This window comes from Amblyraja radiata, chromosome 3 (assembly GCF_010909765.2).
Source record: "Amblyraja radiata isolate CabotCenter1 chromosome 3, sAmbRad1.1.pri, whole genome shotgun sequence".
Lineage (NCBI taxonomy): Eukaryota > Metazoa > Chordata > Chondrichthyes > Rajiformes > Rajidae > Amblyraja > Amblyraja radiata.
This window is the reverse complement of record NC_045958.1, coordinates 52,928,350-53,456,314: the sequence shown is the minus strand read 5'-3', so window position 1 is coordinate 53,456,314 and position 527,965 is coordinate 52,928,350. Positions and strand designations below refer to the sequence as shown.

The following is a 527,965-nucleotide window of genomic DNA, read 5'->3' as shown; positions in this document are numbered from 1 at the left end:
TATAATATCAAGGGGGGTAATAAGCGTGAGTGCTGGGGGGGGGGATAGTTAGTGTGTGTGACGCTGCATGCCGCCTCACCCCCCCCCCCCAAACCGCACGTTGGAGGGAACAGACCCAACGGGTCTGCACTTGGTCTAGTATATATATATCTATGTGTGTGTGTGTGTGTGTATGTAAATTGCAGATGCCTTTTCCTCAGCTCTGTCTCTGTCTCACTGATATGATACCAATGCTGCCAAATTCAGTCTTTATGAGTCCAGCTGATGCCCTCACTTAACCTTGTACAGCTGAATACACATTCAGCAGTCTATTTAAATGAATCGTTTAAAGGCTGCAGTGGTTAGCACTACTGCCTCGCAGCTGCTGTGATCTGGGTTTGATCCTGAACTCCTGTGCAATCTGTGTGGAGTTTGCGCATTCTCCCTGTGACTGATTTCCCACCACGTGTTCTAGTTTCCTCCTCAAGGGTATGTTGGTAGGTTAAATGGTTACTGTAAATTATCACCAGTGTAGGCAAGCAGAAGGGAAATTGGGGTAGAATTGATGGCATGTGTAAGCTAACAGGTTACAGTGAAATTGGAATGAATTTGCACTCTGAGCTGACATTGACTTGATGGGCCAAATGGCCTTCCTCTAGAATGTCTGAAAATATGAATGTGAAACTTGCTGTTTAGTGGTGGGATAATTCCATCCTATGGTTGCGTTGATGCTGCACATTTGACTCATTCTAAAGTTATTAACATTGCAGTAAGTGATGTGTTGTGATCATACAGAGACAGTCTGAGCCATGTGCAGCCATTTTAATTCTCTTTTTCATCTCCAAAAACCCTCTGCTACTAAACTCCGAAAAGACAGATAAACACAAATAGAACAAGTCATTATATGACAAAGCCCTCTGCACAAATCATTTGATCACAAAGATGAGTGAATTGGCCAGCAGACGTCTGAAGAAGGGTCTCGACCCGAAACGTCAACCTATTCCTTTCCTCCAGAGATGCTGCGTTCCTCCAGCTTTTTGTGTCTATCTATGATGACTTGGGCTGTGTTCATCACTTTCTGCAGGTTCAGGTGGTTAAGAGCAAGGCTTTTGCCAGACCATGCAGCAATCTTTCTGTAGTGCATCTGTAGAAGATCGAGAGCATCTTGATAAACATCCCGAATGTTGTCAGATGCCTAAAAATGTAAATGGACTGTAAATGGGATGTTTGTTTACTCAAAGTAAATTTGCAAAAACCTTTACTGTTGATTTTTGTTTGCTTATCAAGACTTTTGTACATTGAAGCTTGTAATTGAAGTGAGGATTAATTATATATCATTAGAGAAGATATTTTCTTTACTGATTACAATGTATAGCAAAAATGTTCAATTATTATTATTTTTTCTTGATCAGCTCTGTTTAACCAATGAAAATAGATTATTTTTTAACCATTTGCCTGTTGTTTTCCTTTTATACATCTTCACGATTAAATAAACGTTTTCAATGCGATATTGTTACCTATACTATTTGTTAGCTGCATTCAGCTTGATTTCATTAAGCAGCCACATGATTCACCAAGCTGTGGTACTAGTCTGCCCCCTTGAGGACTAATTTATTTTAAGCAAGTACACAAATTAATGCGTATGAGGAAAAGGAAACATAAATTGGAACAACCATGACCAATCCACTCTTTGTCTGCCAGAAGGATCCATTGAAAAATCTGACTAAAACTCCCTGCGATTTTCAGATGTTTAAAATTATGGACAGGAATTTGTGCAGATGAACACGTACAGCGATCAGAACTTACGTTAGCAACTTAAATCCAGGATGCTGGTAATATCTAAGATAGACACAAAATGTTGGAGCAATTCAGCGGGCCAGGCAGCATCTCTGGAGTGAAGGAATGGGTGACGTTTTGGATCGAGCCCTTGTTTCGACCATTCTTCTTGTAATATCTGATTGGTGAGACCCCTCCAGCACTCAGACCTCTGATCATAAATGGTTCATCAACTCATGGCATTGCTTTGATATCCGGTTTAGCAATCTTTTGTCTGCCTCACTGTCAAACCTGTGATCATCATTGAATGTTTGTGAATGACATTGACATTTACAAACATTCAAAAGCTATTAAAAAATAACTGTTAAATATGTTGTTATAATGTCAATACATAAAAGAAGTAGATTTTTAAAACATGGTTAATTAAAAATAATGTTATTTACCTCAAGGTTTGCCTTTCATCCTCACAATTGAAAGAAAAGGAAACATAGAAGGGAAACAGGCCATTCAGTCCATCACATCCACGACCAGTAAGCACCAATCCAGGTTAATCCCATCTTTCAGTACTTGGCACATAGTCATCTATGCCAGATGGATAAAAAATACTGGTCTAGACACTTCCTAAATGCTATCAGTGGCTCTCTTTACACCACTCTCTCAGACAGTGTACTCAACACTCTCTGGGTCTCCCTCAGAACTCCTCTAAAATTCTTATCCCTTATCCTAAATCTATAGAGGTTCTGTCTACCTTTGTGGAAGATATTCCTGCAGCCTACCCTATCCATGCCCCTCAGGCAGTTTCATCCTGACCTCGTCTGCCCAGTAAAAAGAGACTTGGTTCCGATATTCTCCAGTCTCTCCTCAAAACTGAGATGAGGTATTGAGTTCATCACAACCTCATTTGGGTCAGATCCTGGTGCATCTACTTTGCACCCTCTTCAATGTTAACACATCCTTTGGACTTGTACAACAAGGTCCTTCTGCTCCTCAATATTTCTTCGGACTCCACCATTCATGGCATATATCCTAAACTCATTGCTACTCCCAAAATAGATCACCTCATATCACAACCACAATCACAATCACGATTATACTTTATTAGGCGAGTATTTTAAAAAAAAATTAAAAGATAAAAAAAGACTGGCTGCCAATAAGACTGGCGCCAGGTATTAACTTAATCTACTATTTCTCAGCTCATTTCAACAACAGACTGTCACATCAACATCAATCTTTATGTCATCTGCTAACTAATTGATTTGTTCCTCCTACATTCACACCCAAATCATTCACATATATCACAAACAGCAAGGTCCCAGCTCCGATCACTGAGGAACACCACTAGTTATAGACATCCAAACAGAAAAATTACCCTTTAGCACCACCCTCGGCCTCCCATTGCCAGGCCAATACTGGATCCATTTCAGTCCTACAGGATTTCCCAGTTGCCAACTATTTTAACTCATATTCCCATACTGACCTTTCTATCTTGAGCCTCCTCCATTGCCAGTGTGAGGCTACATGAAAACTGGCGGAAAAGCACCTCATATTCCGCTTGGACAGCTTCCGTGGCAGGAACATTGAATTTTCCAATTTTAGGTGGCTACAAATCCTTTCCTCTCTTCCTTCTTCCCCCACTGTCTCCTACTTCCCTCCCCCCTTTCTCCCATGTGCCCCACCTGAGCTCATATCTATTTCTCCCCTCCCTCTCCACCTACATTCCTCCCTCTAGCTTCATAATTCATAACTCTTCAATCTTTTTGTCCTACTCCTCCTATCTTTTCATCTCGGGCCATTGTTCAACCGTCTGCCTTTCAAACCCCTCCCCCTCCCCCTACCTATATCAACCTATTACCTGCCAGGCTTTCTCCTACCCCTCCTCTCTTCCAGCTTTCTCTCCACCCCCCCCCTCCACCCCACAATCAGTCTGAAGGGTTCCAACTCCAAACATCACCGAGCCATGTTCTCCAGAGATGCTGCCTGACCCACTGAGTTACTCCAGCACTACATCTTTTTTTTTTGCAAACCAGTATCTGCAGGATCCAATTTACCAATTTGCCCTGGATATCATTAGCCCTAACCTTTTCAACCACTCTCCCATGTGTGACCTGGAAAAAGGCCTCCCTGAAGTCAATTTTAACCATATCCACTGCACTCCATGGCAACATTCTTTGTTACCTCTTCTAAAAATTCAGTCAAATTGGTCGGGCAGGATCTGTCATTGAAAAAACCAAGCTCGCTATCTTTCCAATAACACCCCTACTACTCATTAATAACTCGCAGGTCTGTAATTATCAGCCTTCTATAGGTTTCTCTTCTTGTAAAGAGGGTATCATATTTGCTGTCCTCCACTCATCCGATACCTCACTTATGATCAAGATGGATTTAAGAATCTCAGTTAGAGCCTCAGCAATCTCTTCCGTCGCCTCCCATAGAAGCCTGGGATAAATATCATCAGTCCCGGGGATTTATCCACTTTTAAACCCATTAAGGCATTGAGTACCTCCTCTTTACTTATGAAGACTTACACAAGAAGTTCAGGTTCCCCTTCACTGGCCACAAATCCGTTTCCTTTGTGAACACAGATGAAAGGTATTAATTTAGAATCTTACGAATACCTTGTAGATCCACACACAGATTGCGCTTGTTATTCCCAATGGGCCCAACTCTCTCCCTAGTTATTCCGTTGCTCTTTATATATTGACAGAATATCTCTGGGTTTACTTTAAGCCTGCCTGCTAGTGATATTTTGTGTGCCCTCTTTCGTGAACCCCCCTTATTGATGAAACTACACTGGGTCGAACGTGGCAAGATTCAGCAAGCAGATTTTCCTGTATTTCAGCAGGTAAACTATAGGGAATTAGCACTCTACTGCTGGATGTCATGAAGAGTCCAATGTCAGAGCTCAGTTGGAATTACAGTGCTGAAGCCTTCTCAAGAGGTTCAGTGTTTCTGTATTCACACAGACTAACACATGCATCCAGAATTTCCTGACAAGTCAGTGAGGGATGCAGATTCACCTGACAATGATTAGTGCTGAAAATTGTAAGATTTGGTAATTATATTCTGCACTGGTCCTTAGATCCCGAAATTACATTGTCAAATATCATGAGCGACATTTCATTTGGCTGAATTTCTTTTTTTTAATATAAATTTAGCAGGAATTCATCCATTCAGTTTAAACTGATTCAAATCTCTTGTAAAATTATGGTGGGAAAGGGTCCAGGAAAATACATCAAATGTATTTCATATTATCTCATTGGTTTATCAAGTCATGGACATTTTACTTGGAATATGTGAGAGGAAATATTGGTAAAATCTCTCTAATATAATTAGTTTTTAAGTAGGTTTATTTTGAAAGATAATTATATATTCCAGGGCAGTCATTTTTAATCTCGATTTATAGTCTGTTTTTCCATCTATGTAATCAAAGGGTGAAAAGAACAGTTTGAAAAATTCAGTTATTTATCGAATAATTCATGCTTTTGATTGGCATTCAAAGAAATGAATCAGTCCAAAAATGCACAATCAATTCATCTTAAATCAGCTTTATTAAAATGTGACATTAATACCATGAGAGGTCTCCTTAGAATACTTCATCAAATGCCTCTGCAAATGAGCCAATTTGGATTAATCAGGTGCCAATTAATTTCAAATGTCAGCTGGAGAACAGTGGTTTGACCACTCCAAATCCTGATGTTTATTATTTTTTTGATCTACTCTTCCTTAGCTAATCCTTTCCTTCCTACATTTAGTTCCCATTTCTCCTAAATGTATGATTTCACTGTTGTTGGTCTCGTTTCAATGCATCAAACCAATGGCAACTCCACAAGTGCAAACATTGAAAGGGAGTGTTGGTATTGAATTCTAAGATGGAAGATATGAGTGAGAGTAAGGCAGTTTTCTGATCAATACACTCTTAAACACCTGGTGAATAAGTTATAATTTCCTTAAAGCATAGGCCAGAGGTGGTCATCTTATTTCTATGTTGGTCCTTTAAACAGTGATAATACATTGCTTTGAACATTTTAAATAAAAATGTAACTACCGAGGAAAACAATTGTGGGGCAGCAGTTAAAAACTGTGTCCTATCTGGACACATGACAATAAACTCTTTCTTGAAAAAACTAATTTATTCATCTCAGTATGTTTTGTCATGCAAAAGTTAAGTATTACAAAATGGTAATACCATTTCAATCAATTAGGATGCATGCATATTACTAAAACTATGCTTCCTTGCACTTGTAAAGTAACTTCACTACATGTATCAATAAATATATCATGACATTAAAAAATTGAATTAACGTGTTAACCCAAGCAATGGTCTCCTATTATTAACAGAAAATCCATGGATTGGACCAAAAGTGGACATTTAACATAATAAAACAAATTTTTGGGTTCGCTTGCAGTGATATTATTTCAAATACATAGCACAAATACTTATGGAATCTCAATGACAAGTACTTACTTCAGCAAATATTACAACTTTTAACTAAACTCCAAAGAAGTCTACAACTCTGTAATACGTTGCACAAATTATTTTTCTCATATTGTTGATATATAGCTCATAAAATGATCTTCATTATTAACAAAAAAATAATCAAATTGTTTGGCACAGTTTAAAATCGTGATCTTGTTATTTCTCTTGGCACAGATTTTGATCGACTTTCCTGTCTGGCAATAATTCCAGCAGAAAGGTGAAGTTATGTGAAGTCCAGTAATAATTGCAAACTCCCAAGGATATAAAATATGGTCACTGGTGAATAGTTTGGCACAATGTTCTCTGCTTCCTCTAAGTCAGCAGAAACTGAATGATGGTTTAGTGTTATCACAGATATTGTAGTTGTTAAATCTGAGTTTCATGGGATGAAAGAAAGACAAAATGTGTACAGACATGTATACTGTATGATTAATCAGGCAGCAGTCTTACTCCCTCCATTAAAGGAAATTATTTATTTAAATATGTTTTGGTGTTCTAAGTGTCACATACATCATGAAACGTCTGGAACTGATACTCTACAATGCTGAGTCCTATATTCTGCACTCTGTATCTTCCCCTTTGCTCTGTATAGTATTGAGTTTAGTTTAGAGATACAGCGTGGAAACAGGCCCTTTGGCCCACCGAGTCCACGCTGACCATCGATCCCTGCACACTAGCACTATGCTACACACTAGGAACAATTTCCAATCTTTATTAATGCCAATTAACGTACTGAAAACAGTAACGTCCAGGTTCAGGAACAGCTTCTTCCCTACAGCCATCAGGCTATTAAACACGACAACAAATAAGCTCTGAACTGCAACAGACTATTATTATTATTGTACTATATTTGTTATTTATTGAGTATGTGTGCATGTGTATACACACACTGAACTTTATTTTCTTCTTCCATTATGTACTATGTTTGCATATTCTGTTGTGCTGCAGCGAGTAAGAACTTCATTGTCCTATCTGGGACATAAAACACTCTTGTCTCTTGAAACATGTATGTCTTTGGAGTGTGAGAGGAAACCGGAGCACATGACCGTGTTGCGACCGACGTGATAGTATTATCTGATCTGATTGGAGATCACGCAAAACAAAGCTTTCTACAGTACCTCAGTACATGTGACAATAATAAACCTAAACTTAAACACAAACAAACCCAAAAGCATGTATGAGACAACTTTGATGCTGACAGTGATAATATAAACTGTCCTGCAAGGAACTAAATCCCATTGCAAAAAAATGTTCAGCAGTCCCCAAAAATGTTGTGCTAAAATATATAAAATATAAATGGCCGTATATCCTTCTGCAGACAGTTAAAGCATTTTTACTTGTTTAAGATAGACCATCCAAATACCCCAGCATAAAATAATACGACATGTTATTTTGTCAATAAAAACAGTTCACTGTTCCTGTCCGAAAGCTTGAAATATGTAGCAAGAATCATGTATATAATATTATTATTTTTGACGTAAATTTTTTTTTTTCTGTCAACTTAAATTCATTAAATAAAAATGTTGTGCTTACTTGTCAGTCTGCTGACAAGGTTACTAGGTTAATTCCCGGGATGGTACAAGGTTAATTCCCGGGATGGTACAAGGTTAATTCCCGGGATGGTACAAAGTTAATTCCCGGGATGGTACAAGGTTAATTCCCGGGATGGTACAAGGTTAATTCCCGGGATGGTACAAGGTTAATGCCCTTGAGAATGCAGAGTGACTTGGACAGGTTGGGTGAGTGGGCAGGTGCATGGCAGATGCAGTTTAATGTGGATAAATGTGAGGTTATCCACTTAGGTGGCAAAAACAGGAAGGCAGATTATTATCTAAATGTTGTCAAGTTGGGAAAACAAAAAGTACAACGGGGTTTGGGGGTCCTTGTACATTAGTCACTGAAAGTAAGCATGCAGGTACAGCAGGCAGTGAAGAAAGCAAATGGCATGTTGGCCTTCATAACAAAAGGAGTATAGGAGCAAAGAGGTCCTTCTGCAGTTGTACAGGGCCCTAGTGAGCCCACACCTGGAGTATTGTGTGCAGTGTTGGTCTCCAAATTTGAGGAAGGACATTCTTGCTATTGAGGGATTGCAGTGTAGGTTCATTAGGTTAATTCCCGGGCTGGCGGGACTGTCATATGTTGATAGAATGGACCAGCTAGGCTTGTATCCTCTGGAATTTAGAAGGATGAGAGGGTATCTCATTGAAATATATAAGATTGTTAAGGGTTTGGACACGCTAGAGGCAGGAAACATGTTCCCGATGTTGGGGGGGTCCAGAACCAGGGGCCACAGTTTAAGAATAAAGAGTAAGCCATTTAGAACGGAGACGAGGAAACACTTTTTCTCACAGAGAGTGGTGAGTCTGTGGAACTCTCTGCCTCAGAGGGCGGTGGAGGCAGGTTCTCTGGATGCTTCCAAGAGAGAGCAAGATAGGGCTCTTAAAAATAGCGGGGTCAGGGAATATGGGGAGAAGGCAGGAACGGAGTATTGATTGGGGATGATCAGCCATGATCACATTGAATGGCGGTGCTGGCTCAAAGGGCCGAATGGCCTATTCCTGCACCTATTGTCTATTGTCTATTGCTCATGCCCCCTTATAAAGCGCCATCTGGTGTTTCAAGAAATATAGCATTCTAGAGATTTATTCCAATGTGACCATGCTCTTATTCATTTTTTCTGAAGTGTCTCAGTAGTTTTATTGGGGTGGGAGGTAGCAAACTTCACAGGGCCTTACGAAGCTTTTCAAAAAGAGGGGTGGCATGACAGGATTACAAAAAATGTATGTGAAATAATGTGCACGCAGCGTAAATAACGAGCTCAAAGTCCCTTGCGGCCGGAATCCAGGGCCCTTAAGCTCTGGGGTTTTAGATGCTCTCTGGTGCATTCTGAGCCTTATTTTGGAGCATTTTTGCACCCAATTTATGACCAATATTTCAGAACTAATTTTGGTTGGGTCAAGAGTAATGAGTGGGTGGAATGGGATGATTGGGATCATTGTTTCATTCATTTTTTTAAATCAAGAATTGAAGTTGTCCTTGTTTTAATAATCAAGTTGTACTGTTGTAAAATGTTATGTAAAATGTTATAAAGGAGCATGCAAAAACTGCAAATAAAATACTGTAAGTTTTTGCAGTAAAGAAAACCTTTTTTTCAGAAAATGTTTTGTGTGTTGATTTGATTGCCTGTTACTGTTAGACTGTGTTAGTGTGTGCAGTGCACCTTTAATGGTCCTCCTGACATAACAACTTCACATCACATCAATTTCAACATTGAATAGTGATGTAAATGCAACATTTAGTTTGACTTCAATTTCCATCATGAAAATTGGTCAAACTAAATGGTGCATTTACATTACTATGATCGCTTTCAATCTAACCTATTTTACTGTCATACTATTATAACAAATAATAGTTCCATGATGACTCATAAACAAGATCACAAATCACATTTTGAATTCTCAAACACAATGTGATTGTGAATAATTACAGAGCTCCCAAGTTTCACTGAGCATTTCCGAATTTTGATGGCTGAAAATCAGTATTTTGTGGGGGGAAATCGGTATTTCTCACATAAATGCAATAGAACGTACTACACAGAAAATGGATTTTTGAAAATCAGTATTTTGCATGCAACCTCATGTATTCTCAAATATCAGTACGGAATACTGAAAATCAGTACTACTGAATTATGAAACCATTTTTGAAATGTGAATTTATAATTCTTGATTTTGATTCAATAACATATAAAAATATATAATAACATAACATATAAAATTCACAATTCATCATATAGCTTACCAATAGCTGGCATGATGCTGCGTAATCATTCAGGTGCTCTTGGTAAATGTCAAATAAAGGTGAGTAGCATGGTTAAGTACAATTTTTTTTAAATCACTCAGTGTTACTATTGTTGAGCCATGCTGACTAGCATGACTGGAATGAGTTCTTAGTTCACTGTCACTCAGCACTCAGCATGCTGGTATGATGCTGCAAGATCATTCAGGTGCTCCTGAATGTATATTGCCATTTACCACTACTACTAATGCAAGGGCATTCGTTGGCCTTAGCCTATATGCCATCCCTGGTTCCACGAATATAGCACCTCAGACCAGATTATCTAGCATGGCAGTCCTCAGTTTGTTAATGCTGTCAAAGCATGTGTCGTTCCGCAGTACACTGGTGTGGTGGCCCTACTTCTACCTCTTCTTGCAGTGCCCCGTTTGGTCTCCCAAAGTGTGACTTTATCTTTAATGGCAGTCCTCAGTTCGGTAACGCTGCCCAAGGCCTGTGTCATTCCGCAGCAAGTACACTGATGTAGGTGGCCCGACTTCTACCTCTTCTTGCAGTGCCCTGTTTGGGCTCCCAAAGATTGAGGGGATTAGTAGACAGTTCAGGGTTCCTCTCATAGACTTGGACAACACTCTTGGCAGACCAGCATATATTGCCATTTAGCCATAAATCATGTTTCCAGTTCCATTTTCAAAGAATGTAACTGCGTAAACCTAGTCACCACTGGAAGTTCCATTTATGGGCAGGTTATGGGCAAAGTCATAGTGAATGTGGATTTAGGCGATTGCAGACAGCCTGTCATTGCTCATGGAAGTCCTGGCCTTTGCCTCTTCGCGGATGTGAAAACGTGTTTGTCCTCGTTGGCTGGATCAAAGTAAGATGCCGAGCGAGATCGCACCCACTGCAAGCATGCCGCCCGAGGCGAGCGTTTCTCTGCCGCTCAGGCTCCTGACCAAAGGTCCTGGCTACCTCCGCAGTCAAATTGAGGGGTACAGGCGGCATCAGAGACTGGCTGCCAACAAGGACAAGTACATGAAGAGCCAGATGGCGAGGAGGTGCAAAGTGGAGCCTAATGGTTTGGACAGCTCTGCCTCCAAGGAAGGCAGCAGCAGCGGCAGCGGGGCCAGCAGCAACATGAAGACTTACTTGTGCACCCTGGGATGCTGCTGCCGTGGCAACTGGTGCTTCTTGGGACGCTGCTGGAGTTGGTACTTGTGCACCCTGGGATGCTGCTGGTGTAGTTACTTGTGCACCCTGGGGTGTTGCTGGCGAGGTTGCTGATTCTCCCTGAAGTGCTGCTGGTGTGGTTACTTGTGAACCCTGGAGTGCTGCTGATGAGGTTTCTTGTGCACCCTGGGGTGCTGGAGCCTCTGTATCCTCTGCTAATCTTCCCCTTTCTGACGTTGCTGCTCCAGTTGCCGGCCCCTGCCGCTTGTCGCCCCGGCCGCTAGAGCCGGGCAGCAGCCGCCGGACCAGGCTGCCACCGCCCTTGAAACTGCGCGCGCTGCTGGTGGCCACCGCTTCCCGCACAAACTCACACTTCTGCCGGTACATGACCAGCGAGTCAAGCCTGAGCTGCCTCTTGGAGCTGGAGCGACGCACGATGTCAGGCGGGAACCCCACTTGGGCGACATTTTTGGCGATAGCCTGAAAAGAGGTTGTCGCGTCGTGGTCGGGTCGTGATGCAACGTGACGCGTGCGTGATGCATGGTGACACATGTAGTGATGCGCGGTAATGTGCGGTGTCTCCCTGTCGCCCCTGGATTTTAGAATGTTCAAAATCCAGGGGTGACATCTGGGTGTCTCATCATGTCGTGCGCCCTGTCACACGCTGACGTATGCAGTCCTGTGGGTGATGCCCGGTTAGGGTTAGGATTAGGGTTAGGGACCACAGATGGGCTGTAAAATATTCTTCCTTCAATGCATGGATTTTAAACATTAATATCTTAAAATTAATACAATAAAATCAATTGTGCAAATGAAAAGATGTCTGTCGTTCAGTTTTATTTACAGATGTATTGGTCCACTTCCAGATCCAATCACCATCTCACAGGGATGGATTCAGCGAGTGTAGACTGAACTCCCCTCTCCCCTCCACCCCCCTCTTCCCCCTTCCCGCCCCCATCCCTCCTTCTCCATCCCCCCTACCCTTCTCCCCTCCCCTCTCTCCAGAACGAACGGCCAATCAAACAAACCAACACAGACCTATCCCCTGGGCAGAGGATTCTAAATAAGTGCCCCCCTCCCCCACACCAGGGATCTAGGAGTGTAGGCACAAAGTTCCTTGTAAGTGGTGTCACACGTAGATAGGGTGGTCAAGAAGACTTTTGGTACATTGGCCATCAGATCTCAGGGTACTCAGTATAAAAGTTGAGATGTTATGAAACAGTTGTACAAGACATTGGTGAGGCCACATTTGGGGTAATATGTTTAGTTTTGGTCACCCTGTTCTAGGAAGGATGTTGTTCAGCAGGAAAGGGTGCAGATAAGGTTTAAATGTTTCTAAGATCTTTTATTGTCACATGTACCAATTCAGGTACAGTGATATGCGAATTACCATACAGCCATATGAAAAAAAAAGCAACAAAACACACAACTGCATAAAAGTTAACATAAACATCCACCGCAGTGGATTCCCCACATTCCTCACTGTGATGGAAGACAAAAAAGTCCAAACTTCTTCCTCCTATTCTCCTGCAGTCGGGGCAGTCGAACCATCCATCAGGGTGATCGCAGCTCCTGCAGCCGGCGGTCGAAGCCCCCACCTTGGGGCGATCGAAACTCCTGCGTTGGGGCGATCGAAACTCCCTCGTCAGGGTGGTCGAAACTCCCGAATCGGGGCAGTCGAAACTCGCCACCCTCCACATAAAACAAGCTAAATAACACTAAAAACATACATTAAGCACATACAATTAAAACACAAAGAAAGAAAGGACAGACAGGCTGTTGGCGAGGCAGCCATTGCTGGCGCCACCTAGAGGAATTTTTGAGGATATTGTCAGGACTTGAGAGCCTGAGCTGTAGGGAGAGGTTGGATAGGCTAGGATTATATTCCTTGGAGTGCAGGAGGATGAAGGGTGATTGTATAGAGGTGTATACGTCTATAAGAGGGATAGATAGGGTGAATGTACAGAGTATTTTATTCAGAGTAGGGAATCAAGAATCAGATGACATAGGTTTAAGGTGAGAGGAGAAAAATTTAATAGGAACGCAAGAGTCAAGTTTTTCACACCGAGGATGGTAGGTATATGGAACAAGATAACAGAGGATGTAGTTGAGCCAGGTACTATAACAACATTTAAAATATATTTGAACTGGAATATGGATAGAAAAGGTTTAGAGGGACATGGACCAAACATGGGCAGCAGAAACCAGTGTAGATGAGATATTTTGGTTCAGCATGGGCATTGGGCCAAGGATAGATACAAAATGCTGGAGTAACTCAGTGGGGGGACCGGCCGCATCTCTGGAGAGAATAAATGGGTGACTTTTCGGGTTAAGACCCTTCTTCAGACTGATGTCAGGGGAGTGGGAAGTGTAAAAATAAGAAAGTGTAAGGTGTGAAAACAGGACAAAGGAAATGGAGATCAAGGAAAACGTAGAATAAATCATTGTTAGTTGGGAGAAGGTAACTACAAACCAAACAGAGATAGTAGGACTGGTCAGAGAACTGGAAAGGTGGAGGGGATGGAGAGAGAGAGAAAGCAAGGGTTACTTGTTAGAGAAGTCAATTTACATACCGCGTTTTTCCTACATCATACATGCAGTTCGTTTCTTCACACTGGGCCAAAGGGACTGTTTCCGTGCTGTATGAAGCTATGACACTGCTAAGGCAACCTAGGTGGTGTAGTGCCAGTAATATGTTTGTGGCTGCAGGAGTCAGTACTTTAGAAGCTATCCTAAGACACCACATGTATAAATTCATTTGCAGGATAAATGACTCTAAAAATGTGCTTATTGTGGCCTTGACAAACATAAGGGTTAGCACTACACGCTACGAATCCCAGTTTTGGAGACACTGGTATCGTTGTCTCGTTGTAGGACATTGATCATCTTTTAATCTGGATTTTTAACTTAAGTATCGTGGGTTTTTGTTAAATATAAATTATGATGTTTTTATGTGATATACCATGATTTTATATATATTTATGATATTTGATATGCAATGCATTTTTAATGTAATGCTGCCCCTTGTCTGGACCTCGAGTCCGTAATAAAGTTTATTATTATTATTATTATTATTATGACTCACAATGGACAATTTCACATTTCCCCACCTTATTATCCACTGGCTGGATCTTTGCCAATTAATGTATCCACATCATTTTGTAACCTTCGTACGTCCCTTTCATGAGTTATCTTCCTAACTACCTTGTACTTTTAGCAAATTTAGTAACCATGCCATTGGTGGCTTGACCCATCGTTTGTAAAGGGTTGTGACCCATGAATGACCCTTGTGGCATATCACTCACTACTCACTTATTAACCAATAAATGATCCTACTTCCTGGTTCGTGTCAGCCAGTGATCTTCTACTCACACGAATAGATTATATTTGCCTGTTCCCCTTTATCTACAACATATGTTAGTTCTTCAAAAAACTCTAGTGAAATGGTTATATATAATTTCCCTGCCACAAAACTGTGTTGACATTGCCAAAATACCGAGATTTTTTAAAAGTGCTCTGCTTTAACCTTCAAGGAAGCTCCTAACGTTTCCCTGTCGTCAATGTTAATCTAATCATCCTACAGTGTCCTTCATTCTGTGTCCTCCCCTTTTTGAATAGAGGACCTACCTGTTTTCTCATCTAATGAAGCCATTCCTGAATCTAGGCAATTTTCTGAAATTAAAACCAACTCATCAATGATCTAACTAGCCACAGAATTTAGGACTTGTTAAATGGATCCACGAGGAATCCGAGGACTAGTGAGCACATGCCCACCAATTTCCTTACTATCATTTCCCTGGTAATTATAACTTTCCTGATTTCCTCCCTCACACCAATCTTTATTGTGAAGTGACTCCCATAATGTTGTTTGTCTAGGGAAATCTAGACCATAGGTGTATGCCTTGGCAGTGAACCTGTAGATGGTGGTGTTTCCATGAGCTTGCTGTCCTTGTCCTTCCTGATGGTAGAGGTCACTGCAGTGCAGGATGTGGACGGCACACACTGTGTTTTCAGTTAGCAATCGTAATGGAGTTGCTAACAGCTCCATTAAAGCAGGAAAATAATTTCACAAAATCATGGAAATCATCTCTTCATTAACATTCATACAATTTAATTTCAATAACATTTCAGGGAGGGTAGCAGTAGGTGGTGAGGAAAATTAACTATGGTTTTGAGTTATTTATTTTGCTATTTTAATTGCATTTTCATAGGATGTGGTTTTCAGTTTAAATTCTCGACACGTAAAAAATAAGAATTGGGGTGTCAACAGAAGAGAGAAAAAAAAGAGTATCCCAGATTGTACTTTGAAAGTCAAAGTGTGTTCTAAAGCATGCAATGAGCCTAGTACTGCTTTTAAAAGTCACTGGCATTGTTCTGCTTAGTTTTTCGGAGTTTTCCTAAGCTACCAGCGAATGTCACCCAGATATAAACAATGGCGTTGCCATGGGTGCAGGGCAGCAGGACTGGCTGTGCAAATGTAGCGAACAAACACACTCCAACAGCCATCAAACAACTCTAGCACAAAGGCAAAACGGAAGCTTTGCCAAGTGGCTGGAAACAGTAGCCCTAATTAAAACTCCTCTCGTCTCCTCCCCTGTCCCTTCTCCAGTGTGTAGTTACTAATAATTGGTTCTGCAGATTAAACAATGACTGAGCGCTTAAAACCGCTGAGGATCCATTGACAGTTAATCAAACTCCAACAAATGGAATCGTAGTGCACATTCTGAAGAATCGTCTTAAACAGACATATAGCTACCAAAAGAAATATTTTTTTCAACAAAGGCAGGCATTTAAAGTGTTCAGCACACTTTTCCTTAGTTCTGCAATTTTATTATAGTTACGGGCCTATTGGATTCCAACCTAACACATGTTGCCTGGTTGCACGAAGAAACTCAAGATTGGAATAAAGTCCAGTGAATGTATATTTATATAAAAACTTGGACACATACAACCTTTCGACAGTTAATTACTGGCGTGATTGAAAGCACCGTTCGATGCTGCCACAGAGTGAGTGCCCCCTCCAGGAAAATCTAACACCCAAGGCAATTCTGCCTTAGTTTGGGGCCTATCTCCCATGCTTCCCTCTTGCCTTGATATTGATGGAAAATGTAAAGTGTTCAGGATGAAAAAAGTGACAAATTCCTACTTCAATCTTTTGCTTAAAGTTCCCTCTGAATGACTGATTAAGTTGCTTGTCGTGAACTTGAACAGGACTGGAAAAGCTTGCAATGGGAACTCCACGCAAGTTTAAGCAATTCTTGGTCAACCATGAGTCAACAGGAGAGTTGGTGCAAGAAGATCAATGTCAAAGCTCTCAAGGAGCTCACAAAGCAGGCGCTTATCAAACAACCATGACAAAAAGACCTGTCAACTGACAGCTCACAGAAGCTGCAAAGTGTCCACAAGGGTGGCATAGTGGCGCAGCTGTAGAGTTGCTGCCTTGCTGGGCCTGAGAACAGGGTTCGATCCTGACTATGGGTGTTGTCTGGACGGAGTTTGGACATTCTTCCTGTGACTGCATGGGTTTTCTTCGGCTGCTCCGGTTTCCTCGCACATTCCAAAGACACGAAGGTTTGTAGCTTAATTGGTTTCCATAAATTGTTCTTTGTGTGTTGGATAGAATTAGTGTATGAGTGATCACTGGTTGGCGTGGATGGTGGGCAGAAGGGCTTGTTTCCACACTGTATCTCTAAAACTAAAACTGAAGCTACTGGACTGCACTGAAACCCACCGGCAGAATCTTGGTTTCAGGAACAGAAAAAACAATGGTTCATTGCTTTCTTTATTATCATGTGTACCAAGGTACAGTGAAATACTTTTTTTGCATACAAATCAGCAGCTATCACCATACATAAGCCCAATCCCCCAATTGGTACAGAATGTATACTACAGCCCACTGATTCTTTATGCAAGATCGCCCTTTTGGTGCCACGTTACCGTCCCAGCTGCAGCTGCCCACAAAGCCCTGTTGCAGCTGTCACCTGGGGGGGGGGGGGTGCTTCTCCCACAGGCGACCTTGAGGGCGCAGAAGGATAGATCCCCACCCCGTTCTTCTTACCGGGCCTTTTGTCCAGTGTCCGCCGCTATCACCGACTCCCTCCATCCTTTTCTCCAATTTATTTGTGGAATTCTTTGCCACAGGCTGTGGAGGCCAAGTCAGTGGATATTTTTAAGGCAGAGATAGATAGATTTTTGATTAGTATAGTTGTCAGAGGTTATGGGGAGAAGGCAGGAGAATGGGGTTAGGAGAGAGAGATAGATTAGCCATAATTGAATGGCGGAATAGCCTTGATGGGCCGAATGGCCTAATTCTGCTCCTATCACATGACCTTTTTTCCAGTCTTCAGGGTGAGCAGGGGCCGGGCTCACAGATTCCGGTTATGCAGCGGGCAAACCAGAAATCTCTAAATATAATATAAGACATTCCTGGATTGGAAGCTTCCCCTTTCTTCAAGAGAAAAGAAACAAATCCACAGGCATCTGACCTGCACCAAGGCCAAGTCTGTCCTACTAATGAAATGTAAAAGGGAATGGGCCTTACACTTACCATTATCATTCACAAGCCAAAGGTCCTCTGCTACCCTACCCCTGCTGTACTGCGCTCCTCTCCAACCATAATGGTTCATGGCAGGACCCTTGAAAACAACTATCAATTATGTAAATCACCACCACCATCAAAGCGCAAACATAGCCTTTGGTTGATTAAGGGAATGTATGATGGAAGATTGAGAACTTTAGAGTCATAGAGTCGTAGAATAATAAAGCATGGCAACAGTCCCTTTGGCCCAACTTGCCCACACTGTCCACACGTCCCATCTACACTTGTCCCACCTGCCTTCATTTGGCCCATATCCCTCTAAACCTGTCCCATCCATGTACCTGTCCAAATGTTTCTTTAACAATGTGATAATACCTGCCTCCAGCCTTAGCCTGTCATAAAACTACCTGGTCTACAAGGCATCAATAAATTCTGCTTTCCTACATAGAAACATAGAAAATAGGTGCAGGAGGAGGCCATTCGGCACTTCGAGCCAGCACTGCCATTCATTGTGATCATGGCTGATCGTCCCCTATCAATAACCCGTGCCTGCCTTCTCCCCATATCCCTTGACTCCACTAGCCCCTGGAGCTCTATCTAACTCTCTCTTAAATCCATCCAGTGACTTGACCTCCACTGCCCTCCGTGGCAGGGAATTCCATAAATTCACAACTCTCTGGGTGAAAAAGTTTTTTCTCACCTCAGTCTTAAATGACCTCCTCTTTATTCTAAGGCTGTGGCCCCTGGTTCTGGACTCGCCCAACATTGGGAACATTTTTCCTGCATCTAGCTTGTCCAGTCCTTTTATAATTTTATATGTTTCTATAAGATATCCCCTCATCCTTCTAAACTCCAGTGAATGGAGTTCCTCTGTGCTTTTGAGACGAACTATCTACAGGACCTCACATCACTGGATAAACACCAAGAAAAGTCTCTGCAAAATCCTCATATTTCTCCAAATTCATTGGAAGGACAAGCATATCCATGTCCTCTCCCAGACCACTTTCCCCAATATTGAGATCCAAGTTATAACTGTAAAGTAAATGGCCGGACCCCCATAATTACTAATGCATAGTGGGGTCTTGGGGTGCAAGTGCATAGCTCTCTGAAAGTGGCAAGATAATTGGATAGGGTGATTATAAAAAAAAAGGTGTACAGCATGCTTGTCCTCATTGGTCAGAGTATGTATCATAAAAGTGAAGATGCAGCTGTGTAAAACATTTGGAGTTTTGTTTGCAATTCTGATTGCCACACTGGAGGAAGGATGTGGAGGCTTTGGAAATGGTGGAGAAGAGATTCACCAGGATGCTGCCTAGCTTAGAGATTAATATAAGGAAAGATTCCGATAAGGAAAGGATGGATAAACTTGGATTCTCCGGAGCATTCAAGGCTAAGGGACGACCTAATAAAAGTATGTACATAGAAGGGTCTGTGATCCCCACATTAATTATGCCTGAACCTAACAATCCTGAGTGGAAGTAAGTCATCCTTGATACCAAGGGGCTGCCGAAGAAGTAGAGACAGACAAAGAAGATGAACACCATGTAGGCCAAAATAATGAATTGTACTGCATACTGATCATCATTGGTCCAGCATTAAACGAGAACATGATTTGCTGTTGATTACTTTAACACATCAAAAAAGGGAAGGTTTTCAGAGTGGCCAAGTTGTCTTTGGCTGATGGAAGTCAACCCACATTTCTTCAAAAAGCTTCACTGCTGTGTGAGCAAGTGGTGGAAGTCATTTTGCAGCTTGTTCATGAGATAGCAGTCCACATCGAGTATCCTGTTTTCCTGATACACCATAGGTGATCTTAATTATTAAATAGGAGAGGAGGTGAGATATCCTCTGCTCCAAAGGATCACAATATATGGCCTGTGGGCCAGATCTAACCCACGGGATTTTTCCATTCGATCCGCCTCATCCCACAGAGTGTGGTGAATCTCTGCAGCTCTGGCCACCCGTGAGTCAGAGCTATTGACTCCGCCGATCCTCAGCTCTCCCCCGACCACTAGCCGGCTGAAACCGTCAGCTAACCGGGGTTCGAGGCCCAAATCCAGGCTCCAGCGGCTTCACATAGACTGACTCTCCTGCTGCCTCTCCTGGGTCCCACTGCTCCCTCTTTCCAATGGGAAACATCAGTAATGGCTCCACTGCATGCTGATCTACCCCCTACACTAACCATGCTATTCCCCTATTTCCCACCCACCACCTTACACGCCCCTCCACTCAGCCCCCATTATCCACCCCACGGTACCTCACCCAAGCACCCCCCCCCCCCCACCCCATCCCTCTGCACTCTCGGACCCCACCTCTCACCACTGTTGTGTCTTCACCATCTCCAATTACCTCCCTCTTTTGGATGCGGAACAGTTGGTCCTCAAATGAGGACCAACCTAACTTATGCCTTTAACACGGAGCAATGGGCACTTGCATGGGCACCAACTATGCCTACTTATTTTGTCGGTTACGTCAAACAGTCCTTGTTCCAGGAATACACTGGCACCAAACTCAAACTCTTTCTCCACTACATCGACGACTGCTTCGGTGCTGCCTCCTGCGCCCATGCAGAACTTATTGATATCATTAACTTCAGCACTAACTTACACCCTGCCTTCAAATTTACCTTGACTATCTCTGACATCTCTCTCCATTATCTTGATCTCTCTGTCTTCATCACAGGGGACAGACAATCGACTGATGTTTACTACAAACCTACTGACTCCCATGGTTAAATGGACTACATTTCTTCCCACCCAGCCTCTTGTAAAGACGCTATTCCCTCCTGCCAATTCGCCTCTGCCACATTTGCTCCCAAGATGAGGCTTTCCATTCTAGGACATCCAAGATGTCCACGTTATTTAGTAAGCGTGGTTTCCTCCTGCTGTAATAGATGGATTCTTAACCTGCATCTCCTCTGTGTCCTGTAGTTCCTCTCTCATACCCCCTCATACTAGAGTTCCCTTCATCTTTACCTTTCACCCTACTAGCCTTTACATCCAACACATAATTCTTTGGCATTTCCACCTCCTACAATGTGATCCCACCACCAGTCACATCTTTCCTTCTCCATCATGTTCTGCCTTCCGCGGAGACCGCTCTTTACACAACTCCTTGGTTCACATCCCTTTCTGCTGTAACCACTCCTTCCCCAGGTACTTTCCCCTGCAACTTCAGGAGGTGTAAGTAACACCTGTCTCTATATCTCCTCCCTCACCTTCATTCAGGGAGCCCAGCAGTCCTTCCAAGTGAGACAGAGGTTCCAATGCACCTCCTCTAACCTCAAAGAGGCCGATGTGGCCTCCTATACATCAGCAAGACCATGCAAAGACTCGACGACCCTTTCACCAAAAACGTGCTCAGTCCATCAAATCCCACTGCATCTCTCGATTGCTAACTATCTTAACTCCCCTTCACATTCCCATACTGACCTTTCTGTCCTGGGCCTTATCCATTGCCAGAGTGTGGCCACACGCTAACTGGGGGAACAGCACATCATATTCCACGGGTATATAACAGCCTTCCCTTTCATCCCTGACCCCCCCCCCCCATCTGTGCCCCACTTGGACTTGCAGCTACTTCCCCCTCCCCTCCCCGCTACCCACTTTCCTTCCTCCAACCTCACAATTTGCAACTTCAAATCTTTTGTTGCACACTTTCATTTGTTGCACACCTTCTGTTTTAATCTCTGCCGTTTGTTCCAAACATCCACCTATATAAACCCCCCTCCCCCCCCCCCCCTCACCTCTGTTTACCTATTACCTGCCATTCATTATCCTACCTCTCCTTTCTCCCAGGTTTCTTCTCCCCTCCAAACAAAAGTCAGAAGAAGGGTCCCAACCTGAAACATCACCTGAAATATTCTCCCTGAGTTATTGCCAACCCAATGAGTTACTCCAGCATTTTGTGAACCTTTTTTTCTGGAATTCCCATCCAGAGATTGTGAGACTAGATTACTGGAGGTATTTGAGGTAGATACATTTTTGAAAGATCAGGAATTTAGGACAATGGAAAGTTAGCAAAAAAGGAGCTGAGACCTGGAGCTGGTCAACCATGATCATACTGAATTGCGGATAAGGATTGAGGGGCCAGGAGGCCTAACCCTGCACCTATTTCCTTGCATGCTCATATGTCTTGGTAGGCAGCAAACCACAAATGGTCACTTGGCATATATTGCTTGATCTACAAAGAGAGTGACAGCTCGTGGGCGGCACGGTGGAGCAACGGTAGAGTTGCTGCCTTACGGCTTACAGCGCCGGAGACCTGGGTTCTGTCTGTATGGAGTTTGTACGTTCTCCCTGTGACCGCTTGGGTTTTCTCTGAGATCTTCAGTTTCCTCCACACTCCAAAGACGTACAGGTTTCCTCCACACTCCAAAGACGTAGGTTAATTGGCTTGGTGTATGTGTAAATTGTCCCTAGGGAGTGTAGGATAGTGTTAATATGCGGGGATCACTGGTCGGTGCGGACTCGGTGGGCTGAAGGGCCTGTTTCCACACTGTATCTCTAGACTAAACTACACCAAACCCGTCATTAGACAGTTGGAGACACAAAGGAACATGGATGACAATACACCTGAACAGTTTATATTTTGTTTTGCGTTTTGCCACATTTGGACATTCCAGATTGGTGATTTAGTGCTTTTATCCTCTAAATTATGGTCAAATAGAGAGTAGAATGTCGAGGAAAAGGAAGATGAGAACTAAGGTACAATGTGCATAATGATATCATAATCTTATAATTTCTCCATTGCAGACATAAAATTGAATTCTTAACCAGGAATTTAGCTCCCCACTTAGCTTGTTCTTTAATCTTCCTCCTCTATAAACTTCCTCTTCTTTTCTGACTCTCATGCTTCCTTCTCCAGTTTTTCATTTGTTGGCAAGGTCAGAGGCCTAAAATTGCTAGGTTGTTTATAACTCAAGCATGTAGTACAATATGAGATCTGATGGCCAATGTAATTCAAGTCTTCTCCATTGCTCAGACAGCAGAGGCATTGCTTCTGCTTGCCAGTGGTTTTGCTATGAATGTCCTGCTGGCGTTTGGAGTATTATTATACATACAGCATTATCTTGTGTGCACGGATTGGGAACTGGGGTTACTGGAATTATTTCACAGCTGCTCTGCTGGGAGGATGAGAAGAATTATCCTGGCTTGAAGTAGAAAGCATATGTGGACTCTCTAATACCATAGTGATTTTACAATTTGTAAACTGAAATAAGGCAGATATTCTTAGCCTCAGCCAAGAAAGAGCTGGAAGTTTAAAAATGATTGACTATCTTGGCCTTAATAGCCGTTGACAATATGGTTTTGACCCTGCTCAGCGGCTGAAGTTGAGGTATTAATCACTGAGGACATATTTACTGAACCAGAGTCTTCTGTCTTGCTCCTCACAGTGGTATATCTAGGAGAACAGCTTCCCGAGTTAAAATGCCTGGAGCCTTCTCCTCCCTTTTTTCTTCCATTCCCCTTTAGATTGTAGTGCTGTCCCTCGCTTCTTCTTTTCGATTATGTTACATTCCTGGGAGAAAGGTAACTAAAGTATCGCGTGCATGAGCAATATTATTTGCTGAATCCTTGAAGTGAGTACTTCCTTCTGCAACAGTACTCCCAGCAGACTTCCCGAACTGCCGGGAGGTCTGGAAAATAAGTCATACCAGCCAACACTCCTTAAATCAATCAATGATGCACATGCAAATAATCAATGATCCTTTCATATCGTGCAGATTTGAAGGGGGAAGAAATCCTTCCAGTTGATAAACACTGGTTTGTCCATGTGTGTTATTCTCTAGCTGTATTGTTGAAGTCCAATTTGGCAATGTCATTATCAAAACAGTAATGAACAATGACTGATGTGTGCCCTCCATATATTTCTTGCTTACAAAATGTTCAATATGCTAGTTTCCTCCCCAATATGGGAACAGGTGTGACTTGTATTACAAAATATGTGCATGCCTCACAAACCATATTGGAACCAAATCAATCCTTTACTACCCAAACAACAGATACTGTGCAGCTGAGCTTTGCTATCTTTGGCTCAATTTTTTTCATATCCTGTTTTAGCAGTAACGTTAACCCAAGTGTTCATTCATGCCAGGGTAATCCATTTCAACTTACTGGTTTTACTGCAGACTGAGTTTTATAAAATCCTAGACTGACAATGGGTCAAGGTGGAATGGAACTTTATATAGCCTCAGACTTTTTGAGCACTAATTTGTATAATGTCACAGCAAATCTAAAAATGCTTAACACTATTGCTGAAGTTATGGTGTACAAATAACGTTACACAGGATAGGCAAAATATCTGAGTAAGATATTTAAGGCAAATGTGCTTGGAATTCTATGCTCAGGTCCCACATTCAGATCCATTGGAGCTTCTACCACACTGAAACATTCTGCCTTGTACATAAATCTGCTTTGAAATTGAGAATTGAAATAGAAGTTTTCACAGAATTTAAGACAAGATAGTTAATCGGTATCAGGACAATTTAAAAGCTTTCACGGAAATTAATTGCTCGGGTAACTCAGTTATAGCATCAAAATAAATTATGCCAAGTATGTATTTAATTACTTCAGTAGCACTTCAGCAATTTAAAAATGCTTCAGGAAACTATCAATGGCCTTAACCATTGTTCATTTTGGAATTGTTATAGGGGTCGCTCTTTTGTAAGGAACTGAGCCAATGAGCAACACGTCGTCCTTAGTTTCAGGAAAGACAAAAGTAAATAGAAACTGAAGCTGGAATGAATGTGTGACGTCAAAAAGAACAAGGAAGTTTCTGCAGCTAAATGGAGAATAAACCTATTGTGAAACGATTTACAGGAACACTTCTTATTATAAGTTCACATCAAACTGACAAGCTTTTGTTAAATAAATCATTCAAAAGTTAAAAATTACTAGAATTCCCAGACGCCAGTGCATTCCCTTCGGATCTGATAAAGTCCTGTCTGTAACTTATTTTCTCAGATGACTGGGGTACATCATATTTCTGATAAACATTATGAACATACAGAATGTTTTAATTTTCAGTTGAGCAGTAATGCAATATCAATTACGGTAGGTCAGTTTGCCTCTGTCTGCCTATTTATTAGAATTGTCCTAATGTCCTAGTCAAGGTATATTATATAAGGAGGCTCTAATGGTTTAACTCAAATATATTATAGTCATCTATATGCTTCAATAAATCAAAGTTTAGTTGCTTATATTGCCATAGGATCTGTTTATAAATGTATAAAAAAAGATTTAAAGTGAAAACATATTGAATATCCACCTTAGCATTTACAATTTCATGCATATATTAGAAACATGTTGCTGAAATTATCTCACTCATATTGAATATGACCAAGGAGGACAAATTTAAGGAAAAATAGAAGATGCTACAAAATAGTCAGCAGTCAAGCAGCATCTGTGGAGAGAGAAACAGAGGTGGATGACCTTTCATCACAACAATTCTTCAGGTACTGAAATACAATGACGGTGCTGTAGACTAAATTTCAGGTGAAATGCAGTTTTCAAACACAGTTATTCATTTGTACAATTATTATCATTGATATCATTCCATTGCATAGTTGCATTATTCATTTCTAAAATAAATGAGCAGCGTGGGGATTAAGGACAAGTTTCAGTACTTCACATTTGCCCATGCCAAAAAAAACGTTAAAATTAATCTGTTATACATTATTATTTGGAATTATATATTTTATTTGTATGATATGTAAATAGTGTGGAATCTTCAATTAAAAGTGGCTTCAAATGTACGAAGCATTCTTCCCACAGAAACTGTCTTTGCCCTAATGCCAGAATTCAACTAAACCCGGGTATTGCCTGGAAATAAAACAGGCCTCAGCCCACCACTTGTGCTTTAACTTTAATAGTTTCTGGTTTCTGTTCATTTTCCAGAATTTTCCATAAAAATACTGATTGACAAAAATAATAGTTACAAATACATAGTTACAAACATGGTTACAAAAATAATAGTTACAAACCCTCATTTAAGCGAACCTCATTATAACGGATTTCTGTTATAGCAAATCGAATCTGTTGCAAACCAAGTTTGTTGCTTCACAGAATGGTGAATGGAGCAATGATGTTTTTGAACCATGTTAGCTTGATTTAGTTTAGAGATACAGCATGGAAACACTGAGTTCGTGCCAACACACCAGGGACAATTCACAATGCATTGGACAGGACTATCGTAGTGGTTCTATTGTTCCTCCCACATTGCAGAAACAAAGACATTGTGACAATGTGGATTTCCCCCAGGTGCCCCCCCCCCCCCCCCTTTACCCCCTTACCCTCGCTCCACCGCAAAGACATGTAGGCCTGCAGCCCTACAGGCCTCCGCAAACTGCTGGCAGAACCGCCATCCCACAGCACCAAAGACATAGAAACATAGAAACATAGAAATTAGGTGCAGGAGTAGGCCATTCGGCCCTTCGAGCCTGCACCGCCATTCAATATGATCATGGCTGATCATCCAACTCAGTATCCCGTACCTGCCTTCTCTCCATACCCTCTGATCCCCTTAGCCACAAGGGCCACATCTAACTCCCTCTTAAATATAGCCAATGAACTGGCCTCGACTACCCTCTGTGGCAGAGAGTTCCAGAGATTCACCATTCTCTGTGTGAAAAAAGTTCTTCTCATCTCGGTTTTAAAGGATTTCCCCCTTATCCTTAAGCTGTGACCCCTTGTCCTGGACTTCCCCAACATCGGGAGCAATCTTCCTGCATCTAGCCTGTCCAACCCCTTAAGAATTTTATAAGTTTCTATAAGATCCCCTCTCAATCTCCCAAATTCTAGAGAGTATAAACCAAGTCTATCCAGTCTTTCTTCATAAGACAGTCCTGACATCCCAGGAATCAGTCTGGTGAACCTTCTCTGCACTCCCTCTATGGCAATAATGTCCTTCCTCAGATTTGGAGACCAAAACTGTACGCAATACTCCAGGTGTGGTCTCACCAAGACCCTGTACAACTGCAGTAGAACCTCCCTGCTCCTATACTCAAATCCTTTTGCTATGAAAGCTAACATACCATTCGATTTCTTCACTGCCTGCTGCACCTGCATGACTACTTTCAATGACTGGTGTACCATGACACCCAGGTCTCGCTGCATCTCCCCTTTTCCTAATCGGCCACCATTTAGATAATAGTCTGCTTTCCTGTTTTTGCCACCAAAATGGATAACCTCACATTTATCCACATTATACTGCATCTGCCAAATATTTGCCCACTCACCCAGCCTATCCAAGTCACCTTGCAGTCTCCTAGCATCCTCCTCACAGCTAACACTGCCCCCCAGCTTAGTGTTATCCGCAAACTTGGAGATATTGCCTTCAATTCCCTCATCCAGATCATTAATATATATTGTAAATAGCTGGGGTCCCAGCACTGAGCCTTGCGGTAGCCCACTAGTCACTGCCTGCCATTGTGAAAAGGACCTGTTTACTCCTACTCTTTGCTTCCTGTTTGCCAGCCAGTTCTCTATCCACATCAATACTGAACCCCCAATGCCGTGTGCTTTAAGTTTGTATACTAATCTCTTATGTGGGACCTTGTCGAAAGCCTTCTGGAAGTCCAGATACACCACATCCACTGGTTCTCCCCTATCCACGCTACTAGTTACATCCTCGAAAAATTCTATAAGATTCGTCAGACATGTTTTACCTTTTGTAAATCCATGCTGACTTTGTCCAATGATTTCACCACTTTCCAAATGGGGCCCGACCCCAAGCAAACCCTGAGACTGCCCCCCAATCCCCCCAATCCCCCCCCCAATCCCCACCCCCTAGTCCCCACCCCCTAGTCCCCCCCCTCCTCCCCCCCTTCCTCGGGAGCCCTGGCACAGCAGCTCCACCCCACATACTAAAGACAACAGTGTGAAGGATAGAACCAGAGCACACAGAAGAAACCCAAGTGGCCACAGGGAGCACCTGAGCCCAGGATCGAACCCAGGCGCCACGAGAGAGTGACGTACTGTGACGTACTGAACCCACAGAAGCCAACAAAACCACAAACCTGCACGTCTCCACAACACAGGAGGAAGCCCGAGCACCCACTGGACACCCATGCTTTCGCAGGGAGCACCTGGGTCGAACTCACGTCTCTGCTGTTTGTAAGGTAGCAACTATACTGCACGGTCCCTGTACCATCCCAAGATATCGTGTATTTTGCATCCTTTATTGCTTATTGTGCAGTGTATGTTTATTGGCTGTTTGTCCAATAGCACTGCACATATTATCCCCCTTATTCGGTTACAGCAGACAATCGGTAATATCGGACACTATCTCCCCTTGTGTGGTTTATTGTCCTCAAATTCTTTGGATTTTAGCAATCCAATAAACAAAGGAGCACTGCCCCACTATGGACCTAATATTTTTTCAAATTATATTTTTGCACTAATGTTTTATTTTTTGAAGTCTTCTTTCTTGGAGAACTTTACGTGTAATTTATATATAAATTCTGTTTGCATGTGTGTTTTTTTTTATTGTACCTTACCATACACTTGCCTATAACAGTAAAACAGACATGAACCTAGCACCTTATTGGTGGGAGAATCTGTTAAGCAGCTCCAGACTTTAACATTATATATTTGTGGTATTTTTTTAATAACAATGCAGATTATTGCCACCCAAGAAAACATATATTTCCATTGCAGGTATCTTCAATTAATTCAGAGATTGCACAATGGAAGGTGTAGATTTTGAAAATCTGAAATAAAAATGGAAAAGCTGGAAATGTTTAACAGATCAGACAGCATTTTCAGAAAGACACATTGAAAGCATTTCAAATTAAAATATACATGGAAATTACTTTTTGATAATCCAGAGGATTGACTTTCTATCCACATTTTAACTGTTATTTCAATCTGATGAGACAATCAGCATTGGAGCAGTGACAGTGCGAGCGAAATAATGGAATGTAGATGGTCTCTATCTCATTCTCACAGAAAATCAAAAATGTCAGTAAAGATCCAGTTAAAGTTAGTCAGGTGAAGAGATGAAAACAATTGCATTTAATGGTGTACTGTGTTCTATTTTCGTTTAATTGCATTCCAACTGGAGGCAGAAACAGTGACAATTGTATTGTTGCAGAGGTTTGCGAGTTTTAAGAGTTTATGTCAAATTCTTCATTCAGCAGAACTTCAAAGGAGACATATGATTCTTTTTTTGTGAAACATTTAGTGGATATAGAATTATCAGATCACAAGAAAGATTTTAATTTGTTCTATTGCTCTTTCATAAGCAAGCATAACACACTTCAACAAAGATTTTAATGAAGATCTATTGCTGAAGGAATTAAATAACGATGAACAACATCAAGAAGTTAACCATCCCCGTGTTAAAAATTGTATGTCAATATTTTTCTTTTAATTTTGTGCCAGCTCAAATTCTCATATCACAAACATTGTGTATGACATAGAAACATTGAAAATAGATGCAGGAGTAGGCCATTCAGCTCTTCGAGGCAGCACCACCATTCAATATGATCATGGCTGATCATCTAAAATCAGTACCCCATTCCTGCTTTTTCCCCATATCCCCTGATTCCTTTAGCCCTAAGAGCTAAATCTAACTGTCTCTTGAAAACATCCAGTGAATTGGCCTCCACTGCCCTGTGTGGCAGAGAATTCCACAGATTCACAATTCTCTGGGTGAAATTTTTTTTCCTCATCTCAGTACCTACCCTTTATTACTAAACTGTGACCCCCTGGTTCTGGACTCCCCCAACATCGGGAACATTTTCCCTGCATCCAGCCTGTCCAATCCTTTAAGAATTTCATATGTTTCTATAAGATCCCCTCCACTCCTTCTAAATTCCAGTGAATACGAGCCCAGTTAACCCATTCTTTCATCATACGTCAGTCCCGCCATCCCGGGAATCAACCTGGTGAACCTACACTGCACTCCCTAAATAGCAATAATGTCCTTCCCCAAATTAGGAGACCAAAATTACACACAATACTCCAAAATTACACACAATTCCCCATTTTCTCTCTCCCTCCTTTCTTAAAATGTGGAGTTACATTGGCTACCCTCCAGTCCACAGGAACTGATCCAGAGTCGAGAGAACATTGGAATATGACCACCAATGCATCCTCGATTTCTAGGGTCACTTCCTTGAGTACTCTGGGATGCAGACTATCAGCCCCTGGGGATTCATCTGCCTTCAGTCCCAACAGTTTACCTAACACCATTTCCTGGCTTATGTGGATTCCCTTCAGTTCCCCCCTCCCACTAGATCCTCGGTCCCCTGGTATTTCTGGGAGATTATTTGTGTCTTCCTTAGTGAAGACAGAACCAAAGTACTTGTTTAACTGTTCTGCCATTTCCTTGTTTCCCATTATAAATTCACCTGTTTCTGACTGTAAGGGACCTACATTTGTCTTTACTAATCTTTTCTGTAGATTGGTTAATGCATGTGGACCAATCATAGTAGAATAGCATCACTAACCCCACCTTACTGTATGATTCATACTAACACCCACTTCCCACACTGGTCATTTGTGTTTAAGAAGGAACTGCAGATGCTGGAAAATCGAAGGTACACAAAAAAGCTGGAGAAACTCAGCGGGTGCAGCAGCATCTATGGAGCGAAGGAAATAAGCAACGTTTCGGGCCGAAACCCTTCTTCTGACTGGTCAGTCTTGGAAGCGGTAACGATGAACTAACAACTAACAACCTGCTGTACCGTTATATATATGGGTACTGATTAAAGATGATCTTGAACTACAAATCGTGTAGATTACTTATTTACATATCTAAAGAAGCTTTTACGGTCAGTGTTTAGATTCCCCGCAAGGTTTCTTTCATGCTCTTTTTACCTCCCTCTTAATTAACCCCTTTATCCTCCTCTGTTGAGTTCTAAATGTCTCCCAGTCCTCTGGTTTGCAATTTCCTCTGGCGAATTAATATATGACTCTCCCCTGGATTTAACACTATCCTTGATTTCCTTCATTAGTCACAGTTGAACCGCCTTCCCCCTTTTATTTTTTCGCCAGACAGGGATGAACAATTTTTGGCGTTCATCCATGCGGTCTTTAAATCTTTGCCATTGCATCTCCGCAGTCAACCCTTTAACTATAATTTGCCGTTCTATCCTAGCCAATTCCCGTATCATACCTTCAAAGTCTCCTATCTTTCATTTCATGACCCTGGTCTCTGAATTTTTTTTTCTATATTTTGGGTTCAGTGCTTCCCATTTCCCATTCCCAACTGTATCACTGCCAATGCATCAGCAACTCTGATCTATATACCTTTTTTGCATTAAAAAATGCCCATTTTTTTCCCATGAGCATTATAAAATAAGAAGAGATGATGAGCCAAATAAAGGAATATTAATGGATGTGACAAATAAATATGTTGGTTAAGATGATAGTTTTAAAGAATTGTTTTAAATGAGGAAAAAGAGGCATGGGATGTTAGTTCAGCATGGATGTCAAAGCCTAGAGCACTGAGTATATTCAAGGAAGACCAAGAGTCCAGGATCAATGCATCTTGTTTACCTTGAAGAGTTTCAAGTTTGAAGGTGTTTACAGAGATAAGGAGGGAAAGGTTTATAAAGGGATTTGAAAACATGGATGAGAATTTCAGAATTGAGAAATTGCCTTTATAGATCAGAACAAGTGATGCATGGAAGGGACTTGAATTGGATTAAGGGTTGGGTAGCAGAGTTTTAGTTAACCTCCGGATTCCAACGAAACAAACAGGGAAGGTAGTCCATGAATCCAATGGTATAGTCAAGTTTAGAGGTAACAAAGGCAGGGATGACAATTTCAGCAGCAGTTGAGTTAAGTAAGAGGAAGAGTTGGGTGATGTTATAGAGCAGGAAATAGGCTGTCTTAGTGATGCACAGATGTAGTCTGTAGCTTAACACAGGGTCAAAATATATACTCATCAATTAATTCTGGATCATATTGTGAGCCCATCTCTGTAACATCATAAATAGTGAAAATTTAAATTCCAATTTGTGAAACAGAGTTCTGGTTTGTTTAAATGAAGGATTTTCACTTCAGTCAAGGGACACGTAAAACAACATACTATGTATTTGTCATTGGGAAATGAATTTAGTTAGAATAAAACAGATTTGCATGAATAATCTCTGTCATAAAGTGAATGCAGGAATTTACAATGGAAGTAAATTAATGCAAAATTGAAAGAAAAATAAAGTTTTATGTAAATAGAAATTTATGGCTGCAGGATATTTTGCCTATGCCCAGGGTAAAGAATAATCTAATAATCATCATTTTTTTTATCAATAGTGATCCAATTCATGTTATCTAAAACAGATGTCATCTACTGCACTGTAAATATCATTCTATTCATAAGGATGCATTTCATCTTGCATAGAAGTAGGTTATTGTTATTTTGGTGGAATATTATTATTTAAAAGAAATATTAGTTTTATTCCCAATTGTTTTTGTGAAAATCTGAAGCTAATATCAAAGTCTTCCAAACAGCTTCAGTTAGCACTCTGAGATGATAACATAATTAGTAATTTGTCATAGTCTGGTCTAAAATACTCCAATGATACAGTAATTTTACAGTAACACTTGTCCTAAACACTAAAGAAAGAAAGAAAGAAATAGACTTGTATTGATACCATGCCACAATTACTCTATCAAATCTCCACAGGTGTACGATGGTGAGCAAACCTACTAGCTCCATCATGGCCTAATATGGAAATTCAAAAACACAAGAATGAAGGAGGCTGCAGAAAGTGGTGGACATTAATTACTGACATCCACACCATTGAAGGGATCTACAGGAAGCATTGCCTCAAGAAGGCACCTAATATTTATTATTATTCTAAAAGTCTCATCTTGACTACTTCCTGTCTATGTTGTTAATTGATTTTAGAAAAAATGCTACCCTATGTCGCATTGATTTTTGCGCCATTTTACTCACTGTCCTCCTTCGCTCAAGCAACCCCAAGGATTTTTCCGATCGCTGAAAAATAAAAAAATAATGAATGTTTAAAAAATTGTGGGATCAGCTGATTGGTCCTCTCGCCTGTCAATCACCATAATGAAGGCAACGCCCCTTCCGCGGGGGCCAGGAGTATTAAGCCCCAGATGCCGGACGTGAGTCAGTCACTCTGGAAGATCGTGAGGGAGAGTCCACAACTGTGCTTCTAAGCTGTGAGTCAACTGAACTGTGAGTCTGCAATGTAATTGCAATAAATGATTTGTTAGCCCTCAATGAGAATGAAATGAGTTGTTTGGCCTGCCCTGTGCTTGAAACTGAAATGGAAATGGAAATGAAATGAAAATGAAATTAGTTGTTTGGCCTGCCCTGTGCTTGAAACTGAAATGGAAATGGAAATGAAATTAAAATGAAATGAGTTGTTTGGCCTGCCCTGTGCTTGAAACTGAAATGGAAATGGAAATGAAATGAAAATGTAATGAGTTGTTTGGCCTGCCCGTGCTTGAAACTGAAATGGAAATGGAAATGAAAATGAAATGAGTTGTTTGGCCTGCCCTGTGCTTGAAACTGCAATGGAAATGGTAATGGATATTAAATGAGTTGTTTGGCCTGCCCTGTGCTTCAAATGGAAATGAAATGAAATGAGTTGTTTGACCTGCCTGAAACCACTAATTTCGGCACACAAGGCCCCTATTAGTTGAGAAACCAGTCCCTTGTGCACAAAAAGCCCGGATTAATCCAGGAGGTGCATTTTGGCCCAAAAGGCCCGTGCTCGGCCAGGAAAAGTCCAGAAAAAGTGCCATTTACTGAGATTTCACTCAGATTATTATTTTTTAAGATTTCCTTTGGCCCATCAGGCCTGTACTAGCCCAGGAGGAGTTCCTTCGGCACATCAATAAGTATTCCCCCTGCAAGTATTAAACCTCACCCCAGTATTTTTCTCCCTCCCTTCATTGGCTCAGATCCAGGCCAGGATAGACTTTCCTCCTTCATTGCTGTGATCTGCAGAAAAAGATGAAAAATGTCTATAATTGATTCTCCACCCTCTCCCCCTTCTCTCTCCCAGAGTCTCTCACCTGTTTTGGGCAGAATTTCTGGCAGTTTCTGAGCAGCCAGCCCACCAGGTCTGTGTGACTGAGCTGCCAGCCCACCAGTCCTGAGTGACTGAGCTGCCAGCCCACAGGCCTGAGTGACTGAGCTGCCAGCCCACCAGGCCTGAGTGACTGAGCTGCCAGACCACCAGGCCTGAGTGACTGAGCTGCCAGCCCAAGAATCCATTCAGCCCACAATGTCCATACTAGTCCTCTGGAAACCAGTCCCTTTGGCACACAAGACCCATACAAGCGTTCCAGAAAGCCCGCCCCCCCCCCACTGGCCACCAATATTGGAATTGGTGGAGAGGTGGAATATTGCGTTGGGGGACCAGCCCTCCCGTGTGAACATGGGACCCAAAGGGTTCCACTTAGTCTAGTCATTAAAGACAAATATCACCCAAAAATGTTGTTGCCTGAGAATAGTTACCTCTAGGGTCAAGACGAGCTTCTTCCCATCAACTATGGGAACTCTGGACTCTAACCATAACCCTATATCAGCACCGAATTACCATGGGCTATGTATGACTGAGATAATATATACAATGCCATATGATAATAGACAATAGGTGCAGGAGTAGGCCATTCGGCCCTTCGAGCCAGCACCGCCATTCAATGTGATCATGGCTGATCATCCACAATCAGTACCCCATTCCTGCCTTCCCCACATATCCCCTGACTCCACTATCTTTAAGAGCTCTATCTAGCTCTCTCTTGAAAGTATCCTGAGAACTGGCCTCCACCACCAGGTAAGGTGAGGCAAAGAATTCCACAGACTCACAACTCTCTGTGTGAAAAAGTGTTTCCTCATCTCCGTTCTAAATGGCTTACCCCTTATTCTTAAACTTTGGCCCCTGATTCTGGATTCCCCCAACATCGGGTACATGTTTCCTGCCTCTAGCGTGTCCAAACCCTTAATAATCTTACACGTTTCAATAAGATCCCCTCTCATCCATCTAAATTCCAGAGTATACAAGCCCTGACGCTCCAGTCTTTCAGCATATGACAGTCCTGCCATCCCGGGAATTAACCTTATGAACCTCCGCTGCACTCCCTCAATAGCAAGAATGTCCTTTCACAAATTTGGAGACCAAAAGTGCACACAATACTCCAGGTATGGTCCCACTAGCGCCCTGTACAACAGCAGAAGGACCTCTTTGCTGCTATACCCAACTCCTCTTGTAATGAAGGCCAACATGCCATTCGCTTTCTTCACTGCCTGCTGTACCTGCATGCTTACTTTCAGCGACTGATGAAAAAGGACTCCCAGATCCCATTGTAACTCCCCTTTTCCCAACTTGACACCATTAAGATAATAATCTACCTTCCTGTTTTTGCTACCAAAGTGGATAACCTCACATTTATCCACATTAAACTGCATCTGCCATGCATCTGCCCACTCACTCAACCTGTCCAAGTCACCCTGCATTCTCATAACATCCTCCTCACAGCTCACACTGCCACCCAGCTTTGTGTCATCTGCAAATTTGTTAATGTTACTTTGAATCCCTTCATCCAAATCATTGATGTATATTGTAAATAGCTGCGGTCCCTGCACCGAGCCTTGAGGTACCCCACTAATCACTGCCTGCCATTCTGAAAGGGACCCGTTAATCCCTACTCTTTGTTTCCTGTCTGCCAACTAATTTTCTATCCAGGTCAGCACTCTACCCCCATGTGCCCTAATTTTGCCCACTAATCTCCTATGTGAGACCTTATCAAATGCTTTCTGATAAGTCCAGGTACACTACATCCACTGGCTCTCCCTTGTCCATTTTCCTACATCCCCAAAAAATTCCAGAAGATTAGTCAAGCATGATTTCCCCTTCATAAATCCATGCTGGCTTGGACCGACCCTGTTACTGCTATCCAAATGTGCCGCTATTTCATCTTTTATGATTGACTCCAGCATCTTCCCCACCATCGATGTCAGGCTAACTGGTCTATAATTCCCTTTTTTCTCTCCCGCCTTTCGTAAAAAGTGGGCTAACATTAGCTACCCTCCAATCCACAGGAACTCATCCTGAATCTGTAGAACATTGGAAAATGATCACTGATGCGTCCACGATTTCTAGAGCCATTCCTGGGATGCAGACCATCGGGCCCTAGGGATTTATCAACCTTCAGTCCCATCAGTCCACCCAACACCATTTCCTGCCTAATGTGGTTTTCCTTCAGTTCCTCCGTCACCCCAGATCCTCTGGCTACTAGTGCATCAGGAAGATTGTTTGTGTCCTCCTTAGTGAAGACAGATCCAAAGTGCCTGTTCAACTCATCTGCCATTTTCTTGTACCCCATAATAAATTCACCCTTTTCAGTCTTCAAGGGTCCAACTTTGGTCTTAACTATTTTTTCCCTCTTCGCATACCTAAATAAGCTTTTACTATCCTCCTTTATATTCTTGGCTAGCTTACCTTCGTACCTCATCTTTGCCTTTTTAGTTATCTTCTTTTGCTCTTTAAACGTTACCCAATCCTCTGGCTTCCCGCTCATCATTGCTATGTTGTACTTCTTCTCTTTTATTTTTATACTCCCCCTGACTTCCTTTGCCCCTTACTCCCCTTGGAATATTTCTTCCTCTTTGGAATGAACTGATCCTGCACCTTCTGTATTATTCCCAGAAATACCTGCGATTGTTGTTCCACTGTCATTCCTGTTAGGGTATCTTTCCAGTCAACTTTGACTAGCTCCCCCCTCATGGCTGCATAGTCCCCTTTGTTCAACTGTAATACTGACACCTCCGATTTACCCTTCTCCCTCTCAAATTGTAGAATTATTTGGTAATTTGTACATGTATGACTTATGTATGTTTAATGTATTCCTGAACAGATTAAAAATAAAATTGGTATGAACTTAAATATAGACTTATTTGGATGTAGAGAAGGCACCAGGTTTAAATTTGCAAAATGCAATTTGGTGGATAAAACAATGTAAAAGTGTATAGCTTTGTACGATATTTTATTTATATTTGCCAATGTTCGAGGTTTAGAACAATCTCACAATCATCAATTACTATGAGTAGCTTTGAGTAGTCCCAGTAGCTTCATGCACATAGTTAACCTTTATTTATGGAACATAAAACAGTACAGCACAGGAACAGCCCCTTAGGTCCACAATGTCACATAATGCCAAGACCAATTCTAATCCACCATCATATCATCCATATCCCTCCTTTCCCTGCATACCCATGTGCTTATCTAAAAGTCTCTTAAATGCCATGATGATATCGGCCTCCGCCACCACAATCGACAACACCAGGTACACACCAGACTCAGTGTAAAATATTTATCCTGAGCATCTCCTTTAAACCTTGCTTCTCTCAACTTAAATCTATGTGCTACATCAAGTATTTGATATTTCCATCCTGGGAAAAATGGTTTTGACAGTGTCCTTTCTATGCCTCTCATAATTTTATCTACTTCTATCTGGTCTCCATTCAACTTTCGGCATTCCAGAGGAAAATAATCCAAGTCTGTCCAATTTCTCCATGTAGCTAATATCCCCCTAATCCAGGCATCATCCTGATAAATCTACTCTGCATCATTTTAATAGCCTCCTGCATTGGGGAGATTAGCAATACTCCAATTGTAGCTTAACCAAAGTCCTACAAAGCTGTATCATGATTTCCTGACTCTTATACCGACTGCCCCAACCAATGAAAGCAAGCATGCCATATGCCTTCTTTACCCCTCTTTCTACTTGTGTTGTTACTGTCAAGGCATTATGGGCTTGGACCTAAGATCCCTCTGTACATCATTGCTGTTAAGGAACTTGCTATTAATCATATATTTCATCTTATATTGACCTCCCGATGTGTCGCACTGCACACTTGCTTGGATTAAATTCCATCTGCCATTTCTCTGCCCATTTCTGTAGATTACAACATATATGTACATTCATATCAAAATATGCACATTATTTAAAGTCTTGCCTATTCGATACAACACTTTCAAGCATTTTTTTGATTCTATAATCATGTTTTAATTTGTTTTATTGTATATCTATATCTATATATGTTCATACGGTAATTTGCATATCACTGTACCTTATTTGGTACACGTGACAATAACAGACCTTTGAAACCTTTGAGATATAAACATATCTGTCTCTCCAGAGATGCTCCCTGTCCCACTGAGTTACTGCAGAATTTCTTTCCTAAACATAGCTATATTTAATTGTAGGTACACAAAATTGCTGGAGAAACTCAGCGGGTGCAGCAGCATCTATGGAGCGAAGGAAATAGGCGACATTTCGGGCCGAAACCCTTCTTCAGACTGATGGAGGGTGGGGGGGGGGGGAAGAAGGAAGGAAAACGGGAGGAGGAGGAGGAGCCCGAGGGCGGGCGGATGGGAGGGTGGGAGGAGACAGCTAGAGGGTTAAGGAAGGGGAGGAGACAGCAAGGGCTAGCAAAATTGGGAGAATTCAATGTTAATGCCATCCGGACGCAAGGTCCCCAGACAGAATATGAGGTGCTGTTCCTCCAATTTCCGCTGTTGCTCACTCTGGCAATGGAGGAGACCCAGGACAGAGAGGTCGGATTGGGAATGGGAGGGGGAGTTGGGGAGGTTGGGAATGGGAGGGGGAGGGGGAGATATATTTAATTGTATATGGGTATGCAATAAATAAACAATTGTCGGTCACAATGTAGTTGCAAACATCTGCCATTGATGTTGCCATGATATTGATGTCTCATGTTCTTAGTTTCCATCTTCACTTCTTTTGAATATTTTTATAGCAGTTCCATAATTTTCAACATGCATCCTGAATCTCTTTAACTATGATTCATTTGAAACTGCCCTCACTGTCTCACACAAATGCGTATATATGCATTGCTTGCATATACCTTGCTCTACTTTGTTCGCTTTGGCCACCATTACCACAATTATTATTTTCAGTGGTATTGGTTGCATTCTTTATTTTTAAAGTTGGAAAGTTACTTCTCATGTTTTATCATGTGCAGACTTTGCCTCCTCGCCCTGGTACCTCATTTCATCAGTCCCAACTTATCTCAACTGATCTTCAATTTTCTTCAGTGAGGCTATGAAGCCAAATACAACATTTGCATCCTTGCAAATCAATGACCCAGAATTACTTTTATTAATATTGCCCTGAGTCTCTCTGCACTTTTTTTCTACTATTGGCCTCCTCACAGTTTTCAGGCACTTTGCATTTCATCATAGGCAGATTTAAGATGGGCAGATAATATGGTTATTGTGAATTTTTGCAGCTATAGAGGAACTGGAAACGTGCACTGGAAGGCAGAAAATCTTGGACAAGGACAGATGATCTCAAACACATGGAATGGAGCTGAAGGGTCAGATAATATAGCGTGAGAATGTAATAATGTGCTAATACATGAACGGGATAGAATTGGATGGAATGCAGTCACTGAAGGGGAAATTAACATAACAGGCAGGGTGAAAAAAAATGCAATAAAGCAGCAGCCACAGGTTCAAACCAAACAGGATTCATGCTCAACAAAAAATCTTGAAGTTCTTGATATTCTAGCAATGAGTAAGTGGTGTTAAACAAATGTTCTGAGAATATAAGATCATTTTAAAAAAGTGATGGAGAGAGAATGGTGTAAACTGGATTGCGAGGGACAGCGTCACCTGTTGAAAGCACTTGAGGATATGATGGGAATATTCAGTAAGGAACGTACAAAATGCAATGATAGATGGAAAGAATATCTTCAAATCCTACGAACTGCATTTTAACCTAAAATGAATCCTCCATTCAAAAATCCAATCTATATCTATTACAGTGTCGGTTACATCCGGTTTCATATTTATAAAGAAAAAGAATCCAGAACCCATAAAGGGATAAACCAAGAAAAATACACTTGTAGAAAGTGTTTTCAAGAAATTACAAAATAAAACAAAAGATGTTTGAGAATAACTATATCCTCTCACTTCCTCCAATTAATGTCAGGCTTTGGATCCACTAATTGATAGAACACATTTCCAATCAATCCAATAAATCCATTGACATGATTAATTCATCGGTTTAAAATGTTTTCAGCGACGATCATTGTAAAGGGGAACAAAATGTCGCCCACCTTAATGATGAATAATAACAGATAATTTCTTGTACTGCTTTTGGCATTCTCATTATGCAACCATAATGGCACAAGACACTGGGAGTGTGCGTTTTCACGATAGGGGTTTATCAATGTTATGTTCAGTGCCTGGTTGCAGCGTAAGTGAGAACTCTCAACTTTTCCCAATGGGTTGTGGTAACCAAGTGAGTGTTCATTCCTGCTTACAATGGCTAAGTAAGGTGAGGGTGCAGCCTTTAAATGACAAAATGTCTTTCAAAAGTGTGTTACTAAGATGATTTAATATTTTCTTCCTATTGTACACACACCCACGTGGACACCAGATTAGTGAAACATATACAAGTGTTAGAATATTTGAATTATGTATTACTTTATCCAACGCCTTTGGCAATTAAACAGCAAGATCATCGTATTATGGTTTAACCCTCTTATCGCTTCGTCCTTGCGGTTTTAAGGATTTGAATAATAATAGTCATAGATTTTTTTTGTAAAACAATTTGTAAAACAATTTTACAATCAATGGAGCAAATAATTAGCAGTTGTGAATTGAAAATCGCCCAGCCCAAATACACATGCGTTGCTAATTCGTAAAATGAGTACTTTATAAGAATCTAAAATTGTTAAGCGAATTGCGATAACCTATTTCTACTGGAATTGCCGATACCACATCCGTGTGTAGGTGCAGATATTAGTATTCATGTTGCATTCAAGACAGTTAATCAAACGCACACAGAGATTAAAGACAATTTAACGGAAACAATGTAGATGATATATCTGCAGCACGCTGTCGTGCGAAACTCAGCTGCCGCACGCGGGAGCGCAGACTTGTAAAAGTTATTTCAGCGAATGGCTATTGCATCTCCCAACTCCTCGGTTGAGTGAGTTTCCACAAATCGGTCACCAATTACCCGCCCCCGCATTTGCATTAGGTTGAGCACAGATCTGCAGTCACTGGCACAGATATAGCTGCAGTCGCAACATAACATCAGGCATCAAAAATAAAACCCGGACATATAGCAGTGATCCCAAAACTAACAAAAAAAGTTGTAGAACCCCTCCCCCTTGGCGAAAAGCAAAGAGAAAGGAAATGCTTCTGTACGGTGAGAGAGAGATCTGCTGGGAAAACTCAGAGGCGACATGGGATCTGTTTCATCTGTGAACGCCGAGAAACATCACGGCGAAATATTCGCCCGGATCCAGACTCACTCTAGATCATGAAGGGGCTTGTGGTGCGTTGTGCGAATCACTTAACTATCCGGTAAGTGGCTCTTGATTCGAACAGGATGCAAATGTAAACCTTGACAGCATTTCTACCGTGATCTGTGTGCAAATGACTGCTGTGTGAATGCTTGCGATTTGAGCGAACTGTTGTTGCTGTCACAACTATCAGAAAGACACAAGGAACAACAAATGCTGGAATCTTGACCCGCTGAGTTACTCCAGCACTATGAGAGAGACGCAATAAAATAGGGGGTCAATCGTGATGACCATTTTATCTCTGGTGTAATGTGCATCTGAAACTTGTGGAACCAGAGGTGACAAACAGTGAACTGAGCATTTATTTAAACGTGAACAAACACTGAAAGAAATGTGGATTGTCTTGAATAACAACGTTTTTATATGTTGCAATGACCCTTCCTTGAAGGTGTGCAGTCGATGTGAAAGTAAAGAAAACTCCAATATCTCGCCCTCCCCCGGAGAACCAACTCTGAAAGTTTTGACTGCGAAACACCTTTCAGGAAACATGGTCCTGAGCTCTGCATTTATCACAGGTAAAGTGCTGGGATGAATGCTTGTGTCCAGGGCAAATTGCTTTTTTCGGGGTCCATAAAATGTTAGACGAGAGAGGATTATTCGTATTTAGTCGCTGTTATGAAGTGGCAAAGTTAATTAGTGACATTGCAAACTTGAGATAAAACTGAACACCGAAAGCGTGGTAATCAGATTCGCTTCTTTACCTCCTTCCTGACAATTCCGAATGACAAACAGCAGAAAATGTTAATGACTTAAACCCAAATACACAAAACAAAATTGTCGAATGATAGTGTGTCCTTTTGCACCAGTCTCTTGATGCTCTGCAAAATGCTTTAAAAGTATGCGTGCGCTCAGAATGAAGGCACATAACTGAATGCGTATGTAAAATAAAATAATTTTAATTCCTCTAATATTCATGCATGGTACTGCGTTCGAATTTATTAGGAACGGACAGCAGTGTTTATCAGTCAATCTCCTGGTACTTTAGATAGACACAAAGAGCTGTAGTAACTCAACGGGTCAGGCAGCATCTCTGGAGAGAAAGAGTAGGTGACATTTCGGGTTGAGACCCTTCTTTTCTCCAGAGATACTATCTGACCCGCTGAGTTACTCCAGCTTTTTGTGTCTATTTCGGTTTAAACCAGCATCTGCAGTTTGTAATGTCTGCATGTTAATGCTCCTATTAATCTCTTACAATATTAAGTTTAATTAATTGCACTGATTTGTAAAGTAAACTAACCTCATCCTCACATTTCTGAATAGATCTGGACCGGCAAGATTATTTTTAAGTTGTTTAAGGCGCCCGGGTGCAGCGGTGAGGACGGGCAGGAGCTGGAGCCCGGACTCCGGGCTCGCGCTCAAGGTGCACCGGCTCGCGCCTCTGGGCGCATCCCATCACTTCCAACTTTGTATCATCGAATAGTGCAAAGTTCCCACGTTTTCCTCTGCCTGGTTTTAATGTTTTAAAAGCACTGCCTCACCAAAACGTTATGTTCCACCTGCTTTGGGCCACTGTCATTCGCATTGTATTTAAAAACCTGTATCGGTTTTGTAAACCAGGATATCGTTCGCGGTAAACGTCCCTGACTGGCTAACATGGTTCATTGCATTTTTTTTAATGGAACCACTGTGAAAACTTGGCTCCGGGTTTCCAAATATTTACTGTGGGAAATGCAAACCCGGCCTTGGATATCATTCCTCCAAACTTCCCCCAACAAATAAAAACAACCGAGATAAAGTGTGTTATGCATTTTCTTGCGCCACTTATTTCCTTCCCTGTCACGATGGACGATAGTGTCAGTGCTGATTGAGGTGGGAGCGGGCCGATTTCAGCTCCAATCTGTTCCCAAACCTTTCTCAGCCGCAGCGAAACACCAGCTGGGATCCTGAAGCAAACGGTAGGTGAGCTGATCCCCGCCCCGCCTCATGTTTCCTTCTCTCCGCCAGAGGACCAATTGGTTGCAGCCCGCCTGCTCTGGCGAAAACATTTGATTGACATTTCACCTGTCAGCCAGGCCCGGGGATTCGGACATTTCTGCACAGGAGTTTTCTGCAGAGGAGTTTATTTTTAAACATATCGGCTGAATATATTTTCGGCACAACGGCACGCCTGTCAGTTTGAAGTTTATTTTAGTTTCATTTAAACAACTCTGACAGACGTGTCAGAGCGTACATGGATACATTGCAACTTTGGCACCGTGCTCTTTGCTGTCCCGCGACATGATGCCGCTGCAATGTACGGTGGATTATCTCTAATTGCTAAACAATGGACCGCTCAAATAGTCTGCAGTCACCATGTACAACATACTGCCTCTTGGAGTTTGCCGAGCGAGATCAATGTAAAATAAAGGAGACCCTATATTTCTTAAAAATACAAAAATAACAAATTATGAATTGAGTACATTTTGCAAAATCTACAAGGACGCGGTGGTGACTTTGTAATATCTTACATTTGCATTTACTACCCATTAAAATACTTGCATCAAATGGAATACTTTCACAAATAACTTTGGACCATTTTCAGTTTCCTGTGCTCCTGCTTAATTTACTAATCCTATTGCATTTAATGCAGAAACAGCATTGAAGTATCCCCCCCCCCCTCAATAAATGCGGAAAATATAAATAGAAACAGTGAATAAACGTGTAAGGCAATGTTTTGATTATGAATATCAAAGAGATCGCCACAAATCCGAATCCAGTGCTGTTGTACAACCATCTTCATCACCTATTTTTTGAGAAGGAAAAAAAAACTTCAGATGCAGGAGATGAGAAATATAGCAGGGAATTCTCAGCCTTCTGGGTGGTGACTTTTTCCACCAGAACTTCGCTGTTCAAAGGTCATTGACCTGAACCTTAGCCCCGTTTCTCCCTCTGCATTTGCTGCCCAACCTGCTGAGAATTTCAATCATTTTTTTTGTTTTTATTTCAATATATGTAGAATTGCTTTAATGCTCGCGTTTGCCCAGCTCATATTTTTTGTAGTTTTTGTCAAGCCTCCAATAAGGACACAGTTAGACCCGTCTTATGGGGTTAGTTGCTATCTTTAAAACGGGTTGGCTCAGTATTGTCAGAAGTGAAGCAATCGTACATATTTGTTAAATTCGTACAATTTTGTTTACAGTGTTTGATTCGGGTCGGATGCATGCACTGGTAACCATAAACTGTTGCTGCAGAAAATATAAATTAAACCATTTATCACATTCAGGATAAGTTTTATCAGGGCTAAAATGCAAGTACTGTACATTATACCAAATAAATGGCTGTTCATCAAACAGGGTAATATTTATATATAACAATTCATCTGTTTTCATGTAATGCATTATATTCAATAAACCATGCCTTTACAAGTGCGTATTTGTTCATTTGACAGGATATTCTCTGATATATGGATAATTTATTGAACTCTCATTAACTTGTTGGATTGACGAATTCCGTGGATAATCTAAGCACTTTTTTTCGCTCACGAACCGATATAACCATGAATGGAAGACCATGCAATATTAACCACCGGGGAACGGGTACGCCCCAGGGGCCAGCCTTAATCAATGGACAACAGATCCCGCCCATCAGGATTCAGACAGAAACACCATGCCCGTCTTCAAACAGTGCAACACCGAGTCCCGCGGCCGCAATGCTCGCAAACAACATGCACAGGATGCTGTCAATGAATGGTTGCCAGCACCCTACCGATACACCTCAAAACACCAGCATGCCCGAAAATGCCATCCATTTACCCGCTCTAAGTCCGAGAAGGCAAGTGGTATCAAAACACACCTTTCAAGTACCCCAACTACCGGGTCATTCTGCAGCCCTTTCCTCACAACCAAAATCCATGGAATTTGGAGGCATCTTTTCGAACAGCTGTGCAAAAGGTAAGGCTTTTAAAACTGAAATGGATGTTTTCTCTTGAGAGTGTCTATGTGTGAATTAATCTGAAGTGATTAATTAAGTTATACATTCTCCAAAGCTACATCAGAACATTTAAAGCTGGATATTTGTTGTTGCCTACATAGAATATATTACTTTGATTGCTCGAAAAACAGCATATTGGAATAAATGGTTGAATGATTAATAATGAGCTGACCTGTCCTGATCCACTGCCTTAAGCATGTCTTTGCTTGTTGGTGATGATGTCAGCACACTGCCAGCAAGTTAAACTATGCTTGGTTAAATAGTAAGTGACCCTTTCTAATGTTACTGCTAGCTTTTTTTTAACCTTATGCTTGGTAACTGTTGCATAGGACTCCTGCAGCACATGAATCAATAACCAGCTTTTCATGGCGTATCTTATTATAAAGCATACTGATTTATTATTCTCAAGTATTGAACGGCAAAATATCAACAGATGAGTCACCGGATTATAAAGCAATAATTAATTACTTAGGACAAATCATCACACGTCTCCAAAGTGTGTTGTGCTGCTGTTATCTGCTATAACAGTAGTCACCAGCAGAAATAGAGTGTATATTAGAAAATAACACATGGAGTAATTTCAAGGAAATAAATAACCCTCTATAGTTGGAGCTATAAAGTGTTACCTGCAATTAGGATATCGCCCTGAATATGTTGGCTCCCTTGGTTAATTGACATTTTATAACTGGGCTTCTGACCACTCACAAAGTTTGATCAGAGATCTCAAACTAAACATTTTGTGCAATGATCATCTATTTGTATTTCATAGTACATTTCGTAAACAAAATAACACAATGATAATGTACATTTATACTATATGCTTTTGAAACCAGATGGTGCAATGTGATTATATAACTCTAGTTTGTAAAAGGTTGTTATTATTATTCGACAAGGCTATTATGCTTTGCACTTAAGTTATCATGCTATCATCGCCTTCAAAAAATAATGCATCGAATTGTTGCAAACAGTCCCTCATCTCTGGTCTTCCAACCGAGTCTCTGAAGAGAGCCAGATATCACGTCAGTTCAATTTAATCCATATTTCCCAGAAGTTGTAAATATCATTTTAACTTACGTAATTTGTTGTTTTATTACTTTGGATTTGGACCCATTGGAAATAAACTAATAATCCAAGGGTCATACCTCTTTTGATGTTTCACAATAGTCAGTACCAGTATAATATATCCCTAGTTTATTCTTTGAATCTGAGTACGTTTAATAGATTAAAAACACCAGTGCCTTTTTTTAAGTAGGACTGCAAGAACAAGGCCAAAATGCCTAAGATCAGTGGTGGGAAAGTTACTGGAAGGGGTTCTTCAGAGGGGATTGTTTTTCAGATTTGAAGCTTGTGACCATTGCTGTGCCACATAAATCAGTGCCGTATTCACTGTTGTTTGTCATCTATCTTAATGATGTGGACAAGAATAGGGTTGGCATGGTTAGTAAGTTTGCAAATAGCACCAAAATTGGTGATGTAGGGTCAGTGAAGAAGGATTACAACAGGATCTAGATCAAATGGGAAAGAGGGCCAAGGATTTCCAGAGGAAATTTAACTTGGGCAACTGCAAAGTGTTGAATTTTGATTAGTTAAACCAATGCAGGACATGCAGAGTAAATGGCAGGGCCTGGAAAGTGTTGTTGGACAGAGATATCTAGCGGTATAATTATGTAGCTCCCTGAAAAACCTGACACGGTTGACAGGTTGGTGAAGAAGGCAGTTTCGAGGCTTCATGAATCAGGCATGAAGTCCCAAAGTCTGAAGAAGGGTTTCGGCCCGAAACGTCGCCTATTTCCTTCGCTCCATAGATGCTGCTGCACCCGCTGAGTTCCTCCAGCAATTTTGTGTACCTTCGATATTCCAGCATCTGCAGTTCCCTTTTGAACATGAAGTAAAAACAGTTGGGACATCATGTTACAAATGTAATATTTCTAAAATAAACAAAACATTGTTGAGCCACATTTGGAGTATTGTGTGCAGTTCTGTTCACCTAGCTGTAGGAAGGGTGTCATTAAGCTGGAAACATTCACAACTGAGTCAGGGTTGAAATTTAAAGGAGTGACTGGATACGTTAGGGCTTTTTTACCTGGAGCGCAGGAAGCTGAAGGGTGCCTTGGTTACAGTATTTATTTTCTCAGGATAGGCATCTAAAGCTATAGAGGATAGGTTTAAGTTGAGAGAGGAAACATTTAAAGCAGACCTGAGGGTAAACCTTTTTACGCTGAGGATGGTGAGTTTGTGGGAAAAGCTCCTTGAGACAGATATAATTGCAATATTTAAAAAACATTTGGGGATGTACACGGATAGAAAAGGTTTAAGGGATATGGGCCAAAAGGAGGCAAATAGGGCTAGCTCAGGGGGCAACTTGGTTGACATGGACACACTGGACTGAAAGGCCTGTTTCCATGCTGTATAGCACTATGACTCTAATCCATTATGCCATTGAGTCCATACAGAATTTTTGATTCTGGAACAAATTGCAACTCACTTAATTTGAGCCAGATAAATGTCCACTGAAAATTTGCAGATTGTTTTTTAACGAAGTGCTTAATGTTGTCAATGCTTCATGCTCTCCCAAAATGATTAAGTATGAGCAGTTTGAAAATAGATATTCCATAATTAATGTTTCCAAAACATTCATGATTTTAGTGGACAATGTGCTGGACCATCATAACAATAAGTATTATGACATTGCCGTCCAACAACACATTTAATTTGTCCCAAATGAAAGATTCTTGCCTTTCTTCCATGTTGCTCCAGAAGATTGTATGACTTCAGAGATTTCAGATCATTGCAACACTAAAGCATCTAATGATTATTACCACTATTTTCTCCCATATATAATTTTTGTGCAGGTTGTAACTCTGGTTGTGAAATGTAACCTAGTTTACCGACTCTGGGCTGTATCATTTTGGCCCAGGCTCACTGTTTGGACTCGCTGCCGGTGAGGCCTGATCATCAGCAGTTTTCGTATGAATATAGAGGACTGAACTATCTGACTCCCTGCACCCAAGAAGTAAAACGGGTTCTGAGTGGCAATCTGGCCACCCTAACCCTCGAGGCTCTGCCTTTTAAATCCTATGGTGATCTTCAACAGCTCAAAGCACAGAATAATTCTAACACAATTAACAAATAAAATATGGGAATATATTTAAAATCTGTACCTATCTGTACCTGTATCTGTGCATTTTCTACAGAAACAGTAACTTTCTCCATATGGATGGTGTGGTCATTTGTATACCAGCCAGAACTCCACATGAAAGTTTAACCTTAACAAATCTCTACCATATGTATTGCACTGTGACTGGGTTTGCTGGAGGGTTCTGCAGTGGAGGGGGAGGTCAAATGCACCAGCATTGGATGTACAGCTCATTTCAGACTGAAGCATTTGGCTGTGTTTTCCACCAACTGTTCCTTGTGGGACCATTAACCATCTGGTAGCTTGATTTAGCCCTATCTGGTTTGACAACGATACATCAAATTAAAGGAACAGTTTTCCTAATGTTAAGTAGATCCCAAGTAATATAGTTGACTAAGCCATTTTTTCATTCTGAAGATGCTGAGATTTTAGCCTTTTCAAACTTAGCATTTGGCAGAGAAATTAAGCTTGGCTTGCTCCAATGTTGTTCGCAGTCAGACATCACTTCAAAGTATCTGTACACCAGTTTGCAAAAAAAAGCTCACTGAATAAATGTCAATTGAATATATTGAAGGGATTTTCTTTCAAAGGTCTACAATTAAGATATCAGTTTAAAGAGCTTTGAAATGCCAATGAAAAATTCTCGTGAATTAAGCTTCCATTTCACAGGAAGTCCATTAAAAAATAACACTTTCTCGTCAATGGACATTTCCTGACATCAATGGTAGCATATTTGAAGACTGTGCTGATGTATGTAGAGAACCATATAATAGGAAAGATAGTCAAAGATCATCCTTTATTATTTGAATTGCTTTGCATAGGCTAGCTGGTTATTAATTTCGCTCATTAAAATAAAACCAAACCTATTTCTAATTGTAGATGCCCAAATGAGGATAACTGTCAATGTAGTGTTAAAATAAAAAATAGCAATGTTATACATTGGATTACTCTAGAAAAATAGTATTTCACTGTACCCTAGCACCCATGATAATAAAGAAACTGTTGAACCATTGAATAAATAAGTGGGAACACATTTTGTTGCATGTATATTTATTAGTATTATACTCTAACTCTGCATACTCAAGTTGTCAAACAATCTTAATATATATTTATCACTATGAAGAGGCATAGCACATATATTGGTTACAAGCCATAATTGAAACTATTGTGCTGAAATCTTAACACAGGAAATTCTGCCAACAAATTCCAGCTGAATGAGGCACATTCAGTGACTGACGCACAAAAGTGTCTGCAAGATAGCAGAAAGATGCTATAAGATCCCTTGCATTTTGTGAACTGCAATCTAGCAGTGTGTTTCAGACAATGTGTTTCAGATCGGAGGGGGGGGGAGGATTGGAAATTATTACTCTGCCAAACTGCAATGGAGATTTTAGTCTCCCCTTTAAATGCGGAATGCAACAGTACAGTAGTTAAAAGTTGCAGTAATTAACTTTATGCCAATTCCTTTATTGACACCGTTTTACCTGGGGCTTTGTATTGGGCATTCCAAAAGCACAGCTGAATGGAGAATTATTTTTATTGACCTATTCAAAAGAATAGAAGAAATAAAAAGAAGCTACATAAAATTCATTTGAGATTCTTAAAATGGTTCTGAACAGGAGTTATATTTATCACGTAAGGGCACATATTTGTGAGAGTCTTGCCATAAAAATCAGATTAGCAATCTGATTACAGAAATCAATGCTACAGAAATCTGATTAACAGTTACCTCTTGAGTAATTCTGCTTCCAAGTTGATGCAAGTCCAAAAACTACTTTCAGTACCCGTACTAACTTAAGTAGCAACATAAATGCCTGTTATATTTCAATATTATTCCTAAAAGATTATTCAAAGACAATTACAGTTTCAATAATATAAAAATAATTAAAACCGGAAATGCACCATCAAAACTTAACTTGTCAGACCATTTGTCAACTTTACTCTTTGAGTTTTACCTTTTTTTCCCTCATTTCTAATACTTGTTATTGAAGGGAATTCCTGTGATATTTTCAAAAGGTTGTTTGTATCGTAACAGCCTCAGATTTTAACTTTTTTAATTTTACAGTTCAAATTTTAACAGCATATTGTGGATAAATAACAATGGAACAGTTGAATTGGTTCAGTGATAATTTGAAACAAAAAGTAGCGACCCCCATCTAGACTGGGCTAAAGGATTCTGTTACCTCACCATGTAACGTGGGCTAAAGGATTACTAAATTTTTAAACAATTGTTTCATGAGCAAAGCAATCACTATTTTCTCAGAAGATAGACACAAAAAGTTATAACTGGAGAAAATGAATAGGTAACGTTTCCTTTCTTCTGACCCAATTCATAATTCTACTATTTTCTCAGGATTGCTTAGTTATTAATTGTCATCAATGTCCTAAAAAATCTCCTCAACCATCCCATAAAGTTCCTTCTCTACAATCCATCTAATCGTCTCAGGTAAGCATGATATTTTATGTTAGGTCTAAGGGATATTTCCAACATTATGTGTGTATTGTATTTCTATTTCTGAGACTGCTGCTTAACTCTGTTTTCTGTGACCTTGTGATCAGAATCAACTTCCATACTTCTGCTAATGGCTTCATCTCCCCGTCATCTGAACTATGTCCATGAACATCAAATTACATTTCTTGTCAATGACTGGATAATAAATTAGACAGTTTTTCCACACCAAATAACAAGGGGATGTCCAAGTTTTCATCCCGTCACAAGTTTCATCTCCCTCATTAATGTCTATCTAAGACAAACTAAATCATGTATATCCTACCATCTCTATCTTCCGCTCCCCTTTCTTCCACAAAGCTTTTATTCCTCATCTAAAAATCCACACCTGCCTGCCTTCTCATTTTGTACCGTTCTGAACTCCCACGTCTTCCCCGTCTCTTCCTGGCCTCTGAGATGACTTCCTGTACAGTCTTTCTTCTCTCTCTCCTTTTTTTTTTAATGAACAACTCTTAATTCTCCTAATTCTGTTTTTTGCAATTCTCTTCATAAATCCTCCAACCTCATTACCTTATTCTCCATATTTTAAAATATCATCATCTCAAAAAGCTTGTATTTCATTTTAATTAGGATTTTGGCTAGTACATTTAACTGTCACATAGCTGTTCTTCTCATTAGATTTTTCTATGAAGTATCCAAGCATATTTTTCCATGAATACATTAGTTTTATGTATCTTTATTGATTTGTACAAGATACGAAAGTTGTATCTTGTACAAATGTCTACCATGCACTGTAGATGGAAGCTCCGGAACAGCTAATATCGCGGAGTTATGGTGACAACATTATAGTTCAACTGTGTCCAAGGTGATTTGTATAGGGTGGACAATATTGAGAGTAATGACTCAATGGTGATTATGTCACATGAGGTGTATCATGCCATGAACAAGCTGTCCAACAACAAAGCAAGTGGCTTGGATCATATTTCTGCTGAACATCTTAAGTATGCGCGTATAAGGATAGCTCCTCTTCTTGCTATTTGTTTTACTAGCTTTATGATTCATGGCTTGTTACCAGACTCAATGTTGTCTATTCTGTTAGTGCCGGTCATTAAGGTCAAAGCTGGTAAAGTAGGCAGCCTAAATAATTACAGGCCCATAGCTTTAGCCAGCATATTGTCAAAACATAGAAACATAGAAACATAGAAAATAGGTGCAGGAGTAGGCCATTCGGCCCTTCGAGCCTGCACCGCCATTCAATATGATCATGGCTGATCATCCAACTCAGTATCCTGTACCTGCCTTCTCTCCATACCCCCTGATCCCTTTTGCCACAAGGGCCACATCTAACTCCCTCTTGAATATAGCCAATGAACTGGCCTCAACTACCTTCTGTGGCAGAGAGTTCCAGAGACTCACCACTCTCTGCCACAGAAGTCTTAGAAAGAATTCTGCTGGATAGAGTAAATGAGTTTGTTAACTCCACAGATAACCAGTTTGGTTTTAAAGCTAAACATGGCACTGACTTGTGCATATATGCCCTAAAGGAGATTGTAAACAAATATAAAGGCAAAAACTCTTCAATTCTTATGTGCTTTATTGATGCTTCCAAGGCCTTTGATCGTGTTAATCACAGAAAGCTGTTTGTTAAAATGAGTCAAAGAGGGGTGCCTAAATACATTGTGAGAATTCTGGCTTACTGGTATGCCCACCCGACTATGCAAATAAAATGGGGCAATAGGGTCTCAGCCCCATTTGGGGTTAGCAATGGTGTTAGACAAGGGGGGATTTTGTCCCCAGTCCTTTTTAATCTTTATATTGATGATCTGTCCAAACAATTGAAAGCCTGTAATACTGGGTGCATGATTGCTAATATTTTAGTGAACCATATAACGTATGCAGATGATCTTGTGGTCTTTAGTCCATCTAGCGCTGGTCTCCAGCAGCTCCTTACTATATATTCTGTGTATGGTGTGGAACATGATATTAAATATAATGCTTGTAAGAGTGCTGTTATGATCTGTAGAACCAAAGAGGATAAATGTCTAAAATTTCCTGATTTTAAATTGTCTGACAATAATCTTAGTGTCTGTAATAAGATAAAATATCTTTGGCATTTTATTACAGAACAAATGACAGATGATGAGGATATTTATAGGCAACGACTTATGTTGTATGTACAGGCAAATATTCTCTTGTGTAAGTTTGGTGCGTGTATAGATGTGGTAGATGTTGCTGTTTAGAGCATATTGCACACCACTCTATACTGCGCACCTGTGGTCGAACTATAGAAAGACAAGTTAAGGGCCTGTCCCACTTGGCTGTCATTTACGCGACAGGCCAGTAGTGACTGTCGCACGCGTCATCATGCGTCCGCACCGCCGTCTGGAGCGGGTGACCTCATTTGAATACCCAGTTTATGATATTTACCCAGTTTATGATATTTATGGTGATTATCTAAAATGTTCCAGTTTCTTGAGTGGTGCTAGCAATTGGAAAAACTGCAGATGTAATGCCCCTATTCAAAAAAAGAGGTGAATGAAAAGTAGCAATCTGCAGACCAAATTAATCTGAGGGAAGGAACTGCAGATGCTGGTTTAAATTGAAGATAGACACAAAATGCAGGAGTAACTCAGCAGGACCTGCAGCATCTCTGGAGAGAAGGAATGGATGATGTTTCAGTCTGAAGAAGGGGCTCGACCCGTAACGATACCGCGCGCAACTCCACACTCCTCCACGCCACTCCATGTGCCCGTCCCCCGCTACCCACACGCTACCAGGTCGCGTAAATGGCGCGCAAATGACGGCCAAGTGGGACAGGCCCTTAAAGGTGTCCTACAATGATGCCATGAGAACACTGCTAAGGAAAACTAGGTGGTGTAGTGCTAGTAACATATTTGTGGCTGCAGGAGTCAGTACTTTAGAAGCTATCCTATGAAATCATACGTATAAATTCATTTGCAGGATAAATGACTCTAAAAATATAATTATTGTGGCCTTGTCAAACATAAGGTTTAGCAAAACACGCTACGGAGCCCAATTGTGGAGACACTGGTATCATTGTCTCGTTGTAGGACATTGATCATTCTTTTTTATTCTGGAATCTAATTCATGTATTGTTTTGTTTTTTTAATATATAATTGATGCTGCTTTTATAAGTGATATACTAAGATTGTATATGTATTTTATGATGTTTTTATATGCAATGTATTTTTATGTAATGTTGTCCCTTGTCTGGACCTTGAGTCCGAAATAAAGTTTATTATTATTATATTATTATTATTATAAAGTATTATTATTAGTGTAATTTCAGTTCTGCCTCTATTATAAACAATAGTTAATTCTGGAGAAATGGAGTCTGAAGAAGGTTCTTGATCCAAAACGTCGCCTCCTTTTCTCCAAAGATGCTGCCTGACCGCTTAGTTACTCCAGCATTTTGTGTCTATCTTCCTCTAGTTATTTGCTGGTCTCCATGTGGTCACAGAAAGGTCTTACATGTTCTTGCTCATTCATACCCCAGTATTCACTTAAGAGAAGAATATTACTAAGTCAATAAATTACAACCCAAAACTTCCATCACCATGTTTCTTACATTTGGCGTTCTAATGGCAGAAAATGATACTTTATGCAAATATTGAATGAAGGGGTTTAATACTTAATTATGAATATACCTCTGACATAATATTTGTACACTTTTTATTGAATTTTGGTTACAAATTATTTCAATTTAGAAACAATGTTTAAAAAATATATCAACAGATATTAAAAATATATAAATAAAACATATTTGCATTGATTTGTATTAAGAAAATATAGTGTAATTCAATACCATTATTCCATCACAGTGCTGATAGACAAGTCGCAGCAGCTGCAAGATATTTTTTCTTGTTAACTATTTACTACTTTTGCCTGCATCACTTTGTGTAAAAGTGGACTGAATCACTGCTAATACTGAACTAGTCCTTTTACACAAACACAAAAAATTAACTTACATTCAAGGATAAGTATTTATTTTGTGAGCATGAATGAAACTTTTACTGTTGTTAGTGATATTCACCACCAGTAAAAAGAACAGCAATGATAGACACAATCAATGTTGTAATGATTGAGCAACAGTAGAGTCATGAAGTCATACAGATAGAAATAGGTCCTTCGGGTGCTGTGGGTCGTGTGGAATGGAAGTGTGGGACAATGTTCATCCCTCCACAGTGATATGATGGAAGCGGGGATCTGGACCAATCGCTGACAAGTCCCGCCCCCCCCGGCAACGTCATGTCCATTATTTGACTTTTCTGTTGGGCTGCATTCGGTTCGTTGGCTTGTAGGCGACGCCGCATTTCGGGTAGGTGGCGTTTCGGCAGAGCGGCCATTTAGTGAGTTTGCTTCTAGGTTACGCAGCCTTTCGGTTAGTTGGCTTTTAGGCGTTCTGCCCTTTCAGTTAGTTTGCATTTAGGCGTCCCATCCTTTCTGTTAGTTGGCGTTTCGGCTTCATTACCATTTGGTTATTTGTGCCTGTCCTTATTAAACATCTTGATTACAATTTTGTTTGAAATCAATCACATTTTTGAGACATGATCTCCCACGTTAACTATCCATAATGAACCACTGTCTTTCTAAATGCATGTATATTTTCCTACCACAGATGTTGGGCTTGCTAGTCTATAGTTACCAGGTTTTTCTTTGTAGCCCTTTTAAAATATAGGTCAACATTAGCCACTCTCCAGTCTTCTGGTACCTCGCATGTGTCTAACAATGATTCATATAACTCACCTAGGACTCCTGTAATTTCTTCTGCAGTTTCCCACAATATCCTTGGATATATCTCATAAGGTCCAGGAGCTTTACCTATCTACATACATCTTCCAACTTCCTTCTTGACTGTAATATGGATTGTCTTCAAAACATCTCTATTAACCGTTCCAAGTTCCAGGATCTTCATGTCTTTCTCTGCGGTAGAAACAGAGGAGAAATATTCATTGAGGACCTTGCCGATCTCATGTGGCTGCATGCATAGATGACCACATTGGTTTCGGAGGGGCCTTTTTCTCTCTCTGATTACCCTTTTTTTCCTGTAATGTATAAAATAGCTTTTGATTCTACTTAATCTTATCTGCCAGACTAATCATGCCCCCTTTTTGCCCACCTGATTTCAATCTTAAGTCTGCTCCTCAATCCCCTAAACTCCTTCAGAGATACACTTGATCCCAGCTGCCTATACCTGACTTATTCTTGACCAGAGCCTCAATTATTCTTGACCAGAGCCTCAATTTCTCTCATCATCCAGTGTTTCGTCATTTACCTATCTTGCCCTCACTATCAGACTTTGAGAAGCATCCCACTTAACCAGCAAACAACCTATTCCAATCAAATTTTGCAAGGTTCTGTCCAATACCATCAAAGATGGCCATGTCCCGGTTCAGAACATTAATTTGCATATGTTATGTTGATACAAATCATAACATGTTCAAAAATATAATTTTGATAAATACTGAAGTTGGCCATCTTTCACACTGACAGTCTTCGATTCTAATAAAATATGTTAATAACTTGCACCTGTGAATATGGTTCAGGAAACCTAATAGTACATATAACTGAACAATTATCTCATGTGGAATCAGAGAAGCAAAGATTCTTATAAAGAGCATTAAATTTTGCCTGTAATTCCTTTAGTTTTTCTTAAATTACAAATTCACTGAAGGATTTTTTAGGTAGACAAAAATGCTGGAGAAACTCAGCGGGTGAGGCAGCATCTATGGAGAGAAGGAATAGGCGTTGTTTTGTGTCGAGACAATAGGTGACGTTTCGGGTCGAGACTAATAGGCGACGTTTCGGGTCGAGACAAAGGATTTTAAAAATCAGTTCCTTGTCTTATTTCAGATATTCATAGAATGATACAGTGTGGAAACTTCGGCCCAACTTGCCCACACCGGCCAACATGTCCCAGCGACACTAGTCCCACCTGCCTGCGCTTGGTCCATATCCTTCCAGACTCGTCCTATCCATGTACCTGTCTAATTGTTTCATAGAAACATAGAAAATAAGTGCAGGAGTAGGCCTTTCGGACCTTCGAGTCTGAACCGCCATTCAATATGATCATGGCTGATCATACAACTCAGTATCCTGTATCCTGTACCTGCCTTCTCTCCATACCCCCTGATACCTTTAGCCACAAGGGCCACATCTAACTCCCTCTTAAATATAGCCAATGAACTGGCCTCAACTACCTTCTGTGGTAGAGAATTCCACAGATTCACCACTCTCTGTGTGAAAAATGTTTTTCTCATCTCGGTCCTAAAAGATTTCCCCCTTATCCTTAAACTGTGACCCCTTGTTCTGGACCTCCCCAACATCGGGAACAATCTTCCTGCATCTAGCCTGTCCAACCCCTTAAGAATTTTGTACGTTTCTATAAGATCCCCCCTCAATCTTCTAAATTCTAGCGAGTACAAGCCGAGTCTATCCAGTCTTTCTTCATATGAAAGTCCTGACATCCCAGGAATCAGTCTGGTGAACCTTCTCTGTACTCCCTCTATGGCAATAATGTCCTTCCTCAGATTAGGAGACCAAAACTGTACGCAATACTCCAGGTGTGGTCTCACCAAGACCCTGTACAACTGCAGTAGAACCTCCCTGCTCCTAATAAACATTTCATAAATGTTGGGATAGTCCCAGCCTCAACTACCTCCTCTGGCAGCTTGTTCAATACACCCACCACCCTTTGTGTGAAAACATTACCCCTCAGATTTCTAATAAATCTTTTCCCCTTCACCTTGAACCTCTGGTACTTGATTCCCATACTCTGGGCAAGAAATTCTGTGCATCTACCCGATCTATTCCTCTCATGATTTTATACACCTCAATAAGATCATTCCTCATCCTCCTATGCTCCAAGGAAGAGAGACAAAGCCTACTCAACCTCTCTCTATAACTCAGACTCTCTAGTCCTGGCAACCACCTAGTAAATCTTCTCTGAACCCTTTCAAGCTTGATAATATCTTTCTTATAACATGGTGCCCAGAACTGAACACAATACGCTAAATTTCAATAGACAATAGACAATAGGTGCAGGAGTAGGCCATTCGATCCTTCGAGCCAGCACCGCCAGTCAATGTGATCATGGCTGATCATCCCCAATCAGTACCCCGTTCCTGCCTTCTCCCCATATCCCCTGACTCTGCTATTTTTAAGAGACCTATCTAGCTCTCTCTTGAAATCATCCAGAGAACCTGCCTCCACCGCCCTCTGAGGCAGAGAATTCCACAGACTCACCACTCTCTGTGAGAAAAAGTGCTTCCTCGTCTCCGTTCTAAATGGCTTACTCCTTATTCTTAAACTGTGGCCCCCTGGTTCTGGACTCCCCCAACATCGGGAACATGTTTCCTGCCTCTCGCGTGTGCAAACCCGTAACAATCTTATATGTTTCAATGAGATTCCCTCTCATCCTTCTAAACTCCAGAGTGTACAAGCCCAGCTGCTCCACTCTCTCAGCATATGACAGTCCTGCCAGCCCAGGAATTAACTTTGTAAACCTACGCTGCACTTCCTCAATAGCAAGAATGTCCTTCCTCAAATTAGGGGACCAAAACTGTACACAATACTCCACGTGTGGTCTCACTAGGGCTCTGTACAACTGCAGAAGGACCTATTTGCTCCTATATTCGATTCCTCTTGTTATAAAGGCCAACATGCCATTCGCTTTCTTCACTGCCTGCTGTACCTACATGCTTACTTTCATAGACTGATGTACAAGGACCCCCAGATCCCGTTGTACTTTCCCTTTTCCCAACGACGCCATTTAGATAGTAATCTGCCTTCCTGTTTTTGCTACCAACGTGGATAACCTCACATTTATCCGCATTAAACTTCATCTGCCATGCATCTGCCCACTCCCCCAACCTGTCCAAGTCACCCTCCATTCTCATAGCATCCTCACAGTTCACACTGCCACCCAGCTTTGTGTCATCTGCAAATTTGCTAATGTTACTTTGAATCCCTTCATCCAAATCATTGATGTATATTGTAAATAGCTGCGGTCCCAGCACCGAGCCTTGCAGTACCCCATAATCACTGCCTGCCATTCTGAAAGGGACCCGTTAATCCCGACTCGTTGTTTCCTGTCTGCCAACCACTTCTCTATCCATGTCAGCACTCTACCCCCAATACCATGTGCCCCAATTTTGCCCACTAATCTCCTATGTGGGACCTTATCAAATGCTTTCTGAAAGTCCAGGTACACTACATCCACTGGCTCTCCCTTTTCCATTTTCCTGGTTACTTCTTCAAAAAATTCCAGAAGATTAGTCAAGCATGATTTCCCATGATTGCCCCGACTTCATCTCCGGGCTCGTCCCTGACCCCGGACCCAGGCTCGTCCTTGGTTCCAACCCAGGCGGCGGCTTATTTCTCGGCCCCGGACACGGCCCTCACTACAGTTCCAGCTCCAGGCCCGGCTCCAGCTCGGGTTCAGTTCCCACCCTTCCCACCAGGTACCGGGCAGCTGCAGCTCGTCGGGCATCACTGGCCCCCGCCACTCCTTCACTGCAGCGCCGGTGGCAACCTTGAGCCTACTGACAGCGGACGCGGCCAATCAGTGTGGCGATGGTGCCAGGAAGGAGAAGAGACCAATCTGCGTAGCGGCGACTGACAGGAGAGGAGACCAATCTGCGCATGCATGGTTTTTACGACTTTTAAATCTTAATAACTTTTACAATATACCATCGATCGGAACAAAGCTTGTTGCACTTGATCACAAGAGAATGGTGAGTAAGGTGGCGAAAAATCATAGCGCTTTCGTGTTCCGTTTTTGCGCAAATAGAAAAACTATGCAAACCAAAAGAGCACAAGATCAGAGTTTTAGTTATGTATAGATAGGTATCATCATCCAAGTAATTTCCACATATGACTTCATCACCGTTATTTTTTTTCTGTATATAGTTGAATAAATTAATGCTGAATAGATCTTTATTTATTTTGAAAAATCATTGTATGTGGTCATCCTGACATTGACTATATTGTGAACAGCTGTAGCTTATTCTTCCTACTGAACATTCTGATTCATTTGGTCAATGGATTAAGGGAAATGACAATAAACTAAGTTATTAAGTTATGAAGAACAGGTATTAGATTTACTGAGTAAAGTTGAGTGAAGAGATCGATGGAAAAATAATGAGGTTACACAGAGAGGAAGGGAGGGCGGCACATTGGCGCAGCAGTAGAGTTGCTGCTTACTGTGCCAGGGACTTGAGATCGATCCTGACTATGGGTGCTGTCTGTAGGGAGTTTGTACGTTCTTCCTGTGACCGCGTGGGTTTTCTCTGTGTGCTCTGGTCTCCTCCCATTTAACAATCTTATTGATTCTTAAACATTTAATAATCTTACATATATTTAAAGTACTTTGTCTTTGCTTTGACCAGAGGTTCTGGCTGCACTTGTCAAATTTGTCTGTCCTCATGTTGAACCATTAATATTTTATTGAAGCGTAATATGTGGAAACACCAATAGCTTGCACCAACATTACACTTCGCACGTATCTTCTTAATCCAGGATGTAAATGACATCAGATATCAATTAACATTGTTAAATTAGCAAAATTCTATCAAAGATTTACATAGAAACATAGTAAACATGTGCAGGAGTAGGCCATGTGGCTCATCAAGCCAGCACTGCCATTTAAAAAATAAATAATTTTTATAATTTTATATGTTTCTATAAGATCCCACCTCATCCTTCTAAACTCCAGTGAATACAAGCCTAGTCTTTTCAATCTTTCCTCATATGACAGTCCTGCCATCCCAGGGATCAATCTCGTGAACCTACGCTGCACTGCCTCAATCACAAGGATGTCCTTCCTCAAGGAGGACTGGCCAAATTTTGTGCCTTCCACCACAGTGATGAATGCTGTGGTGGATGTTTGTGTTACAGTTTTATTGTGGTTGTGTGTTCTTTATTATTGTATCGCTGCAGACAACCCAAATTTCCACCAGCCTGGCTGTGGCAATAAATTATATCTAATCTATCTAATCTAATCTAAATTAATAGAAACATAGAAAATAGGTGCAGGAGGAGGCCATTTGACCCTTCGAGCCAGCACCGTCATTCATTGTGATCATGGCTGATCGTCCCCAATCAATAACCCGTGCCTGCCTTCTCCCCATATCCCTTGACTCCACTAGCCCCTAGAGCTCTATCTAACTCTCTATTAAATCCATCCAGTGACTTGGCCTCCACTGCCCTCTGTGGCAGGGAATTTCACAAATCCATTCAAAATGATCATGGCTGATCATCCAAAATCAATACCCCGTACCGGCTTTTCCCCCCATATCCCTTGATTCCCTTAGCCCTAGGAGCTAAATCTAACTCTCTGTTGAAAACATTTGTACATTTTTATTCTAAAACTCTTTACATATGTATTATTCACCAAAAATATCATCTTACTGCAAACCTATTGATGTTCTAAAGGTTTGGAGAGTCTCTGGTTTCTAAACCAGATGGGATACAATGACTGTTCAGTGGAAGTCCTGGATTAGTTTATGTTGTTTTGCACTACAAGCAATAGATTGAATATGTGAGTGTACCTCAGACAGCAAGTATTTTCATAATGGAGATCCAAGAAACTGCAAGAGCAAAAATCAAACAGCTGGAGGAACTCAGCAGAACAGGCACCATCTGTAAAGGAAATGGATAGATGACGTTTCAGGTCAGCACCCTTCTTCAGACTGATTAGTGTAGGGGGAAGAAAGCTGGAAAAGAGAGGCAAGGGTGGATCAAAGCATGGCAAGTGATAGTGGAAACAGCAATGGGGAGGGGATTGGCAGATGGACGGGGTAAGTGACAAAGGCTAGAGGTGAAAAGGTGATAAAATGGCAAGGTGATAAAAGCGAAATTTGGGACGGGGATGAGATATGAGCATAAGAAGGAGGGGAAAAGAGTATAGTGACAAGGGTAGTGGGAGAAATGTGTGTGCACCATGGTGGTGGTTGGGCAGGGGAAAGAGAGGTGGGCTGTGGGGGGGCATATTGCTTAAATTTGGAGAATTCAATGTTCATACTGTTGGATTGTAAGCAGAATATGAGCTGCTGTTCTTCCAGTTTATATATGGCCTTACTCTGTCCATGGAGGAGACAATTGCAATGGAAAGTGCCTGGGGAGGGGCTGGTTGGATGGGAATGGGTAAGGGCACCATGGATTTGCAAAGAAAGTGGTCTTTGTAGAAAGCAGGAAGAATTAGGGACAGAAAGGTGTGACTGAATGTGGAATCAGGTAAAGGGTGTTGGGAATGTCAGACAGTGATGTGTTGGATGTGGGGGGCAGGTGGGGTAAGAGATGAGGGCCAGCAGAACACTTGTTCTATCTCGGGGTTTGAGAGGTAGTGCGGTTGGGAAGCGATAGTAGAGCTGCGAGACAGTGATGAAGACCATCTACAACAGCAGGGGGAAGCAATGTTTGCTGAAGAAAGAAGACATCTCAAATGTCCAAAAGTGGAAGCTGATTGTGGGAGTAGATGCAACAGAGACGGGGAAATTGAGAGTAAGGTATAGTGTTCTTCCAAGAGACAAGGTGGGAAGGAGTGTAATCAAGATAGCTGTTAGAGTTATAGGTTTTGTAGTAGACATCCGTGGATAGTTTGACCCTTGTGATGGAGACAGAAAGATCGAGAAAGGTAAGCGAGGTGTCAGAGATAGTCCCAGTGAATTTGAGGGCAGGGTGGAAGTTAGTGGTAAAGTTGATCAAATTAGTGAGTTATTTGAGGGAATCTAATTGTGTCTCTGCTCAAAGAATGAACCAGAGGGCCCTACGGCTTTCCTGATGTGGAATGGAGGTGTATAGCAACAGCTATGACCACAGTGGGCATCTATTCATTGGAAGTTATTGGTGATAAAGACTGTGTGAAGTGTCATTTTCATAAAACAGAGGAGAGCAAAGAAAAATATAATTTCTCTGTTGGTCACCAGAAAATAGTATAAAGGTTTCACTTTCATTCAGAACTTTCATATCCTAGTTGATTAACAAATAATAATGTTCTTTTGAAATTTAATTACCAGCACATGCATGAAATCCACTGGTGTCAATAAATGAATGACCAGTATGTCTGAATTGATGGGTACACCACAGTGTAAGAGAGAATCTCAGTGTAAACTGGGATCAAGCCAAGCCCTGTCATCATTCTGATCTCTTTTTATTCTGTCTATTGCAATACCGTAGTTCATTTTTAATTAACTTCCAGTTCAAGATGAGTTGAACCATAGGATGAGTAGAAATCTGTTCACTCTCGTCGTCTCTGCTTCAAAACCAAAATTGTGGAATTACATTATTCTGATGTACTTGTATATCTGCGCACTTGTAGAGTGAGCTAAACATTATTGTTGTATCCTTCAATGTTTATTAAAGAATGGTTCTAATACTAACAATGTGGAAGACAACAGTCCTCCACCAACCTGTTTTTGATGTGCATCAACATTTCCTGCTAATCAAAATGAACAATAAGACCCTGGGAATAAAACCCTCATTCTATATCTCATAAATAATTCATCCAGAACAATGACATTTAACACCACCTTGAGTAGATAGTACATGTGCAGACTTTGGCCAATGGTTGAAGTCCAGAATTTCACATCAACTACCAAGTCTGCTGAGGAGCAGATCCCTGCCCTCAGTGCACTTCTGTGAGCTGGAAACATACAGCATATTCTCAACAGCACAGATAATTATTATCAACCCTGCCTTCATAACATCCTCTATCTCTATTGATGAGAGAGAGGTAGTAATGTTGACAGATTCTCCATATTAATGCCCCCAACACAATAATGTTGATTGTGCACAACTGGCTTCAGTGAGTGCACCATATTCTTCCCATCCCTGAAAGTAGACTCCAGAAACAAGCACTCCAACCTCTGTCATGAGAAGACATTTTCAGGAGAAAATTGACAATGGTTGGAGAAAATGTAACAATGATTTGGGCATGAGCACTTTAAAAAAAGGATGTGGTTTATCCAGGAAGGTATTGAACACCACAGATCAACATAATGAGGTCAAAGAACAGAAGGGTTTCACAATATCCCAAGATGCCACCCCACTCATTCCAGTAAGCACCACCTTTCCAACCTTTGTCAAACGCTGGAGATCCTGTACTTGATATGATTGTACTGGAGATGGTGCAGAGGAAATTCATCACAATATTTCCTGGATTGGAGAACTATAGTTATGGGGGAATTTGGATAGGTTGGTTTTGTTTATTGTCTGGGCTGAAGGCAGCTGATGGATAAACTGATAGAGGTATATAACATTCTAAGGGCATAGATGGGATGGATAGATGGTCAGAATTGTTACCCATGGTATGAATATCAAAAAACAGAGGGCAGAGATAAAGGTATGGGGAAGGAGTTCTGAGGGGAAAGTTATTTACACAGTGAGTGGTTGATATCTGCAATTTATGGTGGTGGAACCAGATCAGAATCAATCATGGATGCAGATTAGCTTCAGGATTATCAGAGACAGAATTGGGTAATACATGAAGGTATCACTGAGTCTGTAGATACATAGCCCAAAGGTCAACTTGGAGATCTATAAGATATCAAGGTTGCCCATGTATGAGTTAGTTGCAAATGGAGCCAGGAAGAAGACGGAAATCAGTTGTAAGGGAACAGATTTTGTGATAGAAGCAAAGGACTATGGCTTCAGTCCAAACAAGTTCATAAGTTCATTTATTGTCACATACACCAATTGGTGTAGTGAAATTCACTGGCCAGGTCAGTCATACAATTTATAAAAGCAACAGACTCAAAAAATACATTTTAACATAAACATCCATCACAGTGACTCCTACACATTCCTCACTGTGATGGAAGGCAAAAATAAAGTTCAAATCCTTCCCTTGTTCTTCCTTGGTCGGGGGCCTCGAACCCCCGTTGACTGGACGGTCTTGAGTCCTGTAGCCAGCGGCGTTCGGGCCCTCCGCGTCGAGGCGTTCAGCTCCCGCATCGGGGGGGATGTCAGCTCCTCCGCGCCAGGCGATCGAACCTCACATCGGGGCTGGACGAACCTTCTGCGGCGTTGGAGCTCCCGACTAGCCTCTCCCGACACTGCGAACCCTTGATGGTAAGTCTGCAGGCCGCGGTGGGAGCAATCTCAGGCAAGGGATCCGCTCCGATGTTATGTCCGCGCCCCATGGTGGGGCGGTCCGAGGAGGCTTCCAGCTCCAGCGATGGTGGGCCGCAGAGCTCGGAGAATTTGATCCGAAACTTGATCACCTCTCCGGGAAGGTAAGAACCTGAAAACAAAAAGTTTCCCCCAACCCCCCCCCCCCCCCTCCCCCCACATAAAACAAACAGAAGAACATTAAAACAAACTTTAAACAAAGCTAAAAATAACAAAAAGGATGAAAAAAACGAACAGACTGCCAGCAAGGCTGCCATCTCCCTCCTCCGGCGCCCCCTGGGTTGTACAATGTACAAAAGATAATCCACATTTCAATATTAACATTGTCATCCTTGCTTCTCAGTGCCTTCCATTGTCAAGTTTTTCCCTCCCTTTTAATTTTCTCCAGCCTGACAGCCTTTGAAAATATCTGCCCTCCTCCAATTCCAGATTCTTAAGCATCCCTAATTTTCAAAATCCGTCTCTAAATCTTGGCTTCTTACCATTCCAGTTCGTACCCCTTAAGAACATTTCAAAATATTATTTCCCATTATTGAAACACATCGGCACATTTTGCATATTTTCTTCCTGTTACCAATATGTATATATTTTAGAACACCTTTAAGAACTTGGCACGTTTCCAAGCTATGGTGGTGCATCATCAAAACATAGCACTACTTTTCAAGCTTCGATTGAGGCTCATTAGGAGAACGGAGAGTGCCAAACCAAAAATCAAATGAGAGTACAACAGTGAATTAAAATAACAAACTAGCAGCAGTTCAGGTTTCTGATCTGGTTTAATGGAAATATTCTGTAAAACAATTATTGAATTTTCATTAAGTCTGCCCAGTGTGGTGGAGCTCTCAAAATGAGCAGTAAATAACTTTCTTGACTCAATGTGGAGTTCAATACTTCTGGAGCGTATCCACTGCGACAGCGTTTTCCCTTTGGCAATAGGAGGTGATAGTTGAGCTCCTATAAATTAAAGATCCTCTGGATGCATGGTTGTGATTCATTTGTTTACAGTCCCCTTTAAATGTCACCATCCTTTTGTCATTTAACCTCTTCTGCCTTTCAAGCTTTCATACCTATCTTTTTGTTCTTTCTTTTCTCTGTTCTTGCTAAAAATATGTTATATCTTTGATCTTTTCCTGTTCTGGGGATGAGATTATTACAGTTTAGTCTGCATTGTTTTTCACAGAAAACTTGAACATTTACAGTTTATTTATTTTCTTCGTTTCAACTTTCAGTACCTGCATTTGATTTAGTGGGACAAGAGTTATCCAACAATTGGGCAGCAAATCAGAAATGGGCAGTGTTACTGTAACTGGCAATTTGTGCATCACTGGAACTCAATTATGAAGGATGCTGAGCATTAATAATGTCAGCAAGCAGATTAATTTATAAAGGGTGATATTATTTTTGGATGTTAACTGCTTTCTATATTTGTTCCATTAAATAACTTAATTATAGGTGTCTAATAATGTTTGGAATTTATACAACCTTACCCTTGTAAACAATGTGATTGAGCAAAGCTCCTTCATTATTTACAATGCACGTATCAATTTCTGGAATGTTGAGTCAATGAACCACCATTTCTTTTCAGCTTTTGGCTGCATAGTTCATCTTATACAGACTGTAGCTCACTTGGAGCATTCTTGCCCCTGAGTTAAAAGATGGTGGCTTCAAGTCCCATTAGAGCATAAAACCAATATTGATACTTCAATGCAGTGCCGAGAGAGAGCAGCACAGTCGTACCTTCTGCAGTACAAAGAGCTTTACTAAGAAAAGAGAGACTTTATTGTTCTGTATGAGATGTTTGAGAACTTACTTGTTCCCTCTTAATAAAGATGACTAATCCTTAAAAAGTTTTTTAAAAAGCAGATTAATTAATGAAAACTAAAGTTCATGACATTATTCAGGCAGATCAGTTTAGGACCTTCCACATTTTAATTTTAAAATGTGGTTTCTTTACATTTTATCCATTAGGATGAACCTGACATCAATTAATTTTGCATTTCTGGCACACACGCTTCATAAGTGTAAAGATCTCGAGCTGTCAATGAGTCACAATTCATTGTTTTCATTCCAACTCGAAGAACTTTTGGTGTGGTTCATAAAAATCAATCTTGAATTTCTTCAGATTTTTCCCTACACAATTGAAAATATGTCAACTTTGTTCTGCAGACTTGTCACTGGAGTCATATGTTGAACCTGAGGGATCTCAAGATAATAGGAAATGTATATGCAGAAATTACAGAGATTTTGTGTTTTTAATTTGTTTATGGCCATCAATTTAGAATATTCCAGGACATTCATGGCAAGATGCCTGGGTGACAACCAGCTTTGCTTGTGATAGTTATAATATTTCATCTCAGCATTCAATTTATGAAAATATACATTGTCCAATAAAACCATACTGTGTACTTTATGAGCTTGAATGCAATTTTCTTGGAATGGTGACTTTTTTTTCCAAAGTTACATTTTATGTTGTCATTACGCATGTTAGAGCAATTTCTTAAATTGTATAGCTTTATTATCTGGACCCAACATTGATTTTCACCATTATTACACTCACTATAGTGACTAACATTTATTCTATTGAGTACTCTCAATTCTGGAACACATAATTATTTTAACCAAAAAATATATATTTTATGAAATTAAGTATGCATTTAAATGTGGTTAATTCTGCTGTTTTAAGGCTTTTACTAAGGCCAAGGCTGATATTACTGAGGTTGTCATCAAACTACAGAATGAGCATTTGCATCAAATTACTTTTAACTGCAATATTAAACCGTTTAAAATGGCAGCATGTATTTCCATAAAGTTGCCCACAGCAATTTCTTTACTTTTGTGTACAAATCCCAAACCAGTTGTGGATCTTCACTACCTGGTCTATTTTGGTCATGTTTCTATATCTTGCTCCCCTCTCCTTATTTTCTTTAGCACATCTTCACCAAACTGTATTTTCTTGATCATGTCTACTTTTGTTTTCTGCTCTTGTCATTTCAATCATTTAATCATCTCTTTTTTTCCACTTACTTCATTTTTTGAGCACTCCTTTCTTTGCTCTTGTGTAGCTTGTTATCTTCATCTTTTTCCTGGTTCAGTGTCTCCTGGTAAACAATTCCTCTTTCAGTTCCGATGAAGGATCAGCAAAATTATTTTTCCTTCCGCCACAGTTACTACTGGTCAGCTGCGCGTTTGAGTCATTTTATATCAATTTGCTGCTCTGTGAGATTGGCTCTTGTATTTCACCTGACGGTACAGAGAAGATTTACGAGGATGTTGCCAGGACTAGGGTCTGAGCTATAGGGAGAGATTGAATAAATTGAGACTCTATTCCTTGGAGTGCAGGAGGATGAAGGGTGATCTTATAGAAGTGTATAAAATAATGAGAGGAATAGATCGGGTGGATGCACAGTCTCTTGTTCAGAGTAGGTGAATCAAGGACCAGAGGGCATAGGTTTAAGGTGAAGGGGAAATGATTTAATAGGAATATGAGGGGTAATCTTTTCACACAAAGGGCGGTGGGTGTATGAAACAAGCTGCCAGAGGACGTAGTTCAGGCAGGGACTATCCAAACATTTAAGAAACAGTTAGACAGGTACATGGTTAGGACAGGTTTGGAGGGATATGGACCAAACGCGGGCAGGTGGGATTAGTGTAGCTGGGACATGTTGGACGCTATGGGCACGTTGTGTCGAAGGGCCTGTTTCCATGCGTATCACTCTATGACTATAATTTGTTCTAAATAGAAAGTAGATTTAGATATGTTGATGATTGTGTGACTGTTTACAGCTGTTTTACACTATTCCAGTGAGGAACTGTTTTACTTCAAATCATAAATTTGGATTCTTTTTTCGATAAGTTGAAAACACATAAATGACTTGTCCTCACCGAAGTATTGTATCCTATAATTGTTCTAAAATGTACGTACAACTATTGTATGTAACAATGCGTGCTGGTATGAATATCTGATTTCTTAATATACCAACAATCAATGATATTCTACAAGAGATACATATTTAGATTAAATTGCTGCTACATTGAGAAAACAGACATTCTTACCAGCATGCATTGTTACATGGAGTAGCTATCCCTACATTTTAAGACAATTATCACAATCACAATCAAAATAATACTTTATTAGCCAAGTATGTTTTGCAACATACGAGGAATTTCATTTGCCAAGTCAGTTATACAAATAAAAAGCAACGGAACACACAAAATAAATTTTAACATAAACATCCACCACAGTGACTCCTCTACATTCCTCACTGTGATGGAAAGGGAAAAAAAGTTCAGATCTCTTCCCTTCTTTACTCTCCTGCGGTCGGGGGCCACAATCCCTCCGTTGATAGGACGATCTTGACTCCCAATCCCTCCGTTGATAGGACGATCTTGACTCCCATAGCCGGTGGCATTTGGGCCCTCTGCATCGGGGCGATCAGCTCCTACATCGGAGGGGATGTCTGCTCCCCCGCGCCAGCGATCGAACTCCACGTCGGGACTGGTCGAGCCTGTGCGTCGTTGGAGCTCCCGACTCGACTCCCGAGACTGCGAACTCACGCTGGTAAAGTCCGCAGGCTGCGGTTGCACTGATCCCAGGTAAGGGATCGACTCCAATGTTAAGTCCCCGCCGCGCGGTGGGGCTCAAAGTCAGTCCGAGGAGGCCTTCAGCTACATTGATACTTTGGTGATGGGTAGCTTGAGCAAGAAAACTTTGGCTGTGTTATCTGAAGAAATGAATGAAGGACCCTGCCCTCTGGAAGGGAGCATCTGTTCCTGTTTGTTTTATAGCAGTAAAACTACTCAGTTACTTTATTAAAATCAGTTGTACTCTCCTAATTGAATGGTTGCTGACAATATAACAGCATGGGCAAAATTTGTAATTCAGAAATCAGCAGCTGATATTTTTAACCTGAAGCTATAAGAGCACTGCTCTCCTGGTCACATTGTAGGCTTAAAGGGCCTGTCCCACCTAGGCGATTTTTCAGCGCACTGCCCTCGACTGTCAAGTTTGCGCCACTCGCCTGAAAAACCAGAACTGGAACGGCGAGTGTCAGAGTGGAACACACGCACACACGCACACACGCACACACGCACACACGCACACACGCACACACACACACACGCACACACACACACACACACACACACACACACACACACACACACACACACATCGGTGGTCAGGGCAAGCGGGTGGAGCGCTGTCTAAAATTCACACGGTGCAAAGCCAAGGTGATACAGACACACACCGCGATGAACAGGAAGGTTAAGATGGCTAGCACAGTGTATGGTAAGTCCTTTAAAAGAGGGGGAGAAGGGGGTGGAGAAGAGTGGAGACACTTTTAAGATGCCAGACAACTTTTAATAAGCCAGAGATACACAGCTGTGAAGTTTAGCGGGCATTTAACATTATCGGTCGGTTTTCCTTGGTTCTGAAAACTCGTGCTTACGTTTTTATTCCCCCAATGAGCCAATGAAAATGCCCGGTCAGCAAAGGAGATTAACTAAAACTACCTACGACTAGTTCAACTACCTATAACTACATGGCAACCCCACTACAACTGCACCTACGACTACAAAAGTATAGATTTTCTCCATGGCGACCAATTTTTGGTCACAATTTGTGGCAACCATACCGAGGTCTAGAGGAGTTCCCAGAATGCGGGAACTCCTCGCGACCATGAAGGAGACTCACCAGAAACCACTAGCGAACATGTGGCGACCATGTGGCGAGCGTAGTCACCTAAAGTCCTGCACTCAAAAGTTTTCTAAAAAGTCGCCTAAGTGGGACAGGCTCTTAAGCCTCTTAAAGTATTTCCCCATTATTGCATGGGCAGTAGCAAAAACATTATTCATATGTGGCTTAACAATCAATGTGCGTTAAATATTCTGCAATTTTTAAACATTTAATTATATGTATCTATAATGAATGTCAGTTTTAAAGTGGCAACAATTGGACTGCTTCCGAAAGGAAAATAATTATTCCACAATTAATAGGCATTCCATATTGCCCATGGACTGCAACCATGTTGAAAAGTATACTGCCTTCTGTGGCAGAGAATTCCACAAATTCACTACTCTCTGGGTGGAAAAGTTTTTTTCTCATCTCAGTTTTAAATGGCCTCCCCTTTATTCTTAGACTGTGGCCCCTGGTTCTGGACTCCCCCAACATTGGGGAATAAAATTCTGCATCTAGCTTGTCCAGTCCTTTTATAATTTTAGATGGTTCTTCATATTACAGTCCCGCCATCCCGGGGATTAACCTAGTGATAGTTGCAGGGGTGCGAAAGCTGGAGAAGAGAAGTGGCGACAGGGAATAGTCTGGGAAGTGATAGGTGGTTATTGGTGATGGGGCATTTGATTGGTGGATGAAAGGCTGGAGGTGAAAAGTAGACAAAGGGTTGTCAAATGTGGAGAAAAGAGGAGTGAAATGTGAAGCCAGAGGGATGAATAGAGGTGGAGGGGACAAGGTGGAGTAGAAAAAGGGGGGCCTAAAAGGGAAATGAGGGACTCGGGGTTGAGAGATGAGTGTATGAAAGAAAGAAAAGGAGCAAGGTGCCTGGGAGGGTGAGAGATAGTAGGAGAAATGGGTGTGCACTGGGGTGCGGATTACACAGGGAAGAGACAGTGGTAGTGGGATATGACTTGAAATTGGAGAATACAATGTTCATGCCCATATTCAAATAATCTGTCTCACCTTTGGTCACCTGTGTATGCTGGGTGCAGGTATGCCTTGTTAAGAATTATATAATGTTTGGTCAAGGAATTGAAACACTGATTGAGCAAGCCGTTTTTAAGAAGATTTACATTAAGAATTCCCAAATCATTTTTCTGGGAAGTGGGATCTAATGACTGACAGAAATCCAAGGCAAAAACATCTAAATGCACCTCAGTGGATAATGGGGCCTTTGCCATTTTTGTGGGTACTGCTCAATTAGTTGGGCTGAGACACTGAAGCATTAGTTAATTAAATATGATAGATTTACTCAACCTTGGCCTCTGTGAACTATAAATATGCACTGCTGGCACCAGTCCCAAGAAATAATTATAACATGATCCATACTTTTAAAGTGGGTTTAGTCACAAAAATACCAAGTATTGTTGGATGCAAATCTCTTTAGTCTTTCCTAATCTTTTCTTCCTGCACCTGTGCTAAACAAATCACACAGCAAGAATCCCCATCCAAAGGGCATGTAGATCAATCAAGCCCAACCAGCTTAAATTCCTCTTGAGAAGCCAGACAAGAAGCATTATAAACCAATGTGTTGTATATACTTTTTAATAAGAAATAAAACTATGAGCAATATATTTTATCTGACATTGAAACTAATTAGAATATATATTTGAGGAGATGGAAATTAGTATATTATAACAAGCCTGGGCTTATTGTGGCATTTAGAACTAAAGTACATAGTAGGAATGAATTGTGCATCTGTTTATCAAGTTTGCAGGTCTCCATGATACGTGTGTGAAATACATTTATTTTATGTCAGTTATTTTTTTTAATGAATTACAGGGCTCTCGCTTAACTTTTTTTCCCTGTTGCCAGCCGGGCAACCTCGGCAGCTTTTTAGGTTGCCAAATGACAGTTTAGGTGGTCACTTAAGACGGCTTGCATGACGTGTGCGATAATGTGCTCGGACGAAGTGCGTAGCTACCAGTTGGAATTATGGTCAATGAAGCATTCACATATTATTTCTGCTTCAAATAAAGTCGCAAACTAAACATATTCGCCAATCAAGACATGATATATACCACAATGACATGCAGCAAAATTACAATACAGTATCTCATCTCTTTTTACACGTTGCAATGAATGCAATTTCTATTATCTCTTTCCACTTCCAACCAAAAATATGGTTATCAGCATACGATCAACCTCGGTGAGACCAAGCGCAGGCTTGGCGATCGCTTCGCACAACACCTCCACTCAGTTCGCAATAACCAACCTGATCTCCCGGTGGCTCAACACTTCAACTCCCCCTCCCATTCCGAATCCGACCTTTCTGTCCTGGGCCTCCTCCATGGCCAGAGTGAGGCCCACCGCAAATTGGAGGAACAGCACCTCATATTTTGCTTGTGTAGTTCACACCCCAGCGGTATGAACATTGGCTTCTCCAATTTCTGGTAGTCCTTGCTTTCTCCCTCCTTCCCCTCCCATTCCCAGCTCTCCCACAGCCTACTGTCTCCGCCACTTCCTTTCTTTTTCCCACCCCCCACCCCTCCCGACATCAGTCTGAAGAAGGGTCTCGACCCGAAACGTCGCCTATTGGGCAGTTTACACCCTAGCGGTATGAACATTGACCTCCAATTTCAGGTAGTCCCTATTTTCTCCTCCGCTTCCCAGCTCTCCCTCAGCCCATTGTCTCCGCCTCTTCCTTTCTTCTTCCCGCCCCCCCTCGCACCCTCACATCAGTCTGAAGAAGGGTCTCGACCCGAAAGGTCGCCTATTTCTTTTGCTCCATAGATGCTGCCTCACCTGCTGAGTTTCTCCAGCATTTTTGTCTACCCATTCACACAAGTTCTAGCCCACTTTCCTCACCCACTCCCTGCACATTAGGGGCAATTTTACAGACAAGTTAGCCTACAAAGCCAATGCGTCTTTGGGATGTGGGAGGAAACCCACATGCTTGCAGGGAGAATATGCAAATTCAACACAGACAGTGCCCGAGAACAGGATCGAACACAGATCTCTGGCGTGTGAGGCAGCAAGTCCACCAGCTGTGCTACTATATTTTATTTTCCAACACACAAAAAAATATACGTTGATAACTTTGGTTACTAAAAATAAAAGGAACTATCCATTTTCAGTCTTAAATCTCTAAGTGACGCTATGGTCCCCTTTACAGCTACTGTATGTTTTAATTCAGTTCAAGGCTATTGGGGCAGTACATTGGCCATAAAGTTGCTGCCTAAAATTGCCAGAGACCCGGAATTAATCCTGAATATGGGTGCTGTCTGTATGGAGTTTTGTTTTCTCATTTATAACATTGTTTACAGAGTACTATGTTTACATATTCTGTTGTGCTGCTGCAAGTAAGGATTTTATTGTTCTAACTGGGACGTGAGAGAATAAAACACTCTTGTTCTTGACTTACGTCGCTGATGTGTGGGATAGAACTAGAGTACGGATCATCGGTGGTCGGCGTGGACTCGGTGGGCCAAAGGACCTGTTTCCATGCTGTATCTTTAAATTAAACTAAAAACACTAAAACCAGAGGAAATGTAAAGAAGGGTTTCTACCCGAAACGTCATCCAATTTCTTCTATCCAGAGATGCTGTCTGCTCCATGGAGTTACCCCGCACAATTAAAGCATGGAATGGTCTTCACCCTACCATAGGTATCAACCAGACACAACTAAATTTAAGGTAGAATTTTTTTTTCCCCAAGAACCCTTTTTTGCTTAAGTCCAAGTCAAGAGTCAAGAGAGTTTTATTGTCATGTGTCCCAGATAGGGCAATGAAATTCTTGCTTGCTGCAGCACAACAGAATATGTAAACATAATACAGAACAGGAGATAAAAGTTCAGTGTGTCTATATACTATAGACCATATATATACACAATAAATAAACAGATAAAATGCAATAGGCTGTTATTTTTCAGAGTTTGGAGTTTGATGGAGGTGGGTCCACCAGTTTAAATTCCATTTCGAATATTTTTGGAGGACCAGGAAACCAAGAAGCAAGTTACTCCAGGGAGTTACTCCAGCTCCAGGGAGTGATTCTGCGTTGTTTTTCAGTGGTCGCGGTGAGCAGCGACCGGACAGCAATGGCGGCCAGAACTCCCACAATGCAAAGGGATGGAGAAAGTGGCTGACGCCGACCAGTTGCTGTGGCAGTGCGCATGTGCAGGGCCCCACATGCGCACAACCACGGCCGATGATGTGCTGGCCGTGGCAGTGCGCATGTATAAGGCAGCCGGCCGTGCCGAGCGGAGACCCAAGACCCGAGAGCCGAGCGGAGACTAGAGAGCCGAGCCGAGAGCCTAGCGCCTAGCGCCGAGCGGAGAGCCGAGCGGAGAGCGGAGAGCGGAGAGCGGAGAGCCGGACACGGATGGCGGGCGGAGACGGAGATTGACAGAGAGAGAGAGATAGAGAGGGGGCACGTTCAGAATTAAACACTAGGTGTCCCGGTTGCATGCCAAGCCGGGCAAAATGGCATGGCTTTTAGGTTGCCCGGCGGGACTGTAAGTTGCCATTGGCACCCGGGCAACCGCTAATTTCGAGCCATGAATTAGATAACTGGATCAAGTCAGGATTTTGGTTCAGTTCAATGTGACTTGCTATTGGTTTATTATTGTCACGTATATTGAGATGCAGTGAAAAACAGTTATAGAGAGAAAAAGTGCAAGGTCTGCAATGAGGTAGGTTGGAGGATTGGATGGGATGGGGCGGTGGGTGTGATGGAGGCTGGTTTGTGTGATGGACTGGGCTACATCGACAACTCCTGCAATTTCTTGTTGGCTTGTGAAGAGCTGCTGCCAAACCAAGCTTTGAGGCATCCCTTCAGGATGATTTCTACAATGAATCTGCAGAAGATAGCAAGAGTCATTGGAGCCATGTCAAACTTCCTTTATCTTCTGAAGAAGTAGAGGCCTTGGTGTTGTTTTTTGTCCGTAGATTCAACGTGGATGGCGTAGGGCAAATTATTGGTGATATTTACTTGATCGCAATCTATAGGTCATCAAAGTCAAAACTAGATCATAAACATTGTAATTCATCCCCAAAAGTTACCACTTAAGTGTATGTTCTGTTAGTCTTTCTAATCTTTTGAAGAACAGGGGAATATGAACTTAAAAACAGCCAGATCACAGATAATTTGAGTCCCTCACCCTGACTTGTTCCATACTTGCTAAATAATCGACACAATGATGTGATGTGTGTGTGCAAATGAGATTGTGTGTGTGTGTGTGTGTGTGTGTGCTCGTGCAGGAGAAGATAGAATGCAGTTGTTGAGACTTCTGGAAGTGTAAAGGATTGCTGCAATGTTTGAATATTATTCAAACTATAGCTCTGTAATACTTAAATAAATTATGTTCATCAGTTGCATTCATGTCCCATAATGTATCTTATAGGGTATTGCATCAATTAATTACTACCAAAGATCGATGATTTTTATAGGCATACAATGCATCATTCAATACTGCAAGACACACAACATGATAACATCAAGAGGATAATGATTTATTTTAGTGGCGTTAACTGAGCGAGAGACAGGCCTCCATCTCATTTTCAAACAACACCAGGGTATTGCTTTACACAAGATAGATACAAAATGCTGGAGTAACTCAGCGGATCAGTCTGAAGAAGGGTCTCGACCCAAAACAACACCCATTCCTTCTCTCCAGAGATGCTGCCTGTCCCGCTGAGTTACTCCAGCATTTTGTGTCCACCTTCGATTCAAACCAGCATCTGCAGTTCTTTCCTACACATATTGCTATACACAATTGTTTACAGGCAAAGATAGAGACAAAAAGCTGGAGTAACTCAGCGGGACAGACAGCATCTCTGGAGAGACGTTTTGTGTCGAAACGACACCCATTCCTTCTCTCCAGAGATGTTGCCTGTCCCGCTGAGTTACTCCAGCTTTTTGTGTCTATCTTCGGTTTCAACCAGCAATGTGTGGGCAGTTCCTTCCCACACATTGTTTACAAGCAGGTAGGTTCTCAGTTTAATCTGAAGAATGCATTGTTAACAACGATGCAGTCACTGAGCAATGCTTTCAAGTATTAGCCTGGACTGTGCTTAAGTGTTGAATCATACCTTCAATCCATTGTTTTTGTCGTGGAATGAGTGGTGCTAATTTAGCCAAATTAGTACTTGCTCTGAATCTTTGCATGTTGTTTTATTTTGATAACCAAGGTGACATTACTTGCACCTGCTACTTTCACTTTTCAGCAAGTATTGCTGGCTGGGAATGGCTAATGGTTCACTCAGTCACATGGGCACTAAAGTCAATTAATTATCTTGATTTACATAAGTCCAGTCACACTAACCAGTGTAACCCATAAAGATGGAAAGCTATACAGCATTGGAAACCTTCCCAAGAGTCCAACTCATCAATGTTGATCGATTTGCTGATTGAGCTAGCCCCACGCGCATGTACTCAAGCCAGGTGAGCTTATTGAGGGATATGAACCCAGCATGTACTAGGTTCATATCCCTGCAAGCCTTTCTTATCTCTGTACCTGTCCAAGTGTCTTCCAAATGTCGGAAATGTACTGACCTCTACCATTTCCTCTGGCAGCTTGTTCCATGTATGCACCACCCTCTGCATGGAAAATATTGCCCTCGGGTCCATTTGAAATCCTTTCCCTTAAAACTATGCCATCTTATTTTAGACTCCCCTATTCTGGAAAAAATACATCCAATCACCATGTCTGTACCCCCTCGTGATTTCATATACTTCTATTATGTCACCACTTGGCCTGTAAGTTCCAGGGTAAAAGGACCCAGAAGCAGTTTTGTTAATTTATGTAAATTGACATTTTCTAGAAGTGCCAATTTCTAGAAAATGGCAATTTACATAACTATTACAAATTGCATAAAAGTCATGCTTGCTGGCTTTTGAATTATGTCATTATAAGCCAAGGTGGAGGTAGGCAGAGTGGTTTATTATTTTCTTCTGATTATGTGAACCATGTAAGAGTAAACAGCATGTGCACAACATAAAAGACACCGGGGTTTAATTCTAGGACCTAAATCTGTATGATAGTTCTGTAATATGATAACAACAGCCTTTAAAAAAATTATGCTTTTGTTACTAAAGTCAGTCTAAGCATGCACTGCTATATTAGATTATATTTTATTTGGACCAGTATAATAAAACCCAGCAGAGGAACAGAAAGTTAAACTTTGACTATTTCAACATTAACTCCATGTTTTGTTTTCTTCATAGAATCATAGAATCATAGAAAGTAGGTGCGAGAGTAGACCATCAGGTCCGTCGAGCCCGCACCGCCATTCACTCATGGCTGAACACTAAACAGACACACTTACCCACAAACAGTAGACACAAGACACAGAACACAAGACACTACCCTCCCCTCTATACCGCTATCACCCCTCTCCACCCCAAGAACCGCGTGATCTCCTGGGGGAGGCAAAAAACCGGATAAAAACCCAGGTCCAATTCGGGAAAAAAATCCGGGAAATTCCTCTCCGACCCCAATCCAGGCGATCGACACTTGTCCAGGAGATCACTCAGGTCTACTATACTAACCATACCTAGGTCCATATCCCTGCCCTCTCCCCGTAGCCCCTTATCCCCTTGGCAGCTAAAAAACCATCTATTTTTGACTTAAATAAATTTAACGTTACTGCTTCCACTGCTCCCTGGGGCAGTGAATTCCACAAACTAACCACCCTCTGGGTGAAGAAGTTCTTCCTCATCTCAGTTTTAAAAGAGCCCCCCCTCACTCTGCAACTATGTCCCCTAGTTCTAGCCTCCCCGATCATTGGGAACATCCTCGGTGCATCCACCCGATCAAGGCCCCTCACGATCTCATACGTTTCAATGAGATCGCCTCTCATTCTTCTAAACTCCAAAGAGTAGAGTCCCAGCTTACTTAACCTTTCCTCATATGTCAATCCCCTCATTGCAGGAATTAATCTTGTAAACCTTCGCTGCACTGCCTCCAGGGCTAGTACATCCTTTCTTAAGTATGGACCCCAGAACTGTACACAGTATTCCAAATGTGGTCTCACTAATACCGTGTACAGCGCATTTAGATAAAGCACTTTCAGATGATTTTTACTACCCTTCCTTTCCGTTTTTGCCCCTTTTACATCTAGAGCTTTATCTTCACACATTCTGGATCCTCCTGTCACATTTTGATTTTCCGCTTCCCTAGCCTCCCTTAGCTCACTGTACCCTTACTAAATCACTGTACCTTTAACCAAAAAGCAGAAATGCTAACCTGAGGTTGCACCCAATCAGCTGCTTCCTCTAGTCTGCTCCCACCAATCAGCGGCTTCCCCAGAAACCCTCCCTATGGAGTGTGGAACGTTACGGGATTTGGTAAGCTCTGACCCTCCACCGCTGTCTCCAACGGTCCTGGGTCTCCGCGAGAACAAGCCCCGTGCCCGACCCAAGCCCTCACCGCTCTGACCCTCCACCGCTGTCTCCAACGGTCCTGGGTCTCCGCGAGAACAAGCCCCGTGCCCGACCCAAGCCCTCACCGCTCATCTACATTGATAAGATTTAAAACTAATTTTGGAATAACTTTGTTAGAAATCTTATGGACAATTGGTCGTCTTTGCAAAATGCGTCATCTTTCCAATTATTCAGACACTTTTCAAACTAAACTATCTTGAGAGACAAAAGCGACAATGTTTCAGGTTACCAATGAGTCAGCAATTGGCAACCATCGGGCTACTGGCTGAATGGTGCACTGCTTACAAAAACAAGTTGTGAATAATCACTATTCAAAAACCACTAAATAAAGTTGTCAATATTCACTGTTGATGTTAGAAAAGATTTTCAGACATAGAGAAATATGTAGATTAAAACTGAATGTCTTTGAGGAAACTTTTGTCCAGTGATCAAATCAATAAATTTGAATTTTGTCAAAAAGTGAGTGTACGAGAAGCATCTTTTAAAAACTTAAACCTAAAATTAGATCAGTATTTTGATATTTATTGCAATTAGCTTATGTACATATAAATGAATGAATATGTCTCATCATTATTTCATTCAGTGATGACTGGGGTTTTTTATGTTAGCTCCATTAGTTTCTGGTTATGTCTGTCTCAAGATGTTTTTATCGGGATCTTTGATTCTGTGACATTGTAATTCTAACCTTTGACCACCAAGTGGTGTTGTGGAGTGTATTTCAAAAGCTTCGTTAGATTTATTTTTCTATTCGTTTTCATTTTAACAAAGTTTAATGTGCAAAATAAGAATATAAACAGAATACATCTAATATCACAACAATGCTTATATTGTTTAAGTTTCCTTTTCCTTGATCTGTCTCAAATGATTAGTCCAGCTAGATATTTTTCACTCCATAACAAGAGAGCTTTGAATCAATATGTGTATTTGAGCATGAACCATTTCTGGAATGTCTGGCATACAATATGTGCTTAACGGTGATAGGTTAAAGGATGACATCACCTGAGGATTTGAAATTTGGATTTGCAAAATATTTAAGAACTATTTGGAGATTCAGTTGTATGGCATTTGTGCATTTTAGACACTGCATATACCAACAGAGGCATTTGTATGGGAGATTACAAACAAAAATTATTATTTGGTTAATAGTTAGTGTCGTTATGGCTTTCTTCTACAAATATTTAAGCCCAGATTAGAAATGACAAAGCAAACAGTGTCATCAATGTGCGATCAATAACAAAGTGCCAGTCAAGGGGAACAGTCATCTTTACTTTCACTCATCCACTGAATCCATAGACGTAACTGTATTGGAGATGGTGCAAAGGAGATTCACCAGGTTATTGTGTAAAACACATAGTGCTGGGGTAACTCAGAGGGTCAGGCAGCATCTCTGGAGAACATGGATAGGTGGTCTTATCACCTGTAGACACAAAATGCTGGAGTATCTCAGTAGGACAGGCAACATCTCTGGAGAGAAGAAATGGGTGACGTTTGGGTCTAGACCCTCAGTTCTTTCCTACACATATGGTCTTATCACCTGCCAGCCCCCCACCTCTTTTCCAGGTGGGGGGGTGGCAGGTGTTGCCTATCCTTGTCCTCCTAGATTTTATTATTCTAGTCCAAATAAAATACCTGACCGGTGAGTTACACTAGCACTTCGTGTTTTACTCAATATTCTAAAATTTGCAGTTCCTTGTGCCTCAATATTGCCTAACATGGAATGTTTCAACCATGGGGAGAGACTAGAAAGGCAGGGTTTGTTTTCTTTGGAGCAGTGGAGTCTGAGGTGGGAAGGTGGAGCAACGGTAGAGCTGCTGCCTTACAGTGGCGGAGACCTGGGTTTGATCCTGACTACAGGTGCTGTCTGTGCGGAGTTTGTACATTCTCACCGTGGCCAGCTTGGGTTTTCTCCGGGAACATCGGTTTCCTCCCACATTACAAAGATGTACAGGTTTGTAGGTTAATTGGCTTTTTCTAAAATTGTAAATTGTCCCTAGTGTGTAGGATAGTGTTAATGTGCGAGGATTGTTGGTCAGTGCGGACTCGGTGGGCTAATCGACCTGTTTCCTCGCTGTGTCTCTAAACTAAACTAAACCTGATGGATGTGTAAAAAAAAAGGAAAAATGGAGCTAAGAGATAAAAAGAAACTTGTTTTGGTGAACGAGCTATCGAAGACCAGAGAGCATAGAATTATGATGAGGAGTAAGGTGTTTAGAGGGGATCTGAGGAAGAATTATTTCACCCAGAATGTGAAACACACCACCTTGGATGGTGGTAGAGGCATGTGCTTTCTCAACATTCGAGAAGCATCTGGAATGCATAGTAGACTATCAGTGTATAATAGATTAGACAATAATCAATCCATAGTAGACTGCAGACTGTGCTGGTAAAAATGATTGGTGTGGATGGGTGCTTGGCGATCAGAATAGATGTGGTAGATTTAAGGTCCAGTTCCTACACTGTAAAATTCTACATTGTCTAATACTACATATCAGTGTTATTCTGGGTTTTGCCTTTAATTGTATATTTCCCCATACATTCAACTTCTCAAAATACAATCATTCCTATTTGCTCAGATTAAACTCCATCTGCCAATTTGCCACCAATTTCTGTAGCTGATCTATATCCTGCTGTATACTTTGACAATCTTCTACATTGTCCTTCACCCAGAAATCTGGTGCCATCTGCAAAGTTACTAACCAGCCCATCTACATTTATGTCCAAGTCATTTATGTATATCACAAATAACAAAGGCCCCAGCACAGATCACTGTGGAATGCCACAAACCTCCAGCCTAGGTATTTGCTTCCGCAGCAACTCTCTGTCTTCTGTTAGTAAACCAGTTTTGAATTCATACGACCAAGTCACTGTTAATCCCGTCCATCTTAATCTTCTGGATTACATGGTGGACTAAATGCCGAACTAAAATCCATGTAGACAACATTCACAGCCCTACCATCATCAACCTTTGTCACCACGTCAAAAAACTCAGACAAGTTAGTAAAATACTTACTGCGTATTTGTACAAATCCCTAATTAACTCATCTTTAGTTTTCGAATAAATAGAGGATGAAAAGGGTCTGATTTTTATTTTTGAAGATTCTTTAGAACAGAGATATAGACAGGCAAGCACAATGTATTTGACAGAAAGGGTGGTATGTTTTTAACAAAGAGTGGTGGAAAAAATTGACATACAGACAAAGTAAAGTTGAGAAATCATTTCAGAGAATGGCAGTGTTAAAGATAGAAGATATTGAAAATAGGACTGGAAGTAGTATAAATTGTTCTCTGTGGAAAAAAGAAGACAATAGTGTTGAAAGTCATGGGGAAATGGAAGTATTGGGTAATCCAGTTAAACAAGTGGCAGGCTCATGGCAGGAAGCTAAAATAGTGCATAGTTGGAAAGTAGGCAGGAAAACTATGCCAGTGAACTTTGCAATTTAATTATTTCAAATCGGAATTTGTTTTGTGCCCAACTGCCATGGATTATTTTTGTATAGCATCTTGGACATAATCCAAATAGTTTCCTGACAAAAGTATTTGAGTGGGGTGGTTTTATCAAAGACAAAATGTGAGTGTGGAGTACAGTGTATATCTCTGTGAAGCTGGACTCGCTTCAATTATATGTATTTGCTCACTGGGTCAATGTACTTTGTAAATTATGTTTAATCAATGGAAGATATTTAACAAGGTCTTATGATCCAAAATATGATGAAACTGGTAATCAATTTGATTATATTCTTGACATATGGACGTGTACGGTGAGGTAAAGGTCCAATGAAAATCTTGCTTGTGCAGCATCGGCTCAGACAACAAATAAACATATAAATTCTACATAAACTATCCAAGATGGAGAAAGGAAAAAGCTTGCAAAAAAAACCAAGAAAAATAATGAGAAGACATTAGTGCAAAGAAAATCTGTGCAAACAAAAACATTAGCGCAAAATTTTTATCATCTTCATTGAAGAACAGAGGGGCCCCACAGGGTCCACTCTCCCTTCCTGTTTACCATCTACACCTTGGACTTCAGCTACAATTCCGTCTCCTGCCACCTGCAGAAGTTTTCAGATGACTCTGCAATTGTGGGCTGCATCAGTGAGGGGAGGGAAGCCGAGTACAGAGATGTAGTCAACGACTTTGTTGAGTGGTGTGGGCTGAATCACCTGCAGCTCAACACCAATAAGACTAAGTCGGTGGTGGACTTTAGAAAGAGAGGTACATCCCTGTCCCCTGTCTCCATCAATGGTGTGGATGTGCAGTTTACCAGGGAGTACAAATACCTTGGAGTGTACCTGGACAGTAAACTGGACTGGTCCAGGAACGCTGAGGCCCTGTACAAGAAGGGACAGAGCCGCCTGTACTTTTTGAGAAGGCTCCGCTCCTTCAGCGTCTGCAGTAAGATGCTGTAGATGTTGTACCAATCGGTGGTAGCCAGTGCCATCGTCTTCACTGCCGTGTGCTGGGGCAGTAGGGCAAAAGCTGCGGACGCCAATAGAATAAAAAAAATGAGGAGTATCCTGGACAATATAACTCACCCCCTCCATGACACACTGGTCAACCTGAGGAGTACCTTCAGCAACAGACTGGTTCTACCAAGATGCAGGTCAGAACGCCAGAGGAAATCCTTCTTCCCTGTGGCTATCAAGCTTTACAGCTCCTCCCCCTTCTGTCGTGGGGTAGACTGAGACTAACTCTCCCCCTCCCCCCCAAATCTTTGCACATCTCCCAAGCCTTAACACTCGTCACTTTAATTTCATGTTTCATGTATTTTGGGTTTTCATGACTGTTGGCAGATCAATTTCCCTCCTGGGATAAATAATATTCTATTGTATCATAGGAATACTTACTGCAACTCAGTATATGAGCTAATTGAACAAAGACCAGAAATAAGCTTGGAATGTTTGCGTTGTACGAGTGAATATCTTAAATTATCCCACCATGTACTTTTATTCCCTTTTATTTTGAGCTTCTGCAGAAATTGTACACACCATTTCGATACAGAAGGAATGATCTTGCATTGAAGTTCCAGGGGATACAGGTACTTAATGCAGAGATGGCCGCCAGGATTCTGATGCCCTCCACAGCTTCCACATGATGCTGTTGTGGTACACCAATTGCAATTCCATCTCTGTCAAATGGTTTATGATTTATTTTGGGTTGAGACACTTTTTCAAAAAGGGTCCAAACAAGGGTCCCAATCCAAAACATTGTCCACTCCATCCACAGATGCTGCCTGACCCGCTAATGCTCTCTACCACTTTGTTTTGCTCAAGCTTCCAGCATCTGTAATTCATTTGACAAATTGGGAATATTTGCAAATAAGAAAAGTAAACCATGTTTAACCAACTTCATAGCTCCAACAGTTGAAAAATTAAAGTTTCTGCTCTTGCATTTCCTCAATTGTAATTATCTGCAAACAAAACCTTGACAAGAATGGTCAAACTATGGCAACTTTTTTAATGCTGTTAATTGTTCTCAACGAAGATGTCTTCTTGAACTATGCACACTACTTAGAAAACAGACTTTAAATACAATCTAGAATCATAAAGTGATACAGTGTGGAAACAGGCCCTTTGGCCCAACTCACCCCCACCGGCCAACAATTTCCCAGCTACACTAGTCCCACTTGCCTGCGCTTGGTCCATATCCCTCCAAGCCTGTCTTATCCATGTACCTGTCTAATTGTTTCTTAAACAATAGGATAGTCCCAGCCTCAACTACCTCCTCTGGCAGCTTGTTCCCTACACCCACCACCACCCTTTGTGTGAAAAAGTTACCCCCTCAGATTCCTATTAAATCTATTCCCTTCACCTTGAACCTATGTCCTTTGGTCCTCGATTCCCCTACTCTGGGCAAATGACTCTGTGCATCTACCCGATCTATTCCTCTCATGATTTTGTATACCTCTATAAGATCTCTCCTCATCCTCCTGCGCTCCATGGAATAGAGACCCAGCTTACTCAACCTTTCCCTATAGCTCACACCCTCTAGTCCTGGCAACATCCTTGTGAATCTTTTCTGAACCCTTACAAGCTTGACAATAACATGGTACCTAGAACTGAACACAATAGTCTAAATGTGGTTTCACCAACATCTTATACAACTGCAACATGGCCTCCCAACTTCTATACTCAATACTCCGAGTGATGAAGGCCAAAGTGCCAAAATCCTTTTTGACCACCTTATCTACCTGCGACTCGACCTTCTAGTGCAACAACATTTAGGAATTACCAAAACAGATTTATTTTAAATTTCCCTGAAGGATATCAAGTATTGGTCACCTGATAGGGAGTGTGTTCGGGGAAGTGGAAGAGAAATCAAGGCTGACACTTGCAGACATGTTGGAAGATTTGTGTTCATCAGGTCATATGATAGGAGCAGAATTAGGCCATTTAGTAAAACAAGTCTACTCTGCCATTCAATCATGGCTGATCTATCTCTCCCTCCCCCAACCCCATTCTCCTGCCTTCTTCCCATAACCCCTGACACCGATACTAATCAATTGTTAATAATATCACTAAAACAAATATACATAGAATTGAAATATGTGAAAATAGATTAAGATAGAAGAGAGAATTGTGGTTTAAAAAAAGCGTTTGTTGCAGTGTTCAGGTGGTTTTATCATGGGGGGAAAAACTAGGCGAACTCTGAGCAATGAAGGAATGAAATTAGCAACCTAAGAAAAGGAGAATATTTAAGAAATACTGTTGATTCACTTAAAAAATAAATGAGAATTTAGAAGGTCAGGGAAAGACTTGAACGCAGGGGACTAAGGGGTGATGTTATCAAGGTGTATAAAAGCATGAGGGGAATGGATAGAGTGAATGCACAGAATCTTGTTCTCCCTAGGGTAGGGAAATCTAGAAACAGAGGACATAGGTTTAAGGTGAGGTGAAACATTTAATAGGAATATCGAACGAGTTGCCAGAGGAAGTAGACGAGGCAGGTACAATGACAACATTTTAAAGGCATTTGGACAGGTACATGGATGGGAAAGATTTAGAAGGTTATGCGCCAAACCGAAAGAGTTAGAGGGATATGGGCAGGTGGGACTAGCATAGATGGTTGACATGGACATGTTGGGTTGAAGTCCTTGTTTCCATTCTGCATGACTATGACCCCTGGTGCAGAAAATGTTTATTAAAATATTTGTTGGGATGAGGCACTGGCGAAGATAAGGGTGAAGGAACTGGAAAATCTGGAGAAAATGTAAATAGGCTGGGAAAGCCTGGCGATGTTCTTCTTTGAACAGAGGAGGGTGCAAGGGGATCAGGGGAGAATTATGTAAAATGATGATGGTTCAGGAAGAGGCTGTTCTTGTTGGCAGAAAGGGTTAAGAACTAGGAGAGATAGAATAACATTATTTGGCACAATGAAATAAATGTGAGATGAGGAAAGAACAATTAAAAGTCTGGAATGGAGTGCCAGGATTACTAATGAACGAAGATTCAATAATATTGTTCAGAGAGTTGAGTAAGTAACTTAATGGATAGTAGTTAGCAGATCATAATGTGTTTCTTTAAGCACTTCGGAACATGGTGTAAATAAAAAATCTGGAGATGCTGGAAGTCTAAACAAAATAGTGAAAATATACAGCAGGTCAGTCAACATCTATGGAAAAAGAAACGGTGTTAACATTTCAGTCAAAGACCCTTCATCAACATTGAATCAAAAGAAACCAAGTTTTAAATTGTAGAGAGAGCAGAGAAGGGTTGTAGAGGAAATTGGGAATATCCCTAAAGGGACTGGCAAGGGGATAAACTATTGATAACGCTATCTGTTAATATAATTTGAACAAGGTAACTTAAAAGTTAAGGAGAGCTGTTAGTGAAAGAGAAAACCACACGAATAATGGATTATTAAAGTTGTGAAATGGAGACTTGTAGGGAATGCCCATTGGATTCAACAGCTTCAGATAACGTGGTTTCTCCGTTTGTGTTAGAACTCATCAGTACTGCCCCAGGTCATCCATCTGCAAGATGGGCTCAGTTTTTCTTTCTTCAGCTTTTTCACCATAGCTTCACTAATCAATCACCTTCACCTACAAATCCACTGTCTTTTGAAAAAGATCTAATTTCCTCTATGGTTCTTATGTAATTATTCAGGTCAATGACCTTCATCAGAACTTGCCCTCCTGATGGAGGAGACAATTTCTTCCTATTGCTTAATCTCTCCAAATATTGAATGCCCTGATTAGGGCTCTGCTGAACTGATTTAAGAGTACACATGGGTTTCTCTTCTTTTCATTAAACCAAAGTCATGACTGACTATTCCCTTCTAATTTCCTCTCTATCTTCTTGACATCTTTCCTGAAACATTATGCTTTGTATTCGACACAATGGTGTGCCTCGACTGTAGATTTGTGATTTATTTTTGCATAACTTGCTAATTTTGTCGTCATTTCTGCTAATTTTGTCGTCATTTCTGCTAATTATGTCGAGTTCATACCATTCTTTCTTAACCATCTTATCAATTACATGTTGCTTCAGAGTTTTGAATTTACATCCCCCTCCCTCTACACTTGGAGCTCCATCAAAGTAATACCATTTAGAATTTACTTGTGTTTTGTGTTATTTCTCTTTGAGTCAATCACTTCACACTTACCTATTTTAAACTGGATCTGGAAGTAGTAAAATAATTCTGGAATAACTCAGCAGAGACAGCATTTGCAGAGAGAAGCACAGTTAATGTCTAAGAGTGATCAGCATCATCAGAATTTACAATTGAGTTAATCTTAGTTAAAATAAACTTAACGAGACGATTGTTAAAATAATTTAAAGTGCAAACTTACCATAAACACAAAACACAAATTGTGCAACAAATACCAATATAGGTCATTTATTTAAAACATGTAAAACAATAATTTTGATCCCTGAGGGACATCATTCCATACTTTAGTCAGGAAAAGACTACCGTAATTGCCTTCTCTTCATTAACCTTCATTAACCTTCATTAATCACTTTCATAGAAACATAGAAAATAGGTGCAGGAGCAGGCCATTCGGCCCTTCGAACCTGCATCGCCGTTCAATATGATCATGGCTGATCATCCAACTCAGTATCCTGTACCTGCCTTCTCTCCATACCCCCTGATCCCTTTAGCCACAAGGGCCACATCTAACTCCCTCTTAAATATAGCCAATGAACTGGCCTCAACTACCTTCTGTGGCAGAGAATTCCAGAGACTCACCACTTATTATGATGATAAATCATCCCTTTAATCATATTGCTTCTGTTTCTTGAATATGCTTGAAATGTGGTACTTTGTCAAATGCTTCCCGCATGCCAATGAATTCAACGTGAATATTTCTAATTTCAGCATAACTAATCTCAGGGTGATTTCACTGTATAATTTCACTCTGGTTCAAATTAATACTCACGGCTTAAAATGTAATTTGAGCTGCTTCACTAATCTTTGGCTGTGTTGAGTGCCAATTACCTAGGAGAGAATTTTTAGTTAATAGGATAATTACAAAAATCTGAACTTGGTAACTTTTGTTAATTTGTGGGAGAGTGGTGATAAAATTAGGACAATTGGATGTTATGTGTGCAGCCTTTTCACCTGTATGGACCTTTGGCCTGAACGGCCAATGTTGGTTATACTTGGTTTGTATCACAATTGACTTGGAGTCAAAAAGTTGCTGGTTCAAATACCACCAGAGCAGCTTCTGCACAAAGATCTATGCTGATTAAACTGTGCAGCACTAATAGAGAGCACTGTGCTTTTACAGATCTTGTCTAGAAAGAGAATCACTTTTCTCAAGTGAATGTGATAGTTCTTGTAGTATTATTTAAGGGGAGTGATATCTAGTTTCCTGACTAAAATAGTAACTGGATATTTTCACTTTGTTTGTAGAGGTTTGCTGTATCCAACCACATTTATGTCTGTGTTGTTGTAGTAGTAGCTCACTTTTGGATATTTTGAAAGTGGCATGAATGTGCTGTATAAAATACAGCTCTTCCCCACTTTTTGTGCAGTAATAACCCTGATTCAAAAAGCTATAAAAAGACACATTTCCAAACTCTGTTCATCCAAGCTCGTGATAAAGATTTTTTTATCTGGAGCAATATGGTTGCCAGAAGTAGATTCGAGCAGAGTAATTAAATCTAGTTTTAACTCTGTATGCTCAGCTGCCTTTCGGATGCAATCCCATTAATAGAAGGAAACAATCACCGTGGGATTCATGAATAGTTAAACCTCTGGAACAATCAGGAACCATTTGTTTCTAATTATGTTCTTAATGAATGAAAATCAAAAAAGGCGTTGCCGGGTAGAGAAAGGGTAATGTTTATGGATAATAAGAGCACAGAAATCAGAAACAGGCCCTTCGGCTCAATATATCCATCTGAACATCAAATACTATCCATGCTAATCGCACTTACCAGCCCATAGCTTCATTTGCTCATCTGGATACCTCTTAAATGTAAATGTCTGGATACCTGGATATCTGGATACCTCTTAAATGTAGATGTAAAGAGAGTCGCTGTGTCCACCATCTTCTTAGGCAGGGAACTCTGGATTTGAACCACTCTCTGGTTACAAATGTTCTTCCTCAGATCTTATCTAAATCTCGTTCCCCTTATCTTTAACCTAAAACTTAGATTCAGATGCCTCTTCTATAGGGAAAGGTTTCCTTCTTCCTTTCCCAATCTATGCCTCTCATAATTTTGTAAATATCTATTAGATCCCATCTCATCGTCCTCTGCTCAAAGAAACTCAAACTCAGCCTATCCTGTCTCTCCTCATCACTGAAATGCTCTTTTCAAGGCAAAAAAAACCAGGAGAATCTCCTCTGCACCTTCTCCTCATTATTCGTACCGTGTAGTGACAGGACTGTAAACAATACTCAAGATATGACTTAACCAACATTTTCTTAAATTTAAACTAGAAATCAAATTGGTCAGACAGGACCTCCCCTCTTCTGCTCTAACAAAGCTGTACTGACTATCTTTAATTAATCCCTGCCTTTTCAAATATAAATTAATCCTGTCGCCAGAATGGTTTCCAATAATCTCCCTCCCACTGGCGTTACACTCACAGGCCTGTCTGGCACCTCACCTATGGAGAGTGAAAACTTTAAATCTCTGTCAGGAATCAAGCAGTTTTGTCACTTGTCTCCAAAGATATATCTCATCAGGTCCTGGAGATTTATCAACATTTTATCCCACTTTAACATCAAATTCCTCCTTTTCAAAAATGGCATGTTCTAGAATGATAAGGAGAATGTGGTGCAAGGCAAAAAAGGTAATAATGGGGCAATACATTATGCAAAGATGTGTTTACAGGAGATACATGATAATAGCAGAATCATTATTTAAAATTGCTGAAGTCAGCATGGAGCCCAGAAGGCTGCAGTGTGCCTTGTGGAGAGATTAAATATTATTCTTCAAACTTGTGTTGATTTTTATTGGAATATTGGTACAAATGAAGACCATCAGACAAATCTTTGTCATGCTTGTGGATTGGATAGAGCTGTTACCCAATATGCTTTTGGTTTCCCTGGAGGATTGTGCATCATAAGTTGTGAATATAACTAAATTGTTAGTTCATCTGCACAGTCTGAGAGTAATATAAAATCTTGTGAATGGAGAACAGAAAGAGATACATGATATTTATGACATGCTGGTGTGTTTATAATATTATTATTCTGAGATGCTCCCAAAGTGTTAAATTCTCAACTCATTTCCAAAAATGCAGTACAGAAACAAAATACATTATGTCTACATTTTCACTGCTATGTCAATTGCTGACTCCACAATCTTGCTCCCAACCCTAAATAGTGTCAATCATTCCTTCAGAAGTGGATATAATTCATAATTTACGGTCCTTAGAGATGTTTTACTTTAGTGTAAAACATTCCAGTTTACATGCTGGCAGAGCTTGTTAAGGTTTAATACTTGCCTCAGAAATAATATTTTTAATAGGTATGTTACAAAAGTTACTTTCAGCGGTGCTGCAATTCTGCCACTGGCCGTGTGCGCGATTTTGGCGCGTTTGAGGGGGGGGGCGGGATTAAAACAGGGATTTTTCCCGACCTGGTCCTGAATTATATTTATTGGAGTGCAAGATGTTGCTAAAGAATCGTTCCTACGGCAGTTCTGTGTGTTTTAAAAAAAATTCACCTGACAAGTTAATCGCTGGAATGATTTTAAAATCAGCTTCTGAAGCCGTCAATGCCGACCACTGGGACGGATTTTATGGAGGACCAGGTAAAAGAAAGTACTTTATTTTTATGTATAAAAGTGTTTCTTAAGATGTATTTAATTCGCATTTTAAGTTGTGAAACGGTGATTTTTTTCCCCCCGGAGAACCGGCAGTGTATTTGCTGCTGATATGGGGGACTAAATTCACCGCACCCTGAACGTTCCAAATGGTCCCGTTCCAGAAAATCCCACTCGTAAGCTGATTTAAATGGCCATTAATTTACAGGTATTAAACATGAAATTCCTTCCATTTGGCCTATAAACCCATGACAATGAGATTTAAAAATTATGTTATATTCTGAATTCTTGTGTGAAAGTTATTTGGACACTTAGTCTATTTAAAAATGTTAATCTATTCTTAAGAAATGGATAGATGTTTAGATCTAGTAATTGAATTTTGTAATTAGCTACAATTAGGTAACTAACTAATTGTATGCTTTAATTTCGTCCTCTAAGTAAGATTGTTTCATATTTGTTTCAGAATGCTTCAATCTATAATAACTGAACATTTCTTTCAATTCTCTTAAATTTTAAGAAAGTTATCGGCTTTTAAATGTTCTCGATCACAGCTTTTGTGTTAAGTCAATGAAAAAGCAAAAGGGAACAAGATGCCAATTTCCGAGTATGAAAATGGCCATAGCTTTTTTAATACTGAAGATATGAAAGTGAATTAGGTGTCAAATTAAACTTCTTTTTATGCTTTATCTGATGGGATAAATTAAAGACTTGGTTTTTAAAATCTCAAAATGTTGTAACATTGCTATTTTTAAGGACTAAATGTCTGGCAATTCATTTATGGACAGGGAGCTTTAAACTTCTTTCTCACATCCACAGTCGATTTTCCACAGCGACCACGTTGCTCCTTGGGATTTTTGTGATTGCAAGGTAGTCAAAATAAACGTGAAGGTACAAAACACCCCAGCCTAAAACCTTTGATCATCATGTGCAATGATGCCTTCTAATGGGGCCATATTTCAGTATGCAAGATCAGTAGAACCACATTTCATTCATCTGGATCAGGCTATTGTTGTCTCACTTCGCAGACCTCTTCAACACCAAAGTGCCATAAATCGCAGTGTTCATGGTGATTGTACATTGAAGGACTCTTGGCAAACTCTTTCAAGAATCACTAGAGTCAGGAGTGGTTCCAGACAATTGGTGAATTGCAAATATTACTCCACTGTTCCAGAAGGGAGCGGGACAGAAGAGTGGAAACTGCAGCAAGACACAAAGCTGGAGGAACTCAGCGGGACAGGCAGCATCTCTGGAGAGATGGAATGGGTGATGTTTCGGGTCAAGACTCTTCTTCAGACCAAAACATCACCCATTCCATCTCTCCAGAGATGCAGCCTCTCCCACTGAGTTACTCCAGTTTATTTGTGTCTATCTTCGGTTTAAACCAGCATCTGCAGTTCCTTCCTACACAGTGGCAACAGTGGGCCAGTTAGCCTGACTTTCGTGGTTGGTAAAATTTTAGATTCCATTATAAAGGATGAGGTTTCTGAATACTTAGACGTTCATGATAAAATTGGCCAAAGTCCGCATGGTTTTGTGAAAGGGAGATCTTGCCTGACGAACCTGTTGGAATTCTTGAGGAAGTAAATAGCAGGATAGACAAAGGAGAGCAGTGGATGTTGTTTACTTGGATTTTCAGAAGGCCTTTAAGGTGACGCACGTGAGGCTGCTGAAGAAGATGAGAGCCAATGGTATCAAAGTGGAAATACCAGCCTGCATAGCAGGTTGGCTGGATGGCAGAAAGCAAAGTGGCAATAAAGAGGGCTTTTTCTGTTTGGTTGCTAGTGACTAGCCATGTTCCACAGGTGGTCGGTGCTGGGACTGCTCCTCTTTACTTTGTATATCAATGATTTGGATGAGGGAATTGAAGGCTTTGTGGCCGGGTTTGCAGATGATACTAAAATAGGTGGTGGGGCAACTATTGTAGAGAAAGCAGGGACTCTGCAGAAGGAAGACACAAAATGCTGGAGTAACAGAATTCCTTTTCTCCAGATATGCTGCCTGACCCGCTGAGTTACTCCGGCATTTTGTGTCTATCTTCAGTGTAAACCAGCATCTGCAGTTCCTTCCTACACACTCTGCAGAAGGACTTGGACAAGTTGGGAGAGTGGGCTAAGAAGTGACAGATGGAATACAGTAGCAACGTCCGGAGTTATGCATTTTGTAGTAGGAATAAAGGTGTAAACTATTTTCTAAATGGGGAGGATTCAGAAATCGAAATGGCAAAGGGACTGGGGAGTGCTGGTGCAGGATTCCCAAAACGTTAATTTGCAAGTCAAATCAGTAGTAAGGAAGGCAAATTCAATGCTAGCATTTATTTCGAGAGGACTAGAATATTTAAAAAAAACAGAGCTGTGATGCTGAGGCTTTATAAGGCACTGGTCAGACCACAATTTGAATATGTGAGCAGTTTTGGGCCTCGTATCTAAGAAAGAATGTGCTGGTGCTGGAGTGGGTCCAGAGGAGGTTTATGAGAATGATTCCAAGGATGACCGGATTAACATATGATGAGTGTTTGACGGCACTGGGCCACTACTCGCTGGTGTTTAGAAGGATGAGGGAAAACATTGAAACTTACCGAATAGTGAAAGGCTTGGATAGAGTGAATGTGGAGAGAATGTTTCCACTAGTGGGAGAGTCTGTGACCAAAGGCCATAGACTCAGAATGAAAGGACGCACCTTTAGAAAGGAGAAGAGAAGGAACTTCTTTAGTCAGAGGGTGATGAATCTGTGGAATTTATTGCCACAGACTGCTGTGGAGGCCGTCAATGGATATTTTTAAGGCAGAGATTGACAGATCTTGATTGGTACAGGAGTCAAGGGTTACGGGGAAAATGCAGGAGAATGGGGTTGAGAGGGAAAGATAGATCAGCCATGATTGAATGGGAGAGTAGAATTGATGGGCCAAATGACTTAATTCTGCTCCTATAATGTATGAACTTATGAACTTCATTATCACCTTTTTAATCAAAAAGGTGCTCGTGAAGTTTGTCAAGAATCCTCTAATCTCCTAATGCATCCTCAGAAACATAACCTGCAGCATTTTAAAATGCCAGAGGGATCTATTTTGTGAGGATAGATTAACCAGCTGAGGCCTCAATCCTTGCTGTGTAAAAGAATAAGAGCTGATTTGAATAAAACACAAAAGTTCCTGAAATGGATTGATAGTATATTTGCAGAGAGGATATTTCCTTTGGTCAGGGAAGGAAAAATATTTTAGGTAAAGGAGCTATCCTTTTAATATTTGAAGAGGCACTCTTCTTCCCTCCTCCATTACAGTCATTAAATATATTTCTGCTGCTTGGCTTTAACAAAGAATGCATCTACCAAGATTGCTGGGCAGAGAGTTATTGGACGTTATGTTCAGTTGAGCGGAATCCTATTGGGAACTGCACGTTTCCCATTTCAGTGGATTAGTTTTGAACTAGTTAGCGCAGAGATTTGAACGATGGTATGTAAGATAAGGAGTACAGTCAGAGGTACATCAGAATAGTTACGCCCATGTAGCAAAAACTTGACTGATGGTTTTGGTTATGGGAATGAAAGCACAATAGCTTTGTTATTGGATATGTAATCATAAAGCTTGAATGATTAACCGGGGTTCAGGGTCAGCAGTGAGGGAATTGAAATTCAGTTAATTCATTAAGACTGGAATGAAAAGACACCAGACGAGCATAGAACTATTGCAAAACCCAGTTAGGTTTGCTGATGTTCTTAGAGAATGAAATCTGCATGCTTAGCTAGTCCGACCTGTGTTCAGCTCTAAATACAGAACAATGGGCTTGAGTCTAAACAATCATTCAGTTGTATCAAGCTGATGTTTTAAGAAATGACATTATAAGGAAAAAATCTGGATGAGGCATCCAATGTTGATCCAGACTCCGAACCCAGTCAACTCTGGAAAAAAATATCCTCACTACTATTTGGGAACATTACAAAATGTGAGATTTGGTAAACTGCATCTGAGCACATACAGTATATCATCTTAAAATCTTCTCTGGATATGTGCTGTTCCAACAGTATGCACCCATTATGTGTTGTGGTATGTATGAATTACATTTATGAAGGAGTGATAACATTGACTCATTGACTCTTATGGGCCTGTCCCACTTAGGCGACTTTTTAGGCGACTGCAGGAGACTATGCAGTCGCCACATGGTCGCCACATGTTCGCGGGTGGTTGACGGGGAGTCGCCTTCATGGTCGTGAGGAGTTCCCGAATTCTGGGAACTAGTCGCGGCCTAATTATGGACACCGTGAATTTTTCAACACGTTGTAAAATTGGCAACGACTAGAATGAAGTTGCCATGGGGAGTAGCGAGAATTCTCGTGCCGTAGGTAGGTCGCCAGGAGGTCCTAATGGGTTGCCAGGAGGTCGAAGGTTATCGGAGGTTCTCGTAGGTTGTAGTCTGTGCTGACCGGTTAATTTCATTTGCTCATTGGGGGGAAAAAAGGTAAGCAGTAGTTTTCAGATCGAAGAACAGCCGACCGGTAATGTTAAATGTCTGCCGATCTTCACAGTCGTGTATCTCCGGCATCTTAAAAGTTGTTGTAAAGGAGTTAAGTCTGACACACTGTAACTTTACTGAGTCTTTAATAAAGGCACATGTCAAACACGTCCCAGTACTGACTGCATCTAGTCTTCAGGTGCACTGGAACCAAGGAAGGAGCAAGGGGAAGATATCACAGTTATACTGAGATGACTGGGCGTGGTTAGTGGTATTGAGGTAGCTACATTATAGGTTGCATGCATAAACCATCTACATCCTTTCCCTTAGAAATCTAAAATTGAAGTTATAACAGTGGCGGTGTGATTATACAACACATGCAAATTTAAACGAAATCACCGTAGCGGACAGGAGGTTTGACAACCCGACCCGAGCGTGTGCGTATAGCACCATCACCCTCCCCACCAGATAGAAGAGGAGGCGGAGCAGTAGCAGCCGGGAAGGAGAAAGTCGGCGGAGACCCAACCGGGAATGCGGGAGGTGACCCAACCGGCACAGGTGATCCAGGAGGAGGAGACGGGGGAGAAGGAGGAGAAGGAGAACGAGCAGGGGAGGAGATCATCTGCCCGAACCCAGGAAGCGCAGAGGGTGGAGAACGCGGCAAGCGAACTGACCGGGGCATGCAGGGAGCTGTGGGGTAACTAGTAATGACAGGATTGAAACGCAACGGAGGAGCGTAGGGATCCGCAGGAGGAGGCAGAGGCTCGTTAACGGCCAACAGGTGCTGGCGGCTCCGGCGGTAGACAGTTCCATCAAAGTCCACCAGGTAAGATCTCGGGGAAGTGTCCACACCAACAACGGTTGCGAGTCGGGAGAATCCGGTGGCTGTCTGCATGCGGACGACCTGGCCAGGCAGTAATGTTGAGAGCGGGCGGCAGGACTTGTCGTGAGAGCGGCGCTGTACCTCATGCTTGTGAGCAATCCGTTGCTGAACGGCGGCAGGCTGGAGGACCTTGGGCACCAGAGATTGTTGGATGATCGGCATCGGTGGGCGAAGCACGCGGGACATCAGACGCTGGGCAGGGGATCGCATGGTAGGGTCCCGTGAGATGTTGCGAAGGTTTAGTAGACCTAGGTAGAAGTCACCATTGGAGAGACGAGACTGCTCGAGCAAATTCTTGGCACTGCGGACAGCTCGCTCGGCCAGGCCGTTGCTCTGCGGGTAATCGGGGCTGCTGGTATAGTGAGTGAAGTTCCACTTCACAGCGAAAGCCTGGAATTCTGCACTGGCGAACTGACGGCCGTTGTCGGTCTGCAAGCGGACCGGGGACCCAAAGGTAGCAAAGTGTCTGCGCAGCTTACTGATAACCATTTCAGAGGTGATAGCAGGGAGAAGGTCCACTTCGAACCAGTTGGAGTATGAATCAACCAACACCAGGTAGTGCTTGCCTCGCCATTCGAATATGTCAGCAGCCAGCGAGGTCCAGGGCATGGCAGGCGCAGGCTGCTGCAGAAGTGGCTGGCGCTGCTGATCTGGGGCAAGAGTGTTGCAATCAGGACAGGAGGCTACTCGGGCTTTAATATACTTGGCCATGCCGGGCCAATAGTATTGTTCTTGGGCATGTGAGACGGTGGCATCGGCTCCGGGATGCCCCATGTGGGCAGCGTTGTAGTACCAGTCGTATAGGGAGGCAGGGACGACCACCTTGTGACCCTTGATGATGATGCCGTCCCGGAGCACAAGCTCGTCGCGGACCAGAAAGAAAGGGTGGGCGCCCGCAGGCAGTGAGGTGCGTCTGCTGGGCCACCCCCGCTGGATGACAGCTGCGAGCTGTTGCAGGTCGGGGTCGTTGGCGGTGTGCTCAACCAGGCACTGCAGCTGCTTAGAGGGAACAAAGTTGACATTGAGTACCTGCAGATCCTCCTGCTCGTAGGGGTGCCTGTCACAGGAGGAGCGGGGGGCCCGGGACAGCGCGTCGGCCACATGCATCTCGGTGCCCCTCTTGTACACGATCAGAAAGTCGAACCGCTGAGCTGTAACATCATGCGCTGGAGTCTAGCTGGAGCGATGTGGATGGGCTTATTGAGGATGGTCACCAAAGGTTGATGATCCGTCTCGACGGTGAACCTGGTACTGAAAAGGAAGTCCTTGAACTTGGAGCAGGTGAATACAACCGCAAGAAGCTCCTTCTCGATTTGTGCATAGCGCTGCTCAGTGTCTGTCATGGTACGCGAGGCATAAGAAATGGGCTGCAGCGAGCCGTCATCATGGAGTTGCAGGCAGGCAGCACCGAGTCCGAAGCGGGAAGCATCACACGTAACTACAATTGGACGTTGCAGATCGAAAAACTTGAGAGACGGTGTGCTAATCAGCTTTGTTTTGAGAAGGTCGAAAGCCTGCTGGTGTTGGGGAAACCAGGACCAGGCAATGTCTTTTTTCGTCAGTTGCCTCAGGTGTGCGCTCAACTCGCTGAGGTCGGGGATGAACTTTCCCAAATAGTTGACCATGCCCAGGAAACGCTGCAGGCTGGTCACGTCGGTCGGAGCAGGCAGCTCGGAGATAGCGTTGGTCTTCTGCAGATCAGGTTTCAGCCCGTGGGCTGTGAAGATGTGGCCAACATAGGGTACTTCAGCTACACGGAACTTGCACTTTGACGGGTTAAGTTTTAAGTTGATCTGGCGAGCGCGGTCTAGAATCCGTCGGAGGTTGTGGTCGTGCTCAGCAGCATCTTTCCCATAAACCAGGATGTCATCCACTATAATGGCACATGGCAGGCCGGCAAACAGCTGCTCCATGGAGCGTTGAAACACTTCGCTAGCAGAGTTGATGCCGAATGGCATCCGCAAAAATTTGAATCTTCCGAAGGGGGTGCCAAAAGTGGTTAAGTCTGAGGAGTGTTTGTCTAGAGGTATTTGCCAGAATGAGCTCCTGGCATCAATGACAGAGAACACCGTGGCCTGACCGACCTGGGCAGCAACATTTTCTACAGTCCTCATGGGGTAATGATTACGTCTTATTGCCAGATTTAAGTCTTTGGGGTTGATGCACACCCGTATCTCGCTCTTACCCTTCTTCATGGTGGTGACCATGGTGGAGACCCACTCGGTGGGTTCGCTGACAGCTTCAAGCACTCCCATGTCAACCATGTTCTTCAGCATGGCTTCGACCTTGCCCTTCATGGCAAATGACACCCTGTGTGGAGCACGGACTACTGGTACAACCGACGGGTCAGTTGCGATCTTGTATACAAGGGGCAGCTTACCCAGTTCATCATCGAATAGGTCAGGGTACTCGGAGAGTGGATTCAGCATCGCCCGCACTTCGTGGACAGTACGGTCAAAGGACACCAGCCCAAGATCCTGACATGCCTGATTGCTCAACAGAGTCACAGTCACAGTCAAGAATGAAAAACGACAGGTCACACGAAGATTTCTTCAGCACACAGTGGAAGGTGGCCCTCCCCACAGGTTTTAGCTCCTCTCTCCCATAAGCACGCAATATGGAGCGATCAGCAGTTAACAGCTGATTATTACTTATCTTCCTGAACAGGGATGTTGACATAACATTCACCTTCGCCCCCGTGTCCAGCTTAGCAGTGAAGGATTTGTTGTTGACAGTGACAAGCACAGAAGGATCGGGGAGGCGAGATTGATTATGAAGGAGAGAATAAACACTGGCATCTCCCATGGAAATACTGTGCTCAGAGTCGAGGGCAGTGTCGACAGAAGACTGGGAACCGAATTCGTTATCAACTTGTTGAAGGTTGTTTAAAACTTGTCTGGGAGCTGGAGGAACGTTCCCACGGGAGCGACAGGCAGCTGAGAAATGGTTCATCTTCTTACAGAAATTACAAGCTTTACCAAATGCTGGGCACTGCGACTGCATAGAGTGGACATAATTGCAGTTGGGGCACTTCTTGACAAGCGGGACCCGAGCGGCATAATTCAGCCGCGGTGCAGGGCGAACGTTGTCTTGCTTGCGACGGGGCATAGCAACACCAGTCAGATTAATAGCCCGATTGTCAGATCCCCTCTGCCCATGTAGCGGGGCAACCACCTCAGCTATTCGGCATGCATGCATAGCCTCAGTCAGGGTGAGATCCGGTCTTCGCAGCAGCTCCGCTCGTAGCTTCTGATCTAGCATGCCGGTGACCAAAATATCTCTGGTGAGCTGATCACGCATGTTCTCGAAACGGCACCGCTGAGCAAGGTAGCGCAGGTCAGCGATAAAACATTCAACAGGTTCATCAGGCTGCTGTTTCCTTGTAAAGAATCTAGCCCGCTCCAATATACGGTTGGAGGGCAAGTCACAAATCTCCGCAAACTTGCGTAAGAGACATACCGGGTCGTTGGCAGATTCCGCCGGCTCGACGACCTGGTCGTTGTCATCCAGGACCTCTGGATTGTAAGTGAAAGCCCGAGCACGCTTCATAGCATTGGGACCGGCAAGGTTCAGCAGGAGTGAGGCTTTGACTGCATCAGGGTCGTTTCAGTGCACGATGTTGATGAAGTGGTTGTAGTCCATCACAAAAGTAGCCCATCGCTCCGCAATGTCAGCGTCAAAGACAAGGGGAGAGGGTTTGCGGCACGAGAATGCCATGGTAAATAGGGAATTAAACACTAGTAAAACTAGGAGCAAATAAAATCCGATAAACAGGAGGCGCGCGTTTAACGTACTGACACCATGTAAAGGAGTTAAGTCTGACACACTGTAACTTTACTGAGTCTTTAATAAAGGCACATGGCAAACACGTCCCAGTACTGACTGCATCTAGTCTTCAGGCGTACTGGAACCAAGGGAGGAGCAAGGGGTAGATATCACAGTTATACTGAGATGACTGGGCGTGGTTAGTGGTATTGAGGTAGCTACATTATAGGTTGCATGCATAAACCATCTACAGTTGTCTCCACTCCTTCTCCTCCGTCGCCAGTAGTTGCCTGAATAATTGCCTAAGTTGGACAGGCCCAATAGTCTCATGAAGCCTTGTCATCAGGCTAATAATTATAAGCAAGTGTACTTTGTGTTAACAGTTCATTGTCCATAATCCACCAGATGTAACGTAGCAGCGCACTCGGGCTTCCTTTACACCATCTCGCAAATCTGTGTTTTCTGCTGTCTAGAAGAAAAAGTGTATCTAATCCACAGAATCATTCACAGATAACTGGTGGATTAAGAGTTGTTGGGCCTCATGACAAATGCAGACATGCATGCAATGTCCATGCTCTCCTGCACCCTTTCATTGGCCATTAGACTGGAGCCCAGTGTATCAGATCATGTTTGATGTGATCCTCGACAGCTGACCCATGCTGACATTGAGTAGACCACAGAACACAAGTTCACACTAGTGTGTCCATGGACTGGCTGGACGATTGGAAGGGCAATATTTTGCCTCTGGTCTACAACCACTGCCTCCGCTGCTCTGCTCCTGGTCCCATGTGTTTTAACTGTATAGTGATGACACCAGCCACTCTTTTTATTTTTGGAAGTGCCAACCCCTCAGCCTCAGGCTTTACTGACAAAGTTGTAATTCTGAACTGTACCTTCTGAACCTTCTGAATTTTGCAGTCGACAGGGCAGTACTCTGCATATCTCCAACTTGGACAATTTTACATTTTTATCAAGCCAATTAACCTACAAACCTGTACGTCTGGAGTGTGGTTACTTCAAGGGTGGGGGGAGACTTCTCTGGCTGAGAACCACTTCTCTGGCTAATCCTCCTCTGAGCATTACCTTTACACTTTCAAACTGAGAAAGCAAAAATAATTCCAGCCTTGTCTGAGAAGCTGCTGTCCTATTAATCAATAGGAAAGAACAAAATATATTTCCATATTCTGCTGTTCTAATCATAGCCAAGGTGCAGTAACCTCCATGTCTACGCTGCCTTCTGTTGGTTTCATTTAGTTGGACCCTTGTCCACTTGTTGGTGTGGTTGAGCACTGTCTTAGTCCTGGGCTTTTGTTAGAGTAAACAAGCCTCCCTCATAACTACCTCTTTCCCACTACACCTCAACCCTCCTTAACATTCAATCAATGGTTCCTTATTCTTCACATGAAAGAAAGGGTGGTGGTTCTCACCTCGAGAACAAATTTGTACAGCATCATATTTAGTTCATTTATGTTGTATTCACAGATGAAAAGCTTTTACCAATTGTGATTTGTTTTCCTGTTGATTTTATGCAGGTAAAATATCACTCTGTACAAGATCAGATATTGGCAAAGATTTGTTCATTTGAATGTTCATTTGAATGTTTTCAGGAAATTGTTCATTTTATTTTCTAAGCTATAATTTCAGTACAATTATAACTCTTTCTCAAAGCAAAACATGCAAGTGAAAATGTCAATTGCTGCAATGGTTAGGTTGATTGCATCATTGCCAGGATCTGAAGCTGTTTGATCTGTGACTGCTCAGGACCCCCACTGAGTCAGTATTCGGGATTGCATCTCATAAAACCGGGAGCATCTTACAAGCATACACACGACACACGTCAATGTTTCTTTTCCTAATCTGTTTCAGCAAATTGTTTTGTGGCAAAAAGAAGCATAACATAATTTTTTCTTCGTTTCAAGTCAATGTAGAGTAATGTAACTCGACATAGAAATTTTGCGTTCTCTGAATAATGCAACTTGACATAGAAACATTGCCTTCGCTGAATAAATGTCATCCTTATTTTTGATGCTTCTGCAAGGCTATATTTTTTATTAGTTTCTTCACAACCATCGAGGCTGGCACAGGAGAATTTAATAGATTAATATGGGAGGCTCATGAGTTGTCGTGGTGATCATGTGTAGGCATTTGAGGATGGGCTGTCAGTCTCAATATGTGGTCAAGCTTCTGTTGAATAAAACTTGAATGAGGTTCAACTGTTGCAATTAAGTTTTTCTCTTCCCCTTTCTCTTTGCCTATTAGTGCATACCACAACATTTTTGGAATGCTGGTTCCATGTTTTAATGAGATGCATCTAGCATCTTTACAAGGGCAGTACAGTGGCGCAGCTGTAGTGTTGCTGCCTCGGTGTCACAGTCCCGGGTTCGATCCTGACTATGTGCTACCTGTACGGAGTTTGCACTTTTGACCTGTGACCCTGTGGGTTTTCTCCAGGTGTTCCAGTTTCCTCCCACACTCCAAAGACGTGCGGGTTTGAAGATTAATTTGTCAACTGGTAAATTGTAAATCCGCCCTAGTGTGTTGGATAGTGCTTGTGTACAGGGTGATTGCTCGTCGGCGCGGACTTGGTGGGCCGAACGGCCTGTTTCTGTGCTGTATGTCTAAAGTCTAAATCTTTTCCATAAGGTAAATTAAGGTGAACAACAATCAAAATTTATGCTGTAACATGGGATGACCAGCTTGTTTTACTGGAAATATCAAACTATTCATACCGCTTCCTGACAAAGAGCCCAAAGGGTTTCGGCAAAGTCATAATACATCAACAGAACTTGAGTAGATAAAAAACTACACATTTTCCAGCATTTGAAATTCCATCATTCCATTTCAAGTTTACTTTCTGTCTGGCATAAAATGCTAGGATATTTGATAGTTTTGGGAAATTTTCCTAATTGTAATTAAATGCTTCTTTCTGAGGGAGCAGATCCTCAGGTGTCTAAAATTTGACTGTCCATTACTATTGTACGTATTCAATCTGGAATAATTTTCAATATTTTGTTTTAAATTTCAAACGCAACATTTTTAGTTCTTACTCAAAATACTCTTGGCAGTGATTTGTGGGGGTTACAATGTTCGGAAAGACTACTTAAACTGGGAATTTTCCCAACAAAAGTTATACTAATGAGTAGGCAGGAACTGTAGATGCTGGATGGGTGGCATTTCGGGTCAAGACTCTTCGTCAGACTGGTTAGAGATAAGTGAAACGAGAGATGTAAATGATAATGTGGAGAGATAAAGAACAATAAATAAAAGATATGCAAAGAAGTAACGATGATAAAGGAAACAGGCCATTGTTTGAAAACGAGAAGCTAGTGGTTTGCCACATTTTCCCATCTCCACCCCTTTCTGCCTTCCGCAGAGACCATTCCCTCTGCCACTCCCTGATTAACTCATCGCTTCCCACCCAAACCACCCCCTCCCCAGGTAACTTCCCCTGTAACCGCAGAAGATGCAACACCTGTCCCTATACCTCCTCTCTCGACTCTGTCCTGGGACCCCAACAGTCCTTTCTGGTTCAGCAGAGGTTCATTTGCACCTCCTCCAACCTCATCTACTGTATCCGTTGTTCAAAATGTGGACTCTTTTACATCGGCGAGACCAAACGTAGACTGGGCGATCGTTTCGCGGAACACCTACACTCAACCTGTCTGAACCTACCCGATCCCCCGATAGCCACTTTAATTCTCACTGTTCCCATTTCCACACTGACCCTTCTGTCCTAGGCCTCCTCCATTGTCACAGCAAGGCCAAACACAAATTGGAGGTACAGCCCCCCATATTTTGCTTCGGCAGCTTACAACCCAGAGGTATGAATATTGATTTCCCTAACTTCAAGTAACCCTTGCATCCCCTCTCTCTCTGTCCCTCCCCCACCATAGTCATCATACTAGTTTCACTGTTGTCCTATTGAGTTTCACTTGTATAACTCCTTTTCTCCTTGCCTACAATGGACCATTGTGGCCTCTATCTTTCCTTGATCATTGTTACATTTTGCATATCTTTCATTCTATATGTCTCTCTATATCTCCTGTTTCCCTTTCCCCCGAATCTGTCTGAAGAAGGGACTCAACCCAAAACGTCACCTATTCCTTTTCACCAAAGATGTTGCTTGATTCTCTGAGTTACTCCACCGTTTTGTGTCTGTCTGAAGTCTGGAGAAACTTTAGTTAGGACTAGACTAAGTGGAACCCCTTGGGTCCCTGTCGCACAGGAAGCTTGGTCCCCCAACGCAATACTCCACCACTCACCCATAGCCCCCAACTGCACAGGCACAGCTCATTTCCCCTCATCCCTAGCATTCTCTCCTCCTCCTCTTCACCCTCGCTCTTCTTTCCCTGCTCCTCCCCATCCCAAATATATATATATATATATATATATATATATTCCTCTTCCTCTTCCTCTTCCTCTTCCTCTTCCTCCCCCCCCCCCCCCCCCCCCCTCCCCCTCCGCACCGGCATGTGGGCAGGGGGGGGAGGTCGGAGAAAAGATGGGGAAGAACCATGGGGGAGAGGGGGGTATCACGAGGGAGGTGGGAGAGCTGCAGGGCATTGCGATGGTGGTGCATTTGGGACTCACAGTGGCCGCTCTCCTCCGCCGGGTTCAGATTCACTGCTTTCCATTTGGTGACATCTACGACTTCGCGCTGGGCCGCTTCCGGTCCCTCTGAAAATTGCGTCCGGGTGGAGACTTCCGGCCGGCTAGGAGAGGAGATCGATCTACGCAAGCGCGATTTTTACGATTTTTAAACCTCGCTAACTTTTACAACATACTATCGATCTGAACAAAACTTAGTGCACTCGCAGCACAGGAGAATGGTGAGTGAGCTCACAAACAATCGTAGCGCTATCGCGTACCGCTTTTGTGCAAATAGAAAAACCGTGCAAACCGGAGGAGCAGAAGATCAGAGTTTTAGTTATGTACTAGACTAAGTGGGACCCGTTGGGTCCCAGCATCACATGGGAGGGCTGGTCACCAACGCAATATTCCACCTCTCCACCAATTCCAATACTGTTCGCCAGTGGGGGGGGGCTGTCTGTTGCGCTAGTATGGGTGTTGCGGGTTGAAGGTACTGGATTCCAGAGGGCTAGTATAGACATTGTGGGCCGTATGGATGCTTGGGCAGGCATCCAACTGTTGCAACTATTTTAAAAGCCAAGCCAAGGCAAACAATTGGGCTGCAGCCACCCGACAACCAAAATTCATTTTGTGAACACAAACTTGTCGAAATGGCTAGGCAAACAATTGGGCTGCAGCCACCCGACAACCAAAATTCATTTTGTGAACACAAACCTGTCAAAAAGGCGAGGCAAACAATTGGGCTGCAGACACCCGACAACCAAAATTCATTTTGTGAACACAAACTTGTTAAAAAAGGCGAGGCAAACAATTGGGCTGTAGACACCCGACAACCAAAATTCATTTTGTGAACACAAACTTGTTAAAGGCGAGGCAAACAATTGGGCTGCTGACACCCTACAACCAAAATTCATTTTGTGAACACAAACTTTTTAAAAAGGGCTGCAGCCACTTTACAGCCGCATCAAGGGGACTCACCGTGGAGTAGACGTGCATTAAGTGTTATTTGCAGCTCAGAGAGCCGTGACCCTCTCGCTTCCTGGTCTGGCAGAGACTGAGTGAGGCACGACACTTCCTGGTTTTATAGTCCCTCCCCCTGCCGCCAGCGGGGGCAGCAGAGAGAATGGGGAATTTTGTAAAAACATTAATATCTCTCTCATTTTTCATCGACGGAAAAAATCCTGAGCGAGGTGGCCTAAAATGACGGCCGTAGGTGGCGGCGTTCTCTCGGAAATCGCAGCACAGTCGGCCAAAAGCAGTCAAGATCAGAGATTTTGTAATATAGATAGATGTGGAAGTCACTACTACGTGAAATTATTGATGATGATGATTACTTTAAATATAGCTAAAATATATTCGTTTTGAGTGTTAATTATTAAATCAAGATAAATTTAAACAATGAAGCATAGAGTAAGATTATGCATTCTAGTCAAGAATAAATAAGAACATAAAACATTGCAGCACTAGATCATGCCCTGCGGCGCAGCATGGCTACACTGACCATAACACCAATCTTACTCATCACATTTGCCTGCACATGGTCCATATCCCTCTATTAATAAGATAGCCACAAAATGCTGGAGTAACTCAGCGGGTCCGACAGCATCTCTGGAGAAAAGGAATAGGTGACGTTTCAGGTCGAGACCCTTTTTAGACTGAGAATCAGGGGAAAGGGTAACTAGAGGTATGAAAAGGTACAAAGATAAAAGAATGAAAGACATGAAATGAACAAATCAACGCCAGCAATGTTGATCAAGGTAAGGTGGAGCCCAGAATGGTCTCTTGTTGGCTGTGAGAAAGGTGATAATGAGTAGATACAAACTGTGAAACTAAGCAGGACGACAGTGAAACTATTAGGACGATTAGGGTGTGGGAGAGACGGAGATAGGGAGGAATGCAAGGGTTACTTGAAATTAGAGAAATCAATATTCATTCCACTGGGTTGTAACCTGCCCTATTCTTTGCCTGTTTATGTCTTTCTAAATGTCTTAAAAGTTGCATCTTCTTCTACCATCTTCCCTGGCAGTGCATTCAGGCACCTATCACTCTCTCTGTGAAAAAAGAAAACTTGCCTCGCACCATCTCCTTTAAACCTCTCACCTTAAACCTACGCCTTCTAATACTTGTGGAAAAGAGTTCTTATACATTTGTAAAATTTCTATTGAAACTAGCATGACTCTTGGAAAAGAACATTACAATGAACAGGATCATAATTCTTTTCCGCAATTTTGATTGCAATATTCAAAAGGACTAATCCCTTACTTTCATATTTTCAATCAGGAACGTTGCTCTCATGTTACAGAAGGTGACAAAATAACCAGCATATGCCTCTAAATTAACTGTTGGATTTAAGCAGTAGCTAAGCAGGCACATGACAGATAAAACAATGGAAGAATATGTTGCTATGATTAGATCACACAACCTTTTTTAGAGAAGCCTGATTTACAAATGGAACCACCCTGTAAGGCATCTCATGAAAAACATATTTTAACAGTATATAATCGGGTACTAATACTTCAATTTGTGGTTATAGTGCACTGCCTCTGTGCTGTTCCACTTGGCTTCCTTTTTACGCTTGTCTTTCGGCCTTTTCCCCTGCTGCTCAACTTCCATCCCTCACTGCTATGCTCATTGCCTTTCTGCCTCTGCCTTGTTGTTCTGCTTGCTTCTTGATTGTTTCTCTATTTGGTATCCCCACTACTCCCTTGTTGCTCTGTGCATCACTTCTCTGATGTTCTATTATCTTGTTCTTGTGATTGTTAACCCTCAACTCAGGCAATAGATTTACCACTCCTCCACTTCTCTTGCCACTTCCTTGCTGCGTCACACACCACTTCTATGATTCACATTTCTGCTTGACCTGAAGTGTGCCCAACCCTTCTGCATACCAGCATTATACAATGAGAAAATTGTGCCCATGAACACTGAAAACATAATGTTGACAAATTTCTGCATACAGTAGCGTATATATGCAACTAGAGGAAGAATGGATCTAGACTCGGAGCTCAGAATTCCAAGGTTCCTTCACTCAAAGGATAGTAAATCTCTGGAATTCTCTACCCTGGACTGGTGCAGAAGCTCAATTAATTCATTTAAGACTGAGATAACAGATTTCTGGATACTAAGGGAATCAATGGATATGGGGATAGTTGCTGAAAATGACTCTTGAGGTAGAACATTAGCCATGATCTCAATGAATGACAGCACAGACTCCGAGAACCAGATGACCTACTCCTGCTCCCATTTCTTGTGTTCTTGCACACACCTAGGACCAGTGCTGGGACGAATCTGAGCCGACAGTAGAATGAGTCCAACTTAGAGACTTTAGCTTTAGCCTTAAAAGCGTTTCACCTAAACATCTAATTGGCAGCTTCTTTTAAAACATTGGCAGCTTCTTTTAAAACTTCTTTTAAAGACTTCTTTCACAAGTCCTTGATCAGGACATTGGCATGAAGAGTACTAGATGCTTCAGAAATGGGAATGGTTAGTGTGGGCTTCGAGAACCAAACTCATAGGTCGATCGTTGTTCAAATGGAGTTAGATGGCATGCAGCAGGGCTTTATGTGCAATGCTAATCCTGGCAGAGAGGTGGTTGAGATATGTTTATGTAGGTTGTACAGCAGGAAAGCTAGAATCAAAGAAAGCACCGCAGAGCTCCAAGAAGAGGATACTACGCTTTAAAATAATATTGAACACGCTCGGAATAAATACTAAATTTAAATTCACATTGCTAATGGAAACAAAAAGAATCTCTGTGCTATTGTTTCTATACCCTCAGGGAACACCTCTCACAGCACTCACTGCCAAACATCAGCTTCAGTTGCCAATGGAGGAGCCCACAATCCATTCAGCAATCAATTAACTTTTTATTCATAAAGGCTTGAAACTTTCCAAAGGTCTTTTGGGGAGTCAGAGCTCAGTTGAGGCTTCACAGGGTTGTAAAAGGGCAGAGTTACCAGGCAGTCTGCCAGACACACCCCTTGAGTCAAGCAAAGATCCACCCACTTTCCACCCACCAGAATATGTTGACCTTTTCTCCATGAACTGGAGTTCTGGCAGAACGATGTTTTATTCCATTTCTGGCTACTGTCCAATAGTTAAGCTGAAAAGACATGTAATAATTATTTATGCTACTTAATATGGCAAAAAAAAGCCATTTAGCCTTAGCAAAATGTAACAGAATGAATGCTAGAGGCATCAATTTTCGCGGAGTATAATGCTTCATTTAAATAATACAATCAAAGTGATTGTTAAGCAAAGATAACATTAAAAAGTGCTTTCCAAAGTGCTACACATGTACTGCATTAAATGCAAAACAGCAGTGTAGATAATAGGAAGTATTTTTTGAGCTTACTCTACCATCTGCTATCCAGATTTAGCCTGAATTGCTAATCAGCTTTATTTATTCACCTTTGGTACTGCACCTATAAGCTCAAGTTCTGGAGCTGAGGCTGGGGCTGCGTTTGTGGGCGTCTACCATCTGGGGCCTGGGCGCTGAGGCTTGCTGTGTTGCCGACGGCTGCTGCTGCTGATTCGGGCCTGCGCGACGCGCTGAGGCAACGCCGAGGATCCGAGGCCTGGGCGCTGAGCCTGGCTCTGAGGCCGACGGCTGCAACCTCGAGATCCTGGGGAGGAGAGGAGGGAGAATGGGGGGAATTGAGGGAGAGGAGGGGGTAGGGAGAGAGAGGGGGGAAAGTGGGGTAGGTGAGGAGGGAGACTGGGGGAGGAGGGGGAATAGAGGGAGAGGAGTGGAGGAGGTAGGGAGTGGGGAATAGAGGGAGAGGAGGGTGGTGAGGAGGGATAGTGGGGGGGGGTTAGGGGGATGCGAGGAGTGGGTGTGGTGGAGGGATAGGAGGGGGGTAGGGAGAGGAGAGGAGTTCTGCAGGGAGGGAGGGAGTGACTGAGGGTAAGGGAAAGGAGAGGTAGGGAGAGTGATGGATGAATTGGGCGAGGGGAGGAGGAGAGGGGTAAGAAGAGGGAGGGTGAAGAGGAGGGGGAGGGAGTGCTTGGGGATCAGGGAAAATGAGCCACGCCTGCGCAGTTAGGGGGCTATAGGTGAGTGGTGGAATATTGCGTTGGGGGAACGGGTTACATTCGGGGAACAGGTGAGAGGTGGAATATTGCATTGGGGAATGCTTTGCGTTGGGAGACCAGGCCTCCCGTGTGACAGGAACTCAATGGATCCCACTTAGTCAGGTCATTAATAAATGTATTCTCACTTGGCTTTTCTGAATCTTGTGAATGGCCTTGTCACACATTATTCAGCTAGTCAGTTTCACTCACTCACTGTCCGTGATCCTGCGTAATGTTATTCTCACATCCATACAACTTCTTGTTTCTCTTAATCTTCTGTAATTTGCAAATGTCCCTGCATTACATATGGCCTTAAGAGGCCACACATGGAAGGTTGTATATCATTTTGATCTCATTACCTAAAAAGCATTATACTTGCCAGAGAGAAAGTGCAGTCAAGATTTACCAGACTTGCTCCAGCGATGTCTATCTGCCATATGTGGAATGATTGAGGAGAATTAGCCCCTGTTCTCTGGCATTTATACGAAGGAGAGGTAATTTACTTGAAACACATAAAATTCTTAGAGGAGTTGATTGGGTAAAACGGGAAAGAAGTTTCCTTGGCCAAGTATCACAGTCTCAAAGTCCTTTCTCCATGTCTACTCTCTATAATCAGCCCACATTTCACTATGTAGTCAGTCACCCTTTCTCTGAGAACTCAATGAATTCTCACAACTGATACCAGGTCAGTATTTCTTTTCTTCGTATCACTCTGTTTAAAAATTGCAATAACATTTGGAATTTTCCAATTGATAAACACAATTCGGAAGACAAGACCACTTTGGAAAATTATGAGCAATCCTGAATTTCAATTTCTTCATTTTGTAATGCTCTGTATTAAAAACACCATAATTGTGTCCATGATCAATTCTTACTAATAATAATTCCAAGTTCTCCTTATCATTAATATTCAGGTTCTCTATTGCCATTGGGATTTTTCTACTTCCTCCACTGTCTAAGGAGGCTAAAGGTCTACTTCATGCCTGCCTTGCATTAGTGGACTGAGACATGTTCAAGATTGGTTCATCCAGACCAAACATTCATACCTCAGTCTTCACCAATTTCATGAAAAATTGTGTCGATTACTGCATTCTGATGCAGACATTTGGGGTTCTATCCTAACCAGATATCTTGAATGTACAGGGCGATTTGCTCTCTGCTAACGACAGATTCAACGCTTTCAAGATAGATGATCTATCATGTATAGGAAGGCAAAGTATTATCTTTGTAAGGTTATCAGTGATGCCAATAGAGAATTACAGAACAAGCTGGAGGCTCGATTCAATCAAGCAGGTGCCAAGCATCTGTAGCATACCTGAATAACAAGGGACCACTAGCCAAAATCAGGTGTGATCTGTGGCAACAACGTATCTCTGCTGCTGAATAGGCAAACAAAGTCCCACTGTGGCATGTTCCCCATCCCATACTAGCTTGGTCCCATACATCCCAGTGACAGACATCATATTTGTTTTCATGAGGGTATTCTTTCAGAAAGAGGCCCGCCTGGATGAAGTCCCGGGATGGCTTCTGAAATCATGCTCCAATCAACTGGCCGCAGCCTTCGTCGACGTTTTCAGTGTTTTGTCCCCATCTATTTCAGTCCCCAAGAAAAGTAAAGCGATATGTCTCAATGACTATTGCCCAGTATCTCTAACATTGACTGCAATGAAGTGCTTTTTTAAAGATTAGTAATGGGCTACATCTGCACCAGTCTACCAAAAACTCTACATACTTTATAATTTTCAAACAGAAAAAATACATCTCTGGAGGAAGCCATCTCTCTTGCATTTTATTCTGCTCTGACTCGCCTTGATAATATGAACATCACTGTCAGGATTCTATCTATCTTCTATATTACTAAAAGTCTGTTCTTGACCGGTTTTGGTCATCTGTGCTGCGATTTCCGAGAGAACGCCGCCACCTATGGCCATCATTTTTGGCCACCTTGCTCAGAGACCCCCTCCGCCACATGTGTGCCGAGGATTTTTCCCGTCGATTAAAAATGACAGAGATATTAATGTTTTTACAAAATTCCCCATTCTCTCTGCTGCCCCCTCTGGCGGAAGGGGGGAGGGACTATAAAACCAGGAAGTGGTGTGCCACACAGTCTCTTCAAGATGGAGGAAGGCAGAGGGTCACGTTTCTCTGAGCTGTGAATAACACTGAACACATGTCTACTCAAATGTAAGTGCCCTTAGTGGTTCTAAAATGCTTGCAGAATGTGTCTATTGGTTCTAAAGCTTGCAAAAAGTGTCTCTATTGGTTCTAAAGCTTGCAAAAAATGACTATTGGTTCTAAAGCTTGCAAAAAAATGTATTTTGGTTCTAAAACTTGCAAAAAATGTCTATTGGTTCTAAAGCTTGCAAAAAGTGTCTCTATTGCTTCTAAAGCTTGCAAAACGTGTCTCTATTGCTTCTAAAGCTTGCAAAAAGTGTCTATTGCTTCTAAAGCTTGCAAAAAAATGTCTATTGGTTCTAAAGCTTGCAAAAAAAGTATCTTGGTTCTAAAGCTTGCAAATAAATGTCTCTTGGTTCTAAAGCTTGCAAAAAAATGACTATTGGTTCTAAAGCTAGCAAAATAAATGTCTATTGGTTCTAAAATGATTCATACTAGCGCTCCAGAAAGCGCCCCCCCCCCTCCCCCCCTCCCCCCCACCTCCTCCCCTGGTTGGCTTGGCTTGGGTGTGTCTTGAAATTGAAAGGCACTACTTACTGCAAATGGTGGCATGAAGTTGAAAGGCACTACCTACTGCAAATGGTGGCTTGGGAGCTTTGGCTTGAAGTTGAAAGGCACTACTCACTGCAAATGGTGGCTTGTTGCTTTGGCTTGAAGTTGAAAGGCACTACTTACTGCAAATGGTGGCTTGGGAGCTTTGGCTTGAAGTTGAAAGGCACTATTACTGCAAATTGTGGCTTGAAGTTGAAAGGCACTATTACTGCAAATGGTGGCTTGGGAGCTTTGACTTGAAGTTGAAAGGCACTAACTGTAAATGGTGGCTTGGGAGCTTTGGCTTGAAGTTGAAAGGCACTATTACTGCAAATTGTGGCTTGAAGTTGAAAGGCACTACTTACTGCAAATGGTGGATTGGTTGCTTTGGCTTGAAGTTGAAAGGCACTACTTACTGCAAATGGTGGCTTGGGAGCTTTGGCTTGAAGTTGAAAGGCACTATTACTGCGAATGGTGGCTTGGTTGCTTTGGCTTGAAGTTGAAAGGAACTAACTGTAAATGGTGGCTTGGGAGCTTTGAAGTTGAAAGGCACTACTTCCTGCAAATGATGGCTTGGGTGTGGCTTGAAGTTGAAAGACACCACTGTAGATCAGTGCATGCTCCTTTAACATAGTGACCTCACCACTACTAACCACTCCCCATTGTCTCCTGTATAATTGTAGCTTCCCCACCTCCAGCTCGCTCTCTAGTTCCAGTGATGACCACGGACAGCTAGAGCATAATGTGTGTAGTGCCTTTAATAAAGATACTTAGTAAAAAACTTTGTGTGTCGAGCAACTACTTTTTACATGGTGTCAGAAGTGGGATTGTTGATGGACAATGGGGAGTGGTTAGTAGTGGTGAGGTCACTATGTTAAAGGAGCATGCACTGATCTACAACCACTTATAGCAAATGGTGGCATGAAGTTGAAATGCACTACTTACTGCAAATGGTGGCTTGGGAGCTTTGACTTGAAGTTGAAAGGCACTACTTACTGCAAATGGAGACTTGGGAGCTTTGGCATGAAGTTGAAAGGCACTACTTACTGCAAATGGTGGCTTGGGAGCTTTGGCTTGAAGTTGAAAGGCACTATTGCTGCAAATGGTGGCTTGGTTGCTTTGGCTTGAAGTTTAAAGGCACTATTACTGTAAATGGTGGCTTGGTTGCTTTGGCTTGAAGTTGAACGGCACTACTTACTGCAAATGGTGGCTTGGGTGTGGCTTGGGTGTGGCTTGAAGTTGAAAGACACCACTTACTGCAAATGATGGCTTGGTTGCTTTGGCTTGAAGTTGAAAGGCACTACTTACTGCAAATGGTGGCTTGGGTGCTTTGGCTTTAAGTTGAAAGGCACTACTTACTGCAAATTGTAGCTTGGGTGCTTTGGCATTAAGTTGAAAGGCACCGCAAATGGTGGCATGAAGTTGAAAGGCACCGCAAATGGTGGCATGAAGTTGAAAGGCACTACTTACTGCAAGTGGTGGTTTGGGAGCTTTGGTTTGAAGTTGAAAGGCACTACTTACTGCAAATGGTGGCTTGGGAGCTTTGGCTTGAAGTAGAAAAGGCACTACTTACTGCAAATGGTGGCTTGGGTGCTTTGGCTTGAAGTTGAAAGACACCACTTACTGCAAATGGTGGCATGAAGTTGAAAGGCACTAAATGCAAATGGTGGATTGGTTGCTTTGGCTTGAAGTTGAAAGGCACTACTTACTGCAAATGGTGGCTTGGGAGCTTTGACTTGAAGCTGAAAGGCACTACTTACTGCAAATGGTGGCTTGGGAGCTTTGACTTGAAGTTGAAAGGCACTATTACTGCAAATGGTGGCTTGGGAGCTTTGACTTGAAGTTGAAAGGCACTACTTACTGCAAATGGAGGCTTGGGAGCTTTGGCTTGAAGTTGAAATGCGCTATTACTGCGAATGGTGGCTTGCTTGCTTTGGCTTGAAGTTGAAAGGCACTACTTACTGCAAATGGTGGCTTGGGAGCTTTGACTTGAAGTTGAAAGGCACTACTTACTGTAAATGGAGGCTTGGGAGCTTTGGCATGAAGTTGAAAGGCACTACTTACTGCAAATGGTGGCTTGGGAGCTTTGGCTTGAAGTTGAAAGGCACTACTTACTGCAAATGGTGGCTTGGTTGCTTTGGTTTGAAGTTGAAAGCACTACTTACTGCAAATGGTGGCTTGGGAGCTTTGGTTTGAAGTTGAAAGGCACTATTGCTGCAAATGGTGGCTTGGTTGCTTTGGCTTGAAGTTGAAAGGCACTATTACTGCAAATGGGTGGCTTGGTTGCTTTGGCTTGAAGTTGAAAGGCACTACTTACTGCAAATGGTGGCTTGAAGTTGAAAGGCACTACTTACTGCAAATGGTGGCATGAGGTTGAAAGGCACTACTTACTGCAAATGGTGGCGTGGGTGCTTTGGCTTGCAGTTGAAAGGCAGTACTTACTTCAAATGGTGGCTTGGGTGCAATGGCTTGAATTTGAAAGGCATTATTTACTGCAAATGGTGGCATGGAGTTGAAAGGCACTACTTACTGCAAATGATGGCTTGGGTGTGGCTTGAAGTTGAAAGACACCACTTACTGCAAATGGTGGCATGAAGTTGAAAGGCACTACTTACTGCAAATGGTGGCTTGGTTGCTTTGGCTTGAAGTTGAAAGGCACTACTGACTGCAAATGGGGGCGTGGGTGCATTGGCTTGAAGTTGAAAGGCACTACTTACTGCAAATTGTAGCTTAGGTGCTTTGGCATTAAGTTGAAAGGCACTGCAAATGGTGGCATGAAGTTGAAAGGCACTACTTACTGCAAATGGTGGCTTGGGAGCATTGGCTTGAAGTTGAAAGGCACTACTTACTGCAAATGTTGGCTTGGGAGCTTTGGCTTGAAGTTGAAAGGCACTACTTACTGCAATTGGTGGCATGAGGTTGACAGGCACTACTTACTGCAAATGATGGCTTGGGTGTGGCTTGAAGTTGAAAGACACCACTTACTGCAAATGGTGGCATGAAGTTGAAAGGCACTACTTACTGCAAATGGTGGCTTGGATGCAATGGCTTGAAGTTAAAAGGCATTACTTACTGCAAATGGTGGCTTGGGTGCATTGGCTTGAAGTTGAAAGGCACCACTTGCTGCAAATGGTGGCTTGGGTGCTTTGGCTTGAAGTTAAAAGGCACTACTATAAATGCACTTACTTCCTGTTTGCACTCTATATTGATTTTAGATAAAACGCTACCACTTACGGCTGTGATTTTTGGCCATCTTACTCAGTCCCCCTCCGCTGAGCAGGTGCAGCAAATTCTTCCCATCAATGAAAAATAAAAGTGTTATTAGTTTGTAAAAAAATGTTGAGAATCTCTCTCCTGTCAATCACTCCATGAAAGCCACACCTTTTCCGGTGGGGGGGTTGGGAGGGGTTATAAAACCTGGAAATGTGGGTGCGGCTCAGTCTCTGCAAGATGGAGGAGGGAGAGGTCACGACTCGCTGTCTTTAGTGGCTTTGCACCCTACTTCAAATGGTATGAAACTGCACTTGAATTTGGTGGCCTTGCACCCTGCTAGAAGTGGTAAAAAACTGCACTTGAATTTGGTGGCCTTATACCCTGCTTGAAATAGAATTTCAAGGATTAGCCGTGAGTCAACTACCAGCCCACCAGCCGTGAGTGAGTGAGTTGCCAGCACAACAGGCTTGATTGACTGAGACGCCAGCCCAAGAATCCATTTGGCGCACAATTTGCATACTAGCCCTCTGGAAACCAGTCCCTTCAGCCCACAACACCCATACTAGCGCTCCAGAAAGCACCCCCACCTGGCCACCAATATGAGAATTGGTGCAGAGGTGGAATATTGCGTTGGATGACCAGCCCTCCTGTGTGATGCTGGGACCCAACGGGTCCCACTTAGTCTATTCATAGAGTACAGGTCAGCCTTCAACACCACAATACTGAATACGTTCATCAAAACCTCCTGGATCTTTTCCTTGAGACCTCAATCTTCAAGTGGTTTCTGGACTAGCTGGCTGGCAGACTTCAGTCAGTTAGAATTAGTTATAACATTGTTTCCCCCCCCTGTATCCCCCCCTGTACCCTCAACACTGGTGCTCCTCAAGACTGCATGCTCGGTTCCTGATCTACTCGCTGTATATCCATGAATATGTGGCTAAGTACAGTGCCAACTTGATAATCTGCACCAGTTATACCACTGCTGTCGACCGCATCAACTATAATGAGGAGAAGGAGTACAGTCCTTAAGGTCGGGGGAAGGGTGGCCGAGAAGTGTTGGTGAACACAACCCTGCCTTTATCAACGGAAATTGGTCTACAGTATCAAGATCCGAGGCATCCATATCACCAGCAAGCTAATCTGTCTCTTCACACTGATATGGTGAACAAGAAAATACTTCAGTCTAAAGAAACATCATCTGTCCATTTCTTTCCACAGATCCTGCCTGGCCTGCTGAATTTCTCCAGCTATTTGTGTTTTGCTCAAGATTCCAGCATCTGCTGTCTGTTGTGTTTCCTGTGCACTCTCTTAAGCACTTGAGAAAATTCAGCATGTCCATGAAGATTCTCTTGAGCTACTCTGCTCTTGATGCCCGAATCTGCAAACAGTGATGAACACAGCCCAATCCATCAGCGCAGTCCATCACTTCCTTCCATCCAGTCCATCTTCCTGATGCATTGTTTCTGGAAGACTGGAAGTATCGTCACAGTTGCATGCCACCCTGGCCCTTCCCTTTTCTTTCTTCAACCTTCTGGAAAAAGACAGTAAGTTTCAAAGCCTGGATGTCCAGACTTATGAACAGCTTCTTCCCCTCTGCTATCAGATTCCTAAACTAATCAGTTCTTTCACACCCTCTTTCTGGAGGTATTTTCAAGTACTTTTACTATTTACTCTACCTCATTTGTTTCTTCCATTATTGCACATCAGTATTTTTTTACACTTCTAAAAGTTTAGGTTAAGGCTTATTAATGCCACGTATACTGAGGTTCAGAGGAAACTCTTATGGACTAACCATGAGCTTTGTTTTGCATGCTACCCAATCAAATCAGATATACATAAATAGAATCAAGCCAAATGGTACAATAGATAGAGCAAAGAGTTTAGAATACAGTCCTCAGCACTGTAGCGCACCAGTTCCAGAGGCACAGTGCAATGTCCTCAAAAGGGTAGAAGTGAATCGGACAGTTCCCGAGCTTATGGAAAGACTGTTATCAGGCATCTGAACGGAGGGGAAAAAGCAATTCCCAAATCTGGTGGTGCTACTTTTAAGCTTCTGTATCTTCTGCCCGTTTAGAGCTGGAAGAAGAAGGAATGACCTGGGTGGGACGTCTTTGATTATTTTGGCTGCTGTTCTGAGGCAACGTGGTGTGAATGGAGTCAATGGTGGAAAGTCTAGTCTCTTGATGGACAGCGCTACATCCACAACTCACTGCAATTTTTTGTGGTCATGGGCAGAGCTTTTCCCAAACCAAGCTGTGATGCAAACCAACCGTATGCTTTCTATGGGGCATCTGTAGAAATCTGTAAGAGTCATTGGAGTCATTCCAAGGTTCCTCAGTCTCCTGAGGAAGTACAGGCATTGGTGTGTCTTCCCGGCTGTCATTTCAATATGGTTGGTCTACGACAGTTTGCACTGTAATCTTTGCATCATTCTGCTGCTTTGCACTTAATGTACAGTATATATTGTTATATTTAACATTAACATGTACAGTGTGTACTCTATAAGCTTCATTCAAGGAAGTTCATTGCACCTTGGAGTACACGACAAATACTAATCTGATCATGTAAGATCAGGTGCACTGAAAAATCTCAGCCCTCGTTGTATCACGGATAGTGGAACCCATCCACTAGCACAAAAGCAAGGAGATTCCGAGCTCATAGGGCTACTGTGACAGAGGAGGGGTCAGCTTGAATGGTGCATGGGATGGTCAGAAGGAATAGTAGGTGTCATGTGTATCTATCAAAGTTCCTACCTCTTGACCAAAGAAGGAGGAAAAATCAGCAGTGGGTCAGACAAACTGGCCCATTTATTGAAATTTAAAGCCATTTCAAAATCAGATATAATGTGTAGGGAGGAACTGCAGATGCTGGTTTAAACCGAAGAAAGACACAACATGCTGGAGTAACTCAGCAGGACAGGCAGCATCTCTGGAGAGAAGGAATGGGTGATGTTTCGGGTCGAGACCCATCTTCAGAACAGGAATGGGTGATGTTTCGGGTTGTGATCCTTCTTCAAAAGGGTCTCGACCCGAAACATCACCCATTCCATCTCTCTCTTGTTATTCTTCTTTCTTTTAGTGTTCTATTAAAATTGCCAGGTCAATTTTATTTAATTTAAGTCTCAGAAGAGAACATGTTATGCATTAAAAATATTAAGTATATGAAATTATCTTCATTTACTCCATTTCCTTAAATCTTGGTTTCTTCTATATTTGGCATTTGCATGGTTAATTTCACGATTTCCTAATTGCATCTGCTTGGGTACAGCATGTACTTTCTAATGGAACTCCTAAGAAATAATTACTTTAGCGATAATTACTATCTTGAGTATCAGTCAGATTTCAAATTAAGTACACTTCCCCTCTAGTAAAATGCATGACCTATTTTCTTATTGATGTTTTATGTTTTCTAACAAATCTTGCAATTCCTTTCTCAAAACATACTTAAAACTGCCTCTGCCAATCGTTGTTTACTGATTATGAATGATCCATTCAACGTAAAAAAAAATCAAAATATAATTTCATGAATATCTTTTATACCTAAAAAAATATGATTTTAAATGTTGCATTTTGTTGAACTGTTTGGCATCCAAAGTAATGTAATCATTCATGACTGCACAAAATACCCATTAAAAATTGGCAGCAAGTTATATACTGCAAGCGACCCCCATGTTAGGGCTATTTGGAAATTTGCCCTTTCATAATTCACCAATACTGTTCTATAAGGAATAACATTTGCTCTCTCTGAAATTATGTGAATTAAGTGCAAATAAATCTACATGAGGACATTTTTTTCAGCTTGCGTTTCGTGATGCGTGAACACATGACGCAGCTTTGTGTTATGGAATATCATGCTACGAGTCATTCTCTAGGAAGGCTCCATCCCCTCTCTAACACAGGATGCATTTTGAAACTCATGTCACTCATATCTCATATTTCCTTCAGATATAGACAGATAATTTGACCTATTAAGTCTATGCCTGTTTTCAAAGCAGGGCAGCATGGAGGCGCAGCGGTAGAGTTGCTGCCTTGCAGCGCCAAAGACCCTGGTTTAATCCCGACTATGGGTGCTATCTGTATGGAGATTGTACGTTCCCCCCGTGACCTGTGTGGGTTTTCTCCAAGATCTTCAGTTTCCTCCCACACTCCAAAGACGCACAGGTACGTAGGTTAATTGGCTTGGATTATGTGTAAATTGCCCCTAGTGTGTGCAGAATAGTGTTAATGTGTGTGGATCGCTGGTCAGCGCGGACCTGGTGGGCTGAAGGACCTGTTTCCGCGCTGTATCTCTAAACTAAACTAAAAAGCAATACTCGTGTCATCCACTCATAACAGAGGTAATATTCAATTGCCATTGAATGTACCAAAATACACATTTTTGGGATATGGAAATAAACCGCAGCAGCCACATGGTCACAGGAGAACAAGCACAATCCATAATAACAGCATCAGGGATCAGGATTGAACCTAAGTCACTCAAGCTGTGAGGCAGCAGTTTTATTTGCTATGCTGTATTGAATAGTGAACTGTCATTTTTCATGTGAATTGTTAAATTGTTTCAAAACAGGTTGCAAACCAAGGCCAGTGCCTGTTTCATGGGCAAAGCAGATTCTTAAACTTGTGTACAGTTTTGGTCTCCCAATTTGAGGAAGGACATCCTTGTGATTGAGGCAGTGCAGCGTAGGTTCATGAGATTGATCCCTGGGATGGCGGGATTGTCATGTGAGGAAAGATTGAAAAGATTAGACTTGTATTCACTGGAGTTTAGAATGATGAGGGGGGATCTTATAGAAACATATAAAATTATAAAAGGACTGGACAAACCAGATGCAGGAAAAATGTTCCCAATGTTGGGCGAGTCCAGAACCAGGGGCCACAGTCTTAGAATAAAGGGGAGGCCATTTAAGACTGAGGTGAGAAAAACCTTTTCACCCAGAGAGTTGTGAATTTATGGAATTCCCTGCCACAGAGGGCAGTGGAGGCCAAGTCACTGGATGGATTTAAGAGAGAGTTAGATAGAGCTCCAGGGGCTAGTGGAGTCAAGGGATATGGGGAGAAGGCAGGCACGGGTTATTGATAGGGTATGATCAGCCATGATCACAATGAATGGCGGTGCTGGCTCGAAGGGTCGAATGGCCTCCTCCTGCACCTATTTTCTATGTTTCTATGTTTCTATGTTTTAAGCTTTCAACATATCTGTGGGGTGTGCAAGTATTTGCACATTGGTTGTACTACTTAGAAACATAGAAACATAGAAATTAGGTGCAGGAGTAGGCCATTCGGCCCTTCGAGCCTGCACCGCCATTCAATATGATCATGGCTGATCATCCAACTCAGTATCCCGTACCTGCCTTCTCTCCATACCCTCTGATCCCCTTAGCCACAAGGGCCACATCTAACTCCCTCTTAAATATAGCCAATGAACTGGCCTCGACTACCCTCTGTGGCAGGGAGTTCCAAAGATTCACCACTCTCTGTGTGAAAAAAGTTCTTCTCATCTCGGTTTTAAAGGATTTCCCCCTTACCCTTAAGCTGTGACCCCTTGTCCTGGACTTCCCCAACATCGGGAGCAATCTTCCTGCATCTAGCCTGTCCAACCCCTTAAGAATTTTGTAAGTTTCTATAAGATCCCCTCTCAATCTCCTAAATTCTAGAGAGTATAAACCAAGTCTATCCAGTCTTTCTTCATAAGACAGTCCTGACATCCCAGGAATCAGTCTGGTGAACCTTCTCTGCACTCCCTCTATGGCAATAATGTCCTTCCTCAGATTTGGAGACCAAAACTGTACGCAATACTCCAGGTGTGGTCTCACCAAGACCCTGTACAACTGCAGTAGAACCTCCCTGCTCCTATACTCAAATCCTTTTGCTATGAAAGCTAACATACCATTCGCTTTCTTCACTGCCTGCTGCACCTGCATGCCCACTTTCAATGACTGGTGTACCATGACCCCCAGGTCTCGCTGCATCTCCCCTTTTCCTAGTCGGCCACCATTTAGATAATAGTCTGCTTTCCTGTTTTTGCCACCAAAATGGATAACCTCACATTTATCCACATTATACTGCATCTGCCAAACATTTGCCCACTCACCCAGCCTATCCAAGTCACCTTGCAGTCTCCTAGCATCCTCCTCACAGCTAACACTGCCCCCCAGCTTAGTGTCATCCGCAAACTTGGAGATATTGCCTTCAATTCCCTCATCCAGATCATTAATATATATTGTAAATAGCTGGGGTCCCAGCACTGAGCCTTGCGGTACCCCACTAGTCACTGCCTGCCATTGTGAAAAGGACCCGTTTACTCCTACTCTTTGCTTCCTGTTTGCCAGCCAGTTCTCTATCCACATCAATACTGAACCCCCAATGCCGTGTGCTTTAAGTTTGTAAACTAATCTCTTATGTGGGACCTTGTCGAAAGCCTTCTGGAAGTCCAGATACACCACATCCACTGGTTCACCCCTATCCACGCTACTAGTTACATCCTCGAAAAATTCTATAAGATTCGTCAGACATGATTTACCTTTTGTAAATCCATGCTGACTTTGTCCAATGATTTCACCACTTTCCAAATGTGCTGCTATCCCATCTTTAATAACTGACTCTAGCAGTTTCCCCACTACCGATGTTAGACTAACTGGTCTGTAATTCCCCGTTTTCTCTCTCCCTCCCTTCTTAAAAAGTGGGGTTACGTTTGCTACCCGCCAATCCTCAGGAACTACTCCAGAATCTAAAGAGTTTTGAAAGATTATTACTAATGCATCCACTATTTCTGGAGCTACTTCCTTAAGTACTCTGGGATGCAGCCTATCTGGCCCTGGGGATTTATCGGCCTTTAATCCATTTAATTTACCCAACACCACTTCCCGGCTAACATGGATTTCACTCAATTCCTCCAACTCCTTTGACCCACGGTCCCCTGCTATTTCCGGCAGATTATTTTTGTCTTCCTTAGTGAAGACGGAACCAAAGTAGTTATTCAATTGGTCCGCCATATCCTTGTTCCCCATAATCAACTCACCCGTTTCTGACTGCAAGGGACCTACATTTGTTTTAACTAATCTCTTTCTTTTCACATATCTATAAAAACTTTTGCAGTCAGTTTTTATGTTCCCTGCCAGTTTTCTTTCATAATCTATTTTTCCTTTCCTAATTAAGCCCTTTGTCCTCCTCTGCTGGTCTTTGAATTTCTCCCAGTCCTCCGGTATGCTGCTTTTTCTGGCTAATTTGTACGCATCATCCTTCGCTTTGATACTATCCCTGATTTCCCTTGTTATCCACGGATGCACTACCTTCCCTGGTTCTACTTGCCAGAGTAGAATTGTTGCAGGTTCTAACACCCCACTGACATCAATGATAATTGTGGATTAGATTACGAAGAGGGCCTGTCCCACTTAGGCGATGTTGTTGGGGGGAAGGGGGGGAGATGGCAGCTTCATTCTGGTTGCCGCTAATTTTTTAACATGTTAAAAACATGTTGAAAACACCCACAACCACCCGCGAACATGTGGTGACCATGTGGCGACTGCATAGTCTCCTGCAGTCACCTAAAAAGTCGCCTAACTGAGCTCTCATGGAAAAAAAACATTACTTTCATTATTTACTTCACTTTATTTTTAATCGTTAGTTAGAAGTCCTGTAGTAAGAACTCAATTCCTCAAATCCTTTCATTTGGAGCAGTCCTCTTCCTTTACTTAAGGTCCCATTGACCTCTGGATCATATGGCTGGATCATGGCATGCAGAGGCTAATAAGACGCACCCTCCACACCCAGTTGAAATAAATGCAGGCCTGAGCAGACAGTGAGGGGGATTCATGGCCACAGTGCCAGTTCATCATCATCGGACCCAATAAACACAAGGTAAACAGAGCCATATTTGTTTACCTGACTCCATTCTTTAATTGATACAATCCGATCACTAAATAAAGTTCACACTGTAGTTAACAACATTTTAACAAAATAACAATTTTGCTGTGAATTAATTCATCCTTAAGCTGTCTAGACAAATGTAATAACCATTTATACTTAAATAGTGTACCTCATTCCACTAGTAAAATTGATTGAAAGAACATGTTCTGCTATTTTTATTAACAAAAATGTTTAATTTTTTCATCCTTATTTACAAAGTAAAGATACATTTTCATAACTCAGAGTCAAGTTGTGGTCTGGAATTTTTTAGGGTGTAAACGTCAAGTTGAATTTCGTCTTTAACGTGTAGAATATGCATCCGTTTGTGGTAAGAGAATAAAAGGTGTCAAACCTGCTGGGTAACATCTGCCACTTGGCCATCAGTGCTGCACTAGTGGGAATTTGTTGTCAAGAAATTGGTGTTAAAATGAATTGTATCACAAAAAGGATAGCAACAGCGATACGAAGAACTGATAATTAAAAGATTTATAATTTTTCAATGCAATTTAGCACCTCCAGACCACAAAGGAGACACCGTCATTATGGAGCCTCATTGTTGCAGGTGGTAAATTTGACCAAGAGGGTCTGAAAAAGATATAATTTTGGTTGTTTTCATTCTTTTTCTTTTTCTGTCTTTTTTTCACAGGTAAATTAATATTTCACCGCTATTTTCTTCCTGTATCTAATGTTATAATAATTCACCTAATTTCAGTGTCTTTGCTTATCTGTTAAACCACACAGTGGTCTCATTGATCACTAAAATTCCAAATGCAATTACTCACTTGCACATTGAACAACAGTGACGTTCATGAGATTTATAAATATAAGGATAACCCATTGTGATCATATCCAACTAGATGTATCTCATTCCATATTAAATACTGCATAATATTTATGATCTATAATGGATATTGGATGGATATGAAACTATACCACGTCCATTTAATATCAATTTAATACCACCATTATAATGATTTTCCCCAAGATAATTGTCATAAAATTGGTGTCAAATAATACTAAAAGATAAATAATTTATTTTTATAAAATTAAATGCATTCTATGGATTTTAGTGTAACTATTTTACTAAATCCCACTCAACTGCAATCTGGTCTTGCTAAATTTTGCTGACTCCCCCTTCAGTATTACATTGATTAGAAATGTATCTTCAGTAACCTCACTGGCAGTATAGTTAGTAAAGTTTTTGCTGTTACATTATCTAATTATCCCCCCAAATAAAGTTTGGATATTGGGTCAATTGAAATTTCAAGAATGAAACATTTCCACGAGGATCTAAAGCAGGTATATAGAATTGAGGTTCAAAGGCAGCTATGGTTTAGTTAAACGGTCGAACAGGCTCAAAGAAGAACACAATCTACAAAAAGACATCAGTAAGTTGCTGTCAAGCAATGAGGACACCACTTCTCAATCATTTTTAACATCTGCAAGGCACGTCAAGAGTGTTGAAATCCATTCCTCTTGTCATAGCAAATGCTGCTTTGGCAAAACTCAGAAGTTTGATGTTATCAAACTAGCCTGCATGAACTCCATGCCATCCTCTGTCAGCATTGCAATGTGTTAGTAGTGTGTGCCATCTATAAAATGGACAGCTGCAACTTACAAAGATCAATTTGATAATATAAGCCAAATCCAAAATCTTTATTGCCTGGAAGCACAAGACAGCATTTGCAAGGAACAATGCCACTATAATTGCCTCCAAGGTGCAAACTATCCTGATTCAGGAATACAGCTGTCTTTTCACTTGGTTGCTTTATCTAAATCCAGAAACTGCCTCTCTTAACTGTACAGCGGGAGAACCTTCACCACTATCAGTGCAGAAGGCGAGCAAAGTGGCTTCCCACCATGTTCATTTGTGTAAACAATTAACTTTAAGTGCTACTCTGGCACTTAAAGATTTCTTGAGTGAATAAAAATTTTTAAAAAGCCTTCCTCATTCTATTCTAGTTTCCATCTTACTTTCCTTCTGTTGTTAATCATGTTAACTTCCTGACATAATTGGTGAATACAATGAAACCAAATTGAAACATGCATTCTCACCAAAATATAAACAATCAGAATTGTATGTATAACTTTATGCATAGCAAATTCTTGCTATTGAGGGAGCGCAGCGTAGATTCGCCAGGTTTATTCCTGCGATTGCGGGACTGACATATGAGGAAAGAATGGGTCGACTGGGTTGGTATTCACTGGAATTTAGAAGGATGAGAGGTGATCTTATAGAAACATAAAATTCTTAAGGGATTGGACAGGCTAGATGCAAGAAAACTGTTCCCGATGTTGGGGGAGTTCAGAACCAGGGGTCACAGTTTAAGAATAATGGCCTACTCCTGCACCTATTTTCAATGTTTCTATGGCTGCGTTCCACCTTTACCCATGCTGTCCAAGTGACTACAACAAAACTGATATAAAGTTCTTCACTTGCAATGCAGCAAACTGCATACTGTTCTGAAGAATTACCTAAAGCCAGCCTGGGTCAATATTGTCTTGCTTTAAACTGTTTGAACTCGCCATAGCGGTAATTTGTTTTAGATGAGTGATGAGCAATAACAAGGACTCTAGTCTTGTGACTGTGGTTTAGATCACAACTGCTCTCATCCTACAAGAAGACTGCAGATTCATGCTCCACAGGTCTTTTGCCATTTCACAGAATGAGACATCAACAATCTTAGTAGCATGCTGAGGGTTGGATTGCTGGCGTGAACTGGCGATTTTAGATACTTTTTGAGCATTTGTATTCAGAGTAGTCTGAGCTTATTTGAGCTTCCTGCATCTTCTGCAAGGGGGTGGAGGGAGTCGGAGTGATTAAACATGAGGAACGACATTATGATTGTCCTAAGTGTTTTAAAAAGTTGGCCACAACTATATTATTGGGAAGGAAGGGCCCCAGACTCCCTACAATGCCCCATCAGTTTACTGTAAAATCCCATCAGTTTACTGTTCGATCCCATGCTTTTTGACATTTCACATGGATTTTTAGGCAACAAAACAATGGCCCAAGCATCTTCAGGTGGGTGTTTTCTACTCTTCATTTCTACATGACCCCATCAAAATCCGACTCCGACTTGCTATGACTGCAGACCCCACTTGCTCAGTGAAAGACCAAATGCAGACATTGCATCTGATTTTACCTCTGATTTGCAAACTGCCAGATCTGATCTGGGAGGTGAAGTGAGCTATGACACTGGAATATGTTATAGTAAGAGAGGGAGGGCAAGGATGAGGCACTTGCTTGCACTCTCTGCAAATTGAACAATATGCGCAAGTGGAATATGAGCAGGCTAGTCAAGTATAAGCAGTCTTGCTATCCCTGGCCATACAGTAGACTCTGGAACACGGCTTCAATAATAATCATCTCTCTCCAACAGATCACTGAACCAATGCTCTAATAGTTTGCTGTTGGCATTGGTTATCTCCTACATTAACATATAGAAAAGGGAAATGCATTTGTAAATGTTGTTTGTCTTTAAATGATATGCCACTCAATGTGGAACAGCTGGAAGATGTGGAAAGAAGCTTTGTGGTAATGGTAAATATGGAAAGGTGTGGTGAGACATACCTTGATTGATATCTTGCATTGATTGATCGAGATTTGTTGTTGGGTGAGTGAAGAGTGTGTAAACGTGGAGAAATGTGTGAGATTAGTTGTGCAGATGTTGAGAGGTCGATTTAATGATCTCTTCAGTGATCTTGACGATACAAATAGATAAGAGTAGCAATGTTACAAAATTTTGAGATTTAAAAAATCAAGTCTGTAATTTATCCCATCAGATAAAGCATAAAAAGACGTTTAATTTGACACCTAATTCACTTTCATATCTCAAGTATTTAAAAAGTTATGGCCATTTTCATACTCGGAAATTAGCATCTTGTTCCCTATTGATTTTCTATGGACATAACAAAAAAGCTGTGATCGTGGACAGTCAAAAGCCCATAACCTTCTTAAAAATTAAGAGAACTGAATGAAATTTTCAGTTATCGTAGATTGAACCATTCTGAAACAAATATAAAATAATCTCACTTGGATGACCTGAAATTAAAGCATATAATTAGTTAGTTACCCAAGTGTAGCTAATTTCAAACTTCAATTACTAGATCTAAACATCTATCCATTTCTTAATAAATGATTAACATTTTTAAATAGCCTAAGTGTCCAAATAATATTCATAAATAATTCACAATAAAACATGATTTTTAAATCTCATTTACATTAATTTATAGGCCAAATGGAAGGAATTTAGTATTCAACTGCTGTAAATTAAAGTCCATTTTAAATCAGCTTTCTAGTAGGATCCTGTGAACGCGCTGGTTTAGAACGTTCACATTGCGGTGGACTTGTGCCCTCAAATGCCCAGAAAAATACTGTGGGATATAATGGGCCCAAAATGAGCTACTCGCAATATTAAACTTTGTATAAAGGGATCTTAAGAAGCCCTTTTTAATGTAAAAATAAGCAGCCTACCTTCTGTTATTTGCTCTATGCGACCCTGACAGCTGCCGGTGGTCGCGGGTTTAGAGATTGATTTTTAAACTACTATAACTATTATACGAGGCCTTTAAAACTAATAATAGCTTTTGCGACGGGGTCTTCCAGCGATTTTTCGTTAATAATTAACTAGGCTGAACATCTTCGATTTGAACAGCTTAGAGAAAATCGCGTTTTAAACCCGCCCCCCTCTAAACGGCGCCAAAATCGCGCACACCCGCAGCGACAGATTTTCAGCGACGCTTCAGGTACGCTTTGCAACATACCTAATAAGAGGCCATTCAATACTTTGGGGCACAACAGGCACGTACATGGGTTTCTGTGGCACTGTTTTCAAGTGCATCCTCCTTCGTTGCACTCATGTATAGTCTTTCTGCTGACATACACCAAAAAGGCTATTCACTGTATTTTGGTACAAGTGACAATAAACTGAATTAAACTAAACTACATTAAAAGTAGAACTCATATGTGGTTTTGACACAGACACCAAACCATTAGGATTGAAATTTTACTGGACATATGTTTTGCTATTACTTGGGCTGCAAGCATTTCAACATTTTGTCCCTTATTGGTCGAATTGAAATTATTGAAATGAACTTCAGTGCCAAAACCTAGATATTTAATGTCAAGCAAAATGCCAGACTTTGTGTTTAATGTACTTTAAATGTGAAGTTTTGACTTTCAAATCAAAATTAATTAATCATGGGAAGACTTAGAATAATAATTTGCCTGGTTAACTGTGGAACAGGCTGTAACTGCAGTGTAAATGTAATTCACATAAGTAAAATACAATTTTTTTTAAATGTAGATGCTTCACAATTTATGGCCCAAAGCCTTTTATTGTCGATTTCAGCACAGATATCTAATAATGAATGACTTAAAGCATTAGATACCTAGAGTAGGTATTCTCTATCTTTGTCCAGCACCCAACGTAAACAGGGCCTACCTTAGTTGAGAGACATACTTGAACTTTCAAGTAAACAATATCATTTTTATGTGGTTTTTGGACTCTTATCATGTCAAAATCATCAAAATATATGTGTGGATTGGAGTCCAAACGATGATCTCCAATCATCAAATTATCTTTACGTCTTTTCCTGCTATTGCATATTTTGAATTTATTATAACTAAAATAAGTTTATATTCTTGCATTACCTGTATTAAAAAATTTATAGATATTGAAAATGTTTCACTTTTTGATGAAGCCAATTATATGTAATTTGCAACATCATATTGGAGAGCAGAATGTCAGACTCTCAAGTGAACCTGAACCACTGTGTCAAGTCTGTAATATGAAATATATTGTACCTTTATTGATTAGCTAATGTTGCTCTGCAAGTTTGCCCACAAGGATACCTGTTTGCCACTCAAATACTCTAACTACTCACACTGGTGACTGGGAATCTCCACCCTACGTAAATAAGCTTTTTTTAAATTGGAAATCTATTTTCAGATTGAAGAATGTCTCCCCAGACACTGGTCAGTATCCATGAAGTCATATTATGCTGTCAGCTCATGGCAGACCTGTGGATATGTGATTGAAGAGGCATTGTGCATTCATTGCCTTTTGTTTGAGTACTTCACATGCAGAGGAGATTGGATAAGTCTAAAGCTAGCACCAGGTCTAAGTGGGGGATATTAAGAAAGGAGGTTGAAAGAAAAAACAACATTGGTGACAGACAGCAGGTTTAATCACTGGGGAAGGTTAGTGGTTGCCTGGAGGATGGATGGATGGATGTGGTTGGGTTAGTGGGTGTAATGGATGGGGGTATACAGGCAGCTATCTTGAGCTTGTTGGGCAAAAGAGAGAGGATAGGAAAGGGGAAGAGTGGGAATTTGGTTTGAGAAGGGAGTAACGGGATGCAGAATGTCTGAAGGAGAGCCAAGCAGATATTTATTTAAAGACAGCTTTCCTGAATCAGGGTTCTAGTCTTAACTTAGGAAGGTGTATTGTTGTAACTCATGCAGGAGAAAACATCAAAGACTCTTTGAAGCACTTTTGAATGAATTACACAGCTGCTGCCTAACAATTTCAGCAACTTGGGTTCAAACATGACCTCTGGTGCTGCCTTTGCAGAGTTTACATATTTTCCTTGTCACTGCGTGGGTTTCTCAGGATGCATCCGTTTTCTCCCACATCCCAAAAATTACTGGTTTGATAAGTTAATTGGACATTATTAATTGCAATGAGTGAACACATGGGTGATATAATCTCGAAAGGAATTGATGGGAACGCAGGGAGAATATATTGGGCCAGGGTAAAATGAGTGTGAAAATGAATGTTTGATGGTCAGTAGATTTGGTAGGCCAAAGGCCCTGTTTCTATTCTGTTTGAATGAAAATTACAGACATGATATCTCAACTTGCCTTGCACGTTGGCTGATTTCCCGTGTGTAGTCCTCAGTACTTTATGCATCAGATGCAAAGAGGACTCAGAGCAGGTATTGTTACCTTAGGGCAAATTGGGAATTTGTCATTTATTTTGGATCAAGATTCATTTCACTTAAAAAAAATAATCATATCATATACTTATTAAAACTCTGATCTTGTATGTGTCTATGTATATGTGTGTCTTTACATCTTCACAAAAAAACTACACGGTAACGATAACATTTTTACATATTCCGGTTGACATTTTTCCCGTCGAGGCCGGTATCACCTTATCTGAACATTTCATGCTTTATTTCTAGACTTATTACAGATTAAAGTTGAAAATCGTCAAAAGACTTTGAATTTAAACAACTGGCTTTCGCTGATGACGTCACAATGGTCTGCTCGGTGCCGTTTCACACACAGAATCTTCTACGCGCTTCGAGTGACGTCACCCCCTGACCCCTAACCCTAACCCTAGACAGGTGATGGCGGCGACCGAACTCGCGGTCCTCGGGTCGATGCCCGCCCGCCGCCTCGCTCAGGGTCCTCGGGTCGACGCCTGCCGCCTCACTCGAGTCCACGCCCGCCCACATCCTCACTTGTATTTACATCTTCGCGAAAAAACTACGCTGTAACGATTAAATTTTTACATATTCCAGTAGACATTTTTCCCTTCGAGGCCGGGATCACCTCATCTGAACATTTCATGGTTTATTTCTCGACTTATTCTCGACTCATTACTGAATAAGTCAAAAGAGTTTGAAATTAAAAACAACAGCTTCAAATGATGACGTCACAATGCCTCATCTAGCAATGAAAAGCCTGAATGAAGATTTCATCATATATTTGACACGTTATTCGCGATTAAGATTTCCCTCTCGAGGCAGAGATCACTTTCACTGAACATTTTATGCTTTATTTCTCGACATTACTGATTAATTACTTTGAATTTTAAACCTACCAGCTTCAAATGATGACGTTTTTGAATTTCAAACCTACCAGCTTCAGCTGATGACGTCACAATGGCAGCTTGAACTGATGACGTCACAATGGATAGACTAGAAGGGGGAGGGCGAATTGCTATTATTTTTTAAATATCACTGCTGAGGGAGGCAAGGGGAGTGCTGGAATCTTACATTTGGGTATGGCTTGAGGGAGGACAGTATAGTGATGTTTTGTTGAGGCATGAGGAGATGCTAGATGCAGGAAGATTGTTCCCGATGTTGGGGAAGTCCAGAACAAGGGGTCACAGTTTAAGGATAAGGGGGAAATCTTTTAGGACCGAGATGAGGAAAACATTTTTCACACAGAGAGTGGTGAATCTCTGGAATTCTCTGCCACAGAAGGTAGTTGAGGCCAGATCATTGGCTATATTTAAGAGGGAGTTAGATGTGGCCCTTGTGGCTAAAGGGATCAGGGAGTATGGAGAGAAGGCAGGTACAGGATACTGAGTTGGATGATCAGCCATGATCATATTGAATGGCGGTGCAGGCTCGAAGGGCCGAATGGCCTACTCCTGCACCTATTTTCTATGTTTCTATGTTTCTATGAGGAGTTTTCCAACGTTTAAAAGTGTTATGCTGGAGTTTGATGAAGATTAAAGTGTACAAGTCTGAGAAGAAGGTTGGATGAATATCTTACTGTTTTTCTTCAACAATAAAGAAACCATTAATCAAAAGACTGTTATGAAGATATGAGGATATGAAAATTTATCTTTCAAGAAGCTCTGAAAGTCTCATGGAGAGCTCACATGCGTAATACGACATTCTCCTAACCCCATGTTGTCTCCTAAGTGGCTAGAGGGAGCAATCTCTTGAACGATATAATAATCTGCCACTATATCCAGCATTACAGACAGCACCTCCCCTGGGGGCTAGGGGTTGGGGGAGCAGACCCAACGGGTCTGCACGTGGTTTAGTCTTAATTTGTATCTAGTTCAACTAGGTATGTAATCAGCATTGAGGGTAAATTGAACTTATCCTGGCCATCAGAATCTGAAAATGATTATTAACAATGACAGGGGATCAAATTAGAAACATAAATCCCATGAACCATCAGACTCCAGTTCAGGTTTACAATAGGTGTTCAGACCACCAACCAGCTATGCAGATAAAACTTCTACATGGAGTTAACATCAAAATCTCCAAAACTTGTCTGACCAAATTTTAAACCACAGTGAGAATCGGGGGCATGCATTGAGTTGCCACTTCAACCTACCTTCATCCCATCACTATTCTAACCCTAATTTTGATTACATGTGGTCAGATAAACTTTTTAACTCCTCAGTTTCATGTCTTAGCCCATTCCTTGTCTGAGGTCAGTAATATTAGGTAACTCTCCCAGTCAGGATCATAATAGTGGTCCCAGCACTTTGCGCAATACTGGGGTTAATGTTTCAAGAGGAATGTGATCAGGAAGTATGTACCCAAGGTCAACAGGGACTGAAAAGTTCCTTGTAGGGTTTGAGGGAGTGTTTATTCTCGTCCTGGCCGTTCAAGGAAAGTAGAGTAAAAATATGATCTAAACTGTTTGGGCAGCTTCAAGTCTTCATTCCTGTTTACGGGAAAATTAATACAGCTAACCTGAGATCATCAATTTAACATACCCATTTATGTTATCAAACTCCTGTTTACATATTTAAAGGCACCCTGCTGCTACTGCTTCCTATAAGAACAGGTTAAAATAAAAGACAACAAAAACAGAATGTGGCTCAGATGATATTAATTACTTGTCCATCCATTAAATTGTCATTATTTGTTGCGTTTTAATAATATAGTTATAAAGGAATGCAAATCTAAATTACTGACTAGATTGGTATTAATAAACATCTGTTTTACTGTCTGTTGGCCTTAAAGCACAATTAAATCTGTATGTCACGGCAATATTAAATGGTGCATGCACATGTTCAAGTTGGTCCGTTTTCAGCTGGGTTCTTTGTGACTTGCATGTGTCTGTTTTGGACCCAGCCTATTGTATTGAGGATCCAAGAGCAATAGTTGGCAAACTGATTATATGTGATTTCTCTTACACGTAGACAAGCAAAAGCCGTTTCCGACATATTTTGCCTAAATAGATTAAAATCTGTAACAAAGGCTGTCGAGTCAGTTTCAAATGACCTGAAGACCGTTCACTTTTCAGTTTTAATTTTGATGTTTGAAATTTCAAATAAAAGGAATAATAAAGTGGATGAAATGCAACGAATCATTGCCTCCATATCTTTAAAAAGAGAAACAAAATCAGACTTGCCTTTCTTAATTCAAGCCAGGTCAGTCTGTTCAAGGGCTCATTTCTGATCTTGAACAACATTGACAAAATAGATTCTTCTTCAAAGAAAGAATAGTTGTGGTTAAGATGTCAGCCCCCTTAAAGGAGTTTTGGCAAGGCTATAGCAAGGGGCAGGAACTGGAGTAGTCTTTACTTGGCTGACTCATTCATTCTAAACCTAATCCTGTCTTCTATTCTCTGGCTTTGTACTGGCCTCTGGAAAGTATATAGAACCTCTTTAAATTGAAGGAATTGAGTTTTTGTCAGTGCTACAAAAGCCTTGGAAAATTCCAATTAATTAGCACGCCTTGTGCTAATGAAAGAATAAAACTGAAAAGAGAAATACCTTCAGGTCTGAGATGAGAGTACACAAGTGGGAACAATGCAGGTTTTAAATATTTGTGGCTGTTTGTATAATTTTCCCAGGCTTTGCTTCCTATCACCAAGGTCGAAAAGAAGTAATGGTCAAATGGTTGGTTTTGTTTGGGTCATGATGAATTAATATTTCATTTTTATTTGCCTTGATAAGTAAAACAGTTCAAATTAATGTGGTTAAATGTCCTTATTTTAAAATTGAAAATGGTACACGTCTGGACATGCAATCAATTTACATAATCTATTTCCTTTACATCTAGTTAACATCAATAAACATTCCATTTAATTTTGCATATTCACTTGCAGACCTACAACCTAAACACAATGACTGTTTACCATTACTCACTTCTGAATTAATTTCCTGGCCTCTGCAATTTTGCTTTACTGCTAGAGACCCGAAGTACGGGGCTTGTTTTAACATTTTGCTCAATGTTAGGCTAGAGTATTTTGTACAACTTTGGATAGCCATTCAACGCTCTAAAAGCAAGGGAGATGGTCGAGAACTAATTCTCTCGTCTGTTACCAGGGATGTTACCATGGATTAGTGATATTGAAAGACCTGAATTTAGGATATTTGCATTGTATGAAGGATGGGACATGATGAAAGCATTCACATTTTTGAAGGGTTTGTGATAAATTGAAAAGACAATTACAAAAGGTGCACATGTAAGGCTGCAGAAGAACAATTAAAGGGGAGGAGGGGAGGTGAATACATATCAGGGTGGCTGGAAGGTGGGATTCTCTGTTAAAAATCAATCCTGTGGCACCTTCCTGCAATGTAAACTGAGTCTTGGCAGGTTTCAATTAAAGTGAGTTTTGCTGAGGACTTTCAATGGTGCAAATAGAAATGTTGGCTTGCAAAGCTTAAGAATTATCTTCCTATCTGTCCTTTTTGCTGACAAGGCTGATTGAAGAGAGACCCATAGGCACACCTCCCTCCTCCCGGTACTGATTCTACATTGTATGAAACCAGCTCCCAGTGTACATTTAACGGCCTCCCACTCTGATAGAAATCGTGTCCAGTTGCAACATGTGGTTTTACAAATCTCGTAGATCAAATTGACACTATCAGAGTTTGAACCTTCATTGCATTTTTCATGTCCTCAGTGGAAGTTCAAATTAGTTGAAATATGTTTCACTGATTATAGTTGATTTTAAGATCCCTCCGTAGAATGGGGTAACCGTGATTGATAAAGTTGACTTCCTATATGGAAGAAAAGTAATCAATAATGGAGATCGTTTTCAATTATATTTTATTTTGAGAATGTTTGCAAGCATTAATTGATTTGCTTTTTTAACTATGAAGCATAATTTGTGTAAATGTTATCAGTCAAATATCAAGAACCTCTGCTGGCACAAGGAAAAAAGAATCATCCCAAATGGAAAGTTTTCTGTAATATTTATTTTTACCTAATGACCCATAAAACGTTTAAACGAACCATGGAAAGAATAGTTAAGCTTATTAACTAAGCATGAAAATGCTGATGGCATATCAACACATTATACGGAGCTAGCTCTTGTCTATATGTTTCTTCCAAAATTCAATTTCGCAGAAAGCTTGTTTAAACAATCTTTTACCTGCAATATACATTAGTCCTAGTATTGGACTTGTTAGCAGATACTCTATTTCCAGTTCTATCATAGGAAGAGATTAAGGCTGACAGGAAAATAATTTGGGATATGCTCAAAGCCTCCTTGAAGAATTGCAACCTCCACTCATCCATGGGAACCTTGGGCCTATCATCACTCAAAGTGGAGAAGGAGTTTGAGGATGGTATTGAAAAGCTCGAAGCCATCCATCAAGAGCTCACGGATGTACTAAAGAAGGAAATGGCAACTCACAAACTACCCATCTGCATGCCCCATTGGTCACCATCTGCATGTCCCATTGGTCACCATCTGCATGTCCCATTGGTCACCAGCTGCATGCCCCATTGGTCACCAGCTGCATGCCCCATTGGTCACCAGCTGCACAACCTGTGTTTACCACTCAGGTGTTTACCTGTGTTTATCCACCTCAAATCCCCCCAAACTGGAGTAAAAAGTCACCCTCGAAGCTGAGAGACTATTAAGGACAAAAGTTATTAGTTATAAGGAATAATTAGTTGTCAAACAATTGTCCACGGGTATGTTGTCTTTTACTTGGGTAGCAGCTGAATTTTTAACAGTAACTTTTTTAAATTGAGCAATTTGCTTGGTTTTGTGTTTGGCATTGATTTACAGTTGTTTGGCTTCTTAATTGGTAACCTTTTCTGCTAGTCTATGAATCTTTATAGTCAACTGGTAGCAGTTTTTATTTGAACCAATCAGTTGCAAATATGATTAATGTCAGGCACAAATTAATTTTTAGCATTAGACTTAGTTCATACACCACATTATAATTTCTGGCACAAAGATCTAAGTTCAAGTACCACTCGAGATATTCAAGCATCCGCTTCAAGGAGGCACTTGAGAGGCAGCTGCACAATCAGAGCTGTTGTTGCTGGTGCAGGGCACATGGTAACACATTCCAGGCTTCTGCAAAGTACAGCACAGAAGCCAGGATGGCTACTGGTTGCATGGACAAACTGCCACAAGGCCATTGGGGCAGAGCATGGTTAAAGCCTTACTTTCCATCCATTGCAGCTCAATTGCCCTTTGCAGCCTGCTGTATCTTATGGAAGAGCCAGGGCAACAAAGAAAACAGGACCGTAGGGGATGTATGGACACAGAAAAATGTTAGTGATACTGCAGGGCACATACTGTGATCAATGCAATCAGGCCCATTAAAATTGTGGTCCAACTGTTTCCAGTGAATAAGGCACAAAGTGCTGGAGTAACTCAACGGAACAGGCAGCATCTCTGGAGCACAATGATAATTAACTTTGAAGTGACTTGTTTGTAGGAACAGGTATTCAATCAGAAAACTAAAATGTAGTTCTGAAGTACCGAGCATTCAATCAATGTTCCAAGAATTGTGAATCAAAATATCTGAATCCTAGTTAGATCGATGAAAGACAAAACAGGTCGTAGCCTATTTGTGAGTTATAATCTATTGAGTGATGTACATAGTCATATTACTTCATTCATGAGGCTCACTCTGCCATCTTGTCTCATCTCGGTTATGTTGGAGAAGATAATGTAAGCCTAAGGCTAAGAAAAGGCAAGCCTTTGTAGGGCGATTTTCTTAGTGAAAACATAACCATTGATATCATAAGGTCATAAGGAATAGTAGTAGAATTAGGCCATTTGGCCCATCAAGTCTACTCCGCCATTCAATCATGGCTGATCTATCTCTCCCTCCTAACCCCATTCTCCTGCCATCTCCCCTTAACCTCTGACACCTGGACTAATCAAGAATCTATCTACAGTATCTCTGCCTTAAAAATATCCACTGACATGGTCTCCACTGCCTTCTGTGGCAGAGAATTCCACAGATTCACCACCCTGTGACCAAAGAAATTTCTCCTCATCGTCCTAAAACAACATCCTTTAATTCTGAGGCTATGACCTCTTGTTCTCTACTCTCCCACTCGTGGAAACATCTTCTCCACATCCTTATATATTATAAGATTTTGACATGAATTACATGTTTAATTTATTTAGTTGTCAGAATTTTTAGCAATGGCAGATTATTATATTGTTCAAGGAATTTTTCCTCTAGCCACTATGATTGAAGACAGGGGTAAGGAGATAATTTTGATACGCATGCGAGACATTCAAAGCCGTCCAACGATAAAGCTTCAAAACACATTCTCTTAATTGATAGTTTCTTTATTGTCGTTGTAAAAACAGTAAGATATTCATCCAAACTTCTTCTTGTTTTAGTACGTTTTGATCTTACTCGTCAAACTCGTGCATGGTTGAAAGCTGTGCCTTCTTCCCCCATGCTTCCTCCAACTAAAACTAAAAACTACTAACACGTCTGCGTGAGAATCCCAGCCTCAAACACGCCTCTGACTACATAATAAATCCCACCCATATAATTACAGGCAGATAAAATTTAAAGGTAACTGGTTATAGTTATAACATACTGAGTTAAGCTAAATGGCTACTACAGGCAGTACTGGGAAAATGCTTCAGATGGGCTTCCTCGTGTCCCTGTCCCTGTCCCGTCTCTGCTGCCCTCTTCTTCAGATTGTGATCATTGCCCAATAGTCAACCTGAGCTGATCCTTAGCAGGTGAGCCTTGTCCAGCCCCTCATTGAACCTTCCACCCCAACCCTGATCTTTGTCCACCAGTCCTTCTCTGATGTGTAAGAAAGAACTACAGATGCTGGTCTAAATCGAAGCTAGACACAAAATGCTGGAGTAATTCTGAAGAAGGGTCTCGACCCGAAACATCATCCATTCCTTCTCTCCAGAGATGCTGCCTGTCCCGCTGAGTTACTCCAGCATTTGAGTCTACCTAGTCCTTCTATGATGTCAGTCCAATCCCTAACATTCTGCTCCTTGATGAACCCCCAACTCTCCCCACTCAACCAATCTCAGCCCCCTTACCTATGCAACTCAATTCTTTTTCTCCAGAGATGCTGCTTGACTTACTGAGTTACTCCAGCATTTTGTGTCTATCTTCAGTCTAAACCAGCATCTGCAGTTCCTTCCTACACATACCCAGATTTAGCCGTTTCACACATTTCACACATTCCGCACAGATTTAACACATGTTGCAATAACACAACACACAAAAAAGTCTCAACCAGTGAAAGACCTTTTTAATACCAGATTATGTTTTGTGCCCCCTACATTACTGAACTTTCCAGTGAACTGCACTCAAGCTATGATATTGTTGACATTTATTTATCATCATGTAGTTCATACATAAGTAGATATCATTCAATTCAAGACAAGTATGTATGGGTTTGACATGGTGATTAAAAAGTCAGAAAATCCTTATCCAATTATTAGTTGCCTCTCTTTCACATTCACCTAAAGCCCACATTTGATCATTATTTCCTCCTATTCATTGTCAGATACCAATTATTTGGTCCCCTATACAATGGGCAGTGGGCAGGTGCTATACTCCTGTATGGCCAGTCAGTAATATTTTTGGAAATGCTATGAATTACTCGGATTACTGGAACATTTTTTCATTAATTGTATTTTATTAGGTACATCGAGTTATCATGCGCTTCTACATTTCATAATCAGCTTGTTTTATTCCCATTTGTGGTAGTTATTGCAGTGCTTAAAATTTGATATGGTTTCTGAAATGTCAGTGATTACATCCACAGACTGATTTTTCTTCAGCTGATGAAATAATAATTTTAGACATGTAACACCAATGCTAACCATCCAATTGATCAAAGTAATTGCTATTTATAAGTATTCAACTATCAAATGCAACTATTGGTATCCATGGATTCCTTCTGTTCAAATGTGGAGAATTAGTAAACATCCTTTTTCACGTTTGGTGCAAAGCCAAGAACCTGATGAATGGCAATACTGTTGCTGGGAAAAAAACCCAGGAGGTTCTAGATTTAAATACTCAGTTTCATTGAACTAGAGTTTCTTAATGTAAGTTTTCAGTTGGTGATTATTCAAATGCTAATAATCTTTTTTTTTGGAAAAATATGTTTTGATTTTGTTATAACTTAAAGGAATAGCATTCTGTCACATTGTGCATTGTTGTCTTTAATTGAAGAGCTAACTAACTTCACATGTTGTACAGTGTTTGTGACTGGCAAAATGAGTCATAATGGGAATTGCACGAATTTTCCTGGCGATGCAAAAAGTGAAACATAATTGCGTGTAGTACTGTGTTTGTTTCTGAATCATGACAGTAAAAAAAGTAACAGTAACATAAATAATCATCATTGTTATGACCACTCGCATTAATATTCTATTGATGCTTTTGGTCCACTCCTTTTTAATAATGTACAACTGCTACTAATAATGCTTTCACTTGTTGATGAGATGAGGAGATATAAATGTAAGATTTACAAATCCAATAGGAAATTCAAGAAATTCCCCTAAAATAACAAAACCTGGAACTTACTAACCACAGCAAATGTCATACATGCATTTAATAGGAATCTCATGAGAAAGAAGTGAAAGGATAATTTAATGGATTTAGGTTAATGTGAATGGGTGAAGGCTTGGATGTGGGATAAAAACATTGCTGGGTTGTCTGGACAACTGTTGCAGATACAACTCGCCATCTTCTCCAATACTTTTACTCCATTTTAAATTGAGTAGCTTTTGTCTCAATTAGTTTGCAGCAAACTGACTATACCCATTACTTCTAAGACAATTGCTTCTCTTCCACTCATTCAGATTCCCCAAGAATCTACTCAAGAATCTATATTTGACCTCTTTCGTTTCCCTATCTAATTTTGGCAGTCCCATCCACAGATATAAACATCGATCATATGGCACATGAACAGGCACTTAGGCCAACTATGTTCACGCCAAACATGATGCCAAGTAAAATTAATCTCTTCTGCCTGTATGTGATCCATATCCCTCCAATCCCTGCATATCCATGTGCCTATGTAAAAGCCTCTTAAATGCTCCTATTTTACCTGCCTCCACTACATCCCTGGCAGGTTCCCACCATAAAAACTCACCCCGTGCATCTCCTTTAAGCTTTGCCCCTCTCACCTTAATGCTATGCCCACTAGTTTCTCTCTGGGGGAAAAAGGGTTTGACTGTCTCCCCTATCTGTGCTTCTCCTTCCTGTAATGGAGTGATCAGAACTGCACACAGTTTTCCAAATGCCGTCAAAAAACCAATGTCCTGTAAACCTGCAAAATGACTTCCTGATTCCTACACTGAATTCCCAGACCGATGGAGGCAAGCATTCCATATATGCCTTCCTTACCACTCTGTCTATTTGCGTTGCCAGTTACATGGAGCTGTCTATGACACTCTCGTTTATCCATGTTGGTTATTCTTTCCTACTGTTCAGTATTTGATCTGTTAATAGTATCACCCAAGAGGTTTCCACCCCCATTTATCATATCCATACCACCTTTCACTACATCTTCTTTCTTTGCCTGCCTCCCATTATGTCCTTTTATCCCCTCAAGACAAATATTCCCTTATTGGTCTCCAAATTTCTATTTCCCTTAACCTACTTTTACTGACCATTTTCACCCATATTGGTTCTTGATCCTCAAATGATTTCAGTTTGGCTTTATACCTTATATGGCCTCGCCCCCTCCAGTGGCTGTAAATTCCTTTGTACCTCCAATTTTCCCCCAAACCTTTTTTTTTCCTTCAGGTATTGCCCTAAATCTATACATCAGCTTACCTCCATTTGTTCATTTTTGCCAAAAGAAAATCCTTGTTGCCTCTGGGAAAACTTTGAGAAATGCATGTACTTTAAAATCATATACAGGTATGTGCAATTAACTATTTAATCTGTTGGAATAAATTCAAATTAGCCACTTCACTGATGCCCAGTTTGTGGTTTGCCAGGACCATTCAGGTCCAGGCTTCATCACAACTATTTCAAACAGTGACCTAAGTGGTGATTTCAGAGACATCATTTGATTGGTATTAGGGAGCCTTCTTCAAACTGAAATCATTGAAGCACTCCAGTGGTTGAAGACATCTCATTAAATATCATCTTCATCATTTCAACAAAAGTGGAGATGTTTGCTGATGGTTGCACTATTATGATTGCACTATTATAATACAGTGTATAGCTCCTCAGGAAGTGAACCAATTCATGCATTCAACAAGATCTAAATAATATTTGCTCATGGCCTGATGTTGCAAATTACACTTGCACACAAAGGTTTCCAGCAATAACTTTCTTCAACTAGAGAGAGTCACAATGCTTTACCCCTGAGAGGGGTAAAGTTTAAAGGAGATGTGGGGCATGTTTTTTTCCTCAGAGGGTGGTGAATGCCTTGAGCGTACTGCCAGGGAGGCAGTGGAGGCCGATATGGTATTGGCATTTAAGAGACTTTTGGATAGCACATGAATATGCAGAGAATGGAGGGATATGGATACTGTGTAAGGTGATAAGAATTGGTCTTGACATCATGTTTGTCATGAACATTATTGGCTGAAGGACCTGTTCTATGTTCTGATGCTCAATGTTCTATATTCACAAGCTTTTCTGCAGTTGCATTGTGTACACCATGTGGGTGTATACGTCAGCCAAAAGCAGATTGATTAACTAGACTTAGGGAATGCACAGTTGACTTGTGAATGATTGAATGATCAAGTCATTGGGTGGGAAAGGAGGCACATAAATTTGATCAGTAAATTAAAATGTAATTTGAAAGATATGAAAATTAATTTCCAAGAAATGTCAAAATCAACAATATTTTTGTTATATAGATGAAAAACGTAGGCAATGTAGAACAACTTTGGTAATGTTGATATTACATTACCAAAGTTGGTAATGATATTACGTGAAAATGAAAAAAATGACAGACATATTGACTTTGCACAAGTGAAAGTAAAGGAGAGCATCCTGAGAAAACTAATATTGGGTGCCTGTTGTGTTCATGAAGCCTGAACACTGCAGAACTGTGGGTGTGAACATCCTGAGGTGAGTTGCTGGCCTGGTCTCTCCCTGGATTTCCTATTGAAGCTTGGTGATTTGATGATAACCTGAGCTGATGGGTCGTCCTGCCCTTTGGCTGCATGCCAACCATAGCTGCCAACCTTTATTAAAGAGGCAATAATTAATATTTTAATTTTAAATCAGCAACTGGTGTTTTAAAATGTAATTAATATTTTTTAAATTTTATGTTAATAGTTTTGTTTTTCTCCAAATAATTTAATTGTTTTGCAATCATTTTAAATGACTCTTAGATACCAAGAAATATTGAAACCGTGAAAAGATCTTTTGACAGCATGAGATGTGTGAGGCTCAGTCACTTCATGGAATGGGCATTGTGGTGAGAGTTAAAAGTTGTTGCACTATGTGTAGCTACAAAAGTTTAGTGTGGTCACTGGCTAGCAGGAATTGGCTGCAGAGTCTGTGTGAGGTCCAACACAAACCTATCCATTAAATCAGAAGCAGGGAATTATCTAACTTAACATAAATTAAATTGTAGGAGAAGCAGTAAGCCATCCAGGCTAAAGTCATGACTCGTCTCTCAACAACTTGTGGGGAGGAGGCAAAGACAAACAATTCCTGCAAAGTAACAGAGTGAGAATGTAAAACCCAATAGCAAGTATGATGCACATGTCAAATATTGGTGAAACAATGTAAATCTGTGGCCAAAAACAATACATGATGTGAAATGGATGAAAAGTTAGAAGTGCCTGTTTTGACCACCTAATTACAGTGAGAAACAAAGCAGAACATGCTGACATAAGGAACTGCAGATGCTGGTTTACAAAAGAAGACCCAAAGTTCTGGAGTAACTCAGTTGGTCAGGTAACATCTCTGGAGAACAGAGATGGGTGATGTTTTGGGTCGGGACCCCTTTTTCAGACTATTGTCCCCTTGTCCATTTCAACAAATTGGCTGAAAGTAATTGAAATATTTAGATGGAAAATGTTTCATGCATTTTTCCCTATCAGGTTTCCCTCTTGCATTTTTCACAAAAGGGCAATCTATGCACTGTGTTTGTATGCAAATATATTGTGAGGATAATGTAATTATGCCATCAGACAAAAGATGTAACCATGCTTTGATTATTAGTCTGTAATTGTTTGGAATCTCCTGGTGCTCCAAAAGATCACTGTGGTAAAAAATTAGCAACATTACAAAACTAGCTCATGCACACTTCCAATGACAATGCCAAAGGGATTCCAGTGAGTGTTTCTGATATGCATAGTTCATAAGGAAAGTGGTTGTAGTGGAAAAGATCGCATAAAGCATGCTTGCTTTCATCGGTTGAGACAATGTGTATAAAAGTCTGGAAGTTTTCTATAAAACACGAGTTAGGACAAATTTGAAGTATTGTGAGCAGTTTTGATCATCACATAACATGAAGGTTATGGAGGTTTTGGAGCGGGTGCCTGAGTGGTTAACCAAGATGTTCCCTGGATTGGTACTGGCTGTAAGGAGAGGATGGACAAACTTGCTTTGTTTTCAAGAGTGACAGAGGGTGAGGGACAACCTGATAGAAGTACATCAAATGATGTGTACCATAGATAGAGTAGACAGCAAGAGTCCTTTTCCCAGTGGAATTGTCAAATACTAAAGTTTAAAAATGTGTATGGCATTTTTTTAGTTGATCTAGAGAATGGTAGTGGAACATGCTGCCAAGGGAAGTGGTAAAAGCAACGTTTAAGAGGTATTTAGGCAGATACATGAACAGGCAGGAAATAGGGGGATACAGACCATGAGATAAGTTAGATAAGTCAAGTCAATTTATTTTCACATGCACAAATATGGTAAGGGACAGGCACAATGAAAGTCTTGCTTGCATCACAGGAACCTGGACTCGGGCAATACACAAAAGCATAAACTATGCATTAATTACTCACAATTCTACAAGACGGTGAAAAGAAAATGACTGCGAAAACAAGACATTAATGAAAGACACAATTAGAAAATAATTCCATGGTGGTGCAAGAGGTGGTCGATAATGTTCTGTTACTAAAGTAGGATTAGAGTGGTGCAGCTCGGTTCAAGAATGCGGACAAGCTGAAAGAAAGTAGCTGTTCCTGAACCTGGTGGACTGGGCCTTCAGGCTCTTATACCTCCTGCATGATGGTAGAAGTGAGAAGAGGGCATGGCCGGATGGTGGGGAACCTTGATAATAGATACCACCTTCTTGAAGGAGTGCCTCGCACAGATGCTTTTGATAGTGGTGAGTGTTGTGCCCTTGTGGTGGGCCGAAGGGCCTGTTCTTGTGCTGTACTGTTCCGTGATATAGAAGTATAATTGATGACCAACAAGAGATGCTTGGAGTCTTTCTTATCATATGCGGCCTTTTAACGTAGTCACAAATGTTAATTGTCAAGTATCTTACTGCATCTGGGCATAATTACTTTATTATCTGAGGAATTGCGACGGAAATTGAATAATCTCATCAGCAAGTGTTCCCATTCCTAATCTAATAACAAAACACATGAAGATCCCTTCACTAGCCCTAGGTCATGTAGCAATATGCTGAGGTGCCAATCTCCACCAAACACCACAACATTTCCTTTTTTCAAGCTGAGGCAACAACTTTTGGAATTCTTGGGCCCCTTAATGTGCAGTCAAAATCAGACCTGATGTACAATACAATACAATACCGTTTATTTGTCATTTGAACCTCACATGAAGTTCAAACAAAATTTGGTTTCTGCAGTCATACAACAAGAAAAGAACCAAGACACACACCAACACAATTTACACAAGCATCCATCACAGTGAATCTCCTCCTCACTGTGATGGAAGGCAAAGTCTTGTCTCCCCTGCTCTCCATTCTTCTCCCGATGTCAAAGTCAAAGTCCCCGGCGGGCACTAGCAAGTCCCGCGGCTATTTAAAGCCGCGCCGGGCGATGTAAGGCCCCGCTCCAGGTCATTTTCAACCCCGCAATTCGGGCGGGAGAAGTTGCTGTTGCTGGTGCTCCGTAAAGCGGTCTCCCACCGGGAACCCGCGAGCTCCCGGTGTCACCATCCACCGGAGTCGGGTCACAGCAGCGAGCCACCACAGCCCTCCACGCTCCAAACTCTCCACACTCTGAAGCCGGCCAGCTCCACGATGGTAGGTCCGCAGCTCCGCCGGCTCCGTGACTTGAGCCCCCAGGTCGTTCCGGTTGGAGGCCGCTCCACGGTGCTAGGCCCCAACAACAACAGAGACCCGACAGGGAAAAGGTCGGGTCCCCGTACAGGGAAGAGATTTAAAAGTTTCCCCCATCCACCCCCCCCCCCCCCAACCCCCACACATACACAGTTAAAAACTCACTACAAACTATACCCTCCACGGGACAAAAAAAAAAAAAGACAGATGGACTGCAGAGGCCGCTGCGACGTCAGTCGCGCCGCCCACCGGATAGGTTAAGGTTATTTCCCCCCTCTGGGATTGTGGGTCTCATGTACATGTGTGGAAAAGGATGAAATAAGATCCAGCAGATTGGTCTTAGCAGAATCTGGTCTGAGCACCATTGGATTGGTCATTGGTGAGTAAGAGCAGCTTGAAAGCATTGTCCGTCATACTTACCATCACTTTGGTGAGCAAAAGCAAAGTGCTTTAATTATCAGGTTGCATTTGTTCTGTTTTTTTGTGGGAAAAGCCTTTAGGTTATTGTTTACAGGTTGGATAGATACCAATGTTACTGTACTGAATAACCAACTAATTCTGGAGCACATTACTCTTGCACAAGAGTTGGCATATTTTCAAGGCTATAGTGTATTCAGTGGACTTGGTCATTTCTCCACAGCCTGTGGAGATAATCATATTTCCTGAAGATGGGATATTATAATAAAGGGAGCCTCAGGAAAAGTCCAAAATCAATCATTCACTTGACACAAATGTTAGAAGATGGTTGTAAGCACATAGCACTTGTACTGGATCCAACATTACTGAGGACCATTTATGGAGCCTTGTGCTCATTTAGTGGTAAATAATTCACAACTTTTCATAACTGAATCTGGCAGGGAAGTATTGAATTGTTCTTTCAACTGTTTTTACAATCAGGTTTGCATTCATTCCTGAATTTGTCCATTTTCAAATACATCCTGGTGCTGGACTTACATAGTCTTCTATCCTCATAAATGGCCATAATTAAATGAGGCATTTGTACTATCATGAGCTCACAGATCGTGATGGTATAAAATGCTGCTGCTGCTGCTGCTGCTGCTGCAAGTCTTGTGTGATTCATGATTGCCCAGCTAACTTATTTTCAGCTGACAGTGCTGTTTATGAATCTATCCCATTTAGCTATGTGTAATGACACAACATAACAGTCTTAAAATAGAAGATCTTGAGAAATACACTGCAATTGAAACTCCTACTAATACTGTGATGGACAGGTGGATTGATTATAACTAAGTTAACTTGGTATTTATTCTTTCACCACCTGTCACTATCTGGCAGTTACATTCCTCATGACTCAGGAAGCTTGGGCGTGATGGTGCTACTAAACTCTTGGTGATGGGTACTAAAGACCTTCATCCAAGGTATAATCTGAGCCCCTGTACCATTTGGTGTTCAAGAAGAGTGCTGGTTGACAGCTTTGGAAGAATAATACTATAAGCAATAGGAATTCCATTTTATTTGGTCTGATGCCATGATAATCCACACAATCGAAATACAATATTGTATGATCTCCGGATTACTTTGTCCCAGCTACATCCCTGTTGTTTATCTTTCCTTCTGTTTGGTTACCTTTTCTTCTGCTTGTGTTTGGAAGCAACTATTCACTTTCATTCTTGCAACCTGTCTAATGACAGTACAGGCGCCAGCAGTTATGGAGAGAAGGCAGGGGAATGGGGTTAGGAGGAAGAGATAGGTCAGCTTTGATTGGAATGGCATAGACTTGATGGGCCGAATGGCCTAATTGTACTCCTTTCACTTATCAATTTATAACATATTTCAAATTCAAACACATTTTCACCACTGGTTCCTTACCCACTCATGTAAACTTTGTGCCTTTGTTTTTTGACCCACGAGTGGCTGGAAATACAATTCCTTTATGCACATTTTCCTAAACTGTTCATGATTTTAAGCATCTCTAACAAATTTTTTCCTTTAGTTAATGTTTTCTAAGCCTCTGAGTAGCAGGTTTGTGGTCTAAATTTATCTACTTAAAGTCCATGATCACCAACATGCTTAATAGTATAGTTACACAGTTCTTCACCAGTTTTTTTCCGTAAATATTGCAAGTATTCTTGCAGTCTTATTAATTTTGTACTATATTGATTATTCTTTCTTTGTTTGTACCAAAAATAACAACACCTTTCTGCATTAAATTTCAAATGACATGTACCTGCTCATTCCAGCAACCAATTTTATTTGTTAATTACTATCTTCCTCACTATTTAAATATCATAGCAAACTTTACAATGTTTTTTTCTGTATGTGTTTTTATTATTACCATTGATCAGAAAGAGCAATAGGCTTAATATTGAACACTGGGAAAGTTTCCCTTCACTACAGACCAGTTACCCTTTGGGGATATAAATTATGCATGCTTGTATAATAGCATATATATGGAAGATGAAGAGCAGTAAAGGAGCTAGGTGTTTTAGCTCATATATTTACAAAAACATATAAATAGCTAGGTATAATTTAGTGGATTGAGATTACACAATTTAACAAAGGCGCCGGAAGAGATTTGAAATATTCTAGAGAGAGTTGTGGAATCTTAACGAATCAAGACAATTATATCCCTGTCCCAGAAAATCATTATTCCCATTCTATTTTTTGGTCTGTGGCCCACTTGATAATGCCACAGGCAACAACTGCCATGCTCTTTCTTCCATTAGGTAGGTAATTAATGCTTTGCTTGCCAGTTCACCCCAGTTCACCATGTTTGACATATGAGTAAGATAATTAAGTATGTGCACCATTAATTTTCATTTAATTACTGGGTCTGCATGACTACAGATTTCATTCACGGGGACATATGAATACCAACATCATAACTTTCACTGAATATATTGCATTCCCTTCCATTCCAATTAGCATGCACATTTTTTTGTGCTGGTGGTTAAAATTCAGAGAGCTGCCATGATTAATTCATCCATCTTTTAGCATTCTAACATCCCTTCACTTTTTTCAGAGACAATAGCACTCCTGTACTGAGGGAAGATAGACATTTTGGATCACTTTCTCTCCTGACTTGATTTCCATTTGGTCTTTTTCTCTTTCAGATAATTCCTTGTTTCCAAATCTACTGGATATAAAATAAATAAAATGCTGGACCTTCCGGTTAGTTCCTGTGTCCTTATTACGCACATGTAAAGTTTTCATCAGAAAATATATAAATGAAAACTCATCTCTTTATACCTTTTAAGCAATAGCTTTTATTCTGCACAACACGTTTTAATAGCAGAAACTAGTCAGGATTGCAATCTCTTCTACATGTTAAGTAATTAACATATACATTTTTTTCTGTCTTGTGTTTTCTTTATTATTATCCAGTCCATTGTGCGAGTATATCTCCACTACCGTTGTCTAATGCTCAATTTAGTGTAGTTTAGAGATATAGCACGGAAACAGGCCCTTCGGCCCACCGAGTCTGCGCCAACCAGCAATCCCCACACATTAACACTATCCTACACACACTAGGGACAATTTGCATTTATACAAAACCAGTCAACCTACAAATCTTTGGAGTGTGGGAGGAAACCAAAGATCTCGGAGAAAACCTACGTGGTCACAGGGAGAATGTACAAATTCCGTACAGACAGACAGCACCCGTAGTCAGGATTGAACCTAGGTCTCTGGCGCTGAAAGCACGGTAAGGCAACAGCTGGACCACTGCGCCACCGTGCCGCCCAATGTGTTAGAAGGATACTTTTATACCCACTGAGCTCTACATTGTATAAGAAGGAACTGCAGATGCTGGTTTAAACCAAAGATAGGCACAAAAAGCTGAAGTAACTCAGCGGGACAGGCAGCCGAGACCCTTCTTCACACTGGTTAGGAATAAAGGAAATGAGATATAGACGGCGATGTGGAAAGATAAAGAACAATGAATGAGAGCTGGAAAGCAGGAGGAATCACAGAGAGGGAGCAACGAGTGGGGATGTTGCAGAACGTTGGAGAGAGGAGGAGAACTTCTTCAAAGTAGACATACGTTGAGGAGATTTTGCAGTGAAGCAGACAAAATGTGTAAGAAGGAACTGCAGATGCTGGTTTAAGCCTAAGAGACACAAATAGCTGGAGTAACTCAGCGGGACAGGTAGCATCTCTGGAGAGAAGGAAAGGGTGGCGTTTCGGGTCGAGACCCTTCTTTAGACTGAGCTCTACATTGTGGTCTTTCTATATTTGGTTAAACGCATCATTACTTTCCAGAATTCTGGTTCTTCTTCAAAAGATGTAACACTTTAAATGGTGTGATATCCCATTCTTCCTCCTCCCCTCTTCCCGCTCTTCCTAATATCTCCCAACTTTTACCCGAATGGTCAGTACGACTTGCATATTTATTCTGTCCAGGACAATTAAAATGATTTAACCACGCTGGTTACTTCCAGTTAGCATTTGAGAAGACATAAATTCCAGCCTTGGTAGAGCATAAAAAAAATAAATTCAGAAAGTAGGATGTATCAATGTAAAATAAATACGCCATGAAAATTCTTATTGTCAGGGAGAGTGACTTTTAGTTGGGATAATTTGCAAGGAGATACAATAGGCACCAAAGAATGCCTTAGAAGGAAAGTTGATCTTCAAATATTAATACCATCCACTCTCTCATTAATAGTCACTTTTATTTTATGATATAATTGATTCAACCAAATCACCTGAATCATGGTATTAAAGTGATTCCCTGGAAAAATGATGTTTTTCAAATCATCAAATCACACAGTGTTATTAATCTATTCAATCAGTAAGTTTAATAACTTTATAGAAACACATACAATTAAACATGCATATTCTGTTGTTAATGTTGTTTTAAACTGATTAACTGTTAGTAGGATTTTTTATTAGATATTTGGAATAATTGCACATTAGAATTTCTGGTTCAGTGAATTTTGCCCCAGATTCCAGGAATCAGCAAAAAAAAAAATATTTAAACTGGAATCGTGCTCCAAAATTGATCAATGGGGTGTTATTTTGTGACCTTTCTGGAAACAATAACTTATTAAGAATGCCAAGCTGTGATGACATCATCTTGCTGTTTACTGGTTGAACTCGGAATGGAGACGTTAAGTCAACAGCTTGGCTTCAAAACTCAGAAGAAATTTTCATTGGCAAGTTTAATGTAATTTATGAAAGCACATTTAAGGTTAATTTCTACCACACATTATTCATGAAACAAAATGCAACATAAACTATATTTTAGTTCCATCTATTTTCTTAATTGTTAAAACAAAATATAATTATTTAACATACGGCTTCCCTTCAGTAGCTCATGTTTAACATAGAGTGTAGGGTATGAGACATGGATGACTTTGCTGCTGCCTTACAACACTTGCAGTGCCAGAGACCTGGGTTTGATCACGACTACGGGTGCTGTCTGTATGGACTTTGTACGTTTGTGACCACGTGGGTTTTCTCAAAGATCTTCGATTCCCTCCCACACTACAAAGACATACAAGTTTGCAGATAAATTTGCTTTATATAAATGTAAATCGTCCCGAGTGTGTGTAGGATAGTGTTAACATGTAGGGATCGCTGGTCGGCACGGATTTGGTTGGCCGATGGGCCTGTTTTGGAATTGTATTTCTAAACTAAACTGAACTAAAATGCTACAATCAACAGGACAAATGGATATTGCATTTTCCTCCGTTACATTTTCTTTCTTAATGTTTCCATTATGTTTTCATGCTTTATTGATTTTTATCATTACTTGTTTTATAAATGAATAAGCCAATTTAAAACCATCTGGCAAATCAATTGAACAATTTCTTCTGAAGACTCCAAACAAAAAGGATTATTGTAATTTATTTGTGCAGCCACTTCTTGCAAAAGATTTGAATAATCTCTGTTCTCTTTTGTCATTTTTACTTTACTGGCAGAGTAGCAAGCTTTCATCCTTAAGGATTTGTTATTCGAAAATGGTTGACTTAACAAATGGTTTTTCTCCTTTTGACCTGCCAGTGCATCTTGGAATCAAATCAGATGAAACATCGTTAACATTTAATTCATCATTGTTTTTGAATGTTTTTCTGGCTTTTTAAATGACACTAGACCAAGGGGGACCCGTTGGGTCCCGTCCCCTCAACGCGTGGTTGTGGGAGGGGGGGGGGGGGCATGCATCACACACACACTAACCACCCCCCACACACACACTAACCACCCCCCACACGCACACGCACACACACACTAACCACCCCTCTTGATATTATATTAATATTATTAATTGGCTCCTTTTACCTCATCCCTGCCCTATCTCGAGGGGCAGAGAGAGTGGGGCAGAGAAAGAGAGAGAGGGAGGGGGGAGGAGGGAGAGGGGGGGAGAGAGGGGGGGAGAGAGGGGGGGTGGGGGAAGGGAGGAGAGGGGGTGGAGAAGGGGGGGGGAGGGGTGAGAGGAGTGGGAAGGGAGGGAGAGAGGTGGGGGAGGGGGAGTGGGGAGAGGGGGAAGGTGAGGGAAGGGAGGGGAGAGGGAAGGGGGAGTCTCTGGCAGGCCAGCTGGACCTTCTAGGCGGGTCCTTGGTCTTCTGTCCACCATGCACAGTTCGGGCCTGGCAATAACGAGATGCCAAAAAATCAATAGGAAAATCAGTAGGTTATCAGTAGCAGTTAAAGCTTTATAGGCTATTTTTAAATCAAGAAAGTATTTGTGAAAAGTCAGTAGCTTAACAGCACAACTCAGCAGCCCAATTAATTACATATAAATCAAACTGGTTTACTATTGTACTCCAGAAACAAAAGTTAGCTTTGGCTGTATATAGCTTAATCTTATTATAGTTGTCAAGCAATTATAACAAGTGAGAAATACTGCAAAAGCAAGTTGTATTATTGTCAGTACTTTGTGAGGTCTGTTACTATGGGTTCCATTTATCTAAGATTACATGACTGGAATTGAAGGAGGGAGAGAATAAGTATATAGCCATGAAGTTCTGTATATGTGAAAAGAAAGAGATTAGTTAAAACAAATGTAGGTCCCTTGCAGTCAGAAACGGGTGAGTTGATCATGGGGAACAAGGATATGGCGGACCAATTGAATAACTACTTTGGTTCCGTCTTCACTAAGGAAGACATAAATAATCTGCCGGAAATAGCAGGGGACCGCGGGTCAAAGGAGTTGGAGGAATTGAGTGAAATCCAGGTTAGCCGGGAAGTGGTGTTGGGTAAATTAAATGGATTAAAGGCCGATAAATCCCCAGGGCCAGATAGGCTGCATCCCAGAGTACTTAAGGAAGTAGCTCCAGAAATAGTGGATGCATTAGTAATAATCTTTCAAAACTCTTTAGATTCTGGAGTAGTTCCTGAGGATTGGCGGGTAGCAAACGTAACCCCACTTTTTAAGAAGGGAGGGAGAGAGAAAACGGGGAATTACAGACCAGTTAGTCTAACATCGGTAGTGGGGAAACTGCTGGAGTCAGTTATTAAAGATGGGATAGCAGCACATTTGGAAAGTGGTGAAACCATTGGACAAAGTCAGCATGGATTTACAAAAGGTAAATCATGTCTGACGAATCTTATAGAATTTTTCGAGGATGTAACTAGTAGCGTGGATAGGGGAGAACCAGTGGATGTGGTGTATCTGGACTTCCAGAAGGCTTTCGACAAGGTCCCACATAAGAGATTAGTTTACAAACTTAAAGCACACGGCATTGGGGGTTCAGTATTGATGTGGATAGAGAACTGGCTGGCAAACAGGAAGCAAAGAGTAGGAGTAAACGGGTCCTTTTCACAATGGCAGGCAGTGACTAGTGGGGTACCGCAAGGCTCAGTGCTGGGACCCCAGCTATTTACAATATATATTAATGATCTGGATGAGGGAATTGAAGGCAATATCTCCAAGTTTGCGGATGACACTAAGCTGGGGGGCAGTGTTAGCTGTGAGGAGGATGCTAGGAGACTGCAAGGTGACTTGGATAGGCTGGGTGAGTGGGCAAATGTTTGGCAGATGCAGTATAATGTGGATAAATGTGAGGTTATCCATTTTGGTGGCAAAAACAGGAAAGCAGACTATTATCTAAATGGTGGGCGACTAGGAAAAGGGGAGATGCAGCGAGACCTGGGTGTCATGGTACACCAGTCATTGAAAGTGGGCATGCAAGTGCAGCAGGCAGTGAAGAAAGCGAATGGTATGTTAGCTTTCATAGCAAAAGGATTTGAGTATAGGAGCAGGGAGGTTCTACTGCAGTTGTACAGGGTCTTGGTGAGACCACACCTGGAGTATTGCGTACAGTTTTGGTCTCCAAATCTGAGGAAGGACATTATTGCCATAGAGGGAGTGCAGAGAAGGTTCACCAGACTGATTGCTGGGATGTCAGGACTGTCTTATGAAGAAAGACTGGATAGACTTGGTTTATACTCTCTAGAATTTAGGAGATTGAGAGGGGATCTTATAGAAACTTACAAAATTCTTAAGGGGTTGGACAGGCTAGATGCAGGAAGATTGCTCCCGATGTTGGGGAAGTCCAGGACAAGGAGTCACAGCTTAAGGATAAGGGGGAAATCCTTTAAAACCGAGATGAGAAGAACTTTTTTCACACAGAGAGTGGTGAATCTCTGGAACTCCCTGCCACAGAGGGTAGTCGAGGCCAGTTCATTGGCTATATTTAAGAGGGAGTTAGATGTGGCCCTTGTGGCTAAGGGGATCAGAGGGTATGGAGAGAAGGCAGGCACGGGATACTGAGTTGGATGATCAGCCATGATCATATTGAATGGCGGTGCAGGCTCGAAGGGCCGAATGGCCTACTCCTGCACCTAATTTCTATGTTTCTATGTTTCTATGTATATCAATTTGTGGGGAAGGTTGGATGAATCAGTTGTTTTTGCTATGTTTGTATAGTTTTCACAATCTTATTCTCTATGGAGTATTTTTCTTTTTACCTGACTATTTCCTGCTTAGAATTATATTTAAAAATTGCCCTTCATCACATGTTAATGCACCTCACTCAGAACAATTAGTGATGATATCATGGCAGGGAGAAACTTGACCAAGTCAGGTCATTCAGCCCTGTGGTGACTAATTTATTCCATCATATGCTGTTAATCATAGCTAATGTCTTAATCAGGATTTAATAAAATGAAAGTAACATGAAAAAGAAAGCCCGGAGACCATCCATCCACAAAGCTGATGAGCGTTTGTCATTGATAAGTGATTTTTCTCAGTTTACATCGGATTGAAGGCGGGTCTTTTTTGATCCATATCTCGGCTGCAACCAATTTGATTTGCAAAGCTAGTCCGTCATCAGGCATGAAAACCCGTGAGAGTAGGTGTAGTAGGGAGCAAAGCGGAAGGGAGGGATGGCTTGGATACCTGTATCTAACAGAAAAGGTAATTAACAGGAATGATTTGGAAGGCCTGGAAACATCAGGAAGATTAGAATGGTTGCTGGGAAGATTGAAAAGATTGTGCAATGCACTCAAGCAGAAAGTGGCATGATGAGAAAAATGTCAATGGAAGGATAGATCAGTAAAGTGTAGCCAGGTGGCAAGTGAAAAGCCATTAACCTCCAACAATCTTCATCACCGTTTAGCTGACATGTTCCCTGAGACTGTAAAACTGACAGGACAAGATTACATTTAAAATGGTCGTAAAGAACAAGGCGCATAGTTAAATTTATTTAAATAATCAACCTACCTGTACCACTTGTCCCCAGCTCTCTTAACCTCAGGAAGTGGGCAGGTTGACAGTAGATTACGGGCTTTCAAAATTTTGGATATCTCATGACACCAAGTCACCTTTTTTTGTGATGGGGGGAATGTTCCACTCTTTGGAATAATCCCACTTTACAGCTGATTGGTAAAACTTTTCCATCTGTTTTTCTCTTTTTTGCATTTACGATTGTTATGGAGCTTTTATAATTGGTACTCCCACCAGCAAATCCTTACTTGGATTCAATGTACAAAGCAGTTTCCCTGGCCAGATTTCCATCATCAGCAAAATTACACCTTTTTGCAAAATGATAATGGAAATACCATATATAGTTTGTCCACCATTTCTTTGTTCCCCATTACTACCAACCTTATCCTTTAGTGGTCCAATGTCCACTCCGTACCTCTTTCTTACTATTTATATATCTGAAAATTTTTTTGATATACTATTTTATGGGCTAGTTTACCTTCTATTGGTTATTAAAAGCTCCCCAATTCTTTAGTTTCACACTAATCTTTGCTATATGAGATGCCTTCTCTTTTGCTTTTATGCTATCTTTGAATACTTTGTCAGCCATGGTTGCCTGATTCTCCTATTAGTATGCTTCTTCATCTTTGGAATGAAAAGATCTTGCATCTTCTGAATTATTGCCAGAAACCCCTGCCATTGAAGCTCCACCGTCATTCCTGCTAGTGTCCTCTTTCAATCAACTTTAGCCTGTTCCTCCCGCATGCCTCTGTAGGCTTCTTTACTCAACAGTACAATACAATATAATAATACAATACAAATGTATTCGTCACATGCACCAACTAAGGTGCAGTGAAATTAATTTTCCATGCAGCAATACAATTGAAAATAAAGAACACACAATGCACAATAGAATTTAACACAAAAGGCAACAAAGTTCAGTCAGCCCTCCTCCTTTGTTCATCCGTGGTCGGCGCCATGAACCCTCCGTAGTCGCCGCTATGGACGGCCGGATGTACTGGCCCTCTCGTCGGGATGATCGAAACTCCGACGTCGGGACGGCCGAACGCACTCCGCGACTTGGAGTGCCCGAATTGGCCACTTTCTTGCCGGAGGCTGTGGCTTCAGGATGTTATAGGCCGCAGGCCTATGTAACCTGTTACATTACACAACACCAAATCTAGAATTGTATTATCCCTAGTGGGCTCGACCACGAGCTACCTCGTAAGCATTCTATAAACAACTGCTATTGTGATCTCGTACCATCCTGATTTTCCCAGTCTATATCAAAATCCCCTATAACCACTGTAACATAGCCAATCTTACATGCATTTTCTATCTAGTCATATCTAATAAAGTATGATTATGATTATGATCTCCTGATGTAATTTGTACCCTAAACCCTGGCTGCTATTCAGAGGTCTGTATATGGCTCCCATTGGGTTATTTTTACAGTTGCAGTATCATAACTATATCCGCAAGGATCTGATCCTATGTCATTTCTTGCTAAGGACTGGATTTCATTCCTTACCACCAGACCTACCCCACCTCTTCTGCCCACCCACCTGTCTTTTTGATAGGATGTGTATCTTTGGATGTTCACCTCCTGGCTGAATATTATTTCCTTAAATTTTAATTAGGCCTTTATTCATAAATACGCATCATTTTGGCATCATCATTCAGACACAAAATTAAACATTGACTGCATTGGGGGAAAGTGATTTTTTTCTTAAATTTTCTCGTGATAATTCTGGGAATCTGCTTCCTGGATTTACCTTCGAAATATATCTATATGGTTTCAGTGTCTTTATTTAATGGACCAGAGCAGCAAAGGTTGAGCAGTATGGATAATGTGATTGACATGAGGAAAATCAAACATAATCAACTCTACCTTTAGGAGTTTAGAAGAATGATTGAAATATTAATACAATTTATTCCAATGGCAAGCAAAGGACCAGTTTAGTTATTAGATAATTTAGCGAGAAACCGGGTTAATTAAGACAATTTTAATGGTATAATGTTTTAAGTATTTTCATTTATTAAAATTACATTTATTAAATCTATTTCACTGATTTTTAATAGTTTAGGTATATTTCTGAATTTCGGGGCCATTCAAAACTGCTCAACGTCCTTGACGGGTTTGATGGATAACTCGGTTTGGGGCATGGTTCAAAGTTTTTTTCAATTTTGCTATTCAATTGTACTGGCCCATCCATCTGACAACATTGCCCTCCTGTTATTGCACAGAGCCTCACTATTTTGGATTTGGAAGGTTTTGAGCAGTAGGTCAACATCAGTGGGTCCTCAAAAGGTAGGATTACGCTTACCATGTCGACCATATGATTAGCTCACCCTCTGGCAGCAAGCTCAGATCTCTAGTGTATTATTATCTTTTCCCTCAGTCTCCAAGAATGCAGCAAGTAAGATTAAAGAACATATTTCCCCTTGCCAGGCAAACTGTTAATTATTTATTTTTTTAGATTGAAGAATGCAGAGCGTTGGAGCATTCAACTCTGAATATTTTTAATTCCTTTTTACACCCCGATGGTGTGCTCTGGTGATGGTTATGCAGCTATAAACTCTCAATGTTGTAAGGATTTCATAGTTGGGAGGGGGGGGTCACTGATATAATGAACATACTTGCTGATGATGAAAAGGTGGAGAAGAAAGTCGGTTGTGAGATGGAATTCTGAGAGATTTAATGAATAGGTAAAAAGCTTGAGCATAATGTTGGGGTACATGTGGAATTATACAGTTTGATAGGCAGAACAGAAAAGCAGAGCATTATTTAATTCTATTAGACTATTAAAAATAATGTTTGGAGGATCTGGGTGACCTTGTACAAGATAGATTTTAAAAAATGGCATTTCTTAACTTTAAAAATGAATCCAATGTTGTCATCTATTACAAGGACAGTGAGGTCCAAGTGGGTCCAATGAAGGTTCACCTAATAGGTTATTGGAATGAAGGAGACGTCCTATGGCCCTTTACTTCTGGAATTGCAACAAGGAGAAATTATCTCATTGAAACACAAGGTGTGAGGTGGTTTGACATGGTAAAGGCTATGGGAATGTTATCTGTACATGAAGAAGTTACTAGAGTTGTAATATAAAAGGGTCTGCACTTGAATTTGGTGGACTTGCACCCTGCTTGAAATGGAACTTCAAGGAATAGTCATGAGTCAACTGCCAGCCCACCAGCCGTGAGTGAGCTGCCAGCAGATCAGGCTTGAGGGACGGAGCTGCCACCCCAAGAACCCATACCAGCACTCCAGAAAGCCCCCCCCCCACTGGCCACCAATATTGGAATTGGTGGAGAGGTGGAATATTGCATCGGGGGACCAGCCCTCCCGTGTGAACATGGGACCCAACGGGTCCCACTTAGTCTAGTTTAAGCCTAAAATGAGAAAGAATATCTCCTATCATAAAACTGTTATTCTTCGGAACTCTCTACTTCAAGAAACTGTGGTTCCAGAGATGTTAATTATACAACACGTTTTTCTATATTTTTGGACATGTGGATCAAGGCTTATTGCGAATGTACGAGAAACTGGAGTAGAGGCCAAAGATAAAATGGGCCATGATTTTGTTGAATGGCAAGATAGTCTCCCAAGAATGTTTGGTTTACTTGTGCTCCTACTAATTACATGATGTCTTCTCTTCAGATGACACCGCTTAACATTTTACTACATTAAAAAATCACAACTGAAGCTGAGCCACAAGGTTTTGTAGATTTAAGACCACTAATTCTACATATTATAATGTAGCAGGGAGGAGGGTGTCCCCCTCCCATTGGAATTGTGCAATATGGTGCATACTGCAGCGAGTCTTTTAACTTACACTTGAATACAATATATATGCTTTAAATTGGATTGGAGCGTTTTTGAAAGGGGGGAGGCTGTGCGATCACTGATCTCTGGCCTTGGGGGTACCCGGTGAGGGAGTGGAGCAACCAAGTGGGGAGAGGGTGTGGAAGAAGGGGGTCCCCCCTCCAAGAGTAGGAACTTTTTGAAATTTGATGTATTAAAATCATGTTTTAGTGCACTGTAGAAGTATGATTTCAATGTTTTTTGTATGAAGTATTTTTAAGAGGTAACTTTTTAAGGGGTAACTTTATCCACACAAAGGGTGATGGGTGTATGGAACAAGCTGCCAGAGGAGGTAGTTGAGGCAGGGACCATCCCAACATTTAAGAAAAAGTTAGACTGATACATGGATAGGACAGGTTTGAAGGTATGGACCAAAAGCAGGTAGCGTAGCTGGGACATGTTGGCGGGTGTGGGCAAGTTGCGCCGAAGGGCCTGTTTTCACACTGTATCACTCTATGACTACATTATACCTCCACCATGCATGAATGCTTCAAAATCAAGTGATCGAGTTTTATTGCCATATACTCAAGCATAGAAACATAGAAAATAGGTGCACTGCCATTCAATATGATCATGGCTATTCATCTAAAATCAGTACCTCTTTCCTGTTTTTTCCCCATATCCCTTGATGTTGTTAGCCCCAAGAACTAAATCTAACTCTCTCTTGAAACTATCCAGTGAATTGGCCTGCACTGCCTTCTGTGGCAGAGAATTCCACAGATTCACAACTCTCTGCGTGAAGAAAGTTTGTCCTCCATCTCAGTCCTAACTGGCCCCCCCTTTATTCTTAAACTGTGACCCATGGTTCTGAGCGCCCCCAACATCGGGAACATTTTTCCTGCAGTTACAGTAAGTGAAAATCTAGCAGGCAAGCAGGATGCTTTCTCCAACCACCCCCATTTGAAGTCCACTATCTTCCACCGTTTCTACCCAGTGCTTGGTACTTACTTCCAGCAGCCACTGGTTGTCCTCCAGGATGCACTCGCTCTCCTCTCAACCCCCCTCTCTCTCTCCCCCTCTATCTCTCCCCTCCATCTCTCTTTCCGCTCTCTCTCTCCCCTTTCCCTCTCTGTCACTCCTCTCACCCCTCTCTCTCCCCTGTCTCCCCCCCTCTCTCTCCCCTTCCCTCCCTCTTATCTCTCCCCCCCTCTTTCTCTCCCCCCTCTCTCTCCCCCCTCTCTCTCCCCCCCTCTCTCTCTCCTCTCTTCCCCTCTCCCCTCTCTCTCTCCCCTCTCTCTCTCTTCCCTCTCTCTCCGTCCCACCTCACTCTCCCCCTCTCTCTTGTCCCCTCTCCCTCTCTCCCCTCTCTCTCTCCCTCTCTCTCCCCTCTCTTTCCCCTAACTCTCTCTCCCCTCTCTTTCCCCTAACTCTCTCTCCCCTCTCTTTCCCCTCTCTCCCCCTCTTCTCTCCCTCCCCCCCTCTCTCTCCCCCCTCTCTATCTCCTTCTCCCCCTCTATCTCCCCCTCCCTCTCCACACACTCTCTCCTCTCTCTCTATCTCTCTCACCTCTCTTTCTTCCCCCCTCTCTCTTTCCTCCTCTCCCCCTTTCTCTCCCTCTCTCCCCTCTCTCTTTCTCCTCTGTCTCTATCTCCTCTTTCTCTTTGCCCCCCCATCTCTCTCTCTTTCCCCCACTCTCTTTTACCACCCCTCTCTCTTCCCCCTCTCTCTCCCATTCTCTCCTACCATCTCCTCCCTCTCCACCCATCTCTCTTCCCTCTCACCCCTCTCTCTTCCCCCCCCCCCTCTCCCACCTCACTCTCCCCCCTCTCTCCCCTACCTCGTTCCCCCTCTCCCTCTTCTCTCTCTCCATTCACCCCCCCCCCTCTCTGTCTCTCCTCTCTCTCTTCTCTCCCCCCCCTCTGTCTCCCTGTCTCCTTCCCCTCTCTCTCTCTCTCTCTCCACCTCCCTTTGAGAGTCTGTCCCTTCGGCACAGAGACTCTCGCGGCAGCGGCCCAACGCTTCCGACGGCTCCGCGGCCCGGGACACTCGCACTGTCCGGAGTGCTCCATGGCCGGAGCTGCAGCGTCAGCCCTGCAAACTCGACAGCGCCGCAAACACTCGCAAGTCCCTGCTCCCCGCATCTGTTCCCGCTGCTGGTTCTGCTCCCATCCCTCCCGCAGCCCCGGCTCTCCAACACCCGCGGACCATGCAGTTTATCCGAGTTTTGAAATTTTCGTTGATCACAACATTTTTCACCACTGAGCGTGAGAAATTTATGATCAGCATGAGGGCGTGAGAGTTTGCTTGAGGGCGTGAGTCTCGCGCTCAAAGCGTGAGAGTTGGCAGCCCTGATGTACCTTCCATGGCCTTTCCTATCTTAACACTTGACTAATTCAACAGACTCTGTTTATCCTGTTCTTCATAACCTTGAGATCATCCAAAACACAGCTGTCAGTATCCTGTCCTGCACCAGGTACCATTCAGCACTATTGTACACTCACTATTTTATACAGGGCCACAGTTAAATAACACCTGGATCTCAAAATTCTCTTCCGTGTTTTTGAGAAATTGTGAGGCACGTAGGCAAACATTAAACCAGTTAGCTACATTTTGGTAACATTATTCTCCTGTCATATTTTGAAATATTTTGTTGAAATTGCTGCATCAACCTAACATTTATTTTTTTCTACACTTCAGGGAATCCTGGGTTTGGACCACAATGCAGAGCAATTGGAAAAGGCACCAGCAACAACCTAGTGGTTACAAGCAGTCCCATGACAGTGCAGAGAACAGGGCTTCTATCAAGCCAAGCAATCGTTCCTGGCAACCACCTTAATCGGGCAATATGTCGTCAGATGTACCCAAGCCTAAACATTCCTGCTACAGATACAAGGTCTTGTAAAGTTCTTGGAATTTTAAATTAATTGATTTAGTTGACCTTTTCATTCCCAATTTGCAAGCAGTTTTACATGCGAGTTATTTATGAAAATGTTCACAAATCTGATAAAACTTTGAAACTAAACCGGCTCTTTCGCTGATGATGTCACAATGGATCTGCTTGCTGCCGTCTTGCTCGCGCTGAGTGACGTCACCCCTCACCTCTTCCTCCTTCCCCCCCCCCCCACCCCGTTATTCAAAAGACACTCGGGCATCACTTTCTCTCGGGGCTTTCTCTCGGCTCCTCGGTCGCATCCTCTCTCTCCCGCCTGGGCTCTCTCTCCCCCCAGGCTCCCTCTCCTTCCCGGGCTCTCTACCCCCCCACCCCCCCCGGGCTCATTCCCCACCGGGCTCTCTCCCCCATGCGCTCCCTCCCCCCACCCCCCGGGCTCTCTTCCCCCTAGGCTCTTTTCCCCCTCGGGCACTCTTCCCCCAGGCCTCCCTTCCCCGGGGGGTCTCTTCCCCCAGCCTCTCTTCCACCCCACCGCCCCTCTCCCCCCACCTCCGAGTCTACAGCCGAGTCATTTATATATATCACAAATAGCACACCGACCTTCCTGCTTTTTTCTATGTTGTACAAAATTAACATTCTTGCTTTGTAATTTAAATGAAAAATAACTGCATTTTCATTTTCTCAGTAAACTGAAAACATTTGAATTATTGTAAATTATATTTAAAATAATGGGACTAGATTTATTTCAATCAAGAGAAATGGCATTGTAGCGTGGTGGTGCGATATTCTGATCTACTTTCCTTGTTTGAGGACTAGCATTCAAATGAATCTAAATGTGGAACAACCCCATCAAGTTGAAAAGATGAATGAACTGAGTAATATATGCATTGCTGCACCAAATGATAACAGATCCTACAACTGTATGATGGGGCAAAATATGGGAGTCTGTCAGAAACCTTGGTGAGAAAAGTATAACATTAGATGGTCATCTCTGGTTCTTTAAAAGAGAGTCAATATTCAAGCTTACAGTTCTTTTCTACCCGTGTTTCCAGAATGGAGTTATTAATGCTTCTCACTCCAAAGGTGACTCAGACCTGAACCTACAATTCAGATTACTTAACATTATTGGCACATTTATCAATGATTTATGGCTCAGCATTTCTGTTGAAATTTTAATTTTTAACAATATTAGTAATTTGTATGTTGAAACGAAAACAAAAAAGTATATTGTATTAATATACCCTCATTGTTCTTTTAAGCTGAGACTCTTATAATTTATACAAGTTCACGGATTGGTCATAAAATAACCTTGGGGACAGAGCCTCAAAGTTTAATTGTTTCTTCCACCCCATCCCCCCCCCTCCCCCCCCCCCCCCCCAACTGAGATTATCCATTAACAGAGTGGGAGCGAATGGTTATCTCATGAGCGACAACAGAAATCAAAATTTATGTACCTTGAAGTTATTTAGCAGTAAAAAAACAAAACCAGGATATTGCTTCAGCTGCCTCTATGACACTTGCAATTCTTATTATAACTGATCACTGACTTAATTAATCCATGCAGGAATTTCAGTAATTTCTAAGGTAATGAGATTTGGTTATAGACAAGCATGCTCAAGGGCAAATTGTGAACACACTGCCTTGCATCATTGGTGAATAATACATTTTGGCTACATCAGGAATGTACTTGGAATGTCTGTGGTTTAACTGCAGAAATACCATCTAAAAGTTTCCAACTAAGTGTTTGTTTTACTATTCACCCTAAATTCTAGGTTAGAAGACACCAAGCATAACTTTGATTTCTAAAGTCACATTGTAAAAGTTGACCTAGAAATTGTAAATACAATACAATACAATACAATACAATTCAATTTATTGTCATTTGGACCCCGTGAGGCATTGAGGTGCTTTTGAGGGATCCCTGTAATACTTTCATGACAAGGACTTAAGTACTTCAGATATCCTTTTCCCATTAGTGTATATTAAATATAAATAATCTCAGGGTTCCATGTGCAAATTGAAATTAAACTGCCCAAGTAAATGCCCTAATTAATCCCATGTCTGGTTCTCTCAAAGCGGAGGTAATTACTAAAACCAACTATAGATGAAAGTCATCGCACAGTTTGTGGAGCACACAGTGAAAAAGTTAACAGAATTGACAAGGTATAAGCACCCTGTTTTACTGAAACAAGCTTCTGGGTCCTGAAAACTTACTAAAGATGCTGAGGTGTTTTTTAACATATGCCTGGGTTGGAAACTGCCAAGATCTGGATAAAACAACAGTGGGAAGAGATAGCCCTGGAGAAAAATACCCAAAGTCTTAATGCAAGAGAAGGTTTAATGGCCTTGCATATTTGATATCAGTTAGGAAAACAATAACAGATCCCAACAAATGTACTAAAGCAAATGCAAACCAACCACCACTCCAGTACTCACTTGAATATCTCAGACGTCCAACACAATTCCAGCTATTCAGCCATGGTGCATCAAACACACAGATTGCAATACATTCCCTAATGCAAGAGTCAATTCCACAAAATTAGCAGTTTGCAGCAACTGCAGGCTGTGCAGTGTTTTAATATGCCCACAGGCTCTGTGAATTATTTTTTGGTGATGCTGATGAGAATGGGGTTAGCTAACACAGTAACACAATGGCAGTCATCATTTCTTACTGCCTACCCCATTACATAATCTCTTCTGCCATAAAATATATAGTGCATGTTTGAATGTGCCTCTCTCATCTGCTCCCTCCTCTTGTCATGACCACCACTGGATCCTTATCACTTTAGACATACAACAATAGACAATAGGTGCAGGAGTAGGCCATTTGGCCCTTCGAGCCAGCACCGCCATTCAATGTGATCATGACAGATCATCATCAATCAGTACCGTGTTCCTGCCTTCTCCCCATATACCTTGACTCCACTATCTTTAAGAGCTCTATCTAACTCTCTAACTCGCTAACATATGGCTTGGCTCCAGCAATGAGAGATAGACAGAAAAAAAGAAGATGCATATGCTACATCTGTGTATCAGCCAGTCCCACCTGTCAGCTGTGATTCTTACACTTTAAGAACAGTGGAGAAAATATCAGAGAGGGGATGCACATGTCGAGATGTACCAAGCAGGTGTGGAATTTAACCTCTCCAGGAAGAATGGGGACCTTATGTGCCAGCTTTTCAGAGGGATGTTCACAATCCACTGCTGCTTCAGAAACTAGTTTAAAGAATAATATGAGGCAACCTCAGATGTAGATTTTTGCGCAAGTATATTCTTTCTTTCCTGTGCTTTTTCTTTCTCTATACTGGAGCTTTTCCCAAAACAGCAAAGAGGTGCCCACCAACAACACTTACCATCAACCAGTGATGATGAATAAAGAGAAAACCTAATCTCCAAGGTGACATCGTTCCCATCTTCTGCTACTTTTCTCAAAACAAAGTCATCAGCAATTCAATCCCTAATTCCATGATTAACCTCTGGGCCATTATATTTAATCTGGTGCATAATGGTGTAAATGTGTGGAAGAATGTGTAAATATCATTGATAAAATCGAGTCTCAATGAAGTTGTTGGACATTAGAAGTTGTTGGACAAAAGCTATTTTAAAGTATCAGCATTTAAAATATTCAGTAATTGATTTAATGAAGTTTTGCACCATGAACACGTTATTCTAGAATTAAAGTCATTGTTATTAACAGGAGTTTGTCCATCCACATCCCGATAACAACGATGGTACATGAATATCTGAGCAGAATAGAGTACGTTGTAATATTTAGTTCATGATATGTATTTATAATCAACTGTCTACTGAAAAAGGACAGAATTTGCCTGTGCTTTCGTATCGAATCAGCTGAGCAACTCCAGGGGTCAATGTAAATCATGGATATATTATTTTCTTGCAGTTTATTTTTCCATGCCCCTAGTTGACATTGCCACATTCCACGTTACCATTATGATGAAACTCGAAAAGTCTCTTTTACCAATCAGTATAAGCACACATTTAGAAACAATTTTATTCAAGCTCACAGAACAAACTTAATTTGAATTTCTACCTAAATCTTTCACAATTAAAAGAAAATTCATTATTTCTAAGTTTTTGTTCTGAAATATAATTTTGGCTTCCCAACACAAAATTTGTTCTAATGACAGAACACCTAAAAAAATCCACCTATTTAAAAAAATAGACAAACGTTATTAACTTCATTAACGTTAAAATGTAATTAACGTACAAATATCTGGGTTAAGCTTCATAGACGAAAGTCAATTTCACATATCATGCATGTAGATCTGCATGGAAACATAATCTTTGAATTTTCTCCACTTTCAGTCCCTCAGAATAAATTTGCTCTTCAAGAAAACTCTATCCTGATGGTTCAACTGCTTGCAAACAAAAGGTTTTTAAGGAATATTTGGTGATTTCCTGGCTAGCTAAACACAGTCAGGTGAGGGCATCTCAGTCAGTCTACCTATCATTTTCAAACGCAATGTGAGATTACCTTCAATTTCTACTCTTGATTGGAAGCCAGCAATCCCTGCACTTTAGTGGATTTTCGATAAAGAATAAACCATACTGGCCACAATGCCAGACAACAGTTTGATAGATTCCCAGAACACAGCTTTCAATTTGCTACATAAAGAAGAGCTTTGAAAAAGTTACCAAAGAAAGGCCTGATACCCGCAAAGTCTAACCCTGTGAGAAACAGACCATTTAGTGAAGATGGACGTGGAAAAAATTGGCAGAATACTATGGGATTTTTTTTAAAGTGGACAGAATTTTTGTTTGGCATTGGTACAAAATGCAGCCCATCTTTAATTCTGCAAAGTTGGCTTCAGCCTTGTCTTGTCTTGTATTTGTAGTAGTGCATGTTGCTACTACTTGGCTGACTTACATATAAACAATGCAATATTGATGGTGTTCTGTCAGCACTTCTGAACTTCCACGTTTCTTGGTCTTCTGCTGTCAGATAATGGCAGGGAGAAAGTGAAACACATAAAACTACTGTCCAAGGTAATTTGGCAACATTGCACCTTCCAATAGTAGAAAAAACGGAGCTCGGTGTTGAAAGGCAAAAATACTAATAACTTAGGAAGTTGAATTTATGTGCTTTAACTTAGTTCTGAAAGTAGTTTACAAACTATGACTATTTTTGAATGTGTTCCAAATACTATTGCAGATAAATGTGACAAGCAATATAAACCCTATAAGATCTTGCAGTGTAAACGAACACGTTTCTAGAGATGTTATTGTGTGATTCTACTATTATTTGGAGACTGCTTTGCATGTACTATATGGTCACCTTTTAGTCAATAGACAATAGGTGCAGGAGTAGGCTATTCGGCCCTTCGAAGCCAGCACCGCCATTTAATGTGATCATGGCTGATCATCCCCAATCAGTACCCCGTTCCTGCCTTCTCCCCATATCCCCTGACCGCTATTTTTAAGAGCCCTATCTAGCTCTCTCTTGAAAGCAACCAGAGAACCTGCCTCCACCGCCCTCTGAGGAAGATAATTCCACAGACTCACAACTCTCTGTGTGAAAAGGTGTTTCCTCATCTCCGTTCTAAATGGCTTAGCCCTTATTCTTAAACTGTGGCCCCTGGTTCTGGACTCCCCCAACATCGGGAACATGTTTCCTGCCTCTAGCGTGTCCAAACCCTTAACAATCTTATATGTTTCAATGAGATCCTCTCTTATCCTTCTAAACTCCAGAGTATACAAGCCCAGCCGCTCCATTCTCTCAGCATATGACATCCCAGCCATCCCGGGTATTAACCTTGTAAACCTACGCTGCACTCCTCCAATAGCAAGAAATCCTCAAATTTGGGGATCAAAACTGCACACAATACTCCAGGAGTGGTCTCACTAGGGCCCTATACAACTGCTGAAGGACCTCTTTGCTCCTATACTCAACTGTTATGAAGGCCAACATGCCATTCGTTTTCTTCTCTGCCTGCTGTACCTGCATGCTTACTTTCATTGACTGATGACAAGGACCCCCAGATCGCGTTGTACTTCCCCTTTTCCCAATTTGACACCATTTAGATAATAATCTGCCTTCCTGTTTTGCTACCAAAATGGATAACCTCTCATTTATCCACAATAACCTGCATCTGCCATGTATCTGCCCACTCACCCAACCTGTCCAAGTCACCCAGCATTTTCATAGCATCCTCCTCACAGTTCACACTGCCACCCAGCTTTGTGTCATCTGCAAATTTGCTAATGTTACTTTGAATCCCTTCATCTAAATCATTGATGTATATTGTAAATAGCTGCGGTCCCAGCACCGAGCCTTGCGGTACCCCATAGTCACTGCCTGATATTCTGAAAGGGACCCTTTAATCCCTACTCTTTGTTTCCTGTCTGCCATCCAATTTTCTATCCATGTCAGCACTCTACCTCCAATACCATGTTCCCTAATTTTGCCCACTAATATCCTATGTGGGACCTTATCAAATGGTTTCTAAAAGTCCAGGTATACTACATCCACTGGCTCTCCCTTGTCCATATTCCTAGTTACATCCTCAAAAAATTCCAGAAGATTAGTCAAGCATGATTTCCCCTTCATAAAACCATGCTGACTCGGACCGATCCTGTTATCCAAATGTGCCGCTATTTCATCTTTTATGATTGACTCCAGCATCTTTCCTACCACCGATGTCAGACTAACTGGTCTATTATTCCCTGTTTTCTCTCTCCCACCTTTCTTAAAAAGTGGGATAACATTAGCTACCCTCCAATCCACAGGAACTGATCCTGAATCTATAGAACATTGGAAAATTATCACCAATGCATCCACGATTTCTAAAGCCACTTCCTTAAGTACCCTGTGATGCAGACCATCAGGCCCTGGGGATTTATCAGCTCGTTCTAAGCTTCCCCCAGTTTAATTTCAGTCAATAAGATACTGAGTCAAGTACATGCACATCTAAACTTTATTTTGGAAAAACACAATAACAGTTCCCCACTACTATACCTAACCACCGCAGGTTCGATCCTTGTATCTGCTTGGCCAAGCCCTTCTAGCCTCGTGCAAGCGGACACTTCAAAACGTCACGTAATCCCAAACGTTCTTCCAGAAGATCGACACAGGACCTTGTGGGAGCTACCTTTTATAGGTCCCCGAACCTTGAGGGGCTGAACCATATGGAGGTGGTCTTTTTACAGTCCAATAACAGATATCGTTTAACACAGTACATGATAGACATTTCCCTAACCCAATAATACAGTAACTAATACAATGTATTTGAAAGAAAGTTCTAGAAGGAAGCCAACAAGAATAAACATTGAAACATGTGCCCTGAGATTCAAACTGGAAATTTCTCCAAGGCTCAACAGTTCGACCAATCATCAACCAACAGGATGACCGTCTCGCAAAATTATTTATCTATATTACTAAAAGTCTGTTCTTGACTGGTTTTGACCATCTGTGCTGCGATTTCCGGGAGAACGCCACCACCTACGGCCGTCATTTTTGGCCACTTTGCTCAGAGCCCCCCTCCGCCGCATGTGTGCCGAGGATTTTTCCTGTCGATTAAAAATGACAGAGATATTAATGTTTTTACAAAATTCCCCATTCTCTCTGCTGCCCCAGCTGGCGGCAGGGGGGAGGGACTATAAAACCAGGAAGTGGTGTGCCTCACTCACTCTTCAAGATGGAGGAAGGCAGAGGGTCATGTTTCTCTGAGCTGTGAATAACACTGAACACATGTCTACTCAAATGTAAGTGCCCTTAGTGGTTCTAAAATGCTTGCAGAATGTGTCCATTGGTTCTAAAGCTTGCAAAAAAATGTCCATTGGTTCTAAAGCTTGCAAAAAATGTCTCTATTGGTTCTAAGCTTGCAAAAATATGTCTATTGGTTCTAAAGCTTGCAAAAATATGTCTATTGGTTCTAAAGCTGGTAAAAATATGTCTATTGGTTCTAAAGCTGGCAAAAATATGTCTCTATTGGTTCTAAAGCTTGCAAAAAATATGTCTCTATTGGTTCTAAAGCTTGCAAAAAATATGTCTATTGGTTCTAAAATGGTTCATACTAGCGCTCCAGAAAGCCCCCCTCCCCCTCCCCCTCCCTGGTTGGCTTGGCTTGGGTGTGTCTTGAAATTGAAAGGCACTACTTACTGTAAATGGTGACATGAAGTTGAAAGGCACTACTTACTGCAAATGGTGGATTGGTTGCTTTGGCTTGAAGTTGAAAGGCACTACTTAATGTAAATGGTGGCTTGGGTGTGGCTTGAAGTTGAAAGGCACTACTTACTGCAAATGGTGGAATGGTTGCTTTGGCTTGAAGTTGAAATACACCACTTACTGCAAATGGTGGCATGAAGTTGAAAGGCACTACTTACTGCAAATGATGGATTGGTTGCTTTGGCTTGAAGTTGAAAGGCACTACTTACTGCAAATGGTGGCTTGGGTGTGGCTTGAAGTTGAAAGGCACTACTTGCTGCAAATGGTGGATTGGTTGCTTTGACTTGAAGTTGAAAGGCACTACTTCCTGCAAATGATGGCTTGGGTGTGGCTTGAAGTTGAAAGGCACTACTTACTGCAAATGGGGGGCGTGGGTGCATTGGCCTGAAGTTGAAAGGCACTACTTACTGCAAATTGTGGCTTGAAGTTGAAAGGCACTACTTACTGCAAATTGTGGCTTGAAGTTGAAAGGCACTACTTACTGCAAATGATGGCTTGGCTGTGGCTTGAAGTTGAAAGCACTACTTACTGCAAATGGTAGCTTGGGAGCTTTGGTTTGAAGTTGAAAGGCACTATTACTGCAAATGGTGGAATGGTTGCTTTGGCTTGAAGTTGAAAGACACCACTTACTGCAAATGGTGGCTTGAAGTTGAAAGGCACTACTTACTGCAAATGGTGGCTTGGGTTTGGCTTGAAGTTGAAAGACACCACTTACTGCAAATGGTGGCATGAAGTTGAAAGGCACTACTTACTGCAAATGGTGGATTGGTTGCTTTGGCTTGAAGTTGAAAGGCACTATTACTGCAAATGGGGGGGGGGGCGTGGGTGCATTGGCTTGAAGTTGAAAGGCACTACTTACTGCAAATTGTGGCTTGAAGTTGAAAGGCACTGCAAATGGTGGCATGAGGTTGACAGGCACTACTTACTGCAAATGGTGGCTTGGGTGCATTGGCTTGAAGTTGAAAGGCACTATTTACTGCTAATGGTGGCTTGGGTGTGGCTTGGGTGTGGTTTGAAGTTGAAAGCCACTACTTACTGCAAATGGTGGCGCAGGTGCATTTGCTTGAAGTTGAAAGGCACCACACTGCAAATGGTGGCATGAAGTTGAAATGCACTACTTACTGCAAATGGTGGCTTGGGTGCTTTGGCTTGAAGTTAAAAGGCACTACTGTAAATGCACTTACTTCCTGTTTGCACTGTATATTGATTTTAGATAAAACGCTACCACTTACGGCTGTGATTTTTGGCCATCTTACTCAGTCCCCCTCCGCTGAGCAGATGCAGAGAATTCTTCCCATCAATGAAAAATAAAAGTGTTATTAGTTTTTTTTTTAAATGTTGAGGAATCTCCCTCCTGTCAATCTCTCCATGAAAGCCACACCTTTTCCGGTGGGGGTGGGGGGGTGGGGGGGGGGGAATGTGGGGGTGGCTCAGTCTCTGCAAGATGGAGGAGGGAGAGGTCACGACTCGCTGTCTTTAGTGGCTTTGCACCCTACTTCAAATGGTATGAAACGGCACTTGAATTTGGTGGCCTTGCACCCTGCTAGAAGTGGTAAGAAACTGCACTTGAATTTGGTGGCCTTATACCCTGCTTGAAATAGAATTTCAAGGATTAGCCGTGAGTCACCAGCCGTGAGTGAATGAGTTGCCAGCACAACAGGCTTGATTGACTGAGACGCCAATCCCAAGAATCCATTTGGCGCACAATTTGCATACTAGCCCTCTGGAAACCAGCCCCTTCAGCCCACAGCACCCATACTAGCGCTCCAGAAAGCCCCCCCCCCCCCCCCAACTGGCCACCAATATTAGAATTGGTGGAGAGGAGGAGTATTGCGTTGGATAACCAGCCCTCCTGTGTGATGCTGGGACCCAACGGGTCCCACTTAGTCTAGTACTATTTACAATGCCCCTGCAGCGACCCAATCGAAATGATGCATTTAGGGTTCATTTGCAAAACTGCTATACATTTTATCAATTTAGGAGAAACAAGAACACCTGGACCCCTCACCATCCTGCATACCAGTCTGAGCCTAGACTGGCTGGCTCCATCTAAAGCCTGTAAATTTCAGCTGACAAGGTTTAAGCAATTCTGACGAGTGCAGGGATCCTTCATTTTATGGTATCTTTAATTTGGCCAGTATTAACAACACCATTTCCAGCCTAATGTGGATTTCCTTCAGTTCCTCTGTCACCCCTGATCCTCTGGCCACTAGTATATCAGGAAGCTTGTGTCCTCCTTAGTGAAGACGGATCCAAAGTACCTGTTCAACTCATCTGCCATTTCCTTGTTCCCATAATAAATTCACCCTTTTCAGTCTTCAAGGGTCTTAACTAATTTTTTTCCTCTTCACATACCTAAAGGATACATTAAGCCTCAGTTCCTTGACTAAATTGATTATCCTTACTGCATACACTTTGTTATGAATACCTTGGGATGAAAACCTTTGAATTAACTCCCACATCCCCCTCCCAATATTTGGGGATTACCTATGTGAACACCCAAATCAAATATCATTTCTCTAGGTGGTTCCAGGAGATTATTTTTATTTTTACTTCTATAAAAAATTACAGTATGTCCACATTGATTTAAATGCCAATTGTCCCTAAGTTATAAAGGTGATATGAGGTCAAAGAACTAATTATCTGATTTATTATTGTCGTGAGCCATATTTTAAAAAACTTATATTGTACGTGAACAGTCAGTTGGGGAAAGAGTGAAGAAAAATCACATGGGTGTTCATCAGAGACAAGGTGAATTCATTGGGCCCAGGGGGCACAAAATAATATCTAAACAAAACAGTGATTGCCACCAGAAATTGTGTTCAAATATACAATTCTAAAGCTTCAGGATATTGTACATATAATCAAAATACAAAAAAAATACAGCCAACTGTATTTTCTTAGCTGGTAAATTAAACCATTGTATTGTGTCATTGTCACATGGTGTATTGATAACATGTTGTTCTAGATACCAAACTCCAATAAGCCAGAAATTATGGTAATCAGCAGTTTTACCCTTAATTGGTTAAATTTAAGATTTTTGGTTTCTTCCAGTTAAAAGTAGTATAACCATATAACAATTACAGCACGGAAACAGGCCATCTCGACCCTTCTAGTCCGTGCCGAACACGTATTCTCCCCTAGTCCCATATACCTGCGTTCAGACCATAACCCTCCATTCCTTTCCCGTCCATATAACTATCCAATTTATTTTTAAATGATAAAAACGAACCTGCCTCCACCACCTTCACTGGAAGCTCATTCCACACAGCCACCACTCTCTGAGTAAAGAAGTTCCCCCTCATGTTATCCCTAAACTTCTGTCCCTTAATTCTCAAGTCATGTCCCCTTGTTTGAATCTTCCCTACTCTCAGTGGGAAAAGCTTATCCACGTCAACTCTATCTATCCCTCTCATCATTTTAAAGACCTCTATCAAGTCCCCCTTAACCTTCTGTGCTCCAAAGAATAAAGCCCTAACTTGTTCAACCTTTCTCTGTAACTTAGTTGCTGAAACCCAGGCAACATTCTAGTAAATCTTCTCTGTACTCTCTCTATTTTGTTGACATCCTTCCTATAATTAGGCGACCAAAATTGTACACCATACTCCAAAATTGGCCTCACCAATGCCTTGTACAATTTTAACATTACATCCCAACTTCTATACTCAATGCTCTGATTTATAAAGGCCAGCACACCAAAAGCTTTCTTTACCACCCTATCTACATGAGATTCCACTTTCAGGGAACTGTGCACAGTTATTTCCAGATCCCTCTGTTCACCTGCATCCTTAGAACAACAAAATTCTATGTATTTTCTATGTATCTGCATACTTACTAATCCAATTTACCACACCATCATCCAGATCATTGATGTACATGACAAACACCAGTGGACCCAACACAGATCCCTGTGGCACCCCACTAGTCACTGGCCTCCAACCTGACAAACAACCATCCACCATTACTCTCTGGCATCTCCCATTCAGCCACTGTTGAATCCATCTTGCTACTCCACCATTAATACCCAACCATTGAACCTTCTTAACCAACCTTCCGTGAGGAACCTTGTCAAAGGCCTTACTGAAGTCCATATATACAACATCCACTGCTTTACCCTCATCAATTTCCCGAGTAACCTCTTCAAAAAATTCAAGAAGATTAGTCAAACATGACCCAGGCACAAATCCATGTTGACTGTTCCTAATCAGACCCTGTTTATCCAGATGCTTATATATATTATCTCTAAGTATCCTTTCCATTAATTTGCCCACCACTGACGTCAAACTAACAGGTCTATAATTGCTAGGTTTACTCTTAGACCCCTTTTTAAACAATGGAACAACATGCGCAGTACGCCAATCCTCCGGCACTATTCCCGTTTCTAATGACATTTGAAATATTTCTGTCATAGCCCCTGCTATTTCTACTCTAACTTCCCTCAATGTCCTAGGGAATATCCTGTCCGGACCTGGAGACTTATCCACTTTTATATTTCTCAAAAGTGTCAGTACTTCCTCTTCTTTGAATCTCATAGTTTCCATAGCTACTCTACTTGTTTCCCTTACCTCACATAATTCAATATCCTTCTCCTTGGTGAATACCGAAGAAAATAAATTGTTCAATATCTCCCCATCTCTTTTGGCTCTGCAGATAGCTGTCCACTCTGACTCTCTAATGGACCAATTTTATCCCTCGTTATCCTTTTGCTATTAATATAGCTGTAGAAACCCTTTGGATTTACTTTCACCTTACTTGCCAAAGCAACCTCATATCTTCTTTTAGCTTTTCTAATTTATTTCTTAAGATTCTTTTTACATTCTTTATACTCCTCAAGCACCTCAGTGTCCAATTTCCCTTGAAATCCATGGCTCTTTCCAATTTTTACTATTTCCTTTCAACCGAACAGGGACATAAAGATTCTGTACTCTTAAAATTTCACCTTTAAATGTCCTCCATTTCTCTTCCACATCTTTCCCATAAAACAAACTGTCCCAATTTACTCCTTTTAAATCCTTTCGCATCTCCTCAAAGTTAGCCTTTCTCCAATCAAAAATCTCAACCCTAGGTCCAGTATGGAGTTAAACTCTGAAGAAATCCTGCTTCCTCTCTAATCCTTGTGAAGAAAATTGTAACAATAGTGGCTGAATGATTACACCTGATATTTGGTCAGAGGAATGGCAAGTGGAGGTTAATCCGACCATGTGTAAGGAAGGTCGAATGTGGAGGAAAAACAAACAGTTAACAGCTAAGCAAACAGCAAGACCCTTCACAGCATTGACGGATAGCGGGATCTTGGATTCCAAGTCTATGGCTACCAGAAAGTGGCATCACAATTACAGTAGTAAAAACGTGTATAGTCTGCTTGCCTTCATTGGTCGGGGCATTGAGTAACAAAGTCAGAAAGTTATGTTGCAGCTTTGTAAAACTTTGGTCTGGCAGATAGACAGAGAGCGATGCTGTAAACCCTTGTTTTAACTGACCCCTTCATAACAGATTTCAGATATAGTGGATGGACCTGCCGATGCCCCCTGGCTCGCATTACATCTTCGGCCGTCTAAAGCCCCAGCACCCCCAACTCACCAGGTGCACCAGCAAGCCCTTCCTCCTTCTCCCGTCACTCTTCACCTCTCCCCCCCCCCCCTCCACCCAACCCTAACAACCACCGCCTCCTCCTCCTCCTCCCCCCCCCCCTCCACCTTGGAAGCGGAAGCCTGTGAGAGGGGAGGGAGCCTCACGGTGACCAAGCATGTCTTGTCCGTGACAACGGCATGAAGACCAGCAGATCATTGCCTACATGGACACAATGTGCAGTGGCAACTCAGCAGACTGAATCAGTCTGAAGAAGGGTCCCATCGTCACCTATCCATGTTCTCCAGATATGCTGCCTGACCCATTGATTTACTCCAGCACTGCCCATTTGTATAAGGCATCATCTGCATTCTTTGTTTCAATGACATGCAATGATAATAACTGATGGACATTCAGCAATAACGGACACCATAACTTCACCCATGGTCTGTTATAACAAGGATTTAGTGTAGTGCGTCTGTATATGTTAATTCAATCTTTCATCCTTTCTATGGTAAATGGTAGGGAATTGAAGAATGTAGGTGAACAGAGGGATCTGGGAATAACTGTGCACAGTTCCCTGAAAGTGGAATCTCATGTAGATAGGGTGGTAAAGAAAGCTTTTGGTGTGCTGGCCTTTATAAATCAGAGCATTGAGTATAGAAGTTGGGATGTAATGTTAAAATTGTACAAGGCATTGGTGAGGCCAATTCTGGAGTATGGTGTACAATTTTGGTCGCCTAATTATAGGAAGGATGTCAACAAAATAGAGAGAGTACAGAGGAGATTTACTAGAATGTTGCCTGGGTTTCAGCAACTAAGTTACAGAGAAAGGTTGAACAAGTTAGGGCTTTATTCTTTGGAGCGCAGAAGGTTAAGGGGGGACTTGATAGAGGTTTTTAAAATGATGAGAGGGATAGACAGAGTTAACGTGGAAAAGCTTTTCCCACTGAGAGTAGGGAAGTTTCAAACAAGGGGACATGACTTGAGAATTAAGGGACTGAAGTTTAGGGGTAACATGAGGGGGAACTTCTTTACTCAGAGAGTGGTAGCTGTGTGGAATGAGCTTCCAGTGAAGGTGGTGGAGGCAGGATCGTTTTTATCATTTAAAAATAAATTGGATAGTTATATGGATGGGAAAGGAATGGAGGGTTATGGTCTGAGCGCAGGTATATGGGACTAGGGGAGATTATGTGTTCGGCACGGACTAGAAGGGTCGAGATGGCCTGTTTCCGTGCTGTAATTGTTATATGGTTATATGGTTATATCATTTGATTCCAATTCACCCTTTTCCGCTGTTTCTCTGTCAATGCTCAAACCTGGTTAAAGAATTACACTGTTGGTCCTCCAACCTAAGCTGCCAAATGGCTCCTGCTCAGCCTCTTCTCAGCATACCATCACAAGTTCACAAGTTATAGGAGTACAATTAAGTCATTCAGCCCATCGAAACCTTCAATCCCCTTATCCAAATCATTAATATACAACCTGAAGAGAAGTGGACCCAGCACCGATCCTTGCGGAACTCCACTAGTCACTGGCAGCCAACCTGAAAAAGCGCGTTTATTGCAACTCGTTTCCTTTTGTCATCCAGCCAACCCATACATTTCCAGCAACTAAGAACATTTTTCCTTGAGGTGACCAATGCAGGGAACCAACTAACTCCATATATTGTGGTACATCTTGCAACAGTAACATTTGGAGTTCCAGGTATTACTAACTGTACCAATATAATCCAATGATTATAATCATACTTTTGCTTACAAGATCTGATCTGCCCTCAGAATGGTTACATCTTACTGTTTGACCATCTGTCTCGGTCACTGTGCAAACCGAGACGAGGACACATAATACAATGGTTAAGCTCTTTTTATTTACTTCAAAGAAACTGAACTTGCTTTACATTACAAAACTTGAGCTCCCAGGCTGTGGCAATTACGCACCTTCGCACTGAAAAGGAAATTGTGTAATTAGGTTAGATTAGTCAACCAGAACATAATTTTTCATTGCAACAGAATATTTCAAGTGACAAGTGATATTTTGTCACCTGTGGAAAGAGCTGTGACAACTTGTGTTTTATTTTCATTGCCTTTTTCTTTTCCTTTTTTTTCATTTTAGATCGATTATTTCAGGTGGATCTTTAGGCTCCACTGCACTAAGTCTTATAGAAAACCAATCAACTTTGAATGTAAAACAAGAATGGCTACATGGTTACCCAATCCTTCCATCGCTTCCATCAAACCAAGGTTCCCAGAATGGCAGCGAACTAGGGGATGTGCTGAGTATACCACCAGGAACCGCCATGTCAAGTAACAGCACAGCAAACTCCTTACCTTCTTATCTATTTGGAAATGAAAATAGCTCGCGTAATTCTGCCCAATCTAATTCTGCTCGATCAAGAAAAAGAGGACTTTCCACCTCGCCCTTTTCAGATGGAGTTGGAATTGATCTCATTATTCGTACATCTCCGACATCATTAGTAGCATACATCAATGGGTCCAGAGGCTCCCCGGCCAACGTTTCTCCTCAGCCTGAAGTGTGTGGGCATTTTCTGGGAGTGAGGGGTAGCTGCATCCCTCAAGCCTACAATGCAACTGGTAAAGACCGAAATCTCTTTACTCTTACTGATCTTGAAGCCAGCAATAGTGTGTACCAGAGAATGCAGCAGTTGGAGCACTCTTCCTTTCACCCCATGTTGATGAACAACATGGTTGTCCAACAGGGTATTTCAGTGATTGGTAATCAGCAGTACGATACATTTAAAAATGAGCAACTGGATGAATTTCCCTCGGGTATGGGAATACCGGCACTGCCCCAGGGCCCCCCGCCACCGTATCATGCTCACCAGCATCTCATGACCCACTCCCATTCACATGGGCAGCCATCACCACAAGGGGCACAGCTGGATGAGGATGGTGAGCCATCAAGAATCAATGGAAAGCACTGTTGCCGATGGATTGACTGCAGTGCAATGTATGACGAGCAGGAGGAGCTTGTCCGACACATAGAAAAGGCACATATTGACCAGCGTAAAGGAGAAGACTTTACTTGCTTCTGGGCTGGTTGCCCACGCAGATACAAGCCATTTAATGCTCGCTATAAACTGTTAATCCATATGAGGGTGCATTCAGGAGAAAAGCCGAACAAGTGTACGGTAGGTGGCAAAATAATGCTCTGTATACTTCTTATTTGTGCACATATCAACCATGTTCTCACTGCGAACCATTATGTTATAATAACCATATAAGCATGTCTCATATCTGTCATCTTTATATTTAGCTTCCATCCTGACTACTGAACAAAAAGACTGTCAAATATACAGTATATATATCATGCTTTGTCTTTTTGCTTGTAAAATACGAAGAATCCCACCGTTTTAGTAAATTACTGGATATCTCAAAGGATATAATAATTTGCTCCACAGTATTTTCAGTGCCATCTCCATAAATGTGATCAGTAGATTATGAAGATGACACTTGAATATGTAGAGAATATTGTGTTCTCAAAATAAATCGCCCATAGACTGCCCCATCCAGGTTTAAATGTATTTTATATTTATTGTGCAAACAGTCATGCAGAAGATGCAGTCAACCATATGTGAGGAATTATTTTTGTATTTCCTTTGATTAGTAAAGGATGAAAAATGCAAATGCCATGCATATTTTCTGAGCTATAATCGTTAGCTTACGAAAATATTTATTTGAAATTATTCCAGCATAGCAGTGAAGAACTTCCTTTGAAAAGTTATAAGGCTAAAAGTGGGATGTGTACATATACACTGAGTTTATTGGTCGGAAAAGAAGCTTGTATTCTCTGACATAAGATATTTGAGAATTAGTGTGGTGCAATCATCTGCTTTTGTTACCCTGATCAAATCACACAAACAGGACACATATAAAATTACCTCAAAACCTCTTTAATGGAACACTTTTCAACATGACTGAGGATTAAAGCAATTATAAGCACTACTTGGAAGAGGCAATTGCTTACTCAGAACCTGCTTATTCATTCTCAGTTAGTGGTTCACCTGAATGGAATGGAATACTTTATTGTCACATGTGACAAGTCAGAGTGAAATTCTTTGCTTGCATACCCAAGGTATGCGAATAGTCACCACATAAACGGCACTGACAAAGTTACAAAGTACCCCCGCCGGCTCCTCCTTTGTTCTCCCTCCCCCTCGCCCTCCTCCCGGCGGCCCACCCACGTCGGGTCCTCCTTTGTTCATTGGTCTTCCCCCTCCCTCCTGGCAATCCTCCTATGCTGGGTCCTCCATTGTTTCATTGAATGTTGCAGCCTTCATCATTGGTCTGATCCATCCTCAAACTTGAGAACTCAATTCCAGAACAAATCTGAAAGTAACTACCTTTGACAACTGGGCAACTATCAACCGAGTCTCTGAGCAAGTAATTTTGAAAAGAGGTACTCCATTTCCTGGTGGCCCATTAGATCAAAGAAAGACACAAGGAACTGCAGAGACAAAAATCTTGAGCAAGTGCTGCAAGATCTCAATGGGTCAGGTAGCACCTGTGGTGGGAATGGATGGAAGACATTTTGGATCGGGACTCTTCTTCAGACTGGATAGACAAGTTTTAGGTCGAGGCTCTAGAGTCTGAAGAAGGGTCACAACTCAAATTATCATCGATACATTAACTCCACAGATGCTGTCTGACCCACAGAGTTTCACCATGCTTTGTGTTTTTTAGGATTAAGGAATATGTTAATTACTATTAGAGACCAAACATCCTGAATGCTACAATATACATGTAAGGGATCCTGGGAACGGTAGGCTAGACCCAAAATGACCTTCAAATATAAATTACTGAAGATACTGAAAACATGAAGTACATTAGAGTACAATAAAACTTTGATATTCAGTAATCTTGGGACTCGGACAGTGTTGAACCAGCATATTTTCTTTTAGCATTTCTAGTACTTTTATTTCAGTTTTATTTGACATGTTGTACTGTATAATACATTTTCAAGTGAACCCAATGATTTTAAACGGTGTGGGAAATATATAAGCTCTTAGGATCCTACTCTAGTTGCTAACCTGCTGGTGTTTCTCATTTTTGGTGTTCTGGAATTCAACGCTGCAGCTCCGGATCCACAGTGTGGATCTGGGTTCTGGCTACACTCCAACTCAGGATTTATTAACAATCATATGCTGGATTAGCAGAGTTCTGTGCATTTGAAATACACAGCAGATGAGCCAACATTTTTTAAGTGAGAAAAAGAGTTAACATTCCAGGTCGATGACTTTTCATCAAGACTAGCTCTGATGAAATGTCATCAACTTGTAATATTAGCTCTTTTTGTCTTTCCATTGTTGCTGCCAGACATGTTGTGTGCTCATCACATTTTCTGATGTATTTCACACATGTATTTCCCTGTTTCAAGAAGATGGCAAAATGTTCAGTTCACTTGTAGTTAATCAATATAATAACGCACTTCATATGGATATATGTAAGACTTGAACTTTGTATTTGTGGCAAGTAATGTTTGTACTTAATACATGACAGAAAATCTTACTATGTTTAAGAGACAGCTCCTTTTATAAACAGTCTTTTACTATTATTAAGTCTTTTTCCCTCAACATTGCAAATGTTGTCTTTATATTAACTAAATACATGTCAAAGATAGGCACAAAATGCTGGAGTAACTCAACGGTCAGGCAGCATCTCTGGAGTAAAATGGATGTTTCAGGTCGGGACCTTTCTTCAGACTAATGGTGGGTAGGGAGGGGGTGGAATCTGGAAGTAATGAAATATCAGGACAAATCGGGGCTGGCAATAGATTACCTTTGGCAGAGTAGTTCCCTGATAGGGCTGAGGGACCGTCCCTAGCCAACAATTGGCCTATTAGTGAACTACCCAGCCTAATCAAAACTCGAGCATTTTGTGTCTATCTTTAATTGTGTCTAACCAGCATCTGCAGTTCCTTTTTATTACAAATTATTAAATATATGCCAAGGTTAGTAAATTAGTTGTTGTGCATACTGCATATCAAAACCTCATCAATACCTATAAAATGAAGTGAGATAATATATTTACCATTGTATCAAAGATCATGATCTTAACACCATACAGAATGCAAAGGTTGTCTGGGACATTTATCGATTACGATCGGAACCATTCAATCTCTTCACCAATGCCATGCCATAGCTGGAATGCACCTTCTTTAATGCTGATCCTTAACAAGAACTCAATATAACACTTTCAACACTGTTTTCCTCAAGATTCATCATCTGCAGACTTGTGTATCTGTATACGCTACGACTACCCATCAAGCTATACACAAATACAGCAGGTAGTGAAAAGAGAAAAATACCAGAGTGAAGAATATAGTATTACAGCATTATAACGTTACTGTTCCAGAGAAATTGCAGATAACAAAAGTGTAAGTCTGCAATGAGATAGGTTGGAAGATTGCAACTACACCTTGGTTTATGGGAGGACCATTCAATGGTCTGATAACAGCAGGGAAGTAGCTGCACCTGAATCTGGTGGTACATGCTTTCAAGCTTTTGTTTTTTCTGCTCAATGAGAGATGGGATAAGAGGGAATGACTGGGGTGAAAATGGTCGTCGTTTGTGTTGGCTGCTTTCCTGAGGCAGCATGAAGTGCAGATGGAGTTGATGGTTCGGAGTCGGGTCTGTGTGATAGACTAGGCTACAATTTCTTGCAGTCTTTGGCAGAGCTGTTGACAAACAAAGCTGTGATACATCTTGATAGGATGCTTTCTGTGGTGCATCTGTATAAGATTGTAAGAGTCTTTGGAGACTTGCGCAACTTTCTTAGTCTTCTGAGGTAGTAGAGGCATGTACCAATACCCTGCATTAATTTTTATTAAATCAAAATCCTCAGCCCTCTAATCAGACTAGAGGAACACCTTAATCTTATTGACTAATATTTCAGAACAGTAATGGACAGGCTAATATTTACAGTCTGACAGGTGAAGTTCATACTTAAACATTGTATGTAAAAATGCGGAAATCCCAACCCAAAAATGATTTTGTTACACTAGGACATTGAAGTATTTCAAACAGCTTAGTATTGGCGGCAAAGAACAAGGCTTGTGCAACCACAAGTTTGTTTCCTTTTACTTTATAACTATCACAAAAATAGATACTTTTATCTTATTTATCTTAGTTGGAACTGAAACTTAGATATTTGATGACCAAAGACAATATTATATCCAGTTTGCCGCCCAATCATTTTTTGGTATGTTGTAACTGGCATAAAAATGAAATAACACTAAAATTCTTTGAAATGGCTTGTCATATTTAGTTCTTTGGTTATCGCTAATATATCAGGGTCTGGTAACATACCATAGCCAGAAGTAACATTTGTTCATGATTTGAATTAGAACTGAATTCCTCTTGGTACATTTTACCAGTCATAAGAACCACATTTGGTAAATCTGTATGCAATCTAATGTTTATCCATGTGGATAGAATTATATATCCGCTCTTTTTAATATTATGTTACTCTCTTCATTGAAATATAAGGCTTTTGTAAGTAGCTAGCCACCATGGTAACCAATAAAATGCAGTTCCAGAAAATGGTATTTCACAGTCTGAATTCAATTTACATTGCCAATGAGATTTCACATAGGTGTATCAGGACAACATGCAGTCTCTTGCCAGAATGATACATTCTCAGCTTGCTCTTCCAAAAAATCCTAAAAATTAAAAAAAACGAACATTGTCTTTGAATCATACAAAGAGACAATTAGAGGTTTCCTTTGATTAATCAATGCCATGAGGTGCTATCTTTTTAAATAAACATGATGAAATGTAATATCTCTACTACTGGAAACTGAAAACAAAAAAAAACATGCTGTTTTGTCACATCTGGGGAAGTTTAACCATGTCTGAGAAGAAACATTTTTAAGCTATTGGCATGTATCCCATGAGGCATCTGGTATATCAAACTCTTAACAGGTATGATAGAAGTATGATCTTCAGAAATTTTTGAATGACATTTGCTGGAAGGATGGGGAAATGAAAAAGGGAAACAGAGGGGCGAAATCCTCTCCAGATGTCCTACTGGCAGCAGTCAATAAGAATACCTGCCAGAAACTATTTTACTTCTAAAAGCACAATTTAAGATCTGTCGTTCAGTAATTTTAATTTAGTTTCCCATGAGGTAGTATGTGATCTGGCATACCTGAGCAACTGGCCTCTTTTTTATACTATTTTTTCTCTTCAAAATCAAAAACAGATTTTACATCTATACATAATTAAAACTCTGATTTTGTTATCTTCCAGTTTATGCGGTCATTCTATTTGCGCAAAAACGGTTCACAATAGCGCTACGATTTTTCGCCAGTTTACTCACCGTTCTCTCATGCTGTGATTGCACCATTTCGTTCGGATCGGTTGAATGTTACAAAAGTTAGCGAGCTTTAAAAAATCGTGTGCGCAGATCAATCTCTTCTCCTGCCATTCAGCGCCGCGCGGATTAGTCTCTTCCCCTGTCACTCACCGGGACGGTCCACCCCGTCCTGCGCTATCGCGTCTTTAATGGAGCTGAGGATGGCCGGCGGAGGTTTCCAACCGGACACAATTTCGGAGGGGCCTGAAGCAACCCAACTCCAGCCCCGCCCCAAGCAGCCCCGCCCCAAGCAGCCCCGCCCCAAGCAGCCCCGCTCCTAGCAGCTCAGCTTCGGAGACCCGACCCAGCCTTGCGTCGGAGACCCTGCCCAGCCCAGCCCAGCACAGCGTGGGAGTCCCAGCCCAGCCCGGAGTCGCCGATGTCGCCAAACAGAAAGTGGAGACTCTGATCCCGGTGGAGGAGAACGACCAGCGACCAGCACCCGCCGTGATTCCCCATCGCACCGCCAATTCCCGCCACTACCCCTCTGGTCCCCCTTGCTGGCTCCTTCCCGTGATACCCCCCTCTCCCACATGGCTCTTCCCCGTCTTTTCTCCAAGCTCACTCCCCCCACCCACACACCCCTCTCCCCCCACATCTCCCCCCGCCCACAATCCACTCTCCCCGACAACTCTCCCAGCCCACACCGCCCCTCCCCCCACAACACCCCCACCCAACCCCCTCCCCCCACACCCACCCGCCCCCACAACCCACCCGCCCCACAACCCACCTGCCCCTACCACCCCCCACCCCCACAATCCCCCCCCCCCCCCCGCCCCCGTTTTTGCATGTTGGAGAAACATTCCATGTATCAGAATCAACAAATAGATTTTAAAGGGGCATTAGTACTTAACAAAACAAATAAGGGGCAGAACTTCATTGTGGTCGCTGATATAAAATAACTGTGTCATATCGGCCACCTATCTTACACAATTTTTTTTAATTTCAAAGAATCATACTCTGATATGTTTAACCATATCTATAAGGTAGACAAAAATGCTGGAGAAACTCAACAGGTGAGGCAGCATCTATGGAGTGAAGAAATAGCATCTGCAGTTCTTTCTTAACCATATCTTTAACATTAGTTTATTTACAAGTTTAATTTTCAGTGAAACCCCATTAATCCATTTTTTAGTTATTTGCCAATCTGGCTCTCAGTATCACTGGGGCCATGTTTCCCATACTGTTTAATCTCACATTGGCACTCTAACAAAACCAAATGTTCTTGCCCAAAAATGCTATTGCTATTTCCCATCCATTGAAGAATAGAGTTTATTTGTAGTACTTTTCCAAAAAGGTTATTTTAAAAATTAAGATGGGTGGGTATATGGAAGAGGTAGTTAAGGCAGGTACTATAAAAGCATTTAAAAGACACTCGGATAGGCGCATGGATAGTAATGATTTGGAAGGCCAAATGTGACTAGCTTAGATGGGCCTGTTTCCGTGCTGTATGAATCCATACCTCTAAGTTAGCTTACTTTTTATACCTGAAGACTTTTTCCATCATAACAGAATGGTTGCTACTTGTGCTGCTTCGAATTGAATTTCAGATGTGGACCTGAGTACTAGAAAAGAATCCGCTTCCATAGTGACCTGTTATTATGGAGCTGCTGCTACGCAAAACAGAGGGGACAGTTCAACAATTTATCTTCTTCCATGAACAGGGTTTATGAGAAAAGGCGTACATTCCGTGAAGAAGGGTTTTGGCCTGAAACGTCGCCTATTTCCTTCGCTCCATAGATGCTGCCTCACCCGCTGAGTTTCTCCAGCATTTTTGTCTACATTCCGTGACATGCCTGAATTACAGTACTTTAGGAGGCTTAAGAGTCATCAAAGGTGGCATCAAAGATTTGCTGTTTCCCATAAGAAAACTTGGTTCTGAAATAAAAATGCTTCCTGTTATAAAAATAGTATGTGCAGACATTAAAAGATTCTAAAATGTTGAAAAACAATTCAAATCATTCAGAGATATTACATCTTATAATAGTTTTAAAAATTACAAAAATATCCCTCAAACTTTGGAAAAACTCACCTATATTTAAAATGATTTAGAATTTGTAAAAATCAAGGATTACTCATACTTGCACAATTTCTTCACAAAGCATTTTATTATATTTAAATCATTGGAGAAGCTGTCCCAACATATGACCAGGATGTTCATCCTGTTCATCCCAAATACCCACTGATCAATGTTGAGAAATTGCTTCAGTTTTACACTCCCTTACTGGGTACTCAGGAGTCTGAATGCATTCTGAAAACACAACTGGTAACATCCAACCTTAGGCTTTTTGTGCCGATGCTGAAATCCTCGAGTTGCTGACAGTTCTGTGGTGAAATACTATCAGTTGCATGGCGACACATTGAGTTCCCTGAAAACTCTGAACTATCAAAGAAGCAGAATTCCCATGTTGCAATCCCTCTAATCCTCTCACTCTCTGCTGTGACACTTACCGTAAAGGCAAGAATCAGCCAAATCAAATCACATTTTTAGAAACCCAATCAAAACTATGTACAGTAACTATTGACTAATCATCATTAGAAACCCATCAGTGCCTTTAGCTGTCCTACTATTTCTGTGCCATGCTCCTAAGTAGATGAATCACACTGGTAGAACTTCAATTGGATAAGACCCAGAACAATGAAATTCTTACTCACTGTAGCTTTACAACACATTAGATGCTGCAACAACAACAATATGCAATAAATTATCAGTTATTCTAAATAAACTGGATGTTGATAGTGCACAAACAAAAGTATAAAGAGCAACTAGAGTGAAGCAAAGCCCGTACTGTTTCGATAGGGTTGCGGTAGGTTGTGCATGTACGTTCAAGAATCTGATAGTTAATGGGAAGAAGCTGTTCTTGAACCTGGAGGTAATGGTTCTCATGCTCTTGAACCTTCTTCCCGAACCTTGCAGCAAGATGGGAGCCTGGCCATAGTGCAGTCTTCTTCGTTCTGGTTTGATAAGAGTATTCGGCAACATGCTGCATCTCCTCAAGTGTCCGAGGAAGTAAATGTATTTCTTTGTGAGCGAATCAATGTACTGCACCCAGGACTGATCATCCATGAGGCGTACACACCCAGGAACGTAGAAGAATGATGTGATGGCCTCAAAGCTTCTCTTGGAGACTAGAATTATGTCTGAAAATCAGACATGGCAGATTTTCATGGCAGAAAATCAAACTTATGGCATAATCCTGAATAGCAGTGGTTTGAACTTTCCCAGTAGCCTTCTTAAGTTGGATGGCTTCTGCCTGTTGTGTTGAGACCTCCCGAATCAGACACTATGGTATTGATAGAACCTTGTGTTAATATGGACTAGCCTCACATTCTACGTCAGAAACAAACAAAATGTATCTGTTTGGTTGGAGCTGTAATTCTGCAGTTACATGGTATGTCTCACTGCTTTCAGGTAGGCCTAACAATATCCAAAGAATCTTAATGTGGATATTTATCAGTATTCATCTGTGGTCTTCCCCAATCGAAGTACTAATTTCTGAAGCTGGGCTGCATTATCCAAGATTATTATGTAATTATCGAAAGACATTGGGACAGCTACATGATTAGGACAGGTTCAGAGGGATTTGGGCCAACATGGACAGGTGGGACTAATGTAGATGGGGCACCTTGGTCGGCATGGGCAAGTTAGGCTGAAGGACCTGTTTCCATGTTGTGACCCTGTGAAGAGTCTCCACCCAAGGTATCCTTGCCTCTTTTACTGAAGATAGCCACTCATATGCGCACTGCACCATCATGTGCACCTTAATTATAAATTACACTGTTGTTGTTAGAGAACAAGGAATTGTATTGGTGACCATATTGCAATACATCTGTATATTTTGCCTGCCATTGTTGAGTGGCTGTGAGATGTTGGTGTGACACTCAGAATAGGGTTAAATATATGACTCCAATAGTCCTACCCCATGTTGTGATGATTATCAACCTCTGACCCTACTATAGCCAATTTAAACCAGAGTATTGATTTTTTCAAACCCAACGCATCCTGACTATTATCATTAATATAACAATCTCACAAACAACTTGATTGATCAAGAATAGAGAACATGTAATAATACCAAGCAAATCATCTTGACCTGGATAAGGTGCAAAGCCAGGCCAACATGACCCATCCTCGATGTGTTTTGGCCCAGCATGTGAATGCTGAAGACAAGCATGAAGCATTTGCAGACATCTTCAGCTAGTAATGCAGAGCGGATAATCTATCTTGACTTCCTTCTGAGATCCTCACCAATACAAAAGTCTGAAACCTTCATTGAAATTCCTTCCACATGATGCCAAGAAACAGCTGGGAGGTTTGAATACATTGATAACTATGGAACAAGATTATCTCTCGACTTTTGTACTGAAAATGTGCATTCCAGAACCAGCTCTGTCACCAGCTGAGCTGTTTCAGTACAGTCACAACACTGACTGTGGTCACTTTTTAAAAAATATTGAGGGTGGAGGATATAACTTAAGTACCATAATATCCCATAGACTGTCGAAAAAAAAAAATTTGTTGATCTATTTGCAATTGAAATATTTACATGCATATTTTAATGTCAATGACGTTTTTCTCACTAAATAAGTCAGTTATTATCCAATGCACATTGTGACATTGACATTTCCACCATTGCCGGGAGACACAAATGAACAGAATCATCCATGGAATGAAATGAACATAAAGCAAAATTAGAGATATAAAATGCATTAATCACTGTTATTTGTTATATATGGACATATATAATACGTGGCAGATATTTTAATATCTCAACTATGCAACCTCGGCAATGAAACTGGCATTTAAAAAAATCTGGCATCAAAAGAGTTAAATGACAAACAAAAGATAATTTAATGAATGAAGATCAATTGGTCTAATTTCTCATGAAAAGTTGCCACAAACTGTTTTGGTATCAAATTGTATCTCCTGTGATTTATTTTTTACCAAAATGCAAGTGTTGCATCTAAAGCAAACTCTACATGTTACTGACAGTTCACTGTTGCCAAATCATTTTAAACACTGAAGCTTTAATGACATTTGCAGAACACTGTGTAATTACATTGAATGAAGCTATAACATTCTTTAACTCCCCTGATATTTCACATTATTGGGCAAGAAAGAGTAACCTTTTAGGCTGTTGATTCAAATATTTCTATTAATACGTACCATGTGTATAGGTAAATGCAAGTATTTGATGTGCAGGACTTTCCTTGAGCCTTCTCCTGAATAAAGGATCTAAAGAATGTATTGTATTCTTTCTTCAAATTCAGTAGAAATCTCATCTGCAGAACACAGCTCAAAATTCTCTATATTTGATCAACACATGGAAATTATTTTGCGCGATGATGATTTAATTATTCAGCATATTTTATGTTGGGGACAATTGTTGCAGCCATATTGTTATTTGGGTTTAACCCGCTTAGATCAGTACTGAAAAATGGACACGATATCTAAACAACACGATTTGTTGTCTGAAGAAGGGTCTCAAACCGAACATCACCAATTCCTTCTCTCCAGAGATGCTGCCTTTCCCGCTGAGTTACTCCAGCATTTTGTGTCTATCTTGGATTTGTATATTAAACATGTTGGTGCAATTTTAACCTAACATCACCTGTGCTAACACGAGCAATTGTAAGTATAAACAGTAAGGATGGCATTGAGCTGAAAACAATGAATTTTAAGAGGTAATAAACTGAACCTTTGACATTTATGCCAAAAATCATGTTTTATTAGCTAAAATATTTTAGTTTCCACATCCATAAAACCATATTGTATCCTTTTTTCGATCATATCCTGAGAAATAGTAGTCATTATACATCTTGCCCCTGGAGGAAACAGTTTCTCACAATCTATACTATATTTCTTTTTAAAACAAAACTGAATATTCTACTTCATCAAATTCCTTTTGACAATCCAGCTATGTTGCACCCATCTACTTTGCTAGTTGATTATCAGAAAAGCTCACAATTTTCCCTTGATAAGAATGAGCCTAATCTTTTCAGAGGAAAATTATTTTGTAATTTAAGCTAAATCGATTAACAGAGTAAATTACACGGTGATGGTCCATTACATAGCTTTGTATATCAACTAGAAAAAAATATTAATGAATATGACTTAAAACAAAGCTTAGTAAAAAACTCTCTTGTTACTTTTAATTGCGTACGCTAAATATATGTTCATGTGTATCAAAATGCAATTTTGTTTCCTGTGTGTGAGACTATTGCTTATTGTGGCCATAAGCAATATAGAAATCAAAGATACTAGAGCTCATCTAGTATATTTGATAGAAATTGAACTGAATTCCCAAATTTGTTTCATTTTGAATGGGAAGGGATAAAATCAATCTATTAATCCTGATTTGGTAGGAATCTAAAATTAATCTTAAATTAATCTAAAATTAATTAGATAAAGTACCTCTACACAACTCAAGTTTTCTTTACAATAATCAGTCTGTTATGGCAAAACATTTGACATAATATGCTTGCTCTTAGAGCACTTTAAACATTATGATTATAGTATTTCTCAAAATATACAAGCATGCAACTGATATTAGTAAGGATTAACAACAGTTATGTAAATATTGTTGAAAAATGCTCAATGCAGTTGAATTTTGTTGTCTACTATTTTAACAGGGGTGGGAGGTAGTTAATTGTAACACTTTTATTAAAATATTAAACAAATGTCATCGTTAAGCACATGTACATATTACTAGTTTTCTAAAAAAGCTACAAATGATGACTTGCTACATTGATTTTATTATAGCACACAATATATCATAGTTTGAATCTTCAGAAAATGTTTAACATTTAAAATTTTAATGATCTCATTCTTTATATTTGTCAGATCAAATTCTTGACAACTCATTTTGTTTCAGAAATGCATTTTAAAATGTACAGCTCTACTCAGTATGTTTTTATTGTTATAATAGAACGTCACTGATTCCAATCAGGTCTGTTCTACATGATAGACTGAGGACAATGGTACTGTTGTTTTTTAAATTACTAATTTGCTTGGATTTGTAGTCGTTTTCGTTGCTGAGAATGAAAGTCTCCTCTGTTGTGACCTAACTGACTCAGTAGCACTTGTCCAAACATGTTCCAGGTATTTGTTTAATGATAATTTGGCAAACATGCATCACATGCTTTTATAATTGGTACTACTCTGTTTGTTCAGCAAAGCATGAACATCATGCAGAATTTGTTGAACTAGAAGTGCATTTATTTGCATCGTGTCATCATGTTGTGAAATTCTATTATCTGTTGAAGGTTTGCCATTTTTCCCGAGAAAGATTCGTCCAAGATTCATTTTGAGATTTATTTAGGGAGACTTAAAGGACTTACTCATACTGTCATGCAATTGTCCATTCATTTATTTGTAACGTGTGTTTATAAAGACCTTATTAACATGAAAGGCAAAATATTTGGCTTAACTATGTTTCTGCAGTGTTCCATGAGAATGTTGAATCATGGCAGTTCTCTTTGGCAGGCTGATTCACCTTTACAGTAATGTAGACTTCCAGCCTGCCGTTTGCACAACCATACAGCAAATGGGAATCTTTGTGATAGTCATTAATAGAGATGACATCATGAAGAAGGACAGTACACACTGTTTGTGTTGGGCCATGGATCAGTGAAGAAGCAAACCTGATGGTATCCTTCATTCTATGAGTACTTTAGGTCTCAGATCCAGTTTTAATTGTTCTTGCTAAATGGACCCACATGGCATGAAGTGCTCTAATTTTTACCCGTTGGTCTAAAGGCATGCTTCTGTACTGTAATGCAATATACAAGATTATTCTCAGATAATAGCCATGAGGGGGGGGGGGGGGTTTAGACTCGCTAAGACAGTCTTTGTCAGATCAAAGTTGGGGGGATGCAAGGTTTGGGCCAAGTATCACAAGAATATTAGCGAGAAAGTTCAACGAGAAAGACAATAAGTGGCATGCATACAAAGCCCTATTTTTGTGCTGACATAGAGCAACTATACATCTCAACAAATCAATTTGAAATATTACAACATTAACATCACAGTGATCGAGAAGAGTGCAAAATATTAGGTGCAAGTAGAAGAAGAGAGATCAAAATAATTATATTAAGAAATAAATAAAATACTGTACATATCTTTATTCTCACAACAATCAAGACCTCGAGTACTGAGGTTCCACATCTGTATTTGTTATTAATCTATTACTGCAGTAATTAAGACATCATATTGTCAAAATATATTTCAAATGGAAATGGTGTGCGTTAAGTTTTGGATATGTTTTTAATTTAAATTACTATGGAAATATATTTACGGAAATTAATGTATTACGTTGAGGCAGAAGGTAAAATGTAGCTTCATGAAACTAATGGCAGAAATATACAACCGGGAGAACAATCATTGAATTTCTAAACCTCACATCTTTGCTTTACTTGATGCTCCAGATAATCACCTATGAGGACCACTAGCCTCAGTCATGGTAATAAGATGTAGGCCTAATTAAAGAGAAACTGCAGATATGATTCAGGAAAGAAAAAAAATATCTATGGACATGAAACATACCAAAATTGGCATTATTGACAATTATTAATTCATTTTAAGTAGAATTATGTATTACCACTGTGAATGTAGTTATATTGAATCAATTTCTCAGTTCAAAGTGCAAAAATCTTTTTAATATTTTGATTTGACAATTATAGACAGGAATATCAAAAGCTTAGAAAATTGTGTCATTATATTTGAGTGCATAAATTCTTATCAGGTAAAACCATCCTTAATTTACAAAAGGAGTATGTTCTTGGAACATGCTTCAGTGAATAAATGGCATTACATCAAAAATACATTAATTTTAGACGTTAGAGATACAGTGCAGAAACAGTCCCTTTGGCCCACCAAGTCCGCACTGATTAGCAATCTCCCCGTACACTAACACTATCCAACACACTAGGGACAATTTTACAACATACCAAAGTTAATTTACCAACAAATCTGTGCATCTTTGGAGTGTGGGAAGGAAACCAGAGCACCCATGGAAAATCCACGTAGTCATAGGGGGAATGTACAAACTCCATACAGACAGCACCTATAGTCAGGATCGAAGCCGGGTCTCTGGTGTTGTAAGGCAGCAACTCTACCGCTCAACAACTGTGCCACCTGCAAATGTATCATGATATATCAAGGACATTTTGCACGTGCAAAATTGCAGCAGGACTGGCAAAGTGTATGAATTAGCATTGCTGTTTAAATTGCAAACCTTCTTTCTTTTGAGCTATCATTGTGGTTTTGGTATTCATGCAGTTTCTAAGAACTGTTTTGTATTTAGATAAGGATATACATAAGATAGGTCAGAATAAATCATCAACCAGGCTTTCCTGCTCTGCTTTTCCCATTAGATCATATTTCTTCGCTTACCTCAGTATCACTTCCCTCTGCATCCCTGGTTCCTTTAATATTCTAAAATGTATTGATCTCCGTGTTGAATATATACGGAAATTAGGATTCTCTCTTGAGTAGAGAATTCTGAATGTTCTCTACCCTCTGAATAAAGATTTATTCTCATCTCAGTCATGAATGGCTGAATTCTTATTTCGTGACAATGACCCATGGTTCTAAACACCTCAACCAGGGTAAACATCAACTCTGCATCTACCTGTCAGTAAGAATTTTGTATGCTACATTTCCTACAAATCTCACTAAATTATTTCACAAATTTTGTGTGAAAAACCTAATGTATTCTTTTTAGCTTTGGCTCCAGAAATATTACAACACAAGGAGTAACATTTTCAGTAAACATTTACCCAACCTGTTTAGCCAGCATATATTGGAGTGACAGTTTAAGTTAGTGACCTAGGAAATACTTGTTGCTATGATACGGCTTTCTACAATTCTTCATGGGATTATTCATGCATTAACAAATGCTTTTTGCTTTCCTTGAAGGAAACATTAGTGTTCTTTTATTTCTGTTCTTTGCCATCTAATGTTACAGTTCTATTTATTCTGGCAGATGTCAGCAAGACTACACAGACTGCATATATTTGATCTTCTCTGTGATGGCTTAAGAACAAATATAATAAAATATTTCAACACTGACATTGTTAGCTCCCACTGGTAGACTGGAAAATAATAGTGAGGCATTACTGCTAAATATCAGATACAACAAGTGCTGTTAGATGGATCTATGGTTTCATGATTAGTTGGAATGTATGAGTGTAGTAAAATATTTGAAATCCTCTTAAATAGTCAACCATAAAATATTTGATAATCTGGGAGGCCGATTGGATATTAATTTCTTTTTTTTTTAAATAATATTTTTATTAGAAGCATTTACATATCGTAGTCGCGACACAATTTGTTTATCAATTACATATTGTTAATAGCTGGGATCCCAGCTATCAGAATAGCTGGGGTCCTCGTTTATCAATTACATATTAACACAGCTTCTATTTGTTTATTTTTTTTTATAGATAGAAAGAAAGGGGGGAGAGAGAGAAGAAAAAAAAAGGATAAATTACCAAGAATACAATTTTGGAGATAGGTCCGTAAATTATAAAGTGTAACTATTCATCCAATCCTGGGTTCAAGTTTCAGTCAAGTTTCCGTGCTGGACCAATCTACCCTTTCAGAAAATCAATAAATGGAGACCATATTCTAGCAAATAATTCTCGTTTGTCAATTAAGACAAGTCTAATTTTTTCCACATGTAGGGTCTCAGACATCTCCATAATCCATATTTTAATTGTGGGGTTTGTTGGGTTTTTCCAAAATGTTAATATTAATTTTTTCCCAATTATTATACTATAATCAAGGAAATTTCTTTGGCTTGTTGTACGTCTTAGGCTTTGTTCTGATGTTCCTAATATTATTAGTTTTGGATCAGGATCCAATTGGATATTAACAACTTCAGAAATAATTTTAAAAATATCCGTCCAGAAATTTTTAATTTTTATACAATTTACAAAAGTATGTTAAATTAGCCTCTGAATATTGAAATTTGTCACAGATAGGAGAAATATTTGGAAAAATTCTATTTAATTTTGTTTTAGAGTAGTGCAGTCTATGTAGTACTGTACTTTAAATTGTATTAAAGAATGTCTGGCATTTAACGAGCATTGATGTATATGTAGTAGACTTTCATCCCAAATATCTTTCATTATTGGTTGAGCTAGTTCATTTTCCTATGCTTGTCTATATAATTCCGTTGACGGGACCTCACTATCTAAAAGAATATTATAAATGTGAGATATTAATTTATCTGTGTTAGGATGTTTATTCAAACATTCATCAAGGGTCTCTGGCTCCCTAGTTCTATATTCTTGTGTATGTGATTTAACATAATCTCTAAGTTGTAAATATCTGAAAAAATTATTTAAATAGTCCATAATTCTGTTGTAACTCCTGAAATGAAAGAAAAATACCTTTTCTGTAAAGATGTCCCACCTTTTTAATTCCATAATGTTTCCATTGTACAAAACCTTTATCCAACACAGGTTTAAATGAAGGATTATTTACAATGGGGAGAAAGAGTGATAAATTATCCAATTTTAAAGTCTTTTTTAATTGTTTCTAAATTCGTAAACCACTATATATTATAGGATTTTCACTATAGGTTTTTTTATTCAGTTTTGTGGGAGCTAATAGAATTGAGCCAATTTCAAAAGGTAAACAATCTTCCTTTTCCATCTTTAACCAATCTGGTTGTTGATCCATATCTTCCAACCAGAAATTCATATTTTTAATATTAACTTGTAGCGAAGCCTGCTAGCGCACGCAGATATCAAACCCGGCGTTCGGAAGCCACGGTCACATGATTCGGGAGGGGCTGCTGTTTTCGCGCAGTTATTCCCTTGTACGCGTTAGTTCAGCGCTGACCACCGTTGTGGGCAGGCGTGTCTGAAAAGCCTGTATGCTGGTTATTGAACTTTCGAATAAAGATCTGTTGAAAACTCCAGTTGTCGTTTCTCAGACCACTAAAAACTGCCCAAAAGTAAAATAAAAAATTTGGTAAAACTAATCCTCCATTCATTTTGGATTTACTTATTCTATGGTTCTTATAATCCCAAATAAAACTTGTGACAATAGAATCAACCTTCTTAAAAAAAAATTTTGGGAGATATATCTCAATTAATTGAAAAAGGTACAGTAATTGTGGAAGGAAAGTCATTTTTATGGCATTAATTCTACCGAGCATTGAGATGGAAAGTGTTTTCCAATACTGAATATTCTTATGCAATTTATTAAGTAAAGGCGGAAAATTTAATTTAAATAAAGAAGTACATTTCTTAGTTACATAAATTCCTAGATATTTAAATTTTTCGTAGACTATTTTAAAAGGAGATTGTTGCAATGTATGTAGGGTAAGTTCCGTTATTGGCATAATTTCACCTTTGTTCCAATTAATTCTATATCCCGAAAATGAGCCAAATTGAGTTTTAAGATTTAACAAGTTTGGGATGCTGGTTTCTGGATTTGTAATATATAGTAATACATCATCTGCGTATAAAGACATTTTATTAATTGTATCTTTAGTATTATACCCGTATATTTCTGGGTGGGCTCTAACACTTTCTGCGAGTGGTTCAATAGCTAGGGCAAATAATAACGGAGATAACGGGCATCCTTGTCTACAACCTCTAGATAAATTAAATTTAGGTGATAACATTTGGTTTGTCAATATCCTAGCTGTTGGATTAGTATATAGTCTCACCCAGTTGAAAATTTTCCATCACCGAAAATAAATAGGGCCATTCCACCTGATCAAATGCTTTTTCAGCACCTAACGAAATGACTGCTAAATCTACATTAACTATTCTATTTGAATATATAATATTGAATAATCGTCTCAAATTAAAAAATGAATAATGTTTTGGGATAAAACCTGTTTGATCGGGATGTATTAATTTATGAATCACTAAACTTAATCTATGGGCTAAAATTTTAGTTAATATTTTCTGATCAGTGTTTAAAAGAGCAATTGCTCTATATAAACCTGGATCCTCAAGGTCCTTATCCGTTTTTGTTATGTGTTATTGTTGATTCGTTTAAAGTTTCTGGCAGTTTCTGTTGAGTAAAAGCGTAATTATATAATGTCTGTAGGCGTGGAGAAATCAGGTCATGAAATTTTAAAATAAAATTCAGAGTTTAAGCCATCAGGGCCAGCGGCCTTTCCGTTTTTCAAAGATCTAGTTGACTCTTCAATATTTTTTACTGATATTTCAGCACCTAATAATTCCCTCTCTTTCAGATCTAAATCTGTAAGATTACATTTCTGCAAAAGTGATTCCATTCTTGCAGAACACTCTGTCGATTTGGTTGAATAAAGGTGTTTGATAATATTGTAAAAATCTGTCATTGATATCCTTGGGCAATGTTAGTATTTCTCCCATATCTGATCTAATTTAATAAATTGTTTTTTCCCCATCCAGTTTTCGGAGTTGACGAGCTAATAGTTTTTGTGGTTTATCACCAAATTCAAAGTGTAGTTGTTTAGTATGTTGATAAAGTTTTATGATTTGATCAGAATATATTTGATTTAACATGTTTAAGTGCAGCAATTTTATTATCTTTTATCATAGAGGGGGCGGCCGCATTCTCTATATCTAATTGCCTTATTTCCATTTCCAATACCTGGTGTTTAGCACGATTCTTTTTATTATGAAAGGCTTGTGAAGAGATTAACGCTCCTCGTACAAATGTTTTGAATATTTCCCAGAGAAGGGAGGCAGATGTTTCAGGGCGGTCATTCGAATCGAAAAAACATATTAATCTGTGTAATAAGATATTCGTGACATGCTTTCTATATTACTAAAAGTCTGTTCTTGACCGTTTTTGGCCATCTGTGCTGCGATTTCCGAGAGAACGCTGCCACCTACGGCCGTCATTTTTGGCCACCTTGCTCAGAGCCCCCCTCTGCCGTATGTGTGCCGAGGATTTTTCCCGTCGATGAAAAATGACAGAGATAGTAATGGTTTTACAAAATTCCCCTTGCTCTCTGCTGCCCCTGCTGGCGGCAGAGGTGAGGGACTATAAAAACAAGGAAGTGGTGTGCCTCAATCAGTCACTCATCAAGATGGAGGAAGGCAGAGGGTCACGTTTCTCTGAGATGTGAATAACACTGAACACATGTCTACTCAAATGTAAGTGTCCTTAGTGGTTCTAAAATGCTTGCAGAATGTGTCTATTGGTTCTAAAATGTTTGCAAAAAGTGTTTATTGGTTCTAAAATGTTTGCAAAAAGTGTCTCTTTTGGTTCTACAATGCTTGCAGAATGTGTCTTTTTTGGTTCTAAAATGTTTTTTAGGTTCTCCTCCCCTTTCCTCTCCCCCCCTCTCCTCTCCCCCCCCCCCTCTCCTCTCCCCCCCCACTCCTCTCCCCCCCTCTCCTCTCCCCTCCTCTCCTCTCCTCTCCCCCCCCTCTCCTCTCACCCCCCTCTCCTCTCGCTCCTCTCCTCTCCCCCCTCTACTCCACCCCCCTCTCCTCTGCCCCCTCTCCTCTCCTCTCCCCCTCTCCTCTCCCCCTCTGCTCTCTCCCACGTCTCCTCTCTCCACTCTCCTCTCCTCCCATCTCCTCTCCCCCTCTCCTCTCCCCACTCTCCTCTCCCCCCCCTCTCCTCCCCCCCCTCTCCTCCCCCCCCTCTCCTCCCCCCCTCTCCTCCCCCCCTCTCCTCTCCCCCCTCTCCCCTCCCTCCCTCCCTCCCTCCCTCCTCTCCTCCCCCCTCATCTCCTCCCCCCCTCTCCTCCCCCCCTCTCCTCCCCCCCTCTCCTCCCCCCCTCTCCTCCCCCCCTCCCCCCTCATCTCCCCCCCTCCTCTCCCCCCCTCCCCCTCTCTCTCTCCCCTCTTTTTCTCCCCTCCATCCCCTCCCCCACCATTCCTCCCCTAAACCCCCTCCCCTACACACCCCTACCCCCTTCCCTCCACCCTCCCTCCCCCTCCCTGCTCCCCACCTCTCCCCGTCCCCTCTCAGCACACCCTCTCTTTCCCCTCTTTCCCCTCTTTCCCGCTCTCTCCTCCCCCCCTCTCCTCCCTCCCTCTCCTCCCCCTCTCTCCTCCCCCTCTCTCCCCCCCTCAGTCCTCCCCCTCTCTCCTCCCTCTCCCCCCCTCTCTCCTCTCCCTCACTCCCTCTCTCCTCCCCCTCTCTCCTCCCCCCTCTCTCCTCCCCCCTCTCTCCTCCCCCTCTCTCCTCCCCCCTCTCTCCTCCCCCCTCCATCCCCTCCCCCCACCCTCCCTCCCTTCCCCTCCATCCCCTCCCCTCCACACCCCCTACCCTCTTTCCTCCACCTCTTCCCTCCACAAAGGAGCGAATTAATAATATTAATATAATATCAAGGGGGGTAATTAGCGTGAGTGCGGGGGGGGGGTAGTTAGTGTGTGTAACGCTGCATGTCGCCTCCCCCCCCCCACAACCGCACGTTGGGGGAACAGACCCAACGGGTCTGCACTTGGTCTAGTATCATTTAAAATTTGAGGGTTAAGTCTCCATTGTGTCTGCTTCTCAGTCATTCCATTTAGTTTAATCATGAATGTTAAAGGTGCATGATCCGATATTATGATATTTTGATATTTTGAATTATAAGCAAATGGAATAAGTTTAGAGTCTACTAAAAGGTAGTCTATTCTTGAATAGGTTTTATGTACCAGTGAGTAGAATGAATATTCTCGCCCAGATGGGTTTGATATTAGTAGTATTAATGTATGAATTTAGTAATTCACTTGCCTTGGATTTTATTTTCCTTTGTCTTGATGATCTATCTAGATTAGAATCTAATGTACAATTTAAATCTCCACCAATTATCAAATTATGTTGTGTAAGTTCCGAAATAGTATTAAATGTTTTCTTGAAAAATAAAGGGCTGTCAAAATTTGGTCCATAAACGTTAAGAAGGATCACTTTTTAAAAATATAATTCACCCACTAGTATAATATATCTGCCATCGATATACACAATAGTTGATATATGTTTAAAAGATACACCCTTATGGATTAGAATTGCAACCCCTCTAGACCTATGAGAGAATGAGGAGTGATACTTTTGGCAATCTATTTTGCTTTCAATCTATGTTGTGCTTCATTTTTGAGGTGAGTTTCTTGAAGAAACATTATATCAGCTTTGAGTGATTTTAAATGTGCTAATACTTTACCTCTCTTGATTGGTTCATTAATACCCTTAACGTTTCAACTACAAAATGTAATTCCTTCACCGCCAATGTTCATATTAACATCTTGCATCTTATAGATAGGGTGGTCTTTAAAAGAGCAGATGGTTCAACACACTAGACCCGACATTCCACCCGAACACAAGATAGATGAATTTTAGATTTAATGATTCTTCCTCCCGAACATATCTCCTTAAATAAAACTTATAATTGAGTTTAATATTGATTTCTACTTTAAAATGTTTGTTCTTCTTTTATACTTGTAGTTTCTCTTGAAATAAAAATACGATGGTCCTCCATTTCAGTTTTTTTAGTCTTTGGCTTCTGGACCTTTGGAACTTCCTCCTGGGACGACACTGAAATTGAGCCCGAGGCTTCAGTCGGGCCTACTTCTTCCACCAGTGGTTTAGTTTTACCGGGTTTTTTTGTCTGTCCTTTTGGGGGAGTATGTTGCAACGACATTAAACCACCGGAGTTACAGTCTGATGACGTCACTCATCCTCAATACAGGCTGCCGGTGTGTTCTCTGCAGGTCAGACCCGTTTTATTCCCCCGTTTTTAATCGGATTTTAGCTTGGAGCTAGCTGGCGCATGCCTCTACTCCAGCATAGCGCCACCGGAAGTCGATATTAATTTCTTAAAAGAAACAACTCTGGTCCGAAAAAACAGACGGCAGAGAAATAGCAATTCAGTAAAGTGTATGAAATAAAAAATGTTGAAGTAGTTTGAAAATATCAGTACCCCGTTCCTGCTTTCTCCCATATCCCTTGATTTCATTAGCCCTAAGAGCTATATCTAACTCTCTCGTGAATATATACGGTTAATTGGCCTCCATTGCCTTCTGTGGCAGAGAATTCCCCAGATTCACAACTTTCTGGGTGAAAACGTTTTTCCTCATCTCAGCCCTAAATGGCCTCCCCTTATCCTTAAACTGTGACCCCTGGTTCTGGACTCCCCCAACATTGGAAACATTTTTCTGCATCTTGCCTGTCCAATCCTGTCCAATCCCTTAATAATCTTATATGTTTCTATAAGATCCCCGCTTATCCTTCTATTCATTGAATATAAGCTCAGTTGATCCGTTATTTCATCATATGTCAGTTCCGCCATCCCAGGAATTAACCTGGTGAACCTACGCTGTATTCCCTCAATAGCAAAAATGTCTTTCCTCAAATTAGGAGACCAAAACTGCACAAAATACTCCAGGTGTGGTCTCACCAGGGCCCTATTCAACTGCAGTAAGACCTCCTTGTTCCTATACTCAAATCCTTTCACTATGAAGGCCAACATGCCATTTGCTTTCTTCACTGCCTTCTGTACTTGCATGCTTAAGGGCCTGTCCCACTAACGCATCTTTTCAGCGACTGTCTTCGACCTTCAAGCTCGAGAGCACTCGCCTGAAAAATCTTGAACTGGATCGACTGTCAGCGATGAAACCGCGAGCCGGATCGACCGTCTACACACACACACACACACACACACACACACACACACACACACACACACACACACACACACACACATACACACACACACACACACACACACACACACACACACACACACACACACACACACACACACACACACACACACACACACACCCCTCAAAGGCGGGGGGGCCAGGGAAAGCGGGGGAGCACTGTCTGAAGTTCACACCCGCGATGAACAGGAAAGTAAAAGATGGCTGGCACAGTTACGGTAACTCCTTTAGAGAGCGCGGAGAGGGGGGGGGGAAGAGAAGGGGGGGGGGGGGGAGAAGGAGTGGCGACACTTTCAAGAAGCCAGATTATTTTTAATAAAGGTTAACCAGCATTTAACATTACCGGTCGGTTTACTTACCTTTTTTTTCTCAACGATCTTTACCTTCGACTACCTTTGATTACCTTCAATTGCCTTCGACTACCTACGATAGCATTACGACCTATTATGACCTACCTTGACTAAACCTACGAGTAAAAAAATATGATTTTTTCCATGGCGACCTTTTTTTACTCGCGGGCATTTTTCAGCATGTTGAAAAAACCGCCGTGACCTAGCTGAGGCTCGAGTACGCGGGGACTACACTTGAGCATGAAGTAGAGTTACAAAGACCTCCTCGGACCTCGTGTCGACCAAGTTGCGAGTATGAGTCGAGGGCAAACTCTTCTAAACTCGCGAATTAGGTCGCCGCAGTGGGATAGGCCCTTTACTTTCAGTAACTGATGTACAAGGACACCCAGGTCTCGTTGCACCTCCCCTTGTCTTAATCTGACACCATTCAGATAATATTCTGCCTTCTTGTACTTGCCACCAAAGTGGATAACCTCACATTTATACTGCTTTTATTATACTGCATCTGCCCACTCACACAACCTATCCATGTCACCCTGCAGCCTCATAGCATCCTCCTCGCAGTTCACACTGCCACCCAGCTTTGTGTCATCCGCAAACTTGGAGATGTTACATTTATTTCCTACATCTAAAATGTTAATATATATTGTATATAACTGGGATCCCAGCACTGAGCCTTGCAGCACCCCACCAGTCACTGCCTGCCATTCTGAAAAGGACCCATTAATTCCTGCTCTTTGGTTCCTGTCTGCCAACCAGTTCTCTATCCTTGTCAATACCCGATCACCAAGAGTCAAGAATGTTTTATTGTCATGTGTCCTGGATGGGACAATGAAATTCCTACTTGCTGTAGCACAACAGAATATGTGAATATGTAAACATGGTACATAACAGGGGAAGAGAAAAAAAAGATAAAGTTCAATAAATAATATAGTGCAATAATAATATAGTCTTTTGCAATTCATAGCTCAGAGCTTATTCGTTGTTGTGTTTAACAGTCTGATGGCTGTAGGGAAGAAGCTGTTCCTGAACCTGGACATTACAGTTTTCAGGCTCCTGTACCTTCTTTCTGATGGCAATGGTGAGATGAGTGTGTGGCCAGGATGGTGTGGGTCCTTGATGATTTTGGCTGCCTTTTTGAGGCAGCGACTACGACAGATCCCTTCGACGGTGGGGAGATCAAAGCCGGTGATGGACTGGGCAGTGGTCACAACTTTTTGTAGTCTTTTTCGCTCCTAATTTTGCACACTAATCTCTTGTGTGGGAATTTGGCAAAGGCTTTTCGAAAGTCCAGATACACCACATCAACTGGCTGGCCCTTATCCATTCTACTTGTTACATCCTCAAAAAATTCTAGAAGATTAGTCAAGCATGATTCCCCCTTCATAAATCCATGCTGACTTTGACCGATGCAGCCACTGCATTCCAAATGCACTGCTATTACATCTTTAATAATCGACTCAAGTATGAAATATTGTTATATTTCAGGAATTATTACCCTTGGGCATTCGTACCTGTCCTCGTTCTGGCTTTTCCTTTGGTTTTGCATCATGCTTCTTATGCTCTGCTATGATTGGTAGATGGCTGCTGACATTATGAAGGTGATTGATGGTAGCTTGGATCCCTTGAGAATTATGAGTATTAATTTTAAAAAGTCAATCAAAAGATGACCTGTTGTATGTGGACGCTGGTGAGGCAGAAGATGAGGATATGGGGAACCTAACCCTTCCTCCAGAGGGTAGAAAAGAGGATGAGAGGTATAGGAAATGGAGGAAACATGATTGAGCATTGCCAAATACAATGGATGGGAAACTACAGTTGGGGGAAGAAAAAAAGATGAGGGAAGTACTGATGTACTTCATTTATAAAAAACTGTAACAATCATAGAAAAAACAGGAAAATAAAATGGAGCACGTGGGAAAATCTGTGATCAAGTCATCTGCAGGAGTTTATTGATTGGAGAGAATACATAATTACCCACTGAAATGGAGATGGGGTAAGATTCAGATAAAAGCAAGATTCAGATCGGGACCGTATTGATGTAAGACAAGTTGAGCATTAGCAGAAAAGGTGATTAACATTCGACTTTGCCCAAGCCATTCCAAACGTGTTTGTTACATATGCAGCTTTCAGTTTTCCCTCAGCCCTCTGCTCCTTCATTCATCTTTGCCTCTGTGCACCTCCTCCAGACAAAGCTGTTGCTACTCACTAGCATTAATCACCTTCTTTTGCCCATACCACTTGTCATCCTACCTATACCAATTCCCACACTGTCAAAGAGCCTTCCTTTCATTTCTCAGCCCCTTATCTATTTCTCTGCAACTTAAAGCTTGTTTTATCTTTTAACTGTTTCCTGTGTAGAGAGGGATATTGACATGAAATTTAGATGGTTCTTTTTTCGACAGATGTTGCAAGATCTGCTATGTATAATTGGCACTTTCTGTATTTGTTTCGTACTACCACCATCAGCAATATTTCACTTTTGTGTATTGTAATTTGATCCACTTGCTGTTATCTAACTTTTACACTCTGGATAAATAAACTCCATCGAAAAATGTTGTTTGTAATCTCTCAAAGTATTTTTGATTCACGCCTGGCCAAGTAATACCTTGAATTTTGCAAGGTATTCGTGCCAAATATAAAGTAATATAATACTCTGATAGCAGATCACTTGGTACTGTAAATCCTTGCTTAACTTTAATTCAAACCATGCAGATTCAACAAGTCTTTCAGATTCAAGCAATTTTGCAAAGAATTCAAAATATAGGGAATTGCATTACTTAAGGAAAATATGGTCGTAGCCAAAATGTATCAGTTTTGTTTCAGGTTATCTTCCACCTGCTATGGATTTAATGTTGCGTTAGCATACAACCTAACAGTATGAAACGGTATGAATCAGTCTGAAGAAGGGTCTCAACCCGAAATGTCACCCATTCTTTCTCTCCAGAGATGCTGCTTGTCTCGCTGAGTTACTCCAGCATTTTGTGTCCATCTAACGGTATGAATATTGAATTCTACAATGTAAGATAATTATCCTGCAAATAACACCCTTCTTCCCCTCCCTCTCCCCATGTTTCCCCTTCTACTTCTGCTCCACTTGGATGCACACGCATTTCTCCCCCTCTCCCCCCCCCCCCCCAATCCCATGTTCCCTTCCACATATTCTTTCCTTTGCCTTCATAATCTGCACCTCCTATCTCACCTCACACGTTTTGCCTTTTCACCTCCAGCCTTTGTAACCTGTATCTACCTATCATTTTCCGGGTTTTATCCTGCTCTCACCCCTCTTCCAGCTTTACTCCAGCACATTGTGTGTTATTTTGTAAACCAGCATCTGCAGTTTCTTCTTTCTCTATTTCAGAGAGGATGGTCAGTATATGGAACAAGCAGTTATACAAGGTAGTTAAGGCAGGTATAGTAGCAACATTAAAAAAAACTTTTGGACAGATACATGCATAATAAAGGTTTTGAGTATATGGGCCAAACACAGGCAGACATGACTAGTTTAGATGGGGCATGTTGGTAATCATGTGCAAGTTGGGCCGACAGGTCTGTATGATTCTATGACTTTAAAGGGGTTGTCACACTACGGCGACCTAATGTGCGAGTTTAGACGAGTTTGCCCTTGACTCAAACTCGCAGCATGGTCGACACGTTGTCCTAGGAGGTCCTATGAGGTCAGTGGAACTCTCCTTCATGCTCGAGGGAAGTTCCCGAATACTCGCGGCCTCAGCTAGGTCGCGGAAATTTTTTCAGCATGTTGGAAATTTTTCCGCGAGTAAAATTTGGTCGGCATGATTCTTTTTAACTCGTATTGCAGTGGAGTGGGGTCACTATTTAGTTACAGGCAGTCGAGGGCAGCCGTAGGCAATCTCCTTTGCTGACCAGGCATTTTGATTCGCTCATTGGAGTTTTCAGGACCAAGGAAAACCAACCGGTATGTAAATTGCCCGATAAACTTTATTATACTTCTTAAAAGTGTCTCCACTCCTTCTCCCCCCGTTCTACCCCCTTCTCTCCCCTTCTCTCTCCTTCTCTCCCCCTCTCTCCTCTTCTCTCCCCTTCTCTCTCCCCCCCTCGCTCTCCAAAGGACTTACCGTACACTGTGCAGCCGTCTTTTACCTTCCTGTTCATCGCAGGTGTGAATTTCAGATGGCGCTCCCCCGCTTTCCCTGGCCCCCGCCTTTGCGATGTGTTTGTGTGTGTGTGTGCGTGTGTGTGTGTGCCGTCAGTCGATCCAGCTCGCGGTTTCAATGCTGACGGTCGATCCAGCTCGAGGTTTTCCAGGTGAGTGCCCTCGAGCTTGAAGGTTGAAGACACTCTTCTTAACTCGGGAATTAAGGTCGCCGCAGTGGGACAGCCCCTTTAAACTCTATCTAAACTCCAATGAAATAGGAAAAGACCAAAGAGCAATATTTGTTTATTTTCCAGAAAAAATGTTTTCTTGATTTTTCTGATGGTTCTCTCATCGTCTCTCTTTTGAATATTGTTTAATAATATATTTCAAAATGTGTAAATGTACATGAAAAAGTTTTATAAATATAAAATGTGATGGGCATACTTTCAAACTTCCTTAGAGAACATAGATTTTATTATCAGAGCTTACTTTTACCTTTGTTTCTGAATTTAATGCTCCAAAAATAATAGAATTACGATTTTTTAAAGACATGATTTCAATCTGGCAAAACCAAAGAATGGGACAGTTATGTGTTTAACTAGTTGATATGTCCTAACTATTGTTTTTCTGACGTGTACGGTCGTTATGATTTACGTCGTTGTGAATAAAGCAAACTAGTAAAACTGGCAGAATTTGTTCCTCAGAGCTACTGAATTTGTTTAGAAAGGCAAAAGAGCAGTGAGTCATGGGATTTTTCTGCAATTGGTTTTCCAAGAAATGTTTCAAATTTCCATTTGGCTCCTATTCCTGTTTTTGTTGTACCTCATCAGCATCTGTAGCTTTCTGTCCTCGTATTCATTGAACATATGTGCACTTGTCATTTGAAAACAAGACTCAACAAGAGCAAAGAGATTTTGTGAATAAGAAAGGTAGACAAAAATGCTGGAGAAAATCAGCGGGTGAGGCAGCATCTATGGAGAGAAGGAATTGGTGAGGTTTCGGGTTGAGACCCTTCTTCAGACTGATGTCGGTGGGAGAAGAAGAAGAAATGAAGAGGCAGAGACATTGGGCTGTGAGAGAGCTGGGAAGGGGAGGGGAAGGAGGGAGAAAGCAAGGACTACCTGAAATTGGAGAAGTCAATGGAGAAGTCGCTGCGGTGTAAACTACCCAAGCAAAATATGTGGTGCTGCTCCTCCAAATTGCAGTGGGACTCTCTCTGGCCATGGGAGAGGCCCAGGACAGAAAGGTCGGATACGGAATGGGAGGGGGAGTTGAAGTTCTTCTCCTCCTTCTCCTGCTTCTTGTGGCGTGTTTGCCTCTTCTAGCTATCTTGTCATCAGCTGAGGCCAGTAGCAGAATTTAAAGGATACAGCATTCTAAAAGTATTCACTGAACACAGTAAACTTCATTCAATTTTCTGCAGCATTGCACCAACCCCAGGGAACTTAACTGCTCACATTCATCTTCACCAATGGCCTTATCAGCATATGTCTGCAGTGAATACAGAACAACTCTGTTCCTCTTCGCCTTCATCAATTAAATACATTTTAATATTTTCCAATGCAATGTTTGAAAGTCAGGGAGTCCAAGCATTCCTGTCTTGGGCTGCACCTTCCAATTCACTACCTCCATCACAATCAAGAGTCAAGAGTATTTTATGGTCATCTATATTACTAAAAGTAAGATCTTGACCGCTTTTGACTCACTGTGATGTGATTTCCGAGAGAACGCCGCCACTTACGGCCGTCATTTTTGGCCACCTCGCTCAGAGCCCTCCTCCGCCGGACTGGACTGGAGGATTTTTCCCATCGATTAAAAATCAGAGAGATAATAATGGGTTTTTTTTAATCGCCATTCTCTCTGCTGCCCCTGCTGGTGGGAGGGGGGAGGGACTATAAAACCCGGAAGTGGTGTGCCTCACTCAGTCTCTGCAAGATGGAGGAAGCGAGAGGGTCACATCTCTCTGAGCTCTGATAATACTGAACCATATCTACTCAACTGTGAGTGCCTTAATGTGGTTTGAAAATGACAAGATGGTTGCTTTGAAATGCTACAACTGCAAAAAAAAAATGGCCTGTGTTGGTGGTGGTAAATGTTTGAAAGGGCTTCACTGGCAGAAAAACATTGGCTGTTGTTGGTGGTGGTAACAGCTTTAAAGGCTGCACTGCAAAAAAAAAGGCTGTTGTTGGTGGTACTTTAAAGGCTGCACTGCAAAAAAAATGGCTGTTGTTGGTGGTCGCTTGTGGTAACTGCAAAAAAAAGGTGTTTATGCACTGCACTGCAAAAAAATCGCTGTTGTTGGTGGTGGTAACTGCTTTGAAAGGCTGCACTGTAAAAAAACATGGCTGTTGTTGGTTGAGGTAACTGCCTTGAAAGGCTTCACGGCAACAAAAAAAAACGGCGGTTGTTGGTGAAAACTTGACAACTTCCTCTTTGTATTGAATATTGATTTTAGATAAAACGCTACCACTTACGGCTGTGATTTTTGGCCATCTTACTCAGTTCCTCACCACTCATCAGGTGCAGAGGATTCTTCCCATCAATGAAAAATAAAAGTGTTATTAGTGTTTAAAAACATGTTGGGAATCTCTCTCCTCTAAATGTGCTGCAGTCAAATTTGCCAGTGATGAAAATAGTTGGCTTATTATGTTTCAGGAGGACGGCAAGAACCTGCAAAGGGATACAAATAGGTTAAGTATAAAATGAATATATATGAAATACTTTAGAAGAAAGAACGAGAAAGAATAAATGATTTAAGTGGAGAAGAAGTGCAACATATGTGGAGGCCAAGTCACTGGATGGATTTAAGTGTGAGTTAGATAGAGCTCTTGGGGATAATGGAGTCAAGGGATATGGGGAGAAGGCAGGTACGGGTTATTGATTGGGGACGATCAGCCATGATCACAATGAATGGCGGTGCTGGCTCGAAGGGCCGAATGGCCTCCTCCTGCACCTATTTTCTATGTTTCTAAGTTTCTATGTTAACATATTGCAGTAAAAAGGAACTGATTTGGAAGGTTAAAAGAATTTTTGACTTTATTGCAAAAAATATGAAGTGTAAAAGGAGGGAATTTTGGAATACTATATATATTGTGGTTCCACACATATATTATTACTATGTTGATTTGTTAGGATGAAGTGCTCAACATATGAGGAAAAATTGTTCAGATTGGGCCTCTATTCATTGAAGGCTGGAGGAACAAGATGATCTTATTTATAAATATAAAATTCTGATTGGAATTGACAGAGTGGAAGCTAAGATAATATTTTACCTCATATGGTTTTCTAGATTTAGGGGTTATTTGTTCAGAATAACGGTTTGCCCATATCAGATGTAAATGGGAAGAATGTTTTACTCTCAGTGAATGTTCAGAATTCTCTACACCTGAGAGTGATAGTCTCGTTCTGCTCTTGTTTCTAATATTAATAGGGAATTTGGGACAATGCTCAATTACTGGTTTCGCCAACTTGTAAAGCATCCTTCCCCCCCCCCCCCAGTTCCAATTTTCGCATTTTGCTTCTTTAAAGGGGCTGTCCCACTGCGGCAACCTAATCTGCGAGTTTAGACGAGTTTGCCCTTGTCTCAAACTCGCAGCATGGTCGACACGTGGTCCTAGGAGGTTCTATGAGGTCACTGGAACTCTCGAGGGAAGTTCCCGAATCTCGTGGCCTCAGCTAGCTAGGTCGCGGAAAATTTGGTCGGCATGGTTCTTTTTGACTCATAGTGGAGTGGGGTTGCTATTTAGTTACAGGCAGTCAAGGACAGCCGTAGGCAATCTCCTTCGCTGACCGGGCAGTTTGATTGGCTCATTGGAGTTTTTAGGACCAGGGAAAATCGACCGGTAGGTAAAATGCCCGCTAAACTTTATTATACTTCTTAAAAGTGTCCCCACTCCTTCCCCCCCCCCCCCCACCCCTTCGCCCCCCTTCGCCCCCCTTCTCTCTCCTTCTCTCCCCCACTCTCGCCCTCTCTCCCCTTCTCTTCCACCCCCCCTCCGCGCTCTCTACCGTACATTGTGGCAGCCGTTTACCTTCCTCGTCATTGCAGGTGTGAATTTCAGACAGCGCTCCCCCGCTTTCCCTGGCCCCCGCCTTTGCAATGTGTTTGTGTGTGTGTGTGCGTGCGGTCAGTCGATCCAGCTTGCGGTTTCAATGCGGAGGGTCGATCCAGCTCGAGGTTTTCCAGGTACCATATAACCATATAACCATATAACCATATAACAATTACAGCACGAAAACAGGCCATCTCGACCCTTCTAGTCCGTGCCGAACACATAATCTCCCCTAGTCCCATATACCTGCGCTCAGACCATAACCCTCCATTCCTTTCCCATCCATATAACTATCCAATTTATTTTTAAATGATAAAAACGAACCTGCCTCCACCACCTTCACTGGAAGCTCATTCCACACAGCTACCACTCTCTGAGTAAAGAAGTTCCCCCTCATGTTACCCCTAAACTTCAGTCCATTAATTCTCAAGTCATGTCCCCTTGTTTGAAGCCATGTCCCCTTAACTTGCGGATTAACTTGCCGCAGTGGGACAGCTCCTTAACTCAGCATCTTCTTAACCATAAAGGACAAAAATAAATCAAAAGGTTAAAATATCTGTTAGAGTATTTTGAAGAGGTCACCAAGAGGATTGATGAGGGTTGGGCAATGGACAATGTCTATATGGACTTTAACAAGGCCTTTGACAAGGTCTTGGATGGAAGTAATTGGTAAGTAATTTTATTTAGTTTACCTTTCCATTTAAATACTTGTTGGAGCAGGTTAAGTTAGTTTTAAGTAAAAATTAATTTACTTTTCCTGGTAATAAATAACTTTTATAAACAGTTATAAAGGCTTTTGATGCACCCATCTGTCAGAAGGTTATTAGGGCATTCTGAGGAAGAATGCCAGTGTTTTCTGCCTGAAGCCTAGTTGCTGCCTGTTTCATGTTCTACTGCACGGGATTGTCATGGCATCCAGGCCTCCAGTGAGGTCGACCCCACAGGGCAACAAAAGGCAAGTGCGGCTGTTGGATAAACCCAGAGGAAAGCAGGCCAGGTTATCCACAATCTGTCCATTAAACTGTGCATCTGTCCATCCATCCAAGGCACCATGTTTAAGAAATATGTTTCTTTTTCTCATGGGATTGTGTATCTGCATCCTTCCGTCTCACGGTTCCTCAGGGTTCAGTCATTTGCTGTGCAAATAGCAATCCGCTGGTTTGTCTTACCAAAATGTAACATCTCACATTTAATGAAATAAACATCTGCCCATTGCGGTTGATCAAGATCCCATTGTAATCAGATTTAACCTTCTATACTGTGCTGACGTGGGTGGGTCTTGATATCCATACACATCTGTGCAAATTTGAACCACACTCTGCCTTGTGCTACATCCCTCAGGCAGGTTTTCAGTATAGCCTGGTATTGCAATAGCATCTTCATGTCCATCGGTCTTCATCTCCCAGTTGCCCCATTGAAGATCCCACGTGATTCCTCATGTCATTCCAAACATTTCTTGTCACTCTGCCATAGACCTAATTGGAATATCGAGTCTCTTGTGTTCAAATGGGGAACTCTAAAAATGCCATTTTACAGAATGTTGATTTCTCAATGGATAGTTTTGTGGGCAGGTGAAACCGTACAACCAGGATGTGCAAATCTCAGTTACAACAAATGCTGAATTAGGTTAGATTTCTTACTATGGGCAAAGAACCACTCATGGTTTTCACCACCTATTTTGATAGAATTACTTTAATTTTATCAGATGTCTGCTGCAATGGCTAAGAAGGAAGATTACCATTATCCAGGTACCCAGCAATGACAATAAATACCAATTTTTCCAACCGCATCCATGTTTCAATCTGTCTTTAATCTGTCAAACTGTTAAAGCAGTAGAAAGTATTTAGAAGTTAATCGCCACGATAATATTTTGCACTATGTTAAAGAACTTTCAATTCATCCTACCTTCATAGCTACACAATACTCATAGTTGTAGCACTTAATTAAACATGGGATGATAGGATCACAAAGTGTGCAGTCCTTACAGTGATGACCTCAGAAGATCAATAAACTTGAAGCCTGTTCTCAGGGATAACATATAAATATTATGTGATCTACTTCAAAATTCAACAGGGAATAGTGGAGACTAAAAATAGACCTGAAGAACTCCTTTGTGTGCAAAAAATAAGGCCATTATACAGAAATTCCAACAGCATTATCATGGATCAAATGGATCAAGTTCACCCTTTAAAAGTCAGCAAATTTCTGGGACAGTTCATACTGCAGAAGTAAAGTTCACCAGTGTGAAAGCATACAGTTCTTCGGCTACTTCAACATTGGTGGCAGACTTTGCCAAGGCTTAAGGAATGCAAGTGACATAAACTAACAAGGTTCAAACTGTTTTTTGGCCTATCATTTAAAAAGATCAAATTAAAGTGACAGTAATCCAGATATTGTCTCATCACAAAGATATTTTGCTTGCATTAAAATTCCATTTGTAATTTAGTCATTGCAAAATTGCATCCTATCTCAAATCTTCTGCTTTTCTCTCCTATACTCCTCTAATGTAGTACAATACTCCAAAAAACATGATAAGGGAATAATACCAAATGCATTGCCATTATGCTACATTAAAATATGTAGACAGTGGACCAAAAGTTTGATCATAATGATTAGTTTTATTGAGGGAGATGAATGGTTAATGAATTCCAGGGTCCCTGTCAGGAAAGGAAATTGTTGTGGATATGTTGAAGCTTATTCCCATATTTTAGCTTAAATTGAAATATGACATAGTAGTATCAAGAAGTCTGGTTTAACCTCAGATTATTAGCAGAGAGATTGATGAAATTGATAGCTCGTTTGTGGTGGAGATCAAATATGGTATTAGTCTTGCAAGTTTCTAGTTGGAAGAATACTTTGTTCTTCAAGGTTGGATCTTAAACAAGCAGTCTGCCAATTTGAAAACCGGTCTACTGGTAAATAACCATTTATCTCCAATATCCCTTTCCTTTGATCTATGGAAGCAGTGATGAGTGCAGTGCCAGAAGTCAACCAGAATGGGAGAAATGAAAGGTTGTAAGGTGGTCTGATGTAATAATGTAGTGCAACTGATAACTATTTGAAAAAATCTGTGGTAAATGAATGGCCAAATGCCAGGAAGTATGGTTATTGAAAGTGAATTGAAATATAATGATTGAGTAGTATTGAGAGGTTAAAAAAGATCCTGAGTGTAGAAAAATACAAGAAAATAAAGGTTTTTGTAGATTTAAAATAAATGTTTAAATTGTTCAAAGCATTAAAAAAAAAAAAAAAGCTGGTGGCAAAGGTGGCCTTCGCAGCCATTTTATGGAGAGAACATGTTCTGATTTAACTGTTTGACAGCATTTTGTAAAGAAGGACACTGCCCTGTTGCCATTTTGTGTTTTGCCATTCTGGATGCGGGGTCACCATTCAGCAGCATGAGGTGAGTGTGCAATTAATATGCACCTTGGCAGATAAAAAAGGCACTCACCATGTTCAGAGTCGGAATATTTTTTTGAATTAATATTTAAACCTGCGTTATAAATATTCAACCTGCATTTTAACCTGCGTTTAAATATATAAACCTGCATTTCAAATATTCATTCAAAAGCTATTTGACTTCCGGGTTATTAATATCTTCATTAGTAAAGGTATTGACAGAGAGTTGAATGCAAAAATTAACAAGCATGATTCTTAATGAGTCAGATTCCCAATGTTCCAGCTGATGTTCCTATTAAGCAACACTCTTGATATGTGCTTAGGTTTGTGATATTTCTTTTAATTTGATAAATAACTTGTTTACTTTGAGCCAGGGGTGGAAATCCCGGGGGGGGGTGGGGGGGATTTGAGAGTCCCCCTGTTTTGAGAGGTGGGGGACGATCCCCCCATTTTTTGTAATCCGGATTTTAAAACTTGGTGAAATCTCCGCTTTCCGCGAGACAATGGGGGTGAGATTGATGATCGAGGGCGCCGATTGGACGAGAGAGACGTAATTCAGCAGGCAATGGGGAGGGGGGAACCATGACGATTCAGCGCGATGACTGGAGGAGGGAGGTGTCGATCAGAGGCGGATGTAGGGGGGTGGGACAGAGGATAAAGTGCGGTGATTGGAGGAGGGAGACGTCCGTGGAGCGAAGATCATAGAGCGGAGCTTGAATTGCATGCCCAGGTCATAGGTCCCAAGCGAAAAAACACTCGGAAGCCCTGGACACAGACCTGCGCTTCATCCGCAGCCAGGATCGATCCCGGGCCTCTGGCGCCGCAATTGCTGCCGAACCGCCACTGGACCGTCCCCGTCGCCACCCGAGTAGCCCCCCCCCCCACGCCAGGGGGTGGCCAGAGACGTCGGGAGTCAGACGGGAGCGGTGCCCCCAGGCCCACAGCAAACGCAGAGAAGCAGCGCTAAATCCAGCTCAACTCTGCCTGTCCCGCCAGGTTGACCTACAGCCCTGCCTGGACTTACGGGAACGATGGCCCAGGCTTACGGCCAGCGCGGAGAAGCAACGCTAAATCCAGCTCAACTCTGCCTGCTAACCCACCAGCCCTACCTGGACATACAGGAACAACAGCCCAGATTTACAGCCAATGCAGAGAAGCAGCGCTGCTAGCTCCACGGCTCCAGACTGGTGTCCCATCAGTCCAGGCGGGGCTGTAGGTTAACCCGGCGAGACAGGCAGAGTTGAGCTGGATTTAGCACTGCTTCTCCGCGCTGGCCGTAAACCTAGGCCATCGTTCCCATAAGTCCAGTTAGGGCTGGTACGTTAACAGGCAGAGTTGAGCTGGATTTAGCGCTGCTTCTCTGCGCTGGCTGTGGGCCTGGATTATTTAATATTCCAAACATTAAGTCACACAGTTAGGTTTTAAATGAGTCAGAGTCATGGAGATCATAGAGCGGAGCTTGAATTGGCCCGTTCGTGGGGCTTTTCACCGCCCGGCCCGGCCCGGCGCAGCTGGGATCTTCCATCGCCCCGCGGTCAAATTGCTGTGTCGAGGTGATCGATGCTCCCAATGTTGAAGCTCCCGCCAGGGGATGGAAGGCCACGTGAAGATCCCGATTCAAGCCCCACAATTCAGGGCTGACGAACCTGCTGTTGCTGGAGTTTGGAGTCGGTCACCAACCAGGTCGGCTCCCGATGTTACCGCCCACAGCAAAGATACTAGACAGGGCCCTCGGCCGAAGCCTCACGTGTGTGCGTGCAAGCGCGCGCGCGACCGACAAGAAATTGTGTCCCCCCCCCATGTTTTGACAGCGCTTTCCGTGCCTGCTCTAAGCATTTTGGATTTCAGATTTTAGTTTAATTTAAATTATGTAATCTTACTTTTTACCTACCGAAAGGTTTCAGATTATAATTTGATTTCAGGTTTTAGAATTTACATCTGTTTAGACAGTATTTTATTTTTTTTAGGATTTTCTCCAGTTAATTATATATTGTCGTGCACTTCGCATTTTATAGATCCTTAACAGGTAAGATAGAAATGTAAATTAATATAGGTAATAAAAGTAGAATGTGATCTGAAATACTTACGATGAAGCCATTATACACATACCAGAAAAGTGTAGTGGGTATAACATAGAAGGTGACTATTCAACCCATCAAGTCAGTACTCTGTATAGCTAATCCTTGCCCTCACTCCATTGTCCTGCAAATATTTTTATTTCTGGAACTTATCCAGCACCATTTGGATAGCTACAAATAAATCTGGCCGTTAATATATTCCATACCCTAACTATGTATGTAAGATAAGTGTGTAGGAAGGAACTGCAAAAGCTGGTTTACACCGAACATAGACACAAAATGCTGGAGTAACTCAGCGGGACAGGCAGCATCTCTGGAGAGAAGAATTGGGTGGAGTCTAAAGAAGGGTCTCGACCTGAAACGTCACCCTTTCCTTTTCTCCAGAGATGCTGCCTGTCCCACTGAGTTACTGCAGCATTTTGGCCTACACATAAGAGAAAGATTCCATGCAACTTGTGGTCTTTAGCTGCAATGATTTCATATCTTGCAAGGGTTGAATCAAAAGATTATCTCAGAAAATTATTTAAGTTTTCAGGGAAAAATCATCATAGCATTGTTGATTTTTGTAGACTTTCTACAGTGCTGATCATGGGCTTAGCCAAACCATAAGTTTGATTTTTATACTGAAAATGTATCCATCATGACAATATAACAAATTGCAGTTCTGTTTTATTAATCGGCTCTCACTTATTGTCTTGATTGATTTGATGCCGAAATGCTCGCTATGCAGGAGGTATATTGTGTCTTGAGTCACATTGTGTTCTTGAAATCAATAATCCAGACAATTTGTATTAAGGGATTTAATGTGATTAACTTCAAAAATAATTTGCATACATGTTCAAATGAAAATCAAGTAGAAATAAATTTAACGTTGTGCAATTGTTGTTGGTTTGGCCAGAAAGCAAAATGTATTTTCATTTTTTGTGTTGGAAGAGAGACAGACAGGTTCCAGGAATCAGTTGTGCAGTTTCCAACGTGAGTGTAAAGTATATGGCCTAGCCTTCAAGTACTGGACTTTCAAATTGTAAAATGTTATCAAGTATGTATTTCCATATGATTGCCTTTTATTACTTTGCTAGGGTGAAAAAGAATGGCTATTTTCATGATTTAATGCATAACAATTCTTTGCATTCCAATTAATTTTGTTATTTTATTATGAAATAGGTACTAAGTTAGTTCTAACATCTTAAGTGATGTTTTGATATGAATTAAATGAGACCGCTCATGGATTAACATTTTACTGTATTTACAATTATTTACAATTTGATAAACTGGAAGTATAGGACAATCAGAAACTCAAACTTTACCACAGGAAAAAAAATGTTTATGCCTTTAGACTGGTAGGATGTCATTAAGCTGGGAAAGGTATAAAAAGATTCACAGTGATGTTACCAGGACTAATGATTTGGACGAGGGAATTGAATGCAACATCTCCAAGTTTGCGGATGACACAAAGCTGGGGGGCAGTGTTAACTGTGAGGAGGATGCTAGGAGGTGACTTGGATAGACTGGGTGAGTGGGCAAATGCATGGCAGATGCAGTATAATGTGGATAAATGTGAGGTTATCCACCTTGGTGGCAAAAACAGGAAAGTAGACTATTATCTAAATGGTGGCCGATTAGGAAAAGGGGAGATGCAACGAGACCTGGGTGTCATGGTACACCAGTCATTGAAAGTGGGCATGCAGGTGCAGCAGGCAGTGAAGAAAGCGAATTGTATGTTAGCATTCATAGCAATAGGATTTGAGTATAGGAGCAGGGAGGTTCTACTGCAGTTATACAGGGTCTTGGTGAGACCACACCTGGAGTATTGCGTACAGTTTTGGTCTCCAAATCTGAGGAAATACATTCTTGCCATAGAGGGTGTGCAGAGAAGGTTCACTAGACTGATTCCTGGGATGTCAGGACTTTCATATGACGAAAGACTGGATAGACTCGGCTTGTACTCGCTAGAATTTAGGAGATTGAAGGGGGATCTTATAGAAACTTACAAAATTCTCAAGGGGTTGGACAGGCTAGATGCAGGAAGATTGTTCCCGATGTTGGGGAAGTCCAGGACAAGGGGTCACAGTTTAAGGATAAAGGGGAAATCCTTTGGGACCGAGATGAGAAAAGTATTTTCACACAGAGAGTGGTGAATCTCTGGTACTCTCTGCCACAGAAGGTAGTTGAGGCCAGTTCATTGGCTATATTTAAGAGGGAGTTAGATGTGGCCCTTGTGGCTAAAGGGATCGGGGGTATGGAGAGAAGGCAAGTACAGGATACTGAGTTGGATGATCAGCCATGATCATATTGAATGGCGGTGCAGGCTCGAAGGGCCGAATGGCCTACTCCTGCACCTATTTTCTATGAATCTATGAATCTAGAGGGGTTGGAATACAGGAAGAAGCTGTGTAAACTGGGACTTGTTTCCTGGAATGTAGGAGGCTGAGAGATGATTTTATAAAGGTATATTGATAAGATAAATGGTCACAGTCTTTTTCCCAAGACAGGGAAGTGTAAAACTTTAAGGTGACAGTAGTTTGCATATTCTCCCTGTGACTGCATGGGTTTCCTCTGTGTGCTCCAGTTTCCTCCTACATCCCAAAGACATGCCGGTCTGTAGATCTTTGTAAATTGCCCATCATGTGTAGGGAATGGATGAGAAGGTGGAATAACATAGAATTGGTGTGAACAGGTGGTTGCCGAAAGCCCTGTTTCTATACTGTATCTCTAAATCGAAAAGAACACTAAGGGGAAAGATTTGAAAGGGGGCTGAGGGGCAACGAGTGGTGGGTGTATGGAACAAGCTGCCAGAGAAAGCTTTAGAGGTAGGTACAGTTACAACATTCAGAAGATTTGTTTAAAATGTTCACAGGGATATGGGCCAAATGGAGGCAAACAAACTAGCACAGGTAAATAATGTAATCAACATGGATGATTGAGTTAAAGGGCCAGTTTCGTGCCACATAACTCCATGACTCGGGTTCTGATGGAGAAAAACTATTACTGAAAATTCACCTCGCCTTCAATTTATATGTAATTTTCAGGGTGCTCTATACATTCAAGTTCAATATATAAATATATATTAAGGAAAGAGGTGGTTCTGCTTCTGATTATTGTTTCAGCACTGATGGTAAATCTACTTATCAATAGTTACTGGGTATATCCCAGAAATATTTGCAGTTTTTCTCAGCCAACTGTTTTTAGAAAATTAGGGTCGAGCACTTTCCTCGATTCAGCAATCAAGGCTGCTTCCCATCTGAATCAGTAATTCACCTATTTTATGTCCAGTTAGCATTTTGTAGTACCTAGCTTTTATTCATTTTTAGTCCTTTCAGAATCTGGATCAAACTTTCCTGTGTTGTGTCAAGCTGCATCTTCCTCGATAATGACTGATCTGAAGTATCGATTCAATTCCTCAATCATGCTCTGTGCTTACACTAATCATTTTCTTTTTTACTCTCTAACCAGCTACACTCCACTCCTTACAACCCTTTTCCTCTTTATCTGACTGGAGAATAGTTTGGGATTCCATTTTACATTTGCTTCTTTTCTCAAGCTCTCTACTGGGCCCTCTTAACTCCTTATTTACTTTCATCTTTTAAACTTGCTACAATCAACCCAGTTGTTAACAACGTGCAATCTGCCATAAGCTTTTTCTTTTGCTTCTGTATACCTTTCTACCTTTTTGGTTTTCCTGGGAACTCTAGCTTTATTTTTCCTACCCTTCTTTCTCCTGCGATTATACCTAAACTGTAGCTGAAATGCTTCCATCTCAAAAACCTCCAGTCGTTTTGCTTGCCATAGTTTAATTCCAATTTGCCAGTGCCAGATCTGTCCTCATCCCATTGAAATTGGTCCTTCTCCAATTGACTATTTATCCCTCGGAGAGGTTGATATCATTTTCCATAATTATTCTAAACCTTTCTCTCAATTGTTAATTATGATTACGTTTCCCAGATGTTCCCCAAAGTCACTTGGCCTGACTCATTTCCTAGACTTAAGTCCAACAATTACAGTCAAATATTGATCAGCGAAAAACTGATCTTGGCAACAAAGTTAATAGGAAGTCTTGACTTAGGTGCAATGTTCTAGATTGGGGAAAGGAACGTTCCCAATGTTCTCATTCTCAGAATCCCTAATTGAAGCTATGATCCATGTTTGTCTTACAAGCACATTATACTGCACAGCTGAAATATCTGTCACTGCTTTGATGCACAACTCACTGTTCCGACTCACACATTGCCAAAATATATGAAATCAACAGGCATGGAAAAAGTACCTCATTGATTTCAAAGATTTTTTTTAAAATGTGAAGAAGGAAACTGATAGGAAAAGAATTGAGATGGAAAAGAACCAACTACTAAAAAGTCAAAGGATGTACAGTGGCTTGCAAAAGTTTTCATACCCCTTGAACTTTTCCACATTTTGTCACGTTACAACCACAAACGTAAATGTATTTTATTGGGATTTTATGTGATAAACCAACACAGTGGTGCATAATTGTAAAGTGGAAGGAAAATTATACATGGTTTTCAAATTTTTTTACAAATAAAAAACTGAAAAGTGTGGCGTGCAAAAATATTCAGCCCCCCTGAGTCAATACTTTGTAGAACCACCTTTCGCTGCAATTACAGGTGCAAGTCTTTTGCGGTATGTCTCTACCAGCTTTGCACATCTAGAGACTGAAATTTTTGCCCATTCTTCTTTGCAAAATATCTCAAGCTCAGTCAGATTGGATGGAGAGCGTCTGTGAACAGCAATTTTCAAGTCTTGCCAGAGATTCTCAATTGGATTTAGGTCTGGACCTTGACTGATCCATTCTAATACATGAATATGCTTTGATCTAAACCATTCCATTATAGCTCTGGCTGTATGTTTAGGGTCGTTGTCCTGCTGGAAGGTGAACCTCCGCCCCAGTCTCAAGTCTTTTGCAGACTCTAACAGGTTTTCTTCCAAGATTGCCCTGTATTTGGCTCCATCCATCTTCCCATCAACTCTGACCAGCTTCCCTGTCCCTGCTGAAGAAAAGCATCCCCACAGCATGATGCTGCCACCACCATGTTTCACAGTGGGGATGGTGTGTTCAGGGTGATGTGCAGTGTTAGTTTTCCGCCACACATAGCGTTTTGCATTTAGGCCAAAAACTTCAATTTTGGTCTCATCTGACCAGAGCACCTTCCTCCACATGTTTGCTGTGTACCCCACATGGCTTGTGGCAAACTGCAAACGGGACTTCTTATGGCTTTTTTTCAACAATGGCTTTCTTCTTGCCACTCTTCCATAAAGGCCCGATTTGTGGAGTGCACGGCTAATAGTTGTCCTGTGGACAGATTCTCCCACCTGAGCTGTGGATCTCTGCAGCTCCTCCAGAGTTACCATGGGTCTCTTGGCTGCTTCTCTGATCAATGCTCTCCTTGCCCGGCCTGTTAGTTTAGGTGGACGGCCATGTCTTGGTAGGTTTGCAGTTGTGCCATGCTCTTTCCATTTTCGGATGATGGATTTAACAGTGCTCCGTGAGATGTTCAAAGCTTGGGATATTTTTTTATAACCTAACCCTGCTTTAAACTTCTCCACAACTTTATCCCTGACCTGTCTGGTGTGTTCCTTGGGCTTCATGATGCTGTTTGTTCACTAATGTTCTCTAACAAACCTCTGAGGCCTTCACAGAACAGCTGTATTTATACTGAGATTAGATTACACACAAGTGGACTCTATTTAGTAATTAGGTGACTTCTGAAGGCAATTGGTTGCCCTGGATTTTATTTCGGGGCATCAGAGTAAAGGGGGCTGAATACTTTTGCACGCCACACTTTTCAGTTTTTTATTTGTAAAAAAATTTGAAAACCATGTATCATTTTCCTTCCACTTCACAATTATGCGCCACTTTGTGTTGGTCTATCACATAAAATCCCAATAAAATACATTTATGTTTGTGGTTGTAACGTGACAAAATGTGGAAAAGTTCAAGGGGTATGAATACTTTTGCAAGCCACTGTAGATATGCAAATAGAATAAATCTAGTTGTTTTTTTTTAGAAAAGTCTCTGGAATTGAGCTCTAATGCTTTGTGTTGTATCAATTGTGCAGAATGTTAACAGTATGTACGGATTAAATGACTCTCTGATAAATATTGGACATTCTGAGACATCCACCCAATAATTAGCTTTTTTGACAGCCCTTGTGTGGACTGAATAGAATAGGTTCCCTATGATTTTCCCTAACCTGGGACAAAGGTCACTGACTACTTGCCCTATCTGTGCACCTCATAATTTTATAAATCGTTGTATGGTCACCCTTCAGTCTCCTTCGCCTCAGGGAAAACTGTCCCACCCTATCCAATCTCTCCCCACAACTTAAGCCCTTATGGCATTGATTTATAATATAGACATCATGTTTCCTTCTGAGAGGATGAGAAAACCAGTCACTAAATCATAGAATACCAGGCTGTACGTTGTCTCAAAGAGAGCAGCAGGAATATGGTTTCCAACTCCTGAATTCATTCCGTATGCAGTTTAGTGATCTTATCAAATCCGGAAACGTGAGCAGAGTGTGTGAGCAAGGGTTTCAACCCAAAACGTCACCTATTACTTTTCTCTGGAGACGCTGAGTTACTCCAGCATTTTGTGTCTATCTTCAATGTGAACATCGTAGCGCATTAATATATAACATGCTGTGCCTGTGCCTTCAAGGCCCTCAATCTGCCAGGTGAATCCGACTGTCTAATTAAAACAAACATTGCAAAGGTTGCAGCTGGGTGTTAATGCATCATGATTTCTGCCCAGTGCTCTGAAAGACGTTTTCCCCAGGACTGTTCTGGCAGACCGATTGTTTCTGCCTGACCCTGCCCCACAAAACTCATCTCCAAATACCTGATTCTATCCTATCCCCCCCTATCTGGTCCCTTCCAATATACATCTGAGGCACCTCACACACCCTTCAACTCTTTAACATCTTTCAATAGTTAGGCCCCTATTGCCACATCTTTACCATGGGCATAGAGTGCCTTTACTTCTCCATTCGCCACCAGGAAGACCTAAAGACCCTCCGGTTATTCATTGATCAAAGACACAATCAATTTCCCTCTACCAACACTCTCCTCCGCCTGGCAGAACTTGTTCTCATCCTCAACAATTTCTCTTTTGACCTGCTCACTTTGCCCAAGTCAAAGGTGTAGCCATGGGCGCTTGCATGGACCTCAGCTATGCCTGTCTTTTTGTCAATTACATCGAACAGTCCTTGTTGCAAACATGCACTGGCAACATCCCCCAACTCTTTCTCCGCTACATCAACAACTTCATCAGGGCTGACTCCTGCACCTGTGCAAAATTCATTGATTTCATTAACTTTACCATTACCACCCTGCTCTTAAATTCACTTAGACCATCTCTGATACCTCTCCCTTCTTTCTTGATCATTCTTCCTCCACTGGAGGAACAGCACCTCATAGCTTACAATTCAATGGTGTGAACATTGAATTCTCTCATTTTAAGTAACTATAGAACTTCCCTTTCATCCCTTTCTTTCCCCACTTCTTTATTTTCCCACTCCCCCTCTCGCAAGTGCCCCACCTGGACTCGCACCTACCTCTCCCCTCCCCTTTCCCTTCCACCTTTATTCCCTCCTTTAGCTTCACAATTCCCAATCTTCCTTTTGAATCACACCTTCTTCCTTTTTGGCTCTGGCCTTTGTTGAACCTTCTGCCTCGGTGGGGACGCTGCAAGGCGGCTGCCCTGCCAGCAGCGCGTTCGTCATTTCCACTTTTTTTGTTTTTTTTACTGTGTCCAAATGTGTGTTTTAGTGTCTCTTGGTGTGTCTTGTGTGGGGGGTGGTGAGGGGGGGTAAGGGGGGAACTGCCTTTCGGTCGCCTCCTCCACAGAGAGGTGACTTTTTCCATGTCGGGCGGGCGAGCCCTTGCCGGTCGGCAGAGGGGAATGCTCTGATCGCTGATCACTGTTACAGCCTGAAGCCGCGATCTGCAGAGCTTCTAGCCGCGGGCGCGGTGTCCAGAGCCTGGGACCCCTCGCTAGAGATCGCTGGAGAAGAGCTCCGATCACCGGCTTGCGGCCAATAACATCCTGAAGCCGCGGTCAGCGGAGCTTCTAGCCGCGGGCGCAGCGTGGACTTACCATCCGGAGCGGGATCCATCGCCGGAGATCCCAGGAGAAGAGCTCCGACCGCTGGCCTGCGGCCTACAACATCCTGAAGCCGCGGTCTCCGGTAGGGAAGCGCCGATTCTGGACTTAACATCCCGACGAGAGGGCCTGTACGTCTGGCTGCCCGCAGCGGCGACGGTGGAAGTTTATGGCCCCGACCACGGAGGAACAATGGAGGAGGACTGACTGCACTTTGTGCCTTCCACCACAGTGAAGAATGCTGTGGTGGATGTTTGTGTTACATTTTTATTGTGTATTGTGTGTTATTTCACTGCACTTTATTGTGTATGTGATGAATAAATCTGATTGGTTGATTGATTGATTGCCTTTCACCTGTATCCATCTATTACCTGCAGGCTTTGTCCTGCCCCTCGTCTCTTCCTGAAAGGAGAGCACAGAAAAAGGAAAGGCTGAGGGCAGATCAACATTCATCAGTCAATGGATATTTGTGTTAAGGTTAGCTCAGATGTTACCAACATAATCAAATGGAAACCTTTTAAATGTGGAGAACATACACACCTCTCCAGAAAGTATTGTCAGAATTCTACTTCATAAAGTCATTTTGCACACACCGCTCACTGATATGAATGAGGTCAGAAAGGAATGACAGATGATATTATCTGTTTAACCTCAACAAATTCTAAATTATGCTTTTCAATTCACAAAGGTCCTCACGATGAATCTGATAGATGGTGGGAGATAAAGACAACCTCTTAGAGGCAGTCACTTACTCATGAATGCCATACACCAGTGAGGATGCTCATATTGTGTTGTGTGTTGTAAAGCTGCCAGTTTGGAACAGGTTTGATTTGATGTAACAGCACCTCGAACAGTTCGGCAATTGCACATAATGTACTGAAGCGTAAACTTGGATTATGTGCTTACCTGTGGGAAGTGGTTTGAATCCATGAACAAATGATTCATAAGTGAGAGTATACACGAGCCAAGACTAGTATGTTTATTTCATTATATAAAGAGTACCAGCTGAGATGGAATGTTTTACATTTACTTGGGTACTGGCTGGTTGGTAGGGTTGCTCCTCATGTGTAGATGAGTGGTTCAAACTTGGGAGTTGACGAGAATGGAGGGAGTATAAAAGATGGATTAACATAGCACTAATGTAAATAGGTGGTTGATGTTCAGTGCTGACTCGATGAGCCTTTTAGGACCTGTTTCATTACTCTATCTTTATGTAACTCTGTAACTCATTTGAAACCCAGCAATGTAATAAATTAGAGCATACTTCTACACTCGAATTTCTGCCGAGCATATTTCTTACAAATTCACGACAGACACCTGACTGTTAACGGACTTAGTAGGCAGCTGTTCCTGAAAGAGGATAGACGGGGGGGAAGAATTTAGAAACCCAACATAAGAAGACTCAAAGACTTAATTTGTAATCCACCAAGGAGATGCAATTTTTAATGCTGCATAACAAAAGGTCAACAAGAGATGAATTTATGGAAGGAGTGGCCTCTCTATTGACAGATTAATTTTGCTTATCCTTATATCTTAAATATTTTTTTTAACTTTATCCCAAATCAGACACCTCAATGAATTTTAGACATTATTTAAAAAATCAACTTATGTGTCCTCAACCAGCTAGTAGAATCTATGTATAGTCAGATCACCTCTAACTGAACTGCATGTCTTATTCTCTGCTGTTGTGTGAAATATGGCCCTACGTCATATCCCCATACACCTACATTTATTTGCATGTGATGGGGTGGAAGATGTAACAGCTCATAATGTGGACAGAGGGTAATGCAACTCTCCTCTTAATAGATTAGTGCAAAGTAAATCAATCTCAAGTAATATTTGGTTGTTGAACTACATGACAATGTTGTACACAATTTTGCAGTTTATTGGCTAATTCAAAGAGAACATCCAGTATTTTGAAGTTTTCCATGATTTACCTAATTTTGGAGAGATTTCACGGAATCTAATTTCTTTGTAATCTTTTCTCAATGTTGTTCTTTACATAAATATCTGTTGAAGAGAGTCATGCCTGTGCCAATTTATATGGTCTGTTACAAGAGCTCTGAGCCAAAAGTTATTTTCTTGGTTCATTATTATTTATGAGCAACATTTTCTGTCAAGTGTTCTGAATTAAACTTTGCCATATTGCTCAGAATGTAATTTGCTAATATTGAAATGTTATTACAAGCAAGGAGATACCATTGGTTTCCTTGCACATATTGCACTCTAGGAAACATGACATCATCGCTCCTAATGTATGGACTATCGCTTTACTATGCAAAATATACAAAACATGCAAACAGCCTAACAATGAACAGGAAAAGACCCACTAGAATTCATGTCATCTCTGGGGAGAGAAACAAAATCAGATTCTAAAAGAAAACAGGCAGCTTGGAAAAAGACAACGTTTTCTTTCTGACCACCTTAGGCATTCATTACTGTTCCATGAGATCATTGTAACCCAAACAATTATATTCTGTCTTTCACATGAGGTTATTTCTGCCCCAACTGGATACAAGAAAGTTCTTGCTTGAATGACTGCAGTGATTTATGTCTACCACACAAAAAAAGGCAGCCTGTTTCAGAGGTTCACTATTTTCTATGGGGGGGAAAAAACACCTGATGATATCTAACTTAGATCTGGTCTCATGTAACTTAACATTGTGACCCACAGGGCTCCCTAACTGATTTAATAAACATAAATTGTCAATGAGCACAAACTATTTAATCATATAAAAAAGTTCATATGAGACATAATTAAAACAGTTTGTAATTATTCATGTTTGCTCAAAAGATCTATCAAATGCTACAGTGGAACAACGGAATGGAAGACTATTATTATGGTATCATTCCATACACGCTGCAGTTGATGAAGTGGGAGTGGCTGCATGGCGATGGAACTATATTCCTCCAATATAATATACTGCAAAATGCAAGAAATAGTTTTTATCTTTGTTTTTACCTGTCCATTCAATCACCCATGATTACATCGAATGGCGGTGCTGGCTCGAAGGGCCGAATGGCCTACTCCTGCACCTATTGTCTATTGTTTATAATTGCCCTTGAGAAGGTGGAGGTGAAGAGCTTGTCTTAAGTAATAGGAGCAGAATTAGGCCATTCGGCCCATCAAGTCCACTCCGCCATTCAATCATGGCTGATCTATCTCCCCCTCCTAACCCCATTCTCCTGCCTTCTTGAATTGCTGTAGTCCTTTTGGTGAAGGCGCTGCCATATGCTGTGGAGAGGGAGTTCCAGGAGTAAGATTTAGAGATGATGAATAAGGCAGTGTGGTTTGCCACTTAGAGGGAACCTGCAGATGTTCATGTTCCCATACAACTGTTATCCTTGTCTTTGATGGTGGAGGTTGCAGGTTTGAAGGTGCTTTGTCAGTCAGATTCTCACAGCTAGTATGTGAACCAAACATTAGACAATAGACAATAGGTGCAGGAGTAGGCCATTCGGCCGTTCGAGCCAGCACCGCCATTCAATGTGATCATGGCTGATCATCCCCAATCAGTACCCCGTTCCTGCCTTCTCCCCATATCCCCTGACTTCGCTATTTTCAAGAGCCCTATCGAGCTCTCTCTTGAAAGCATCCAGAGAACCTGCCTCCACCGCCTTCTGAGGCAGAGAATTCCACAGACTCACCACTCTCTGTGAGAAAAAGTGTTTCCTCGTTTCCGTTCTAAATGGCTTACTCCTTATTCTTAAACTGTGGCCCCTGGTTCTGGACTCCCCCAACATTGTGAATATGTTTCCTGCCTCTAGCGTGTCCAAGCCCATAACAATCTTATATGTTTGAATGAGATCTCCTCTCATCCTTCTAAACTCCAGAGTGTACAAGCCCAGCTGCTCCATTCTCTCAGCATATGACAGTCCCACCAACCTTGTAAACCTACGCCACACTCCCTTAACCAAAAGGTCGATTGAAACTCCTCAAGGTGTTGTTAAACAGATTTTAAGTCAGAGGAAATCTTAAGTATGTGTGTATTTAAGGTACAAGCATTTTGTCTGACCACATGCTATGTGACAATCCAACCAAAGTAACAATCATAAATCACCAAATGGCTGTGATATGAAAAGCTTTGTCCTCAATGGATGTTGGCAAGTGTGAATATTAGTGAAATATTTATTAAGAAAGTTTAGAAACTGGAAACAAAATTCTTTATCAAAGTCGCTTTGAATCATCAGGTGTCGCCGCACACGACAGCCTCGCCAGCAATTTGTCCATCCTTTCACTCTTTTTGTTATTTTTAGTCTGTCTTAAAGTATGTTTTTGGAGGTCTCGTAGTCTTTTTTATGTGGGGGGGGGGGGGGGTAAGAGGGGTAAGAGACACTTCCCAGTCACTTTCTGGTCGAGTATGCGTCTTTCTCCGAGTTGCATTTTCGCATCCTACCAACTGGCTTGGCGCGGCCTTTCCTACCGGAGACGGGTCAGAGCTTCAGCGGGAGAGCAGCATTGAGTTCCATCACGGAGCGGGACGATGGCTTATCGGGGATCGCCGTGTTGAAGCTCCAGAGTGTTGGGCCTGCTGCTTTAACACCGCGGAGCTGAAGTTTGCGGAGCTTCTAGCTGCGGGCGGTGCTGACTTTAACATCGGGGAGTCCTGGGATCCTTTGCCGAGGGTCGCAAGTGTTGGAGCTCGGCCTGTGGACTTCGGAAGCCGCGGTCTCCAGTAGGAAGTGTCCGATTCGGAAAATCCAAGCCACTGAGTGTGTTCTTCCGTTCCGATGCCAGAGCTCCGATCATCCCGGCGGGATGACCTGAACATCGGGCCGCCATAGCGGCGACTGCGGAGGGCTCAAGGCCCCGACCACGGGTGAACAAAGAGGAATATGACTGAACTTTATTACTTCCCTCTGTGTGGGGATGTTCATGTTAAATTCTATCGTGATTTGTGTTCTTTTTGTTCATATGGCTGTATGGTAACTCAAATCCCACTGTACCAATTGGTGCCTGTGACAATAAATGTAACTTGAACTTGAACTTTGTTTTGCTAAATGGTTGGACATCAAGCATTCCTACATTGATTAATGGTGAGCTACAACCATTTTCCTCAGTACAACTACATCCTCTAAAGTCTATTTCCTTTGATGCCCCATTGACTTCAATATTCGGTTTAACAACGGCACCTTGATACCATGCTAAACTATTAAGATAGATTTGACAGAAACTTTATCATACAAAAGAATAAGGCTCCATTTATTCTAATACTCCTCCACTATAACACTGAACACCGGCGTGCCACAGGGCTGTGTGCTCAGCCCTCTCCTCTACTCCCTCTTCACCCATGACTGCATCCCTAAGAATGGCTCCAACGCCATCGTTAAATTTGCCGACGACACCACGGTGGTAGGGCTGATCAGTGACAACGACGAGTCAGCCTACAGGGAGGAGGTCCAGCACTTGGCAGCCAGGTGTGCCAACAATAACCTCGTCCTCAACTCCAAGAAGACGAAGGAAATTATTGTTGACTTCAGGAAGAACAGAGGGGGCAGACATACCCCCATCCACATAAACGGGACTGAGGTGGAGCGCGTCTCCAACTACAAATTCCTCGGGGTACACATCTCGGAGGATCTGTCCTGGTCCCTCAATACCTCCAAACTGATCAAAAAGGCGCAGCAGCGCCTTTACTTCCTGAGGAGGCTCAAGAAAGCTCACCTGTCTCCCCAGATCCTGACCAACTTTTACCGCTGTACCATCGAAAGCATCCTGACCACCTGCTTCACGGTATGGTACAGCAGTTGCACCGTAGCTGACAGGAAGGCACTACAACGGGTGGTGAAAACCACTCAGTACATCATCGGTGTCCCGCTCCCTGTCATGGATGCCCTCCACCAAAAACGGTGTCTGAGACGGGCCGGGAAGATCATCAAGGACCCCTCCCACCCTAACCATGAACTGTTTGCCCTCCTCCCATCAGGGAGGCGGTACAGGAGCCTCAGGTCTCGTACAAGTAGGATGAGGAACAGCTTCTTCAACAACACTATCACATTGCTGAACTCGGAGTCCCGCCGATAGATTTCTCCAGTGTCTCCGTCCACATTGTTTGCTTATTCTGTATTTTTATTTCTATATTGCACTATTACTACGAACAGACGCTAAACTGCATTTCGTTGTAACCATACTTGTATCTGTGCAATGACAATAAAGTTGAATTGAATTGAATTGAATTAATGCAAATATCTTCTCAATAGTCTTTTATGGTGGAATTTTCCCCCAATAGGATTAGCAGAATTTGATATATGATATCTGGGCGGCCTGGTGGCACAGCAGTAGAGTTGCTACCTTACAGCGGCAGAGAACCGGGTTCAATCCTAACTACGGGTGCTGTCTGTATGGAGTTTCTTCAAGTGACCTGCGTGGGTTTTCTCTTGGACCTCCTGTTTCCTCCCACACGCCAAAGACGTACAGGTTTGTAGTTTAATTGGCTTGGTAAAAATAGTAAATTGTCCCTCGTGTGTGAAAGATAGTGTTCGTGTGCAGAGATCGCTGGTCGGCTCAGACTTGGTTGACCGAAGGGCCTGTTTCCACGCTGTATCTCTAAACTAAACTAAACATGTTAGGTCAGAAGAAGAACTAAGCAGGAGCAAAAACGATATTAGATTGCCATCCTAATCTTAGCAGTAACAAATGTTTCACTATTCTAATTAACATTTGTTTGCGATCAGTTTTTACATGGAGGATTGGTATGTTTTCCTAAGGAGGCTGCTAATTGGCACAAAGTAGAAAATAATGTAAAGAGTGAAGAGATGATGATATAAAATGGTAAGAATATGTAAAATATCTAAAAATCAAGTATTTCAGAGTAAAATACGTGATGATTGTTTGAAAAGTTTTTGGAATAATTATATGGAACCTGTGCAGGCTAAAAAATGTATCCCTTGTCAATTGTGCTGGAGTCATGGAGTTAAAACAGCATGTTGCACTATGCAATTCCTTCAGTTAAAATCAATGGAATGAATTTTGGAGGTACAGGAAAAGTCACTGCTCACTTCTAGTGTATTCAGCATTATCCACCAAAAATGCATGATTTTGTAACCCTCTAAAAGGTCATGTCTCACAAATCTGATTGAGTTTTTTGAGGATGTGACCAAAAAGCTTGTTGAAGGCAGTCCTGTAGACATGCATTCCAGTAAGGGATTCGACAAGGTTCCGCATGGTGTGCTGCTCTGGAAGGTTAGGTCCCATTGAACTCAAGGAAAGATTGTTGAGTGGATAGAAAATTTGCTTCATGGAAGGAAGCAGAAGTTGATGGTGGAAGGTTGCTTTTCAGACTGGAGGCCTGTGACGAGTGGTGTGTCTCAGGGTTTTTGATGCTGGGCCCATTGTTGTTTGTCATCTATATCAATGATTTGGATGAGAACGTACATGCCATGGTTAGTAAGTTTGAAGATAACACAAAAGTGGGTGGTATTGCAGGGCTCTCGCTTAACTTTTTTTCCCTGTTGCCAGCCGGGAAACCTTGGCAGCTTTTTAGGTTGCCAAATGACATTTTAGGTGGTCATTTAAGATGGCTTGCATAACACCTGTCAGGCACAGAAATCGCAACCAAAATATGGAGGGGACCGCGGACAGAATATCTCGGTGGCCGCGCGCGCATGCGCACACTCACACACACGCGCGAGGCTTCGGAGGCTTCTGTGAACGGTAATTTCAGCTCAATCCAGCGCTAAATGCAGCTCAGCTGCCTGTCTCGCCTACAGCCCCGTCTCAATCCAGACATGACTGCTGATTAACCTGGCGGGACAGGCAGAGCTGAGCTGGGTTTTGCGCTGGCTGTGGGCCTGGGGGCGCCGCGCCCGTCTGACTCCCAACGCCTCTGGCCATCCCCGGCGTGTGGAGGCTCTCGGGTGGGGACGGGGATGGTCCAGCGATTGCAGCGCCGGAGACCGGGATCGATCCTGGCTGCGGTGCAGGTCTGCCGAGAGTGTTTTGGTTCGTCTCCCTCCTCCAATCACCCCCCCCCTCCCCCCTCCCCCCTACCCCTACTCTACTTCCGCCTCTGACCGACACCTCCCTTATCCAAGGGTCTGTTTTGAAAGCGCCGTTGGCAGAGTGGCAGCAGCTGCCGCTAACACGCTGGGCGGTGCGGGAGGAGGAGATGGAGCCGTCGCCGCTGCTGCCCGTCTTTAGCTCCGACCCTCCGTCACGTCACACTTAGCATCTTTCCCACAACCGTTGCCGACACAAAACGTCACGTTCCTTTTCTCCAGAGATGCTGCCGGACCCGCGGAGTTACTCCAGTTTTTGTGTGTCTATCTTCGGTATAAACCAAGTTGCCAAGCCGGGCAAAATGACTCGCCATTTAGGTTGCCCGGCGGCAGTTTGAGTGGTCATTGGCACCCGGGCAACCGTGAATTTCGAGCCCTACAATTATTGTAGATAGTGAAGAAGGTTCTTAAACATTGCAGCAGGACCTTGATCAGGTAGGCAGGTGGGCTGAGGAATGGTTGATGGAATTTAATACGGCGAAATGTGAGGTAATGCATTTTAGGAACAGTAACATGGGCAGAACCTACACAGTGAAAGGTAGGGCTCTGGGGATTGTTGTAGAGCAGAGGAATCTAGGCGTACAAGTACATGGTAAATAGAGTGGTCAAAAAGGTTTTTGACACATTGGCCTTCATTAGTCAGAGCATTGAGTATAGAAGTTGGGAGGTCATGTTGCAATTGTATAAGATCTTTGTTTAGAGTATTGTGAGTATCTCGAGTATTGTGTTCAGTTTTGGGCACCATATTATAGAAAATATATTGTCAAGCTGGAAAGGATGCAGATAAGATTCACAAGGATGTTGCCAGGACTCGAGGGCCTAAACTGTAGGCAGAGGTTGAGCAGGTAAGGACTCTATTCCTTGGAGTGCACGAGGATGAATGGTGATCTTATAGAGGTGTAAAAAATCTTGAGAGGAATAGATCGGGTAGATGCACAGGTTCTCTTGCCCAGAAAAGGGGAATCAAGACCCAGTGGACGTAGGTTTAAAGTGAAGGGGGAAAAATTTAATAGAAGCCTGAGGGGTAACTTTTTCTCACCAAGGGTGGTGGGTATATGGAACGTGCTGCTGGAGGAGGTTTTTGAGGCAGGTACTATCACAACTTTTAACAAACATTTAGAGAGGTACATGGATAGGACAGGTTTAGAGGGATACTGGACTAAGTGGGACACGTTGGGTCCCGTCCCCTCAACGCGTGGTTGCGGGGGTGGGGGGGGGGGGCGGCCTGCGGCCTCACACACACACACTAACCACCCCCCACACACACACACACACTACCCCCACCCTGATATTATATTAATATTATTAATTTGCTCTTATTCCCCCATCCTCGCCCTGTCCATTCATACATAGCCCCCAACTGCGCAGGCACGGTTATAGAGGAGGGGGGGGGGGGTAGATAGGGAGGGAGATGAGGTAGAGAGGGAGAGGGTGAGGGGGGTAAAGAGGGAGGGTAGAGCAGGGAGGGAGGGGGAGGGGGTAGAGATTGAGGGGCAGGGGGGGGCGCGGCATTACAAGGGAGGGCTGGTCCCCAAACGCAATACACCACCACTCACCCATAGGTCCCAATACTCACCACTCCCTAGAGAGGGAGGAGGGGTAGAGAGGGAGAGGGAAGGAGAGAGGGAGGAGGGGCAGTGAGGGAGGGGGGCAGAGAGGGAGGGGGCAGAGAGGGAGAGGGGTAGAGAGGGAGTGGGAGGGGCTAGAGAGGGAGGCGTAAGAGAGGGAAGGGAGGGGGTGGGGGTAGAGGGAGGGGGAAGGGGGTAGATAGGGAGGGGGGTTAGAGAGGGAGATGGAAGACAACTTGTTCTATTTGATCTTATTTGATTGTGCACGCCAGGTTGATTGCATTCGTGCAAACACATGAAGGTTGCAATCTCCCATCCTTGTCCCATTGTGATGTCATATGTAAATTAAATGTAAATGTGAAGCAGTTAATTTTTGGAAATAAATGATTAAAACTTTTTTAAAACTTTGGAAATATAGGTCAGAATGCGATGGGAAGAGGTTTATCCCGTCGAGGGGAAAATGTGAGTAGCATGTGTGAAAATGGGAAGGCTGTGGCCAAGCGTTGTGGAGAAAGATACAAATTAAGGAGATTAAAAGAAAGCCAACACAATCCTGCATCCACACGGAAATTTAAAATATTGAGATCATAGGGAAGAGTTTTTGTATAACATAGATGGGCTAGTTGTGGGAAGGTGGGACTAGTGTAGATGGGACATGTTAGCCAGTGTGGGCAAGTTGTCCCAAAGGGCCTGTATCTAAGGTGTAAGACTCTATGACTATGACTATGACTATGAGGTCACCCCTCAGTCACTTGTGATCCAGTGAAAACAATCCCAGTCTACCAAATCTCTCTTTGTAACTAAAGCCCTTCATTCTAGGCAACATTCGGAAGAATTTCTTCTGCACTCTTTCTTGTGCTATCACATCCTTTCTATAGTGATGCAACCACAAATGCACACTATATTCCAAGTGTGGCTGAACCAATGTTTTGTACAGCTACAACTTGATATCCCAACTCTGACAATAAATAGCCCTTTCTATGATAACAAGCAGGCTAACTACATTCTTCACTATGCAATTCTGTGTTGCCATTTTCAGGAAGCTCTGAACTTGCACTCTAAGGACCTCTAAGAAACAGGGCTTTCTGTCTCTCCCTTCGGGGGAATGCGACTTTTTTGTCGTATCCCCCTTCTCTTCCCCCGCCTGAGCTGAGGCCTAATGGCAGAGCTGGCGGCCTCCAACCTGCGACCAACCTCGAGGATCCGGAGGTAGAGCCAGCGAGGCTGGCCGTCTTCGAGCTGCGGCAACTTTCGGGCAGCGACACGACTTGGCGCTCCGGTGAGGACGGACGGCGCGGGGCTGAGACACTCCCGTGCGGGCGGCGCGGCTACCGGCTGGAAGGCGCTCCCGTGAGGGCGGCCTGGGTCCCGGCTGGAAGGTGCTCCGGTGTGGGCGGACCGGCCCCCGGCTGGAAGGTGCTCCCGTGGGGGCAGCCCGGTGCGGGGCTGAGACGCTGCCGTGTGGGCGGCCCAGTGCGGGGCGGAGACGGTGCTCCGGTGGCTGAGGCGGCGTTCTGGCGGCAGCGACCTGAATCCGGGGTTCGGCCGCGGGCCAGTGGACGACATCGTCGGGGGCTCGCAGGGCACAGGCTGATGCCTGTTTTCCGGAGCTCCCGTGGCAACAGCTGCGTCCGCTGGACTGGAGGGCGGCAGCTTCAACCACCGCCGGGCCGCGGAGCTTGAATCGCGGGACTGACTTACCATCGCCCGGTGGGGTATCGCCTCAGCGCAGAGGGAGAAGTGGAGGGAAAAGACAGTAACTCTAAGACTTTTGCCTCCATCACAGTGAGGAGGTGCTTGGTGAACTCACTGTGGTGGATGTTAATTAGTGTTTATTGTGTGTTGTTATTATTCCATGTATGGCTGCAGGCAACAACATTTCGTTCAGACCGAAAGGTCTGAATGACAAATAAAGGATTCAATAAAGGATTCAATTCTGTACATCAATGCTTGTAAGATCGCTGCCATTTAATGCATAAGTCTGGCCAGTATTAGATGACACAAAGTGCATTACCTCACACGTATCTCGACTAAATTTCATCTGCCACTGTTGCCCAACTTTCCAGCTGTTCTATGTTCCTCTGTATCCTTCAGAAAACATCCTCACTATTCACAACTCTAACAATTTTCATGTTATCAGCAAACTGGCTTATCAGACAACAGATATTCTCATCTCATTAAATACAGGCACTCTCCCACTTAAATAATGGGCAATTAATGTAAATTTTAACTTACATAAGCAATTCTTTAAGCGTCTCGGTAGCAGTGCGCTACTACTGTAGCATGCGGCCGTTTCCGCAAGCCAGTCAACTGTTATCATGAATGCTCCCACGTGGTCTCTGTATCGGAGCTCCCATGTGGTCTCCATAGTCTGTCAATGGTGTCCCACTGAACTTGCCAGAGTAATTGACTTACTGTAACTCATTGAACGGTCTGTGACAGGATGAATTCACATTTGACACTTTGCACTTTACTCAACAGCCATCACTCAAAATTAGGCCCAGGAGATTTTGGAATATAATGAAGAAACACAAGGGACGGTAGAATTATCCTTCACAAGTCTGTGGAATTTGGGTTAATTGAAATGTTCAACACTATGATTAAAAAGTGTATGTCCCTTAAATGTATCATAGAACAGAAATAGGGAATATATTCTATCATATCACAGTTGAGATACATCAGATGCTTGAACAGATGGCAAAATAGTTTGTCGGGACCCAATGGCCTCGTGTTCTTGGGACAAAAGTAAAGATAGGTTTCCTTTTCCATTTTCAACAAGTAATAATTTGTTGGATGGTCACTTAAATGTTGAGGATATCTTGTGTTTTATGTGTAAGTAAGTTCCGATTCCAATGCTACAACCAGACTGCATATTCTTTCCATATTGAAATTAGCTTGGTCATGGACATTTAATAAAAAAAAGATTTGGATTTTTACATATATTTCTACATTAGATGGTTGAATGTTTCTCCTCCAAAATGGAAATTTGTAATAAGAGAATGATTGCAGGCTTCAGTGACCTTCATGTGTAATGCACCATAATAAGAATAATTTATCTTGTGATGGACTTATTTCAAAACCATGGTTACAAGGTATAATTCACCAGTTGAAGATAAGTGAAAAGGCACTAGATTAAATTTTCTGAATTTATGGTACGAGAGGAAATATAAATTCTGGAAATTAAACCAGATGTTCCAGCTACTATTTAGCCTTTTTTCAGCTGGTGAGTTAACTTTGTTTCTAACACACCTAATAAAATTTAGGCTTACCTCATTAGTTCATATTTATTCTTCATATTAAGTTTATGCAATAGTACCTGCAGTGCATTGTTACTCATTCTCAAGTGGTGCCAAATTAAAGCATCTTGAATAAATCGAGTACACCTGTGTTACATAGATCCTGACAGTTTTTTCTAATTGGTAACAGGTTCATTTGTGATTTCAAAACAATATTTCTCCCTTTCCCTAAAGGCAAGGTCATTAATAGAGATGGTGCTAAACACTAATGCATAATTTAGGCAACACTTGGAGTATAGTGTTCGACTTTGCCCACCATGCCACAGGAAAGATCCCATTAAGCTGGAGAGAGAGACAAGAAGATATACCACAATGTTGCCTAGACTTGAGGGATTGAGTGATAGTGAGAGGTTGGGCAAGATGGGGCACGTTTTATTTCCTGGAGCATTGGAGATTCAAGGGTGACCTTGCAGTGGTATAAAAAAATCAAGAGAGGCATAGGTGGAGTGAATGCACACAGTTTTTTCCCCAGGATTGTAAAATCAAGAACTAGAAGGCAGGAGAGAGGAGAAAGATTCAAAGAGTCAAGAGAGAGTCGGGTCAAGTGTGTTTAATTGTCATATGTATCGAAATGAAATAATGAAATTCTTACTCGCAGCAGCACAAAAGGTTTATAAACACAAACTCAATAGATAACATAATAAATAAACAATAAAAAAGTTCAATAAATAAAAATCCCCCATATAAAGCAAAACAAAACAAAAACCCAAAGTACCTAGTGCAATCAAGACAGTCGTAGTTTAAAGTTTAGTTGTTGTTTGTACTGCTCAATAACCTGATGGTTGTTGGGAAGAAGCTGTTCCTGAGCCTGAAGCTCATGGTTTTCATGGGTCCTATCCCTTCTTCAGACAATGGCAAGAGTGAAATGAGAGTATAGCCAGGGTGTTATAGCCCTTAATGATTCTGACTGTCTTTTTGAGGGAGCACCTCCTATAGATCTTCGATGGTGGAGAGGGCAGTCCCCTTGATGGACTGAGCAGTCCACCACATTGTAATTTTCATTCCTGGGCATTACCAGGCTGTAAGGCAACCATTCAATATGTTCTCTACAGTGTACCTCTTGAAGTTCAAGGGAGTATGCATCAACATACTGAATCTTCTGAATCTCCTAAGGGAAGTAGAGGCATTGATGGGCTTGCTTTATGATTGCAACATAAAGAAAACCCATTTAATACAATTCTGAGGGGCAACATTTGTGAGGGTGCTACATGCAGTATATGAAATGAGTTGCCAACGAAAGTGGTTGAGAGAGGTGCAATAAAACATTTAAATGACATTTGGACAGGTATATAGATTAGAGAATCATAAAGGGTCTGCTGATTCCTCTTCTGACCACTGAGGGTGGCATAGATTGTGCTGCCTTTTGTTCAATTCTCTTTAAGTATCTTTACTTTTGCCTCATTATCAGTTGTGTTACCTATTGAGTTCCTATTTAAGTATTGATGTTTGTCTGTCATTGCTCAGTCTTGGATTTTCCCTGCTAAGCCTTGTACTCATGTTTATCAGGTTTATTGTAAAACCCACCCTTTTTGAGTTTAACTTAATCCTGACTCCTGTGTCTTCTCTGCATTTGGATCTCCACATCTCTTGGTATTGTTGCACATATAGCATGAAAACGGGCCCTCTGGTCCCTCTTGCCCATGCAAACCAAGATGCCCTGTCTACACTAGTCCAACTTCCCCGTAGAAGGATATTGGGCAAATGTGGGCAAATGGGACTGTCTTAGATGGGTATCTTGATTGGCATGGATGAGTCAGACTGAAAGGCCTGTTTCCATGTTGTATTACTCTATCACGTATTTCAAACTACAGGCAACAAAGTTTGTAATATCATGAACTAAGAATTAAAATTCCTAAATGGAAAATGATGTCCATAGCATCCTTTTGTTTGGGCTTGCAGATGCTAAGGACCTGTATTAGGATTTAAGTTTATTTTGGAATATAAATTCTGTTAATCTGCAGCAATTTATTTAAATAAAATATATATTTTTCAATCATAAAAATGAAATCACTTATGGCTATAAATGGTTCAAGGGCAATAATTTTACCTAAAGATGCTAACAATAACAGAATCCTAATTACAAACTTAAGTCATTTTAACCTTCACCTATTTTGTGTAAAAAGTGTTATTAGATTGAAACCACTTGTATACCACCTTTCTGTTTTACTGCATAGCTGTGAAATTAATAGTTATTTTACTGCTCTCTTGATTTTGCTTGCCCCATGATACTGATGAGCAAATATGTGCACCACAGGATTAATTAATTATTATTATATAGGTATTGTTCATACATTGATTAATAAATTTACAGACTGCATTGTGAAGACTGTTTTGTTTGTCAGCTGAAAACAAATGCAATTATTATTTTCCGTTATCAAAGAAAATAATAATTAGCTAGATGTTAATTTATCTGTTGAGGATATGTTGTGTGTTGTGTGCAACTGTGTTTCAATTTGATTGATTTAACCAGACAGAACATTCCTTTTTATATTAAAATCAATTTAGTCGTGGGATTTCTGAACTAGGTAAATATTAATCAAGTTCTACATTTTTTTAATGATCAAAATGATTATTCTTGTGCCTGAGGGTTGTTAAAACATTATTAGATTGTAGAAAAATTGTTCTTATCTGCTAGCAATTTCCATAGGTTTTCTTGAACTGAACAGTGACTACAAGGGTCATATTGTGAGCTATCTGAGAGGTCACCACAATCCCTAGTTGCAGCTTACTGACTTGGAACCATACTAATAAAATGGACGCATACATCTGCAATTTAGCTGATATCAGAGTTCCATGTTAGTCTTTATCCCACTGTTTATTTAAAAACGTGTTATTGATCTATTTCAAAAGATAAAGTAACTGCAGTCCATTTCATGAAAGCCCCAAAATGACCTTTGTAGATGCTCCATAACTTTAAAGCAAAGCCTTATCTGGTTTAGAAATTGTTCCACCTTCTTGTGATTTTGTGTGGAAAACCTTTGCAGATCACTCAAGAAACCTGAGTATGTTCTAAAATTTATTTCAATTCTCTGAGCCAGTTTATGTAAAGCAATTTCATCTGACTAGGTGAAAATAAGTTATGTTGGCCAAATTTTCTCAATGTAAGCAAGTGCCCAACATTATTATTAACTTGCAGAATTAAAAGGTAACCTGCTTCTTCTAAAGGGATGTGCACTGTAGCTGGAGTCAATGCTGGGAATCATTATGCAACTGAAACTGATGCAACAAAAAATAATAATGGTTGACTATGGAAGGGATTTGGCACCCAGGTTTCTAGAGTTAAAGTAAAAGTTTTGGTTGAGGAAGACGAATGAAGAGAAATTGCCTTTATCTACAAGAGGCAAATTATCCTATACAAACACAATGAGAAAGGAGTGATTATAGATAGTTGCAAAGGACATAGCGCTCTCTCTCTCTTTCTCTCTCTCTCTCTCTCTCTCTCTCTCTCGCTCTCTCGCTCTCTCGCTCTCTCGCTCTCTCGCTCTCTCGCTCTCTCGCTCTATCTCTCTATCTCTCTCTTCTCCTTTGCCAGAGTGCCCTGGTCAGTTATTTTATGGTATAATTTATTAAAAATCACAAATTGCTAAATGGTCTTATAAAATTCGCAAAGTTTAGGCACTGGAAAAGTGGTTAATTAGCCTGCTCAAAGGTTAGATTTGCAGCTGTGACTTTTCTCCAATGAAGACAACCTGTTGGTTATAGCTGAAGTTAATTATTAGTCATTACTGCAGTTCAGGTAAGAGATGGTAACAAATATCTCATAAAATTGATACTTCCTCATCCTATCAAAAAACACCACCTTTTCTAGCAGCTTATATCCTCTGTGTGCTTCCTGTAAGTTCCAGAGGTGCACCGATATCTGGGAGTAACTGATCTGTGCAGCAGACTAGAATTCAGAACAAATATTTAAACATCTGCCACACTATATGTATGCATCTGAAAACTGAAAAAATAATCAAAGGCAGCAGATGAAACATAGCAACTGTTAGCAGAAATAATAATATCTTGGTTAATGATTCCTTTAAAAATCACTGCAGGAAGAGGAGTTCTTCATGCTGTTTAACACTGTAATCAGCTGCATAAAATGGAAGTAGAGTATTAGCTGTGAGCTAGGCTCAAAACTGGCAGTGTTAGCTTCAATCAGCTCAGTGACCAATACATGATCTGATTGCTCGCTATACATCCCGCAGACTAATTATCAAGGTATTGTCTGGTGCACATATCAGAAGTTTGTTTGAATGCTGTCACCTTTTTGAAACTAAGTTCTCCTCTAAAGCATGAAAAGAAAGTTATTGAACAAGCTTTGTCTTTTCTCTCCTCAACCCCAGCACAAAATGTCACTATGTACATCATATCAGGATTTCCTATATCAAACATTTTGTCATTGTAGGTGAAATAACTGATCAGTTATAAAGCAATTATTTCACATTCCATTGTTTCCTATTCAGTCAATAATCATTCAAAGTAAGGATGTTAATAATTTGTATTTTAAGGCGCAAGCAGAGTGCATGCAGATATATTTGTTTCTGTCCACCAGTGTCAATCTTAATTTTTTGGCATTATAATTTCAAGTATCTTCATTAGACCATATCCACAGGTCAATACAATAGTGGAATATTACAATAGTAGAATATTATTTTTGTGACATATAGGTGTAGTTGAAAAAAAGCTTTGTTTATTAAAATGTCACTATTTTTACAATATTATAGCCATGTTAGTCTATTTACATGTGCATTTATTGTGGTACATCTGTTAAAAAAGCAAAGTTATCGATTTGATATCATGGATCCTCTCCAAGGACATGAAAGTTTGTTCAGCAGTAACTGCCAAGGTGCAAAGATCAATTTTAATAAATTCCAAAGTGAGAGAAACGTTGATAAGATTTTCCCAACTCCATTCAATGATTATTATTGATCCCAGCAGACAGCAATCAAAAGATTCATGTGAAAAATACACAAACCCGTGGGAAACTGTATGGGACTATTTATCTACAACTCTTTTTCTAATCAAAACTAATGGAAATAACTCACAATTTGTCTTGGACAAATATTTTTGGAGAATAAAGTGTGGCCTTCCTGTCATTTTGATCAAACAGTCAATACTTTGTTATAGCTAATTAGTGAACTGGAATGTTATTTTAATTCACTGTACCACAAGTGTTTGTGATATTATTAACATAGGCACTTATTTCTGGTGGTTTAATTTGCATCAGCACATAACGAAGGAAACAAAACATGTTGTGTCTAAAAACAGAAAATAAATTGAATTCATTAGGGTGATTTCTTTAAAAGACAACAGAGTAACTGTTTTCCACTTTTATCTCTTGCACAACATGGAATCAAAACTCATACCCAAAGAAATACATTTTTAAATTAACTGTTTGAATGAGTTGGGAGAATATCATGTGTAGAAAGGAACTGCAGATACTGGTTTAAACCATTACTTATTTGCATATCTCTTTCATTTATTCTATACCTCTCTATTTCACCTGCTATATCGCTCATTTTTCTTATCCCTGACTGTCTGAAGAAGGGTCTTGACCCAGAAAATCACCTATTCCTTTTCTTCAGCGTTGCTGTCTGACCCACTGAGTTACTCCAGCTTTTTTGTCTATATTTGGGGGAATATCATGTTGGACTGATAAAGAAGTCTTCTATTGGACACACTAATGAATCCTAATGGGCCTGTCCCACTTACACGATTTTTTCGGTGACTTGCCGGCACCCGTCATAGTCGCAGCAGGTCGCCGAAAATTTTCAACATGTTGAAAATCCAGCTGCGACCAGAACAAGGTACGACTCTTTGGGCGACTACTCACGACCATACAGGCTTCACCCCGCGACATGTCGCCAGGGTGTCGCCTGTATGGTCGTGAGTAGTCTCCCAGTCGCCAAAAGAGTCATAGCATCTTTCTGGTCGCCGCTGAATTTTCAACATGTTGAAAATTTTCGGCGACCTACAACGACCTATGACAGGTGCCGGCAGTCGCCGAAAAAGTTGCGTAAGTGGGACAGGCCCATAAAGCGCTTACATGGAGAGTTCCTGATTTTGGTTGTGAATTGCCAAACAAAAGACCAATGGAGCCACAATGCCTTGTTATATCTTGAGCTATGACCCAAAAACTCAATCAGTTTAAAGGAGAAATCATGTATCACGAATATAAAGAATAAAATGCCAATCACTCAACCATTCTGTTAATCCTGGATGTATCCTAACTCAACTCAATTCATATACTTGCCTGTCAAAAATTCTACCCATCTCAGATTTAAAAATAATTGCACTAATGTTTACTTTTTGGAATGATAATAAGAAAGATCAATAAAAACATATCCCTCCATCCACTGTTATTTCCTTTCCAAATCAAAACAAAAAGAAATCAAATCAACATAGAACTAGAACAGTTCTGCAAAGGAACAGGCCCTTGAGCCGATATATGTGATGAACATGGTGCCAAAACTAACCCTTATCTGCCTCCTCACGATCCATATCCCCCCATTCCCTGCATATCCATGTGCCCATCTAAATGCTACTACTGTATCTGCCTCCACTACCACCCTGACATTCACCGTCTTCTGTGTAAAAAAAACCATCCCCACATATCTCCTTTAAACACTGCCACTTTCACCTTAATGGGGCTTTTTCACGGGGCGAGTTGACGCAAGATGTCACCAGAGTGAAGAGGTCGTGGTCCAGCACGAGTCTCGCACGATATAACGGGGGGTAGATAAAGAGTTCCCACGGTACTCGGCATTTCTGTTATTTGTGCGAGTGACTTGTCCGTCTCCCGAGCTTTCGCGTTAAATCTTGAATGAACATCGTGAACTACACGTGACACAAATGATGTAACTTTTTTTTCACACACTATAAATATCCTCCCTTGGTTGAATTGGCTCATTTGGAGACATGTTTTACTGTGTATGTGGGAGACACAGATGGACTGAGCACAGTACCTCGGTCTTACTGTGTGTGGGAGAGGGGGAGAAAGAGACGTACACTCACAGAGGCAGAGTCTCTCAGCCTGTGTAAGAGGGAGGGAGAGAGAGAGAGAGGCACACACAAGGTGGATGTGAAATCTCACCTGCCTGTTTCAGTGACAGACACCCGCCGCCAGTAAATGAAGACACCCCCATCTGTCTCCCCCTCCTCTCCCTCGACTCCCCCACCTTTCCCTCCCAACTCCAGTCCCGTCCCGACCCCCTGGGAAACTGAATAGAGCAACAATATAGATATAGAAACTGAAATAATATAGAAACTGAATAGAGCAACATGGCAAAAACATCTCTGACACGCTTTACCCCCTTTCTTTGAGATTTTCTGGGAGCCATCTCTGCAAGTGTTCCTGTTAAAAAGATTATCCAACAATGACAATTAGGTGGGACGTCCTCGAAGGACACATGTTCCCTTGTCGATATTGAGACCACCTTTTTTACTCACCTTCTGTCCCCTCTGTCCAGCTTCCGGGTTTACCGTTCGCAGGAGTTCCCACGCGCTATATCTCTAAAATCTGAAGTTAGGTAATGTCTAAAGGAACTGCAGACGCTGGTTAATGCTGGTTAATACGCACAGAAGGACACAAAATGTTGGTGTAACTCAGCAGGTAAGTCAGATCTGGGAAGAAAAACATAAAAAGCTGGAGTAAGTCAGCGGGTCAGGCAGCATCTCTGGAGAAAAAGAATAGGTGGCGATTCGAATCGGAACCCTTCTTCAGACATCCTAATCGGAATTGAGTCTGAAGATGTGTCTCGTCCCGAAACATCAGCTATTTTTCTCCAGAGATGCTGCTTGACTCGCTGAGTTACTCCAGCTTTTTGTGTCTGTCTTCGGTTTAAACCAGCATGTGCAGTTCACTCCTTACACGGGTCTCTGTACAACATGGATTGGTAGCGTTCCGGACCCTGCTTCGGAAAGGCATCGATCGCTAGTTGGCGAGGACTCCGACCCGTATCTCTCAAAGAAGTACATGTGAAAAATTTCTCACGGACCATAAAAATGCGTAACCTTTCAGTAAAGTCCCTTTTAAAGTCCCTTTTAAAGATTATAGTTATTTTCTTGAATCTCATTAACATAACTCATGAATAAGTTGATGTCCATATGCGGATGCAAATCTTTATTTTTATTTATTTTTTAAATTCAATCCCACAGAAGACAATTTTTACTCACCTTCTGTCCCCTCTGTCCAGCTTCCGGGTTCACCATTCGCAGGAGTTCCCACGGTACCCGCAAGAGTTATTACGGATATCGCACTGGCCACTACGTTCATATAATGTTGCAATGCTCAACCACAAGTGTACAAGTCAATCTTGGAGAAATTCAAACTTTCTTGAATTTTCTCCCGAGTGACCAAGTTACACGACTACCTGCCGTTAGCGCTACGGTGGTCCACGGTGGTCCACGAATGCCGTACTGTTATCGCACGAGGCTCCCACGATGTTAAACTCTGGTTAACTCTTGCGTCAAGTCGCCCCGTGAAAAGGCCGCTTAAAGCTATGCCACCTAGTATTTGATATTTTTAGCCTGGGAGAAAGTCAGCAAGGAAGGTTTTGCTGACTACTCTTCCGATGCAACTCATAATTTTATATACTTCTATCAGGTGTCTGCAGAACAACTGCTGAACAACTGGCATTCCATGGAAAATAACCCAAGTCTGTCCAACCTCTCCCTATAGCTAATACCCCCTAATCCAGGCATCATTCAAGTAAACCTCTTCTGCACCCTCTCCAAAGCCTCCACATCCCTCCTATAATAGGTGACCAGAACTGCACGTAATACTCCATACGCGGTCTAACCAAATTATTTTGAAGCTGCACAATGACTTTCTGACTCTGACACTCAATGCTCTGACCATTGAAGGCAAGCATACCATATGCTGTCTTTACCACTCTATCTACTTGTGTTGCCACTTTCAGAAAGTTATGGACCTGGACCCCAAGATCCCTCTGTACTTAACCTTCTATATTTCAAGTTATAGAAACTAGTTGTTTCTCATCTTTTCTCAGAAGCTAATTCATGGAGAACAACAGTTTGGTGAATCTATATGCACTCCTTTCAAGGTCAATATATCCTTGCTCAAGGGTGCTATTATCAATTCCTTTGGCATTCCAAATAAGGGTTTGAAGAAGCGTTCCATCCCGAAATGTCGCCTGTTCCTTTTCTCCAGAGATGCTGCCTGACTTGCTGAGTTCCTCCAGCATTTGGTATCAATCTATGGCCTAACCATAGCTTTGTTCAACAGTAGCAAATTTGTTCAAATTTTTCTCTATCTTTACTTATGATGGCTAACTTTCTGAGAGGTGGTCTAATTTTTTTAATATGATTACTACACTTAAGAACATGTCCACATGGTCCCCTAACTCCATTCATAAAGCTGCTACTGCCAGGTTTTCAATATTTATTAAAAACTTAATATTTCTGTTTTGGTCTTAAATGGATGACTGTGTACTTAAGCTGCAGTGCAATCCCATTGATCACATTTTTTATTTACATTGTTTACCAAGCGAACAAAATGTGTCACCTGCAGGCTTTGATACACGGCTCTCTTTCGTATTATGTAATTGTTCAACAATCAGTGATTCCAGTTGTGCAATTTCTCTTTAAATGATATAAATTAATTATGAAAGAAAGTATATATATATTCGCCAAGACTAAATAGCAGCCCTTATACAATCTGACATTCTGCGGTTTTCTTGACCCTAAAGAAATAAAAGTATTCATCACCTGCATTTAAAAACAATGCGCAACATCTATTCATTTTGCATTGCATGTTACTGCATAATCCCAGCTTCCCTTTACATAGAACATAACATATAGAAAAGTACAGGATAAGACCGGGCCCTTCAGCCCACAATATCTGTGCCAAATATGATGCCAAGATAAACTAATTCCTTCTGCCAGCACATGATCCATATTCCACCATTCCCTGCACTTCCATGTGCTTATCTAACACCCTCTTGAATGCCACTATCGTATCTATTTAGACCCCTCCCCCCCCAGTGCACAATAAGCAGTCACCAGCTTCTTAAAAAAAATGCACCACACATCTCCTTTAACCTTTCTTCCTCTTACCTTAAAGATATGTCATCTAATTTTCAGCATTAATACCCTCAGAAAATGGTTCTGACTGTGTACACTATGCTTCTCAGAATTGTATATCCTTTTGTGAGGTCTCCCCTCAACCTCTGGTGGTCTAGAGAAACAACCAAGTTTGTTCAATATCTTGTTAAAAAAAACTTGTTATTTTTGTTTAAATAAGAAACTAATTTCTTTTCGTCAGTAATTCCTGGCCCCAGTTTCTCCCAGAAGAAGAAATTATTCTCTTCAAATCTAACTTCTCAGGAACCTTCAGTCACATCTCATTCTTCTGAACTCCAGCATGTAAATGCTCAGCTTATCCAACCTTTCCTCATAATACAACCCACCACTACACATGCTCACTTTCTTCCAACATGTTAATATCCTTCCTTAGGTAAATTAAATAATACTTTTAACAGTACCCGAGAAATAATTTCACACGACCTTTGAAATAATTTAATCTATTGAAAAAAATTGTTCTACTAATGCATAAACTGAATGCAGAGCTGAATGTTGTAGGCAAGTTGGGGACACTCGCCAATCCTGTCATTCCCATCACCCAGCCCCAAAACGGCTGAAGTCGAGGAAGAGCTTCCTTCACACAGTCCAGCCATTGTCACAGTCTCCTCAAGCAACCAGACTAGACTTGTGGGAAAAGAAGCGCAGTGTGAAAAGCACCACCACCTAAAGATGCCAATCCCAACCAAGGAACAGCTACCACCTGGTCACAGGTGTGACTGGAAGACCTGGAAGTCCCTCAATAGGCTTTGTACAGGGATGGGCCAATGCAAGACCAATATGAGCAAATGGGGCTTTGCAGATGCGGCAGACACAGTAGGTGAATGTGGAACATCTGTACAATCCATGCCACACCTACTAAGATGCCCACTTCTTGGTGGACAATGCTGCCTGGAAGATCTAGCGGTGGCAAACGAGAAGGCTGGCCACTGTGCAAGAGCCTGGCCGAACATTTGAAACATAGATGATGGACACGAAAGAAGAAGAATGCATAAGATGTTTAACTGTTTTTAAGTGATATGAGGATGTGATAAACAGAACTGTGGGAATTCAAATAGCGGTTAATCATGAATTCTGGACATAGGCTGTGAGTTTGTGATTTACTGTCAGTTAGTTAAATCTATTGGATTTCCCCATCATTGATTCCCCCATCAGTTACACCAAAGAAGGCTCTCTAGGTTCCTCCACAAGCTTGGCATAGTATCTGAGATCACATTGATTTCAATAGAATTTGTGGAGCACCATTTCAGAATACAAAGAATGTAGTGGATTACTTTTTTTTTTAATCTCTTCATGTTAATTTAATATTTGTTAATTATTTCTAAGGTTTCAATATGTTTTAATTAACTTTTAAAATTTTGAAAATATTTATTTCCAATTATTTATTTATAATTGACATCAATTACATCAGTTATTTACTTCAGTTTTAATAACTTGTATAGGTCTCTGAATGTAGGAAGCAGTTTAGAACTCTTAAAATTTATGGTAACTTTGATGGAAGACAAAGCAGTGCCAGTGGCTTTGCCGTCTGTTGGTAGCTACCATGGGTGCTTTGTGGGTAGGGTCACTGCACAGCTTATGGTTGACCTTTAGACCTGGCCACAGGACCCGAGGGGGCAGAAGGCTAACTTAATTAGCTGCCCACTTCTGCCCGAGGAAAGAGTGGTTATTCAGGTTCAGCATGTAGCAATTCTAAGCAGGAAGTCCAGATCAGCATCACTGCCCATTAGATGTGTAGGAAGGAACTCAAGATGCTGGTTTAAACCGAAGATAGACGCAAAAAGCTGGAGTAACTCAGCGGGTCAGGCAGCATCTCTGGAGAAAAGGAATAGGTGATGTTTCCGGTCGAGACCTTTCTTCAGACTCGACCCGAAATGTCACCTATTCCTTTTCTCCAGAGATGTTGTCTGACCCTCTGAGTTACTCCAGCTTTTTGTGTCAATCTTCACTGCCAATTATAGTTTGATTTATTTTTAAATACATCAATGATAGTTATTCAACATTTGTTTAATTATTTCCCAGTTATGCCTCCTTTTCAGTCATTATTTCAGACTGATTTTGAAAAAATAATGTTGTTAAATGATAATACCGCATGTCACAGAATGGTTAGAGATAGCAAGCACCTGTAAGTTCCCGATTTCAGTCATAGTACCAACCAGTGTAAAACCCTGGTGGTGGATCATTCAGTGGAGTTAGTTCATAACCCAAGTTCATAACTCATCATAACACAATACTGCAAAGGTTGGGAGCATTCCTCTCAACAACAGAGAAAAGATACACGTTGATCGATGATATTGTGGGTCAAGGGCAGTTACATTAGATATAAATCCACAAGTAACCAGAGCACTTGATCAATGTGACATCTCTCATAGCAGTTCAATTACCTGAGGAAGCAGACCATATGCTATTTGAAGGAATTTAGAACATAGCCTTTATTGCAACCGGGCATAACTTCAACCAGCACTTAATGTGCCAGATTTCTGAACCTCCACCTATAAAACCTCCATCTTACAAAATCCACTTAATTATAATATTAAAATTATGAGCTTGCTATATATGAATGGAGAAATGAATCCTTTTTTCCATTGCCTCTTATTTTGAAAAATTGCTTTTGTAATAAATCTCCAAATTAAGTATATATACTAGTTTGAAAACATGCTACTGCTATGGAACTGTTAAAATATGTGTCCATAATATATAATTAGTTCCATACACCACGTCTATTAATGAATCTGGTTTATTAAAACCATACTTAAATTTCATATTTTCCATTATATTTAAATGACTAACCCATACTTCCCACATACTGTTTTCTAGTAAAATGTATGTATCTGACACAACATCTTGCTAAAATATGTTTTAATGAATACGAAGGCAAATGAAAACTGACCAATAATGAGTTTAATTAAATTTTACTTCTGATTACTGTTTATCACATTAAGATAAAACAGCCAATTAAAAAAGCATTGGTGATTTTTTTTTAAACTGATTATTACAATCAGTTTCAAATAATTAAGGAATCACAAATCAGATGCCCTGCCCTCTAGCTTTATTTTTTGTAATGAAAGTTTTAGGCATAATGTAGGGCATGAGAGTTTTTTATATAAGTTTCAAAAACAGCAGGCTCTCTAATTGCAGATTTAAAACTTTCAAAGGTTGGATTATGTCAGGAAATACATATTTTCATCTAACTGTAGTAACTAGCATCTGGCACTTTTATTGAAAATGAGGTGATGAATTAAGTGCTGCACAAAGGTGTACCTTTGGCGATCAGCAACATTTTGCTGGACGTAGCCAACATGTCAGAAGTTAGTCATTGGCATTCTGATGCTCAGCTGCAACCTTTTATCCAGGAACAACCCTGGTTCTGCAGCTGTTGATGTCAGATGCAGTTACAAAAAAAAGAAAAGTTAGACAACACTCCTCTGTGTCCCCATTGCCAATTCACTACTACTTCAGCAGAAGTTAAAGTGTCAGATATTTTGTTTGCCCCATGGCAGAAAATCAAGTTTCCATGTCAAATCTTTTCAACATATCAGCATGCATCTCAATTATTGTGCATCTGACCATGGAGAAAATTGAGAGGAACAAAGTTTTTGGCTGAGGATTGCTGTAGGCAGCAGTGTAATGCCGCTACTGTTAGTTTACTTCTCTCCTGAATAGAAAATTGCTGGAACCAAATATAATTGTTTGAAATTTTATTACCTAAATGTATACATAGCATTGGTTTTCTGCCCATTTTTATGTGGATTGAGACATTTACCCTAATTTTGTAATGTTCAGTTATGTTTTACTTATCCATGCTGTGGAAGGACTACAAGTAAGAGCTCAGAACCTGCTACTAGCTCTCACCGTTGACATACATCCTGACTGCACACTTATTTTTATGGATGCCCATATCAACCTGCCAGGTAGTTTCACCCTGGTCTCAAGTGATGAAGTCCCGCACGGCAGCGGTGCTTCGCACAACATAATGCCATGAGCTGTGGACACTAGAGAGCAGAACCAGCCTCACCCATAAGTTATCAGAATACAAATTGACAGACTGCTAAGACATGTCCCCAGGCTTTTCCAGTTGCCATAAGTCTATAAGACATAGGAACGGAATTGGGCCATTCAGCCCATCGAGTCTACTCCATTATTTAATCATGGCTGATCGAATTTTATCTGTCAACCCCATTCTCCTGCCTTTGCCCCATAATCTTTGATGACCTTCGATAACACTTAAATCTATGAATACTTCTGAAGATCCTTGATATATTAAATGCAAAAAAAATAATCAAATAACTTGCAAGCACAAAGCTAAGTCAATTCATTCAGAATGTTATCTATGTTATTATATCAATCCCCTCCGTCCTGTACTGGAAATTGCAGGAAAATCATGCTCCTTTGTTGGACTTCATGTCATGTTAGAATACAGACAAGAATGCTGGAAGATTTCAGAATTTCAAATAAGCCACTATTGTGCTCACATGCCTGTTCCATAATTCCCAATATATTTCCTCCACCTTGACCCTCAACACTGATATTCCTCAAGGTTGTATACTTAGTCCCCTGATCTGCTCCCTGTACATCCATGACTGCACAGCCAGGTAAAGCATCAACTCAATCCTTATTCTCGTCAATGATACCCCTGCTGCAGCAAATCAACAACAAGGATTAAATAAAGTACAGGGAAGAGATCGGGAACATTGTCATCCCGGGAGCAGCTGGGTGTGGGATTTAACGCCAGCACTTCACATCCTAATAATGTCACTGATTTTGGAATATTTGCCCATGTTCATGGCTGGGAGGTAGAACATCCCAAAATTCACTGCACTAAATTTAAAAAGGAATATTTCTTGCCTTTTGAGTCAAATCCACAGTAATGATTTAGGTTTTCCAAAGTTACTGCTAAAAAATAACAGGATCAGAGAAACCACTTCAGTGATACTGCACACTATCTTAATTTTGACAGTAAAACCTTCATATCCAGGTAAATGGGTTAATCGTAGCAATCAGTTTATGATCAGAATTTGCCAGAAATTATGGATGGTTGACTTTTGCATGTTTTAATGCTTATAACATTTCCAGTCATATACTCATCCGCTGGCGTGGTATTACTTATTAATAGAACTAACTTAATGAGCCTTGACTAATTTCTAGATAGGAGTAAACTAGTTCACAACCAAAGTGATCCATACATTTAACGCACTGAGGTAGTATGGTAGTAAAATGTGCTGGTGCTGAAGGTGGTCCTTTACAATTTGGAGAAACATCGCTGGAGAGCATATGAATCTACTTTCTCACGACTGCTTTTCCAGAATTTAGTGTAAACCCTTTCGGCTAACCAAAATTCTGAATTTATTATTTCACTACTTATCAGCAGGATTTAGGGGAAACATAAAGTTAGAATTCTAAACATTCAAATGAAAACATAAATGTAAAACTGAAGATGATAAATTAGTTCTAATAACAATGGTTAATAAGTAAAGGGCCTGTCCCACTTTCACGACTTAATTCAAAACCTCTGCCGAGTTTAAAGGACTTTAAAAAAAAATCAAGATCATGGTAATCTACGAACTCCTACGACCTTCCACGACTATGTTCACGAACTCCTACGAGTATGTCTACGAATTCCCACAACTATTTTGATGCCCTCCTTACGAGTAAAAAGTTGCAATTTCTTTCATCCCAACCATTTTTTTACTCGTGGACATTTGTTATCGGGCTGGAAAAAATGTCCCGACTTACCTGATGCCACGAGTACCTACGGCTAGCATAACGGGCCGCTACGATATATCTAAGAACTCCTACGATCTCCTACAGACTCGTTACGAACATTCTGCGAGTTTGAATCAAGGGGAAAACTCGGGAGAATTCGTGAATAACTCGTGAAAGTGGGACAGGCCCTTAAGGAAGTGCAGCCTGCATAGACTGGAGTATTAAGAGTCAGAAACAACAAGAATACATATAGATAGGAAACATCAAAGCTAAGAAAAACTGTTGAGTTCTTTGTAAAGTTTATGATACGATACAATAGAACTTTATTTATCCCAGGAGGTAAATTGATCTGTCAACGGTCATAAAAACACAAAAACACGAAATACATGAAACATGAAACAAGAAATTTAAGTTACGAGTGGAAAGGATTGGGGATGTCCAACGATTGGGAAGGGAGGGTGGGGGCGGGGGGGGGGGGGGGGGGGGAGGCGTCAGTCTCAGTCTCAGTCTACCGCACGATAGAAGGGGAAGGAGTTATACAGTTTGAAAGCCACAGGAAAGAAGGATCTGTGGCGTTCTGACCTGCATCTTGGTGACCAGCAATCTGTTGCTGAAGGTACTCCTCAGGTTGACCAGTGTCATGGAGGGGGTGAGCTGTATTGTCTATGATGCACCACAGTTTGAGGAGCATCCTCACTCCAAGACCACCTCCCATGAATCCAACTCAGGCCCCAGGACAGAGCCAGCCTTCCTGATAGGATAAGGCAGTCATTTTTTTGTTCTAGAAGTACAAATCTACATTTTATAGACTTCATATTTTGAGCAAGAACACATATCAAGAATTAGATACAAAAGATCAATAGAGCTAGCGATTTTCCACCCTGTTTTATTGAATGGCATTCCCTCTGGCATTCCCCCATATCTGTACTGTCAAATTCAACAAAGGGACCAGTAATTTAAAAAAAATAATTCTGTAATGGATATGAATTTTCCAAAGGCTTTTGGCAAATTACACGTGAGGCATGTTTAATTCCATTGCACCTATGTACATCCAAGGTTGAACACTGAAAAATGTATATTTTTAAATGGTTTAAAAACAAGGAGCTGTAGAAGAGGTTCAAATGAAAGATTTTCAGCTATTACTCTTTGGAGACATCAAGTAAGATTTTCCAAACGTTTTCCGCCCAGTTTTGGATGGATTTGTACTGGAGAGATTTATATGTTGTTGCTGTACCAGTTTTGGTCTAGCAAAAATAAATGATTTACAAGTTAAATGTTTAGAAATTCTCCCACATTATGTAATTTTGCAAATTATGAACAGCCATTTCACTTCCTGAGGCAAGCTGCCCATTGCAAGGTGGGAACACAGCCAGAATTTCACCAACATATGATAATGATACTGGGGTAGGAATATCAGGACCTGACAGTCTCGAACTCCATCACATAAAAAATTGCATGAGCTTCCAGCAAAATAATACATTTTGCGCTTCTAATTTTGAATCCACATTAATGGTCTGGATATCAAAACCAAATGTAAACTTGTCAAACTAAACTTGCCAGATTAGTTTGTTGTCATATACATCAGATGCAATTAAATTCTTTGTTCACATGAAGTTCATAGAGTACACAGTATATGCGATTGTGATAGATTCAATAATAAACATGACAAATGCAAACAGCAGAACAGTGTGAAGATTGCAGTGCAATCTGAAGTAGTGCAAAAACAAACTGAAGTGCAATAACACCATTAGGTGGTATGAAAGAGATGATTGTTTCAGGAGTCTGATAGCAGCAAGCTAAAATGTACAAGGAAAATCCTCCGTATTTAGAGTAGTGAGGTTCACATCAACTGCAAGGTGTTATAGAAACAAGGATGCTGGTTTACACAAAAGGACATAAAATGCTGCAGTAACTCAACAAGTCGGGAGCATCTCATAACAGAAGAAAGGAATCTTCTTCTGAAGACGAAGGGTCCTGACCCAAAACGTCACCTATCCATATTTCTCCAGAGATGCTGCCTTAACTGCAATGTGTTGTCTGTGCAGGATAGGCAAGAACACAAAAAATTCATTTGGGTGTCTAACATTCGTGGTCCTTAACGATAAACCATGACATTTTTAAATGACTATTCACTTGAAAATAAAACTTAGAAATTGAGAAAATAGCAGCAGGAGTCAGCCAACGGGCCTTTGACCTGCTCCACCATTCCACACAATCATGGCTGACACAATACTTCAGTACCCTGTTCCTGTTTTCTCTGCTTATCATTTGACCCCATCAGCAGTAAGTAATCGAAGCTTAAGGCAAGTTGGCATTGACAAGTAAATGGATGGTGTAGTGGCAGACCTGATAGAGCTACCATCTCACAGCTCCGGTGATCTGACCTCCAGTGTTATATGCGTGGAGTTGCAAGTTCTTCCTTTAAATTTGTGGGATTCTTCTAAGTGTTCCAGTTTTCTCCCAGATCCCAAAGACGTGCAGGTTAGTAGGTTACTTGGCCACTATAAATTGCCCCTTGGGCGTCGGAGAATGATAGAAACTGACGGGAATTGAAGAGAATGTGCGGAAACGTAAATGATGTTGGATTAGTGTAAAATGGATGGTTGGTCAATGTGAAGTCAATTGGCCAAAGGGTCTGTTTCTGTGCTGAATCTGTCTATGATTCTATGTCTCTAAAAATATACTTGAAGAAATCTAAGCTGCAAGAGGTATAAAGTCCTACTTAATTGAAATACTTGAATTGGACATGATCTGAACAGCATTGACAATATGTGGGATAGACACAAAAAAGCTGGAGTAACTCAGCGGGACAGGCAGCATCTCTGGAGAGAAGTAATGGGTGATGTTTTGGGTCAAAACCCTTCTTCAGACTGAAGAATCTGCCTGTACCGCTGAGTTACTCCAGCTTTTTGTGTCTATCTTCGGTTTAAATCAGCATCTGCTGTTCCTTCGCAGATAATATGTGAGAGGTTAGTTACAGAACAGGATGTTTGATGGAGCTGAACCACCCAGTGAGGCAATTCCATTTCCAGAGACTAAATTGAGATGAGCACTGGCCACTCCTCAGCCACATAATCAATGGTTTTGTTCAATACGTCAGCTCATTTAAGGTCAATGAGGATTTTTGACTTTGCTCTATTGCACCAAGAAAAGCTATTTTAGAACATTACGTAGTATATTGAAATATTATGAGGTCCATCCAGTTCATTATGGTTGGGATATCCACAGATGAGCGGTGCCCCATGACAAAGCAGCAGTGCAGTAGATGCTTGGGTGGATAGCCCATTGCATTTGTGTGTTATATGGAGTCATAGAGTAATACAGTATGGAAACAGGCCCTTCGGCTCAATCCGCCCACAACGGCCAACAATGTCCCAGCTACCCTAGTCCCACTTGCCTGCGCTTGGTCCATATCCCTCCAAACTTGTCCTATCCATGTACCTGTCCAACTTTTTCTTAAACAATGGGATTGTCCCAGCCTCAACTACCTCCTCTGGCAGCTTGTTCCATACACCCACCACCCTCTGTGTGAAAACGTTACCCCTTGGATTTCTATTAAATCTTTTCCCCTTCACCTTGAACCTATGTCCTCTGGTCCTCGATTCCCCTACTCAGGGTAAAAGACTCTGTGCATCTACTCGATCTATTCCCCTTATGATTTTGTATACCTCTATAAGATCTCCCCTCATCCTCCTACGCTCCATGGAATAGAGACCCAGCCTCAACCTCTCCCTATAGCTCACACCCTCTAGTCCTGGCAACATCCTGGTAAATATTTTCTGAACCCTTTCAAGCTTGACAATATCTTTCCTATAACATGGTGCCCAGAACTGAACACAATATTCTAAATGCGGTCTCACCAACGTCTTATACAACTGTAACATGACCTTCCAACTTCTATACTCAATACTCTGACTGATGAAAGCCAATGTGCCATAAGCCTTTTTGACCACCTTATCTATCTGTGACTCGACCTTCATGGAACCATGCACCTGTACTCCTAGATCTCTCTGCTCTTCAACACTACCCAGATGCTTACCATTTACTGTGTAGGTCCCGCCCTTATTCGACATCCTAAAATGCAAAACCTCACACTTCTCTGTATTAAATTCCATCAACCATTCCTCCGCCCACCTGGCCAATCAATCCAGATCCTGCTGCAATCGTTCACAACCATCTTCACTATCTGCAAAACCACTAACTTTTGTATCGTCAGCAAACTTGCTAATCTTGCCCTGTATGTTCTCATCGAAAGCATTGATGTAGATGACAAACAGTAATGGGCCCAGCACCGATCCCTGTGGAACACCTCTAGTTACAGGCCTCCATTCTGAGAAGCAACCTTCCACCATCACTCTCTGCTTCCTTCCATGGAGCCAATTTGTTGTCCATTCAGCTAACTCTCCTTGGATCCCATGAGATCTAACCTTCCAGAGCAGCCTACCATGTGGCACCTTGTCGCACGCCTTACTAAAGTCCATGTACACAACATATACAGCTCTGCCCATATCCTTTTTTCTCACGTCTTCAAAAAAATCAGATTTGTGAGACACGACCTCCCACGTAGAAAACCATGCTGACTATCCCTAATGAGCCCTTGCCCATCAAATGCCTGTATATCCTATCCCTCGGAATACTGTCCAGTAACTTACCAACTATAGATGTTAAGCTCACTGGCCTATAGTTCTCAGCATTTTCCCAGCAGCCCTTCTTGAAAAGAGGCACAACATTTGCCACCCTCCAAACCTCTGGCACCTCTCCTGTATTTAAGGACGACTCATAAATTTCAACCAGGACTCCCGCAATTTCCTCTCTAGTTGCCGCAATGTCCTCGGATATACCTGATCAGGCCCCGAAGATTTGTCTACCTTTCACCACGACAGTACCTTCAGTACCTCCTCGACGGTAACCCTGACTGCTCTCATGACCCTTCCTGTGACTGCTCCAATTTCCTCCGTCCTACTGTCTTTCTCCTCGGTAAATATAGAGGAGAAATACTCGTTGAGGACCTTGCCCATCTCCTGTGGCTCCACACAGATGTGACTACTTTTATTCCTGGGAGATCCCACTCTCTCTCTAGTTACCCTTTTCCTCCTAATGTATTTATAAAATCTTTTGGGATTGTCTTTTATGCTACGGGCCAGAGCTATCTACTGGCCCCTTTTTTCCCCTTTTAATCTCCTTTTTTTAGTTTGCTCCTTAGTTCCTGAAACCCCTCCAGGGATGCACTTGGGATGCATCCCTGGGTTTCATCCAGGGATGCACTTGATCAAACCTGCCTATACCTGTCCCATGCATTATTCTTGTTTTTGACTAATGACTCGTCAGCCAAGTTTCCTTACATTTGCCTACTTTGCCTTTCACTCTAACGGGGATGTATACATCCTGAGCTCTCTTCAGTACATATCCCACTTGGCCGATGTTCCCCTCCCCTCAAATAACCTGCTCCGGTCAACTTGAGCGAGACCCTCTCTCATACCCTCAAAGTTAGCCTTACCCCAGTTGAGCATTTTAACACGTGGACCCTCTCCGTCCCAATCCATAACTATCTTAAACCTAATCGAACTGTGGTCACTGGTCCCAAAAAGTTCCTCCACCAACACTTCATTAACTTGCCCTTCCCAATTTCCCAATACTAGATCCAGCGATTTACTGTTTAACATACTGTTTAAGAAAACTCACCTGAACACTTTTGTGTTCACCATGTCACCATCATTGTATTCAGACACTATGTCACCATCATTGTATACAGATTAAGGAACTAGTAATAAAGACTTCACTGAAGTACTAATCGCATGCAGTGAATGCTGTCTCAAAGTGGAAAACCACTTAAAAGTTTGACCATTGAACCTATCCCACTTTCTCGTGCCCAGTAAGGGGATATGATTATTATTCTGCTGAATAAGCATCACTCAGAAGTCAAATGACTTATGGTAATGCTTTGCTAAGGCCCTATAATGCCTGAGGAGAGAAACATGGTTTTGATCGACACTGAATTATCACTTCATCATTTCTTCTATGATAGCCTCTCGGGTCTACTAGGCGATTTGTCCCTTATTCAGGACAGGCTCAAGGAAATGTAACATTTTTTCCAATGAACTGTAATATTTTTATCCTGCTTGAATAATTACACTTTGACAAAAGACTTCAGCTGTAGAGCAGCAATGTTCCACAATTTAATACAACTAAGTTCTCAATATTATAATTCCATTATTGTTGGTTATGAAATGTCACCCTAATGGGTCAAAAATATAATTTTGGAACAATAGATTTACATTTACTCATTACAAGTTTCATTTTATAAATGTTTGCCCAGTGGAATAATTACTCCAAATCCATTTTCAACTCCTTTGCTGTCAAAGTATACGGTGGAGAAACAAGGAATTGCAGATGCTGGTTTACAAACAAAACACAACATGCTGGAATAACTCTGCGGGTCAAGCAGCATCTCAGGAAGACATTGATAGATCAGGTTTTTGGTCAGGACCCTTCTTCCGACTCACCTATCTTATTTTTGAGCTCTACCCATATGGCCTCAATGGATGAAATCTCCAATCTGTCCTGTCTGAGTACTACTGTGTCATTCTCCCAAGTAGCAATGCAACTACTCAATCTATTTTACCACCCTCTCTATTTTTGCCACGCCTCTTCTGGCACAAATGTTCTCCAGAATAAACAGCTAATATGTGTAAACACTCTGTAACTGTACCCTACTTATGGTTACTATCAGCTCAATGACAAATTAATTGTTTTAATTTGCCAATGTCATTTATCTAGTCAGTTGTTTAAATGTATAGTGCAATGCCCAATGGTTTACTCAGTGACTGCTATTCACAGAAGGCTGTTTTTAAAAGTATGCCAATTTGGATTTCTTAGTCCAGAGACTTACACTATTTTCCAAATCGATCTCATAGTCAGGATGCTTGGAAGGGATAGGGTTGTAGTGATGTGCAAATCAATACTGGCATTTTGTCTCATGGTCAGAAGTAATAGGAGCAGAATTATGCCATTGGACCCATCGTCTACTCCGCTATTCAATCATGGCTGATCTATCTCGTCCTCCAAACCCCATTCTTTTGCCTTCTCCCCATAATCCTTCACACATCATTGAGCAAAAACACTATTTGGGCCTACAACCCATTGTATTCGCCCGAGGTCATACCTCTGTATTTCTTCCAGTATCAAGGTTTAGGTTTTGGTATTTATTATTATTGTCATATATACCGAGGTACAATGAGAAACCTAGTTTTGCATGCTATCCAAACAAATCAGATATACCCTACATAAATACAATAATTTCAAACTCAAGTACAATGGATATAGCAAAGGGGAAGACGGAGTGTAGAATATTGTAGTTAGATAAAATTTGGATATATAGTATAAAGGGAGTAGAGTTGGGGACTGGGATCGCATCTTCACAGGACATCGGTGTTGAAAGTTACTGAAGGGAATGGTGGTGGCAGATGATCTCATAACTTCAAGAAATATTTAGATGAGCACTTAAAACCCATGGACTGAGTGCTGGAAGATGGGAATAGTATAGATAGTGTATTGGTGCCAGCATAGACATTGTGGGCCAAAGGGCAACCAAAAACTTGATCACAAATGAAGGATCAGTGAAAATTTGGGATTTCCAAGAATTAAATCACTGGTGCTATAGCTCAAAGACAATTTTGATTCAAGCCTCTAATTCACTTAGGTTCTCAAGTGAAAAACAGTTCCCTAGTTTGTTCCAAAGAGACGATGGAATACTTTTCCATTTTGCCTCTATGCCTCCAAATCAATGTCGGGATTTTCTTTGAAAAAATGTCAACAGCTAAATGTGGAGATTGAATCACAGTTGAAATTACCCAGTTAAATTCAATGCCAGCAAATTTCATTCACTGAAAACAGGGTAAGCCACATTCTGTTTGTTAATATTCAGTTTTGTATTTGTCATATTGTGCTATTTCTGTCTTTAATAACTTTGCCAGTAGTACCCAGGCCCTGAAAATGAATAAATTACCTCACATAATTGCCCTTGAAGGGCAGGAGAGGCAATTAGGAGAAATCCACATTGTTGACTCCGAAGTCACACAGAGGCCACAGTAGGCAAGAATAAATAATATTCTGGTAGCTTTGTAGCCACCGTATCTAAAGCAAACGTATTATACAGAAGTTATTCGATTACTTAGATGTCATTGTTATTGTTGCCATGATAGGATTGGAACTTGTTTTTATCAATCAATCGTACAGTTTCTGAACACTAGTCTAATACCTTAACCACTGTGCCACATACTCCTTGTGAACAGTGGAGCTGCCACTTTCCCAGATTAAGGTGTTATGTAAAGATCTCTTGTTAATAGCTTAAAAGTATGAAGGTTCATGCCTCTGTGTGTTGGCCAAGAAAATAAAATCTTATTGTTCCATGCACAAACACTGTTTCTTACAAAGAAGGAACATGCATGGAGTATATATCTCCTGTGGAGAAAATTGTATGAAAATGTCAAGTCTTGAAAGACAACTGGTAAATTGAGATCTCACTCATAGATAAAATTAAACTATCAAAGTCAGATTGTCTCAGGGTATTACTTCAAAATAAACTGGGAGTGGAGGACAAAAAATATAACGTTTTTAGTTATAAAATTAAATTTAAAGGAATTAGTACATAATAAGATAATGTATGGCTGTGATCATAGTGAGAAAAAAGCACATTCAGCGTTCAAAACAGTGTTGGGTGTTATAATGGCAGAGCTAGGGAACTAACTGATTGTGTTTGCTATATTTAAACAGTAACGTAGTACCACCGACAGTTTTCTTAACACTAAATCTTTACTTTTTCTCTTCTGTTTCTGTATATGTTCTTCCCTCAGGACCTCATGGTATAAACCAATAACCTGGGTACAATTTACTGGATAAAGTGACCATTTTTTCTATTTTAGTTTGTAGAAACATATTGTAGAAACATAATGTAGAGACGTAACTAGCCAAAAATCTTCTCATCTTCTTTACAAACATACATTTTTAGCAATACAATTGGAAACTGCTAATTTCCTCTTCATTACCCTTAAGGCCAGGGATCAAGGGATATCAAGTACCATGGCTCAATTTGTGCAACCATTTACCGACTGATATATTAGAAATCTTCTGATATTTTAATCTATGTCATGGCATTTTCTCATAAAATGTTACTATTGAAAGAAATGCTAACTTTGAGTTTTGAAACTGATAGCATAGAAATTTAAATTCTTTTATCTGCTAGTTCAGTGGAGTCATTTGAAATAAATGACAGAGAGAGCAATTTCAGATAATCGTATTATGCTTTCATTTTCTCGTGTCCCATGGTGCAATTTCAGGATCTCAGATCGTTTTGACAAAGAGAATCTTTCAAAGAAGATGTCCAGTTTGATTTTAGGTTTGAAGTTACAGGAGTAATTTTGTAAATTTCAGCTTTCAGTGTGGAGCTTTGATCATCAACAACACTTTGGTGAAATTATTGTTCACAGTTAGGATTAGCTGGAATTAATGATTTATGTAAACCTGTCAGCGATGACTTCTCATTATAATTAAACCTAAAAATAGACCATATTTACTTTTTTGGACCAGTATAAAATATTTTGCCAGTCAAACTTTCAAGTTTTGGCTAAATATATTTCAGTTTGCCTGTGAGAGAACCTATGCGGATGTAAACACCTAATGCCTTTTGCAAGTAGCATTAGTGTGAACATACCATTCAGTCATGGTTTAACAGAATAATACAGCGGTAAATGCAGTCTTTCTTCGAAGCAATAGCAAAGATAATTGAGCATAATAACCACCCTACTGTTGTCAAGATAAGTGACAAAGAGACATTGAATGGTTTACTATTGTGTAGCCTCAATGCAATTCAATAGATTTACACAATAAAATGGGTGCCAAAGAATTTCAAGTGTCCAATATATTTTTGTGATTGTTCCTCCTGTCTTTTAAAAATTTGAGAAAACATAAAACACCAATAACTGCTTACAGGTGCTTCCATTTGTGTGAAAATGATGCATGTTTTAGAATTGACACAACAATAACCTCCTTAATGTTATATTTTTTATTGTCTAGTATTGGGTAATATTAGATTTCAATTAAATATGAATTACTATTTAATTATTTGTCTGTGATCTCCAAATTCCCCTTCAATTTTCAAATAAAAGTACCGTTGACAGCTTTAACCATGGAAAGTAAAACACATAGAAAGATTGTTATATCCATGAGCCATATCACAAGCCAATTTGATCTTCAAGGTGATCATTTTATAATAAATCTGTTAGGTACAGGAAGATGTTGAATCTTTGCAAGGATGTAGTTTTACTTTACAGACTGGAAGAAAAGCAAGCAGTTAGGACAGTAAATAAATCAGTTCTGTGGCAGAGAAATTAGGACATTGGGAACCAGATACTATAAAATGACCAAAATACAGTATGACAGAGGTAGATCAGATCCAAAGGTAGTCACTATGTTTGTAGTCATTATGTTTCTCTATGTATTGTGTATGTTTCCATATGAGAAATAGGACACTCTCCGACTTTGGTAAGGGTTACGGCCCTTGGACCCTTGCATGTTAGATGTTTTGCAAGTCAGAAACGGAAGTGCTACTGTACACGTGCAAGTGTACTATTTGTACTGTGTAGTACCAGTGGGAGACCTCATGGTAGCTCCGACACAGAGACCACATGGTAGCTTCAACACAGAGACCTCATGGTAGCTTCAACACAGAGACCACAAGGTAGCTTCAACACAGAGACCACATGGTAGTTCCAACACAGACACCACACCTGGTAGCTCCGACACAGAGACCATGTGGGAGCATCATGAGGACGCTGACTGACTTGCAGAAACGGCCACATGCGATAGCATTAGTGCTCTGCTACCAAGACTACCAAGACGTGCAACTTGGAAATGAAGCAGAGGGTTTAATTAAATGCTTATGTAAGTCAGGGAGTGCCTGTACTACCAAGAGCAGGACAACGGTGGTCAAGTCCAATCAAGCTGAGTTATTGTTATATGCACAAATAGGCTGAGGTACAGGTTCCCATTGTTCAAACAATAATGATGTGATATGAAATATTAACCAAAGGCCCTGTCTGCTCTTTTTGATGGACAAACATGACTCTCAGGCACAGCTTCAAAGTAAAAATTTTAATTTTGGCAGTATTATTATTAATATTTGCTCACAGAGCACAGACCCAGAATTGGTCTACTTTCTCACAGCTTCAGTGACCTGGATTCAATGCTGAACCACATAGGCTTGCTCTGGGTGCTTCAGTTTCCTCGCGGATCCCAAAGATGTTCAGATTAAGGACAATAGGTCATAAAGAATAGGACTAGAATTGGGCCATTCGGCCCATCAAGTCTACTCCGCCATTCAATCACGGCTGATCTCTCTCTCTCTCTTGAAACATATAAGATTGTTAAGGGCTTGGACATGCTAGAGGCAGGAAACATGTTCCCGATATTGGGGGAGTCCAGAACCAGGGGCCACAGTTTAAGAATAAGGAGTAAGCCATTTAGAACGGAGACGAGGAAACACCTTTTCTCACAGAGAGTGGTGAGTCTGTGGAATTCTCTGCCTCAGAGGGCAGTGGAGGCAGGTTCTCTGGATGCTTTCAAGAGAGAGCTAGAAAGGGCTCTTAAAAATAGCGGAGTCAGGGGATATGGGGAGAAGGCAGGAACGGGGTACTGATTGGGGATGATCAGCCATGATCACATTGAATGGCGGTGCTGGCTCGAAGGGCCACATGGCCTACTCCTGCACCTATTGTCTATTGTCTCTCCTAACCCCATTCTCCTGCCTTCTCTCCATAACCTCTGACACCTGGTACTAATCAAGTATCTATCTATCTATCTATCTCCGATTGGTAGGTTAATTGTCACTGTAAGTTGTTCCTCATATGTTGGCGAGTGCTAGTATCTGTGGACAGTTCGTGAGAATAAAATATAATGGGTGAAACAAGTGATTGATGTTCGACATAGACTTGGTGGACCATAGGCTGTTTCTGTGCACCATGGCTCCATCAGTTCAAAATGAAGATTTGTTTTTGCCTGCTGGATTTGGAAGTGGCCTGTGTGCAAAGAGACTGCTGTACTTCAACGTATCAAAGGTTTTTGGAATATCTTGAGTTTATGAAAGATTTTAAATAAATTGAGATTCTTTCATTTCTTTGCTACCTTCTGTCAACGTTACCATCCATCATGTCTGAAATAAGATTTTTTAAATGTATAAAATCAATATTTCTATTTTCTACGTGACTGTAGTGAAAACAAAGACTTGCAATTATGAATGAAATTGTGGGGTCTATCTGAATTGCTCTAGATGCAAAGACAGTGTTGAGCAATAACACATTATGTTTTCTAGTCTTTTGTGCATTACTAGCTGGTTTGAGGAACAGCTCGTGAATCCTTTTATCACAGTTTCTTTGTCTGTCAGGGAAAAGATCAAGTTACACCTTTATTCTTTGAAACATAAATTTAATTACATGAAGAGTATTTATCTGAAAAGTGGAAGGTAATGATTTTGGAGCATTTACTGTCAGAAGTCAGAATCAATTTAAGCTGATTATTATTTCCCCTTTGATACCCTAATCAGATATCGAAAGTACAGTGATAGAGATAATTGCAGGTTCCCGATGTGTCAAAGGAAAGATTCTTAAGAAAGATTCTTAACTGCTTAGGACAGTTAACGGTTGCATTTTGACATAGGTGTGGGAAGACCAGTCAGTTTTATTTCAATCAATTAATTGAAGTTTCTATGCTTTGTAAAGTTTAATTGCATTCTACAAAGTGAAACCATCTATCAAATGTCCAACTTAACTAACAAAGAATGTGACGAGGATAGGCTTTCAAATAAGTTTGGCAAAATAGAAAAAAACAAATATTGCAATGTTTTAAAGGAACTGTGATTTTAACTGGGTGACTTGGTGACAGCATTACTTTAAGTTTCAGATATCAATCTCATGTACCTCCAAGATAGTTAATACATTCAATTTGTGTATGGAGAACAAAATATATCCATTCACAATACTTATAAATACAAACGAAAGATTAATATATTTACACGTTGTAATAGACATAGAAAACATAGAAAATAGGTGCAGGAGTAGACCATTCGGCCCTTTGAGCTGATCATGGCTGATCATCCAACTCAGTATCCTGTACCTGCTTTCTCTCCATACCCCCTGATCCCTTTAGTCACAAGGGCCACATCTAACTCCCTCTTAAATATAGCCAATGAACTGGCCTCAACTACATTATGTGGCAGAGAATTCCAGAGATTCACCACTCTCTGTGTAAAAAATGTTTTTCTCATCTCAGTCCTAAAAGATTTCCCCTTTATCCTTAAACTGTGACCCCTTGTTCTGGACTTACCCAACATCGGGAACAATCTTCCTGCGTCTAGCCTGTCCAACCCCTTAAGAATTTTGTAAGTTTCTATAAGATCCCCCCTCAATCTTCTAAATTCTAGCGAGTACAAGCCGAGTCTATCCAGTTTTTCTTCATATGAAAGTCCTGACATCCCAGGAATCAGTCTGGTAAACCTTATCTGTACTCCCTATATGGCAAGAATGTCCTTCCTCAGATTAGGAGACTGTACGTAATACTCCAGGTGTGGTCTCACCAAGACCCTGTACAGCTGCAGTAGAACCTCCCTGCTCCTATACTCAAATCCTTTTGCTATGAATGCTAACATACCATTCACTTTCTTCACTGCCTGCTGCACCTGCATGCCTACTTTCAATGACTGGTATACCATGACACCCAGGTCTCGTAAAATGTAACACATTTTATTGGAACGCTTACATATTAATTGCTGAAATAGGAATCATGAGTCTGTCATCTAAACTCATAGCACCATTGCTCAGAGGAATCCAAATCAATGAGTATCATGAAAGCTGCTCAAACATAGGGAGGTCAGAGAGTCATAGAGTGATACAGTGTGGAAACAGGCCCTTTGGCCACACTTGCCCACACCGGCCAACATGTTCCAGCTACAATAACTTGTCCTATCCATGTACATGTCCAACTGTTTCTTAAACGATGGAATAGTCCCAGCCTCAACTACCTCCTCTGGCAGCTTGTTCCAAACACCCACCACCCTTTGTGTGAAAAAGTTACCTCTCGGATTCCTATTAAATCTTTTCCCCGTAGCAGGGTACGTCCATATCTGCTTGAAATAGATGACAGAGACAGGAGGTAGGAGATTCATAAGCTCATAGAAATTGGCACCAACGCATCAATAGGACCCTAACGTAATTTGGAAGTCATAGAAAATGATTCTGCCAGTTTTCTTTTGTGTTGGCTCTGTTGACTATGACCAAAAATCCCCTGAGATCTCTGTGGTAGAAATTGGACAGCATGAGTAAACATTTTGGAAACTATTAAACATCGACAGATCTTTTTTTATTCAAATCAATAGCCAAGTCATGCTGAGCGATGGGAAATAAAGGAAATGAATACTTTTTTTATGTTATTCATTTCAACTCTGGTGTTAAAGAGTAGTGAATCGTACAACATGAAAGTCAAAGTAATTAATGCTTTATGTATGCTTGCACGAAAATATGGTACAACCACTCAAGACTGTTTTGAGAGAGTCAACCTTACCTATTTAATTTTCTGTCTGGTGATCAAATTGAATGAATTGCAAAAGTGGAGATAATATCCATAAAAATAATATGAATAATAATATAAATAAAATAAATTGTTAATTTAAATCATTCAATTCATTGAATGATTAGTTTTCTTTAGAACAGGGATAAATCAATGTTTTATCCACACTTAGTGTGGGATTTGCACATTACAAATGTTTCAAAGGCATTTTTGATCATTTTCCAGAAATTCGACTGCATGAGGAATGTTAAATATTTATTTACGGACCAGAATAATTAGTGCAGCCCATCGAGTTTGAAATCATTTTATTTCTATTAAACATGGATGTTAATTCCACTTTTACAAACCAATAACATAATTAATTTTTTTGTCCGGCTATTTCTTTCAGAGGAATGGAACTATAAGTAAATATGAAGGAAGAATGTTAATGTGGAAAGCTTGCCACAGATTTGGATAATAGCCCTGCAATAATGTTATTCTTGTGCCTTTACTGCTTTAGCATTTTGTTTTATTAGAATGCAGTATATAAGCTAGAAGCTTACGATAGTGATGAGTGCAAGGAAGCAGTAATAGATTTCCATCAACTGGGAGCCCAGGAGTGGAAATCTATATGCTATTATTGAAAAGCAAGTGCAACATTGAGATTTGTAAATTGTGTTGTATACTGCAGCTTATTGTGTTATCTGAACCCCTTGAGTAAATCACTGATCTCTCATTATTTCCATGACCTGATCATTTAACAATGTTACACTTGTGCATTGTATTTTCTGCTTAGACTTTAATTCACTAAAGATGAAAAGCAAAGATTATGTAGGATTTCTGGAATCTAAGAGTCATTGAATCATTGAGTGATACTGTGTGGAAACAGGCCCTTCGGCCCAACTTGCCTACACTGCCTGCGCTTGGTCCATATCCCTCCAAACCTGTCCTATCCTGTTTCTTAAACGATGCGATAGTCCCAGCCTCAACTACCTCCTCTGGCAGCTTGTTCCATACACCCACAACCATTTGTCTGAAAAAGTTACCCCTCGGATTCCTATTAAATGTTTTCCCCTTCACCTTGAACCTATGTCCTTTGGTCTTCCCCTACTGTTTGTGAATGATCCACGACAACACACATTGTGAAAGATCAATCTTTATTCCATAAGCAATCAGGAACATTTAAACTGGCAGCCATTCACTTCCAGCTCGGCGTGGCTTGTGAGAGCCAGCTGACCTTGCTAGTGTAAAGCTGTGTAGTACCGTAATACCATGTAAAGGGTGGCATGCATATATGTGTCGTGGAGGTTATAAATGGCATGGATTAATAAGGGTTAAACTACATCCTTCCTCTTAAAGAAGCAAAGCATATATAGAGTGGTTAGTGGAGTATATTGTAAAACACCAGTACAGGGTGTGGGCATTTATATTTTACTTGTCAAGTCAAGTCACTTTTATTTCTATAGCACATTTAAAAAAACAACTCTCGTTGCTTTACTTGCATATTGTTTTACTTGTACATGCCTGTATCTATGTGAGCACATAAAACAAAACGGGTCTTGCACAGTTCAAGTATAGCCGGTCAATTATCCAATCAGCGGTTTGGCTTACAGACACGACCTGCACGTGTACGGTTGTACCCCTCGTGCACCTCATCCTTCTCTGAGGGAGCAAGTCCCTTATTGGGTGGACACGGAGGAGAAAGCACGGGTGGAGATGGGGGCACTGGGGAAGGCAGGGATGGCGCTGGCACCGGTAGAGGAATCGCTTGAGTGGCATTTGCGGAGCGTGAGGGAAGACCGGCAGGCTAGTCCTGGTAAGGTCGTGGAGGTGCCGGTTCATTAACCGGGAGGAGGTGTTGGCGGGTGCGTCGATAGATGCAGTTGTCAATACTGATCAGGCACGAGCGTGGCTCTGCGGTTGACCCCAGAATGACTCCGAGGCGGTCGTAACCTTGGAGTGACCGTAAGCGGACAACCTGTCCCTTGTTGAGCGGTTGAAGCGGAGAACTGGTTTTATCATTGTATTTTCTTTGGGTTTCTCAGTGGTGTTGGAGCTGGGATTGGATCACCGACGGTGCGCGAATTTGTGGTTCTAACAGTTGCTTGGCCATAGGCAGGGTGGAGCGGGTTCGCCGTGACATGAGCCGTTCGGCCGAAGATCCCAGGACAGGGTCGCGGACGATGTTCCGTAGGTTGAGTAAGTCGAGATAGACTGATGTGAGCATTCCATTAGTTCTTTTGAACTTCTTACCGCGCGCTTGGCCAGGCCGTTGGACTATGGGTACACGGGGCTGCTGGTGGTGTGGTGAAAGTCCCAGCGTTTCGCGAAATCTTTGAAAAGTTGACTGGAGAATTAAGTTCCATTGTCTGAGAGTAGCTTGAGGGGTGCTCCGAGGACAGAAAAGTGTCAGAAAAGTTTTTGAATGACCATGGCTGAGGTCGGGCTTCTGAGCAGGTCGATTTCGAACCATCCTGAGTAGGAATCGACCAGAACCAACTATTGTTTGCCTTGGCACTCATAGATGTTGGCTGCTACTGAGGACCAGGGTAAGTCCGGTGTTGGGTGCGCGGGAAGTGGTTGTTTCTGCTGGTGCGGGGACAGGCTATTGCAAATCGGGCAGGCAGCAACTTTCTCGAGAATGTAGTCAGCCATGTCAGGCCAGAAAAGCATACCTTTTGCATGTTGCATATTTCTGCAGCAGGATGGCTCCCATGGACAATATCGAAGTACTTGCTGTGAAGAGACGTCGGGAAGACTGTCTTATGTCCTTTCATTATAATGCCGTCTTGAATGACCAGTTCGTTGCAGACAGGGTAGAATGGGCGGATAGCCAGCGGCAGGTGGTGCTGTTTGGCCAGCCGAGGCAGATGATAGTGGCCAGCGATTGTAGCGTTCATCTGCAGCTGTTTGTGCCACTAGGATGTCTAAGCCCGCGGATGGAAGGCAGGAGACCATCATAACCATGTACCCCTCGTGCTCACCATCAGACAGGTGTTTTTCGCAGGTTGGGCAAGGTGCCCGTGAGAGGGTGTCAGCTTAGTGCATGTCCTTACCATGTTTGTAGGTTGGTCTGATGTCATACCTCTGTAGTTCCATCATCATTCGTTGTAAACGCGCTGGTGCCGTGTGGATCGGTTTACTGAGGATACTGACCAGGGGCTGGTGATCGGTTTCAACCGTGATCGGGTTGCCAAAGATAAAGTCCTTGAATTTCTTGCAGGCAAAAGTTACTGCGAGTAGCTCCTTCTCGATTTGAGCATGGCGCTGTTCAGTGTTGGTCATGATGCGGGAGGCATAGGCAAATGGTCTGGGACCCTTCCCGTCGTCTTGTAGGCAAGCAACGCCCAGTCCATACTGGGTTTCAAATGCCCTCTGCTGGTGTTGGTGCCAGGACCAGTGTGTATCCTTGTGGGTCAGTTGTTGCAGCGGGGCTAGCAGCTCGTTGAAGTTTGGGATGAGCTTTCCCAGGTAGTTTACCATGCCTAGAAATCGTTGTTGGGCTGTCACATCCATAGGTGATGGCATTTTGTTGATGGCAATGGTTTTAGATGGGTCTGGCCGGAGTCCATTGTTGGTGAACACGTGGCCCACGTAAGTCACTTTGTTGACCTGAAACCTGCACTTGAGAGGGTTGAGTTTGAGATTTACCTCTCTGGCACAATCCAGGACCTGCTTCAGGTTTGAGTCATGTTCTTGTGCGTTGCGCCCGGCGATCAGGATGTCGTCCACAATTATGTTGCATGGGTAGCCAGTAAAGAGTTGTTCCATAGTACGTTGGAAAACTTCACTGGCTGAATTGATGCCAAATGACATTCGTAAGAATCAGTAGCATCCGAAGGGCGTCGCGAATGTGGTTAACATGGAGGATGCATGGTCTAGCGGTATTTGCCAAAATGAGTTCTTTGCATCTAGGACAGAGAATACTGTGGCTTTACCCAGACTGGCTGCGACCTCTTCCACCGTCCGCATCGGGTGGTGTGGTCGTTTGATGGCAGTGTATGACAACAGAATATGTGAATATGTAAACATTATATATAACAGGGAAAAAATAGAAAAAGTTCAATAAATAACAAATATAGTGCAAATAACAAATAATAATAGTATTTTGAAGTTCAGAGCTCATAGCATATTTGTTGTGTTTAATAGCCTTATTGTGTTTAATAGCCGTTGAATCTTTAGGGTTGATGCAAATCCTTATTTTGTCTTTGTTCTTCTTGACTGCTGCGACCATGGTGGAGACCCAGGAGGAGGGGTCGTTGACAGGGGCTATCATGCCCAGTATTTCCATTCTGTCAAGTTCAGATTTGACACGGTCCTTCATTGCGTGCGGGATTCGGTGAGGAGAACGAATGACAGGTATGACTTCCTTGTCAGTTACAATGCTGTATTCTGTGGGAAGCTTGCCCAGCTGGTTATCAAAAAGGTCTTTGTATTGTTCGAGTAGTTGTTGGGTGGGATGTTGAGAGGTAGATAGCTGGTACACAGTTTTGCCGAAGGAGACTAGGTTCATATCACGGCATGCATCGATGCCCAGAAAGGGGGGGCACTTCCCCTCTAACAATGAAAAAATCCAGATTGTAAACTTGAGACACTAGATGGCATTATAATGTGACCTTACCAGCCGGTTGCAACTCCCCCCCCCCCCCCCCCCCCCCCCCCACAAATGGATGTAAATTGGAGTTTGTTTTCATGACAGTTTCGTTGTTGTGAATTCTTTGGAAGTGTGATAAAGACAGGACATTGCATCATGCCCCGGTATCTATCTTTGCAGTAACTTTGATATTGTTGATACTGAGCATTGTCATGGGATCACTGTTTTTAGACGGTGAGTCGGATACACAGGAATGTATGTTTTGGCTGTCTTCTTGCAGTCGTGGTTCTGCTGGAACTGCTGTTTCAGTCAGTGCCTCGTGAGAAAGTGTGGGCTCGAGGGCATAGAGAGATTGGTGTGGCTGGGCCCTGTTGCCACGAACACAGCAGCACCGGATAAAGTGGCCTTTCTTTCTACAGTAGTGGCAGGTTTTGCCATATGCGAGGCATTGCTCATGAAATCTTGGGTGTGAGCCACCATAATTACCACAGTTATGGACCAGAGGGTCAGTTACCCTCCCTGGGGCTGTAGGCGGTTGTCGAGGGATTGTTAATGTTTGTCGCGGTGATCTATAGAAGGCATGGACATCGTACGCAGAGTGGGGTTCCGGTCCCAGGGCTTTGTTATGGGTGTCAGTGTACACTGCAACCCGGCAGGCACGTTCAACCTTATCTAGTGTAAGCTCCTCATCCTGGAGTAGTTCATTTCCCACCTTGTCATTCAGGATGCCATATACGAGCCTGCCACGGATGAGTACGTCGCGATCTTGGAAGTGGCATCTTGCAGCAATGCTCTTCAGGGTGCCAATGTAGGATTCGACCGTCTCGCCCTCTTGTTAGCTACGGGAAAAGAACTTGTGGTGCTCCATGATAACGTTCGTGCAAAGTTGGCACAGGTCTCGGAACTTTCAGAGGAGGCAGGTGGGGTCTCTGATGGACTCTGCCGAGGTCACAACCTGTGTTGCCGTATCGGTATGTTCTGGGGCATAGTAGAAATCCTGCGCCCGCAGGGCAGCCTCTGTGCCCGCTACGTTGAGGAGAATTGATGCAACGGTGTGGGGAGCAGCTCCCGGGTGGGCAGCATCTATGAAAATCCCAAATTCCACTTCCATGATGCGCCAACATTCGGCAAGTTCACTGTCGAACACCAAAGGATCTGGTTTACGAAATGATCCTGCCATCACATTATAATGTTTTATTCTTAATTGTTCACTGTATATCGTGCTGTTACTTGCAAGCAAAGCACCAAGGCAAATTCCTTGTATGTATACACACTTCGCTCATAAAATGTATTCAATTCAATTCAATTCAATACCCATCCAAGCTAACCCCATTTGCCTGCACCTCTATACCTTTCCTCTCCATGTACCTATCCAAATGTAGCATTTCAGAACAGGACCCTTGACGTTAAGGACCCCTTTCCATGTTCTGCCTGACCTGCTGAATTACTCCAACTCTTTGCATCTTTTTTTACATTAGTTCTCTTGATTGGTTAATTTTAATGGTACTATCATATGCAGATGTTTCTCTTCCTGCAGATGTGGCCTGACCTGCCAAGCATTTCCAGCATTTTCTGTTTTAGTTGTAGATTTCCATCATCTGATATTTTTTGAGTTTCACAGACTTACAATTCAATAAAGGGAGAAAATCACAATTTGTTAATACACAGTTTGGGTAGTGCCATGATCTCTCAGTAATTAACCTCTTTTACACTTTGAAAAAATATTTTAAAAATATATAATTCCAGAGGCAAGGTTGGGAGTATCATCAAAGTATCACTTGGATGCTGACCACCATGGCCCTTTTCACTTTTCTATCTTCTTGAAAGCTTGGATGCTCAGATTTAAAAATAGCTCCTCCCAACTGCTTTGGTTATTGTGTTATTGTACTTTAATATTCTTCTGCGCTACTTAGATTTTGCATTAAGGTAGAATTGCATAAAACATGGTAACTAGGAGCATATGTAGAATTCAAGTCAATGGGAATCAAGAGGAAAATGTTCTACTGGCTGAAGGCACTTAATCAGAAAGTAAGATGGCATTACCAGCTGAAAAGCAATCATCTCAGCCCCAGGAAATCACTGCAGGGCTCCTCAGGATAATATCTGAGATCCAATCGTTTTCAACTGCTTCATAATGACCTTTGTTTCATCATGTCAGAAGTAGGAATGTTTGATAATGGTATTCAGTTTTATTCTCACCGCCTCAGAAAATGAAACATTTCTTACCCATTCCAAGCAAGGCCAGGACACCAATCAGGGAAAGGAAAAAAAAAGACAGATTAACATTCACACCCCAGAAGTAGGAGAAAGGACCACATCCGTGTGACCCCACCTGAGGAAATACAATTTTCACTCAACATCAACGTAGTAAGGTTTACTGTTGGCAAATACATATGGTTGCTATTAAGTAGTTTAAGGTTAGGTATCCTATGGCAAATAATTTATCTCTAAGCTGCACAAAACCTTTAGAAGGTACATCAAGAGTGAGGGAGAATTCTCCACTTGTCTGAATGAATTCAGCTTAATCAACAGCAGTTGGTAGTGCTGTTTTACATCTCCATCAACCTGGGTTTGACCCTGGCCCTAGGTGCTATCTCTGTGGAGTTTGCACACTCTCCCTGCAAGCACATGGGTGTCCGCCAGGTGCCCCACGTCAATAGACAATAGGTGCAGGAGTAGGCCATTCGGCCCTTCAAGCCAACACCGCCATTCAATGTGATCATGGCTGATCATCCACAATCAGTACCCCGTTCCTGCCTTCTCACCATATCCCCTGACTCCGCTATCTTCAAGTCCTATCTAGCTCTCTCTTGAAAGTATCCAGAGAACCGGCCACTGCCCTCTGAGGCAGAGAATTCCACAGACTCACAACTCTCTGTGTGAAAAAGTGTTTCCTCATCTCCGTTCTAAATGGCTTACCCCTTATTCTTAAACTGTGGCTCCTGGTTCTGGACTCCTCCAACATAGGGAACATGTTTCCTGCCTCTAGCATGTCCAAACCCTTAATAATCTTATACGTTTCAATAAAATACCCTCTCATCCTTCTGAATTCCAAAGTATACAAGTCCCATCTACATTGTAAAGACACGCTGCTTGGTAGGTTAGTTGGCTATTTTAAATCGCTCCATTGCCCCCAGAGTAGGTGGGTGGTAGGATAAATGGGCGAGGAAGAGAGTGGTCAAGGGAGTTGATGGGAATACAAGAGGAAAAATGGGATTAGTGCAAATGGGTGGTTAATGGTCCATGAGCACAATGGACCAAAGGGCATGTTTCCCTCCTGTATGCCCGAACAGCCTGGAACCTCAAAAGCATTCAGGACACACTATCACATATCTAACATCCTAATTGTTGCTCCATATACTGCTAAGGCATTGAGAAACTTGGATAAACTTATTTAACAACATCATCCAAATCCATGATGTTTATCACTTTCAGGTTTAACCTCCATATCACATATCACGGTGAAAATATATTGCTATTCTTTCATTTTCGCTGGGCCGAAATCCAACAGCATTGTGAGATGACTTAAACCATAAGGATTCTTGTTGTTTTGAATGAGCATTAAATATTCACCTTCCCAGCACTGTACACATCATGTGAGAGAATTCAAAAAGACCATAATTTTAGTCGCATGAAGGAATAGTTTCTGCAGCATTGCTCGTAACACTGAAAAGTGTCCCGTATCACTTTCTGCAGAGCTATCTACATCTGAGAGATTTTAGCTTGTAAGGAAACTAAGCAGAAAGAGCAATTGAACAAAATGTACAAGAGTTTTACTACAGTTAAATGTGTGAGTCGGTTTGTCATTGAAGCTAATTAATGCTGCTTGATACAGAGAGTGAAAAACACTAAGACCATTTCAAATGGTTTCAGTAGGATTCAATCTAGTCACTATTTACAGTAATCTTCAAAATATGCCAGTTAAATAATAAATGACCTAGAAGTTGCACCACTTGCCTTTGACTTACAAAGCCATATTATGACAGCCTTCTCAGACTCCCCCAGTAGGAACTTGTCCTGCAAACACAACCTAATTTTCTGTAGGATATACTTTGCGGTGGAGGGTGTGGAAAAATTCTGGTGCAGAAAAAGCTCTGCCACAAACCTGCAGAACTGCAGGAAGCACATTGGTAGAAGGCTTAGCCCCATCCTTTGACTTTGCCAGCAGTCAAAACTTTTAAATATTTCCAAATAAATCTAGCACTCAGAAACAAACAAGAACCATTAAAAGTATTACAAAATTATTGCCATTTCAAACAGATGCTGCATTGGACCTCAAAGGAAGATTTAGTTTGTTATTTAAACAAAATAATTATTTAAATGAAAGTACCTGTACTACTGTTTTGGAAGATATCATAAACTCTAAAACTGGTAGCTAGTTAGTGCAAGGTGACCCAGAAGGCAATAATATCTGTATACTGTACACAGTTTAGCTGATCTATTAAGGTTGCCATGACAAAGATCCTTGTAACTGACTGGCACAAATGAACATGACTTCACAAACAGAGCCTGAGCCAAGAACTTTTCTAAGTGTTTTGTACTTTGCATTCAACATCCTTGTTTAAAACCTTTTTTTTAAACAGATGCTAATAAATCTGCTGTATTTGATTATTTATGCAGCTGCTTCTAAATTGGTGATATAAAGTTGCCACATGCTGTTTAATGCAGAGCAAATCATGGAAGGAAGAACATGGCAAACTAATGTTCTCATTCATTCACCATGGTAGTAGGTAATTACTATTGTTTCAGTACGAAAGCCAACGAAAGAATTTGCAATATAAAATAAATATGCAATACAAAAAGTGTTCTGGCATTCAACACTGGTGCACCAATTTCACAGTGACCAATCTGTAAAGGATTTGGCAGCAGCAGGCATTTTATTTTACAGATGGAAAAGGTTTAGTTTTTGCATATTTACTCCAAGAAACTGCCGTTTATTAAACTATAATACTTGAAATGATAGAACAACTGAATGAACTTAACTTTTATAAATAGTGGGAATCCATTGCCAACTTTTGAGTATATTTATTGCAATAGACTAATTATGTTTCTCATCTGTTGGGAAAATAACGTTCAAATTATTGCTGTTGTAAGCAAAATGGTAAAATCTAGACTGAACATTTTTTTTCTTCATTTGTTTGAACTACGAAAGCATTTGGCCAACCTTTAGGAATATAGGAAAAGTGAAATGATCAAAAAAGATGCTGATTTGTCTAATTTTACTATTGCAATGCAGTTAATTGCATGATAATAGAAATGTAATGGAAGTAATGACAATTATGATCTTTATCATTTGGGAAAAAGTAGACACAGAAATGCCACAAGGAACTATGGGTTTATATTACCTTTCCCCTCCCAAACAAATTATATTTACCATGTCATGTTTCAAATTATTCACGTTGTATCCGAAACTTTCTTGAAGGAAATTTGCACTGAATAATTCAGTGCTGCGTACTTCCATTGTATCCCTGGAGACTCTATTCCAAATAGTGCACTCCCACACGCTGAAATATTTACTCTAGTATTTACAGGAATGGTAGAGGGAAGGTGAAAAAATAACCATGGAACCTAATGTGATTGACGACATGTAGATCCTGCCAAACTTAATGGGAGAATCTTATTAGCATTCTTTGGATCAGTTTTCTGCCCAGCAGCCATTTATGTCAAGAGGCTGACAAGTGGCCTGGAGGGGAAACCCATAATAAGAGGCCACAATGGGGAATCTTAAGGAATGGTTCTCAGCAATAGGGAATAGGCAGTGTATATATAGTGGTTGATTGTAGAATGGAGCATGCCATGGTTCGAGTTTGGCAATCACGAAGAGGAAGACAGTAGGTATGATCTACAGAGTGGTAGTAAAACATTTATTTGCAGATTAGAGGGAAATATTATTGTTCCACTGAGCAATAAAGAACACAGCTAAAGTGAAGGATTATATTAAAACCATGTAGCTGGCAATCCCCCATTCCCCCTTCACCACCTTGGTAACTCATGCAGCAGTGGTAAATTTAAGTCAAGTTCACATTGCATGGTGAGACCCTAGGTAATTTAATTTAAAAAATGAAACAGTTCAAAGGAAGACAACATTAAGTTAACAAAGGACTGCAGTAAGTTGAAAGGAACTGCACTGGTACGACAAGTAGTTAAACCAGTATTAAAATCATAATTTAAGAAAAGAAGATTTTGGGAACAGCAAATTTTAACAGGTCCTCTAGATAAATAAACAGATCTCATTATCAAGAAGATATTTAAATCTGGAAATTGTTGTTTGTTATGAAATGGTCATTGTGTTGCTCACCAAACTCAGGCTGGCTACAACAAATTAAGTAGCAGTTAAGGCTTTCCTAAATTGTCATTATGTGGTTCATGTTGCATGCAAGCTATATAGTGTTTGGGTCAAAGGTGAATGTGTATACCCTGTAGGTGACAAATAGGTGGAAGGTCATGTAGTATAGAGAAAGCAGGGTCTCTGCAGAAGGACTTGTATAGATTGGGAGAGTGGCCAGAGAAATGGCAGATGGAATATAGTGCAGCAAAGTGTGGAGTCATGCATTTTGGGAGTAGGAATTAAGCTGTAGATCATTTTCTAAATGGGGAAAGAATCCAGAAATCAGAGGTGCATCAGTAGTAAAGAAAGCAAACACAATGCTAGTATTTATTTTGAAAGGGCTTATATGCAAAAACAGGGATGTAATGCTGAGGCTCTATAAGGTGCTGACCAGGCCACATTTGGAATATTGTGATCAGTTTTGGCCACCATATCTGAGGAAGGTTGTACTGGCCCTGGAGAGGGTCCAGAGGAGGTTTACAAGAATGATCCAAGGAAAGAGGAGATTAACCTGTGATGAGCGTTTGATGGCATCATATGTTAACTGGAATTTAGAAGAATGAGGGGGGACCTCATTGAAACAAACAGAATAGTGAAATGCTTAGATAGAGTGGATGTGGAGACGATTTTTCCACTAGTGGAAGAGTCTATGTCATAGCCTGAATGAAAGGATGCTCTTTTAGGAAGGAGATGAGGAAGAATTTCTTTAGTCAGAGGGTGGTGAATCTGTGGATTATTTGCCACAGACAGCTGTAGAGGCAAAGTCAGTGGATATATTTAAAGGGCCTGTCCCACTGCGGGGACCTAATTGGCGAGTTTAGAAGAGTTTGACTCGCAGAGTTTCATACTCGCAGCATGGTCGACACAAGGTCCTAGGAGGTCTTTGTAACTCTCCTTCATGCTCGAGAGTAGTCCCCGCGTACTCGAAGCCTCAGTTAGGTTGCGGCATTTTTTTAAAATGTTTATAAAACAATTAGGATTTAATATTAACAATTGGCTTTGCATCAATTGCCATTTAAGAAGAAAATAATGTAATGCCATTATATTGAACAACTGAAATATGGCTATGTAAACTTTACACTGAGGTTGAAGTTTAAGGATCTAAACGTGGACCAAGCTTAATTTTACCAAGGGTTATGCTACCATAGATTTCTTTAGATAAACTATTAATATTTTCTCCGCTGTATCGTCATACATAATGCAGAGGTTTGGAGCAAGTCACTGAAAACCATCCTAACGGCATTTTTTTTAAATGTTTATAAAACAATTAGGATTTAATATTAACAATTGGCTTTGCATCAATTGCCATTTAAGAAGAAAATAATGTAATGCCATTATATTGAACAACTGAAATATGGCTATGTAAACTTTACACTGAGCTTAACAGCTGCGGCCCACCTGCAGTCCGTCTGTTTTTTTTCTTTCGTTTTGTTCATTGTCATGTTTTAGTTAATTTTGTTTTATTAAGTTGTGTATGTGTGTAGGTGGGGTGGGAGAAACATGTTTTGGTCTCTTCCTTCGGGGGATGCGACTTTTTCTTCGGTCGTATTCCCCGTCTCCGTCTGCGCCGAGGCCTAATGGCGGAGCTGGCGACATCGGAGCTGTAGCAGCAACAGCGGCGGCAGCGGAGACCGGACTCGGCACCGAAGCTGTAGCAGCGGCAGCAGCGGCAGCGGAGACCTGACTCGGCCCCGAAACTGTGGCGGCGGCAGCAGCAGCAGCGGAGACCTGACTCGGCACAGAAGCTGTGGCGGCGGCAGCAGCGGCAGCGGAGACCCGGCTCGGCCCTGGAGCGGTAGCGGCGGCAGCAGCGGCAGCGGAGACCTGACTCGGCCCTGGAGCGGTGGCGGCGGCAGCAGCGGCAGCAGAGACCCGGCTCGGCCCTGGAGCGGTGGCGGCGGCAGCAGCGGCAGCGGAGACCCGGCTCGGCACAGAAGCTGTGGCGGCAGCAGCGGCAGCGGAGACCCGGCTCGGCCCTGGAGCTGTAGCAGCAACAGCAGCGGCAGCGGAGACCTGACTCGGCCCTGGAGCTGTAGCAGCAACAGCAGCGGCAGCGGAGACCCGGCTCGGCACAGAAGCTGCGGTGGCGGCAGCAGCAGCAGCAGCAGCGGCGGAGACCCGACTCGGCCCTGGAGTTGCGGCAGAGGCAGCAACCACCCGCGGAGTTTGAACCGTCGCCTCGGCGCAGAGGGAGAACAAAGGGGGAAGAGACAGAGACTTTAAGATTTTGCCTTCCACCACAGTGAGGAGGTGTTTGGTGAACTCACTGTGGTGGATGTTAAATTTGTGTTGATTGTGTGTTTTTGCCATTTTTAAAAATTATATGTATGACTGCAGGGAAACAAAATTTCGTTCAGACCGAAAGGTCTGAATGACAATAAAACGAATCTAATCTAATCTAATCTAATCTAATACCCACTCCCCTTAAGAATTGCATATTATTTTGATATTTTTTCATTACTATTCAGATTTATTGTATAGAACTGAAGATTCCACATTCAGCACATGATTGGCTCAAAATACATCTGAGTCGGGATGACACAACTTTCATGTTTAAATGTGGTTTCGCTGAGCTAGAGAAAGTAAAAGGTATCCATATTGAAGAGGGAGTTAATTTTAGCTCTTAGGGCTAAAGGGAACAAGGGATATGGGGAAAAAGCAGGAACGGGGTACTGATTTTAGATGATCAGTCATGATCATATTGAATGGCGGTGCTGGCTCGAAGGACCTATTTTTCTATGTTACTCTACTCCCTCCCATCAACTCAACCCTACTGTTGAGTAAAGAGCAGATTATGCATTGTTGTATGGATTGCCATCATATCTTGAAACCACAGAGATTGTTGTTTGCATCAATCATCGGGAGAGATACAGAAAGGTAGTAATACTGATGACTTTGAGAGAAGAAAGAAGGAATGAAAAGGAAAAGGTTAAATGTCTGGAGCAAGAACCCTTTGTGTAATATAATCATTTTCTATGAAAGTTCAATTCAATATCCAAAATGTATAATGTTCCTATAAAAGAAGAAGCAAATATTCGAGTCACACCACTGAATCATTTTAATACATTCTTGGTGTAGAATGTAGAATTACATTCCTGATAAATTCCTGCACACCCAAACTAAATGAAATCCATTTGATTTGCTGCAGACATAGCCCAGTCCAAAATCAATCAAAGCAGTTACTTTACACAATTGAAGGTAAGATTCTGAATGAATGCTATATCATTCCATCTGCTACAAAATAGTATAGTCATAAAATGAATTCTAACCGAACAGGTTCATGTACTTCAATCATTGTTGTGGAAACAATAAAGAGCGTGTTCAAAAAGTAACTGGGAATTAATTCCTAAGTGGAAGGTTCTGTGGGGAGTGAGCAGTTTGTTCTGCTCAGATTTCAAAAATCTGTTTATTTAATAAGATTCCGCATTTCGTTCCGCAAGTAAGATGATATTTGTAGTCACAGCTTTATTGGCATCCTTGCAATGTTCTTCACCGAACAAGTTGTATGATTTAATGCACATAGATTTCTATTATTAACTGTGGGATGTTGCAGTGAAGTATTGTAGTTAACTCCTGACATACCTTCATTTTAATTCTGTTTTCCATCGTTAATTCATACAGATTGCTTTACTGCCAGGCATTAATCATTCGACTATTTGTTACTACATCTGTATTAGCCAGCTCAGAGTATCTGAGAGCTAATTCCAATGTAACAAAGCATCATTCTCAGTTTGATGCCCTGCTGATACTACAACTGATTAGCCAGTAGATTAAGCAAAAGAAAATGTTGTGACAGCACAGAATGCCTCACATGTGGGAAGATTCGGCATCTGCCAACAAATCCCCACATGGTGAGTTTGTGATCTATATCATATTGTGATAGAGAAAAATATCATGTGCTTCTGTACATGAAGAGGAGAGTGAGATCCAGCAATATACCCTTGTGTGGTTTCTATCAGCCAGAGCAGCTACAACATTGGCAGAGGCCTGTGATCCTCAGTTACCAAACTAAGTTGCCAAGAAAAATCAATTAATTGAAATCAAACCCATTCCTTTTTCAATCTTCCAGTAATCTACTGAAATTCTAAATATACAAACGGGACTATAACTTCAGCAAAATATTTGACCAGGGATGGGTCAGCTGAGTCTAACTACTTTGTCACCGCAAGAAATAAGTAAATCAATACCAATAAAATGATGCTTCCTCAACTTAAAGACATTGAGACGATTCTAGTCTCTGCAGGATCCCAGCTATTTTCCCCCCAAATAGCAGCTGTCATCCCTACAGACTACTGGTACCACCCCTCAGCTACTAATTTAACTATTCGCCTCAACGGCAGTCCTTTGCTCATAGCTTCCTCCAAATCATGCAACCCCGACATTATCATCAAACCAACAAGGGAGGTGCCATGGTAGTCTGGCGAGCTGACCTCTACCGCACTGAGGCCAGGCACCAACTTATGGACACCTCCTCCTACATATCCTTGGTCCATAACCCTGCAGATGAGCACCAGGCCATAATCTCTCAGACCATTTCTGATTTTATCACTTCCATCTGTCTGCCCTCCACAGCCTCCAACCTTATTGTTTCCCAGCATCGCACGGCCCGGTTTTACCTTCTCTCCAAAATCTATAAACACAACTGCCCTGGTAGACCTTGAGGACTTTCTCTCCAGAGATGCTGCCTGACTCGCTAAGTTGCTCCAGCATTTTGTGTCTGCCCTGGCTGATCCATTGTTTCTGCCTGCTCCTGTCCCACTGAAATGATTTCCACATACCCGACTCCATCTTATCCCCCCCGCTCCAGTCTCTCCCTACCTATGTCCAAGATACCTCACACTCATCTCTTTAATGACTTCCACTTTCCGAGCCCCTACTCCCTCATCTTTACTATGGACTTTAAATCACTCTACACCTCCATCCCACAGGCCTTAAAGTCCTCTGTTGTTTCCTCGACTGCAGAACCAGCCTCCTGCAGCCAAACACTCTCCTCCCCCTAGCCAGAGCTGGTCCTCACCCTTAACCACTTCACCTTTGACTGCTCCCACTTCCTCTAAATCAAAGGCATAGCTATGAGCACTTGCATGGGGCCCCAGCTATGCCTGCTTCTTTATAGGGTACGTTGAACAATCCCTGTTCCAGGCGTACACTGGCCTTATCCCCAAACTCTATCTCCGGTAAATTGACGACTGCATTGGTGCTACCTCCTGCACTCATGCAAAACTCATGGACTTCATTAACTTCACCACCAATTTCCATCCTACACTCAAATTCACTTGGACCATCTCCGACACCTCCCTCCCCTTTCTTGAGCTCATCATCTTCATCACAGTAGCAATTATGGTAGCATATGGGTTAGTTCATGAACTAGTATCCAAAGACGTAAGCTAGTGATCCTGGGACATGAATTTGAATCCCAACATGGCAGTTGGGGAATTAAAAATCAAGTAATTAATTGAATTTCAATGAAAACCTAATGTGACCAAGAAACTGCTGGATCAGAAAACCCAGCAGGGTTAATGGAGACACAAGATGCTGCAATCTTGAACAAAAGCACAAAGTGCTGGAGGAACTTAGCGGGTCAGGCAGCATCTGAGGAGAGAAATGGACAGGCAACATTTCAAGTCAGAACTCTTCCTCAAATAAATTTTTATGATTCCTCAGTCTGAGGATGTGTCCTGACTCGAAACGTCATCTGTCGAATTCCCTCCACAGATTCTCCTGATATAGTGAGTTCCTTCAGCACATTAATAGGAAATGTTTTGGTTCGAGACTCTTCTTCAGGCTGATTTTGGGGGGGGGGGAGAAAAAACCTGGAAAAGGAGACAGGCAGGAATAAGCGTGGCAGGTCACAGGTGAACATAGCAGAGGTCGACACAAGTGACAGGAGTTTCTAACAGGAAGATGGATGAAACCGAAGGTGTGAGACAAATTTGAAGAGGTCGATTGTGAAGCCGGGGAGAGGACTTCATAGTTACCAATTAATGCAATTCTAAATCCACAGACATATATGCAGAAACGAGTTTTAATGTCATTTGAAATTGAATCTCTGTGAACTTTTAGAAAGTAGATCACCTCTATAACAAAACCGATGTAAACCACAAACTATTCAGTGTTAAGACATCATTTCAGGTATATGAAACTATTTCAGGTTAGAGTTACTAAGTACAGGTCAGGTCTTAATATTGCTTGATGGAATTGTTCTTGTTGACTTGCTCCGAAGTAGTTCTGGAATTTGTGAATTGTTATGGCATTCAGCCAATGGTCACCGCAATGCACTGCTATTTCTTTTGTTGTGATTAATTTTTGAATCTAAGAACGTATCGTAAATTTGGAGATACATTTATTTTGCAAAAATTGCCAAAGCATTCTAAATTTAACTTTATAATATTCGATGTGCAAATTCTGTGTTATTTTTTCTGTTCTTGAAATGCCACAATCAATAAGGAATATATATTTTTTAAATTGTTCCCATTCTCTCCTCTTTGCTGCCACCTGCCTTCATATTGCACCTCTTATTAAAATGTGCTTCTGTTATTCTTTTCCTTTCCTTTATGTGGGATGAAGTGCTCTCTGGCTGAAATGCATTGCATCCACTGAGGCAAGAACAAATAATCTCATTCACTTAAGGGTTAGATAGTTCAAGTGTTAATCACGGCAGGGATTTAAACATAAGCCCTCAAGTTGGGAGACCGGTTCTCTACCGCCACAGCTACTGGACGCAGTGACCTTTTTTCCCATGACCTTAATGATTTTAAGCAAAAACTTGTTGAATTTTCCATCTATCAGCCTGTTAAATACTGCAACTGCCAATCATCATACAGCTGTTAAACCAAATGTATTGGACAAGAAAGACAACATCTGCTTCCCCTAGATTCATGGGCTTCCTCTGTGTGGGTGGTCTTATTCGGTTACATTTTTCCTTTATTAGAGATGCATTATTGCATTTCACATGATTTTATTCTTCCAAGTAGATTTTACTTTAATGCATATTATTTTATAATACTCTTGACCAAATTGTATCAACTGCCTTATTTTATCTTGGGCTGAGTTTAGACTTTCTGAGTTCTTGTACCCAAACTAGCTTTCGATATTACTCCCTAATAGTTCTTAAAAAGCATTCATGTATTAATTTGATTACTTTCTTTATTCTCATTTCTTCTTCACTTCTTATTGTGCTTTACTACGTGACTGGCTTTCTCCAGCAGTAAAGTCTATAAAAGCTTGTATGATATCACATTGCAATATTAGTCATTGAAACTTGGCCATGTGAAACATAATTCTAAATCATGGTACCAAAATCTCAATCTTCCATAGCAAATTATATTTATGTATTATCTTTAATCTATATTACTAAAAGTCTGATCTTGACCGCTTTTGGCTCGCTTTGCAGTGATTTCTGAGAGAACGCCGCCACCTACGGCCGTCATTTTTGGCCACCTCACTCAGAGCCTCCATCTTCCGGGACCGGAGGGTTTTTCCCAATGATGAAAAATCAGAGAGATATTAATGTTTTTTTTTTTAATTGCCATTCTCTCTGCTGCCCCTGCTGGTGGAAGGGGGGAGGGACTATAAAGCCAATAAGTGGTGTGCCTCACTCAGTCTCTGCAAGATGGAGGAAGCCAGAGGGTCACGTCTCTCTGAGCTCAGAATAACACTGAACACATGTCTACTCAACTGTGAGTCCCCTTAATGTGGTTTGAAAATGAAAATATGGTTGGTTTGAAGTAAAAAGGCACTGCCTGCAAATGGTTGTTAGGGTGCTTTGGGTTGAAGTAAAAAGGCACTACTGCAAATGGTGGTTTGGGTGCTTTGGCTTGAAGTTCAAAGGCACTGCTGCAAATGGTGGTTTGGGTGCTTTGGCTTGAAGTTAAAAGGCACTACTGCTAATGGTAGTTTGGGTGCTTTGGCTTGAAGTTAAAAGGCACTACTGCAAATGGTGGTTTGGGTGCTTTGGGGAACTTCCTGTTTGCACTGTATATTGATTTTAGATAAAACGCTACCACTTACGGCTGTGATTTTTGGCCATCTTACTCAGTCCCACTCCGCTCAGCAGGTGCAGAGGATTCTTCCCGTCAATTAAAAATAAAAGTGTTATTAGTGTTTAAAAAATGTTGAGAATCTCTCTCCTGTCAATCGCGCCATGAAGACCACACCTTTTCTGGTGGGAGGGGGAGGGGTTATAAAACCCGGAAGTGTGGGTGTGGCTCAGTCTCTGCATGATGGGGGAGGGAGAGGTCACGACTCTGTCTGAACTGTGAATCAACTGAACACACTGAATGTCTACTGAACTGTGAGTTTGGTGTTTTGTGTGGTTGTATGGTGGTTTTATGGTGGTTTCACCCTGCTTGAAATGGTATGAAACTGCATTTGAATGTGGTAGCCTTGCACCCTGCATGAAATGGTATGAAACTGCATTTGAATGTGGTGGCGTTGCACCCTGCATGAAATGGTATTAAGCTGCATTTGAATTTGGTGGCCTTGCACCCTGCTTGAAATGGTATGAAACTGCACTTGAATTTGGTGGCCTTGCACCCTGCTTGAAGTGGAATGAAACTGCACCTGAATTTGGCGGCCTTGCACCCTGCTTGAAGTGGTATGAAACTGCACTGAATTTGGTGGCCTTGCACCCTGCTGAAAGTGGTATGAAACTGCATTTGAATTTGGTGGCCTTGGATCCGGCTTGAAGTGGTATGAAATTGCACTTGAATTTGGTGGCCTTGCACCCTGCTTGAAATGGAATTTCAAGGAATAGCCATGAGTCAACTGCCAGCCCACCAGCCGTGAGTGAGCTGCCGGCACATCAGGCTTAAGGGACTGAGCTGCCACCCCAAGAACCCATACCAGTGCTCCAGAAAGCCCTCCCACTGGCCACCAATATTGGAATTGGTGGAGAGGTGGAATATTGCGTCGGGGGACCAGCCCTCCCGTGCGAACATGGGACCCAACGGGTCCCACTTAGTCTAGTATAAATTAAACCTAAAGCTCACAGATATAAACATAGATTAAGGAATGAAATCCGAAGCAAGACAATGAAGTATGGAACAAACATTGAAAATTCATTGGAAAATGTGTCTTGAGGTTTTTAAAAGTGAGGTGGGAAAAAGTTTAGAAATGGAAAGATTTTTTTTTTCAGTTGATGCATCTGACACTAGTGGCGAACAAAGCGAGAAGGCATACATCAAAGGTCAGATGTAAAAGGTGTCGACAATAATAAAGGAGGCTTTAGAAATATGAACAAGACTGTAAAGATATTTGAAGCAAGTGACCAAAAATTCTTCTCAAATAGCAATGGAGATTGAGAAGTAGTCCGTTGCCTAAAATAGAATTAAATATCAAGCAATGCATGTGACATACATTCACTCCAAAGCTACTGATCTGTGAGATCAATTTCTAACCTGACCTTTTCTAAACTTTGAATTTCTTAATTGGGGGAAATACATTGTGCATGCGTAGGGAACAATCAGTGGAATTCAAGTTCCCTGCCATACCTCTACTCCAGTAATTTGCTGAGGTAATAGATATATTTAATCATCTAATAACAATAATGATGCATTCATGAGGCATTCCAAATGCTGGAAAATGTATGGGCCTTTGCACACCCCTGAAGAAAGAGCCATTATGAAACAGCAGGAACTAAGGTATTGAGGACAGGAAAAAGGAATGTTTAAATGTTGAAATTTAGGAAGGATTGGAAATCATGCTCATTGTTCCTGGTTTGTACTCCATGGGAAATATTCATTGTGATGGGCTGTTTAATCAGCACAATGATATCACTGCTTCTGAATGCCAGCGATTTACAACGGTAAACATAAAGTAGACAGTGTAAGGTATAATTTAGCTGCAGTGCACATACATTTACAGCTCAACACCTTTGATAAGTTGAAATTATCATGAGATTGTCATGCAGCCTATAGAGCAGCGTTTCTCAACTGGGGTTCCCCTGAATGCTAGGGTTCTGCGATAGGACACTAGGGGTACCGAGAGCTTTTTTTTATCCTGCCCCCTCCCCTGACATCATTCTGAAGAAGGGTCTCGACCCGAAACGTCGCCCATTCCTTCTCTCCATAGATGCTGCCTCACCCGCTGAGTTACTTCAGCATTTTGTGTCTACCTTTAATCATATGTAAATGCATTTTTGAGTCATTTTTGTGTTTAATTTCATGTTCGTAATTTTATTATACACGTACGGCATATTTAGCGACGTCTATTTAGCATATTCAGCGACGTCTTTACGGCGCCAGTGTGAAACGGCCTTTAGTGGTCAGTGGACAGGAGCTGTACGTGACGGATTTGTGTATCATCAAGTGACTCACTCGAGTACAGACGCATGCATGGTCTCCATCAGTCCCATCAGCTTCGTGGCGTGTAGGTACAGTCCCTCATTCACCCACGTTATTTGGTAATGTTTACCCTCACTTAGGGATGTTATATGACTTTAAAAAATTTAAGTAGGTTTATGTTTATTTTTGGGGGTACACAAAAATGCAGGAGAAACTCAGCGGGTGCAGCAGCATCTATGGAACGAAGAAAATAGGCAACGTTTCGGGCTGAAACCCTTCTTCAGACTATTTATTTTTGTTAGTTTATGAAAAATGTATGTGTGTTGCTCTCTCTCTCTCTCTCCTCTCTCTCTCTCTCCTCTCTCTCCTCTCTCTCTCTCTCTCTCTCTCCTCTCCTCCTCCCCCCCCCTTCAAGGTTAGTTCTTCTGTTTGCCTTTATTTGCTTCTGTTTTGAACAAGCAGGTTGATTTTAGGGTTTTTTTTGCATTGTCAATAAACTTGAGAAAAACGTAAGTTATTGTTTGCCTTATGAACTTTAAGTTTGTGAAAGGGAAAGAAAGACATTAATAAAGATATATAATATTTTTTATGTGGGGGTTCCCTGAGATGAAAATTAAGGGTTTCGCAAGGGCAAAAAGGTTGAGAAACGCTGCTATAGAGTATGAAAGCATTAATGTTGAATTTTACAGACCGTATCTGTGAAGTGTTGTTTGTCCAGCTGACTTGATTTCCAAAGACCATGGAGAATGTAGCCAGCACTGTATTCTACAGCAGTGTAATTCTTGGACACGGTTCTAACTTTAATTCTGTTTGTCTCGTGTACAATTTGAGTTTGAATTATAATCTACATTAATGTGGGATTAGTGTAGACGGGTGGTCGATGACCAGTGTGGATTCAGTGGGCCAAAGGGCCTGTTTATGCACTGGATTTCTATATGACTTTAGTTGATTTTACTTGGTTTTGTGCTGTGTCTACTTCCACACACTTCAGTAATCACACTGAAGGGGTTTCCAGCCACAAATGCAACAGTGCACAACTGTCTTCAGAATTTCTAAAAAATACTCCACAGGCTAGGCAGCATTCAGAGGGTGAATCAGAAGGTCATTTTTCATGCTGATGACCTTTTTATCAGAAAAGAACTACGGAGTCCACCATTCCATAGATAAAGGTGTTATCACAAGTGGAAATAGTCTTACAAATGCAAAAGCCTGATCATGACATTTTGCTGCTGAAGCCTTTCCTCCATCCTCTCAGATGATGTCTGATCTATATTTTATTTAGCTGCATGTACTCTGTATATTTAATACACATTTTCAGGATACACATTTTAAGTTAAGGACTTTATAGTAATAAAACAGCAAAAGCACCTAGCTTGAAATCTCTGTTTGATCTAAATAAGCTAGAAATAATCATTATCATGATTCACAAGAAAGTTTGATTTTTTACTGCAAAACACTGAATCAAAGCAACCTTATCAATTGAATTTATTCTCAACTATATTTTACTGTCTACTGCCACATACCAATAATCTGTTAACCTTTAAATGTAAGGATTATATATTTATTAAAAACATGATATAAGTTGCCATAATGCCTCAGGATATCATTTATGAAAATGTGAAATGATAGAAATCAAGGCTATAATATCAGGTTATGCTTTAATTTTATCTTCCACACAACTGAAACTATATATTTTCTTGGATGATTTTTGTGATGATTATATTAAATGAATTACTGAATGTCCTTTGTGGATCAATTCAATAGGAAACAATTATGGTATTAATTTCACAGCTGGAATTGGTTGCAAATTTTCAAAATCAAATTGATAATACATGCTATTAAATTAATTAGTGCAATGGACAGTTTTCAATTAAATTCTTAATTTATTTTTTCTACTGCCAGTGCTTTTGATGTATTAGTTCAAGTTCAAGAGAGTTTATTGTCATGTGTCCCAGATAGGACAATTAAATTGTTGCTTTGCTTCAGCATAACAGAATATTGTAGGCATAAATAAATACAGAACAGATCAGTGTGTCCATATACCATTGAATATATATATACACACATAAATAAGCATATAAAGTGCAACAGTTACTTCTGCACAATCTACAGAAACAATTGTTGGTTCAGGACAGATCAATATACAACTGCTTCTCTATAATATTGCATTTCTGCAATTAAAGAATTTCTGAATATACATTTATCTCATTATGAAGGAAACTACATGGATCACAGATGGTTGCAAGTTTTCATGACCCACTCTACATGCAGATTTCCTGTTGAGAAATTGAAGGGGTTCCAACACAGTATTGGAGAAGATGTGTTTAATAAAAAAAGTAATGATGACATAATTTCAAATATTGATTTAAAAACTCAAACTTTAAAGCAAGAAATAAATTTAGGAATGCTTGTACATGTCCTGAGATCGCCTAATAGTTCAGCACAACAGCACAAACCGCAAATTCTATGATAATTAATTAATTTTGTCTTTACCTTTCACAATTCCCAAGTTTATTCTCTACTCTGTTAAATATTTGCATGGTCACGTACTACAGGTACTATTTATGTATATTGCAAGCAAAATAAAATATTTTATCTAATGACAACAAAATATGTAATTGCTTTACATTGCCAACACTGCCCATTTGTGAAATGCCATTTGTTATGGCAATCCCATTCCTTTATGTATTTTCAAATAACCCTTGAAATTAGATTTCTGCAAGCATTGTAAAAGAAAGGAAACAAGTCAGAATGCAATATGAGAATATATTCAGCATTAATCATTGCTGGACATCAATAACATAGCCTAGCCAGAAACTAGCCCTTTCTCTCTCGCTTCTGCGGTCTGAGGTTCCCACCTGCTTCAAAGGGGCATCTCTTGTACCAATGCCCAAGAAGAGCACAGTGACCTGCCTCAATGGCTACCATCAGGTCGCACTAACATCCCTTATAATTAAGTGTTTTCAGAGATTGATGATGGCATAAATTATCTCCTGCACGCTCAACGCCCTGCTCTATTCTCTTTACACCACTGACTGTGGCTAAGTATAGCTCCTATGCTATCTATAAATTTGCTGACAACACCACAGTTGTTGGCTGAATCATGGGTGATGATGAGTCAGTGTACTGGAGCGAGATAGTACACCTGGTTGAATGGTGCCATAACAACATCCTCTCAATAAACATCAGCACAACCAAGAAACTAATCATCGACTTTAGGAAGTGGAAGACCACATGCTAGCTTTCATTTGTGGCTCAGCGGCAAAGAAAGTTAGCAACTTCAAATTCCTATGCTTTAATATCTCGGATGACCTGCCCTGGCCACAGCACATAGATTATAAGCCACTATAAAGAGGCTTGCTGTTGCCTCTACTTTCTTAGAGATTTTGCATGTCACCAAATACTCTAACAAATTTCGACAAATGCACTGAAGAAAGTATCTTGATTGGTTACATCATAGCCTGGTGCAGCAATTTCAAAGCTTTCAAGGATGCAAGAAGCTGCAGATAGTGGTGGACTCAGCCATCGCGGGCACAACCCTCCCCTCCATTGAAAGCATCCATGTGAGGCATAGCCTCAAAAAGGCAGTATGCATCAATCACCCCTATCTGGGCTATTCTCTCTTCTCACTGCTACCATTAGGCTATATAGATATACAGATAAAGTCACATTGAACCAGATTCAGGAACAGCTACTTTCCTACAACCATCAGGTTCTTGAACCAACCTGCACATCCATTATCCTAACTCAGCAACAGAACACTAACGAATAACTGCTGCACTACCATGGACATTTTCTAATTGTACTTTGCACTAATGTCTTTTTTTTCATAGTCTTTATTTGACTGTCGTGTAAAATTTATGTGTGATTTATTTATAATGTTATTTTTGTGTCTTTGCCTTTGTCTATGTGCCAACAATGCTACTGCAGGCAAGATTTTCATTGTCCCTGTACCTCACCGTATTAGTGCATCTGACAATAAACTTGACTTGAATTAATTAGAACATAGGGAAATAACTTAAAATTCAGTCCTCAGCAGGCTCTGGCCATGAATGCAGTGAGAAACAGCTGAGTTCCACTTAGCTCAGGTTTGCCAAGTTTTGAGCGGTAATTAGCAAAGTAAGGAGGGAAAAACATGCTGATGCTACAGATTATGGAATCAATGACATCATTACAAAAGTGGAGGGGTAAGACTGGGAAAATGTTAAATCATTTCCTTTTTCCATCCTAAAAAGTTTTGCTCAGACAAAAGAAACACTTATATCAGTATTTAATTATATCAATAAGAAACTGGAAATATATAAAAATTAGACAGATAGTAAAGGAGAAATATAATTGAGTCAGTCAGGAGCTGGTGATTGTTTCCAGCAGTCTAATCCTATTCCTAAAACTTTTATCCACAGACATTTATGATCATTTTCATCGAAAAACCTTTTTCTATCCTCACATCAATTTTCTGCGCTGGAAATTACTTTTACTCCAGCAGTTTTGAAATTCACTGGATTGACCTATGAACATAGCATGCCACAGTTAATCAGCCACTTCATTTTTTTTGTTGTGCCAGTAATGCTTTGCAGAGCAGGTGAATGCTTGCGCTGCTGTCAAATGCACAGTGGGTCCACATTTGTGGTGACAAATTAGTTTTGACAAGCTTAATGACCCCAAAGAAAAGAAAAGTCCCCAGTGTTGACAGAAACAGCAGAATACTTGGTCAACTTGGCCAAGCCAGGAATGTGTTAAAATTCGAGATCCTTCAAGCCAAGCCAACTGCACATCAAACATGGGTTCGTTGCCATTAATGAAAATTCGTAAAATTTATTAAAATACTAATATAATTAATTAATTTCACTTTTTAATTAGTTTCCCTGTATTTTCCTCATAGTCCCATAAAGCGTGTCGGATTCTAATAGAATCAGGGGTCCCATGTTTCTTATTCACATGGTGTCCTGCAAGAAGTTGGACAAAGACCTTCATTTGATTACATCTCCCTGAGCATCACCTCAGTTCAATAGTTCTTGTCTGCCTCACACACCCTACATACTGATTTTCCAGCAGTTGTTACTGGGCACATAGAGGAACAGGACATTTGGATCTTTGTTCCCTTCATGGCCTGAAATCAAAATCCAAATTTGCTGCTCCAGTACTATCCTGGCCAATACCCAGTGACTATTTTGTGTAAAATTGATTTCATTTTCCTTTTCCAAAGAACATAATAACAAGATATTTGACAGTAATAATTGTATTATAATAATCTTTCCTAACGCCACGATAATACAAACAATTTTGTTGTCTCACTGCTATAACATTTACAAGGTGACAGCTGTATAGAGAAAACAATGATAGCATGCTTGCCTTTTGGTAAGATAAAGGATAAGAGCAGCAATACTGAGCAGTCAAAAAACAATATATGTGGCCATTACATTATTTCTGATCAGTGGTCATCTCTTCCATACAAACTAATATATCATAAATAATTAGATTTAATTATATATTCCTTGGTATACCATAATACAACTTGTAAAATGGTTTCAGACCCATCACTCTTCACATGCTGAAGAAGGATCTCGAACCGAAACATCACCTATTCCTTCTCTCCAGAGATGCTGCTTGTCCCGCTGAGATTCCAGCATTTTGTGTCTACCTTCGATTTAAACCAGCATCTGCAGTTCATTCCTACACTCTTCACATGCTATTCTCTCTTCAAGAAATTCATGAGATTGTGCTAAATGAAGAGAGACAATCTTAGAATAGAATAATATCATATTTGAGCCATTGTATCCATACAGTTCACTAAAAGAACTGTGCATTGAGTAGCATTCCTCTGCTTTTACTCCATGTCTTTCTCATTTTTGCTTTTCCAAACATTTATATTTCTGACACCTGTACACTGTTGCTTTTCATATGGTTCTCCTTCAAATTACCATACTAGTTTGAAGGACATGCAGTAAAATAACTTCAACATTCTTTGTTACTGTTTCTCTATTCTCTCAGTTCAAGTGATAATTAAAAGCTCACCCTTATTTAGCATCTTGGCAACCGTTTCTGGCCTTTCCAATGTCAAGCTCCTTAAACCGGGTACTGTACCACCAACTGAAGTCTAATTAATGTGAAAGATTTTAAGAGATGGCAAAAGTTTATTTTAGGAAAAATAAACCTGCTCAGAGTAAATGAATAAGTTACCAGCAACAGGACATTTTTTTCTGAGGGGTTTTGAGTTAATGCTTCAGATCTCACCAACAGAATCCAAATCCGGTGGGCGGCGCGACTCACGTCGCAGCGGCCTCTGCAGTCCGTCTGTATTTTTATTATTTTTTGTCTCGGTTGAATGTAGTTTTTATTATTTTGTGTGTGTGTGTGTGGGGGTGTGTGTGTGGGGGGCGGGGGGTGGGGGAAAAAATCTATCCCCTGCACGGAGAACCCGACCTTTTCTCTGTCGGGTCTCCGTTGTCGTTGGGGCCTAGCACCGTGGAGCGGCCTCCAACAGGAACGACGTGGGGCTCCAGTCGCGGAGCCTGCGGACCTACTCACCATCGCGGAGCTGGCCGAGTTCGGAGCGGTGGGGGCGCGCTGCTGCGACCTGACCCCGGGGATTCGTTGGCTTACCGCAGGTCTGGCAGATAGGAACACCGGGAGCCCGCGGGTCCCTGATGGGAGCGCTTTTCGGGGCTTCCGCAACGGCGACTTCACCCGCCCGAGTTGCGGGGTTGAAGATTACCTGGAGCAGTGCCTTACATCACCGCCCCACGTGGCTTGGAATGGCTGCGGGACTTTGCTAGCGCCCGCCGGGGGCTCCAACACCAAGACCTGGAGCGTGGCCTTGCATCACCCGGCGCGGCGTAAATGGCCGCGGGACAATTACCATCGCCCGCCGGGGGCTTTGACTTTGACTCTGACATCGGGAGGGGAATGGGAAGTGCAGGGGAGAGATAAGTTACCTTAGGTTTACAATACAATACAATACAATTGGGGTTCAAACGAAATGTTGTTTCTGCAGTCATACACACAAAAAAGAACCAAGACACAACACAATTTACACAGACATCCATCACAGCGCATCTCCTCCTCGCTGTGATGGATGTCTGTGTAAATTGTGTTGTGTCTTGGTTCTTTTTTGTGTGTATGACTGCAGAAACAACATTTCGTTTGAACCCCAATTGTATTGTATTGTATTGTATTGTAAACCTAAGATAACATTTTTGATAGTTGCTTTAAACCCCAAAATACCTCGTTCAGTTACCATTTCGTAGCCCTTGAGGCAAATACTGAATATTGTTGTTAATACACAAGATGCTCCTGGTTCCAGTTATTCCTGACAAAAATTTAGTTCATTTAACTTTTTTTCTGCTGCTATTTTTTTCCTCCCCCTATCTCCACTCTACCAATCATACAAGTTAGATTCCATGAAAGCATATTACAGTCTGTGAAAGGGAGAGATACAATGGACATTAAATGTAATTCAGCTGAGCATATTGTATATAACTAGACCTAGTGGGACCCGTTGGGTCCCGTCCCCCAACGTGGGGGGGGGGGGAGCACGTGGTGTCACAGGGGAGGGTTGGTCCCCGAATGCAATATTCCACCACTAACCCATAGCTCCCAATACTCACCACTCCCTTGAGAGGGAGGGGAGGGGTAGAGAGGGGAGGGGGGGTGGGGGTAGAGAGGGAGAGGGAGTGGAGTGGAGAGGGAGGGTAGAGGGAAGGGAGGGGGGTAGAGAGGGAGAGGGGCAGAGAGGGAGGGGGATAGAGACCCTACCCCATCTCCCTCATCATTTCCCTCATCCTCCTCCCCTCACTCCCATTCCCTGCCCCAGAAGCTACCCAGGTCGTAGAGCAGTGCCAGGGCCTGGACAGCCCATTGTGATTGGTGCACTGTGAGAGGGAGCCAGCTTAAGTGACCACTGTTACCGTTGGCAACGGTCATTGTGGCAGTTGGCAGCCAGCTTGACAGCCCATTGTTACCATTGGCAACGTCCCATTGTGATGTCATTGTGGCAGTCGGCAGGCAGCTTGAGAGCCCATTGTGATTGGCACACTGTGTGAGGCATTGTGACATCATCACTGGACGCTCTCTGAGAAAGCGGTTTTGGCTTTTCTTGAAACTTTAAATTATGAATAACTTTGGAAATGTAGGTCTGAATGCGACGGGAAGATGTCTATCACTTCAACGGGAAAAAGGTGAGTAGAATATGAGAAAATGGGAAGGCTGTGGCCTAGCATTTGGAAGAAGATAGGAAAAGGCAGAGCAGAGTGACACATTGCCAGCACAAACCAAAGTGCCTGTCTCACTGCGGCGACCTAATTTGCGAGTTTAGAAGGGTTTGCTCTCGACTCAAACTCGCAGCATGGTCGACACATGGTCCTAGGAGGTCACTGGAACTCTCCTTCATGCTCGAGGGAAGTTCCCGCATACTCGCGGCCTCAGTTTGGTCAAGGATAAAAAATTTCAGCATGCTGAAAAATTTTCCGCGAGTAAAAATTGGTCGGCATGGTTCTTTTGAACTCATAGAGCAGTGGAGTGGGTCGCTAGGCAGTCGAGGTAGTCATAGGCAATCTCGTTTGCTGACCGGGCATTTTAACTGGCTCATTGGAGTTTTCAGAACCAATGAAAATCCCGCTAAACCAATGTTAAATTCCCGCTAAACTTTATTAAAAGTTTTCTGGCTTCTTAAATGTGTCTCCACTCCTTCTCCCCCCTTCCACTCTCCCACCCCTTCTCTCCCCCCCCCCCCTTCTCTCCCCCCCCCCCTTCTCTCCTCCCCCCCCCTTCTCTCCTCCCCCCCTTCTCTCCCCCCCCCTTCTCTCCCCCCTCTTCTCTCCCCCCCCCTTCTCTCCCCCCCCTTCTCTCCCCCCCTTCTCTCCCCCCCCCCCCTTCTCTCCCCCCCTTCTCTCCTCCCCCCCTTCTCTCCCCCCCCCCTTCTCTCCCCCCCTCTTCTCTCCCCCCCCCTTCTCTCCCCCCCTTCTCTCCCCCCCTTCTCTTCCCCCCCCTTCTCTTCCCCCCCCTTCTCTCCCCCCCTTCTCTCCCCCCCCTTCTCTCCCCCCCCTTCTCTCCCCCCCCATTCTCTCCTCCCCCCCCTTCTCTCCCCCCCCCTTCTCTCCCCCCCCCCCTTCTCTCCCCCCCCTTCTCTCCCCCCCCTTCTCTCCCCCCCCTTCTCTCCCCCCCCTTCTCTCCCCCCCCTTCTCTCCCCCCCCTTCTCTCCCCCCCCTTCTCTCCCCCCCCTTCTCTCCCCCCCCTTCTCTCCCCCCCCTTCTCTCCCCCCCCCCTTCTCTCCCCCCCCCTTCTCTCCCCCCCCTTCTCTCCCCCCCCTTCTCTCCCCCCCCCCTTCTCTCCCCACCCCCTTCTCTCCCCCCCCTTCTCTCCCCCCCCTTCTCTCCCCCCCTTCTCTCCCCCCCCCTCTCCTCCCCAGCCCATTCTCTCCTCCCCAGCCCCTTCTCTCCCCCCCCTTCTCTCCCTCCCCCCTTCTCTCCCTCCCCCCCTTCTCTCCCCCCCCCCTTCTCTCCCCCCCCTTCTCTCCCCCCCTTCTCTCCCCCCCTTCTCTCCCCCCCTTCTCTCTCCCCCCCTTGCTCTTCCCCCCCCGTCTCTCCCCCCCCTGCCTCTCCCGCCCCCTTCTCTCTGCTCCCCCCCCTTCCTCTCCAGCACACCCCCCCCTTCTCTCCCCCCCCTTCTCTCCCCCCCCCCTTCTCTCCCCCCCTTCTCTCCCCCCCCCCTTCTCTCTCCCCCCCACCCCTTCTCTTCCCCCCCTTCTCTCTCCCCCCCTTCTCCTTCTCTCCCCCCCCTTCTCTCTCCCCCCCTTCTCTTCCCCCCCTTCTCTTCCCCCCCCTTCTCGTCCCCCCCCTTCTCTTCCCCCCCCCTTCTCTTCCCCCCCCCATCCTCCCCCCCCCCCCTTCTCTCCCCCCCCTTCTCTCTCCCCCCCCACCACACTCTCTAAAGGACTTACCATAACTGTGGCAGTCGTCTTTTACCTTCCTGTTCATTGCGGGTGTGAATTTCAGACAGCGCTCCCCCGCTTTCCCTGGCCCCCGTCTTTACGATGTATTTGTGTGTGTGTGTGTGTGTGTGTGTGTGTGTGTGTGTGTGTGTGTGTGTGTGTGTGTGTGTGGGGGTGGGTGTGTGTGTGTGGGGGTGGGTGTGTGTGTGTGTGTGTGTGTGTGTGTGTGTGTGTGTGTGTGTGTGTGTGTGTGTGTGTGTGTGTGTTTGTGTGTGTGTGTGCGCAGACGGTCGATCCGGCTCACGGTTTCATCGAGGGAATTGCACTGAATCCAAATAACTACAAGTTTAACAGTAACAAAAATACAAAAATCACAATGATGAGATCTCTCCATTTTATTTTACTTATTAACCCATAGTTATTTGAATTTATTAGACAAGTAATGTGATTGAGGTCCACAGCAGATAGCGCTACCAATTGTGTAGTTTATTGAGTTTAAAGGACCTGAAAATATAGCTCTTAATGGTTGAAAAAATCAGATGAATTTTAATTTATTAATTTACCCAATTGCATATAATCTTCCATGAAACATTTAACTTCAGAGAATGTTTTTTTCAATATTCAAGCATATTTAAAGCTCCTGCTGGTTGCTTGCCTCTTCCCAGCTTAATTTTGTACAGGTTGGTTTCATTTTACAACGCCACAACTGTGAAAGCTGCTTGAGGGAAAGAAAGTAAAAACAATTTTGTTTATCCTTCCGTTGATCTTGATGGCCTTAGATGACTTACCAATTTCTCTAACTTAAGCAAGCTATAATGAAACAATCAGTCCATTTCAATTATGTCAGTAAGCTGCGTTCCTTCTTAACAGATAAAGATCAGTAACTTCTCTACAGATTAATGATATCACGTCTTAAACAAAGATTTTGAAAAGTGATTAAAAATTGAAGAAAAGATAAGAATAATTGGTACATTGAAGAATTTAAAATGGAGATCATTGCAGAATTTTAATTTATTTCATGTTTTGCTTTAGTGCTGATTTGTGAATGAAGTCAGTCAATGATTCAAATGGCCTTCTCTTAATCTCAGTTTTTGGTTGAATTTGATTGAAAGGTAAGGCGTGGAATCGGGCTCTTCGGCCCACCAAGTCTATCCATGCATTCACAAGGAAATGTGCAAACTTCACACAGTCCACACCTGAGGTCAGGATTATCTCTGGTGCTTTGAGGCACTGTGCCGTTTTCTGTATGGTGTTATGAAATTAGTCTTTTCCTTTCCTCTTAGGTTTCTCTTTATCTGGGAACAGATCAATGAAACACAAACATCTTTATATACTTTCCACTTTTTCCAAAATCTCACTTCTTCACCTCCCTTTGTCACTATAGATTTTGTATTAGTGCTCAATTTAGTCCAGTTCTGAAAAATTAGTTTTGAAAAGATTTAATTGAAAATGGGTGCAATTAAAACAAAGTTCAGATGACCAATATTCTCATCTGAATGTTTCATTAAGCAAGATATCTAAACCAATATCCCAAATCACCAGATGACATGGAGGTCAAATGACCTTTGCCATTACTTGTTCCTTTATCCATCTATGGGAATAAACCTTCAAAACTGTACAATTAGAATTAGTACATTTTTAAGTGAGGTCTGGTCATTATTCATTCCACTACTCTGTTGCAGAGGAATATCAGACATCAGACTACATTTACACCTGATGTTTAAAAATTAGCTGTGTACATTTTCCATATAATAGGTAACTGTTAGTTCTGACGTAGATAACTCCTCTAATTGGATGCATTGTTCCCGGCAAAGTCCAGTTCCGTGTTGGTTATGAATAGGCTGTGAAGCACAGGAAGTTATGATTATGATGTGGTTGAACATTTAAACACCCTAGTGGATATAAATGTTCCCACAAGTCAAATTAATAAAACAAAGTTATAGATTCCCTATATCATTGTATTTGCAAATTTAAAGTGACAAAACACTTTACTGAAAATGTTTTGCAAGTATTACGATAGTGACTGAAAATATAAGAACATTGCATTTTACGATCAAAAGAGGATTTTTTTCCTCAGTAAGTGCTGCACACAGTTTATGCATGTCACAGTAAAATGCACGTATTCAGACTTTTTTGAACAGCTCCTATAAATTAAAGAACACATCTGTTAACTTCAGTTGAAAATACTTTAATGAACAATGGCACTTATCTGTAAACTGTCCTGTTGCTGCAGCACTTTAAAATATTGAGTTACACATAACCAGTTTCATATGGTGTTCCTAAAGCTTTTGAAGTTTGATATACCCACCTTTTATCACATTATCTATTGAATCATTCTGGTCAATATGAAAAGCTGCACATGCCTCAAAGCATCGCAGTGATGCTCTCTGACAGTAGAAGCCATTTGGCAGAGAGACAGATGTCTCAGTTGACCCCTTTTCCCAGTTCATTTTTGCTTATGTTACAACCCCATTTCATATTTCATGACAGTTTAGGAAATATAAAATTTAATTTACAATATTAAAACCCGTGTGATATCCTTGCATCAATTTAAAGTTTAAAGGTAATTTATTCAAAGGAATTTGCTCAAACTCAAAAATATTTTTTAATTATAATTAATTTACAGTGAAAAATGAGCCATCATTGAAATTTTTCTCTATGTGGATCCTATCCATGCGATGAATTATAGGCCTGTTCCACTTAACATTAACATTACCGGTCGGTTCTCCTTGGTTCTGAAAACTACTGTTTACGTTTTTTTTCCCAATGAGCCAATGAAATTTACCAGTCAGCACCGGCGACAACCTACGAGAACCTACAACAACCTACAACCTCCTGGCGACCCACTAACCACTACACCTACGGCACGAGAATTCTTGCAACTCTCCATAGCGGCTTCATTCAGGTCGCCGCTAATTTTTCAGCATGTTGAAAAATTAGCAGTGACCAGAATGAAGCCGCGACTAGTTTCGAGAATGCGGGAACTACTCACGACCATCCGAGGCGACTCCCCAGCAACCACCCGCGAACATGTGGCGACCGCATAGTCTCCTTTAGTCGCCTAAAAAGTTGCCTAAGTGGGACAGGCCCATTAAGTTACATACTTAAAATGACCCAGTCACTGAAACATTGTATTATTGACTGTTTCTATCAAATCTTGCTCAGCTGGAAATACAGTGGAACCTCAACCAACAGAAACTATTGAACACATTAATAACTGATCTTCACAAATGCATCACATTCCTATTTTTATTAAAATTCTATCTTTTAATGTTCATATATTTTGTCTTATTTAGTCCAACTACAATTTGTTATGTTGTTTAATTGATTCAGCTTTCCTCTACCATATGGTCTAAACATTATACTCCTCTTTTCATCTTCCCTTTTTTTGTGCCTCATCCAAAATGTTAACAAATTCATCTGTTCCTTGGCTAATATTGTTCTAAGGCTTGGTTAACAGACATTAAACACAAAATGGAAATGTATGGCTCCATTTTGTGTTCAAAGGTAACTAGTGGGTTCTGTGTTGTTCCCAAAGTATATCAATGATTTGTTGAGGGAAATTGTTTGGTAATATATCCAAATTTACAGATGATCGCAAGCTGGGTGAGAGTGTAGGCTGTGAGGAGGCATCAGCGGGACAAACATAAATGAGTGAATGAGCAATTAAATGGCAGACAGATACAATGCAGAAAAATAAGAGGTCATCATTTAAAAAAAATAGAAACATCAATTATTTTTTAAATGCTAATATACTGAAAGATGTTGGTCTTCAGTTCCTATATGTTGCTGTTATAGCTATATATAGCGGTTATTGAGTGACAGGGACGTTGGTCTGCCACGGGGTTTCCCGAGGTCTTGCTCGGGGGTGTGTGTGTGTTCTCGCTATGACATTAAACTACTTTTGAACCTGCCTGACATGTGGCTACAGCTGTTCCAATACATGAATCCCAGGAACTTTACATATAGATGCAGCACCGCAGTATGGTCGGATTTACCAAAGTGAGGGCGAGGGATAGAGCGATAGACGTCTTTGATGGTCGTGTAGCAGTGGTCGAGGGTGTTTGATCCTCTGGTGCTGCAGGAGACATATTGGAGGATGTTAGGGAGAAATTTCTTAAGGTTGGTTTTGTTGAGGTCCCCGGCTATGGTGGTAAATGCCTCAGGGTAAGCCGTCTGGTGCTTGTTGACCACGGCATGCAGCTCGCCCAGTGCCAGATGGACATCAGCCTGGGGTGGGATGTAGACCGCGGTCAGGATGATGGAGGTGAATTCCCTCAGTAGGTAGAAGGGACAGCGCTTCACCGCCAGGTGTTCCAGGTGTGGAGAGCAGGAGTTGGATAGGACGGCCATGTCTGAGCACCACGCAGAGTTGACCATGAGGGAGACTACCCCTCCTCTCCCTTTCCCAGATTCCAGTGTATGGTCCATGCGATGGATGGAGAAACCTTCAGGCTGGACTGCTGAGTCTGGGGAGCTGGGGGTAAGCCTTGTCTCTGTGAAACAGAACACAAAGCATTCCCTCAGCTCCTTTTGGTAAAGCAGCTTTGCCCTTAAGTCCTCCACTTTATTTTCAAGGGACTGTACATTGGCCAGTAGGATAGTAGGGAGGGGGGGTCGAAGTCCCCTGCGCTTCAGTCTGACCTGAAGTCCTGCCCGTCGGCCACGTTTCCGGACACAATGGAGGCCTCTCCATTGTTTCCAGGTACTGTACCTGCTGTTTCTGTGAGCCTGCGCTGGAACGGGGATTCCCTTGCAGACGGCAGCTCCAGCTCCGTAGCGATTGGGGATTCCCTCACAGTCGGCAGCTCCAGCTCCGTTGCTCCTGGGAGATCCTGCCCGTCGGCTCCGGAGGTCTTCCCGGTGTTTCCAGGTACAGTACCTGTGATCCTCAGTCGGGTCGGGTGTTCTCCAGCTCCCGCAGCTGCGGGAGGATCGCGATATCGCTAGTGCCTTCAAGTGCACTAGCAGCTTGTCCGTTACAACGCCGATTTCTGCCATTTCTCTGATCAAGGTGAGTTGATTGAAGCTATAAATAATCCTCTTCTGTTGAGATACTAGCAAAATGTCGCCACAGGCAGGAGCCATCTTTAACAGAGTGAAGCTTATTGACCAGTAGTGTATCACATGACTGGGATATGGAATTTGAATATTATTGTGGCTGATATGATTAGTGAGTTCCCAAATTAAATGATAAATTCATGGTGTTATTGGTAACAAAGAGAATAGTCTCAAGCTACAGGGTGATATTTGTCATTCGGCAAAATCGGCAGAACAATGGAAGAAGGAATTTAATGCTGGTAAGCGCAAGGTGATGTACTTTAGTAAAAGGATAACTAGAGAAGAATTGGTCCCCTCAGAAACCAACTTGGTTATCTATGTGTGGAGCTGCAGGAGGTGGACAAGGTCCTCAATAAATATTTCTTCTCTGTTTTTACAAAGGTATGAAGACAAGGGAACATAGGAAAGATTATGGAGAGGTTTTGAGGACAGTCCATGTTATAATCGAGCAGGTGCTGGACATCGTAAGATGTAAAAGGGTGGATGTCTCCCATGCCTGATAATATATATGTAAGGACGTTGTGAGAAGCTAGGGAAGAATTCAGGAGTCCTGGATGAAATATGTGAATCATTATTAGACATGGGTGAGGTGACAAAAGGGTGGCTCTATTAAAAAAGGGCTGCAAAAAAAATCCTGGGAACTATAGACCAGTAAGTCAAACATCTGAAGTAGGAAAATTACTGGAGAGGATTCTGAAGGATATGATATGCATGCCATTAGAAAGACATGAGCTAACTATGGATACATGGTTTTGTGCATGGAAGATTGTGTCTCACAATTTTTATTCAGTCTTTTAAAGAAGTGACCATTGATGGGGGCGTCATGGACATAGTCTATATGGACTTCAGTAAAACATTTAATGTTGGCTGGTAGGCTGCTCTAGGAGGTTAGATCGCAAGGTATCCAAGGATATCTTACTAAATGGATACAGAATTACATTTATAGTAGGAATCAGATGGTGGTGGTGGTGGGAGGTTGTTTATTCATCGCTGAAGGCCTGTGACTTGTGGTGTGTCTTTTATGCCCCTGTCCCACTTAGGAAACCTGAACGGAAACCTCTGGAGACTTTGCTCCCCACCCAAGGTTTCCATGCGGTTCCTGGAGGTTTTTGTCAGTCTCCCTACCTGCTTCCACTACCTGCACCCTCCGGCAACCACCTGCAACCTCCGGGAACCACACGGGCACTTTGCTGGGCACTTTGGTGTTTTGTCAGCTACATCAAAAATTTGGATGAGACTGTACAAGACCTGATTAGTAAGTTGCAGATGCAACAAACATAGGTGGTATCTTAGACAACGAAGAAGGCTATCAAGAATTACAGCGGAATTTTGGTCAGCTGGGCAATTGGACCAAGGAATGTCCAGTGTAGTTTAGTTGAGATAAGTATTGGATTGGAAGTCAAACCAAGGCAGGACCATCGTAGTGAATGGTAGGGCCATGGGGAGTGTTGTTGAGCAGAGCGATTGAGAAGTACACACACATAGTTCTCTAAAAATGGCATCACAGATAAATAGGATGGTGAGGAAGGTATGCTGACAATAATTGTTCAGGGAATTAAGTATAGAAGATGGGATATTATGTTACTGTTGTACAAGACATTTGGTGAAATTGCACATGGAATATTATGTTCAGTTTTGGACACCCCGTCATAGGAAAGATGTCATAGGAAAGATGTCATTAAGCTGGAAAGAGTGTGGAGACGATTCACGAAGATGCTGTCAAGATTGGAGTACAGGACACTGAGAGGTAATATAGTCATGAGGAGACTAGATAGGGTGAATGCACAAAGTATTTTTTCTCAGGGCAGGGGGATCAAAAACTAGAGGCCATAAGTTTGTGAGAGAGGATAGATTTAATAGGAACCTAAGAGGGCAACCTTTTCATGCAGAGGTTGGTGGGTACATGGAATGAGCTGCCAGCGGAGGTTGCTGAGGCTTGTGCAATGAGAATATTTTAAAACATTTGCACAGGTAAATGGATAGGAAAGGGTTGGAGCGATATGGGCCAAACATGAGCAAATAAAACTAGCTTAAATGCGGTAACTTAGTCAGAATGGGCAATTTGTGCCAATGGGCCCGTTTCCATGTTATACGATTGTATTACTCTAAACTTATGAGGGACAAAGACAGGGTAGATAAAAGGAAAGTATTCCCCATTGCAGGTGTTTAAAACTAGGGAGCACAGGTTTAAGATAAAGGTTAAGTGAATTAGAGGGAATCTGAGAAATATTTTTTTCACCCTAAAAGGGTGGTGGAACTGTGTACTCTCACAATATTAATGTGGATGAGTGCTTGTATCAGCTCATCCATGCTGACCAAGGTGCCTCATCTTACCAAGGCATCGTGGGCTTTGGATCAGGTGGTGGTAAATGTAATTAATATAGTTAGTAGTTGATGTTCGACATTATTATGATGGGCCTGTTTCTGCATTGTATACAGTGGCTTGCAAAAGTTTTCATACCCCTTGAACTTTTCCACATTTTGTCACGTTACAACCACAAACGTAAATGTATTTTATTGGGATTTTATGTGATAGACCAACACAAAGTGGTGCATAATTGTGAAGTGGAAGGAAAATGATATATGGTTTTCAAATTTATTTACAAATAAAAAACTGAAAAGTGTGGCGTGCAAAAGTATTCAGCCCCCCTGAGTCAATACTTTGTAGAACCACCTTTCGCTGCAATTACAGCTGCAAGTCTTTTGGGGTATGTCTTTACCAGCTTTGCACATCTAGAGACTGAAATTTTTGCCCATTCTTCTTTGCAAAATAGCTCAAGCTCAGTCAGATTGGATGGAGAGCGTCTGTGAACAGCAATTTTCAAGTCTTGCCAGAGATTCTCAATTGGATTTAGGTCTGGACTTTGACTGGGCCATTCTAACACATGAATATGCTTTGACCTAAACCATTCCATTGTAGCTCTGGCTGTATGTTTAGGGTCGTTGTCCTGCTGGAAGGTGAACCTCCAACCCAGTCTAAAGTCTTTTGCAGACTCTAACAGGTTTTCTTCCAAGATTGCCCTGTATTTGGCTCCATCCATCTTCCCATCAACTCTGACCAGCTTCCCTGTCCCTGCTGAAGAAAAGCATCCCCACAGCATGATGCTGCCACCACCATGTTTCATAGTGGGGATGGTGTGTTCAGGGTGATGTGCAGTGTTAGTTTTCCACCACATATAGCATTTTGCATTTAGGCCAAACACTTCAATTTTGGTCTCATCTGACCAGAATACCTTCCTCCACATGTTTGCTGTGTCCCCCACATGGCTTGTGGCAAACTGCAAACGGGACTTCTTATGGCTTTTTTTCAACAATGGCTTTCTTCTTGCCACTCTTGCATAAAGGCCCGATTTGTGGAGTGCACGACTAATAGTTGTCCTGTGGACAGATTCTCCCACCTGAGCTGTGGATCTCTGCAGCTCCTCCAGAGTTACCATGGGCCTCTTGGCTACTTCTCTGATCAATGCTCTCCTTGCCCGGCCTGTCAGTTTAGGTGGACGGCCATGTCTTGGTAGGTTTGCAGTTGTGCCATGCTCTTTCCATTTTCGGATGATGGATTGAACAGTGCTCCGTGAGATGTTGAAAGCTTGGGATATTTTTTTATAATCTAACCCTGCTTTAAACTTCTCCACAACTTTATCCCTGACCTGTCTGGTGTGTTCCTTGGGCTTCATGATGCTGTTTGTTCACTAATGTTCTCTAACAAACCTCTGAGGCCTTCACAGAACAGCTGTATTTATACTGAGATTAGATTACACACAAGTGGACTCTATTTACTAATTAGGTGACCTGAAGGCAATTGGTTGCACTGGATTTTATTTAGGGGTATCAGAGTAAAGGGGGCTGAATACTTTTGCACGCCACACTTTTCAGTTTTTTATTTGTAAAAAAATTTGAAAACCATGTATCATTCTCCTTCCACTTCACAATTATGCGCCACTTTGTGTTGGTCTATCACATAAAATCCCAATAAAATACATTTACGTTTGTGGTTGTAACGTGACAAAATGTGGAAATGTTCAAGGGGTATGAATACTTTTGCAAGCCACTGTAATTCCATGAACCTATGCTGAATTTGTGATAGCGTAAACACAGCCAAGATATGTCAGATAGATTCCTAGAATAGTAGGACTGTTTCAAGTCAAGTCAACTATATTTGTCAAATACACTTACAAGATGTGCAGTGAATTGAAAGTGGCAATGCCTACGGATTGTGCAAAAACTACAGAACAGAATAGAACAGAATCAGTATTTATATGTTAGAAAATATTTTTTTACAAAAGACACAACACAACAGTAAATTAGTACAGTAAATTTGTCCCTGGTGAGATAAGAGTTTACAGTCCTGATGGCCTGTGGGAAGAAACTCCATCTCATCCTTTCTGTTTTCACAGCATGACAGCGGAGGCGTTTGCCTGATCGTAGCAGCTGGAACAGTCCGTTGCTGGGGTGGTAGGGGTCCTGGGGTGGTTGGGGTCCCCCATAATGTTGCTGGCTCTGGATCTGCACCTCCTGGTGTACAGGTCCTGCAGGAGGACAAGTGTAGTTTCCATAGTGCATTCGGCCGAACGCACTACCCTCTGCAGAGCCTTCCTGTCCTGGGCAGAGCTGTTCCCAAACCAGTTTGTGATGTTGCCGGACAAGATGCTTTCTACAGCCCCAGAGTAGAAGCACTGAAGGATCCTCAGAGGGACTCTGAATTTCCTCAGGTGCCTGAGGTGATAAAGGCGCTGCCTTGCCTTAGTCACCAATGTGGCAGTGTGTGTTGTCCATGTCAGGTCCTCTGTGATGTGGACTCCCAGGTATTTAAAGCAGCTCACCCTATCCACAGTAGTCCCATTTATCTCCAATGGCGTGTACGTCCTCGGATGTTGTGCCCTTCTAAAGTCCACAATCAGCTCCTTAGTTTTTGTGACATTCAAGAGGAGGCTGTTGTTCTGACACCAGAGTGCCAGATCAGCCACCTCCTCCCGGTAGGCCTTCTCATCGTTATCGGAGATCAGACCCACCACCGCAGTGTCATCAGCAAACTTGATGATGGAGTTGGAGCTGAACCTGGCCACACAGTGTGTACAGGGAGTACAGTAGGGGGCAAAGGACGCAACCCTGGGGGGGGATCCTGTGTTCAGGGTGAGGGGGTTGGATGTATGTCTCCCCGTCTTGACCATCTAGGGCCTGGCAGTGAGAAAGTCCAGGACCCAGGCACACAGGGGAGTGTTAAGCCCCAGTTTCCGCAAATTCTCAGCCAGTCTGGTGGGGACTATCGTATTAAAAGCTGAGCTGAAGTCAATGAACAGCATCCTCACATAGCCCATCTTCTGGCTGTCAAGGTGAGAGAGAGCGGTGTGCAGAACCTGGGAGACCGCATCATCCGGGATCTGTTCGGACGGTATACGAACTGCAGCGGGTCCATGTTGCGAGGGAGGAAGGCGCAGATGTGGTTCTTGATCAGCCTCTTAAAGTATTTCTTGACTACCGAGGTGAGGGCCATTCATGCAAGCTGGAGAGGCATTATTTGGCACTGGAACAATGGTGAATCTTTTTAAGCAGGCAGGGACCACGGAGTTGGCCAGGGAAAGGTTCCTTATGAATAATAAGTAGACTGTGCCAACACTATATTGATTTTCAAAGAATGAGGGAGATATCATTGAAACTGGAAACATCTATACAGTGAAGGCAGGGTATTTCCATTGGCTGGACCGCAGACTCAAAATAAGTGGTCAGTCATTCAGAACCGAAAAGAGAAGATATTTCTTCACCAGAGTGAATCTATAATTCTCCACCAAAGACGTCTCTGGAGACTCGGACTTTGAATATATTCTAGAAACATAGAAAATAGGTGCAGGAGTAGGCCATTCGGCCCTTCAAGCCAGCACCATTCAATATGATCATGGCTGATCATCTAAAATCAGTACCACATTCCTGCTTTCTCCCTTACACCTGGCCCCCTATTCTACCCTGATCATAGCTGCTTACCTGCTTAGATTCCCAGTGCTGAACACTCCCATTGTCCCAGCTTTGACTGCACACCTAGTACTATTCCAGGCCTTGACACTGGATGCAGACTTGGCCTTACTCCTAGCCCCTCTGCACTGACAATATATCTGGCCCACACATAAAGCCCCATATCTGACCCCCTGGACTTAACCTATTACCCAGTGAAAATAACACTCGGACTTTATTCTCCACTGTCATCAAACTACTTAAGCCTCCTGAAACCTCGAATCACCTCACCTCCACTGCTCAGTGTAATACGTTTTTGGACTTCTTCAGTACCAAAATCACCAGCATTCATCATCAATTGAACTCTTTCTCAGCTTCTGCTCACAACAGCCCACCCTGGACTTCCACACTGGACTCCCCACTCTCCACCCTATCTACTTTCCAGCTTTCAACAGTCGAAGAAATAACTAAACTCATCACCAAGTCCAAGAATTCCTCCTGCTTGCTTGATCCCATCCCTACTGTCCTGGTTAAATCCTGTCTGCCCTCTATCTCACCCATCATAACGTCCATAATTAACTCCTCCCTATCAACTGCTACTGTCCCTACATCTCTCAAAACAGCTTCTGTCACCCCGATTCTAAAAAAAACAGGTTCTGATCCAAACAATCCAAATAACTACCGCCCCATCTCCAACCTCCCATTCATCACTAAACTTCTGGAAAGGACAGTAGCGACACAACTTCAAGTCCACCTTCAAAACAATAACCTCTATGAACCATTTCAGTCCGGTTTTCGCCACAATCACAGCACTGAAACAGCCTTGGTAAAAATTACAAATGATCTCCTTCTCGCAGCTGACACCGGTCACTTATCCATTCTGATCCTCCTCGACCTCACAGCAGCCTTTGACACCATCTCCCACCCAATTCTTCTGGCACGTCTATCTGCCACCGGCATCAACAACAATGCACTACTTTGGTTCAGGTCCTATCTACACGACAGAAAACAGTTCATCCAGGGAAATAAAGTCACATCCACAACTGCCACAGTCACCCATGGTGTTCCTCAGGGATCGGTGCTGGGGCCACTGCTTTTTATCATCTATATTCAACCTCTTGGCAATATTCTCCGTCATTTTGGAATCAATTTTCACTGCTACGCCGATGATACAAAACTTTACCTCTCCACAAAACCAAACACCTCCCTTCCCCCAACTGCCCTCACCACCTGTCTTCAAGCTATCAGCAACTGGATGTCACTCAACCTTCTAAAACTCAATAAAAATAAAACAGAAATCATGCTAATTGGCTCAAAGTCCATACTCTCCAAAACCCACCCGTTCACCATTTCAGTTGATGACTCACCCATACCCACCTCCTCCCATGTCAAAAGTCTCGGCGTCATTCTGGACAGTACACTTTCCTTTGGCCCCCACATCAGCAATATCACACGCTCCATACTTTCATCTCCGCAACATCTCCAGACTCCGCCCCTCCCTCTCCAAAGACAATACAAAAGTCCTCATCCACGCTCTGGTCACATCCCGCATAGATTACTGTAACGCCCTCCTCACTTGCACCTCCAATAAACTTCTTCATCGCATCCAATGCATTCAGAGCTCTGCAGCCTGGATCATCACCCGCACCAGATCATCGGACCACATCACACCCATCCTCACTCAGCTCCACTGGCTCCCTGTGCACCACCGGATTAACTACAAGATTTTACTGCTGACCTTCAAAGCCCTACACCACCTTGCTCCCCAATACCTCTCTGACCTGCTGCTACCATACACTCCTTCCCGGTCACTGCAATTTTAACTGTCCCCACATTTAGACTCAGCACCATGGGTGCCAGAGCCTTCAGCTGCTCTGCCCCACGTCTCTGGAACACTCTCCCACCTCCCATCCGTCACCTGGACACTATCGATCAATTCAAATCACAACTCAAAACACACCTGTTTAGATTAGGATACCCGACATAACTTCCACCATGTTCACCCTGATTTTAATGACTTAAAATGTCTTGTGTATTTTTTTTGATTTTTTGTTTTTTTGTTTTTAATCAACTTGATTTTAATATTGATAAATGTATTGTGATTTTATGTCCTGTAAGGTGTCCTTGGGTGTCCAGCAAATAAAATGCATTATTATTATTATTATTATTATTATTACGTTCAAGTCCACAGGTGCTTATCTAATGCGGTAATCTTTTAAGGGGCACTTCACGGACCAAATTTTGTATAACAAAATTTGCTACATCCATTGGCTTCCTTGTTATCTAACATGCTAGTTACTTTGTCAAAGAAGTCAACAATTGGTTGAACACAATTTCTCATCCATATATTATACTCACTCAGCTATATAAGCATTCTGTTGCCATTTTCTTCATTTTCCTAACAAACTGTCCTGAAGTCATTTTCACCCCCAATATGTTCAGTATTTAGCTGTCTTCCTCTCAGCTGGGACTTTTCCGAAATGCAAAGTCCAATAACTATATATTTAAGCAATAATATTATATTTAATGTGATCTTGAAAGTACATCATATTTTCTGTGGTATTCATAACACAACAATGATTCTTCTTCGAGTCCGTTGCAATCTCAGATGTCGTTCTGCCAGTATCTGGCGCAGGTCACAGCTGGTCGGGTCGGTTCAGCCAGGTCCTGGGGGCTGCACTGGGGGGCGTCGTCACACTCCAGTAGGTGGGACATTGTCTGTACTGCTCCACAGCTGCATGTGTCTTCTGCCTGGTAGTTCCATGCTTTCATAAGTGCTTTGCACCTCCCCTGCTCCACTCGTAATCTGTTGAGGGTCTTCCAGGTTGGCCATGGGAGGTCGTGCCCGCTGGCGAGGCATTCAGTCGGAGTGATTCCTCTCTCCATCCAGTCGTGGGCTCGTGTGTTGAGCTGGTTCCATTCATCTTTCCAGATGTTGGTCCTTGCTGTTTCTTTGGTTGTCTGGAAAGGTGGGACTGTCTGCAAGAAACTGGCTCTGGATTTCAGTCGGGGTGGAGGTGCTGTGTGTCCGTGCAGTGGGTGCCTGGTATCGATCTCCTGTGCTCTCCGCTCGTCTTGGGCAACGATGGATCGTCTGATATGGGGGGGGCAATACCAGCTAGGGCGTAGAGGCACGGGACTGGCGTTGTCTTTATGCATCCCGTGATAATGCGGCAGGTGTCGTTGAGGGCTGTGTCAACCAGTTTGGTGTGGTGGGAGCGGCTCCAGCTTGAGCACGCGTATTCAGCTGTGGAGAAGCACAGGGCTAGGGCAGTTGCACGGATGGTTGGTGGATCAGCGCCCCACTTTGAGTTTACCAGTTTGCGCAGGTTGTTGTTGCGAGTGTTGACCTTGGCTTTGGTGTTCTGAAGGTGGGTTTTGAAAGAGAGTGTCCTGTCGAGTGTGACTCCGAGGTACACGGGGTGGAAGTGGTTGGAGAGTTTGTGGCCATCCCATGAGACGCTCAGTTGTTTTCCTGCATCTCGATTTTTAAGATGGAAGCTGCAAAGTTGGGTTTTTGATGGGTTGGGTTTCAGGTGGTTGTTATTGTAGTAGGTTCTCATCTCTTGGAGGGTGCTTTCCAGGACAGACTCGATCTTCTGGAAGTTCTCCTGTTGGGTGGTGATGCAGAGGTCATCAGCATAGATGAAGCGGCGGCATTGTGGGGGAAATGGTTGGTCGTTGGTGTAGATGTTGAAGAGGAGGGGGGCCAGTATGCTGCCTTGTGGTAGGCCATTCTTTTGGGCTTTCCATTTGCTCTTCTTGTCATTTAGTTGAACGAAGAAGCGCCTGTTGTTGAGAAGGCTTTTGATGACTTGGCACAGGTCGAGGTCACCAGTCATGTCAAAAAGTTTCCTGATCATGGTGCGGTGCTGGACAGTGCCACAACAATGATAAAAAGATCTTTGTTTTGATTGCACCTACCAACATGAATACATTATTATATTACAGTTAATATGCATCGAGGGCCATTTTTTGTTCCAATGCTCCCCATTCACAATTACTTTTACATTAAGTAATTGAAATCCAAGTGAAGTTTAAATGGCATCAGAAAAATAAAACATCCGGAATGGATGATTGGCTCGAGTCAGTATCAGCACAATTACTTTATTAAACTTTGAATCTTCAGATGTCCTGGTTCAAGCTAAAACTAAAGACAAATAATAACCTCCTCACACATTCCTCTGCAAGTATCTCTTTCACTCCTTTAAAATATGCCTCTTCGTGTTCAAAGAAGGGGCATATTTTAAAGGAGTGACAGAGATGCGATGTTTAAGAGCTTGTTCAAAGAAGCTCTTAAATATCGCATCTGAATCAGTTTCTATCTGATTACACTCTTTGAGGATGTTCATCTAAGTGTTCAATTAATAAAACAACGAGATTGGGGACATTTCTATTCAACCTGTCAAAGGAATTTGGGGGTGGGGGGTTAGAAATAGTCAGTAAGGTAAACAAACATAATAGTTGAGTGGCAAATGACAATAGTGCTACCTTCCCAATATGTAACTGAAAGAAATAATGGGTTATCGGGGCTATATGTTGTGACAGACAACCTGACACCTTGCATGTCAGGGGTAACATGAGGGGGAACCTCTTTACTCAGAGAGTGGTAGCTGTGTGGAATGAGCTTCCAGTGGAGGTGGTGGAGGCAGGTTCGATTTTATCATTTAAAAATAAATTGGATAGTTATATGGACGGGAAAGGAATGGAGGGTTATGGTCTGAGTGCAGGTAGATGGGACTAGGGGAGAATACGTGTTCGGCACGGACTAGAAGGGCTGAGATGGCCTGTTTCCATGCTGTAATTGTTATATGGTTATATGGTTATATGTCATTTTAATATTACACTTATCCCATTCCCCTTGGATATTCTGGTTTAATAAATTAAGGTTTAGTCAACTAATTACAAATCAGGCTAATTATAAATCAATAACATTAGCCAACTCCGAAATATGAGGCACTGAGCATTGGGATCCAGACATCACGGACAACTGGCCTCAGTTCCCCACTCACATCTGGCAGTGCTCTCAATCTGAGCCAAGTGCCGCGAAGCGTTTTTGAAAGTGGGGAGGCTGAGCGATCACTGATCACTGACCTTGGGGGTACCCAGCGAGGGAGTGGAGCAACTGAGTGGGGGGAGGGTGTGGGAGGAGGTTGCCCCCCCCCCCCCCCCCCCCCCCCCCCCCACACCTACCACTGTAGGGACTTTTTGAAATTTGATGTATTAAAATCATGTTTTTTTGTTTGAAGTATTTTTAAGAGCTATCTTTTTAAGGGGTAACTTTTTTCACACAAAGGGTTGTGGGTGTATGGAACAAGCTGCCAGAAGAGGTAGTTGAGGCAAGGACTATCCCAACATTTAAGGAACAGTTAGACTGATACATGGACAGGTTTGGAGGGATATGGACCAAAAGCAGGTGGTGTAGCTGGGACATATTGGTGGGTGTGGGCAAGTTGGGCTGAAGGGCCTGTTTTCACACTGTATCACTCTATGACTACATAATACCTCCACCATGCATGAATGCTTCAAAATCAAGTGGTCGAGTTTTATTGCCATATACTCAAGCATAGAAACATAGAAAGGTGCAGGAATAGGCCATTCGGCCTTTCGAGTCAGCACTGCCATTCAATATGATCATGGCTGTTCATCTAAAATCAGTACCTCTTTCCTGTTTTGTCCCCATATCCCTTGATTTCGCTAGCCCCAAGAGCTATATGTAACTCTCTCGTGAAAAAAATTCAGTGAATTGGCCTCCACTGCCTTCTGTGGCAGAGAATTCCACAGATTCACAACTCTCTGGGTGAAGAAAGTTTGTCCTCATCTCAGCCCTAAATGGCCTACCCCTTATTCTTAAACTGTGACCCCTGGTTCTGAACTCCCTCAACATCAGGAACATTTTTCCTGCAGTTACAGTAAGTGAAAATCTAGCAGGCAAGCAGGATGCTTTCTCCAACCACCCCCATTTGAAGGCCACTATCTTCCATCACTTCTACCCAGTGCTTGGTAACTACTTCCAGCAGCCACTGGTTGCCCTCCAGGATGCACCGAGCTGCAGTCTGGTCCATGCTGGTCACAAGGCAAATTCGGCACAGAGACTCTAACGGCAGCGGCACGATGCTTCAGATGCCTCCTCCACCTCTTGCACTTAGGCTGCTCCATGGCCGGAGTTGCAGCAAGCGACTTGACAGCCCGGCAAATGCTTGCCAGCCCCGCCTCCCCGTCCGCAATTAATATTCACAATCTTTTCCTAGGGTAGAGTATTCTAAAACTAGAAGGCAGAGGCTTAAGGTGTCAGGGGAGAGATTTAAGAGGGACCTCGGGCAATATTTTCACTAAGACGATAGTGAAATTTGACCCACCAAATTGCAATACCTCACTTTGTCAGAGTTAACTTCAATTTAGCAATCCTTGACCCATCTTCCCAACTGATCTATATCTTGTTGTAAACTTAAAAATTCCTCCTCACTTTCCACTATTCCACCAATTTTGATGTCACCTACAAGCTTACTAACAAAGTTAACTACATTGTCATCCAAATCGTTAATGTATATAAAAAACAGCTGTGCCCGAGTAACGACCCCTACAGCGTTCCACTGGTAACTAACAGAAAAACAAGCATCCACATCGATTTTTTGACTCCTTCCTCTGAGCCAATTTTGAATCAAATTGGTTAGCTTACCTTGGATTCCATGTCATCTAATGCTCCATACTGCCCAGTTGTCATAGATTCATGCAAATATGTTTTTAATTTCTTTAGATTCCAAGTAATTTTTACACAATCACAAGCTTAGAAATAGTTTCAAAATATGGATGCCTTTGGCGTGCAATGCCCATTTCAAACTACTTTCATTATTATCTATTTCACCATAATGCTGTTACATTGCTTATTTGGTTGCCGTTTAATTCCCGCCTTTCAAAATAATCAGTGTTGTTTCCCAATTTTAACATAATTTTTCATTTATTTGATTATCCCCCTATATCTTCCAAGTGAAAAAGTGACACTCTTGCACACCATTGTTCCCAATACTGTCTAACCAGCTGCTATGGGTGTGGGCAGCGGGTTGGGAATCTTCTCCTCCAATTTTTCATTCTTCCCTTTGGAGAATACACTTGGTTTCCTAACAAGCTAAAAATGATTCTAAGATCACTATGAAATTAAGTGTAACTGAACCGTTCTGACAAGTTACATGTAATCCACTTAGCAGAGATCCTATCTATAGATTGTAGCCTATTCAACAGGAAACTTCAGAGTTATGGAAAAAACAACATTTTGTAATGAAGTCACTCTTAATTCCCTTTTCTGCGTGCTGCAGTTACTTTGATTCAGTTTTTCAAATTTGATGTATAGTTTGTTATATATTTGTATCTTAATTTAATTTGAATAATTTAATCAAATGTACCTCAGATGATTACATTTATACTTGAATTGCATTTAATTTAATTGAACTGCATTCATTTCATCTATAGTTAGAAGTTACTGTCAAAGACAGATGTAGACTTTTGTAGACGACACAAAAATAACAAGATGCAGGTGAAAACCTAGTTGTGTTTGGCAAAAGCTTCTGCAATAAGCTTGAATTAAATTGATTAGTACAGGAGCAAGCTGAAATATTAGGAGGAAGAATTTTGGTCTAACCTACATATAGTTCATGTCAAAAAAATGGTTTATGTGAAACATTTGCAGAGATCTGTCACTCAAACATCTAAAAGCTTCAATAAGCATAAAGACTTTTGGTAGTTATTGCAGTTTACTTTCAATAAGACATTCTATGTCACCATTTCTTACCCATCACTAGAGAACGGTCTGATCACATGAAAGTGAATACAATCACAGCTCATGACAATTATTACATATATGTGGTATAGCTCTACAAATAACTGAGTTTAATATTTTAAGGCATTTTTCTGAACATAATTGTAAAATTATTATTATTTGGGCTTACATTCAACTGCATTAGATTCCATATTCTGAGAAAGTCTATTTATTTTACATATATTGAAATGCATTTAAATGGAATGGCTTTCTCATGTCCACATCTGTACTTCTTCTAAACTTTGGGCTTTGGCAATTCAATTTACTTCCATCCACTGATATCTTCAGATGTGTAGATTGTTTGTTGAGTCACAAACCGAATCAGATTTGTTCCATGCATCAAATCCTACACTATAATCGAAATGGGAATTCAGAGGATCAATGCTTGTTTTTATACTTGGTAGACACAACATCAAAAATTTAAACTAAAAGTCTTGTCACATGGAGCTAAAAGAAGGACATAACCTCCTATTCTAACAGTGGTACGAATGGGTCGACTTCAAAAAGAGCAGGAAAAAAATCTGACCTTATCATCATGAGGCTCAGATTTAATTCCATCATTTGTAAAGTTAAGATCAGATTTTGTTTGTCTCAAATCACACGGGAACCGACAGATGGTCAATGTTTGTTACAAAGTTCTTGTAGGGTCTTGCAGCCATGGGAGGGGGAAATCCGAGTGCAGAAAATGTCCACTTGTGAAATGTAAGGAGTAATTCTGCTATTTGTGGAGCTCCATGGAAAGTCAAAGTAATAAGAAAATGATTTAATCTTGTGCCTCCGGGCCTTTTCCCCTTTAGTTAGCTCCTCGTCTTATCAATTTGAGTTTCTGGTACAAAATCAGGCTGGCTTAGAGGTCAATCTGTTAAAAGAACGATCGTGTGTGCACAGAAGGGTAAACCTTTGGAGAAAAGAATACAGCCTTGTCTGCTAATCTATCTGGATTTATGTAGTGTTCCTTCTTATGCTCCTTCCTGACTAAACAATCCATGGTAAATACTAAAATCTACCAAGATTTGCTTACATAGGTAAAGCAGCAGTTATTTTCTAACTCTTCATAATCCATTCCCATTAATAATATTGTTTGCTTAGTAAAAGTGCACCTTGTTCGTTACTCAGCTTTAAAATATATTTTCCCTTGTACATTCCATTAAAATCAGATATACCGTATGCTGATATGGATGTAGAGTTCCACAAAAACATGGGCTAAGAATTCATGCAGGAACATTTTGAAATGGCACCATAATCATTTCTAGTGCCCCATTTCTACAGGTCACAATTGAACTTTCATCCCATCTGTGTAACACCATCTAATTGTTGACTTCTTTACAACTGGTTAATTGGGGCCTGGGGGTTTCTGCCAGTTCAAACTGTGATATAACCCAGAAGAAAACAGTCTTGTTATTTCTATCTCCAAGGAAATTACAGTATAAAATAACTTCAATAATTCACTTTGTTATCGGTGCCCTCCAGTGGTTCCTATGAAGGCCACAAATTACATCATTGAAGACTTGGGTTAACTCAGAGGAATGTGCATAATGCAAGCTCCCAAAAGTTTGATGATAAATTCATTCTGTAGGAGCCCAGGGAAAAGTTTATTTTCTTTGTGAAGGGCAGGACATAATTGGATTGGGTTTATCCTGTCCCATTACAATCCTTGATGCTTTTCATAACTATTGTTTACCATTGAGGAATACTGTTTTATAAAATAAGGGAGGATGGAGTGTGGCAATCAGTTGAAGGGTTGCTTTCCTATATTTAATCTGGTCCTATGAGATTACATGGGAATCAATGTTGTCAACTCTTAAGATCCCTGTTTCCTGATTGTGAAGCACTCCACCTTCACAACAGTGATTGTGCCCTGCCCAGCACACAGAGGACAGGTAGTGATTGTGCCCTGCCAGGGCACACAGAGGAAAGGGAATGATGGAATGTTTGGCCTAACCTGTCAGGCTGGTGCATGGCCCATCTGTTGGGCAGTTTACTAATCTTAGCACGTGAGTGAATAAGGCCCTGTAAGATGGATCGGTTTGTATATGCCCTGATTGAATCCTGATCCATTATCCCAGGTGGTCCGTGTAATTTTGTTCTTAACAGGTTTTTTTCAAAAGGTTAATGCATTTGTGCGACTTGATAGATCATGTCAGAGGGAAATTTAGAGTAAACCATACAGGTATGGATCTGAAACAACATATTTCAGATTAAGTTAGAACAGCAGATTGCTTTCCCTTTAGGATATTAATTAACCAGATGAGTTTTTAATGGTAGTCCAGTAGTTTTGTCCTCTTCATTTCTAAACTTTGCAATTATATATAGAGATTAACTTGGTCTATGTCTGACCATATGATCATTGCCTGTACATTTTACCATGACTTTCTTAATCAATTGTGATATTTGATTTTGCTTTGCAAATGAAGAACAAAAGCCTTTTATTATTATATTTATTATTCCTTTGTTGATTACATTGGTCTAATCTTCGTAATTAAACACATCACCAAAATATAGGTAATAATCTGAAAGCACTTGTGAACATGCTTTGATCAATTTTGCCGTCTGGTTGCCCATGCTATTAATGAAACACATGGTTGTATAGAAACATATGGAATGCTGCATGAATTATATGTACAAATTCATTAAACCATATCTGTACTGTAAAGTATGTGTGCTCAGTGGGTTCTTAACCTTTAATGAAGTCCACTGTAATGTGTACAGATGTTTATGTGTGAGAGAGTGTGTGCAGTTTAATCAAGGATTCTTGCAAAATGGCTCTGGAATTTACAAAAGGCAATGCAGCAGCCCAGAGAGCAGCTCGTTCCATAGAGTCTTAGTGCAACAAATCAGTACTTTACCCCTCTAACCCTTTCTTATAACATGACATTGTCCTTTGAAGCAACATATATTGTTCATCACTAGAAGCAGGATTTTGCCATAAATGCCATGCCTTTTCATGCCTTTTTGGATGATTTCACCAAGATAATGCCTTTTTCATGATCGAGTGCCTAAATCAGCCTTTTTTTGCCGTTTTGCTAAAAGGCCGTGCTATGTTCTCTAGTTGTACTGTGATTACAATGACGTTTTCTATGTTAACACATTAATATTAATGTTATTATTAACGTGTTAACATAGTTTAACTTACAAGAAAACTTCCACCACCGCGGCGCCACCATTCATTCGTTCGTGACGCTGCCCGCTGGTTCAGTCTTCTCCAAGATCTATTTAGGAAAGAACTGCAGATGCTGGAAAAATTGAAGGTAGACAAAAAATGCTGGAGAAACTCAGCGGGTGAGGCAGCATCTATGGAGAGAAGGAATAGGCGACGTTTCGGGTCGAGACCCTTCTTCAGTGGGGGGCGTAGCATAGGAAAAAGAAAGGAAGAGGCGGAGACAGTAGGACTAGAACAAGAGCTGGGAAGGGGGGAAAGGAGGGAGAAGACAAGGGCTATCTAAAATTAGAGAAATCAATGTAGATACCACTGGGGTGTCTACCCAAGCGAAATACCCAAGCTTGTCTCCTCACTACATTTACTGCTGGCTCCAGTCGCAAATCTGAGTTTTCGAGTGATCTGTGCAAGGCATTCATTGATGCTGGAATTCCACTGTGGAAATTGGAAAACAAATCTCTCAGAGGTTTTTTAGAGAAATACACAGAGTAACATATACCAAGCGAGTCATCATTACGGAAAAATTATGTTGACAGCAACTTCAACATTGTTGTGCAGAAAATTAGAGATGAAGTGCATGCAACAAAATATGGATCTCAATAGACGAGACAACCGATGCTATGGGGAGATATGTTGCCAATGTGGTCATCGGTACACTGGAGGCAGGTCAACCATCAAAGGAGTATTTGTTGACATCGGAAGTATTGGAGAAGTCAAACAGCTCAACTATTGCTCAGTTGTTTACATCTTCACTTGCTGTACTTTGGCCAGAAGGTATAAAACATGAGAATGTTCTTCTGTTTGTGACTTAAAGTTTTATTCCCTAAAATGTTGCATTTGACATGCTTAGCTCAAGGACTTCATAGAATTGCCAAGCACATATGTAGCTTGATTCAAAATGTCGATCGCCTAGTTTCCAATGTCAAGAAATTCTTCTTCAAAACACAATCACGTGTGCAATTGTTCAGGGAAATGGCACCCGAGATTCCGCTACCTCCTCAGCCCGTTTTGACTAGGTTGGGTACATGGCTCACTGCTGTACTCTACTATGCTGCAAATTTTGAAAAGATAAAATAAATCGTCAACTGTTTTGAAGAAGAAGAATCTGTTGCAGTCAGGATCATCAGTGAAATCATGCAGAAATAGTCCTTCCACCGTGATCTTGTGTTTAATGCTTCCAATTTTGCCAACTTCCCACAAGCTATCGCTTCCCTTGAGAAACGTGGCGAAACATTAGTGAATATCTTGTAGGTTTTCCACAATGTAAAGACATACAAGGAAAATGTGAGAGTGATTTTAACAAATATCTTGAAGAAATACAAACCATAGCTAAAGTTCTCAAAGGTAGGTGTAATACACAAGATATCGACATGAATATCGAGTCTTTAGCTTGTTTTGGGTATGCACCAGTGACCTCAGCTGAGGTGGAAAGACGTTTTTCACAACTGAAGCATGTTCTGTCTGACAGACGACACAGTTTAACACCAGATAATTTGACAACTGCTAGTAATTATGTGCAACCAGGCAACTTTGGTCATTTAATGTAATATACCTTTATATTATCATTTTAAACCATATTTTGGTGGTTGAAATTAAATGCCTTTTTATGCTATTTTATATCAATAAATGCCTTTTTCGTGCCTTTTTTGTAATTTTATTATGCCTGTCTGTCTACCCATTTCAGTGTTTTTTAGTGCCTAAACATCCTGGCTCAACTAACGACTAGTCTTAAAGATACCACATGTAGGTAATTTCTAATTTCGTATGAAACATATACACTACAGTAATTCAGGAAGGGACAGATCTAACACATCATCCTCCGACATTTCTAGCACCTCCAATGTTATCCCACCATCCATCACATCATCTCATCCACACTCCTTTCCAACTTTTGCAGAGACTGCTCCCCTCACAACGCCTTGGTTCACTGGTCCCTTCCCACCAAAAACCTTCACCTTTGCCCGGTGGATGTTATGGTCTGTTTTTTTGTCTTTTTTTTAATTTTTAGTGTGTGTTAAAAGTTTGTGTAAATGTTCTCCGGTTTATTTTATGTGGGGGGGAGGGGGTGGGGCTTGGGGGAAACATTTTCAGTTCCTTACCTTGCCAGAGATGCGATTAATTTTCGGGTCGCATCTCCAGTTGCTCTGCGGCCTACCATCAATGGAGCTTGAGGCCTCCTCGGACTGACTTGAGCCCCACCACGGGGCGTGGACTTAACATCAGAGCTGATCCCTTGCTTGGGATCGCTCCACGCGGCCTGCGGACATACCATCAAGAGCTCGCAGTTTCGGGAGAGGCCGAGTCGGGAAGCTCCATCGGCGCTCATCATGTACATTAGTGAGACCAAGTATAGGCTCAGCCACCCTTTCGCCAAACATTAGCACTATGGCCACCAAGGCCTGCTGGATCTCTTGGTTGTTAACCACTCTCCTTGCCATTCCTCTTCTGTCCTTTGTGTCCTGGGTCACCTCCATTGCCAGAGTGAAGCCACACGCAAACTGGAGGAACAAGATCCTCATATTCTGCTTGCGTAGTTTGCAACCCAATGGTTTAAACATTATAAAAACAAAGAACTGCAGATACTGGTTTGTACCAAAGATAAAGTCTGAAGAAAGGTTCTGACCCAAAACATCACCTATTCCCTTTTCTCGTGAGATGCTGCCTGACCCACTATTTTGTGTCTATCTCCGGTATGAACACTATTCTCCAACTTTTGGTAACCTCTATAAAACACCCCCTCCCTTTCTCCCCCATAAACCCGTTCCCTTTCTTTTTTCTTTCCCCTCTTCCCCTTTCCGGAGCCCTGGCTGGCCTTGCACATATCTCTCACCCCCACTTTCACCTACATTCCTAAACAATTTACAACTCATCAATCCTCTAGTTTCACTATTTACAACTCTCTAATCCTTTCATCTCACAGCGTGTGTGTGTGTGTGTGTGTGTGTGTGTGTGTGTGTGTGTGTGTGTGTGTGTGTGTGTGTGTGTGTGTGTGTGTGTGTGTGTGTGTGTGTGTGTGTGCGCGTGTGCGTGCGTGCGTGCGTGTGTGTGTGTGTGTTCATCTCTGCTTTTGTCCAACCAAGTGCCTATCAAAAACTTCCCTCACCTATGTTCACCTGTAACCTGCCATGCTTTATCCCACCCCTCCACTCTTCTAATTTTTTTTCTTCCGACCCCTGCAAATAGTTTGAAGTGTCACCTATCCATGTTCTCTCGGGGATGCTGCCTGAGTTACTCCAGCACTTTGTGAATTTCCTTGGTAAAACAGCATCTGTAGTTCCTTGTTTTTATGCTTTAAGTTAACTTACCTGGCAGAATATTGATAAGATTGCTAACGCAAGGACACTCACCCCATTTATTCTCTTTTGAGGTCAATAGTGAGATAATCAAGCATTGATATAAATTTACCCCTGATAGATCTTAAAAGAATTGTTAAAATACCTCTGTTTGTTAAAAAAATATAATCTAAAAGAATCTGTCCAAATATAAATATAAGCTACAACATCAATTGATATAGATTTGTAGATCCAATTTGAATCTAAAGCATTCTCTTTCTCCCAAAGATATTGAAAAACAGAACTCACCGCAACATACAACTGAACATAGAGCATAGAACAATACAGCAAGAGTTGGGGCCCTTTGGCCCACAATGTTTGTACTGAATATGATACCAAGTTAAACTGATCTCATCTGCCTGTACATGAACCTTATCCCTCTATTCCCTGCACTTCCATGTGCCTCTAAAAGGCTCTTAAACGCCTCTGTGATATCTGCCTCCACCACCACCCCTGGCAATGCGTTCTAGGCCCCTGCTACTCTATGTGTAATAAACTTGCACAACTCATCTCCATTAAACTTTCCCCCTCTGATCTTATGTCATTTAATGTTGGACATTTCCACCCTGGGAAAAATATTGTGTCTATCTACCCTCTCATAATTTTATATACCTCCTCCAACATTCCAGAGAAAACAATCCAAGTCCATCTAACCTCTCCCTGTAGCTGAAACCCTCTAATTCAGGCAGCATTCTGGTCGATTAATTTTGTAGATTTTCCTTCCAATGTTCGGTAAATGGACGCATCCAGCCTAATTAATTATGACTATGAGTTCACAATGCTTGCAGGGAGGCAAAGAGGCGAGAAATTATTTTACGCTCAACTCTAGAAACATAGAAACATAAAACAATAGGTGCAGGGGGAGGCCATTCGGCCCTTCGAGCCAGCACCACCATTCAATATCATCTTGGCTGATCATCTAAAATCAGTACCCCGTTCCTGCTTTCAATTTTGCACTATGCAAAGGAAATTATGTAAAAGATGTTATTTTTAGCAACTGAGTACTTATTGTAACAAGGAAACAATCAAATATTATTTGTTTTAACATGAAGAGAAGAAAAAGTAAAGCGCAAAAGTAGTATATAGAAGAGGTAGACACCAGAGACTTGCGGAAAAAAATCATATTTTGTTTACGAAATCTAGATCAAATTACATATTTTTGGCAATCTGTAATGTCGGGCTGAAATCTTGACCTGATGCATTCTGCTTTATGCTGACTGGTACATATTTAGCTTGTTAAAAAACTCAGAATGTCTCCACTTTAAAATCTAAGCGCAATTCATGTAATGTAAATAGGTATAATCCTTTTATTTGAGACTCATTAATAGAGAGCCAGGAAAACAGGAAATGAATGCAGTCAGGAAATTACATTTTATAGGGTTCTGTATGGTTTGAATTTGTATGCAATTGCATAAATACGAGTAGCACATACCAGCTTCCAGATAAAATGAAACCTTCAGTATGTAATTTAATTCTTTCACCATAATACAAATAAAATCTTAACAAAACATTACAGTACAAATAAAATTATTCAGTTGGAATCTGTCTTGCAGATTAAGAAAATGTATGATTTAAGAGAGTCAATGCAATACAAAAATCTATATTAATCCCCCAAAACTAATGTCAGTTCCATAAAACTGTATAGATCGATTCTTTGATAAAGGGAGAAAGACGCATTTGTGTATGTTTACTATCATCTTTTCTGTTCAGCATCTTAAAATAAACTAAAGACTGTTGGACATTGCAGATCAGGCCTTATCTGTGGATAGAGATTTAAAATAGGATGGTTACGCTTCAACTATGCAGGGCAGTGGTGAGACCACCTTTCAAATTTAAACATTTGTCTTCCTTTTTAAAGAAGAATATTAATGTCCTAGTAATATTTACCATATTAAGGGAGATACAAGAGACTGCAGATGCTGTAATCTGGAGCAAAAAGCAAACTACAGGAGGAATTTTGCAGTTTATTAAAAAAATGCATGCAATGGGCTAATGAAGAGTGGTTAGACAGGCAGTATCCATAGCTTGTATCAACTGGAGTTCAGAAGAACGAGAGTAGACTTGATTAAAACTCATAAAATCTTGAGAAATCTTCAGTGGTATATCTGGAATGGTAATTTCCTGTTGAAACAAAATCGATAGCTAGGGCTCACCATTTAAGACAGATGATACAAAAAAAAATATTTCGGACGATCTTGGTCTTTGGAATTTTCTGCCTCAAAGAGCAATGAAAGTAGACTCTTTGTCAATGACCGATACTTGATAAAGCAAAGTCATCACAGGTAGCTGGGAATGCAGAGTTGAGCTGAATATCAGATCAACCATGATCCTTTTTAATAGTGGAGCAAATTTGAGTTGAAAAGACCTACTTCTAATCCTATTTCATATGTTTATATGTTTCACACCAATAGCCTGTCATCAGAATGGGAGTTTAAGTGGCCCAGGTCTTGAGCAAGTCCAGAGGCAGGGAAAGGAAGGACTGATCCAAATGAAAGGTCTATGATGTGCTGGACGGCAAACATTTTGAATGATATGTTTTTATTATATTGCTGCAAATAAAGAAATAAAATCACAGAGGTGCCAAGCGGATATGTAAATGAAAATCAGAATTGTTACCAACAACTGGTTTATGGAAGAAAATAGGCTGTAAATATTATCTGGAACTTTCCCATAAAACCATTAGACATAGGAGCAGAATTAGAACATCAAGTCTACTCTGCCATTCAATCATGGCTGATCTATTTATCTCTCCCAACCCCATTCTCCTGCCTTCTTCTTGTCGCCTTTGACACCCTTACTAATCAAGAATCTATCAACCTCTGCCTTTAAAATTCCCAATGTCTTGTCCTCCTCAACTGTCTGTGGTAATGAATTCCACAGATTCGCCATACTCTGGCTGAATAAGTTTCTCCTCATCTCCATTTTTAAGGTACATCCTTTTTTCTGAGGCTGCGCCTCCTGGTTTGAGTCTCATTACAGGAAACATCCTTTCCATGCCCACTTTATCTAGTCCTTTCATTATCCAGTAGGTTTCAATGTGATCCGCTCCTCATTTATCTAAACAAAAGTGGGTATAGGCCCAAGCCTTCAAACGCTCCTCATACGTTAACCCAATTATCCCTGGGATCATTCTCAGATATTTCCTCTGCGCTCCCACCCTTGATCATATACTCAACTGGTATCTTCTTCTCTAATCTTACTATGTTCAGTCATTACAGTTATCTGTGATTTCACACCGCTGCTTTGAAGAATGACACGCATGCGTTCTGGCGGGGTTCTTCAATGCCAGTACATCCTTCCTCAGATTATGGGGCCCAAAACTGCTACAATTTTCCAAATGTAGCCTCACCATCGCCTGATAAAGCCTCAGCATCACATTCTTGCTTTTATATTCTAGTCCCCTCAAAATGAATGCTAGCATTGTATATTTGCCTTCATTACCGTTAATTCAACCTGCAAATTAACCTTATGAGAATCCAGCACCAGCGATCCCAAGTCCTTTTGCACCTCTGATTTCTGAATCCTCTCCCCATTCCTTCTACCAAACTGCATAACCACACACTTTGCTACGCTGCTTTCCATTTACTATTTCTTTGCCCACTCTCCCAACCTGTCCAAGTCCTTCTGCAGCCTTCGTGCTTCCTCAATGCTACCTGCTCTCCAGCTATCTTTGGATCATCCACAAACTTGGCCACAAAGCCATCAACTCCCTCATCCGGATCATTAACATATAACATGAAACGTAGTGGACCCAACACGAGTGGACAGTACCCAACAGTAGCAGACCCAACCCAATGGTGACTCTGCAGAACACCACTAGTTACCAGCAGCCAACCAGAATAGGCCACTCTTTGTCTCATGCCAGTCAGCCAATATTCTATCAGAATGTTGTTGAGTCCAAAAGGCTGTAAAGTACCCATGAATAAATGAGTTTATGTTTGTCAGTATTGCATTGAGCTTGGTGGAACAATGTGCGAGATTGAGGATGAGAACTCGAAATGTGAGCAATTAGGAGAATTGAAGTGACAAGCGATCATGTCTTGGGGACATGCATGGTTGGCAAAAAAACAGTCACATTTCACATTTGTCTCTTCCCATTGTAGTGGAAACTGCCCCAGAAAGAGCAGATATAATAACCAAACTTGAAATACATATAAATAAATAGTAAGATTAAACGAGAACTTACAAGTTCGAAGTTTGATCGTTATTTTATGAGGAGTATGTTGAGGGAATACGTGAAGAACCCCGCCAGGACGCATGCGTGTCATTCTTCAAAGCAGCGGTGTGAAATCACAGATAACTGTAATGACTGAACATAGTAAGATTAGAGAAGAAGATACCAGTTGAGTATATCATCAAGGGTGGGAGCGGAGAGCACGTATTCCCTCAATGTACTCCTCATAAAATAACAATCAAACTTCGAACTGGTAAGTTCTCGTTTAATCTTACTATTTTACTTCGGAGTCACGTGAGTGACTACATGAAGATTTCAAAGCTCTGTGATTTCATGCCGTGGAAACGAGTCCATGCATCACATCTGCCTTAATGACTGTGGGAGGAATTGTGTTAACATGATTAGACATGAATCCGACATTGAAATCCATGATAAATTTATTAACACCAAATTATAGCCCCTATTTATGGGGTGAAATTATATTACAGAACTTAAAATTGTTTCTGCAAACGTTCCAGGTTTAATTACTGGTTTATGATAAAATAGTTGGAATGTTTTCTCCCTTGACCATCCTGCTGTCTTGAGGATTTGGTCCATCGGTACATCCAACTGCATAGCTGCCGATGTAGCTGCAGCCCTGGTGGAATGATATTTTAAAATGTTAGTATCCACCCCAGCCTTTATTAGAACCTGTTTCAGCCATCTTGAGATGGTCTGGACCGTCACTTTTTTGTGTGGTTGCTTGTGGCAGATTAGTAGTGCCATCTCATTGCCTCTGATGATTTTCGTGTTCTCCATATATAACAATAAATGTCTTACTATACAGAGATGATCATCTGTCGGGTAAGCCCTGAATTCTATATTGAGGCCTGCTGACCCCTGTCTGTTCTGCTTGACTAATTCATAAATATGAAACGTTATATTCCCAGATGAAGAAGTCATGTTGTCCAGTCTTAATTTATGTAACGACTGTACCCTTTGTGCCGTGACCAAAGCCATCAGCATGACTGTTTTCAGTGTCAGTCTTTGTAGGGACAGAGCTGTTGCTGGAGACCAATTCCTTAGCATAGTCAGGACAATACTCACATCCCATATTTGAGAGTACCTGGTTCTTGGGGGATTGATATTAAAAATTCCCCTCCTTTTGTTACCAGGGGGTGAGTCCCAACAGAATGACGCTCTGTTCCTTGCCATAGATATGTTGACAGGGCACTTCTGGCGCAGTTGATGGCACTATAACTGAGCCCCTCATCATAATGGAGGCCTGCCAGGAATTCCAGAACAGACGGGATGTTCATTGATCTGTAGGTGATGTTGTTTCTGTGACAATATATCTCCCATTTCCTGATGTATACCAGATACTGTTTTTTGGTGGACTGTCTGTGGGCCGCTGAAATAATGTTCACTGTTCGGTCTGTCAGTCCCAGTTGCAGTAGAGGTGCTTTTAAACTCTACAAATTAATAAGTTCATATGGTTATGACATGGGTGGCTTTCCCTTGTTACGGGATGAACCAATAAATCTGCTCTATTCAGGATGGTGATGCATGGTTCTAATACCATGTCGAGTATCACAGGGAACCATGGTTGAGTAGGCCAATCGGGTACTACCAAAATACCAGACGCAGAGTCTTGCTGTATTTTTCTTTATACCCGACTGATGAGGCAGAAAGGAGGGAATGCATAAATAAACAATTTCCCCCCAATGCAGCGAAAATGCATCTGTCGCCGCTGCCCCAGGGTCTGGTTCCCATGAAACATAGTTTGATAACTGGTGATTAAGTCTGGATGCGAATAGATCGATATCTGGTGTTCCATACCGTGCTGTAATATCAGCAAATACTTTTTTATCCAACATCCATTCGTTGTTTTCATTAAATTTGCGTGACCTGGTGTCTGCCACTGAATTTAGTTTACCTGGTAGGTAAGTAACTGATATCCAAATATTTCTCTGGATACACCATTGCCAAATTGTATTGGCCAGATTGTCACATGATGTCGATTTGTTTCCACCCACGTGGTTGATATATGCTACCACGGTGGTATTGTCAATCTGTAGTCTAACATGCTGGTGATATAACCCAGAACAATATGACTTTAGGCCATGGAATGCACCCAACATTTCCAGGTAGTTTATGCCCAGTGTTTGTAATAATAACGCCTCCTGTGCATTCCATCTACCTCCACAGCTGGAGATGGAATTGGTAGCACCCCAACCAAGTGCACTGGCATCAGTTTGTAGCACCATAGAAGGGTTGCTGATAATGATTGGATTGGAACAATGCCGAATGTTATCTTTCCACCATTTTAGTTCCATTATAGCTTCGATTGGTAGCTTCATTGGTCTGACAAAATGACCAGGATTAATTTTGAGTGCTCGTATTTTTGCCCTCTGTAAATTTTGGTAATGTAAAGGTCCGAATTGTGTGGCTGGAAAAGCAGCCACCATTTTGCCAATTACTCTTGCTACCAATCTGATGGACGGTTTACTGATGTCAATGAGGTTATTGCAAGCCTCTACTAAGACTATAGCCTTTTCCTTTGGCAAAGTCACCGACATGTGAACTGAGTCAATGGTGAACCGCAAATAATCCATTGTGGTGGAAGGCGTTAATTTAGATTTAACTGGATGGATGATAAACCCCAGTTTTTCAAATAATTGTTTTGTGGCTGTTACAGTTTGTTTGGCCAATTCCAAAGTTTTGCCCACAATAAGTATGTCATCTAGATATGCCATGACCGTGTGTTTTTGTTTCCGCAGAAACGCTAGGGCTGGTTTCAAAATTTTAGTGAACAGCCTGGGGCTGATGTTAAACCATTTGGTAGTGCTCTATACTGCCAGAGCTGTCCCATCCAGTTGAATTTTAAATAACATCTGTGATCACCTCGTATAGGCACTGAATAGTAAGCATCTTTTAAATCGATGCTAGCCATGAAGTAACCTTTGGAAATCAATTGTTTAGCAGTAACAAAGGTTTCCATTTTGAAATGAATATATTGTACAAATGTATTCAAATTGGTCAAATATATGATGATGCGACAACCACCATCTTTTTTGTTTTTGGTAAAGATATTAGACACAAATTCCAGCGATTCGTGTTGAGTTTTTTCAATCACCCCTTTTGCGTAAAGCCGCTCCAGTTCAGCATGTGCTTCTGATTTTTCTTTACCTGAAAGTACGAACATTCGGTTCGGTACATGCTGAACTGGAGGGCTATATTTGTGTATAAATTCTATGGTATATCCCTGGATACTGCTTAAAATATAAGTGTCTGTAGTTAACATACTCCATGCATCCAGAAAGAAGTGTAATCTCCCACCAACCTCCATACTCCCTGCAATTTGTAAGGAACCAGACCCACCTACCTCCATGGTTACCAGTGGCAGGTTTACTTCTATTTGTAAATCCTTCGTGGAGGTTGAGGCGCCGGTGTCTGGGTTTGTGGTTGGGTTGGTGTTGGGGGTTTGCGCATCTTCCACGAAGGCCGGCCTGGGCCATGGCCTAAAAAAGACCGATGTTCGGTGTACCTGGCCTTTGAGCTTTCACCAGTTTGTCTTGTTCTACTGGTGGGTGCGTAAGGGTGCTGTTTATGGCCGTAGTAGGTTTTTGATGAAGTCGCTTTTATGAGCCACAGGGTTTTTGCCTCCTCATCGAGCTCCTTGACTTGCTTGGGTAGGTTTCCTCCAAATAGTAAAATTGGTGGTTTTGTGTTTCCAGGTTTGCACAGACCTGCGAATTTCGGGTTTAAAGCAGGTCGGATGGCACTCTTCCTGATGCTGTTTATTTCGTATTGTGTATTGCAAAGCAGTGCCAGTGCATCCTGTTGATCCTGCGACATCTCCTTCTCATCTACTGTGCGGGCGAAAGCTGTTATTCCCGCTGTTAGAAGCTTTAGTACTTTTTGGAGTTTGACATCCAGGCCTCTAACTCCTGCTCCGACGTGTTTCCATATGCAATTATTTACGATAGGAACATTCAGGGATATACAGTTACCCGGTGCCAAGTGTCTTGCCGTGGTGTCCATCACAGCCTGTTCCTGTAGCTGCTTAAATGGCATATAATCAATACTGGCAGCTAGTTTTTGTTACAGGTTTCGGCCAGTCTGGTCTGGCTGTATGAAGTTGGACACCATGTCCAGTAGATTTTCATCTTCCTGCACCCCTTGCACACTTGATTTCTGTTCTGCAAACCCCTCTTCAGGATCAGCCCAGAATTGACCCCCAGTACTCCCCTCTGACGAGGGAGATGCACTGTGCAGCCCTACAAGAGGTACTGCTGTGGGTGTGATAAATTGCCCACGGTGACTGGACTCCATCTCCCGGAGCCTGTCACGTTGGAGCATTTGCTCCATAAGCCGCTCCATCCGGCTCCAGCGCTCACGATCGCTGGCCGCTCGCGTCTGCTCGAAGTCGGACTCGTCCGAGTCAACGACTCTGTTGGATTTTTGTTTTGCCTTACCGCCCGGCCGCGGTGTAGATCTGGCCGGTGCGGGGGCGAAGTCGGGCACAGCTGTTCCCATTACGGGTGATTCATGTGCCGCTGGCTGCTGCTGGCTGCCCGCAACTCCGCGGTCCTCCCCCGCCAGCTTTGTCGCTGCCCTCGTCGTTTTCTTGGACTTGTCCATTGACTCCCCACCTGTAAAACAGTATGGGAACAACAAAAAAGACCGCAGAGTATCTCTTACCTGCAGGTTCCGGCTTTTAAACTTGCTGCTGCGGGGGAACGTCGTTCCACCCCGCCTGACTGTTTCGCAATGCGTGTAGCGATATGACACGCATGCGTCCTGGCGGGGTTCTTCACGTAGTCACTCACGTGACTCCGAAGTAAAATCTAGAGGTCATAGCCTCAGAATTAAAGGGCGTTCGTATAGGAAGTAGATGAAGAGATATGCCTTTAGTCAGGGTCGTGAATCTGTGTAATTCTTTGCCACAGAAGGCTGTGCAGGTCATCAGTGGATATTATTAAGGTAGAGATAGATAGATTCTTGATTAGTACAGGTGTCAGAAGTTATGGGGAGAAGGTAGGTGAATGGGGTTAGGAGGCAGAGATAGATCAGCCATGATTGAGTGGCGAAGTAGACTTTATGGGCTGAATGGTCTAATTCTACTCATATTCCTTATGACCTTAAAAGGCTGATGTTGCATCTCTTTGACTTGAGTGTAGAGCAGACCCAGTAGTGTGGAGGACATGTTCATTTGTCAGAAGATACGAAGATTGTCAGAATTGTCAGGAAGTAATGTAAATAGTATAAGGTGATGAAGAGAATCCAGAAGTGAGGGTGGGAAAGGGTGAGAGCCTAAGTGAGCAAAATGATGCATGCACATCAGGTTTGTCAACCGCAGTGAAGATGTAGGGAGGAATAAGAAGACACGTGGAAAGTACTTGTTCCAAAGATGATACAGGCAGAATGGATATGACACAAATGCAAAAACTGGGAAATTGAATGAGATTTGGTGAGGAAATGTAGTTGAAGCATTTGAGGAAGTCAGGCATTATCACGTGATGACCTATCCCCAGAAACGTAGATGCTGAATTCAATGAAGAGAAGAAACCAGTTGGGAGTTGGATTATGGGATTTTTGGAAATTGGAAGGAATGCTGCTGAAATATTTCAGTTCTGGGTATGTGCAGAAATAACACGAATACAGTCACCAAGATAATAGAGTAAAAGGGACGGGGAAAACGATCTGAATAAGAATTCTCTACTATGTTGACAAGACAGATGTAGCTAAGGCCTTGGTAATATCTTTGGAGAAAGTGAATGACCATGTGAGAACTAGTTCAGGTGCTGGTGAAGGGGTGGAAGTGGTGGATGAGTGAAGGTCAGACAAAGCAGAATTATTTTGTGCAGTGCTGGAGGTGGAAGTGTTAAAGGATCAGATGACCATGGTGGGTAGGACAAGGAAACTAGTAACCATCAGAATGATGGTGGGCTTTGGATGAGTTCTGGATTTGGGTGCGAATTGACAGTCGTAGAGGAGGAAATAAAAGAGGAAATTCCTCAATTATCTATTTTATTTTCCTTTTGTTTTGCACAAATGGAAGATGAAAGGGGATTTTAAAAATCTATGTCATCAAGTTATACGACATGTAAGCATTGTGTAATGATGCAATGATGATTTCTGATAGGCAGAGTAATGGTGAAATGTGCATTATATTGTAACATGCTGTACTTGAAACCATATTTTGGGGTCTAACATAGAGAAGTGACCTAAATGTATGAAATTTGATTGAAACTGAAATAGCAGGAAAGGGAAAGTCAAATGAACAGGTTCAAATATTATATGCAAATCATTCTCTTTAAAACGTCAAGGATTCTGCAAGAGAATCATTCAAATTTACAGCACAGAAGGAACGCATTTGCAGCTTTCTGTCCATGCCAACCAAAAATTGACTTTAGGTTAGGCCAACTTGGTCCTGTAAGTTATGGCACCTCCAGTGTTCAGTGTAACATGGGTGAGAGTTTTTTCTGCTTCCACGTTCTTTCAGGACACCCAGCACTCCATGCAACATATTTTTTCTCTCATTCCCTCTTTCAATTAACTCAAATGTGTGCCACTTAATTTGTATAGGAAAGAACTGCAGATGCTGGTTTAAATCGAAGGTAGACACAAAATGCTGGAGTAATTCAACGGGACAGCAGCATCTCTGGAGAGAAGGAATGGGTGATGTTTTCGAGTCGAGACGTCACCCATTCTTTCTCTCCAGACATGTTGCCTGTCCTGCTGAGTTACTCCAGCATTTTGTGTGTGCCACTTAATTACTGACTTCTCTGCTCTTAGAAATAGGTCATTTCTCTATATACTTTTCAGTTTTATGCACCTCAATTCCTATTCTTTTGGGTTTTTTATTTGAGACCCAGCATCTTCAGTCTTTTTAATTGCATTTTCCCAGCACTGATGTCAGACTGATTGGCCTGTGATTACTTGGTCTATCCTTTTCTGGTCTCTGATGGGATCTGTTTTTTAGTTTCTAAAATGCTCTAAGATCTTGCTCTTTACAATGTTTTTATTTATTTCCGTCAACCGATAAATAAGTAAGTAAGCAATGTGGAGTGAAATTGCTACATAATGTATCTATGCATGTGTTAAATTTGGTCCAAAAATGTATTAGTTTGACAGATTTTCTCCATTCGTAAGGTTCATTATAGCAGTCAAATATGATGGGAATTTTAAAGGTAAACTGGACCAAGTGGGACCCGTTGGGTCTCTGTCACATGGGAGGCCTGGTCCCCCAACGCTGACCCATAGCCCCCAATTGTGCTGACGTAGCAATAACTTGTAAAATATAAGATGAACGCATCTCACTCTCCCTCTTCAGTCCCCTATTCCCCTCATCCATTATACTGGCTCTCCCCACCCTCCACCAACCCTCCACTGCTTGTTCCATTCACCCCTATCCCTCCCCACCTCCATTACCTCACCACCCCTCTTCCTACCCCTATCCTCCTCCATTCCCTCTCATCCCCCAGCACTCCCTGCCCCTCCTCTTCACCCTCCCTCTTCTTTCCCCTGTCCTCCTCCCCTCCCCCACTCCCTCCTTCACCTCTCCCTTCCTTTCCCCGATCCTCAGTCACTCCCTCCCTCGCTCCATAACCCCTCTCCCCTCCCTACCCCCCTCCCTCTATCCCCCTTCCTCCCCCGCTGTCCCTCCTCACCTCCCTCTCCCTCCATACCCCCTCCTCTCCCTCAATCCCCCCAGTCTCCCTCCTCACCTCACCAGGATATCGATGTAAACCACCGTTGGCCCCGTTTCCTCCAGCAGGGCGGCGATTAAGTTGTACTTGAGGCGGGGGCTGTCAGGGATGATGGGGGGGGCCTACAGCGGGGGGGAGGGGGAGGGCTTGAGGCGGAGGCCGTCGGGGGGGGGGGGCGAGTGTTCTGGAGCCGGGGGAGGGCTTGAGGTGGGGGCTGTCGGGGGTGTTGAGCGTCCTGCAGCCGGGGAACGGCTTGTGGCGGGACTGTCGGAGGGGGGGGGTCGAGCATTGTGGAGCCGGGGAAGGGGGAGGGCTTGAGGTGGGGGCTATCGAGTGGGATGAGTGGCCTGGAGTTGGGGAGTGGGAGGGAGAGGCTGAGGGTAGTTGGCGTGGCCTCTCACCGCCCCCGTTTCCCACACCAGCCCAAGGTCCGGGGGAAGCAGAAATTAAAATAGAAGGAAACTTACCGGTGGAGCCATCAAGTCGCCGTTGTGACGGGAAAAAAAGATGACGGTCTGAAATTATGGAAAGGGCACGCTGAGGATCCGTGGAGTGTCCTTTGTGACGCCTGCCAAGGCGTGCTGAGGACCCGGGGTGTCCTTTATGACGCTTGTCAAGTAAAGAAGGCAAGTGGGGGCGGGGCCAAAGGGGGCGCTGTATTTTATTTTTTAAGTTTTAAACATCAATAACTTGTAAAATATACCATCAATCTGAACAAAACATGTTTAATTTACATCACAGGACAATGGTGAGTAAGGTGGGCCAAAAATTGTACCACTATCGTGTACCGTTTTTGTGCAAATACAAACCAGGCAAACATACGGACAAACAAACAAGATGAGCATTTTAGTAATATAGATAGATACTGTTTCCTCTCCAACAATCTGAGTTATTTTATTCACTTCAAAATGAAAACATTTATCCATCATCAACCTCCACTTTTCAAAACAAAACAGCCATCACAATGAACTATCATCAATTCTGGATTACTAATTAGTTTTGAGTTTGTTGAAGTGTTGTTGTTTTATCTTTTCATTCAACAAAGATGCTAAACAGGCAAGAAAAACATCTTAGAACAACAGCAGAAAACTGAGAGTAGATCTCATATATATATATATATACTATACGAATTACGCCTGTATTTGTTGATATACGAATGAGGCCTGTGTCAACAATATGTTGTTTCTGCTTTGAACTGAATCTCACAGGCAGCATGATAACATTATTACAAATGTGTTGGGTGACCGAATGATTTACCTGAGATTGTGCATTGAAAAGAATTATGAAGCCAGCAACTGAACTTACAATCATTGAGTTTGGTGGAATCAGCAGCTGAAACTTGCTTTGAAACTGCAAGTGTTGATCTAAGTAGGACTCCAAAACATTTCATGATTCCAGCTTCATTCATATAAGAAGTCAAGTCGCATGAGGCTTTTATACAGTTTCAGGTGTAGAGTTCCCTGTCAAGTTACAGACAGCATTTCTCCTTGACCTATGACTTATGATAGGGTTGAAAGTGACTTTGAATGATGGAATTACTTGACTTTGTACTTTCGGTTTTTAATTAAAATCAAATGGTATAAAATGGATGTCTGTTTGACATCCTTCATGTTTTTGGTTTGCTGGACATTAGAGACAATGCTGAAAGTTAAACTTTAGACGATGTATGTTCATAAGACATAATTACTAGAATGTTGCCTGGGTTTCAGCAACTAAGTTACAGAGAAAGGTTGAACAAGTTAGGGCATTATTCTTTGGAGCGCAGAAGGTTAAGGGGGGACTTGATAGAGGTCTTTAAAATGATGAGAGGGATAGACAGAGTTGACGTGGATAAGCTTTTCCCACTGAGAGTAGGGAAGATTCAAACAAGGGGACATGACTTGAGAATTAAGGGACAGAAGTTTAGGGGTAACATGAGGGGGAACTTCTTTACTCAGAGAGTGGTGGCTGTGTGGAATGAGCTTCCAGTGAAGGTGGTGGAGGCAGGTTCGTTTTTATCATTTAAAAATAAATTGGATAGTTATATGGACGGGAAAGGAATGGAGGGTTATGGTCTGAGCGCAGGTATATGGGACTAGGGGAGAATACGTGTTCGGCACGGACTAGAAGGGTCGAGATGGCCTGTTTCCGTGCTGTAATTGTTATATGGTTATATGGTTAAGACAAGGCCAGTAATGGAGCATATTAATAAAGTGAAATGGTCTCACATGTGATTGTTGACCGGAAGTGGAATGAACCCCACTCTGCATCAGTTGCCTGATGGAATATCCATCTTTTTAACACACAAGATAATTCATATTCTATAGTAATTGACAAAGTTCACATGAAACTAACATGTCAGAGCTCCTTCTGCAAGGAAGAGATTCTCAAAAATCTTTGCAGTTAAATATTTAGTTTCAGCTAGCACTGTAGCATCACTCCGAAAGTTATGGGTTTAACCTCTATTTGGGAAATTTAAATATATAATCCAGCCTGACCCTCCAGTGTGGAACTAAGGTATTGCTGCATGATTGGAGGTGCTGCCTTCCTGATGAAGTGTTAAGCCGAGACCCCCATCTGCCATCTTAAGACTGACATAAAACTTCCCAAGGCACTGTTTGAAAAAGAGCAGAAGGATTTTGAGAAACATACATCCCCCCCCCCCCCCCCCCCCCCCCCCCCAAGCTAGATTCGCTAAATCAAATTACTTGGGTCTTAGTTTCATTAGTCTATGAGGAACAATTGCTGTGAACAATTTGGCTGTCGTGTTTTCCTATTACAGTGATGGTGAAACTTCAAAAGTATTTCACTGGCCGTGAAATGTTTTGGGACACACTGGGGTTAGCAAAGGTGCTGCATTAAATGAATGTTCATTTTTTCTAATTGGCCATTCCCCACTCCCAAACCACCAACATCATAAAAGTAGTCCTTTGAAAGGTGTTTACTCAAGATTTATACACTGTTTATACCTTGCATAATAATCACATTTCACCAAGATTACAACATACCTTTTGGGAAATATAAACAAGGAATAAATGATTTTTTCCCTCCCTTTATCCTTATTTCCCTACCACAACTTCACCGAGTACTCAAGCTCTTTGCCAATCAATTCCAATCTAGAATGATTAGCAGGATGTCCTTAAAAACATATGAGGAGTGTTTACCTAACTTCAACTCCATGCTGTGGAGGAAGGATTGGCCTCGACTGGCTAAGGATACCTGCTAAGGATCATTATGGATTTAGAAACTAACTCCTTGCACTGAAAAAGTGACTGGAGTTTTCACAAACTTCTTCAACCTCCCACTACTATAGTCAGAGGTGCCCACTTGCTTTAAAAGGAAATCCATAATACTGGTGCCAAGGATGAGCAAGGTCTTTGGTATCTCAAAGACTACTGACCGGTGGCACTCACATCTGTTGTGATGAAGTGCTTCAAAAGATTGGTTTTGATGCAAATCAATTCCTGCCCTAATAATAATCTGGTCCCACTTCAATTAATCTAACAAGACAGCAGATCGACAGTGGATGCAATCTTGCTGGCTCTCCACTCTGCGCTGGACCTATTGGGCAACAGGAACATATAGATCAGACTGTTGTTCATCGACTACAGCTCATTGTTCAACATTGTCATCCCTTCTAAACTCTACGTACTGGGTCTCTGTTCTTTCCTGTACAACTGGATTTGATGACTTCCTCATAGGCAATCCTCAAAGGTTACATCACAAGCTGCAGGAAATGCAAGCTGATATCTGCGTAGCAATGTATAGCAATGAGACAAAATAAAATTAAGGAAGTACCTGTACGATGAATTTTGAATTTTGCATAAAGATCACCAAGAATAATTCATTCGCTGAAAGAATCGCATTTCAGCTATTCCTTTTCTTTACCAAATAGATTGATCGGCATCACTCTCACAAATAATACATCATTAAAATGGTATTTAAGGTATTAATTACAAAAATCGACTTTCTGCTGCAAATTTAGTAGTGCAAATTTATCATGAAAATTAAACTTAAAAAGAAACAGAGGCATTAAAATTGAGATCCATTGGAGTAAAGAAAATTGAATTGCATAAATGCACATTCTGGAGAGTTGCATCGTGTGGGCATACTTCAATTCCCTGAATTTGCTGGTGATTTTCAATGAAATTGCGAGTATAATTACATGAGGCTTCTTCCAACAAAATATGCGCATCAATTCCTTTTTTTTTCTTTTTTTTAAATTAAAAGCATATGTACAAATGATAATAAACGACAAACTGGTTACAGAGTTCTTACATAGCTTCAATTTTTAATTTTTTTTTTAAAGAAAAGAAATAGAGAAAGAAAGATAAGAGAGACTATAAACTAATAGAAAGGGATGGGGGGGGGAAAGCAGGAAAGAAAGGAGATTACAAATATAAAGATTGTGGAGATAGATCCGGGAGATGTTGAGTATAGTTGTTCATCCAGCCCTAAACTCAAGTTGTGACTAATTTTGTGTTAAACCAGTTTACTTTTTTTTAAATTCAATAAATGGAGACCATATTTTAGAAAATAGTCCTGCTTTGTCAATTAATACAAATCTTATTTTTTCCAAATGCAAGGTCTCGATCATTTCCGTAATCCGCATTTTAATTGTGGGGGTTGCTGGTTTTTTCCAAGATTTAAGTATTGATTTCTTTGCAGTTATTAAACTGTAATCAAGAAAGTGTCTCTGGCTTATCGTAAGGTTTGTGGTATCAATTCCTGTGAATGCAGTTTAGCATCACTGATTGCACAGCACAACCAACAAAGCTTATTAGGATTCTTGTCTATCAATTAATTGCATTTATTGAAAATAAACAGGCTTAAAAAATCAAAAGTAATTAAATGTTGTCAATGTGTCCTGCAAAGCATTTGTGATTCCAATATTTTTGTAAACCACCTCAAATTGTCATTCAAATATAACTAAAACAAACCCATTTTTTGCACGAAATACAAGAGCGTTTAAGGAAATCTTACATGAATTAGGAATTATACATTTTTTTAAAATGAAAGAAATACATTTTAGCTTGTTAGTGGTAAACATGCAAAACTATCATCCACCATTTGAACCGAATGGGGTCAAACCTTGAATACAAACAGCATCCATAAATATTTAAGAAATAGATGGTGGATCATTTACCATTTGAAGGAAAATTACGTTAATTTTATCAGATTGATCTCTTACATTTGATAATGGAAATATGTATCATGGTGTTCTATTTTCTAACACCAATTTCTCAAATCTTCCTCCATAGTTTGAAGGCTGTAATAAGGCATTTTCAAGACTTGAAAATCTCAAGATTCACCTACGAAGTCATACAGGGGAAAAGCCTTACCTGTGTCAACATCCAGGCTGCCAGAAAGCCTTTAGCAACTCAAGTGACCGTGCCAAGCATCAGAGAACACATCTAGACACAGTAAGAATCTCTTGGTTAAGAAATAAGTTATGCAATACTATATTCTCAGTAGTAGTATTTTAGTTCAAAAATAATTACCATCATCCCACTTCTGTTTTTGTATTTATTTATTCACCAGCCCTTCATTATCACAATTCTGCTATGTAAAATGCGGCAGTACCTACACACGCTAGGCCCTGAAAACTGTTCGATTTAACTGTTGTTTGTCATGTACATCAATGATCTGGATGATGGGGTGGTAAATTGGATTAGTAAGTATGCAGATGATACTAAGATAGGTGGGGTTGTGGATAATGAAGTAGATTTTCAAAGTCTACAGAGAGATTTATGGCAGTTGGAAGAGTGGGCTGAAAGATGGCAGATGGAGTTTAATGCTGATAAGTGTGAGGTGCTACATCTTGGCAGGACAAATCAAAATAGGACGTACATGGTAAATGGTAGGGAATTGAAGAATGCAGGTGAACAGAGGGATCTGGGAATAACTGTGCACAGTTCCCTGAAAGTGGAATCTCATGTAGGTGGTGAAGAAAGCTTTTGGTGTGGTGGCCTTTATAAATCAGAGCATTGAGTATAGAAGTTGGGATGTAATGTTAAAATTGTACAGGGCATTGGTGAGGCCAATTCTGGAGTATGGTGTACAGTTTTGGTCACCTAATTATAGGAAGGATGTCAACAAAATAGAGAGTACAGAGGAGATTTACTAGAATGTTGCCTGGGTTTCAGCAACTAATTTACAGAGAAAGGTTGAACAAGTTAGGGCTTTATTCTTTGGAGCGCAGAAGGTTAAGGGGGGACTTGATAGAGGTCTTTAAAATGATGAGAGGGATAGATAGAGTTGACGTGGATAAGCTTTTCCCACTGAGAGTAGGGAAGATTCAAACAAGGGGACATGACTTGAGAATTAAGGGACAGAAGTTTAGGGGTAACATGAGGGGGAACTTCTTTACTCAGAGAGTGGAGGCTGTGTGGAATGAGCTTCCAGTGAAGGTGGTGGAGGCAGGTTCGTTTTTATCATTTAAAAATAAATTGGATAGTTATATGGACGGGAAAGGAATGGAGGGTTATGGTCTGAGCGCAGGTATATGGGACTAGGGGAGAATACATGTTCGGCACGGACTAGAAGGGTCGAGATGGCCTGTTTCCGTGCTGTAATTGTTATATGGTTATATGGTTATTATAATTTTTGTCAGTTATAGACCAAGAAATCACATCATTTCATTGTTTTTAATAATTTTTAAATATTACTTGGGAAATAACTAAGACTATAAATGATAATACTTTGAATATGTTTAGCCTTATTTGCGGTCACAAATAATTGCTAATAATCTGTTGTTATGAGAATCTGAACTTATTCAAATAAATATTATTTACTTGTTTATTTTTGACTTTTCACATGGGTTGAATGCAGTGAAAGCATTTTTTGACATCATGTATATTCTTTGCTAGTGAAAGAATGCAATCCCTTAATTCCATTTTGTGCTTCACAGCTTTGTAGTTTTGGATCATTAGAAATTTTCTCACCCACTCTTTGGAAATAAAGGTGTTAATACACATGTTAAAATAGTGTTTTGAAATCAGCAAAAAATACCAGGCATAAAATACTAAAGGGTTACAAATAGAGCCATAGAGTACAAGAATGAGGAAGTCCTGATGAAACTTCATTATAAAATTGATTTCAGTCACAAATTTAGTATTGTGTTCAGTTCTGGACGGTTTGGAGAGTGTAGATCAGTGTCACTCATGTTATGAGTCATGCTTTTGTAATTATGCCCACTAGCTTTACAGTAACCCTCCCTGCCTGGTTCCCACTATATTAGAGAAACGTGCAAGTATGAAGTTACCGATGCTGTACCATTAATAAAGTCTTTGGACCTTTATCACGGTGTAAGACTTCAGTTATTTGAACAGCAACATCGCAACATGGTGTCAGAGTACACGGACTCACTCCTTGCTCAATTGTATTGCTTTATTTTAATTTATTGTTTTTCAACTGTATTGCAATGGCTTCTGCTCTCAGAAAACCAGAGGTCCTGATATTTGATGAGGATCTCGCAGAACATTGGCATGTATTTGAAGAAGATTTCTCAATCTACATTGAAACGGCTCACCCTACTGCTGATCCAGGTGTTCGAGCGTCAATACTTCTTAATTTGGCCAGCATAGAAGCTGCTCATCGTGCCAGAAGATTTCGCTATGAACCAGCTAGACTTAACGAGGCTGGTGTCCAGATTACTCCTGCTGAATCCATTCAAGATCCTGACTGCTTACTGCACAAATTCCGACAATTATGTGAGTTACAAACAAATTTAGTGATTGAACGGCATCTGTTTTTTTCACGGTGCCAGAGACAGGGAGAACCTGTGGAGTTATACGTCAGTGCACTGAAGCACATCGCAAGTCAGTGCGATTTCAGAGATATATGTGACAGCCTAATCCGTGACCGTTTGATTCATGGCATCTGCAATGATAAATTATGCAACGAGCTACTGCGGGATACTGACCTTACCCTAGAGACTGCTGAAAACCGCTGTCGCATTGCTGAAATGGCTGATGTTCACATCAAATTTTGGGACACTCTACTACTCGTGGAGTTAATGCTGTCGGTATGTCTTATCAAATCTCTCCTCGTTTTCTCACGTGCCGGATGCCAAGTTGAGACTGATTGACAATTGCTTTAACTGTGGGGGATCACATGCCGCTGTTCGGAACCGTTGCCCTGCGTATGGAATTATGTCGATTTTGCAACAAAAAGAAACAATTTCCTTAAGTGCTGTCGTTCACGTAACAACAGAGTTCAAACAAGACAATCTGTTAATTCGCTTGGCCGCGGAAGCTCTATCTCAGAATTCTCACAACCAGCTCCCATGGATTTACAGGCTGCTGGCGAATGTGTTGATGTTGATGTGCATGCTTTGTCTGATTTAATGCATAAACAACTAGACCCCAAGGTCACTTTGCTCATTAATGGCAAAACTCTTTATCTGAAAGTGGATTCTGGAGCTCGCTGCAATGTTATCTGTCTGGCTGTGTTCCAAAAGTTACGAAAAACAGAGACTGTTTCTCCAACGGCTGCATCCCTTGTTCCATTCGCAGGAGGTCGAGTGCACCCTATCGGTCAAGTTGTGTTACACTGCTGTCTTAACTCATGTGTCCACAACCTGGATTTCTATGTGGTTCATGAAAATGTGCTGTCTCTGCTGGGTGCCAACGCATGTCTAGACATGGGCCTAATTACTTTCAGCCCTTCTGTTTGTCATCTAACTACAGATTGTGACTTTAACCATCAAATCTTGACACAATACAAGGTTTTGTTTGATGATAAGCTGGGCAGGCTGCCTGTCAGGTACACGATTACCATTGACCCTGAGGCAATTCCTGTTGTTCGTCCACCTCACAAAATTCCTCACGCTATGCGGGACCGTGTTCAAAGTGAACTTAACAGAATGGTGTCTCTAGGTGTGATTACTCCCGTAGCAGACACCTCGGACTGGGTCTCCACCATGCTCATGGCTACCAAGAAGAACAAAGACGAGATACAGATTTGTATCAACCCCAAAGACTTAAACACAGTAATTAAGCGACCCCACTATCCCATGCACACTGTGGATGAGATTGCTGCGCAGATGGATGAGGCAACTGTATTCACAGTGCTAAATGCCAAGAGTTCATTCTGGCAGATTTCGCTGGGACATAACTCCTCCAAGTTAACCACTTTCAGCACTCCATTCGGGCATTATAAATTTCTTCGCATGCCCTTTGGAATAAGTTCTGCTAGTGAAGTATTTCAACAAGCTATGGAACAATTGTTTGTAGGCTACCCATGCTCCATCGTAATGGATGATATCCTCGTTGCAGGACGAATGGTCGAAGAAGACGATGCCAATCTGACAAAGGTCTTGGTTCGTGCCAAGGCCATCAATCTCAAGCTGAACCCTCAAAAATGCAAATTCAAGGTGAATGAGGTTAAAGACATAGGCCATGTGTTTACCAAAGACGGCCTAAAAACTTATCCAGCGAAAACCAGTGCTATCAACGAGCTCCCAGCACCCACGGACGTGCTAAGCTTGTAGAGATTCCTTGGCATGGTCAACTACTTGAGCAAATTAATTCCGGGTTTCAGCGAAATATCAGCCCCATTGCACCAGCTTACACACAAAGACACTGCTTGACTTGGTATGAGCAACAACAGAAGGTGTTCAACACTCTTAAGCAACAGATGTCTTGTGCTCCTACTCTTGCTTACTTTGATCCTAAACTACCGGTTACACTGACTTGTGACGCTTCACAACACTGACTAGGCGAAGCATGTCTTCGAAATGACGGTAAATATGCCTGTTGCCCATGCCTCGTGCACTGACACAGATATTCAAGGGTTGAAGCATTTTAGTAATGTGGCCAGATTGGAGAAGCTCTTGCAGTCCTGTGTGGGTCAGAAAATGTAACAAGAAGATCTGATGAAGGCATTTATAAAAATGAAGCACATAGATAGAGTAAGTAGAAAGTAACTGTTTCTACTTACTGAAGGACTTGAGATCATGGGGACCAAGAAAGAAAATGATTATTAAAAGAACCAAACCTTATAAGGAGACAAAATCATTTTAGTCAGTAAATTTTTCGGCTCTGGGCCAACAGAGGAAGCAGATTCAATTATTTACTTATATAAAGCAGACTCAATTGTGGTGTTCAAAATGAAAATAATCTGGGGTCATTGCTCTTACATAGAGCCAGTCGAGCTTGAACGTAACTATTACGTAATTCTGTGTTAGCATAAAATCTAATCTTTTTCGAAGGTGTAAAATTGTTTTAAATTTGAGATGTACTCCTTCAGCATTATGGAAATAATGCACGTTCCTCAATTTCTGTTGAAAATTTTCAGATCTGATTGCATAACATCCAATACAAATCTTATGGGTTTGTCCCACTTGGCGACTTTTTAGGCGGCTGCAGGAGACTATGCAGGCGCCACATGGACGCCACATGTTCGCGGGTGGTTGCCGGGGAGTTGCCTTCAACCTCGTAGGTTGTAGCCGGTGGTGAATGGTGAATTTCATTGGCTCATTGGGGGGGAAAAAACGTAAGCAGTAGTTTTCAGAACCAAGGATAACCGACCAGTAATGTTAAATGTCCGCCGAGCATCACAGCCGTGTATCTCTGGCTTATTAAAAGTTGTCTCCACTCCTTCTCCCTCCTTCTCCCTCTCCCTCCCTCCCCTCCTCTTTTTAAGGACTTACCATACACCGTGCTTTAGATGTCTTAATTGCAGCGCCAACCTTCCTGTTCATCACGGTGTGTGTCGGTATCACCTTGGCCTTGCACCGTATGAATTTCACTCAGACAGCTCTCCCCCGCTTGCCCTGTCCCGTCTGCAAAATGGGCTGGTGAAGGAAGCGGTGTGTGTGTGTGTGTGTGTGTGTGTGTGTGTGTGTGTGTGTGTGTGTGTGTGTGTGTGTGTGTGTGTGTGTGTGTGTGTGTGTGTGTGTGTGTGTGTGTGTGTGTGTGTGTGTGTGTGTGTGTGTGTGTGTGTGTGTGTGTGTGTGTGTGTGTGTGTGTGCCACTCTGACAGTCGCCGTTCCATTTGCCGGTTTTTCAGGGGACTGCCGGCAACTTGACAATCGCCTGAAAAATCGCCTACATTGGACAGGCCCATTAGTCTCTTAGTTAATATTATCATTTCTGGCTCTAGTAATAATTTAGACACAGGAATATGAGTTAGTTTATGGCTTCTGGCCTTACCCTTGTCTTTCAGGTATATGTTTAGAACCTACTCAGCCCATTTTCATCTCTCTTCCCCTTTGTGCAAGGTTTTGTGCAGATCAACAAAATCTGGTGATTTTTGACTTGTTGACTTCATTGGGGGATATGTGAGATAATTCTAGAAGCTCCAAAGAACAAAAAGGGAACTCTACTGTGCAGTTGCTGCTGGGAGTCAGTGGAATTAATTGTATGTGTCGGTAAAAATCAAAAACAGCCCTTTCAGCGCAACCACTCCATTTTATCTAATAGTCTAATCATACTTAGCCATACTGCTCCCCTTTGTTTCGTCTTTCTGTCTAAACCAATCTTGAAAATTGATGTGGATTTTACATCAACTACCAACTCTAAAATTGAATTCTTCAACTTCACAATTCTCTCTGGAAAGAAATTTCCATTTAACAGCTTTACAAATATCTTCCATTTAATTTTGTGTCTGGGAATCAGGCTTTTTTTTTTTTAATCTACTATTCTCTCCAAGCAGTTCTTTCATAATCTGCATTGTTCAAACAAGAAGAACAGAAGTTTTCAGGTCTTTCTTTAAATGCTTTCCTAATTATCCCAAAATTAAGGGAGTTCAGCACGATATTATGAATAGGTGTAGAATCATCATTCTTGTGGGGATATGTTAAGTCCTTGGAGAGGGTGAAGAGAACATTCAATAGAATTATTTAAATTATAATGAATGTATTATGTGGAAAGACTAGAAAAGTTAGAATAGCTCACAAAGTGGGGATGCTTAAAGGGAGACTTAATGGAGGTGTTGAAAAATACAGAAAATTATGAATAAGGAGAAACTGGCTCCACCAGCAGAGAAGTAAATAGAGAGGACATATTTGTAACATTCATAAAACACCATGGGCGAATACAGCAATTTGTTATGAATTAGAATGTACTGTTTAAAAGTAAGCAGATACAATATATGATTAGAGTATATACTTGAAAAGGCTAGGCATTTAAATAGGCATGTCATAGAAGGATCAGACTTAGTCCAGATAAATGAGATTAACGTAAATGGACAAAAAGGTCAGTATGGACTTGATGGGCCAAAAGGCCCATTCTATGTTGGACAAGTCCATAGTCCTATGAAATACCACAGTTCTGTAGGAATAGAGTGATATGAAGATATAATCTAAAGGTTCTTGCACTGTACTGGCACAAACATGGTGCCTTAAATTTCTCTGTCCTTAATAAATAAATGTAATTGGTCTTAATCAGAGTATTCTCCTTGGGCACCTCATGCCCAGAGTTACTCCTTAAATTGTATCTGTACCATTTGTTAAGATGAGTTAAACAAAATTGTTTGGAAGAAAAATCATCACATTCTAAACCTTCAATGTGCACCAGAACTAATTCCTTACCTCTGCCTTTGTTTTCTCTCTTTCTTAGCAGATTTAATTTTTCTCATAATGATCTGATACTATACATGGACCTTTCTGCTGTTTCTTGAACTGAGACCCTAAATGCTTTCTGTTGCTAATCGTTTCTGACTATGCTGCAGTCTCATGGGCTGAAATAATTGTAAGTATATAATTACAATAATTACAGAAGTCAGCTGCAAGTTTTCATTGAAAAATAAAAGTCACAAAGATGGTAAAGTTACAAAAGAACAGGATTTAGTGAATTCTTAATGATGCATCTATTTTGGTAGTCATTTTATTCCGATCAATGGTTTGCATGCAGCCATACGAGGTACATTGTTATATTATGCACAATTGGAAAATAGGTTGTCTGTCAATGATCTTTGACCTCGACTTGAGATCTTGCATGTCTGACTCCAATGTATGTCTGGCAGGTGAAGTTGATTAGTCTGAGATTAGACCAGAGTACATCAGAATGCTCCTGGCCAGCTCTTATTAAGAATCTCCAATTCGAACTAATGTTCACAGTACTAAAGCTGTGGCTGTTTTCTCTTTTGCTTTAGAAACCATATGCATGTCAGATCCCTGGCTGTACTAAACGGTATACTGACCCAAGCTCCCTCAGAAAGCACGTGAAGGCACATTCTACAAAAGAGCAGCAGGCGAGAAAGAAGGTGAGTTAATTAGTGGGGTTCGAAAAAGAGAATCATGATGACATGGTAAAATAAAAAGTATGTTGATTCTCTTGTTGAAGTCAAGTTCTTATGTTGGACACTAATTGCATACCCTCAGTCTGAACTTTCTGTAATAAGGAAAGAAGAAATTCCACATAGATTCCAGTAAGCTTATTTTATTACTTAAATAGTATATAACCTTATTTTTTAAAATGCTGGTCAGAGAAAGAATTTAGTGCTAGAAAGATAATTCATTCCAGATTTCCAATCCTTCAAAACAAGTAAAGGACAAAAGAAATGCCTGTGGATTTTTTTCCAATCTACTTACAGTACGTACCTGTGATTATTTAAACAAAATAGTAATTTATGTTTATTGCTGTAATATCATGAAGAATTTTAAAATCTAAATTCCATCATAGGAGTTTCAAATTGAAAGAAAGCTAATTTTTAGAATGTGCGGAATGAATGATATATCTTGCACAAATTGGTTGGCAATTTCACTTCATAATATGGGTTTAAATCAAACAGACTGAGTTCTATCATTGACCCATGGAAGTGCAAATGAATTGTGCTGCTGTGGAGGAATGATATATTTATTACATGGTTTATGAATGCCATGATTTATGAAAGAGTTAAGGGCCTGTCCCACTTAGGCGATTATTTCAGCGACTGCCGGCGACTATCATAGTCGTAGCAGGTCGCCGAAGAACCGGTGACTGGACCCCCCCTATGACAATGTCTACGACAAGCTACAATAACCTACCACCTAGTCAACGTCAAGCTACGGCAAGCTGCTGACAACCGGCGACCCATTAGGACGTCCACCATCGATCACACCTACGACAACCTACGTCCACCCGCGACAAGCTACGACAACTGAAGACAACGTAAGAAAATTCAGTCGTCGGTACCTGTTGCCGGTTGGCGTAAGTTGACGTCAGTAGTCGCCAATGGAATTCACCGAAGTCAGCACCGGCGACAACCTACGTCACCTGGCGACAACCTACATTAACCTGGCGACAACCTACGACAGCACCTACATCAGGAGAAGACAAGCTACGAAAAGCCCATGGTTGGCGACTGCCGCTGAAAAGATTTGAACATTTCAAAATCCTGTGGCGACCAGAAAAACGCTACGACTCTTTGGGCGACTGAGGAGACTACTCACGGCCATACAGGTGACACACCAGAGACCGTGTGTCGACTGCCTAGTCATCAGCAGTTGCCTAAAAAATTGCTTAAGTGGGACAGGCCCTTTACTTTGATGAATAACGTTGCAGTCATACAGGACAGAAACAGGTCCTTCAGCCCACCATGATAATACTGATCATCAAGTAACCACCTATGCTAATCCCATTTATCAGCACTAGGCCTCTGGTCTTCTATGCCTTGGTGACTAAAGTGCTCATCAGATAATTTTTACATATTGTGAAAGTGCCTGCTCCCACCACCTTCACAATCAGTGGGAAAACTCAGAATCTCAGTCAGAAGGACATGTACTTATTGTACGACAACTAAATATTATTTAATTAACAATTGACTAAAATTAAGATAATAAATATATCCAAATGTACCCTGTCAGAGTATTCAACAATTTAAAAAGAGGTTCATGATGAGTCTTCCAGGGTGCATGTGGAGAGGGTCTATCTTTGTAAGAGAATCTCTGGAAGTAGGGATCACTATCTCAAAATAAGAGATCACCCATTTAAGGCAGAGATTAAGCTTTTTTAATTAAAAATTTTTTTTAGGCAGATTCTGATAAGCTAGGAGGTGAAAGGTTACCACAAAGACCTACTCCTGCCCCTAATGTTGTATGTAAGTGATAGTGGTGGCTGTGCGTGGTCATGATGGCAGTGAGAGGCAGAATAGTCACCACTGTTTGGATGCTGGGGAATCTAAATGAGATATAGTTTATAATGTGGAGACAATGGACTTTCCTCTGACTTGCCAGGCGGCTTGTAAACAAGGCTTAAAGAAGAGCCGATGGGTGTTGAAGATTTTACAAGTTACAATCCATAGGAATTACATATATTCTCTAGCCATAATTTCCTCCCTACACCATTCATCATTGCATTTGTTATATCACCCTGAGAGGAACAAATATAGTCCAAGAGCATCTTGTTATTATCTCCCCAAAACTTCTGTCTCAACAGAAAGTAGACAAATATGCTGGAGAAACTCAGCAGGTGAGGCAGCATCTATGGAGCTAAGGAATAGGTGACGTTTCGGGTTGAGACCCTTCTTCAGACTAATGTGGGGGTGGGGGGGCGGGAAGAAGAAAGGAAGAGGCGGAGTCAGTGGGCTGTGAGAGAGCTGGAAAGGGGAGGGGAAAGAGGGAGAAAGCAAGGACTACCTGAAATTGGAGGTCAATGTTCATATCGCTGGCGTGTAAACTACCCAAGCGAAATATGAGGTGCTGCTCCTCCAATTTACGCAATAGGATCGCTATCAAAGTAATAACCCCTCCTCACCTGTATTCACCGATGATTGCCAGGTTTTGTCTCACCCCTACCCCCTTTACCAGCTTTCTTATCAGTCTAAAGAAGGGTCCCAACCCAAAACATCATCTGTCCATTTCTCTCCACAGATGCTGCCAGACTGCGTTCCTCCAGCATTCAGTTTCTGCTCAAGATTCAATTTTTGGGCGCATTTTGCACTATAAAAATAAAAGCTTCTTAAATTGAGGGCACGTATTATAAACGGTCAAAGGCATGAGTACAAAAAATTATTGAAAAACATGTGTAGATCAAGGAATGTTGTAGTTGATATAGCATTTCTGAGCTGGGAGGGCTTATAAATCAGTTAGATTTCCACTGATTGTTCCAGATCCAGTGACACTTGATAGAATGTAGATGTGAGTTAGAATTAATTTCTCCAAATCCATATCCAAATAGCCTACCTATTACACAACAAATATTAAAGAACTGGATGGTCATTATTGCACATGAATTCTAAATCTATCATAAATCAGGAGAGAAGAAAATCACAGGTAGGAAAAAAAAATATTTGACTGACATTTTAATGGGACGTCATGACACTAGTTGGCTCCAAGGGGATAATAATAATAATAATAATAATAATAATAATAATAATAATAATAATAATAATAATAATAATAATAATAATAATAATAATAATAATAATAATAATAATAATAATAATAATAAACTTTATTTCGGACTCAAGGTCCAGACAAGGGGCAACATTACATAGAAACATAAAAACATAGAAAATAGGTGCACGAGTAGGCCATTTGGCCCTTCGAGCCTGCACCGCCATTCAATATGATCATGGCCGATCATCCAACTCAGTATCCTGTACCTGCCTTCTCTCCATACCCCCTGATCCCTTTAGCCACAAGGGCCACATCTAACTCCCTCTTAAATATAGCCAATGAACTGGCCTCAACTACCTTCTGTGGCAGAGAATTCCAGAGATTCACCACTCTCCTTGTTCTGGACTTCCCCAACATCGGGAACAATCTTCCTGCATCTAGCCTGTCCAACCCCTTAAGAATTTTGGAAGTTTCTATAAGATCCCCCCTCAATCTTCTAAATTCTAGCGAGTACAAGCCGAGACTATCCAGTTTTTCTTCATATGAAAGTCCTGACATCCCAGGAATCAGTCTGTTGAATCTTCTCTATACTCCCTCTACGGTAAGAATGTCTTTCCTCAGATTAATGCATTGCATATGAAAATACATTGCATATGAAAAAATATCATAAAGTACATATAAAATCTTAGTATATCATTTATAAAAGCATCATAAATTATATATTAAAAGAAACACAACACACGAATTAAAATCCAGAATAAAAGAATGATCAATGTCCTACAACGAGATAACGATACCAGTGTCTCCACAACTGGGATTTGTAGCGTGTTTTGCTAAACCTTATGTTTGAGAGGGCCACAATAATTACATTTTTAGAGTTATTTATCCTGCAAATGAATTTATACATATGATTTTTTAGGATAGCTTCTAAAGTACTGATTCCTGCAGCTACAAACATGTTACTAGCACTACACCATCTAGGTTTCCTTAGCAGTATTTTCATGGCATCATTATATGACACCTTTAGTCTCTGCAAACTTGTCTTTCCATAGTTCGACCACAGGTGCGCAGTATACAGTTAAAGTCAAGTTGAATTTATTATCATATGCACAAGTATAGTGAGGTACAGGTACAATAAAAATCTTGCCAACAACAGCATCACAGGCTCATAGACCCAGACAAAACACACAAAAATTGGACATAATTAATACATAAATCCCACATAAATTCTACTAAAACTGAAGAAAAACCTGCAATGCTTTATCATGCCCCTCCACTGTTCAAGCTTTCTTTCCTCCCATCCCTGCAATCAGTCTGAGGAAGGGTCACAAATGACGCCAGGAAGAAGAGGAAGGAGGTTCTGCAACGCATTTAGTGAGTTAGGAAGAAGACTGAAAAGCAGGACTTCTAGGGTGGTTATCTCTGGATTACTTTCAGTACCTCGTGCTAGTGAGGGCAGGAACAAGGAGATAGAGGATCTGAATGTGTGGCTGGGGGGGCTGGTGCAGGGAGCAAGGATTTAGATTTATATACTAGTGGGATCTCTTCCGGGGTAGGGGTGACCTGTACAAAAGGGACGGGTTACACCTTAACTGGAGGGGGACCAACATTCTGGCAGGCAGGTTTGCTAGTGCTGCATGTGTGGGTTTAAACTAAATAGTTGGGGGGAGAGGTTGACAAATTGGGAGTATAAAGATGGAGTTAAAGGGGAAGTGAGTACAAGAAAAGTTACAAAAGACTCCCAAAATAATGGGAAGGAAAGTTCGAGCAGGGATAAGAGAGCAAGGTCAGGGCCAATAGTCACCGGTGTGAGAGGGGAGGTGAATACCAAAGTTAAAGTGTTGTATATGAATGTGCGAAGTATAAGAAATAAAGTGGATGAGCTTGAGGCTCAATTACAAATTGGCAAGTATGATGTTGTGGGATTTACAGAGACATGACTGCAAGAGGACCAGGGCTGGGAACTGAATATTCAAGGGTATGTCCTATCGAAAAGACAGACAGGTGGGCAGAGCGAGTGGGGTAGCTTTGTTGGTAAGGAATGAAATACAGTCCCTTGCAAGGGGTGACATAGAATCAGGAGATGTAGAGTCAGTATGGATAGAACTGATGAATTGTAATGGTAAAAAGACCCTAATGGGAGTTATCTACTGGCCCCCAAACAGTAGCCTGGATGTTGGGTGCAAGTTGAATCAAGAGTTAAAATTGGCATGTCGCAAAGGTAATGCTACGGTTGTTATGGGAGATTTCAACATGTAGGTAGACTGGGAAAATCAGGTTGGTACTGGACCCCAAGAAAGGGAGTTTATAGAGTGCCTCCATGATGGATTCTTAGAGCAGCTTGTACTGGAGCCCACCCGGGAGAAGGCAATTCTGGATTTAGTGTTGTGCAATGAACCTGTTTTGATAAAGGGAACTCAAGGTAAAGGAGCCATTAGGAGGTAGTGACCATAATATGATAAGTTTTAATCTACAATTTGATAGGGAGAAGGGAAAGTGTCAGTATTACAGTTGAACAAAGGGGATTATGGAGCCATGAGGGAGGAGCTGGGCAAAGTTGACTGGAAAGATACCCTAGCTGGGATGACAGTGGAACAACAATGGCAGGTATGTCTGGGAACAATACTGAAGGTGCAGGATCAGTTCATTCCAAAAAGGAAGAAAGATTCCAAGGGGAGTAAAGGGTGACTGTGGCTGACAAGGGAAGTCAGGGACAGTATAAAAATAAAAGAGAAGAAGTATAACATAGCAAAGATGAGCAGGAAGCCAGAGGATTGGGAAACTTTTAAAGAGCAACAGAAGATAACTAAAAAGCAATACTGGGAGAAAAGATTAGGTACGAAGGTAAGCTAGCCAAGAATATAAAGGAGGATAGTAAAAGCTTATTTAGGTATGCGGAGGAAAAAATTAGTTAAGACCAAAGTTGGATCCTTGAAGACTGAAACAGGTGAATTTATTATGGGGACCAAGGAAATGGCAGACGAGTTGAACAGGTACTTGTTTGTGTCTTCCTTAGTGAAGATGGATCCAATCTCCCTGATGTACTAGTGGCCAGAGGATCTAGGGTGACGGTGGAACTGAAGAAAATTCACATTAGGCAGGAAATGGTGTTGGATAGATTGATGGGATTGAAGGCTGATAAATTCCCAGGGCCTGATGGTCTGCATCCCAGGGTACTTAAGGAAGTGGCTCTAGAAATCGTTGACGCATTAGTGATCATTTTCCAACGTTCTATAGATTCAGGATCAGTTCCAGTGGATTGGAGGGTAGCTAATGTTATCAACTTTTTAAGAAAGGCGGGAAAGAGTAAACAGGGAAACTGCTGGAGTCAATTATGAAAGATGAAATAACGGCACATTTGGATAGCAGTAACAGGATTGGTCCAAGTCAAGGGGGAAATCATGTTTTACTAATCTTCTGGAATTTTTTGAGGATGTAACTAGGAAAATGGACATGGGAGAGCCAGTGGATGTAGTGTACCTGGGCTTTCAGAAAGCATTTGATAAGGTCCCACATAGGAGATCAGTGGGCAAAATTAGAGAACATGGTAATGGGGATAGGGTGCTGACATGGATAGAAAATTGGTTGGCAGACAGGAAACAAAAGTAAGGATAAACGGGTCTCTTTCAGAATGGCAGGCAGTGACGAGTGGGATACCGCAAAGCTCGGTACTGGGACCGCAGCTATTTACAATATGCATTAATGATTTAGATGAAGGGATTAAAAGTAACATTAGAAAATTTGCAGATGACACAAAGCTGGGTGGCAGTGTGAACTGTGAGGATGCAGGGTGACTTGGACAGGTTGAGTGAGTAGGCAGATGCATGGCAGATGCAGTTTAATGTGGATAAATGTGAGGTTATCCACTTTGGTGGCAAAAACAGGAAGACATATTATTATCTGAATGGTGTCAAGTTGGGATAAGGGGAAGTATAACAAGATCTGTGGGTCCTTGTTCATCAGTCACTAAAAGCATGCAGATATAGCTGGCAATGAAGAAAGCAAATGGCATGTTGGCCTTCATAACAAGAGGAGTTGAGTATAGGAGCAAAGAGGTCCTTCTGCAATTGTACAGGGCCCTAGTGAGACCACACCTGGAGTATTGTGTGCAGTTTTGGTCTCCAAATTTGAGGAAGGACATTCTTGCTATTGAGGGAGTGCAGCGTAGGTTCATGAGGTTAATTCCCGGAATGGCGGGACTGTCATATGTTGATAGAATGGAGCGGCTGGGCTTGTATACTGGAATTTAGAAGGATGAGAGGGAATCTTATTGAAACATATAAGATTATTAATGGTTTGGAAACGTTAGAGGCAGGAAACATGTTCCGATGTTGGGGGAGTCCAGAACCAGGGGCCACAATTTATGAATAAACGGTAAGACAGTTAGAACGGAGATGAGTAAAAACTTTTTCACACAGAGGGTTGTGAATATGTGGAATTCTCTGCCTCAGACGGCAGTGGAGGCCAATTCTCTGGATGCTTTCAAGTGAGAGTTAGATAAAGCTCTTAATGATAGCAGAGTCAGGAGATATGGGGAGTAACATAAAAACATAGAAACAGAAAATAGGTGCAGGAGGAGGCCATTCGGCCCTTTGAGCCAGCACCGCCATTCATCGTGATCATGGCTGATCGTCCTCAATCAATAGCCCGTGCCTGCCTTCTCCCCAGGCAGGAACGGGGTACTGATTGTGGATGATCAGCCATGATCACTGTGAATGGCTGATGATCACAGGCTCGAAGGGCCGAATTAGCCTACTCCTGCACCTATTGTCTATTGTCTATTGTCTGTTGGGTCGCATCCTGAAACTATTTATGTTCTCTCGGGATGCTGCCTAACCAGCTGAGTTACTCCAGCATTTTGTGTCCCTCCTTGGTAAACTAGCATCTGCAATTCCTTGTTTCTACAGTTTGCAACACATGTCTGATTGGTCAAATAACTTAACATGTACTGGTTGGGCACATGCATTGTGTGGATGAATGCAAACTGTAGCAAATGCAAATGGCCACATCCTGTGCTACAAGAACCAGGATCACAAACGCCACACGCATCCACTTCCATTTAGAAATTTGAAATAGGGAATTTCACTTAAATATTCAATCTTGTAAGATGCTCGCAATATGTATATAATTGTGAAAGTTGCTTTGTATTCAGGCACTGACGCATTGTACATTGGCCATGCTAAAATATGTTCTTTTTTGTTACTTAATGGTCTCAATGTCGTCTAAAAATCTATTTATGCTACCTGCCAACATCAATACATTGTGTGTGGATTAGAAACACTGGATAACTTCTGAAGTGTTCAGTTAACCGTTCATTTACTGCAGTGCAGACAGAATTGACTATTTAAAATCCTTTGAACTCCAACTCTGTCAATATGCAAAGCTCGCAAGACATCTTTGTTTTAGTTGAAATCTCCGGTTTCACTTTGGCATGAACTAGCATTCCCCACTATTAACAATAAAAACTGAAGAAACAATAAATTGTCTTAAAAATGAATTATGACTTTAATTAAACATGAATGCTGGCATGGGGTCAAACAAGCTTATACAAAAATGTGCAATTTATAAAATAAAAATAACCATAAAAATTCCAAAGTGATAAAGACTCAATGACGCAGTGGTGCAACAGTAGGATTCCAGCTTCCTGTAATGGATAAAAGACCTTGCCTGTCACACCCTGTTAGTCATGCATTCGTTTTTTTTATGGTGAGTTTACAAATCCTCTTTTCAACAGATGTGGGCTTGAAAATATCTTTAAAAATCACATTTGCCATTATTTACCTTTGTGGTTTGCATTTCATAGCTATGGTCCTCAGAATTATTATGCAAGAAGAGTCGATTGTCTATTGTTGAGTCAAGACACCATTTATGTTACAAAAGATAAACACAAAATGCTGGAATAACTCAGCGGGGATAGGCAGCATCTCTGGAGAGAAAGAATCTCTGAGGTACTCCAGCATTTTGTGTCTATCTTCAGTTTAAACCAGCATCTGCAGTTCCTTCCTACACATTTATGTTACTAAGGTGCTTTTCAAATTACTTGCGAAAATGTAATTTTGAAGAACACGTTTCACTATCCAGTAAATCTGAGGTGTTTCCATTGTTGCACTGTTGGATAAGTTTTCCAATTAACATAGTTTGTTAATGGTGGGCAAATAAATCAAAATGTGTATATTCTTACCTATATATGTAGAATACAGAGCATCCACAGCAATATTTTATTTTAATGAACCACTTTTTTTATGGAGTCAGCTAACAGCAAATTAATTATCGAAAATATAAAAATGGTTATGGGCAGAAAAAATGATGGAATTTAATAGGACTTTGCTGAAGTCATGGTGCAGCTTTGTCGGACTTCGGGTAGGCCACATTTGGAATATTACATGCAGTTCTGGTTGCCCATTACCGGAATGATGTGAAGGGTGCAGTGGTGGTTTACCAGAATGATGCTCGGATTAGGGGGTATTAGCTACAGGAAGAGGTTGGACAGACATGGATTGTTTTCTCTGGAATGCCGGAGGTTGCAGGGAGAACTGATATGAGTATATAAAATTATGAGAGGGATAGATAGGGTAGACATTCGGAAATCATTTTCCCAGATGGAAAAATCAAACACTGGAGAGCATAGTTTAACATGAGAGGGGCAAAATTTAAACGAGATGTGCAGTGCAGGGTTTTGCACAGAGGGTGGTAATTGCCTGGAATATGCTGCCAGGGGTGGTGGTTGAGGTAAATACAATAGTGGCATTCAATAAACTTTTGGATAGGCATTTGGATATGCAGAGAATGGAGGGATATGGATTATCTGCCGGCAGATAAGAGATGGTCTTAGCATTATGTTAGGCACAGATGTTGTGGGTCGAAGAACCTGTTCTTGTGCTGTACTGTTCTATATTCCATGTTCTAACAGAAACATCAAATGTATTGTAAGAAAATCTATTTGACTCTAGTAATTCTGCATGTGTGGAAGGACATTCTTGCCATAGAGGGAGTACAGAGAAGGTTCACCAGACTGATTCCTGGGATGTCAGGACTTTCATATGAAGAAAGACTGGATAGACTCGGCTTGTACTCGCTAGAATTTAGTAGATTGAGGAGGGATCTTAAAGAAACTTACAAAATTCTTAAGGGGTTGGACAGGCTAGATGCAGGAAGATTGTTCCCGATGTTGGGGAAGTCCAGAACAAGGGGTCACAGTTTAAGGATAAAGGGGAGATCTTTTAGGACTGAGATGAGAAAAACATTTTTTTACACAGAGAGTGGTGAATCTCTGGAATTCTCTGCCACAGAACGTAGTTGAGGTCAGTTCATTGGCTATATTTAAGGAGTTAGATGTAGCCCTTGTGGCTAAAGGGATCAGGGGGTATGGAGAGAAAGCAGGTACAGGATACTGAGTTGGATGATCAGCCATGTTCATATTGAATGGCGGTGCAGGCTCGAAGGGCCGAATGGCCTACTCCTGCACCTATTTTCTATGTTTCTATGTAAATGCTAACTAAAAAACAGCAAACTAAAATAAAGATTGGTGTCAAATTTTCCCTCACCGTGTTCTGTAACACCTCAGTAAGTTACCATCTTGCAAAAACTCAACTTTTCCTTTATTTGGGAAGAATCTTAGAAGTAAATTATAATTAATCATTTCTCTCTGCTATCACATTACTGTTTTCCAAAGCATTTTGATTCAGAATGATATACTTTGGCAAGCATAAGTAGAGGAATAGTATCAATTCAAGTCATTTGTTTATTCCTAAATTCTAATATAGTCATTGCTGACATCATTCATTTGTATATATGAATGCATGTCAGTGATTATGTGTGAGACTAAGAGAAATAAGCAAAAACATACATTAGAAGGAATTACATATATTTCACTATCATGTTAGTTCCATTTTTGCAACAAAACATCCAGTAGCAGTTACTGAAACATCGAAAATAAATACTTTGGGCATATCGAAATAATGAATGTAGACAAGGAAACTTATTGCCATATGATTTGAAATTATATTTTTAAATGAGTATTAGTTATTTACGGTTCATTAGCATGTGAACTGACTGCACCTTAGCATCAAATTGTCAGTCTAACAACTTAATATTCACAGTAGAAAATCAGTGAAAAGATGTTCTACTTGCCATGTTTTGGAACATTATTCACTGGACTACCAGTAGCTATAATTCTACAAAGTCTTGAAATTTTGCTCCATGATTTAGTACGTATGTATATCTCTTGTGGGTGAGGAATCTGAATATAGAGAATATCAGTTTTTATCATGGCCAGATATTTACAGCACTAAGTAATGCTGCAGATATTGAAAATTACAAATAGACCCTTCTGAGTTTAATTTCTCCTGTATCCTATTTTTAACTTGCCAGACTCCGTGGAATTTTTAAAAAGTTTTTAACCCAGTTATTGAAATTGCACCGGTGACTGGATTAAAAATGAACTACACATTACCAAATTAGTGTTAAAGCATGTAAAATAATGAGCCAAGTGATGCTTATTTTTACAGAAAATTAGTGCATTCATATTGATTCCTTTGAATATCCAGTGAAATAATTATGGATTATACTTTAAACTGGGAAATTGAGATAATTATGATGTGGTTAAGCTTCCATCTCCAACTTCAATAGCAAGGCCATAGTTGTTCCCTAACTTCATTTCAGAAAGAAGATGCCTATGTTTTTTAAAAGTAAATAATTTGCAAGTTTACTGTATGACGTAATAGGACTCGAGAAATTGTTTATTTTATAATTATTACGGCTAAATTCCTGCCAGTAGAATTTTCTTTTCTTAAGTGTTTAAAATATGTTCTCCCACAGTACACAGTCTTTGCTGTCCAAAGTTAATTTTTCTCTTTTCTTTCCTCATGGAGGAAATAGGTAACTATTTAATCCTGTGGTGCATGATCAGTAAAATGAAAGCTCATAACAAGAAAATGATCTCATTATATTTTATTGCCTTCTGTGCCTTTTTGTTCCTTGCTTCATACAATGGTACATAATTGTTGATGTTGAAGAAAAACATAACTTGTGCATAACAAGGAAAAATCCTGAATTTGTTGTACTGTGTCTACATCTGAAGAAGATTTTTAAACATTCCTAAAGGTAATTTAAAATATTTTATGAATGTGTAAAGAGGCACATGAAAAGGCTGAGGGTCACTGAACAGAGCACATGGTATCTAGGATACATTCCACACAAAAATGCAATGAAGAGTAAGTGTTTTAATCCTTAAACCCTAATCCGCCCTTCTTCCTGTCAGGAATGAAATATAAATCTGGCACCATGGTGTGAAGCAATTTTTATTGAAAAGGATGTTGGCAAAAGAGGATTAGTAATGGGCAAAAGTGTTCAAGGAATTTAATCACACAATTTGTTGTAAAACTTTTCAAGCAATGAGTGACCAATTCTTTTTAATGCGGCCAAGAAAAAAACAACAAAAAACACTTTGAAAGGGATTTAGCTGACAATAAACTAAATGCAATAGTGGACAGTTTTAACATTTGTGCAAACCCCAATATCAGAGGCAGGAAAGACAGCAAGTAAGGATTGCACTTCATTAAATTTTAAACCTCAATGCAGTGAATTACACTGTGCTAGAAATCTATTTTTATAATTCTAGTGTTAACATGAATTGTTAAATCAGATGTAATAGAGAATCAATAAGCAGCAGCTAATTATTTTCAAGATTCATACATTTGATGTGGCCAACTGTTTATACTTTCAGCCCTGTCAAGCTAACTGCAAGTTACTTCTCTGGTTAAACTGAATGCTATGATCAGTGACAACAAAGCAACAAAGACTTTGTCTTTAAAAAAGTTCCAGACTAAACATGTAAAGCAGGTACCCAATCTGAGTGTTTTTCCCATGTGGTGGATTCTATAATGTGAGCAATACTTTGGCCCATTAAATTGGAAGTGCAAGTGATTCGATTGACTTGGAAGAGGTTTTTCTGTTCCTAGATAATGAGAAGGGATGAGATAAAAGGGCCAGTAGTTCACAGAGAGGTGTGTATGTGGTGACCATGAACTATCAGTTGCTTGTAACTTTTATTCTCCATCTAACTCTCATCCTGGCTTGCCTGTCAATGCCCTTTTATACTCTTCCATTTAGCTGAAAAACACCTATTCTTCTTCTGACTTGGCACATTGCAGCCTTCAGAATTCAGTATTGAATTCAACCTTTGCAGATAATCAACCTTTCCGATTGTATATCCCATATTTCCACCATTCAGTTTTCCATGTCTTGCCTTTGCCGATATTGCAAATTTAATATACCTCCAGTTACGGAGAAGGATAGGGCTGATTCATGAATTAAGGTCGTAAATTGAGGCAAGTTGATGAACTTACAGAGGTCAATTGGGGGAGACTGCTTGCAGGTAAGGGGAGGGCTATCTCTTGGGAGGCTTTCAAAAGTGACATAGCAATCTAGAGGACTGCATGTTCCTGTTAAGGGGAAGGAGAAGGCCATTAACTTTAGAGAACCCTTGTTAACAAGAGATGATGAAGCTCTGGTCAGGAAGAAGAAGGAGGCATGCATCAGATTTAGGTATTCGGCATTATGTGAATCTTTCCACAAATGTAAGTGTAGGACCACACCTAAGAAAGCAATCAGGAGCACAAAAAGAGAACATGAAATGGAGCTAGACTCAAAATGCTGGAGTAATTCAGCGGGACAGGCAGCATCTCTGGAGAGAAGGAATGGGTAAACGCCATGCTGCCTGTTCCGCTGAGTTACTCCAGCATTTTGTGTCTATCTTCGGTTTAAATCAGAATCTGCAGTTCCTTCCTACACATGAAATGGAGCTGGCAGGCAAGATAAAGGAAACCCCCAAAAGATTCCACAGGTATATGAATAGATCCCCTTAAAGATCAGCATGACAGTCCCCATGTGGAATTACAAGATATGAATCAAATGAATACTTCTTCACCATTTTTACCGAGGAGAAGATCACGGAAGCTAGGGAATTGAAGCATAAAAGTTGCGATGTCTTAGATCAAATACAAATTGCCAAAGAGGAGGTATTGGCAACTTAAAGAACATTAAGGTGGATAAGTCCCCAGGGCCTAACCAAGTACATATTTGGATGTTGTTGGAAGCTTGGTGGGAAATTATGGAGGCCCTTGCAGCAATATTTGCAGCATCTTTAGCCACAAGTGAAGTTCTAGGAGACTGGAGAGTGGTGAATTATTTAAGAAGGACAGCAAGGACAAGCGAGAGAACTACAAGCTGGTGTGACTGACATTAATGAGGGGAAAGCTGATGGATGGATTCTTTGGGATGGATCTATCAGCATTTAATTAGGCACAGACAGATTAGGGAAAGCCACATGGCTTTATGTGTGGAAAACTATGTCTCACAAAACTGATAAGAGATTTTTGCAGAGGTCACCATGTGGAGTGATGGTGGTAGGGCAGTGGACGTTGTCTATGCAATCTTTTGTAAGTGCTTTGACAAGGTCCTGCGTTATAGGCTTGTCTGAAGGTGAACTAGCCAGTTGGATTCAAAATTGATTTGGAAGAAAGAGTCAAAGGATAGTTGTGGGGGGGTTGCTCTTCTGATTGGAGACACGTGAGCAGTGATTTGGCACTGGTGCTGGGTCCACTGTTGTCTGTACATAGATACATAGACAATTGGTGCAGGAGTAGGCCATTGAGCCAGCACCGCCATTCAATGTGATCATGGCTGATCATCCACAATCAGTACCCCGTTCCTGCCTTCTCCCCATATCCCTTGATTCCGCTAGCCCTAAGAACTCTATCTAACTCTCTTTCGAATGCATCCAGTGAATCGGCCTCCACTGCCTTCTGAGTCAGAGAATTCCACAAATTCACAACTCTCTATGTGAAAAAGTTTTTCATCATCTCAGTTCAAAATGGCCTACCCCTTAATCTGAAACTGTGGTTCTGGACTCCCCCAACATCGAGAACATGTTTCCTGCATCTAGCATGTCCAATCCCTTAATAATTTTATATGTTTCTATAAGATTCCCTCTCATCCTTCTAAATTCCAATGAATACAAGCCCAGTCGCTCCAGTCTTTCATCATATGACAGTCCCGCCATCCCGAGAATTAACCTTGTGAACCTACGCTGCACTCCCTCAATAGCAAGAATGTCCATCCTCAAATTAGGAGACCAAAACTGCACACAATACTCCAGGTGTGGTCTCACCAGGGCCCTGTACAACCTCAGGAGGACCTATACTCAATTCCTCTCGTTATAAAGGACAACTTTCTTGTCTGCCTGCTGTACCTGTATGCTTATTTTTCAGTGGCTACATTGTGATCTAGTGATGAATAGCAATGTAATTAAAATTGTCTGTAAATTTGCATGTTACCAAAATTGGCAGTATAGTGAAGAAGGATATCTAAATTTACAACAAGATCTAAATCAGTTGGAAAGGTGGGTGTAGGAATGGCGAATGGAATTTAACACTGACAAGTGTGAGGTGTTGTACATTGTTATGTAAAACCAGGGCAGGACTTACACTGTAAATGTTAGAGCTTTGGAGAGTGTTGTGAAACAGAGAGATCTGGGAATGCCTGGTTCCCTATAAAAATTATGTGCCAGGTGGATAATGTGAAGAAGGCATCTGGCATTCTTGACTTCATTGGGAAGGGAATAAGTACAAAAGTTGGGACATCATGATGCAGCTGCATAAGTCATTGGTGAGGAATACTGATTGCAATTCTGATCACCCGGGTATAGGAAAGAGGTCATTAAGTTGGAGAGGGTGCAAAAGAGATTCACTTGTATGTTACCTGGGCTTGCAGGCTTAAGTTACAAGGAGAAGTTCGATGGGCTTGGATATTTTTCTTTGGAGCATAGGGATCTGAGCAGTGACCTTACTGCGGTATACCTGAGGGGCATGAAGAAAGTGAACATTCTCAGCCTTTTCCCCAGGATAGTGGATTGTAAAACTAGAGGGCATAGGCTTAAGGTGAGTTGGGAGAGTTTTAAGTAAAACCTCAGGGCCAACATTTTCACTGAGAGGATAGTGTATCTGGCATAAGCCACCAGAGAAAGCCAGAGAAGCAGATACAATTATAAATTCTAATAGACATTTAGGCAGATATATGGATAGGAACGGTTTAGAAGGCTTTGACTCAAATGCAGTTAAATGGGACTTGCCCAGTATGCTAACATGGTCAGCATGGACAGGGTAGGCCAAAAGGCTTGTCCCTTGCTGTACAACTTTATGACTCTGTGGCTCCATCTATTTATGCCTCTTCCGCACAGTGTGTTTATTGTTCATAGCTTTTGCCCATACTTTTATAGCCAGCACATTCACCACTTATATAATTCAATCTCCCCCGATCTGGACCTTATCAATGACTTCTACTCACTTTTGGTCTTTCTTACCCTCTGTGCTTTCTCTACAAATTAAAACTTGTTTCATTTCGAACCTTTCCCTCATCTGATGAAAGGTCATAAACATAATATGTTAACTTGAATTCACACTCCACAAATGCTGCCTGGCCTGTTGTGTAGGTCTGGCATTTTCTGTTTTAATTACAATTTTCAACCATCTATAGAACATTATTTCTGGTTAAGTGTGAAGAATCGCATGGGATCCAAGGAGAGATTGCTGAATGGATAGAAAGCAGAGGGTGATGGTGGAAGGTTGCTTCTCAGACTGGAGGCCTGTGACTAGTGGTGTGCCTCAGGGATCGGTGTTAGGCCCGTTACTGTTTGTCATCTACATCAATGATTTGGATGAGAACATACATAGCAAAATTAGCAAGTTTGCTGATGACATTAAAGTGGTTGGTTCTGCAGATAGTGAAGATGGTTGTGAAAATTTGCAGCAGGATCTTGATTGATTGACCAGGTGGGCTTTGAAATGGTTGATGGAATTTAACACAGAGAAATGTGAAGTGTTGCATTTTGGGAAGTCTAACATTGGCAGGACCTAAACAATGAATGATAGGGCTCTGGGTTGTGTTGTAAAGCAGAGGGATTTAGGAATGGAGGTGCAGGGTTCCTTGAAGGTCGGTAGGTAGATAAGTTGGTCAAAAAGGCTTTTGGTACATTGGCCTTCATCAGTCACAGTGTTGAGTATTGAGAAGTTGGAAGGCCATGTTGCAGTTGTATAAGACATTGGTGAGATTGCATTTAGAGTATTGTGTTTAGTTCTGGGCACCATGATATAGGAAAGATGTTGTCAAGATGGAAAGGGTACAGAAAAGTTTTTCAAGAATGTTGCCAGGACTAGAGGGTGTGAACTATAGCGAGAGGTTGAGTAGGCTGGGACTATTCCCTGGAGAGCAGGAGGATGAGGGGTGATCTTTTAGAGGTGTATAAAATCTTGAGAGGAATAGATTGGGTAGATACACCGAGTTTCTTGCCCAGAGTAGGTGAAACGGGGGCCAGAGGATACAGGTTTAAGGTGAAGGGGAAAAGATTTAATAGGAATCTGAGGGGTAACTTTTTCACAGAAAGGGTGGTGGGTGTATGGAACAAGCTGTCAAAGGAGGTGGTTAAAGCTGAGACTATCACAATGTGTAAGAAACAGTTCGACAGATACATGGATAGGACAGGTTTGGAGGCATATGCACCAAACGCAGGCAGGTGAGACTGGTGTAGCTGGGACATGTTGGCCGGTGTGGGTAAGTTGGGCCAAAGCGCCTGTTTCCACACTGTATCACTCTATGACTCTAATCCAAATGGATATTATTTTACAATCAGTATTACACTGAAAGCAACCAAAAAGCATGGTTACAAAATATGCTTTAGAACAGTCCAATAGAAAATCATCCAGGAATTATTTCATTCCAGTTATGCATAGAAACCCATACTCGTTAGTGCTCATACGGTAGAAATTGTCTATTACTTTGATGAACCAACTTTAATTGAATTATAATTTTTGTGATGATAGACAAGATTGCAATCTAGGTTTATCATTAAAATATAGGACTTGTTTGTATTGAAGATGACCTCCCACGGAAACTATTATTTATCATAACTTCAGCAACGTGAAAAATTGATAAGTCTGGGACCCCTGTTGCGTCTTATGCAATATTGCAATATGTAAAATGTCAATGTATCCAAATTTGACTGCTTTGCCTTTAAAATGAACAAACATTCATGCTGAACAAAGTATTTCTTCCCAATGATTAATACTTTGATTAAAAACCATTTTACCCATCTCCTCTATTAGATCATTTTATCCTTAAAAGGAAAACTATTTTTATGATGTGGAAATATTTGAATATAAATGCCTATTGTGTTGTCAATAATGAATACTTCATAATAACTTGACATATAAATTTATTGATAAAGAAGTATATATTATATTCGTATAAAGTGACCTCTTTCCTACTCAGACTGAGGTTGAAATTCTCCAAGCCTTGCTCTGAGCGTTACCAACAGGTAACATATTCCCAACATATTTTATTCCCATGGCCGCAAAATTACATAGTAATTACACAATATCCAGGGTTATTAGTCATTAAAATAAAGTAACATACCATGATTTTCAGGTTTGTACAACATAAACAAAGGAACATAATGAATAACTTTGGTATCTAAATCATCAAAAATAATAACCTAATAAAACAGGGATTGGTTTTAGTTCTGAGTCATCAGGAAATTGATTTTTCATTAAATTTAATTGGGAAATAAAAATGGAATCTGCTATTCAAATTGGATACAAACTCTAATTTGCACTTTAAATTTAAAAATTATGTTTTAAGTAAAACCTTTTATCCAAAATATTTCTAAAAAATAAACATTAAACTAAAACCAAATAATTTTAAGCAAATAATTTGCCTTATATCTTGCTTTCTAATCCAAAGCCCTGCAACCCTCATTGAAAAGGTTTTGGCTCCTGCCCCGTCTAACCTGGAGCAGCATCCAAGAAGCAATTTCTAGGAAAGATGCTTGGAAATCTCAGAAAGACCAGTCACTGCTCCTACCTCCCATGTGGTGACCAGTGGTGCAGTATCCTGACCGAATATGTGAATAAGCATGAAAGTTCATTTTATGCCAGTGTATGTGCAGACATTCTCAACATATTACAATTTAAGCAGTAAGTAATGTCACTATTTCTGTTCCCACTGACTTCAATCAATGAGATAGATCATATCAGGTCTCTGAGAGCAAAAAAGATTATGCTCTGTGCATGCCAATGCCAAACCACTTAGAAACAATTATACATAAAGTTCAGAAGGGGGAAATATAAGCTGCAGGAAATATTGAACCGTTTGCATTTGATTTATTCATAAAAATAAACTAGCCTTTTTGCAGCCATATCTCTTGCATCAACACCTCGGTCACTTTACATCACAAGGAAAATGGAGGGGGAAAAGAGTTAACAATCTTGCATCCTTAATCATTTCACAGAAGAACTTCTGCTGACAATATTGTGATAGTAAAATATTGAAGCTAGAAGTGGCTTCTAATTAAGTACATTGAGCTTGCTAGCAAAACTTCAAATTAGGTAATATGTGTTTAAATCTTTGCCCTGGACTTTGCCCATGGACAGCAGAAACAATTGCAAGCAAACAGCATCAGTAGGAGAAGAACGGAGTCAATGTTTCAGGTCAAGGATGTTTTAAGTCGTAGTGAAGGCAAAGGGTAAATAAAATTAAGGCTGTGTTTATGAGAGAGTGCAGATCAAAGTTGTCCAGGTAACAATTACTTACCAGCAATTAAGGACAATAGATATATAGCTAGAGACGCATACATGCATATATACATGCATTCAAACAAACAAACATGCAGGCACACCTTCGGAGAAAAAAATAAAATAAAGTGGAGGCTATCTAAAGTTGATCAATTTAATATCAAGTTCCAAGGGCTAACATCAAAACCAGAAAAGTCAGAAAGGAAGCTTATCTAAATGGACTCAAAACATCAGTTCTGTTTCTCTCCATTGCGGTTCTGACATTTTCTGCTTTTGATTTTGATTTCCAGCATCTGCAGCTGCTTGTCCTGTCTCTCCATCTTAAATGTTGCTAACAGGGACAGATTTCTCAAAATTATTTATTTTTTATTAATATAGAACAAGATCATGTCACCGTTCCCGTCGGAAACCAGCACCACTGCGTCACTAATGTTTTCAATGATGAATACTTTAAATCTATGTTCCCATGTTTTTGATCCTCCAGCAAGATATTTTTATACTTCGCAATTAAATCTCCGCTCGGCCTTCTCTGTTGTCTAGCTTATCCAACCTTTGTTCATGGTTATAATTTTCCAGTCTAGCAATATCTTCGCAAACCTCAAGTGCACTTTTTCCAGTCATCTTGTTTTTCCATTAAACAAAGCTGTAGTTATTGGTCCTGCTTCAACACCTTTTCATCATCTTACTCATTATGTAGGCACATATGTATTGAGGAGGAGAAGAGGTGCTCAAAAACAGCCATTCTCTGTAAAGCAACATATCTAACATACATTAATAACATGAGGATCGTCTTAATTAAACAGCAAAAAATAAAGACAGATACATTTAATAAAAACATAAAATGGAATAGAACTTAATAGAAATGGATAGATAAATACACCATTCAAATACTTTACACAATTACCTTTGCTACTGACATGTATTACTTTTATGAATATAACTCAATTGGACAGTTTGATGGATTTCTCCATTGTTGTATATCTTTTATCCACGTGAAGCACAGAGGGGGCTTTTTGCATCTAAAACATGGAAATAATGAGGTTTTTGCAGAAACCCATAAAAAGGCAGGGCAATCTGGATTTCAATCCATCATATATTTTATAGCATTTCACATTATTTACAATGTTCGCAAAATTTTAAGCGCAGTTTTAAACCTTTTGTCATAAACCATTAAATAATTAAAAACAATTAATTGGTCTATTAAGGGCAAATTAGTTAGATTAAGGAATTTTTAATTAAGTTTTATGTGGATTATTCTGCATAATATTGTAAAATAAAATGTTTTTTGGGATTATATTATATTGTTGGCATTGGTGAACTGGATACAGTTACAAAGATTCGTACTGTAATTCTTGGCCTTCACTCTAATAAGAAGCAGGAAATAATATAATATGACACCACCTCTAAACATTCCAACCTGATGCTCAATGACAAATCAATACAATTTAAGCAGGTATTTAGCTTAGATAGAACATTTCAATGGGCGAAATATTTTGCAAGGATGCATAACCACAACAACATGGGATGAGGAACAATGGAAGAAATAGAAGTAGGAATGGCCAGGCAACCACACAAACATTCTTTGTGATTGAATAAGATCTTCGCCTCAACACTGCCTTCTTCTTCTTTTCCCATACCGTATTATTCTCCTGCAGCGTAAATGTCTATCAATTTGATCATTTTGCATGAAGCACAAGTATTAGTCGGCTAAGTAATGTTAAATGTAAAAAAGAATTCAACAGAAAATTGAGGAATGGTAATTTTGTTTTACGTGGATTATTCTGCACAATATTATAAAAAACAAACTGTTTTTTGAAACTGTATTATACTGTTGGTATCAGCATACCTGTAAATGTTGACATGGTTACAAAGATTTGTGCTGTTATTCTTGGCAATCTGAGGTTACCATAGAAAGCTGCCTGAAAATTGCATCTAATCATCTGTCTTACCATCTAATAATGCTAAATGGCATAACATTCCCATAAATGATGCCATAAACAAGAAGTAAATTCACCACAAAAGTCTGACTCAAGGCATTCCATTCCTATTTATTTAATTTATTCAGAGCCTATGAACAGCACTGGCAATACCAGCACATATTTCATGTTTCTAATTATCTTAAGAATTGCAACATTAGCAACAATGAAGGAATGGCTGAATATTTCCATAAGCATAGCAAGTAACTTGGAGGAGAACTTATGGATGGGGTATTCCAAAGCACCCAATGCCCTCATCCTTATTAGAGTTGAGCTTGTGCCTATGAAAAGTGCTGCTGACAAGTTGCTTTCGCACATGTTGGAGTTGATATCCACTTCAGCTACGCGCAGATGTTGTGCAGGGAATGACGATTTAAGTTGGTAGATTCAGTTCCAATTGAGTGGCAGCTTGGCCCAAAATGTTTTCAATCATATTTGACTTGGCCCAAAATGTTTTCAATCATATTTGAGCAATGCTCAGTCACTCAAGTTGTTAAGCAATCCATCATACTTCTGATTTGCCTCATTTTTTACTGGAAGGCCTGTGGGGAAATCAGCAGTCAATCACTTCAAAGGTTCTTTATTAGTCACATACACCAATTGGTGTAGTGAAATGTGTATTGCCATTGCAGCACATAAACAAGAAAACAACATAACAATAATAATGAAATTTAACCATGAAAAAACATCCCCCACAATGGTTCCCACTGTGAGAGAAGGCACAAAGTCCAGTCCCCATCCCAATGTCCACCCATAGTCGGGCCTATTTTGGCCTCCGCAGTCGCCTTTACGGAGGCCCGATGTTCCAGGCCCTTCTCGCTGGGTGATGGTGCTCCGGCGTCGGGAGCATCCTCACAGCGGCTTGGGATGCCTGGAACGGCCGCTTCCTTTCCGGAGACCGCGGCTTCCGAAGCCGACAGGCCGCGCTGGATGGAGCTCCACCACTGGCGATCTCGGCGAGAGATCCCAGGCTCCCGATGTAAAGTTCAGCGCCGCTGCCCGCAGCTGGCCGCTCCACAGTCCCGCAGCTCTGCGATGTTTTAATCGGCGGTCCCAGCATACCGGAGTCCCAGAGCGGCGACCCGGGCAAGGCATCGCCCGCTCTGCGATAGCGCTCCAGTGCTGTGCTGCCGCCGAAGCCGAGGTTCTGGCTGGTCCCCTCTGGAAACGCCGCTCCAGGCCCGCTGATAGGCCGCGAGGACGGGTCGAAGGTGCTGCTCGGAGAAAAGCAGCCTCCCCGACCAGGTAGGGACCCTAAAAAGCAGTTTCCCCCTTCCCCCCCCCACCCCCCACATAAAAAAGACTAAAGCTCCAAAAACAAAATACTCAACTCGCTAAAAATTTAAAAAAGAGGTGAAAAAACGAACAGCTGCAGGCTGGGCAGCCATACCCATACAGGATGGCGTCCCCTATCCTTGATAGTCAGCCACCTACTTGTTCCTGTAGCCGCGGTATTTATGTGTCTGTTAATAATTTTCCGGTCAATGGTGGCAGCTAGGACTTTCACAATGGGAGATTTATTGAAAGAAGTATCTTTCAATGTCAGAGGAACTGGTTGGTCCCCATTTTGTTGAAGATGATCACGGCCTGGCACCAACGTAATGTGAACGTTATGTGCCTCAGCATGCAATTGTCTGGGTCAAGCTTAATGGTTTAGTGCTTGAGGAATTGTGAATGAAACTGAACATTGTGCAATCATCAGCAAATATCCTTTGGAAATAAGGATATTTATGAAGTAACTGATGATAATTTGGTCAAGAATACTGCTCTGTGAAATTATTACATCGATGGCTTGAGGCTGGATTGATTGACCTCCACTTAGATGCGACTATCTATGTTTTGTGCAAGGTATTATTCCATCCAATGGAGAGTTGTACTCTGATCTCCATTGACTTTGATTGCATTTGGACATTGGCCCTACACTCTTCAAATGCTCAATTAATATCAAGGACACCTATTTTCTATGTTTCTATGACAACCAACCTCACATCCCCTTTAAAATATAGTTATCTTCTTCTTCATTTGTGCAACCTCCAATAAAGCCTGGAGTTGTGATTGTTGTCCCTACCAGTACTGTCATTGACAGGTGACAGTCATATTTACTTATTGCGTGAAAAATGCAGCCCAATACAACTTTACAGCAAGGTTTTGCTTTGATTGTGGGATCTTTTTTTTTTCAAAGAATACTTTCCAATTTCCAGCCAAGTAAAAGTTGCAATAAGGTATCAAGTTTACTTAACTAGAACTCCTCATCTGAATAAAAATGTCACCAGTTAATTACCAATGTCAGATTGTGTATGGGATTATAAAATAAAATTACACAATAAATACAGTCGTGAAATGACATTTAATTTAGAAAGATCATTTATATGCATTATTGCAGAGTAATTAAGAGACCATGAGCATTCTTATTAAACCAATGGAGTTGCACAGGGACTGTAAAATTTATAGCAAAGTTAAAGGAAATACACTTTTATTAAGATGAAACTAATCAGAACCACCCTTGTGTACAGCGATGCAATGGAATGCTAAAGCTATCAGGAAGGATTTTAAAAATTATATTTTCTTGTTTGCTGATCTAAAAACCCACCTCATTTGTGTCAAAATAGATTTTCTTATTTTCTGATCACATAATGCTCACAAAGTAAATTTAGGTAAAAAATATGTTTTCAGTGGTGTTTGTTCTTGATGGGGCATGAACATTAACATCTCTGAATACTTCTAGCTACTTCTTAAAGTGAGTTCTAACATGCAGCTTTAACTACCCTTTCCCAGTTGAAAGACACCTCATTATTGAGCTTAATAACTTTCACTTCCCCACCAGAAATGGTCATTTCTTTGGTGGTGTCTGAAGAAAGGGCCTGACCTGAAACATTGCCTGTCTTTATCTCCAGATATATTGCCCAACTGGCTGAGTTTGTCCAGCACTCAATGTAATTTTTATGATAATTTCCATGACTGATATTTCATCACTCTTGATGATTGTGAGGTCCTCATATCATATTTGTCTGAAACATGATTATGTTTGCATAACTGGTTGAAAAGTTCATGTTATATAAGCAGAATTAGGCCATTCGGCCCATCAGGTCTACTCCACCATTCAATCATGCTGATCTATCTTTCTCCCTCAACCCCATTCTCCTGCCTTCTCTCCATAGCGTACAGAGGATTATACCAGCAAATTAGAAGCAAATCTACTGGTTGCTAAGGTTGCAGATCCAAATTATAGACCCGAACCATAAGATATAAATCTATCATCTATCATTATGTATGACTAAGTGCACATGCAAGATGGCTGATCTTTGATTTTTGCCTAAAATAAGTGTAAAGTCAATGAAGGAGCCATTCCTCCTGCCAGGTTTTTCTGATGCGAGACTCAACCTCTTTTAACTGTCACTGCAAAGTTGTATGTGCTATTTGGTGCAGTTGACCAGACATAGTAAAGCTGGAAGCCAGCTTCACCTCAAGTTGCCAGCCTGGTCATTCTGTGATTGGTCTGTGCCTACTAACTTAAGGACTCCTGATGAGAGCAATCACTTCCAGGCATAAATTCATTCAGCAATTCTTACCTGAAAGTTGCAGTCACCATCTCAAAGATATTTCTTTATATAGCAGTTTCTCACTTGTTGGGGGTGAGTGAATACTCATCAGAATGCACATTTGTTTGAAACTTGTACCAGGTGAATATTCAGAGTCGGAGCGTTAACCATGGGTGGCTGCTTTCCTAATTGTCAGTGACCTATCAGATAAGAAAGAGGAGATCATCCATTGAAGAAAACATTCCTGAATGTCTAAAGCCTCAAACCAAATTTAAAACTAGGAAGCAAACCTGATTTAGTGCCATAGAGCTGTACTGCGTTGAATCAGGCCTTTCAGCCCATGCTGACCATGATGGCATACTGAGCAAATCCCAGTTGTTTGCATTTGGCCCATAACCCATTAAACCTTTCCTATCTATATATGTGTCCAAATGTCTTTTAAAAGTCATAATCGTGTTTGTGTGGTACAATTCTCTTTATTTTACTTATCATTTCTTCAACAGTTTTTTTTTTCGCTCAAAGGAATAAGAGTAATGTAAGTGCAGGTAGCCTACTCTGCCCTGTCTGGCTGCTGGGCATGGGATCGTGGAGATTTGTAAATTAATACGAACTTAATCAGTGTAATCTCTTTGCAAAGTTGATGCCTCTCACTAAGTGACAATGTTATTGTTTCGTAATTGTAAGATTTCAATGAGAAATCAGGATACAACCAAAAGCATTAACTTTTATTGACTTATGGAGTTACTGACTGCCTTTGCATAATTCAGGTCTTTATATCTACAAAGAGAAGGATAGAACCTGTACAAAACAAGAAGCTTCTGTTAGAATATCTTCCTTGAAAGTAAATAAGTTGAGTAGCTACTCTGCTGTCTTCAACAAGAGCAACAAGGAATCAGCAAAACATTTTGGCTTTGGCATTGATATACCTGATTTATTAGCACATCATTATAAGATCATATTGGTAAATTTAATTATTCCATCTGGACACAATTGGATCTATTTTGGGACTCCCTATCTAACTTGATTGCTTCAGTTGTTCTTTTTAATTTCAGATCCGAAATGGCCCCAATTAAATTGGCCTTGACTGATTGATTCAATAGCCAGAAGATAATTTCAGGTCTTTTGGGTTTGGCCAAATTATTCCTTTCAAAAATACAATTTGAACTCAGTTGTTCAATAGTTTTTTATCATTGCTCACAAATTTTCTGATTTTGACAATTTGTTTTCAACTGAATTAGAAATTGTTTCAAGTTTGCAACGCCTTTTGGATTCAAATACTCACATTACGTCTGTGTTCATTGTAACATGTCAGCACTGAAAATAACATCGTTTTTGCCATTTGGTCTATTTCTAGCACTTTATTTCAACAGTTAATAACATTCTCTCATTAAACATGATAAATAAGTAGACAATATATTCTTCACATTAATTTAAAAAAAATTAAGGCCATATGGCCATATAATACTTGACACTCCTGATAAAGTTTAATGGTTTGGCCTCTTGATCAGATACCTTAATGCTTAAAACTAAAATATGAAACATGCTGATTAATGTGATTTATGCTAGTAAAGCAAGATTTATGCAGGATTACTATTTACAGATGTACTGACATTACAGTTCCAGGTGTTGCATAATAGCAGAAAGAATATAATAGCTTTGGATAGAATATCTTGGCTAGAGGTTCCATTTAATTCTCTTATGAATTGTTTTATGATTGCCAATAAAGAATATTTGTCCCTTTTAATTTCACTCACATTGGCAAGGTACTCTGGAACACTCAGTTGTGAACATATAAATATAAATACTCATTGGCTGAGAGTTATTGTGTTGGTGAGTTTATATTCTGTACTCTCCATCTCTGGAATTCTCACCAAACTGACAGCCTGAGAGCATTCTGTCTCTCTGCAGTGAGTTTATAAAGTGGGACGTTGAACAAGAAACATCTAAATGGGCATGTATTGCTGTTCTAAGCTTGCTTGTCATGCCATTTGTAATTACAAGAGTACACACCTCAGGAAATTTCAGAATTTTGCAAGGTAATATGCCCTTTGGGGAACACAACCAGCCCCCATTCAACATTATCGCCATCATAGCAATCAGTCTCCTCGTTTTCTCTGGAAGATATTGCTGTTAGCAGCAGTACATAAATATCTTCATTTATAAAATTAATTCAAATGAGATGGGTCCTTATTCCAATTTTGGCACATTCATCCAGATACACCTCCCCCATTCCTTATCACATAAACCAATTATATTTTAAATTCCAATGATATTTGTGCTTTCATGTACCAATCCAGATATCTAATCCATGTGCTTATCAATTTGTATCTTCATGTATATATGATATTTTTGACATTGACTCTAAATTTCCTTTTGTAACTTTTAATCTGTGTCATCAGTACTATACCACGCCTTCCCAACACTTACATTTTGTCAACATTTTGTTTCTAATGCATGATATGTATCAACTTTTTTTGCACCATCTGTATTTTTGATTCATTCTCATTACCATCTGTATAATTCAAGTGTCTCCATCTTGTTCCCCTCAAACTGTTGTAAGAATTGCTTGCCACTTGTTTCTAGTGGTTTTTGGACAACTGTTTTTGTTGTATCTGAATACCTAGAACAGGAAGAGAGAAAAACATTTGCAAGTAAATAGTGCCTTTCCCAAAATCAGGAACATTCCAAAACACTTCAGAGAGTATGAGGTATTTTTGTAGCCTGACCCGAGTCTCTGATGCTTGGAAGTAGTGACTTTACTAGTTGTGCAACATTACATTGAGGGATAAATATTGGGCAGGATACCAAGGATAATGTTGTGTTCAGATGTGATGTGCCTAGAGTGCTACTGAAACTGGGCAATTTCAGTACGACCCCAAGTGATTGGGTTGTTGTTCTCCTGAATCAATATCAAATCCTCCTCCACTCTTTCCTCATGCCTGCAGCATCTGTACCCTAGAACATTGAGTTGCGGGTTCTGCCCTTCCCTCAACCTTTTTAAGTAATGGCTATAATATCACACCCGCATGTCTCTATCCATGAGCTCATCTGCCTTATCTGTAAAATGTTTTGTGTCAAAACAAATGCAGCTTTGCCGATCAGACCTTCCACACTCCATATCCTATCCCTGCCTGCCTACTTGCTCACTTTGATTAATGTATTTTCTTCAACTTTCTCATCTGGTACACTGGGTCCCACCACTTTGCTAGACCAATTTAAACCCGACTGAGTAGCTCTAGCAAATCCCACTTTTTGTGTATCAGTCACTTCTACTCCAGAAGAGATTCCATCCTTGCACAGGTCTTCAGTCATGCATTAATTTCCCTTATCCTCCTCATTCCTATCCTCAATACCACTTGGCAGAGGAAGTAATTACAGCTCTTGGTCCTGCTTTTTAATCTTATGCCTCTCCCCATATTCACTCTGCAGGACTTCATACCTTTGTCTACTTATGTAGTTGGTAGAGATATGCACAGCAATCTCTGGCTGCTCACCATCCCCTTACGAATGTTCTGCAAACTGTTCAAAACATCCTTGACCTTGGCACCCAGGAAACAGCATTGAATTGATTGGAATTTAATTGAATACTGTGACAAATCACAGTGAAATTCTTTGCTTGCATACCCAAGGTATGCAAATAGTGGCCCATAAAGGACACTTACAGTCACAAATCCCCCCCCTCCTGCACCAGCTCCCCCTTTGTTCTTCCCTCCCTCACAGCGGTCCCCCCACACCGGGTCCTCCATTGTCCATAGTCACATTCATGGCCACAGAATCTCCTGTCTGTCCCTCTGACAATCAAGTCTCCTATTATTACAGTTTCCAAGTCTTCATTCTCCCCTGCATCAGAGTCAACCATTTTGCCACAGGCTTGGCTATTGCTGCTATTTTCCTCTGAAAGCTCATTCCCTCCCCCCCCCCGCCCCTCATCAACATTATCCAAACTAATATATTATATTTGAGGCAAAGTACTTTCCAAAGGTGAATCGTGAATAGCGTCAAATTTATAATCCATTTATAATTTTTTTGTTAATTCTCCTTAGACTCCCTTCCCCCTCCTTCACCATCACATCACTGGCAGAAACGCAACAGAAATGTTGATGACTTTTTATATTGAGTTGGGAGTATTGTATGAACAATAAATTATACAGCCAAATAATTCCTAAAGCCAAAAATAATATCTGCAAGTTTACAAAATATTTAAGTTTGTAGAATTAATCACAAAGCATTGTGATAAGGGAATATTATAGCCTAATATTATAGCCAGCTTGTAATCAGATGGAATGGCACAGTATTTATTTGAGGAGATTAATAAATACATTTAAAACTCTTTAAAAAATATCACTACATAAATTCAAAACCTCATATGGACTTGGTTCTGTCCCTTTCAAATTCATCTATCTGTCACTAATATGCAAGTGTGATTTTCCCATTCATCTGAATACTTGGACATTTCTGACTACATTTCTCCTATTTGGTGGTAGGTATTAGCATGGGCTGCCAGAGGAGGTAGTTGAGGCAGAAACTGGGGCAACATTTAAAGGATATTGGGGCAGGTACATGGACAGGAAAGCTTTACTGTGATATGGGCCAAAAGGAGAGCAGGTGCGGCCAGTGTAGATGGGGCACCTTGATCAGCATGGGCAAGCTGGGGTGAAGGGCCTGTTCCCATGCTATGTGACTCTATAACTGTAATATCATCGTCATGACAATTTGGAAGCCAAATTACATATTTTAATATTTTGTGCACAACGACATAATTACAAAAATGTTGTTCAGTTGAAATATTCTGTTGTTACAGTGACACTATTGATGATATCTCAGTAGAATTGAGTCATGGGAAGTCATTAACAAACGCATTTTCCATCAATAGAAGAAATCAGATCTCTGCACATGCAAGTTGAAATAATTGCATGGAGTGCTCTATGTTTTGCTGGTTCCCTCTGCTGTATACATGGTTTAACAGCATTCTTCAAAGTTTGGTCATAATTTACTGAAACAGAGATGACTCGCCCCAGTATCTTCTGGTTAAAGTGGGAAGATGTAATACTTAAGGGGCTGTCCCACTTGGGTGACCTAATTGGCGAGTTTAGAAGAGTTTGAAAAAATAACATGTTGAAGACCTCCTTCAACTATGTCGAAGACCTCCTTCGACCTCCTTCGACCATGTTGAAGACTAGCTTCGACTAGCTACGACTAACTTCGGGAAAATTGGACACCGAATAGTGGAGAGTGAAGACGACATCCTTCGATCTCCTTCGACCTCCCTTCGACCTCCCTTTGACTATGATGAAGACTATCTACGACTACCTTCGATCACCTTCGACTACCCTTGATTACCTACGACTAACATGCCAACCTAGTACGACCTACTATGACTAAACCTATGAGTAACAAAAGTATCGATTTTTTCCATGGCGACCTTTTTTTACTCGCGGGCATTTTTTAACATATTGAAAAAAGTGCCACGACCTAGCTGAGGCCTCGAGTACGCGGAGACCACTCTCGAGCATGAAGGAGATTTACAAAGACCTCCTACGACCTCGTGTCGACCATGCTGCGAGTATGAGTCGAGGGCAAACTCGCTAGAACTCGGGGATTAGGTCGCCCAAGTGGGACAGGCCCCTAACTCAACATGGTTTCATTTTCTAAATTATTTTCCATATTTACTGAATATACAACAAGAGATACAAAATATGGTTATAAATCTGAAACCATGTCAACAAGCTGCAAATATGAGTGCAGGGTGTCATAGCAGTGATTGTTGCTGCCTTGCAGCTCTGGCCACCTAGATTTAATCCTGAATTTGGGTGCTTTGTGGAGAGAATGTTCATTATTTCCTTGACTAAGAGCCATTCTTCCAATGCTCTGGTTTCCTCGCAAGTCCCAAAGAGTCGCTGATAGGTTAATAGGTTACTAAATCTTAGTGTAGATCATTGGCAAAATGAATCAAAGTGGAGTTTATATCAAGAATGAGATGGACTAAGCCGCAAAGACACAGTTAGCAGGAAAAGAGGAGTGAGGTTAATGGGGTTACTCCCATGGAGATGGCAAAGGCTTCTGTGTCATTACAAGATATTTAGACCAGTGCCTTTCAGAAAACGGCAAATTTTGTAAATCTATCCATCTATCTATCTCTCTGTCTATCTTCTATCTATCTATCTGTCTGTCTATCTTCTATCTATCTATCTATCTATCTATCTATCTATCTATCTATCTATCTATCTATCTATCTATCTATCTATCTATCTATCTATCTATCTATCTATCTTCTTCTACTTATCTATACATAACTAAAACTCTGATCTTGTGCTCTTACGGTTTTTCATTCTGCGCAAAAGAGGTATGGGATAGCGCTAAGATTTTTGGCCAGCTTACTCGCCGTTCTCCTGTGCTGTGAGTGCAACACGTTTCGTTCCAATCGGTGGTGTACTGTAAAAGTTATCGAGGTTTAAAAATCTTAAAAACCGCGCGTGCGCAGATTCCTTCAGTCAGCACCATGCATATTGATCTCTTCTCCAGTCAGTCAATGCCACGGCCGGGATGGCGATGCCCCTTCCTGCCCCAATGGCAGCGGCCTGTCCTGCCTCATTCACAAACTCCTCATTCCCCTCCTCACAGTAACTTGTCTATTGTCTCTCCCACTACCGTTGGCGGTTGCGGGGGGTTCAGTGGAGGCCCTGGTCCCATCTCTATCGCCATCACTCACCCTTCTCCCTCACCCGCCCTCTGTGGCAATTGCTGTCCCGTCTACCCGTCCCCCCGGGTCCGTCTCCTCCGCCGCCGCTGTTGCGGTAACTCACCTTCACGGCCCTCTCGGAGGAGATCATCTCCACCAGGTCATCGAATCTCATGGTGCCCACCGTGATGAACACCGACTCCATCCTCCACCCCCCCCCCCTCCTCCCCCGCGGCGGCAGGCAGGCAGGTAGGCGGGTGGGCAGGGCAGATTTGGGCCGAGAGGCAGCAGCGGGCGGTCGGACAGGACATGGATGGGCTGAATGGCGGCTGAGCCAGATTGGACAGAGGGAGGGAGAGTCTGGTTGCAGGATGGCCGAGCATTTGCGCGGAGTTTGAGTAACTCACACACACACACACGATGCAAACTGGTCCAATCGTCAAGTCAATGGGATCTAAACCACAGTTAACAATGAATGACCTGTGGAGGAAGGAACTACAGATGCTGCTTTTTATGCATGGAGGGAGGGAGAGACTGAGGGTAGGGGAAATTAGAGGGAGGGAGAGATGAGGGAGGGATGGGGGAGGGGAGGAGAAGAGGGGAAAGATCCTGGGGAGGTGAGGACGGAGAGTGGGGGGGGGGGGAGATTGAGGGAGGAAGGGGTAGGGAGGGAGAGGGGGAAAGTGGGGGAGGTGAGGAGAGTGGGGGAGGTAGGGCATGGGGAATAGAGAGGAGGGCAGTGGGGGAGGTCATGAGGGATAGTGGGGGGGAGGTGAGGAGTGGGAGATAAAGGGATATAGGAGGGGGGTAGGGAGGGGAGAGGAGTTATGGAGGGAAGGAGTGACTGAGGGTAGAGGGAGGGAGGGTTGGGAAGGGAGGAGGAGAGGAGAGGGGAAAGAAGAGGGAAGGTGAAGAGGACGGGGAGGGAGTGCTGGGGATGAGGGGTAATGAGCCGTGCCTGCGCAATTGGGGGCTATGCGTGAGTGGTGCAATATTGCATTGGGGGGATGGGTTGCATTGGGGAAACAGGTGAGTAATGGAATATTGCGTTGAGGGACAGGTTGCATAGGGGGGCCAGGCCTACCGAGTGACAGGGACCCATAGGGCCCCACTTAGTCTAGTGTGAAATAAAAACAGGGAATGCTGGACATGTTGAGCAGGCAAGGCTGTATCTGTGAAAGAGGACAAATTGTTATCCTTTTAGGTTAAAGACCTCGCATCCAAGTTGTGCTGAAACGCACTCAGTCTGCCAAAGTCTCGATTTGAAACATTGTCTATCCATGTTCTCCAGGAGTGATGCCTGACCTGTTGAGTTACTTTGTCTCTTTTTGTGTATTAACCTGCATTTGCTATTCTTTGTTTCTTCATCAAACTTGACTTTTAGACTTTACTTTGGAGGAACAGTGCTGAAACAGGCCCTTCAGCCCACCAAGTCTGCACCAACCAGTAATCAACACATGCATTAGCACTAGTCTACACACTAGGGACAATTAACAATTTTTTTTAACCAAAGCCAATTAACCAATCTTTGGGAGTGTGGGAGGAAACCAGAGGACCCGGAGAAGGCCCACGTGATTACAGGGAGAATGTACACACTCCGAACAGACAGCACCTGCAGTCAGGATCAAAACGGGTCTCTGGTGCTGTAAGGCAGCATCTCTCCTGCTGCGCCATTATGACCTTCATTTATTTTTACTTGAAAATCACATTATATAAGAATCAGTTGGGTCGAAGTCACCTTTAAGCTTTTCCTTCATTTAATGCGATTGGGATCCTCTGTCTATAGTTCTATTCATGCCAGAAACCTTGACGTTTTCTTGCAGGTGTCATAAACTATGTGTTTCACTACTCACCATTGTATGCTGAAGGTATACTGAATTTCTAGTAGAACATTGAAATTGTAGTATTCTCACTAACCGTTGTCTTTTCAAAAGAATTGCTCACGTACTTTATTCTACCCACACATGCCACACATTATTGGTAGATCCACACTATTGCTCAATAATCTTATTTCTCCCTCTCAAAAGAGAAAAATATGATTCATGCCCAGTGTCAAAACAAAGCATGTTTTGTGCTGCTGTAGCATTTCCATTTCTTGTACAAATTTATTGCAACTTAATTGGTGGGCTAATGTTAAACTTGTTGAAGTTAGGACTTAATTTATGGATTTGGGTTGAGACAACCCAGCATCAATTAATCTTCTATTCCAACAATGTGAAATAGATTTCAGTAAAATGCATTAAGTGAAGAGACAGTTTACTCAACCATTAGCCAACTCACTTCCTCTTATGCAAAATTTAAATGAACAAATGTGTTGCTTTCGTGCATGTTGAAAATATTTTTGCAAATATTAGAAAAGTTGTATTTGAATATGCTACTTGGTTGAATTTTATCAAAAGCTCAATGGGTAATCTCAGTAGAGTTAAGGGCCTGTCCCACGAGCATGCGACTCCATGCGGCAAGCGCGACCGAACGTGGTCGCTTGAGCCGTACGGCCTCGCGGGGCCGGTCCCACTTCGATCGTCGGAGCCGTATGGAGTTGTGCGGAGCTGGTCCCGACATCGCGCGGAGCTCCGAAAAACTGACCGTGTTCAAAAATTCCGCGCGGCAACGGCCTGCCGGCCCGCAGCCGCCTCGTCGCCGTACGCAGCACCTCGACGGGCGTGCGCAGTGTCTCAACGCCGTACGCAGCGTCTTGACGCCATACGCAGCGTCTTGACGCCGTACGTCACGCGCGAACTTCCCGCGGACTTCGCTCAAACTTCACGTCACTCACTCGAACTCCGCGCGGCCCCCGCTTCCGGTTTGGTCGCGCTCGCCACATGCAGGTCGCATGCTCGTGGGACAGGCCCTTAAAGGCCATTTGTTTCAGCTTCTCTGCTTGCATAGAGTGCTAAGGACCACCAGACGGAAGCAATTACATCATACTGTGTGGAACCCCACAGTTGGATGAAAGTTTTGCACATTTCTGCAATAGAAGGCTGTGAGCATGCTGGCATCACACACAAATGCAAAACTTGACTGGATATTGGGGACTTGTTTTTTTGTCAGCTAAAGGGAGCCCATCCTAGGCCACTGCCAAGCACCTCAGGATCACCCATTGTTTTCCACACAGAAGAATGTCCTTTTAAGTTATTCTCCATGTTCATTCCCACAAATCCACTTTCTATTCCCACTGTTCCCAGTGTCACATAACGCACTGCTGATATCCTCAGAACTATAAATCAAAGTTTCCATAATCAAAGTGCAAATTGACCCCTTTCCCCTGAATGTCTCTTTGCACGCATTCCACTCTATACCCTTCACTCAGTCTTCTCACTCTCTCTGTTCCTTTCAATCTTCTCCTCTGCACCTCATGACCAGCCCCCCGGAAATGCAATTTGTAACCCAATTTAATTCCTCCATTTATTGCAGTGGAGTATCCCTTATGCACAGCAAGATTAGTGTTCCAGAGAAGCTCACATGAAAACGGTGTAAACTCCTTTCCTCACATTCCTATAATATACAGGGGCTGTACAGTTTCTACCCCAGTTTGTCACAGGGCAACTTGCATGTCATATGTAGTTCAGTCAGGATGCACAGTCCCAAAGTAATCCATTTCAGTGAAAGACCTCCAACTGACCTGATAGTAAAATTTATTGCTGAAATAAAGAAATGCACCTGTTATATCTGATTTGGAAATTGCACAAATATTTATCACCACTTGCTGAACCACATTTCTGCTGAACTTTGAACTTTGTGTTGAACTCAGTCTATCATGAAAGCTCAAAATTGCAAGTTAAGTTAAAATGAATAATTTTCTCCTTGTAAAGTTCTGAATTTAGTACGTACCACATTGCATACTTTCTTTAGTTCCTATGTAGAGCATAATAAATCATTCCAAAATAGTTGACAAGAAAGGAGTTGTAAAGACCATTTCATGTAATAATCCATTTCAAGTAATGCTGTATATGATCCATTGCCCTCCCAAATAATGTTTGTTTTAAGTTCTCTTCACTCAAATTGTTTGCATTTGTTACACAGTTACGATCCAGTAACGAGCCGGATCAGGATATGCTCAATGACTGCCTCACTATTCAACCACTGCAGCCTGCTACATCACCACAAGATGCTGTGGACAACACCCTGGGTCGATCACCAGGGCCCCCTCATGACATGTATTCAGGTAAGCTTCTAAACACCTCTCAGTTATTTTGCATGAAATATATTTCAGTTTCAATATCCAGTTCTCCTATGAGTTTAGTAAATTAACTTCATCAAGATTTTAATGGAGGAAATGAATAATAGCTGTTAGATATTTATCAACTGCAAAATTAATTATTTCAGCAGCAGCCACAATAGAAGTATTTACTACCATTGCTGGACTCACACTCAGCTTATTGACGTGGATGACCATTTAGTTGCATTCCATCTTACACGTCATAGAAATGTATGCAGCTCAAGGATCCATAATTGTGCCTAGTTTGTTGGTGAGCTCTTTGTGGCAGCACCTGTATGCTTGTCATGCATCTGTAGATATCCATGACCACATCTCATTTACACTGGCCCATTCACAAAACAACAAAGTAAAAAGTAGCAAAATAAAAGCCATAAAGCTTTTGGAGTAATTCAGCGGGTCAGGGTATATTCCTGGAAAACATGGATAGTTAACGTTTCGGGTTGGAACCCTTCTTCAGCAAACTGAAACTGTAACTTCTTGTTTGTGATAGTTCAACATTTGTAAAAAAGAATACATTTGGCAATAGACAATAGGTGCAGGAGTAGGCCATTCGGCCCTTCCAGCCAGCACCGCCATTCAATGTGATCATGGCTGATCATCCCCAATCAGTACCCCGTTCCTGCCTTCTCCCCATATCCCCTGACTCCGCTATGTTTAAGAGCCCTATCGAGCTCTCTCTTGAAAGCATCCAGAGAACCTGCCTCCACCGACTGAGGCAGAGAATTCCACAGACTCGCCACTCTCTGTGAGAAAAAGTGTTTCCTCGTCTCCGTTCTAAATGGCTTACTCCTTATTCTTAAACTGTGGCCCCTGGTTCTGGACTCCCCCAAAATCGGGAACATGTTTCCTGCCTCTAGCGTGTCCAAGCCCTTAACAATCTTATATGTTTCAATGAGATCTCCTCTCATCCTTCTAAACTCCAGAGTGTACAAGCCCAGCTGCTCCATTTTCTCAGCATATGACTTTTCCGCCATCCCGGGAATTAACCTTGTAAACTCCCTCAATAGCAAGAATGTCCTTCCTCAAATTAGGGGACCAAAACTGCAAACAATACTCCAGGGGCAACATTCTCATAAAACAACAAACACTTGGATTTGTGAAACCGCTGTGAATAACCAATGTATTATAGTTTCACTCTCAACAAGCATGACCACTGACTCTGTAAAAACATAAATAATCTCATTTTAATTTAGAATGAGCCCTTTTCAACCCTGTTCTGCAGCTAGTTTAGTTTAATTTAGTCTAGTTTGTAGATGCATCGTGGAAAAAGGCCCTTCAGCCCACTGAGTCCACGATAACCCCATAAGGGTTCCAGTCCCCTATAAGTTGATCCAGTGGTACAGCCTGAGATGTTGGCCTTGACATTTTAGTTGGGGACTGCTGAATATAAGCATGAAATGGACAGTCTGACTCATCTGGCTAAGTGATACTGGCAAGAGTTGTGCTGAATATATTGATCAGGTGTTCCATATATCTCTGGATGACATGTTGCGATCATCTCATCTCTCAGCTGTGTGCAAGGGGAAGAAGGCATGCAGCAGTGGTTGAGTGCACTGCTACTTCCTAATGCTCGGATTTCAACAGGATGGAATTAAATAGGCAGTGGCAAAAGCAGGCACAAACCAACCTGATCACCAGGAAGAAGCCATATGAAGTCCAAGAGGTTTCATTTCCAAAGGCCTCCAATGGTTGATGGCAACCAAAATCCTATTATATCGGCAAAACAAAATCCCGATCAGCAAAAGGAACAGCATCCAGCTAAAATGATCACAGTATCAGTCACTTGAGGCATGGTGTAAAAACATCCCTTCTACTGCTCTTCCTGATTCTGCAGAAAAGGAAGAAGATGGCTCTTTGGGCCCCTTACCTCCCAATATTCTCTTTACCACGGATTATTCTGGCAGAAGATCCAAAATCATTTTCACCCCAGGGCTTAATAGCAGTTATCAGTAAAATTAAAGGAGGGTCCCATTGTTTCCCAGGGAATATTTTTATCTTTTATCTAAGTTAAAATCACAGCTTTTGAGATCATGAGTGCATGTTGGCAAGTGAGTTTCAACAAGGGCGATTATAACTGCCAAGCAGGCAATGATAAAATAACTACTCAATGTATCGACCATACTTTTGCTACAGTAACATGGCTCACCAACTTCTTATCGCTCATCTGGCTTAGTTCCCCAAATATGGTGGATGGTATCACAGCAGTCAACCCTTCGTAGAATGTGTTCATAATTTGGAAGGATAGAATATTGCGCAATAAGGTGCCTATAACTTGATAAGCAATCCCTTAGTTTAACATTTGCTTGGATGTGGCATTGCATCAAAATGAATGCTGCCAGCTGTTGCATGACTGTTGAAACCAAGGAAACACTTCACAGATGCCATCAATTATGAAATCTCTCTACTCTGGAGGATCCCTGGTGTTAGTTTGTCCACAGCTTTGGTAACAATGATTGAATAATTATCAAGCAAACATATAAATTAGCTGGAGTAGGATACCTCATTTCTCAAAGTCTGCTCCACATTCAATAAGATCTGGCAATCTCATTGCAGCCTTGTATTTCCTCCACGATCTAAGCAAAAAATATATAAATTAAACTTTAAAATGAAGTCACACAAATAAAACACAAAATTCATACTAGAAACAGTGGAAAAATATAATTAACTTTGCAAAGACTAGAAATTGTAACAGCTGTAATCTTGAGCAAGAAACAAACTGCTGAAGTAACTCAGCAAGTCAGGAGGCATTCATTGAGATAAAGGGAGAGTTGTATGTTTTGGGTTCAGAACCTACAATAGGTCCTGTTGCAGAGTCGCAACTGAAAATCAGAATATAGAACCCAATACCAAATCTCCATTATTACTGCAGCAGTTATGGGGTATCTTGAATGGGGATAGGTCCATGTTCCTGATGCTTTGTTAAGCCCAGACAAGCAGATATGTTTACCAGGACCTAGGAAACATCAAATAAAGGGAGGCAGGGACAGCAAATCTGGCTTTGACAATAGGATCATAAACAAGATGGCTTAAACATATGGCTGTGCCATATGTGCAAATCTTCCAGAATATATGGCAGTAGTTTATCGAACACAATAATCCTGCATGAACCCCACACTCTACACCCTCATAAATTGACAAGTCCTCTTGGTTTGCCCCTTCTTGGTTACCTGTCAACAAACAGTCAAAGGTTACTAAGGATACTGAAGCGCAGAAAAATTAATTTCTGCTCCAAAGTCAAATTTATTTGTCACATGCACGCGAGGGTGCAGTGAAATGAATTTGCCAGCAGCGATACACTTAAAACAAGAACACACAATACCCAATAGAATTTAACACAAACATCCACCACAGCATTCTTCACTGTGGTGGAAGGCAACAAAGTTCAGTCAGTCCTCCTGCTATGTTCATCCGTGGTCGGAGCCATAAACCCTCCATAGTCGCTGCTACGGCTGGCCGGATGTACAGGCCTTCTCGTCGGGATGATCGAAACTCCGACGTCGGGACGGTCAAACACACTCCGCGGCTTGGAGCGCCTGAATTGGCACTTTCCTACCGGAGACTGCAGCTTCAGGATGTTATAGGCCGCGGGCCGGCGGTCGGAGCTCTTCTCCGGCGATCCCCGGCAAGGGATCCCAGGCTCCAGATTGTAAGTCCACTCCGCGCCCTCAGCTAGAAGCTCCGCACACCACAGACCACAGCCCCATGAGGCCAGCGATCGGAACACTCCTCTCTGGCGACCCCCGACAAGGGTTTGCCCTGCTCCGCGATGGAAAAGTCCATGCTGCGCCCGCTGCTGAAGCTCCGGGCCCGACTCCGGGAAAGGCCGCCCCAATCTATGCTGTTCGGGCGCGAGGGAGGCAACATGGAAAAAGTTGCCTCTCCGTCGAGGAGGCGACCAAAAGTGGTTTCCCCCTTTCCCCTCCCACCCCCACCCCTACACAAGACACACCAAGAGACACCAAAACTAACATTTGAACACACCAAAAAAAACATTAAAAAGTTGCAATAACACGCTGCTGGCAGGGCAGACGACTCGCAGCGCCTCCAACCGACAACCGCACACTTTCCTTGAAATATTTCATGCTGAGCACACACAGCCAGTAATTTCAAATTTAAATATGTTACACTTGACATCAGAGTTGTTAATTCTAAGCATTTTCCCTCTTAAACACCATTCAGTGAGATTGGCAAATACTGCACACTCTCCTCCTCATTCATTCCAAAGGCAACAAAAAGAATTAACAAAAAATGGGTAGCTTCTTGCCTGATTCAGGCAGCAACAAGGTATAAAACATGATAACAAGCTGCAAATATAAGCCACGGTGAGTGTGTAACTATCCTATTATTTATATGATCGGCTGTTACTTCAGTTAGAAATAAATAATCGTTAATTACATATTGCAAAGTGGACAGGTGCTTTTCATTACTAACATTTACCTAATCCAAAGAAGCTACAAGTATCCAATAACTCTGTTTCCTATATATTAACAACAGATTTGTGTATTGAATTTCCATGCTAATAAATGCAATAGTAGGGCATAAGGTCATGTGTGCTGTTACTGTCATGCTCTGCTTAGCCATAGTGAAGGTGAACATTGGTGGCTAGAGGAGCAATATTTGTATCCCTGTGGTGGGTTCAATCACCTGGGTAAGGATCTGAGCTAGAGAATTGACTGGTACTTGCAAAACTCATATGATCTTCATTCTTTTCTCACTCCATTGAGTGAAGATCAATATCTACCACACAATGTTGTAGTGAGGTGTTTTGTGCAGGTCATTCATTTGTACACATTGATTCACGAGGCTTTCAAACCAATCTATATTCTTCTATTGAGCTATTTAGGGGACAGACAAGATCCCCTGTTATAGACAATGTTTGGTTTAAAAAAAACAGAAAAGAATAGCTCGATTCGGAAGCGATTTTGAGTTCCCAGAAAAAGATTGAGAATTTAAGGGCATCAAAGAGCATATAGAGTAATATTTTCAGAACTATGCACTAACACTCGGTAGTTCAGATATTAGATAACAACAAAAAATGAGCATAGTTGCAATGGAGAAATAACAATTCCTTTACTAGATAGGACCTACACATTGAATGGTAGGGCTCTGGGGAGTGTTGTAGAGCAGAGGGATCAAAGACTACAGGTGCATGGTTCCTTGAAAGTGGAGTCGCAAGTAGATGGGGTGGTCAAAAAGGCTTTTGGTACATTGGCCTTCATCAGTCAAGAGTATTCAGTATAGAAGTTGGGAGGTCATGATGCAGTTGTACAAGACGTTGGTGAGGCCACATTTAGAGTATTGTATTCAGTTCTGGGCGCCATGTTATAGGAAAGATGTTGTCAAGCTGGAAAAGGTACAGAGAAGAATAATGCAGATGTGGCCAGGACTAGAGGGTCTGAGATATAGGGAGAGGTTGAGTTGGCTGGGACTCTATTCCTTGGAGCGCAGGAGGATGAGGGGTGATCTTACAGAGGTGTATAAAATCATGAGAGGAAAAGATTGGGTAGATGCACAGAATCTCTTTCCCAGAGTAAGGGAATCGAGGACCTGGTGACATAGGTTTAAGGTGAAGGGAAAAAGTTTTAATAGGAATCTGAGGGGTAACTTTTTCACACAAAGGGTGATAGGTGTATGGAACAAGCTGCCAGAGGAGGTAGTTGAGGCAGGGACTATCCCAACGTTTAAGAAACAGTTAGATGGGTACATGGATAGGACAGGTTTGAAGGGATATGGGTCAAATGCAGGCAGATGGGATTAGTGTAGCTGGGACATGTTGGCCGGTGTGGGCCTGTTTGTATGCTGTATCACGCTATGACTCTACAACTTTATTGTACATACAACCAGTTGCAAGATTTAGAGGAGCCTATCTTTAGGGATACAAGACCTGGAGGTTCATTATTTGCCTCTCAGATTCATGAGCAACAATTGAGACAGAATATAAACAAAGCAGGAGAGAAAAGGAGAAAATATAACTGCATTTCCTGAAATGCTCATATACGCACTTTCCTGGGGAAAAAAATACAGTATCCAAGTGATATTATCCAAAACTAATTTCTTTCTATTGCATTATTTTTTCTTTTCCATTATATTAATTTTGCTTTGCTCGTTATTTGCTTCAGTCAATGCCAACAGCAAATGGCAAAATACTTTAACACCAGTCCATATATAACTAAAATAATATTAATTACAGAATATGCAATACTTTGTTACGATATTGCTCTATGTTTTCGAACTAAGCTTCTTTTACCAACATAATGCATCTGGTCAAGTGGACAGCATTTTGAATATAGGTATGCAGTGTAATGCATCAACTTAACATACCTTCATCTTGACATGGCATGAACATGATACCTTAAATATTTATCATAGACCTCATGATATTCTCATCATGACTATATTTTACTACTTGATAAATATAAACAAAATCACTGCAAACTCAATCATGGGTGTGATAAAATAAAGTTATTTCACTTTAAATATCGTTCAATTTTAGATGGATTAACTATATCAAATTGTTTAAATTACTTCAATCAAATGTATGCCTCAAGGTATCCCATGGTAATGATAATCAATCAACTTAACTGGCCAGACTTGATGTCTATTCTGTGATTAACATCTGCCCTAAATATGTTTTCTTTTTCTGCCGAAGCTTTGTTCAGAAGTTGATTAATAAAATAGCTCTTTGGCCGAAGTAGCATAACTAAAATGATATATGTGGATTGACAGACAGTGGTGGTGACAACCTAACCTTTCTAAATACCGAAGCATTAGCAAAATCCATTTTAATTATGCAAGTTCGTCTGAGAGAAATAAATCCAGAAAACGATAATTCAAGTCATAAGGGTTGTTAAATGTCATGTGTTTATGTAATTATTTTTTTAAAAGGGGTGTAGAATGAGGAACTTGCCATGGCTACAAAATATGGTTCTGTTTCATCGGTGTAAGTTTTGGCTCAAGATCAAAAATCTGTTTGAGGACTGGAAAGTCACAAGCTTCACATACTGTATGAAATGGCATCGTGCAGGGTAGATCAAGGTTTTGTATGATAATGTAAAATTAATCATTTTGAACCAGACCGCAGCCTGCATTTTTATTTCCATTGAAGTTTTTACCACCAATTAATTGCCTTTACTTTTCAAACTCAGATCATTTTCGTTAAGTAACTTCTTCCGGTTTATCTATTTTAACTGCTTGTTTTGAATTGACCAAAACAAAATTAAAATATCGGAGTTGCCTCAAATCTGAAAAATATACTTCACGTTCTCAGCTGATCAAACAACATTTGTGGGGAAAGAAACAGTCGGCCTTTTATCAAAACTAGAAAGTGTTAAAGATAGAATATTGCAGGGAAAAATGTGGAAACTCGAGGAAGGAACTGGGACAAGGTCCATGATCAGATCAAACAGTGCCCTCCATAATGTTTGGGACAAAGACCCATCATTTATTTATTTGCCTCTATAATCCATAATTTGAGATTTGTAATAGAAACAAATCACATGTGGTTAAAGTGCACATTGATTAGATTTAGATTAGATTAGATTCAACTTTATTGTCATTGCACAAATACGAGTACAGGTACAGCAAAATGCAGTTTAGCATCTAATCAGAGTGCAAAGTAGTAAAATACTGGTTAAAACAATATGTACAATGTGGATATATTGATCTAGTACATAGGCAAATAAATATATACAGATAAAAGGGTATAAAAGATAGCTAGCGTCGGGCCTGTGAGTTCAGCAGGGTAATGGTATTTTGGAAGAAGCTGTTCCTCAGCCTGCTGGTGCGAGACCTGAGGCTCCTGTACCGCCTCCCTGATGGGAGGAGGGCAAATAGTCCATGGTTGGGGTGTGAGGGGTCCTTAATGATTTTCCCAGCCCGTCTCAGACACCGTGTGCGGTGGAGGGCAACCATGGCAGGGAGCGGGGCACCGATGATGTGATGAGCGGTTTTCACCACCCGTTGCAGTGCCTTCCTGTCAGCTGTGGTGCAGCTGCTGTACCATACCGTGAAGCAGGTGGTCAGCATGCTTTCAATGGTACAGCGGTAGAAGTTGGACAGGATTTTAGTTGTCAGATTCAGTTGTCAGATTTTATTGAAGGTGATTTTTATACATTTTGGTTTCACCATATAGAAATTACAGCTCTGTTTATACATAATCCCCCCCCATTTCAGGGCACCATAATGTTTAGGACACATGGCTTCACAGGTGTTTATAACTGCTCATAAACATAATAATTGCCTCAATGCAGGTATAAGAGAGCACTCAACACCTATTCTTTCCTCCAGTCTTTCCATCACGTTTGGAAACTTTTATTGCTGTTTATCAACATGAGGACCAAAGTTGTGCCAATGAAAGTCAATGATGCCATTATGAGACTGAGAAACAAGAATACAACTGTTAGAGACATCAGCCAAACCTTCGGCTTACCAAAATCAACTGTTTGGAATATAATTAAGAAGAAAGAGAGCACTGGTGAGCTTACTAATCGCAAAGGGACTGGCAGGCCAAGGAAGACCTCCACAGCTGATGACAGAAGTATTTTCTCTATGATAAAGAAAAATACCCAAACACCTGTCCGACAGATCAGAAACACTCTTCAGGAGTCAGGTGTAGATTTGTCAATGACCACTGTCCGCAGAAGACTTCATGAACAGAAATACAGAGGCTACACTGCAAGATGCAAACCACTGGTCGGCCGCAAAAATAGGATGGCCAGGTTACAGTTTGCCTGGAAGTAAAAAGAGCAACCACAGTTCTAGAAAAAGTTCTTGTGGACAGATGAGACGGAGATTAACATATCAAAGTGATGGCAGCAACGTATGGAGGAGAGAAGGAACTGCCCAAGATCCAAAGCATACCACCTCATCTGTGAAACACAGTGGTGGGCGTGTTATGGCCTGGCCATGTATGGCTACTGAAGGTACTGGCTCACTTATCTTCATTGCTGATACAACTGCTGATGGTAGTAGCATAATGAATTCTGAAGTGTATAGACACATCCTATCTGCTCAAGTTCAAACATTCGGGGGAATGCGACTTTTTGGTCGTATCCCCCTTCCCTGCCTCCGTCTGCGCTGAGGCCTAATGGCGGAGCTGGCGACCTCGAGGCTCCGGAGGCAGCCTGTCAAGACTCGCCCTGGGCTCGCTCCCGTGAGGGCGGCCCAGCTCGGGGCTGGAACGGCGCTCCCGTGAGGGGCTGTGACGCTCCCGTGAGGGCGGCCCAGCTCGGGGCTGGAATGGCGCTCCCGTGAGGGGCTGTGACGCTCCCGTGAGGGCGGCCTGGCGCGGGGCTGAGACGCTCCCGTGTGGGCAGCCCAGCTCGAGGGTAACGGCGCTCCCGTCGGGGCGGCCCAGCCCGGGGGAAACGGCGCTCACGTCGGGGCGGCCCAGCCCGGGGGAAACGGCGCTCCCATCGGGGCAGCCCAGCTTGAGGGAAACGGCGCTCCCGTCGGGGATGCCCAGCTCAAGGGTAACGGTGCTCCCGTCGGGGCGGCCCAGCTCGAGGGAAACGGCGATCCCGTCGGGGCGGCCCAGCTCGAGGGTGACGGCGCTCCCGTCCGGGCGGCCTGGCGCGGGGCTGAGACGCTCACGTGAGGGCGACCCGGCTCGGGGCTGGAACGGTGCTCCGGTGGCTGAGACGGCGTTCTGGCGGCGGTGGCCTGAGTCCAGGGTTCGTCAAAAGCTGCGTCCACTGGACTGGAGGGCGGCAGCTTCGACCACCCCGGGCCGCGGTGTTTGAACCGGCCCGTTCGCGGAGCTCGGTGAACCGCGGGACTGATTTACCATCGCCCGGTGGGGTATCGCCTCAGCGCAGAGGGAGAAGAGGAGGGAAGAGACTGCAGCCCTAAGATTTTTGCCTCCATCACAGTGAGGAGGTGCTTGGTGGACTCACTGTGGTGGATGTTAATTTGTGTTTACTGTCTGTTCTGTTGTCTATTATTGTATTATTGTATGTATGACTGCAGGCACGAAATTTCGTTCAGACTGAAAGGTCTGAATGACAATAAAGGAAATTCAATCAATTCAATCAATTCAATATGCCTCAAAACTCATTGGCCGGCGGTTCATTCTACACAAGACAATGATCCCAAACAGGTACACAAAATTGCTGGGGAAACTCAGCGGGTGCAGCAGCATCTATGGAGCGAAGGAAATAGGCGACGTTTCGGGCCGAAACCCTTCTTCACACCTTCAATGATCCCAAACATACTGCTAAAGCAACAACTGAGTTTTTCAAAGCCAAAAAATGGTCGATTCTTGAGTAGCCAAGTCAATCACCCGATCTGAACCCAATTGAGCATGCCTTTTATATGCTGAAGAGAAAACTGAAGGGGACTAGCCCCCTAAACAAGCAGAAACTAAAGATGGCTGCAATACAGGCCTGACTACGAGCATCACCAGAGAAGGCACCCAGCAACTGGTGATGTCCATGAATCACAGACTTCAAGCAGTCATTGCATGCAAAGGATATGCAACAAAATACTAAACATGACTACTTTAATATATATGACATCGCTCTGTCTAAAAATGGCCTTTATTAAAATCTGACAATGTGCACTTTAACCACATGTGATTTTTTTTTATATTACAAATCTCAAACTGTGGAGAACAGAGGCAAATAATTAAATAAATGGTCTTTATCACAAACATTATGGAGGGCACTGTATAGTAGATAGTGGGTGTGAGCACCCAAAGAGGTGTAAAAAGAGGTAGTGAACTAGAAAAAGTGTAAGTGCAAAGTGAAGAATCATTTGCTGCAATTATTAAAATCAATCCCAAAGATTGTAGGTCCTTTTTCAAAAGATATGGTATTATTGCTGAAGCTTACAATAAGTTTCATTTAAACTATAAAGGCCAAGGACAAAGAGACCATTGTTTAATTGAGAATTAAATATTTTTAAAAAAGCTTGGATGCTCAAAATCTAAAGTAAAAAAATTCTCGAAATACTTAGTAGATCAGGCAGCATTAATGGTGAGAGAAGCATTAACATTTCAGAATTAATGAAAGAGCATTTTTCTAAAACAGTAACTATTTTTCTCAAACTAACTTTTTTCTTAAGGTTTATTGTAGTGTTTTAGACCATCCACCCAATTAAGATTAAACATTTAATGCCTTTACTTCAGGATTTTAAAAGCTGGAACTTAAAAATTAACTATCACGTGCCTCTCATAGAAGTCCAAAAAAGTATATAACCACTCCATTAAAAAAGCAGGATACGTGTGCTCATTAAATGCCCATTGGATGTAAGCAGTCACATTGGTAAACCAGATAATGTGGCATTTACATTTGCAATGCAGATTTTCATAGCAATGGGAGGACACTTATACAAAATAATTTGTCTTGCATGTTGCAAGTGCTGTGTCAGCTATACCCAGATCAATATGGGGGTTACATGTGACATTCATCTCTATGTGCCTTTAACCATCTGAATAAAAATCTCAAACTGAACATTGTGCTAATGGTCTACCAGGCAGCAATGATTGCTGTTGCCTGAAATGTTTCAGAGACATCTTAATGCAGGCATCTTAAAGCTATCTCTGAAAAATGCTTTGAATCTACTCACAGGATAAGCAAACTTGACGGCACGATTCCAGAATTCTACCCCAGGTTAGTGGGCTCCATTTGTGTCTCCATCTCCAGACTTCTCTAACAGTCATACTACTCTGAACTCCAATGGCAAGAGATTATCAAGACAGAGGACATAACTATGTTCAAAGCCACCTTGAGAAAACAATCTAACTCGTAGGAATCGATGGCCAGTTACCAATCAAAATGGAGACCTTTTAGTCTTTTCTTCAGGAGTTCATAAATACCCCCCTGCATAATTAGTGGAAGAAGCCCACCAGCTTCTAATCTGTCTACCTGCCTGCTCAATGAGGTTCCTCCTTTCCCACGCACAGAAGAGTCTATGATTCCCACATTGCCCTCATCAGCCATTTCAGAACCCATTGAAACAGGAACAGAAGCAAGCTCCCAAGAAGAGCCGAAGAAGAAGAGACCAAAAATATTTCAAAAACTCACCTGAATATGAATACTGAAGTTCTTCACCTTTGACTGATGGCTACAACCAAATCCCAATATTCCCACCTGATCATCAAACTTCTCTGCCATTTGCCTTTTCACCTCACGAATCCTACATAAGACCCACTCCCAACAAAGTAATAACCCAAGCTTGAAATCCAGTTTTTGTGGGAAAGAGACGATGTCCATTGGTCCATGCCCATTGGCCAAAACAATCCAGGTCAAGGATTATTGCCAATGCTAAATTTTACCTCTAGGTTATTAGAGTATGAAACCTAGCTTTACTAATGAAGCCACACCCAATTAAAAGTTCCCTCGCTGAGGTATAATTTCTGGAGTTTTTCACTACACTACACTACACTAAGCCAGCATGGTTCTTGAAAGGTTAAATATACAACCTATTTTTTAAAAAATAGCTTGGAATTAGTCAAAGACTGTTTCAGCAATGTTAATAAACTACCTTTGTTTTGATTTCGTGGTTTGTAATTTCAATAAGAATTCCTTGATTGAATTAAGTGAACTGCTTTCTTGAACCACACTGACAGACATCGTAGAAATAGATACCCACTTTCCTAAAACAGCTACTGATCTTAGAGCCTGATAGAATTAGAAAATCCATGTGTGGGACAGTGGTGCACTGTGAAATCCTAAGGTGCACTGGGATACACAAGAACCCAAGGCAAATGTCAAAGATCCATTAGTCAATAATATTAAAATAAAAAAAACAGAGACAAGAGATTTAGTCATTATGTGTCTGTGTCTCAAAGATTCATGTCTTGGACTAAATCCCTTTAGCCGTAACAAAAAAATTCAATTACAATGCTGTACATAGCCAAATTCCTAGTTTTCAGAATCTAGCTCATGTTATTAAAATATATTAATTTTCCATTTTAAAGAAGAAGTCAGCAGGATATTAATGCTCATTCTTGCAATGGTTGCCATATGAAAATCCAGCTGGGTTGAGGAAGTGGATTCATCATTTTAATCCCTTCATCATCACGGCATTAATACTATATGGAATAATGTTATTTCAGACAATAGCTGAATTCTTTTCAGTACTTTGATAGTCTTCCTACATTATCCTCCAGCAGGATGACTAGACAGATCCTGTTGACTGCATTCAGTACATGTCAAAGTGAGAGGACAAAAGCTTTGTTTGCCTCTGACACCAAACTCTTAACAAATTTGATGGCAAACAATATTGTCTGTCTCCAGTACTCCACTGCTGAGAAAACAAGCTCTTATTGACTGATTGATTACTCCTGTAAATGTTAAACATATACATTTAGAGAGCCATTCCATTAATTAAAGCATGCAATAGATGATAAGGGCTTTAAAACCCACTATAAAATTACATTAGGATTGGAAGACATAGAATACAATTTTGGACACTGAATCTAAAAGTAAATTGTCCCGACAAAACTGAAATTGTCCTTTCAATTCTTCTTGGACAAAGCAAAGTAAAACTAATTTTGCATTAATCGACACGGGCTTGAACTGTGTTCACACCTGTTGAAAAGCAAAACCTGAAATTTTGCACTGCTGTGCACATTTCTAGGTGTTGTTGGGAAACTCATCTACTTGTTGGCCAATTTTTATTCTCTTTGCTCTTTACTTAGTCATAGAGTCACGGTGCTCTGCAGTGCAGAAAGAGGCCATAGAATTAACAGATTTTGCATTTTTTTATTTGATATAAGAAGGTATCAGAGTATGTGCTGACTTCATACTTTAAATGAAAGGTATTTTAAGTCAAGCATAGCAGCAGTGTGATTAATACAGATGTTGATCAGTTATTTCTGTAAATTATTATAACTAATACGGAGACCCATATGTACTGAATGGTACATAAACTATTGCACAGCACAGAGGCCACACAGAAACCTATTTGCTCTATTGTTGTAGACCCATAGATTATAGCATCCCCACAGTTACAAGCTCTTCAGCCCAATTTATCCATGATGACCAAGTTGCTTAAGCAACCTAGTGTCACTTGCCTGCACCGGGACCATATCCATCCAAACCTTTCCTATCCATGTACCATGTATCCCCGTAAATCCTTTATACGCCTTTGCTAGATTTTATGACATCCTTCCTATAATAAAAATACCATTTCAAAACATAATCAGACCCTGAACAAATGGTTGTGAAGAAAAATAACCTCTTTGCTGCTTCTGTTACTCTTGTCTTTACTGCAAAAATTAGATTGAATCATATTTATACGGCACATTGGACATCATAAAATTGAAAGAAACTTCACGGGCGAATTTATCTCCAGAAGCAAGAATCCTTCAAACAGAATTTGTAGCCCTTCTTATCAGCAAGCTCTCTATAAGGATTGATGTTGCCTGCAGGCCCATCACATTCAAATCTATCATGGCCTTTGACTGCTCAAAGTCGAGTTGCTCAAAGTAGCTTTTGGGGTATTATTGAGAATCTTAATTGAGATTATTGAGAGTCCATGCGCACAGAAACACTCCAATACAATACAATACAATACAATACCATTTATTTGTCATTTGAACCCCATTGAGGTTCAAACAAAATGTTGTTTCTGCAGTCATACACACAAGAAAGAACCAAGACACAACACAATTTACACAAACATCCATCACAGCGCATCTCCTCCTCGCTGTGATGGAAGGCAAAGACTTATCTCTCCCCTGCACTCCCCATTCCCCTCCCGATGTCAGAGTCAAAGCCCCCGGCGGGCGATGGTAATTGTACCGCGGCCATTTACGCCGCGCCGGGTGATGCAAGGCTGCGCTCCGGGTCTTGTTGTTGGAGCCCCCGGCGGGTGCTAGCAAAGTCCCGCAGCCATTCCAAGCCGCGCGGGGCGATGATGCAAGGCCATGCTCCAGGTAATCTTCAACCCCACAACTCGGGCGGGTGAAGTCGCCGTTGCGGAAGCCCCGAAAAGCGGTCTCCCAGCAGGGACCCGCGGGCTCCCGGTGTTCCTGTCTGCCAGACCTGCGGTTGGAGCCTCCGAATCCCCGGGATCGGGTCGCTGCAGCGCGCCACCACCGCTCCTCCCGCTCCGAACTCGGCCAGTTCCGCGATGGTGAGTAGGTCCGCAGGCTCCGCGACTGGAGCCCCAGGACGTTCCTGCTAGAGGCCGCTCCACGGTGCTAGGCCCCAATGACAACGGAGACCCGACAGAGAAAAGGTCGGGTTCTCCATGCAGGGGATAGATTTTTAAAGTTTCCTCCGTCCCCCGCCCCCCACACACATACCCACACACATACACAAAAAAATAATAATAAAAACTACATTCAAACGAGACAAAAAATAATAAAAAGACAGACGGACTGCAGAGGCCGCTGCGACGTGAGTCGCGCCGCCCACCGATAAGTATTATAAACATGTAAACACTCAAAATATGATTGATGGCACTCTGAATAACAATACAATAAAGATTATGAGCCCTGATGGTGTGAAAGGGGCCTTGTACCAAATTTGAGGCATCCCATGAGCAAAGTGGAGCTGAGTAGAATAGATGTGCAGTCAAATGTGGTGAGATTAATGGCTTGTCTGGTCTGCTGCGCAAGCATCAACTTGCAAGCATCATATGCTGGACCAAGGGTGGCGGGGAAGGGGGATGAGCAGGGGTTGGTCAGCCAAACATTTCATTATGAGCCCAGATAAATTTAGCAATATGAAGGAACTAGTGGGTTAATTCTGGAGAAACTACTTAAGAGAGAATCCTACCAAGAGAGGCTCCAAAGCAGTAGACAAGATGAATTCAAATTCCATTTAACTAATACTCAACTCTCCTAGTATGTGGCCCACACCCACCCATAGGCTTCAAGTGTACAAACAATCTGTACCGTACATCGTATGGACCGAAATCAAATTTGCGATGGATTTAGCTGTCATTTATACAAAAACATTGCAGAATGTGGGAAAATCTTTAGCCCTATTTGTGCTGGAGGACTAGAATAATCTTTATTGCATTCAGTTGTTTTAGAATGCCTCCAATGAATGCATCTACTTCGCCTGTAGGCCAAGTGATGGAAAATGGAATCAGTATGGATGGGAACTTGATGGTCAGCCTGTTTTCATGTATATAACTCAATGACTACTTCCTATTTATTACAAGTACATTCTTTCTGCAGCATCATCTTTAGTATTTCTAGAAATCTGACACTAGATTAGCTTAGAGTGGTGGTGACACAGTGGTAGAGTTGCTCCCTTACAGCTCCAAGGACCCGGGTTCGATTCTGACTACAGGTGCTGTCTGTATGGAGTTTGTATGTTCTCGCTGTGATCTGTGTGGGCTTTCCCCTGGGGGCTCCAGTTTCCTCTCACACTCTAAAGACATACAGGTTTGTAGGTTAATTGGCTTGGTAAAAATGTAAATTGTCCCTAGTGTGTGTAGAATACATACGGGGATTGCTGGTTGGCACAGACTCGATGGGTTGAAAGGCCTGTTTCCACTCAGTGTCTCTAAATTAATCTAAAAAAAAAACTGTCTAGAGATTGCCTGCTATACAGTTGGAAAAAAACTTTGTGATGGGAAGCACAGGTAAATTTCTTGCCACCTTTTCAGTATGGACCATACCTGCTATTTACAGCTTTGACAGTTTATTTACATTTGACATTTACTTATTGAAGTCAATAAGTAAAATTTCGATTCTCACAAACTCATCTCCCTCTCAAAGAGACATTAAAGATACAACTGGCCAGGGAGACATCGGATGACATGTATTTATCTATCAAGTCTGCCTCAGCACAGATCCCAATCCAAGCACGTGATTACATGGCTCACTTCCCATTATCCCATTTTCTCCAAAAATTCTGCATTATTAGATGACTGGGTATCTGAGTTTAACCCCTTGCTATTTGGCAGTATTGACTTTACCAATAGAATAAGCAGGTTGAAAGAAATAAGCAAAGGCATTGACCTTCTGATGTTCTTTGAATTATTGGTCTTGCCAGCTGATTTTGAAAGTTCATTGATAATATCTGAAAAGCACCGTACAGCTCAGACTATCGAGGTGAAAATGAGAAAGTATGCTACCAAATGCAGATGAGAGTTGAATAAATTGAATGAAAATTGTACCTACCTAAACAAAAAGGCCCAATGACCAAAAATGCCCCCTTAGCACAGTAGCACAGAATGAAGAGTCGGATTTTTAGTGATGTACAGATTAAAATATAAATTATAAATGTTTCGAGGCCACTCAGTCTCTCAAGCCTGCTTTGCAATTTAGTAATAGCATGGCTGTCTGATTGTAATGTCTTTTTTCCCTGATTGTAATGTCAGCTCTACATTTCCAGCGGTAGCCTTTCACCATATGGCTCATCACGTATTTGGCTCACTTAAAAATATTCAAAAACTCTGCTTCTACACCCTTTGAAAAAATATGTTCAAAAGATTAACAGCTTCTATGACAACAACAAAAATATTCACTTCATCTCTGTCTTAATTGATCGATCCCTATTTTTAAATAATGACCAGCTAGTTCTAGATTCATCAAGACAGGAAATAACCCTTCGCATCCACCCTGTTATAACTGCTCAATTACTAATACGTTTGAATCAAGTCCTCTTTCACTCCTCTAAATTCCAGCAGGTACAGGATTAGCCTTTCCTCATAAGACACCTCAACCAATCCAGGTAGGTAGGTAGGTAGATAGGTAGATAGGTAGATAGATAGATAGATAGATAGATAGACAGACAGACAGACAGACAAACAGACAGACAGACAGACAGACAGACAGACAGACAGACAGACAGACAGACAGACAGACAGACTTTATTGTCATTCAGACCGAAGTCTGAACGAAATTTCAGCAGTCATACATACAATACAATAAAAACAACAATAAACACATATTAACATCCACCACAGTGAGTCCACCCAGCATCTCCTCACTGTGATGGAGGCAAAAGTCTTAGGTATATGTCTAATAAGTCTCTGAATTGTCTCCAATGCATTAAACAGAAGACTGCAATTATGTATGTTTACCTATTCCCTGTCAAAAACGAAAGAAATAAAAACAAGAATTTTGTTTTAAAAAATGGTAAACGTTTTATGGGCATTGGGTAAGGAACCTTGATGCAAATCTGCTTTACTTTCATATCAGCCTACAACCGTAATAATGTATATGGTTTCTATAAGCAATCCCACATTAAAACTATCTAAAGAGAAAAGTATCTGCAACCAGATCCTATAATCTCAAATTCTAATTAATAACACAAGCACCAGTTTCAGATTAATCTCAAACAGTGGTCATTACAGATAATGTTTTTCTGCCATGCCTAATCAATTGTTCCACCTGTCAATCGCTTAAAGTGTCTGAAGACAAACTTAAAAGCAATGCAGCAGCAGTAGAAAAGAGAGACTTTTGCTAATCTAAAAGATCCAGACAATGAACAAACCCCCTGAGGCAGAATCTAATGTAAATCATGCTTGTTATTGTTGTGTTGCATACCTTAGTTACTTATAAATAACTTTAATTTTCACTGTCAGAAATGAACCGGATACATCATGATAGCACAAAGTATTTTTCTAGTATAAATTACTTATTAAAAATAAGTATAAATTTTACCGTCATTATTTAACTTTATTAGTAAGTAAGTAAGTAAATTTTATTTATATAGCACGTTTAAATCAACGCGTTGAAACCAAAGTGCTTTACATAAAATAAATAATTAAGTTTCCGTACATCCATAGAAAAATTAATTAAAAGAAAAATGACACAACACATTATAGAATTCAACACGAACGTCCCCCCACAACAGAATCAAAATTTCCCACTGTGGGGAAAGGCATCAGAAAGTTCAGTCCTCTTCCTCTGTGATCGCCCAAGGTCGGGGCCTATTTGTGGCCTCTGCAGCCAGTCCGATGTTTTCAGGCCCTCTTGCTGGGAAGATGGAACACCGGCGTCGGGTGAACACTCCTCAGCGGCTTGGAAATGTCTGGAGCGGCCGCTTCCTCCCCGGAGACAGCGGCACCCGAAGTCCTCAGGCCGCGCTGGTTGGAGCTCCGACTCTGGCGATCTCGGATCCCAGGCTCCACGGTGTTTTAAATCTAGCACCGCCCACGGCTGGACGCTCCGCAGCCACAGCTCCTCGGATGTTGGAGTCGGTGGTCACAGCACTCCGGAGCTTACCGCACGGCGACCCGGTAAGGCATCGCCCGCTCTGTGATGGTGTCGCAGTGCTGTGCCACTGCCGAAGCTGTAGTCCCGGCCGATCCCGACAGGAAACGCCGCTCCAGTCCGATGGTAGGTGGCCAGGAAGGGACGCAGAAGCAGCTCGGAGGGAAGCCGCCTCCGACCAGGTAGGGACTAGGAAATAAAGTTTCCAACTTCCCCTCCCCTACCCACCACATAAAAGAAGACCTCCAACAAACATTTTGTTTTAACAGGACTAAAAATAAAAATAAAAAAGGATGAAAGGTGTTCAAAGTGAGTATGAGATACCATGGAATCCAATGTTTAGGGATTAATACGATGCTTTTGCTGAAGAGATTTTTTTCATAAAAATAGGGAAAGTGTTATGATATGTCACAGTGAGAATTAGAATGGGTTTTTATTCATAACATCATTAAAACATCACTAATAATTTTTTTTTTAAATCACTTCAGCTTTTGGAGACATAAAGACTGCAGATGCTAGAATCTGGAGCAACAATCAATCTGCTGGAGGAACTCCACATAGATACAAAATGCTGGAGAGAAGGAATGGGAGTTTTAATTAACAAGGAACTCAGCAGGTTGAGGGGCATCTGTGAAGAGAAATGGACATTCTATGTTTCAGGTCAGGACCTCGGTCCAGAGGTCTGACTTGAATCCGAAGGGTTCTGACTATTTAGGTCCTACCACAGAGGCTGTTCAACTAATTTCCTCCAGCAGACTGTTTGTTCCTCCATATTTTATTCATTTTTATAGGCAAGTTAATCAATAACAACACCAGTATTTGCTGTTTATTCCTAATTCCTCAAGAACAAATAGTGATGAAATGCCACCTTCAATCATTTCCATCTTTGCCAAAGGTTCTCCCACAATGGTATTAGGTAGGATGTTGCAGGATTCAAAGACAGTGCCAAGAAAGGAATAAAACTCTTCCACGTCAGGATGGTGTAGTACTTGGAGAGGAACTCTTGACCTAATGTTGCCCCTCTTCCCTTATAAAAGGTTGTGTGTTTAGGAGTTGCTGCAATGCCTTCAGTAGATGGTACACTCTGCAACAACGCGGTGAGTGGTGAATGTTTAGGGAGGTACTTGCAATACTAATCAAAGATTTGTTAATTAAAACTGAATATTCATTTTTTGCGCAATGATTAAATTATCAAATTAGTAAATTAGAGGTATTGATTAACAAATTCAAGAACATGAGTTCTTATCTCACCTGTAATTATTATCTTGGAGGAGCTGTGCTTTCAAAAATAGAACATTCTTTGCATTAAGTTAGTGTTTGTATCAGGAACCAAGTGGAATTCCATACAGCGCTGATGATTGTTTGCTGTACCGTCCAATTAAGTCAACTGATGATGAAGATGCTCTCCAAAAGGATCTCGATACTATGGTTGAGTGGTCACAACAATGGGGCATGCAGTTCATCCGTTCCAAATGTGAAACTATGCGTGTCACCAGAAAGAGGGATCCAGGCGAAACACCTTACAATATACTTGGTGCCACCCTTAAAGAATCCAAACAAACCAAGTATCTTGGCATCAAATTGCAGAATGATCTGCGTTGGAATGGTCAAACTCATCATGCAACGGAGAAAGCAACAGGTGTCCTAAACTTTCTGAGGCTCAACTTTCATCATTGTTTAACTTCTGTCAAGGAGAAGCTATACTTCACCCTCGTTAGACCTCATTTGGACTACGCAGTTGCAGCATGGGACCCATACACAAATAAAAAAATTTCTTCCATCGAACGTGTCCAAATTCAGGCAGCTCGATTTGTTACTAATACCCATGATAGAGAAGCGAGTGTCACCAAACTTCTGAATTATCCGGGGTGGAACCCTCTCCAAGACAGACGTGAAGCTCACCGTTTGACCTGTTTTTACAAAATGTTAAATGGTCAGCTCGACATAGACTACAAGACCTACACCAAACCCAAACCAATTAGGAGCAGACGAGGGCATTCGATCCAATTTGTGATCCCAGCTACAAAGACAGATGTATACAGCAATTCGTTCTTCCCCCGCACAATTAAAGCATGGAATAATCTCCACCCAACTATAGTTACCCAACCAGATGCAACTAAATTTAAAGTAGCTCTTTCTTCCCAATAACCCTTTCTGGCTTAGAGGACCATTTGGAGGACCACGAAACCAAGAAACCAAAGAACCAAGAACCAAGCGGCATCTAACTGAATAATACAAGTTAGAACATACAACAGTACAGCACAGGAATAGTCCGTGTGGCCCACAAATATTTTTGGCGTAATGTGATGCCAAGATAAACAAATTCTATTTGCCTGCACATAATCCATATACCTCCATTCCCTGCATATCCATGTACCTATCTAAAAGCCACTTAAACACCACTATCATATCTGTCTCCACCATCACTTCTGGCATTGTGTTCTAGGGCATTCCTGCAATCAACATAACCGGATAAATTGATAGATCTGTTGGTGTTAATTAGTCACAGAATTGCAGCATGCCTGTGAGTGCATCGCACCTTCTGCGCTGCACCAAAGTACACAGGTTAGTCTGGAGAATGAAGATAATAAGTGTAAAAGTTCAGACAAGGTTGGAACAAAAAAGGAATACTGCTCCTTCCACCTTGAAAGGACTTTCCCTTCAACTCGGTCATTGAATTTTAAAAACAAACGTGCAATATTATATTATCTATCATATCGTGTAACCAAGGGCTAATTTGTGCTCTTTATTCTGTAATTCAATAATATGCAGCAGTCTTGAAATTAAGTATAATAAAATACTTCAGCCAATGTTGGTATCATGATGTTATACATTTACATTCTAATATATTGCTGTTTAGATATTTTAATCTGCATTTCAAATCTAGAATGTGTACATGTTTAAATATTAAAATCTATACACTGTATATATGTATACCACTATCTAGGTCAATATTCAATGTTAAGTACATTCGATCAACAATTTACACACAATGTGATCTAACACACGTTGATATCAAATATATGTTCTGCTGAACAGAATTTTTAGTCAATGCTTACTGATGTTAATGTCCACATGGATTTGTACAATGCTGCATACATACAAGAATCAGTATAAAATAAATCACACAACCATTGTATTTCTCCAATCTGCCAATCTACTTCACCTCTGGAGTTTGCTACATACTCCACCTATCTGCCAACCAACCCTCCCTCCCTTAATAGGTTTAGCTCCCCCACCTCTCTTTTCCGGCTTTAACTTCCCACCACCTTTACTCGATCATTTTTGATGAAGGCTCCCAACCCAAGATCATCGAGCGGAGCAGTCTAGTATCTTTGGTCCCAACATGAAACATAGTCGGTGCATTCCATCTATATATGCGCCTGACCCACGGAGGGTCTCCAGCAAGTAGTTTTTTGCACTGTATTCTTCATACAGTGTTACTATATTTATATACATTAATACCAAACTTCTTTCTTTCAAATAAACATTATGTTTTTTGAATCTTAGAATACATTCCTCACAAAAAAAAAATCTGTTTTAACCCTAAACAACTGGATAATTCACAGAAACCTAACATTTTCATTGAATACAAAGTTGTGGATGTAGAACATTTTTATGATATTTCTAAGAAAGATAATTGTATATCCATCATCTGACAATTAGAAACCAAGGACATTAAGCATGCTGAACTATTTGCTGACGGTTTTATTTTCAAATTCAGGGTTTTTCTGAAAGAGCAATTTCATCTATTTTGGAAAGTTGGATTTATTTATTTTTCATTCAATATCAACTTTTGTTATTGCGGAAGAGCATTATCTTGTTTAACAGTGACCATGTGACTGAGAATGTGGATGTTCATCACACTGCCGTGATTCAGGAACATAAGGGTGCAGGAAGGGGGCAGAGGGTGAAGGGTTTATCTAAATGCAGACTTTATCAGTGAGCTCACATGCCCTTACATGAAAGAAAATAAACAAATCTTTCTGTATTAAACAATGTTGTATTTTGATGTCTTTGCCTTAAGGCATGTTTTCCAGCACACATTCTAGCCGGTGTGGAACAGCAGCAGCCATCATTCCTTCTTCTCATCCTCCAAACCATACGTCTCCTGTACACAATATGCAAGGAAGCCCCCACAACCCGCAGACACAGCTATCCTCACTCCCAGTGGTAGAAGAGAGCAATGAGAGGTAAGTGACAATTGGACATGCTAACATGTTCTTTGATGTCATTTGTATTTTCATCAGTACTTAGTTTACATCTGGCATTGGTAGTTTTTGTATAAAGTCTTTGCACTTCTTTAAGTGAAAAAGTAATGCTTTGTTTGCTCACCGGTCTGAGCAAGTTACCTTGTTTAAAGTGGGCATGTCAATGCCCAAATGCACTAAAAGTAAGGCCATTCAAGGCAGATGATCTCCCTGTATACCAAAGGCCACCAGTCCATGCATAGGACATTGGCATCAGGCCTTTCTACCTGAAAAACACCTTTGGTGATTCATAACCTCCCTGGGTTTATAGTACATCAAACAGGACCTAGGCCCACAAGATATGCATCTTTCATTCAAGACTGGAGATGAACAGTATTGCTTCAGTAACTAACGTGCTCACCAGACATGGTGATTCCAGGACTAACATGAATTGGCTTCATTTAATTGGGTGCAAATGCTGACAAGAGCTACTCAGCCAATCATCCTATTATATAGAATTGAATATTCTAGGATACAAAATTAAATTAATTTGCCATATATTAAACCTTTGTCCTTTGCCAACGCAAAGAGTAAACAGAAATACTAGGCACATTAGTGATCCTGAGTTCCATAAGCCCTTCTCTTTCATAACCCCTCTTCCTTTATCAAACAGAAATGAAAGGAAGTCAAGGTCAAGTATTACCAGTAAGTGTATTCCCAACAGAGATAGGATAATGTACTTGGTATTCCTGTTCCAACCAAATTAAGTTTATAAATATACATCAAAGTCCAAAGTTACAGAGAAAGTAATACTGCAGTACACAGAATGTGTCTACTATTGATATAGCCATGTGGACACCCAATTGAACTCAACAATGAGGATCATCACAGGAACAATCCGCTCAACACCACTCCCCTGGCTCCCTGTCCTATCCAACATAGCCCCTCCACACATCCGGCGAGTAGTCCTCACTCAAAGGATGCTCCAAAAGACCAAAAACTCCCCTCACCTGCCAATTCACATGGACATCTTCAACCCACCCACTGCTCGACTTCCATCTAGACGACCAATTTGGAAGAACCCACCACCAGCTGATTTCACCATCCAATCAGCTTGGAAAAAGGAATGGGAGTCCAAGGACGTCCCAAATAAACATCTGGTGTCAGACCCCACCCTACCGGTCCCTGGCACCAATCTCCCAAGGAAGCAGTGGACGACGCTGAATAGATTCAGGACTGGACATGGCCCCTGCTTGGCCAGCCTTCACAAATGGGGCAGCAGCCCAACCACACGGTGTGCTTGTGGAGAGCAGCAAACAATGCAACACATCATTGAAGCATGCCCTCAACAAAGACTCAAAGGAGGACTTGTCACCCTTCATACAGCAGATCAAGAGGCAACTGCTTGGCTAAAGGACTTTGCATTCGCTAAATAAATAGCCATAAAAAACAGGGACATTCTGTTACTTGGATAAATTCAAGAATCAAACATCGAAGCTAATTTGCCTAACTTGTATTGTTTTTAATTTTCAAACATTGAACGGAGTTAGTGCAATAATTCAGGTTTGGAGAAGAGTACAGTTTCCAAATGTAGTTATGTTTTTCGTACGATTTTATGTATTTGAGGAAGATGTATAATTTTGGTAGCTTTGGCTGACAAAGGACTTCATAGATTTAGAGACTTGCAACAGAAGTTTACTAGATTGATTCCTGGGAGCAGGAAGTTTGCTCTCTGAGGAATGATGGAATAGAACAGCCTATATTCTCTCGAGTTCGGGGAGAAAAAATGAGGGATCATGTACAAGATTGTGAAGTGGTTTCGCAAAATTATGCTAATGATTCATTTCCCTTGGCTAGAGAGCATGGTCTTAGAATATGAGGTCGAGTGAAATTCAGTTCACTATCTACACCAGGATATCAAACCTTCCAATTCACATTAAACATAGAAACATATAAAATAGGTGCAGGAGGAGGCCATTCGGCCCTTCGAGCCAGCACCGCCATTCATTGTGATCATGGCTGATCGTTCCCTATCAATAACCCATGCCAGCCTTCTCCCCATATCCCTTGATTCCACTAGCCCCAAGAGCTCTATCTAACTCTCTCTTAAATCCATCCAGTGACTTGGCCTCCACTGCCCTCTATGGCAGGGAATTCCACAAATTCACAACTCTCTGGGTGAAAAGGTTTTTTCGCACCTCAGTCTTTAATGGCTTCCCCTTTAATCTAAGACTGTGGCCCCCTGGTTCTGGACTCGCCCAACATTGGGAACATTTTTCCTGCATCTAGCTTCTCCAGTCCTTTTATAATTTTATATGTTTCTATAAGAAATATCCCCTCATCCTTCTAAACTCCAGTGAATACAAGCCTGGTCTTTTCAATCTTTCCTCATATGACAGTCCCGCCATCCCAGTGATCAATCTCGTGAACCTACGCTGCACTGCCTCAATCACAAGGATGTCCTTCCTCAAATTAGGAGACCAAAACTGGACACAATACTCCAAGATGTTGTCTCACCAGAGCCCTATACAACTGCAGAAGAACCTCTTTACTCCTATACTGAAATCCTCTTGTTCTGAATAACTCATTAGTGCACATTTGTTTTTACTTTATACAAGTAGAAATGCAAGCAAAAGGTTAATGGTAACGCCACTGTGATACAAATGGAGAATTCTGATATTGCAATCGTTTGAGGGGAAAGGGGATCTTCAGTCAATTCTCAGTGTTCCACTTAAGCATTTCTAATTAGCTAAAAGGTCCAATTCATTGAATCAATTCAGTTAATTAATGAAACAGAGTAGTGTGTTTTTGTTCAACATAATTAATATCCTTTTGGTTATTGGAAATCATGTACTTTGCATTTTATTTTGTTTTCCTTCATTTGTAAGTATTATACTTTCCATTAAAAGATTCTGTTTACCACAGAAAACATATTTTGACCAAATATGTCTTTCATATCTCTCTCTTTCTGATGGGCCTCGTGATGCTTGATGATGTGCCCCTCCAGCACACATTCTAACAAACAACCATTTTTTACCACTCTGGGAATACTGTGCTGATGGATTTAATCACCCATTGGCCAGAACCCCAAGTCTGCTCTCCATGCCTCCTGCATTTTATTTTCTGCATCATCATTTTATATAATTATATATTTTACTTCGGAGTCACGTGAGTGACTACGTGAAGAACCCGCTCAGCACGCATGGCCGGCATTACGTTCAGCAGAGCAACAGCGGTGCATCGGGAGTCAGGCGCTCCCGCTACAGGTGAAAGAACGGACCGTCAGGTAAGCTCTGAGGTGGGTTTTTCTTTCACAGGGAGCCTTCTGCTGTCAGGCAGAGAAGAAAGGCTCTAGAACAAACCTGTCCCCCCGCTCGACTCCACGGAGGAGCGTTCCATCTACGGGGCAGCAACAAGGTGGTAGGACCATGATGAAAGAATAGATCAACTGGGCTTATCTTCACTGGAATTTCGAAGGATGAGAGAGGATATTATAGAAACATATACAATTCTTATGGGATTGGACAGGCTAGATGCAAGAAAAAATGTTCCCGATGTTGGGGGAGTCCAGAACCAGGGGTCACAGTTTAAGAATAAGGGGTAGGCCATTTGGTACTGAGATGAGGAAAAACCTTTTCACTCAGAGAGTTGTGAATCTGTGGAATTCTCTGCCACAGAAGGCAGTGGAGGCCAATTCACTGGATGTATTTAAGAGATATTTAGATATACTGTAGTTCTTAGGGCTAACTGAATCAAGGGATATGGGGAGAAAGCAGGAACAGGGTACTGATTTTGGATGATCAGTCTTGATCAGATTGAATGGCGGTGCTGGCTCGAAGGGCCAAATGGCCTACTCCTACGCCTATTTTCTATGTTTTAACCCAATGCGTCACCTATTCATTATAAGTTGCGGAGCAGTGAGTGTCGAGGAAGCAGGAAGTCTGCAGAAGGACTTGGACAGGTTGGAGAGTGGGCAAAAAAGTGGAAGATGGAATACAGCATAGCTAAGTGCGGTGTGTAGGAGTGCTAGTGCAGGATTCCCTAAAGGAAAATTTGCAAGTTAAATGGTAATAAGGAAGGCTAATACAAAGTTAACATTTATTTCGAGAGAACTAGAAGATAAAAACAGGAATCTAATGCTGAAGCTTTATAAGGCACCGTTCAGACCACATTTGGAGCATTCTGAGGAGGGATGTGCTGGCATTGGGGAGGTTCCAGAGGAGGTTTATGAGAGTGAACCCAGGGATGATTGGATTAACATATGATGAGCATTTGATGGCTCCTGACCTGTACACCCTGGAGTTTAGAAGGATGGGGTCCTCATTGAAACTTACCGAAAAATTAAGGCCTGGGTAGAGTAGATGTTGAGAGGATGTTTCCACTAGTGGGAGAGTCTAGGACCAGAGGGCACAATCTCAGAATAAAAAGACTTACCCTTATAGAGGATATGAGGAGCAATTTCTTTAATCTAAAGTTAATGAATCTATGGAATTCATTTCCACAGACCACTGGGGAGGCCAAATCATTGGGTATTTTTAATGTGTAAATTCTTGTTTAGTAAGGGTATCAAAGGTTATGGGGAGTAGGCAAGAGAATGGAAAGATAGATCAGCCATGATTGAATGGCAGAGGAGGCTCAATGGGCCGAATAGCCTAATTCTGCTCCTATGAATTATGAACGTAATTCAAGAGAGTGGTTTGAGGGAAAGACTGAAATCTAGCATAAGCAGTTATCACTGTTTGTTATCATTCAGTTTCTCAGAGCTAGTGCCAGGAGATATGTTAGAAGAATAACAGAACAGAAGCAGAATCACACCATATGGTTGCTTGAACCTATCTGCCGTGAAATGGGAGTGGTGCCATACCCCTAACCGTTTCTCCAGATGGAAGTGTTCTGCTAGATGTCAACCTAGTACTCAGAAGCTGTTTCCTACTCTATGATTCACGCAGGCAGCAAATGTAAAGTTCAAGGACTCACCCGTGTATTCACTCATAGGTTCACTCTGCCCATAAAGTTGCAACCTCGGTATTCCAAGATAATCAAGCTTCATTCCTTGTCACAGGGTGATGATGGAGGAACAAATGAATGTTTAGAGTGGTTGATAAAATGCTTTGTTCTGGATGGATGTTAGCTTTTTTGAGTGTAAAGGAACATTCATCCAGGTAAACAGAGATAATTATATTACACTTGTACCTTATTAATGTTGGGTAGGCTTCGGAACATCTGTGTTCTGAAAATCAATGAATGAAAATTGGAATAATTGCTGCCATTGGAAATAAATTCTGTTCCCTGTAATACTTAACACATAATAATGAAATGCAGGGATTTTACCTTGTCAAAATACCCCTAAAAGTGAGCCCTTTAAACTTGTTGCCAAGGCTTTTAACCATTTGCCAAACTTTATTTGACATTCTTGGAATAATATAGTTAAAACCACAGGACCCATTGGATTGCATCCTTGTCATGGTCGGGGAGCTTTTGTGTCTCAGTGACCCCTAGAGCTATGCCAGCGGGAGATTTGTCTCCTGTTAGGGTCTCCCATGCGGGTCGAAGGGTAGAGATGAGACAAAGAGTGATCCACTGGTCCTCCAGGTTGGAGGTTGAGCACAGGGCTAACAACCCTGGCTCGTAAAACAAATATGTTACAGAAACAGCAACTGAAGGAATCAACACTACTGAGTGGAGGACCTTCGTTGTTGCCCTACATGCCAGGAGGCATAATAGGCAGTAAGTAAGTAAGCAAGTAAGCCACAGGACCAAGGGTAACATGTTTGTTCATTTACCTGCTCGAACATTATGACTTAGTCAAGGGTGGCACAGTGGTGAAACTAGTAGGGCTACAGTCTCACGCAGCTAGAGACCCGGGTTCAAACCTGTCCACAGATTCTGTCTGCAAAGAGTTTCATTTAAGTGCTCTGGTTTCCACCTACATCCAAAAGACATGCGGGTTGGCAGTTTAATTGGTCACTCTAAATTTGACTAGTTGAATGGTAGAATCTGTAGGGGATTGAAGAGAATGTGGGATAACAAAAAATGGGGTGAAAATACAATTAGTGTAAAATGGTTGGTGTGGATTCAAATGGAGCAAAGGGCCTGTTCCTATGCAGTGTCTCTCTGTGACTATAACAACACTTTTGATGAGAGATCTTCCCAAATTCCCATCTCCCTCTCCACAGAAAAAAGATACTTATTCGACCAAGCTAATACCCGATTCAGTATCCAATCATAAATGAATGGATAATAAAGTTATCCCAATCATTTATCATTCTCTGGTCAGCTATGTTTTGAGAGAGTTTTATTTGCCACTGATACTTTGGGCAATTAGAATAAGGCATAGTTTGTAATTATTACCCTAAAGAACACTTTCAGCACTATTGTATTGGAACTACAGCTGGAAAACAATCAAGCTATATTTTCCTATTCAAATCCAATATTTAGATTTGTAAAGATGGTTTGGAGGATCTGGTTTATATCCACTGCCAAACATGAAACATTACTCATGTTGTCATTTGTGGGTGGCAAAATCAGTCAAAATCAAAGGGGAGCAAGATGTAATTTCCTGCCCATTCCTGATCCAGCATGGCTTGACTTCTTTCTCAAAGCTCACCAAGACATGAACCACTTCAAAGGCTTGGCGAAGTTTTATCATTTACTTCTGTCATAACTATTTCCACATTTATTATGCATCAGAGAACAATTCATTTGCTGTAACGCTTAGTTTTATTCAAATCTGTTGGGGTTATAAGTATGCTCGATTTGGACAATCTAAAGGTCAGGGAAATGACACATTTGCTGATGTCATTTTTTGTGGTGACTTTTTATTTTGAAAGCTGTAAACTACTTTGTGAAAATGTTCCAATATTCCTACCGCATGATCCATTTACTATTGTTTGCAGTCCTCCAAATTTATCATTGCACATGGGAAAGATATTCATGTCTGACATGGGAAAACATCATTTATGTAAGGTCATTTCACATTACTAATGATGTGAGGTCTGAGTCAAAAAACACCCTATTTGTCTATTTGAGCTATAATAATTATTCAAAAATATGTATAACTTATCTTAACCCCTTGCCAGCCAAAATGAGGTTTTAATGGGATTTTTTTTTGAAAATAATAAAAAGTTATCAGAAAAGTTACAACAAAACATACAATATGATAGTCATAGCAGTGTGTTCATTTCATAAAATATTTATGTCCAATCCTGCTGCAAAGAATTGTGTGCTGAATTGGTCACTTTCATACTCTTTCTTATAATGGAGTGGAATAATAGAATTATTTCAGAATTTCACTGTCAGCTGAAAGGAACTGAGGTTGAATGAACCTGTGATAGGTGATGTATTCACTAGCTAAGACCAATGACATTAGTAATCGTGTAATTTGGAAAATTGAGTGAAAGACAGTTGCAGGTCACAAACGCTAGACCAGGCTGTCATAGAGAGCGCAGCAAGAGTGGGTCTGCAGACACGAGGAATCAGGAAAATCTCTAAGAAGTGGTTATTGGTGTTGGGAGGAAGTGGCTTGGGAGGTCAAGATTAAAAACAATGTTCCTAGAAATCAGTGTGTGTAAAATCTCCTCACACATGTGGTCGAGATCTGTGGATATTACAAACAGACCCATCTAGCAATAAATCACAAACTTGTTGCTATCACTATTCTGATGAATCTTTTAGAACCCTATCTAACAATATTATAAGTGTGCTTTCAACATAAGCTTGCCACCAACTCAGAAAGACAGGTCTCTCTGTGTGCTGTTCACTGCTGCATAGTGAGGTTACCCTAGCCTTTATATTGTAAGAGAGAAGACTTCATCTGCTGTTCCTTCAACTCATGGGAACAGGCAAACTGACATTTGGCTGCATTGCGGGCTTTACCAACATACATGCATTCATAGATTTAGTACATATCGTCGTAGAGCTTTCCCTGGCAACCTCCTGTCAGGAGTGCACAGTTCTATGGTACTATTAAGTAAAGTAAAGTAAAGTAAAGTATCCTTTAAAGTATTGTCATTCAGACTTTTCAGTCTAAAGAATCTCTGTAGTTACATTGCTCCTGCAGCCAGTGTTTTCATTTTCCCAATGTGCCCATTTTGTGATCTTTAATCAGAACTGGAAAAGTTGGGAAAATCTTTCCTGAAACCACTGTTTCTTATTTTGTGGCATGTTCCCATAAGAGTGCTTGGAGAAATTGCACCCATGAGTCTAAATACCAGCAGCTGTGAGAACTTGTAGTAGATCAATAGAGAAACCACATCAACACTGACACTCAGTGTTACATCACTGTGGAAAAACCTGACAATGCTCTCCAATGAGACTTCAGCTGAATTTCTTGCATTCTTCTCGACTTTCAGCAACAATCATTTTTAACTGTGAAAATAAAGCATTTTTTAGACAGTGCTGAGAATGCCATATTGATGACGGCAAGGTGGCGCAGCGGTAGAGTTGCTGCCTTGCAGCGCTTGCAGCGCCAGAGACCCAGGTTTGATCCCGACTACGGGTGCTGTCTGTACAGAGTTTGTACGTTCTCCCCGTGACTGCATAGGTTTTCTCCGAGATCTTCGGTTTCCTCCCACACTCCAAAGACGTACAGGTTTGTAGGTTAATTGGCTTGGGTTTGTATACTCGGTGTAAGTGTGTCGGATAGTGTTAATGTGCGGGGATCGCAGGTTGGTGACGACTCGGTGGGTCGGGGCCTGTTTCCGCGCTGTATCTCTGAACTAAACTAAACTGATGTTGTCTGCCACTCCACAAACATTATAATCACTTCTGTCCTCTCTGGGTGTTTCATGACAGGATTAAAAGTTTAATTACATGAAAAATGAAGTATAACTATTGTTTTTCACATTTCATTTTCTTTCACAATTCATTCCCATAGCATTTATGTGCTATGTGATTGAATTTCTCAGTTAATGTGTTTTACAAATGCTCGGCAGATTTTGCACAACAAGTGTCCCCTCTCTGCAGACTTCAGTAAAAAGATATAAACATAACTTTGTACGTAAACGTAATAATAGTCCTGATGCGATATCCATATGCATCTCCGAGCAAATACTTCTGCAATGAAACACATAAGGCTAACAGAGCCGTTGTAGCGTACAACATTGGTATTTTGAAACAGTTCTTCAAGAACTTTGAAATCAAGAGCACTTGACTGCTAAGTCTTTCATGCCAAGAACATTATAATCGTTGTAAGTTGCCAAACTTTAAAAAGGGACCAATCGCTGTAGGAACTAGAAACCAGGTCAGAGCAGCACATATAGAATTGAATAGAACAGAGGGCCGTGTTATAGAACTGTAAATAACATTGTTCTAAATTAATTTTAGCTCTGAACAAACCACAAGAAAATAAATTGATCTTCTTCACTTCTTTGGCTGGGATTTGTGTACATCAGCAAAAGACTTTGGATCAAAATTGAAATACATTGCAACCATTTTTTTTCCACCCAAGCTCTGCCTCATGTCAGTAATGGGTGTTTCTTCTGTGACATTTTCTCTTGATGCTTAGGTGTTGTGTGCAATCTGTAGCTCATAACACATACATAACTCTCAGTGCACAGACCTTTGAGTTCCATTCGAGGCTACATGAGAGTCAGGAAGTTCACTTCCTCCTTATGTTGTTTTCTGATGTGCCTGTTTTTTCTGCACCTATTGTTAACTGATCCAGAGTTTGCAAATCGCATTGGCTGAGAGGCAGTGGATTTTCTGCTGTTGTTCCTGCTGCAGTTTGCACCATCTGGGGGGGTGGATTTGTGGACTGTAATTAAGTGAACTTCAATTTATCGTTTCTTCCAATTTAACCAAGCAACATTTGAAGGAAGCTAATAGAGTCCCATGTAATAAGAACTCTTGATCTCTAACAATTCTTTCAGTTCATTATATTTAATTCAAAGACGTTTAAGAACATAAGACTGGAGGCTATGGTGGAAATACCTCATGCAATCCAGAAAGTTAAACATATGACATGCTTTTTACTGAGTATTGGTGCAAGGTTAACAAATTGTGAGGATTAATTTATATACTTGGCTCAATTACCTGGTCGGAACCCAAATATTGATAGATCTGCTGATGTCTGATATCTTCTTCCTTGTCTAGAGCCAGATTTTCACATTTAGTAGGCTGCATCTATCTTGTTTATTGTAGTATTCTTCTCTGCAGAGTTCATATGTGTACACAAAGGATTAGCTTTCTCTTCTAGTAAACACTTCTTGAAGGTGAAGCAGAGATCCACTCACAATTCTTCCATTCTGGTGCACTGTATTGGGTGTTTGTAATTTAGTCTCGTCTACTTTGAAGAAAGCAAACACAGACTGGATCCGCCTTACAGAACTTCTGTTCAGTCCACAGACCTGACATTCTAAATTTCTGATACAGGTACTTTCATTCTCCAGCCGACTCCCACACTGTGGCTTTGTGTATTGCTCTGAAGGCACAATGCAAGCTTTGAGGAACCTTCCACCTGGATCTATTGCGCACTTCATGTCTCAATATCAAATTCAAGAATTTCAGAGAACTACTTGTCTGTTTCAGGATTGATCAATTCAGCGGTAGGAATTCTCTCTCCACAGAATTCTCTAATATGCTGAGAAATCCTAGTTATTTCTCTCTCTCTCTCTCTCTGTTCCTGTCTCTGTCTCTGTCTGTCTCTCTCTCTGTCTGTCTGTCTCTCTCTCTCTCTCTGTCTCTCTCTCTGTCTCTCTCTCTGTCTCTCTCTCTGTCTCTCTCTCTCTCTCTCTCTCTCTCTCTCTCCTTCCTTGTGACAGCATGGTTTTTCTATAAATTGCCCCGAATGTGTAGAATGCAAAAGTAGGTTCACATAGAACTTGTGTATGGGTGATCAATGTTCAGCGTGGACTCGGTGGAGTGAAGAACCTGCTTCCATGCTGTACCTCTAAACTAAACCACGTTTCACCTCAGCAATTCAGGCAATGCCATATCAGAGATATTCCTTATCTCATACCTACCCTCTCTGTAATGTAAAACAAACTTGCATTCTCACTTTCTGCACCATTATTTGAAATTTTTCCTTTCCACAGATGCTGACTCACTTTCTGAGTGCTTATAACATTTTCTGCTTTTATGTTAGACTTTCTTTACTTCACTTTATCCAGCATGATTTCAAGGACAGAATCTTTGAATTTTGAACACAGAGACAATCAACCATTTTCTAGAAATAGCTTACTTGCAAATCCCTTCCCTATTTTTATACCATAAACAACTAGTCTTCTAACTGGGCTTCATATAGCTGGGCTCACGTGGATGCATTGAGCCAAAGGACCTGTTTCTATGCGGTACACCTCCATTACTCTTGAGTGGCATTGTGACTCTCAACCATTTTAGTATACCCCTTAATTATGCAAAGAAGACCTTGTAGTGGGCAAGGAAGAAAAAAAAAGGAAGATGTCTGAAATTGCAACCAAATCCATGTTTGGATATTGCTCTGCATTTGAGCCTGGATTTCTTGAGCCTAGATCCCAAACTAATGGGAAACTATGAAACTCTGTGCACTACTCTGTGCCAACAAATAGCACAATGGTCTGGAGTATCCTCAAGAGTCAAGTAATGAGGGGAAAATATCAGAGCGATACAATAAAATAAGCTGTTTGTTATTAAAAATAGAATAATTAGGAACTTGTTGGTATTGGTGTTGATTTATTCATGTACCCAGGAGTGCTGACATTTGCTTCATATCAGCAAATGGAATATACTTTTAGATTCGAAAGCAACTAAGTTTATAGTCCCAGAATTAAAGACCATGACCAGAGATGCAACACATGCCAAACATTGTAAGGGTCTTCCTTCCCACCCCAACAATGCAATTTGTTAATATCAATTATTTCCTAGTAGTACACTGTCTGGTCACTCAGCAGCAATTAGCCCTGTTCATAGCAAGCATGGGGGTATACTGGCATGTAGACTGAGAATGGGCAACAAGGATTCAAAATAAAGGGAAGTATTAATAGGGTTAAACTATAAAATATCAAAGGGTCTGCATCTAATTCTCAGCCGATAGACATTTTCACATTTCAGGATATTTTCATGTTCCGTCCATATCTGTTGCAAGAATTTTTTCAATCTTTTAGATGCACATTTTCAACCAATTGTGCATTGAACATGCTAGTGAGATAGGAAAGGAGGGACACATCTAATATAATTAAGACTGATCATGCTCAATGTGACCGGGTCTCCTGTTTATCCCCTCCACTATCTTCATCGCCCCCCAGGTTGATGAGGAGGCACAGTCCTGCCAGGTGGAGCAGTTAGTCATAGAGTAAGACAACAAAGAAACAGGCCCTTTGGCCCAAATTGCCCATGCTGACCAAGATGCCCCATCTAAGCTAGTCCCATATACCAATGTTTGGCCCTTATCCTTCTAAATCTTTCCTATCCATGTACCTGTCCAAGTGTATTTTAAATGTTGCTATAATACCTGCCTCCTCTAGCAGCTCGTTCCATATACCCACCATTCTCAACTGTGTGAAAAAGTTGTCCCTCAGGTTCCAATTAAATGTTTCCCCTCTCACTCTACGTCTTCTGGTTCATGATTCCCCTACCCTGGATAAAATACATTCATCCTAACCATTCACCCTATCTATTCCCCTTGTGACTGTATACACCTCATTAAGATCACTCCTCATTCTCCTGAACTCCGAGGAATAAAGTATTTGGTTGATGAGCAGTAATTAAGAGTGGGCAGGTGGACCCTGAGCATTCACCCAAACTGTTTTGGCAGCTCACTGCCATGAAAGATTTGATCAACAATCCCTAAATGTAGTTGGAAATCAGAGATATGTAAACACAGTTGATTTAAATATATCTATTAAAAAAATGCATTTTAATTTAATTTAAATGCATTAAATTAAAAATATACGTAATTGTTTGTCAGTAGTTCCTATCAGATGAACAAGGTGATATGGTCGCCTTATCGGCCACAAAGCTGAGGAACCAGGATCCAATAACTTGAACTTAGTGCAACCGAGCTCCACCCATGGACTTGGCGCAGTCCAGCATCAGAATCAAACATGTTCCGGATTCTCTGTTGCAATGTACAGGCGCAGTAATCAGGAGAATACCGACCTGCATGTTATTATTATTAGCTGGCAGTTCTTTCCAGAAACACCAGCTGAAGGAAACCGTGACCAATATCATTGTATCTGCTTCCAATGCAGCTGGAAGTCTTTCAATGCAGCTTCCAATTCATCTGGCAGCACTGTATGCTGCACGGAAAAGATGGTTAAAGGGCAACTCAAACAAACGGCTATTCACCAAGATTCTCAGTTGATTGAATCCACACATTTACAGATATCAAGAGGCAATGTTTTCCAGCAGCTGAAGCACACTAGAAGCAAAGAAAGGCAACTCAAAAACCATTTATATAGTGACTTTTAAAGCCTGAGGAATTTGGTTTGAAGTACATATTGACTGTTTTAGATTGTTAGTTTACAGCTTACCAGCAGCAAAGTCTGATTAATTCAGAAACACCAATGTTGATTGAATATGTCCAAAAAAACATTTATTACAGTGTAAGTGAGAGTATTAATAATGAATATTGTCACCAATGTCATTAAGCGCTCAATGAATAATTCATATCAAAACTTAAAAAACATTATTTTGCAACGGAAATCACTTGTAATTAGTTTATGAATGTTAAAGCAAACGTGTAATGCTTACTCTGTCGACTGAAGTTTTAAGTTTTATTTCTTGAGGAGAGCATCCTGGCCAGTGATTTGCTCTGCCATCTGCCATTAGCAATAACCATATAACCATATAACAATTACAGCACGGAAACAGGCCATCTCGACCCTTCTAGTCCGTGCCGAACACATAATCTCCCCTAGTCCCATATACCTGCGCTCAGACCATAACCCTCCATTCCTTTCCCATCCATATAACTATCCAATTTATTTTTAAATTATAAAAACGAACCTGCCTCCACCACCTTCACTGGAAGCTCATTCCACACAGCTACCACTCTCTGAGTAAAGAAGTTCCCCCTCATGTTACCCCTAAACTTCAGTCCCTTAATTCTCAAGTCATGTCCCCTTGTTTGAATCTTCCCTACTCTCAGTGGGAAAAGCTTTTCCACGTCAACCCTGTCTATCCCTCTCATCATTTTAAAAACCTCTATCAAGTCCCCCCTTAACCTTCTGCGCTCCAAAGAATAAAGCCCTAACTTGTTCAACCTTTCTCTGTAACTTAGTTGCTGAAACCCAGGCAACATTCTAGTAAATCTCCTCTGTACTCTCTCTATTTTGTTGACATCCTTCCTATAATTAGGCGACCAAAATTGTACACCATACTCCAGAATTGGCCTCACCAATGCCTTGTACAATTTTAACATTACATCCCAACTTCTATACTCAATGCTCTGATTTATAAAGGCCAGCACACCAAAAGCTTTCTTTACCACCCTATCTACATGAGATTCCACTTTCAGGGAACTGTGCACAGTTATTCCCAGATCCCTCTGTTCACCTACATTCTTCAATTCCCTACCATTTACCATGTACGTCCTATTTTGATTTGTCCTGCCAAGATGTAGCACCTCACACTTATCAGCATTAAACTCCATCTGCCATCTTTCAGCCCACTCTTCCAACTGGCATAAATCTCTCTGTAGACTTTGAAACTCTACTTCATTACCCGCAACCCCACCTATCTTAGTATCATCTGCATACTTACTAATCCAATTTACCACACCATCGTCCAGATCATTGATGTACATGACAAACAACAGTGGACCCAACACAGATCCCTGTGGCACCCCACTCGTCACTGGCCTCCAACCTGACAAACAACCATCCACCATTACTCTCTGGCATCTCCCATTCAGCCACTGTTGAATCCATCTTGCTACTCCACCATTAATACCCAACCATTGAACCTTCTTAACCAACCTTCCATGAGGAACCTTGTCAAAGGCCTTACTGAAGTCCATATACACAACATCCACTGCTTTACCCTCATCAATTTCCCGAGTAACATCTTCAAAAAATTCAAGAAGATTAGTTAAACATGACCTTCCAGGCACAAATCCATGTTGACTGTTCCTAATCAGACCCTGTTTATCCAGATGCTTATATATATTATCTCTAAGTATTCTTTCCATTAATTTGCCCACCACTGACGTCAAACTAACAGATCTATAATTGCTAGGTTTACTCTTAGACCCCTTTTTAAACAATGGAACAACATGCGCAGTACGCCAATCCTCCGGCACTATTCCCGTTTCTAATGACATTTGAAATATTTCTGCTATAGCCCCTGCTATTTCTACACTAACTTCCCTCAATGTCCTAGGGAATATCCTGTCCGGACCTGGAGACTTATCCACTTTTATATTTCTCAAAAGTGTCAGTACTTCCTCTTCTTTGATCCTCTTAGTTTCCATAGCTACTCTACTTGTTTCCCTTACCTCACATAATTCAATATCCTTCTCCTTCGTGAATACCGAAGAAAAGAAACTGTTCAATATCTCCCCCATCTCTTTTGGCTCTGCAGATAGTTGGCCACTCTGACTCTCTAATGGACCAATTTTATCCCTCGTTATCCTTTTGCTATTAATATAGCGGTAGAAACCCTTCGGATTTACTTTTACCTTACTTGCCAAAGCAACCTCATATCTTCTTTTAGCTTTTCTAATTTCTTTCTTAAGATTCTTTTTACATTCTTTATACTCCTCAAGCACCTCATTTACTCCATGCTGCCTATAACTCTTGTAGATCTCCCTCTTTTTCCGAACCAAGTGTCCAATTTCCCTTGAAAACCATGGCTCTTTACAATTTTTACGATTTCCTTTCAACCGAACAGGGACATAAAGATTCTGTACTCTTAAAATGTCACCTTTAAATGTACTCCATTTCTCTTCCACATCTTTCCCATAAAACAAACTGTCCCAATTTACTCCTTTTAAATCCTTTCGCATCTCCTCAAAGTTAGCCTTTCTCCAATCAAAAATCTCAACCCTAGGTCCAGTTTTGTCCCTCTCCATAATTATATTGAAACTAATGGTATTGTGATCACTGGACCCGAACTGTTCCCCAACGCATACCTCTGCCACCTGACCCATCTCATTTCCTAACAGGAGGTCCAGTACCGCCCCTTCTCTAGTAGGTACTTCTATGTATTGTTGCAAAAAACTATCCTGCACACATTTTACAAACTCCAACCCATCCAGCCCATTTACAGAATGCGTTTCCCAGTCTATGTGTTGAAAATTGAAATCTCCCACAATCACTACCTTGTGCTTACTACTAATATCTGCAATCTCCTTACATATTTGCTCTTCCAATTCTCGCTCCCCATTTGGCGGTCTATAATACACCCCTATAAGTGTTGCTACCCCTTTCCCATTTCTCAGTTCCACCCAAATAGCCTCCCTTGACGAGCCCTCTAATCTATCCTGCCAAAGCACTGCTGTAATATCTTCCCTGATAAGCAATGCAACACCTCCACCTCTTGCCCCTCCAACTCTATCACACCTGAAGCAACGAAATCCTGGAATATTTAGTTTCCAATCACAGCCCTCCTGCAACCATGTTTCACTGATCGCCACAACATCATACTTCCAGGTGTCAATCCAGGCTCTAAGTTCATCCACTTTTCTTACAATGCTCCTAGCATTAAAATATACACATTTAAGAAACCCACCCTCTCTTATTCTCTGATTATTTTCTTTTTCTTCTCTCTCCCCTACATTTTGGGTCAGAGTGCTACCATTCTCTGCCCCCTGCTTCACACACTGACTGCTAGCTTTCCCAATTTGAGTCCCTCCCCCCAACCATACTAGTTTAAAGTCTCCCCAGTAGCCTTTGCAAATCTCCCCGCCAGGATATTGGTCCCCCTTGAGTTCAAGTGCAACCCGTCCTTTCTGTACAGGTCGCACCTTCCCCAAAAGAGGTCCCAATGATCCAGAAACTTGAATCCATACCCACTGCACCAGTCCCTCATCCACGCATTTATCCTCCACCTCGCTCCATTCCTACTCTCACTGTCGCGTGGCACAGGCAGTAATCCTGAGATTGTTACCTTTCCAGTCCTTCTCCTTAACTCTCTACCTAACTCCCTAAATTCTTCTTTCAGGACCTCTTCTCTTTTTTTACCTATGTCGTTGGTACCTATATGCACCACAACCTCAGGCTCCTCTCCCTCCCATTTCAGGATTTCTTGGACACGTTCAGACACATCCCTGACCCTGGCACCAGGGAGGCAAACTACCAGGGAGGCAAACTCCTGTCTGCGTCCACAGAATCGCCTATCCGACCCCCTGACTATAGAGTCCCCTATTACAATTGCCCTCCCCTTCTTTTCCTTACCCTTCTGAGCAACCGGACCGGTCTTTGTGCCAGAGGTCCGGCCGCTGTCGCTGCCCCCAGGTAGGCTGTCTCCCCCACCCTTACTCAAGCATGAGTACTTATTTTCAAGGTGTACAGCCACCGGGGTACTCACCAGTCCCTGCCTCTGCCCATTGCCCTTCCTAACTGTGACCCAGTTTTCTGTCTCCCGTGGTCTTGGAGTGACCACCTCCCTGTAACTCCTTTCTATGACCTCCTCGCTCTCCCTGAGCAGACAGAGGTCATCGAGTTGCTGTTCCAGGTTCCTGACACGGTCCCTTAGGAGCCCCATCTCGACGCACCTTGCGCAGATGTGGACGTCTGGAGGGCACTCCGACTCCATGACCTCCCACCTCTGACATCCAGAACAGTAAACTGCCCTGGCCCTCATTCTCCCCCTTGTCCAAATACAATAAAGCCTTACAATTACAATACAAATACAATACAAGCCAATCAGCTGCTTCCGCTGGTCCTCTTCCACCAATCAGAGGCAATATAGAAAGTTAGCTCCCATATCATCTAACAATCTACCTAGCTCAGGCATGAGAAGCACAGGAGCAAGAGGAGACCTTTCGGCCCCTGGAGTGGGCTTCACTACTCAATACGAATATGTCTGATCCTTTATCTCAATACTGCACTCCCTAAACTGTTTGTTGCACTTTGTATCTAGAACTCTGCCCCCTTCTTAAATATATTCACCAGGTTTGCCGCCACCATCTTCTTTGGTAGATAATTTCACGTTCACCACCGTCTGAGTGAGGTGATTTCTCCATATCTCAGTTACAAATCTCCTACTGCCAAACTTGGGACTGATCCTTCAAAATACCCCAACCAGAGGAAATATCATACCTGCATCCAGTTTTTCAAGCTCACTCAAAACTATTTTTTTCAATGAGATCTCCTTTTGTTTTCCTTTACTCTGGTGCATGTAATCTTAGTCAGTCCAAGCCCTCGTCCGACAACAGTCCTGCCTCACCAGAAAATCAGTTTGGTAACTTTCATTGCACTCCCTCTTCAGCAAGGATATATTTACTTTGGTAAAGAGACCAAAGCTATACACAATAGTCCAGGTGTGGTCCCACCAAGGTGATGTATAATTGTAGTAAGACACCCTTGCTCCTGTGTTCAAAACCTCTGGTAATAAAGGCCAACATATTGTGTGTCTTCTTAACTGTTTGCTGCACCCACCTGTTTGCTTTCTGTAACAGAGGAACAAGGACATCTAAAATTCTTTGAAAATCAGTATTTCCCAATCAGTCACTATTTAAATAATGTTCTACATTTCTATTTTTCTGTCATGTCATATGTTTTTTGTCCACTCACTCAACATATCTAAATGTCCTGGAAAACTCTTTACATCCACCTCATAACTCACATTCCCATTTGGTTTCATGTCATTTGCAAACTTAGAACTCTAACATCTGGAGACACAAGAAACTACAAAAAAAAGCAAAGCGGTGAAGGAACTCACTGGGTCAGGCGGCGTCTGTGGAGAGAATGGACACGCTTGAGTCTGAATAAAGTTCCCTCTCAAATTGTCTGCCTGACTCGCTGAGTTCTTCCAGCATTTGTTTTGTGCCCAAGCGTTATATTTGGTTCCCATCATGCAATTAATTGATATGTATTGTGAAAAGTTGGAGCACAAGCACTGGTCCCAGCAGTCTTCCACTAGTTACCACCTCCCATCCATATAATAGATCCATTTATCACCACTCTCTGCTGTCTACAAACTTATGTTCAATATATATTACCACTATTGGCTTTCATTCTGCACACTAATAACTTTTGTAGACCTTTATTGAAAGCCTTCTGAAAGTACATCACATTCGGTGGTTCACCAATTTCTTTTCAACCAGTTAGATTCTCAAAAATCTTTAGTAGATTGTCAAACACAATTTCCCTTTAATGTTGTCTTTCTGGATTTCTGGAATTCTAATGACACATTATTTATAATAGACAAGTATTTCACCCCCCATCGATATTAGGCTGACTGGTCTGCTATAACCTATTTTCTTTCTCTCTCCTTTATCATTAGACCTCCATGTAAAAAAAAGGCAACTTTGTAAAGTTATCACAAATGTTTATCTCATGCATGTCCTTATTGATTTGTGCACAGGTTTGCAGCCTCAGCTCCTTCTCCTCATCACATCAGTCCCAGGAGAGTTGCAGCACCTCCACCCTTGATGCACAGAAGAACGCCACAGCCACCACAAATACAGCAATATTCAGGATCCCACCTCAAACCTTACCCGCCAGCACAACCCAGCAGCATCCATGTCCAAGGTAAGAAATAAGGACACTAAAACAAAGTCAAGGCCACATGGGAAATCTTGTGAAGAGTGAAGATTTCTGCATTACATGATGAAAACTAATTTTTTTTTTCATTCTGCAACTGGAAATTTCTGATGGCAAATCTTACTTCTGGACGAGAAGTAGCCTCAAGACTTTAGTGGAAAGAAAAACATTGCTAACATTACAGAATATGACTTTTCATTAAGTCTGCATTTGATTACCCTCTATTGGTAGAGATTCAACTGTTTTAATCAACTCCAGAAAGAAAAAAATGCCGAAAGAACAACCAGGAATGTCAGTGATAGCATAGTTCATTGGAATAGCATTACTAGCGGCTGAGATTATAGTGGGGTAGATCAGGGGATTAAAGTGACCGAAAGCCCAAATTCTTCCCAACAGATGCAGTTTTACACAGCGCATCACCTTAAGTCTCCACAAAGTGAATGTGACAGCATTTTGGGCAGCAAATTCAACAGACTAAACTGCAAACAACACAATTAATTCAATGATTCATCTGGAGCTAATATTTGGGATTTAGCTTATTAGTAAGGGGGGGAGATAAGATGCCAAAGCGTGCATCCCATCTATGGGCTGGTTCCCTCAAATGAAAGGGAGAGAATAATCATGGTGAATAACAAGTGGGTTAGAACTTTACAAAGGGAAGGTTTATTTTTGAATACTGATAAAGAAAGGAAAGTTATGTTTGGGTGGTAACATTTTGATGGAGATTGATTTGAGATGGAGGAAACGGTAGAAAATGATCCCTTTAATGCAGAATGGATGGAAGATGAGGGCAAGGGAAACATTATCTGGGAGGTAGGCGCAAGGAAGTGCAGAAGCTGGTTTACAAAAGAGGACACAATGTGCTGGAGTAATTCAGTGGGTCAGGCAGCAACTCTGGAGAACTGTGAGGGAAAGGTTTGTAAGGGAGAAGAAGGGGTTAGAAAACAGATGTTGGGACATCTCTCTCCATTCCAAACCCACTCTCGTCTCCCTCATTCCTCCAGCCACAAATCCTTGTCATGGACCATCCAACCCTATTTCCTTTTTTGATTTTCCATTCCTATTCAATTAGACCTATTTTGCCTTCTTTCCACTCATGACTTAAGTCACTTTTATCTCTTCATTTTTCTTTATTGTCTCATCGGTTTGAGTTCAGCTGTTAATGGAAGGATTTCTGGCTTCTGAAGGAAGTAATTCTTACTCATTTCAGTTTAGGATTACACTGGTTGAAATGTATTTGCCATGCAGTATGTTTATCGCAGGAGTGACATTGAAAGGAAGTGGATTTCTGTAAGTAAACATAGTTGAAACCAAATATGCGTGTATGCATGAATCTGGTCGTAAAAAACTCCTTAAATTTGCCTTTAGCTGAAGTCATACTTGTGACAAAATAGTTTCTAACAAAAATATTAAATTGGATGGTTCATTTTCTCATATTTTGTCATTGACTGAGGGATTTCTAACAATTTAATTGTCTCTCATTCCTTTCATTAATTTTCACTGTTCCTCAGATAACAATTCTCACTCTTGCTAAAAACCTAATACACCACACCTTCCTTTAGATGAAACATCCTCTTGCAATATAGTTGCTGAAAAATGTGATTTTAAATGTCTCCATTGTACAATTATTAGCATTCCAGATACCAACCACCCTCTGAACGACTCCAATAATCTCTTAACCGCCTACCCCTTTACCCTAAACATGTGCCCTCTGGTTTTAACACATCTGCTGTGCAAAAAAAGGTTGCTTGCTATCTACTCTATTTATGCCCTTCATCATTTTGTACACCTCAATCAGATCCTCCCTAGATTTCTCCACTCCAAGAAAATCAAACCCAGCCTCAGCGTCTCCCTCCAATTGAAATGTCCCAACCCAGACAATGTTCTGGTGGATCTCCTCTGCACCCTCTCCACCACCATTGCCTCCTTCCAGAAGTGTGAAGAGCACACTCCCTGAGAAGCTTGTGAAGACAGAGAGACTCTCGCAACATTCAAGAAGTATCTAGATGCACATTTGAATAGCCAAGAAGTAGAATGTTACGAACCAAGTGCTGGAAAAGGAATTAGTAAAGATGGGTGTTTAGTGACGGAATAAATAAGGTGGGCTAAAAAGTCGTCTCTTTGCGTTGCAAATCTATGGCTACGTTTCAGGACAGCCCAGTCAAATTATAAACTTGCTGGAGTTTAGAAGAATGAGGGGGGACCTCTGAAAGGTTTGGATATGGAGAGGATGTTTCCACTAGTGGGAGAGTCTAGGACTAGAGGTCATAGCCTCAGAATTAAAGGACGTTCTTTTAGGAAGGAGATGAGGAGGAATTTCTTTAGTCGGAGGGTGGTGAAGCTGTGAAATTCTTTGCCACAGAAGACTATGGAAGCAAAGTCAGTGGATATATTTAAAACAGAGATAGATAGATTCTTGATTAGTATGGATGTCAGAGGTTATGGGGCGAAGGTAGGAGAATGGGGTGAGGAGGGAGAGATAGATCAGCCATGATTGAATGGCGGGGTAGACTTGATGGGTCGAGTGGTCTAATTCTGCTCCGATCACATGAACATGAATAAAGCACTGGATTGCTTCCGTTTTTCTTTCATTCCCACTAAATTAATGGTGTGCTCTATTCTAACTGTCAGTACATCACTTTGGGTTTTCAAATAGGAAGAACAGATGTGGCTCCTATCAGATTAATTAAAATTTGTAGTCAATCATGTCCCGATTACATTAAATTTCCATTTGCTCATAGTCAATGAGCTGAAAATCAAGCCCACAGAAATTTCTGTGAAAGTCAAAAATATACGTGAAAAGTAGCTGTCAGCAATATTAATGGATTAGTTTAAATTATTTATACTATGTGCTTCTTTTTCCTATTTTTATACAGGCTTCACTGATTAATACCAATACAAAAATAGCTGCAGACTATGTAATATTTATGTATTAAATATTGCAGTGCTCAATTCATCACAATCAAATTCATCATATTGAGGTTATGTTTACTATTGTACTGTGCCCTTGTGATGGCTCAGCTTCCCACAGCTTTACCATCACAGCCTATAAACCATGGTAATAACTTCAATCCCACTCAAGCAGACCAATATTAATTCTTGCTTCGTGCTGGAAAAAATATCAGTCCCAGTCCTTTTGAGATTTAGAGCAAGATTTTCTACATCATTTGCAGCAATATTGTGCTATTAATGAGGCAGCTGAGATGGAATGCTGCCCAGTGAAGCAATTAATAATGTTGGGGCCGTTTTCATACCATACCACACTGCCCTGTTCATTGCATATTCAGGATAGGCCAGGATCAGACAGGAAGCCATTCCACCTACTCTCCATTACCTGTACTATATCTGGATGGTGTATTGTTATGTTACAATTAATCTGACAGGTTCTCCAAATTTGCAACGGTAGCATGCAGTATAAAGATATTCTTGTGTACAAAATAGATGTGTGGTGACTTATGAGAGAGTGGGCAGGGGGGTGCAGATGGATTTTGTTTCAAAAGGTCAAAACGGTGAAATCTGTTTCACAAAATGTAAGAGTACAGCAAGATGCCTCAGTAATTTCTCATATCCAAAGAGATGGATAATGCAGCAGTGATGTCAAATCCTTGAGCCAACCTAAATCTTTTAATTAACCAGCCTGGGTGTCACAGAAGGAAATTTCCCCTCTTATTTTTTCTTCCTTCCAGTGACAATGTAAGCTGAGAGTTGTGCCAGAAATTCATAAGTAGCAGGAGAGAAGAATGGGGGAGAGGGGGCAAAAGCATGACTGATTGAGTGCGAGGAAACAGAGTTTATCTGAGAAGGAGGATAATTTTTTGAAGGGAGAGATTGGTGGAGCTGGAAGAATGGTTTCTTCAGCCAAACCAGCAGCGTCTACACCCGGCCATTTCCAGGCCCTGGGAAAACTGTCACCAAACCCAGATTTCGATATTTTGATGAAGTCAATGCAATATCCTCGGTCTGCACAATAGGTACAGAACTGCAACAGAAGAGGCGGGAGCGGGGAAGTTGCCAGGAGCCACTGTGGAGCCATGCAAGAACAGACCCAGCAGCCACCGTGAATAGTCAGCAGCTGGCTGAGAGCGAGCACGGACTTGGAGGCCACCGAGAACAAAGACCCAACCGCAAGCCGAGAACTAGGACAGACCCAGAGTACAAAGACCCAGCTGGCCGCCCGCAAGCTCGGAAGCCCCAAAGACCAGAGGGTCAAGGAGGGAGGGACTGGCGGCAATGGACGCAGGGAGTGGACCAGTATACCCTTCATCATTTCACCTGGACCAGTAGGAGAGGGATCGGGGTATTGCCTCCAGCGCCTTCAAGGACGGCTGCAGGAGGTGCCCTCCAGGACACAGGGGTGAATGGGCCAGGAAAGGGACATCGGGTCACAGACCTGCAGCAGTCTGGCGCTTACCTGGGGTTACCTAGATCAGGGGAGCTCCAGTACTTCCAGCATTTGGACTTTTCTTTGTAAAAAGCGGCAAAATATGGCGACTGTACATTTGTGGGTTGTGCAAAAGAATTTCACTGTGCTGTGCATACGTGACAATAAAAATCCCTAATACAACTAAAAAACAGCAGTCGCCGTGTATATGGCTGGTTGGATTCACTCTTCGTGATTTTTAATCTCGAAACCCAAACCCATTGAGGTGTGAATGCTGTAGAGACAATTTATCAATTAAGCTATTTTTCACAACTTTGACCAGCTAGAGAATTGCATTCAGTTCAGGGAACAACATTCCAGAAAAGTCGATGAAGCATTGGCGAAGACGTGGACAATGTCTAAATGCATAAAGGATTACTGTAATTTGGAGGGACGATGAACTATATCACCATTAGGCCAAACATAACTGAGAGGAGATGTAATAGGTGTTCAAAATTATGAATGGGAATTAGATTTCAAGAAGCTATTCAAACCAATTGTAAACTGTGCTATTATATGACTCCATTAGCAATCTAAACTACACTTCTTCCTACCTTGCCTCCTGCAAAGACTATCCACATCTCCCAATTCCTCTGTCTCCACCGTATCTGCACTCACGATGAGGTTTCCATACCAGGACATCCGAGATGTCCTAATTCCTTAGGGAATGTGGGGTACCCTCTTCTATCATAGATGAGGCCCTCACAAGTGTCTTTTTGGTATCCCATAGCTCCGCTTTTGCTCCCCCTCCCCCCCAGTTGCACTTAGTCCTCACTTTTTACCTCATCAGCTGACGCACACAGCATTTAATCCTCTGACATTTTCACCATCTCCAACGGGATCCGACCACTGGTCACATCTTCCCATCACCACCCCTTTCTACTTTTGCAGAGACCGTTCCCTCCGCAACTCCCTGGTTAACTCATTCCCTCCCACCCAAACCACCCCCTCCCCAGGTACCTTCCCCAGCAACTGCAAGAGATGCAACAACTGTCCCTATACTAGTCGTGACATTTCGTTTGGACCTCAAATTGAATTGTATTGTATACCTCCTCCCTCGACTCTGTCCAGCGAGCCCGACAGTCCTTTCAGGTGAGGCTGAGGTTCACTTGCACCTCCTCCAACCTCATCTATTGAATCGGTTGTTCTTGATGTGGACTCCTATACATCGGCGAGACCAAGTGCCGACTGGGCGATCATTTTGCTGAACACCTATGTTCAGTCCGTCTTGGCCTACGTGATCTCCCTGTTGCCAAATATTTTAACTCCCCTTCCCATTTCAATACTGACCTTTCTGCCCTGGGCCTCTTCCACTGTCAGAGTGACGTTACACGTAAATTGGAGGAGCAGCACTCATTACATGTTTATATACTTTAAAATATATAATTGTTGGATTGTTTAAAAATAGCGAAGGAGGGGTATTAATTATTCACACAGCTGGCATGGATACAATGGGCCAAATGGCCTCTGATTGTAATGTGTGCCTGGCAATGCTATAAAAAGACCACAAACTCAGAGATTTGAAGATGCCAATACCTGAAGGACACTGAAACAATTGTTTAAGTGGTCATTTTATATAATTTTTGTTTGATAGTCACAGGCCCATAATGTCAAATCACTGACTTCCTTTATAATCAAGTTTTGCATCTGCCTAAATCTTGGACACAACAAACATAAATAAATTTAAAATCAATATTCTCGCACTCGGCGAGTTCTAAGCTTCGAAAGACATGCCTGTTTCCATAATTTATTATTCTAAGATTGAACTTCACCAACCAGGCAGAGGCAGAAATTTTAATCATGTTCAGTTGTCTCATTTCAATGTGTTAAATTAAGAATAATAATGCTGCTTCATCACTTTTAGCTTATTACATAATATCAGGTGGCTGTGGGAAGCCTGTTCTAACAGACACCATCCCCTGCAGTTCACTACCTTGCTTTTCCAGCTTGTTTAGTATGATTTAAAGAGCTGTAGTCATGGTCACTGAACATTCAGCTCAGTCCAGAACAAAAACAATAGTGACATTTATCTATCCCAATGTGCACTTAAACTTGTCAGTTCAGTTTAAATTGGCTGTACCAGGCGAGAACAGCTTCATGGCCAACATGCCTTTTTTAACAAAGAGCAGTAAACAATTTATCTGTTAAAGACTGGATGTCTTGGAAGCCAATGTGAATCTCCAAGTGTTAGTGCGTTAACAACAAATGAGTCAAGGGTGACTGTCCCATGTACTCCATTAGCTGTTTAGTTTTGCTAATGTGTGTCCTTCAAACAAAAACAAAGCAGTTTTAAATGGTCACTAGACCAAGTGCAGACCCATTGGTCTGTTCCCCCAACGTGCGGTTGCAGGGGGGGGCACACTAACTACTCCCCTGCACACACGCTAACTACCCCCCTTGATATTATATTAATATTATTAATTTGCTCCTTTTACCCCATAACCGCCCTATCCACTGACCCATAGCCCCCAACTCGCAGGCGCATCTAGAGAGGGAGGGGGGGATAGAGAGTGAGGGCAGAGAGAGAAGGGGCCGAGACAGAGAGAGAGGGTCAGAGACAGAGAGATTGGCAAGAGACAGAGGGAGAGGGGGTGGAGGGGAGGAGGAGAGGGAGGATGGGTGAGGGGGGGGGAGGTGGGGGAGGAGGGGAGAGAGAGAGAGGAGGAGAGAGAGAGGGGAGAGAGAGAGAGAGAGAGAGAGAGAGAGAGGAGAGAGAGAGGCTGTGTCTTTCTCAGCTTCAGTGGCTGAGAAGTTTTAAGCAGCCTTTCAAGGATTCTGTCGATGGGAAAGGAACAGAGGCAGAGGGGCTTCATAGTTTAACTAATTGTTGGACTGTTGAAACTTTCCATTGCTTTAAATATTCCTCTATTTAGTGTGAAAATTCCCTGAGACTTCTCTACATTGTCGAGGGAGCAAGGTGCGGCTGTCATTGGCGGACTGCCAAGAGTGCCTGGATATCGAGGGTTTGAAGTGTTTCGGTGCCTTTGTCGTGTTTTTGGCACTGTTTCTCTGCCCTAAAGTCATTTTGCACAGTGCGGCTGCCTGGCTTAATGTGAAGAAGGTGCTTTTGCGTTCGGCAAGACAGGGTGAGCTGCTTTCTGATGTGGATCAGCTTGGGAATTTTCCTTCTTCAGCTGGAGGACTTTGTTTTTTGAGGATTGCTTTGGACTGTGACTGTCCCTGGGAATTAATTTGCTGAGCTGCTGGGGGGCCGGGAGCTGGTTTGTGCCTCTGTCCGGATGGCGATGGCGGGGGCTCGGCCGAAGGAGAGGAGCTACGCAGCAGTGACATCAGCAGCGGAAGCGAGGCCATCTGAATATGAGCCTCATGTTGACTTGGACTGGGACAGTTTTGGTATCTCGGTTCAAACTGGGCCCCAGATATCCAGGGGAGTAATTACGAAGGCTATGAATGCCCTTCTTGGGAGGGGGGCTATTGTCTCTTCCGAGCTCGAGAGGGGAAAGGTTGAGATGATATTGAAGACCCGGGAGGATGTGGCCACAGTGTTGGAGAGGGGGATTTCAGTGGGGGGGGGTCCATATACAGGTGACCCATGGGTGTCCAGGGTAGGACCGGTTCTCCTGCGGAGTTGCCCTACATGTATTCCGGATGCGACACTCATTCCGTACCTGTCTCAGATTGGGGAGGTGCGGTCTAAGTGCTTTAGGCTCATGCACCCTGGGGGGGACCTGGAGGAAAAAGGGATTTTTAGTTTCAAGAGGAGGGTGTTTGTGAAGGTGGGGGTGGGGGAAGGCGATGAGGGGAGTTTCGAGGTGGAGTGTAGGGGTCTCCCTAGAACCGTGCGTTGGAGTTGGGGAAAGGCACGGTGTCATGTGTGCGGTGGTTATGGACATCTCCGTGATATATATCCTAATCACGGGGTCGCTGCTAGAACTTCTAGCGCAGCGGCCCAGGAATGCACTGCTGGCCCATCAGGGGTTGCTCGTCATGCCTCCGTGGGGCGGGGTGGAATCGCTGACCTGGCTGGGGATGCCGGCTCTGCCTCGGTGATCCGGGGCGGCGGAGATAGCCCTTCTGGGTCTGCAAGTTCCGCCTTGGGGACCCGGGGCAGCGAGGGCCCCCGCCCCCTACATCCTGAACCTGTGGGGGTGGCTGAAGGTGAGGCACAGAGGGAGGGTGGAGAGGAATGAAGAGCAGAAGAAGAAGAAGAAAAAGCAGAAAAAGATCACCCAAGCGAGTCAAAAGCAGGCGGGTGTGCAACTGCCGAGTGCGGAGATCACCCAAGGGGTGCCTGTCAGCTCCAGTGAGGTCCAGAGTGCAACTGCCGTGGCCCAGCATGGAGCTGAGGTGGCTCTGACGGGGGTAGGGAAGGTAAAATGTGCGGGTGGTAAAGTGGCTGGGGGTCGTGTGGAGGAGGAAGACCCTTTCCTTATGGAGGTCACCACACCGCCGCATGCTAGTGGGACAAAAAGGAGGATTGGGCCTGGCGAGGAAGAGCAAGGACGTGGGTCCAAAGTTAGGGGGGTGCATTTTTCCAGACCTTCTACCACCGATGTGGTTGGAGGTCAGGAAATGACGTCTTCTGGGTTGGAGGTTGAGCCTCCACTTCAGGGATCTCCCGAGGGTACCACAAGATCAGGTGATAGGGTAGACCCCTCTGGAGCTGTGTCCTCTGGGCGGGGGGATGTCCTTTCGTCTCAGGGGCCCTCCGAGGGAGTTATCTCATTGCGTGTTGAGCTTAGCTCCCCTGGGGGGGTGTCCTCTGGGTCAGAGGAGGTCCCCTCGTTTCAGAGGCCTACTGAGGGTGTTGGCACGCTAGAGGGTGGGGTAAGCTCCCCTGGTAGTGTGGACCCTGAGACGGGGGATGAGCAGAGTCAGTCCGAGGGGGGGGGGGGGTCGGGGGGAATGGTGTATCAATCTGTGCTCAATATTAGAGCCAATGGAGGTGCTGGGGTGTGTACTGTACTGCCGGCTGAGTTGGCAGGGGAGAGTAAAAAAGCAAGTGGAGAGCCTCTGGGTGTTGCCAGTGGAGGGGGTGCTTTAGGTGCTGTGGAGGTCGGAGCTATTTCAGGCAGCGATCCTCTTTCAGATTCTGGGGATGCCAGTTTACCACAGACCCTGGGGGTGCCTCTTGTTTTTTCTTCCCCAGGCCCAGATGTAGAGGGTGAAGGCAGAGCGCAGGAGCCCAGCCAGTCAGTGGGCTGCGTGATGCGGATAGGGGCTTCGGGACCCTTCCCCGGCATTGATCCTGGGGGTGGTTTCATGTCGTAGGAGGTGGAGAGTGATGGGGCCATTTTGTGTGGAGGGGTTTGCGAAATTCCAGAGAGCTCTGGTCTTTCGACTTCTGAAAATGACCTTGGTGATGCTGAGCTTGTTGTGTCAGGTGCGAGTAACTTGGCCGATAGCCCAGGATCCAAGGTCGAGTCTCATGCAATTGTTATCTGTGAGGTGCGGGAGTTTCTAAAAACAAGCCGTACCAGCAGGACAAAGATTGAGGCTGCTAAGAAACGGTGGGCTGATCTGGCGGCCTTAGTTAAAACTCTCGAGGCTATCCTTGCCACCAAGGATAGTGATCATCCTGACTCTGAGCAGTGCCAGCTTAGGGACTTTTTGGAGTTCCTAAGAGAGAGGGCTACAGAGCCCATGAGGAGAAGTGTGAGGGTTTCAATTTAGTGTGCCAGTGCATTCACGTTAGCTACATTAAACTTAAACGGGAGTAGAGCGAGTTTTCGCAGATTCCAGCTTTTATCGGTCCTTAGGGAGGGGAAATTTGCAGTGTGTTTTCTGCAGGAGACGCATACTGTTGTCAGTGATAAACCCACCTGGAGATTAGAGTGGGAAGGTGAGGTCTATATGAGTCATCTTAGCTCAAGTTCGAGTGGGGTGGCCATTCTGTTGGCTCAGAATTTCCTGCCCAATGTTATAAAAGTGCAAGAAGTTGTACCAGGACGTTTGCTCCATCTGGCCGTGAGCCTGGATGGCATGCCGTTGCATTTCATTAACGTGTATGCCCCCAGCTCCTGCACGATGCAGACCGGCCTACTTCAGGAGGTGAGTGCTCGGTTGAGAACTATTGATCGGGGAGAGTGTGTCTTCCTTGGAGGGGACTTTAACTGCACACTTGAGGTGCGAGATCGCTCTGGTACTCAGTGTGCCCCTGCTGTAGCGAAGAAGCTGAGAGGGTTGATTGATTCTTTTGAGTTGGTTGATGCGTGGCGGGACCTCAACCCAGATGCCACTGCTTTTTCGCGGAGGTCTGAGGGCGGTGGTTCCCGCATTGATCGAATATATATCTCCCGAGCATTTGTTTCCCATGTCTCAGTGGCCTCAATGCAGCTGGTGCTGTGCTCCGACCACTGTCTGGTGCGTGTGGATTTTAATCCAGCGTGCGCTCGGGCCGGGTCTGCGTACTGGCACTTTAATAACCGGCTGCTGGAGGATCGGTGTTTCCGGGAGTCATTCAGTCGGTTTTGGGTGAGGTGGAGAGAGAGGCAGAGGTGCTTCTCTTCCCTAAGGCAGTGGTGGGATGTGGGGAAAGCTCACATCCGTCTTTTTTGTAAGGAATACACGTGGGGGTCGACCGGGCGGCGGGACTCAGCAGTCGAGAGGCTTGAGAGGGAGTTGATGGACGCAGAGTCTCGCCTGGGTCAGGTTGGAGGTGACTCTTGCGAATGGGGTGTGTTTCAGGAGAAGAAGGAAGCCTTGAGGAACCTGCAACTTGAGCGGTCCCGAGGCGCTTACGTGAGGGCGCGGGTCCAGATGCTGCACGATCTGGATCGAGCTTCGCATTTCTTTTTCTCTCTGGAGAAGGGGCGGGGAGCCCGCAAGCAGCTCGTAGAGCTGCTCGCAGATGATGGCTCATCTGTCACGGATCCAGAGAGGATTAGTGCCTTGGTCAGGTCCTTTTATGGATCCCTGTTCCCCGCAGGTGGAGTCAGCGGGGAAGCTCAGCAGGACCTGTGGGAGGGTCTACCGATTATAGATAGGGAGGTGGCCGATCTTCTTGATGGCCCTTTATCTTTGGAGGAGTTGACTCGTGCATTGCATCAGCTCAGGAGGGGTAAGTCCCCCGGGCTGGATGGGCTGACGGTAGAGTTTGTAAGAGCCTTCTGGGGTATCCTGGGGGGTGATTACATGTTGGTTCTGGGGGAGAGCCTGGCGACCGGGGAGATGCCCCTCTCGTGGCGTAGAGCAGTTGTTGTCCTGCTGCCCAAGAAGGGGGATCTCCGCTTGTTGAAAAACTGGCGCCCGGTCTCTCTCATATGCACAGAGTATAAAGTTTTTGCACGGGCGATGGCAAATCGCCTGGGCTCCGTGCTGTCTCAATTGATTCACCATGACCAGTCCTACACAGTCCCTGGCCGGTCCATCCAGGATAACATCCACCTGGTTAGGGACCTGATTCATCTAGCACAGGGTACTGGTCAGTCAGCTGCTTTTCTGTCTCTTGATCAGGAGAAGGCTTTTGATAGGGTAGAGCATGAATACCTTTTCGGGACGTTGCAAGCGTTTGGATTTGGACCGCATTTTGTGGCCCGGGTCCGCCTTTTGTATGCTGCAGTGGAGTGCCTTGTGAAGGTTAATGGTGCGTTGTTGGCACCCTTTCATTTTGGGAGGGGGGTCCGTCAGGGGTGCCCCATGTCAGGTCAGTTGTACTCGGTCTGTGTGGAGCCGTTCCTGTGTCTTCTTCAAAGGAGGTTGACAGGACTGGCCCTACCTGGCCCGGGGGTGGAGGTGGTTCTTTTGGCGTATGCCAATGATGTACTCCTTATGTTCACCGATCCTGGTGACCTGCGGAGGATGCGTGATTGCCAGAAGATTTTCTCGGCTGCATCTTCTGCTAGGATTAATTGCAGCAAGTGTTCTGGACTTTTAGTGGGTCAGTGGCAGGTGGACTCCCTGCCAGAGGAGATGGCAATGTTTGCGTGGAGCACCACGCACCTCCTCTATCTGGGAGTGTACCTGAGTCCCACTGAGGATGCTTTCCGGCAAACTGGCAGGAGTTGGAGACGAAAGTGGTTGCCAGGCTGGGACGCTGGTCAGGCCTGCTTGGAGTTTTTTCTTTTCAGGGGAGGGTGTTGGTCATAAACCAGCTGGTGGCCTCCATGTTATGGTACCGGCTGGCTACTCTTGTCCCGCCTTCCATTTCTGTAAATGCTCTACAGAAGAAACTGGTGGACTTCTTTTGGGGAAATAGGAAGCACTGGGTTTCCGCAGCGGTCCTGAGTCTCCCGTTAGTGGAGGGCGGCCAGTCCTTGGTATGCGTGCGTACCCAGTTGGCGGCTCTCCGCCTCAGGACTCTGAGGAGGTATATGTATATAGAGAACCCCCCCAGATGGCACGCTTTGGCCACGTATATTTTCCGACGGGGTCGTTGTCTAAGGGGGGTCTCGCGGCTCTCGGTGGCGGGCATCAGTCGACCCGCCCTAAGGGGCTTGCCTGTTTTCTACCGGGATGTGTTAAGAGTAAGGAATCTGGTTGTTTTCAGCCAGCGTGTTGCTCCACGAGGGGAGGGGGATGTTGCGGATGCGGGAGTGGCCGGTCCTCACCCAGTCATGGCGGGTGTCGAGGAAAGGCGCGCGCCTAGAGTGGTTTTGAATGAGCTCTTACCCACTCCGTCAGATCTGCTCATCGGGCCTCTGTTCCGGGATATATCTCGGGCACCGGCTCCACACAACCTGAGCCGCCTTTCTGAGATGATTAGCGTGCCATTTCGTGACGCGAAGAGACGCTCACTGTATAGAATGTTCCTGCACATTCTGCACCTCCTTGCCTTCGTCTCCCGTCCCGACACACCATGGCGGACGGTGTTACCACCTGAAGGCGCGGAAGGTCCCCAGTGGGGGTCCCTCTACAAGTGAGTTGTCCCCCTTTACATTGGGGACCTGGGGTGGAGAGTGCTGCACAGAGCGGTGGCATGTAACAAACTTTTGAGTCGGTTCACGGGCTCGTCCGCTGCCTGTATTTTCTGTGGCGAGGAAGAGACCGTGTTCCACGTTTATATGGAGTGTGAGAGGCTACTGCCCCTGTACCAATATCTGAAGGGGTTGTTCCTAAAGTTCTGGTTGCATTTTAGTCCTACGATTCTTGTGTTTGAACACAAGGCAGGGTGTGGGGAGAGCCAAGTGGGGGGGTGGGACTTACCTGTCGGTTTACTCCTGGGCCTGGCCAAGATGGCCATACGCGGGTCCATGCAGCAGGCGGTTGATGGTCAGGCTAGAGTCGGCTGCCTGCCCCTCTTTCAGGCCTATGTCCGTGCACGTGTGTCCCTGGAGAGGGAACAAGCGGTGTTCACGGGGACTTTGGAGGTTTTCCGTGGGCGCTGGTCACCGCGTGGGGTTGAGAGTATTGTGAACAATGATTGTAATGTTGTATTATAATGACACTTGATATAATGTAATTTCTTTTTTGTTTATGACTTGATCTGTTGTATCATTTGTTGTGTCGAATAAAGTCTTGGAAAATAAAAAAATAAAAAAAATAAAAAGAGAGAGAGAGGGGGGAGCGAGAAAGAGAGAGGGGGAGAGAGAGTGAGAGAGGGGGGGCGAGATAGAGGGAGAGGGGGGGAGAGAGAGAGATGGGGGAGAGAGAGAGAGATGGGGAGATAGAGATAGGGATGGGTGAGAGAGAGAGAGGTGGGGAAGAAAGAGAGAGAGGAGGGGAGAGAGAGAGAGAGAGGGGGTGAGAGAGAGAGAGGGGGTGAGAGAGAGATGGGGAGAGAGTGAGAGAGGAGGGGAGAGGGAGAGAGGGGGAGAGAGAGGAGGGAGAGAGAGAGAGAGAGAGAGAGAGCTGGGGAGAGAGAGAGAGAGGAGGGGAGAGAGAGAGAGGGGGTGAGAGAGATGGGGAGAGAGGAGGGGAGACGAGAGAGAGAGCGGGGAGAGGAGAGAGGGGGGGAGAGAGAGAGAGAGAGGGGGCAGCGAGAAAGATAGAGGGGGAGAGAGAGAGCGAGAGGGGGAGAGAGAGAGAGCGAGGGGGGAGAGAGAGAGAGGGGGGAGAGAGAGAGATGGGGGAGAGAGAGATGGGGGTGAGAGAGATGGGGAGATAGAGATTGGGGTGTGTGAGAGAGAGAGAGAGAGAGAGAGAGAGAGAGAGGTGGGGAAAAGAGAGAGAGGAGAGAGAGAGAGAGGGGGTGAGAGAGAGAGAGGGGGGGTGAGAGAGAGAGAGAGGGGTGAGAGAGAGAGAGAGAGAGATGGGGAGAGAGCGAGAGAGGAGGGGAGAGGGAGGGAGGAGGGGAGAGAGCGGGACGGGATGAGAGAGAAGGGGAGAGAGAAAGTGTAGGGAGAGAGAGAGAGGGGGGGGCGCAAGGTTTTTTCAAAGCTCGCTTACCCGCTCGCAAGGTTTTTTTCAAGGACTTGCAAGCGGTGCGACTGGCAGCGCATTGGGTTTGCAGCAGGAGGGAGGGGCGTGACTTCACTCGTTGCACCGGGGCAGTCATGGCCGCGAAGGCCACCTTCTCAGCCGCGTGCCCCGCGCGTCGATAACGGCCGCCGCCATGTTCTACCATGGGGCGGGGGAGACGGAGAGGATTCAGAAACAAGCCGGTGGCCTCCGGTGACCGGCTGTGACCTGCTGTGACCTCCGGATCTGCAGAACGCTCGTTCTTTCTGCCCATTTTGAAGAACGGGGGGGGGGGGCAAGGGAGAGTGGTTACGGACCTCGTGGAAAACTGCGCATGCACGTTGACAACATCTGCTTTAATCGAGAGCGGGGGGATTGGGGGGGGCGGGGCCACGAGCAAGGGCATTGTGACGTCCGCAGCAGGGCCACGAGCAAGGGCATTGCAAAAACAGTCCGTTTTCTGAGCAATTATATTGAAAATGTGGGGAGATAAATTTACAGAGGAGTAGATTTCTAAAATCATAAGGTAAATCGCTACTGAAATCTGTAAACATTTGCCCATTTTGGCGTCTAGTTTACGAGGAGATACGTTTCAAAGGCAAAATGACACACACACACACACACACACACACACATACACACACGCACACACACACACACTTTTAAAAGTATACTAGACCAAGTGCAGACCCGTTGGGTCTGTTCCTGCAACGCGCGGTTGCAAGGGGGGGCAGCCTGACGTCATCGCGCAACGCCACGCGCTAGGCGTACGCTGTCAAGCCGCTGCGTACGACTTCAAGATGCTGCGTACGACGTCAAGATGCTGCGTACGACGTCAAGACGCTGCGTATGCCTGTCGAGACGCTGCATACGCCCTCAATGCGCCTGCGGGCTGACAGTCCGCTGACGGGAATTTGACAGAGTGCAAGCCCGCGGGGACGGCGAAAAGCAGCGGTGTCCAGCCGATCTGTGACTTCCGCCAGCGTGACAGAGCAGGGCCGGGGGAGGAGGGGGGAGTGGAGGAGAGCTGGGCGGCAGCAGCGAAAATCGCTAGGGAAATTTGAAAAATGTCGGCGTTTTTGGAGGAGAGCCGGGAGGCAGCAGCCGTTATGGTGGCTGGTCAGCAGGAGGCGAAAAAATGAGTGAGTGGGGGGGGGGGGGGGGGGGGGGGGGAAGGATTTTATTTAAAAATGTGTACATAAAAATGTCTAGATGTAATGAGCAGTGGATGAGTGAATGTAAAAGTGAAATCGCTAGCGAAATGGAAAACATCTCGGAGTTTTTGCGTGTGGTTTTGGCGGACCAAGGAATCAAAGGCCAAATCTGACACCCACAAACACACACACACACACACACACACACACACAGTTTTAAAAGTATATAGATAGATAGATTATGTCTTTCAAAAGCTATTATTTAAGGATTTGTAGGCCTCATTTCATATTTTCATGTTGTATATCTGTGAAGATTATAATAACAATTCCATATTTTAAATCTGCCAGAATTAGTCATAATTCCTTTATTATTTAATGTTGTTTTACTCAATTTGCCAAAAAATTGTGTTCACACAAAACAATTTATATCTCATATGACTAGATATTCTTTGCTCAACAGTTCAAGTGCCATTAGTAAAATTGTTTTACATTTTAAATGGATAAGATTTCATATGGTTAATAGAATAGTTTTCATTTCCTATCATGGTTCTGGTAACAGGGCATTTATTTTTGAAATACTTCTCTGGTAAATGAAAAAGGGTCCTGACCCAAATCTTGGTCTATCCATTCCTTCCACAGATGCTGCCTGACTCGCTGAATTACTCTAGCAGTTTGTCTTTTACTCAAGATTTGCGCATCTGCAGTTCTTTGTGTCTCTCTGGTAAATGTTTAATAACTTTCACCAGGCCCACCCTTATCTCACCCCTAATACCTCTTACCTTTAACTTCAAGTGCCCAAACTGTAGAAGGTACAACCCAAATGAGATTGGGCAGATCAGTGGCAGGTTGTAAACATGGTACATGATGACAGGGTCACTCTACAAATGGCCTCTACTGAAGGGGCCTGCAGAAACGGGGCGCATGTATCATGATTTAAGGTTATCCCTTCCATGGAGCAAAACCTTGCTACTGTGAAGGGCCTGAATTTATCAAACATTGCAGCAGAAGATTAAGAAGTGAGGAGTCATCTGGGGCAATTGTTTTTGAATGGATTATTAGTAAATAACTTGTCTACAGCTAATATCTATAACTGCAATTCTTTACCCAGCAATTGTTCCACACCTTATGTGAATTCAATAACTAGTTATCACGGTCTCTTGGCCGTAATGCAAGAACAAAATTAACCAAAGTATAAAGGGCAGGGATGTCTAAAGCAAGAGAGCACATGTTTATGGTGAAAGGACAGAAAGTTAAGAGATCTGAGGGATGTTTTTCACACAGAGGGAGCTGAATATCTGGAATAAACTGACTAAGATGCTAGTGGAAGCAATGCAAATGTTTATAGAGCACTAGACTAAGTGGGACCCGTTGGGTCCCAGCATCATACGGGAGGGCTGGTCACCAACACAATATTCCACCTCTCCACCAATTCCAATATTGCTCGCCAGTGGGGGGGGGGGGGGGGGGACTTTCTGTTGCGCTGGTGGTACTGGTTTCCAGAGGGCTAGTATAGACATTGTGGGCCGAATGGACTTGGGCTGTCAGCCAACTGTTGCAACAATTTTAAAAGCCAAGCCAAGGCAGACAATTGGGCAGCAAGCAGCCACCTGACAACCAAAATTCATTTTGTGAACACAAACTTTTTTTTAACAAAAGGCGAGGCAAACAATTGGGCAGCAAGCAGCCACCTGACAACCAAATTTCATTTTGTGAACACAAACTTAAAAAAAAAAGGCGAGGCAAACATTTGGGCACCAGCCACTTTACTGCCGCATCAAGGGGACTCACCGTGGAGTAGACGTGCGTTCAGTGTTATTCGCAACTCAGAGAGCCGTGACCCTCTCGCTTCCTGGGTCTGGCAGAGACTGAGTGAGGCACGACACTTCCGGGTTTAATAGTCCCTCCCCCTGCCGCCAGCGGGGGCAGCAGAGAGACTGGGGAATTTTGTAAAAACATTAATATCCCTCTCATTTTTCATCGATGGGAAAAATCCTCCGGTACCGGAAGGCGGAGGGGGGCTCTGAGCGAGGTGGCCAAAAATGACGGCCATAGGTGGCGGCGTTCTCTCGGAAATCGCAGCACAGTGGGCCAAAAGTGGTCAAGATCAGACTTTTAGTAATATAGATTTGGACTCGTACTGGAAATGAAAGGAGTAGAAGGATATGGGCCTAATGCACGCAAGTGAAATCAGCATTGGCATTCGGGTTGGCATGGATGAGGTGGGGGCAGAGTGGCCTGTTCTGTTTTGCACATTTCTATGCTTCAATGATCACGGTGCATATTTCCATGTTCCTTTGCTTGTCCTGGTGCTACCCAAGTGGCTGCACCTACCTGGTGAAAGACTCTCATTGGGAGTGCTTTGAATGGCTTTGGAAGATGGTTTTGTAGCCTCTGACTACACTACCTCATGAGAGGAATAGATTGGGTCGATGCGCAGAGTCTCTTGCCCAAAGTAGGTGAATCGAAGACCAGAGGACATACAGTGCATTCAGAAAGTATTAAGGCCCCTTCACTTTTTCCACATTTTGTTACGTTACATCCTTATTTTAAAATGGATTAAATTCATTTTTTTTATCATCAATCTCCACACAATACCCAGAATGCAGAAGCAAAAACAGGTGTTTAGCAATTTTTGCACAGTAATTAAAAAGAAATAACAGAAATGTCACATTTACATAAGTATTCAGACCTTTTGCTATGACACTCAAAATTGAGCTTAGGTTCATCCTGTTTCCATTGATTATCCTTTAGATGTTTCTACAACTTGATTGGAGTCCACCAGTGGTAAATTAAATTGATTGGACATGATTTGGAAAGGCACACACCTGTCTATATAAGGTCCCACAGTTGACAGTGCATGTCAGAACAAAAACCAAGCCATGAAGACGAAGGAATTGTCAGTGGACCTCCGAGACAGGATTGTGTCGAGACACAGATCTGGGGGAAGGGTATAAAACAATTTCTGCAGCATTGCAGTTCCCCGAAGAGCACAGTGGCCTCCGTCATTCTTAAATGGAAGAACCTTGGAACCACCAGGACTCTTCATAGAGCTGGCTGCCCGAACAAACTGAGCAATCGGGGAGAAGGGCCTTGGTCAGGGAGGTGACCAAGAACTCGATGATCACTCTGACAGAGCTCCAGATTTCCTCTGTGGAGATGGGAGAACCTTCTGAAAAGACAACTATATCTACAGCACTCCACCAATCAGGCCTTCATGGTAGAGTGGCCGGACGGAAGCCACTCCTCAGTAAAAGGCACATGAAGGTAAGCTAGCCAAGAATATAAAGGAGGATAGTAAAAGCTTCTTTAGGTATGTGAAGAGGAAAACACTAGTTAAGGCCAAAGTTGGACCCGAAGACTGAAAAGGGTGAATTTATTATGGGGAACAAGGAAATGGCAGATGAGTTGAACAGATGCTTTGGATCCATCTTCACTAAGGAGAACACAAACAAACTCCACTATGTACTAGTGGCCACAGGATCTAGGTTGGCAGAGGCACTGAAGGAGATTCACATTAGGCAGGAAATGGTGTCGGGTAGACTGATGGGACTGAAGGCTGATAAATCCCCAGGGCCAGATAGTCTGCATCTCAGGGTACTTAAGGAAGTGGCTCTAGAAATTGTGGATGCATTGGTGATCATTTTCCAATGTTCTATAGATTCATGATCAGTTCCTGTGGATTGGAGGGCAGCTAATGTTATCCCACTCTTTAAGAAGGGCGGCAGAGAGAAAACAGTGAATTATAGACCAGTTAGTCTGACATCGGTGGTGGGGAAGATGCTGGAGTCAATAATAAAAGATGAAATAGCCGCACATTTGGATAGCAGTAGTAGGATCGGTCCGCTATTGCTATTGAGGGAGTGCAGTGTAGGTTTACAAGGTTAATTCCCGGGATGCCGGGACTGTCGTATGCTGAGAGAATGGAGTGGCTGGGCTTGTACACTCTAGAGTTTAGAAGGATGAGAGGCGATCTGTTTGAAGCATATAAGATTATTAAGTGTTTGGACATGCTAGAGGCAGGAAACGTGTTCCCGATGTTGGGGGAAGTCCAGAACCAGGAGCCACAGTTTAAGAATAAGGGGTAAGCCATTTAGAACGGAGACGAGGAAAAACTTTTTCACACAGAGAGTTGTGAGTCTGTGGAATTCTCTGCCTCAGAGGGCGGTGGAGGCTGGTTCTCTAGATACTTTCAAGAGAGAGCTAGATAGGGCTCTTAAAGATGGTGGAGTCAGGGGATATGGGGAGAAGGCAGGAATGGGGTACTGATTGGGGATGATCAGCCATGATCACTTTGAATGGTTGTGCTGGCTCGAAGGGCCGAATGGCCTACTTCTGCACCTATTGTCTATTGAGTCAGTATGGATTTACAAAGGGGAAATCATGCTTGACTAATCTTCTGGAGATTTTTGAGGATGTAACTAGGATAATGCATAAGGGAGAGCCAGTGGATATTAGTGTATCTGGACTTTCAGAAAGCGTTGGAGAGCAAATGGTATTGGGGGTAGGGTGCTGACATGGATAGAAAATTGGTTGGCAGACAGGAAACAAAGGGTAGGAATAAACGGGTCCCTTTCAGAATGGAAGGCAGTGCCTAGAGGGGCACCGCAAGGCTTGGTGCTGGAACCGCAGCTATTTACAATATATATTAATGATTTGGATGAAGGGATTAAAAGTAACTAGCAAATTTACAGATAACACAAAGCTGGGTGGCAGTGTGAACTGTGAGGAGGATGCCATGAGGATGCAGGGTGACTTGGACAGGTAAGGTGAGTGGGCGGGTGCATGGCAGATGCAGTTTAATGTGGATAAATGTGAGGTTATCCACTTTGGTGGCAAAAACAGGAAGACAGATTATGATCTAAATGGTGTCAAGTTGGGAAAAGGGGAAGTTCAATGGGATCTGGGGGTCCTTGTTCATCAGTCACTGAAAGTAAGCATGAAGGTATAGCAGGCAGTGAAGAAAGCGAATGGCATGTTGGCCTTCTTAACACGAGGAGTTAAGTATAGGAGCAAAGAGGTTCTCTTACAATTGTATAGGGCCCTAGTGGGACTACACCTGGAGTATTGTGTGCACTTTTGTTCTCCAAACCTGAGGAAGAACATTCTTGCTATTGGGGGAGTGCAGCGTAGGTTCACGAGGTTAATTCCCAGGATGGCGGGACTGTCATATGTTGATAGATTGGAGCGGCTGGGCTTGTATACTCTGGTATTTAGAACGATGAGAGGGGATCTTACTGAAACATATAAGATTATTAAGGGTTTGGACACGCTAGAGGCAGGAAACATGTTCCCAATGTTGGGGGAGTCCAGCCATAGTTTAAGAATAAGTGGTAAGCCATTTAGAACGGAGATGAGGAAAAGCTTTTTCACACAGAGAGTTGTGAGTTTGTGGAATTCTCTGCCTCAGAGGGCGGTGGAGGCTGGTTCTCTGGATGCTTTCAAGAGAGAGTTAGATAGAGCTCTTGGGGACTGCGGATTTAGGGGATATGTAGGGAAGGCAGGAACTGGGTACTGATTGTGGATGATCAGCCATGATCACAGTGAATGGCAGTGCTGGCTCGAAAGGCCGAATGGCCTACTCTTGTGCCTATTGTCTATTGACAGACCGCTTGGAGTTTGCCAAAAGGGTTGTTTTTGCTGGTGCTCTGATGAAACCAAGATTGAACTCTTTGGCCTGAATGCCAAGCATCATGTCTGGAGGAAACCAGCCACTGGTCATCATCTGGCCAATACCATACCTACGATGAAGCATGGTGGTGGCAGCATCATGCTGTGGGAATGTTTTTCTGCGGCAGGAACTGGGAGACTAGTCAGGATCGAGGGATAAATGAACGGAGCAAAGTACAGAGAGATCCTTGATGAAATCTGCTCCAGAGCATTCTGGACCTCAGACTGGGGTGGAGGTTCACCTTCCAACAGGACAACAACCCTAAGCACACAGCCAAGACAACGCAGGAGTGGTTTTGTGACAAGTCTCTGAATGTCCTTGAGTGGCCCAGCCAGAGCCCTGACTTGAACCCGAACGAACATCTCTGGAGGGACCTGAAAATAGCTGTGCATCAGACCTCCTCATCCAACCTGACAGAGCTTGAGAGGATCTGCAGAGAAAAATGGGAGAAATTACTCAAATACAGGTGTGCCAAGCTTGTAGCGTCATATCCAAGAAGACTTGAGGCTGTAATTGCTGCCAAAGGTGCCTCAACAAAGTACTGAGTAAAGGGTCTGAATACTTATGTAAATGTGTTATTTCAGTTATTTCTTTTTAATTTGCAAAAATTTCTAAATGCCTGTTTTCGCTTTTTTATTATGGGGTATTGTGTCTTGATTGATGATTTTAAAAAAAAGAATTTAATCCATTTTAGAATAAGGCTGTAACGTAACAAAATGTGGAAAAAGTGAAGGGGTCTGAATACTTTCTGAATGTACTGTAGGTTTAAGGTGAAGGGGAAAAGATTTTCCAGGAATCTGAGGGGTAACCTTTTCACACAAAGGTGGTGGGTGTATGGAACAAGCTGCCGGAGGAGGTAGATGAGGCAGGAACTATCCCAACATTTATGAAACAGTTAGACAGGTACATGGATAAGACAGATTTGGAGGGATATGGACCAAACACAGGCAGGTGGGACTGGTGTAGCTGGGACATGTTGGCCAGTGTGGGCAAGTTGGGCTGAAGGGCCTGTTTCCAAACTGTATCACTCTATGACTCTATGAGGTTTGACTGCAAAGCTGACAGGAAATTGTGATTGATCTGGCAGCATGGCAGAATTGAGTGATAACTTTTGAGTATTGGGTCCAATGTTCTTCCACTGAATAGCATTGCCAATCAAACTGCGTGTGTCTACGCTGCAGGAGTATGGAAGCAATTAGCCACTATTTCCACATTGATTCTAATTTCCACAATCAATGTCAAGAATCATGGAGCAGTGTTAGTAAACTTTGGACCCTGCCCTCTCCCACGCTGTGCCTCTCTTTAATACTTCTTAAGTTGGATATCCTTGAAGAATGCCAGCCAACAACTGCTCCAGCTACAACATACCTGTTAATTGGTGCTGGCTGGTTTTAGGAAGTGCAGGCTTATGTTACAAGGAGTTAACATCTCACAGTATTGGCCTGCCAAAGCATCCACTCAATCAAAGGCAGAGTTAGTCACTGAAGTCATTATATTGAGCACTTAGCACAAAGTTAGCATGCTACCTGCATTGTAATTGTTGAGCAAAGATTAATTATGCATTACAATTCTTGCGTCCTTTACCAGGGACTATCAAAACTAATCCCGGCCCACCCTTCCCCTTGATGTTGATACACATTTCATAACTATCAGACCATAATTCAAGCATCACATTTGTCTGCTACAGTGAATTATTGGAAATGTTATTCTTGACTTTGTTTACTGTTAATTGGGGCATATACAAATTACTCTCGACCATCTTATGTAAATACGAAGACCAGACCTTTGTGATAATACAACAACTTTTCCCATGTGATAGAAATTAGTTCAAAGGTCTGCAGCTTATATTCAAAAAACTAATGTTAATGATGATAGTTAAATAGAGTACATGAGATCTAGACATTTAAATAATTCATTTTAACTCAGCTTGGCCGGTATGAATGGAGCGAGAGGAAAGTTAAAATGGCAATAAGTACCAAACATTGTAATTGAGCAATTTGCCCTTAATTTCCTGATGCTCAACAGTATCAATGCAACCCCCCTCCCATAAACAGCAAGAGGCCTCATTAATATTTAAACACTGAGGTCCAGTGACCACATTTAGACCCAATCGCAAGCTTTATTGCTGATCACAGCAATCTGAAACTGTGAATGAAAGGACCCTGCGTCGAATCCAGGTATGTGAGGTTTTATATTGTAGCAGATTTCCTCATGGGTCCCGGGTCCCCTACTTTTGGCCTTTTCTGCGGAGGCTTCCTTTTGCTCTTCCAGTCATAATTACCTCCAGACCTTACCCGACAAACTAACTTACGCTAAGGGCCATATCCTGACGGCCGTAACCCAAAATCCTATTAGTGGGAGCGGGAAGTTAACGTTTTACAGCCCTCCCACCAGCAGCAGTCATGAATAACTTCCACCCGGAACTGCTTGTGCATGCTGCAATCCAGTCTGGAAACAAAATCAAAAGTGCCATCTTGAATTTTAACCTAACACAGCAGGCAAATGGGAATGCCACCGGATCCATTCCCCACCTCCAAATCGCAAAGTATCTTAACAAGAAAATGTCACACAATGTCATTATCACCACTTTGAAGTCTTGGATATAGTTCAGTTCAGTTTAGTTTAGTTTATTGTCACATGTTCCAAGGTACAGTGAACAGCTTTTGTTGCATGCTAACCAGCGAGGGGATATCCCTAGTTAACAGCACTTGGTGGCATGCCTTTCATGAATATGACTGTCCTGCATTTTCTCAAGGAGAATGGGATGTACAATAAGTGCTGTCCTTTCCACTGATGTCCAGATCCCACGAATGACTAAAATATAATTTCCAAATGTCATTTTCAGTGTTCATTGATTTGACAGCTGAGATAAACTAATTGACCTCACTCCACGCAGCTAGAAATTAAACTCACATTCAGTTTTGTTTCTGGAGCACCATGATCCAAATGTTATTTTAAACTTCTATGCAGCTTATTTGTCAAATAAGCTGAGATCATTCAGAAATAGCCGCCATTTTATAAGCACTTGAAGAAAGCGGTGCTTTACCTGAAGCTGGAATTTCTTATTTGATTCTCCCATGTCTGGTTGCTCTTCCCATTTATTCCAGAACAGTGGCATATTTATGATTTTGAGGATCAAGGATTAATGAACTGATGTAACATTAGTTTGTTACATAAATTCATTAAACTTTGATCTCAAAGTCATAAATTATCGCCATGACCCCCGACTCATCAATACCCTATCTCAGTCTCCTTTTCCAAAACATGTCCCTGCGCTGAGGGGAAGGGGACAGGTTCTGACAATGAGCAGCAGGAAAGCCAGAAGTTCTCTTAAAATTTCTGAAAGCACTCCTGCTCACATTTTTATGCAAGTGCAGGTGTCTCTGAAAGCCTTGTAATATTTAATGAGGATTGTTTGTTGGCTGATAGTCAATTCATATACCGTTTTCCTCCATGGCAAACTTGTCCATTACAGCAAAACTACATATCACAGGCATCTGCATGCTCCTCCATATTTTTCTACACTCACATCGAACTCCTAATCCAAACAATTTACCCATTTTTAAATATTTGCAAATGTTCCCAGATCATTGATCCAGTGAGAGATCTTGCAACTGTTCTACCAACCTAGTCACAGGAGTCTATCTCCAGTGCTTCCGGATCCAAATACCGCCTCACTTTTCTAAATCAGTATCACTGCCAGAAATACCATTATTCTAACACACAACCCCACCATGCTACTACTACAACTCAGTATGCTTCACTAATACTTTTATATCTTATTATTGCCTTCCCAATCTGCATTCATCCTCGTAATGTTCTCCCCGCCACAATATATCCCTCCTACTTCAACGATGTCTTGGAATTCACACAGGTCATGCATTGCTGAATGTCCAGTTCCCAGCATCATCTGAACTCTTACAAAGTCTATTTTAGAAATTTGAGTACTGTATACACATGCCTACACATATATTTAGTTTAGTTTGGAGATAAGGCATGGAAGCAGACCCATGAGTCCAGCGATCCCCGTACACCCAAGGGACAATTTACAATTTTACCAAGCCAATTAGCCTTCAAACCTGTACGTCTTTGGAGTGTGGGAGGAAACTGGAGCACCCGTAAAAAACCCACAAGGTCATGGGGAGAATGTACAAGCTCTGTACAGAGAGTACCCATAGTTAGGATCGAACCAAGGTCCCTGGAACTGTAAAGCAACAATTCTACTGCTGCACCCATATGATAAGACAAATTATCATACATGCAGTACATCCAATCCAGATTCAAAAACATAAGCTTCACCACAAGGAGAGTGATCATTGTCCAAAAACAATTATTGTAGTGATTACGACTAATATTTAAATGTAGACATGAGTACATTGAGTGTTTTTCTTTTATTACTTCATACATTTGATGCATTTTTACATGGTCATTTCACAGAATATTTTTTCCATTGCCTGCCATTCTCCTCCATTCTACTTCTCCATTTCTATATCATGCTTTGATTTTGTACCTGCAATAGAATGCCCATTACCTCCTTCTCGTGTGCTTTTTATAGCTTGGGGAATATTCTGGTGCATATGGCTTTCTTTATCTGGTACATTCTGCTGATATTAAAACAAAGCAGATGTTTGGAGTTGTGCCAATTCAAATGCATCAGTTATTTTCAGCAGAATAATCTTGCCATGACAAACATTTCAAAAGTCTCCTTTTAGAATACTGTAATAAATTAAATTTGCATTTCCAGAATATTTTAATTAAAATAAATGGCTTTTGTGATGGTTCAATGATTATATGCATTTCCAAGTTAAAACTGAAGCTCATAGAGAAGGGCATCATTGGAACAGTGGAGGAACAGAGGGTGATGAGTTGTTGACTTCTAATAGCATTCAATCGTTATGAATTAAACTACAGGAGATTGGAAAGTTCAGCAAATCATAGGGCAAATGTTACCAGCACCTCCTAACATGCTACATTTACCATATGTGTCAAATTACAAACTCCCCAGGCTCAACTCCCCTGCAGTACTAGTTGCCTGATCTCATCCATGACAGCAGCAATAAGCACGCAATATGGATTGTTTCAATAATTTGGATTATGGAGAGGAAAAGTTAGCTGGCATTCCAAGTCCAGATAACATTCTGCTATATGTTCAGGGAGATCAAGCGAGATCTGAATTAGACTCAGCTGTGAGACTTCCCTATGCCTAAGTTGCCAGTCAGCACACACTGGCTAGTCCCATGCATAAAGAAAACTTGAAGTACTCTTGCATGGTTGAAGGCTGATATTGCATTTTGTCAGAAGTCACCACTCAGGAGAACAGGTGAAAAAATTGGATGAGGGTTATCAGCAATACTGTGACAACAACTGTTCTGACTTAAAATCCTTAGCAAATAATGAAGCAACTCTTCAGACATCAATTGAAAAAAGAAAAGTTGCTTTGAGTTTGGTCTACAATAGATATTTCTGCCCTATTTTATCATTGAACTCACATCTCACCCCCAACTTGAAAATGTCAGTTTTCTTTCAGATTGCAGAGTTTAGCTACAGCGTTCAACTCTGTGAATATGCCAATAAAATATCTTAAATTAAATAGGCAGAACCAGCTTTAAATCTGAGCTGTTTTGCTATCCATTTAAAACGGCCTTGTTTGTTTTCTCCAAATTGTGGCTGAAAAACTTGGAATCTTTCCCTGACAAATCATGTTCAGTTTTATCTTTTGCTCCATCTCCACCTCAATCTTTCCTAATTTCCCAGCAGGGAAAATATTTTTGTGTGTTTGCAAGTTTGTTTTATTGAATTATTTCTAGTTATGGAAATATATTGAAGGCAGCTTAAACGTTAACAATTCACTGCTTCTCCCTAAAACCCTCTATGCCCACTGCAGCTGTGAACTCAAATGATTGGCAAGTTAAATTGTCAACATTTCAGAATCATTCAATAATCATCTATATATGTATTCAGTAAACATTTCATTGAAATGTCTTAGGAATATATGATACCAAATATTTTCCTTCCAGAAATTATTAGTTTAAAGTATAATTGATGTTGATTATGAATTCAATTTAGAAGGGAATAACTACCCCATTAGTGAGGTTGCATTTTTTGTAATAATCTGTAAAGTTTCTCTGAATGTGTAGAAGAACTGAATGTTCTAATTTATAACAATGATCCAAAACAGATCCAAATATATTTTCCAACATACAAATGATCAGTTTTCATGTGCTTGAGGGATTCAGTTAATTATAGCTCTCATATATATTATATAATTTAGCTCTCATCCACAACTCTCTTCAAAAATAACAAACTTTTACCTTTGCAATGTAATCATTCTCATATCCCAGTGAAGAATTGTGTTTCAAGGCAGTGTAGAATATCAGAATAAGGATTGCGTATTATTGCATCTTTGAACTGTATCTGACTTTCAGGACCACTGGTATACCAAATGTATGGCAAAAAAAAGCCCTTTTAGCCATTAATGTTATTTTATAAAGAACCTTGAGTATGTGATAGATATTTGAACTGTTGGATGCAGAAGGCACAGTAGACAGCTCTTTGGCAGTAATCCTATACACCTTTAACTGATCATTAATGCTAAATGTTCTAGCTCACTGATAGTCTTTTTGTCAGATATTTACTGAGGTTATTAACATTTACTGTTGATATGATGGAAATTAGTTATTTGGCACGTAAAACTGAAAATGATGTGTTACAATGGTGGCAATAAAGAGGTGCAAAATGGCAATGAACGAGAACTCACACTCAGAACAGCATGTTTCAGTAAATTTGAACTGTTTGTACTGTCAAAACAGTACATTGGGTTCAGCCATGCTTGCCTTGGCACTGCTGCAGCTTTGACAACAATGGATAGCTGTTGAAAACCCTGTCCATCTTCATACAGAAAATTATCAAAAAGTGAGAGAACCAAGAAATTTATAAGAAATTGTGTAAGTAACTTAAAGAATTTGTTGTGCAAGGCACTGCATGAGTGGCGACCTTCAGTTGCAACTAATATATCTTGAGATATCAAGCATACTTTTTAGTGCATAATTTGCATCAAACACAGTTTTTTTTTAACCAGGGAATTTGCTCTTCTAATGTGAATATTGAATTGCTTTTGACTGTATCTCTTACAGCTTGATTTCTTCTCTTGCGTGATGTTTCTCCAAGCATAGTTCTTTGTGCCAGATTTTCAAAAGGCGCTGTGTATGGAACTATTGTTCCCCACTGGAAATGTGCCATACAGCTTCCATGGAACTGTGTTTTGTAAAAAAAGGGGCAATGCAATAATAATTTTTAGATGACCTTTCTGATTATAATGCACATGGACCACTCCCGGAATGAAAAAAATGTCAAGGTGCCTACATTGTCAAGGCATACCTGATATTAGAGATTTGTTCTCATTTGTTCCGAGTTACCTGCTGTGACTTACTGCACTGCATTCAGTTGCTTTAACAAGGCCAGTGATCTTTTGCTTTAAGAGAATCATCCTAGTTCACCACATCTTTTACATCAAAATCTTCAAGGCAATGGTTCTGCAGGCTAGACTACAGATTAACCTGATGTACTCTTTTGCCAGAAAAAAAACATTTAACTTGACTGAAACGGGCATCTCTTTTCTAGCTGTAGTTGGTCACTTTCCACACATTATCTGTAGCTCTACCTGCACCCGACTGTAACATCTTTTAGCTGAGATATGTAATCTCATCTTTCTTCATGCAAAATATTGTCTTTGTGTTGCCTAAAGCCTTTTTAATCACTGTATTCTTGGATAGTTGTAAAAAATCTTATGGCACTTTTCAAATAAATGTCATAACCAATATTTATCTCTCAACCAGAATGGATTTAGGTATAGGTTCGGGTTTATTATTATCACATGTACAGAGGTACTGTGAAAAGCTTTGTTTTGCATACCATTCAAACAGATCAGATGGAAGGCATTTAAAGACTGCATGGATGAGCTACAATAATTGTTCATCCCAGTTTGCAAAAGAATAAATCAGGGAAGGTAGTGCATCCGTGGATAACAAGGGAAATCAGGGATAGTATCAAAACAAAAGATGAAGCATACAAATTAGCCAGAAAAAGCAGCTAACCAGAGGACTGGGAGAAATTCAGAGTCCAGCAGAGGAGGACAAAAGGCTTAATTAGGAAAGGGAAAATAGATTATGAAAGAAAACTGGCAAGGAACATAAAAACTGACTGCAAAGGTTTTTATAGATATGTGAAGAGAAAAAACTTAGTTAAAACAAACGTAGGTCCCTTCCAGTCAGAAACAGGTGAATTGATCATGGGGAACAAGGACATGGCAGACCAATTGAATAACTACTTTGGTTCTGTCTTCACTAAGGAAGACATAAATAATCTGTCGGAAATAGCAGGGGACCGGGGGTCAAATGAGATGGAGGAACTGAGTGAAATCCAGGTTATCCGGGAAATGGTGTTAGGTAAATTGAATGGATTAAAGGCCGATAAATCCCCAGGGCCAGATAGGCTGCATCCCAGAGTACTTAAGAAAGTAGCCCCAGAAATAGTGGATGCATTAGTGATAATTTTTCAAAACTCTTTAGATTATGGAGTAGTTCCTGAGGCTTGGATGGTAGCTAATGTAACCCCACTTTTTAAAAAGGGAGGGAGAGAGAAAACGGGGAATTACAGACCAGTTAGTCTAACATCAGTAGTGGGGAAACTGCTAGAATCAGTTATTAAAGATGGGATAGCAGCACATTTGGAAAGTGGTGAAATCATTGGACAAAGTCAGCATGGATTTATGAAAGGTAAATCATGTCTGACGAATCTTATAGAATTTTTCGAGGATGTAACTAGTAGAGTGGATAAGGGAGAACAGTGGATGTGTTATATCTGGACTTTCAGAAGGTTTTCGACAAGGTCCCACATAAGAGATTATTATACAAACTTAAAGCACACGATATTGGGGGTTCAGTATTGATGTGGATAGAGAACTGGCTAGCAGACAGGAAGCAAAGAGTAGGAGTAAACGGGTCCTTTTCACAATGGCAGGCAGTGACTAGTGGGGTACCGCAAGGCTCAGTGCTGGGACCCCAGCTATTTACAATATATATTAATGATTTGGAAGAGGGAATTGAATGCAACATCTCCAAGTTTGCGGATGACACGAAGCTGGGGGGCAGTGTTAGCTGTGAGGAGGATGCTAGGAGACTATTATCTGAATGGTGGCCGATTAGGAAAAGGGGAGATGCAACGAGACCTGGGTGTCATGGTACACCAGTCATTAAAAGTAGGCATGCAGGTGCAGCAGGCAGTGAAGAAAGTGAATGGTATGTTAGCATTCATAGCAAAAGGATTTGAGTATAGGAGCAGGGAGGTTCTACTGCAGTTGTACAGGGTCTTGGTGAGACCACACATGGAGTATTGCGTACAGTTTTGGTCTCCTAATCTGAGGAAAGACATTCTTGCCATAGAGGGAGTACAGAGAAGGTTCACCAGACTAATTCCTGGGATGTCAGGACTTTCAAATGAAGAAAGACTGGATAGACTCGGCTTGTACTCGCTAGAATTTAGAAGATTGAGGGGGGATCTTATAGAAACTTACAAAATTCTTAAGGGGTTGGACAGGCTAGATGCAGGAAGGTTGTTCCCGATGTTGGGGAAGTCCAGAACAAGGGGTCACAGTTTAAGGATAAGGGGGAAATCTTTTAGGACCGAGATGAGGAAAACATTTTTCACACAGAGAGTGGTGAATCTCTGGAATTCTCTGCCACAGAAGGTAGTTGAGGCCAGTTCATTGGCTATATTTAAGAGGGAGTTAGATGTGGCCCTTGTGGCTAAAGGGATCAGGCGGTATGGAGAGAAGGCAGGTACAGGATACTGAGTTGGATGATCAGCCATGATCATATTGAATGGCGGTGCAGGCTCGAAGGGCCGAATGGCCTACTCCTGCACCTATTTTCTATGTTTCTATGTACCATAAATAGACACAATCAGTTCAAACTCAGGTACAATAGAAATAATGTAGTTCTCAGCATTTTAATGTATCAGTTCCTTAGGCAATGTCCAATGTCCTCAATGGGGTAGAGATGAATCGAACTTGTGGAAAGACTATTCAGAAGCCTAATAACAGAGGTGAAGCTTTTCCTGAGTCTGGTGGTATGAGCTTTCAAGTTTGTGCACCTTCTGGATATGGGAGCAAGGGGAAGACGGAATGACCGGACTGGAACAAGTCCTTGAATATGTTGGTTGCTTTTCCAGTACAGAGATTATTAACCTGACACCATATCACTAAGTTCTCTATCTCCTTCCTATCATTTTTCTCGTCGTTGTTGGTGAGTCGGCCCACCACAGCGGTGTCATCTGCAAATTGATAGATGGGATTAGAGCTGAATTTGGCCGAACAATCGTGAGTTTAAAGAGAGTATAGTAGGGGACTAAGAATGTAATCTTATGGGGTACCGGTTTTGAGAGTTATTGTGGAGGAGGTGTCCTCGCTGATTGCCATTTGTGGTTCAGAAAGTCAAGGATCCATTGACAGAGAGTGGAGCCGATTCCTTGGTCCCAGGGATTGGAGATGAGTTTAGATGAGTTTAGATGAGATTATGGTACTGAAGGAATTTATATAAGAGACAATACTAAACCTCAACAATTGAAAGTTTAATTCAATAATTATTATCATGCCTCGTTATGTATAAATTGGCTACATTGCTGCTGTACATTTTAGAATTATTACATTTAAGCAGTGTAGTTTAGAGATACAGCAAGGAAACAGGACTTTAAGCTCACCAAGCCCATCAATCACCCATTCTCACTCGTTCTACGTTATCCCACTTTTTCAACCATTCCCCCCCCCCCCCCCCCCCCCCCACACACACACACACACACACACACATTAGGGGAAATATTACAGAGGCCAATTTACATACAAACTTTGTTCTGCGCCTTGTGACGTTCTGAGGACATGAAAATCATTATTTAATGAAAGTTCAGTCTTTCTCAGCATAGCTGTTTGTTCACATCAGTTTTATTTCCGCCCATCGACCAATTATTTGTTCACGGTGTTAACTCTAAAAAGATCAGCATAGCACTCTCCATATTTACATGACATCGTAGTATTTTTTATCAAATGCAAATTTCAGCAAAATACAGAAAATTGTGAAAATCTGAAATCATGCTGAATCTTGTTTATTTGCATTTAGTAAATCTAGAGTTGGTATTGGTAAAGGTTTCTTATTGTCATGCATATCAAGATATAGTGAAAATCGTTGTTTTGCATGCTATCCAGGAAAATCATAAATGAGTGAATCAAACCATCTATCAATGCATCAGGTGATGCATAAAGAGAACAGAAACAGAGTGCAGAATAAATACTGCAGCTACAGGGAATGTGCAGATAAATAAAGGTGCAAGGGCCGTGTTGAGGCAAATCGGGAGATCGGGAATACATCTTTTGCCTATGAGAGGTCCATTCAAGAGTCTGCTAACAACAGGGAAGAAGCTATACTTATATCAGGTGGTATGTACTTTCCCAATGAGAGAGGGGAGAAGAGATAATGATGGGTGTGAATGGTCCTTGATTATGCTGATTACTTTCCCGAGGTAGTGTGGTGTAGATTAAGTTAATGAGAAGAAGACTGGTTTGTGTGATGGACTAGGTGCCATCCACAACTCTGTGATTTCTTGCGATCTTGGGCAGAGCAGTTGCCAAAACAAGCTGTGATGCATCTGTGATAATTGGTAAGACGCATTGGAGGAAAGTCAAATTATGTTGATCTTCTCAGGAAGTAGAAGTGTAGGTGTGCTTTCTTGGCCGTAACTTCAATGTGGTTGGTCCAGAACAGATTGTTGATGATAATTACATCTCGGAACTTGAAACTCCAGACCATCTCCACTTCAGCACCACTGAGACAGATTGGGATGTGTACTCCACCTTGCTTCCTGCAGTCGATGGTTAGCTCCTTCATTTATCTAACGTTGACTGTGAGGTGAGGTTGTTACCTTGACACCTTCTTACTAGAGTCTCTATCTCCTTCATATACTCTGCCTCATCATTGTTCAAGATCTGTCCCATTATGCTAGTGCCATCTGCAAACTTGTAAATGGAGTTAGAGCAGAATTTGATTACACAGCTGTGAGGGTATAGGAATGGGCTGAGTTCACAGCTTTGCGGGCAGCATTGATAAGAATTACCATGGAGGATGTTTTGTTACAGCAAAACATGTTAAAACAACTCTACCATGAATAAAAAGATTCATTTGGCCAGAGAGAGAGGTTGCCAGTGCTTCAAGATGAATGGAAAACATCCCAAAGAGATAAACAGGACAAAGATTCTCTTGCAACACACTCTAATTTTATCAATTATCAATTGTAGCTACCACTTCACCACTTGCGTACAAATTGATTTCATTGAATAAAACACTAAGTGCTGGAGTAACTTAGTGGGTCAGTCAACATCTCTGGAGTACATGGATAGGTGACATTTTGGGACGGGTCCATTCTTCAGAAACATCGCCAATCTTCCACAGATGCTGCCTAACCTGCGGACTTACTTCAGCATTTTGTGTTTTAATTGATCAGCATCTGCAGTTCCAATGTCTCCAATTCTGTTTGCTTGTTGCTCTTTTACCATATCAATCTCAGGATATGCCAGTTCATTTCTCTTCACTTAGGAAGGATTTAATATACATAAAATAAATAATATTTTAAGGCTCACAAAATACTGCTTTATTCGTAGTTATTTCCATTAATGATCTAAGCTGTTCATTGTTACCGATGTGCATAATTCACATAATTCCCCCCACAACCAACATCTCCACTCTTTCTTTGATGAGCTTCCGATATCAGAAGCCTACCTGGGCACAAAGCCAACCTCCTTATTTAATTTAATAATGCCAAGCTAGAAATGGTAAATTCAAAACAGACCATGCAAGATCTATGCAGATTTATTTTTAATTCAGCATTGATCTGGTATTTGCACAAACTTTCTAATTCTACAGTCAGTTTCCCTTTATCTGCAATGCATTTAATTTAGCTTTTGAAACAGTACGAATAAATCAAAGAGCTAATTTTATGGCATTATGAACCCACCATAGAGTTTCGGCCCTAAGGGATTTAATTTTGATTGCTAATCCTCTCGTCTCCAAATGGAAGGTTTTGCACCTTTACCATAACCCTTGATAGTAACATTATTGAATTGCACCATTGCAGACTTGAAGCTAAATGGTAAAACTACCTAACAACACTTGTTAGCATGTTCTAATTACCAACTCGGGTAATTCTGGAGGAAGATAATTGGATATTTTCATGATCATTCCTAATAGGCTGAAGCAATCAACCTTATGACTGGCAGTGACTGGTCCAAAGGTTAGAGCCCGTGGGTTTTTTAACTAAGTTGGCAAATTGCATCAAAAATAGGCTTGTAAATCGGAGGCAGAGGATGGTAGTGGAAGATTGCTTTTCTGATTGGAGCCGTGACCAGCGGTGCACCGCAAGGTTCAAGGCTGGGAGCCTTGATATTTGTGATATACATTAACAAAGTAGGAGGTATGATTAGTAGGTTTGCATATCACACAGAAAGGTGTAGAATGCAAAGAGGATTATCTTGGGCTACAGCATGATAATGATCAGCTGGAACATTTAGCAGATCAAATGAAGGTGGAATTTGCAAAAAGATGCATTTTAGAAAATCAAATAGGTGGTAAATAATAGAGTCCTCAATAATGTTGATGAACAGAGTGAATCATGGGATATAAGTCCTGAAATCCCTGTGGCACCAGCAATAGATGGGGTGGTGAAGGAGGCACATGGGATGTTTGGCCCCATTGACTTTGGCATTAACAGCATAGAAGATGAGAGCAGGGATGTCAACATAAAACTTTCTAAACACATTGATCAGGCCACATCAGGAGTATTGTATGCAGTTTAGGTCACCACACTATGAGTAGGAAGGTGATTGCAACTGAGATGTTGTGGAGGAGCTTCACCGGAATGTTGACTGGAATGGAATTCCAAATTGTAAAAGACTGAAAAGCATTGGTGTTCAAAGGGACCTTGTAAACACATCACTGAAACTGAAGATAGACACAAAATGCGGGAGTAACTCAGCGGGACAGGCAGCATCTCTGGAGAGAAGGAATGGGTGACCTTTCGGGCTGAGACCCTTCTTCAGACTGATGTCAGGGGAGAGGGAGGTACATAGATAAGGAAGTGAGCGGAGGTGTTCAGCGAAACGATCGCTGATCCTGATAAATAGGTTATACTTGAATATATTCAAGGTTTCTGCATAGAATGTCAGAGTGAAGTTGATTCATAGAAGTGCTAATTCACAATGATAACTTAAGTTTTGTGCAGTTACTTTATGAAGTGCTTTTAAATTTCGTATGTACCTTTGATTGATTAAAGGATACATATGGAAACAGGCCTCTCAGCCCACCGAGCTCAGGCTGATCATCGATTCGCACTGGTCCTGATGTCCCACTTTCACACCGTTCCTTACGCACTAAGGGCAATTTTCAGAGACCAATTAACCTAGAATTATCAGTAGGATCTGCAGAGTCTGAAGAAGTGTTCCCAGCCAAAACATCACATATCCATGTTCTCCATAGATGCTGCCTGACCAGCTGAGTTATTCCAGCATTTTGTGCATTTTTAATTGTAACCCAGCACCTGCAGTACCTTGTTTCTACAACCTACCAACCCAACAGCTTTAGAAGGATTTAAATGGAAATGGTGTCTTGCATTGCCTGTGAAATGTAATCTCAGTATTTTGAGGGCATGGTTTAACATTGTGTCAGCAGCATATGGGGGCTAGTCTCATGACCTCCAGATACCTGGTAAGAACAATATGACATGGGATTTACCAGAGGAAGATGTTGCTGAACTTTATCAGGTGCTTGACAGGGTCACAGTGTGCATTGTGGCCATTTTTCAAAGCCAGGAGGTTGGCTAACAGCAGTTTAGACATTCCTGGCCAATATGTGCAACAAAATGCAGTGTGATAGTGCTCCGATTATAGAATCTTTTTCAATGCTGTAATCAAAACAGAAAATAATAGAAGTACAAGCCGATATGCTCACATTGTGGACACAGAAACAAAATTTCACATGACTAATGTTTCATAAAACACTGCATGACCTGCTGAGAATTTCAGCATTGTCTGAGAGATAATTTTTTACATTAAATAATTGAAAGTGAGAATTAGGATAGGAACTCTGCACTGTTAATTTAAGGAAAACAAGAATAAAACAAGTTCACTATATGTTTTTTTAAATAACAAGTAGTGATTAAAAATTTCTGTGACTCCACTGGTGGCTTTCCTTGGATTGTCACTGGAAAAAAGGCAGATCGGTTTAGCAACAAAATGACATAAAGAACAAGCAATCGTTTTGCGGTCCTGGTCAAAGGACTTTGCTGTCCTCACTTCAGTGGGATGCATCTGGGATACTTAATTGCCCTGTCCCACGGTACGAGTTCATTCCAAGAGCTCTCCCGAGTTTCCCCTAATTCGATCATGGAGATTTACGGTAATGGCCACTCGTCTGTACTCGGGGCTCTCGTGGACATTTTTCAACATGTTGAAAAATCGTCACGAGTCTTCCAGTGCTTACCTGCCGTTAGTGAGTCTTCCCGAGTACCTGCCGTTAACGTTACGAGCCGCTAAGTGACGTCCCCGAGCTCCGACGTACCCGCTACGTTCACTCTCCGTCCTTACCACGAGTTTGATTTTTTTTTAAATCTTGGGAGAGCTCTTGGAATGAACTCTTACCATGGGACAGACAACTGATAACGGACAGGCAAAGAAAATGGACAGGCAAAGAAAAAAACAAAGGAAAGTAATAATGAGGGTGAGAAAGGGAAAGATATTTTAAGATGATTCAAAGGGTGTTGAAACACAAGTTGAAAATAGCATTCGCACAAGGCTTTTCCAAGATTTGCAAAGAAAATTCAAAATAACCCAGAAATAAGATTACATTATCAACAATGATATTTAAAAGATTAATAAATAGTTTATTTTTACATTAAACACAAATCATGCACATTTTAATTTGCATCTTTGCATTATGTATTTGGTAACCTAACCCTTTCATTATTCATTGTCACTTAATCAATAACGTGAAAATGTATATGTGCTGAAACTATAAATTGCTTTGGAAACAGGAACTAAAACTAGAACAAGCATAACTTACACCAAAAGAATAAGGATTAATAAATCACTTTTTTTTAAATTTGTCTATTTGACATTGTTGTTAAAATAATGAAACAATTCTCCCTTTTTGCACTGGACATGATCTGGAACAAGATAGCATTCCTTCCACATTATTAAGATAACAGATAAAATAGCACCATTTGCTACATTGTGAATAGGAAGTTGTAGAAGGGTGCAAACATGAGTGCAAGGCTCTGTGAAAGATGTGTTCAGTATGCAATTTGATGGGCTATGCCAGCTGGCTTGGCTTTGATAGTTTGCTCTTATAATAGGACTCAGCTGTAACCTTTCACAAAGCGGTCTGCTTCCAGCAAGTGTAACATTTAATTCTTTGTAATGTTGTGCTGAACATTGGGAACAGCTGGCTTTAGTCATTTATAAAGATATGTTGTCTCTGAACTTGATCGGCACTTTTTCCATTCAAACATTTATACAGAGGATGTACTATTTTCAATAGCCATAATGTAATTGCCCATAATAATGTGATAAAATAAATTCACTGACATTGCAGTGTGTTTTTTTTTTCCATTTCAGTTGAACATAGAACAGAGGATGAATTTGATTTAGTCCAAGTTTATTCATGAATACAAGAAAGTGGACTATAGTCAATTTTAAATGTTGATTTATTTTCCCTTATCCATACTCAACATGGAAAAATGCCAGCTTTTGTTTATTGAAAACCTTACATGTTCCACCAACTTATCTTAACCAAAAGGCAATCCAAGTCATGATTCTCCTCACTGTTACCAACTAATGAGCTGAGAAATGCAGAAACAAGTAACAAATGGTGCTGGTTTACCAAAGAAAGACACAAAATATTGGAGTAACGGAGCAGGTCAGGGAGCATCCCTGGAGAACATGGATAGGTGTCATTTAGGGATGGGACCCTTTTATAGTTGAGAACCTCTCACTTTTACTCGGTCTTTGCACGATTGTTAGAAACATGGATTTTACATGGATTTTATAAATTATGCAAAATATAAAATTATATGATGATGTAGCAGCTGGCATGCTGTTTCAAAGCTCCAAGGACCCACGCACAATCCTGACTTTGGCTGAGTGGGGTTTCCACATTCTCCTTTTGTCTGCAAGAGTACTCCAGTTTCATCCACTAAGGGGCAGAAAACGCTGGTGGGTGTTGTGTACAGGCCACCTAACAGTAGTAGTGAAGTTGGAGATGGTATCAAACAGGAAATTAGAAATGCGTGCGACAAAGGCAAAACTGTTATAATGGGTGACTTCAATTTACATATAGATTGGGTGAATCAAATTGGCAGGGGTGCTGAGGAAGAGGATTTTTTGGAATGTATGCGGGATAGTTATCTAAATCAACATGTAGAGGAACCAACGAGAGAGCAGGCTATTTTAGACTGGGTATTGAGTAATGAGGAAGGGTTAGTTAGCAGTCTTGTTGTACGTGCCCCCTTGGGCAAGAGTGACCATAATATGGTTGAGTTCTTCATAAGGATGGAGAGTGACATTGTTAATTCAGAAACAATGGTTCTGAACTTAAAGAAATGTAACTTTGAGGGTATGAGACGTGAATTGGCCAAGATTGACTGGCAATTAATTCTAAAAGGGTTGACGGTGGATATGCAATGGAAGACATTTAAAGACTGCATGGATGAACTACAAAAATTGTTCATCCCAGTTTGGCAAAAGAATAAATCAGGGAAGGTAGTGCATCCGTGGATAACAAGGGAAATCAGGGATAGTATCAAAGCGAAGGATGATGCGTACAAATTAGCCAGAAAAAGCAGCATACCGGAGGACTGGGAGAAATTCAGAGACCAGCAGAGGAGGACAAAGGGCTTAATTAGGAAAGGAAAAATAGATTATGAAAGAAAACTGGCAGGGAACATAAAAACTGACTGCAAAAGTTTTTATAGATATGTGAAAAGAAAGAGATTAGTTAAAACAAATGTAGGTCCCTTGCTGTCAGAAACGGGTGAGTTGATCATGGGGAACAAGGATATGGCGGACCAATTGAATAACTACTTTGGTTCTGTCTTCACTAAGGAAGACATAAATAATCTGCCGGAAATAGCAGGGGACCGCGGGTCAAAGGAGTTGGAGGAATTGAGTGAAATCCAGGTTAGCCGGGAAGTGGTGTTGGGTAAATTAAATGGATTAAAGGCCGATAAATCCCCAGGGCCAGATAGGCTGCATCCCAGAGTACAAGGAAGTAGCTCCAGAAATAGTGGATGCATTAGTAATAATCTTTCAAAACTCTTTAGATTCTGGAGTAGTTCCTGAGGATTGGCGGGTAGCAAACGTAACCCCACTTTTTAAGAAGGGAGGGAGAGAGAAAACGGGGAATTACAGACCAGTTAGTCTAACATCGGTAGTGGGGAAACTGCTAGAGTCAGTTATTAAAGATGGGATAGCAGCACATTTGGAAAGTGGTGAAATCATTGGACAAAGTCAGCATGGATTTACAAAAGGTAAATCATGTCTGACGAATCTTATAGAATTTTTCGAGGATGTAACTAGTAGCGTGGATAGGGGAGAACCAGTGGATGTGGTGTATCTGGACTTCCAGAAGGCTTTCGACAAGGTCCCACATAAGAGATTAGTTTACAAACTTAAAGCACACGGCATTGGGGGTTCAGTATTGATGTGGATAGAGAACTGGCTGGCAAACAGGAAGCAAAGAGTAGGAGTAAACGGGTCCTTTTCACAATGGCAGGCAGTGACTAGTGGGGTACCGCAAGGCTCAGTGCTGGGACCCCAGCTATTTACAATATATATTAATGATCTGGATGAGGGAATTGAAGGCAATATCTCCAAGTTTGCGGATGACACTAAGCTGGGGGGCAGTGTTAGCTGTGAGGAGGATGCTAGGAGGCTGCAAGGTGACTTGGATAGGCTGGGTGAGTGGGCAAATGTTTGGCAGATGCAGTATAATGTGGATAAATGTGAGGTTCTCCATTTTGGTGGCAAAAACAGGAAAGCAGACTATTATCTAAATGGTGGCCGACTAGGAAAAGGGGAGATGCAGCGAGACCTGGGTGTCATGGTACACCAGTCATTGAAAGTGGGCATGCAGGTGCAGCAGGCAGTGAAGAAAGCGAATGGTATGTTAGCTTTCATAGCAAAAGGATTTGAGTATAGGAGCAGGGAGGTTCTACTGCAGTTGTACAGGGTCTTGGTGAGACCACACCTGGAGTATTGCGTACAGTTTTGGTCTCCAAATCTGAGGAAGGACATTATTGCCATAGAGGGAGTGCAGAGAAGGTTCACCAGACTGATTCCTGGGATGTCAGGACTGTCTTATGAAGAAAGACTGGATAGACTTGGTTTATACTCTCTAGAATTTAGGAGATTGAGAGGGGATCTTATAGAAACTTACAAAATTCTTAAGGGGTTGGACAGGCTAGATGCAGGAAGATTGCTCCCGATGTTGGGGAAGTCCAGGACAAGGGGTCACAGCTTAAGGATAAGGGGGAAATCCTTTAAAACCGAGATGAGAAGAACTTTTTTCACACAGAGAGTGGTGAATCTCTGGAACTCCCTGCCACAGAGGGTAGTCGAGGCCAGTTCATTGGCTATATTTAAGAGGGAGTTAGATGTGGCCCTTGTGGCTAAGGGGATCAGAGGGTATGGAGAGAAGGCAGGTACGGGATACTGAGTTGGATGATCAGCCATGATCATATTGAATGGCGGTGCAGGCTCGAAGGGCCGAATGGCCTACTCCTGCACCTAATTTCTATGTTTCTATGTTTCTATCCCACATCTCAAGATGTGCTGGTTGGTTAACTGGCTGCTGTATTTCTTTGCTCGCGTAGATAGAAGGCAAGAGAATCAAAGGTGGGGAAATAATTTGTCGGGCTCTGGGGAAATAAGAAGGAAATGGATGTAATGGGATTGCACAGGTGGGAGCCACCATGGACACAGGGGAGCAAATAACCTCCTTCTGTGCTGCATTAGGTGAGTAAGTTGATAAAGTAATGCATCTTTATCTAATTCCTTTGTTTGTTCTTTATAGGTTATTATGGCCAGTTGCAGACTTTCTACCCACCCCAATATAGCGAAACCTCTAGAAATATGCGCCAAGTCAGTCCTCACAACATGGTGCCTCCATTTGAAGACTGTCTCTTTCCTACAACTGGGGGGCAAGCTGGATTTGATGCCTTCCACAGAGCCTTGTCTGCGCATCCTAGTTTTCCAGGTGAATTTATTTTCATTTAATGCTATAATTGCAGAAACAAAAGTCTCAGTATACCAGAAGCCTTGCCAGCTGAAGTGCATCTGTACATAAAATAAATGTTGAAGCGACAGTAACTAAAACGTCTATAATGCTGTGGACAGAGTGATTGCATTATCTACTGGGAAAGACCAGGTACAGAGTTGAAAGGTTTAACTCTTTCCTTATGGAAAAAGAGAAAAATAAAAAAGTAAATCTGCATTGCACTCTTCACCTCTAAGACATTGGTTCTAGAAATAACTTTTCAGCAAGTCACTAGCCCTTCCTTAGGGAGACATTAATACATGGTTATGGTTGAAGAGAATTAAAGCCAGATATACTTCAACAATAATAAACCTTAAGTAATCACGAATAACTATTGGATTTACTCCTTTAAGCACATTTGAATTTTTTTCAATTGTGATGTTATAATTTCAATGATGCAGATGATATCACCATTTAAGTGTGATATCATTATTTACATAAACTGAGGAATATCTATGTTTAAGTAGTTAAACACAAAACCACTTTAACATCTATTCGTAAAATGTTCAAATCAGCTTTTTTTAATTGTCATATTTTATATGTTTTTCATGCTACCATACCTGTCTTTAACTCATGTACAATTCAAGGATCTGAGGAGCAAGTTTTTTACACAGAGTGTGGAGAATATATAGATCAAGCTACCAGAGGAAGTGGGAGAGGGAGAGTACAAATGCAACGTTTAAAGGACATTTGGCGAGGTACATGGATAGCAAAGGCTGAGGGAGATAAGCAGACAATTGGGCACAAAGTGCTAGAGTAACTCAGCAGGACAGGCAGCATCTCTGGGGACATGGATAGGTGATGTTTCAGTTAGAGTGTGTACATGGTCAGCATAGCCATTGGGCCTGACGCTATTAAAAAGACCAGAAGCCAACAAAACAAGGGTAACCAAATAGTTCAAACCATATTGAGAACGATGAATATCGTTTCTAGTGACTTCCTATGACTTATTCAATTTGTTTGTACACAAAATATTTATATATAAAGTATCTATGAAATGTAATAATAAAATCAGTGCAATTTAAGATTACCTGTAACTCCACTGCAAACCACGTTACATTTCCATCACATTTCCAATAAAGTGATGGACTAGGTGCAGAATCTGCATCCAAAAGACCATGTATGGATGCGTTTAGTTTAAGTTAGTTTGGAGGTACAGCGTGGAAACAGGCCACCAAGTACATACATTAGCACACTACACATACTAGGGATAAGTTACAATTTTACCAAGCCAATTAACCTACAAATCTGTAAATCTTTGTAGTGCGGGAGGAAACCGGAGATCCCAGTGAAACCCCATGCAGGTCACGAGGAGAACGTACAAACTCCTTACAGACAGCACCCGTAGTCGGGTTCAAAACCAGGTATCTGGCTCTGTAAGGCAGCAACTCTACCGCTGTGCTACCATGCCGCCATGTTTTTTTTAAAAATCACAAGCACAGATGATGCTGAAGCAGGAGATGCTGAAGGATAATGGACCATAAAATGTTACCCAGAGACTTCTGAAAGCAATGCTCCCAACTCCATCGACCCAACGAGCAATGCATTCAGTGGTAGATAATCAGAGATAGTGGTGACAGGACTCTGCCAACCTTTGTAGGAAGAGCTCCAGCTATATAACAATGTCTGGACTGAGATGAAGGCCATTGTTGCCCTTAACCTTTGGATCATTCCATGTGACAATTGATAGATATAATTCCTTGCCGTTTGGAGTGCTCAAAAATAAAATAATTAATTTCCATCTTTTTGAATGGAGAGCATCAGGTGGCATTGACATGTAAATTGGCCTAGATCATGGTCTTCCCAAAGCTTCAGCAAATGACAGACCATTCGGCTGGTGGCCCTCCAGGCCCTAGCTAACAATCAAAAGGACAATAGTTCCTTGAATGTATGGATAGTATCTTACCACTAGCAAGATAGTATAATAGTCAACTCGGTGTACCATGGAAGCTTGCTTGCTAAACCGCCCTGAACAAACAGTTGTGCTCATCACATTCTGGCTACTGCCTCAGACAAATAGCTTGTGATTCTGCAAGTGCTGGTGTCAAACTAACATTTGCAGCTAAAGCCATATAGTATTGGTTTTGGTTTATTTGGGGACTGCCATCGAGATCCTTAAGATGATACTCCTCGGGCTAAACTGGTCAGAGGGCTCCCTACCTGAGTCTCCAGAGAAAGCCTTTCAATCCATTGTTTGCCAGCCATCAATGACACAATCTTGCTATCAATGAGGTACAACACAACCCTGCCTGCACACAATCGCAGCAGGACGAAGTAGAGCAGAAGGAACTGGAAGAAGTTGCAATAATGAGCAGAGAACCTCTTCTAAAATACACAAAATGCTGGAGTAACTCAGCCGGTCAGGCAGCACCTCTGGAGAGAATGGATAGGTAATATTTCAGGTCTGGACCCTTCTTCAGATTGGTTGCAGGGATTGGGGAAAGAGAGCTAGACAAGTGGAGGGGCGAGGGAAAGCATGGCCGATCACTATCTCCTCCATAGAAGCTGCCTGACCCACTGAGATATCCAGCATTTTGTGTCTTTCCCTGGTTAACCTGCATATGCATTTCCTTGTTCCTACAGAGAATCTCTTTTGATGGGCTGTCAGGTGCCACTTTATAAGGTTCTGATAGGAAGACCACCCCACCAGATAAGGGCTCAAACAATTTTGTCCTTTAGATGCAAAAAGATCTATCACCATTTAGAGTTAGTGACAAGGTATTAATACATTAGTGTTTAGGAATGACTCAACCGATAAAAACTTTCATCTTTTTTTGAAAATATATTGCCTTTGCCTAATCACTCATCAGCAATATCCTGGGATCACCATTGACTGGAACATTGGCAGTTCAGGGGCTGCAGGAACAGATCTGATGATGTTATAAGCTGCAAGTCTCTGAGGACTTTCTATTATTCGCAATGTTCAAGCCAAGCTTTCAATAGAGAGTTAGCTTTGGCTCTTAGCGCTAAGGGAAGCAAGGGATATGGGGGAAAAGGCCGGAACGGCGTACTGATTTTGGATGATCAGCCATGATCATATTGAATGACGGTGCTGGCTCGAAGGGCCAAATGGCCTACTCCTGCACCTATTTTCTATGTTTCTATGTAAAATAAATTCTGCCCCACCCCAAAGACAACGAATAAGCTTTCTTATTTCTGACAAAGCAGCCAATTACATGCCATCCCTGTGAATCAACCTGAGCTTTCACCATTGACCAGCAATAACAATTCATACACTGTGCTACTATGTTCCAATGGATGAAAACAATTGTCAAAATATACTCCCATACAAGAAAAGCCTTATAATAATAATAATAAATTTTATATTTAATGGGCGCCTTTCATACAAAATCTCAAGGACACCTTACATAGTAATCGAAATTAAAACATATAATCGGAGTAAAACAAGTAATTAAAGACATCACAATGACACAAATTAAAAACAGAATTCAATCCAAAAACAGAAAATCAAAAACACAGTGTGAAGAGAGAGCAGCGGCAACCAATTCGTGCCAGCGTCCACTCTCTCTTCACGGCAGCCATCTTGGACACAGACCTACAAGACTACAATTAGACAAAAAAATCATCCCCCCACAGTGGATAGCACTGTGGGGGAAGGCACAATGTCCAGTCCCCACCCCATGTTCACCCCAAAGTCAGGCCTATTGAGGCCACCGCAATTGCCTCTACGGAGGCCCAATGTCCCTGGCCGTTCTCACCGGGTGGTCTTGCCCCGGCGTCGGGAGAGTCCTCTCGGCGGCTGGGCCACCTGGAACGGCCGCTTCTTGGTTGGAGCCCGCGGCTGCCGAAGCCGACAAGGCCGCGCCGGTTTGGCGCTCCTAGGCTCCAGATGTTAAAGTCGGCGACCGCTCTCCTCACTGCAGCCTTGCCGCCTCTACGCACGCCGTCTCTCCGCTCCGCAAACCCGCAGCCCGGAGATGTTGCTTATGGCGGTCCAGCTCGCCAGAGCTCCAGCGCGGCGACCCAGGCAAGGCATCGCCCGCTCCGCTCCGCTCCGCTCCAGCGCTCCAGTGCTCCAATGCAGTGCCGCCACGCAGGCCGAGGTGCTGGGTGGTTCCCGCCAAGAAACGGCGCTCCAAGCCCGCTGGTAGGCCACGACGACGGGTCGACGGGCAGCCCGGAAAAAAGGCTGCCACACCGACCAGGTAGGGACCTATAAATAAAGTAACACCTACCCCCCCACATTAAAAGACCATATCCCCTACAAACAAAAAAACAGGACTCACTAAAAACTAGAAAAAAAACGAATTTAAGACGGACGGCTGCTAGCAGCCGTTCACCAAGATGGCTCCTCCTCCTTGACCTACATCACTCAGAAAGGTGAGGTCTGCTATCACTTGGATATTGTAACACAGACAAAGCCAAGTCATCCAGCATTTCCACCTGAAAAAAATATTTCCCTTTCTTAAAAGTTTGCTCATTTACAATATTGGAGTTGCAAGAATTCCCACATAATGAGCACTGTAGTCGGTCTGCAAAGTAATTCTTTATAATTCTCAATGGTGACAATAATAAATTAAGATAAGCCACGTGAGAACAAAAAATAAAATAAAATCCCCATTTTTAACACATTCCCTTCCTCTTGATGTTGATCACCTCAGTGTCCTCTTCACCATAAAATCAGAATCACGAGCATCAATATGCCAAACATACTTATGTAGCCAATCAAGATCGAATGCTTATAATTGTTGGATTTGTGCTGGAAATATGAGAAATTGACCTAATTCATGTACAAGAAAATGCAACCTTTGTAACCCAGTGTTGTATAATTATGTGAAATTGGTCGGTGAAAGGATGAATGTGCAAATTTAAGGAAATTTGAACAAAGGGGACTATGAAGGCATGAGAGGGGAGCTGGCCAAGGTAGACTGGAAAGGGATCCAAGCAGGAATGATGGTGGAACAGCAATGGCAGGAATTTCTGGGCATAATCCGGAAGACGCAGGATCATTTCATTCCAAAAAGGAAGAAAGATTCTAAGGGGAGTAGGAGGCAACTGTGGCTGACAAGAGAAGTTAGGGATAGAATAAAACTAAAAGAAAAGATGTATAACACAGCAAAGAGTAACCGGAAGCCAGAGGATTCGGTCCCAGTTGGAGGCCGCCAGCTCCGCCATTAAGCCTCAGCGCAGACGAAGTCGGGGGATACGACAAGAAAAGGTTGCATCCCCCCGAAGGAAGAGACTAAAACAGTTTCTCCCACCATCCCCCCACACATGCACAACTAAAATAAAACTGAATCAAACTGTGACAACAGGACGAGAAATATATATGTGTGTGTGTGTATGTGTCTATCTATATATTAAAACTCTCTGTGTGTGTGTGTGTGTGTGTGTGTGTGTGTGTGTGTGTGTGTGTGTGTGTGTGTGTGTGTGTGTGTGTGTGTGTGTGTGTGTGTGTGTGTGTGTATATATATGTGTGGGTATATATGTATGTGTATATATATGTGTATATATATGTATGTGTGTGTACATATGTGTGTGTATATATGTATATATATGTGTGTATATGTATATATGTGTGTGTGTATATATATATGTGTGTGTATATATATATGTGTGTGTGTATATATATATGTATGTTTGTATGTGTGTGTGTGTGTATATATATGTGTGTGTGTATATATATATATGTGTGTGTATATATATATGTGTGTGTGTATATATATATGTATGTTTGTATGTGTGTGTGTGTGTATATATATGTGTGTGTGTATATATATATATATGTATGTATATATGTGTGTGTGTATATGTATATGTGTGTGAGCTAATGAATCACAACATGCTACATAAAATGCCAGAATATTTTAGTGATCAAATCTGTTTTATATGTAATATAAGTGATTAATCATTTTCTATTTTGTTTATGCTCAATTGCTGTAGGATTAAATGGGTTATGGAACAAAGGTTTGCCAACTGGTTATTTATGAACCGGATAAAAATCTGATGAAGCATAATCTTAAATCAAGCAGATCATTACTTGGCAGACTAGTTATGCATTTGTCATGATTCAATTGGACCAGAACAAAATTTCATTCTGGACATTAGCCAATAACATTTCTTCAATTATAACTTCCAGTCTTATTCAAAAAACTTCCTGTCTTATTCAAAATGTTTACCTGTTTTTTTCAAACATTGGTAATTAAGCAAAGGTTATAAGTTTGTTATTTTCATATTCTGAATTTGGGATTGGTATGGTGTTGGTTTATCATTGTCACAATTTGGTATGGTGTTGGTTTATCATTCACACAGAGAGTGGTGAATCTCTGGAATTCTCTGCCACAGAAGGTAGTTGAGGCCAGTTCATTGGCTATATTTAAGAGGGAGTTAGATGTGGCCCTTGTGGCGAAAGGGATCAGAGGGTATGGAGAGAAGGCAGGTACAGGATACTGAGGGATGATCAGCCATGATCATATTGAATGGCGGTGCAGGCTCGAAGGGCCGAATGGCCTACTCCTGCACCTATTTTCTATGTTTCTAATTGTACTGAGATGCAGTGAAAAACGTTTGTGTGCCATCCAGTCAAATCAAACTATACATGACTACAATCTAGCCATAGACAAGGACGACAGGTAGTGCAACCAGAAATATACCAGGGTGCAAAATACAGTATTACAGAGTTATAGTATTACAGTTACAGAGAAAGTGTAGATAAAAAAGGTGCAAGGACCGTTATGAGGTAGGTTGGGAGATGGGGACTACATCCTACTTATGGGTGCATTATTCAATAGTCTGATAACAGTAGGGAAGATAGACACAAAAAGCTGGAGTAACTCAGGCAGCATCTCTGGAGTCAAGTCTGAAGAAGGATCTCAACCCGAAACTTCACCCATTCCTTCTTTCCAGATATGCTGCCTGTCCTGCTGAGTTACTCCAGCTTTTTGTGTCTATTTTCGGTTTAAAACAGGATCTCCAGTTCCTTCCTACACAACAGTAGGGAGGAACCTATTCTTTAATATAGTGTATGTGCTTTCTGCCCGCAGAGAGAGGGGAGAAAAGGGTTTGATAGGGGAACAATGGTCCTTAATTATAATGAATGCTTTAATTAAAAAAATAGATGAACTTAAAATTTAAAACTGACAGGCAAAGGAAATCAACCCCAAAACAGAAAGTAGAGCAGCATATTTTAAGCTTACCAATTTGATTGAAGGCTGTGATGTCATGAACTGTCTCCGGACCTCTACATAAATGAGTTTTTGAAATGTGTAAAGATCCCACATGGATTCCACCCATAATATGAAAGTTTCAAGTAAATTTGTAATAATGAAATCCTGCCTTAAAGTGAAAATATTTGTAATTGCATTAAACGTCGGTATCATGTTGAAATATCAGAAAAGCAAGTACTTTCACAAAGTACTGCTACCTCCAAGAACAATGCTTAATAAATGAGAGAAATTATGAACAATAAGCCACAAAGGTTATATGCCTAGAAATTGAAAGGCAGCCTCATGCACCATTTTGCCCTGCCACAGCAAACCTCATTGTGCCTAAGCCACCAATTGCTATGGAACAATGGTGAGATGTTTTTATTTTTGTCCTCCACAGGAAACATCATGTCAGGAATAAAGATCAGATCCAGGCAGTCCACCCTTTAAATATTTAATTTGGAGTTTCCAAATGGATTCCATTATCAAATATTTGAGACCTTTTAATATCTTGCATCAATTGTGGTAAAGATTTCTCATGACTGTAGTCTTAGATTTTCTTGGGTACAGAAACAGCTTACATTGCAATTATTTAATGCTGCAGCTGAAACCCTTTAAAATTACATCGGAAATCAGAAAACAAAATATCTCATTCAAAATGTTTATTTTATTGTTGAATGTTCCCATATGCTTGTATGGAAAAGTAGTGTCCACCAATATATAAAATGATGGAATATAAGAAAAAAATGTATATAAATACATACCTTCTTCATTGTGCTGAAAGGCATCACTAATGGTCCATGCTTTAAAGAATAAAGATATATGCCAGGAATTTCCCATCTGGAGAATTTCGATGTTAATCATGTTATCAGATGAAGACTCCAGATAGAAGTAAGCATGTTATTTCCAGCACATCCTTTATGCCATTCCCTGTAAATAGTTACAGTGCTGTGTTGACAGGGATGCCAGAGCATCTTCTTAACTTTAGAAAAGCACGTGGAACCAGGAGATCTTAAAAAGGGAAGGAAACCTGCAATATAACATTTCACTTGCTTTCATAATATGAAGGTTTCAAGTATTATAAAAGCCAGCCGGCAATGTTCTCTATGGACAATTCTGCACTGTAAATATTTAACTGTATGTTATACAAAATAGCAGATGTATGGATATCTTTCAGATTTATATATTTTTGAACCACAAACATCTTCAGTAGCAAAATATTAACTTTACTTGACATTGTGTCTTTTTACACCTCTGTAGATTGGTTATTTCCTACTAACCAATTGCAGTGCTTGTTAGTAGTTGTTCCGCCTAATATGTGATTTATATTACCAAGAGCTTGCTTACGTAATTCAGTCTGAGTAGCTGTTAGGTACTGTAACGTTCTACAGACCAATGCTGTAAGTGGACTTTAATAAATATGTGTTGTATTTTGATGCGTGTATGACTCCACTCATTACACTCAAGAAGTGAGTCTTACGTACTCTGTTCATGTTTTTCGGGTTTTGTTGTTTTTACATTTGTTTTATGTGCCTGTTATCTCTATCATGTCTCGCCGTCCTAGTCCTCTGATCTTTGACTGACTGCTGAACTCTGGTGCCTTTTCGAGCGTGACTACATTCGCATCGTTCATCGCAACGATCCTCCAGATGTACCTGATTCCGTGCTACTAAACGTGGCTGGTCCTGAGACAATGAAACGTGCCGACCATTTTACTTTTGAGCCTGCTATTTTAGACGCAAACGGACAGATCCTAGTACCTGCAGAAATGGTTGATGACCATTCTGGCCTACTTGCAAAGTTTAGGCAGCCGTATGACCTCCCCTTGAACTCTGTTATCGAACGTACCAATTTTTTTGCTCGTAAGCAAAGGGTTGGCGAGCTGATAGAATGTTTTAGTAGCGGCTTGAAACACATGGCTGCACGCTGTCATTTTCGAGATTTATGCGATGAACTGATGAGCGACAAACTCGTTGGAGGTATGCTTAATGTCAAGGTGAGAGACAAATTGCTTCGTAATACTTAACTAACTCTTAATTAGATTAGATTAGATTAGATTCCTTTATTGTCATTTAGACCTTTCGGTCTAAACGAAATTATGTTGCCTGTTATACACAGAACCAATAAAAACAAAACATACAATAAACACAAATTAAACATCCACCACAGTGAGTTCACCAAGCGCATCCTCACTGTGATGGAGGCAAAGTCTTAGTCTCCGTCTCTTCCCTCCTTGTTCTCCCTCTGCGCTGAGGTGATCGATCCAGGCCGGAGATGACGCCCTCCAGTCCAGCAGACCTCCGTGGTGATGTCGCCGCCGCCGAAAGCCGGAACGCCATCTCCGCTCCGAGACGGCCCGCCACAGCATCAGCTCCGGGCAGCCGCCCCAGCTCCAGGCCGCCGCCCCAGCTCCAGGCCACCGCCCCAGCCCCGGGTCCCGCAGTCTCCGCTCCGGGCCGCTGCCCCAGCTCCGGGTCCTGCAGTCTCCGCTCCGGGCCGCTGCCCCAGCTCCGGGTCCCGCAGTCTCCGCTCCGGGCAGCCGCCCCAGCTCCGGGCCGCTGCCCCAGCTCCGGGTCCCGCAGTATCCGCTCCGGGCCGCTGCCCCAGCCCCAGCTCTGGGTCCCGCAGTCTCAGCTCCGAGCCCCACTGCATCAGCTCCAGGCCGCCGCCGAAAGCCAGAACGCCAGCAAGTCGGGCCACCGCTGCCTCAGCCCCGAAGACGGCCAGCCTCTCGTTGGTGAGTCCTGGCTGGCTCTGCCTCCGGAGCCTCAGGGTCAGTCGCAGGCTGGATGCCGCCAGCTCCGCCATTAGGCCTCAGCGCAGACGGAGGCAGAAAAGGGGGATACGACACGAAAAAGTCGCATTCCCCCGAAGGAAGAGACAGAGAACATGTTTCACCCCCCCCCCCCTCTAACACAACCCAACAAACTAAAACTTAACCAAAACAAGACAAAAAAAACAACAGAAAAAAGTAAAGACAAACGGACTGCAGGCAAGCCGCAGCTGTTAACAGCGCCGCCACTTCCGGATCAAGCAGAACACGCCTGTCGGATTGCTGAGATAATGGCTTCTCACTAAGTCTGTGACCTCTGGGTAGTGATCTCAGTATAGTGTTAACCTTACAGACATCTCCTGTTGTAACAAGCATCCGCGGCCTTCCCCTGCCTGGCTGCAGCGAAGGTCTGCTGCTCGATGTCCTAATTGTACCTATTCTCATGCTCCGGGTCGGGAGTTCTGTATTGCTTATGGTAAAATATGCCATTTCTGCAAGAAATTCAACCACTTTGCAAATTGTTGCCGTTCCCGTGCGACTCAATCAGTCTCAAGGCCGAGTTTGCACCTGCTACAACACGAGTCTGCTGATAACGAAAGCCGAGAGCTTGAGGTGCCATTCTCCGCTCATCTTTCTGAAAGTGAATATAACAGTTCCGCCATCCACTCTCTCCTCCCGTGCTCTAACAAGCAACTTAACCCTGAGGTAACCATGTTTGTGAATAACAGGCCTGTGATCGCAAAGATTGATGCTGGCGTGAAATGCAACGTCATCTCGTTATCTAAGTTTTTTTTTAAAAGGAATACTGAGCATGTTGAAAAGGCCTCGGCCACGCTTCGGGCCTCCGGGTGTGATGTTCTACACCCGCTTGGACAAACTGATTTAAACTGCATCACAGACTCGCAGCCTCATAACCTAAAGTTTTCTATCGTCGAGGGAGATTCTGAAACTTTGCATGGTATCAATGCATGCCACGATCTAGGCCGAGTATACTTTGGTCACGCTGTCCATCAACTCTTTCTCGCTGAGGGCCCCACTCAGCAAATACTTTCTCAGTACAGAGAACTATTTAACGGTGAGCTGAGCAAACTGCCCCTCAAGTACAACGTCACTCCTGTGGTTCGAACACCACATCATGTTCCGCATGCCATGCGTGACAGAGTACACAATGAACTCACGCGGATGGTCTCCCTGGTTGTTATTGCTGAAGTTACTAACCCATCTCACTGGGTTACCTCAGGGTTAAGTTGTGACGAAAAAAAACAAGGAGCAAATCTGTATCTGCATAAATCCCAGGGATCTGAACAGCCATCAAATGCCTGCACTACCCTATGCAAACGGTAGAGGAAGTTGCAGCTCAAATAGGCAACGCATCAGTGTTCTCCATTCTGGATGCCAAAAGTTCGTTTTGGCAGATACCGCTGGACCCAGACTCGTCCAACCTTACTACATTTGGCATCCCCTTCGGCCGTTACAAATTCCTGAGAATTCGCTTTGGCATCAACTTTGCCAGCGATGTTTTCCAGCACACGATGGAACAACTGTTTGCAGGGTATCCATGCACCATTTTTGTTGATGACATTCTCATTTACAGGCGCGACTTGGCTGAGCATGACGCTAATCTGAAGAAAATGCTGAACCGTGCCAAAGACATCCAGCTCAAACTCAATCCTCTGAAGTCCAAGTTTCGGGTCCCGGAAGTCACCTACGTCGGACATGTTTTCACAAGTGATGGTCTCAGACCAGACCCATCAAAGACCGATGCTATCAACGAATTGCCAGCTCCTACTGACGTTACGACTCTACAAAGGTTCCTTGGAATGGTCAACTACCTGGGGAAATTTATTCCCAACCTCAGCGATATATCTGCCCCCCTGCGGGAACTGACACACAAAGACACTGCATGGTCCTGGTATCCTCAGCACCAAAGAGCTTTTGATACCCTCAAGTTGCAGCTGGCCAGGGCACCTACCCTCGCTTATTTTGCTTTGGAGTTACCCATAACGCTCACATGTGATGCGTCCCAGTACAGACTTGGTGCTGCTTGCAGACAACTGCCGATGGCGACTGCAAGCCTGTTTCATATGCCTCTCACACACTAACTGATACTGAACAACGTTACGCCCAGATTGAAAAGAAATTACTTGCAGTGGTTTTCACCTGCACAAAATTCAAATAATTTATTTTTGGGAAGTCTGTGATTATAGAAACAGACCAGCAGCCGCTGGTCACCATCTTGAATAAACCCATTCACGTTGCTCCAGCTCGCATGCAACGGATGATGATGCCACTGCAGTGTTTTGATTTCAACATTGTCTATAAAAAAGGCAATGACATGCACATAGCTGATACGCTATCAAGGGCCCCATGCAAAACCAGCGAACAACAACTCTCTGAACAGGACCAATTCTCAGTAAAGAAGGTATCATATGTTCCTTCTGATTGCCTAAGCAGCCTGGCAGAGCACACGGCTGCTGACGAGGTTTTACAATTGCTGTCCGCAGTCATCTGGCGTGGTTGGCCAGATAAATAACACAGCACCCGCTCGCGATCCACCCATACTTCCTGGTTCACGACGAACTAGTATTACCGGACGGGATTATAGTCAAGGGCCACAAGGCAGTTGTCCCAGCTGTCCTCTGGGACAAGTACTTCGACACTGTCCACAGGGGCCACCCCGGCGTGGAAGCAACTTACAACGGGCACAGAGCATGTTTTACTTGGCCTGGTATGACCAAGTACATACGTGACAAAACTGAAGTCTGCGACGTCTGCAAAAGCCTGACGCCACATCAGCAGAAGCAGCCCTTACTGCCGCACCCAGTTCCTCCTCTCCCTTGGTCCACGGTAGCCACCGACATATTCGAATGGCATGGGAAACACTATCTGGTTCTTGTCGACTCTTATTCGGGCTGGTTTGACATTAATCTACTCCAAACCTTCTCATCTGAAGCAGTTATCCAGAAGTTGCAACGCCAGTTCTCCATGCACGGCTCCCCCGCACTCCTTCCATCTGACAACGGCAGACCAGCCAGCTTTTCAAAAACTTTACACAACGATGGGACTTTCGACATATCACCAGCAGCCCTTAGTTCCCGCAGTCCAACGGACTCACCGACGGGCCGTCCGAAGCGCACAACAACTAATGGTGCGTTCTTACCTTGCTAAATCGGACGTCTACCTGGACCTGCTCAATTTAAGGAACATTGCCAGGGATCCCATCCTGGGTTCCCCAGCCCAACGACTGATGTCTCGCCAATCCCGTGCTGCCCTGCCTGTGTCCCAGCAGCTTTTGCAGCCACAGGTTCGTTCTCCGCCTGCGGTCCAGAAACAACTACAATTCAAGCGCGATGCACAAAAACGGTTTTTCGACAAATCCAGTAAGCCACTTAAACCTCTCTCCACTGGACAGGTTGTTCACCTCCAGCCCAACAAGGGCTATGGCCGTCTGGGTCACATCCACAGCCCTGCCAAAGAGCCACGCTCCTACCTGGTTAGCGTGGACTGAGCCATTTACAGACGGAACCGTTAACATCTTCTTCCAGTGAAGGAACTGCGTCCTGCGACTCCGCATCCAGAGGTTTCACGTTTTGTATACCCTCCCTCTACCGGGCCGGATGCTCCACTATCAGAGACTATGTCCCCCGCGGCCTGGGTCCCCCCCGTTCATTTCCCCAGTTCCCTCCCCAGTCACTTCACCGGTGAAAGGAGGAGATGTGGATTTGTACCACACACGTGCCGGACGGGTTATCAGGCCACCCATTAGATAGAGAGGGTATACAAAACGTGAAACCTCTGAATGCGGAGTCGCAGATATGGTGATTTTGTGTAACTATCTATACTTGCCCATATACGTTATTAACGTTCCGGCTACTAAATTGTTTGGCCACCATGTTTCCACGTATCTATGCTTAATTGTGTTTCTACAAGGAAAGATCTAGATTGGTTATTTCCTACTAAACAATTGTAGTGCTTGTTAGTAGTTGCTTTGCCTAATATGCGATCTATATTACCAAGAGCTTGCTTGTAATTCAGTCTGAGTAGCTGTTAGGTACTGTAGCATTCTGCAGACCAATGCTGTAAGTGGACTTTAATAAATATGTGTTCAAGAAGGAACTGCAGATGCTGGAAGATCGAAGGTACACAAAAATGCTGGAGAAACTCAGCGGGTGCAGCAGCATCTATGGAGCGAAGGAAATAGGTGACGTTTCGAGCCGAAACCCTTCTTCAGTCTGAAGAAGGGTTTCGGCCCGAAACGTCACCTATTTCCTTCGCTCCATAGATGCTGCTGCACCCGCTGAGTTTCTCCAGCATTTTTGTGTACCTTTAATAAATATGTGTTGTATTTTGATGTGTGTACAACTCCACCCATTACCACCTCTTCCACCTTGTTCAATGAATTTCCTTAGATTTGCCCCTGCTCTGCACTTTGACAGCATTTCTGGAAACATTCCATGGTTCCTGCCAATATTAATTTGTGGAAAGAAGAAAAATATTGTTTGCATTTAGGTAGTATGACTTCAAAATGTCCCAAAACATGTTGCAGTCACTAAAGCCCCCTTGAAGTATAGTCACCGTTTGGAAAAAGGGAAATGCACGAGCCAATGTCATGCAAGGAATCAATGCTCAGACAACATGTTTTTGCAATGTGATGTGAAGGATAAATATTGGCCAGGACATATCCTGTGCCATTCACCATCAACTGGAAGTTGCTGTCCAAGGAAGAGGCAATAAATGTTGACGTCCTCAGTGATGCCAAAATTCTCATAAACAAATTCAAAAGATAACACGAGGGAACCTTTATATTGAGAGGGTTCTCAATATAAAGGTTCATGGATGGCACCACCAATGTTGTACTCATTCCATACTTCAGAACTGCACTGGAAGGCCAGCCTAAATTTTAAGCATTTTTTTTAAGGGCAAGACTTCAAACTACAACCTTCTGATTGCAGGGCAATAGTGCTATTCCTGAGACTCCAGAAAGCCCATAGCCAGGTCTCTGGCATTGGCAGAATATGATTCAGTTGTCATGTTCATGATTCGTGCCTGTAATTTGAACATGATCTTTTTGATATTTAATGATCCGTGTGCACCTAAATATATCATGGTCTTTGGCAGAATATGATTCAGTGTTGTAGTTCCACAAATTATTAGAAGCAAGGAACTACAGGCGCTGGTTTACAAAAAAACCCACAAAGTGTTGGAGTAGCTCAGCGGGTCAGGCAGCATCTCATGAGAACATGGATAGGTGACGTTTCTGGTCAGGATCCTTCTTCAGGTTGAAGTTCAGTCTGAAGAAGGGCCGTGACACGAAACAACATCTATACATGTTCTCTAGAGATGCTGCCTGACCCACTTTTTGTCTTTATGTCTTTTTTTCCGCAAATAATTCTTTGGATGAGAAATATTTGTGATCCTTACACAATATGTTCATAACTTAAAGGCATGTTATGCTTTTGGGGAGCAAAAATAACATTGACTTCCTTTCCCTGTTGTAAACCTTCGCTGTCAATTGTTTTCCGCCTTTCACCTACCCCCTTACAAGTATGAGGAACCCACAAGAATGAAATCAAACAAATTATTGATTCTGTGCCAAAGGATACATTGGAGCAGATATGACGGAAAGGTTGGTTTAGTTTAGTTTAGTTTAGAGATACAGGCCCTTCTGCCCACCGAGTTCGTGACGACCAGCGATCCCTGCACCTTAACACTATCCTACACACACTAGGGACAATTTTTACATTGATACCAAGCCAATTAACCTACAAACCTGCATGTCTTTCAAGTGCGGGAGAAAACCAGAGATCCTGAAGAAAAGCCACTCAGGTCACGAGGAGAACGTACAAACTCTGCACAGACAAGCACCTATAGCCAGGATCGAACCCGGGTCTCTGGCGCTGTAAGCTCAGTAAGGCAGCAACTCTACCGCTGCGCTCCTGTGCCACCCGTGGTGATACTGAAAACTTTTTAAATGGCTCTTTAGGCAAGAGAGATATGGAGAGATAGAAGGGTAGATATTCAGTTGCACTGAAATCCATGTGCTAACCAGACTCAAGTGAGGTCATGTTTAAGTGCCATTCCCACAAGCACTGATTGCTGCCTTTATAGCTCTGCACAACACAGGGCTGTAGTAGTGCCACGGCACTTAAATAATCCACGGTGGTTGTCAATGCCTTACCATGTGGAAAATAAACTCTGAGCGAGAACAGAAAGTTCATTCCCCAGATGGTGTGCCATCAGCAATTCTGCTCCCACTAAAACACTTTGATCATGCCCTCACCACTCATGCCACTCATGGTGAGAGTTGTGATCAGAAGCCAAGCCATTTAAGCCCAGAGCTGCTCATGACTTTTCTTTACAGTCAGCAATAAATTCCTCTCACCCTCAATATATTTACTATCCAGATTAACATTTAATAAAACCAGGAACGACAAAACATAGCAGATTGTAACCTACATTTAGAATGATTTGAATGTCACAAGATCCACTTCCTGTTTTATAATTAATGATAGAACATTGGCCACTGTGGGTGATACGGTGGTGCAGCGGTAGAGTTGCTGCCTTACAGCGCTTGCAGCGCCAGAGACCCGGGTTCGATCCGACAACGGGTGCTGTTCTCCCCGGGACCACGTGGGTTTTCTCCAAGATCTTTGATTTCCTCCTACACTCCAAGGACATACAGGTTTTATAGGTTAATTGGCTTGTAATAAGTGTAAATTGTCCCTCGTGTGTGTACGAGAGTGTTAATGTGCAGGGATCGCTGGTATGTGCAGACTCAGTGGGCTGAAGTGCCTGTTTCCGCGCTGTATCTCTAAACTAAACTGAAATAAATGAAACATTGAATGTCTGATTTTTTTAAACATCCTGCTTTTAAATGATCAAACAAATATATTTGAACCAAGAAAGCAACCATATGATTAATAACAATGGACATTTTACCATCCATCTTCTCAACATCACCTAAATGCCCCTACTACATGGACAGCTCCCTGATTCTTATCTCTTTCCATATTTGTATTGAGTCAGCTGACACATACTTGCCTGTGAATTAATCTTCATTTTGTTTTATTCTCAACTGTTTCTTTTTCAAAATCTGAGCTAATTGTCAAATAGCTTTATTAATTCGTACCCCCCAGTTGCATTAAAAAAGCAAATTCCTAATTGAATCAATTACAAGGCCTGTGTGTGTGTATATGTTGGGCATTCTGAGGCTTGCTGCCAAGGAGACCACAACAAATGTTACAATATGGGTACCAAAGTTGCTTGAGGGTGTGCAGGTGGCTCTTTAAAGTTGTTTTTTATTCTGTACTGAATTGCAAATGGAAAGTAATCAGACCCAAATAAGAAATAACTTTTTAATGCTTGTCACAGATCCCATAAACCTTTTCATTGCTCAGTAAAACATTGGAAAACGTGAGTAGTTCTGATCAACCCCAAGTACAAATTTAACCTCAGAAGTTTCCGCCACCTCCAACGGGAACCCACCACTAGCCACATTTTCCCATCTCCACCCCTTTCCGCCTTCCGCAGAGACCATTCCCTCCACAACTCCCTGGTTAACTCATCCCTTCCCACCCAAACCACCCCCTCCCCAGGTACATTCCCCTGCAACCGCAGAAGATGCAACGCCTGTCCCTATACCTCCTCCCTCAACTCTGTCTAGGGACCCCAACAGTCCTTTCGTGTTAGGCAAAGGTTCAATTGTACCCGTTGTTCAAGATGTGCACTCTTATACATCAGCGAGACCAAAGGCAGACTGGGCGATCGTTTCGCGGAACACCTTCGTTTAGCCCGCCTGAACCAACCTGATCTCCCAGTTGTTAAACACTTTAATTCTCCTTCCCATTCCCACACAGACCTTTCTGTCCTCAGTCTCCTCCATTGACAGAGTGAGGCTAAACACAAATTGGAGGAACAGGAATTGGAATCTCATATTTCACTTGGGCAGCTTACAGCCCAGTGGTATGAATATTGATTTCTCTAACTTCAGGTAGCCCTGGCATTCCCTCTCACTATCCCTCCCCCACCCAAGTCACACTAGCTTGTCATTTTTACCCTACAAGCAGCTAACAATGGCCTGTTTCCTTTATCATCATTACTTTTTTTGCATATCTTTTATTCTTTGTTCTTTAACTCCCTACATCATCGAGTATATCTCTCGTTTCCCTTATCCCTAACCAATGTGAAGAAAGATCTCGACCCAAAACTTCACCCATTCCCTCTCTCCACAGATGCTGCCTGTCCCGCTGAGTTACTCCAACATTTTGTGTCTATCTTTGGTTTAAACCAGCATCCGCAGTTCCTTCCTATCAATGTAATAACAGCTGGCTACTGGGGTTATACAGTCCTGGAAGCAGATATTTGCCTCAGCTATCAGGAAGACCACTGCCTTCAAACATTGCACTCTGGTTAGGTCTACAAACATCACCGTGGATTTGATTACCATTTCCCTGTTGAGATTAATGTTTTCTAGGCTTTCTGCAAACAACTATGTAAAATGAGACTTGGGCAGGTTCCATGATATGCAGTACAATATGTGGGCTGTTCAACATCCTTCCAATGGCTTCTCATCTGAGTCCATTCGAGCAGAAGTATACAACCTCACCATCTAAATCATTGGCATACTAATAACTCTTTCCCCTTGGCTTAGCTGGTGGCTCCTGCTGTCTGGTGACTCGCCTCATGCAAATGTTACTACTAAACTATATTTGGAACAGCAGAATCTGAGCAGGTGCATGGAAGGAACATGTACACTGACACCTTCTTCTTCTCCTTAAAGAGCCACAGTTCACCAGAAGGGACCTGGCTAAATCAGATATCCTATGTATCTGAAATGATAAGCTGCTGAGGAGTGGCAGTAAACAGGATGAGAAGGCAGAGTAGATTTAAAAATACCAGTGATTTCCAATCTACCAGTGATCGTAGTATAGATTCCAAAAGTAGCAGTAAGGCAATGTAACTGTCTACGTTTGACTTCACCTCACTGGTCAAGTCACCAAACCTCAGCTTGGCTACATCCATCCATTAATGCTTCACCTTAACACAAGGCAGATGTGGGACTACACTCCCATGACTCCTGCAGTTGTCTACTCCTTTTGCAAATGTTTCAGGGACAGTATCCATGCATCATGGTCGCCATTCCCAGTCCTGTTTGTGTCCACAAGTAAACTTCCTTACTATACACAAAAGTAGGCCAATTACCCAATCAGATCTCTGCCACCACCTAATAATCCAGTTTCACTCTCAGCACCTCCCTATTGCTCTGCAACTTATTTCCTTTTATAAGCATTCTGTGGATACTGAAATTAAGGGGTAAATGTCAGTGATTAATTAACTTACCAACATGAATTTGGGATGTAGGAGAAACTAGAGCACCACACGTTAACGGGGAGAACATGCAGACTCCACACAGATGGGTCTCTGAAGCTATGAAGCAACAATGCTAACTGCTGCACCAATGTGCATTGACTTGCAGCACTGGCTAAATTCAGTGTCATTTCTTCTTATGTTGTCAATGTACAATATTCATCAATGTTAGTCATGTGATATTTGTAATTATTAATGTAATGTGCACACATTAGAATGAAGTACATGGACCCAAATCACTCACTCATGTCACTGGTACAAACTGCTGTAGGTCTCTCCTGTAGTCAAATTTAAACTTTCATTATTGTTTCTAGCCTCCTGTTTTTACATTCTTCGTTAAAATATGTCTTCTGGAAATCAAAAAGCAGGCAAATCTTCTTTTGTCCCAGATCACTAGTCACCATCCCTGCACACAGCTTGTTTCATTTGACCCTTAGTGCAGTCAAGGTCCTAGTGTCTAGGTATGGCCCAGAATAGCATATAGGCTGTCTCAGCATAGGCAGCAGCTACCCAGACTTGCAGAACCACACCTTGCATTTCATTCCAGCCATCAGGACTCATGGGCTGTCAATGTTGTCAGAGCGATCAAGGACAATGTGTGCTGCCAAACATTGTTGATATTTATAAGCAGCCAGCAAGACTCAAGAAACAAAAAAAAGTTGTTAATAATTGTTCACATTAAAAAGCTGAAAAGAAGATTTACACAACAAAAATCAATTAAACATGAAAAGGAATAAAAGCTTAACTCATTATCATTCTACTCAGAGAAAATATCTCTATTCCATGCATGGGGTTTAACTGGGCTCAGACTCAGGACCCAACCTTAGAGCTGAGAGCTTGCAGTTGTTGCAACACTGAAAGAGCCACAGGGAGACCGCACCTCTTGGTGTAGCACAACTTTTCACACAGAGGAGACATGGGGTGGTGGTGGGCAAGGGGTCAACGTGGGGTGTTTGAAAAGGAGGTTCTCTTGAGCTCAATTTACATTGAATTGAATTAAATACATTTTATTAGCCAAGTATGTATACATACAAGGAATTTGCCTTGGTGCTTTTCTCTCAAGTAACAACACGATATGCAGTAGACAATTAAAAATAAAACATTATAATTTAAACATGTGAAGAATGAAATAAAATACCAGAGCACAAGGAGGCTCCAGACTTTTGGCTGTTGAGTAGAGCTACTGCTCGTGGAAAAGAGCTGTTTTTATGTCTGGCCGTGGTGGCTTTGACAGTCCGGAGTCGCCTTCCAGAGGGAAGTGCTTCAAAGTGTTTGTGGCCAGGGTGAGAGGGGTCAGAGATGATCTTACCCACTCGCTTCCTGGCCTTTGCAGTGTACAGTTTGTCAATGTGGGGAAGGTTGCAGCCAACAACCTTCTCGGTTGATCGAACGATGTGCTGCAGCCTCCGGATGTCATGCTTGGTGGCTGAGCCAAATCAGACCATGATGGAGAAGGTGAGGACAGACTCTATGATGGCTGTATAAAACTGGACCATCATTGCCTGAGTTTTTGAGTTTTCATAGCCTTTAGGTATAAAAAATATATAATGTGGTCATGATCAAATATAGTTTCAGTAGTTAAAATGCATAGTTTAGTTCAATATTTAAGTGCAAACAAATTGTTCTATAGTTTAAAAAAGGAGCATATCTCAAATAAAAAGACCAACATGCACCTTTGTTGATACTGGATTATTCATATCAAGTGAGTCAAGTCAAGAGTGTTTTATTGTCATATGTCCCAGATAGAACAATGAAATTCTTACTTGCTGCAACACAACAGAATATGTAAACATAGTACATTGTAAACAATAAACGAGATCGAAAAACAAAAAAAGTTTAGTGTGTATATATACACATACTCACAAGTATACACACACACACATTTATATAAATATATATATATACACACATACACACACACATACATAAACACAAAAAAACAAACAATAGTCTTGCAATAATAATAAAAATGATAATAGTTTATTGTAGTTCAGACCTTATTTGAGGTTGTAGTGTTTAATAGCCTCATGGCTGTAGGGAAGAAGCTGTTCTTGAACCTGGACATTACAGTTTTCAGGAGAATGGAGTTAGGAGGGAGATATAGATCAGCCATGATTGAATAGCAGAGTAGTCTTGATGGGCCAAATGGCCTAATTCTACTCGTATCACTTATAATCTTATAATCTTATGAATTGGACAGCAAAGAGGGACAGGAGGATGTGACTGAATGAGGCAGGTAGGGGATCCAAAATATATTGTTGAAGAAACCTTAGCCCTTGCATCTGTCCAACAGGTATGAGGTTCTGTGAATGAGAGTAGAGACTGCTGGTCAGATCAGCAAGCAGATTGCTGCATCATTGTAATAGGGGATGGTACAGTTAAGAGGATAGATGATCTCTCTGCAGCAACAAGCATGTGCCTGGTGCCAGGATTAAAGACATGTCCTCAGAAATGGAAATGAACTTGGAGTTAAATCCTTTTGTTGTGGAGTTAATGGAATAGGCTAGACAAGGACGAAAACCCCACTCAGGAACATGAGCAGCCAAGATTGAAAGTAAATAAAGAGAACTACAAAGGGAAATTGCAACAAAAGCAAGATAAATGTTTGCATAATTTGCATTTAGGGGCCTATAATACAATACCAGCAGTATGATCATCCCTTTTTACTTCTCGACTCCACTTATATAGCCTCCCCAGACAAACCTACAGTATTATCATCTAGGAATACTGCCCTGATGTTCTCTTTGATCAATGAAGCAACTTCCCCTCCTCTTTTACCCCCACCTCTATCTCGCCTGTAGTACATGTATCCCAGAACCTTAAGCTGCCAATCCTGTCCCTCTCTTGGCCAGATTTCTGAGATGGCTGCAACCTCCCAATCGCATGCACCTATTCACGCCCTGAGTTCAGGCCTCAAGCACTCAAATAAATACATTTTAATCTAAACATCTTTCCTCGCTCTCTGCATGCTCTTGCCTTCCTGTCTACTGATCTTTCTGTCTTGTAGTCTTCTATGCCAACTTCCAGTTTCCCATTTGCCTCAGCACCACACTGGATCCTGTTCCCCCTGCCAATCTGGTTTAAACCTTCCTAAGTAACATTTGCTAACCCCAGGATAATGTTTCCTCTCCAGTTCAGATGCAACCTGTCCCTCTTCTACGGGGCACCCCTGCCCCAGAAAAGTGCTCAATGATCCAGGAATGTGAATCCCTGACCCCTGCATCAACTCCTCAGCCAAGCATTCACCTCTTCTATCTTCTTATTCCTTCCCTCGGTGGCACATAGCACTGGAAATCATCTGGATATCACTAATGCAGCTATACTTTCCCTTGAGGACCTGCTTTTTAGTCTGGTTTAGTTTAGTTTTGTGAAGTTTTGTTTAGTTTAGTTTATAGAAACAGGCCCGTCAGCCCACCAAGTCCGTACCAACCATTAGTTTTATGGTATCCCACTTTAACCTGCACATCTTTGGGATGCGGGAGGAAACTGGAATATCCAGAGGAAGCCCACACAGTCACAGGGAGAACGTGCAAACTCCACACAGTTGATACGCAAGGTCACATCAAAACCAGGTCTCTGGTGTTGTGAGGCAGCAGCTCTACCAGCTGCGCTACTGTGCCACCCCCATATACAGTGCATTGAGAAAGTATTCAGACCCCTTCACTTTTTCCACATTTTGTTACATTACAGCCTTATTCTAAAATTGGTTACAGTCATTTTTTTTTATCATCAATCTACGCACGATACCTCATAATATAAAAGCGAAAACAGGTGTTTAGTAATTATTGCAAAATAATTAAAAATAAATAACTGATATAACACATTTACGTAAGTATTCAGACCCTTTGCTGTGACTCTCAAAATTGAGCTTTGGTGCATCGTGTTTCCATTGATTATCCTTGAGATGTTTCTACAACTTGATAGGAGTCTACAAGTGGTAAATTAAATTGATTGTACATGATTTGGAAAGGCACACACCTGTCTATATAAGGTCCCACATTTGACAGTGCATGTCAGAGCAAAAAACAAGCCATGAAGACGAAGGAATTGTCTGTAGACCTCCGAGACAGGATTGTGTTGAGACACAGATCTGGGGAAGGGTATAAAACATTTTTTGGAGCATTGCAGGTCCCGAAGAGCACAGTGGCCTCCGTCATTCTTAAATAAAACTTTGAAACCACCAGGACTCTTCATAGAGCCTGGCCAAACTGAGCAATCGGGGGAGAAGGGCCTTAGGATAGAGACTTACTAACATATTCAGGGAGGTGACCAAGAACCCGATGGTCACTCTGACAGAGCTCCAGAGTTCCTCTGTGGAGATGGGAGAAACTTCCAGAAGGACAACTATATCTGCAGCACTCCACCAATCAGGCCTTTATTGTAGAGTGGCCAGACAGAAGCCACTCCTCAGTTAAAGGCACATGACAGCCCGCTTGGAGTTTGCCAAAAGGCACCTAAACAAAATTCCCTGGACTGATGAAACCAAGATTGAACTCTTTGGCCTGAATGCCAAGTGTCACGTCTGGAGGAAAACAGGCACCGCTCATCACCTGGCCAATACCATATCTACGATGAAGCATTGTGGTGGCAGCATCATGCTGTAGGGATGTTTTTCAGCGGTAGGAACTGGGAGACCAGTCAGGATCGAGGTAAAGATGAACGGAGCAAAGTATAGAGAGATCCTTGATGAAAACCTGCTCCAGAGCGTTCAGGACCTCGGACTGGGGCAGACGTTCACCTTCCAACAGGACAACGACCCAAAGCTCACGTCCAAGACAACGCAGGAGTGGCTTTGTGACAAATCTGTGAATGTCCGTAAGTGGCCCGGCCAGAGCCCGGACTTGAACCCGATCGAACATCTCTGGAGGGACCTGAAAATAGCTGTGCATCAACACTCCCCATCCAACCTGACAGAGCTTGAGAGGATCTGCAGAGAAGAATGGGATAAATTACCCAAATACAGGTGTGCCAAGCTTGTAGTGTGATACCCAAGAAGATATGAGGTTGTAATCACTGCCAAATGTGCCTCAATAAAGTACTGAGTAAAGGGTCTGAATACTTATGTAAATGTGATATTTCAGTTATTTATTTTTAATTATTTTGCAAAAATTTCTAAACACCTGTTTTCACTTATTTTATTGTGGGCTATTGTGTGTACATTGCTGATTAAAAAAAATGAATTTAATCCATTTTAGAATAAGGCTGTAAAGTAACAAAATGTGGATAAAGTGAAGGGGTCTGAATACTTTCTGAATGCACTGTATAGTGGGGGAGATGAGTTTCAGTTAATATGCCATCGGCATCTATACTGGGGAAAAAGGAGCTCTTCCATTGGGTTGGGCTTCACTTGAAATGTGGTAGGACTAGTTTCTGAGTGAATCACATATCCAAGTCTTTCGCCTAACTCCCCACATTCACGCCGTAGGAACTTAACACTTCTCATAGCTATGCCATTTGTGCCAATGTGCAAGGCAACTTCTGGCTGCTCATCCACCCCTTTGAGAGTGTTCTCCAACCGCTCGAGACATCCTGGACTCTGGCACCAGGGAAGTAACACATCATCTTAGAGTCTCATTTGCTGCGACAGATTCTCCTAACTGTCTCCCTGGCTAATGACTCTCCTATCACTATGCCTCTACCTGACTTCACCCGTGCCGTGCCTCAGAGCCAGACTGAGACGTGTAAGAAGGAACTGCAGTTGCTGGTTTAAGCCGAAAATAGACACAAAAGTTGGAGTAACTCAGTTGGACAGGCAGCATCTCTGGAGAGAAGGAATGGGTGACGGCAGACTGAGACGACAGACCTGACTGCTCATGATGCTCTCCTTCAAATAGTCAACCCCCTCCCCAACTGTATCCAAAAGGGTGTTAGTAATGCAATAATTTACATTTAGACTGGCCAAGCCAGAACAAAGGGTATTAGTAATGCAGGGCACAGGGAACAAAATCGTAAAATTAGAAGTGTATGTAACTAAGGTAATATAATAATTGCGGGGTCATTAATTTACATGTTGACTGGCCAAGCCAGAACAAGGCTATTGTTGTGAAGGGAACATTCATGTAATAAATATAATTAAACAAAAAGGGAACATGTTGTTTTAATTCAAGTATTGTGCAACGACTAAGGATGATCTGGCAGTCAGGGATTAATGATCGTAATAAGATAACATTTTATACAAAATCATTTGGTAAGTCGTTGGGTTCAATCTGAAGCTAGGATCTTAAATCTGAATAAAGCAAGCTACAGTGCTAAGAGTCAGTTAGATTGGAAAACTACATGAAAAGGTGTGATAATAAACAAGCATTGGCTAATAATGCAATACATAATACATGATTTCTATGTAATAAGGCAGATGAAACTGCAGGAGAAGTGTCTCAGTCATGGCTATCAAGGTAGATTGATAGTATTAAATCCAAGGAAAAGGTTTTTAAGTTGCAAAAAAAACAGTAAGTTTGAGCATTTGGAAATTTTCAGAAGTCAGAAAACGAGTTCAAGCATTGATAAAGAAATGGAAAGTAGAATATGAGTAGGCTAGCGAGAAATATAAAAACCAATCGTGAGAGCTTTTATAGATACATAAAAGAAAGAATAGATTATCTAAAGTTAATGTGGATTCTTATAGGCTGAGAAGAGATATTAGTTTTGATAGTTATGGATAAGACTGGCTCAAAGCTAAGGTCCTAAATTGGAGCAAGGCTGATTTTCGAGGCATTAGAGGTCATTTGGGAGAGTCTGTTTGCAGAAGCTGGAGATTCTGGGGATAAGGGAGGCTTTCAAAAGTGAGATTGCAGGAGTACAGGGACAGCATGATCCTGTTAGGGTGAAGGGCAAGGCAGGCGCAGGTTTTGGAAACCCTTGGTTGACAAGAGATGGTGAGACCCTGATTTGAAAAAAGAAGCATACATGCGATTTAGGCCGTTGGGATCAAGAGAGCACCTCTATGAGCAGGGCCGGCCTTAAGCCAATTGGACCAATTGCTCCCAATTGGGCCCCGCGCCTAAGGGGGCCCCGTGCTCTGTGCTAGTGCCACTAATCATCGTCTGGAGAAGACTATATTGCAGTCTGCAGTTGCTTGGACTGTTGCTGAATGTGCGGGAGTGTTGAATCCCTTTTGCATTGCTTTTAGTAACAGCATCCTTTATACGATGCAACGCAGGCTCACCAATTGTTCCCAATTGGGCCCCGCACCTCCTAAGGCCGGCCCTGTCTATGAGTACAGAAGTGTAGGAATTCACTTAAGAAGGCAATCAGGAGGGCAAAAAAGGACATGGAATGGAGCAGGCAGACAAGGTAAAGGGAAATCCCAAGAGATTCTACTGGTATATTGAGTAAATGTTGTTAAGGAAAGAACAGGTCGCATTGAAGATCAGCAGGCTGTTGTTGTGTAGAACCACAAGAAATGGATGAGACATTAAATGAATAATTCTCATCTGTTTTTTAATGAGGAGAGTATCTTGGAAGGTAAGGAATTGAGGCAAAGAAGTTTTGATTAAGATCACGTACAGTACTAATTATAAAAGAGGAATTGTCGACAATCTAAAGCACATTAAGTTAGATAAATCACCAAGGCCTGACAAGTACATCCTCGGACTCGTGGGAAGCTAGGGATGAAATTGTGGAGGCCCTTGCAGAGATATTTGCATCATCTTTCGCCAGAGGTGAAGTTCTAGAAGACTGGAGGGTGGCTAATATTGCACTGTTATTTAAAAAAGGGCAGCAAGACCAAGCCAGGGAACTACATGCTAGTGATTCGGTATCAGTGGAGGGAAGGTTGTTGGAGGGGATTCTTAGGGCCAAGATCTACCAGCTTTTGGATATGTATGGACTGACTAAGGATTGTCAGCATGGTTCTCCATGTGGAAAATCATGTCTCATAAATCTGAAAAGGTTTTTGAAGAGGCAGCACGGTGGCGCATGGGAGCAGCACAATGGCGCAGCTGTAGAGTTGCTGCCTTACAGTGCTTACAGCGGCAGAGACCTGGGTTCGATCCTGGCTACAGGTACTTTGTCTGTACGGAGTTTGTACGTTCTCCCCGTAACGTGCATGGGTTTTCTCCGAGAACTTAGATTTCCTCCCACACTCCAAAGACGTACAGATTTGTGGATTAATTGGCTTGGTTTAAATGTGAAAATTGTCCCTAGTGTAGGATAGTGTTAATGTGTGTGGTTCACTGGTCATTGCGGACTCAGTGGGCCGAAGGGCCTGTTTCCGTGCTGTATCTCTAAACTAAACTAAGGTTACCAAAAGGATTGATGGTGGGCTGAAGGGCTTGTTTCCATGCTGTACAGCTCGGACTCTGTGACTGCCTGAGAAAACAAGTACTGCAGTTACAATTGAGGAAGTGCAACTGCGATTTGTAAGATTGAGCCCTGCGTTAGTGGGTTTATTGTATGAGAAAAGATTAAGCGGACCAGGTCTATAGTTTGGAAGAATGAGCAGTAATTGCATTGAAATGTACCATTTTTTACAGGGCTTGACAGAGTGTTTGCAGGGTTGATGTTTCTTTTAACTAAGCTGAGGTGACAGGACATTTCTTCAACCCACACCACAGTGGATTTTTGGAATTTTTTACTAATATGTTCAGTTGCTGAATATATTCATAGCAAAAATATACGTATATGGCATTTCACGTTTTACCGTGTCCCTACAAAAGTGATGTTCAGTGCCTACCTGTGATGGCAAATATGTTATTTGGACATTGACATCATGGCAAACTAGTTCAACCAAATGGCTTGTTGTGTGTTGTATATTCAATATAATAATGTCAATAAAAACTTTGATTTCAACTGCAGCAAATTAATTGTCAATATTCTGAGCATGTGTTTTTCATTTCCTTAATTTTTGGTCATTACCTTACTTCACTTCCCGTTCCCTAAATATTAAAAATTTTGCCAAATGTAAGCTGATTAGCCTGTCATATGCTTGCAGCATTGTCTGCTTCTTTCTCAGAAGTCTATTTTTTTGTTTCCTTTTTTTATCATCATGGAGAATAAAAAACTGTTTCAGAATTCCCTGTCTTTCAGATTTCAAACATTCATTGCTGGGTAATATGATACGATACGACATGATGACACTTTATTGTATAGCAATTTATTTATATTTAAACCATTGACTATATAGTACAGCATTGCTATCATTAATTATTTGGGTGTGGCACAGTGGTTCAGTTGACAGAGTTGCAGCCTCCCAGCACCAGAGAACTGGGTTTGATACTGACGGGTGCTGGCTGTGTGGAGTTTGCATGCTCTCCCTGTAGCCTGGTGGGTTTCCTCCGGGTGCTCCAGTTTCCCACCACATCCCAAGTTTGTAGGTTAATTAGGCTCTGTAAATTGCCACTCGTAAGAAGTGAATGTGAAAGTGGGATAACAGAGAACGGGCAGTGTTGACTATGGTGGACCGAAGGGCATGTTTCCACGCTGCACTTAAAAAATATATATATTAATTACACCACTTAGACAGTAGTGGCATTGCGGAATGACACGGTGTCCTCCCCTTCCACGCTCACCATGATATCCTGTATATGGATAGCATCATGCCCACCTCACCATAGGGACCCATTGAGCACCTGCTGAAAAGTGAAGTAGGAAAGGAGAACAGAAGTGGGACAGTTGGCTTGGCAAGTCATCTGTCTAACAATGTACACGTTAAGTTGCCTTTGCAATAGGGCTGAAATTATTCTGTCTGAAAATCTTGTAAAACTAAAACTGGGCACCACAACAGAAAATCTTTAACCTGAGTTCATAACTTGCTGCGGTAATTTGGAAAGAACCAGAGTAATATTTTGGATTTCATTTATGTAATAAAGTTTACTTGGAACTGAGACTGTTAGGCCTACACACTTATGGAATTTGAGGTTAGTTTGTTCTTATTCTGTTCATCATATTAATATTTTTTTTCAATTTTCAGTTTATGACTTTCAAGCAACTTCCCCTGGGATTTTCAGTGACTCGGTACGGAATTGTCCTGAAGACAGTGGTTTCCTCCAAATTAATGCAATTGATCGTTGCCCTAGTCAGCTGTCTTCCATTTACACAGAGGGATGAAAACAAGGGCAAAGAAGGACTACAAGGAGACAATTCCTCTTTTTTTTCTTTCATCTTAAACAAATTCTTAAACTCTTTGATACTCAATGAGGGTATTCTGGTGAATTCAGACTCTACAGTCTACACCCCTTATCTCTCACAGAGAGAAAGCACACTATTCGCGTAAATCAGCAGCTGAGTGGAAGAAGGTGAAACGCATTTGCAATGGAAGTACTTCATAGAAGTGAAGTAGCCAAGGAATCAAACCATGGCTAATTCACCTATTGCCAAATTACAAACTACCTGAGAAAGAACAGAGAATTCACAATTTATATGAAAGGTTGTATGTTTTATATGGCGTGTTCTTGCTTTTTAATTAATCTGCTTTGTTACTTTCCTCAAACATAAAATACAGAAAAAAGTTGTGCTTTCACCAATATGGCGAACAGATATTGTGCTGTAGTGCTTCCACACTAAGGACATTGCACATGGCAGTGTCAAATGAACATCTCAGTCACCCATTTGTTTTAACTTTGGGACTTGGTACATGGGTGAAAGTTCCAACTAAAAGTGATGCAAACAAAATCTTAATTTTGCAACAAAACATTGCAGTGTTATATTGAATCATGTAAGATTGCTTGTGAAGAGAAGCTTCCAGAACAGATTTATTTTGTGGTTTTGACAGGTTATTTGAATTTTGTTTTACCCTATCTCCTATTTACATACATATTTCACACGTGCCATAGTTTTATAACTCATGCATGATGTGTCCCATATTTACATTTTTTTAATATTATGATGTTTTATTCAAAATGAAGGAGAAATAGATTGTGAAAGAATGATAAACCCTTTCATAAAGTGAATCTTGATCATTTCCTTGTAGATTTTAAGTTAGAGAGAATGTTACGTTTCACAACCTAAACTCATTGAGAAGCCCAACAAATTGAATTTGAAATCCATAGTTTGCTGAAGCCAACACCTAGAATTAAAATATTGAGCACTTTTTGGCATTTGGTGAATTAAAGATGTGACTTTTATAAACGCAATCCGAGAATTGCACAAGTTTTTAAAATAGAGGACACAGGCTGGCTCGAAGGGCCGAATGGCTTCCTCCTGCACCTATTTTCTATGTTTTCCAGAAGAAAGAAACCAATGTTATCACAACCACTGTACGTAAAGATATCTCAAAGTTAAGAATAAAATTCTCTTCCTAATTTTTCTTACACACAATATTCTGTCCGTTATCACTAATGAGAAGTTTTATAACTTTAAGAATTATTTTTTATGCAGTAATTTATTTGTATTGTTTTTTAAAGATATGTTGTAACTTACCCTTGTCTTGGTCCACTTGAACTTCACATCCCTTCTGTCAGGGCATTCGTCCTAGTACATTTTAGTATAGCCCAGATCAGGGACTAAACAAACCAGAATATCATTTCCCTAATCCGCAGAACAATTGTGTCGTGTAAAATCATTTGGTTTTTGAAGACAAGGTATAACATAATTGCCTCTTTTAAAATAATTTGATATGACCTCAAAACAACAGAATCCTATACTAACCTCATTTCACATGCTTCTGCAATTTGCATGTTTTTAAATGCAAGCCTGGTGTTATTTAACCTCCTAAATCTGTTTTATCTACTACTCCGCTGTTTTCTTCCTTCTTCTGATCCTTCAGTAAGCATCTTTACTTTTCACCCAAGTTTCACCCAACTGTGGCAGAGGAATTACAGAATAGTATGAAAAATGAGATATGTATGTCAAAATTATAACAGGTCTAGCCCTGTTTCTATAATGCATCCTCCTCACGTGAGATCTCCATTCCTTTACAATATATGCTCCTAGCATTATTCAGATCGGTTCAGATTCTGCTTTGAACTTCCTTCTAGTTCTCATTCCTATTGCTTTATAAAGTTCACAATAAAAGATTCTTGAGCCATGTTTCCTCTAACTGGTATTGGACTATTCTCAAAAACATAACAACTGATATTTTCCCCATCTAGTAATAATGTAACAAAATAAAATGATCCATGTTAAAACGTTTAAAGCAATCTGTACATATGTTGGAGCTTTCTGCATAATATAGTTCTGGAAGCACTTTTGAATAGAAAATGATGTATTATGGTTTTTGCATGGTTTTATAGAGCTTGTATATATTTCATATATCTTCACATGTAGATTTTTAATTGCAAATTTGATTGTATATTTGGTTGATTGTGTTGCCCAATACTACATATACAACATATTGGAAATTATGTTGCTACAGCTTGAATTTTCAGCAGAATAGGTTAATCACTACTTCTTCATTAACATATAATGTAGTCTTGTGGTTTATTATAACTTTGATAAATTATTTTTTCTCATTCATATTATTTGTTTGCTTTAAATGGTTTACTATTTTGGGCACAAAATAATTCTCAGAATAATTTCTCTGAAAATGGTACAAGATTGAAACTGGATCTCTGTCAGCACTTAAACAAATGAAGGATGTATTGAAAAATAAAGTAGATTTTATCACTTGTTTTACTATTATTACCGAGGACTTGTGCTACTTTCTTTATATAATCAGAAACAGAAATATCCTTTAAGGTCTTTGCTAATGATGCTTTAGTTTTATTCTTGGCAAAGACTAGGATTGGATTTGATTTGAAATGTAGATCCTATTGCTGTGAAATAACTGTCATAAAACTTCGGCACCTGGAATGGATCTTTTTTTTTGCAATTTTTATCCTATGGGAATTGCTCAAAATAAAACTTTTGAAATGGCTACATGACTAATTAGGTTTTTATTATTTAACTCTACTTCTTCACCCATACCAAGGTATAATATTTGCATTATCTGATCATGTCATTCGCAAGCATCCTGATGACAATTTTGCTGATAGTTTACGTTTGTATGGGAATCACATTTATTTAAAATTTTAATGAGAAGAGCTGAAATGGCAATGCCATTAGAAGTCAAGTGAAGACTTAATCTGAGACCAGTGAGGTTAAAATTATCTACAGTATATAGTTACATTGAATAGTGCTTATGTTATTAATTGTTTGCTGGAGTATTTATCACAGAGGCTTGAGAATGTAGCCTAGACCATCACACAGACAAGCCTCCCTTCCATCGACTTCATCTACATCAGCATAATCAAGGACCAGTCTCATCCCAATAGAAACATAGAAAATAGGTGCAGGAGTAGGCCATTCGGCCCTTAGAGCCTGCACCGCCATTCAATATGATCATGGCTGATCATCCAACTCAGTATCCTGTACCTGCCTTCTCTCCATACCCCCTGATCCCTTTAGCCACAAGGGCCACATCTAACTCCCTCTTAAATATAGCCAATGAATTGGCCTCAACTACCTTCTGTGGCAGAGAGTTCCAGAGGTTTCTCTGTGTGAAAAATGTTTTTCTCATCTGGGTCCAAAAGGATTTCCCCTTTATCCCTAAACTGTGACCCCTTGTCCTGGACTTCCCCAACATCGGGAACAATTTTCCTGCATCTAGCCTGTCCAACCCCTTAAGAATTTTGTAAGTTTCTATAAGATCCCCCCTCAATCTTCTAAATTCTAGCGAGTACAAGCCAAGTCTATCCAGTCTTTCTTCATATGAAAGTCCTGACATCCCAGGAATCAGTCTGGTGAACCTTCTCTGTACTCCCTCTATGGCAAGAATGTCTTTCCTCAGATTTGGAGACCAAAACTGTATGCGATACTCCAGATGTTACAATTAATTTGAACAAATTGTAAGTTACAAATACAAACAGATCCTTGTGTTCACATTTGGGATTCATTCTCCAATGAGGCAATCACATTTTTCCTAATGATCCAGGCCCATAAAGCTTTAAATTTAGTGTAAAGCAACAAATAAATAATAAAGGGAAATAGGACTGGTTTGCTCAGGCTTCATGAGGTAGATAAAATAAGGTTTGAAGGTTGCATGTGACATTTCAAGTTCAAAGTTCTCCAATAAGGTAGGTGGGAGGTTAGGACCACATTCCAGCTGATGAGAGAACTGTTCAGTTGCCTGATAACAGTTCGAAGTAACTGTTCCTGAATTTGGAGGTATGTGATTTCAAACCTGTATATCCTGCCTTATAGAAAAGGGAAAAAGGGAATGATTGGGATGAGACTGGTCCTTGATTATGCTGGTGTAGATGAAGTCGATGGGAGGGAGGCTTGTCTGTGTGATGGTCTGGGCTACATCCTCAAGTCTCTGCAATTTGTTGCAGTCTTGGATGGAACTGTTCCCAGGCTGTGATGCATCCCGATAAGCTGCCTTGTATGGTACATTTGTAGAAGTCGGTGAGAGTTGTTGATGCATGCCAAATCTCCTAAACCTTCCAAGGAAGTGGAGACATTGATATGCTTTCTTGGCCATAGCTTCGATGCGACTGGCCAAGGACAAATTGCTGGTGATACTTATTTCAAGAAACTTGCTTTTAACTATCTCCACTTCAGTGGTGTATGGGTGTATGGACTGTTTCACTTCCTGAAGTCAATCACAACCTCCTTTATCTTGCTGACATTGAGGGAGAGGTTGTTGCCTTTTCACTAAGTTACAAGGTTCTCACTCTCCTTCTGCCGCCTCCACGCATTCCACTCTCTGGGCCCTCACCCCCTCATCTTCATCATGGATGTCTGGTCACTCTACACTTCCATCCCCCACCAGGATGGCCTCGGAGCCCTCCGGTTCTTCCTCGACCAGAGGAGCAACCTATACCCAGCCACTGACACTCTCCTCCGCTTAGCGGAGTTGGTCCTCACCCTCAACAACTTTACATTTGACTCCTCCCATTTCCTCCAAACACAAGGCGTAGCTATGGGCACACGCATGGGCCCCAGCTACGCCTGCCTCTTTGTCGGGTACGTTGAACAATCCATGTTCAATACGTACCAGGGCCCCATCCCCGACCTCTATCTCCGTTACATTGACGACTGCTTTGGGGCCACCTCCTGCACCTACACACAACTGACTGACTTCATCCACTGCACCACCAACTTCCATCCGGCACTCCAATACACCTGGACCATTTCCGACACTTCCCTACCATTCCTTGACCTCACCATCTCCATCGCAGGGGACAGACTCCTGACCGACATACATTACAAACCCACTGACTCACATGGCTATCTGGACTACACGTCTTCCCACCCTGCCCCCTGTAAAGACTCCATCCCCTACTCCCAATTCCTCCGCCTACGCCGCATCTGTTCCCAGGATGAGTCATTCCATACCAGGGCATCGGAAATGTCCTCGTTCTTCAGGGAACGGGGATTCCCCTCCGCCACCATAGATGAAGCTCACACCAGGGTCTCATCCATACCCCGTAACACTGCTCTCTCTCCCCATCCCCGCACTCGCAACAAGGGCAGAGTCCCTCTGGTCCTCACCTTTCACCCCACCAGCCGGCAAATACAACACATAATCCTCCGCCATTTCCGCCACCTCCAACGTGACTCCACCACTCGCCACATCTTCCCATCTCCCCCCATGTCTGCCTTCCGCAAAGACCGCTCCCTCCGCAACTCCCTCGTCAATTCTTCCCTTCCCTCCCGCACCACCCCTTCCCCGGGCACTTTCCGTTGCAACCGCAAGAAATGCAACACCTGTCCCTTCACCTCGCCCCTCGACTCCATTCAAGGACCCAAGCAGTCGTTCCAGGTGCGACAAAGGTTCACCTGTATCTCCTCCAACCTCATCTACTGCATCCGCTGCTCTAGATGTCAGCTGATTTACATTGGGGAGATTAAGCGGATGTTGGGCGATCGTTTCGCCGAACACCTCCGCTCAGTCCGCAATAACCAACCTGACCTCCCGGTGGCTCAGCACTTCAACTCCCCCTCCCATTCCCAATCCAACCTCTCTGCCCTGGGTCTCCTCCATTGCCAGAGTGAGCAACAGCGGAAATTGGAGGAACAGCACCTCATATTCCGCCTGGGGACCTTGCGTCCGGATGGCATTAACATTGACTTCTCCCAATTTTGCTAGCCCTTGCTGTCTCCTCCCCTTCCTTAACGCTCCAGCTGTCTCCTCCCACCCTCCCATCCGCCCGCCCTCGGGCTCCTCCTCCTCCCCTTTTTCCTTCCTTCTCCCCCCCACCCCCCATCAGTCTGAAGAAGGGTTTCGGCCCGAAACGTCGCCTATTTCCTTCGCTCCATAGATGCTGCTGCACCCGCTGAGTTTCTCCAGCAATTTTGTGTACCTTCGATCTTCCAGCATCTGCAGTTCCTTCTTGAACTCTTTCTTTACTTCTTGTCATTATTCTATATTCTCCCCACTGCGGTGGTATCTTCTGCAAACTTGTAGATTGAGTTGGATTGGTATTTGGCTTTGGATTGGTATTTGTAAAGGGTGCTTTTCAGACTGGTGCGCCACAAGGATTAGTGCCGGGATCATTGTTGTGTGTCTAACTCGGGTCTTTCATAAGTTGTGTGCACCACCACCACCCCTTTTTTTTTACCCAATCACCAATTTAGTGCCAATAAATGCTAAATTATTCTGCTGTTAAAGGATTCAATACTGTCCAAATGTACATTGCATATGATCCCGAATATTATGCTGTCAGTTTTATTTAAATTTATGGTGAAAGAAGAGAATTAACCTTAGTGAACCCCCAGCCGATTGGTGGCAAATGTGTACCATGGTCAATGGTGGCAGATAGATCATTAGAAATATTTAAAGAGGTGGTAGATTTTTTCTGTGGAAGATAAGGGAATTGAGGTCTATGGGGAATTGGCACAGAGGAGTTGAACTGGGCAGATCATTTATGATCCAGAAAATAGGATCTGGACTAGATCACCAGTTCCTCATCCTACCCCATAATTTCCAGGAGGGAGGGGGAGGTTATGTGTTGGGGGGACGATCTACTCCTGGTCCTATTTTCTTGTGGTTAATTATATGTCTAGATAGTGTAAAATCTTGAATTATTTTCACCTTAATGTCAGTATTAGATTATACTCACTACTGTGGTTTGTAAGTTTAAATGAAATAACAGTTCAATTTACGTACACCATTCACCAAGTTAGACACAAAATGCTGGAGTAACTCAGCGGGTCGGGCGGCATCTCTGGGGAGAAGGAATGGCGGCGTTTCGGGTCGAGATCCTTCTTCAGACTGATGTCAGGGGAAGGGGCTCGACAAAGATAGAATGTAGTCGGAGACAGTAAGACTAGTGGGAGAACTGGGAGGGGAGGGGATGGAGACTCAAGTTTCCCATGCTTCCCTAATCATTAAAAAAAAAATGTTCATGTTATAAAAAGGTGACTTAAGAGGTCTGAGGTATTAATAGTCCGAGAAACCGGCCAGTTTGGCACCACCAAGGCCCCCAAGCATGCCAGATTAGCATGGTTTTACTGAAGTTGGCTGCTGGCAGTAGGAACTATAAGCAAGTGTCAAAGGAAGCCCCAGAATAGTCTAGTTTTATGGGGAAGGTGAGGTAGTTGGAAACAGGGGAGGAAATGGGATGTCAGGAACTGACAATGATGCGTTTGGATTTGGGGATTGGTGGAAGGGGAGTGGGTGTGTTATCTGAAATGGAGTCAGGCCTGATAATCAAGGTGTCTGTCTGTAGACCATTAGATTCAAGATTAAGATTCAATTTAATTGTCACATGTACCATATTGAGTTACCATACAGCAATAAATAAAAAAGCAAAAATACACACAGCACATAAAATAAAGTTTAACATAAACATCCACTACAGTGGAATCCACATTCCTCACTGTGATGGAAGCCAATAAAGTTCAGTCATCTTCCTCCTTTGTTCACCTGTGGTTGGGGCTTTTGAACCCTCCACACTTGCCGTTGCCGATGGTCAGCTGTTCAAGCCCTCTCGTCGGGATGATCGAAACTCCAGCGTCGGGACGGATTGGAACACATGGAGCACATGGAGCTCCTGAGTCGGCCGTTTCTTACCAGAGCCCGCTGCTTCACGGTGTTAAAGTCCACAGGCCCCGCGGTCGGAGCTCCAACACTGGCGAACCTCAGCAAAAGATCCCAAGCTCCGCGATGGTAAGTCCGCGCAGCACACACGGCTTGAAGCTCCAGGCCGGTCTCCAGGAAAGGCTGCACCACTCCACATTGTAGGTCGCAGGGAGGGGACGGAGATGCAACACGGAGAAAAATCGCATCTCCGCCGAGGTAAGTGACTGGAAAAAGTTTCCCCCACCCCCCACATAAAACATATCAAGAGACATTAAAGCAAACATTCAAGACATACTTTAAATAATAAAAACCGAGAAGGGACAAGACAGACTGCTGGCGAGGCGGCAATTACGGGTCAGTGCTGCATGGGGAGGATAGAGGTGGGGATGATTCCAAGGGATGTAAGGTTATTGATTTACCTGCCAAGTATCCAGGCCAGAAAAACATGGTCCAAATTTCCTTGTAATGCTGCAAAGGACACGTTGTTCAGGCTATGACATGAGAAGTCTGGCCAGGAAAGCAACGATGGCACATGTCCGAACGTGTCTGATTACATTTCTGGCATAATGTCAAGAGTCTGACACAAGGATGGCAGTCATCAAATTTAGAACAGAAAATGTTTCAATTGCACATCACTAAGAGGAAATCTTGCAATTGAATTTCCAAGCTAATATCATTATAACCTCCACACTAACATCGAATGTTCCAGCCAAATTATTTTTGGAGTTGTTGATACTAATTTTATATTTTCAATGTCTTCACATTTATATCAACTAAATGTAATGGAAAATGTAATATAAAACTATTCAGAACTTGTATTTATGGCCAAGATGAAAAGTCGATGTATGGTATCCATATTGACTGGCATTAGAAGGGGTGCCACAGAGGTTCAGCACTAGAGTTACTGCCTCACAGCACCAAAGCCCTAGGTTTGATCCTGACTACGGGTGCTGTCTGTATTAAGTTTGTACGTTCTCCCTGTGACAGCATGGGATTTCTCCGGGTGCTCCAGTTTCCTCGCACACAACAATGACGTTCAGGTTTGTCCGTTAATTGGCTTTGGTAAAATTGTAAATTGTCCCTAGTGTGAGGATAGTGCTAGTGTATAGGGCGATCACTTGTCGGAGCAGACTGGGTGGGCCGAAGGGCCTGTGTCCGCTTTGTATCTGTAGCCTAAAGTAAAGTCTAAAGAAAGCAAGATGTGAAAGTGAGCTGTAAGGGGTACAGAAAAAGAAATGGGTTTACAAAAAGATAGCTAAGGTGGTCGATTGAATATAATGTGAGATTATTTACTTTTTTAAGAAACAAAACGTATAAATCATGAAAAAAACTGACAGATGTTGGAGTATAAACAGATCCTAATGTTGGATCCTTGCTGAGATTGTGAAGGACTTTGGTAAAACCTAACTGGAGTTTGGATTCTCAGTAATTGAGTGTTTTCAAAGTGGTGAATAATAGATTTTTAGACACAAGTTAAGGGAAGATAGGGGAATCGGAGCGTTAACTTGGGGCACAGGATCAACTATGACTTTACAGAATGATGGGGAAGAGTCAATGGTCCATTTTGTCTATTCTTGCTTTCACTTCTATGCTCTTAGTTAATGGGTTTTATATAGAGTACAAAAAAAAAGACGTTTGTAATTGCCCTCTTGTTGATTATTGTAAATACACATTTAATTGAAGTCACTTAAACCTACATTTGAAAATCAATACAGCCTATACTCTATCACTTTAAACATTTCCAGTGAGATGCTGCAAACTTTGATTTGTCAATTGAAGAAGTTAATAATTCACAAAATAGATGACCAGCTTGCTAAATTATGACAAATGTATTTTATTTTAAGTACTAAAGCATACCTACACAGTGACTGCAAAATACCAATGTCATGAATGGACGCATTTATGGTTAACATGGTAATTTCTCTTGATGGACTTGTGAAGTTCGAAGAAAAAAAAGCAAATTTGGAAATAAAAGAAATTGCCCTCATTAACAAAAGATATATTTCTATATTAAAAACAGGAGAAAATTGACTTGTAGATTAAATACACTTTTACTGCTAAATGTCGAGTTAAACATTGTCGATTTGCAGCTAATGAGTGAATTTTGAAATTCTGGCAACTGTCCTATAGTTGCCTCACTCACCAAGTATTTAACAAAGGCAGCATTATTGAGGAACAACCAATTATTGGAAAGGCAGAGAGGAGGTAGGACAAAGGACACCTGACTGATGAATTGTTAATCATTTACTTGCATGTCTTTGAAAAGTAGAGACAGATGCTGTTCACAAAAAGGTTCTTAAAGTACCCTAATTGAACTTTACTTTTACCAAGGCTTTTATCATTGGCCACGCTACTTGCATGCAGCACAACACTGAAAATTAATACATTTATAGTTTACACATCTATTTTTTATTTTTCATACTCTAAGGATAAGCATACATAAACAAGCACAATCTGTATCCTGAAGTCACTGTAGGGAGTTGCTTCATCAAGTCAAACCAGGTGAAATAATTAATAAAGAGCGAAAATATCCAATGATGTCAATTAGCTTGGTTAGAGATAGTGCGGAAACAGGCCCTTTGGCCAACAGAGTCCGCACCGACAAGCGATACCCGCACATTAACACAACCCTACACACACTAGGGTCAATTTTACAAATAACCTACAAACCTGTACGCCTTTGTAATGTGGTAGGAAACCGATGATCTCGGAAAAACCAATGCAGGTCACGGGGAGAATGTACAAACTCCATACAGACAAGCAGCCGTAGTCAGGATCGAACCCAGGTCACTGGCACTGTAAGGCAGCAAGCCTACCGCTGCGCCATCGTATTAATTCTTGGGGCCAATGAAATTCAATAAAATAACGTGTACAGAAAGATTTTAAAACAAACATGATCGCCAAGTCGACTGTGAAATTGTACATAAGGACTGTTTTGCAATGTTGGATTTAAATTCCATGCCTGATTTATTACCAATTAGCTCAATAAGTTCTTCTTATTTTGCTTTACGTGTCGGATCGTGTAATAACAAAACAAGCCTAAATTAATAACAATGCAGAGCAGGCCCTACTATGTTCCTGCATCTGGTTTTGTGACTTCATTTTATAGGCCTATTCTTAATGTTGTTTGTTCCCCTTTATTTGCCACCAAAATCACAAGGACAGTTTTTCTTAGACTGTTGTTCTTTTAAAATGACATTCACCTTAAATATATTCAAGATGCAGCACGTGAAGTGATCTAATCTAAATGGGTTAATGTATATCCTTAATGTATGTCCTAAATTCTCTTTAATTTAGTTTAGTTTAGAGATACAGCGCAGAAACAGGCCCTTCGGCCCTCTGTCCAAACCGAACAGCGATCCTCGCACACTAACACTATCCTACACACATTAAGGACAGCTTACAATTAAAGCCAATTAACCTACTGAAGCCAATTAACCTACAAACCTGTATGTCTTTGGATTGTGGGAGGAAACTGAAGCACCCAGAGAAAACCCACACAGGTCACGGGGAGAACGAACAAACTTCGTACAGACAGCACCTGTGGTCAGGATCGAACCCGGGTCTCTGGCGCTGTTAGGGAGTAACTCTACCGATGCGCCACCATGTCGCCTCTTAAGTATTTAATTTAATTTAATTATCAAATTAAAATAAATTCTCTCGCATTTACAATATTTATAACACTGAGAATCTATCACATACATTATTCTTCCTGCTCTTTGGTGCTATATTTAGGTTGCAAACTAATGTGATACTTAAATTGTGATGTTTGGTGGACTGCGTGGTGTGGGAGGACCCGTTGCTCATCCCGTGCAGCTGGTGGCGCTGCACAGAACAAAGGGAGATGTTGTGTACATAGTTCTCTACTGTCTGTGTGTGTGTGTGTGACAGTATGCGGGCAGCCATTGTGACTAGTCTTGCTGCCAGCATTGAGTGAAACATTAAAGACTTCTGTTGTAAACTAAAGACTCAAATTTTGTGCAGACCTTAGAAACAGAACACGAAAGTGGTGTCAGAAGTGAAGTCAGAATTGCATCCAAAGATCCAGATAAGAGCCTATTTTTTTGTTTAAAAAAAAAAGGAACTCAAACTAACATGTCTAGGCAATCCGATCGTTTCAATCCCGAGCGAGAAAGGTCTATTTAATGCGCGCTGAGTTTTATTTTGAAAGTATGGCAATTACGACTGACCTGAAGAAGAAGGCTCTCTTGTGTTCTTCAATGTCCAGAAACTTTTGCACTGCTTCGAAATTTACTTATAGAAGAAGTAACTGAAGTTTCATATGCTGAAATCATAACGGCTTTGCAGCTGCATTTCGAAGAAAGTCTAAACTTCCTCGCAGCTCGCCTTGATTTCTACAGGACGGTGCAACAGGAAGGGCACTCGATTACCGAATTTCTTGGCGAACTTCGCACCAAGGCAAAGGATTGTGATTTTAAAATTCAATGCTGTGGAAAGTGCCAAGCCAATGCGTGGTGGGATAGACTGGTCATGAGCTGCAGGCACGCATTCATCCAGCAGGCGATTCTCAAGAAATCGGACGCCTCATTGAAGAATGTACTGCAGTGTGCTAAGATGGCCGAGCTGCTGAGTAAGGAACTGCACAAAATGGCCAGCGAAACAGCATCGAAGCTCCCTCAGGAGGTGCATACAGTTCGTCAGACTCATCCGCAACGCCAGAAACCAGTTGATCGACCCAGAGCAAATCCAGAGAAGGTGGGACGGTTGCAGACGAGCCGTTCCCCTGTGGGGGGAAGTTTGAAACCTTGCTACCGGTGCGGCTCGACTGCTCATCATCACCGTGAGTGCCCGTATATCCAGTCCGTTTGTTATGCCTGTTACCGAAAAGGTCATCTCCAGGCAGTGTGTCAATCAGTAGGAAAGCTGAGAAAGGGCAAGAAAGCGCAAAACACAGTTGACCAAATCACGGAGACCATTCCTATTGAAATACTTGGTGTGTCTACGATCACAGACAAGATGAGGATTTTGCTGCGGGTCTTGAACGTTGACCTACAGTTCCAGGTGGACACTGGTGCGGCTGTGTCGCTAGTGGGTCAGGACATCTGGGTGAGGATCGGATCGCCGAAACTGAAACCGGCCAACATCCGCCTTTTCGGATACGGATGACAGCCCATTCCCACGAAATGCAAATGCACTGTTGCCGTTTCCTGTAATGGTATGACACAGATGTTGCCGCTGATCCTCATTGGTAAAGAAGGTACATCTCTGTGCGCCATCGACTGGATCCATTCTTTCAAGCTTGACATGAACGCCTTGATCTACGATGGATCAACTATGGCATTGTCATCTACCACGGATTGCAACATGGTCAGCAAGTGCGTGAACAACTTGCGAAAACAGGATGTTAAATAGCACTGGTCCAAAGAGTGTGACCATGCATTCACCAGGTTGAAGGAGATGCTCGCCCAGAAGATGCGTTTGGTCCACTATGACCCATCGAAGCCGATCTCGCTGACCGCCGATGCATCGCCATATGGTCATGGAGCTGTAATCTCACAAACGGTGCCGAATAGCAAGGAAGAACCAATCGCGTTTGCATCCAAGACGCTGACGACCGCCGAAAAAACTACAGTCAAGTGGAGAAAGAGCATACAGATAAAGCAAATACTGATATCTCTTCAAACGAGAACACTGAGGAAAACTCTGTTGAATCTTAGCCTTTAGCAAGGGCTGTGAAACGCAAAAAAGGCTGGAAGAAAAGTGAAGCGAGGTCCAGCTAAATGGAGACGTTCAAACTGGAAAGGGGGGATGTGATGTTTGGTGGACTGTGTGGGGTAGGAGGACCCATTGCTCCTCCCGTGCAGCAGGTGGTGCTGCACAGGACAAAGGGAGATGTTGTGTCTGTGTGTGTGTGACAGTATGCGGGCAGCCATTGTGACTAGACTTGCTGCCAGCATTGAGTGAAACATTAAAGACTTCTGTTGTAAACTAAAGACTCTCAAGTTTTGTGCAGACCTTAGAAAAAGAACACAAAATAAATAAACTTCATCTGTCCAATTGCTTGGTTAGTACCAAAACGAAAAAAAGTTCAACATTGAAACTAAAACAAATGTAATCTGGAACTCAAATCAGTGTTCTGGTAAGAATTATGTATATGCCAATAAACAGGACCATGTCTGGCAGGCGCTGTCACATCTATTATTTTGGAACCTAGGGCAAATTTCAGAAACTATTCCATCAGGTTTTCAAGTCTCCAATGTCAATGTGTACCCATCTGCTGTTGAAGTTCATCTGGTTTACAAAATGACACTGATGTAATAGCATGCAAACTAATAAATATCAGGGACTCCAATGTCACCCTCTATGGGTACCTAGAAGCAAGAAACTACAGTTGCTTGTTTACAAAAGAAGACACAAAGTGTATTTATTTATGCCTACAATATTCTGTTGTGCTGAAGCAAAGCAAGAATTTAATTGTCCTATCTGGGACACATGACAATAAACTCTCTTGAACTTGAGTAACTCAATGGGTTAGATCATCTCTTGAGAACATGGATAGGTTAAATTTCGGTTCGGGACCCTCCTTCAGACTAATTGCAGGGGAGGGGGAAGAAAGCAGGAAGAGAGGAGAGGTAGGGCAAGGCCTGCCAGATAATAGGTTGATGCACGTGAAAAGGTTTTTGATAGGCAGATGTAGGACAAAGGCCAGAGATGAAAAGGTGTGAGACAAAAGGATTGAAATTGCAAATTGTGAAGCAAGTGGAAGGGGAGTGGGAGGGGAGAAATGGGTGTGTGTTCAGGTGGTGCATAGATGTAGGGGTGGGAAATAATGGCGGGGTTATGTGGGGGAAGAAGGGAGAGGGGGAGGGTTATGTACTTACCTAAAATTGAAGAATTCAATGTTCATACCACTGGGTTGTATGTTACCAAAGCAAACTATGAAGTATTGTTCCTCCAGTTTGCATGTGGCCTCACTCTTAGAAGAGCTCTTACCAACACATACAAAAGGCAGCTATTCCCATGCAAGATATCTTTATTTCTCTTGAGTTGGCAACAGAAGACAAAATATTAATTTGTAGTATTTAAATCTTGCCAATAGGTTCAAATAATCCAATCTTGTAACTAGGATTCTTACATCCTGTACAAAAATATTTAACATTTCTGTTTTGGGTGGGTTGTGAATCCAGATCACACAGGTAAAAGAACATTTACACTGAAATTCAATTGAATTTTTTCTCATTGATAGCAATTCATGATTTTTGTTCTCATTTTAATGCTCGAGAGGATCAGTATTTTCAGACTGAAGCATGATTATTTCTGAATCATTTTGCTTCACACGCGAATATCAACTGGGTCATTCCTACAGTGAGTATTTTTTGTGCCTCTGACAAAGTTGCCTCACAATCAGATTGCAACACTTATTTTGTAGGAGATGCCTCCATAAAATTGTCCTGTGAATGACTACCTTTAGACATGCCTGAGACAGCTCAGTCTTCACCCCAGTGTTTGATTGGACCTAAACAATTGAATGGCCTAATTCTCCTCCCATTGCTTATGGCCATGTTGTCTTCTGGTTCGGACCACACTGATATGAGTGCACTGGGAGTTTATTCAGAGAACTCCCTGAAATCATTTGTAGGTATTTTCTAATAAAATTTATTTATCCCTGTAGATTTGTGCTGTGTGTATATATTCTGCATCATTTATCCAGATGTTGAGACCAGTTTTTTGCAAATCTTTTACATTAATACAATTCCTCATCAGAATTAATTTAATGGATGTCAGTTCATGCCATTGAATATATATACTATGTGATTCACTTGTCCTAAGAACAATAGGAGTGTAGCTTATTTCAATAATCAATCATTTCATGCAAATTATGTTTGGAAAATGCCTTTCAATGTGTACAGTTAAATTCTCAACATCTTGAATATTATTATCAGAGCGAGTCATTTTAGACCATGATATTCTTGTTTTATAAATTCTCTGAGATATAAGAATTATCAGTCTATTCCAATACATCATCATTTTATTATACTATCGCACTCTGAACAAAGAAACCATTTTATCATCTTTGAATTGACTGCTGGTCCACTTTATTTCTACTGTAGTTATAAACTTATTGTGCTGTGTTAAACTGGTTATTTGAACCATTGTTACAATATCTAAAATACTAGAACCAAAAGAGAAATATTAACATACCGTAAAACTCTTCATCGAGGAAATCTCAGCAAAGCATAGGATCAGACAACTCAGAAATACACCTTTGTTTAACACCTTGACACACAGACTTGCAGAATACATAGATGAGAAAACGTATCTGTAGATATGTGGTGAAGATTTTTTAGTTTTAGGTCAATGTGCTGGTGGGCCACCAAAGGAAAACAAAGAATTCTGAAAGTCCCATATTTGCTGTCAGCACGTCAAAGTAATTCCAAGGAATGCACTTAACAGCATTGCACATGTGGAATCCAACATGGGAGGGGGTTTGCAGACATTTCTCATAATGTACAATAGGAAATTTGCATGAACAACCTGTTTCAATTTTGACATTGAGTGCAGGAAGTTTTATTTTTCAATTCAATGGAAAAGAAGAGCTGCAAGGGTCCAACATATTAGTGCTTTTAAAAATTTCTCGATTGCTTTAAATTTATTTGAATGTTTGAGTTTTTGTATGTTGATTTTTTTAAATGTTATTTAAATCGTTTGAAGAACTCTAATAATAATAATTGTTCTGAAACATTCAGATGTATTCAAAGTAATGGACATTGTGCAGTGGTGCAGGGAGATGGCTTTGCTCTTTGACAATGACATCTTCAGTGGTTTCTTGTCCAAGAATAAATCATTTACATCACAGCAGATTATATGACCATGCAAAACTTTGCTTGATGCATAGAGCTGATTTCCTTCAACAAGACTGTTTTGTGTGCTGCTCAGTGCTGTACTGACAGCTCACAGACATTATCTCTGGCAAATTGAATTTATTATTCTTATTGTTTTGGTCTATCATGGAAAAAGTCCCTTCAGTCCAACTCACCCATGCTGACCAAATGCTGACCAGGATACCACATCTAAGCTCGTCCCTTTTGCCTAATTTGGTCTATTCTAATCCTTTTCTATCCATGTACCTGTCCAAATGTATTTTACATGTTGTTATTGTACAATCCTCAACTACTTCCTCTGGTAGCACCTTCCATGCCCTTACAACCCTGCGTGAATAAGTTGCCTTTCACATCGTATCATATCATATCTATATAATTAAAACTCAAATCTTGACCACTTCCTGTTTGCACTGCATATTGATTTTAGAAAAAACGCTACCACTTACGGCTGTGATTTTTGTCCATCTTACTCAGAGTCCCACAAGAGGATTTTTCCCATCGATGAAAAATAAAAGACTTATTAATGTTTAAAAAATGTTGAGATTCTCTCTCTTATCAATCACGCCGTGAAGGCCACGCCCCTTCCGGTGGGAGGGGGAGGGACTATTAAACCCGGAAGTGTGGACTGCCTCAGTCTCTGCAAGATGGGGGAGCGAGAGGTCACGACTCTCAGTCTAAGCTGTGAAATAACACTGAACACATGTCTACTAAACTGGGCAAATGTGGTGGTGGTTGATATGAAAAAGCAAAGCAAATGTGGTGGTGGTTGGTTGGTTTGAAAAAGCAAAGCAAATGTGGTGGTGGTTGGTTGGTTTGAAAAAGCAAAGCAAATGTGGTGGTGGTTGGTTGGTTTGAAAAAGCAAATGCGGTGGTGGTTGGTTGTTTTGAAAAAGCAAAGGTGGTGGTGGTTGGTTTGAAAAAGCTAAGCAAATGAGGTGGTGGTTGGTTTGAAAAAGCTAAGCAAATATGGTGGAGGTTGGTTTGAAAAAGCTTATAATTGAAAGTCTAAACTTGACCACTTCCTGTTTGCACTGTATATTGCTTTTAGACAAAACGCTACCACTTATGGCTGTGATTTTTGGTCATCTTACCCAGAGTCCCCCTCCGCTCATCAGGTGCAGAGGATTTTTCCCATCATTGTTAGTTCTTCTAATTCCCATTGACCCTCTTTGGAGGCCGATAGTACAATCCCAACAAGATGATTATCTCAATTTTGTTAGCCTTTGCTGTCTCCTCCCATCACTCAGCCCTCGGGCTCCTCCTCCTCCTCCTCCTTTTTCCTTTCTTCTCCCACCCACCCCCCATCAGTCTGAAGAAGGGTTTCGGCCCGAAACGTTGTCTATTTCCTTCGCTCCATAGATGCTGCTGTACCCGCTGAGTTTCTCCAGCATTTTTGTGTACCTTCGATTTTCCAGCATCTGCAGTTCCTTCTTAAACACAAAGGTGATTATCCCCTTCTTATTTCTCAGCTCCACTCATCTAGCCTCACTGGATGATCCTTTACTAATGTCATCTTGGAACACTGCCTTGATGTTCTATCTCATTAATAAAGCAGCTTCCCCTCCTCTTTTATCCCACCTCAACCTCACCTGTAGCACCTGTACTCTGGAACAATAAGCTGCAACTCTTGTCACTCCTTTAGCCAAGTTTCTGTAATTGCCATACGTCCCTGTCCCACATACCTATCCACAACCTGAGTTCCTCCACTTATCTGTCAGGTGTCTTGCAGGTAATGCATGCAGGTCATTTATTAACAAATTTTCAAGATGCTTGCAGTGGGTGGTCCACAGGTATTAGACCTATGTAAGCATGGAGGTGTCTGCGGTGAGTGCTAATAATAGAATTATTTAGTAATAAATGAAAGAGTAATAGTAATATTTTAGATATACTCGCATCTGTGTGTGTGCGTGAAAAGTCACAAACCTGTTTCCAGTTGAAAAACAAAATATATATACAAAACCATCCTTAAAGAATGGCAAATCTTCTGAACGTGGATACTCTTAGATTATTTTATTTGTACATTTGTGTCAGAATCCTCAAACAGGATGTAACCCTGCTAACAACAGGCTGACAGCAGGAGGCTGTGTCACTTGCACAGTCGGTGTGCTGCCTTACCAAGGGCTTCTGAAAATTCACAACACATCATCCACTGGTTTTCCCACTTCTACTCAATTCGATATAACCTCATATAATATGAATGGATGAGTCACATATGATTTCCTTTTCATAAATCTGTTCTAACTTAAATCAGTACTTTCAAAAGAACATTTCAAATACAAATATTGTATTTTCCATAAACTTTTATTATTTAGAGGGACAGTATAACCTTGCTCTTTAAATTCTTATTGCAAACATGGCGACAACACAATTGCTACAAGCAAGCCAGGTCTCTGCAGCTGGGAGAGCCTTTGGTTTTCCCTGAAAGTGTATTCCCTGAAAGCTGATTAAGTAGTCTGCTTCCTTGCAACTATTTCCATTACAATCCAAAACTGTCAAATTAATTCTTGTCACTTTAGATTTCATTTGTGTTTGTGGTCTTTTAAATTTACTCACCCACTTAACCACAAAGCAAGAATTTTATATTTTTGATATTTTTATAAACTCTGATGAGAAACAGGCTAAAATATTATACTGGCCACACATTTTGCAATGTTGATGCCATAACTGAAAGTCAGCATTTCCTCATGGAGCGTATTTTTTTTTGTGTTTAGTTAAAGACATTTAATAAATTATATTTCCATGTACAATAACAAATAAGATAGGAAAGTTTCCATGGGATATGGACCAACCTCCTCTCCCTCAATCCCCTCAGTCTCCCTCTTCACTTCCCCCACTTTCCCCCTGTCCCTCCCTACCCCCTCCTCTCCCTCAATCCATCCAGCTCCCTCCTCACCTCCCCTACTTCCCCCCGCCCCTCTCTACCTACCCCATCCTCTCCCTCAATCCCCCCCCAGCCTCCCTCCTCACCTCCCACACTTTCCCCCTCTCCATTCCTACCCCCTCCTCTCCTTCAATTCCCCCCCTCTCCCTCCTCACCTCCCCAGGATCTTGAGGTTGCCTTGACTGGAGGTTGCCTTGACCGGAGGTGTCACGCCGACCGGTAGGTGAGGCCGTGCCGACCGAAAGCCAACCGAAAGCCGCACCGACCGGAAGCCGCGCCGGTCAGAGGTGGGCGCCGCTGGTGACTGACAACAGACCAAGTCAATCAGTGCAGCGATGGTGCAGGAAGAGGTGTCGCCATCCCGGCAGTGTCTGACAGGAGAGGAGACCAATCTGCTCATGCACCTATTGCACTTGCAGCACAGGAGAATGGTGAGTAAGGTGGCGATAAATCGTAGCGCTATCGTGTACTGTTTTTACGTAAATGTAAAATGGACTTTATCTTGCGCTAAACATTATTTCCTTTATCATAGAAACATAGAAACATAGAAATTAGGTGCAGGAGTAGGCCATTCGGCCCTTCGAGCCTGCACCGCCATTCAATATGATCATGGCTGATCATCCAACTCAGTATCCCGTACCTGCCTTCTCTCCATACCCTCTGATCCCCTTAGCCACAAGGGCCACATCTAACTCCCTCTTAAATATAGCCAATGAACTGGCCTCGACTACCCTCTGTGGCAGGGAGTTCCAGAGATTCACCACTCTCTGTGTGAAAAAAGTTCTTCTCATCTCGGTTTTAAAGGATTTCCCCCTTATCCTTAAGCTGTGACCCCTTGTCCTGGACTTCCCCAACATCGGGAGCAATCTTCCTGCATCTAGCCTGTCCAACCCCTTAAGAATTTTGTAAGTTTCTATAAGATCCCCTCTCAATCTCCTAAATTCTAGAGAGTATAAACCAAGTCTATCCAGTCTTTCTTCATAAGACAGTCCTGACATCCCAGGAATCAGTCTGGTGAACCTTCTCTGCACTCCCTCTATGGCAATAATGTCCTTCCTCAGATTTGGAGACCAAAACTGTACGCAATACTCCAGGTGTAGTCTCACCAAGACCCTGTACAACTGCAGTAGAACCTCCCTGCTCCTATACTCAAATCCTTTTGCTATGAAAGCTAACATACCATTCGCTTTCTTCACTGCCTGCTGCACCTGCATGCCCACTTTCAATGACTGGTGTACCATGACACCCAGGTCTCGCTGCATCTCCCCTTTTCCTAGTCGGCCACCATTTAGATAATAGTCTGCTTTCCTGTTTTTGCCACCAAAATGGATAACCTCACATTCATCCACATTATACGGCATCTGCCAAACATTTGCCCACTCACCCAGCCTATCCAAGTCACCTTGCAGTCTCCTAGCATCCTCCTCACAGCTAACACTGCCCCCCAGCTTAGTGTCATCCGCAAACTTGGAGATATTGCCTTCAATTCCCTCATCCAGATCATTAATATATATTGTAAATAGCTGGGGTCCCAGCACTGAGCCTTGCGGTACCCCACTAGTCACTGCCTGCCATTGTGAAAAGGACCCGTTTACTCCTACTCTTTGCTTCCTGTTTGCCAGCCAGTTCTCTATCCACATCAATACTGAACCCCCAATGCCGTGTGCTTTAAGTTTGTAAACTAATCTCTTATGTGGGACCTTGTCGAAAGCCTTCTGGAAGTCCAGATACACCACATCCACTGGTTCTCCCCTATCCACGCTACTAGTTACATCCTCGAAAAATTCTATAAGATTCGTCAGACATGATTTACCTTTTGTAAATCCATGCTGACTTTGTCCAATGATTTCACCACTTTCCAAATGTGCTGCTATCCCATCTTTAATAACTGACTCTAGCAGTTTCCCCACTACCGATGTTAGACTAACTGGTCTGTAATTCCCCGTTTTCTCTCTCCCTCCCTTCTTAAAAAGTGGGGTTACGTTTGCTACCCGCCAATCCTCAGGAACTACTCCAGAATCTAAAGAGTTTTGAAAGATTATTACTAATGCATCCACTATTTCTGGAGCTACTTCCTTAAGTACTCTGGGATGCAGCCTATCTGGCCCTGGGGATTTATCGGCCTTTAATCCATTTAATTTACCCAACACCACTTCCCGGCTAACCTGGATTTCACTCAATTCCTCCAACTCCTTTGACCCGCGGTCCCCTGCTATTTCCGGCAGATTATTTATGTCTTCCTTAGTGAAGACGGAACCAAAGTAGTTATTCAATTGGTCCACCATATCCTTGTTCCCCATGATCAACTCACCCGTTTCTGACTGCAAGGGACCTACATTTGTTTTAACTAATCTCTTTCTTTTCACATATCTATAAAAACTTTTGCAGTCAGTTTTTATGTTCCCTGCCAGTTTTCTTTCATAATCTATTTTTCCTTTCCTAATTAAGCCCTTTGTCCTCCTCTGCTGGTCTCTGAATTTCTCCCAGTCCTCCGGTATGCTGCTTTTTTCTGGCTAATTTGTACGCATCATCCTTCGCTTTGATACTATCCCTGATTTCCCTTGTTATCCACGGATGCACTACCTTCCCTGATTTATTCTTTTGCCAAACTGGGATGAACAATTTTTGTAGTTCATCCATGCAGTCTTTAAATGTCTTCCATTGCATATCCACCGTCAACCCTTTTAGAATTAATTGCCAGTCAATCTTGGCCAATTCACGTCTCATACCCTCAAAGTTACCTTTCTTTAAGTTCAGAACCATTGTTTCTGAATTAACAATGTCACTCTCCATCCTAATGAAGAACTCAACCATATTATGGTCACTCTTGCCCAAGGGGGCACGTACAACAAGACTGCTAACTAACCCTTCCTCATTACTCAATACCCAGTCTAAAATAGCCTGCTCTCTCGTTGGTTCCTCTACATGTTGATTTAGATAACTATCCCACATACATTCCAAAAAATCCTCTTCCTCAGCACCCCTGCCAATTTGATTCACCCAATCTATATGTAGATTGAAGTCACCCATTATAACGGTTTTGCCTTTGTCGCACGCATTTCTAATTTCCTGTTTGATACCATCTCCATGTAACAGTACACTGTGGTTGGCTCAATTGTAATCATGTGTTGTCTTTCCGTTGACTGGTTAGCACACAACAAAAGCTTTTCACTGTACCTCTGTATACGTGACAACAAAACGAAACTTCAAACTTCAAGTATCCCCTTCTTTTGATTGGGAAATCAGATCTCTATGCATTGTCTTAGATGTAGTCTTACATGCCCTGATGTAAGTGGAGGTGACTCAAATCCTCTGGCAATGAAGGTCAACATTTTACTTGCCTTTTTATTTTCACTGTACTATATCTACATATTACCTTTCAGAAATTCATCTGCAAGGATACCCCTGGTATGAACATTAATGTCGTTCAATATTTCACTATTTTAAATAAAATAATCAATATTTCTATTTTTTCTATCACTGTATAACATCACACTTTTCCACAACTGTATTCCATCTGTGATGCTTTTGACCATTCACTTAACCTGTCCATATCCTCGTATGTCACTTGGCATCTTCCCCAGAGCTTATGTTGCCATCCAGCTTAGTATCAGCAAGAAACTTTTAAATATTGTAGTTTATCGCCACATCTCAGTCACTAGTAAATAATATACAACTGCCGGGAGTCCAGCATGTATCCCTACATCAAGCTTAAACTAAAAAGTAACGTGTATTCTGTCACAGATTTCCGTCTATTAACCGATCCTCAGTCCATCACCAGTACATCACCTCATCAAAGGGCTTCTGGAAGTCCCAATACATGTTAACTGGCTTATCTGCACTTATGGCTGTCCAGGTTGGAATTCACTAGGACCACTCAAATCTCGATCTCACTGCACCCTTCATCCAAATTTGGACTAAGAAGTTTAATCCCAGAGATGAGGTGTGAGTGGCTAGCCTTGGCTTTAAGCCTTAGCCAAGTTAACCATCAAAGCATCTTGTAAAATTGGTCAGAGAGGAACAATATCACAACACTCGAACTCTTGCACTTCTACTGATAAAGACGGGTGCAGTTGCTTACAAAAGCGGCCCAGAGGCTGGGATGCTGCTGTTAGTGGCTGTCTCCTGACACGACAAGGCCTTTCCACCAACACAATAATATTAGGTATTACATACTCTTTGCCTCAACGTGTGCTGCTCCAACAACCCTCAGCAAGCTTAACATCATCTAGAACAAATCCTGAATATTCATTCCATCCACTGGTGTCTGTAATGTATAACAATACAAAATGCACTGCAGTCGCATCCTGGCTATTATGACAGCACCTTCTAAACCTGCAACCTGTGCCATTTTGAAGAACAAGGCCAACAGATATATCTGGTTGATACTCCTTGCAGGTTCCCCTCCAAACCATACATCTTCCTGACTTGGAAATATACCACTGGTCCTTCCTCATTGCTGGATCTGGATCCTGAAATTCCCTTCAAATGGCACTATTGACCAGCTTCTCCAGCCAGACTACAACAATTCAAGAAGGCTTATCATCAATTTCTCATAAATAATAAATTCCTGCCTTGTTTAGATCCTGAAAATGAATAATGCCAACTGTAATGAAACTCTGATTACAATTTCTAAAAATATTTATTTAACATGATTTCCTTTCATAAATCCACATGAACTCTATCAAAGCCTTTTACTATTTTCTCAGTGGTGTTACCACTTCCTTAATAATAGTCTAGCATTTTCCCTTCCAATGTCAAGCTAACTGATCTACTCTTCCTCCATTCTTACATGGGAGGGGTAACATTTTCTACCTACCAATCTGTGAGAATCTACACGATTTTGGGAGATAACAATCAATGCAGCAATTGTCTCCACGGCCACCTACTCAAAAGTCAGGATAACAGCGCCAACAGCGCCAGTGCATATTTTTCATCATGTTGCCTGGCAAATTCAGGAGTAACGTTAGACTTCAGAAATACAGCGTGGAAACAGGACCTTTTGCCCACCGACCAGCGATCACCCCATATACAAGCACTATCCTACACACTAGAGATAATTTACCATTTTTTACCAAAGCAAACTAACCTACAAACCTGTACTTCTCTTGAGCGTGGGAGGAAACCGGAGCACCCGGTAAAACCCAATGCGGTAACAAGGAGAACGTACAAAGTCCATACAGACAGCACCCGTGGTCAGGATTGAACCTGGATCTTTGGCACTGTAAGGCAGCAACTCTACCATTGCGTCACCCTAACCTGAAAGTGCAAGAATAATTGAGTGCATGCACTTTCCCTAATTGACATGGACCATAAAATGCCAGAAAGATTGAGCTTCCCTGCAAGACGGGTGCAGACAGAGTAAATGATTAATGATCAGAAAGTCTTGCCCATTGAAGAGGTGCCTAAAACTGGAGGCCATAGTTGGAATGCCATAGTTTAAAGGTAATCGGCAGAATGTTTGGAGGGGATCTGAGGAAGAACTATTTATATGTTAGAATCTGGAACACTCTGCATGATGTTTTGCATGGAGACACTGTCTTCTTCTTGCATATGGCCTGCACAGCCTAAAGTTGTAATACAACTTGTTCTGTTTGATCTTTTGTTTGTGCACGCCAGGTTGATTGAATTTGTTAAAACAGGGTGGACCACGTGAAGGTTGCAATCTCCCACCCCAAGGAGACACTGTCAAGACATGGAAGATACATTTAACGAGCATTGCAAAAACCTATGGACCAAGTGTTGATAAATAGGATTAGTATAGATGGGTGCTTAATGATCAGCATGGACATGGTATGTCGGATGGTCTGCTTCTGTGTTGTATGACTCTATATATGAAAGAAATTGAAATGAATCCTGTCAGTGAGAAGCTGCATATTTCACAATGGACACACTAATCAATTTTAAATCTACAAGTTAATCACTGTTCCGTATGCTGAAGATTGTAATCAGCTAATGGGGTAGTTTCGTGAACAATAGGCATGCAAGTATTTAGGTTGCAACTGAAAACCAGGAGACCACATTGCCTGGTTAATCCCTGTTATCCCAAACTAACTGTCAGAGCAAACATTAGAGAGTAATGGTAATCTTCTGGAAGGAGTGGTGTTTCCTGTCTGACCATTAAAGTTCCTGAGCAGTTAATGTCAATAAGAAATGGAACTTCAGTGACACCTACTGAAGGATATAGAGTACTACAACAATAAAATGCTTAACGTGCTGGCTGGCACCAGTGTATAATAGTAATTGTACATAATGCTCCACTTTGTGCTTGCAGCTTTGTATTTGATGTTTGATTTTAAAATGCTGCAATGTAAAAGTCAATCAAAATAAAGGACTTAAAGGTAATTACCATAATATTATTTAATGAGGGACGTTGCCGTAATGGCAGTAATTATATTGAATGGTGGCATGATATGTGATTGTACTTTATATATTTTACATGGAGAATTTCAAATCTTAAGGAAATGATTGACAGAGATTAATAAACTTTTAGAGAAATGGTGGTAGGCAATTTCATCAAAGCTGCTTTCTGGCACATAATTTGCAATGTCATCATCATAATCGTAATCATAATCATCAATTTATTGTCTACATTGCACATGTGAGAACATGAAAGAGCAGAAAACACCAATGAAATAATTCTAGAGGTTGATTGGGATTTATATCATAGCATAAATACTGTGTACCCTCACATTACAGTAATTCAGGTAAGCTTCTCAATAGGTCTTCAGGTATCTGCAGTGCTGCTTTGCAATGTAGTCAAAAAAGTAGTACATTGTGTGTATTAAACACCTATAGCTAGTTGTACCTAAAATCTCCAATTTATACCAACAAAGAAGGAAACATTATGAGAGTCATAAAGCATGAATACAGGTCCTTTGGCCCAACTCATCCATGCCGACTGAGATGCCCCATCTAAGCGAGTCCCATTTGCCCTGGTTTGGCCCATATCCCTTCAAATCTTTCCAATCCATGTAACTGTCCAAATGTCTTTTAAAATATTGTTATTGTGCTTGCCTCAACTACTTCCACAGGCAGTTTGTTATGTATGCCCACCATTCTTTGCGTGGTGAAGTTATCCCCCCAGCCTCCTATTAAATCTTTCTCCTCTCACCTTAAATTTAAGCCCTCTCGTTCTTGATCCCTCTACGGCAGGAAAATGATTTTGTGCCTTCAGCCTATCTATTTGCCTGATGATTTTATACTTCTCTATAAGATCACCCATCAGCTTCCTGCCAGCCAAGTAATAAAGTCTTAGCCTACCCAACCTCTCCATATAGCTCACGCCCCCAATTCCTGCTAACATCCTCATAAAACTTCTCTGCATTCTTCTCAGGTTAATAGCATATACCAACGGTGATGAAACAAAATACAGAGCGGAGGTGCAGAACCTGGCGGGCTGGTGCGCACGTAACAACTTGTCACTAAACACCTCCAAGACCAAGGAGCTGATTATTGACTTCAGGAGGTCCCATAATGGAGAATACGCCCCAATCTCCATTTACGGGGAAAGTGTGGAGAGAGTGTCCAGCTTTAAGTTTCTGGGCACTCACATTTCAGAGGACCTCACATGGTCCACCAACACCGCTGCGCTGGTCAAGAAGGCACAGCAACGACTGTTCTTCCTGAGGACATTAAAAAAGACTGGTCTGCCCCAACAGCTGCTGACAACGTTCTACCGCTGCACCACAGAGAGCATATTAACGTATGGCATCTCTGTGTGGTATCTCAGCTGCACGGAGGCGGAGAGGAGAGCTCTTCAGCGCGTCGTCCACAGAGCGCAGAGAATTATTGGGACACAGCTACCAGCCTTGGAAGGCATCTACCACACACGGTGCCTCAGGAAGGCCGTCAGCATCCATAAAGACTCCTCACACCCTTGTAACGGACTGTTCGAACTACTTCCCTCCGGCAGACGTTACAAGGCCTTCTACGCCCGAACCTCCAGACTCAGAAACAGCTTTATTCCCAGAGCTATAGCGGCTCTGAACCGGCCCTGCTGAGTGCCCCCCATCCCCACGGACTGTCTCCCTCGGATGGTCACGTCACACAGCTTATTTATTTATTTTACTTTTCTTTTACATCGGTTGGAAGCTGCATACTAAATCTCGTTGCACTGATGTGCAATGACAATAAAATATATTATTATTATTATTATTATTATTATTATTATTATTATTATTATTATTATTATTATTATTATTATTATTATTATTATTATTATTATTATTATATTTTCTATAGTAGGATGGCCAAAACTGAAGACAATCCTCCAGCTGCAGCTTCACTAATGAACTGTACAGTTGTAACATAACACCACAAAATCTATACTCAATACCCTGTCTAATGAAGATCAATGTACCAAGAGCCTTCTTTACCACCATATCTACCTTTGACGCTACTTTCAGGGAACTGTGCACCTGTACTCCTAGATCCTTCTGCTCTACGACACTCTCCAAGATCCAATCACTGTGAAGGTACGGCCTTGGTTTCACTTCCCAAAATACAATATCTCTCACTTATCTGCATGAAACTACATTTGACCTTCCCTGGCTGACTTGCCCATCTGATCAAGATCCTGCTGTAATTATTGAAAACATCCTTCATTATCTACAATACCACCTATTTTAGTGTCATCTGCAATCTTCCTAATCATGCCTTCTACATTCTCATCCAAATCATTGATATAGATGACAAATATCAATGGGCATAGCACCTATACCCAAGGCATAATATTAGTCAACATAATCAAATACATCCTATCCTTGTCATTTCTTCTTCCCCCTGCTCCCATCCGGCAGAAGGTACAGAAGCTTGAAAGCGCACACCACCAGACTCACAAATAGCATCTTATCCTCTGTTATCAGACTTCTGAACGGTCTTTCCATAAGCTAGGATACAGTCTGATTCACCTCTACCCCATTGAGGACATTAGACTTTGTCTATGAAAATGATGTGCTCCAATATTGAGAACTATATTCTGCAATTTGTATGTTCCCCTTTCATTGTCATCTGTTGCATTGAAGTTTGACTTTATTGTAATTAAGTAAGATATATCTCATCTGTTTATGTGGCAGGTATAACAAAGCTATTGGTACACATGATAATAATAAACCTAAATCTTCTCACAGGCCTCCAGTCTGAAAATGCTTCCTTCCTTCCATTAAGCCATTTCTGTATCCAATTAGCTAGCTCTTCCTGGATCCAGTGTGATCCAATCTTCCAGAACAGCTTACCATGCATAACCTTATCAAAAGCCTCGCTGAAGTCCAAATAGTCTATGTCTATGGCCCTGTCTGCGTCAACTTTCTTGATGACGTCTTCAAAAATGATAATCAATTTCATGAGACATGATCTCCAG

The 527,965-nt window shown here is 41.7% G+C and overlaps 1 protein-coding gene and 1 long non-coding RNA gene across 3 annotated transcripts; both read left to right on the top strand.

The window, feature by feature from the left end:
• Nucleotides 1-1,006: 1,006 nt before the first annotated feature.
• On the top strand, nt 1,007-10,335 carry LOC116970668. Its single transcript, XR_004411250.1, has 3 exons — nt 1,007-1,020; nt 6,450-6,454; nt 10,300-10,335. It is a non-coding gene; the product is annotated as an uncharacterized LOC116970668 (long non-coding RNA).
• Nucleotides 10,336-40,735: 30,400 nt separating this feature from the next.
• glis3 (GLIS family zinc finger 3) lies at nt 40,736-499,975 on the top strand. Of its 2 annotated transcripts, XM_033017812.1 has the most exons (12): nt 40,736-41,058; nt 41,446-41,572; nt 44,425-44,926; nt 161,871-162,066; nt 177,932-178,967; nt 340,707-340,868; nt 348,544-348,654; nt 384,552-384,693; nt 407,901-408,066; nt 427,510-427,676; nt 469,392-469,574; nt 498,847-499,975. In XM_033017812.1, exons 3-12 carry the CDS (start codon nt 44,533-44,535, stop codon nt 498,981-498,983), a joined length of 2,694 nt encoding a protein of 897 aa, XP_032873703.1. In that variant the 5' UTR covers nt 40,736-41,058; nt 41,446-41,572; nt 44,425-44,532; the 3' UTR covers nt 498,984-499,975. The 2 variants fall into 2 exon arrangements, with proteins under 2 accessions (XP_032873703.1, XP_032873702.1); XM_033017811.1 differs by lacking the exon at nt 41,446-41,572.
• The last annotated feature ends 27,990 nt before the right edge of the window (nt 499,976-527,965 follow it).

What these genes read in the sequence shown, in the direction of transcription:
- glis3 (XM_033017811.1), top strand. Translation starts at nt 44,533, where the DNA reads ATGAATGGAAGACCATGCAATATTAACCACCGGGGAACGGGTACGCCC. An exon ending in AGCAGCAGGCGAGAAAGAAG is followed by an intron (nt 348,655 to 384,551) that starts GTGAGTTAATTA and finishes TTTGTTACACAG; the next exon opens with TTACGATCCAGTAACGAGCC. An exon ending in GTAGAAGAGAGCAATGAGAG is followed by an intron (nt 408,067 to 427,509) that starts GTAAGTGACAAT and finishes ATTTGTGCACAG; the next exon opens with GTTTGCAGCCTCAGCTCCTT.